The sequence below is a fragment of the Rissa tridactyla genome, chromosome 10 (assembly GCF_028500815.1).
Source record: "Rissa tridactyla isolate bRisTri1 chromosome 10, bRisTri1.patW.cur.20221130, whole genome shotgun sequence".
Classification (NCBI taxonomy): domain Eukaryota; kingdom Metazoa; phylum Chordata; class Aves; order Charadriiformes; family Laridae; genus Rissa; species Rissa tridactyla.
In genome coordinates this window covers 5555940-6097857 of record NC_071475.1, presented here as the reverse complement: position 1 = coordinate 6097857, position 541918 = coordinate 5555940, and the positions used below count along the sequence as shown (strand labels likewise).

The following is a 541918-nucleotide window of genomic DNA, read 5'->3' as shown; positions in this document are numbered from 1 at the left end:
CAGATCAGCTGTCATGCCAGGTATTAACCCTACTGTTGCAGTGACAGCAATTAAAGTACAATGAAGTTGCCAGCTCTTGTAGTGACTAATTCATCACAGAAGAGTCAGCTCCATGGTGTTATGCTCAATAAGACTTTTGTGAAGTTTTCTTTCTCTTTGTGCAACTGATTACTGTCATGCAGACTTGTAATAAAGAGAGGTTCCCTCTCTGCCTTGGCAGTGAGCTTCGGTCCCAGTGTGGGTCAAAGGAAAGCAGTTTCCCAAGCTCTAGGACTTGACACTGGGTTGAAATTACCAACGCATCTACTTTGTAACAGGTCTCCTAGAGCTTGTTCTCTGAAACAAACCCCAAAAGCAGGAGGGGTAACCACAGTATATAAAAAACCCATGTTGGATAGATTTTGATTCCTTTACATTTGGTCTGATTCAAAGCTAATTTAAAAAAAAGGAGATCTCTTGATGCTAATTTGCACGTTGGAGTGTCCTACAGAAATAGTGTAACCATAAAGCCTATAAACAATAGGCTCTGAAGCGCACCCATACCTTTTGCTGCATCTCTAGCTAGTTTTGCCATCTCTTGTCCTTGTTCCCAGCATTCACCACCTCAGAAAATGAAGTTTTACTCTTTCTTGACTGTCAAACTCATGTCTGTGATTTCTTCGATCAGTTCTGAATGCTTGCTGTTCCCTACGGAAGGGTGGGGGGGTGGGGAGAGAAAAGAACAAACGAGAATAGTTGGTCAGCCCTTTTGATCCAGCAGTCAGTTGCTCTTGGTTCTTAGCGATTAAGTAAAGATTTAGAATGGCTTTTCTGCTCCTTGCTGTTTGCCTTCAAATGGAGCACACTTCAAAAAGATGACCCCTGCCATATTGTTCCCTTGAATTAAATTAACAAAAGCAATACTTTATTTAGTCTTTAAAGGCTTCCAAAGTTAAAATAAGTTTTCCAAGAATTCTGAAGGTCTCATTGGGCAAATATTGTAGTTGACCAGATAATAACAACCTGCTAGCTCGAATCTGGCCCCAAATATGACCCCAAGAGAGACCATTTTAGATTCCTTTTATATCAAGAGTATGCCTGTGTATTTGCTTAAAAAAGAAGTGCTACACATTTTGGGTTGTGCATGAGAAGATGATAATAAATCTGGGTAGAAACCTGAAATACTGCAATCTTGTAAGCCACACACTCTAAGCCTTTAGCTCTTGAAGTGCCACATGAACTCTCTGTTCGCTACAAATGGTGGTGCAAGAATTGCACTTTTCTTGGAAATCTGTTGTGTATCTGCAGCATGTGCTCTTTGTTTCCTGGCATCCTTTCGCATAATACTTCAGCAACCCTGTTTCTTCCTTCCCCTCTCTTCCCCCAAGGAAACTTGTCATTTTGCTAGTTTTCTGAGACAAACTGAAGTGGAAAGAATTTGCGTTGCATTAGCAAGCATGGAGAAGAAGGAAATTGAATAGAACATGTTGAACTATTTGTTATCCTTATTTTCCATTGACTAAATGGATATGAATAAACAGGGACGCGCGGACTTTTGCAAGAACTGTGTTAACTTCTTTCCTCTAATTTGGTTGAGCTCTAAAACCTTTTTCTTTTTTTCTTTTGAAGACTAACTTTCATAATGTCTTGGGTGTTTTGGATAGTGGTGATTGTTCTTTTGGAGCATGCTAGTTCATTTTGTTGATTTCAGCTTCTTTCCCTTGTGATAGCTAGTGGTTATGTAGCGCTTTTCAGCATTAGCTCCTATTTAAGGCGGAGTGGTTGTCCCTGACAGGGCAAGAAGGTGGTAAATTAAAGACTGCCTTTAGGAGATTCGATTTTGAAGGCAATGCGTGACATGGTATCTGAGCAATTTGCTATCACACAAAATGAATAGACTAATACAATTCCCTAAAGCAAAGAAAAAAATGAATGCAATAAATGGGCTCAAAGCCCTGTTTGAATGTTCTGCCACTGTGTATTGTCATTAGGTGATTCACTTTCTGAAGGTTAAATTGGGAGGGGTGTGTGTTCAGCGTGGTTTTTCTCAGTGACATGTTGTCAACAAACTTTTAAGACCAGAGACAAGTATTCAGGTTGATCTTCCTTGGAAACCCTCTTGGGTACCTTTTTTCATTCCTCGTTAGATACAGCTGACCACCTTCTTGCTTCTGCTGAAGCTGAACAGATAACTGAACAAACCTTGCATTGGCTGGCTAATGTCAGGTCAAGTGCAAGCACCCTGCGTATGTTTAAAAGTTTGAAGGCAACATCAGAAGAGAAGACGGCCTCTTCAACAAAATGCTTGGTTTGGTTTTAAAATGGGTTAAAATCTTAAGTCTGATGAAAGCATGAAACCTGGCGTGCAGCTAGATGTATGCCCTTGTGTCTCTTACTGTCATAGGAAACTGTACCTTGAATTCTTCTGACTTGCTTTTTATCGAGTTGGTAATTCTGAATAGAAAAATTAGTACAAACGAGGTTGTAGTAGATACAACCAGCTGTGCTGTGTGCTGGGCCTGCAGCTACAGTAGGGGTTGTCCCAGAACCATACTGGAGCTAGAGGGACTGTGTAAGTGGTACTTTGAAAGTTTCTTCTCACTTTGGTTTTAATAAGGACTGTGTGTGGATCCTTGCTTTCCAGGAAAAAGAAGAGGAAATGTTTGCTCCTTGGTTAGTGCTGTTAATCTGGAGGTCTGTTTGTGGAGGGTTCCGTTAACGCTCTGACTAAAACTAGGACTGGCTATCTGTGTTGAAACGTGCCAGAAGAAAATCTGGCACTGGTATTATCCAAAACTGTGATTCTCTGACCAAAAGGCCTGTGAGTTGAAGCAGATCACTTTTAATTCCCCAAAAGGTCCCTTGACCAACACGCAACGCTTGTTAAGGGCAACACTCTTCAAAGCAGAATAGCGTCTGTTCCCTGCAGACCAGCTGAGGAATTTACAACAGTTCTTTTTAAAAAGTAGATGTAATTATAAAATCCAGTATCTTTCAAAAATAATGAATTAAAATTGTACAGTAGTAAGTTTGTTTTCAAGGTAACTCTGTCAAGTCGCCATTGAGTGACTGCGGGTCCTGGAGTGGCAGTATCAGTCCATGCACGCAAACAGTACCATGCTCAACAGTTGTACAAACAAAGTTGACCCTGTCACTGGCGAGCAATTAAGTGTGTGATGATGTCATATTGTTTTTGTTTGTGAATGACACTTCCTGGCTCTGCTGAGGGTCCCCGTACGAGTCTGGAATATCTGTGGTGTTCCAAATAACTGGCAGTAGTTTCTCTGTTTCAGACATGAGATGGATCTTTCTAGTTTTTACCAAATTTTTTAGACTGGTGGTATAAGCCACCAGATAAAACAATTGCAATTACAATTTATGAAAAAATGGTACCTTGACTTTAAGTCTTTTTAGAAGCTGATTGTCAGTCACGAGGAAGCTGAGGTATTTCTGCATATATGAGGTAGCAAGGAAAGATGGTCATGTTGTTTCACAGGTTTTATCCTGTTTACACGGGATAATGATGTAGTCTTTCCACTAAAACCAAAGGAGTTGTAAAACTGAAGAACTTAAAGTCTTCAGTTTGTTAATGTGTGAGTAGTCTGCTAGTATTTACCAGACAGCAAAAATCTTACTTCCCTTCCTCCTTGCATTAACAGCTTGTGATGTGGGGTTTTTTGTTTCTTTGGTTTTTAGCCCTGAACTGTGAAGAATAAAACTTCATAGATGCAAAAGTATTTGATGTCATGACATAGTACTAAACCTATTAATCCATGTTATCACTACGGATCTTTCAGAGATAAACCATTATTTTTTTTTTATATTCTTGCCTCACCTGACTGATGTCCCATCTTTTAATGCGACTGAATTAATATTCGCTCATAAAAACACAGCATTCGCTCATAAAAACACAGCCCTTTGAAACTGTTCCCCAACACTCAAATTGCGCTGACACAGACCAGTTCGTTTGTAGAGCTGCTTGGTGACCGCTGGCAGCGGTCCTTCACAAATACCGTCTTTAGCAGACCCGGAGTCATGTGCGTGGAGACTGGCAGCCCATGCCAGCAGCTCTGCCCGCGGGAGATGAGTCGGTGCTCGCAGAACGCCTGCTCCGTGCCATCGCAGAAGGTCCGTAAAGAGCCCCATGTCAAGACAGTGGCGCGTGTGGCTCCCCGTATCGCTGTGCAAACCGCAGGCAAACATGCGGTGTGAGGCGCTTGTCTGAACAAACCTGCGCAGTCATCCTTTTTGATGCCATAGTGACTTCATGAAACTTATATGCGATGTAAAATGGCAGTTGTAAGAGACTAGCTGTACCTAAGTACCTCAGGTACAGGAGGAGTATGAAAGCCCCTTGAAATATTAAAATGCATGTACGTAAGAACACGGTTTGAAAAATTCATGTGCAAAGTTAATGTCCGTAAGAACCAACATTGGTAAATTTTAGTATATATCAGCGAACAGTTAGTAAATATTTAAATATCACTTATTATAAATGGTGGACCCTGATAGGCAAATTTGACTTCTCCGCAGAACCCCCACGTGCTGTTCGGCGATGATAACGCACTGTTTCGAAGTACCTGTAACCCTAGATTAGTCAGGACGTGCAGGTTTGTATCTGTACCGTGTTCTGCGTTTTAATATCAAGCCAACATTATGTGGGGCATCCAGTCTGAAGTTGTAACCCTTAGGAGCACACACTTTTGAGACGTACCTGTGTCCTTTACCCACTTTTTATTCCCAAACAGAAAGATCCTGGAAATTCTGCTATACAGAAGCTGTGCTGTTCCCTGCCAGATTCACAGTGCCTGTACTTCAGTATGTTAAACATCAATAGGACAGGAATATGTCCGTAACTGTCTTCAGTGCGTGTTTTATTTTGGCTCCTAAAGATCTTTTTTTTTTTTTTTTTTTAAAGTGTATTAAGTTTTTGTAGACTCCTGGTCAGCAAGATAAGAGAGCTGGCTGGGGAGCCCAGAGCTCACAACCTTGTGACAACTTCATCAAGTCCTTTGAGAAGAGAAAACAGTTTTGTTCTTTATTGCCCAGGACTGGTGAAATTCTCAACTTGATTGGAAAAATGAGGCACAAATGTGGAGGGTGATTATAGCCCACACATTTCTGTGTGATTCACGCCTTAAGTGTATCTTACAGCCAGTATGACTCTGCAGGGAGCCAAAAAAAAAAAAAAAAAAGAAATCTGTTCACAGCTGTTGATGAGTATGATCTTGGTGGGAGGTAGAGGCAAGGCACAAGTCATTAAAAATGCCAAGGCAATCTTTCAGTAAGTGTTCCATGTTGCAAGCTTACAGCTGGACAACACGATCACGGGAGCGGCATGAAGCAGCTGAAGCGCATTGCCAAATTTCTGTGCTGTGCCTATGGCGGGTGGCGCAGCAGAGGCGAGCTTCGTTGTGTGCTATGAAACACTGTTTTGCAAAGCAGGTGTTCCTCCTCTTCATCTTATAACAAAAGAGAAATGCCTGTAGAAGCTGGGATTGCCAAGTAAAGGACTATGTTGTTTGGGACTGAACAGGGATTGCTCATGTCTAGGTTACCGGAGCCCCGCGCGTGTGTGGGATGTACCTGTGTGCACACACCAGTGCTTCCCAGTTCCAGTTGGCTGCCCTGTGTCCTGAGCCACCGGTCACGGTTGTGTGGATTCAGATTATTCTGTGTCCTTTGCTTTGCCCCTGCACATCCTCCACATCCTCCTTCCTGCCAGCCAGAAGGAATTGTCCGCTTCTCCTCTCATTTGCTGGGAAAGCACCTGGGCAGGGGCTGAGCTGAGTGAAGCTGGGGGGGTGCTGCCAGGGGTTTTGGCAGCATGTGGGGGATGCCGTGCAGTGTGCGCTGGGTGTTGATGCTCCCAGACACTGCATTACATTGGAAAGAATAACTCCAGTGAGTGCAGCTGGGGAGTTTTATGTCAGTCTTCTATCCGTGTGCCGTCTTACGGCTTTCTTGCTGCGTTTCTTTCACTCTGAATCTTTCAAAGAAGGAATCTCATAGCTATTTTGTAATAATGCCTTCTGGCATACCGTCTTGCTTAAGTCTTTTTTTTTTTTTATTTTTTAATTTATTTCTGAATCTCCTCAGGAAGCATAGCCTAACAGCTTGAGAAATACGTATGTTGAGATTTCCTAGCTGAGTCCTACTGATCCTGTTTGTTGGCAGCTGCAGCTGAAATTGTTGCTGTCCTGTGGATGGATTAAAGCGATATGTAAGTGTGGAAAAGGAGTTAGAATTTGACCCAAGATCCCCTTTCTTCAGTGTGTGGCCAACTAGGTTGTGCACTGACAGCTTCACAAACCATTTGTATAACACCGGCAGTATTTGTCATTCCCAATTCCCCATTCTGCCTACTAAATATGCTTTTAATCTTGCGGACTGACACCAGGTCTCTGCGTGCCGGAGGGTGAGTGACGGGGTGCAGATTAAAACCCCGTGATGAAGCAGAGCTCACATAGGGCTCTTTGTCAAGACCTTTCCGTGGTATCGAGACTGTCGCTACAGACTATAAATTGCATTTCTTTCCCCGGTGCAGCCGACGCTCTGTAATCAGGAGAGGGGCTGAAATGTCAGGCAAATTGTAAGCAAGACTGTGAGTGAAACCTAAACATTGAGGGCTTTTTCTCACATTTTTTTAAGCTTGACTGAACCCAAGAAAAAAAGCAGGGTATCTGATTTTGTTGTAACTTTGTCTATTTTTTTTTTTTTCCGATGAGTGAAATTAATTTAAGTTCCCTTTTGAAAACAGCCTCCTAACGCTCAGAAACCCGTAACAGATAGGGAGGACTTTGCCACAAGACTTTGAACGCTCGGGGTGTTTATGGCAGGCGATGTTAATCACAGCTCAAGCTCCTGCAACCTCCTGAGTTTGCATATTGGAAGTCTGCTTAAAAGAGGAGTAGATCAAAGCAAAGAAGAAAACACGGTCCAAAAAAAGCTTTTTGGTTGCCCTTTTATTTCTTCTTAATTCTTAATATTTCTGCAGTTTTCTGAGAAATCCTCCAGTAAAAACAGGGCAGTGGTATAGTTTTTCCAGTGGGGCGTAGGGGGAGTCAGATCTACTTTCCACAAGAGAAATGAGTGTAAAATAGTGGGTTTTTCCATTTGTGGGTCACTTTCTTCACCTCAGTACCCTTAAGTAAAGCCTGTCTGAAGGGTTTTTTTCTCTTCGGCAAAATCATTGGATACGAAGTATGGTTTCTTTCTAAGGTGTTATTATTCTCTACTGAGAACTATTTTGCCCATCGTTGCTCACCAACAGCAATAATTTCAGAGGCTCTTGCTCTGTCTGTTTTTACTGTTGTAAAGAATTCAAGAGTGTGTTTTCGGAAGTTTTGCTGCAGCACAAACTAATGTCTTCCCAAGTTCATCCTTTCCTTGTAGAACTAAGAAAAACTGTTTGTGGATTAAAAGAAATAATGCTTCTTAAGATTAATCCTATTTGCTTAAATCTATTTGTATAAAAGCCTTTGATTAAGGGAAACACAAGAAATGGAAGCTGCATTTCTTTATGCCAGGTTTGCGTTCGTCTCAGCCAGACGTTTCAGTGCAACCCTGATCTAACGTGAATTGTCAGCTTGGTGCAAAGCCACGGGATGTCAGCTCCAGCCAGATCATCATATCTCAAACTCACTCTGACTTGAATCTCTTTGAGAATCATGTGATGATTCTTGTTTTAAATTCCTGATGCCATATCTCTGCAAAAGGGAGGATTGAAACGCACCTCCAAAAAAATAGGCCATCCCTTGGAGAAAAGTGAAATGAACTCATGAGATATGCATGCAACATAAATATGCATGAGCAATTTCTGTAGAATACAAGCTCTACAAAAGACGGTGGTTTTTTAGCTTTTAGGAAACATTTCTCTCTGAATTAGCAACTGTCAAAGTGGCGCGGTTGAAAAGGTTTTCTGCTGTAGAGAGATGAAACTTCAGCCCTTCAAACAATATAGCTTATCTAGGGAAGCTTGTTGAGCCATAGTTGTGTTAGAGCTCTCCGAACCCAGCAAGGTACCTGCAGAGCTTCTTTGCAAATTCTTTTGATACTGTCTTGTCCTAGAGAGTGCCAGACTCTCTCTCGCACTTCAGAAGTGTGAGAATTTTGCTTATCTTGGAGAGTAAAGAACCCAGAAGATAAATGGAGATAGAAATAGTAAGAAAATAAACACTGTGCTCTTTTTCCAGAAGATGAATAGGTGTGTGTTTAACGCGATGGCATTACTTCTTTGTTCTACTTTCAGAATCGAATTTTGTCCAGCGCTATGTAAATTTTTCAGACTTTTTTCACAAGTCCCGTAGAGTCTTTCCCTTATGGAGAGCAGCTTCCTCTTGGCACCCTTCCTGCGTGCATCGACACGGCGCCCCTTTTCCAGTGCAGTGATAAACGTTGGCGCTTGTTGCCCATTTCTGGCAGTCAGCAGCCTTCTGTCCCTGGTAAGTCAGAGTTAAGCTGGTGGAGGCTTGGAAGAGGTTTCTGAGGAGACCAAATTCCTGGTTTAAGGTGAAGCTGGAAATTGTAGATTGGATGAGATCCTCTCTATTCAGCTTTGCCGCTCCATCATGAAGAAAGAAACGTGGTCTTCTGTCTGAAATTTTCCAGGTTTGGATTTGGACTGAGCGGATCTTTGATCTTAAAGTTTTAAGCTGATGGTGAGAAAAGGGGGAAACGACAATGGGGGAAAGACAGACATTTTTTTTTAGCATGACTACTGCTTTCAGCTTTCTTCTTCTAAACTTTAATAAATTTAATCACAGCTAGAGGACTTGTGGAGAAGTCGAGTTATGCAGAAGAACTGTCACAATTTATCAGTTGCAGACAAAAACTAGAATAACAGCATCTAGAATATGCATTCCCTTTTGCACTCTGGTCTGTAGAAGTATTTTACTGAAATGACCTCCTGCCAGCAAGACACTGAGTGTGCTATCTCACTGTCTTTTTTGGGTCTTGTTGTTCTGAAACGAGAGTGGGAAAGCGTAAACAAAGCTGGCATTTTATCAAAGGCATCTTTTTATTAATTTGTTTTATGTTTGAGATAAAGCATTGCTGTTCTTGGATAACCTGAGATTCTTGTGGCACCCAGTGACCGATAGGGGATGGAATCATAGCTCTTTCTGAAATGCTTTATAAGTTTGAGATCTTTCATTGTGTGAACCTTCTGGCTGTCCGGGAAACGCTGAATCGCACTGTTCAGTGTGCCTGAACAGCCACTGAGGCTTATTTCCTAAGCTGCGAGGCTGCAGCGGGTGCATACGGAGCGGGCATCGATGTCTTCTAACTGAGCAGTTCAGCCAGCAGCTTCTGTACGTTGCTTCTCCAGTACTGTAAGGTAATGAATTATGTACATATGGACCAAACTTCTGATTGCAGTGGTATTTTTCTGTACTCAGCATGTTTTGGCTCCTGCTTACAAAGAAATACTTCAATTATTCTGGGGTGTTGTTGTGGAAGGACTGGCTGACTTGGTACAATCATTCACTCAGTGTGAATGTACAATCATGGAAGAGGCTGGGGAGCACTGCTAATCAATAGAAGCAAGCTTTTGTTACGCACTTGTTTTTCTTCTCGTGCTTGTTTTCTTGAATCTCTCCAGTAGTGTTGGCCCCTGGTCAACTTTTGCCTTCTGAATTACCAGCCTTGCTGATGGTGAGCAGGACGTAGATTGTCATGCAGTGAGACTCCGCTCAAGAGGCACGACTTCAGCCTCAGCAGTTATCTGCTCCCTTCCCATCCCTCTTTCTTACAGTTTGAATGTTATCTATCTTTAACGTGTAAGATCCAGTACTTCCATGCCAAACGGACAGTGGGTACGTTGCTGCAACTGGCTGACTCTGAGACTTCTTGTTTGCAAGATTGCATGCACTCCAGTCAGCTCATATCAAAAACTTTTCTGCTTCAGGGCTTTTATGGATGTGGACTCATGTCATGAACCTGGCTTTATCAATTGGAAATGTTTTATTCTTGGGTGCTTTTATGATGAAAGTAGTAAAATTAGCACTACAGCTGATCCAATCAATGCTTGCAGTTGGAGCAAAATAGGAATGGTCACAGAAGCTTTATTATTCTTCTAGATCTGTCAATTTGGCATCTTTCTGGAGCATTAATTCCAGATTTTGCCTGACAAATAACTTGACTCAAAAGCATTTGATTCTGTTAGGGTAGTTTGTTAGATTTCAGAAATGTGCATGCTAGTATTTGTATTTCTCTTTTCTGTACATCTTCATTCTTGAATGTACTTGGCTCTTCTTCTGGGATCAAGTAACTTCATGGAGTTCACGTAGTCAGGATGCCGCAATGGATGCTACACCTCAGGCTGTGAAAATCCAACCGAAAAATACTCATTTTCATATGTTACAGATAAACTTCCTATTTAAGTCTGGTAGTTTGGTTGTTTTTGTTGGGTTTTTTTGTCAGGACGGTAGTTCTTCCTCACTGCTACTGAGAAATAATTTCATTGCTGTTAGAGAATGATTCATTAGCATGTGGTTTGCATTTGCAGGAAGCCAGTCTCGTAGAGACCACATTCCTGATGCTTGTTTGCTTTACGAACGTGAAATGCAGATGTCTTCCTTGTACAAGCAATTCAAAGGTGTCCCATTGGGTCTGCCAGGTTGGGGGCTTAAGACAACAACCCATGCGAGGCTGGCAGTGACACTTCATCCCTACAAGCTGGAGCAGAGTGTACGTGGTGTCCACAGCAGCCCTGCGTGCCACACTCCATCTAATCACAGGCTGCTGGGCTGGCAGGGAGCGGGGGCAGCGCCGCCCGGGCAGCCTTTGTTCTCGCAGGGTCACATCCCTGGTAAAGTCGAGGAAGTTGACGTACCAGATCTTACACAGCATGAGCTAAGGCTTCATTTCTCCTAGAAAAAAAGGATTGTTTGAACGTTGAAAATTACTCTTTTATGACTGGGATTTCTTAGTGGCCAGCAAAGGGGGCAAATCAGAAAGCAGATGTGGGTAAGAGACATTTAAACACCCGCAGCTGCATCATGCGTTGGTGCTACGCTGGTTTAGCTCAGCGAACCAACCGTCCAGCACTGACAAATGCCCGTGCAGGACCAGGGCAGTATCGTGTGGCAGGAATAGGTCAGTTGTGCAGTGAAACTGCACCTCTTCAGTGGGGCAGATTTAGAAGAGTAATGAATGTGCTGCCCCTCGGTGTGCAGAGCGTGTCTGTTTTGTAGGAGCAACCATGGCTTGTTTTTCCTTCCAGGGTTGTGTTGGGGTTGCTGTGTATCTGTATTGCCAGTACGTCAGATCTTGTGATTCACCTGTAGCAGGATTCAAGAAGGCGTATGGCTTTCCAGCTGATGATTGGGACTGACAGCTTCTCTAGAGGAAAAAAAATGGAGCTCTTCCTGCAGCTAGGGTGGAAGGAGCTGTGTTTTCTATATGTATGGTAGAGAGGCAGGCGCTATGGTGGTAGCTTGTCTCGGAGTGTGGGAGGTACAGGCCTTTAGCGTCAGCGTATTTGAATGCAGAACGTGTAGACCATTGGGCTTGCCTGGGTGCTTCCTAGCACAGAGAGGAGTGAGGAGGCAGGGGTCGTGAGCCTTCGGAATCCCCCTGGAAGAGGTGTCTTGTTTGCAGGAGACCTGCTTTGTTTGAACTCCATGAGCCTGATAAAGGTGTGAGGGGGTCGAGAGGCAGGGTGAAGGTCTGGCAGCTCAGCAGATGGCTGTGGTCTTGGCGGGTATGAGCCTTTTTGTGCTAGCAGACCAGTCTGTTTTCTTCAGAAATTAAATAATACATATAAGCAAAGGAGAACTTGTTTGCTTGTACCCTTGCAACATGACTTTAAATGTCGTGTTGCAGTATTCTAGAGGGTGCTCGGGCTAGTGCTTGCCAGGAGTTCACGTAATGCAAGCAACCCTGCACGGAAATAGTCTCTGTCACGGTAGCTTTCCGTCTTCCTATTCCACTCCAGCGTATAACTTTCTTCTCTGCAATGAAGGCTGGGGAAAATGTTTTGTTTTTTCCCCCTACCCTTTGCGATCACAGCATGCCTATGTTTGCAGCTTTTTACTGCTTCTCCGGCTCACTGAGCGGTATCCGTCTGCCCCGTGGTGCCTACTTTGCACACTTAGCAAGGACCCCGATCCCAGTCTGGGCTGGGCCTCTCAAGTGGCAACCGCTTGAGGACTGGATGTGGGGCTTCCGTGAGCAGTTCAGCTAATCCAGTGAAATCTTGATTCCTTCTTCTCTGTGCTGTTGTGACTAAGTACGTGAGTTAGTTTGGGTACATCCGTGCTTCATTCCAACCTGTGTATTGCAGGTGCACTGGCTGTGAACATTGTCTCTAATAGTTTAATGGGAATTGAGTATCACTGGAATATCATACTGAGTTTGCACAATTTATTAGTCTTACGAGAAGATTGTAGTCCTAAGCAGAGGTGTGGCCTCAAAATACGCCTAACTTGACTTTTTTTTTTTTCTTTTATTTTCCACCTAGGTATCACATGCTGTTGCAAAGCTAGTATTAGTTAGTTTCCACTGGCAAATCTCAGAGATTTTGGAAAGGTAAGTGTAAATAGTCTTATCTGTTCTGTGCTCAGTGCTTTTCCCCCTTGCTTTGCAAGAATGCGCAGGGTGGTCCATAGGTGTCTTTTTGACAAGCATCTTTGAACCTGAAAGCAGGCCATACAGTCCATGCCAGGGAGCAGAGGAAAAACACTGTTTTGTTGAGGCTGCATTGCCTGTAAGAAATTTGTAAACAGGGAGAGAGTAGTGGTGGCAAATGTCTTTCAGTCTGAGGAATTATATTCCTGCTGGGAACCCTGTAGATGCATTTAGCTTGAACTTTGAGGTAACAGACTGAGAGTGCTGCATCTATATTTATTTATTTTAACAAATGTAAAGATAACATATGTTCTGTTTTGAACATATGAGCCATAAATCATGAAGGAGCACTGGACCTGTGATGATGTATTCTTTAGTAGTACATTCACATTGAAGTTTTTGCTCCTTCTGAACATAAGTGGTGTTTTTTTTCCAAGCTGACTAGCATTTGGAGAGCAGAAGATGGTGTAAGAGAACTGAGAAGTGCAGCCCCTTTGTGGCTTGGTCAGTGTAACGGAGTCCTCCAACTGATTTCAAAAGGAGGGTTCGGACTCTGCCCAGACGTATACTGGAAGTGTGTCAGGAGGCACTGCTGTCTGGCAGCCCCTCCAGAAAATACTGGCTCAGAACTGAACATTGTCTGAAAATAGAGACCATATCAGTCTGACTCATTCTGCCATGCCATTTTTGGCCCTGTAGCCAGCAACTTCATCCAGAGGACATATGGGAAATGCATCTCCTGTATGGATATTGTCGCAACATCTTTGGTAACTGGCTCGTTGGTTATCATGCATCCTCTGAAAGCTTTCCTCTGGGGAATGCGGAGGGTGAGGTTCTGCACAACAGCTCAGGAGGAGTTTGCAGGTCAACTGACGAGATTTAAACAAGAGGAAGTTTGGGGAAGGGTTTACTTGAAATCTGTGACTTTGCAAGTTGCCCTCCGGCTGATCCGATCCTCAAACTTCTGTCTTCGTACAAAGTGACATTATCAAATGGAAGATCTCTAATACGACTTAAAAGTGCTACTGGGGAGGGAGGATTTACAGCGTGGTCACAACAGTGATGCTGCTATTTCTGAATTCACTGGTGATTTTTTAACTGGAGATACAAACATTCCTCTGCAATGGAAATCACAAACAGCAAAACGTTTAATTCTAAGGCTACTGATAGGCAGCTTCATATGCCTAAGAGGTGATAATCTGTCACAGAGTAAATGCTTAACTAGATACTAGGCTGGAGTCAAAGTGAGACCTAACCAGGATAGCTTGATTTTACAAAGGAATAGGAGACAGACAGGAGCTTCACTGAGTGTGTTGTTATGGGCAGTGGCTTAGGACTGCTCTAGAAGCGTGGCTAGAAAGCCCTAGCTTCAAAAATAATTTTCGGGCGGGGGGGAAGGGAGAGAGTTGTAGAAAGATATTCATCAAGGAGCATGAGGGAGATGTTAATCCATTAGTATGAGAACTGTTGTTCCTGTTTCTGATTTTGAAGAAACTCATAAAGTTTCGTTGATGAGAGTTCAACTCACGATGTGAAGGAGCCTCACGCAGGACACGTTTCCACTTTCCTTGTTGAAACCTACCCTGCCATTTGCACAGAACCTGTTATTTATTCAGGCGAGAAGGATCAATTTAAGAAGGCAAAATGTATTCAGAAATTGATTTGATCATTCTTCAATTGCCTTTTCAGGCACAAGTCTAATGCTGCCCAGTTGCTAGTAGAAGCACGAGTTCAGCCCACCTCATCCAAACACGTAAGTATGCTAACTATGTTGGTCTGTTCCCTTGGCAGACACCTCTGACCCACCTCATCGGAGGATTGCATTACTAATGGCATAGTCTGTCCCATATTAACCCTTAGCAAACTCAGGTCCTACACCCTAACTCGGTGCTGGGCTTACTTTTTGAATGAGAAAGCATTCAAGAGGTGTCTAACATTTAAATAGCAGCTTTGCTATTGTCTTGCAGGTAGCGTTCAGGAGTTGCTTGCCTCGAGAAAATTGAGGTCATTTTTTTGTCATGAGTGGTGGTACACAATGGAAGGAGCAGAGTGCATGGGCTTGGCTGCCTCTTCCAGTTCTGCGCTCTGCAAGACACTCAAGGGACGCTCTGGCTGTGCAGAGTGAACAGAGCTTGTCTGCGACAGGAACAGAGATTTTTTTAATTATTTTTTTTTCCCCCCTAGGGTGACTGTTTGCTGCGCTGCTCTGCTCAGGGATGCTTAAGCCAGATCTCCCAGTGGTGCTGCTGAGCCAGTCAGTAGTGATACTTGAACCAACAGCTTGTGTTTTGCAGCCAGAGCTGCACAGATCCTTAGATACTTTTCTTCCCCCCCCCCCCCTTTAAATAGAAACTTCCTGTTGCATGTTTACAGGTTTCATTCACAGTGGGTGTCTTGGTACAATCCACAGTTACCCAGGAACACATTGCCATGTGTCAGATTTTGAGTGATAAAGTATTACATCTGAGAAACAGCCTTTGGGTTGAGGGGGGGAGGGGAGATTTTAAAAGCCTGATTTGGCATCTGAGCTGACTTGTAACTAGCAGAGAGTGAAAATGCTAAAACAGCTGACGGGAGTAAGCTTCATGGACTCAAAATAAATTATCTGCCTAGAGTCCAGAAAAAAAATCTTTGTTATTTAACATACCTGCAAATTAGTCCACGTATTTTGAGATTTGTCTGAATCTTGTATCAGCCGCCACTTAAATTCTCTCCCCTGCAATGGTGATTTCATTTTGGGAAGGCAGATATTACAGTTAAAAGGTTAGTTTAAGTCGTGACAAACTCGGTTTGGTAGGCAGTTCATTACAGCTTTTTTGTGTGTGCTAGGGCAAGTTGCTGTGTGCTTCAACTCCTACTGCAGAATGATGGTATGGGGGGCAGATGCTCCTCCTGCATGTCTGTAGAGCAGCTGACCCTACAGAGAGAAGCTCCGGTGGTGAGCTCAGGGGGGCAGCTCGCGAAGGTTTGGGGCAATGCGCGTGCTGTTCAAGTTGAGCAGTGGCTGTAGGCAGTCAACGCAGCGTCAGACTCGGTGAATCTTGTTCTGGTCCGTAAGTGAGGCCGCTTAGAACAAAGTCGCATTATTTCCTTTTTCGTGTGGTCGTGCCATAAAGCAAGCTCTGTTGGTCATGTGGCTGCGTATCACGCTGCTGCTGCTCTGTGTCTCTGGTGTGCGGAGCTGGGCATGGGAGCTGACTGCTGTCTCGCACAAGCTTCCCAAAGAGTAGCAAAGGCTTAAGTAGATGAAAAGGGATGATATGACTTCTCTGTGAAAGGAGAAATAGGAACATAAACTCCTGCTAACAGCTTTGTAGGGCCTTGCTTTTGATGATGCTGTGCTAGACCTAGTTCTTCAGGTCCCAAGGGTGAGCCGAGATGTGTTGGAGGCTAGATCTGTTGTCTAGGGATTAGTTCTGCGCTACCCAAGGGGAGATCCAGAGTGCTTCCCAGTGGCTTGGCGAAGCAATAGCAGAATTATGTCTGACTTGAAACAAATGCTCTAATCCTTTTCAGCTGAAGGGATGATGCCTGTTTTGCCAAATGTAGCATAGGCAGAAGATAGATGTGAGATGATGGTCTGTGAACTCTCTTTCCTCTCTCTATAAACACGCTGAACGCTGCACCTTCAGTTCCCTCTCCTCTTACTCAAAATCATCCAGTAAAAGGGCACTGCTAAACCTGCTTCCAGTTATAGCTGCTCTTCAGGGCCTGTGGAACAGTGATAGACTCTGACCCTGCTAACAAAGAGTATCGGTAAATTCAGGGAAGGACTAACACAATGATGTATTTCCTCCTTTTTCAAACCAGGTGAGAGTAAGAACCAGAAGAGTAAACGTTCTGGTTAGCACTAGATTAGAGTCAGGAGCTGTTCAGTGACTGTCGGTCTGTTGTGCTCCATGAGGTTAAAGAGGTTCTTGTGACGGACTGACTGTCGGGGCAGTGCAGCACCCCAGCACGCCAGCCAGAACCTCTTCTGGCCTGGAGCTCACCCGAGACCACTGTCACAATGAAGGTGATGCGGGTGCCTGTGGATGAGGTGAGAATACTCTGGGAGAGCTGGGATGCTTTCACAGTAATGCTGATTTCTCTCTCTCCCAGGCAATGGTACATTCCTCCCATCACTGCGCAGTGTGCATGCAGTTTGTCCGGAAGGAGAACTTGCTCTCTCTGCCTTGTCAGCACCAGTTCTGTCGCAGCTGTTGGGAGCAGCATTGTACAGTGCTCGTCAAGGATGGTGTCGGAGTCGGTGAGTTCAAGGCGGGTACAGTACTGGGTCTGTATTTGCCATGTTGGCCGTTCTGATGATGACTGGCTGATTTGGCCTAAAACATCTCAGTAATGAGAAAATAGAGCATGGAATGAGTATTTGTGACAAACTTAACTTGAACTAGTGGTCTTATCTGAATCCCTGGTTAGTGTTTATACCACCAGGAGAGCGCTGCTCCTGCCTAACAAAACGTGCAGGTCCGTAGATCCATTTGCTGCTTTTTTCCCCTTGTGATCTCAAGAGTGTGACTGTAACAAGTTACAAGCTGCAAATCTGCTGCATTTTGAGTTTGCGTCTCTTATGGTGTATGGTTGCACTGCCCCTGGAGCGCGTGTGGATACAAACACCTGGTCCCTTTGTGTTGGGTAGAAGCCAGCGGTTGCCAGAGTTGCTCTGGGCTTTTCCTAGCCTGTCCTTTACGCTGGCATGGCAGTAGCATGCAGTTTTCTACTTTTAAGTATCTGACCTTGTGAATACTGGTTGAAGCGCCTACTGGTCCGGGATGCACATGTGCCCTGTCGTCTTTCGGTGAAGACAGTTGGGCTCCAGCTTTTCGGCAGCCCTGATAGATTCGTTTCACAGTTGTGTCCCTCTTGCCACAACAACAGATGGCACCTAGGAAACTGTGTTGAATGCTCTCTGGGCATTCCCTCTGTAGTGTAAGTTGCACTGTGCTAAAATGTTGCTTTTTCTCCTCAGGGGTTTCCTGCATGGCTCAGGACTGCCTGCTTCGGACGCCAGAAGACTTTGTGTTTCCATTGCTGCCTAGTGAAGAGCTGAAAGACAAATACAGGCGCTACCTCTTCAGGGACTATGTGGAGGTATTGGGTTTTTTTTCAGATTTAAAATACCCTGGGTCAATTCACCAATGACTGGCAGAAATTTTGTTTGAAGCATCTTGCATCTTTGATTACAAATGCAGTAACTGCGGCAAAATTGTCCCTGATGAACACAGTGAGGCCATAGGACAGGCTCACTGACAAACGCTCTAGCAGGTTGCCAAAGTGAATTCTGTTGTAAGGTCAACCAGTAACTCCTTGGCTGGTGCTTGGCTCTTTTCCTGAAGCAGAATTCTCGGTGCGTTGCAGCTGAGAACTTCAATCTGAGTTTTAAAGTCCTTTTTGCTCTTGCATGGATATTTTAAGTTCTGAAAAATTAGTCACTCATCTTAGCGCAGCCCAGCTGAATTGGCTTGCTTAATAATATTTTATGTGAGGTGTTTGGAAATTAACGCAGAAATTATAAGGGTTGAATATTCAGGAAGTATTCTGGTAACTGCAAACAGACTGTGAATACTCAAGAAGCAGCAAAGCAGTGCAAAAGAGTGGTGTCACCTCTCTTCAGTAAGACACCCTTTGGGAAGGAACAACTGCCAGAGGAGAGCAGCTGAGTATGTTCTGGGACATAAGGAAAGTACAGGGAAAGAGCTCAAATGGAGAAAAATGTGTCGTGGTGGGGTCTTACGGTTGTGTTGCTAGGCTTGCTTGGTCTGTAACCCTCCATTTGAATTCCATGTTCTAGAGAAGCTGTAAGTAACACTCCCTTTCCTAATGTGGAAGAGGTTTGTCTGCCCTGTTGGCTAAGATCTGGTGGCAATTTTTACTGTCTTTTTCAAAAAGGAATACTGACCTGTGTATTTTTGAGGCTAGGAGCGGTTAAACCTGAACAGATAAAGATAATGCTCTTCTGCGCCCACTGCTGATCTTACCACCTTGGTATGTTCACAGAGCCATTATCAGCTGCAGCTGTGTCCTGGTGCAGATTGCCCTATGGTCATACAGGTACAGGAGCCAAAAGCCCGGCGAGTGCAGTGCAATCGTTGCAATGAGGTCTTCTGGTAAGAAACAGAGAAGGTTAAAGATCATGGTTAAAGTGTGTGCTGTCCTCAGAGCTACTCCATTTGCTTGCCAACGGGTTCAGTGTGTAGAAGCATCTCAAATGCTTTGCTAGAGTCGTTTGTAACTTGAGTTAGCTTTGAGTAATTGGACACTTGGGGTCTGACTTCTACAGGTGGTCAGCCCTCCCCTTGCTCTCTACGCTCCTTGGGTGTTGGGTGTTCTGACAACCAGGGAATGCAGAGCTTAGGTAACAAAGGGGTTACAAATCTTCCGTTCTCATATTTTGGCTAGGTTACAAATTTTAATTTTGGTAGACATGTAGTGACTGGTAGAGAGTCTGGTAATGGATGTGGGGGCCTCGCCACTATCTGCTGATACTGAGTTTTCAAGTTTGTAACAAGTATTTGACTCCCCGAGCGTCTGGTGTGTTTTGAGGCTCATGTGAGTATAACTTTCTGCTGAATAGGAAAGCTAGTGCTCCTTGTCTGACTTCAAGTGTGTGTGGGACCAGAGAAAAAAAAGATAGCTTGCAGGGCTGCTGAAATGTCTTCTGCTCCTGGGTTTCCAGAATCACTGCTGTTGAGAATGTCTGTGGAGCACCATACAACTGGTTTAGAGACCCACCTTACTGGTATCTCCATGCAAACGGCCCCTCCTCACCTGCGGCTGCTAAAGTCATGCTGATGCAGGTGCCTGATACCTACCACTGGAGTCAGGCTACTTGTAAAGCCACTGGTATGCCCCGGGCCTCTGCAGTCATGTTAGGCAGATGTGGGTAGACTCTAGGGAGGGATGTGTCAGCCCTCAGACACATGATTTGTTGGGGAAGGCCTCAGTTCACTCTCATCCCGACACCGGTTTCTGCACAAGAGGGTGGGGGTTTACTGAAGTTCAGCCTTTGTCGTTGCACTCTGGTAATACACAAATGCATTTGCGTCCCTTACCCTCGCTTGGTCTCCCAGATTTTGGTCATCAGGAAAGCCTCAATTCTTGAGTCACTTCCTTGGAAATCAATATGTCTCTTTTTTGTTGTTTTTTTTTTTTTTTTTCTCCCTATTAAGCTTTAAGTGTCGGCAGATGTACCACGCACCCACAGACTGTGCTACCATTCGGAAATGGCTCACCAAGTGCGCAGATGACTCTGAAACAGCCAACTACATCAGTGCTCACACTAAAGATGTAAGGACAAACATTTGTGTGTTTTTTCTTGTCCTTTAGACCTGTCTGGGAAGCAAGATACAATTCTATGCATACGTGGCGTTGTGTGCTGCATTTTCACAGGCTGCAGATCCTCGCAGATCCTCACAGCTCCCTAGGGACCATGATATAACACAACTGAATGCCCTGGGAACGCTTTGTGTGGGCAGTCCAGCTGCCCTCCTGCGGCAAGGACCTGGTGGTCCTTATTCCAGACCTGGTGTGAATGGTTTTGGCAGCCAGGTGTGCTGCCCTCACTGTGGGCAAAAGAATTGTGGCTACTTCGAAATGATCAGTGAAGATGTATTTAAAAAGGAAGGAGAGAGTGTAGTAAGTGCGGAGTCAGTACCAAATAAGGCACCAGTGGTGTTTAAACCTGAACAGCCATGTGGAGTACTGTGAACTGGAAGGTGTGGGAGATAAAGTCTTAATTTGGCAGGGACAGCAAAATGGGGTAGAAGTCTGTAAACGAGACATTGAAATACTTCTAGTAGATTTAGACCCAAGAAAAAGAAATAGTATTACATGTTGTGCACCCTAGTCTACCTGTAGGATTATCTTGAGAAGTTATAGTTATGCTGCCTTTGTCCTCTAGATTAGCTGTCTGCTGATTGGAACTTTTGATGTCTTTTGGGGATTTTGTAGCCTGACTTCAAAACAGTTCTTAGCTGGCATTTGTTCTGCCATAGCTGATGACAATTGTGACAGTGCTAATTAGCCCAAACTTCAGCTGTGTTAGGAAAGTGGGTAGGTAGTCAGACTAGAGATCTTAAATTCCCTTCTTTCTCTGGAAAAGGTGTCAACATGTCATGGCATTGTTTCTGCGGTGCTCTTCTGCAGAAGTAAGGCTCTTCTATATTGAGCATTGTGCTGGCATATGTTTCGCCTGCCATTAAAATGTACAAAAAGCAGCAAAACTCAGTTCCTTCTTTGTACCTGTGCAACCCAAAAAATATAACTGAACTTGAGACTCCAGAGCATCAGTAGACTGCTGATGGAGCGAAGACGTGTGCAGCTCTCACTTGGGGTCAGCCAGATTCTCTACAGCTAGCTAAGTTGTCATCTGTTAGCGGCTGCTGAAAGCAGGGTATAACACTGATTATCTTGTAGTCTTAAGTAGCTGTGGAAGCTACTGTCATATGTGAACTAATTACATCCTTCTGCCTGAGCAACTGCTGAATGGTAGCTTCAGTTTTACAAGGAGTAACAACAGCAAACTTGTTTTCTTGAGGAAACAGTCCAGTGCTGCAGTGTAACTTCCCTGGCTTTGCCTTTCTGCCTCCTTTTTAAATGGAGCTGTCAGGAATTGGTGGGAGGCAGGGTGTATATATATATATATATATATATATATAGTACTATTTTTTTTTTTTATGTTCTCATATAAGCGTATGCATATTTTTAAAAAGGTAGGAGGGGAATAATCATGCAAACGTTGTCATTCTCGACAAGGCTGCTAGAGACAGAGTTAGATCTAACAAATGCTTCTGTTTCCGCAGTGTCCCAAGTGCAATATCTGTATTGAAAAGAATGGAGGCTGCAATCACATGGTGAGCAATTCCCTGAACACGTCAGACCTTCCTTGTTATAAGCAGAAATTTTTTTTCCTCACTTTCCACTAACCAGTGCCTCCTGTCTCTTCTTTTTCAGCAATGCTCCAAATGCAAGCATGGTAAGTAGGATTTGGAAGCAGTTTTCTCTGTTGTGTTTGTTAGTGATGATGTTCTTTTCTCTTTTTTTGTGATATGAAGACAAGTTGTGAGTATTGACTGAAATATTTTTCCCCTCTAGTAAAAGGTGAACAGGATATTAATTACAGACTTGTGTGTGATAGCTTTATTTTTATTTTTTTTTTCAGTGTCTATGACCTCAGCTGGGTTCTGATTTAGTGCTGGTTTGGCTCCCTCTCCCTGACATGTCCGTTGTATAGAGACTTCTCCATCTCTGCCATAGTATTAACACTGACATCCGTCTCAGAGGAGACGTAGTAAATGCTTTCCATGTAATTGTATTTGTCATCAGCTGAAAATACTGGCAGAACTGAGCCATTTCCTCAGATCAGCTTAAGTCCTTCTGCTTAGTGATGGAAATAATGAGCTTCGACCCAGATGAAACTGCAGGAGCTGTGAATTGTTCTGCGTAACATTATCTGTTGGACTTCGCAGTCCACCCCTGTGCAATTAGCAGCCTGAGTGTCTTTGGCCCATTGTGCAGTCCTACAAAATGACAGCCTGTTCTTGCACTTGTCTTTTCATGGCAGAATTAATTTCTGTTGCCTTGGAGTGAGATAGTTTGTATTCAGCCTTCTAAGTTAAGTGTGCCACCAGGAAATATTATAGCGTCAGAACCTAATTTGGAAGATGATTAAAGATTACTGTCCTCTCTCATTTCCTTTGCTTTGGGGTCCTCAGCGGCACTGGACGTGATTTGATGGAGCTCTGTGACAAGGGTGAGCAAGCAAGTGCCACGGTACCGTGGTGACTAGCACTCAAGAAGGCTGGTGAACTCTGGAAACACAAATTTCAGTCTCTTCTTATGAGTCGCACGGAAGTGATTCCTATTGGAGCAACTTAATCTCCATCTTTTTCCTTCCCAGCAGGACACTCACAGCCTTGCTCTGAAATCAGGAAACTGTCACGCGGGTTTTGCTATTGCTCTCTTTCCTCCACTTTATTCCCAATTCGGTGGCCCCTAACTTGAAGTGTCATAAACCACTGATACCTGAGGTTACCTGGGCCGTTCCCTCCTCAATAGAACTGAGGGCAGACTTTCTTTTGCATGAGTTAGTTCACTTTTGGATTTGATTGTTCATATTTTATTCAGCTGGAGGTCCGCATGGGGCGGTGTGCCAGTGGTGGGGAGGTTACAACTCACAAATAAGACTGCAGCCTTCCTCTTCTTTAATCTAGAGCGGCAGCCTGTGCAGAGCACACGTACAGTTCTGCCCATTGGTCTTGGTGTACGCGATGCAGCACATCGGGATTTACTTTCCGTAGTTGCACGGGAGGCGGTACAATTAAAATCTTCAAGATATTTTTGTCTCACTATTGTGTTCCATTATGCAAGATGATACAAAATGTATGTGTTTCTTGGCTTAGCAGAAATATCTGAAAACAGATGGGCTGTGTCTCCTGTGCATCACAGTGGGTTTTTCACTGTTTTCTGCAGATTTCTGCTGGATGTGTCTGGGAGACTGGAAGACTCACGGCAGCGAGTACTACGAATGCAGTCGGTACAAAGAGAATCCTGATATTGTAAACCAGAGTCAGCAAGCACAGGCCAGGGAGGCCCTTAAGAAGTACTTGTTCTATTTTGAGAGGGTAGGAGACATCTCCTTGGCCAGAGCTGCTGTAGCCTTTTAATGCTCCCTGCCTGGTGCAAAGGTCATTGCCAGCAATCTCCATGCAAGAAACTGCCCAAAGAGAATCTGTGCAGGATTTTCAGTCCCTGTTGTTTTTTACTCAAAATCCTGCCCTGAGAGTCGCATCCAAACCAGTAATGTCCTACCCAAAGCAAAACATACTCGCTCCTGTATTTCCTTGTGCTAGAGATGATCAGAATTACTTGTGTGCCACCCTGCTGTTTCCCTGTAGGCTGGGTGCTGCTGCGCTACATAGATACTGCTCCAATCACTTCCTTCCAGGATCGGGGAACTTCAGTTCCTTGCAGTATGTCTTTATAGAGACAAAGAGTAAATAAATTCTGCCGTGTTCAATACTCCATTGACTGTGCCAAAGTTTTCCTAAATTTTCATGTAATCGCGTTTTTAAAAGTTGCAGTCAGAGCACCTCTGTCCATACAGCAGGCTCGATGCACCTGGCCACACAGTGCAATCCTAGACCAGCGTCTCTAGAAGAGAACATGGTAGAGGTTCAATGCTGCTGCATTTCACTTGTTTCCCCTTTAAAATGAGTTTATTCTTCACATCGTGAGCCAGGTCCCGTGGTAAAAGAAATGTGTTCGTTCCTGGCTCTCCAGACCAATAGGCTTTGGGAAATGGCCACGTTTACAATGTGCACATGGATGTTGGAGTTCACTGAGCCCATGTTAAATGTTAATTTAAACTCTTCACCTTTCTATAGAAACCCTTTAAGTAGGGGAATCACCGTTACTTTCCATCTTATTAGACACAAGGTCATTGTGCAACCAGAGGGCGTTCCCACTCCGAAGAGCTGGGTTTGTTCCCTGCTCGTTGCTGCTGTCAGTCTCTTGTATACGGCCTCCGCCACTTGCTACTGGAGGTGCTGCCCTGCTGTTCTTTCCCACAGCATGTCTTGCCTTGCTGGACTCCTGCCCCACTTCAATTTCTGCTTGCTAGAGCTTGTGCTTTTACAGCAGCCATATTCTGCTCTCATGCCGTTTTTTCTTTCCCCGTTTCCCCACCCCCACCCCTTGCAGTGGGAGAATCACAATAAAAGCTTGCAGCTGGAGGCACAGACGTACCAACGAATCCAGGAGAAAATCCAAGAAAGAGTTATGAACAACTTGGGAACATGGATAGACTGGCAATACCTACAAAATGCTGCAAAATTACTTGCAAAGGTGAGTCATTGTGGCTTGTTTGGCACAGAGAAGAGAACACACACCAGAATACTAAATTCACAACACCGAGTGAGGAAGGGAATTTAGGGGTTGTGAGTATGTGGGACAGTACCTCTGGTCTAGGACACGAACTAGCCAAAAATCACATGGAAGTGACCTCTGTTACACTTTAGCTGCACAAGTACTTCCAAGGAAGGTGTAGGAAATTCCACCATGAAGCGTCCCGTCATCCTTTTCAGAAGGTAGCTTCTTAGCCCAGGGTGGTCACACAAATGTGACTGTGCTGACTTCCAAGTCTGAGACTCTTACCCTTCTTTTCTTTCTCTTCCTCCCACTCCCCAACAGTGTCGTTACACCCTGCAGTACACATATCCATATGCCTACTACATGGAGTCTGGTCCCAGAAAGAAACTGGTAAGATGCTTTTGCTCTTTTTTGGCTGATAGTTTTTTGGGGAGTAGCTGGCAACATGCTGGGCTGAATTCCAGAGCTTGGCAGTGTCTGAAATATTAGTCCTGAGCGTGAGGTAAGGATAGGTCAAATAATAGGTGGTTTTGCACCTTTCCTCTTCACTTCGAGTTCACCAGCAGCTCAGTCCTCTGATACATTACATTATTTTCCTAGGGCAGCACTGCCTGGGAAGTGTGCATTTGTTCCTTGGTAAGACTTATCACAGCGCTGTGGGCCATATTTTGTGTGAAGAGCTGCTGGAGGAGAGCTTTTTCAGCCCTGAATCAGGGTGTAGCTTTGCTTTTTATTCCAGCTGTAAGTTTCTTGCTGGCTTGGAGCATCCCATGAGCTGGACGTGTCCAAAAATAGCCCTGGATTCACTGAAGATGTTGTTTGTTTGACTCAGTTGTCCAGTAAAACCTGTTATCCAATCTCTCCCCATAGCATCATATGTGGTCTCTGAGGCTGTGGACAGATGTTCTCTTCTGGGTCCAACTGTGCCAGTGGAACAAGTTACTGCTCCCAGCAGTGGTTAACAATCCCTCTGCTCTGCCTGCAGATCTGCTCACGAGAGCATTTCTTGACATGTTTATGGCAAAATGAGCTGAGTTAGGAGATATCTGTCACTTGCAGTGTTTTTAGGCTGACCAGGTTATTTTTGAGTGATGTGGGCTGGGGAGCGCTTACACAAGAAACCTCTGGAAGAGGTGATGCTGTGTAGCTGAAGGAGGAGGCACAAACCTGCTCTGCCAGCACAGCTGTCAGCAGAACACACTTGTCTGCTCCTCAAGTGTAATGGGTGGTAAGAAACTGCTCCACTAAACTAGTTTCTTGTTGCTGTCTTTAATTTCGCTCTTTGCAGTTTGAGTACCAGCAGGCCCAGCTGGAAGCTGAAATTGAAAATCTCTCATGGAAGGTGGAGCGAGCAGACAGCTACGACAGAGGGGTGAGTGTTCTGCTTGCTTAGTCCAGCTGGACAGATTTTGTTTGTTGGGCTTAACACTTCTGCAGGAGCGCTAGGCAGTCGAGTGAGGGTGCTGAGAAGCTAGATCCAGAATCTCCCCTTTAGCCAGTGGGTGTTGGAGAGCTCGATGCCATATGGGAGAGGAGGGAGGGCTGCAGTGAGTCCTGCAAACTGAATTGGGACCAACAAAGCTCTGGAGGAAGCTGCATGTAGCCCTCTGGTGAAGAGCAGATTCCTTAAGTGCGTAGCTTTTTAGACAGAGCGGGAGCCCACGTCAAAAGGAAAAGGATCTGCGATCTTGTGATTCAGAGCGCGTGTGAAGTGGGAAGGTTGGTGCTTCTCAGGCTGGAGCGTAGTCTCTCCCTGAAGAAAATGAGCTCTTCTCTAGGGAGTTCTTGCTAACAGTTTCTACCTTCTGTTTTACCAGGACTTAGAGAATCAGATGCACATAGCAGAGCAGAGACGGAGGACCCTGCTGAAAGACTTCCATGACACATAAGACAGGAGGAAGTGACGAAGTGCAGGGGTGAGAGCAGCGAGTGAAGTGATGGCAGCTTCACCGGGATAAGCAGGCACTGCCTCTGGGAGAACACGGCCAAGGACAAAGCCACCCCTCCCCTTGCAAGTCAGACACATGCAAACACCACATCTTAGTCCAGTTTGTTCTCTTATCTTTCTGTTTCTGTTTCTGCCAGGCTAGAGGCCAGAATTCAGATTGGCATATTTCCTGGGACATTTCCCTCCTGCCCTTGATGGTTTCAGAAGGGGAGGGAGTTTTTCTCTGAATGGCTGTTAATAGTATTAGATCATTACAATTTATGTAATTTTCAACGGTTGTACAATTATACAGACAAACCTTAGAATAACACACAACCCTTTTTAAAAATAAATTGGCAGTGGAGTGTTTTTCCTTAATCTGCTTGTAAATTTAATGGGCATTTCTCCTTCTCCCTCTCCCTTCCTCTGACCCAAAAATCCTCCTCGGCGCTGAAGGAGGTTACAAAATATCTCAGCTAAATTTCCCGATGCTCCTTTAACCAGGGCATTGTAGCATTGGCATTGCACGAGGAGAGCGGCTGGTGTTAAGAGTGGCTGCTGCTGTGTCTGACCCGACAGTACCAGCAGTGGCCGTGATTTAGGATGATTACATGTGACATCTCTTTTCTTGTAAATCAGCTGTGCAAAATCCCGCTACACAAACAAAAGCAAACAGAGGAATTGTGGGGAGAGACCAGGTTAACGCTGGGGGATATGCCTTGAGTCAGGCCAGGTTCTGCATTTGATGAATTTTAGGTCTTCCATGTAGATTTTTGCTTTACTTGTTTTTGTGGGGAGGGTGTTGTATTGCCAAAGTGAGTGATGAGGGAATAGTAGCATACAGTTGTTAATCAAGGCTTGGGGCTTTTGCAGAGTGAAACAATCCATGTTTTAACAGTGCCATGCAGCCTGGTAAAGATTATTTGTGCCTGCTGGGTAACATGGCTGAGAAAATTTGATCCCATTCGTCAAGGTGAGACTAAACACCGCTACATTATGAGGAGGAAAGATTATGTACGACACACTCCCTGGCACACGTCGGCGATGTGGACGGGCACTTGAATACAGGTGCACTGCTTGTGCAGAGCCTGCACCGAGCCAGGCTGAAAATTAACTAGCAAAATTAATTTATTTGTATATTAGTATTGATACTGGTGGGGACTTATCAGAAAATTGGTTGTTAGGAGCATGTGGAGCTTTTTTATTAACATTCTTTTTTCTAATGTAAAATATACACTAAAATAAAAATATGAAAACCTAGTTCATCTTAGTAGGGGTTAACATGAAAAAGGTTACGTAAATGCTGATGCTTGCCTGTTCGCTACAGGAAGCAGGCCACATGTTGAGATTTCACAGGCACGTATGCCACCTGCACCAGGAACACGCTGTTTGCAGCCAGTAAGGTGGAGCCGGAGTCTCCGATTTGAGGAAATCTTCACCTCAGCAGGGAACTCATGGGATTCTCTTCCATGCCATATGTGGAAGTGTTGCCTTTGACGCATCCCTGTCTACTCTGTTGCTCTACATAATGCCACTTGGCAAAGATTAAACTGGGGGCGGGGGGGGAGGGCAGTGCTAAATTCCTGCATGTCAGAATAAGTGAACTCTGCTGTTGGAGCCTTTTTCATGTACCTGAGACGCGTGAGCCAAGTATTAACAGCACGTATAATTGGGCAGATGCATTTAACAAGAGAGATGAATCAGTTTAGAAGAGGAGTAGGTGTCACAGGAGCTAATCCCGTGGCTGTGCTTGTTGTACGCAGAGGAAACATTCAAACTGAGAGGCCTTTTCCTTCCTCTCTCCCTCCCTTCCCTGCTGTGGGAGGTATCCTCAGGGAACGGGGAACGTACCGGCGAAGAGCTGCTGGTGGCAGAGTGGGGGTTACAACAGAGCGGCTGAGGGCAGAGCAGGGTTGCGGAGAGGTGGCTGGAGCCAGGGAACGTGGGAGAGGGAGGGAGGGAGTCCCTGTTTTCTGGGAGCGGTGCTGCTTCCTGCTCCGTAACTGGGGCTCCTCGTGTCCCTGCTCTCTCCTCTTCTGGCTCCCCTCTAGGCTGGAGCCGTCGGGGTAGGCACATCCTTGCTCCAGCCGCTGTCTCCTGAGTTCACTCCCTCCTCTGCCCCCAGCAGCAGCCTCTTTGTGCCCTCCTCCTGATATATTCTGGAGGTCGGTCTCCTCCTTCCTCTCCCCTTCCTTCCCCAGCCATTGCCGGAGTCTGGGCATGCTGGGCCCAGGGGAAGGGGTAGCGCGGGGGAAGGCTGCTGAGACCCAGCAGTGTGCAGGGCGTAGAACCAATGTTTAAACTGTTCTTTAAAAACGTAACATGCAAAGTACTAATTAGGATAAAAGCTGGTGTTCTTCTTGTCTAAATGTAACTAGCGTAACACCGAATCTGTTTGCAGAACAGGTGCGTGGATTTTCCTAGTCCCAGAGAGCTCTCACTTCTGTCACATCATTGTCCAGCTTCGAGCTAGATGAGAATGGGGTTTTGTCTCGCTGCCCTTCCCTCCCTCCCTCTCCCGTGCCCCCACAACGTGCTTTGCTGTGAACCCTTGTTTGTAGGCGGGCCAGAGCGTGCAGCTGCGGCCAAACCTCCCGAGCAGACTCTGAGCCGCGTGGCAAAGGAACAGTAATGCCTGTTGCACAGTGCACCCCCTAATTCTTTCACGTTTTCTGAAGCTAGAGCTTCGTCGGCAGTTCCTTTTAATTTAAAAGAAAACAAAACACCCTTTCTGCCGGTGGTGAAGGTCCTGGTTTGCGCGCGCAGATCCCGTTTCTGTGCTCTGGGAAAACAGCAGAACCGACTTCCCTGCGCAGCCCAGGCAGGTGACGCCGGTGTCGGTGTCATACGGAAAGGCGTAGGCTCCGAGGAGAAACGTGCGAAGCACAGGGGATCGTTGGCTCTTTGTGTGAAGTGACCGACGACACTGCTCGAGAGGCAGGTGACGGGACGGAAAGAGGAGCTCTCGACACTGAGACAAGGACAGTTTTTTCCCCTCTAATAGGTACGCGGCCCTGTTCGAGTCACCAAGGGTACATGAATGTAGGTGGATAGAAAATGGCTCAGGAGCCGTTAACGCTGAGGTACAAGATTCCCTTTGGTGCGTTACTGCTACAGATGTGGAATGTTTGCTCTCTTTTTTTTTTTTCCTTTTTGCACTTGTTTCCAGCTCCTGCGCCCGCCTGACACCTCTCCATCCTTGCATCCGATTACTCTTTTGATTTCAGCTTCGCTTGTGTTTAGTGCGTTGGCTGCCTCATCTCTAACAGTCCTCAGGCTTCCCGGACTTTTACCAACAACATTATTTTTTTTTTTTTCTACTGACGTCGTAAACTGCATGACTGCTGCTCCGCGCCCCCGGCAAAGACCCTGCGGACAGGGGCAGCAGGAGGTTTCTGTACTATAGTCTCGCACTCTCGATTTTAGACTTTTTAAGCGGGTGGGGTTAAAAAAAAAAAAAAAAAAAAAAAAAAAAAAATTAAAAAATAATAGAACTTTATTTTTAAACGAGGCACTTGTTCTGCGAATTCCTTTCCTCGCCCTCCCAAGCACCGGAGAGGGGCGGTGGGAACACACACCCCTACCCCCACCCCCCCACCCCCCCCGGGAGAGGGTTTTGCCGGAGGTGTGGCCTTGGTTTATTTGAAATAAATTGTGACTTTCTAACTTTTTGAGGTTTCCCGGCTCTTTTTGCGCGGGAGGGGGCGGGGGGCGCCGCGGGGGCGGGGCCAGCGCGCAACGGGGGGGCGGAGTCAGGGAACCTGACTCCGCCCCCCCGTTGCGCGCTGGCCCCGCCCCCGCGGCGCGATGACGCAGCACGCCGTGCGGTTGCCGTGGTGACGGGCGAGGCCTGGCGGGCCGGGGGGCGCCATGGCGGCGGCGGCGGAGCGGGCGGACGGTCCCCCGCTGCCCGGCCCGCCGGGTGGCCGCCCGCGTCCCGTCTGTTCGCGGCCCTACTTCCTCGTCCTCATGGTCTTCGCCCACCTCTACGTCCTCAACGTTTTGGGGCTGCTGCTCTTCGTTCACCTCAGCGCCGGAGAGACCGGAGGGCCGCCCGCCGCTCCCCCGCCGCCGCCGCCGCCGCTGCCGCCGGCTTCTCCCGCCCGCGCCCTGCCGCGCTTGGAGGGCATCAAGGCAAGGCCGCGACAGGGGTGGTGTGGACGGGGGACCGGGGCTGCGCCACCGCCGCTGAACCGCTGCTCTCCCCGCAGGTGGGCCACACGCAGCGGGTGGAGCTGGTGCCAGGCAGGGCCCACGCCGTGCGGACCCTCAGCCTCAAGCCGCTCCTTTTCGGTGAGTACCGGCACCGCCGACACGCTCCCCGCCCCCCCCCCGGCCTCCTGTCGGGGCCTCCCCCACGGCTGGCCCGTGGGTGCCCGGAGGTTTCCGCCGCTCGCGCTGCCCTAACGGCGGGGGGGCACCGTCTGACAGCGGGTATCGGGGTGTCTGTCTCACACCCGCCGCTCTCGCGCCCCATCGGGGGAGAATGACTTTTCTCGTGCTGCCTTTTCCTCCCTGTGCCGCTTTACCTTGAGCCTCCCTTGAAAAAGCGGGTGATTTTGTTTAACATGTTTCGATACAGTATCCACAGAGGTTACATGTTCTGGGTGGCCTGTTTAGAAGGATTTGGAAGATTAACCTTTCCAGGTTTTTCAGATTCTCTTTAAAATACCATGAATAGACAGAAGATCACTGAAGAGGACCTCGGAGAAGCTGCTCAGTATTAGGAAGGGACAAGAGATGCCCAAACTTTTGGTAATAAATGATGATAAAGCAATTTAGTGTCGATGTTTCAGTGCTGAGGAAATAAGTAACAGAACTGATAGACTTAGTGTCTTCCACCATTCTGCGTCCTGTTCTAGATTTATCTTTATTTCTGGCTGCTCTGCTACACAACCCCATGACATCCGTCTTTCAGATATTTTAAAACCTTCTTTACCGTTCTGTGGTTTTTGCTCAGGCTGGTAAAGTCTCATTAATTGAACTCTGTGTTATGGAAATCCACTGAGAATACAAAAATTAATTTTTTGGAACAGATAATTACAAAATTCCTACTACTGCAAGGTCAGAAGACCTGTTGTCTCTGAAAAGCTAGCATTGAGAGCCTTCCTTAGATGCTTTCTCAATAATATAAGAGGGGTTTTTTTCTGATTCCAAGTAGACTATACGTACTGAAAGTCTGCCCATAAATCAGATAGGTTTCTTATTAAACTCCTTTAATGCAAAAAAGTATCTGGAAGAAATATACAAAGTTCTTCTTTCATTTCTACATAGGTGGTACTCATAGTTTGCAAATTTCTAAGTGGATTTCTGTTTGACATTCAGTAAACAGACACACTAACCTGGAACTGATATCCCACAGCATTCGCAAAGCTGGCATCATTACCAGAACCACGGTCTGGGGCAATTGCTCTGCTTTTCACTTGGGAAAAACTCCTGTTTCCACTTTCTCTGCCCTGCTGGTGCTGCTTAAGTGACAGGCCTGCAAGGAGGGTGCTGAAGTTGAGAAAAGGCAGGTTTGTCCCGGCAGCACTAATCCCACAACTTTCAGCTTATCACTCTGGTACCTCCATGGTTTCTGAGGGAAGCTTTGCTCCCTGAGGACGGTATCATGGGCAGTGCCGGACATTCATCATTTGAGATGCCACCCGAGTCTCTTCTCCTTTGTCCTCTGATAGGGAGTCCCTTAATTTAGAAACTGCCAGTTGCAAGACAGCTCTTATCTCCCGGATGAACCTGCCAGGAGCCCGCTCTGACTTTAAAAGACTTCCAGAGACTTCTCTATCTGTGCAAACAGTAACAATCTAAACTGGTTTTAAAAACCTGATTTATTGCATCTCTGGTGTTTAAATTAGTGGAAGTGTGTATTGAACTGGGTTGTGTTACAAACCCAGAAGTTGCTAGCAAAGAAGGACTCTTGAATTTCTGGGGATTTTACTGAAGACAAAGTGTTGCGGTATGTGAGAGCCAATTTAAGGAAATAAGTGGTTGGTCTCTGATCTTTGCTTTCAGCAGAACAGGCTGTAGTGGGACTACAGCAGCAGACGGCTCGTTAATGATTTAATGTGAGCTCTGTGCTTTGGAGCATGGCACTGGGCACCATAGGGGAACTTGCGGTTTGTTTTTTAAATGTGGGTAAGTCATCTGCATTGGACCCAAGTGTATTCCGTGGAGCTCTGAAAAAGTCCCTGCCCTATTTTTTTCCCCCCTCTGGCTACGAGACATCATTTCTAAAGCTTGTAAGTCAGACCATCTGTGCACTTTTTAGTTAGGAAACACTAGTAATCAAATAATCCTATTAATGGAAAACAAGTATCAGACAAAGCCTTTTCAACCTTCAGAGCTTTTATGTGTTCTGTTGTGTTTTCCAAACGCAGTCTGTTCAGAAGATACTGCCATTGCAGGGACCACCTGGCAGCGGATTCTGTGGATTGGGCGGCAGTTTGCAAGACAAGGCGGCGGGGAGGAATAAAAATAGGAAATCTCACTGTGTTTTTCTTCTGAGCCTCAGGGAATAGAAGTAATCACTGCACAAATGTCAGGGCGCAGCTGAATTTCAGTGTAAGCGTCTGAGTGGTTGTCTGAGCCCACGCTGAATCTGAAGAGATCTCATCATGGGTTGTTGGTGTGCTTTACGAGCACAGGGAGGCAATGTGTCTCCATCAAACCGGGTGGCTGTCTCCACAACCAAGACTGCAGGCGTCATGAACAAGGCTGAGTGCGTTTCATCCAAAAGCTGTTTTCTCCCTTATTTGAATCCCAAGTTGAATCCACCATAGAAAACTATCCACTGACAGTGCTTTGTTAGGTAGTATAAATCAGACTTGTTTTCTCATTTGGGGATTTGCTGGTTTCTGCTCTGTGGTCTGGAGGGTAGAACTATAGCTGTGTTTACCCCAGAGGGAATTACAGTCCCTGCTTCCTTGGGTGAGAGAGTGAGCTGCAGAGAATTTGGTCAGACTGAGTTTTGCCACCTTTTCTCTCTTCCTTGCGTGCAGGGGGAAGGCCAGACAGATGCATCGTGTTTCTTCCTCCCCCCGTATCAGAATGGCAAGTATCTCCTGCTCTGCTGTGGTCGGGACTCACCTCTGAGTCCCAAGCAAAGCTGCTGTTGCACACCAAAGCAGAGGTTTAACCGGCTGACGTCCCACTCCTGCTCTGCTCTTTCTCAAGGCTTTTGTGCTGTCTTCGGTAGTTCCCCAGTTATCAGAATCTTCTGATCCAAATTGAATTTCTGATGTTAAAAAATGGTTTTCCCTGTTATGCAGAAGCCCTCAGCTGTCTTTGTGCCTTTCCTGCTGCAGAACGGCCGTTTCCTTTTGTGTGTGAGGATGCTCATCAAGTCTTAGCGCAGCAAGCTGAAGGGACAGCCTGAGTGACTGCTCAAGAGCAGAGTTTAGCACTCGTTTTTTTTAAGGGGCCGGGCATTGCTTGCGTGGGTTCCTCTCCCCCTTAATTTACCTCGGACTGTTTAAAAGTAAAGTATTTGCTCCATTACATAAAAAAGCATCAGTTAGCAGTCAGGGAGGCTTTCATGTAATCTCTCTGGACAGAAAGCAAGCAGGCACTTGGGCAGCATCAATGTCTCAGGGACAAATAATGAAGCTGAAATGGCTATCAGCTGTGATGAAGAGAACTAGAAGGAACTGTTATGACAGGTCTCTTCCAGATTGTGCTCACCTGCGGACGCCTGCGGAATTCAGTTCAGTTTTGTTGTGACGTTGGATGTGACACGAAGCTGTCCATTGCAAGTCCTGGATCTGCAGAGCCTTGCAAGAGGAATATGTTAAATCTGCATCCTTAAGCTCTGTCTCAGTAGAACAGGGGTCTGTAATGAGGTCCTATCTGTGGACTATGACTGCTTTGAATCACCTAAAAATATTGTTTGTACATCTCCAAAACACCGACTGCCAGGGAAAGGAGTTTTCTAGCCATAGGGAAGGGAGCAGTTTCTTATTGTTGGAATTGAGATTTTTTCAGACCTTCCGGCCAGCCTGTTCAGGGCAGCGGTGATGTTTCCACCTCCGCACCGCCTGGTGCAGGTTCCTGTTCTTCTTCTGCCAGGCATAGGCCTTGTTCACCACCACTTTGTCACTCTGTACTTCACCGCTTACAACAAAGACCCCTGCGTGAGTGCCTCTCATGATGTTGTGGACACACGTAGCATCTATGTCCAGCCACTGCTGGAGCCTGGCAGGGATTTCGGTTCTGAGGAGCGGGCCGTGCTTCAGGACCTCCACCCTGGAGGGGTCCAGGTCGAAGTCCGAGATGGTGGTGGTCGTGTTCTTCCTCAGGATTCGGATTTTCACTGCTGCAGGGGTTGGAAAAAGCTGTTAGTTCTGTTTACTTTTCATTGCTCTTACCTGCCTAAAGACACAGCCAACGCTTTCTTGCTGTTTCTGTAACGTGGTGACGCATCCATCCAAGCTCTTGTAATTGCCATGAATTTGTAAAAGTTCTCATTTGAAGTTAGTTTCCGGTGTTGAACACCGTTATTCTCACTATGCTTTTCTCGTGAGAGTGGCAAAGGCGTATCAGTGCTGCTGAATGGGCGGAAACCCTCTAGCAAGCAGGGGTGAGAGCAAGTCTGGTCTCATGCAAAATACTTGATTTTTCTCTGAGCTGGGATTTCAGGAAGTGACATGACTGCCAGCAGCCCTGAATTTTTAACTTTTTTTTTTTTTTTCATGAAGGTTGTGTGCCTGAATTCAGGACAGTATCTTGAAAACTTCCTGCCGGCTGGTTGACCAGAGCCAGTTCTGCCACCTGCTTGGGGTAGGGGAGGGAGAGTCGCATTATTAGAACAACGGTCCTGAAGTTTGAAACAGCTAATGTGGAGTTTGCTGAGGGTTTTTTATACGGGCATTGATTGAAATGTTGCTCTCCAAAGGAAAACCAGAGTAGTGCTTACATTTATCAGCCACGGACCAAAATCAAATCAGAGACCACAGAAATAAATCAATTCTTCACCTTCGGTGCTGCCTGGAGCTGCGCCCTCCTGCTACCTAACAGGTGAGTAGGGACCTGAAAATCTCTGTGATCTGCTGTAAAAGCTGCAGTTCCTCCAAGTCAGTTTGTTATGGCAAAGCCATTTTCTATCTGTGCTGCTGCTTGGCTGCTGGAGGGAACAGCAGCAACTGAAAGGAGGAGGAGGAGGGTTACTCACCAAAATCATTGGCGCAGAGGTTTTCAAGGATCTCCCTGGCAGTGCTGGCCTCCTCAAGCTCGCAATCCTTGCAGCTGGCTCGGGGCACTGCTGCAACAGAAATTTGGTTATAATACCCTTGTCAAGCGTCACTGGAAAAGACGTAATGCAATTTTGAGATCTGCGAGTGGTGGCTTGCTGTTTCGACGTGGTGCTTCCTCCTGAGCTGCCCAGTCCCTGGAGAGACAGCTTAGCCTGCCAGGGTGGGAACTGTTAAGCTCTCCTTTCTGTGGCTGGGGCAGACCTGCTTGTCGTGCTTTGTTTAGGCTTGGGTGTGTTGCTGCATGTTAAAGCAGCAGTGGAAATGCTTACTGAAGATCTCCTAGTTTGGATGAAACAGTAATGCCATTGGTATGGCCAGGCTCCATCAATGATGCTGAAATGAGGCGTCTGTTCTCCCCTTAACTGCTCTCAAATCTCCCCCAGTGTTCATCACTATCTGGGTGTTTAATTTAGTCTTAAAGATTTTTTTCTTGTGTAACTCATGTCTGCAAGAGGCTTATGCCCCTTTGTTGTGTTTCCTAATGTTTAAAGAGAAGGCTTGCAAAACATTTCTCTTTGCGTGTTTTTAAACCCTGGACACAGCTGAAAGATGAGGGCTGCAGCTCCTCAGCTCTGCTGGAAGCACATCTCATCGCCTGGAGCCTGCACACCAGGAGCTCTCACGCTGTGACTGAGCATTAGGCTTTTACAGCAATTCCTTCCCCCTGCCCCAAACCCTGCCTGCTCTGATGGCACCCAGGGAGCTCATGAATACAGTAGAGAGGGGAACAAGCTGCAGTCAATGTTACACTAATTTTCTAGACGTGGTGGAGTTCCCAGAGAGAACAAAATTAAGATTTCTACATAATTTTTGTAAATTATGGCTTAAAACCAGAAGCATTAGGAACACGAAGAAGAAACAGGCTTTCAGGGTTACATACGGGAAAACATATGAGTTAAAAAAAACCCTTACTTCTCCTGCTCGATGAATTTTCATCCATGGAGACTGCTGCGATGCACAGTTCATGATCCGCAGGAAACTTGTTGCAGTTGAGGATTTCGGGCCAGGGGTAGCCGTAACAAGCCATGACGGGTGCGCAGCTTCTCTTGACGGCTTCGCAGAGGCTGCGGCAGGGGTAGATGAGCCTGGGGAGGGGACAGGGGTTGCAGTACCTCTGGACTCATGGCAGCAGGCTGAGGGTTAAGCCCTGGCACCGCATGTTGCCCACTGTAGTGCTAGCAAGGGCTTTTTTGGGGGCTTTGATGTCTTTTGAATATTCATGCCCAGGAGGCAAATAAGGACTTTCTGAGGATGGGAGGGATGAGACCATTCGGTACAGGTTGCTGCCAGAAGCCCTGCCTCTGTCCAGGGATCTTCTCTATTTGTGCAAAGCCTCCTTGCCTTTACAGGTGCCTAATGAAATACCTGATTTCCTTAGAAGCTCTGTCCTTTGGCGGCTGCACCTCAGAACTGAGGATTCCTCCCTGGTGCTGGCACTGTCGGGCTGAGGAAGCCCTTGTGTGGTCAGGGCAGGAGCCGGGAAAGGGGGCTGCAGGGGAGGTGGGAGGTGAAGCCTGTGGGTGCCAGCAGCTGCTGCGGCGTGCGAGGGGCGCAGCCGGGGAGACAGCAGCAGTGCCTGGGGTGGGAGAGCAGGGAAATCCAGAGGAGGGAACATAATGCTTCTGTTCCTGCAAGATTAAATGCTCCTGTTTCACTGTCAGAGGGAAGGTCCCTGCTGGGTAATCCAATTGCCCCTTGCTGAGGGGGGCAGCATGGCTTCTTGGGGACTGTGCTGAGATTTCGCGCGTTTTCTCTCGGGAAGCAAATGCAGTTGTGCTGTTGGAGAGTGTTACTTGCTACAGCTGAAATAATTTGTAAAAGCATCTTACCTGTCCAAGCAGATTGGTGCAAAGAGGGAGCAGAGGAAAATCCTTGCGTCTGGGTGGCACTCCCTGGCCAGCAAGGGCAGCCAGCTGGAAGACTGCTGGATCACTTCTGGCATGGTCTCGTGCTCCAGCAGGTTAGGAATCCTCATCTCGGAGTAGCCGATGTCATAGCACAAGGCCATGCGGAGTGGAATGGGCGTGCAGCTGGAGGATCTCCTCAGGTAGCTTGCCCAGGCTCCTGGAGAGCCCCAGAGCAGCAGACGTGCCAGGAGACCCAGTAGCCATGGGCCACCCGATCTCGAGGCTTGCCTGCGGTGGGCTGTGACCATGCTCGGAGCAAGCTGGGAGTGGACGAATGGGCAGCACACCCTGGACTGAGCTGCTCCCGACTGCAGGATGCCTTTTATAGCCTAAGAGCCACCTCTCTGTCAATCCATCCTCATTAAGCGCGGCCCTTTCAGAGCCCTCATGGGGAAGACAATGCTCCAATTTTCGTTTGCCAGCGGCCCTGATTGTTTGGATTTTAGCAGGGGTTTGGCTTAGATCAGCAGGTGTGGAAATGAGGGCAGTTGGGGAGGGATGAATGACTTGGCCCATGTGTCTTGGGGCCCTTTCAGCCGAGATTGAATCTCTGTTTGACACCAGTGCTCCAACCCATCCCCTTTCTCTTGCTCCAGGATTAGTCATTATTTCATAAACCCCAATGTTTTCCTCTCTTTTGTTTTTTGTAAAAGCAATCAAGTGTTGCTCAAAGTCAATTAGGAGGCATTTGTTTAGCTGGATCTATTGTTGAGCGGGCAGAGAGATAGGATGGTCTCACAGCCAGAAGTTAACCGTTTCAGAGAGCTGAGGGTAGAGAGGAACTAATTTGCAGCTGTGGAGCCAGGCTGTTTGCAGATGGGATTGGCAGCGCTTAGCTGGAAACCCCCTCACCTTGCAACCTGCGTGACAGAGCGTGCTTTCCGGTTAACAGAATTTTTACTTCATTACGAAATCCCGTTACTACCGCTGAAGAGTGGGATTGTCCTTCCTCCAGCGTGTAATTAAGATTCCAGAAGCCATCATTATTGTAGCCCAGTTTGGGGAACTGGAAATACTGGGGGCGTTGCTTGCCAGAGCGTACGGTTCATTCGGACCTGGTGCTGTGCCATGAGGTTCAAACCAGCCAGCGGAAGCTCCGGCTCTGCAGCGTCCTCTGGCACAAGGACCCTGCGCTGCCTGTGGCGGAAATTGTTTCCTTGGAGGGTGTTACGGATACAGCCGGCTGCATTGTGTGTCTGGGGCTTCCCAGGAACATCTCATTCTCTCCAGTGCTAGTTGTGGTCTGTACTTAGCAAGAAGCCAACTGCTTATTGACAGTTTGAGCTGATGGGGTTGATTTAAGGTCACGGAAGTAATTAACCATTTTTTTTCCCCCCGCTGGCTTTGAGGATTGCTGCTGTAGTGGAGATGTAATGTGTCCTTGGCACATACCTGCAGGAGCTCTAGGGGGCTGCGATTTGGAGAGCAGGACCTTTGGCCCAAGAGCACTTAAACCTGTCCTGCTTTGGTGGTTTTTAGTTTCCCTCTTCAAAAAGTCTCAGCAGCTGGTAACAAGGTCACCATAGCAGTGACAGACGTCTACCAGAAGAATCTTCTCAACCTGCTGGGCCACAGTGTAACTGTGCTGTGGAGCAGGACCTCACCAGCACTTTGCAAGTGTGTGCCCAGTGCACCAAGCAGTTAGAAATCTCATCGCCTCATAGGATTTCTCTGCATTTAAATTTGCTTGCGATCCTGGTGTTTCCTGATTGCTGCAAAGGAAAGCGGATGATACCGGGATGCTACCTGGGTGTGGAGCGTGGCATCCACCATGTGCAGTGTCTTCCCCTTTAATATTGCATTTGAAGACGATTTTAGTGGGGGATAAAGGGAATGAGTGGGAATAAGCTTGGAAGTTGCCTCCTCACTGTTTGAGTTTCACAGGAGAGCACTGTGCCACGTTCTCCTGAAAGGCGTTGCTTTTGTTCAAAGTGCTGTCCTCTCCACGTGACAGCAAGGAAGCCTGAAACCCTGGCCGTCACTGCTGCCCACCGTAAAGGTTTTGGCCTCCCTTCCTGTAAAGCAGCAGTTCCCAGACTGTGATCCACATGTCACCTTTGAAGTGATAATATATGGTGATATGCATGTGTTTGTTCACTCCTTTGTCCATTGTGGTATCTGCGAGAGAGTTTAAAGGCTTGACCCCTGGATCCAAACATTTAGGAACTGCTGCTGTAAAAATACCCGCTTCCAGCAGCTCAGGTGTGTGGTGTGTGCTCTTTGAGAGCTCTTCTTTTAGAAAGGTGGATGTGTTTGAATGTACCAAACTTAGGTAGAGTCTAAATTTCCCCCCCACCTCTTTTTTTTTTTTTTTTTTTTTTTTTTTCTTTCTTTCTTCCGAGTGGCCTGCCATCAGTATGGGGTCCCGCTGTAACAGTTCCTCAGTCTCTGTTGCTGCTCACACTTTTGCTGCAGAAATTCCCAACTTCCTGACGGAGGAAGAGTGCAAGCTCATCGTCCATCTGGCACAGCTGAAGGGGCTGCAGAAGAGCCAGATCCTACCAACAGATGACTACGAGGAAGCCATGGAAATGATAGAAATCAGCCAGATGGACATTTTCAATCTGCTGGACCACAATCAGGACGGGCAGCTGCAGCTCAAAGAGGTAGAGTGTGGGACAGACCCGGAGAGGTTTGCTGGGGGACCCTCTGGCAGGTCCCCTCCTCAGATGGTCTCTTGATTACTGTTGTGCTTGGGTAGGGACAGACCCCAGTATACACCAATCAGTTTTTGTTTAATTTTATGTCTCAAGACTTAAGCTGACCTTCAGCATGGAAGTTTCTGGGGAAATGTGCAGCAGTTGTCATGCTATTGGGAGGCAGAAACAGTCCTTGGCAGGAGATGTGTGTTTTGAACATGCTGGGTGAAAAGTCCCTTTTGCTGTGGGTTTCCTCTTGCTGGGTGTCCTGGGGAAGTGAGTTTGTAGCGTAGGCGCTGCTTTGTGCAGCCTGTGGGGACTGACTGTGTTCAGTTGGCCAGACATCAGCAAAGCCACCCCTATAATGACCCTGGAGAGGGATAATGAGCACCGTGTCCACAGCTCTTCAGCACCCTTGCCTTGTATGGCAGGGTGCATCGGGGCAGGCGCTGGCAGTTCAAGGATGTCCCTCCCCAGGCTCCCTTTTCAGGTGGGACTGGGGGTGTGTAATGTCCTGTGGGCAGCAAGTGTTGTGGAGTATGGGGAACTGTGCCAGGGACAACTGTGCAAGGATCCTTTCTCTGGAGGTCAGAGCCTGCTGAGAGCTCTCCAGGATACTGCATCTCTCTGTCCACATGGAAAGGAAGCGTTTAGTTCCAAGCTCTTATCTTGGGCAAGTAAAAGCATTCACTTTTATCATTAATAGCTTTACTTTCCCTTCAAGAGAAAGAGCTGTGGCCCCTCCACTTCAGAACTGGTTAACCGAGTCCCAGCAGTCGTTTGCCATGACCTAAACTGGAAATAACAGCGTGCATCAGCCACACACTGTGTGTGGCTGCCAGATGATTCCCCCTCCAATCTTCTTTCTGCAGAGACGTGCTGATGCCTGGCTGGCCGATGCTCTGCAGAGGAGAGCCCGCCCGGCCTCAAGCAGGGGATCTGCAGGGTTTCCTTAGTATGAGAAACCAGTGCCTGGTGTTGATCCATTTCTGAATTTCAGGTGTTGACCCACACACGGCTTGGGAACGGCAGGTGGATGACCCCTGAAAACATCCGGGAGATGTACACTGCAGTCAAGGCTGATCCTGATGGGAACGGTAAGAGCAGCTCCATGGCAATCCCTTTGCCCTCAGCAGGCTGGACTCCTCGCCCAGCCATGCGGGGCAGAGCAAGAGCCAGGTCCCTGCCTAGGCCTCTTTCTCTGGCTGTGTTCTTCAAAGGAAAATAATGCTGCTTCAGAGACCTTCACAGAAAAGTAAAATCAGTGTGAACCTCTCATCGGAGCACTCCTGCCCCTTCATCACCAGTCTAGCAGCAGACTAGTTCCACCGCCTGGGCTTGGATATTGCAGAAGCAGGACCAGAACAAGACTCTGCACTCCCTCTCCCCTGTCAGACCTGCCTTAGTTTGTGCCACAATGTCACAGGGTGCACTTCTGCTCCTGTGGTCTGAGAGATGGCTCTGACTATGTAGCTCTTGTTATCTGGGCTGCAGGTTTTAAGGTGCACCCCTCCTGCTTTCAGGGAGACTTGTGCAGCAGGCTGGGAGCGCCGCAGCACTGTCGGGGGAGGGCAGTGTAAGCAGAGGTGAGGGTGGTCTTGTTGGTCAGCCTTTGTTGCTGACCCCCCATCTCTGCCGCTGCAAACTCACTGTATTCCATGAGGCCACTTCTGCGCTTCCTGCCCCTGGTCTTCCAAGGGCTCCTGCTGGTCCGGACACGCACTCTAACCTCTGCTGCTCTAATTAGAGTGCCCTCAATTAAGCAACTTTCCATTTCCTAATCAAATTAAGTGAACGCACAGGCTCTGCGTGCTCTTTTCCAGTGACCTGGCGTTGAGAGCTGCCCAGGAGGAGCTGGTTTGGGGTTGAAGCTCTATCCATGTGAATGCCTACATATCCGGAGGGCACCCCGTGCCCCGCTCCTCCAGGCTGGTGGCATTCTTGGCAGGGTTAGGAGCGTATGACCGAGTCCTCAGTGGCTTTTCCACTGTTCTGGACATTAACAAATGAAAGGTCCTGTTAAAGTGCTCTTGGCAGGACCATGGTTCCAGAGAGCTGCTTCCCCCCGTTGTTAGATTGGTACGTGACACTGAGAGACCAGGTCGCAACCTGGATGTGGCACTGCATCATCGAAGACTGTGTGGAGTAAGGGGAAGTGGGGACAGAAAGACACTAGAAATAATAATGGTCTGGATAATTTGGTCACAACCACAGGCACCTGAGGAACTGTCCCTGGCTGACCCTGGTGGCTGTCCCTTCCTCCTGCCCCGGAGGGTGCTGTGTGCTCGGGGAGCAGACCTGGCACCACAGCAGCACTGGGTTTGCTGCCTGAGCGAGCTCCGCTCGCAGCCCACAGTGGCTGCTGGCTGCCGGGCAGCACGCTGCAGCGCTCCTCATGCTCCGGTCCCGGGGACCTGATCCTCAGTGCGGGGATTCCTTCTCCAGAAAGGGGCAACAACAAATGTGAGGATTTTTCTGAAGCCGACAAAGGCAAAAGTCCATCCCTTGCCGAGTCCAGTTGAGTGCAAACAAGAAATACCTGTTTTAGTAGAAACCACTTGTTACCTATCACTTTTCTGTTATTTCTACTTACGCAAGATCATACTCTGTTGTATTTCTCACTCACGTTTTACAATTACACAAATGCGGAGGAATGCACCACTTGTTTTGGGTTTGGCTTTTTTAACTTACCATGCAAGGTCTTGTAGAAAATGCAGTCTGAGGTGTCCCACTGTGCTCTTAAACATGTCTATTTAAATACGTAAGTAACAAGCCCCAAGGCATCAGGTGGCACAGGCTTTTTTCGCTGCGGCATTGCCTGTGTTAGAACCGCAGTGGCTATTTTTCTCTTTTGATGGATTGGTTTGTGTATTTGAGGAGCTTTTCAAAGTTCAGAATGGTATTTTGCCTGTCCCAGTGCTGACCTTGCACAGCAGCTAATGGTTCACTTTTGCAGGTTGCTGTCTGCTCTCTACTCCACTAAAGGTGAGAGCATTGCTGGGGCCCGTAACCCTGCGCTCGTGGGGTGCAGCCCGTGGTGGGCACAGTGGGGGACCCTGAATGGAGTTTGTTTGAGGAACGCAGTTTCTGCAGTGCCCTCAGCCGGTGGTTTCTCCGACTGCAGGACGCTAAAAACTATTACCTGCACCAGAGTCAGCCGGATTTTCCTCTCTTCCTGTAGGTGTGCTGAGTTTGGAGGAGTTCAAACAACTAAATATCCGTGATTTCCACAAGTACATGGGAAGCCAGAAAGTGAAGATGAGTGACTTGGTGCGCAACAGCCAGCACACCTGGCTGTACCAGGGCGAGGGGGCACACCAGGTGATGAGAGCCATACGCCAAAGGTAAGGGCCAGGCAGCCGGGCGGTTGGGTTTGTGTAGGCACGAGGACCACCTGTGCTGGGAGAGGCAGTGGCAGACGTGCTGATATTCACACTTCCTAATTGCGTGAAAGTCTTTGGAGTATAAAGAGCAATGAACACAGACACGGAATGGGGAGAGGAGGTTTTCATTAGAACAAGAATTTGTATTGTCCCATGGAAAAGGAAAAAGAAAAATCAAACCTTTCAGCGTCTCCATTCACTTTTGGGAACAGCCCTATAAAACCAAGAAGACTTGGCATTATATGAAATAATTCATTCTAATTAGTAAATGAGCTTACTGGGAGAAACTGCCCGTTTCCAATGCTGTCTGGGTGCCAGTAGTTACTGTCATTTTCTTTAGTTACTCATGCATTTCACTGAAATCTGTCTTAGCTGTTCAGAGCTGACTTTTTAACAAGCACAACTTCATCTCAAGTAAGATGAGTTAGTTTAATGCTCCAAGCACACGTATTGCGGGGCAGCTCACGGCAGACAGGAGAACCTCTTACCTTTCCTTTCATGTCAGATTTGGTACTGGGAAGCGTCAAACCCATCACACTGGCCAAATCGTTTATCTGTGGTGAGTTTCGGATAATTGGCTGGAGACTCTTGTTCTTGTGGTGCTGGTCCTCGCCCAGGATATGGGTGGGTGAAATCTGTCCCGAGGCTTGAAAATGGCTGTTGGCCACTCCTTTTCTTCAGCACATTCCAGAGGGAGAATGGGGTTGCATATTGCCTTGATTAGAGCAGACTGTGGCTGCCACCTTCTCCGTGCCAGCTAGCCAGCACACACAGGCATCGGCATACTACTTTTACAGTCTTCAGCTGGACAGTGTTACAAGGACATGAAGACATAGCACTGAAGGAGGCTGTTACCATCGTCCCTGGGACCATGCGGTGCCTGGGAGGAGCTTTGACATCCTGCCTGGGTGCCACGTTCCCCTTGCGCTTGCCCGGAGGGCATCATCAGTCTGAATTCTCAGAGCTCTGAGTGTTCTTTGGCAGGTCTCAAGAGGTACCTGCTTGCCTTGGGGATGATCTCAGATGTAGCAGCGGAAAAATCCCAGAGCAGGAGGGTTCCGGTCTCCTTGATCACTTCCCGTGCCCCTCTGCCCTGGGGGGAGCCTGCTGAAAAGGCAACAGGGAAAGGTGAGTTAGGTGACAAGAATATTCCTAGAGCTAGTCTCTCGTTCACTCTCAGCAGGGGCCCTGTGCTTTGCTGACTGTCCCCGAGGTCCGTAGGTGGTGTGCAGGAGTCCAGAGAAGCGATGAGATGGCACATGAAGGCTCCAGGGACACACACAGAAGGGATCTTGCTGAGCAATCAAAGTCTTCCTGAGCGCAGTCCTGATGGAGATGCACCCTTCGGTTTTGTTTTGGTTTTTTTATTAACCTTGACGAGGACTTTCTGAGCTGATGCTGATGGTCCAACAGATCTGTAAGGACCTAGTTATCTCTTGATATGCTTGCTGCAGCCCATCCGTCTCTCCGGTCTGTTGGGGAAGGGGGTTATCTTTCTCTGGATTTATCCGGTGCTTGGGAGTAGTGGCTGACCAGGGTGATGGTGCTTTCCCCTCACCTGCTCTGCACTCCTCTTCCCCAGGGTAATGCGCCTGACTCGCTTGCCCCCTGAGATTGTGGAGCACAGCGAGCCCCTCCAGGTTGTGCGGTACGACCAAGGAGGGCACTACCATGCCCACATGGACAGTGGCCCCGTCTTCCCTGAGACTGCCTGCAGCCACACCAAGCTGGTCGCCAATGAAAGCGCTGCCTTTGAGACCTCCTGCCGGTAAGGTCTGCTTTGGCACAACCTGGAACGTGTTAGAGAAGAGGTGTGGAGAGCTGTTTGCCTCACCTCGTGTGGGGCTTGGCGCTCAGGTTGTGGGCTCGCAAACTAGCTCTGGAGATCGCTGGCATGAAGGGGTTTGAAGGGGGAGATGGGTGATTCCTTTGGGTACGCATGAAGAGGGCAGAGTCGTTCTGCAGAACTGCTGGACCATCCCCACCAGAGGCTAGAAACACACTCTCAAGGTTGCGGGAGGGGGTTTTCTTTGTTGTCCTGGTCTTGTCCTTGGAGAAAATGTGATGATGTAAATCACTTGTCTTGTGATGTCTTGGAGGAACCGCTGTGTGTATGGTGGAGGGGCAGGGTATGGACAGCCCCGCTGCATCCCCTCCTGATCCAGTTGTGTCCCCTGACAGCCACTCTGTCTTGCAGGTATGTGACAGTGCTGTTCTACCTGAACAACGTGACTGGGGGAGGCGAAACAGTCTTTCCTATAGCTGATAACAGGACATACGAAGAGATGGTAAATGAATTTTGCTTATATGTTACTCTGGGGGATTTTGAGTCCCTCTTTGAACGTCTTTATTCGCTGTGGCTGCAGAAGGGGTCTGGTGTGTGAGGTTGGTGGACGTTAACCTTTGTAGCTAGAACATGGGGAACCTGTGTCCCTCTGAGGCCAAGGGAAGAGGCGCAGGGCTTTGACACCTGCACCTCTCCCCGCTCAGAGGCGTGAGGAGCGGTCTGTTGGCCTTGCTGCCGTAACACGGGTCCTGCTCGCTTCTCTCTGGGCAGGTTTCCTCAGACTAAATCTTGGCAGGAGGTATGTTGTGCTCCTGTCATGTGACATGTTAAAGGAATGGGTGGCTGCTCAGAACCAGGTCACGGACCTCCAGGGGAGCTGAAACTGGCTGCTCCGGGTGGGTTGTGAAAGCCTGGCCCTGCCCAGCGTCAGCCTTGAGCTGTTCCTGTGGAGCGTTCAGGCAAAGGGCAGGATGACGGCTGGCAGCGGAGGCAGCCCAGTGCGTGCACTTCATTCCAGCCCCATTTGCGACACCTTCTCTGTGGTTTCTTGCCAGTCTTTGATCCAGAACGACGTTGACCTGCGAGATACTCGGAAAAACTGCGACAAGGGCAATTTGCGAGTGAAACCTCAGCAAGGCACTGCTGTCTTCTGGTACAACTACCTGTCAGATGGAGAAGGTGTGGTCCTGTTTCAAGACTCGGGTCTTGGGAGGGGTAGGACTGCAGGAGGTGACAGCCGTGGTCTTCTTGTGGCGGCTGGGAGCTCAGAAGAGAGTCAAAGGGTGGTAGCTGCCTGCTAGTGGGAACTGTAGAGCCTACTTGTCACCAGCTGGGTAGGAGCTTCCTGACTCTGAAAGGCCTTTGTTTACAGGCAGTAGGTCAGTGGCTCCTGATGCCTTTGGGGGACGGGAGTAGCTAGCAAACAAAGACCTTGGCTGCACTAGCCATCGCCAGCTGCCTCCCATCCCGCTGTGCGAGCTGAAACTCCTGCTGGAACTTGGTCTGCAATTGAAAATGTTTCACTGATGTGGTGTTGCCCAAAGGGGTGGGGAGGGGAGGTAGACAAAGGCACGGCCATCAGCTCTGCAGCACAGGGAGGCATGGCCCGCCCCGCGCGAGGCTCTGCCGTGCTTGGGGCCGACTCCTGCTTTATGGCTCAGCCGCAGCGTGATGAGATGTGTCCTTGGGGCTGTTTTTCTCACAAAGTGCAGCGCGGTTTTCTCTGACAGCCAGGCTGGGGGATTGACATGAATCTTCCAGGCTGCTGGTGAGTATGACTCCAGAGTGCTTCGACAGCAGATTTTGAGCAGTGGTGGGAGGAAGAAGTATGGCATCCCAGCTCCCCTGGGAGCAGCCCATGTTTCCATCTCCAGAAAATCCACAGAGGAGGTCAGAAGACCAGCATTTGGGCTGTTGGATGATAATATCAAGACCATCAGTCTCCTGTAAGAAGAGCCCTGTTGTGTTTTTATGAGCAAATTGTTCCTAAATGGAAGGCGGCTGCCGATGCAAGTCTGACACAGAAAAAACGTAGTACCTCTGTAAAGAGAGGGTCATTTAGAACTGCTGAAATCCAACCTCTAATATGGCCGAGAGCCTCTGACTTCCATGGGCCTTCTAGCAGCAGCACCTGTCTCTTCCATGCCAGCCTCCGCTTTTGGGAATCAGAGAATGGTTTAGGCTGGAAGGGACCTTAAAGATCTTCTAGTTCCAGCCCCAGGGCAGGGACACCTCCCACCAGAGCAGGCTGCTCCAAGCCTCTTCCAGCCTAGCCTCGAACACCTCTAGGGATGGGGCATCCACAGCTTTTCTGGGCAACCTTGTGCCAGTGTCTCACCACCCTCATAGTGAAATATTTCTTTCTGATATCTAATCTAAATCTCCCCTCTTCCAGTTTGAAGCCATTAACCCTCATCCTTGTAAAAAGTCCCTCTCCAGCTTTCTTGTAAGCGCTCTTCAGATACTGGAAGTCTGCTATAGGGTCTCCCTGGAGCCTTCTTTTCTCCGGGCTGAACAACCCCAACTCTCTCAGCTTGTCTTCGTAGGAGAGGTGCTCCAGCCCTCTGATCATCTCCGTGGCCTCCTCTGGACCTGCTCCAGAGAAGGAGCTGAGAAACAGCAGCTGTGGTGCAGAATGTGAGAGCCCCTTGTGCTGGGTGGAGATGAGCATTTTGTATTTGGGAACCTCATAGGTGCTAGGGTGGGATGGCACCAAGATGGAGAGGCGCCGGGAGCGGCCAAGTCCTGCAAGCTGTCACTGAGCTACAACCCAAGCGGGCGCTGCGGGCGGGGGAGCGGGTGCCTTTCCTTGGGGTGCCGCAGCACTCCTCCCTGCTTCTTAATGGTTTGTCTGGTTTTTTTGTTCGGCAGGCTGGGTGGGGGAGCTGGATGACTTTGCCCTGCACGGGGGCTGCCTGGTCACCCAAGGCACCAAGTGGATTGCCAACAACTGGATCAACGTGGACCCCAACCGCCGCCGGCAGCAGCAGTTCCAGCAGGAGATGGAGCGCTACGCGGGGGCCGGGCCGGGCGAGTGGACAGTGGATAAAGCCTACAGCGGGGTGCACCTGGAGCTGTAGGGAAGGGGACGGAGGAGGGGGGGACAGGGGGGGCGACAGGAGTGGCGGCGGGCCCGACCGCGCGCACGTGGCCTTTTCCCGCGCTGGGCGGGGGGGGCGGGGCCGCGTCGCGCGCCAATAAAGGGTGGAGCGAGAGGGGCGGTGCCTCCGCGTGCTCTCGGGGCGGGGGGGTGGGACGCACCAAGATGGAGTCGGCGGCGCTGGTGGCGCCGGTAACGGCGCTGGAGTTCGCGGGGGACGTGCTGCTGGCGGGTGAGCCTGGGGCCGGGGCCGGGGCGGGCGGCGGGGCCGGTGGCGGCGGCGGCTGACGCGATGTCCCGCAGGCACGGGCCCGGAGGTGGCGGCGTTCCGGCTGAGCGGCGGCGGGCCGGCGGCGGCGGCGGGCCGGCGGATCGTGCTGCGTGAGGCCAGCGTGCAGGGGCTGCGGGCCGAGCCCGGCCCCGGCCCGGTGGTGCGAGTGGCGGCCTTCGGCGGGCGCTGGCTGGCGGTGCTGGCGGTGCGGGGCGGCGGGGGGCGGCTGGCGGCCTGCGGCGGCGGCGGGGCGCGGGACGTAGGGGCGCGGGTGTGGGAGGCGCGGTGGGCGGCGGGCGGGCGGCTGGCGCTGGCGCTGGGCGGCGGGAGCGTGGGGCTGTACGAGTGGCGGGGCGGCGGGCGCTGGCTGCGGCGGGCCAGGTGCGGCGGGGCCGGGGCGCTGCGCTGCGCCGCGCTGGCAGGCACGGGCTGGGGGCGGCTGGCGCTGGCGGCCGGGACGGCGGCGGGGGCCGTGGTGGTGTGGCGGGCGGCGGCCGCGGCGGCCCCGCGGCGGCGGCTGCTCGGGCACCGGGGAGCGGTGCTGGCGCTCTGCTACTCGGCGCCGCGGGGGCTGCTGGCCTCCGCCTCCGAGGACCGTAGCGTGCGGCTGTGGGCGGTGGGCGAGCTGGGCGACGGGGACGGGGACGACTCCTGCCTGCTGGTGTGCTACGGGCACGGGGCGCGGGTGGCCGCCGTGGGGCTGCGGGGACCGTGCCCGGTCAGCGCCGGGGAGGACGGCGCCTGCCTGGAGTGGGACGGCGGCGGCGGGGTGCGGTGGGCGCGGCGGGGACACCGCGGGGCCCTGCGCGCCCTGGCCCTGAAAGCCGCCGGCGGCCGCCTCGCCACCGGTGGCGACGACGGTGGTGTCCGGCTCTGGCAGCCCCGGCGGGCGGCCCCGGCGGTGGCGGCGGCGCTGGGGGCCCCGGACCGGCCGCGGGCCGTGCTGCTGGGGGGGCCGCGGCGGGTGCTGGCCCTGGGCGAGGCGGGAGGGCTGGCGGCGTACGAGGCGGCGGCGGGGCGGTGGGTGCCGGTGCTGCCCGCCCCCGCCGCCGGCGGGTCCCGCGGGGTGCTGGCGGCCGCCCCCCTGCCCGGCGGGGACGAGGCGCTCTGCGCCCTGGGTGGCGGCGACGGGCGCCTCCTCCTCTTCGCCCTGGGTCACCCCGGGGCCGTTGCCGAGCTGAGGCCGTTCGAGGGGGCCGTGCGCGGGCTGGGCTGGGCTCCCCGCCCCGGGCAGCCCCCCAACACCGTCGCCCTCCTGGCCTCTGGGCCCGACGGGGAGATGCTCTGGCTGGACGTCACCCACTGCCCCAGGCAGGCACCCCGGGTGCAGCTGAGGGGACGGTACCTGCTGCCGCCCTGCAAGCAGCGCTGGCACACCTGCGCGGCCTTCCTGCCCCAGGGGGGGCTCCTGGTCTGCGGGGATCGCCGGGGCTCCCTCCTCCTCTTCCCTTGCAGCAGCTCCCCAGGGCAAGCTGTGGAAAGCACCAGCATCACCAATGGTGGCACCGACTTAGTTGACAAAGACTCCGGCAGCGAGTTGGAGCCCTCTTGCTTGTTGCACAAAGAGGCTCTTCCCCTTGAGGCCCCGGTGTCCATGCTTTTTGGGCTCCATGGGAAGACGGGGGTGACCTCAGTGGCCTGCCATAAGGGCTACATCTACAGCACTGGCCGGGACGGTGTCTATCGCCAGCTCTGCCTGCAGGGACAGCAGCTGGAGGTCCTGCGGAAGCACAGGCCCTGCAAAGGGCTGCAGTGGATCGAGGAGCTGCGCTTCACCCCAGACGGGGACCTGCTCGTACTGGGCTTTCATGCTGACAACTTTGTGGTGTGGAGCAGCAGGACTGGTGAGAACCTCCACTGCGTCCCCTGCGGCGGAGGGCACCGCTCCTGGAGCTACTGGAGCAGCCCCTCGGCCGAGGCCTTCGCTTTCATCAAGTGTGGGGACGTGATGCTGTACAACCGTGAGGCTGAGCCCTGCGAGCAGCAGGTGCTCCTGGCGTCCCTGCATGGGCGGGAGATCGCCTGCGTGCGGCGCCTGGGGGCGGTGGAGGTGCTTGGCCATGCCACCCTTAACGTCTTTGTCACTGGCAGCGAGGACACCACGGCCTGTGTCCTGGCGCTCAGCGAGCATTCTCGGGCAGCCGTACCCCTCGCCCGGCTCAGCGACCACATTTCAAGCGTGAGGGCACTGGCGCTGGCCGGCCCCACTGGACCTGGTGACAAGGGCTTCGGTGACAAGGGTTTGTCTGCCTTGCTCTTCTCTGCGGGTGGCCGGGCGCAGATTGAGTGCTACCGGCTACTGTGTACTGGGGACCCAGCCTCCGAGAGTGCTGTGGCCTGCCAAGTCATCCATGTGGCCTCTCACCGGCTGGATGAGCACTGGGAGCGGAAGAAGAACAGGCACAAGCTCGTCAAGATGGACCCGGAGACGAGGTGATGCTCAGGAACTGCCTGAGGCAGGGTTAGCAGTGACCGCGATCCGGGAGGGTGCTGGGAAAGGCGCTGGGGTATCCGCTCTGTGCAGCTGTGGGCTCAGCTGAGGCAGAAGGAGCTGGTGTGGCTTCGTGTGCTCATCCGTGGTGTCGTGTGCCCAGCGGCTGGGCCTCAAGGGCTCTTCAGAGTTAGGGAAAGGCTCAATCTTTCCTCATGCCTCTTCCAAGTGCTTGTAGCCGTGTCGTGTGTGGGGCTCGGGCTGCTCTGCTGGGCCACCTGCCTCCCTGGGGCCACAGGTGTCACCGAGGTGTTAGTAAGCATCATGTGTTTGCTGCAGGTACATGTCCCTCTCGGTCGTGCCTGGGACCAGCACTGAGCAGCTGCCAACACCCTGGAAGTTCCTGGCTGCTGCCTGCAGCGATGCATCGGTCCGGTGAGGAGCCATCGTGGGGCCTGGCAGGGAGAGCGGAGCTGGGGCTGGCGATGGGAGCAGAGCAGGCTCGCAGGGGAAGCTGCGGCCATGGATGTGGCCGGCTCTGAGCCGGGAGCAGGATGGCGTGTGGTGGAAAGTGGGGGCAGAGGCACCAGGAGCCCCCTTCTCCCATGGCCGACTGCCCTCTGCTCCATCACAGGGTCTTTGGGCTGCTGGAGGCCGCCCGGAAGCTGGTGCTGGTGGCGGAGTCGTTTCACCACCAGCGCTGCGTGCTGAAGGTGGAGGCGTTCCTGCACGTGCGGGCAGGAGGGGAGAGGTGAGCACCGAATGCTGTGCTGCAGCCGCTGGGGCCCTGGGGAGGGGTGTTCATCCTTGCAGGGACGGCAGCTGGCAGCTCAGCAGGTGGAGGGAAGGGAGATCTCGGTCTGCGGGGGTGGTTCTGCCGCTTCCCCAGATCTCAGTGGGGGCGCTTGGGGCTGCCCACCACAGGGCTGTGGCCGGAGGCTCCCCCAACACCTCCCTTCTAGGAGGCACCTCCTGTGCAGTGCGGCCACCGACGGCAGCGTCGCCTTCTGGGACATCACCAGCCCCATTGCGGACGCGGCAGATGCCCTGCACCGAGCGGAGGGAGAGATGCAGCCCCTGGGTGGGTGCAGCTGATGGTGGTTCCTCTTTTTCCTGAGAGAGGCCACGCTGGTGTCTACTCTCTTCCCTTCAACCAAGGTGAGAATCACTCTCCTGACTGAGCCTGTTTTCCCAGCCCTGGGCGCCCCGCTGCTCACTATCATGGCCCACAGCTGCGGTGTGAACAGCCTCCACGTCCATGAGACACCAGAGGGACGGTACCTGGTGGCCAGTGGCAGTGACGACGGCTCCATCCACGTCTGCCTGCTGGAGGTGGCGCTGGGCAGGGGCGAGGGCTCAGCAGGGACCTGCCTGCGTGTCCTGGAGCGGGTGGCCAGGCCCTGCGCCCACGCCGCCCACGTCACAGGGATCCGAGTGCTGCGGCCGGACCTGCTGCTCTCCGCCTCGGTGGACCAGCGCCTGACGCTGTGGCACCGGGGCCCGGGTGGGCTGGACGCTCTCAGCACCACCTTCTTCCACGTGCCCGACCTGGCCGAGGTGGACTGCTGGGAGGTGGGGGAGGCCGGGGGGGAGCTCCACTACTACTGCGTGCTCTGCGGGCAGGGGCTGGAGATGCTGCGCGGCACAGCCCCCCTGGAGATCCCTCCACAGGAGGCTCCACACTAATGGGGCAGGCGTGTGCAGCACACCCGGCTCCCTGCCTGCCTGGGGAGGGTACCCTGCCCCTCTGCTCTGCCCCTCACCGCAGCCCCTGTCCCAGCCTGCCTGATGATGGGTCCCCTTTTGAAGGGACGGGCGTGTTTGGCTCTTTTGGGGACAGCACAGCCACATCTGCAGTGCCCAAGGCTGGTGAACTTGGGGGCAAAGGCAGATGTACCCCATTCCTGGACCAGCCTGTGGTTCCCCAAGCAATAAAGGAGTGGGGACATCAGCCCACCCTGCCCAGGAGAAGTTCCTTCTCCCCAAGGTGTGAGGGACCCGTGTACAGGCTTTCTAGCCCTGGTCCCTGAAAGGAACCTGCTTGGGAGGGCGCTGAGCACTGTGCCCAGCCCTGGGGGCTCAAGGGCCGCAGGAGGCCAAGACCAGCGGGGCACTGGTGTGGCATGTGGCCGGCTGCAGCCTTGTGCTGCTGCCCTGTGTGACAGCCCTGTCCCTGTGGTGCTGGGGACTCTGCTGAGTGGGGACATTGACCCTCTGCAGCAGCACCCTGCAGGGCGAGGGGCAGCAGCCCAAAGTGTGTCACGCGTCTGCGCCAGCCCCCCAACTTCATCAGAGCAGCCCTTCAGTGCTGCCTCGAGGCTGTCCTGCGCAGCCGCAGCCCCCAGCACAACAAGCTGCAGGCGGCCTCAGCCCCGCGTGGGGCAAGGTGCTCTCTGGGGGTCAGACACACAGCATTTGTCCAGCAACAAATGTATTGGACCCCGGTATTAGGGCCTGGCCCAGGGCCCGACAGGAGCCTTGAGCCTCAGGAGCTCCCTGCCAGCACGGAGCGACCTTCAATAAACGGCTTTAAGGGATGTGAGGTTGGTGCCTGGCTTTGTGGTGACTGGTCCCCAGTGCTGCCTCCCCCAGTACCCCCCAGCCCCACTTGCGGGGTGCTGCTGGTGCGGACGTGGCAGAGGCACCCATCTCCCACACTGGCCGCAGCTGCGGGGTGCAGGTAGCCAAACCCTCAGAACTCAGGGGCAGGGGGAGGGAAAGCGTCTATGTGGGGCTGAGGTGTCCCCTGGCTCCCTGGGGCAGCCCCTCGCCCTGACAGGGAGGACGTGCCCTGTCCTTCCCCTTGTGGCACGTTGTCCTGGTGCTTGTCACACCGTGGCGCAGCTCTTCAGTGGTGGCTCAGATCTGGCTGAGAGGAGGGAGGTGCAGTGTTGCCAGGGCACTGTGGAACACGTCCCTCACTGCTCCCAGCAGCTGGAGGCGGGCAAACATCTGGTCGAAGAGGTGAGGGAATGGCTCCTGCAGGGAGAAAGGCAGCGACCTGGGGCTGGTGGCCATATTTCCCCTTGACGTGCTGGCCCTAGAGGCATTGCTGCCTCTGCACCCTGCGTGTGCATCCTTGAGGGGATGGCGCGGGGCTGCATCACGCCATTGGCACCACAAAGCCCCACAACTGCAGTCCAGCCCCGGGGAGGACTGCAGTGCCAGCCGACAGCCCAGGACGTCCTACTCACCCCCAGGACGTGGACCCGGTTGTAGTAGGAGCTGAAATCCATGCTGAGCTGGATCAAGAACTTGCACACCTGCAAGACAGAAACCTTCTGGCGTGGCAGGGTCTGGCTGGCCCCAGGCCCTTCCCCACCCCAAGCACAGCAGGAGCAGCCCCGGGGGTGTTGCGTTCTCTTCCTCTTCCCTCGGCACTGCGCCTGTGTCGCTCACCAGTGGGCAGCACTCTGACAGTATGGAGCCTTGCCCTGGGCTGGGACTGTTGGAGCAGCACCCATGGGTGCTCTAGCACGTGGCACTTACCATCTCTGTGTTGGCTGTGATCCGGATCCCTTTGCTGGGTGGGGCCAGCTGCGCTGCCTGCTGCAGGACTTCAGGGAAGGGCAGGAGATAGTTGAAGAGCAGGAGCCACTCACCCTGCGAAAAGATTACGTGTGTCGGAGAGGGGCGGATCCTCCTGGGCCAGCAGCATCCATCACCGGAGCTGAGGGCACACAGGTCCCCGCATTCCCCTTCTTGGCGCACACCTCTTCCCGGAGGCAGGAAAAATTCAGTTCTGATGCTGGTGGCCGAGGTGGGTACGTGCCTGGAAAGGAGGTGGGAGACTGTTGTGCCCAGAGAAGCCCCTGTGGCTCCAGGTGTGAAGAACAGCCCAGGAGCAGCTGTTAGAGGAGGGTCGTGGGGCTGGCGCTCACCCCGCTCCACAGCCCGCTGGTAGGTGTCGAAGAGCGTGGCCAGCCGGGCACAGTTGTACATCACAAAGGCACCGCTCTTGGTTCCCTTTGTGGAGATGCTGCTGTCTTCCAGGTCCAGGGTGATCTGAGGGCAGGGAGAAGTCGCAGTCCAGGCTGCTGCTCTGGTATTCCCACGGCTCGTCTGCCTCACGCTGCACAAACCGCTGTCCTACCTGACTCCGATGGGCAGTGCTCAGCATCTCAAACCTGATGGCAGCCACTGTGAGGGTATCGATCACCTCAGTCCAGGCCTCATCTGTGGAGAACATAGGTGGCATCACGCGCAGCTTGCTCCATTCCCATGTAGTGTCACCCCCAGCGCCCAGGCAGGAACCCCCACTGGGGCCAGGGGGCTCCGGTGGAAGCTGGGGACCACCAGGCTCCCCTGGCCCCGGCCCCCATCTGCGGGTGCTGCTCTGTGCTGGTGTCCCAGTTTAGACGCCTTCCCCCCAGCAAGGTCAGCACCCGGCTCCATCGTGGAGGGGGGAGGGACCACTGTGTAGGGGAGAGCCCCACTGGCTGCAAACACACAGGTGAGGTGGGGAGACCCATGGGAGCAGCGGAGACAGGGACGGAGCAGCATCCGTGTAGAGCCACAGAGCAAACCCTCACCTTCTGCAAGCTCCCCATACTTCATCACGGAGGCTTCGTACATCTGGTGCTTTCGGAGCCTGGGAGGAACAGGGACACTCACAGCCACCACCCCTGGGCTGAGCTGGCTCCAGAGAGCATCCCAGGGCTCCCCCAGCCTTCAGGTTGCTCAGGGCACCCCAACTGCAGCAGCGACCCAGCCAAGCAAAAGCTGTACAAAACCTCCAGGAGCGGGGCAGGGACAGCCACACCGTGGGCAGCCCCTTGTGCCACTGCCTGGAGAGAGCCACAAGGAAGCCGCTGTGCTGGGTGCAGGCTCTGCCTTTTGGCTGAGAAAGGGCCGTCCCCACACCAGGGCCATCCAGTAACGTGTGAAGGCAGGGAGATACCATCCTGCACCACCACGGTGCTCAGCTCCTGCTGCTGCCGCCTTTCCTCCCGGCATCACAGAGGGCCACAAGCAGCACTGCTGGAAGAGGCCACTAGGACTGGGGAGGACCCTGTGGCTCCATTCTGCACCTCCAGTCCTCTCAACACAGCCCTGAGGCCACGGAAAAACAGAATGGAGGGACTGCACAGAAGTCTCCATGTGCCACCGGCTCGCTCAGCGCTGCAGCGTGGCTGCCTGGGTGCCCACGAGGCCGGGCAGAGCACAGGCAGGCCTTGGCAGGGGAGCAGCACAGCAGGCGCCTCGCTACACACCGACTTACTGGAAGTACTGGTCTGCCCCGATGGGCGATGAGGGGTTTGTCACCTTCACTGGCCCACAGACAAGGTGTTTCTGAAAGACAGAGGCGAGGCCGGGGCTGGGGTCAAAGACTCAGAAGTTCCACCAAAACACAGTGCAGGAGAAGTGGGCTAAAACCAGCCCCGTTCCAGCCCTGTCCCCACAGTCTTCTCCTGCCCCTCCTTCAGCGCTGAAATCCCAAGGGCAGAGAGGCTGCTCCACCACCTTGGCAAGAGCGTGGAGGGGCCGCCAAGGGACAGGGAAGCCTCACAAGGGGGCAAGGCTGGGCCTCCGCATTCGCTGCGGGGATTGAAGGAGGCTGGCTGAGCGCAAGGATGCTGGGGGCCACAGTGAGGAGGGCGAAAGGTTCCTCACCTGCAAAGCCGTGTGGGCTCCTGGATCCAAAATCCTCCAGAGCAGATCCAGCTGCTGCTGCTGGAATTCCTCCTCGCAGCTCACCACGTGCACAATGCTGCTGCAGCAGCTCCCCTGGCCTTCAGCCTGCAGCAGAGCACAGCAGGGAGGTCACACACCGTTGCGTGACAGAAGGAAATGAGGTCTCGAAAGCGAAAGGCAGGCAGCGCCACAGGATTACTCACCGTGCACTGCAGAACAGCTTGCTGCAGCTCAGCCAGGGACCGCAGCTTCTCCTCCGTCACTGAAAGGAGGAAGGACACTCAGAGCGGGACACGAGGGCTTGCCACCCCCCGCCATCCTGCCCCATCAGGTCTGCCCCAAGCTGTCTGCGTTTCTGGCTCAAACCAGACTGAAGGGGAGTAAGAGGAGAATGCAGTTTGGATCTAAATGCCCCTTATGGTCTCTAAAAACAATTGGAAAAAAGGGAACAGGACTGTTTGCAGCCGATCGCCCTCCGCTGTCACAGCGCTGTGCACGTGAGGCTCACCGAGAAGGACGTCTAGGTTGGGGTCGTAGCCCACCAAGCCCTGCTCCTCCACAAAGCTCTTCAAGTGCACTTTACAGATGACATCCTCGGGCAGCGCAGCTGCGCCCGGTGCCTGCTCACAGGCTGCGGCACAGGGGGACCGGCCCAGTGCTTGCTTCAAGGCCGAGATGGCGTCAAGGAGGGCCAAGCCGCTGGAGCTGGAGGGCCAGTCGATGCGGAGCTGCCGCAGGACCTCTCGGCTCCCCTCCTCGGGGAGGGCAGGGACCAGGCGGACGCCGACCCTGGGGGAGAGGGAGAGGCGGGTGGTGGCCGCTCGGGGCCGGGCGGCGGGGCGGGGGCGAGGCACTCACCCCTGGGCGCGCAGCAGCTGGGCCAGGTGGTCGGCCAGCAAGAGCGGGCGGAGGTGGCGGGGCCGCAGGGCGGCGGGGCGGCGCAGGGCCGGGCAGTGCAGCACCACCCGCGGCCCCGACGGGGGCGGCGACGGGGACGGGACGGATGGGGACCCCAGCAGGCGACGGAAGGCCTCGGGGCGCCGCAGCTGCACCGCCAGCCCCGCCGGCGTCTCCTGGCAGCCCCGCACCTCCAGCACCCCCGGGCCTCCTAATGACGTCACGCCCGACATGATGTCAGCGGGCACCTGCCGGGCGAGAAGGAGTCAGTGCCCTGCCCGCACATGGCCCGCCGCGGGACACGCCCCTTCCGCGCAGACCCCGCCCCCTCGGCTCAAGCTCCGCCCCTTCACCTTAGACCCCGCCCACCACCAGAGTCACCCTCCCCCGCGGCCTACCCGCGCCGCCGCGGCCTACCTGCCCCCCGGGGAAGGCGGCGTTCAGCGCGGCCCGCGGCGCCAGGAAGTCCCGGTGCCGCAGGTTGCGGGCGCCGCTCTCCTTCACGCAGAGCCCCTCGGGCCGCCCCAGCGCTCCGTTCAGCGCCCGCAGCGTGGCTGCCAAGCCCGGCCGACCCTCGCCCGCCTCCATGGGAGCCTGGCTACCGGCTCTGCCGGCACTGGCCGGAAGTGACATCAGTGGGCAGCCATCTTGGGGGCGGGTTGGGCGGTGCAGGGCGGCCATCTTGGGGGTAACAGGCGCGGCGCCGCCGCCATGATGTGCGTGGCGAGCAGCGCGGCGCCGCCATAATGGGAGTGGCGAGCCGGGAAGGGGCAGCCGAGGACCGGAGGGCGTAAGGCGGACCCTGGCTGCGAGCACAGAGCGACCCCGGGCTGGGCGGCCCGGCCTCAGGGCCCCCCGGGCTCGGAACAGGCCGACTGAGGAGAACCAGCGGCACTGGCAAGGTGCGGTGTGCGGCGGTGGCTGGGTTCGGCATGGTGGACGTAAGGGCATCGGGTTGTCACCACCGTGCTCTTCTCCCAGCCCCTGCCCCAGACACCCCCTGTGAGAGGGGTGGCCAGAGGGAGCTGCCCTCCCGCCCAGCGCCTTCCTGCTCATCAGCCCCGGGAGGAAGGAGATGGGAACTGTTTCATGGTGCCATCGTGGTCTTGATTGCGGTCTTGATTGCGGTCTTGATTGCGTCTGCAGAGCTGAGCTCCTCTGCAGCAGCCGTGTCTCAAGCACAAGTTTGCGGGGGGGGGGGGCACGGTGCTGCCTGGGCCCTGAACAGAGCAGGCGTAGAATCACTGAATAGTTTGAGTTGGAAGGGACCTTTAAAGGCCATCTTGTCCAACTCCCTGCAATGAGCAGGGACATCTTCAACCAGACCAGGTTGCTCAGGGCCCCGTCCAATCTGACCTTGAGTGTTTCCAGGCATACACCACCTCTCTGGGCAACCTGGGCCAGTGTTTCACCACTCCCATTGTAAAAAAACGTCTTCCTTGTATCTAGTATAAATCTGCCCTCTTTTAGTTTTAAACCATTGCCCCTTGTCCTATCGCAACAGGCCCTGCTAAAAAGTTTGTCCCCACCTTTCCTGTAGGCCCCCTTTGAGTACTGAAAGGCCACAATAAGGTCTCCCTGGAGCATTCTCTTTTCCAAACCCCAGCTCTCTCAGCCTGTCTCATCGTCAGGGAGGCGGCGGGGGCTGCTGCTCCCTCCAGGGCTGCAGGCAAAGCCGGCTACAACCTGTGGATGGTGGCAATGGCCTGGCACGCACCTAGCCCCGTGCCAGCTTGGTGGGGAGCGGTATCCGGGAAGCGCCAACCCCCCCGCAGTGGTGGGGAGCACGTGTCCCCGGGGAGTGGGGGACCTCCCTCCCTGCCCTTCCCTTCCTGCCCTCCCCACAGGGCCGGGGGGGCCGCTCTGCCCGCAGGGACCAAACCGGTTCCTCCGGGGCTTGTATGCCCGGGGGGGCCGGGACAAGGGCAGATCCTGGCAGCATGGCCCATTGCGTGGTCTCTGCCGGGAACGCAGGAATCCATTCAGGGCTCCCTGAGCAGCTCTGCAGCCAGTGCGAACCCACAGCCCTGGGGCAAGAGTGGGGACATGTTCCTCAGCTGGGGGAGGTGGGTGCTGCGTGTCCCCCACCCCGCCGGCAGTGCGGGTATGTGCCCCGGCAGGGTGCTCCCTGCACCACCCACAGCCAAGAGGTGATCTGAGAATCGCTGCTCACACCAGACCAACTGCTGACTGTCCGCAGGGCAGGAGCCACCCGGGACCCCTGCCTGGCCGGGGGGATGGACACACACCAGCGTGGGCTGGGAGCGTGCTTGGACGTTGTGCCACTGCTTGGTGGGCTCCAGGATCAATCCGTCCCCATCCCCACAGCACCGGGGATCCCTGCAGGCAGTGTGGTGGCCAGAGGTGGGGGCTCTCAGCGGTGCCGAAAGAGCTTTGGACAGACACGACATCCCCGATGGCTCTCTGGCTGCCTGCTCAGCGGGAGTGATCGTGTCATTCCAAAGCTGTCTCTCTCTGTCTCTCTCTCTCTCTCTCTGGGGGACAGATCCTGCCCGGGCACCGCTCGCCGCTGCTGGCTCACCACGGCTGGGGGGGCTGTGGGGAGCCCGGCGCAGGCCAGTGGTGGCAGGAAGCTCGTGCAGCATCTCATGACCCATGCTGCCCCGGCGCAGGTGGCCACATCCACCCTGCGGCCGGCAGCCGCTCAGCACGCTCACCCCGGCGGTTAGTCCCCAGGAAGCCAGCTGCTATTTTTAGCCATTGGTGGCACGAGATGGCGGAGAGCCCCCAGCCCTGGGACGGGGGGGCTGAGCTGCGATGCTGGGCGCCATCGATCCCCCATCCCCACACCCCCTTTCTCCCAGCATGGCCCCCACGCACTGCCCCAGCCCCACGGAGGGGCTGGAGGGGGGCGAGCGGCTCTCGCCCCGTGCCTGGCCTGGCATGGGGCGGCGGCGGGCAGCGGGGTGGGGGGCGAGGCAGGGGCGGGAGCGCGGGTAACGAAACCCCAGGGCAGCTGGGCACAGTGGGGACAGCTGCTTTTGGGATTCCGTTGCCCGCGCTGGCGCCATGAAATGACGGGGGCCACCGCCACCATGCCACCCCGACCCCAGGGCAGCCGGTGGGCCAAGGAGGGGAGAGGATGACTTACCGGCAGAGACTGGGGCGGAGGAGCTGCGCGGGGGCCACAGCCAGGCCAGTTGTGGCCGGGGGTGCCGGGAGAGGCTGGGGTTGTGCTGCGGGCTGGGTGCCAAGGGGAGGGTGGCGCGGCCGAGCCAAAAGGAAACGGCTCCGAACAAAGCCCCGGTGGGGCTGGAGCATCTGGTGCCAGCCCGGCAGCCCCCGGAAACCTGAGCCGTCCCCAAGGGAGGGCACCCGCCCCGGCACCTGCGCCCCGGCGGCAGCACGGCATGGCCCCCGCTGCCGCCGGCGCCTCCAGCCCTCTGCTGCCGGGCGCCCGCCATGGGGGGAAGTGAAACTGTGCGGGGAACCCCACTGGCCCCACGCAGTGCTCACACGGTGCTCGCCAAGGGGGACTCGGCGCCCCGCCGTCGAGCAAGGGTGCCCGTCCGTGGTGTGCTGGTGATGGCTGACACCTGCCCACCGTGGCATGGCACGACATGGCATGGCAGAGGGAAAAGCCCCACTGCCGACGCCGGGGCACTTCCTGGTAACCCCCGTGGTGTTGGGGCTCTGGCCGACCCCGGGTGGGTGTCACGGGGTGGGGGACGCATGTCCTGAGCCCCATGGCAGCCCTCTGAGCCCCCAGTCCTCTGCCACCCGCCCCACCGGCTGTGGCACGGGGCAGAGGGGGAACCCGGCAGCCCGCGGGTTCGGTGCGGGGAAGTCACGGCGGCGGCTCGGGGGGGGCTCAGCCCGACCGGCAGCAGCCGCCCCACGCCGCGCCGGAGACGCAGGACCAGGGCAGAGCCGGCACGGGGAGGCCGGGGAGCCGCGCCGAGCCCCGGGGCACCGGCGGGGCCAGGCGGGCGGCGGGGACCCCCGGGCTCCCCCTGCACCCCGGGGCCGGGCGCGGGGACCGGCGGGCGCCCCGCGCCTGCGGGACGGGAGCGCAGCCGAGCCCCGGTCCCGCTCCCTCCCGCCGCCCGGCCCGGCCGCCCGCGGGGTGGCGGGGACCCGGGGCCGGGAGCCGCCCGCTCCCCTCTCACCTCCGGCCCCGCAGCCTCCGGCGCAGCAGCCCGGGCCGGTCGGCGGCCCTCCCGGCGGCGGGGATCGGGGCTCCCCGGGCGGGACCCCCCGCGCCGCCGGGGCAGCGCAGCCCCGCACCCGCCGTGCCGCTCCCCGCCCCGTCGCCACCGCCGCTTTCGGTTTCGCTCCGGCGCCGGCCGCAGCCCGCCCCGGGCGCACCAGGTCGGGGCGTGCCGGGGTCCGGGTGCGGGTGAGGTGGGGAGGGGGGGTGTGTGTGTGTCCCTCCCGCCGCCCCCCGGCAGGAGGGGGAGCCCCGGGCCGGCCCCGCGCCCGCCCCCGGTGCCGCTGTCCCAGCCCGGTGGCGCCGGGGCTGCCCGCGGCGCCGGCGGTGGCCGCCAGGGGGCGCGGCGGGGCGCGCGCCGGGGGCGGGGCCGCTCTGCGCTTCCGGCGGCGGTGGCGGCCATGGCGGTGGCGGCACTGCGGCTGCTGGGCCCGGCGGCACGGCGGGCGGCGGGAGGGTACGGGCACCAGCACCGGCACCGGGGCTGTCACCTTGGGGGTGGGCGGGGGAGAGCCCTGTGGGGTGGTGGCCGTGGGGCGGACGGGGGATCGCTGTGGGGTGGCCTTGGGGCGGCAGTGGGGATCGCTGTGGGGTGCCCATAGGTATCTCTGCGGGCATCTCCGTGGGGATCTCTGTGGGGTGGCCGTGGGGCTCACTGTGGAGCTGCCGTGGGATGGCCGTGGGGCTCGCTGTGGGTCCGCTGTAGGGCAGCTGTGGGGCTGGTCGTGGGCCCCACGTGTGTGAGCCGCTCCCCGTCCCCGCAGGGTGCCATGCCGGGCTCACCGCCTCACCCCGGCGGACGACGAGCTCTACCAGCGGACGCGGGTGACAGTGCTGGAGCCCGAGTCCCCCAACACCATGTTCATCGAGGGCTACACCAGCCGCGGCTTCACCATCAGCGGGGACCTGGTGGTGGGGCCCTGCGCCGTCCTGCCCCGCGCCATCCTCCAGTGGAACGTGAGTGCCTGGTGATGGGGCAGGGGCTGCTCGGCCCCCCACCCCGGGGGAGTCTGCCCCGCTCAGTGCCTTTGGTGTCCCCACAGGTTGGCTCCTACAGGGACATCTCACGTGAGAGTCTGTCGCTATTCCGGCTGCTGGAGCCCCAAATAGGTACGTGGGGCAGCTGAGGCCCTGGGCTGTGCCAGGCTGCAGGGGTTTGGCTGCCCGTTGGGGCCAGCGTAGCTCTGCCCCAGCCCACCCCACAGCACCCTGCCAGCGTTTTGGGGGAAGGAGCTGCTTTTGGCATCCTTCTGCTCTGCAGCTGCAGCTGGAGGGGCACAGTGGGGCAGGAGGGGCACAGCAGGGCAGGCTTCCCCCTTGTTTGGGCTGCTGTGGGGGAGCTGCTGCTCCCTGCAGGGAGAGCAGGTCTGGGCCGAGGCAGGCCGAGCTGCTCACCCTTGCCTGTGGTCGTGTCCCGGTTGCAGAGATCCTGGTGCTGGGCACAGGAGACAGGGTGGAGCGGCTCCACCCCGCCGTGCTGAAGCAGATGCGGGAGTGCGGGATCGCTGTGGAGGTGCAGGACACGGTGAGCAAGAGGAGTGTGCGCAGGCAGCGCCCCAGTGAAGGGGGAGTGGTGACACTGGGAGCACCCCCCGTGCGCCCTAAGACTCTGGCTGTCTGGGGATGGGCCAGGGGGAGGGGGGTCTTGTGCCCCATGGGAAGGGTTGTGTCTCCTGCCAGAGGACTGGGGCTTCACTCCCTCCCTCTTCTATTTCACAGCCAAACGCATGTGCAACTTTCAACTTCCTAACAAGTGAAAAGCGCGTGGCAGCTGCTGGGCTCATCCCTCCACGGGGCACCTACATGGGGATGTAGGTGCTGCCCACCGCGGCTGTGGGCTGAGCGGCTCTTCCCTGGCCCGCCTAAAGCCCCCGAGTGTCACCGTTCCTGGTGGATAAACGCTTTGGACTCAATGGAGACCAGCTGTGGCTGGGTGGTGGTTCTGCGCACAGGAGGGTGCTGTGAAATGCCTGGGCTTGGCTCTGCCCCAAAATCCCTGGTTTCTCAGCCTCCTTGCCCGGTCTGGCTGGTGGCTGCAGGGCATGGCGCGAGGCATGAGCGTTGCTGGCAGCATGGCAGCCGCAGCCCTGCCGAGGTGCAGAGGTGGTGCCTTGGCAGCAGGAAGACGTCGCCCCGAGGCAGGGCAGAGGCGATGAGGTGAGCCGCACACCGCCAGGCACGTCTGGGGCTCCACAAGGAAAATACATGTAAATTGGAAGTACAAAGCAATTGCGTGGCGGTTAATGCGCAGCAGAGCCAGGCTGTAATGCAGCCGTGGGGTGTGTGCTCGCCCCCCCGGCGGAGCTGGCCAGGCAGGGGGGCTGTGGGTCGGCCACCACATCTCCCTGGGCAGTGTGTGTGGTGCCAGGGGTGCCACCTGCCAGCAGCTCCCTGGGCACAGCCAGCACCCGCAGCCGGTGTGTCCCAGCTGGGGCTGGTGGGCCTCAGGATCTCTTGCAGGGTTTTGTGCCCCCCCCCCAGCAGTGTCCCTTGTGAAGCCTCGAGCTGTGGTGAGTCCCAGGGTGCTGCACCCCATCTCCCTGCAGGCTCAGAGCTCAAGCAGAGGGCACGGAGAAGGTCACTGTCCTGCGTCCCCCCCAACCTTGCACTGGCGGATGGTCGTGGGGGCCACCCCTGGGGCTGGGGGCACATGTACTTAATCGCCGCCTCGTGCCCCAAACCCTGCCACCTCCGTGGGCCCAAGGAGGGGGTACATGGCTGCAGTCAGGCCGTGGGCTAGCTTTGCTTAGTGAGCCAGCTGTGTCAGTGAATGTTTGACACTGATACAATTATGTTGTAATTCAAGGCTCTGGCTTTAGCATGCGTAAATCTAATTTGCCATTGCCATGCTATGGAGTGATTGATTGATTTATTTATTTATTTCCAGTCAACAACATCAGCGACACAGAACGCTGATGGTAAACATGAGCTCTTCAGCAGGAGTGACATTTGCATGTGTTGGGGCGGGGTGTTGATAGATATGTAAAATACCTTTGGCAGCTGGTGTAGCAGGCACAGGTAATCTGGCCGTGCTGGGGGGGGGGGGGGTTGCGCTGGTCAGGCAGGCAGAAATGCAACCCCTGGTGCCTTTAGAAGCCTGTGAGCTCTTAGTTGTGCCCTTCCAACTTCACTGTCCACACACCTTCTGGCAAACAAATGGTACTTGAGCCACCCAAGCGATCCATGCCACCCCCCACCCACGACAGCACAAGGGGGTGCAGCTGCTGCGGCAATGTGGGGACTCGCACCTGGGGGATGTGGGGGGATGTTTAGGGGAAGAAAGGAAGGGAAGGAGAAAGGCAGATTGGTGAGGGAAGATACAGGCCCACGGGGGTGGTGCATGGAAGCAGCTGTAGTGCAGAGCACTTGGGGGGCGCAGGGGTGGGTGTGCATGTACGTACATAAGCACCTCCATGATTATTGCCCCAGCTCGACCAGGCACAGCCTGGCGGTGGCTGCGGGGTTGGCAGCTCCCAGCAGCACCTAACGGCTCTGTAAAATCCATTCGCTTTCTTGCCTGGCAGCCGCTTGGTTTTTTCTGCCCTCAGGAAGGCTTTTTTTGAACACCCCACATTGCGTTATCCACTCAGCCCTGCCAAGGAGCTGTCTCTTCCCCCTTCCCCCTCACACACAGTGTCCCTTCTGGAGCCCAGAAGCAAAGGAAGAGCCAGGGAAGGAGAACGAGGGCAGTACAGAAGGAAGAGGGGCTCCGGGCTGACACCAATTGCACATCTTTTCCTCTTTTATTGTAAAACACGGCCAACGCGTGCAAGGCTCCAGGCACCAGCCCAGGATGTCTTCTCCTGGGTGGTGGGTGGGCCCTCTCGGGTGGTGATGAAGCAGCCAAGGGACACAGGGAGCTCCAGGCAGCCCACAGATAATGGCACTTCTGCAGCAAGAGCAGCTCCCGCACAGGGTGGCGCAGGGCTGAGTGGCACGATGACAAGACACAGACGGACCTCCTTCAGAAGAGGCGCTTCTCATACCTGTGAGGGGAGCAGCAAAGCCGAGAGCCCTTTTACTGACCCGCCTCACCCGGGGCAAGGAGCAAAGGCACAGTCAGGAACGGCTCCTGGCCTGGCAGCCCACGGCGGGGAAAAGCCCCGTCACGCTGGCCAGGCCAGACGACAGGCTGCGGCTCAGCCCCGCTGCGCAGAGGCAGGTGAAGGCAGCAGTGTGCCAAGCCCGCGGCACGGCAGCACTGAACTCAACACCCACCCCAGGGAGACAGGGGTCCTGCCTGCAGCACTTACGAGTGGAGGCCATGCACTCCTCCTTCCACCTGGGCAGACATCGTCCTCTTCTCAAACTTCAGCTCTCCTGAATACATCATGGCTCTGAGGGGGAAGGACACATGTCACAAGCCAGCCAAGAGTCCAGGGAAGACAGTGCTCCAGCACCTGTTCAGCTGGAGCAGCTGGGATGAGGAACACTGGTTCCAGAATGGTCTTTGCTGTGCTCCTCAGAGCCAGGCAGAGTAAGGTAACCCCCACATTGCAAGCCCAGCCAGCTGAATATGCCACGGGACACCACGCTCCTGCACCCCTGGGGCTGGCAAATCTATGAGGCAGTGCCCGCTGGAGATGAGGGAAGAGGGTTACAGCGAGGTCAGACCACGCAGAACGTACCACAGCGTGGGGACAGCTTGCCCAGAGAGGCCAAATGGCAGCACTGTGAGGGGAAGCACTCACCGGACTTGGGTCAGGCTCTTGGCACCAATATCCTGGCAGGAATGCTGGATCCCAGCAATCAGGTACGGAATGAACTTGTGGATAGAGCCCTTGTCCTGCACTGCGCCAGACACCCCCTGGGCCACTTTGATTTTGTCTGTCTCACTGCAAGGGAGCACAAATCAAGGAAGTTTGTGAAGCAGAGAAGCCCCAAAAGCTTGGTCTGCTGCCCCAAAACACCATCTCTCACCTGAAATACCGGTTCTGGCTGCCTAAGTTCTTGTCCATGGCATCTAGTGAGCCCATGCCACGGTATTTCTTCAGCCTAATTCCATCCGAGAAGAAGTATTCACCTGGGGCCTCCGTGGTGGCAGCCAGGAGAGAGCCCATCATCACTGGTACAAGAGATCACCAAGAGATGCACGTCAGCAGCAGGAAGGCTGTGGCCACAAAACCCCTCGGGGTCCCTGGGCACAGCACTGTGCTGGACCCTCACGCCCCCAGCCACCTGCAGGTATATGCCCTTGTGCCGAGAATCAAACGCCGTACAGAAACCCTTCCTAGCAGACTCCCTACAACGTGCACACCATGGCAGCCCGAAGTGTCGCTCACCTGTGGAGGCCCCAAGCGCGAGGGCCTTTGCGATGTGCCCGACCGTCTGGATCCCTCCATCTGCAATCACGGGGACGCCGAATCTCCTGGCGTATTCGGACACCTTGTACACCGCTGTGGCCTGGGGGCGGCCGCACGCCAGCACTGCAGGCAGGGAGAGAGCAGAGAAAGGGTCAGCTCCCACGCGGCAGCGTGTTCCCTCCCCACCAGGCCCTGTAGGCTTCCAGCACACACATGCTCTGGCACTCGGGAACGCACAAATCCCTGGATGCTCCTTCCCTAGGCCGAGTTGCAAGAGAAGTGGATGCCCAGGAGATGCCTGCTGGGACATCCTCCCGGCCCTCAACTCCAAAAAGCTGTGGGTGACCTCGGGACTGGAGTTTTTGACTGAATGCCTGGGATCAGCCGAGACTCGCAGCTCGTCCTGGTACACAGGAGACCTGTGGGGAGCTTGGGAAGGAAGCGGAGCAGACTCCAAAAGCCCCTCTCCAGAGCATCCCTGGCCCATAGCCACGTCCCACCGCTTGCGCCCTTGTAGCGGTGCCAGACCCCTTCTCCGTATACCCAGCAGCTGTTATGATGTGCTTCTTGCATGGAAAGGCAGCTGGCTGGGAGAGAGCTGGTATGTATATATATGTTTAGATATATATATACATCTGCACACACACACACGCACACATGCAGCAGTGGAAAAGGAAACGGGCAGGGTAATTTGATGGCTTATGGGAATTAATTTAGGTTCCTGCCCTGCAACACAGCAAGGATTCGGTCAAGTTTAGCTGCCCCATGGGAAGGGAGTTATTAGCTTTAGATTTACCTGCTCCTCCCAGTCGCGAGCAGTTAAGAGGCTTCCCATTGAGCGAGGGGGAAACCAGCACAGGACACATCTTGTTAACACATTTGTCAGCCACAGGCATGCAAGTACGTCGAGATAAGCTTCTCTCGGGGGGACTTCCCTTCCCCGCAATTAACTGGAAGCCTTTTCTCCAATCACGGTTAGTCTGATACACCGGGTTAAGATGATGGCCATGCAGGGTTAGTACTTCAGAGCGCGAACTCCAGGTGTGGTTTAGTCTGCCTGGCAGCAGCACTGGCAGCGCACATCCCTGGCAGAGGTTTGCCGAGGCCGTGAGTCTGCAGTTGCTCCGCTCCCAGTGCGCAGCGGCAGCTGCTCAGAGAGAGAAGCAAGACTCCAGGCTGAAATCATGAAAGATCTGATTTTAACTGAACAAAACTCCGCATTAAGCTAGGGCTCAGCCAGCCAGGGAGAGTCTGACAGCTAGAACACAAATGCTGTTAAGTCTTAAAGAGATGGTCTCGCTCGGTACTGCACTGCTAAAGCCCACATTGCGGCAGCAAAATGCTGCAAGAAGAGCTCTGTGGAGAGAAGCACCTGATTTTGAAGGGTCTAGAGCCCAGTGCCTGCGGGAATGTGCTGTAGACAGTGCAGGGCCTGCAGAAACCTCACAACAGTGGCCACGGAGACCAGCCCTTTAAAGAACAGCTTGGCTCAGGGCCCCTGGGAGCATCGCACCGTTCCGACTGTCCCAGTGCCCAGCGCCACAGCTTCAGAGCGCAGGCTTCCAAAGCAGGGTTCAGAGCGCACACGCACCGAGTGGTCGGGGTGAGGGTTTGTCTTTTTTAGTGTATCTGCAAAGGGTGGCCCTACAGGATCAGCTGTTAGAGAAAACCTTCCGGGAGCTTCAACAGAAACCTCTTTTCCCTTTGAGGTGTGCCAAAACTAGGAGAAAGGGTAAAACCCAAGGCTCGCCTCGGGTGGCTGCTTGATCTGGCAGTGACAGAGAAGTACAGAGCAGACAAAGCTGCGCCCTGTGCTGGGCAGGGGAAGAGCCCTTTCTCCCCACAGGAGGATCAGGCGTCAGCAGGGAAAGATGTGGTTCTGGTACGTAGTTGCCAAGGTGGCCGTACACAGTAAAGTCCCTCTGTAACCCCAGGGGAGCTAGCTCCAAGTGAAGCTTAGCCAGTGCACAACTTCCCCACAACTGGGGCCAGATTGAGAGCGGGATCGAGGACTGTCCAGGGATCACCTCCCAGCACGGGATCAGCGGGGGCAGGCCCAGCTAGAGACCCAGAAGATGCAGCCAGAAAGCTCAAGTCAGGCTCCTGAACTGTATTTTGGAGTGGAGGGTGGACGAGCCTGAGTGCCCTCAGCTTTGACAATTCAGACCCTGCTTTAGGAATTCAGAAAGGCTTCTCAGCTTCCATTTCAGATTAAAAACCAGTATCCAAAGCCACAAAACCCCAAGTGCATCTACAGCTAAATTATTCTCAAACAAGCAGTAGGGCCATGTGCAGCCAAATCAGGGTCCTGCTTCAAGACACATAATTAGGGTTGGGAACAGGGCAAGTGACTTACTATAGGTGCCCGTGACAGTAGAAGGGCATTTGGGGCTGTGGGACTTTAGGTCTGGAGGGATCTTTGGAGCAGCTAAACAAAAACAAACACACACATTTTAGAGACAGAAGAACAGCAGCAGAACAAAGGACCCCAGCAGTGACCTGCTACTAGGCAGAGCATACGGTGTGGGACAGAACTGACCTTGCAAATCCTTCCTAGCCCGAGCCATGCCAGAGGCCAGATCCAAGCCAGCCAGGCCCGGCTGTGCACAGCGCATGCTCGCCCTACCCCAGCAGCCATCCAGAGAAGTGACCCCTCTAACCCCAAAAGCCAGAGTTCTTGCCCTAAGAGGGTCAAAAACCTGGGGAGTTGCGGTTAAGAGTTTTGCAACCATGTCTCCTGTGAAGCGCCACATTCTATCTCTGCTCTGTTCCTTCCCCAAAAGCAGCACCCAACCCCACCTTGTGCAGCAGCTGGGAGAGGCACCCTCTGGAGACGTTCACCAGGCTGCAGAACAGAGCGTGCCTCAGCAGGTCCTCTGCCTCGGAGCCAGAGTAGGACACGTGCGTCCTGGTTCTGCTCTGGCTATGGAAGCGTCAGCCCAAGGACATCGCTACCTCCCTAGAAAGGTCACCCGAGACAGACTGCCCTGATTGGGAAACTCCCCGCAGCCTGTGCTCCCATGGCAGGCAAAGCAGGAACACAGCCTAGGTCCAGGGCCACTCGAAGGCTCCACGCTGGAATCAGCAGAGCTAATACAGCACCTTCAGCCATCAGCTACCCTCTTGCTGCCTCCCGTGGCAAAGACCACAGAGCAAAGCAGAGACGGGCTGTGTTTGTGGGCTGCAGCCCCTTGCACCACTGCTCTGTGCCTCACCGGCCAGGTTCAGAACACGAGGACTGAGCCTGTCCCCAAGGCAGCCTTTCTCCAGGCCCTGGGGACACCCCTCTCCACCTTTTAGGTAAGGGCAACAAGGCCGCTGCCCCGCACAAGCTTCGGCTAACCGCAGAGAGAACAGCCAGAAATCCCATTTCGGCCTGGAAATTGCAGAAAGGCATCAAACGCAGCAGACCAATTCTCAAGCATCACGCACACTGCTGCCAGGGGGAAGGGGAGCGCAGGCAGCCCGGTACACTTCACCCGTCAGCACTGGGGATCCAGTAAGCCCCTCTCCCTGCAGAGCTGCCCGCCAGCCCCATCCCACGCCGAGCCAACAGCTCCTCTCTGGCAAAGCCACGCGTGCCACACCTGCTCTACTCAGTCTCGGTCAGTACTGGGGAATGCCTTTGCTGCTGCTGCCACCCCAAAGGTTTGACCCAGGTAATGGGAATGTCCTGGATGAAGGGGGTGAAAGACGTCTTGCTGTTAGAAACGGCCCTTGTAACAGGAGAAATCCATCCCGGCTATGCTGCTTTTCAACAGGGGATCTCTACTGAACGGATGTCTTCAGCCTATTTAGGAGACGGCTCATCTCTCTCACCTTCCTGTGTGATGCAGATGGAGCCACTGCCCATCCCGACTCTCAGGGCATCGACCCCTGCGTCAATGAGGTTCTTGGCCTGAGCAGCGGTCACAACTGTGGGGAGCAGAAACTGGTTTGAAGAGAGACAAGCAGATTTGCATGCGACACTGCTCTGCCCCAGTGCTTCCCCCGTGGCTGCAAACATCCCCTACCCCAGGCACCAGCCATACACCAGTGTCCGAGCCAGGCTTGGCTGTCCACCGCTGCCAGGCAGCTAGTTCCTGTCCCCAGTGCATGAGATGACACTTGTCCTTTAGGCTACTCTGCAACACGCTTACACCCAAAGGCTGAGGTAGCAGAGGTCACCGCGTGGTGCCAAGCACTCGTTGGGCCACACCAGGTAGCGAGGGCAGAGCACAGGCTAACAGCAGCACCAGTAACGCACCAGCTGGGTAAAACCAAAGACTGCTGAACTCTGCTGCCAAGAGGCAGGGAAAATTTCCATTAGATTTCCACATTAAGCAATATCCATTATTATTATCCAAAATTTTAAACTGGCGTGTAAAAGAGGCTAATGTGTAATGGGCTACAGAGGACTGTAGCGCACTGTGCTGCGGAATAAAGGTTTCAAAATATCTGCAGCTGCGGCAGCAGCAGGGTACTACCCTGCGTTTGCAGAGTGGTCTTGCTCTGTTCCACAAGCCAGAGGAAACTATTTCAAGTTCACAGACATCTATCGAAGAGGATCATTTCATCCGCGTCCCTGCAGCTCCCTCTTTGCCTAAGCAGCAAACATAAAGACAAGAACAGTCTTCAAGACATGCCTACCGTTTCCTCCAATAACTTGTAGGTTGGGATATTTCTCCTTAATATATTTTATCATATTGATCTGGAAGATGGAGTTCCCCTGAGAGGAATCCTGCAACAGAAAGAAAACAAATTTCAATCAGAATTTCTGCAAAAGATTATGAATACAGCCCCCGAAGAGCCTCAGATCTTCACTCTGCTTACTGGGGTCTCTGCTAAGCTTGTTAAGTGGGCGAAACGGCACCCAAAACTGAGCATAGAACCAGAGGAGAAGCTGCTGCCAAGACAGTAATGTACCTTCCCTGTGCAAGGCAGTTTACTGTAGACTTCAGTAATATCCTTCACACTTAAATCCTGCAGCTTCAACAGTAGGCAACAAGCAGCACATCTGGCTGTGGGTAAGAACCATCCGGCTCTACCAGGACACCGTCAGCCCTGTCTCAAACTACAGGCGAAACAGTGAATGTTCCTGTGACACCCAGAAGGGCTGGCAGGGGGTGCATCTCTCCCTGCCGCGCAACAGAGCAGCTGAAATACCAGATGTCGGCCACTGTGCACTCAGGCCCTGCCAGCCTCCGTGACCCAGCCAACTTGCAGTGTCTGTTAAACATTTCCAGCTGCTCAGTCATGCCCTCAGAGTACGGTGGACTCGCAAGTTAATAATTGATAAGAAATCAATGCACAAGCACAGGCAGTGACTGCTGTGCCCGAAAGCTTACGGGCCAGAAGGGGAGATGAGCAGAGCAGCTCCAAGCTGACCACTCCTGAACATCAGGCAGTTAAGAGAATAACAACACTAACAAACACAACTGAAGGGAAACTGTAAGAAGCCAAATATTCAAAACTAGTTAGGAACATCAGAGAGGATGGCAGCAGACTGCAAGAAGCATCTGTGTTAACTGACAGTGTTTCTCTTCTCAGCCTTCAGGGCTTTGATGCTACGTACTTGCTCAAGGTTGGGTAAGTTCCCAGGCAAGAGGAATCCCTCTTATTTGAGGACTCCAACCTGAATGAAACTGAGAGGTCAACAGATTGTCATATTCTAACACAAAAGGGCCTGTGACGAAGACAGTAAGCGCCATGCTGCTGCGCCACTGCCAGAGGGATTCATTCAAACCAGATCCTCAGTCCACCCAACCTCCCCCCCAGGCCAATGTGATGCCTGTGGGTGGCTCACCAGCACTACCGCATCCACGCCAGCCTGCACCAGGAGGTCCAGCCGGTACTTGTCATCTTCGTGGGTCCCGATAGCAGCACCGCAGAGCAGCTGCTTCTTAGAATCCTTAGAAGCCAGAGGGTAGTCCCTGTTCTTCTTGAGATCGGTGCGGGCAATTATAGCCACCAGCTCGTCATCTGCATTAACAATTGGCAGCTTGCCTTGAAACAAACAAGAAAGAACATCACTGCGGATTTCTGCAGTTAGGCCGGAGCAGGAGGATCAGGCAGGCAGCAACTGGTACAAGGTGGAGACACAGAGACACAAAATTGTGTTACCAAATGCTGCTTGTCCACAGATGCCAGCAGCCCTGGCTCAAGAAACAGAGCAAGGAGTTTGCAGGGCTCGAAGAGGACTCAGTATCCTCACACTGACGACAGAAAAAGTGCATCTTTTTTAACACTTAGACCCATGACACCATGTTAAAAAGTCAAACTACCAAACCCTGACAAGAGCTGAACTGAGTGCTAAAACGTGAAGGCCAGAATAGAAAATTGAAGACGTGTGGCTGGAAAACCAGGCAGCTCTTCAGCTCCTGGGCTGCCAAGAATCCCTCAGCTTCAAACAGATTTGAGATGAACGCATGTGAACTCTGTACCCTGGCAGAGGGCTGCGGGCACTCTCTCCTCACTGTCCTCTCCTCGTCCTGGAACGCCGCCCTTCCATGCTCCACCCACGCACGGATGCGTGCCCACATTCACCCGCTGCTGCTCCCAGCCCACCGCTTCCACAGCTCTCCCTCGCATCACAGACGATCACAAGTACCTTTTTTACTCCTTTGCAGAATTTCATTCGCTTCTTTCAACATTACGCCAGCCAGGGCCACAACAAGATCCTCCCGCTTTGTCATAATCTGGTGGGAGGGAGAAGGTAAAAAGTCACAAGAACTCCTTCGCGCTGATCTGAAAATACCGAACCCCTCTGCCCACGTGAAACGCTCCGCAGCAGCCGTGTGGGAGTGCTCTACAGCCAAAGGAACCCACAGCACAGCAACACGCCTCCAGAAACAAACAGGAACAGCCTCCAATGTGCTGTCCCTATGCAAGCAGCGGCCATCGGCCCCCAAGCCCATTGGTGCAGTGAAAACAAGAGATGACAGAGGGCCTCAGCAAGCCGAGGGAGAGCACCTAGAAGCAGGGGATGACTCTCAGATGACCCTTGTTTGGGATGTCACCCAAACAGCTCTCCCTTTTAATAGAGCGCAGGCAAATAAGGGCTGGAGACACCTCCAGAGTCCCATGCTTTTCTGGCAGAAACGCTACCCCCAAGCTCTTTTTCAGGCAGCGATCCCCAGCACACAGGCTCTGGAAGGGCTCTGCCCAGAATAACCCACCGCTGCTGCTGGCAAGGTCAACGGGGCAAAGGATTCACTTCAATCCAAACAAACAGGCTCACCCATGCTCACTCTGACAAACAAGCGCAAGAACGCTGTGGCAAGGCAAGGGGCAATGGACACAAGCTGGAACACGGGGACGTCTGACGTGGTATACAGAAGAAAGCTTTCACCACGACAGCGGTCAAACACTGGAAGAGCAGCCCAGAGAGGCGGTGAAACCTCCATCCTCGGAGTCGCAGACACAGCCCCACGCAAGCTGCTCCAGCTGAACGCGCCTCAAGCAGAAGGCTTGACAAGGGGCCTCGAGGTCCCTCCCCAGCCACAGCGTTCTGCGATTACAAACTTCACGTGGGATGTTTTCATAAAAGGTTACCCAAGGCCGGAAAAAGCTAAAAGGGAACACTCTAACCCTCAAGGAAGGTAGATTAGTTGCACACAACAAAGAAAAGAGGGAATGTTTTAGTTATTTATACCCTGAGAACAGACATTTTGCATCAGGAAAGAGGTTCACCCCACCTGTATCCACCCAAAATTCTGTCTGTGACAGAACCCACTTCTCAGGAAAAGCTTGAGGAATCTCAGACATATCCCAACACACTCCCTAAGCCTGTGGGATCCACGAGCTTCCCGAGCTACAGCAGACCTGTGTGTTTAACTGGACGGCTACAAACAGCTCAGCAAGATGACTGCTGGATGGCGAGTGGGGAGAGATCGAGGAGACCATTCATGTCCTTAGCCTTGCCTGGTGACAGAAGCAAGCACCAAAGGCTAACGCAGCAAGCTTCCAGCTTTGCAGCACTGAATGATCCACATAAAGGGTGAGAGGAGATTCTTATCTGGCTCCTCTGAATGGGCCAGCATTGCTTCAAAGGGCCATGTGCACTTTTATAACCTACTGCTGGTTTAAGATTCTTGTTAGAGGTATTTATAGGCGATTTCAAACCAAACAGGGATAAGCATGTGATACCAGGTTTGGTCAGCAAGAGCTAAAAATAGGCGTGAGTCAAGAGCAGAGCCTGGCCGAGAGGCACCGGTGGTGTAACCTGACAGTGCCGCAGATCTACGGTTACACAGCTCGTGTAACAGGAATGCCAGAACTAACAGGAATCAGCATCGGCATCGCAGGGAACGTTCTCCTGGACGAAGGGAGTTTGACAGTGCAGCATTATAAAGGCGAAACTGCTAGTCTCCGAGTTCAGGGGGTTATTTTAAAGAGCAAGTAGCCTAGATGAGGCACACAGGGAAAGGCAGCCCAGAAAAGGAAGACTGGCATTTGGAGGGCCTGCTGGGCACAGCGCAGCTGCTACAGCCCTGGCCAGCGCCAGCACGCTGCGTGGCACCAGAGCAGCAGCCAGGAACACCAGGAATTAGTGACTGAACCGGGGAGAGCACGAGCTGTAGAGAGGATGGCTTCCACAACACTGAAAGATAACCCCGCAGCGGGAGTCATGCGAACGCTAACTGCAGGGCCCCTCTCCTGTATCTGCACTGCAGGAGTCGCAGAGAGAGCGTAAATGAATGAGACGCTCTCTCCTGGAAATACAATTAAAGATGGACCCACTGAGCTAACGTGGAGCTGCTCCCTCCTGCTGGCACCGCATCCTCACAGCCACGCACTCACCCTTCTCCTTATCACAAGCCACTCTGCTTCCTAACACAACGCTCGCCTCCATCCGCTGCTCACAAGCCCTTCTCACCTCGCCAAGCGGCAAGTCATGCTCCGACTCTTTCAGGAAATCAATATCTCGAGATGAAATGATCCCAACCAGCTTGCCCCCCATCTTCCCGTTGTCCGTGATGGGAATCCCACAGAATCCGTGACGAGCTTTTGCTTCAAACACATCTCGCACTCGGTCGTTGGGGCTCAGCACCACGGGGTCTGTGATGAATCCTTGCTCATATTTCTGAAAAGAAGCAGATTCAGCAGCCAGGCCAAGCGGCACCACCAGACCGAGCGGAAGCCAGACATGTGCCTCGTGGCTACTGAGGCCGCTCACAAAGGTCTGCAACTGCCCAACCTGGCCGTGTGCTCACTGACAGGGTGACTCACAAACCAGCACCACAGCTCACCTAAGTAGTGTTATATCCCAAGAATTCCCAGGCTAACCTCCTTCCTGAAATTGTGGGGAATACTCCCACTCCGGGAGGCCTGGCAGTTCTCAAACCCCAGGCTGCGAGTGGGACAGCACCTAACACGCAACCAGAGGTTTGCGCAGGCGACCATGGCGGCACTACTCTTCTGAAACACCACGATCTGATGGTCTCCTCTCACAACGGGCCAAACCCCGCCGGCCGCCTCCACGAAGCACCCTGCGAGCTCGGTTCCAGGCTGCCATTCCGGCCACTCACCTTCACCTTCCGCACTTCGTTGGCCTGGAACTCCGGGGTGCAGTTGTGGTGGATGAACCCAATTCCCCCCGTCAGCTGGTAACACAAAGGCGGCTGTAAGTCACTGCAACTCCCCCCGCTCCTCCCCGGCCCTTCACCGGGCGGATCCCGCCGCCGGGCACGGAGAGCAGGGCCACCACGGCCGCCCCCGGGAGGCACGGGGTCCCTGCCCGCAGGCTCGGCTCTGCCGCCGCCGCCGCCTGAGGGGGTGCCGGGGAGAAGCATCCCGGATTCCCCACCCGGGGACTGCGGGGGGGGGCGGTCTCCGGAGCGCTGCGGTGACGCCTGAGCAGACGGGCCCGCTCCTCGCACGGCATCTCCACCGCCGCCATCCCGGTAGGGGCGGCAGAGGGGACCCGCCCGGTGGCCGTGCCCGCCCCGCGGCGCCGCACTCACCGCCATGGCGATGGCCATGCCGGCCTCGGTGACCGTGTCCATCGGGGAGGAGACCAGCGGCGTTTTCAGGGTGATCCTCTTGGTCAGCGCCGAGGTCAGGTCCTGGCGGGGAGGCAGGCGGCGGGCGGGGGGTCAACGGCGGCACCGACACCGGCCCCCGCCCCGCGCCCCCGCCCCGGCCACTCACCACCTGGTCCGCCGTGAAGTCGATGTACCCCGGGAGTATGAGAAAGTCGCTGGGGGGAGCGGGGGGGAGTAATGAGGGGAGAAGCGTCAGACACCGCACCGGCACCGGCCCGGCCCCGCGCGCCGATCCCGGCCCCGGTCACGGTCTCGGTCTCGGTCTCGGTCCCGGCCCCGGCCCCACTCACTTGTAGGTGAGCCCATCGCCGCAGCTGAAGAGCTGCTGCGCCGTCAGCCCGTCGTCGGGCACGTAGCCGGTGCCGCCGCTGATGAGGTAGTCCGCCATGGCGCCGGCCCGCCGCCGCCGCCGCCGCCGCGTGCCCGCCGCTCCGCGCGCCCCCGAGCGCACGTGCCCTCCGACGGCGGCCGCCAGGGCTCAGGCCGCCCCCAGCGAGAGCGCGGCCCAGAGCGGCCGGCGGAAGTGGGAGGGGGGTGCGGGCGCCGGCAGCGCCCCCTGCCAGACGTGAGAGTCTCTGCGCCCCGGCCCGCCCAGAAAGAAAATCCCTAAAAAAGAGCGGCCGTGGGGCCGGCTGGGTGCTGGGTTCAGCGCGGAATGTTCCAGCAGCTCCGGGACAACGTGCTCTGTCGGGCCTGTGGTGGATGCAGAGCTGGAGCAGCGGCGGAAGCCACGGGCAGGCCGTGAGTCAGGAGCGGCCTGCAGGGAGCATGACGGCCCAGAGCCCGGCACCAGGGGAGGGAGGGAGGGAGGGAGGCACGGAGGGGAGAGGGAATCCCCCCGGGGCAGGCGGGGATCCGAGGTGATGCCTCACACAGGCCCCAGGTCCTGCCGGCGCCAGGCCAGGCCCTGCACACCGAGGAGATGTCTACAGCTGCCTGAATGGAGGCTGTGGCGAGGGGGGAGTCACTCCCTTCTCCCAAGTAACAGGCGACAGGACAAGAGGAATTGGCCTCAAGTTGCCCCAGGAGAGGTTTAGATTGGATATTGTGGAAAATTTCCTCACTGAAAGGGCTGTCAGGCATTGGAAGGGGCTGCCCAGGGAAGTGGTTGAGTCGCCATCCCTGGAGGTGTTTAAAACACATGTGCATGTGGTGCCGAGGGACGTGGTTTGGTGGTAACTTGGCAGTGCTGGGTTAACGGCTGGACTCCATGATCTTAAGGGGCTCTTCCAACCCAGACGACTCTATGATTCTGTGGCCTACGCCCTCCTGCCCTCCGCAGCGGGCGGCTGGAGGGAGGGTTCAAAGCAGCAGGAGCAGGGAAGACCGAGGACTGTGCCGGCTGGGGAGGAGCAGGCACACACAGGTCTGGCTCACAGGAGAGGGACAGGAACCAGCCATCGGCCATTTCCAGGATGAGATCTTTCTCCCCCCACAGATCCATTTGGGCGTCACGCGCAGTGCAGTCATTCCTGTACTATGGGCTACAGAACGACCTCCTCCTCTGGTGGGTGGTTTGCATGTTGTGATATACCAGAGCTGGCCTCAGAGCAGCAGGGAACCGAGGCGACCAGACCAGACCCCCTCTCTCCCTGCTCTTGTATGACACTCTCTTCAAGACAACCCCGTATCTAACACTAACAAGTTCAGGCAACTAAAGAATGATGCTCCTATACCTACTGTCTCACTGCAGTAGATTAAATCCTTGTCCAAAGATCAGCAAATAGCTTTAAGAAAACATTAAGGGTTACTTGTTTTACCCAGCCACAGGACACGGGAAATGTGAACAGGGACATCTGTTCAGGTCTCCCGAAATACTCGGAAGCAAATGGCCCTTGTATGCTGCGAGGTTTGTCAGTCCTGTAGTTTGGATGAACGTGTTTTGGTCTGAGTAAGTTTCTCTGAAAGGCAACATGGGGTTTAGAGAGACCAGTTAAGCCAGGCTTTGATAGATGCTAATGTTGACTTTTACACAGGGGAAGGAAAAACCCAAACGAGTGAACCATGCTATGGACAGACGCAGGACTCAGGTGGCTTGTTTGGACTCAGGTCTCAACAACAGTAATCTGCACAGAATAGAGGCTGCAGCTTCTAAAAGTTATAGTTGTTTCCCACCGTGTTGTGGTTTTGTTTCTAGCAGGAAGGGAAGGCACACGCCTCAGCGCAGAGATGCTCACTTTGCTGTGAGGAAGGGGATGTGCAGCTTCCAGGCGCCCCCAGGTAACTAAGAAAAGGCAGCCCTTGCACAGTTAAGAGCCAGTGACAAGGAACTGCAGTGCACTCAAAACTTCAAGCCAAGAGATTGCTGGCGATCCTGTTACTGCTACTGTGAATGGCAACATCAATGCCATCTTCCTACAGCCACATGTTAACAGCACTTGGCGTTACACTACGCTCTGAACTTCACAGGGTTTCAGTTCTCGTTGCCTGACAGTCTGCTATAAAAGATTGCAGTTCATCCTGGTTTTACTTCTTTGCATAATTCTCGGGTTCATTCTCAGCTAAGTTGATCTCACCTGTCCAGACACTGCTTTCCCATTGTTTGCAGTTTGCTTGGGCTAGGCAGCTGTAAGAAAAGCACTGTCCTTTGCAGTAAATAATGTGTCTAGGCTCACACCACCGAAAGCAGTCACCAGTAAAGACACCGAGATACCCATCACAGAGGCGGGGTCCAGAAACGCAGCCTTCCACAGGAAAACGCCGCCTGCCAAGGACACGCACTCTCGAGTCAGCGTTACCTGTCACAGGATCAGCAGAACAGGAGGCATCGTGCCAGACCAAGATCAGTTTAACAGGTCTCTCTACCCTTTATTTTAAATAAGGACAGCGCTAACAAAGGTTTGCTAAGCCTATCTGGGAGGAACACACCGATCTCAGCCGTTACGCTAGAGCACGGGCACAGCAGTAAACAGGCAAGTTGGCTTCTGTTCCGATAGAAACACCAGACAAAGTTTAATGGTTCTCAAACAGACTACAACAAAGGCTGCAGGGAAAAACATTTTATTTCCAAGCAGATTACAAAGAGCAGAGAATATAAGAGTAAAATTAAATTAAAAAAATAGTTGAGTGCATCTCTTTAAAATGATTTGTAGTGTGAGTTACTCACGGGGCAAAGCTACTGGAGAGTTCTGAAGGTCACTTTGCAGGATGCCAATCACATGTGCTGTTTAGACCAGGGTCAACACGGGAGGGACAGACAAGACGTATTTTGCATATAGGCTGCACACTCATTATCAAGCGAGGCTCTGGGCTGCAATGGGACCCTGCCTTTCTGAGACATCCCCTCCACCTCGTTCTCTCCTGCAGTTCCCTCTCGAGTTCTAGACACGGTTTATTGCTGCTGTAAGTGGGTTCAGTCTGCCTCCCCATTCTGATGAGCTCAAACAAGAACCGAGAAGCAGGCAAACGTGGCTGCCATGCACAAGGTTATACAGGGAAAGTGACTGCAGTGCTGAGAGCCGAGCTTCAGCCACGCAACAAAGGGGACCAAAAAAGTAGGGGACACAGCAATCACTTCAGAGGTTTCGGGGCAGCATGTCAGCGAGACTTCTGGAAGATGATTTGAGATGCTCCTTAAGGTAAGAAGATGCTCGAGCTGAGAAGGGCTCTTTCCTATGCATTGGCACCAGTGAAACAGAACAGGCTGAAACATCAGGAGAAGGTACGTTCCCTGTAGTATTCCGACAGGAGCAGCTCCAGCAAGACCATGGGGAGAAAAGCCCCATAGAGGGTGGAAGACTCTTTATATCCCACTTTAACAGTGATTTAAAAGTCCAAACACTAATTGCAAGTAAGTCACTATTAAACTTGGATGAGAATGCAGTTTGACGGGACTGCGTGGTGTCAATCGGTGTCTAGCAGCACTCAGACCAGCAAGACGATGAGCAACTACAGTATCAGTGAGTCCTCCACCCTCCATATGCTCAGAGGGCTCTTTTCTACTTTTGGATCTGTCTTATCACAGCATAGGAGGCTGAAGATGGCCTATCCTATGGACGCCAAGGCAGACTGTAGCCCTGATGCAGTTAAGAAAAGACTCTTAATTTCTGCCCTAGGAGCAACAGTGCAGAAGAGGGTTTGTTCTCAGGGATCAAATTAAGTCTTTTTAAGTTGGTGCAAGGCAGGTCAGGAACTACTTCAGACCTTGTCTCTCATCTAAAATCCAGATCTCTAGGGGTGAAGGAACCAACAGACGAGAGCCCTGCTAAGTTCCTTAGACTCTTCCCTTCACTCACCACTCTAGACAAAAGCAAAGAACCACTCTCTAGTCTGCTCTCCGCTGCTTCAGCCATTACCACTTAGAGGAAATGCTTGAACTCTTGAAAGTAAATGAAAATCTAATGGTGCCGTAGACAAGTGCATAAGAGGCTACAAGTTTCCTTAGGAAAGTAATGCTATTAGTGTCAAGAGATAGGACAATACAGGAGTCTCACGTCAGAACGTGAGGTGCTTTACAGTAGTCAGTCATGCTCTGCTTTCTATGGTTCCTTTCATACCACAGAGACAAGATGGGCATAGTTTGAAACCAACAACGGAGGGTCTCCAGCTTGATTTCTCGGCTTTATTTATTTAGAGATCGATGCATTTTCAGCCTGTGTCATACAAGGCATAGGGCATGGAGAGTTCTCGTTTAATATATACACGCATACAAGAGCTAGCAGTTTGGCACTCTCGGAGCCAAGGGGGAATGCCCTTTAAGCAGCAGTCAAGCTGGTTATAGGAAAGTGTTAAAAAGCTATTTTACATGTTTGACTGGGAACATTTCCCAGAACTTGGATAGCAACCCTAAGCCACAGCACTCTTCTGTGCATGTCTCCCTGTGAGCCCCTAAAAGGGAGCAGATCATGTTCTTCACTATCAAAGAACGTAGTATTTATATTCTAGAAATACTGTACCTTTTAAACTAGCTCCAGAGAGCCAGACTAGAAGCCACGTCCAGGAAAATAATCCTTAAGTCACAGTATATCGATTGTCTCTAAAAATAGGGAATGAAGTTAACACAGTGGACATTCTGATGAGACAGTACAGAACAGTACGGCAGTCCACTTCTGCGTCAGCAAATCCCTCTCCTATGTACGTCCGAACAATGAGAAAATAATGGAAACACTTTGTTCTGTCAGGACAAAACCAATCATCAGGTCATCTCCACAGCTCACCATGCGCCAAGTTCCCCCGCTCTTAAGATCAAGAACGCTTTCCCTACAAAGATTTTAGATCATCCTGCAGTTAAGGGTAGGAAGGAAAGTGCACAATCTAGAGTTTTAAGGTAACACGGAATTCCGTTTCCCCAGAAAGCTCAGCTGAAGTATCTGCTCACCCCTAACCTGGAACTGCCCTAATGTTCTGTCAAGTTACACTAAAAATTCCCAGAAGCTGGAATAAGAGGTGACTCGCAAGGCCACCTAATGAAGCGTCTTGTACACCGGGTATCTGGCAGGTGACTTCAACACCTAGTGCATTTCTGATGGAGATGGACAAAGCAGCAGGCTGACGCTGAGGTGCAGGCGTGCTGGAGCAAGCTTCCCATGCACTGCTGCAGAGCACGTGCTGCGACTCGAGCACAGGTGTCTGCAGTTTCTCTCACGTCTTCGCAACACTGTTCAGAAAACAAGACAAACTGCCCAAAAGAATGGGAAATCCACCCTGTGCAGGCCTCTTGGGTGTCCTGAGCAACAAGCACACCCGGCTGCTTGAAACAGCCAGAGCTTGCCCTTAACCATGTCCTTAAATACTTAAATTAGGGCCAGAGATGGACATTCCAGTCACTAAGATATGGCGAAGGGATTACAGGCTTCTGGCAGCTGAAGCAGTGTTAGCGATCCTGACAGCCACCCTACCAGGGGGCGACTGCTGGCCCCCAACGGCTGAACGGAGCTGAGGGTATGTGTTGCCAGCACTACGCACCACCCGGGCACCATCTTCCCATCCTACCCACTGGGATCTGGCACCAACCCCAGGCTGTTTTCCCCTGGCATAACTCCGAGGGGAGACACTGAGCTAAGAGTCTACTTTAGAGTACAGGTATTGGTAAACAACAGCGCGTTGCAACTTCACCTCTCTGCACTTATTTGAGCATGGAGTCCTATACAGGGAACAAACTGCTCATGCTGACAACCAACTCCAACATCTCTGCTTTCTCATCAACACCAATGTCAATACAAAGCATCAGAGGCTTGAAGTCTCTCTAAGCCCACACACCCCAACACTGATTAAGAGCGCAAAGGCAGGGAACATTACGGCTACTCTCATCCTCTGTGCAGATTTACACTGTGCACAACTGACAGAGAGGGCAGACCTTCCTTCTCAATACAGACAGGTGCTGGTCAACAGAAGCTTCAGAAAAATTGCTTGCCTGTACACAAGTTTAAGGGTTTTTTTACTGTAATATATATTTAAATATATATCTACATGTTTTGGAACAGGGAAGGGACATGAGATGGAGAAGCAGGGAAGACAGGTTCAAGAAGCAGAGTCATCTCTCCGCATCCAAGAAGCTGGTGGCACAAATAACAAGCCTGGCTAGAGCGATCTCCCATTTCAAGCACGGTTGGCTACCTGCTGGCTTCAGAAGAGCTGACTTGTTAGTGATATAAAATACAGCAACCATTTAAGATGCAGCAAGGCAAGGCTACAGGGCTGGGGTTTATGATCATGAACGATGCCAGAAGCTACACAGCTGTGTTAAAAACTGTGAAAAGGCTGTTAAATGGCAGGAGTAAGCCATGTGCTGCTCCTGCAAGGCCTTTTCCCTCCAACACCCCTCCATCATGCCGTTGGTGTGATGCATTTGTAAAGGTAGGGAGAGGGGGGGATTTGCCTAGGGGTGAAGCCTCGCAGGCTGGTCACAGAACATTAGGACAGACTGACAGGCCGACCTGGTCTCACAGATCCCATGTTCCTAGCCTGACACTGAGCTTCCATCAGCAAGCAGACATTCAGGTCCTTTGACAGAAGTTAATCCCCTTCTACCTTTCTAATCTGTAGGGGTGAAAGAAGCCCAGCGGAATGGAGCTGGAAAGCACAAACAGGGATGGAAACAACCAGTTTGCATACTGATCTTTGTATAATGACCCCCCCCACCCTCACAGCTCACTCTTCCCCAAATAAAGACACATTGTTCAATGGCATGTTGAAAAGACGTGCTCGTCATTCTTAATAAACAACTAGAGTAAGAATACATAAGAGAAACAGGGTGGTATCTTTATATGATACACAAGTGTATGTTACAAGAATTCCATCAGGCACAGGAGCCTCAAGGTTTAAGGCCTCAATGTTAGGCCAAAAAAAGAAGAGTGTGGTAAAGTTTGTACTTTTAACATCTAAAAATGTCACTTAAAGGTCTGAATAGAAATCGTTGTTTGTTTTTGTTTTGTTTTTTTGTTTTTTTTTTGTATAAATCACAATTGCAGTTCACTCTCTCCTCTTCCTTCCAAGATAACAGCAAATTAACGTCCAAGCACAAGAAAAGAAGATGCCTGCCTCTCCTCCAGTGGCCGAGCAGGTCCATCCATCATTCTGTGCCCTCTAGGCTGCACGTGCTCCAAGGAGACAGAGGCCCCAGCCATCCAGGCCAATCCTGTAGTTCATGTTTTCTACATCATAAAAAAAACCAGAGTCAACCAGCAGCTTTCCACAGCTCCCAGCTCGCAGGGGATATGCAGCCTCCAATGGGTCCAACAGTTTGGTGTGTTGGGTAGGATACACAATGGGTAGGTTTTCCTTTAGATTCTTTTAAAGAGAAGAAGCCTAAAAGGGCTTCATAACTACACCAATAAAAAACCAAAAACTTAGGCATCTCCTTTAGTGTAAAAGTCTGTACAATTTATCTTTGCTTGTCCCTCCCCCGTCACCCCACCCCACCCCTTCTGAGCCAAGAAGGATGCCTTAGTGCATGGTGCTGGCATCAGCCACGGCAAGAGCTTCCTGAATCTCTCGTATCACCAGGATCCGGGTGAGCATCTGCTCCATCTGCTCTCTGCTGATCGGCTGGATGGAATACCAGATAGGGCTGTTGGGGGCCACCACTGGCTCCGGTGTCAAGTAAAACGTGTCATTCCGGCCTTTCACACTCTGGGGGCTGCGTGAGGAAGATCAGAAATAACCAGACTAACAGAATATCCTGGAAGGGAGAGACCGCCACTGTCCTTACCCCAGACTTCACAAATCCTGACAGTGAACATCTGGCTGATGAGACATGAAGGTACGGTGTTACATCTTGGGGCAACAGCGGTCCCAAAGTTTTTAGGCCATGCCAAGGTTAAAAAGCCATGGTAATGACTACAAGAAAAAAGTTTGTATTTCACACCAGTACGTATAACACACGCCTGGCTTTAGGGGTCTTTTGGAATGAAGGAAGGATGGGGTATTTTCACATCCAGGCTAACTGCAGACCCATCTATGCAGAGGAATGTTTACATGAGTTATCAGAACCATCATGATTTAGAGGCGAGTCCTTTGAGGTTCCCTCCGATCTCCATACCAAGTCCTCATTTTTGTTCAGAAGCTGATTTGAATAGGACCCTAATTTCACCTCAAGTAGTGGATGCTTCCAGATGCTCACAAAGTCACAGGCAGAACTGCGAGTTCATGCCAACACAGCAAACCTCCAGAGCAAGTATGAGATTAAGAGCAGCCAGTTCACAAATCAGGATTTGTGTCTCTTAAACACCACGGAAGTTCAACTTCTGTGCCATCAGAGTAAACCGCACCCTCTCACATCAACACCCCTCCCCATTAAGTAGAAACTGTGCCAGCAATAAAACACAGCCCTGAAAACTAGGCCAGCCACAAGATGCAGCTTAACAGTCGCAGAAGACAAGCAACTACACAGACGAACAAAAGCTCTCACCATTTGAAGAGGTAGAAGTCATACAGCTTTATCGGACACCTCAGGGGGTTCTCTGGATTCTCAGTCTGCTCTGCATACATGTCATCTGTAACTACAAACCAGCCCCCCCCCCCAAGTCTGTCAGACACTCTGTATAAGTACAGCAAACCAAGCAGTGCCATACAGCCCCGGAGCTCTGAAGCACCTTGTCACCATGCAAAAGCTGGCAAGAGACATATGGCTGTTCCAGGGCAGAGGCACCTGGTTATAAAGGCCCAAAGCATTATATAGAGAGCCTGCTTTCTCCCAAGGCTACTGAAGATCACAACCCATCTATGTCCTTCATTCCATTTCTCCTCTACCTGTGCCCAAAATGAGAAAAATCTCACTACTAAGACTGTAATGCCTCAGCTAAATCCGCAGTCTGTGCTTTTAAGAGGACAGATTGTACTTACATATGGATTCTATATGGGTTCACATGAGTCACGATAAGAGAAGCCCTCCCAAAGAAGTTTCTCCCTTTGCTCATAAGCACTCACACCCAAAAGCCCCTTTGCCCATAAAAAACCAAGAGTAACGATAAAATGATCATTAGCTCTTGATGAGTCCTATACGCCTCAGGTATGTCTCCAGGATTATTATTAGAAGGTGCTATGCTCTCTCACACAGAACACACAGAAAACCCATGCTGCTAGGCTGAAGGTAATTAATTGTCAGAGCCTTGGGTTCTTGTGGCCCTACCTGCAGACATCTCCAGGTTCATCCACTTCCTTCAAGCCCAGTAAGTAAGTATTCCCCAAAGAAAACTTCCAGACACTACCTTTCTGTCCTGTCTGGTGTATGCCAAGAGGCTTCAGATAGCGGATACTCGTGCTTTTATCCTTGGGATTAGAAGGGTTCTTCTTGGTCTGCCTCAACACCTTGGAGAAGGCCAGCTTCATGTGCTGGTCTACGGTTTTCAACAGGAAGTATCTGAGCAGCGAGAAGAGAACACAGGACATTGAGGCAAGTAAAGGATACAGTCACAACAGCGAGGTAGTTATCTTTACTCATCATGAGCCAGCTGACACTCAAACCAAGTTAAAGGCTGTTCCAGCAGCAAAGCATGCAACAGCCGCAAGTTCAGTTTCCCCTCTGCTAGCTCATTTCCTTGTTGTACTGCATCTTCTTTGCCTGACGGGGCTGCAACAGGGCTCTGCGTGCAACCATTTGAATTCACGACTTCACGCTAATCCAGTGCGGCAGTTTCCTACCAACCCCGTCAAGGCATTTGAAGTTCTTTTATTTCCCAAGATTCGCAAAGACCTAAGTACTTACTTTGTATTAAAAAACATCAGTGTAGTGAGCAAGGTGGAAGGGGAGTGAGCTCCTAGCTGCTTACACTCCCACAGCATCTCTTCTGTTACATGACTGGAGAGGACATAACCTGCAATAATCAGAAGTCAGCATCATGCCAGGAGACAGTCACAGCAGGAGCACAGGCAGCACTTTATACTCTGTAAGTATTGGAGAACATATAAATCTTAAGGGAAGGAGGAGGAGGAGATCCTCACTGATGTCAGGGTTCACTACTGTGCAGGAAGCTTTGTAAATAGCAGGTACAGTTAGGAAACACTCAAATACATACGTCAACAACCTCTAGTTGCGGAAAGTATGCTTCTGCAATACGCCTATACATCCCAGCCCAGAGAGAAATAAATATGCACTTAAACAGCTTTTAATTAATGGCTCGACTCCAATGCAGATGCTCCTAATCCAATAATATGTGAGAGCAGGCAGGCCAGTGTAACAAATCAGCTCTTGGCCCTGTGCGCAGCTTTAGTCAGCACACAGTGCCAAGTGATGTATTTGGACACATGAGTAATCCTTTGATTCTCAGATTTTTTTCCTTTGTGTAGAAGAGAAATACTATACTCCAAATCCACAGATAAACAGAAAAACAGACAGCAGTATGAACTCCGGGGCTTGTGGAATGACAAAGCACAGATCAAACAGCCAGAGTGAAAACAAAAGGATTCCAAAACTCAGGGTGCTACTTAGCCATCTAGCCTGTAACATCAGCTACTTTTCTGAACACAAGGAATAGCTTCTTTACTGACGTCTAACCAGATCAAAGGTAATGAAGTAATGAGGAACCAGGTTTCCGCGCTCTGAAAATGCAATTCTTAATCTACTTCTCATACACAACTCTGTCAAAATCTGTCTCTTCTGGAAGTGCTTCCCCGACTCCTGTTCCCATCATCTTCTAAACACAGGGCTGAGAAGAGCTGCATTTGATTGCAGCATTTGAGGCTCTAATCACGCATTGTTTCTTTCTTTTGCACCTAGTTGGTCCTGCAGACCATATCCATCTGGCTATATGGCAACATGACAGTGTCATATTATCTCCCAAAGTAACAATACCTATTAAAGGCAAGGTGTATTGGTACTTCAGATGAGGAAGCTTGATTCACATCAAGGATCAGCTGGCTTCCAAGTAAGCCAATCTTGTGACACTAGAAAGTCCCAACAACCTGCCTTCTGATGGGTGATAGACTAATAAACCTCAACGACAGTCAGGGCTACAGCCTGACACGTGCAGTAGCCCCAGCATTCCCTGCAGACGCAACATTTCTCTCCCTGACCAGAATGAGCTCTCCTAATGACATTAAGTACTTTGAAAGGGTTTCTACTCAGACTACACTTATGTTGTTGTTCAAACATTCCAAACTATGGGAAGTTTTAGAGTTCTTAAATAGAAGTTCTTACCAAGAGGGGAAACACGGGGCTGTACGTCCTTGAGAACTTCATGCAGCCATTCGGTGAACCGAATATAATAGAGATCTGAGAAGATGTCATCTACTCGGCCATTTTCAAAGAGATACTGTAAGAGAGTCACAACACAGTCCAGTACAGCGGTAACAAGTATATTCCTCAGACCAGACCTTATCCTAAGAGACTACGTACCTGGTTAGTCAAGCATTTTACAGCATAGCACTGAGGACTAATACATTCTAGCAAGAAGAGTGAGGACCCTTGCACCAAGGCCAGTACAGAGTATGTAATCTCAGTTACTATCATGGGAACGCTTAAGACCATCTTAGAAAGGAAAGCTGGTTGGATTTCACCTTTTATTTCAGGTGCGTTCACTGTAAGTTATTTCACATGACCATCCTTTGGACGCTATTTCACGTTAAGGAGAGAGATGCTCAATTCTCCTATCAGAGTTTAGCTCTGTTCCTCAGCTCTTCCAGAAAGCATACTAATATTACCAGCTCAGACTTCCCACACGACACAAAGCTAAGTTCTTGCCTGTTAAAGCTTCAACTAGATCAAGTTTTGACACTGACAACTTTCTCAAACATCATTCAATCCTCCTCCCCCCACCAAAAAAACTAAAAGGATTTATTATGATACTGAACTCACTTATTAACAGTTCTTCACAAACTTAACTCAGTAGGTGAAAGCATTGCTGTGCACTAATGACATTTCGTCCGGTTTATTATTTTTTTAAAGCAAAGAGACTTTTTTCTTATGAAATTGTTGGGCAGCTTCATAAAAGAAGCCACAGTCTGCACTTTTGTAACAGAGAATCCTCCCTACACATGCTGTCAACATGCACAGCTCTGCTGCACATATCGCTGTCCTCCCCCTACCTTCTGAATACACAGGAAGATATAGTAGAGCACATCTGGATCATAGGGTTCCCCATCACCATTTCGAGCTTCTCGTGTCATTAAGCATAGACCATAATTCAGCTCAGCCACAGCTGAAGAGATGAGATCTTCCTGGAACCTCAGCAGCTGACGCCCTGGAAAAACAAAACAGAGCCATATTATTTAAGCCATAAAGCCATACTATATCCTAATCTTTCAGGAACGATTTCCCACATCTCCAGCTTTGCCTTTCTATCTAGCAGGCCTAGTACTACCTCATTCTCCCAGTACAATAAATAAAGCTGAAATAAATCAAGATCTTAGGCTGTCAGATCTACTAAAAGATAAACCGGCAAGAATCCGACAGGAAGACTCTCTGCCCTGCCAACTGCATGACTATTGCCTTCTTTTACCATGTCCACAATGAAAAGCTGGCCTGCAGCAAAAGACAACATCAACTCTGTGACTGCTCTACCAGCTTGGCTGGCATCCACAGCCATTTTGTTTGTCCATGCACCACAGCCATATAGTGCCCTTTCCTACTGCCACCAGCCTTGGTGGCTCAAGTTGGCTCAGCACAGAGCTAATACCTCCCTTGGAACATGTCCTGTGTCAGTGGGAATATGCAACAATTAGTACTGCAGAGTAAATCAAAGTTTAAATTTAAAAACAATCTCTCATTAAAGAAAGGTGTTTTCCAGAGCGGTAAACAGCTAACACTTTAGTCACTTCTAATCCTACTTGAAAGGAAAGAAAGGCCACGTTGTCATGACACATACTTCCAATAGGTGCTAGCCTATTTTGGGCTTCTTTTTCCAGCTCAGCATTCTTGGTCTGTGCCCAGCTTTTCCACACTTCAAGTCCTTCTTCTGGCTTCAGAGAGTTTGGAAGTAGAAGTTCAGGTGAAGTCTGTGGTTGTGGCTGTGGTTCAACTTCAGCAACCTGAACAGTTTGAGCCTATGAAAGAAAACATTTCATTTTATATATACACTTCGATGTGCAACAGTCCGACAGAAAACAAGTAATGCCGCAACACCTCTAGCCCCAGGATATCAGTCTTTTCCAACACTCCTCTCTAACAAGATATTAACCCAAGGAACGCAACTTTTGCTGTCTAACCTGAATTGCTGCTCACAAAAGAGTATGTCTCTCCAAGAACACTTTTAGTTTGAACAGGTATATCAATAACACCTTTAGTAAATCCACATGACTTGCCGTATGATGCATTTAGAAGTCCTACAGACCATCACAGGAGACCTAACAGCCACAAGCCATTCTTGCTGCAATACCGTTAAGATGCTAGCCAGCACATTCAAAGGCAAGGATCTTCATAGGGCTAAACTCCTCTCAACAACAGACTTCTGGTCTCCCCATGAACACTGAAATAGATCGCTATTGATCCTGAAGCCCTCTTTGCTCCAATGCATTTTTCTTGGCTTCAGCTAACTTGTCACTCTGAAACACCGCCAGGGTCCATCATCTCACAAGAAGAGGAAGGGGCCCAAGGCCCCCTGCAGACACAGCCTTGACACACAGCAGCTAGAGACACCACCAGCCCCTAGCAGGGAAGAACGGCAAGGTGCCATCAGCTTTACTAACTGCTGCTGCTCCAAACATCGACTGTCCTGAGCAAGGTTCTGGGCACGATCACGTATTGTACGCTAGCAGCATCCCTCCCCACCCTTGCCCATCGAGGGCAGGCTCTCTTCGTTATTCAGTACGCCCTAGGCAGACAGAATGCTCTGTTCTTATCGTCAACAACTGGTAAGATTAATTCATTTGCAAGAGTATTAACAGACTAGAACACAAGCATCAAAACATTAATTCAGCTGCAATACAATGCTCTCAAACTACCAAATACTGCTAACGAAGACTAGCTACTATTCTGTGAAGAGCTACTGTATGACCTACTATAGACCTAAAGGGCCTCCAGACCCTTTGGAAATTTACTTCGCAGCAGGACGTTAAGTCACCAAGAATTAATACCTCAAACTGAAACTTATTTTACCAGCAACTGATGGCACCTATACAGAAAGAGCAGTGAGCCCTCCAGCTGCACTCACTCTGCATTCTTCACTACAGCTTCTCAATCCCATGCCACATAAAGTCTCATGGCTACCTCAATTAAGGAGATTAACTTGAAGCTTTACAGCCCTTAATCAAATTCTCACTGGCACCCTGAATGTTACAGAAGATAGCAACTGTTACATCCAAACAGTTTTGCTTCCTCCTTCTCAAGAGTCAGCCCAAAAAGCAAGGCTTTGTTATAATGAAGGAACTTTTCCTTTGATACTGCCAAGTGCCAACCATCAGTGGAAGTTGCTCCGACAGTGCTAGAGACCGTAATAAAAATGGCATAGAGACTTTAGTAATACCCGTACCTTACTTAGTATAACAAAAAATACAGCTGAAGAGGCAAAGCCTGCACGAGCCTCAGACTGGATCTTTCTGACTGCCTCTGGTTGGTTTTGGTTTTTATTTTTTTTTCTTTTTTTTTTTTTTGCATCATCTCTTAATAACTCTTTGCTTATCAGCCCCTGCATTTTCCACAGCTACAGAGGGAGACCATAACTGAAAGGGGCCAGTTTTTATCAAGTCAGATGGCGACAAAGTTTAAGTTGTCAAGCAAGCCTCTGCCTCGAAGAGGACAGGAGTCCAAGGGTGAGCTGACACCTTGTCTCTGTAGGAGCTGGGATTGAGCCTCTGCTCTCCTCCGGAGCACTGCCCTGTTACTCTCCAGAAAGCAGAGAGCTTTCCAGAGCCAGACACCTCCATCAGCCCAACCTAAGGTGCAATCTTCCGCCCTGACCTCGCAGACACCTTGTCCGGTGTGAAGGCAGGCACACAGGCTGGAGTTAAATTCACTGAACTGGCAGTTGCTTCTTAACTGACTTACATTTTTCACAAACAGAGCAAAATAGCTGCAACTTGTCCGGGTCCCACAGCAGCACGATGCCAGAGGACAAGCAGGCAAAATCCTTCTCAGTCTCACAGTTGTGAGAGGGACAACCCCCAAGAGTTTGATGTTCACCTACAGTAGCTTTATTGCCCTCTTAAAGAAAGAATGCAACCTGTCCTTGAGGTAAAACAGCCCTCCTGGACCGGCCTCTGTATTTAGGGGCTTATGCAATACCCAGTACTCCAGAGAATTTGCATCAGAAAACTCTCTGATACCCAAGAATTGCAGACCACTGTGCTGTTAGTAGAAGATTTACAATTAACCATTAAAGAAATTATGAGGCTAATACCTTGGAAAGTATCCCAAGAATGTGGCTCATGCTCTTAAAAGACCCTTGAATAAATCTAAAAATCCTGTTTAGCAGAAAGGCAAAAAGTTTTATCAACTTAGTTTGTTCAAGCAGCTGAAAGCGATGATGTGATCTCTTAAGTACCATTACAGGGAGAATATGAGCTACAGAATGCTCTTTGAACATGAAGAAACAAAAAAACCAAAACACAACCAAACAAAACCTCATGCATTACAAAGACCCATAAGCTGTAGCTTAAAGCACAGCTTTATAAGAGAGGGCATCCATCACCTGCAAGTTATTTAGAGATGCAGGGAACCCTTTTCAGTGAAGACCTCGGTGGGCTATAGCCCACACTCAAACTCAGAAACAATCAGACATGACTACATGAAAGTAATCCTCCTTGTCTCAGTGCTTACTGATGAAGTAGAGGGCACATATGCCTTTATAAAGCCAACAGTGTTATTTATAAACTGGAAAGAATTTATAACAACATTTATGCTAGCAGACTTGGATATTTTTGCCCTCATTCCATTGAGCAAAAACAGGCTCTGACAGATCAATCACTTTTCATTTTCTGGTAATAAAAAATAAGTTACAACCATTTGCACATATAAGATAGGCCGTTAGTAGCCCTAGTTACTTAAGTTTTAAAACCCAATTCAAAATAATCTATGGCTTAAAGTTAGCAAAAGCCTTTAAAAAAAAAAAAACCAAAACCACAGCAACAAATTTGGCTGCCACATTTGCCAAGCACTATGAAGAGGTGCTTACTTGCCACTGCTCATTACTGTGCGCTTGCACCAGGCATTTACCTGAAGCAGGACCTGGTGTTAGAGAGGTAACCTGATCCATGAAGTTTGCTCACAGCTAGACAGATTTCGACACTTTCCCTGGGCTCTCGATCTGCTGCATAACACAAAGTAACCGATGACCAGGTTACTACTATATTTGTGCACCTTACTTTGCTGCAATCATCCCTGCCTGTCCACTGCAAGCCCTGGAACAGCTCAGGAGAAGACTGCAGACCTTGGAATACCTGCCGTGAAGAAGCTAGCAATGAGCACGTATCTATTAATTTATATTACGAAGATGAAGACGGCACCTATTAATTTATATTACGAAGATGAAGACTGCACTTTCTTTTGGGAAGTTTTGAATCTTTTAATTACGTACCAACATCAACACATTGCAGCGCTACACCTATCAGGAGTCAAATGCCCTACCTCACACCCAGGCTACTGGGACAGACACATCTCTGCTTCCTAGATAACAGCTGTCTGCTGAAATCCTCCTCCTCCTCAACATTTGCAAGTTGTTAATCACAGACTGAGAAGCAGTTTTAACTTACTGAGCAAGTGACTTGTAGCTGCTGCTGCTGCTGCCCCTGCTCCTGGGGTGTGGGCTGCTGCTGTTGCTGCTGCGGGTCCCATATGTGCACCGTCTGTGCTGTATTCTGGTACGTCCCTGCCACAGCCTGCACTGCCACTGGAATGTGGATGTTGCCATTCATAAACTGCGCCGGAAAGAGCGAATTAGCAAGAGTCTGCACCACTTCCTCGTGAGAGTTCTTCACTACCGAAGTACTTCCCACCATCTTATCCTTGTCATCTTCCAGCTTCACGGTAGCCAGTGTCGTTGGCGAGCCACTGACATGGACGGCATTGTAGGCCTCCTGAGGGATGGCGATGTGGGTTATGTTCTGCTGCTGAAGGTCACCACGTGGCTGAGCAGAGTAAACGGGGATGGTCCAAGTCTCTCCAGTGGGGCTAGTAATGGTCCCAGTGGCACTGTACAGGTGGGCACTGTCCACTGTTAACAAGTCTGGCCTTAAAGAGACATAACTTTGCTGCTGGCCCTGAGGAATGGCCAGCACTGTGGCAACTGGCTGCCCTGAAATAGCATACGATACAGTAATAGGCATATCCACTTTACGTTTCTTCACCGGCTGAAGGACACTAGCAGTGCTGATCCGCCGCTCTCCCTCTCGTGGAGAGCCTTGTTGAGAAGGTGGAGGTGACAGTGCCCCAACTGTTTGGATCTGTATCTGCTGACCACCAGTAATGGCCTGTCCTGCCACAAGCTGGGCCTGGATCTGCTGGTGTTGTATGTGTTCCTCCTGTATCTCCGCAGCTTGGATCTGCTGGGCAGTCTGCACATGCTGCACTTGGATCTGAGCTGCCTGCAGCTGAGACGGGCTGGGGCTCTGAAGAGATTGACTCTGTATTGTCTGGGATGCCTGCTGCTGCGCCTGGCCTTGGATCTGCACTTGGACCTGTATTGGTTGCTCCAAAGCCTGATGAACAGTGAGCTGCGGAGAGAGCTGTTGGGCAGAGACCTGCTGCGGTGACTGCTGGACCTGGACCTGCAACGACACCAATTCAGCAGTTAATGATCAGCAAGTGTCAGCGATTCAACAGGGGGACCACCAACAGAGATGATCCATCACTGGAGGTGTACGCTCCAGGTCTTTTTGCTCAGTTTTATGATTCCATATACTAATCCATTAGTAAAGACCTCAGGAAAATGAAACCAAGTTACCCTAGAAGTGCCTGGTTGACAAGACCAATACCGTAGATGATGTATTTGCTTAGCATTGCACATGACTACACTTCTCAGCACAGACAGAACATCACGTGAGCTGCATCTCCATCCTCAAAGCTCTGTGGGCTCAAGCCAACAGACTGCATCCTTGGAAGCCAAAAGAGTCTTCAGAGCTATCTGCATAGGCCTTGCAATAGCAAGACTTTAAGGTCACACACAGTACAATTCTGATAACATCTTGCTACAAAATGCAGGAGCTTTCCTCATTCTTACTGTGCTCTAAAGATCATTTTACTGCTTTCAACCCCAGTTCCCCAAATGGCTGCAGGATCACCTGCCAGTGACAGGCAGTAAGAAATATGGGTAAGTTGAAACCAGCACTTGGCTCTTTCCACATAAAGAACAGAAATATTATTTTGAAACCAACCGCTAACAGTAACACTACACAAGCAGGTGTCAACACAGAAAGTTGCCAGTTCAACCTGAATCTTTGTCATGTGCTGAGAGGCAACACTGCAGCATTTGTTTTTTAAACTTCAGAAGTATTTCTTTGGCAGTGATAACTAAAACCTTTTAATTCTTTTTTCTTTATTTACTTATTCCATTTATTGTCCAAATTTTTCAGTTGTATTTTCTAGCTCATGCACTTACACAATACTGAATAACACGGACAAAATATGTTAAGACTTGGATTCAAACACAGTTCCTTTTATTTTAAGGAAAAAAATAAGAAATAAATCACACCCTCTCACATCAACGCCCGTTTGACCAAGGCCTGTCACACTATCTAGCAGCAGTCCAGGAGCAGACTTAAAGCTAGGAATCAGAGGTAGCCCCCAACACAAAGTTCAGGTCTCAGCAACTTCATGTTCCGGACCTCGAACCCAACCCAGCTGGCATCTTCGCTCCCAGGGCACCAAGTGAGGTCTGCACTCCTCATCCAGACACTTCACCACTTTGTCCCGCACATTTACGCAGCCACTTTGTTGCATTTGCCTTGTCCTAGAAGTGGTATCCCAGGTTCCCATGATCATCTGCTCCTCCAGGCGTCCTTAACACTATATCTTAAGGGAGGGAATTAATTCCTCAACCTTTCCTTTCAAATCCAATGGAGAGATATAGAGCTTTGTTAGTGGCACCTACGAGGTCCATATGAAGTTTGGAGCCAACGCAGATTTATTCAGCTGCAAAACTACGATTTCCTACTCATTATGTTCTCTCACCCTTTTCTACCGCACTTTCTTGAGTCAGTCAAGCTAATGTAGCATTTGCACAGAGATGCCACGCTCGACAGACAGACAATACCAAAAAGAACTACCAGGTAGGTCTGCATTGCGCAGATGCACGAAATCTCACTTCCCAACATCACCTTTAAGAAGTCTTTAAAAACGTTAAGGATTCATTTGCAGTCAGTTAAGAGTTGCTAAGGAAAAAAGCGGGGTAGCAAAATGCACCGCTTGCAGACCAGTTTTATAAACCACCTCCTGTTAAGAACTAATTCTATTTCCAGGAAGAATAGGGAATTTTACAGATTCCTGCTAGGAGCTATATGCAGTGTACTGTAATCCAGATGACGTGGACCTTCTATAATAATTTCCTGCACGGTAACAAGAAACATATGACCTTGTGTCACCATGACAGTTTAAAAAGCTGCATCAATGAGTGATTTGATCAGGCAGTTAATTGAAAAAAAATTAAGTCACCTATTGGACACTTCTTTAGTTCTGTTTGATACTCTTATCATACTGTTCTACAGCATGAGTATGGCCTTGGCCCAAGCACAGATCCCAGTTAAGAATTCAGTTTAAGAAAGCCAGTTTCAATTACACCTCTAATGCAAATATTCTCCCAAATACCCAACTTTAAAAACCACTAATTTAGCCCTTTGTATTGATTTAAGTCCTTGTTCAAAAGACTATTTGTAAGGCAAAGGTCCAAGACTGGGCAAACTAAAATACATTATTGCACTATTATATTTTCAGTTTCACACAAGAAACATTTGCTTTACCTGCTGGGACTCAAAATCATGTCACAGAAAGAAGTAAACGTGTCATTTATCGTGTACTTCTGCACTGTCTTTTCAGAATCTGCACATGTTGACCAAGAACACCCTAAAAGTACCCCCACCTTCTATCCATACAAAATTTTACATTACAGTTTGTGTTACTGCTGTAACATACACAAGACTATATTTTTTCTTTTTTTTTCTAGCAGGTAATGGAATAGGTTTAAGCAAGAGGTATTGTCAGCAAAAAAGGCATGGTCTAAGAACAGACCTGACAAGACAGCATTTTCTTCCTCCCGCTTTTATAGACTATTTCAGTTGGAAGGGACCTACAATGATCATCTAGTTCAACAGTCTGACCACTTCAGGGCTGACCATAAGCTAAAGCGTATTATTAAGCGCATTCTCCAAATGCCTCTTAAACACTGACCGGCTTGGGGCATCAACCACCTCTCTAGGAAGCTTGGGTATTTGTTGTTAAATAAATGCTTCCTAATGTCCAGTCTAAACCTCCCCGCACAGCTTTGAACCATTAACCATTTTAGAGTCTACTGTGTCTCAAAGTCACGGGCAACTTCCATCACTTTCAGCAGATGAACAATCATGACCTGAGGCCCTACAATACTCCCCCCGGACTAAATCCTACCCCCTATACAACTAGCATGTCTTGCTACTGCTTTAGAGTTCACACAGTGTTGTTGTTAACACCCCAAAAAAAAAAAGAGTCCAGACCCGAACAAGATGAAGTAGTCAGACTGCAGAACCACCAGAAGTTCTCCATGCTGCAAACTGCAGACATCACGCTTCTGACTGGAGACTGCTCCTATTTAAAAGAATACTGGAGCTCTAGCTACCACACATTATGCATCCCTCGTGAATTACACATCCATTTTTAACAACCATATTTTGCAGTAGATCCCTCCCTATTTTCAAGTAGGTTGTACCCAGGAGTGCTACAAGCATTCATTCCAGATTTACCGACTCCAACCCAGTCTGAGACCAGAGCTTCCTACATTGACCTCATTGTCTAACTTGCTATCTGAGAAAAAAAAAAAAAAGACAAAGAATTACACTAAACATCATCAGAGGCTGTCTTTTTAAAGGACTCTGCACAAAGAGGAATGCTTTAAATTCACAGGCCAAGACCAACAGGGAAGACTTAAAGTCTTCACCTTATGCTGAAGATTAAAGCGAGAACATGTTATGCTGGGAATTCCTGGGTTATACTGGTGCAAGAGAGGAACATGCCAACTTAACCAGTACTGAAAAACCGTTTATTGCCAGAAGTTTGGATCTAACAGCATGAAAAGAATCACTTCCCAGCAGGCTACCATCACACAAAGAAATGCCTTTTTACCATAAAATAGCGAGAAGTTGGACCAAGTACTAGCTGACTGGAGAATCAAAAGCATTGCAAGTCAGCCCTGTATCATAACAGGAGGGCAGAATTCAATTTTTAAGATTCCCCTAAAAGAAATCTTCTGTCACAATAAGCTCAAAAATATATTCTGAGCACACAAAAAGAGAAAATAAGTAACTCCACAAGCATGAGAACAGCTGAAGCCTCGTTTCCAGAAGTTTTTTTTCCTCATGGCTGACAAACTCCAACAAACTTTCATGTAGCACTCATAACGCGGCTGCCCTGTGTAGATTCTCTGTCCAATGAGAAATCAGACTGTAGAACTGCAGTTCTGAAACAATTAAGTGGAAAGAATTCCCAAGCAAATAAAATCTCATCTGTCGACTGACTGGATTTTCTACTATTTCCTAAAACATAACTCCAAATGTGCACACATACCAACTCTTGCCTGCATGGATTTTCTGATACCTAGCTTGCCCTAGAGCACCTGACAGGCTCTCAAATGCCTCTTTTCACAAACACATCTTGGTTTCAGACACTGTGTTTACACTAGCAAGTAGTAGGATACACCAAGAGCAGACCTTCAAAGCAGGACTGAAGACCTACTAACACATCCACGCCAAAAGTTTCAGAAGACCATTTCAAACTTAGGCCTAGTCTTGCCCACTAGCCAAGCTAGACAAACACCTAAAACCAACAAGATTGCATCTTACAGCTTAGTTTCATCTGAAGGGAATCTCAAATGACAAAATGACAGTGGCAAACCTGCTGTGGAAAGTATGCTCCAAATCCCCCCTAGAAGTAATGTACGTGCACCTCAAACTTCCACACCTGAGCAAGCCAAAAGAAGTCAAGCACTTGGTCAAAAAGTTAGTGAGCACAGGAGAAGAGCAATCTCCTAATTATTTTTTACCCCAATTTAAGGGAAGAAGGCTTAAAATACACTCCTCGCAATAATCATCCTAAGCTAAAGCTACTCCAGCATTAAAAACTAACACTGTAATAAAGAGTTCCTTCTAATGTTACGCCAGAAAGCATACACACAAGTACAAAACAGACCTGAAGTATACAGAGCAGGTGAAAAGACTGATCGCTGAAGTAGCAGGAAATGTTGGAACTTGTTATTCAACTACTTTACAGGAAGTCCTTTGCTATCTATCTAAGTAAACAAGGTCTACGGGGAGTGTACAAGTCAGCTTTTCAGAACAACTGCCAGACAGATTCTCACTGCAGGTTTTTCCTCTGCTCATTCATCAACATCAGAGACAGAATTCCATGGGCCAAATTAGGCCTTGTGTGTGTTTGAACAGTTACAGTACCAAGATTACATTGTCAAGCTGTACTCTGGGGCAGGATTTAGGCCTAAGACGGTTAAAACATGTGGACCAGGGAAAACAAAACAGCTTACGTCTCAAAGAGGAACTTCCATACACAAGAAGCTGCTACCTTGAAAACACCACTCTTGACTATAGCCATTCTTTGAAGTGGTGCACTCAGCCCTAGCAAATCACAATTAATACTAGCTGCTATGCTAAGATCTTATTTGGATGCTTCTTAAAGGTAAATGAATAGGAGCCCTACCTTCAGGCTAAACTTCAGAACCAAGACTGAGGCAGGGGGAAGCTGCATCCATCAGAAGTGAAGGAAAGATGCATTTTATGCAGAGCCAGAGATAAGATTTTCTTCTGAGCTACTTAAAGGCATCTTTCCCCACCTTGTGTCATTAATAATGCCCAGCTTCCTATAACAGTCTGAAGTCACAGAATAGACTGGAAGAAGACTGAAAATGCTGAACAGTAAACATACACAGAACTGAGCAATTAGAAAGGCACAAGCCTTAACTGAAAGGCATTTACACAGGCATTTAACCATTCCCTATATAGCTCTGGGATATTGCTCACCTGTAGCACCCTCCCCTCAAGCCCTGTCCAAAAAGCTCTTGCCACCTAGCCATCAGACTCTGTCTTAATAAAAAGTTGAAACTGAGGATCTTCCCCACATGCACTTTATGTATCCTAAGCAAAGATACTTTCTGTCCTCTGATATTATTTCAGTTAAATCATCTTGCGGAAGAGGAAAAGGCTCAAGAGGTGCGCTGACCTCTGCAGAAATAGCATATTCAGTAAGCAAGCCAGCGCTAACACCTCTTCTCGCTGGCATTATCAATTCAATGGCCTTAATGCACCAGACCAGCTAGCAACAGTTTCACCAAACACAAGGCCAATAAAACTTGACTGGAGAAAACACAGCCCCTTCCAGATGCTCCCTGATGCAGCACAGGGTACAACTGGATATACTAAACTCCTCCTTAAGATCGTTCATGCCATCGCTGTGATACTGAGCATGGAAGGAGCTCCAAGACACTTGTACTGTAGCACTGACTAGTACATAACTCAACAGTTGCATCCACTTAGCCTTTAAAATAAACATTTGGCAATAGGTTGTTAAATCTTTTAGGCAAGAAACCCCTAAGGTGGCAACTTCTTCAAACAGGAAATTTATTTTGCTAGGATAAATAAAAGCAACAAGCAGTCACGCGCTGTCTTTGGTTGTTCACAGCAAGTAAAAACCTAGGATGAAACCTGAGCACCGTCTGTCTATCTTTGTGATCATAAGGTTGTCATCAGCACTTGCAACCATGAGGTCATCTGACTGGTCATATTATTAGTCACCTTCAGCACCATTGTCACACTGCCAGACATAAGTGTAGCCATTCAAAGGGTCTTCCACTGATTTGCAATTGGATTAGCAAGAACTAAATAGATTATCAAGTCAAGTACTGGGATGACATAAGTTTGATCAAAAGCTAAGAGGCTTCAGTGGATGACCAAAATTCCTCATAATAGAACACAAGCAGTATTTTAGCAAAGCAAGCCAGCTGGATCGGGTGCACTGCTCTAGCAGAACACTGTCAACCCCAGAGTCACAACAAAATCCAGCTTTGTTCAGGCATCATGCTCTGCTATGGCTGCCACAGTGAAAGTCTTGAGACAGGTGAACGCTAAATCATGGGTTTAACATAAATCGTGCGTTGATAAGAAATCTTGAAAGGCAGAAAAACTCTTGCAAAGGGATAAAGACATTCCTCTCCACCCTATTCCTTGCAAAAAAACCTTCGAGATAATTCAAATACACATGAATCCAGTTGCACTGCTAATGCACAAGAGCTGCAGCTGTATCTACTACCACATGTGACACCTAGGTGTTCCAGGGGTTTGTAACATCCTAAAGTGAGCAGCAGGGTAGGCAGCACAAACAGTAATTATGATCTGTACTGAAAGATGTGAAACCAGATATTTCAAAGTAGAGTCACATCAAAAACAAGGGGGAAGAGAGCAGACAACATTCTTTAGGAAAGCTGCTGAAATCTTGACTTTCATCAGATATTTTTCACATTCAGGGTGCAGACCATTCAGTTTAAAAACAGGAACAGGTCTCTGGCAGCAACTCTACAGTTATTTTCAAGAAGGTCAGGAGATTATTTTTCTCTGGAGCATATGATATATGACCTCCCTCTCTATCTCTGTTACTAGAAGACTTGCAAGGGTCAAGCCTGGACTTTGACTAGTCCTGAAAGGAGGCAGCAGCAGGAAAAAATAGGAAGGGGAGTGGGGGGGAAGAAGAGATTCCTTCTGACTTCTAGAATTGGTTTGTGGGGCCTTCCATATCTCCAAGGCTGAGGCACCCAAAAAAGCTGACCCCCCTAGTTCTTCTACTGAAAAATCAAGCATCTCCCAAAAAAATGAATTAGCTGGCAGAACCAAAAGCACCCTTAATCAGTTTTAATAGACTCACGCGGAGATCCAAGTCATGTCTCTGAGACTAGAGGCTTTTATTCTTCCAAAGCCTTTCTGACACAAGTTACTGTAGGGCAACAGGTTACAGAAGTACCAGTTAAGCATTCATTTACTCAATAGAGAGAGTAACTGGAGACGCGTTTCCCAGTGAAAGAGGCAAGTTTGTCTTTGCTGTAGGATAAAAGCGTGCAAGTGAGCTGTTAGCACAAGTCTACTGCACTGCAGCAAGTTCATGCTACCTTATCTCCAGTCACTTGTGTCTCCATACCCTCATTTGTTGCAAAATAAAGGAGCTCACAACTTTACATTCATGCTACAGAAGGCAGAAAGATTCATATCCGAAGTGTATCAGAATTACAGCTATAGACAGAGTTCAGCTGTTTGGAGACATATCATAAGAAAAACTTAGCAAATGCCCTCCATCTATAAACTCTTCAAATTACAAAATGTGTTTGAGGACCAAAGCAGTTATCCTAAGTTATATGTTTGGGGGTTTTTCCCCCTCTGGTGCTGGATTTGCTCATTTAATACTTAATAAAAATTACTGTAATACCTATTAAAAAAAAAAAAAAGACGACTCCTTCCACTGTGCAAAGGGATAATGTACCTTGACATAAATGTATCTTTTAGAGTTCCTTTCCTGAAAGGTACCTTCCCCTGGTTTATATCATAAATTGACTCCCGTGCATTTCCCCTGACTTCAAAGCCAGTTCAAGAACTACAACTTTTGGAATGCTCAAGCAAAATCATTTGAAGAGTATTGATTTCATTAAAAAAAAAAAAACCAACCCTGAAGGCTACCCTGAACAAACAGATAAAGCAAGACCAGCAGAGGAGGGTGGTATTTATAGCAGCTTCACACAAGAGTGCAAGGCGTCGGGGAGCTGTGCACATGCCAGAACTGTCAACCATTTCTCCAATAGGTTACAGCACTACATTGCTATGTATGCTACTCCTCCTACAGCAGGGCTCAATGAAGGCACAGTCAAGAGAGAAATTTACTACCAAATTCCTTAAATGAAAGGGAAATAGTGCTGTTCTATATAAAGTTAATTGGCCCTGCTTCTTAAGTGCTTGCCTGTGGTTTCAGGTTAGACAGTAGCTGGCTCTGAACACCACTCCGTGGGTTAGCAATTCATATATACATTTAGAGATGATTTAAGACGCTTACCTGGACTTGCTGGGGTTGCTGAACCTGTATCTGCTGCTCTGGCTGAGTTTGCTGCTGGACACTGGTTGTCACAGGACAAGCAAGTTCAAGCAAAGACCCAGCCACCTCTGTGCTGTCTGTGTAAATGCAGTTGCCACCCTGCTGATACACCATGGTGGTGGTGGCTGTCTGCTGAAACTCCTGCAGAGCTTCCGGCCCCTTGGAAGCAAGGGAGTCCAGAAACTCCTTCATCCTGTGCTGGGGGATCGATCGTGCCTTCACACGGATGTATTCTTCAAAGGAAATGGTGTTCTCCAGAGAATTATTCATATTGCAAGGTCCTTAGGGTTCCTTAAGGAAAGAGAAAGTTAAAGTCTTAACTACAGCTCTCCTTTGGTGCCAGGATATTCCCAATTCCAGTAACTAATTTCTCAGATCGAGTACCATATGAAAACTAGCAAACATGCACAGCCAGATGCCCGAGACAGATGCTTTGGTTTTACGAGGCATCTTGTGCTACTACACATTTCTGAGATTAACCCTTAGCAGCTCAGGGAAGTCTGAACAATAACCAGGTGTAACTGTGGTACTATTCAAAGAGCTCACTGCCATGTAAAGTCTTGTAGTCTTGTAGCATTGTACTTCACCCAGACCAGGCGAGTCCCGTAACAGATGAAATCAAGCCACACATTTCATTTGTTTGCAGCATGCAGTATTAGTGAGAGAAGCTTAGAAATCAATATCTGTGGCCCTGCTTTGCAGCCACAGAGGTGGGAGAACCGAGCAATATGTTTTATCAGGCCATGCAGTTCTATTCTAGGCAGCTAATGGGAAGCACAACGGAAGAGGATCAGATGCAGCATTCAGCCCACCGCTATTAGGACTAGGACAGCCTTATTGATTTGAGCATAGCAAGCAAAAGGAGAGTGCTGGAATCAAGAGATTCCCCAAACAGGGCACTATACACATGGAGAAGCAGAGCTCTGGAAATTACAAAGGCAACAGCAGCATCAGTTACTGATATCCTTTTAATATAGGAAGAGGTTAACATGAAACATTCCATGTATGAAGATGAGAGAAAAAGAAATCAGATGATCAGGGAGGAAGTGAGAGCAAGGAAAAAAAAAAAAACAACAAAAAAGATTACTCCACCTGAGAACATTAGACAGCTCTAGGGTATACTCTGACAGCATTCTTCTCTTATTGACTTATCTTGTTTAAACCCACAAATTGTTCTGCAGCGAGTATACTGGTTGTTTCTAAGGCACTAATTAGTCTTCATAAAGTATAAATAGATTTGAGCTACAACGCTACTAGATACTGAGATGGTCGTGAAAAAGATGTGAAACAGCACAAGATTAGGACTAGAAGTGACAATTCAGTACCACTACATCAAGCTGCAGAAAGGCAGAATAAGGGACCAACATCAGTATATGTACATTATGACTGCAGTTCTGAAGAGAGCAGGTACAAAAAGTAGAACCACGTTTATCATTTTACTGTGATTTAATGAAGTGGAACCAAGACAAAAGTAAGTGGTTGAACATAAGACTGCAACAGCCTGTGCAAAAACAGGAGCTAGTTCTAGTCCCCCAGCAGCACCCAAGCATATTCCACAAGTCCAACTCCAATTCCCACCAAAATCAGTGGGAGCTAGAGCAAATTCTAACAACTCTTTACTGTTACATGACAGCAGTCTAAACACACAGAAGTTTTTGTTTACACGGAGGAGGTTCATGGCTAGGGCATTGGACCAGGCTCACAAGAGAATGAATATCAAAGGTAAGGGGAATACACATGAGGCAACCTGTGCTGTATCTACAGTTTCTGGAGTTATTGAGCAACATTTGCTGCTGTATGACATTACTATAGAAAATATTCCTAAACCACGCATCAATGCTTAGTGAAAAGCAGCAGCTAATGGTGTTCACTTAGTAAACACAACTACTCTGTAAAAATCAGCATACAGAAGGTCCCATAGAACTCAGAGCTGGAGAGAAACATAATTCTCCTGCCTTTCAGAGATTCTGATCTGACACATTTTAAAGCCAGCTTTGCATGATAGAACCGTAAGACTATTCACTTAGCTGCTGAGTGAGGTTTCCTGTAGAAGCCACACAAGCACAAACTAAGTACCCCTGCAAGCTCAACCCTCGCCTTTCCCCACCGAAGGGGTGGCAGTACTGATACTCTACACCTCCACAGGATGCATTGTCAACCCTTTCCCAGGTGACCGTACATCCAAGCTGGAACCAATGGAGGACAACCTTGTTAGCGCATCCTCATTGACCCAGGAGCTACACCAGGCACACTCAAATGCATCTTCCATCTAATCATAAGATGCTCCATTACATACCTGGAAGCTGGAAAACAGATTCTGAGCCATTAACTTGTCCTGATTTTCTACTTGGATCTCGCAAATATTTGACTTCAGTACTACAGCGAGGCTTTCAGAAGAGCACAGTCATTTTGCATGTCCGCTTTGAGGTGTGCTAGTGGACACAGCTTTGAGAGGGAAGACTCTTCTGAGGAATAAGCCTCAAGGATGCTATGCTTGACATCATGCCAGACATGAACACAACGCGTGCTCTTTGAGATTATTTGCTCTTTGACAGCTAGCTGCTGCTGAATAGGACGGACTCACCTCTCAGCAAAGGTTCTGCCTTCTTCCTTGCTCCTGCATTGGTTCTTATTACGTTGGAACAGCTCAGGGAATAGTTATTCACCTTCTGTTAATCTTGTTAAGTGAGACAGTGGGGAGGTCAGCAGGGGCACTGTTTTCAACAGCAGCTATCCATTAGCCCTCGCTTTTACTTTTGGAACATCAACTGTTCTGTCAACAGCTGCTCACAGGTACATCGTGCTCCTGTGCAGCAGAGACCAGAAGCCACCAGAAACCCAGATGCATAAGCAGTAGGCACAAAGATCAAAAAGAGGTCCACCACCAAATCATCACCTACCTCTTCCAACCACCAGCAAACGGAATAAACACGACATTAATTTCTTAGATACAAGTCCTTGGCCCTACTAGGCTGCTTCATCTTAATTGGTTCTTTTTAGCATCAAAATCAAGAGCCTACTACGCCAGCCTTCCCCTGCTAGCAAATATTCCTCTGTCACAAGCTGTCTGAAGGAATCTTTTTCTCTCTCTTCTAGCATGCAAAAGTCTTCCTTTACATTTGCTTGAAGTTACTACACTGAGAGCCACTGACTTCTAAACCAGTGAAATCCTCATCTGAGCCACTGCAGCACTTGATGGCCCAACCATAGACCAGAACCTCTGCAACATGTGGTATTTGTTCCTGCTCCGGAACAGCAGCAGGGTCTTCCTTTGGCTTTCCCTACAGCTCTGCAACTCTGACAATCAGAAAGGAGCTAAAGACACCTCAGGTGACAGTGCGGCCTGAACCAAGTTTCTCCCAGAGTTGAACCTGTCAGTTTGAAGGCTGCTTTAGGGTAATTTAACAAAAGCATTGAACTCATAAAAAACGCACTTTAAAAAACCCTCTACAGCAGTAGAGGTACCAGGTCTAGATGAAGAGTCAAGAAAGTAATGCTGTACTCCCAGAAATGTTATTTATTAAAACTAAACCCACCTGCATTTGTGACAGAAAACCTCTTTAAGGCTCAAGTGTATGTTCAACGGGCTTTTGTAGGGCAACATACACAGTTTGCCGCTGCAGTTGCCACTGCTACCGTTAGTTATTAAGACATACTAATTTACACATTCCATTTATCCCATAGACACTCATTAGAAACAGCAAACACCCATCCTCACTAGATCTCGGCAGCATGTTTTTAATACTGTGTTTTAAAATAAAAAAGAGCATCCGGGCAATAAGCTTTTTGCAATAAAGGGAGGTAATTCCTCCCTGTTCATCAAGACTGCATTTTTTCCCAGAAAATAGGTTGAAGAAACTCTTTGAAGATCATGAGCACATACGGTTAGTTCATAAAACTTAGACTGAGGTTACTGAAAACACACACACAACTTGCAGCATGTGGACAATCTGGACTCACCAGTCACCATGTTGCATGTATTTCTGCTGCTCTTGTCCTGAGCTCTTAGACTTGTAACGTTCTGGAGAAGACAGAACAAAGAAGCCCTTTCCATCCCCAGTTCCTCTTTCTATATTAAAGCCATTTTATTTTTAAAATGTATTCCATTAAGAAAAAAAAAACAACACAAAAACAAAAGCAAAATCGGGAAAGAAAGATGCGATCATCCACGCAGCTTAGCGGTTCTTACTGAAGGATTGTGAGATGCCCAATTCCTAACCATTGTATCCCTGCGTTACTGGGAAGGAGTGTGCGAGCACATCTGTCACAGGGTGCAGAGCACCGTGCGGTGACAGGCGCAGCCGGTGACACCGGAGTTACTGGAAGACAGAACTTAGAACAAGGCAGCAGCAGTGACCGTATCCAGAGGTCCCCCCCCCCGCTCCCTCCCCTCCCGCAGGTGCTCCCGACAGAGCCGCCGCTGCCCGGAGGCCCGGGAACGGCTCAGACTGCCCCACCACCCCACCGGGACGAAGCGAAGCTCCATATTTAGCCCCTGAGATCATCGCCCGCCCGCTCCGGCGGTGAACGCGGGGCTTCCTCCCGCCGGCCGCTGCCCGGGCCGCTCCCCGCCGCCTTTGTTCCCCGGCAGGGCGCCCGGGCCGGCGGGAGGCGCTGACGCCCCCCCGCCGCGGCAGGAGCCATGTTGGGGGCTCCGCCGGGGACGGCGGCCGCCGAGGGCCGCGACCAGGCCGCGCCTTCCGGCGCGCGCTGCCGCCACCCGTGGCGGGGGGGGGGGGGGGGCGGGGACGCGCCCGGTGCGGGGAAGCGGGGATATGGGGGGGGTGGGGGGCGCGCACCGGCAGGCCTCGCGCGCCCCCGCGGGCGGGGCCGCCCCCTCCCCCTCCCCCGCCGCCGGGCCCGCGCCGCCCCCGGAACCACCGCCGCCGCCGCCTCCCCCCTGCGCCCGACGGCAGGCCCCGCCCGGCCCCGCCGCCGCCTCCCGCGCACACCCCGTCCCTCCTCCCCGGCCCGGCGGCCCCGCGGCGCGCCCCGGCCCCCGCCTCACCCCGGTCCTGCTGCCGCCGTCGCCTCGCGCCGCCGCCGCCGCCTCGGCCCCCGAGTCTTTTCCCCTCACAGCTCCCTGGGCGCCATCTTACATTCAACCCCCCGCAGCCAATCAGCGCGCGGGCCCGGCCTCGCGAGAGCTCAGCCCCCAAGTCCCGCGAGAGCTCGGCGCCCGGCCCCGCCCCGCGCCTTAAAGGGGCCGCGCCCCGGCGGGGAGGGGGCGGGCGCGGCCGCCGGGGGGCGCCTTCTGCAGGGGGGGCGACACACACGACATACGCGTGGGCCTGTGGTTTCGCGGGGCCCAGACACGCGTGGGGCGAGGTCACCCACGGGAGCGGGGACAGCCCCCGGCGGCGGCCGTGGGGCTCGGGAGCCAGCAGCACGCGTGGCCGTGGGGCGCCGCCCGCTAAGGGGGTCCCACGCAGCCGCCCCGCGTCAGGCGGGGGCGGCCCGGCCGCCACCCCCACGCAGCAGCCCGGGCCGAGGCCCCGAGCCGCCCCACGGGTGGGCGAGATCCTCGCGCAGGGGGTTCCACGGTGAGGGCGCCGTGGCCTCCGCTGCCGGTACCGGCGTGGGCCGCACCCTGCCCCCGCCCCCGGGCGGGACCGCGGGGCGAAGGGTCCCCCGCAGCGTGGGGCCGAGCCGGGGCTGCTTTAACGTGCCCATGTGCTCGGCGCGGCCTCCCCGTCCCCCGCTGCCGCTTAAGGTGGCCCATGGGGCCGGGCACAGCCTCCTCCAAGCCGCGGCAGGATCGGGACCGTGGTCCCACGGCTCAGAGACGGAGGGACCGCACCGGTCCCGCGGGGGCACCCCCCTGACCCCCGGCCCGGGGCCGGGCAGGGGCCACCCCACTCGAGTCCACCTTAACGGGGGACGGCGCTGGGGTGGTGTTTGTACACAGTGCGCACACCCTCCGCTGCCTGCACCCTGCCTGCACCCTGCCTGCAGCCTGGGGACCCTCCTCCACCCCCTTCCCCCCGCCCCGGCACCCTCAACCCCAGCCCAGCCTGGCGGTCCGGGGTGGGGGGAGCTGCATCTCCCGTGAGGGCAGCACTGGCCCTTCACAGGGAAGGGGGCAGGAACAGACCCCAAGCTCTCCGGGGGCTGGGGGGACACCCCCTCATCCCGGCACCCTGTGGGGCACAGTGACAGGAGGCAGTGACAGCACAAGGGACAGGGCTGGGATGCTCTGTTTATTGAGGTGATGCTGTGGGGCGCCCCAGGGGGGGCTGCGCCAAGGCACGGCGGCACTGGGGGTGCACAGGGAACCCCCCGCGGAAGCAGCATCACGGCGAGGTGGCAGCGGCAGGTCCCTCAGGCCTTGCCGGGGTCCTCCTTCAGCGTCACCGTCCGGTTGAACACCATCTAGGGAGAGGCAGAGGGTCGGCGCTGAGCCCCACGCCCCCATAGCGGGCAGGGGGGAGCCCCACACTTCCCTCACCCCCCTCCCCAGGGCTCACCTTCCCCTCCTCACTGTCGGGGTCCACGGAGAAGTAGCCCAGCCGCTCAAACTGGAACTTGTCGAAAGGCCGGGCAGAGAGGACGGAGCTGTCGACCATGGCGTTGCAAACCACACGCAGGGAGTCCTGGAAGGGAAAGGCAGCTCAGATGGACCCCGCAACCCCCTCCACAGCCCCACTCCCCCCAGCCCCTCTCCCCGCAGGGCCCTGCCCAGGGTGGGGTAGGGGTCTCATGGAAGTAGGTGCCTCCAGCTTGGGTACGGGAGGTCCCCAGCTCCCCCCCAGGCCCATAATCCCAGCTACTCACAGGATTGAGGTCACTCAGAAAGCCGCCGGGCACCTCCGAGGGGTCCTCGGGATTTTTGTGCAAAAACCTGCCATGAGAGAGAGTCTTGTTCCAAAGCCGCCAGGCGAGGGGACGTGGTGCCCCATGGCAGCTGTGGGGCAGCAGCTCACAGGACCCCCCAGCAGCATCTTCCCCACCAAGGAGCTGGGCAGACCCCCGCAGAGCCTGCTGGTGCACAGCCACGCTGCTGCTCCAGCATCGCTGAGCTTGTGCCTTCGCCTCTGGGGGTAGCCGGGTACTCACAGCCGCTCGTAGAGCCGCACTTCACATGCCAGCGGCTCCGACACCCAGTGAATGAAGGCTTTGGGCTTCTCCGCCACGTCTGACTTGGTACAGGTCACCTCCAGCTCAATCACGCGCCCGCTGGCGTCCTGGCCAAGAGGAGAGGAGACGAGCCGTCAGGCAGCAGGCGGGCAGCAGCCCCATCCCGCAGGGCAGCCCTGGGATCAAACCACCAGCCCCCCATCTCAGGGCAACCCTGCTCCCCACCATGCGAGGCACAGCACTGTCGGGGAGCTGCCTCACAGGCAGCCTGCACCCACCCTGTGCAGACAGCACCCAGCCTGAGATGACCATTGCTGCCCGTCCCTGGTGGGGCACAGCCATGTCCTGACATTCCACAGCCCAACCTTGTGTCACTGGTGCCCAGAGCCACCCACCTTGATGACATTCTGGACGGCGATGACGTAGCCAGCGTGGCGCAGCCCCACGGGCTGCCCAGGGGCCAGGCGCTTGTAGCCCTTGTCCACCTCCTGCGAGAGAGTTCACGGCTGCACAAGGGGTCCCAGCACAAGCAGCAGGTCCCCAAAACTGCGTCCCCCAACCCACTCCTGCCGTCCCAGGGATTGGCGCACCCAGGGCTGTTTGAACGCCCACGTTGCTGGAGGATGTTCCTCAGCGCACAGACCAGGTGTGGACACCATCAGCATGGACACGCCAGGCTGAGGACAGCGGGCATTTTGCCAGCATCCGTCAGAGCTGCTCGCACGTTCGAGAGTCGCAGTTAGGTGCCTGACACCCGCCTGTGCCCCGTGCAGCACCAGCGCCGTTCCCAAGTGCTCCCAGGCTCCTGCTGCCCGAGCTCCAGCTCCCGGGAGCAAGGGCAGCATGGCTCGGTGGGCCCGGCTCACCTCCCTGAAGTCCGTCTCCTCAATGTAGACGGTGGGCTTGAAGGGCACTTTGTGAAAACCCCGGCTCTCATCAGCTGGAAAGTTGGGCACAAGGACCTCGAGTGCCTGGGGAGGAGGAGGGGGTGAATGCTGACCTTGGGGAACCCCACTCCCACCCCAGCCCGCAGCAGTCTCACCTTTGGAGCAGGGAAGTTGATGATGGTGACCTTGAGGGGCTCCAGGACAGCCATGGCGCGGGGGGCCTGCTCGTTCAGCACCTCCCGCGCACATGCCTCCAGCAGATGCGGCTCCATTGTCGCCTGGGCCACCGTCACACCAACCTGCAGGACAGCCTGCCGTCACCAGGCTGGCCAGGGGATGCATCCACCTGGCCCATCCCATCCTGTCCCCGGCACCTACCCGAGCACAGAAGTTGTTGATGGCCTCGGGGGGGAAGCCTCGCCGGCGCAGGGCTGTGAGCGTGAAGAGCCGCGGGTCATCCCAGTCCCTGAGAAAACACCGGTGTGACAGCCAGACATGCCCTGGTCAGGACCCACCCTGGCTGCTGGCCCCGCTCCCACCTCACGGCACCCGTCTCCACCAGCCGGATGATCTTCCTCTTGGAGACGACGGTGTAGAGCAGGTTCAGGCGCCCGTACTCCCACTGCACGGGGCAGTAGACATCCAGCGCATTGCACAGCCAGAAGTAGGAGGAGCGTCTGCAAGGGAGGCACAGGCACAGCCCAGCTCAGTCTCATGCCCAGCCACAGCCCCACGGACACCGTCCCATGGACACACTGTCCCCCAGCACTTTGGCAGCCACTGGGATGCGGCCAGCTGATCCCCCTGGGATCCCCCCCTGCCCCAGCACTCACCTGGCCTGGAACTCCTTGGTGCAGAGGGAGTGTGTGATGTGCTCGATGGAGTCGCAGAGGCAGTGTGTGTAGTCATACGTGGGGTAGATGCACCTGCGAGGCAAACGCAGTCAGCCCTGGGGCAGAGCCTGGTGCTGCTCCCCTCCCGAGACCCCCCTGCTCCCAGGAGACGCAGGCCCACCCCTGCCACGCATGCCAGGACACCGCAGACCCATACCACTTGTCCCCAGTGCGGTGGTGCGGAGTGAACTTGACACGGTAGGCAACGGGGTCCATCTTCCCATCCTCCATCACCAGCTTCATCCGCAGCGTGGCCTCCCCCTCCCCAAACTTGCCCTTTCGCATGTCCTGTGGAGAGAGAGGAAGCTGTCGGCTGAGCCACAGACCCAGACCCCAGACCCAGACGCAGCGCCTGCCCCCAGCCAGGAGTACCTCGAAGAGCAGGAGTGATTCCTCCACGGGCCGGTCCCGCCATGGTGAGGGTGGTGGGTTGTGGCCCTTGATCTCCTCGACCTTCTGATGGCAGACGTACGCCTGGCCCCTACAGAGGGGAAACCCCGTCACCAGACGTGAGCAGCCCATCCCTTGGGCAACAAGGACCCCCAGACGTGACACAGGACATCCGCACTGCCCCGGTGCATCCATACAACGCTGGCACGCTCACCGGCGGATGAGCTCCAGGGCCCAGGTGTAGAGCTGGTCAAAGTAATCTGAGGCGTGGGTCACTGCATAGGGCTGGTAGCCTGCGGGGACAGGGGAAACAGAGCGGGTTGGAGGCACCCCCACGGCCCGGCAGCAGGACGTGCATGCAGGGCTGTCCCCAGCAGCACCTGGCCTGATCCTGCCCTCCCCAGCCCGAGCCGTACCCAGCCACTCCACCATCTCCCGGATGGCCGTGAAGTACTTCTCCTCCTCCTTCTCGGGGTTGGTGTCATCGTAGCGCAGGAAGCACACGCCACCGTTGGCCTGGGGATGGGGGGACAGTGAGCAGCCGCTCCCTGAGGGACCACAGGGCCAGCGGTCAAACAGTGGGGGGAGGCAGGGACCAGGGGGAGCTGCCAGCAGGGCTTGGTGCTTCTCACCTTGGCATAGCCAAAGTTGAAGTTGATGGCCTTGGCATGGCCGATGTGCAGGATCCCATTGGGCTCAGGAGGGAACCGTGTCCGCACCTGTAGGGGGGAAAAGGGGACACCTCTGTCCTTCGGCAGGAGAATCTCCTCACTCCCCGAAAGTGGGGGCACTGACATGAGCCCCCGACAATCCCATGGGGCTCCCTGTGCCAGGAGGGTGCCACCTCTTGCCGTGTCCCCAGTGACCTGCGTGTGTCCCCAGCCACCCCACCCACTTGGCTGGAGCCTGGCAGAGCAGTGCCACCCTCGCAGGGAACCGCTGGGCTGGGGGACGCCGCCTCACCTGCCCACCCGTGATTGCCAGGTGCTGCTTCAACAGGGCCATGGTGTTGGGTGTCACCACGTAGCCCTCCGTCTTGTAGTTCTCTCCTGTGGGCAGAGGATGCTCAGGGCTGCAGCACCGACCAGACCGAGCCAAGCCCAGCAGCCGGCAGGGAAGGACATGGGTAATCATAGAATCATAGAATTGCTGAGGTTGGAAGGGACCTTTAAGATCATCAAGTCCAACCACTAACCTACCCTGACAAAAACCACTTCTAAACCATGTCTCTAAGTACCACATCTACCCTTTTTTTAAACACCTCCAGGGATGGCGAATCCACCACCTCCCTGGGCAGCCTATTCCAATGTTTAATAACCCTTTCAGTGAAAAAATGCTTCCTAATATCCAATCTAAACCTCCCCTGACATAACTTGAAGCCGTTTCCTCTCGTCCTATCACTTGTCACCAGGGAGAAGAGGTCAGCCCCCATCTCTCTACAACCTCCTTTCAGGTAGTTGTAGAGGGTGATGAGGTCTCCCCTCAGCCTCCTCTTCTCCAGGCTAAACAACCCCAGCTCCCTCAGTCGTTCTTCATAAGGTTTGTCCTCCAGACCCCTCACCAGCTTTGTAGCCCTTCTCTGGACACGCTCCAACACCTCAATGTCCTTCTTGTAGCGAGGGGCCCAAAACTGAACACAGTACTCGAGGTGGGGCCTCACCAGTGCCGAGTACAGGGGGATGATCACTTCCCTAGTCCGGCTCACCACACGATTCCCGATACAGGCTAGGATGCTGTTGGCCTTCTTGGCCACCTGGGCACACTGCTGGCTCATGTTCAGCCGGCTGTCCACCAACACCCCCAGGTCCTTTTCTGCCGGGCAGCTTTCGAGCCACTCCGCCCCAATCCTGTAGCGCTGTTTGGGGTTGCTGTGACCCAAGTGCAGGACCCGGCACTTGGCCTTGTTGAACCTCATACCATTGGTCTCAGCTCATCGGTCCAGCCTGTCCAGATCCCTCTGCAGAGCCAACCTACCCTCAAGCAGATCAACACGCCCGCCCAGCTTAGTGTCATCTGCGAACTTACTGAGGGTACATTCGATCCCTTCATCCAGATCATTGATAAAGATATTAAAGAGAACCGGCCCCAGCACCGAGCCCTGGGGGACACCACTTGTGACCGGACACCAACTGGATTTAACTCCATTTACCACCACTCTCTGGGCACGGCCGTCCAGCCAGTTTTTTACCCAGCGAAGAGAGAGCTGGGGCCAGGCCCCGCAGACGGCAGCTGCTCCTCGCACTCACCCGGCTTGTGGAACTTGAGGGCTTCTCCCCGCAGCTGCTCCAGCAGCGACCGCGTCTCCGTGCCCACCTCGCCTGCAGGGAGAGACGGGGCTGAGATGGGGCCTGATGGCAGATCCCAGGACCCAGCTCGGAGGCAGGTCTTGGCCAGGAACCGCAGGGCTGGGGAAGCTGCCCGCAGGAGGATGGTCTCTTACCGTTCTCCACCACAGCCGCCTTCTGCTTCTCCGCTGGGGCCGGCCGAGCCTTCGCAGCCTGCAGGGACCAGCACAGCATCCTGAGTGCCCAGCCCTGGCCCAAACCTTCCCCCCCATGGCCCAGCCTGCTGCCCCCAGTGCTCCCGCAGACCGGCGCCCATGATGGTGGCTGGGCCCAGAGCAGCTACTGGGGATCCTGCCCAGACACTCGGCAGGGAAATGCCACCCCAGTTCCCAGCCTCCCTCTCCGCATCACCTTTGGTTTCTTTTCCAGGTCAGCTTCTGTCTTTGGCCCCAGCAAATGCAGCACCTGAGAAAGAGAGACACAGAGAGGAGAAGAAAAGGCTCCCAGTGCCCCAAGGCCTGGAGGTGGCCTTGTCCAGCTGTCATCCCCCTCACCCTGCCTGCACCTACCCAGGGCAGCCTGTCCCCAGCACCGGCTCCTCCCAGGGGACAGGCCAGCAGGTCTCACACCGGGGACGGCACCGACAGGGGACACCACCCCGCACAGCGCCTGACCCGCTGCCCTCGCACCCACCTGCAGGTCCACCTCGTTCTTGATGGTCTTCCCGTCCGCCCACCGCAGCCGGCTCCGCGCCTCCCCTGCAGACAGGGCACCCCATGGGCGAGGAGCACGGCCCAGCCCAGGGGATTCAGCCGGGGCGGCTGATGCGGGACATCACAGCCAACGGCTAGAGGCAGCCCTTGCCCCAGTGCTGTCCCCGGCACAGGGCACCACAGGCGGCTGCCACACACAGCCCTGCCTGCGTGGGGGACATGGCAGGATGAATCCCCTGCATCGGGTGGGCTGTGGCACAGCGACGCAGACAGTGGGGCCAGGGCAGCCCAGGGCAAAGGGCTGGCTCTCAGGATGCAGGGGAGCAGGAGCGCCAGGCGGGGGCTGCCCCGCTGCCCCACACTCACCCATCAGCAGCCCCATGTTGAAGTGGTAGCGCTCCGCCAGCAGCTCTGCTCGGTGCTGGCCGATCACAGCCTCCACCTGGGGAGCGGGACAGGGACACGGGGGTGAGCGAGGCAGGCGGGGAGCGTGGCGCCAGGGGCTGCCAGCCTGTCCAGTGTCCCCTGTCACCCATGCCGTGTCCCCCCTGCCCCACTCACCGCCTCCTCGATCTGCTCGGGGGTGACGCACACTCCCACGCCGCAGGCCTGCTCAAAGTCCGCCGTGTCCAGGGGCTCCAGGGGATGGCTCCTCAGGTACTCCAGGGCGGCTGGGGACAGAGCGGGGGTGAGGAGCGGGGCCCTCCCCTCCCCGCCGGGGCCGGGGGGGCGTGTCCCGGTGCCGCACGGTACCGCTGAGCTGCAGGTCGGTGAGGATCTGCCTGCGGGCGATGTAGCCGACAAGGAAGCCGAGGTGCTTCGGGTCCCGGAGGCGGGCGGCCGCATTGTAGAGCAGCGTCCCGGTGGCTTTGTCCAGGGCCGGACCCAGCACGTTCCGAGCCTGCCGCCGCCCCGGGGAAGCGTCAGGGCCGGCCGGGGGCTGAGCCCCGGCGAACCGGCGGCCCCGGGGCCGGGCAGAACCAAGGGCCGAGACGGGGCCGGGGCGAGGTGGGGTGCCCAGGGAGGAGGCGGGGCCCCGGGAGCGACTCTGCCGCACCGGGGACCGGGGCTGTAACCGGGGGACCGGGGGTGGGGTCCCGCGGTGGGCGCACCTGCAGCACGGCCTGGCGGAGCAGCGCGCTGAGCGCCCCGTTGCGCAGCGTCTCCCGCGCTTTGGCCTCGCTGAGGCCGATGCCGGTGAAGAGCCCCAACGCTTCTTCCACGTCCTCCGCCGCTGCCGCCGCCATGGGCACCGCCGCCGCCGCCGCCGCCATGCTGCCGCCACTGCCAGCCGGAGGGGCGGGGCCGCGCCCAGCCAATCGCAGCGGGGAGGGCGTGTGGCCGAAGCGAGAGAACCCAATCGGCGGCGAGGAAGGCCCGCCTCGACCAATGGGATGGAGGAGCTGGGCGCCGGCTCGGCGAATAGGCGCGGGGCGGGTGGGGCCAAGCCCGCGGTCGGTTGCATCATTTAAAGAGACCGGCGACGGCGGCGGCCACGTGGGGGGGCGGGTCCGGGGAGGAGCGCGTCCGCCGCACGTGCCGGGCCCCGCCCCGCCGGTAGCCCCCCGCCGCCACCGCCCTTTGTCCTGGCCCCCCCCCGCCGCCGCCCGCTCCCGCCGGCCGCCGTGTCCCGCCGTCAGCCCGGCGCTCCCGCAGCCCCGGCGGCCGTCCCGCCCCGTCCCCGCCTGCCCCGGGCGGTCCCTGCGGCGGGCCCGTTGGGTGGGTCGCGCTGCCCAAGGGGCCTGGGCGGAGGGAGTAGCGGTGGCCGCACCAGCACGGTGCGTGCGAGGCCAGGACGGCCCGCCGGCCCCCCCCCCCGAGGCTGCACCAACCCAGTGGCCCCGGCTACCCCAGCCCGGTGTCCCCCCAGCAGCCCAGTGTCCCGCCCCAGCCCGGTGTCCTCCCCTCTTTCCCCAGCCTGGTGCGTGCAGGACCAGACCAGCCCGGTGTCACTTGCCCCCGCTTCCTGCCTCCCCCCAGACTAGTGTCCCCTGTTCCCCTACTCCTGTCGTCCCCCCCGCCCCCGGCCCCAGCTCCCCCAGTCCAGTGTCCCCCTGGCTCCCCCAGCATGGTGTTGTCCCAGCAGCCCAGTGTACCCCCCCCGCTTCCCCCGGGCTGCATCAGCCCATTGTCCCCCAAAGCCCAGCGTCCCCTGGCTTCCCCCAGCCCGGCGTGTGTCCCCCCCAGCCTGGTGTCCCTTCTCCAGCCTGTTGTGTCCCCCCTAGTACAGTGTCCCCCTGGCTCCTCCAGCCTGCTGTCCCCTGGCTTCCCCAGCCCAGTGCTCCCCCAGCAGCCCAGTGTCCTCCTGGCTCCTCCACCGTGGTGTCTTCCCCCAACCTGGTGTCCCCTGGCTGCCCAAGCCCGGTGTCCCCCCATGGCTGCATCAGCCTGTTGTCCCCCCAAGCCCAGTGTCCCCTCACTCCCCCAGCCTGGTGTCTCCCTGGCTCCTCCAGCCTAGTGTCCCTTCTCCAGCATGGTGTGTCCCCCTGCCCCAGCCCCATGTCCTCACGGCTCCTCCAGCCAGGTGTCCCCCCAAGCCCAAGGTACCCAGGCTGCCCCAGCCCAGTGTTCCCTCAGCAGCCCAATGTCCTCCCCGGCTGCACCAGCCCATTGTCCCCCCCAAACCCAATGTCTCCTGGCTCCCCCAGCCCAGTGACACCCCCCCCCAGCCTGATGTCCCTGCTCTAGCCTGTTGTGTCCCCCCCAGCTCCTCCAGCCTGATGTCTCCCTCCCAGCCTGGTGTCCCCCCAAGCTCAACGTACTCTGGTTCTCCCAGCCTGGTGTCCCCCGAGCAGCCCAGCGTCCCCTGCAGCTGTACCAGCCCATTGTCCCCCCCAGCCCAGTGTCCCCCCAAGTCCTTTTACCACCCCCCCCAGCCCCCTCCCACCCTGGCCCCAGCATCAGCAGACCTGAGCAGTTGGAGAAGGGGATTTATTGCCAACAGCCAGCGGGAGGAGGCACCATCAGGTCATACCAGCCCGAGCTGCCCGATGCTGGCTCCTCCATGGGTGTCCCTGGGGTCACACACCCTCAAGGGGACAGAGACGACGCCCGGCACCAGGACGGAGCTATTGCTCCGTCCTGGTGCCGGGCGTCGTCTCTGTCCCTTTAGTGGCTGCCTGCTCCCTGCCTGCAGCCGGCAGTGGCTTCAAGCTATAGCGGGCACTGATGTTGGTACCCGAGACGCTGCGGTACTCGCCCATCTCTGTACGAACAGCTTCGTTCTGGGTGATGGTGAGCAGGACCGGGACGGAGAGCGTCACCTCCTTCCGCAAGACCTGGATGCTGAGCGCCGTGCGCGGGGGGATCTTAGCCGGCAGCTGCACCTCCACGCGTTCCCGGCGGGTGCTGGATTCGCTGCGCCCTTTCTGCACCGTGAAGATGTTGGAGGCTTCCACGGTCAGCGTGAAGGAGAGCCCGGCTTTGAGGCTGGTGGCGTTGCTGAAGTGGAAGCTCTGCCAGAGCGTGGTGCCGTACTCCCGGCTGCTGCTGGCTGCCAGCGTCTGCTCCGACTCCGTCTCGTTCACCCCCTCGATCTCATCCACCAGCACCTCCCGCTCTTCCTCCACCCGCTTCTGCTCCCAGAGGAGACGCGCCGAGACGTGGGGCCGCCCGGGCCGCAGCGGGCGCAGGTGGGACAGCCGAGCCTGGAAGTTCAGCTCGGGTTTGTAGTCAGCGAGACGCTCGCCGGGCCATGCCAGGCAGTGCCAACCGCCCCGGCCGGGGTGCTGGTAGAGCAGCCATACTCCCCGCTGCACCACGTGGGAGGCCACCCGGTCGTTGAAGTACCCGTACGCCAAGTTGGTCTCCTCTGTCACCACTTTGCAGGCGCCTTGGAAGTTGGGGCGCTCGTAGAGGGTGATCTGGGGGTCCCCCAGATCATGGTGCACCAGGCGCAGCGCCGAGAAGCTGTTGGGCCGCCCCACGGAGGGGTACTCGCCCTCCTCGAAGGCGTGCGGCTCCCCCTCGTACTTGGGGTCAGTGTAGGCGATCCACGGCTGCCCCACCACCTTCAGGGAGGCAATGCAGTTCCCAAAATCCAGCTCGTGCAGGTCGGGCACGTCGCAAGTGAACTCCCGGCTCAGCCCCTCGAAGTTGGCACGCTCGTACACCGTGATCCGGTTCATGGTGCCGCAGGGGTGGGCACGGCACGCTTCAAGTCCCCTCGAGTGGGGTCGCGTGGGCACTACAGGAAATCTGTGGGGCAAGCCTGGGCAGCAAAGGGGCCCCCTGGCACCCCCTTATCCCCGCTGTCGTCTACCTCTCCTTTGCCCACTGCTGCCCAGTCCCTGAGCTCTCACGGTCGGTGCCGGCAGCGCCCCAACGCCAGCCGGCAGCCGTGACTCTTACGAAGGGGTGGTGGGGCCGGGGCGTGCTGCGGCATGAAGCGAGGGTGATGACGATGCTCGCCCCCGCGCCCAGCCCCGGCCCCGCGCCGGTGACGGGGAGACAGCCAGGTCCCGCACGGTTGCGTGGTAGCCGGCGCACCGGGATGCCAGCCGGTCCCGCAGACCAGCCCTGCCGGAAAGTCCTGCCGCACCCCGGGTACGCGGCACTCCAGCGCTAAGAGTCACCAGCAATTATCAGTGATGCTTCTGCCCTACCCGTGCTAATTACGGTGTGTGTTGCCGGTGGGGCAGGAACTGCCGGCTCGCCCCAGCGGGGTGAGAGGGTATCGCGGTGGGACGAGCCAGCGCCCCGAGACAAACCCCTCCGGCACCCAGGACATAGCATCGCTGCCCCAGCCCCCTGCCCAGGGATGGCTGGGGCAGGTGGTGGCACTTCTCCCGCCTTGTCCCTCCACGGGCAGGATGGCCACAGACCACCCGCGGCGGCCCCGGCGCTGCTGGAGGATGACGGGTGCCAGCGCTGGGCATGGTGGGACGCTCATGGCTGGGCAGGGCACAGGGATGGCGGGTAGCCACCCTAAGCACAGTGTGCTGGGGGCTTCCTAGGGGCACGGTGTGCATCCCCATGGCATGGACTGGAGCTGGCCTCCCCGCGAGCTGCCAGTGTGGGGCACAGGGGACGTGCACCCCCTGGCTGGCACCCTCCTGGGGCCAGGGTCAGGCAGCTTGAGGGGTCTGGGGCAGGTCGAGCCTCTGGCTTCTCCCAGCTGCGTGCCTGGGTGCAAGGGCTGCCTCATCCCCTCGTCCCTGCAGCCCTCCCCAGTCCGGGGCTGTACCTCCGGCACAGCACAGGGTCTGGAGAGCCCCAGAGTTGGCATGAGCAGCTCCTGGTGGGATACGGCTAGATCCTAACGCACCCCTGCAGCCCCTGCTGTGGGCTGGGGACAGCCAGGACCCCAAATCTGCCCCCTGGGGTCAGCGTGGGGCCAGGAAGCAGGGCCAGCCCCGGCTGTGTGGGGTGCCCCAGTCCCGCAGGAGAACCTGGGTTTGGTACAGCCTGAGAGCACCCACGTCCTGCGGTGGAGGAGGATGGAGACCCTGCTGCTCCATCAGCTCGTGCCCCCTGAGCCACCCCAAGAGAGGAACCCAGGCGTCCTGGCATCCCTGAGCCCTGTCCCCCCCCAAACCCCTGTCCCTCCCAGGTAGGTGCCAGCCCACATCTCGCCCCCCCAGCTGCCCGCCGCTGGTGCCCCCCTTCCCCTGCCCGCGGTGCCGGGGCTGCCAGGGTCTCCCAGTTTATTGCCAGATGTTGGGGCGGTCGGGGTTACACCAGACAAACGCTACAGGAAGCAGTTAGTGAGTGGGGAGCCGCGGGGGCGGCGGGCGGGGGGCTGGGGAAGGGCTGTCCCGCTTGCTCCCCCGGCCCACAGCCTCCCCGCCGGCCCCCCCGGGCTGCCACGCTCCCCCGCACCGGGGACCCCTCCCGCTCCCTGCGGCCGCCCCGGCCCCGTGGCCCCCAACGGCCCCCGCCTTGCAGTCATGCACCCCCCTGTGTGGCGAGGCCGGGGTGGCGTGGGGGGCGCGGGGCAGCATGGGTGGGAGGCGGTGCTGGCATTATTGCTATGGCGGGCGGGAGCAGCGCGACCCTCCCCACGCTCAGATCACAGTCTCGAAGAGCGTCGCCTTCTCCTTGGGGGGCTCTGGGGCCAGCAGCTTGGCTTCTGCCTCGGGCGTCAGGTACTCCAGGTGGTGGTGGCCCCAGATCGGAGTGGTCAGGAGCTGCCAGCGCTGAGGGGACGCCGTGTCAGCACCCAGGGACGGCAGCACCAGGGACTGCCTGGATCCGGCGCAGTGCATTGCCCCGGTGCATGGGGATGGGACCAAGGTGGGGACAGGGGTGGAATTTGGATGGGGATGGAGGTGAGACTGGGATGGGAAAGGGACTGAAATGGGATTGAGAGAGGGAGAAGGATAGCATGGGGACAGGGATGAGATGGGGACAGGGATAGGACCAAGGCAGTGATGGGATTAAGACAGCGACGTCAGCAAGGATGGGATTCGGGTGAGGTTGGGAGTGAGACAGTGATGGGGACAGGGATGGGATTCAGATGGGAGAGCAATGGGGACAGAAACGGGACGTGGATGGGGACAGGGATGGGATTCGGATGGAATTCAGATGGGAGAGCAATGGGGACAGGAATGGGATGTGGATGGGGACAGGGATGGGATTCAGATGGAATTCAGATGGGAGAGCAATGGGGACAGGAATGGGACGTGGATGGGGACGGGCGTGAGACTAGGATGGAGATGGGATTGAAATGGGATTGAGGCAGGGACAGGGATCGCATGGGGACCGGGATGAGATGGGGATGGGATTGAGACAGTCGTGGGGACAGGGACAGGATTTGGCTGGGAATGAGAGGGAGAGGTATGGGGACGGGGATGGGATTCGGATGGCGATGAGCGTGAGACAGCGATGTGAGCAAGGACGGGATTCAGGCGAGGTTGGGAGCGAGACAGGGGTGGCGGCAGGGACAGGCTTTGGCTGGGGACGGGACTGAGACGGCAATGTGCACAGCGCTGGGATTGGGATAGGGATGGGATGGGGACAGGACCGAGAGGGCGACAGGGACAATGACGGCCGAGATGCGCTGGGGACGGAGGCAGGAGGTCTGCCGCCGCGCTGCCCTCACCTCGCGCAGGGAGCCTTTGCAGCGCAGGAGCTTGTAGATGACGGTGCAGGGGATGCAGAGCATGGAGGAGAGGGCCAGGACCCAGCCGATGGCGTCCCCCCACCACGGGTACACGTACGTCTTGTTGTAGGTCAGCGGCTTGTAGTTCACCACGTGGAACACGAAGATGCCCTGGGCGGAGAGAGCGGGGCGGGGGTGAGGTCCCGCGGGGGCAGGGGGCTGCCAGCCCCTGACCCTCCCAACCTGTGTCACCCCACGGGCCGCGACGTGCGTGTCACCCCGTGGCTGCCGTGCCCGAAGCAGCCACCTGGGGGAGCCCGGTGCCCGTGGCACTGGGCCGGGGCAGCGGGCACAGCCACGCACACGCGTGTCCCCGCTCACCACGCAGACCAGCGGCGTCACCACGGCCCAGCACCACTTCATGAAGGGCAGGGGCCGGTAGCCGATCATGCGGGCCACGTCGTCCATGAAGCGGTCAGCACCTGCGGGGAGAGGGGGTGTCAGCCGGGGTCCACGGGGCACCCGCGTCCCCTTGTGTCGTCCCCCTCCCCGTGGTCCCCCTGGCCTCACCGTAGACCCAGGCAATGACCACGCACTCCCAGAAAGCTTGCCACAGCAGCGTGATCCCGCTGGCCGAGTAGTTGTCAAAGAGCTGGAACACGTACATGCCGCCCTGCCGGGACGGCACCACGCGTCACCGGGGCTGTGCCAGCTGCCGCTGGCGCAGGCACAGCCTTGCCAGCACCAGTGCCCCACCTGGCACGGACACCCTGCGTGCCACGGGCACCCTGTGCTCCCACAGCACCCCCAGGATGACAGGCATCCCCCACGGCCACAGGCACTCCCATGGCATGGGGACCTCCACAGCGACGGGCACCCCCCGCTGCCGTGGGTGCAGCAGCCCCGGGGAGCTCCCACCCCACGCTGGGACCCTGTGGGAGGTGATGTCCCAGTGGCCCGGCGTGGAGCCGGCTGGCCGGTGTCCCTGCTGCATCCCCCACCTGCGTGACCATGGAGAGGTCGATGAGGCAGCAGACGACGCAGCAGATCGCGGCGGTGAGCTCGCGGCGCAGCGAGCCGGCCCCCGGCTGAGGGAACAGGTCCAGGATGCCCGTGATGAAACCCTCCACGCCGACAAACTGCAGCAGAGAGCGGGGCTCAGTGGCGACGTGCCACCCCGACCTGTCCCCTCCCCGTCCCCTCCCCGTCCCCCTGCCCGCCGCTGCACCTGGCTGTCCAGCCCCAGCACGAGGAGCATGAAGAAGAAGAGCGTGGCCCAGAGCGGGGACAAGGGCATCAGCGTCACGGCTTTGGGGTAGGCGATGAAAGCCAGCCCAGGGCCTGTGGGAGAGCGAGTTCAGCGGTGCCACCCCAAGCAGGGACACGGGGGACACAGTGCCAGCGGGCACCCGCTGCCCAGCGCTCACCGGACTCGGCCACCTTGGAGATGTCCACGCCTTGCTCAGAGGCCATGAAGCCCAGCACGGAGAAGACGACGAAGCCGGCAAAGAAGCTGGTGGAGCTGTTGATCACGGCCAGGATGTAGGCATCCCTGCGGGCAGAGCGGGTCAGGGGCTGCCAGGGGGCACCGAGGGGGACACGTTGGGGGGACACCCCACAGACGGCACAGCCCTACCTGTAGCAGTTGTTGTGGAAGCGGTTGTAGCTGCCCAGTGCGGTCAGGGCGCCCAGCCCGATGGCGTAGGAGAAGAAGATCTGGGTGCCGGCGTCAATCCAGACCTGGGGCATGAGGGAGGGTGTCGGGGAGGGTGCCGGGGGGGTGCCCAGCACTCAACCCCCTCCTGCCCTCCCCACTGCCCTCACCTGCGCCTCGGCCAGCTTGGACCAGTCGGGTTTCAGGTAGTAGACGATGCCGCCCAGTGCCCCGGGCAGCGTCACCCCATGGACCAGCAGCAGGATGAGGACCACGTAGGGAAAAAGTGCCGTGAAGTAGACAATCTGCAGAGGAGTGGGTGCCGGTGAGACCCCCCCCGGGCCGGGACTCTCCGTCATGTGCCACAGGTGTCCCAGCAGGACCAGGGCTCAGGGACGTCCCCATCAACTGGTGGCACGTCCCAGACAGATGTGGGACAGAGGGCCTTACACCCCCGTGGGCTGCAGCACAGGAGGGCAGGAGTCGGGAGTGTCGTGAGCCACAGTGCTATCCCCACATGCCGGTGGCCCTGACGCGTCCCCCCCCTCCCACCAGCGTCACCTTCCCAGTTGACTTGACGCCCTTCCAGATGCAGAAGTAGACGACGACCCATGTGGTGACCAAGCAGAGGATCATCTGCCAGTTCATCTCCCCCGGCTCGCTGAGGTCCCCCGAGAGCCGCAGCACCTTGTTCCTGAAGAGCGGGGCCGTGCTGAGCGCCGGCACGACCCCCCCAGCCCCGGGCGAGACCCCACCACCCTGGTGCCCACACTCACTCCCAAAACTCGATGACAGGCGAGCGCTTGTTGGCCAGGTCGGCACAGCTGAGGTTGAAGGACCCGGTGCCGGCGCTGGTGTTGGCGGTGCCATTGAGGCAGAGCTCGAGGTGGAAGAGCTCGGTGCACTGCTCAGTGTTCCAGGGGTGGCCGCAGGTGGCCCAGGGCAGGGTGTCTGTCAGTGAGTGCACCAGGTAGAAGAGCCCCCACACCAGGATCATGATGTAGTAGGAGTTGCAGAAGAAGACGATCACCATGGAGGCCAGGCCCAGACCTGCGGCACAGGGAGATCAGAGCCCGCGGGCACCCACCGGCACCCAGGTGGGAGAGGCAGTGGGATGGGGGGGGTGCTGGCAGGGATGGGGCAGGACATGGGGTGCTGGTGGGGATGCAGGGAGCCAGCACCCCAGGGCAGGAGCGGGGAGAGCTGATGGGGATGCAGGGATCTGTCTGCCCTGGGCAGGACAGGGGGGAACGGGTGGGGACGGGAAAGGGGGAGCTGGCAGCCCAAGGGGACATGGGGAGCTGGCGGGGACAAGACAGGGGGAGCTGGCAGCAGGACCGGGTGGGGACAGCCGGCAGCATGGCACAGGACCGGGGGGACCTGTCAGCTCCCGGGGAAGCCGGCAGCAGGCAGAGAGGCTGGCAGCACGTAGGCAGGTGGGGCTGGGCAGGGCAGCGCAGGGTGCCACGGGGCACGGGCGCAGGCAGCTGCCACCCTTGGCCGGGGTGCAGGGTAGGAGCGGGAGGCGGGCAAGGTGCACGGGAGCAGACAGGGCAAGGGCAGGGTGCTGCCAGCCCCGGCTTGCAGCCGGTGCCCCACGCAGGGTGCTGCCAGCCCGGCACAGGGTGCCAGGGGCCACGGGCAGGGTGCAGGGTGCCAAGGGCCACGGTCAGGGTACAAGGGGCCACGGGCAGGGCGCGGGCAGGGCGCGGCGTTACCCTTGAAGAGGGGGGCGATGTTCCAGGCGGCGATGCCCCCCTGCTTCATGAACTGCCCCAGGGCCACCTCCAGGAAGAAGACGGGGATGCCGCCCACGAAGACGATGAGCAGGTAGGGGATGAGGAAGACGCCTGGAGCCGGAGGGGGACACGACACGGGGCTGGCTCAGCCGCCGCCGCCGCCCCCCCCGCGCCCCCCCGGGCCCCCCCTTCCCTTCCCGTGCCGCTCACCCAGGCGCAGCGAATGGCGAAGGCGCCTCCGCGCCCTCCCCTCGCCGTGCTGCCGATGTAGGTCAGGGCGGGCAGGTGGCGGGGGGCTCCCCACGGACCCCCAGCCCGGTGTGTGACACCAGACACGCGTGGGGTGGCCCACGAGCCACAAAGGCAGCCCCTTGCCCCGGGGAGATGCGGGGTGGGCTGGCCCACCGGGGGGTGATCCCACGCACACGCTGTGGGGTGGAAAGTGAGATGCTCCCACGCACCGTGTAGCGTCCCCCCCCTTGCGCTGTGGGATGCCCCGCCCCACATCGCGCCGTGGGGCACTCCGTGGGGCGGGCGCGGGTCTCACCTCCGCCGTTCTTGTAGCACAGGTAGGGGAAGCGCCAGACGTTGCCCAGCCCCACGGCGAAACCCACGCAGGACATGATGAAATCCATCTGCCGGGTCCATGTCTCCCGCTCGGGGGCGGCCGCTTTCGGGGGGCCGGGGGGTCCCACCAGCGGTGCCGTCACTGCCCGCTCCTCGCCCGCCGCGGGGGGCTCCGCGCCCTCCGCCTCCCCGCGACCCTCTGCCGAAACGGGGGGGGAGGCCCACGCTGCCGTCACGCGTGTCCGTGGGGGCGCGGAGTCGGGGTGGGGGGGAGGCGCGGGGGGGGTCCCCCCACGCCTCCCCCCCCCCTCGACTCCGCGCGTGGAAGCGTGACGTCAGATGTCAGGCCGGCGCGTGACGTCACAATGCAGAGTAGTGACTCACCCCGCGGCGGCGGGAGGGGGCGCGCCGCGGTCGCGCGTGGCCGTGGCCCCCCCCCGCTTTACCCCCTTCCCCATCCCCATCCCTCCCCCAGCGCTCCCCGCTTACCGGAGCCCGCGGGGGCAGAGGCGGCGGCGGCGGCGTCGCGTCGCGGGGCGGCGGGCGGCTGCGGGGCGGCCGTGTCGGCGGGGACGGGGGGCATGTCGCGGGGGTCCGGGGAGCGGGGGCGGGTCGGGGGCGGCTCCGTGGCCGTGGGGAGGGAGGGGGGCTCAGAAGCAATCCACGAAGCACTTGAAGGTGAGTCGGAAGAACCTCATTGAGGGCGGCGGGGCGCGGCGGGGGGGGCCGGGCCGGGCGGGCGGCTCAGAGCCGGGCTGCGGGGCCGGCGCCGCGCGGCCGCTCCGGGGCTCTCTGCGCCGCGGCACCGGGCGGCGGCGGAGGCAGCGACCGGCCGCACCGCCCCCCGAGCCCCATTGGACGCGCCGCCCGCCCGCGGCTTGACGGGACTTGCAGTCCCGCCGCACCGGCACCGGCACCGGGGCCAGGCGGGGGCAGAGGGACAGAGGGCGCGTCGCGGAGCACCAGGGGATACCGGCGAACGGGGCGTCACCGGGGGATACCGGGCGCCGGGGACACTAGACGATAGGGCACACAGCGGGGACGGGGCGCACCGGGGGACGGGCGTCCTACTGGCATTAGGGACACCGGGCATTAGAGCACCGGGACTTGCCGTCCTGCCACACCAGCCCGCACCGGGGGACACCGGGCGACGTGGTGTCGGGACTTGCAGTCCTGGCACACTGGCGCGAGGGGATACCGGACAGCAGGGTGTACCGGGCACAACAGGCACTTGCAGTCCCGCTGTATCGGTACCGGGACACACTGGGAGACACCGGGTGCTGGGACTTGCAGTCCCGCTGCACTAGCACCAGGGCACACCAGGGGACACCAGGCACTATGGCGGTGGGACTGCACCGGGGAACACCGGGCGACAGGGCGCAGCCAGCCGCAGAGCACACTGAGAAGCAGCGGGCACCGGGGGACTCCAGGCACCGAGGCACATCAGGGGTCACTGGGCGTCCCCCCGCTGCTGTAGGGTGCACCCGGCAGCAGGGTGTACCAAGAAACACCCGGCACTGAGGGACACCAGGGGACAGCAAGCACCAGGGGACACCAGGGGCACGCTGGGGGCAGCAGAGCCCAGCAGGGACATCAAGCTGCAGCGTGCACTAAGCGCCAGGGGACCTGGAGGGGGGGGACTGGGCTGCAAGGAGCACTGGGGGACACCAGGGGACACAGAGCTGTGGGGCGCACCCTGTATCCCAGCACAGCAGGGGACATGAGGGCACCCGGGGACGCAGGGTGCTAGGGGCCCCAACAGCACGCTGGGGGACACGGGGTCCTGGGGGGGCTCACCAGGGGACAGCAGGAAGCAGAGGCGAGTGGAGTTCAGCAAGTTTAATGAGCGCAGGACAAACCCCAACCACCCCCCATCCCCCCCTCCCTCCCCAGTGCCCGGCCTGGCCCGCACCCCCCGGGGCAGGCACCCCCCAACGCCCTAGTCGACTTCTTCCATGCTGCTGTAGGAGGGGGCCGGGCGCTCGGCGGGGCTGGCGAAGCGCTCGGGGAGGCCTTCTGCAGCCAGCGCCGGGGCTCCTTCGGGGGCCAGGCCGGATCCGAACGGCACCGGGGGCAGTCCCTGCAAGCAGAAGGCGGGCATGAGAGGGAGACCGCGGGCAGGATAGGGACACCAGGGGCATGAGGGGGACACCAGTGCCCAGCCCACCCCTCTCCCTCCCTGCTCCCAGGGGGGCTGTGGGGGATGCAACCCCTCAGGTGGGGGATCCCACACAGTGTGGAGCAGACACAGCAGCCGGTGCCAGCCCTGGCAGGGGTAAGGCAGCATGCCCAGGGCCCCCGGCGGCAGCCCCCGCCTGCCTGCCTAAGGAGAGCCAGGCTGCAGCACGCTCAGCCCGGCCCCGGTGCTGCTGCCTCTCCCCAGCCCGGCACTCGTGGCCCCGGGGCTGCCGCGGCCAGGGCCGGTCTGAGCAGAGCCCCGCGCCCCAGCACGGGCACCCTGCCAGCCCGGGCGGCAGCAGCGAGCCACGGGGCAGGCTGCCAGCGCCTGCCGGGGTCTAAGGAACGGCACAGGACCAGAGGGGATTTCCAGAGCCCAGAGGGTGTAGCCTGGGCCTCGCTGCCGGCCACCCACCTCCGGGGAGGGCAGGCAGGTGCAGGCAGTGGCTTGTAGGCCCCAAGCCTGGGGCGCCAGCCGGAGCAGAGGTCACCCCACCGGCGCCGGGCACTGACTCAGCCCCACGAGGCCAGCGCCGTGGGCGAGCGGGGGAAGCCGCCGAGCCCCGGGGCTGCAGACAATGAGGCGACTGTTCCAGGACCGGCACCTCATGACCGCGGCACGGCCCCACCAGCCTCCCCGGCTGGGACCCACTCGGCAGGGGGGGGACAGTGTGGCGCACGTGCAAGAGGGGTGCGGGACCGAGGCGGAGGAGCCCTGGGCTCCCCGCTGTCCGGCTCAAACCCCAGCCAGACACCCGGGCGACCCCCTTCCCTGCCAAGCATCCTTCCCACGCCAGCCAAGGACACAGCCGGCGGGACAGCAGCGGAGACGGAAAAGGAAGTCACAGGGCTCTGAAGTCACCTCTCGCACCCAAACACGCCAGAGCAGGCTGAGCCACGCTCAGCCAAGGGCGACACGTCTCAATGTCAGACACCGCTGGAGCCGCAGCCTGCGCCCCGGCCCCATGGGACCGTGCGCTGCCGGCCACACCGGGCTCCCCCTGCCCCATACGTGTCCCACCGGGGCTGCCACCCCATGGCTGGGGAGCCAGAGCCCAGCCTGTGCCCCACAGCACCAGCAGGCAAGAGCTGTCCCCAGAGCCTGCTGCCGCACAGGGTGTACCAGGCACCCTGCAAAGCCCAGGGCAGGGTCACTGTGCCGGCTGGGCCAGAGAGACTCTGCAAGCAGCTGCATCAGGTACAGGAAGGTCACTGGCACCTGCCCTGTGCTGGAGCAGGCTCTGGGGCAGAGTCCCTGCCCCTCTGCGGGGGTCCCATCACACAGGACAGGGATACTGCTTCTCTTTGGAAAACCCGGCTTTATTAACACACCGAGGTCCTGCCTGCGCTCCCCGACCCCATGCCTCTCCCACAGCATGGGCAGCCCGTCCCTTCGCAAATGAGGCACCGCACCACACTCCCCCAGCACAGACCCAGCCCCCCAGACACAGCCAGCTAGGGCTGAGTGGGGACAGCCCCCATGGCGATGGTGGGAGCCAGCAGCCCACAGAGGGGGGTGCTCACCGTGGGCATCCCATCCCAGTTTGCCAGGCTCCGCAGCAGCTGCCTGGGGAAGAGGAGCTGCAGCAGGGCTGAACGGAGAAGCACGCAAGCCCTTGGTGACAAGCCCATTCGGTCCCAGCATGAGAGTGTGACATGCACAGCTCCAGGTGCATAGGCAGCTGGCACCAGGAGGGACGGGGCTGGCCCAGGAGCCATAGGTCACACCAGCCCTGGGGAGCACAAGGTTCTCGCAGCAGCACAGCTGGGAGAGGTGGCCGGACCAGGACCCGTGTCAGGGCATCCTGCCCTTGCTGCAGCCTTCCAGTAGGTCTCTGCTTCTTTCCTGGGAGCCAAACAGAGGTGGTTGATATTCCCAGAGGGCTCCCAGCCCCCGGCCCTGCTGCAGCAGCAACATCCCTCCCTGAGCAGCAGGTAGCCACGAGGTCTGCCCTGCTCCCAGCAGGCAGAACGGGTGAAGGAGGGCTGAGGGACTCCTGGTTCTGGGCTGCACCTTGGCAAGGCAGCGAGCTGCCCACGCAGCCCTGCCAGCTGGCACGGGAGATGCCAGAGCAGACAGGCAGGAGCCGACATCCCCACGCTTCCCTTGGCGAGTCCTTCCTGGCAGTTTCTGTCCTGCCACCTGACATCTTCGTCGCGTAGCATCCTAGGACAGTGCATGCCCCGGCAGCTCTGCTCCTGCAGCTGGCTGCGTGCCTGTGCCTATCTCCAGCGGGTCTGGTAAATGAGCGGGTAGAAGACATTCAGGAAGAGCGCGACAATTGCGGCCGTGGTGGCCAGGACGAAGTATCTGACGCAGCCTTCATCTGGGTGCTGGGGGGTGCCCGGACTCCACTTCTGGCCACGGGGCCTCCAGGAGTTTCTTGCAGGCCTTTGGGGCGCCTCGAGCTGCAACTCTTGTTCTTCAGCCTCCAGTTCCTGCCAGATCAGAGAAGCCTGCGATGTGGAAACCTGCGTCAGCACTTGGAGAACACAATGGGCAACACCCCTCGCCATCCCCCGGGGCAGGCGGCTGCCTGCGAGCCCAGCCCCGTGCCCAGCCAGCCCGCCTCCCCATGCAGCACCGTCGCGGTCGCACCCGCCCCCGCGGCTCTTCGGGGTCTCCGGCACACGGGGCGCAGCCGGGCTCCGGCAGGGCAGGGTCTTCGTAGGGCCGCGGAGCGGGCAACCAGATCCCGATGGAGCCGATGCTCTGGCATTGGTGGGTCCAGGTGTCGAGGGGGCAGGCAGCAGCCAATCACAGCCCAGCTTTTGTGATCCCAACCGGATCCTTCAGATGACAGCAAATCCAGAGCCGGGGGGGGCGGCAGGAGCAGGAGGCACGGTTGCAGCACAGCCAGTCACGGGTCTGCTTCAGCGGGTGGGGATGCTCCGACAGCCAATCGTAGTCCAACTTCCAGGAGGATTATCCGCAGGCAGGCAATCACAGCCCAGCCATTCGGTGATCATGCGGGCCAGCCAATCAGGGCGCAGGTCTCCAGAGGGCACCCAGTACTCGGGAGGGTGGGGGTGGTCCGAGGGGCTCGGGGACTCGCTCAGCCCTGGTGGGATCCAGTGATCCCCCAGCGCTGCGGGGGATCCGGTGCTGCCGAGGGCATGATGAGGCCCGGCGCCATGGGGACACCCGATGAGCCCCGGCGCTGGGGGGGGGTTACAGTGAGCGTCGGTGCTGCCCGGGGCCCCTGAAGGCTCCCAACACCAGTGTGGGATGAGCAGCGCAGCCTTCCTGTTGCCCAGGCCACCAACAGCAAGTGGGGCTGCTCCGGGACACGCAAAGCCCCCCCTCCAGGACAGGAACAGCTCAGGCAGGCAGACACTAACGTGCCAGACAGCCCCTGGCCCCAGAGAGTGGCAGCTCCCGTCCCCCGATGAGAAGGAAGAGCTGGGATGCCTAACCAGTGCTGGACCAAGGGCTGCACGAGCCAGACAGGCCGGGGACCCAGGCCAGAAGGGCCCCACAGGGCACACGTGTGCCACCGTGCCAGACATGAACTGAGCATCATCCTGAATCCCCACGGGGCCACGGGGGTGCTGAGCGCAGAGGGAAGGGCTGCAGGACAGCGATGCCGGGGGGGGGGGGGGGAGGGGCTCGCCAGGTGGGTGCTGCGCTGTGCCCCAACCTGGGCCTTCACGTCTTGACGTTCACGCAAAGATCAGCCCAACCGTTCCCCACCAGTGCATGCCAAAAGCACCCTGCCACCGGCTGGCCCACCCCTCCCTCCCGGGCGGCCCAGCAGCAGAGCTCACTCTGGCAGGTTTCTCGTCAGCACCCTGCGGAGGCTGCCAGGCCTCTGGCTCAGCGCTGGCATTTGCCTTTTTTGCACCTAGCTTGGCCCCAAGCTGGGCCCCAGCAGAAAGTGTCCCCCACCCTGCCTCGAGAGCGGCTGCGGAGGGCAGGATCTCAACGCTTCCCGGCACAGCCAGCTCCTGCTGTACCGCTCACAGCCTTCCTTCGGTGCAGGCCCCGGCGAGGCTGAGCCCCCTTCCTGCCTCCTCTGGTGCCCTCCCACCAACACTCCCACCCTAAAGACGGAAACCAGCTCTCCTGTGGTCCCTCAGGGCAGGGACTATCCCAAGCTCACAGTGAGAACAGGGCAAGACAGGTCCCAACGCCCAGCCAGTGCAAGCTCTTCGGTGTCGAAGAGAGGCAGACATCACACCACAGCTGTGCCAGGCTCTGTGGGTGCTAGCAGAGACAGGCTGGACCCTGCGTGTGGGCATCTGGGCACGTTTCACGGCTCTGTGGCTCCAACAGTGCCAAAAGGGACATGAGCTCTCACCTGGCTAGCAGCAGCTTCGGCAGAGGGTGTGCGCTCAGCTCGGTGGTCTGCGGGGTGCCCTGGCAGGGGTCTCTCCACAGGAGAGTTCCTCCGGCGGTAGAAGAGGACATACGCGTATCTGGTTACCACCTGGCTCTCATCCACGGTGGTGACTGTGCTGTCGTCAAAGAGCCGCCAGCCTGAGAGGAGAGAAGGGTTAAGCAAGCAGAAGGGCCACAGCTGCAGGAGAGGCGGGGCGGCGAGGTCGGCAGATCCTCACCCACGTCACTGCGCTGGCTGTTCTTGTCGTTGGGCAGGCGGGCGTACGCCGTGTAGTGCCCCCCAATCATGCCTCCGTAGTGGTTGATCACAGCGTATAAGTCGTACATGGGCAGCTGCTGCTCGCCCTTCCGGCCGATGCAGAACTTGCTCAGGTCCAGGCTCCTGGGGAGAGACAGGGGGTCAGTCGGGGCAGTCAGCATTAGGCAGCAAGAGGCCAGACTGCAGGGCAGCACAGGCATTTCATCCCCCGGGGTCTCACCGGACGGGGAAGTCCACCATGTCATTGATCTTGTCCCTCCAAATAAAGCTGCGGAAGGAGAAGCGCTTGAGCTGGATAATGAGGACGTTGGGCAGGCGCCATAGCATCAGCTGCTTGGAGGCCTCGCGGTGCTGCTTGCACTTGGGGCAGTACCTAGGGGAAGAGGTATTATTATATCATTACCAGCGCGGGGAGAGCCCCGGGTCTCACAGCCCAGCCCAGCCCAGACTCAAGGTCCCTCACAGGTGGGGCTGACAGAGGGGATGTGGGGGGTCTCAGCCTCCCCTGCCAAGGGAGGCCAGCACAGCCCTGTGGAGTGCTGGCATTGCTCCCTGCTGTCTATTAGCCTCCCTCTCCAGAGCACAGGGAAGGCCAGAGCAACGCTCCAGGCTGCCAGAAGAAGCGTGCAGGCCCAGACAGCTCCTGGGAAACCCCCGCTGCTGTCTGAGCCCACAGGCTGGAACCCACCCCATCACCTTCCTCACCACGCTTCCTCTGGGGCCAGGACTTCAGGCTTGGTGAAGAGATTGAGGCACTGCTCCAGGGTGAAGTGGCCAGCCCGGGCTGCTTCGCTAGCCGAGCCTGGGTCCTCCACGCACTCCAGCTCCTTGGATTCCACCAACACAAACTCCTTGAGGCGCTCATTATTCTTCCACACCAGGGCAAGGGAGCAGTCATCTGTCAGCTCCAGGGGGTTGTCACCTGAGAAGGAGCACACACCTCACACACCTGCCCTGACAGGCTACACCAGGCCACCTTGCTGGGGCTAGAAGTAGTCTTGCCCGTCCCAATACAGCAATCACGCAGCGCTGCCAGGACGGGACAAGTACCCCTCTGGGGCACCTGCAGTGCCCAGTTCACCACCCCAGGGTGGCAGAGGCCCACAGCCAGTGGGGCAAGGTGGGCACAGTCCCTCTCGGTAGCACCTCCATAACCAGCACTGGCTGCGGGTGTCCCATTCAGACATGACGTGACCCACAGATCACAGACTCTCTGTGGATGCAGGAGTTTGAAGGGAATTGGTCTATTTGCTGAGGAGAGCAGGAATGTCATGCCTGAGAAGAATTTCTAGGCAGCGGCTCTATGCAGCAGAGCCCTGCCCTCCTCTGTGCCAGATGCAGCTTCCACCGTCCAGTCCTGACAGTGACACCTGGGTTCACCTTGTGCCATGCAGCCTCTGGCACCCTGGCCAGGCAGATCCACCACCCTACCAGCAACTGCAAGGGATGAAGGTGGCACCTTCTAGGGCTCTGGGCTCACCTTTATCTTCCAGCTTGTGCTCTCGGTTGGCAGCATCGATCTTGTTGATGTAGAACTGCGTGGCGCGGGCACTCAGCGAGTCTGGAGTGTGTTGGTACCCAGGGATGGCAGCTGTGGACAGGCAGGGACAGATCTGCGGTGGCACTGCCTGTCTGCCCTGCGTAGGGGGCCAAGAATTTGCAGTGCCCCCACCCCCATCTCACATGCTACGGCCTTGCAGGCACACAACCACGTGCCCCGTGTCCTTGACTATTTTTAGCAGGCGCCTGCCCCTGGCAAGCTGTGCTCCTCTGCCTGCCTTGCCCCTTCACTGCACATTGCTGCCATCCTGAGACGAGTGTCTGGAAACGTGACAGTCAGGCAGCCGAGCGCAAGAGGCTGCTCCCGTGCAGCTGAGTCAGAGCGAGGGAAACGCTACGCTCACAGCCCCGAGGGGCTCAGCCTGCGCCAGGCTCTGCCCTCCCACGGGACTTGGAGGCTTCTGCCAGCCCTTGCCTTCCCACCACTCCCACAAAAACACAACACTCCAGCCTCTTCCTAGTCAGGTCTCTGGCTCTGCCCCGAGGGCCCTGTCAAGGCAAGACAGAGGATGGGCAGACAGGCATTTCAGGTGAGGCAGTGCTGCCAAAACACAGCTCCCAGGGCCTCACATATGTTCCCAAGGGTTTCCGGACAAAGCTCACAACAGGAGAGGAGATGCTGTGGTGGGAGATCACCCCAAGGAGGGAGAATTGCTCTTGTTTTGTCTTGGGGCTGCCAGCACAGACACGGTTATCACCGCAACATCTCTTACCTTCTGGCTTGAGGGCTCTCTCATAGGACGGCTCCTTCTCGCAACAGCTGTCGCCCTGCGACTCCATGTGCTCGGAGAAGCCCGAATCCAAGCTCAGCAGAGAACTCCTGGCTGCCAGGACCTTGCTCCGGACAGTGCCAGTGTCCCCCAGCTCCGGGTGCAGCTCTGGCAGAGCTGGCGAGAGCGGGGGCTCCTGCAGGAGGCTGGAAGCCCTGTCCCCGTCCCCCAGCTCAGGGGCAGAGGTGGCTGCTGCACAGCTGCTCTTTGCCAGGGGCTCCAGCTTGTCCGGGAGCAGAGGCTGCAGCCCCTGCTCTGGTGACATCCGTCCCAGCTGGAATGGAGGCTGGAACACGCTGACCGAGTACCTGGGCAAGGAGGTGACAGTCAGAGACAGACAGGCACAGGGCCAAGCTCAGCTCCGGGGCAGAAACACCCTCCTTCCCTGGACCCTCACCTTGCATAGCCCTCCAGCAGCTGGGCCAGGCGGGCATAGGTCAGGCGGGACTCCGGCACACTGATGAGGAAGGGGAAACCGATGTTCTCTGGGCGGCACAAAGCCTTGTGGTCTGGCCAGTGTGTTTTCTGACATGCCCTGTAACACAGAGTCCCAGGTGAACCCAGCATCCGCGTCCACCCCGGGCAGGAGCTTGGCAGGGCCAGAGGGATGTGCTGGGGACAAGGGGAACACCACCAGCCAGACTGGCTCCCTCCCAAAGACCAGACCCATCCCACCTCCTCCCAGTGGACTGAGCTCTCCCATCTAACCCTTCAAGGCAGGAGATCATCCCTCCCTGCCATGCGCCAAGTCAACTCACACGTTGCAGTAACCGACTCGATAGCACCTCGTGCAGCGCCTGAGCTTCTCATCCTCAGGCAGTTGCTTCTTCTGGCAGGCAGCACACTTGGCGATGGGGCCGCTGGGCACCTGCGGACGCTGTAGGAGAAAGGACCCATTGGTCAGGGAAGGGCACCCAGGCAGGACAAGGTAGCTCCAGTGGGCATCCATGCTCAACGCAGCTAGTCACTCTTGTGTGCAACTCTCCCCCTCCTGCTCAGCCCCACTCGCAGGCTCAGCCTCTCTGCATGCCTCCAGGCAGTCCCAATATCCCTTCTTACCTGCTGGACCTGCAGCTCCACCACCCGCTCCTTGGCCAGCTCTGGGGACAGCACCTCGAAGCAGAGCAGCAGGTCTGTGGGGGAGACTGTGTCCAACGAGTTGGATGGCAGGAACATGCGGTGGAAGCGATTCTTGATCACCTGGCAGGAAAGCAGTGGAGCAAGACCATGTGAGGGCTGCCCCATACTTCATCTCCTGAGAAAGCCACAGATCTCAGCCCCACAGTGAGCTGCGGGGACAGCAGCACCACAGGGATGCTGTGCTCGGCTCACCAACCCACCAGGGGAGGATGGACACCCCTTGCTCTCCTGCAGTGGCCCAGCCCTCCTAGCAGGGCTCCGCTTGGCAGCACCCTGTGCAGGACACTGCCACCCATGACAAAATCTGTCCCATGGATATGCGGCATATGGCAAGCGACTGTCAGTGGCCATATTCCCTGCAGAGCTGTGGGAACCAGGGTGCCCACAAGAGCAGCCCACGGCTTGCTCCCCAGCTGGAGCACTCTTACCTCTGCCAGGCGCAGGTTCTCTGGTTTCACATGCACACTGTGGGCCACCGAGTCGAGTACCTCCATGGCACTGGAGTTCTCCTTGCTGATACTCACAAGGAACTGCCAGCAAGAAAGTGCCCCATCAGTCACACCACACCAAGGCATGCGGGCCCTTAACACAAGGCTCAGCCTGCTGGCACACAACCAGCTGCCTGGGGCATCTCCAGGAGCCCTCTCAGGCTCCTACCCCAGAGCAGACTGTGTCCTTTACCTTGATCGGTTTCTTGTGCGGCTCCTTTGCAAAGTAGTAGACAGTCAGCACCTTCTGCTTTTGTGGGAGAGGCACAGGGAGGTACAGGAAGGGGTCGAAGGTGATAGACACCTGCAGATGCGAGAGCACATTCAGTTGTGGGAAGTGCTTGTGGCTGAGATCAGTGGGGCAGCAGCCCCAGAAGACCTGAGATCGAGCCTTGCCCTGTGACCTGTGCTCTCTGAGGGTCAGAAGCCTGCTGCTGCACAGCCAGGACAGGAACAGACCCTCCAAGGGCTGCCCTACCTTGGAACACACTGGGCACACCAGCTTGGATTTGTACTGGCCCTGGAAAAGGTCCACAATGAAAGAGTCGTTCCTCATCTTGTGTCGTTGCCAGGCCTCCTCAGCTACCACCTATGGGGAAAGAGGGGTCAGCACTATGCTAAACCACCCAGGCTAGGGCTGCTCTCCCAGTGGCTTTGGGGAAGGACATCCTCACCTCGTCGGGCCTCCCATCTGAGTCAACAGTTTCTGTATAGGGCTTGTTCTGGATGCGGTTGAGGTCCTCGTGCAGGCCATCAAGTAGGAAGGCCATGAACTCCTGAGCATCATGCTGGGCATAGCCAGTGAACTGACTGGCCTTGCTGGCCACGATTGCCTGGGGAGAGCACAGTAGTCAGAGCTGGTCAGCAGCCCCCTGGCAGCACTGCCAGTCCGACACACAAAGCCTGGCTGCACCCACCCACACCCACCTAGCTCTCAGTGGCACCAGCAGGGCATCCAGGTGCCCACAGAAGAGTGGTGGGGACTCACGGCAGTGCTGGTGACTGCGGCCCTACCTTTAGTTTAGAGGGCTGGAAGGCATGGTGTGTGCCCTTCCACAGCGCTCGCAGCAGCATGGCAAAGCCAATGGCCAGGCGTCCCCCAGTCCCCAGGGGGTTGTTATAGTTGATTTCCGACTCAAAGGACCGATCTGTAAGAGACACAGGAGAGCGAGGGTGCCACCGGCTGCACCATCCGAGTGACAGGGCTCTGCTGGACTCTCAGTGTGGGCTCACCATGGAAGTAGTCGCGCAGCTCCCGGGTGTTGGACAGGGACTGGATGACGCTATTCATGAAGCAGGTGTTGCCAAGGTTCACCAGCCCTGTGAAGCCGGGCAGGCACACCTTCTTCTTCTCGTCCTCATCCTCATCATCCTCCACACTCTCAGTGCTCACAGGGCTGTGTGTCATTGGTGGCACCATGCACGTCGGTTTGGGCTGCCAAAGAAGAGGAGGGTGTGAGAGTGCTGCGCTCGGGGGGTCTCTCTGGGAACACCGGAGGAAACCAAAAGCCAAGGCATCCCTCAGACATGGCTGGGCTGGAGCCATCATGCCATCTCCCACCAGGACTGGGACAGACAGGCCAATTGCTGCCCCCAGTCCTGCCAGCTATGACTGAGGAGTGCTGCCTTCTCTTCCAGAAACAGTCTGCCAGTCCCCAAAGCAACACCAGGGAGGTGGAGTCCCACAAGATGGACAAGTGGGCCCCCCTTTCCCCCTGCCCAGGTCAAACCCCATGCAGACCTACTCACCGAGGGGATGTGGGGCTCTTGCTTCACTGCCACATGCTCTGGGGCTGTACGAGCTGCCACACCATCCAGACTCCCATCTTCCACACGCGGTTTCTCTTTGTCGCTGGCTCGGGCCTCCTCCTTGCTGGACAGGGGATGCTGGTTACTGCCAGGGGGGTTCTTGTCCAGAGGGGTAGGGCCTGTAGGCATGGCAACCTTTGCACCACCCACTGCACCTTAAAAAGGGGGAAGGGTGGGCCTGTGGTTAGCAGCACCATGCGCTGCCCACGGCGGGGCTGAGCCACTTGGTCCATGCTCGCACACAGGCTCTCTCCTATGCCTCTTCCCCATGAACAAGGGGAACAGCAATGCCCTTCCCCTAGAGCTTGGCTTGGCTTGCCTTGCCCTAAACCTCTCCTGCCTACACCCACTAAGCCCCCCTCCTTCCCCACAACCCTGCACCGGACAATCTGGCACGATCTGGCTGCTGCCAGGAGTGAGGAGGGCCCATGCCCTGCTAGGGTGCAGCAGGCAGGCAAGACAAAAAGGCAGGGTGCAGACCTCGTGTGGCTGGAGCCTCCAGCCCCCCCCAGCGCTGGCTCTGGCGTTTCTTCAGGCAGACGTCGATGCGAGACACCATGAAGTTGTATGTGCACTGGTCCGGATCAATAAGGTTCCTGCAAGACACCCAGCAAGTCAGGGGTGCCCCAGACCCCCCAGCAGCCTCAGACATGCCAAAGCCTCTGCAAGGTAGTGCCATGGACGCCAGGCATTAGGGACCCAGTTAGCACCAACCCTGAGGTGGGCCTGGCAAACAAGGGCAGAAACCCTTGAGCCTGGATAACATTGAGCACACAGAGGGCCCCCTTCCTGGCAGATTCATTCTGCTTGGCTCCACATGCCCCTCCCACTGGACAGCCCACCCCAAATGCACATAGGCTGGTCTGGCTCCATCCCCAAGAGCTCCGGAACGGGCTGGGGGGAACTGCAGGCAAGGAGGCACTGGGATTTCCTCCCCTGCAAGCCACCACACAGAGCCAAGGCAGCCTGGGCTTGGGGCATTAGTGCAGCATGGCGTAAGGGAGACCCCCAGGTGCAGAAATGAGCGTTCCTTGCACAGACGTGCCAGCCAGGACTGGCTCCTGCTCCAGCTCTGCACTCTCAGCACCCTTGCCCTGGTGTGGGCTAGAAGGATAGAAGCCATACCTGAGTTTCACCTGCCACCGGAACACTGTGTGAGGCCCACAGCCAGGATGGAGGCGAAGGAAGTTTGTGTCGCTGCAAAGAAATTGGGAGCGAGTGAGAAGAAGTGAACGAACAAGTAACCCGGCCATAGTCCGGAGCTCCGCAGCAGCTTGGCACTGTCCCGAGGCATGTCGGTACCTCGTCTGGAACAGCAGCGTGAAGTCTTGCTCCCGGAACAACACCTTGGATGTCTCCTTGTGGATCTCCTTCACGTAGACGTGCACCACCACCAGGTCATTTCCCTTCTCGTATGAGTCATTCTTGACAAAGGTCAGGCTCACAACAGGCTCTGGCTCTGAGCAAGGAAAGCCATGGAGAGAGATATTACCTTCTTTGCGCGCCGAGGCAGCACTGCAGGCTGACCCAGGAGAGGTCCTGAGCAGATGAACTTTCCCAACCAGGCTGACCGCTGGGCTCCAGCCACTCACCATCAGCTGCTGCTTCCAGAGCCACGTCATCCTTGGACCAGTCCCTCTTCTCACTGTCTCTGCCCAGGGGAGGGGTGGCCACTGGGACAGCCTTAGAGCTCTCTCCCAGGACAGCTGTACAGTCCCGGCCCCGCAAGGCCTCGGCAGGGCTGCCTGGCTGCAGGACCCTCTTCTCCACACAGGTGGCAACACGGTGGGGGAACACCTCTGTGGTAGCCGTGAGAGGTGGCATCTCCACAGGAACGGTCTCCTTGGCCAAAACCACGGCCTTTCAAAACAGAGGGACATGGTAAAAAACAGACACCATCACCCCCAAGCTGCCCTGGCTCATCCGCTGTGACTCCTGCCAGACAGGCAGGCACAGCCCCATGCCACCCATTTCCCCCACACATCCCATGCTCGGCTCAGCCTCCTTAGCACCAGAGCACACGCTCAGCCCAGCAACTGCAGGGTCCCCATGTCACCCTCTTCTCCACCACAGCCAGGCCCATGCCAACCCCCACAGAACACCGGAGCCCATCTCGTCGGCATTGATGGGTCCCTGTGCAAGCAGCATCCTCTGCACGGGGGCTGAGAAGCAGGGGTGCCCCGTTTGGCTGGGTGCTAAGTACCTTCTCCAGTGGCGGTGCGAGGTCTGTGAGGGCTGTAGGCCCATCGACCTGGCTGGCTCTGCCATTGCGGCGGCTGCCTGCCCTCCCGCTGTGCCCTTTGCTGGGCTCCATGCTCCCAGTGACTCTGGCATTTGGCCCCTCTTCAGTGGGAGCCACTTTGAGGTATACTGCCCGCTTGGCGCTGGGGCCGCTCTGTGTCCCTGGGCTGGCTGGGCTTTTCCCTCCCAGGGCCTCGCTTCTTCCCGGAGCGCGCTTGGGGTTGGAAGGCTCCCGCCGGGACCTCGGTGTCTCTGTGCCTTCAGCCCTCAGCTCTTCAGGGGCCAGCTCTGCAGAAGCAGCCTTCTCCTTCCCGTTCTCCCAGCATGCAGCCCCTTTGGTCAGCTCTTTGGATCCATCTTTCCTTCTCTTCTGTGAAAAGCAGTGCAGCACAGTGGGAAGGTATCCAGGCAGCAGCACCTCTCATGCTCTTTGTCAGCCCCTCACCCTCACTCGCCCTTCCCCAAATGCGCTAGGGCTCTGCTCCAAAACCTGGAGAGTGTGGGGCAGGCAGGAACAGGGGTACGATGACATTGCCCTCCCTGGGACAGAGGCAAGGCACAGAGGCAGTGGCCTCTGGAAGCACGTGGATGCAGGATGTGCCCCACATTGCTCCCTCAGCAGCTCAAGAGCAGGGAGTGAAACCCTCACCCCAGCTCCCCCGGGCTCCGTAAGCTCCTCAAAAGGTAAATCCTCCCCTTCTCACCAGAAGCGAAGACCAGGTATGCAGCGGGATCTTCTTCTGAAGCACAAGCTGTAGAAAGTCGCCCTTCTTGCACTGGACCTTGCTGCAGGAGCTCTCAATCTCCTCATAGAACTGACAGCTCCACTGGCGCCCGTCTGCAAGCAGAGGGGGACAGGCACCTCAGGCAGCGCTCCAGAGAGCTGTCACCTAACCCACAGCCCCCTTTCACCTGCCTCAGGGATCAAGGGAACGCTCATCCAGAGCCAAGGATGCTGCAGGCAGGCTGCCACCATACCCCAGGAGCCTTCAGGGTAATGCCAGCTTTCCTGGATTTGCTTTGTACATCTGGCTGGCCTCCTTCCCAGAGGGAAGGCCCTGGGCCTCTCTGCCCTCAGGGGCATGGTCGCTTTTCCAAGGGATACCCATGACTGACTCAGTCACCCTAGCAAGCAGGGGACAGAGATGCACCAGCGCAGCAGTGGGCACTTGCTCGCTTGGCGCAGAGGCCAGCTCCTGCCCTCCTCAGCTCTACACTCTTCTTCTTTTACACTGCTCTTGTATCAGCCCTGCCTGCTGGCTGAAGCTGTGCCAGCTGACAGCGGGGCACTGCCTCTGAAGGAAAAGTTTTATGCCTGCCTGGATCAGCCCCACTTCTAGCTGCGCCGAGCCCAGCTGACGAAACATCTGCAGCAGTCCCTCCACTCCCCATACCTGGTAGTTTGACCACACAGTCCGTGTCAGTGAAAGCAGCATCCACATCCTCCACCTTCAGAGCTCCGCTGCCCAAGTTCAGCTTGACGATGATCTCATCAGCGTTCTGCTTCCAGTCCAGCAGCAGCTCTAGGAAGAGGGAGGGAAGTGTCACACACTTGCTGGGGCACGAGCCTGCAGTGCCCACGCCTTGGCTGGGGAACGAGAGCCTGAATGCACGCTCAGTTCAAGGAGGTCGACGCAGGGAACACAGGTCATGCCAATCAAACAGGAAGCTTGCAACCTGCTCTCATCAGACAGGCCACAAACAAGAGCACAAGTTGTGGCAGGGCAGGTGAATGCTGGTGGGAACTAGAGAGATCAGAAAGGCAGCGCTGCTCTCAGCCCCATCACGTGCAGCAGCAGTGGCTGGGAAGAAGGGGTGGCTCCTGCCAACTACAAAGCAATTGCTGCTTTCCCCAGGGAACGAGGAAGCCACAGAATTACTCTGGGGATTCAAGTGGACTCTGCCCACAACCAGAAATTGCCACTTCCTCTTTGCATATGCAAACTGAGCAGCCCAGCTGCTACCACGAAAGCACTGTACTCCTGCCAGGTGAGCACTGTTACCACGACTGAAACACGGGTGGTTGCCTGGCCAGCCGGGCAAGAAGGCCACATCCAGGAAGAAAATGGTGTGGCAGTGTCACTCCACTGCAGGTAGAACGCCCACCAGGTGCCTGCCAGGCTCCAGGTCTGGCCCTGCGGTGTTCTGAAGTCTTCAAGGCAAAAAGGTGATTTATATCACCTTAATTTCAGTCAGGTTAATTCTGCCCTCTGTGGCATAAGGGTATCCTACTCCATCTGCCCTCAAAGCAGACCTGGATCAAGGCAGAAACAGTCATCAGCACTCACTGGGTGACATGGATTGGGATTTTCCCAGCCCAGCCCAGCTCCCTGCTCAGAAACAAGCAGGACAGATGTGCTCAGCAGCACCATGACACCTGCGTCAGAAGCAGCCTGCCATGTGCTGAGGGCCTCTTCCTTGCAGACAAGCCCTTCCCAGCCATGTGCATCCTTCCAGGCCCCTGGGAAGACTGCATCCTGTTAAAACAAACGCTGTGGCAAGGAGCACTCAGGTTAGTTCTGCTCAACACTTGAGCATGGGACAACGACAATGTGAGAGTTTCAGATCCCTCGGCAAGGGCACTCCATGGCCATGCACTGACAGCTGACGCACACCTTGACTTACCCTCCTCTGAGTCCTTCTCCTGGGCAGTCTCAGCCTGCTCGAGCTCAGGGTGAGACACTGGTGGGCAGAGAAGCAAAGTGCAGGCAGGTCTGTCATTCCGTTATCTCAGAGCATGGGCCAGCACGCTGATGCCCAAAATCTCAAACGCCACCTCTTTATCCCCTGAACCTCTGTCTAGGCATCCTGCATGTGCTGTTCATTTTCCTCCTCTGCTTCCTCACACCTCTCCCTTCCCTGGAACGCTGCCTGGGGCACCACAGCAAGTCAGCTCCCAGCACCACTGCTCTGGGCCACACCACCATATCTCAGTCTAACCAGCACCCCAGTAGAAGCAACACAACATCGCTGCACTGCACAGACAGCGCTGCTTTGAGGCATGTCTCAGTGTCGAGCTTGTGGTAACCGGGCTGTGTGCCCCTGCTCAGCGCACCGGGCCCTCAGCCTCCAGGCATGCAGAAGAGTCCTGCCTTGATCAGACAGGGAGAACCTGATGTTTGGTCATGCTCAAACCATTCAAACAAATTCTGCTGTAACAAGAGAACCACACAGCCCAGCTGCACTTTAGCATTCCCATTCCAGCACAAGCTACCAGTGTCCGCAGCCAAAACCTCCTTCCAGATCAGGCTGGGGAACCAAACTGACCTGACACCTAATCCCTGCTCCCCACAGGATTACCTCCAACAGCCAGAAGTGTCTCATGGCCTGCTCCACCCCCACAGGGCAGTGAGCTCTGCCAGGCAAGGGGCTCAAAGCAACAGCACGCTGTCCTGGAGCAGAGAAACAGCAGCAACGGGAACTGTGGTCTCCACCCTGGAGTGCTCAGAGGGCTGTCACTGCCTCCCTTGATGGGCTACAAACCAGTAGGAAACCTCTGCTGACCACCACAGTCACTGGTGCAAAGGTGTCAGTGGGGCTGGCAGCATGGTAAGCACTGCAGCGGTACTGTCTGAAGGATCTACAGCTCGTTCCATCCCTCACCACCCCTGCACAGAGGGGACAGAGGCAGCGTGGCTGCACTGCAGCCCCTGGGAAGGCAGAAGCCCCCTGCATCAGAAGGTGCGGAGGGTCAGGCCTTACCAGAGATACAGCACACCTCCCATGTGAGACGAGGTGCAACGCTGCACTCTCTGCACTCTGGGGTTTTGCATCGGGGACTGCAGCTGGCTGCTCCAGCAGAGACCTCAGCAAGCGCTCATTTACCTTGGCCTATAAAACACCCTGTGATTTTGAGGTTACAACAGTCATAATGGAGCAGGCAGAAAAATCGAGCAATTTCCCAGGGCTGCAGGAACTCTTGCCTGCATCCTGCCCGCAGGCATTACCTGCCCCACACCAGAGCCTGCACCTGAAGCATAGTTTTCATCATCAGATACACACAGCTACAGAGGGAATTATTCCACAGCAACTATTCCACTTGAGCCACACCTTGCCCTGACACAGAAGCTAAAGCACCAGCCCCACCCACAGGCCCCGCACTTGGCGGGCGCTGTCAACACTGTGTCGCTGCTTTGCAGCATCTGGCCTCGGCAAACGGATGGGGAAGCAGCACTGCCTCCAGCTGCAAAAGCACCCACCGGCTTCAGTCCCACTGCCTCTGGATCAGGGCAGCTCTGCCTCAGCCAAAAGCAGAGTCTAGAAACAACCACTGAGGCCAACTCCAGGCTCAAGGTAACAAAGCCACAGGTTCGACCTTCCTCACATAGCTGGGGCTAAGTAGCGCGCGAAGGAAGGAGGTTACAGGTCCAGGGAGGACACTCTGTCGAAGAGGATCCCACATCATACGGTTTACCATCAGCTGCAGGAAGCGATTAGTTAAATCTGCTTATCCTGCAGCAGATGGCTGCAAGGCTCCCACCCTGCAGGGCCGAGAAACCACAGGCCTGCTCGCCACAGCGCTGCCGAGGGGCTCTCACCTTCCTTGCTCTCCTGGTTGGCTCGATCCTTCTGCTTCTTCTTGTTGGCGGCATCATCCAAGCCCCGAGACACTCTCCTCTGGCCAGGGGCATTGGTGCTGCTGGACATTTTCTGCCGTTTGGAGGACACAAACGGCCCACCGGGGTCGGTAATGGAGTCTGGGTCAGGGGTGCGACGTTTTCTTCCTGGCCCAGCTATCTTGGCGACTCTCTGTGGTCAAACTCTCTGGCAAGGAACTAGTGGCCTAAAGAGAGGAGAGAGCAAACGTGGCAGGAGGAGCAGGTGGAGAAGGCCGAACAACATCAGGATCTGCTCTCTGCCCCAGCGCCAGACCCTCCCAGGGCTGGTGCCCTGACACGACCTCCACTGCAGCTTTTATGGGAAGCCCCATGCAGAGCTCAGTGAGGAAACCTACCTCATCACAGCTGTTACAACGCTTACTGCCAAAAGCATGGGCTTGTCAGAGCTCCCAAGATACAACCAGGGGTCTTCCGTATGTGGCACTCATTAAAAACCTGGAAAGCAATTGTCATGCTCATGGCTCCCACTACAGCAACACTGGCCCAGAGGAGCCGCCGGCGCTAAGAACACCCAGAGGCAGAGCCGAGGGCGAGGACATGGGGAGGCCCCAGTCTGCAAAATCGAGCCTCCAGGGTCAACTGGGGCAGCCCGCCCCACAGCTTGGGGCGGCAGCTATTTCAGTCAAACAGTGTCCCATGTAAGAGGGCGGGAACGGGAGCGAGTAACGCCCTAAGAAGGAAGAAAGGGGAGAAGCAGGAGCAGGCCTGGGACAGTCTCCCGTGACAGATGAGAGCAGAGCTCCCTGGCAAGAAGAGAGTTCCTCCCCCTCCCGCCCACCAGCTGGGAGCTTAACCAGCATGACTGCACCTTGCATATTCATCTCTCCACCGGTTTACAGACAGTGCCAGCGGGGCCTGGCCTGGAAACAGGACACCTCTACTCTGCCTGCCCCGGGGAGAGGGCAGGGCGGGCAGGGTGCTCCCCCCTACCGCCTTAGACTTGCCCTCCCAGGAAGAGCCAGCTCCCTGACAGGGTCTGGGAGCTCCTGGCCCAAGGGCTGGTCTCAGTTTCACCCTCCGGTGTTACGGCTTCCATAGAGGAGCTCGAACAACCTGCTGAAGACAGTCCTGCTCGAGGTGCCTCCGTGAAGGTGGCAAAAGCAGGGAGCTGGGAAGCTTTTTCCCTTGCCCTCACCCCAGTAGCGTTCACCGGTCTGCTGGGGTTTGCTGCAGGAGAGTACATCCAGCTGCATGGATCCCACCCATCCCCAGGTGCCAGTAGCAGGTCCTGGTGCACCGATTCACACCCCATCCCACAGCCCTGCTCCCATCTGAGGACACAGGGCATCTTGGTCTAGCCCAGCTCCGCTGAGTCTACCTCTCCCTCTGGAGTTCCCCATGCCCTCAGGAATAGCCTGTCCTGCCCTCACCCTTGTACAAAGTGCAGACCCCACAGCTCTGCTCGTGTATGGCCGGGAACAGGAGGCACCTCCAAGGGAAGCTCTCGGTTGGAGGGAGGATGCTGGCAGCTCTGCAGGGCGTTTGTGTTCTAGAAACACTCAGGGCAACAAGTAGCCACAAACATGGAGTCGTAGCCACAAACTGCAAGGAAGCCCAGAGAGCAAAGCAGTCCTGCCCTGCCCTCAGCTCTAGCAAAGCCAGCCCCATGACAGGCGCTGAGCTCAAACCCTTTATCTTCAGGCCAACCCACCCTTTTAACCAAGAGCCACCAAAGGCAAGCAAAAAGGCCGAGCTCTGAGTCCAGCCTGGCTGCCTGGCACAGGCAACTCCCACCACCCGCAGCAGAGGGGCCCAAAACAACCTGGAGACCAAGACGCTGAGCAGGGCTCAGCATCAGCCCCAGAGAGCTTGAAAGAGTGTGGGAGGACAGCAGTGCCACCCGCAAGCTGCTACACACACTGGGTCTCCCGGGGACGCCGCAGCACCTCTGGCTGCAGAGGGGATGGGAAGAGCCCCTCGCAGTGGCAAACGTGGCTGTGGTTCACAAGGCTGGGCTTCTGACGCCAGCAGGCTGCTGCTGCCAGCGGCATGCTGTTGCTCAGCTCCCGACACCACCAACACTAAAACGCGCCGGCTACAGATGCTTCCCAGTGGTGAGAAAGCTAACCTGGCTTGGCAAACATAGGAAAGCATTTTTTGCTGAATTTCTTTTGCCTCTAGGGTGAGAACTCCAAGAGGAGCGGGAGACAAGAAGCAGCAACTGCTTCATGCAGAACCAGGCAGAACTCCATCACCTCCTTCCTGTGCCTCCAAAGGGGTGGTATAGGATAACTGCTGGGCAGGGTGACATCAGGCTCTGAGAAGGGTCCTGGAGGGCTGAGAAAGGATCATCCTCTGCCCAAGAAAGGGTGAGGAGGAGTGCCAGGGTCACGTGTCTGCTGTCACTCCTCTGGGAGAAGCTTGCTGCTCTCACGCCTTACTAAGGGCCTGGCTCCCTCGGGTGCTTTACCGACAGTTATTCTTAACAGCAGGCAGGAACCAAGCGGGGCTGGAGCTCTGCCTGATTCCAGCTGCCAGACTGATGGCAGCTTGAGGCCGCTGTGGGCACTATGGGGTTTTGGATGAGTAGAGGCAAACCACAGGTTATTCCCATTCACCTATTCTAACCCCTGAAACTTTCTGCCTCTCTGCCATCAGGAAACATGCAGCCAGGCAGGACATTCAGCCCCCAGGTGTGCAGGGGCACAGAGCTTTTGGCATTACTAATGTCGGCACTATAGGAGCTGCTGCAGGGGAGAGATGGTGAAAGGCCGCCCTGGCTGGATGCCAGGTGTACCTCCGAGAAGCACCTGATGGGCTGGGCGCTTGTACGAAACCTTGCTCCATTATTCTCTGAGCCGCGAAAGCCTGGCCATGCTACCGAGAGAGGAGGTGCCTCCTTGCCCTCTGTTCTCCCAGCCTTTGTGCCGGTGCGAGCACCCACGTGGTTGCAGCGCGTACTGGACCAAGACAACAGCCAGAGCGAAACTATTTCCTGACATGTTTGTCTTAGCCTAGAGCAGTTCCTCAGCCCAGTTCATGCTGGGGCTGCACAAACATTTTCACTGGCCAAAGGAAAGGGAGAACTCAAGAATGGGACCAAAGGGCCACAGAGAAGGGCCGCCTCTTCCCATGGCAGTGCCAGACTGAGCTAGTGTAAGTGCTCAGTGAACAACAGCAGAAGATGCCCAACAAAATGCACTTTACCCCCCACGTTTGGGGCACATGTAGCACTTGGCAGGAGGAGGTGCCCTGGTTTGTGCCTGCAGCACCTCCCCCTCAGCAGCCAAAGGCCTTTATTGGGGTAGTTGTGGGCTGTGGCTATCCGCCAGCATCATCCTTCCACAGACTTTTGGCTCCTCCATATCCCAAATAGAGCCAACAGAAACACTTCCTTCATGCACACAAGTACTTTTGTCACCTGCTCCATATTCCCCCGAGAGATCAGAAGTCTCAAGGCTGAAGCTCATCTCTTACTACAGTTCCTCAGCGTGCCTGACACACAGGCTGAGCCAGGACAAGCACAGAGCTGCTTGGGGCGGGCACCCAACCCAGCACTGCCACACAGAATGTTTCCAACCCGCGTGGAAATCCCCGTGCCAGCAGCTAGCCCTTACAGCCACGCTGCCTAGGGAGCCCGGCAGGCCCAGCCCCCCGCCAGGCCCTGACAAGTCTCTGGGGAAGACGAGTCTGACCAGACAGCAGCCGGCGGCGGGCCCCTGGCCTGCCCTGCGCTGCTGCCGGGCCTCAGGAGAGGGGAAAGGGACAGGGAACGGTACTTCTGCCCAAGGGCCCGCAGCCCGCAGGCCCCAGCAGTGCCCCCGCGCAGGCAGAGCATCAGGCCACGGCAGCGGCCCAGCCCCGCGGCTGCCGCGCCCCCCGCCGCCCGCCAAGCCCTCTCGCCTCGGGCCCCTCTCACGCCGCCATCCACCGCCGCCTCCTCCCACACCGCCTCGCTCCCCGCCGCCCCGGCCCTGCCTCCCGCCGCCGCGGCTGCGGCTCCGGCCCTCGCCCCAGCCGCCGCTCGCCGCCCCGCACGGCCCCGCCGCCGCCGTCCCGCCCCGCACTCACGGCCCCGCCCGCCGCTCCGGTCTGTTTTGTTTCGGGACGAAGTTCCGTAGCGGGCCGACTCAGGAGACAGGCCCGAGCCCGTGACGCACTTCCGGAAGCCGGCGGACGAACCCACGTGACGCGGAAGCGCGATGACTGGGGGGGAGGCGGTCACGTGACGCGGGGCGGGGCCGGCCGCCGGCCCGTTTCCTCCCCTCTCCCGGCAGCGCCATGGCAACGAGGCCCGCCATGACGTAATCGCGGCGCCTGAGGGAAGACCCGCCCCCAAGGGCGCGACCCACACCGGGCCGTTTCCATGGCAACGGGCCGGGCGGCGCCGCCGGGCCCCAGCCTGCAGCGGGTGTCCCGGGCCCGCCGCTGGCCCCACGGCCAACCCTGCGCAACTCCCCCGGCCCCACGGCCAGCCCTGGGCACCACCCACAGCCCCACAGCGTCCCACACCCAGGGGCTGGCAGCGAGCGGCTCCCACCCCGCGGGCTCGGGAGGCCACTGCGGGGACACCCGGGCGGAAACGGGGCCCCACGGCACGGGTCAGAGGCGGGGCAGGCTTGCTCTGTGATTTTATTCACGCAGGGTTTGCCCACCACAGAGGCGGAGGCTGGGCAGCGGCAGGGTGGGCAGCGGGGGGGGGGGGGGGGGCGGGGGGGCGCGTCCGGGCCCCTCCAGGGGATCACTGGCAGGTGTTGTAGATCTGGACCTGCTGGTTGATGGTGGCCAGCACCTCCCTCATCCTGGCCTCCAGCCCACCCAGCTGCGCCGCTTTGGCGTCCAGCACCCGCTCGTTCCGCTCATACGCCTCCTCCAAGGCTGTGGGGACAGGGGGGACATGGGTCAGCGGGGACAGGGGGGAGGCAGGTCAGCACGGCCCCCTGCCACCGTCACCCCCCGACCCACCGCCCTAGCCTCACCTCGCAGCCGCTGCAGCTTGCCCTGGGCATCCTGCAGCAGACCAGCGGCCTCATCCCGCAGCTGCTGTGCCCGACTGCCCGCCTGCCGTGCGCCCTGCGCCCGGTGCTGCACCAGCTCCTGCGCCGTTCGGTAACGGTCCCGCAGCGGCCCCTCCAGCACCTGCCAGGCAGTGGGGCCGGTCAGTGGGACCCCCGCAGGACCCCCACCGGCCCCCCACAGCCCCTGCTCACTCACCTGCTTGGCCTCGCCAGCTCGGTCCCGTGCAACACTGGCTGCCTCCTGGGCACGTGTGGCCGCCAGGCTGTTGTTGGCACGTTTCACCTTCAGGGCGTCCATCTGTCCGTCTAGGAGCCCAATCCGCCCCATGGCGCCCGCCAGCTGCTGCTCTGCGCTCGCCGTCTGGTCCTGTATCTGGGGACCGGTGGCACGGGGGACAGGCACGGTCAGGGTGCCTGCATGGTAGAGACGGGACCCTGCCTGTCCCCATGGGGCTGAGGTCATGGGGACTGGGCCCTTACCGTGCCGAGGGCTCTCTCGGTATGCTGGATGTCACTGGTGGCATGGTGCAGCGCCTGCTCGGCCATGCCCTGGGCTCTCTGCGCCTCATCCAGCGCCTGCCGCACCGCCTCGGCTGTGCCCCGTACACCCTCTGCCCGCGACCTGCAGCCAGGGCAGCACGGCCTCAGCGCCAGCCCGGGCTGAGGTGCCCTGGGGGAGTGATGTCCCTACAGCCCCAGGCTCACCTGGCCCGCTGGGCGTCCTGCAGCAGCTGTCCTGCCTGGCGCACGTCGCCGGCCGTCTGCTCCAGGATGGCATCCACGGTGGCCAGGCTGCGCACCCGGGCCTTGATCTCCTCGGCCAGGTGGTGGATCTGTGCCGGCGCGGCGGGGAGCGACAGCTCCAGCACCCGGCTGGCTACCACCTCGATGCTCTCGGGGTCAGCCCCCTCCTCTGTGGGCAGGAGCAGTCAGTGTGTCCCCTGCACCACCCCGGGGAGGAGGGGACAGGCAGACCGAGGAGCAGTGGAGGGCAGGTGGAGCCATGGGGAGGGAGCATAGGGCAGGGTAGGGGATGGCTGGGGAGGCCTGGGATGGTCGGGGCAGGGCAGGGCAGGGCAGGGCCCGTGCAACGCAGTGTGGGGCAGGGGCTGTGTGGTGCAGTGTGGTGCCAGGGCGGTGCAGTGCTGGGGACAGCCCACATGCAGTGCGGGGACCATGCAGTGCGGTGTGGGGTCGGTGCAGCGTGGTGCAGGTGGGGTGCAGGTGCAGAGCCACGCAGCGCCAGGCAGGGGCAGCCAGCCCCCCCAGCACGCTGGCACTCACGGCTCAGGAAGGCCTTGACGTGGCTGATGAGCTCCCGCAGCTCCTTGTTGGAGCTCTCCACGCGGGCCCTGGTCTGGTTTGCCTTGTCCAGAGCCGCCTGTGCCTGCAGACGGGCCTCATCCGCCTTCCCCTTGGCCTCTGCCACCTGAGCAGGGGCAGAGACACTCAGTGCCAGCCCCAAGGGCTTGGAGCACAGGTGTGCCACCCGCTCCCACCAGCACCCATGTACCACGCACCTTGTGGGAGAGCTGGGCCACATCGCCAGCAGCCCGACGCAGCTCCTCCTGGGCATGGCGTGCCCGGTCCAGCGCGCTGTCAGCCGTGGACACAGCCCCACTGCAGCTCAGACCCCCGCAGCGCCGTCCCCCGTCCTCATCCCGGCACCCGGCTCCCCCGCAGGGGCTCTCGGCACAGGGCACGTCACCCGCTGCACCGCAGACCTGCAACGCAGCATGGGCTCGAGGCGGCTCCAGGATCCATCCCCCTGCTCCCCTCCCCACGTCCCACCTTCTCATTGAGCGGGTGCAGGCTCAGTGCCTGCGCCCTCGTTGCCAGGTCCATCAGCGCCCGCCGGCTGGCCGCGTTTTGGCGGTTGAAGTCGTCCCGACGGCTGGCCAGGAGCTGCTCAGTGCGGCGCCGGGTGGCTGCTGAGGTGCTGACGGGGCTGGGCATGGTGCGGGTGGAGGCGTCCGCCCGGCGCTCAGCCTCCTGCGACTCCCCGTGGGACTGGCGGATGCTGTCGTAGGCGCCTGGGGATGGCAGGGGAACCATCAGACCTCCACGCCATGGCCCTGCCACTCTGGCCTGGCTCAGCGGTGTGGCTCACCGAGGAAATTGGAGGTCTTGAGGGCATGCAGCCGCTGCTCCAGGTCCTGCAGGCTGTGGTTGAGGGCACGGGCACCCCGGTCCACCGCGCTCAGCACGTGGCTGGCATTGAAGTTGGCATCCTGGGTGGCTGTCAGCTCCCCCTCCAGCCGCGTCAGCCTCTCTGTTGCCTCCCCGATCTGCTGCCTGCAAGGCAAGGGGGGTGACAACCCGCTCCTAGGGCCACCCCGGGAGCCGTGCCCCGTGCTGGGTGCTCACCGCAGCCCCTCCGTGGCATGCGTCAGGTGGGCAGCAGTGGCGGCGGTGGCATTGTGGGTAGCCACCACGTTACGCACGGTGGCCAGGCTCTCCTCCAGCTGCCGGAAGGTGCCCTCGAAGGCGCCGGCGGCCCCAGTGTGCTGCAGGAGGCTGGCCCGCTGCGCCAGTGCCCGGGTACGGGCGGCCAGGTCCTGCACCACCCGGTCCCAGTCGCCGAAGCAGGGGTGGCAGGGCTGGCAGGCAGGGAAAGCGCCGGCAAAGCCCCGGGCACACTGGTCACAGCGGACTCCGGAGATGCCGGGACGGCAGTCACAGTGGCCGCTGCTGCGGTGGCACTGGGTGCTGGCGACGCCACGGGGGTCGCAGTCACAGGCTGTGGGGAGAGTGGGGTCAGGGTGTCGTGGGGCTCACCACGGACCCCCACCGGCACCGGCTCTCACCTCGACATTGCTGCCGCGGATCGCCCCAATGGTGCTCCTGGCAGTCAGCACAGGTCCGGCCCCCGAAGCCTGGCCGGCACGAGCACTGCCCTGTGAACTGAAAGACATGGCGCGGCCAAGGCTGGCACTGCTGCAGCCCACCCCCATCCCCATCCCCCGCCCTGCGCCCCGTCCCTGTCTCACCTGGTTGCAGGCGGGTGTCAGGGCGTGCTGGGGGTGGCAGGCACAGGGCTGGCAGCCCTGCCCGCTGCCCAGGTTCCAGAAGTTGGGGCTGCAGCGGTCGCAGCTCTGGCCCTCCACGTGGGGCAGGCAGTGGCACTGCCCGCTGCGCCCATCACACTGGCACTGCTGGGGCCCGCAGGTGCTGGGGTCGGTGCCCAGCGTGTTGCAGGAGCAACCTGGAACCAGACAGGTGCTGAGCGGGGATGGGGATGGGGACAGGGACGGTATGGGGATTACACTGGGATAGAGATGGGATTGGGGGGTGCAGATGGTATGGGGACGGTGATGGGCGAGCGTGGAGGCAGGATGGAGACAGGGATTGGGCAGGGATGAGGTGGGGACTGAACAGAGATGGGATGGGAACAGCATGTGGACCACTGATAGAGATGGGATGGAGATGGGACTGGGAGAGGGCCATGATTAGGATAGAGATGGGATGGCGACAGAGTTTGCAGGAGGGTGGGATTGCAATGGGGACAGGAATGGGCATGAGATGAAGATATAGACGCGCTAAGTTGGGTGCAGGGACAAGGATGGGCCACAGTGCCAGGGCTGGGCTTCAGGGACCCTGCAGCGCTGTGCAGGAGCAAGGGCAACCATGGGTGTGCATGGTCCCCAGAAACTTGCAGAGTCCTGGAGGCAAGTCTCTCTCAGCGTGGCCGTGAGTACTCACGCCTACAGCTGTGCCGCGTGGCATCCCCATAGTAGCCGGGCTGGCACTCGGCACAGTGGGGCCCTGCCGTGTTGTAGAGGCAGCGCAGGCAGTGTCCCGTGCGCCGGTCGCATGCCTCCGGGTCCGTCATGTCAATGTTATCATGGCACTGGCAGGGCAGGCAGCGTCCGCCGGGCTGCAGCGGGTCTCCGTAGTACCCGGGGGCACACTCATCACAGCGGGGACCTGCCGGCACAGAATGCTGGGCAGTGCCCGGGGATGGGGGACCCCCGAGGGCACCGAGTGTGCTGCGGCGGGCACCCACCTGTGTACCCAGGGCTGCAGTGGCAGACGACCTGCCGGGAGTGGCTGTCCTGGTAGCAGGAGGCGGCGAAATGGCGGAGGCTGCTGGGCCCCTCGGGACAGGGGCACGGCCGGCAGTGCTGCCCGGAGCCCAGCGCCGGGTTCCCAAAATGCCCAGCCACACACCTGCGGGCAGGCGGTCAGTGGGGGACAGGGTGGCCGGCAGCACCCTGCCCTGGTCCAGGTGTGCACCCCACTTACCTCTGGCACCTCTCGCCGTCCGTGTGGTCGCGGCAGCGCAGGCAGCTGCCCGTCTGGGGGTCACACTCCTCAGCATGCCCGTTGCACTGGCAGGGCCGGCAGGCAGGGAAGCCCCAGTGGCCGGGCTGGCAGCGGTCGCAGCGTGGCCCGTGGGCACCCTCGCGGCAGGAGCACTGTCCTGTGGTGCTGTCGCAGACAGTGCTCACCGAGCCCTCCCTGCTGCACTGGCACGCTGAAAGGCACAGCACCCATGGCATCTGCCCCTGGCATGTGGGGAGCATTCCTCCCCGGCCCCCCCAGCCGTGGAGTGCCCAGGCTCCTCTCCGGGCCAGGGTGGCACAGCCCCATGGCACTCACCTCGGCACCCACCAGGCCCAAAGCCAAAGGTTCCCGGGGAGCAGCGGTGGCAGCGCCGCCCCATGACGTTGGGTTTGCACCGGCACTGCCCACCCTGGGGCTGGCACTCGGCGCTGAGCGAGCCCTGGGGGTCGCAGAGGCAGGCTGCGGGCAGAGAGAGAGCGGGGTGAGCAGCGGTGGCCGCCGCAGGACACGGGACGGGGCACAGGGCTGTACTCACGCAGCGCCCCGTCGTGCAGGATGGCCGAGAGGCTGTGCAGGAGGCTGGAGCAGGGCTCAGCCACGGGCGAGGGCCCCGCGGCGTGGAAGGGCTGGGCGCAGCGGTACCGCTCAAAGGTCTGCCGGCGCTCCATGGAGCTGGGGTCACCCGCGATGAACATCTCCAGCGAGGAGTAACGGGGCATGAGCACCAGCTGGTGGGGGTGCAGGTCGGTGGGATGTCAGTCTCTACCTACGTCCCCTACAGCCGCACCCTGCCCCTGTGAAGGGTTGGTGTCCCCTGTCCCGCTGCCCGGCCGCCCCTCACCGAATCGATGAGCACGCTGGCGGTGGGATCCTGCCGAGCAGTGGCACAGCCCAGCTCCAGGCGGAGGGTGTAGGAGACGCCTCGCTCCAGGCAGATGGGCTGGGGCAGCACCACGTACCTGGGCGGGGGTAAAGCAGAGCATAGGCAGCCGGGTTTCTCCTGCGAGCCCCGGCGCAGCCCAGTCCCAGCAAGGCGCTCACCTGGCACCAGAGGGGAGGCTGGTGGAGAGCTGGTCATCAGCTGGGATGGTGTTTCCGCAAGGGCTGCTGGCGGAGACGGGGCTGGGGCGCAGCACCCTCACCCTCACCTCCTGCCAGGGCTCTGGGTGCTGCCGGTGGAGAAGGAGCTGTGCCAAAAAGCCTCACCGGCTGGCGCTCCCCACCACCACCCGCCAGTTTAGCGATACACCCCGCTCACCTGGGGCTCATAGCGGATGATCACATCATACTCGGTGGAGAAGGGCACGTTGTTGACATGAAACTCCACCCAGCCGCCCTCCAGCATGCGGGCAAAGCCTGTTCCCGTCCATGAAGCTGGGTGGTCCGTGGGGGGCTCACGCTCCACCACCGAGCCCTGGTGCGAGGAGAGGTTGAGATGGGACCCTAAAAAATGCTTTGGCCGGCAGGCACCACTCTGCCAACTTGGGGACCTTCCAAAGAGCCACCCACTGCACTGCTCTCCCTGATGTGCCCCCCAGGGACACTTTTGTCCCTTACCTGATGCAGTTGAGCATCCTCAGCCTCGTAGGTGTAATGGTCCAGGTTGATGCGGTAGAAACCAGGCTCCACCTGGCTGCACTGCCGTCCCACCACGTGGCTGCGGCACTGGCACTGCCCCGTCTCCACGGTGCACCTGGTACCCCAGTGGCACTGTGAGCCCCGATGCCAGCAGTGATTGCCCCTCACCCCCTGCGTCCCTGCAAAGACTCACAGGTTGTTGCGGGCACCTCCCACATCGCAGTCGCAGGGCCGGCAACCCTGGAGGTCGTGGCTCAGTCCCCAGTGCTCAGGCTGTAGAAGGCAAGGGTGTCAGGGAGCCCCACGGTCCCCAGGCACCGTGCATGGTTCCCGGCACAGCCCCACTCACCAGGCACTGGTCGCAGTTGCGCCCGGTCACCAGCCTCTTGCAGAAGCACTCGCCACTGACAGGGTCACACCGGCTGCCCTCAGTCACCGTGCCGCGGGGGTCACACTGGCACCCTGCACGGAAAGTGGTGTCTGGAGGGGCCGAGCCACGTGCCCAACCCCAGTGGGTGCTGCCCCGGTACCTACGTTGGCAGCCCTGCGGGTTGGCAGCGCTGAGGCCAAAGAAGCCCGGTTTGCAGCGGTCGCAGCGGGGACCAGCCACGTGCTCCTTGCAGCGGCACTGCCCCGCAATCAGCCCCCGTGCTGGGTCATCGGCGCTGTCACACAGCCCTCCATCCAGAGAGCCCTCGGGGTCACAGTCGCAGGCTGGGGACACAGGCAGGGTCATCACTCTGATTCCGCCCCCTGCTATCCCAGCCCCATGCCGCGCACCCTCCGGCACCGACCTTGGCACACTGCGGGGTCCCGCAGGTCCTTGCTGGGGTCCTTGTAGTAGAAGGGCTTGCAGAGGTGGCAGCGGCGACCCATGGTGTTGTGCTGGCAGCCATCGCACACAGCCCCGCTGGTGTTCCCCGTGGCCAGGTAGACGGCCATGTCGAAGTGGCATCGCCGCGAGTGCTCATTGCAGTCGCAGCCTGCAGGGATGGCACCATGGCACGGCATGTGGCACCCCAACTCCCCGGCTGGCAGCACCCCCACTGCCAAACCTCCCCAGCCCTCACCCCCCCCTCACTCCGGTATGCAGCACCCCAACCCCAAACCCCCCCAAACCACAGCCGGCAACACACAAGACCCCCCAAAGCCACTCTGCAGGAGGCCACTCCCACCCAACCACATCCCAGCAGGCAGCACCCCAAAACCCCAGGCACAACACAGCCCGCCAGCCCCGGCACCGGGATCTCCATGCCAGGAGACGGAGCTGGTGCCGGCGCGGGGCACTCACGGCGGCAGGCGTTGGTGCTGGAGCCCTCGGCCGGGCGCCAGGGCAGGTCGTGGTAGAAGTCCTCGCAGCGCTCGCAGTTCAGCCCCTGCGTGTGGTGCTTGCAGACGCAGCGCCCGTGCACCTGCCGGGATGCCATGGTGAGGGGCTGCCGGACTGGGTAGTGAAGCCACCCGGCTCCAGCAGGGCATGCGGGGCCAGCTTGCCTTACCATGCCATCGGTGGTGGCCGGGGCCCCGGTGAGCGGGGCGCACTCGGAGGCGTGCCCGTAGCAGAAGCAGTTCCCGCGCATCACCAGCTCGTAGAGCGCGTAGTAGTACTTCTCCCGGATCTCCCGCCGCGAGTCCAGCAGGTTGTCCCCCAGCGTGTGCAGCTTGGTGAGGTTCACGCGCAGGTTGGTGACGCGCAGCAGGTCTGGGACAGGGCAGAGACATGCGTTGGCACAGGGTGGCCAGGCTTGTCCACGCGTGGCTCGGCTCTGCCGTGCATGGCTGGGCCAGGCTGCGCATGGCGTGGAGTGTCCGCGCAGGGCTGCACACCATTGGGCTGGGCTGCGCGTGGCTTTCCATGGCCTGGTTTATTGGCACCGGGCTGCACGTGGTTTGGCTCACACGCAGGTGGCTGCACGTGGCCAGGCCGGGCTGCGCGTAGCCGCGGCGGTTCAGCTCCCGTGCACCTGGTTGCACACAGTCAGGCTGTGCGGGGACCAGGACCCTGCAGGATCCCCCAGCAGACGCGGGCTGGGACCCCACCAGTGCAGCACAAGCGCCCTGGGAGAGGGCACCTTTCTGGGCAGTGGGGCACCCACTGCCACGGCTGTTCCCAGAGGATGGCTGTGCATGGTGGACGCAGCCTGGGGCCACCGGCAGAACGGGACTGCTCCCCTGAGGACTGCAGCTTCCCAGCAGCCCTGCCCTGCAGATTCCTCCACTCCTGCTCCCAGCCTAAATTTAGCCCTGGGTGATTTAACCCACTGCGTCCTGCGCCCGGCCTGACTCCTCTGCCCGCCACCGACCCCATCCCGCACAACCACCACCGCTCGGCACTGGGCTTGACTCTGGCAGGGCTCAGGCACAGCTGCCCCCTCCGCTCCCCCCGACGCAGCCCGACCTTTAGCTGCTTCCACAGGGGGAGCGCAGGAGGGACTCGAGCCCCCGCAGGCTGGATCCTGCCCTGACCCCGCTGTGGGGCTCAGAGCAGGGAGAGAGTGGCCAAAATAGCTGTGCCCAAAATAGAGCAGCCAGGCGGGAGCCCGGGGCGGGCAACTCACTCTGGATGGCGGGGCTGTAGGGGTCCCGGATGGGGATGGCGGGGTCCAGCACCCGGTAGATCACCTGCGGGTGGAAGGCAGGGTGGTGAGGGGAGAGCGGTGGGTCCCCCGACCCTCCTGGGGCACCGCTGGGGCCTCACCTCCCCCTCGGTGGAGGGCTCGATGTCAGAGTAGCGGGACTCGCAGACAACGTCATCAATGCGGCGTGGGGGCCCACGGGGGACATGGGGGAAGGCGGTGGCACAGTCGTAGGCGAAGTAGCGGTAGACCTTCCAGCTGCGCCCGAAGTCGGCTGAGCGCTCCACCAGCATGGCCGCGGGGCGGAAGGTCTGCAGGACACCCAGATGGGACAGGGGCCGGCCATGCAGACTCCGCAGGCCCCATCCCAACCCGTCCCACCCCATCCCATCCTACCCCAGGAACCCACGTGCCAGGACCCACCTTGAAGGTCATGATGAGGTGGGTGAAGTGGAACTCGGCCTCCAGGTCCAGCTGGATGCTGACATGCTCCACGCCTGGGGATGGCACGTGTGACGGTGGGGAGCACCCACCCGCGGGTCCCCAGTGCTTGTCCCAGCCGCGGTCCAGGGGTGCGGCTGCAGCCGCTGGCTGAGTCACGCTTCCTCGGCGTGGGAGGAAGGGAAGGAGAGCCCCCCGGGACACCCTGCCGCCCCCACCCGCCGCTCACCATTCTCCGACTGCCACCAGGCTTTCTTGGGGCGTGGGGCGAAGGTGGTCACCACATTCTCGATGCGGTGGCTGTTGGCGTTGGCGCGGGCATCGTAGGGCTGCCGCGAGTCGCAGACGAAGCACTTCTTCTCCTCCTGCAAGCGGGGGGCTCAGCGGTGTGTGTCCCCATCCCCATCCCCATCCCGTCCCCCCGGGTCCCCATCCGGCTCACCTGGAGGTGGCTGACGATGCAGTAGGGCTGGGGCCGGCGCAGCCCGCAGGTGGAGGTGGCACTCAAGCGGGGGGCTCGTCCCACCAGCAGGTCCCCGGTGGCCGGGTAGCAGCTGCCGCGGGCGCAGCCCTGGGGGGGGTCGGGGGCCTGGGCCCCCCCCAGCCCTGCGGGGCAGCGGGCGGCTGAGGGCGCTGGGGCCGGGGCCGGGGTGGGGGGGGAGGGTGACGGACCGGGGCTCCCCCCGCCGCCGCCCGAGGCCCCTTCCGCGGTCGCCCGGAAACAGGGCGCCGGGACCGGGCCGGACCCCGGCCCCCACCGCGCGGGGGGAGCGGACTCACCGGCCAGCAGCGGCAGCAGCAGGAGGGCGCCGGGGCTCCGCATCGCGGGGCGCAACCGGGGCGCGCAAAGAGGGCGCAAAGAAGGCGCAAAGGGGGGCGCTCGGCAGGTGCCCGACGGTCCCGTCCCCGCTCCCGCTCCGTTCCCGTCCCGTCCCGCCCCGCCGGTTCCCGTTCCCGTCCCCGTTCCCGTTCCCGTCCCTCCCTCTCCACACCCGCCCCCCCCCCCCGCGCTCCGAGCTGGGCGGCGGGAGCTGCGCTCGGGGCTGCGCGGAAAGCGCGGGGCGGATCCCGGCCGGAGCCGGGGCGCGGCCGGACGGCAGCGGGCAGGAGGCAAGAGGGAGGCACCGGACACAGGCAGCCGCTGTTCAGGGTTTTATTTGCAAGCGCGGCCACGCTACAGCCGTCCGCCGAGGGGACGGGACCCCCGGGCTGCAATGCCGGGGGGGCTGCGGAGCAGGACCGTGTCCCACCCTCCAGCCCCCGGCCCCTTGGCCGGTCACTAGCAGGTGGCGTAAGCGTTGGCCCTCTCCCGGATCTCTTCCAGCAGCCCCCAGACACGCTGCTCCAACGCCTGCAGTCGCGTTGCCTTCGCCGCCATCACCCGCTCGTTGGCCCCGAAGTGCTGCTCCAGCTCTGCAGGATGGGGGAACGGTCAGGGTGCAGCCCCCGTCCATGTCCTCAGCCTGTGTCACCCGTGGGGCACCAGGTGGGACATGCCCAGGGGGACAAGGGGAGACATGTGTGGAGAAATGGGCACCGGGCGGCGTCAGGATGGCAGGGAATGTCCCCCACCACATGCTCCCCCCTCACCTTCCAGCTTCCTCTTGCTGCTGTTGGCCTTGTCCAGCAGGTCCCGGGCCTCTGCCGTCAGCCGTGTCACACGCTGCAGGGCCCCGCCGGACACCCCGGCCAGCCCGCTCACCCGGCCCTTCAGCACCACGTAGCGCTGCGTCACCTGCGCCAGGTCCTGGTGGCACAAGGGCATGGCGAGGCTGAGCCCCCTCTGGCACCCTGTACCCCCTTGGTGCCACGCCACTTCCAGGCAGGGCCAGAAGTCACCTGGCTGAGCGTCCCTGAGGCGGCAGTGGCACGCTGCGCCCCCTCCTTGGCTTGCTGGGCCAAACGGCGGACATCCTGGCCCCGCTCCTGCAGGGTGGTGACGTGCCGTGCCAGCTCCCGCAGCCGCCGCTGTGCCCGAGACTCCTTCCCTTCCAGCGCCTGCAGCCTGCGCTCCGCCTGGACAGGCACGGGCACCGGTTGCTGGCAGGCACAGCGACCGCCGCCCCCACGGTGCCAGCCCCACCGCATTGGCCAACCCACAACACTGCCCCACACCATCCACGTCCCCCTGGCACAGCCCCACTACCCTTGGTGTCCCCATGGCATCAGCCTCGCTCTCCATGGCACCAACCCAGTTATTCCCAGTGCTCCCATGGCACTGACCCTGTTACTCCCAGTGTCCCCATGGCACCAACCCTGTTATTCCCAGTACCCCCATGGCACTGATCCCGTTACTCCCAGTGCCCCCATGGGACTGACCCCATTGCTCCAAGTGCCCCACGACACCTACTCCATTCCTCCCAGTGCACCCATAGCACCAACGCCATTATTCCCAGTGCTCCCACAGCACTGACCCTGTTGCCCCCAGCATGGCCCAAGCATCACCCCACTCCCTGGCCATGCCGGCGGCATTGTCCCTGCTCCCGCAGCCCCCGTGCCCCTCACCTCCTTGGCTCTGCTCTCAGCTGCCCGGATGGCATCCTTGGCACTCCGCAGGGCGCTCCCTGCTGCCGTCGCCTGCACCCGCGCTGCATCCAGTGCCCGCTGCGTCCCCACCAGCTCGTCCCTCACGCCCTCCGCTCGCTCCCTGCGGTGGCACGAGCAGCTCCAGCCCCTGACAGCACTGCGGGATGGACCCCCACCCCCTGCCCACCACCACAACTCACCTGGCATCTTGTCCCTGTGCCAGCAGCCCCCGTGCTGCGGCCAGCCCCTGCGCCGTGCTGTTCAGCACAGCATCCACTCCCTCCAGCTGGACAATGCTCTCCCGCATCTCCCGCAGCAGCTCCTGGATGCGGCCGGGGCTGCTGGGCAGGGAGATGTTCAGGACCTGCCGGGCCACCAGCTCGATGCTGCCCGGGTCGGCTCCCTCCTCTGTGGGGACACGGGAGCGGGGTGGGCTCTGGGTGGGCGTGCTGACCCACGCCATGCCCGTGCCCACCCCGTGCCGGCCCTACCTGCCAGGAAGGCCTTGATGCGTCGGATGAAGTCCCGCAGCTGGGACGTCGCCTTCTCCGCGCGGCTGCGGGCGGCCTGCGAGCGCCCCAGCGCCTCCTCCGCCCGGCTGCGCGCCCCCCGCGCCAGCTCCTGCACCTCCTGCGTCTGGGGGGGCACGGGGCTGAGCGGGGGGCATGGGGCGGCCCCAGGGAGGGTGCACGGGGGAACATGCATGGGGACAAGATGGGGACATGCAAGGGGGTGAAATGGGGTGTGCAAAGGGACACGAGGGGGGTTATGCAAGGGGGCATGAAGGGGTGTGCAACAGGGTAGAAGGGGGCACGGAAGAGGTATGTAAGGGGACATAAAGGGGGTCTGCAAGGGGGTGCAACAGCGGCCCAAGGGGACACACAAGTGGCACAAGGGGCATCTGTGAAGGGGCTTAAGAGGGACATACAGGGGGGACATGCTTGGAGGCATGGAAAGGTCACAAGAGGGACATACAAGGGGACATCAAAGTGGCATGAAAAGGGCACAAGTGGGACATACAAGGGGACATGCAAGGGGGCATGGAAAAGGCATAAGTGGGACATGGAAAGGGACACCAAAGTAGCATGGAAAGGGCACAAGCAGGACACAGAAGGGGACACAAGGGGACCCCAAAAAGTGTCAACGGAGCCACCACCCCTACCTTCTGTGCCACAACACCCAGCTGACCCAATGCCTCCTCCAGTTGCTGTGAGGTGTTACGGGCGCTGCTCAGGGCTCGAGCCGAGACGGGCAGTGCCCCCGCACACCCCGTGCCACCGCAATGTCGTGTCCCTGTGCCGTCCTGGCACAAGGCTCCTCCACAAGGCGCTTCCTCGCAGCTCCGGTCCCCAGGAGCCCCACAAATCTGCAGCGATGCCAGTGGTGGGGATGTCAGCTCAACACTGCGTGGGGGGGAGATCCCCATGTGCCTATTTGCCCCTCACTGGTCCCACTCTCACCTTCTCATTGATCCTGGTGATGCTGAGTCCCATCACCCGTTTCTGCGCCTCCCGCAAGGATTTCCGCGCTGCGGCAGTGCCACGGTGGAAAGCGTCGCCCCGCTGCCGCAGCACCCGCTCGGCCGCCCGCCTCGTCACCCGTGCCTCGCTCAGCTCACCGGCCGTGCCATTGGCCACCGCCTCCGCCTGCCGCGAGTCCTCCGCGGATCCCAGGATGCTGCGGTAAGACTCTGCGGGTGCCCGTGTCAGGGTGCAGCCAAGATGGTTGCCACTGAAGCCCCCAGTCCTTGCCGGACGCTCTTACCGCTGAATCCGGCCGCTGCCACGGTGCCGAGGAGGATTTGGAGGTGGGAGGCGGTTCGGTTGAGACCCCCCAGCTCGTGGCTCAGCCCAGCCAGCCGGTCGCAGTGCCGCACATCTGCCTGTGCCAGCTGATCCAGATGTTGCTCCAGCTCTTGGACCTGCTTCCAGAAGTCATCCAGCTCCGTCCTTTGGTGTGGAGAAAAGGGGTCTCAAGCCTTTTTGGGTGACAAAAGGGGGTTCCCCCCCCCACCCCAGCCCACGATGAGCACTTGCCTGGTGCCATCCAGCCGCCCAGGCAGCCCATTGAGGAGGGGGACACTGGGGCTGCCCCCCTCGCCCAGAAGCTGCTCCACGCGCCCCAGGGCCTCCTCCAGTGCCCGCAGGCGGCGGGGGCTGAGTGTGGGCATGGACCCCCCTTCCCGCAGCGCCCGCGCCTGCTCCCCCAGGCGCCGCAGCCCGTCCTGCAGGCTGCCCAGGGCCGGGTCCCAGCGCCCGAAGCAGGGGTGGCAGGGCGAGCAGCGGGGGAAAGCCTCCTGGTAGCCCCGCTGGCAGCGGTCACAGCGCAGCCCCCCGAAGCCCGGCCGGCACCGGCACTGCCCGCTGGCCTGCTCGCACTGCGGGCTCTCAGCGCCCAGCGGCTCGCACTCGCAGGCTGCAGAGACAGGCGGTGGTGTGTCCCAGCCTCCCCAGGGACTCCCGTGTCCCCAAAGTGCCACCATGTCCCCAGCGTCCCACTGTGTCCCCCTGCATCTCCAGGGTTCCACCATGTAGCCAGGGTCGCCTATGTCCCCACAATCCCACCATGTACCCAGGGTCCCGTGAGTCTCCCCTGTCCCCAGAGACCCATCACATCCCCAAGGTCTTCATGTCTCCAGCATCCCCCACATCCTTCCATGCCCCACAGCATCCCACTGTGTCTCCAGGGTCCCTCCATGTCCCCAGGGTCCCATGCTGTCCCCAGCATCCTGCTATGGGTCCACGATCCCCCATGCCCAAAAGGTCTCGCCACGTCCCCATGATCTCACCATGTCCCCAGGATGTCCTGGGTCCTCAGAGTCCCCTGTGTCCCCAGTGTCTCCCCAGGGCTCCCATGTTGAGAGTCCCACTGTGTCCCCAGGGTCCCACCATGTCCCCAGGCCCCCCCATGTCTCTAGGGTCCCACTATGCACCCAGGGTCCCTCAATGAGCCCCTCTTTCCCCAAGACCTCCCATTCCCTGGGGTTCCCATGTTCCCAGACACCCCACGTCCCCAGAGCCTCTGCACCCCGCCTTGTCCCTGTGCCGCGTCCCCACCTCGGCACTCCCGCTCGGGGTCTCCCCAGTGATGCTCCTGGCACTGGGAGCAGATGCGGCCCCCGAAGCCGGGACGACACTGGCACTGCCCCGTCACCTGCAACGAGAGTGGCATGCTCAGCTGGGCGGCTCACCGGGCATCGGGAGGGCAGTGGAGCCATGCCAGTGTGCCGGGGGGGCTCACCGCATCGCAGGCGGGGTGCAGGGCACGCGTGGGGTGGCAGCCACAGGGCTCGCAGCCCCCCAGCTCCCCCAGGCTCCAGAAGTGGGGTGCGCAGCGGTCGCAGCTCTTGCCCACCACGTTGGGCCGGCAGGCACAGGCGCCCGTGCCACGGTCGCAGGCGCAGGCGCCGGCGGTGCAGTGGGAGACCAGGGTCCCCCGTGGGTCGCAGCTGCAGCCTGCGGGAGGGTGGGTAAACACATGGGGCTCAGCCCGTACCCCCCTCACCCAGGTGATGCCCTCCTGGCAGCTGGCCCCAGCTCCCCAAATCCCCTGCCTGGCCCCGAACCCATGCACAGTCCAAAAACCCAGATCCCAACATCCCTGTCCCCTGCCCAGCCTTGACCCCGGGAACAGCCCCAAACCCCCCCGACAGCCCCAAACCCCACTTGTTCCTGACCCCACCCAGCCCCAAACCCCCCGACACCCCAAACCCTGCCCAACCCAACGCCCCCCCCCAACCCCCAACCCCAAGGCAGCCCCGAGCCTCACCCCCACCCTGAGCCCTTGCATTGCCCCAAACCCCCTGCACATGCCCGAACCCTCGCACAGCCCCAGCACCGGCACGGCCCCCCCTGCCCCGCTCACGCCGGCAGCTGCGCTGCAGGGCATTGCCGTAGTAGCCAGGCTGGCAGTGGGCGCAGTGGGGCCCGGCGGTGTGGTACAGGCAGCGCAGGCATTGCCCCGTGCGGGGGTCGCAGGCCCCCGGGTCGCTGGCGTCGATGTTGTTGTTGCACTGGCAGGGCCGGCACGCGCCCCCCTCCATCTCTGGCATCCCGAAATAGCCGGGGGAGCAGCGGTCGCAGCGGGGCCCTGCAGGGAGGATGAGGGGGGCATGGGTGCCGGGGGTACCGCAGCCCCGGTGCTGGGGGTCCCCACTGCACAGCGCCTGCTCTGCCCCTCACCGGCGTATCCGGGCGCACAGAGGCAGACGATGTGGTGGGTCTCCTCGTCGGCGTGGCAGGCGCTCCCGTGGTAGTGCCGTGTGCCAGGGTAGCCGGGGCAGGGGCAGGGCCGGCACTGCTGCCCCGAGCCCAGCACTGGGTCCCCATAGTAACCGTCCTGGCACCTGCGGGGATAAGGGGTGAGTGCCCTGGGGGTCCGTCCCATCCTATCCATCATATCCCATCCCACCATTCCATCTCGTCCATGTCATGTCATGCCATGCCATGTCATGCTATGCTATCTCATCTCGTCTTGTCTCATCTCATCCATCCCATCATACCCTATCCCACTATTCCATCCAATCTCACCCCATCTTATCCCATCCCACCATCCCATCTCATCCCATCCTATCATATTCCATCCCATCACCTCATCTCATCCATCCCATTCCATCATATCCCATCCCACCATCCCATCTCATCCACCCCATCCCATCCTATTCCATCTCATTGTATCTATCCCATCCCACCCCATCCCATCCATGCCACGCCATGCTGTCCCATCTCCTCCCCTCCCACCAGGCTCACCGCTCGCAGTGCCGGCCGGCGGTGTGGTCGCGGCAGTGCAGGCAGCTGCCCGTCCGGGGGTCGCACTCCTCGGCGTGCCCGTTGCACTGGCAGGGCCGGCAGGCGGGGAAGCCCCAGTGGCCAGGCTGGCACTGGTCACACTGCCGGCCCACAGCGCCGTGCTGGCACCGGCACTGCCCACTCACCGCATCGCACAGCTGTGACACTGAGCCCTCCGGGGAGCAGGCGCAGGCTGTGGAACGGCACGGTTTGGGTCAGGAACGAGTGCAGGGATACAGGGACGGACGGACAGACAGATGGGGGACCGGCACCCAGGGCATGCCCAACCCACGGGCTACGGCATAGTGGACACACAGGTAGGCAGATGGACGGGCAGATGGACAGATGAGTGAGTGCAAGGTAGGGAAGTGCCCACCCCAGGCTGGAGCACAGGACTCGGGTGGATGGGTGGATGGATGGATGGATGGATGGATGGATGGATGGATGGATGGATGGATGGAAAGACAGATGGACAGAAGAGGAACTAGGACCCAACCTACAGGCTGTAGGACAGCAGGGCTGAGATGGACAACACGCATGGACAGAGATGGACAACGCGCATGGACAGATGGACAGACAGACAAGTGAACAAGCAGAGCGGGAGCAAATGGGGCTCTGACAGCTGGATGGACAGACAGACGGGAGGGACAGGGATGCCTGGCAGGCGCAGATCCCGCTACTCACGGCTGCAGCCCAGGGGCCCGAAGCCATAGCTGCCTGGAGCGCAGTGGTCACAGCGCCGGCCGAGGACGTGGGGCTTGCACTCGCACTGCCCTCCCTGCACCTGGCACTCGCTGCTGCGGGAGCCCTGCGGGTCGCACTGGCAGGCTGTGGGCAGCAGGACCAGTGTGGCGCTGGGACTGCTCTGCCCGCCCCCTGCCCGACCCCACCGTGGGCACGGCCCCATCCCGACCCACTGCACCGAGTACGTCTCCCACCCTGCCATGGGCACAGCCCCATCCTGACCCACTGCAATGAGCGTGGGCTCATCCCGACCCACTGCACCGGGTACCCCTGCCCAACCCTCCAATGGGCATGGTCTCATCCCAACCCACTGCCCCAGGTACCCCGACCCCCGCCCTGCCACGGGCATGTCCCCATCCTGACCCACCAGCCACACCTGACCACCTGCCGTGGTCACGGTCCCATCCCAACCCACGGCTCCACCCTCGCCCACCGCCCCAGGCATGTCCCCCAACCCCAGCAGGGTGCTCCCCACTCACGCAGCGCCCCGCCATGCAGCAGGGCTGAGACGCTGCAGACCAGGCGGGCACAAGCCTGGGCCAGGGGGGACGGGGGGGCCATGCGAAATGCCTCCAGGCACCGGTACCGCTCCAGCTCCTCCTGGCGCGCTGCCGCCGCCGCCTCAGCCCCATGGAAGCCAGGCAGCTCCGACACCCGTGGCAGGAGCACCAGCTGCAACAGGCAACGGGAGGGGGAGAGGTGGGACCTGGTCCCCACTCCCAGGCTGGATGCATCTGCCCCAACCCTGCCGGAGGTTCAACTGCCCTGGTCCCAGCAACAGCCTCAGATCCATAGACATCCCCAACCCCATCAGCATGCCCAGCCCCACAGATATGCCCGTCCAAATTGCCATCCCCACAGGCATGCTTATCCCTACCCGCTTTGACATCCCCAAGACCAGCCTCAACTCCATAACCATCACCAGCCCCACTCATATCTCCAACCTCATCCATGTCCCCATCCCCATTCCTATCCCCACACCATCAATGTCTCCATCCCCCTTCCCTTTCCCATCCCCATCCACCTTCCCATCCCCATCCCTATCTGCTTTCCCATCCCCATTCCTCTCCCCATCAACATCCCCATCTCCATTCCCTTTCCCAATCCACTTTCCCATCCCCATCCCCTTCCTCATTCCCATTCCCACCACACAAGAAGCCCCAGCGAGGGGCTGCTGCCCACCCCAGCCCATAGTCCCCCGTCCCTGCCCATCACCCCACCCCTGCTGAGCCCCAGATGTGGGGTGCAGCGGGATGCCCCTCACCGAGTCAATGAGGATGAAGGCACCAGGGTGGCGCTGGGTGACGCCGGCCCGTTGAAGCCGCATGGTCACCTCGTAGGGGGTGCTGGGCTCGAAGCAGAAGGGCCGGGACAGCAGCACGTACCTGTGCAGAGGCAGGCGTCAGGACACAGGCACAACAGAGCCATAGGGACAGCCAGGGGACAGCAGTAGCAGCCAGCCACCTTCCTTGTCCCTGTCCCCATCCCCATCCCCGTCCCTTGCCTGTGTGGCAGGACTGTCCCTGTTTCCATCCCATCCCCATCCCTGGGTTTTGGGAGCGTGGCAGGGCTGTCCTTGTCCCTGTCCTGTCCTGATCCCTGTCCCCATCTGCACCCCATCCCCATCCCATCATCATTCCATCCCATTCCCATCCTCATTCCATCCCCATCCCACCAAACCCCCATCCCATCCCATCCCATCCCCACCCTGTCCCACCTCTGGCTGTGGGGCAGGCTCTCACGGTACATCTGCTCGGAGGGCAGCAGGTTCCCGCAGCGAGGGCTGGTGGGGAGCACCCGGGAGCCGACGCTGACCACAGCCTCCCAATCCTCGGTCGACTGCGGTGACAGGCGAGACGGTGTCAGGGCTGTGCCATGCCGTGACGTACATGCCAGGGCCATGTCCATGGCTGTGCTCACCTCGGGCTCGTAGCGTAGCAGCAGCTCGTAGTCCATGGGGTAGGGCACGTTGTCCACGCGGAAGGTCAGGCCAGCCCCGTCCCGCACCCGGGCGAACCCCGAGCCCGTCCATGTCACCATGCGCCCAACGCCGTCCCGCACCACCTCCTCCACATCCGGCTGGGCAGGGCACCGGCACGGCTTGGCCCCGGCTCCACCGGTCCTGCCTCCCCGCTGCCTCTGCCCCACAGCGCCCGTCGTGCCCTGCCCCGTGCCCCATCCCACCCCCCGGAGCTCACCTTCGGGGGCTGCTGGCGGTTACGGCGCGAGGGGGCACGGGGCTGGGGGGGACGTGGGGGGCTGCGCTGGTGCCGTGGGCGCCCCTTCCGCCCCCCTGGCTCCCCTGTGTCGTACTCCAGGCAGTCCTGGGGCACCTCTGCCCGGATGGCGCCCTGCGGGGATGGGTGGCCATGCACAGGGACAGCCACATGCAGGACAGGGTGACAGCCGTGCACGGAGCACGGTCCATGGTGACAGCCATGCACAAGCCTGGGCTGGGGGCGCAGGGACCCCCCCAGGAGACTCACCGGGAGCTGGGGGTGGTCATGGCCGTGGCCAGTGGCCTGCTCGGCCTCGTAGGTGTAGTAATCGAGGGGGGCGCAGAAGAAGCCGGGCTGCACCTGGTCGCACTGCCGCCCCATGAGGTGGGGACGGCAGGGACAAGCCCCGTCCTCCATGGAGCACCTGGGGGTGACCGGCTTGTTCCTCTGTCCATGCATCTGCCTGGCTCTGTCCTCACCCATCCATCCTTCCCTCCCCCTCCACATCCCTCCCTCCCTCCATGTCCCCATCCTTCAATCTCCACAGAGATCCCTCCCTCATCTCACCCTCCCTCTCTTCATCCGAGCCCCCTCTCTCCCCAGCCATGTCCCCATCCCTCCACCGATGTCCCTATCCCTCCCTCCCACCATGCTTGACCCCCAGCCTTGCCCCCACTCCCGCCCCCCAGACCCCATGCCCCGCCGGGTGCTGTGCTTGACCCCACCGGTTGTTGTAGGCTCCCCCAAAGTCACAGGCACAGGGCCGGCAGCCCCCCACGTCGTAGCTCAGGCCCCAGAACTCAGGCTGCAGTGAGAACAGGGGGGGAACGTGGGGCAGGTGTGGATCCAGCCCGGCCTTGGGGCTTGCCGTGGGGCTGGGGCCACAGAGCATGGTGTGGGGCAGGCTGTGGCACTCACCACGCACTCGCTGCAGGAGCGCCCGGCCACGAAGCGTTTGCAGTAGCAGTCCCCGCTGATAGGGTCGCAGGGGGAGCTGCCCGCCACCGTGCCCCGTGGGTCACACCTGCATGCTGCCCCCCCCATGCACCCCAGAATGTGAGGGGCTGCCTTGTGGCACTGCAGCCCATGGACTTCATGGCCCTCCCTCCCCATCCCGTGTCCCTCCATCCCTCAACCCCTTCATCCCTGTCTCTCTCTCCCCATTCCTCCTTCTGCATCCCTCCATCCCGCATCCCTCCATCCCATCTCCCTCCATCCTCATCCCTCCATCCCACATCTCTGTATCCTCATCCATCAGCATCCCTCCATTCCACGTCTGTGCATCCCATATACCTCTATCTCCATATCCCTCCATCCCACCTCCCTCCATCACCATCCCTCCATCACCATCCCTCTCTCTCATATCCCTCTATCCCCATCCCTCCATCCCACATCCTTCCATCGTCATCCCACCATTACCATCCCTCCATCCCATACCCCTCTGTCTCCATCCCTCTATCCCCATCCCTCCACCCCACATCCTCCCGTGCCCATCCCTGTGTCCCAGCTCACGCTGGCAGCCCTGCGGGTCGCCATGGCTGAGGCCGTAGGCGCCGTGCCGGCAGCGGTCACAGCGAGGACCGGCCACGTTCTCTTTGCAGCGGCACTGCCCCGCAATCATGCCCAGCGCCACGTCTGTGTGCCCATCGCAGGCGCCTCCATCCAGCGAGCCCGCCGGGTCACAGTCACACACTGCGGGGAGAGAGAGAGAGACCGCGGGGACCTGGGGCTGCTGGCCACCAGGAGCCATGAGGCTGGGGTGGTGGCACCGGGAGCCATGGGGCCAGGACAAGCCATAGGGATGGGGTCCTGTGGCACTCACGGGCGCAGGCGGTGGGGGAGCGGATGTCGGAGCGGGGGTGCCGGTAGTAGAAGGGCTTGCAGAGGTGGCAGCGGCGACCCATGGTGTTGTGCTGGCAGCCGTCGCACACAGCCCCGCTGGTGTTCCCCGTGGCCAGGTAGACGGCCATGTCGAAGTGGCACCGCTGCGAGTGCTCGTTGCAGTCGCAGCCTGCAGGGATGGCACCATGGCACGGCATGTGGCACCCCAACTCCCCACCTGGCAGCACCCCCACCCCAAACCTGGGGATGCAGCTCCTTGATCCCAACCCCTCAAGCCCCAGCCTGCAGAACCCCCTTCCCACACCCCAGCAGGATGCACCCTAAACACTGCCCCACCCCCCCCAAAGTGCAGCCTGCAGCACCCTGACCCCCCCCAAACCCCAGCCCCACCTGCAGCACCCCCAATCCCAAAGCATGGCATGCAGGATGCTCAACCCCCCAGCCCCAAGCCCCCAGGATGCTGAACCCTCCACACACAACATGCAGGACCCCAAAATCCTCAAGCACAACATGCAGGACCCCCATTCCCCCAACCCAGCATGCGGGACGCCAGGCCCTCAGGCACAGCGTGGTGCTGGTGGCACGGCATGTGGCACCCCAACTCCCCGGCTGGCAGCACCCCCACTGCCAAACCCCCCCAAACCACAGCCGGCAACACACAAGACCCCCCAAAGCCACTCTGCAGGAGGCCACTCCCACCCAACCACATCCCAGCAGGCAGCACCCCAAAACCCCAGGCACAACGCAGCCCGCCAGCCCCGGCACCGGGATCTCCATGCCAGGAGACGGAGCTGGTGCCGGCGCGGGGCACTCACGGCGGCAGGCGTTGGTGCTGGAGCCCTCGGCCGGGCGCCAGGGCAGGTCGTGGTAGAAGTCCTCGCAGCGCTCGCAGTTCAGCCCCTGCGTGTGGTGCTCGCAGACGCAGCGCCCATGGATCTGGAGGGGGAGAGCACCTGGCTCAGCACGGCCGGTAGGTGCCACCGTGCCATGCCGGCAGTTGCGTGCGCCTCACCATGCCGGGGATGGAGGATGTCGGGACACCGGGTGCCGGGGCGCAGTGGGCGGCGTGGCCGTGGCAGAAGCAGCTCCCGCGCAGCACCAGCTCATCCACAGCGTAGTAGTACTTGTGCAGCACCTCCCGCCGCGTGTCCAGCAGGTTGTCGCCCAGCGTGTGCAGCTTGGTGAGGTTCACCCGCAGGTTGGTGACGCGCAGCAGGTCTGGGGGAGGGCGAGGTGGCACCATCAGCACCCATCCCACGGCACCACCGCCCCAGCACCCCCGGCCACGCACCCTGGATGGATGGGCTGTAGGGATCCGCCACAGGGATGGAGGGGTCCAGCACCTTGAAGATGACCTGGGGGGAAGAAGAGGTGGGTGAGCCCAGACCCCCTGGATCCCTGAGCCCCAGTCTGCGCTGCCCTGGCCCCACGCACCTCCCCGTGGCTGGAGGGCTCGATCTCGGAGTAGCGCTGGTCACACAGCACCTCATCCACCAGCCCCGAGGGCTGGACGGGGACACCGGGGAAGAGCTTGGAGCAGTTGTAGGCGAAGTAGCGGTAGACCTTCCAGCTGCGCCCGAAGTCGGCTGAGCGCTCCACCAGCATGGCCGCGGGGCGGAAGGTCTGCAGGACACCCAGATGGGATGGGGGGCCGGCCCCACAGCCCCCACAGGTCTGTCCCATCTCATCCCACACCATCCCAGGCACCCATGTGCTGGGACCAACCTTAAACTTCATGATGAGGTGGGTGAAGTGGAACTCTCCCTCCAGGTCCAGGCGGATGCTGACACGCTCCACGCCTAGGGGATACAGAGGGGTGATGTGTGAGGCCGGGCAAGACCCCTCCGGGCCCCATGGCCACGCAGCCCCAAGGCACACACAGCCTGGGGCAACCCCGCTGCCGCCCCGGCCTCACCATTCTCCGACTGCCACCACGTCCGCTGGCCATGGGGGCCGCTCAGGTAGATGACGTTCTCGATGCGGTGGCTCTCGAGCAGGGATGGGTCCCGCGAGTCGCAGGTGAAGCATTTCTCTGAGTCCTGTGTCAGGCAGCGGCACTGTCAGGGACGGGCAGCTGGAGGCTGCACCGGTGCCCGGTGCCAGGGCCGTGCCGGGGACGGGTGGGCTCACCTGGAGGTGGCTGACGATGCAGTACTCCTGGGGCCCGTCCAGCCCGCAGGTGGAGGTGGCACTCAGGCTGGGGGCTCGCCCCACCAGCAGGTTCCCGGTGGCCGGGTAGCAGCTGCCGCGGGCGCAGCCGTGGCTCAGGTCAGGCTCCTGCCAGCCCCCTGCTGCTGGCACCCCCACTGCAGAGAGCACGAGGGCAGGGGCTGGAGCTGTGCCAGGGTCCCCGGGCACCCCCTGCCCCCCCATGCCCCCCAGATGCCTGCCCAGCACCCACCCCACCCCCAGCCATCCCAGCGCATCCCGTCACATCCCTGCATCCCGACCCACTGATGCAGCATGAAGCTCCGTGACCCGGAAAGGTGCTGGCAGCGGCGCCGGGGCCTCGTGACCAGGGGGCAGGGAGAGGGGCGGGGTGGGCAACGGGGGCAAGCGGGGGGCTGGCATCCACAGGGCCGGAGGGGCCAGGCAGGGGGGTGGCTGCCTGTGCTCCTGAGGGGGCGGGCAGGTCCCGGGGTGCCGAGTGGTGCCGGGGGGAACCAGGAGCCAGGTCAGGCGCTCGCTAATCCCACCGGGGATCAGCACAGCCCGGATTCCCCCCTGGGATTTGTGGCGGTCAGGCCCTGGCTGCTGCCAGCCGGGGAGCATCGCCTTCGCCACCACGCTCCACCCGGGCTGGGGTCCCAGGGCCACTGCGGCCCCCAGCACTGCAGGTACACAGCGTGCCCCACTGAGGCCAGCGCTTACCCAGGAGGAGAGCAAGTGCCAGGAGGTCCATGGACAGCCACCGGCTCTGCCTGGGGGGACACGAAGATGACGCTGCGGCAGGGTGCGGGGTACGGCACAGGGCGGCCAGAGACTGGCCTCTCCCGGCTCCAGCACGGCCATGAACCCCGGCGCACACCCAGCCAGCTCCGGCATAGTGGTGCACCCCGGGGACAGCAGTGGGAAGCAGGGTTGGGTGGGGAAGTCGTGTCCAAAAGTCCCCTGGGGTGTCACCCAGTGCCCACCCCCATGGCTGTGCCCTCCACCGCGGCAGGGGGCTGCGGCACACAGACCCCGGCGCACGGCCATGCCCCAGACCTGGTACAAGCTGTGCTGTGCCCCCTCCTGCCCCACTCAGGTCGGATCCATCCCTTCGAGTGTCACCGGTGTCCCTGGGGGGCCCCAGCACCGGGCCAGGGCCAGGCAGGGAGGGGAGCCAGGAGCACCGGAGCCGGCTGGGCGAGGGCGTCCCTGCGGCTGGCCGGGGTCCCGCTGTTAAATTTAGGCTGCAACAGCCTTTTGTGCTTCCTTTTCTCCTGGTACCGCCCGCTCCCAGCCTCGCAAGCGCTGGATCAAAGCCTGGCCCCGGCGCTGCCCAAACACATCTTTCCTGTCCCCGCGCAGGAGCCAGCCGGGGGCAGGGGGGCTCGGGGCAGCGGGGGGAGACGCCACCCTGCCCGGCCACCAGCCCCGCTCGAAGCCAGGCCAAGGCGGCGAATGAGGCGGTGCGGGACCGCGTGTTGGCGTCAGGGGTCCCCGAGCCCCGCAAGCCCCCGGTACCTGGCGTCCTGCGGCGTCCGGCGGGGCCGAGGCCGGGGGCGATGGCGGGACCCGCTGCCCCCCGGGCTGGGCGTGCAGAAATGAGCCGGGGCGAGGGCGGCGATGGGATGGCGGCGGCCCCCCTTCCTCGCGCACACACACACACACGATTCTTATTCAAATGGGCTGCCCGCTGAAAGGGACGGCGGTCTCCAGGCTACGGGAATGTCACTGCCGATTCCTTCTGCCTGGAGGCCCCCGCTGCCCGCCCGCCCGCGGGGGCCAGGCTGGCCAGGCGTCGGCAGCCCGGGCACGCCCCGGCCCCCGGGCGGCACGGCGGGCCCCGCTGGCGAACAAAAGGGCGGCATGGCAGGACAGGCACCCGAGGCCAGCACGGCTGCGCGGGGGGCTGCGGCACCGCTTCGTGCCCCACGGTGGAGGTACTGGTACGGCTTGGCCACAGGGAGCCCGTCCGGTCACAGCCACAGTGCCGCCGGCTGGGCACGTTCCTCCCGAGGGACGCAGCCCTCCCCACCACCACGGCTCCCGGGGCAAAGTCCAGCAGGCGCCGGCCCTGGGAAGCGCACCGCGGGCACGGGGGGACCCAGCCTGTCCCTGTCGAGGGATCCCACCGCCCCTTCCTTGTGTGCCGCCTTGTGCCGGCTGCCGGCACCTGGCCTGTGCCAAGGGCTGTGCCCTGTGCCAAGGGCTGTGCCGTGGCTGGGGCTGTGCCATGCTCGGGGCTGTGCGTGCTCGGGGGTCCCTGCCGGCATGCCAGCTCCTACCTGTGCCTGTGGGGCCCAGCGCGCCGGGCAGGTGGTGGTGGCCCAGGTGGGCTGCGAAGTCGGCCAGTCAGCCCCGCTTGGCTCGGGCTTGACTCGGCTGCTGTTCCTGGAGGAGGGCGGCCGGCGCCTGTCTCCTCCTCCCGCAGCCGTGCCAGGCGAGGGGAGGGACCTGCCCGCACCGAGCTTTAGCCAAGGTGAGGCAGAGGCCAGGTACAAGCCGGCGGTGGCCCGCGCGTGACATGGTGGTGTCCCATGCCCGGGCTGGGTGGGAGCTGGCACACGGCATCCCCTCAGGGCTGCCGTGCCCAGCCGTGCGGCACGTGGGGCCGCCGAGGCAGGCAGCCCGGCCGGGACTCGCCCTGCGCCGCGTGGGCTCGTCTGCCTATTCAGGGCACGTCTCCAGCAGTAGTGCCGGGAGCCCCGGAGCAGCACGGCTGCCAGCCACACTCCCTCGGCACCCGTGCCGGATGGATCCTGCTCCCCTCCCATGCTAGCACCATGGGCACCACCATGCCCCAAGCCAGGGCCCCACTCACCCCATGCCGGTCGGTGCTGTCTGGGATCCTTTAGACCGGCTGTGCCGGGCACTGAGCCGGCAGCCCCGGAGCCCTGCGGGGAGCACCGTCGTGAGCCAGGGCCGGGCTTGACAGAGACCTCATGGTCACACAGGGATGATGCCTTTTATTAGCCGAGGCCGAAGGAAGGAAGAGGAACTGCGTGCTCTCTACACCAAGGTTGTGCTCTGGCCGCCCGCCGGCAAGCAAGGTCACAGGCAAAGCAGCAGCTCCCCAGGTCACGGGGGTGCCAAAGCCCGTGCCCACAGGGACACCCCGACACAGTGCAGGCTGGTCCCACGCGTCTCGATGGGGCGAGGGATGCTGTGGGCAGAGCCCTGCCCGCTCCCCATGGCCATGCTCTCAGCAGGTGCTGGGAAACCCAGAGGAAGAGCAGGGCTCTGCCTGGCGAGGCTCTGGCAGCACAGGGTGGTGGCTGGGCACCACCACCGCCTTGGCTAGGAGAGCTGGCAGGAGATGAGCTGATAAAGAGCCATTAGCACTGGCCAGCGTGTCTGTATCGCAGGGAACTTGCCAAGCAAACCTTATCTGCCCTGAGGAGATCCAAAGTGGCCTGATAACGGTGACTGTAACAGGATCTCAGACCTTGAAAAGCAGGGTAAAAGCAGGAGGGAGGGATGCTCAGCAGGATCTGAGGGACAAAAGAGGTGTCCCAGCCCAAGTCCAGGCACCTCCCGGCTGCCCTGAAGGCTGCTCTGACTTCCCTCCCCCACTGCAATCCCCTCAGCTGCCCCACAGCAGAACGCGTGGGGGTGGATCGTGTCTGCCCGGGGAGGTGACATGGCTGGGGGCAGCTCCGCTGGCCAGAGACCTGCCAGCAGCTCTGCCACAGCCCTCTGTCACCAGCCGAGCATCCCCGGCTCCCTCGGGCACCCATCGCCTGGGCTCCACCAGCACCTTTCAGCAGTGATTTCACCGACATCAGCAAACCAAACAGCTCGGGGGGGCAACAGTGGGAACCAGCAGCGCTCGCCGCTTCAGGGCACACAGAGGAGGGGCCCCCCCAAGCCTTGTCAGACCCCCGAGCTCCTGGGGCAGGCTCTCACGCCTGGCCAGCCCCGCTTGGCCCGACTTCAGTGCACTCAGCAGGCGGCCAACGCTTCCCTGAACATCCTCAGCGAGCGGGAGAACTGCTTAACCCTTCCTGAGGAATGAGCTCCGGCACCGAAGCTGCTGTCTGCCCAGGGCCACGGTCCCACCACAGTTAGTGCCGGGTCAGCGCACCAACGGCCCCGCGGCACAAACCGGATCCGGATTGCACGCGGGCGAACAATGGCATTTCTGTTGAATTAGCCGGCCGCAGGGTCCCTGCTACAGACGGGATAGATCCAGTGGGAAGTCGGAGGGTGGGCAGGCAGGAGCTGGCAGAGTGCCTGCCAGCGCCGCGCCGGCCCGGCGCGTCTCTAGGAACTAACCTGGAATGCGAATTTGTGCCATTTAACACCAGTTCAGCACCAACGGCACTTATCTGGAGCATTTCCCATCCCGAGGCAGGCATTCCTTAATGGGACTCGAGCAACCCCAAAACCTCACTGAGGGGAACTAGGGAGAAGAGGCGGTGGTGGGCTCCAGCTGAGTGTGCCCCAAGGCAGCGGCCAGGCACACGGGAGACACCATTCCATGGAGCGGGAGACACCATTCCATGGAGCTCCCACGGGGCTGGGAGCAGGAGCCCAGGGAGGAGCAGTCTGGCGGGGCCCAAAGAAAAGCTGGACACGCTGGGTGGTTCTGAGCACCATTTTACTGAAGGGCTGGACACCTGCTAGGACTTTATAACAAAAAGTTCACTTCATTTAAGAAAAAAGACAGTCTGGTTTTTGTCCCATTCCCTCCGAAGAGCGGAATAATAATAACGCTGTCTTTTCACTAAACAATGCCATTCCAAAAGATACAACACTGAGTGTGGAGCAGCCCGGCCTCATATTAAACATTAAATATTAATATAGCTTCAGAAACATTCTACACAAACAAATGAAACAGTAAAAAGTTCACTCAAGAACAAGATGGTCAGTTGTTGTAAATTCACCATACAAAAGTTTGTTACTTGCCCTCCCGTGGGCTGCAGCTGCCGCTCCCTGGCTGTTGCTCGGGATCCCCTTAACACCGGGATGCCCGCGGCTGAGCCGGCGGCACCGGTCCCAGCCGGAGCAGGTCGGTCGCGCTGTGGCATGGAGATGGCTCTGTTAGAGACGAGGGTTGGCAGAGACTGAGCGCGAGGGGCCGGGCAGTGCCCGCCCGGAGCCCCCGCGTCCCCCAGAGCAGCTGCTGCGCCTCTGCTTGGGTAATGCTGCTCCTCTGGAGCGCTGCACTGGGAACTGGGAGGAAGGAACGGCATCACACACCGTGCCTTCCCCACCAACACTTGTTTCGTCCCCTCCCGGGCCTGGGCAGCATGGCAGAGCAGGGGCAGGAGGAGGGGGGAGTTCTGGGGGTAGCTTTGCAGCACCTTCTCTTTTACAACAGCACCGCGGGCCTGACTGCGTCCGTGGGAATCACCAGACTCTCACAGGGGCTGCCTGTAGCAACAGGAACGGAAAGGGCTAATTAAGACAACAAGGAGAGTCCCAGACGATAATAAGGCCTTTAAGGGGCTCCCCGGGAAAAGGCCTAATCGTCCCCGCAGGGGAAGGTATTTCGGATGCTCACCAGAGGAATTGCTACCCCTCCTGCGAGGGCGTCCAGGGGGCACGAGTCAGCACTCACGGGGTGGGGAGGGCTCTGCAAACCGTGGGGGCAGCTCACCTTCCCCACGGCCACCCGAGCAGGGCCAGTTTGTGTGACTGATGACGGATGGAAACCAAGGGTTAGGAGGGGCGCCTGCTCCAAAAGGGCACCCACGGCCCGTGCCCCAGGGCCTGCAGCACCAATGCCTGCATAGTGCTGCCAGACAGGGCAGGGCAGGCTCCGTCGGCCGGGCAGGGACAGTGGAGGCAGTGCCACGGTACGCCACAGACCTGGCTCCTCTGTTTGCAGGTCTCAGAAGCAGAAGCTGGCTGGCCAGGTGCTGCCAGCGTCTTTGGCTTCCCCTAATCCCAGCTTCAAGCTTTTTCACCAGACCTCCTCAGTCTTCCTAAGCAAACTGAGGGGTCTGGCCTCAGCACCACGGCTTTGGAGGTGGCAGCCGGACATGCTGCGAGTGCTAGCGCAGTCACACCTACAAACAGGGTTCACTCAACACTCCGGGCCGATCCAGTGACAAGGGCTGGCTCTCCTGCCTTCCGAGACAAGGTCTCTGCTCCACCAGCCAGCGAGGCACCTGGCACCTTCCTAACAGCACCCAGCTCCAGGCAGGAGCAGGCTGCGAGGAGAAGGACACTCAAGCATGGTGCTCTCTAGCACAGAGCCCCAAGCATGAGGGCCTGGGAGCAACCTGCCCTGCTGCCCTCTCCGTGGATGGTGCCAGCCCACCCAGCTCGCAAAGCCAAGGGCTACAGCACCGTTGAGAAGGTGCGAGGTGCCCCAGAACAGCCGACCTCTCCTCAGGCCACCGCAGCTCCCAGAAAGCCATCCTCATCTGACCACAGCAGCAAATAGGCCAGTGCCACTCTGAAGACTGAAACAGAAACCATCACTTCCACACAAACCAACCAACCTGCTTGAGCGGCAGGTGCTCCCCACAACTCAGCACCGACCCTACCAACCACAGCCGAAACAAGGATCCTCTCACCAAACCTGCGCTCCTGCCTGGGAAACTGCCCAGCTCGCGTCACACTGTCCAGCTGCAGCTGAGAGACAAACCTCCTCTCTGTCCCCATGCGCCCCTTGTGCCGTGGCCAAAGGCCCAGCTCCCAGACAGGGCAGGGAACTTGGACCCAAGGAGAGCAGTTGGAGTGGCTGCACCCCGCCGCATGCTGGCAAGGTCTGGCCATGAACACAGCACAAGTCACAACTAAAAGGGCCCAAATTCTGCGCTCAAGCCCAAAAGCCAAAGCCCCCCAACTTCTCCTGGCACAGCTGGAGCCAAGGGACTTCTTCCACCAGCTCCACCGGTGGAGAAATGCTGCTGGTGTGTGAGGGGGGGCCGGAGGACACGCAGCAGAACAGGGGCAGCTGGGGAGCAGGGCCACGGAGCTGGGTGAGCAGCATCACCCACCCGTGCTGTTCTGCTCCCGACTTCCCTGTGACGCTCTTCACTGGTGACTGGCTGAACTCCGTGCAAGGAAACACGAGGCAGCGAGGGGTCTCAGCCCACTCCCTCCCGGTCCCTGTCAGCGTGAGCACTGCGGGCTGGGCAGGTGATGCCCTGGTGTGAGAAGTATCCAGCTACGTGAGTGCTCACAACGCTTCACAGAGCACACCTCTTCCCCACGCTGAAATACCACTAGTGAGATACAAAACAGGAGTAACAAAATAATCCCTTTTTATTTTGCAGAAAAGTGGTTAAGAAATTCTGTACGTGGATCACTGGGGCAGCTGGCTCTGCGGGGGACAGGCAAACGGTTTGGAAGCAGGGGTACCACACTACACGGCTTGCAGGGAAAAGGCCAAGCAGAAGCTTCTCCAACTGAAAGTAATGGCAGAAGGTGAAATCTGATCACAGTGGACATGAGCTTCAAAACATTTCTACCAATTAACAATGTGATTTCAACTGGTATCTGATGTCAGCTTCCCCTCCAGCTGCCTGCCGGACAAGCTGCTCTCCCTATGGACCTCGCCGACGGACATCTGAAGCATGCAGGAAGCTCAAGGACCTTGTCTGGTGGAGGCGAAGCATAAACTCTCGCTTCTTGGCAACTGAATAAAAGGAGAAATGATTTCCACAAACTCAGTTGGAAGAACAGCCCTTTGACCGCTGGCTGAATCATTTCTCGAAGTGACAGTGGCACAAATCCGTGCAATAAAAGCATTCCTAAGAGAGCCTCCAAAGCTCCCAGCTGTCACAGTGCCTAGAACAGCATAGGCCAGGTTAGGCACTTGGATGAATTCAAAGTGACTAATACAGAAACAGCTCTGAACAACCTGCACACAGCACGCTCAGCAGAGACCACAGCACTCCAGGCAAGGCATTTCTGCGTGCCCTGCCTGTTACTGCTGCCCAGGTCCCTGAAAGGCAAGTGTTACTCTGCTGTCACAGATTAATATGGGGTGGAAGGGACCTCTGGAGGGAGATCTCTGGTTAGATCAGGTCTTAGGTAGGCCTGATTTGATCAAACCCTTTATCTTCCCTAACACCAGAAAGCAGCATTCACAGCACAACCCCTTCTGCAGCCTCCTGCACGTCAGTGTTGAAGGCCCAGGACACCAGGAGCACCGGCACCCAGCCATGAGATGAAGGACGGCAGAGCCAACCACCCACAGGCTGCAGGCACCCAGTCTGCCAGCACTGGATGACAGGCAGCAGTTGCTGACATTGGCACCAGGGGCTGTAAAGTGAATAACAAGCTGCAATCCTTCCAGCCAAGTTCCCAAATCACTTGCGAGGGGGAAGAGGAGACATCAGGAGGGCAGAGAATCAAGCTCCAGTGCTGCCCAGTAGCTCAGGAGCCCTGTGGTCTGTTAAGAGATGTGCAGAAGAGACGACAGAGACTGGACCGATGATAAGCACGTCCCCAGGCACATAGCTGTGGAGTGCTCGCTTCCCTGGCGGAAGCCTCGGTGACACAGAGGCATTTCTAAGGCTCGTCCCTCTCTGCAGAGCAGAAGACCTCTTGCTGGCGGCCTGGGAAGGACACTGGGTGAGCTGTTGCCACCAAGCATTCAGAGAACTCAGCTCAGAGCCGGGAAAGGCATGGCAGCGCTAAAGCAGTATGTTCTGCTGGATGTGTTAAGCAACAGTACAAGCCAAGTCCTTGACTGGCAAAGACCCAAGCTGTGAAAGACAAGAGGTGACAGAGAAGACTGGGGAGGCAGGCAGCAGTGCAGCTGGGGGAAGAAATACAGCAAAGAGGAGGGATGGGGCGCGGTAAGCTGGCCTCAGGTGCTCAGCTTCCTGCTCAGGCTGGAAAAAAGCAACCTCAGCCCGAATTCAGCCTTGTTGATGCACGGTTGTTTTTCCCACCAGAGGCCAGGCACTCAGCTGGGATGCCTGCACTGCACGAAGAGGCTCCAGAGACAGCTCTCGGTGCCCTTATAAGGGGCTGGGAACAGGGGAAGCTGCCGAGCAGCCTGTCAGACAGCGATACCACAGACAGGAGTTCAGAGCCCTCCTCAGGAAACAGCCAAAAAGAGAAACGCCAGTGCAAGACTTCAAGACCTGGCATTTGAGAGCCTGGGAATGAGAAAGGTCTGAAGGAGTGGGAACAAAAGGGACAAAGTAATTTTTGGCAGGTTAACAGTGATGGAGGGTCCCTGTTCATCCAGCATCATGTCAGGACAGAGAACACTCTGCCAAAGCATTTTAAAACAGAATCAGAAGAAAATATTTTCTCTTCCTCTGCAGCCAACCAACGGCATTCACAGGTCAGTCTCAAACACTGCAAGCTATGATCTCTGACAGCAACTCAGATATGCACAGTAAAACCACACAGTGTCACACACCGAGTGCGTGATTCAGAGCCTGCAATCACCCCCCGAGGGAGAACCTCCACCTGGGTGAGGACAGAGAACCCTGGCTGTGCCTCGGGACGCCCAGCTTCCCTGCCCTCACTCCGTCATGAACCTCCTCTCTCCCCTCCGTGCCACGGTTTTCCTCTCTGAGCTGGGGATCAGACACTGACCCCTTTTACAAAGCGCTGAAATCCAGCCAGGTGCTAGGGAGGGGCTGAAACGTAAGGAGCTGGGGCTTCCCAGGGGAGCTCATCCCTGCAGCCAATGTCCACAGAGATTACTAGGTCAGACAACTGGTATTTTGAGCTGGTGAGAAAATGAGTGGATTACTGGCCCACTGCTACACAGATCTGAACGTACGGCAGTGTACGGAGCCGAGCCCGTGCCTGGCCCCACCCTGCTCCCTCTCCCTGAGCAGCCAGGTTCTGCTTTTGCAGTATCCCAATGCACATCGTCTCATCGGAGACCATCACTCCTAGGTGACAGCGGTAGCACCTACTGCTCCAACGCGGTGTTTCTCCTGGAGCTTGCGGATCCTTCCCTGCAGAGAGCAGACCCACGCATGCAGTCTCTGTTCACATCTGACAGCGTGCCCCTGGCGCAGGAAGGCTGACACAGCCGCCTGCAGCGGTTGCACAGTGCCTCCTGGGGAGGGCAGAGCCTGCGCTCCAGGAGCTTTCACACCTGCCACACACCTTCTTCCAACATCCCAGACGGCATAGCAAAGCTGTCACCCTTTGCAACACGGTGCCAATCTCCCCTCCTACTGTCTCACCTCCACAAACCGACAGAAAGAAACTCTCCATGTTTAAGTGCTGGCATATATCCTCTCAACTCTTTTGCTCTTCTGCTTTAATTCAGACTCAAATATCCCACTGAGCTCTGGGATGCTATGTATCTAATACATTCAAACACAACCTGTGTCTTCTCTACCGGCACCTAGAACCTGCTCCTGAAACATCCAGCAACAGCAAAGTAGTTATGTGGTGGGCAGGACACTTTATGCAATTCCTCTTAACAACTCCAGCCCTTCAGATCTAACAGTCACAGTTCATGTTCTACATCTGCACCTGGGGTATGGGAGAGCAGCGCAACCCTGGGTGCTGAGGAGGAATGGCTCTTTGGAGGCAAACCCTACCATGAGTTCAGAGCTTCTGCTACCAACAAACAGAGGAGGCACCTAGAGACGTCAGGCAGACTTGCAGGCAAGAGCCCCGTAACACTCCCCCACTCTTACGCAGAGGTAATACCAAAAGTATGATTAAAACTGTAGTCAACTATCAGCTGGTAATTCTCCAAATTGCTTGACATTTCTGGAGACAAACAAGTGGCTATAACTGTGCCTGCCTCTGAGCTGCTCAAGCGAGCCCAGAACAGACTGTCACAACACTGAATCACAAAGAAATCCTGGCACCTCTCAACAAAGGACTGGCTGAATGGGAGGGGGAACAAAAGCTATCAAACCCAATCCCAGAGGGATGGAGGAAGTGCATCTTCCCACAGTTCCTGGGCCATATGCACATATATGGATATATATATATAGATAATAAAGTTATAAAATTTGATCAAAATAAAACCAGTAAATGTACAGCTTGAAAAAGAGCAATATCACAGTGCATCAATGTCATGAGAAAGTCCCATGTTCTCCCCCTGCACGAGAGTGCAGCCTGCCATGTTCAGAAGAGCGTCCATGGGAAGGAAGCCCTCCGGCCTGCTCGGCTCCCCACAGGCAAGTCACCATCCCGCATTCCCAAACAGGGCTTTTGATTTTCTGCAGTCAGTTCTGCCTAGCAGTGGTAGACAGGCAGAAACAGGAGAAAGCAGGCTGCTCCGTCTGCAGGTTAGTTGACATATCGTCACCAGGTACCAGAGATCCAGTTACTCAATCTTCTCCACGCTCTGGTGCCAGACTCATATTTACTTACTTACAAAAAAAAGCGACAAAGTGAAGAAACTCAGGGGACACTGTGAGAATGGGACAAAGGCTGAATTCGGATGACAGGGGACAAGTTGACCCTAAGAATCTTCTGTGCTCTCCTCCTCACTTCATCATCAGAGGAAGAGTTGCCCACCTTGATGGTCCGGAATTTCAGCAGGTTCAAAGTGCTCTGAAGCCGTCGAGATTTATTTTGGACAGGAATGGTATTTGCTTTCTTCCTTTGTGGTGCTTCTCTTGCCTCCGTCGCTCTTCTCTTCTTCTGCCCAACACTCTCCCGGTAAGCGCTGCTGCCCTTCCACTCTGTTTTCCCCTCCAGAGCTTCCTTACCTTTGATTTTCAAGGTCTTGGACTGCGGTGCTGTGGTGCAGCCTTGGGACGAGCTGCCTGCGACTCTCCCGTTGAGAACCCCCGAGGCTTTGCAAGCATTGCTCTCCTGCAGCACTCCACCCTTTGGTCCCTTCAAAAGATTTAAAGCAAGGGTGGCAGAATCCGGTGCTTTCTTTATCAAACGCTTGTACCCCTTACCTTCTGTTACTTTAGTGGTCTTGCCTGAAGAAAACTGCCTTGGTGGATTTGAAGCCTTGAGGAGTTTAAGGTCTGAGTGCGAGATCCCTAGATGTCCTTGTGTGTACTTGGACTCCAAACAGGATGCAGTAGTTTTCAGCGGCACCAGGGCTTCCAGAACCACCGACAGTCTCATGGCTGGATACACGTCAGGGTACATGCTTGTAGGGAAGCCCACTGCTGCGGCCTTGGACGTGCCGGATCTTGTCTGCTTCAAGGAGCTCAAGAGGAGATTTGTGGAATCCCCTTTGGAGATGGGCTGAGTGGAGACTTTTGAAGAGTTCACCGAAACGCTGGTGGGCGAAGCAGACACCTTTGCCACGGCTGCCGTATTTCTAGTCGGACTCTTAGCGGACTCGGCGGCGTTGGTGCAGTTGTGTGGGGTGCTCTCTTCTGTTTGACTAGGTATGTCTGCCGTGCACGAGCTGTACCCATACACATCCTTACTCCTCAGAATTGTGGGCTGGTAGCCCTCCTCCTTCAGGCCCTGAATGAAGGCCACCAGCTGGGTCTCTGTGTCTGAAAGGTCCTTGGACATCGGGTTGAAGACTCGGAGGGCTTCCTCCAGCACTTTCTGTCCTGCTGAGGAAATTCTCGACCAGGAATGGACAGCTTTTTCTTCCACATTGTTCGCTGCAATATTCATGGCATTAGGAAAGCGGGCACTTCAAAAAGGTCCAAATTACTGGAAAAAAAACCCTTGACACCTTGAAAGATAGAGAAGATAGTCAGCTTACAGCAACTGAAATCATCTTGCATTTTTAAGTGGGGACCTGAAAACATTAAGCCCAAACATTGGGTCAGGTTCTGGGCATAACCCAAGTTAAAGCATCATCGAGAATATCCTGTCATTGATTTATCCCTTAGGTAAAACTACAACATCTCTTGCAGAAACATCCCCAAAACTAAACAAAGACTTCAGGCAACCCCAACCAACCCATCCCAAGACGAAGGGTTCCAATTTCTTAGTGAAATCTGCAGCTCGTTTCCAGTTTGAGTTTGAGCCCTTCGTTGAATCCTCTCCCTGCGCATGATCGAGACATCTCAACATGAAGCAGCCTGAGCACCTCAAATCTATCCCAGCATCACGTTCAATTTTTCCAGCTTTCTAATTGATTCTGCTCAAAAATTGATTCTGAGTCCCTGCCAAAGCTGTAGCACCCTCCCGACGATCTGACAGCAAAGCTGGAAGATATTTCAGTTGTGCTTCACTGATGCCGGACGCTGTGGCAAGGCAACACCACTCCTTGCTGTTCCCTTGTTTGAACAACGGTCTGCAACTTGCTGTCACAGCAAACTGGTGTTGATCCAAGGGCACTCGCTGCCAAGTGAGGAGGAAGCAGGAAATTCAAGCAGGGCAGCATGAAGGAAACACACATCACTAGGGCCAAGTGTACAATGCCCTGAGGGACAACACTCTGATCATGCTCAAGGCACTACACAGCTGTCTCCCAGGGACAAAAGCACTATTTATTGCTTTAAATAAAAAAAAATAGGCATTGAAGAGCAGTCCAGACAGGACTTTGTGATGCATCTGGGAGAAGTCTAAGCCTCTCACACGAGTTATAAAATCTTTACCTTCATTGGTACCTCTCAAAATAATGAGGAGGATTCAGTCCAAAACCCTTTTCAGGGAAATGAAGAAGTTGTTGGAGACACTATCGGAGAGGGTAGTGCACAGGCAAGAAAGCTGCGATGGAAAAGTTAGTGCCTGAGCAGACACAGCAAGGAACTACTCATGTCCGAAGTTCCTCACAGAACTCCGGTTTCATTGCAACCCTGGATCCCCGGAGTGCCAGCCCCGGACTGGCGCCCCGTGCCGCCGCCGGCTGCACAAGCAGGACACAAGCCAAAAGCTGCCGCAGAAGGGGAAGCACAGGTCAGCGGTCGGGGTAAGAGTCTCCACATGACAGACTAATCTCAGTCAAGTGTTCTGCAGACGTCATGGCAGAAGAGGGATTTGGAGGAGGATAATGCAGTTGCTCTGCAACAGGCGGGGGATCTCCCATGGAGGAGGGGAGGCAGGCAAGGGAGTGCTCCAAGAGCTGTGACTGGCGTCATTGGCCAGCTGTGAGATTTGCCACCTCCAAAGTGAACGAGTAGTAGCAGGCACAGTGAAGCCAGCGAGGATGTAAAGCTTAATCGTAAAATAGTAGAGAGCAAGAAACACAACTAACAACATGCACTCAACAGGCTGCTAAATGGACCATCTTCTGTTGAGAACTTCAGGCTGTAGCAAGCCCGGGAACAGCTGGGACACCTTAAGGGACATTCTGATGTTGAACAGAGAGGCTGTGACATCTCAGCGGGGACAGGACATCTCAACATCCATCCGCTCGGTCCAGTTTTGTGCAGTGCAAGTTGTAGCCAGCCATAAGAAGGCACACCCAGATGGTCTGTCCACCCAAGAGCAAGTTTGTTCACATAAGACCGGGGGTGAGGGGAAGTGCCCTGGCTAAAGTGCCAGGGGGCCACAGGCCCACAGCGCTCCTAGCAGGGATGCAAAGCGCCGGCAGGACCCTCACGTAATGCTCAAGCAATGCCAGGCCCGGCTGTCCGGGCACGGTGGTCGAGGGAAGGGCTCTGCCGTGCTTCTCCGGGCACACCAGAGGGACAAGCCGGCTGCTGGCAGGACCCAGAGGCGGGTCTGGGGTAGTCCGGGGAGCCGGAGGCCGGCGTGGAGACCCAAGGAGGGCTCGGCGGGGGCTGCCCGCCCCGGCGCAGCCTCTGAGGAGATGGAGCCTCTGGCCCACCCCTCGGTGGAGGAGATGCCCCTTCCCGAGCGCCCGTCCCCCGCACACCCCTTCCCAGGCCCGGCCCAGTAAGGAGGGGCCGGCGGGAGCCCTGGCCGGGCGCCTTCGTCCCGCCGACCGGAGGGCCCCCATGGCGGGGAGAGCCGCCCGGGTGCCGGTGCCGTCCCTACGGGGCTGCAGGGCGGTGATTGATGCAGACAGCGGGTGCGACCCCCCCGCTCGGTCCCGCGACGGTTCTCGGGTCCGGGGGGAGAAGGGGGGGGGGGAGGGCGGGGTCCGCAGCGCCGCGGCTCCGCCTCCAGCGCCCGGAGGCCGCCCTGCCGGGCGGCTCGGCAGCGCCCTCGCCCGGGAGCACGGGGCCCAGGCACCGCCGGCCCCAACCTACCGGCCGCCGCCAGACCCGCAGTCGCCGTTGCGCTGCGACCGCCGCTCCAACATGGCCGCCCGCGGAGCGCCGGAAGCACCTCCCGCTTCCGCTTCCGGCCCCCTTCCGCGCACCGGGGCCACGCCCCCCCTCACGGAGCGGGCTCGGCCACGCCCCCTCCCCGGCCTCCGCCCCCACCGCCTTCCCGGTCTCCATGGCGACGGCGGGCGGGGCGCCGGTGTCGGGCGGCGCCGCCCCGGGCCGGCAGGGGGCGCCGTCCGGCGGAAGCGGCGCGGGCGGAAGCGGCGCCGTTTCCAGGTAACGGCGGCGCGGTCGGGGTCGGTTCCCGTGTTAGGGGCCAGTTCCGGGGCCATGAGCGGCGGCGGGTCCGGGCGGCGGCGACGGCTGGTGCTGCACGTGGACCTGAACAACACGGTGGTGGCGGCGGACGCGGTGTCGGGGCAGGGCCCGCGTGCGGCCCTCAACACTTTCCTCAGCACCGTCACCTGGGGCCGCGACGGCGCCGCCGGTGAGCGCCGGGGCGGCGGGGGCCGGGAGGGCGGCGGCGGCGGCGACCGGCGGCTGAGCGCCCTCCTTTCTTGCAGGCGAGTGGCAGTGGGCGAGCGACAGCCCCTCCCTGCGGCCACCCTGCCCCGGTGCCCTCAGCTACTACAGCCGCCACGGCCGGGACCCCGCCTTCACCGAGGCGGGCCCGGGCCGGTGTTTCGGTAGCCTCCACGCTCGCCACCTGCAGCTGCTGGAGTGGCCGGGCCGGCCACACGACGTCTTCTCGGTCCAAGGGGAGCCCAGCAAGAGCTACCACCTGATCCTGCCCTCCTTCTTCCGCCTCCTGGACACCCTGCACCGGGAGGGGAGAGACTTCGCCATCGTCTTCAGGACGTTCGGCACCGACCTGCCCCGCGCCCTGCGGGCCATGGGCTGCGCCCTGGCCGGGCAGCACCCCCAGTTCCCCGCCCTGAGGGAGGTGGCGGTGAGTGGCACCCTGAGGAGGGCAGGCGGCCTGTAGGGAGCTCCCCCACGTCAGGCTGCTCTCGAGCCACTCGGCCATCCCGCTTCTAAAAGGTTGCGTGGAGGGGAGACGCAGCCAGCTTCTCGGGATGAAGCTGTTAGCCAAGGGCGAGCACATGTGTGGAGACCCTGGGTGGGAAAGGTCTCCTCTGGGGGTATCTATTCCGGCTCGGACAGAGCATCCCTTCTCCTGGAGAGGGGCTGCTGCAGCAGAGTGGGGCTCCCTGGCTCAGTGCCGATGGCAGCCGTGCTCTGCCCCTGGCAGCACACTGGGCAGGAACGCTGGGAACGACCTTCAGAAGCTGCTTTGGATGTTCCGCGGAGCATTGACAGAGATCAGGGACTGAAACAGGCGCAGCGTGCAGCTAGGAGACCATTCCTTCCCATCTCAAGGGAGGATTTTTGGTTGGGGGGGGATTCCACACCTCGTCTTCTTCCCAGTGCTGTTCTCCCACGCTGCGGTGGTGGGGAGTCTCCACCCTGCTGCTTGTTGTCTCTGCCAATGCATGAAACAACCTGCCTGCTTTGGAAACCTTTCCTCTCCTGCTTTCTGTGGTCCCGCAGCTCCCTGTGGACCTCACCCCTGGCCAGATACGCTGCGGCAAGCGAGAGGTGGTGCTGACAAGGGGAGCAGAGCGGCTGGCCACCCGGGAAGATGGAAGAAAGCTTTATGACTACTTCAGCTCCTTGGAGGGAATTGGGGGCTTCCAAGACCACTTTGACTGGTGAGAAACGGGGCACTGAGGAAGTGGATTGGGCATTTTTTTCTCTCCTGTGATTTTCTGAGCTTCTCCCAGCCTGGGATAGCTCCTAATTTTAGGATCTTTACATTGTTGGGGCCCCTATCACTTACGTGCTCCCCAGTGGAGAGCTTTTGCCAGTGGGCAGCTTGATGGGGCTCTTGCATCTTTCCTCAGGTCCCCATTCCCCAATGTACCTCCTGTTTTTCTCCAGACACCCCCTGATTTGTCACCTCACTGCAAAATGCCTGTCTCCCAGGAGGCAGCAGTGGGCAGAGGAACAGGATGGTCTCCATCCCACTCCCCTGGCTCACTGGGTTGCCCTGAGCCCGCAGCACCGCCCTGCCTGCCTTTACCCGAGAGTTGTCGCCCTCTCCCTCCCCTGACTGCTCCGTGTCCCGCTTGCTGTTTCAGGTGGGCCAGAAATCAGTTCTCTTCCCGGGGTGGGAAGCCCCTGTGGATTGACCCCCATGATCCTGATGTTCACCACATCTTCATTGACGACAACATCCGGCTGGACGACGCGGACACCATTGTTCATCCCCTGGTAGGTGGCTGAAGGCCCTCCGGTGCCAGCTGCCTGCACTGGAGGGGGTCCCTGGTAAGGTCAGGCACATTTTGTCCCCTTTGCATGAGCATGAGCCTGCAAAGGGGGATCAAGGCATAGCCCCGGTGTCACTGCACCCCATGTCGCCAGCGTCGGTGGCAGCGATGCACGGGGCTGCCCGTGGGGAGGTTGAGATCGGCCGTCAGCAGAGAACAGCAGGTGCTGGCTGCCTGCGCTCGCTGCCGAGCGCCTCTGCTTTGCCAGGGTGAATCATCCCCGCTCCTGGCGGCAACAGGCCAGCCAGCCTCGGCAAGTGGCCACGGCTCATCTGTGGCACTGAATTGAAGGAGCAGTGTTTGTGGTGGAGCATGCTTGGAAAAGGGAATGTTTATGCAGACAGAAATGCGCCTGGAAGTTGGACAACTGTTGATGCTCGAATGAGAGCTGCAGCTCCATGGGCGAGCCTGAACCCCTGCCCGTTTCCATCCAGGAGGAGACAGTGCCGGGATGGGAAACCTGCGGCAGAGAGTGAATGGTCGGCAGCGTTTGCCAGGCAGCTGGGGAGTGGCGAGGGACGGGATGCTTGTCGGATATTCCTTCCATACAAACTCTCTCAGCTCGTGGATTTGTAGGTGGTGGCAGGAGTTGTTGCTGCCCGGGGCAGACCTGTCAGGAATAGGCTTCTGTCTGTGCCGTGCCTGATTCAGGGGAATTAATGCAGATGGCTCTGCTGAGAGCCTGAGGCTCCTCTGCGCAGCAGCTGTTGCCTGCGTGTCTGCAGCAGCCAGAGCGTGGCTCACGCAGCTCCACTCGCTGCATTTCAGCCTCAGGTTGTTTCTCTGATGAAGGAGTTCCTCCTTTGCCGTGCCCAAACCACGACACATCTGTAGCCAGCACGGCTGGTTGGTCAGCCTGCTTGGTTTGCCTTGGGGCGGCCGTGCAGCCAGCCCCAGGGCTCCTGACACCACATCAGTCAGGTAGGATCAGGTGGCAGCAGACCTTGCTGGGGTCTGGGTGGCAGCCGAGCATCTCGCCAGCAGGGCTCATCCCCCCTGCTAGGACTTTGCTGTCCTGCAGCCAGGATCAGTAGGTTGGACGCCAGCTTCCCCTCCTCTTGCGTCACCAGCTCTGCGGGGCTGTCCCTGTGTCAGTGAGGGTGACAGAGCAGCACTGGGAGGGAAACAGATTGCCAGGTGGGCTTAGGCAGAGCTGTAGTTAAGATCAGAAGGTGAAGTCCTTGTTCCCTCCTGTGCAACAGGCTGTGGCAGCCAAAGAAAGAGCTGTTGGCAAAGGTTTTCCTGGGCCATAGAGCCGTTTTCTTCTGGCTGTGTGATGTGGTCCATTCCTTAGGGAAGGCCCAGCCACGTGTGTGGCAAACTGGTGTGGGAGGGAGGGGAAATTGGAGAAACTTCATCTTCTACCACTGGAGTGGAGATGGGAGCCCCTGCCCCCTCCCCCTGACCCACAGATAGCGTGGAGGCTCCTGGCCGAGGAGGAGGGCAGGGTGCACTGCCGGATGCGTGCACTGCCACCAGGCTCCACGCTCGTGCCGGGTACGGCCCTGGCACTGCTGCCCATGGAGGGTGTGAGTGCTTCTGTGCGCTGCTCTCTCCCCACAGGTGTTTTCGGAGCGGGGCAGCAGCAGCCCCAGGCGCGCTCCCACCTCGGAGCTGTATGACGTTTGCCTGGTGCAGACCGACCTGCTGGAGGCCATTGCCGATGAGGACTATTTCCTGCGCTGCGTGAGGAGGTGCGAGGAGAACTATAACCGCTACCTGGCCAGCACGGAGAAGGACAGCCCGAGCCAGCAGCAGTATGGACAGTGATGCTACCTCCTGGGGCCGAGGGGCTCTGGACTGGGACAGCCCCCTCCCTGCTTCCTGCTGCGTGCAGGCAAAGTCCCAGGCTGGGCTTCTGCTTTGAGTTGTCCCTTCTCTCTCCGATGTGTGACGTGCCCCCTCGGTCCTACCAGGAGCCCCCATGCCCGAGCACAAGCATCCTGGGAGCTTGTGTGACAGGATCCCTGGAGGAAACGGCTTTCCTTTCCTTGGCAGCGCTGCAGGAGCTGCCTGCCTTGCTGGCGGGGCAGGGGCAATGCAGGCAGCTGCGCAGTGTTCACTCCTCTCTTCCCGTTCCTGTACCAGTGGCTGGTGTGGAGCGGGTGCCAGGGTGAGGGCAGTGTTACTGGCGGCACACCCGAGTGCCGTTTGCACGATGGTGTTCTCCCCGGCAGAGCTAGCGATGCCATGTCACTTCTGCCTGTTTTTAAAGCAAACCTTTCTAGCTTGTTTCTGCTGTGAGTTTCCTGCCTGCCCTTGGTTCTGCCTGCGCTGGCGGGTGGAAAGCGCCTTTCCCGGTGTGTTCATTTTCCATGCTCAGTCGAGTAGGGACAAAGGTGACGGTGGAGGGTTTAGGACCTGAGTGCACCTTCCTGTTGGTGCTGAGGGACCCCGGCGTGCTTGTGCTCAGAGTGGGGCCGAGCTGACGCTCTGTCCCCGGCAACCCTGCAGTGGTGATGGGCAGGGGGTCGTCTTCTTCAGGGCAGGACGGTGGCTTCTCAGGTCCGGAAGCCCGGTGCTGGGGTGGCACTGGTTGGGGAGCGCAGAGCTGGGGGGCTCTCTCTGGCCCCTCTTCCCGACGGGTAGGGGTCCCCGGGAGGGCCGGGCGGAGGGGAGCGGGGCCCGGCGGGGGGGCCGGGGCGGGCGCGGCGCCGCCCCCAGCAGCAGCGGGCGGGCCCGGCGCGGAGCGGAGCGGAGCGGCGGCGCGGAGCGGCGGGGAGAGCAGCGGAGCGGGCGGAGAGGTGAGCGCGGCCGCGGTCCCTGCCCCGCTACCGGCGGCGGGGCGGCGCGGGGAGCCCGGGACCGGCGGTCCGGGGGGTGCGGGCTGCGGGAGGGAGCCCCGGGGGGTGCGGGCTGTGCAGCGGGAGCCGCCGAGAGCAGCGGTCCGGTGGTTACGGGATGCACGCCGAGAGCAGAAGCCACGGGGGTCCGGACCGTGCACCAGGAGCTCCGGGGAGCGGGAGCTTCGCTGTGGGTATGGGCCGTGCACCGGCAGCCCCGGTGAGTGCGGGTTGTGAGCCAGGAGCCCCAGAGAGCAGAATCCCGGGTGGGTGCAGGCAGAGACCCCTGGGGAGTGGGAGTGCGGGTGGGTGCGGGCTGTGCACCGGGAGCCCGGAGTACGGGAACCTCGGGGAGTGGGAGCCCCGGTGGGTGCGGGCACAGAGCCCTGGCGAGTGGGAGCCCTGGTGGGTGTGGGCTACGCACCAGGAGCCTCAGGGAGCAGGAGCTCAGGGTATGGGAATCTCGGGGAGTGGGAGCCCCGGTGGGTGCGGGCACGGAGCCCGGGGAGTGGGAGTCCCAGTTGGTGTGGGCTGTGCACTGGGAGCCCCAGGGAGCAGGAGCCCGGGGTACAGGAGCACCGGTGGGTGTAGGTGGGGAGCCCTGGGGAGCGGGGGGCTGTCGCACTGCTGAGGGGACCCGACTTGCTGGGGCCAGGGCGGCCCAGGTGCTAACTGGGGTGCTCTCCCTGCAGGACGCGGTGGGTAGAGCCGGGCCAGCGACGAGCCGGGCCGGATGGGTGGCACGGCAGGGCCGGGGCCTGGGGACCCCCGGGGTGGCTGAGCCGGCCCATGGCGGCGGGCGCGGGCGCCTTCGCGTGGGCCGCCTTCCCTGCCATGCCCACGCAGCGCGTGTACTGCAGTGGCGTGCACCGTGACGGGCAGCTCTTCGTGCTGGGTGGCTGCGGGAGTGGTGGGCGAGCCTTGGGTGCTGCCGAGGTGCTCGACCTCCCAGCCCAGCGCTGGACCACACTCCCGCCGTTGCCCACGCCGCGGGCCGGTGCCGCTGCCCTCGCCGTGGGCAAGCAGATCCTGGTGGTGGGTGGCGTGGACGCAGCACAGAGCCCCCTCGCTTCCGTTGAGGTCTACCACGTGGATGAGGGCAAGTGGGAGAAGAAGGCAGCGCTGGCTCAGCCCTCCATGGGCATCTCAGCTGTGCAGAGAGGTGAGGGCTGGGGATGGGACTCGGCTGTGAGTAGCTGTACCATCCAGGGAAGCGGGGATGCAGTGGTTGGGCATGCTCGGGTGGGATTTGAATCCCGCTGCTGCTTGGGATGCAACATGAAGCTTTCATTCAGAACTTGCCACTTAATGGCAGGGTCATGCTCCTGCCCTAGCAGCGCTGTCGCAGCCCGGGACTGGGCGATGCAGAGCCCTGCTGTGCACGGGATCCTTCCCCAGCTGGGAGCCATACTGGGGTGGCCAAGCACCCTGCTGCAGCCTGGCTCGGTGTGCTCTGCATCGAACGCATTGTGATTTCTGCCCAAACTTTGCTGAGCAGCCTCTGAGCCTTGGCACAGCCCGGTAGCCCACGGGCTGAGGGTCAGGGTTAGTGCCATATGTGGTGTCCACGTCTGCTCCCTGTCTGGGGACATCGTGGTCTGGCCCCGGGCTGCAGCAGGGTGGGCAGGGCAGAGGGGTCGGCAGGGCACTGGTGGGAGCGGGCAGGGGTGCCGGCCGCGTCGGGAGTGGGAGCAGGATTTGGCAGTATGGCTGTGTTGCCATGGTGTCTCCAGGGAGATGGTACTGCTGAGAATAATTAGAGTCGATGGCCTTGTGCTCCGCTGTGCGCCTGATGGATGGGGCAGAGATGGGGGCGAGGGGGTCCCAGCAGGGTCGGGGCACTGCCAGGCTCAGGCCTGGCTGCACTCACTGTCCCCTGGCCACCCTGGAGCAGCGGCTGGCCGTGGGGCTCAGCAGCACCCGTGCTGCCTGCCCTGGAGGGCACGGGGGGACTCCCAGTCCCCCGGCACTGCTCACAGGCCCCCCAACCCTACCACTGTCTCTTTTGCAGACGGGGCCATCTATGCGCTGGGGGGAATGGGTGCAGACACCTCTCCCCAGGCACTGGTTCGTGTCTACGAGCCGGCAAAGGACCACTGGCAGCCCCTGCCCTCCATGCCCACCCCCTGCTACGGGGCCTCCGCCTTCCTGCAGGGCAACAAGATCTTCGTCCTGGGTAGGTGCTGCTGGGGCGAGCCGAGCATCCCCTCGCGCCCCTGCCCTCTCCCTCCATGGCCTCCCTGGACCGGGGAGTGACCTGGTGCATTTCAAAGTGCCCACCGATGGTGCCAGCTCAGGGCACTGGCAGCCACAGCATCTGGTCTGTGTGCAGGGGGCCGTCAGGGCAAGCTGCCCGTCACTGCCTTTGAGGCCTTCGACCTGGAGACCAGGAGCTGGACGCGCTACCCCAGCGTGCCCAGCCGCCGCGCCTTTGCTGCCTGCGCCATGGCTGATGGTGTCGTCTTCAGCCTGGGGGGGCTGCAGCAGCCGGGACCCCACAACTTCTACTCCCGTCCCCACTTCGTCAACACCGTGGAGATGTTTGACCCTGTGCAGGGTAAGCTCCGTGTCCCTGGGTGCGGTGGGAGCATTCTTTGCAGGTCCGGGATGCCTCCTTGGGTGCTTGGTGAGGGATGTCCATGCCAGAGGGATGCAGTTCATCCAGGCTCTGAGCATCAGCCCCTTGCACCCATGGCGAGTCCTTCCCTGCGCTCCCTGGCCCTGGGGAGCTGTTAGCCTGGGGGTGTCCTGGTCTTGATGTGCACAGAGGAGCCCTGGTGGGCGATGCTCACACCTTCTTGCTCCCAGGTGCATGGAGCAAGCCAAGCCGCGCCATCCGCATGAGGGAGAAGAGAGCTGACTTCGTGGCCGGCTGCCTGGGAGGAACAGTGGTGGTCGTGGGCGGCCTCGGTAATGCCAGGGGTAGGCGTGTGGCCGTGTTCTCATCCCTGTCCTTTGTGGCACATCAGTGACCTGTGTGGCAGCAAGGAGGTCGGCTGTGCAAAACTGTGGTGGTACCACAACACCTTCCACAGCAAAGTGGCCTTAACTCTGCCCGCCGTGTCACTTCTGTGCCCCCCAGGTGCTGGGGGAACCCTACTGCCCTGCCCCACAGGCTGCCCCCACTGAGCTGCTTGCCCCTTTCGCCCCCCAGCCAGGCTTTCCCCAGCTCTTGTGCAGTGTGCTGGGCTCACACAGCCCATGCCAGCTCAGCCCCGCCGCACAGGGCTGCAGCGCCGCATCCCTTTCCCAAGAGAGCTCGGGAAAGGTTAGTGCTGTCACTCAGCAGTGGGGTTGCAGCGGGGAGGGCTGCTGGGGAGCCTGGCGTGGCTGCAGCACCCCCAGCCCTGCAGCGAGGGCTGCCAGACCCTGCTCAGCTCACCCGCGGTGATCTGGACCTCCTGCCACAGGGCAGGAGGAGGTGATGGGGATGGTGAGCAGTGCTGGCTGGATCCCTGCCTGTGGTGCGGCATTGCTTCTGAGCCCTGCTGGGGTTGGAGCTGCCCTCCCTTACTCCCCAGTGACGGCTGTGGGCTGCCGGTGCGAGGGCAGAGCCCGCAGTGCACCACTGGTGCCAGCAGCCCTCCCTGTGGGGACACTGCTAATCCTCTTGTGCTGCTGCTAATTGCCTCTGGGATTGCAGAGCCCCCGCAGCCCAGGGCTTGGGGACCCGCTGCCACTGGGGGCTCCAGCTGGGGCATCAAAGGCATGTGAAGGTGAAAAGGCAGAGCCTGGGGTGCGTGAAGGGATGCGGGGGGGCTGATGCCATCCCGTTTCCCACAGGGAACCAGTCCTGCCCGCTGGACTCGGTGGAAGGGTTCAGCCTCTCACGGAAGAAGTGGGAGCCGCTGCCCCCCATGCCCACCGGCCGCTGCTCCTGCTCCAGCTGCCCGGCACCCAGCCTGCTCTTCGTCATCGGTGGGGTGGCCCAGGGCCCCAGCGGCGCCGTTGAGGCTCTGTGCCTGCGCGAGGTGCCCTGAGCGGAGCCCCGGGGACCAGCCCCGGCCGAGCACCAAGTGCCTGAAGACGGGGACAGGGTGTGCACGTGCCCATGCGTGCGGGTGACCCAGCTCCGGGGAGCCGCCGTCCCATGATGCCGGACACCAAGAGCAGCTGCGGTTTCTCGCCATGCTTCGGAAACCCCTCTCGGCTCCTACACAGCTATGGCAATGGAGCCCAGGGCAAAATCCTGCCTGTCGGGAGGGCCGCGGCCAGCGGCACGGAGGGAGCGGTGGCGGCAGGACTGTTGCTGGCCGAACTGCCCTGTCCGGCCCCATCCGTGCCGCGGCGTGTCCGTGCCATGTGTGTAGCAGTGAGTGCTGTGTCGTCGTAGACCCAGTCGATGTCTCATGTAGCACAGAGGTGCCCTGTAGCTCAGTGCCTAGGAGGTGACGTAGCACCTCGAATAAATGAAAGACATGGAATTTTACCCCACTGGAGTCGTGTCGTCCCTGGTTGCACTGCTCCAGGCAGGGATTTGCCGCAGCCTGTCAGGGAAAACCCCTCGCAAGGCAGAGCTTGGCCAGCCCTTTCCCAGGGGTGGCCTGTTCCGTGGGGCAGGGATGGCTCTTGTTCCTTTCCCCACTGCCAGGGCGAGCAGAACAATGTGATGTAGGGACCCAGCTCTTCTTTTGGAGAGGGAGAGCTGAGCGGCGGTGGTTCTGCCTTGGCGCAGCCTTGCTCCTGCTCAGCATCTCCTGTGGACAAATGGGCTGTGGGGGGTGAAGGCAGCAGCAGCAGAGGGGCTTTGTCGGAGAGAGACAGGGTGCGAGAGCAGGCAGGGAATGGCAAGGGCTGCCAGGATGCTGAGAAATAAGATGAGATGCCTAATGATGCTGGGGTTCCTGGGCCCCATCCAGCACCACAGCCCTGTCTCAAAGGATGGAGGACATCTGGTGCATGGGAGAGCCAGACCCAGCTGTGTCCAGCTCTCCTGGGCAGGAACACCGCATCTCCTGCTTACCAGCGCTGGGAAGGGAAGGTAAGCTCTGTACTGGTGGTATCTGTGGGTGATATTTAGGGGTGCACAGTGAGGCCAGTGGAGGGGGTGACCTCCCAATTGCCCAGTGCTGTGGGCTTACCTGAGCCTCATTGGTCTTGGCTTCACGTAGAGTCACACGCCCCAAAGCACAGAGCGGCGGCTGCAGGCGCAGGCGAGGGATTCAATCTTCCACTGATGTGACACTGGAAAGATCTCATAGGTCTGGGTAAATATCAAGCACAGATACCTGACCTTTCAGAGAAGGCATTCAGCGTGAACTTTGGATGGCTAGCAGGGCTGGAGAGATGGGAGGGCAAATCCTGTCAGAGCACGGCAGCCTCCGGCACACTGTTGGGGCAGGCTGTGCTGTCTGCCGGGGGTGTCATGGCATGGGGAAAGTTGGAAACGATTTAGAGAAGAGCATTCACGAGATGTTTTCAGTGTTGTTGCCCCATCGCCTCTGCAGCCTGCCTGGCATGGTGACCACGGGGTCTGTCCTGACATGCTGTGTGGCTGTTTGCCTGCGTTTTGAGAGGAACATCCTGGGATACCTGGGCTTGGAGGTACTTTGGCTGAAGCTATCCTTGCATCCGCCTCTGGAGTTGCCATAGAAACCACCGCTGTGCCAGAGCCAGCATCAACAGGGAGCCCCGAAACAGTGATTGAGCCGTATCTTGGCGGCTGGGGGGATGCGCTGGCAGCCGGAGGAGAGCAGCTCATGCTGTGCCATGGGGCCTGGACAGAGGGACCTCCTCCTCTGAGCACGACGTGGCTCCAGCCTTCCCCTCTGGATACTGTGGCAGCACCCCATTTTCCCAGCACTCCCCGACCTGCACTCTGCCCTGGTGGGCTTTTTCTTTCCGAGGTCCTGTGAAGTGACAGACTCCTCGGTGCCACCGCAGGCACCCTCAGCCTACCAGCCCTTTCCAGAAGCCACCGAGGTATGTATAACGTCACTCTCACCAAAACTTTAGTCACAGGAGACCCTAAATCACAGAGCTGCTTTGGAAATGCAGCCCTGATTAATAACCTTTTCCCACAGGAGCATCGCACGGACGGGATAAATCAGATGCTGAGTCATCGGCAAATTGACTTCCCTGCGTGCCAACTTCACAGCTTTCCCTGCAGCTGATGGGACACCCGTCGCTGCTTTTACCAAATTCAAGGCAAGAACTAGGAGATGCCAGAAGGTGAAGCCACAGCTCGGGAGCCTCTCGCTGTTGCGTGTCCCTGCTGCAGCGGTCTTTGTGGCAGCGCCGGTGCCCAGCCCGATGTGGCCGGTGGTCCCTGTGCCACAAGAGGTTTGCCCCTTTCTCGGCAGCACCTTGCCTCAGGCATGCAATTGCCTGGCACATCAACACAACACCGCACCCTTTGGTTTGGCTGTTCCACCCAAGGAGAACAGAAACGTGTGACCTCTCCTAAAAGTGTGGATTTCTCATCCTTTTCTATCTATGCTTTTGGGCACAGGATCCCATCCAAATGAGGGGAGGAGAGCAGCCAGGACAATGGCCAAGGACATCTTGGGGTGGATGGATAGATCTTCAGGCAAAGGCATGAAGGCTCTGACCAGCCTTGAAGACTGACAAGTTATTAACTGAAGAGCTCCTGTGAGTTTATAATGAAATGTGCTACAAAGGAAAAAAAACAAAAGTTGAGTGATGTACCAAGTATATTGCTGTCCATCTCCTGGCAGCTTCTGCTAATTTTTACTAAATGGAAGGCTTCAAGTATCTGGCCACACTCATAATGCTAGAAGAACAGTCTGTTACTTCAGATATAAGGAGAGCTACGAGCCAGTGCCTGGCAACGTGGCTAATCTCCCCGGAGTGTGTTATGGATGGGGGAGACTGGAACTAGAGGTAGCTGTCAGACCTATAATTAAAAAAATGTGTTTCTTTACAGAAATTTATTTCCGTTGTAAGGAGAGATGAAAATATAAAAATCTCATTTATCATATTCCACAAACTCGGTAGACGCTTAAACCAGAAAGCTCCATCCACACCAGAAATAGGAATAGCTCTATTTAATAACCTAAAATAACGTGCCGAGCCTTATCGCTGGTGCACAAAGCACCGGCAAATCCTTTCCTAAGGGCAGTGGAAGTGCTGTAAAGGGGTACAGGGCTCTGCAGTCTCTTCTGAAGGGAGTTCTGGGCCAACTTTCCAATTACGAGCAATAAAATGATGGAAAAATCACCATTTATGATGCAGCGCATTATCGGAACCTGGATGCTCAGCAAGGCTCTTGGCAGCAGCGCCGTGTACCGGGCTGTACAACGGAGCTGTAGGCAGTTCAGGAGCAGAACAAGGCTTTTGTTTACTCAACAAGCGCAATAGACATTAATGTTCCCATCAGCACCTGGAGGAAGCTTTGCCTTCCAGCCTACGGCTGCCTTGGACAGCCCGGCCATTATCCCATCCATGAAGCAGGAACACGATCTAGGCTGCGATTCCCCGCTCTGGTGCTAGAAAATCAGCCCGTTAGAGGCTCAGTCATGCAGCTGAGAGTTAACAAGCCGCCGTAGCAAATCCGGGCTATTTATACCAGCCCTAGCACTGTAGTGACAAGCAAAAACAACACAGCAAAGTCACTTCAATAAGTTTTTTATGGGTAAAAGTCCAGAATATTATTTTTTTTTAAGTGAAAGCTTTATTTCTGTGGGATTTGATTAAGAAACCAGATATATACATCAAGAAAGACATTATTTTGACAGCTCTGAGCTCCAGGCTGCCTTTAATACTAGAGCCAAAAGACCATAAAGGGGAATGTGAGTAACTCCCCTAATCTATCTGTGAATTTATATCAACCTTATTTCTACAGTGGTTTGGTGCTTATGGAGTATCTTCAGAACCAGAAACCAAACATTTTAACCAGTATTGAAATTGCTTTGAATTAAAGGAGAGAAAAATAGGCAAGTTAAGCGCGCCCATTTTCCATTCCCGAAGACGGAGGCTACAGAAATACAAGGAAAAAAAAATTCCAGTAAAACCATGTTTGAGAATATTTCTCTGGGGAGTGTTTAGATGAGGGGTTATTTTTGTCACGCTTCTAATGGGCGAAATTAAATCGTGCTGCGTTTCTGCGAGAGGTATTTACATGAGAGACCACACAGCCTCTGGACGTGAGGTACGTGGGCGCCGTGGCCGCCCTGTTCCCATGGGGGCTCGGGCCTCCTCCTCCTCCCCTGCCCCATGATGGCACCCTGTGACCCGGGGCTCTGGCTGGGCACCTGCTGTGGGCCTCATGGGGAGCACCTGGAGCTGTGGCTGATCCTGGGATCCATGTCCCTGGGGTGAGATCCAGGGACCCCCAGCCCCAGGGGTGGAATCCATGGAGAGACACTAGGCCCAGCCCTGGGGTGGCCATGTTGGCCAGGCCTGCACTTGGCCTGCAGGGCCGTGCCTCCCCCTGAGGCTCTCCCCACAGCGAGGGGGTACAGGGGGATGGTTCCCCCACCCCGACTGGGGCTTATCCTTCTCTCTTCATATTCCCCTTCCCTGCAGAGGAGTGTGGCAGCATGGCCACCGTGGGGTAGGAGATGCCATGCACGCCGGGGACATGGTGAGGGCCAGGAGCTCCCAGCGAGGGTGTCAGCTGTGAAAAAAACATGAATCTTAACGTCTGGAATATCAAGGAGATGTTGAGCACGCCGACAGCCACCGGGTGAGCTTGCGCCATGAGGTGGGGAGGAAAGATTGTGAGGAAATCGTCTATAAAATTAGACATTTAGGGTGTTCGATAGTGATGAGGTGAAACACAGCTCTGTGGTTAATTACAGTCTGGTTAATGATGGTTAATTAGCCTACTCCATGATCCTGTTTGTGTCTGCGTTACTCCCAGCCTGCCAGGCACCGTGATAGATCCACCATTGCCGGGAATTTAAAAACCAGCATCGTCTGAAAGCTGTGCTCTGGTTTATTCGGGGGAGTCCTGTGGCCTATCTACGTCTAATTAGATAAGTTAACTGTTCCCTCTCGCCTTGTGCAGAGGGTAGATGAAATGAATTGTGATTTGCAATATTGTTACACGTTATGTAACTCTAAAATTATTCCATATCCTGCATTTATACACATGGCTTAATTTTTCTTCCCAGCAGAAGTCAAAGACTAGCTGGAACTCCCCACATCTACAATATATAGTAATACAGCAAATATTGTTTGGATCTAAGCATCTGGAGAGCAAATACATAACACTGGCTGCATTTTTTATAGCCGAGCATCGCCTTTTGCCTCACATGGCTAAAAACCAGAGCAAGGTTTATCCCTTGTTTGACTCTGGAGAAGCTAATTGATGAATTTGGTCCTCTGAGGCTCTGTTAGTTAAATAACTCACTTACATAACTAACTGTTGTTAAAATTCACAGTTTTAGTCATAGTGTCTCTTTGGCCTGATGTTATCACAATGATGGATGATAATGAAAACATAATAGTAATTTCCTTGCCCATTATAAAAATACTTGTCGTATATATGAGAATTAATTGAATTTTGCACAGATGTGGGGGTCAAAGGGGAGCCAATTCAGAGAAAAACATATTTATATCTGTGATGGTTTTGTCTTTATAAATATGTATTGCATAATTCTATTGTCTTCTTGGTACCTGCAGATTTCTTTTTTTGTTTGTTTTAATTTTTTTTTCCCAATAAGTTGCTTCTAAGTAGTTTGAAAACCCGTGACTTACTTTCTGGTCAGAGACCAAGCCGGGGAAATTTAGAGAATAGATTGAAAAATACATAACATTATATATAATAATATATAATTATATTTTTAATTATGTATAAAATATGTAATATAGATTTTTTAAAAAATACATAAATCGTTCTGTGGAGTCATGCAATAGGAAAGCAAAAGAGTGGAATAAGTACAGGTGCTTATTTGGAAAGGGATCACTTGAATTCCATCCTCCTCCCAAGTATTCTGTCAGCTACAAAGTCTTCCCTTTTAACTCATTTATTAATGCAGAAAGAAAATACAGACAAGATTTTAACACCCACTCCTCAACATTCCACATTTTTTGCAAGTGAGTTCAAAAGGGTCAAACAGGGCATAAAACGTTATGAATATGCAGCTGCATTTTTGGAGGAGTTGAGAAGGGGGAGAAGGTTCTCAGGAGCAGAACTAACTTTTTCTGAAGGAAAAAAAAAGTTACTCGTAGGACCATGTGTGTGTTTTGAAATGGGGGGAAAAGGTGTTGATTACTTTTTTGCCAGCTCACTTCTGTTACTAGAATCCTTTCTCACCTCAGCAGGGTATGCCACATAATTCCCAGAATACTGTCTTTCAGGGAGCTTTAAAAATTAAACATAAAATCAGCATACAATCTAGGCAGGGTATGAATCATGCTGTGAGTTCTTTGCAAGTTTGAGTCAGGCTGTTACTTCTGAGAGCAGCTGCCACCAGGTCCCTAAGAGATGCAGAGCTCCAGTGACACAATACCCTTATGGCAGCGGTTCTGCAGAAGCCCAAGATTGCTCTGAGTTTTATTCATTATCTATCTGTCATACACGCATGTGTTTCTTCATAACCGCTAGCAGCCTGAGAAATAGGGTGGGGGAACCAAAGTCCCTGCTCTTCCTGGTTTTATGTGTGAATATTGACATAATAGAGATCCTAGAAATGCGGGAGAAGGCAGATTATCTAGTTGGACACCGTAATATCAGGGTCCCAATTATTTAAGAAGGTGGGAGGGGGTCACGTGGATAGAATGACAGCTATACGGTGGAGAAAATTTAGGATCAATCTAAGTGTATTGACAAACAACACAATTTTTGTGGATTGAAATGCCAGACTTCATTAGGGAAAGTGCTGCATTAGAGCGGTGCTGCTGCCTGCCCAGCCAGAAGGGCAGGTGAAGAAAGATCACAGAGGATGTGAGAACAGCAGCCGCAAAAGCAATGATGCTTCAATCAGCCTTTTATCGACCGGATAAGCGTCACCGGGACGTGATGCTGAAAGTACATTTTCAGACACCATAAATACTTGCCTCAGACAGGGAACTCCCCAGGGAAGAGACGCATCTGCCTTGGTCCTGAGCATTCAGGGTATTACTCTTGTAGTGCTACCGTGAGAGTGACAGTGGTGAACCGGCATCAGCATCTCCGCAGGATCCGCAGGAGGAACAGAAGCCAAAAAATCACCAACTGTTTAATTTCAAAAAAGACACTGATATAGTAGTAAGGAAGCTCTTTAATATGAAATTAAACTGGACAGCCAAAAGGGTTAAATGCTTGCCTGAGGCATAGAGATTATTTAGACCTCGTGTTGAAACTCAGAACAAATGCATACCAGCTCTCAGATCGGATGCCAGAAGGATCAGTACTGGACTGGCATGGTAAAGACGACTACTGAAAACAAGAAGGCATCCTTCAAGAAATGAAAGACAATCACAAATAGAAAAATAGAAACCAATATGTTATGATTCTAAATTGGAGTTATGAGAATTTTCTTGTCCCATAAGAAAAGCAGTAACTTGCTAAAGGCATAAAAGCTACTAATATACCTAATTCCAAAGACATCAGAAGCAGAAAGCCTGCCAGAGAGTACCTAAGGCTAATATATGATGAAAATATTAAAGACACATTCAAAAAGGATGCTGTAAGTTAAGGTGTACTTGGGCCATTACCCTCTATGGCTTATTTCTGCTATTGAGAAAAAACTTCCAAATTTAACAGCCTCACTCAATCCATTATCCCATGAAATTCCATCCCACATAGCAGGGTCACATATTTTGAAGTCTCCTTAAGGTCCCAGAATAAGCAGAAAATGAAGGAGACCGCCAGGACAAAGACTGAGAGAGCAGCCATAAAAATCCCAAGCCTTGGGGGAATGAGAAACTGGGGCTGTAAGTGCAGGCTGGAAGATGGCTTCAGACTGTGGGGGGCAAAAAAAACCCTGTCTCCAGATGTCTGATTCTTAACGTGGTCAGGGATACATTTTGTTTAAGTAAACAGGGCTGCTCCGTGGAAATCCCAATCTCCTCCTAAGAAAAAGGCCCTGCGACCCGCGACTGGCTCAGGACAAAGGGCTAACACGGTTTCCAAGGTGAGGAATGTCTGGGTAGTATTGAATCACAGCCAAATGAATAATGGAGTGGCTCATAGAAAGTAAAAATGACCTTGAGGAATTAAATCAAGACCAGAAGGACTTTGAGCCTGAAATCTGGAAACTGGAGGCAGTGTTTGAGCTGAATAACCAAGCGGGATTTCGTTGTGGTTAATGCATTAGGGTCATTGCCAAAATATGTTTGTAGAAGTTCCTTTTAGGATATGGTGGAAGTGATGTGCAGCAAGCAGATCATGCTATTCCAGAGGACAGAAAGCAAGAAAAGTAATTTTATGCTGTGGCCATTTCCAGTGGAGCAAATGGCTGTAAGCTGCAATAGCAGCCAGAACTCCTTGATTTAAACTCCTCCAGGCCCCTGGATGCTGAAGTTCCTCTGCACCCAAAGCCAACACAGATCCTTGCTCATTTGCCAAACGTATTGGCAGGCAGCAAATGGTGACGATGAGAACAGCATAGCAGAGCTAGAGACAGTTCCTATAGATACAGACTAAAGCCAGGAGGAAGAGCAGGTGAACAGCAGCTCCCAGAATTTCAATTGGATTTGCAGTGATGCAGCCCTGGTCACTAAATGAGGAGAAGCAGAAAGGGCTGGGAGATTTTTTGGAGGGGAAGCAGGAGAAGAGGAACTTTGTGGCACTGATCTTACTTAAGATTACTACTAGGAGAGAAAGATCTCTTCTTCGGGAAAGAGGCTTTACTGCACTTTGAAGAGATGTCAGGAAGGCGTGAGCTTCACCCACAGTGCTTGGGAAGAAGAGGGCTGTTGGCACCGTTTCAGTGGGGATGACAGAACCACATAAAATCACTTACACCAGCACTGCGGATAAATGTTATTTTGCAAATTGTAGAAGATTGAGTGTGCTTTTCCAACTGACTCTTAAACCTCAGTGTTGGCGCCTAAGGATGGATCCAAACAACAGAGAAAATTACCAATTTTAAGAAAGACCAATGAGGCCTATGACAATTTAGAGTTATGAATTTTTAGCTTGTCAAAGCCCCTAGGAACATCTCTGGAACACAAGAAGAGGGTATTTATCGCATGCTGTGTTTCTCTCAGTGTGTTGTCTCTGACAGCTATTTGGGGGCAAGGCAGAACCTTTGAATGAAAGGTGAACATTTGCATATGGTTGGGCTAAAATATTTGGAAGTGGAAATTGGAACTTAGAAAAATGAAAGAGGCTCCCAAAAGATCTAACTTCTCCTGCGGAGGGGGAATTCCCACTGACGACTGCGAAGAACTAGCTGACTCCCCAGATATGCAGGGGGCTGGAGATTTTTTAGATCACACTCATATTACAGAAAGGGTTGGAGTTGCCAATATTGCAATACCCTGCATAAAGTTAGGTGGAAAACATAAACTGTTTGTTGATCAGCATTTTTTGGACCTGACAAGGACTTACAGTGGCATTTGTCTTACATATCTAAACCTGGTTTTGCTTTGGATCCACCTGATAGTGTAAATACCATAGGATCACTATGGACACAAATTCATGAATGATTTGGGGAATGGCCCATGTTAGCAGAAAGCTAAAAGTTCTCCTGAGATAAACTATTGCATCACCTAGGAGGGACTACTAGCCAGGATTAAATATCTAGGATGTCTTCTCGCTGTATATAAGGAAGGGTTTATATTTAGGACGGAGCATGCGTCCCTGCAGCTCAGGCATCCTGAAGGGAATGGTCAGGTGGTTAGAAGAAGAGCTGTGGTTGCCTGATCGTGGATCTGATCACAGATCTGATCATGGTTGTCTGATCTCACTGTCACAGATTGGCCTGGGCCAAGGGTGGCCAGGATGATGTCTTGCCCAGATGGTCTTGTTAGTAAATTAATTGCCGTCAGTGTTAAGCAAGGGAGAAAGAAATGTGTTGCTCAGGGGAATGAGTGTATTCAAGAGAGACATCTCCTTTGTGTACCACCCCCCCCACCTCCCCGGCTAATTTGCAGAAGTACCATCATTCCAAAAACAACCACTGAGACAGTGGACTTAACACAGAAGAATTCAGCTCCAAAGCAGCCAACAGCTGCCTTTGGTCGTAGTGTCAGTGCAGAGTGAGCCTGGGAAGTCACTTGGCTCATAAGTCCTCTCAGCTCAATAGTCCTCAAAATACCAGTCATAAAACTCTTTTACAGGAATCTTGTATTTCAGGCATTAAGTAATGTGAAGGGACTGAGAAAATGCGCAGGTTATGGGATGTGATATTCGCTAGTTGTACCAGACGCTGTTAAAGGGGGGTTGGCAGGACAGTAAAACATTTAGGGATTATAAAAACGCTTCTTTAAACTAAGAGGGAGCTTTTTTGGCTAGAAGACAGGAGGATTTAGAAAACTGGTACAGGAGATGTGATACTCACATTGCAAGCAGGAGTCCTGCCCATGTGGGGTCATGGCAGCCCATGCACTCACATCTCTCCCTGACATGCTGGCTGTAGATTAAGAAATTTGTTATTTTTTTAAAGCTTAGCTGAGATGGAAGGAAGAAGTTGTTCTAGTAAAAGTTGTATTCAGATTTCTTTCTCAGTAGATTTGGGGTCCAGAGACAGATCAAGGGAGAATTTTTGAATTCGGACAGATTTATCAGGCTTTTTGAGAATCCAGAAACCCAAACCTCATCTATTTTTGCCTGCAGCTCAGTGTACGCCGTGAGCTCAATGCCAAAAGTATTAATACGATATTGTCACTGACACCACTATATAATGAAGAGGGAGACTGAGCAGTTCAAGTACTGCTACTAAATCCCTTCCCTGTTGTGCGTATGATGTTTGGGCTCTTTCCAAAACTGGGGATTAACCGAACACATCACTGCTAATAAATGTTGGGGTGATCATCTTTTTTTATACGCATAAATTAGTCTCCTGTTCCTTCTTCTTTACTTGTATGATTTGATATGGAAGGAAAACCTTGTGCAAAAGTGTCTTTCGTTAATTTCAGTCTGTAATTCCCAGTTCCAAAGGCAGCAGCACATCTCTCCATTTCGGTAGCTTAAAAGCCAGCAAGAACTGGGAGTATAAACCAGACTCCATCAGACCTTGTAGACATGGAGCAATGGAATAGCGATCATGTGAAAAACGAAAAAAATCTGTGTCTTTGCTAGCAAAAAATTGAAGCCAGTCTCTGACAGATTGAGAAGCGGTGCAGCTGTGCAGGGAAACCCTTGGCTGAGGGAAGCTGGTACCATGCCATGATCCTAGTCCATAAAGCGTTAGAAACCCTGTCTCCGAAGACAAGTAGAATCAGAGCAACATAGCACAAAATCAAGGCTAGTTGGAAAAGTTTATTTGGGTGGTGCTCAGGGGAAAGAAGGGAACTTGAAGAAGCATGTTATTATGTTTGAAATATTTTTAACAATTCAGATCTATTTGTCCAGCCATATGCTACCTATTTATTTGTTGTTCCAGTGTGTCAGACTGAAGGCATCTGGAGAATACATACTCAAGAAGTGTCAACTATCAGTCCAAAAGGTTTACTTTTTTGGAACTGCCTTCCAAATAAGCCCAGCAGCATCTGAGTTATAACAGAAACTATTATCCAGAGTAGTGAAAAGGGAGAGACCTGGCACTTGCTAGGAGCAAACCCCAAGGTGTCCCTTAAACTAAGACTGACTGACTAGGCAGGTAGGATGAACTGAGTTAGCTGGCCAGTCCTGGTTTTGGTCTGTCTGCAGGACGTGCTGGAGAAACACCTTCCCCCCTGCAAGGGGAATGCAGAGCTAGGCACTGCATTCGTATGGATGTGGCAGTTTAAGATAAGCTTGTTGGCTTTGCGTGGCAAAACCATACACTGTTAAACATTATGCAGTTATAGGAAAGGTACCGTCGGAGTGGAGAGTGAAAATGAACATGTTGGGGTGGGCCATGCTTGAACGGTTCCAGCAGGTCGTGTAGGGTGTTTTGTTTGGCTTTTTAATTGCTTGAGACTCATTCACAACCCTCTCTGCCTCATTTCAGGCCTAATAAGTTTTCTTCAATCCGGAGCAGCGCTCCTAGCGACTACTCGAGTTTGAGCGATTCTCAGTTGCTCTTCGGCTCCCAGTTCTGCCCGGAGAACTTGCAGTCGGCAGCGGCGCCGCTGGAGCTGGGCACGCAGCTGGGACAGCACAACTCCCAGGACGTGAGTCTCGCTCCCGTTCAGCCCTGTGCAGGCACACAGCCACCATTCAAAGTTAATGGAAAATGATGAAATCAGGTGGTAACATTTGCAAATGTTAGTAACTGCTGAAATCAAGTTATCTTCTTGATCCACGTACATATTTACTGTGACTAGACAAAATATCAGCCTGGTTGGCTGAAAACCTAGTATTTATAAGAGATTACTAACAATTATTGTTGAGGTAGGTATTATTTTCTTTAATTATATTTTTAAATTACTGAAATAATATGAAATTATCCTCAAGCTAATGTCTTTAGACCACCTAAGGTAAAATATTCCATCTATTCCTTCTGTGAAAAATACTGTGCTTCTCTTCATTAGCTTTCTGTGAGAATGACAGAGGTATTCAGTGTTTACTTCCACCAACTGAAAATTACCTTGCTGTATTGTTGTTATGGCAGATGCTTGAATGATTTTGGATGAAGAGCTTCTACGCTCAGAATCGTTCTCCTACAGCACATGGTTTCTGATGTTACCAGCCTCACTAAAATAGTTCCTGCACCGCTAACAGACCTGAACAAAAGACACCTGAGAGCAAAGATTAGGACAGAGCAGTGGTGCCAGCTGCTAGGCCTAGGCTGTCCTTCAGTTCCAGATCCTATCTGCTGTCCTCTGCATTTTGCTGGTGACCTTGTCCATTAACTGCAGCAGCTTTTCATCAGACACAAAAAAGGAAATTCACTCTTCACAATGAAAGAAGATAATTTAACGGAGTTTGCATTTTCTTATGTTCTAAGGAAAACGAATTTCCATTTTGGTCACACCATGTCTGGAAAGTCTGTAGAATGAAGAAGGTCTTTACAGCTTTCATATTAATATTAAATTTCTTGTTCTGATATGTATATTGAGGCATGTGAGAAACTGATCAACAGTCTGGAGATGTTGCTAGTTGGCAGCAAAATGATGTCATCCCCCAGGGACTTCAATAGGATTTTCTTTAAATTGGTGTACAGGGAGCTCCCACTGACATCTTTAACTTTTCCACAATTCCAGGAATGCTGGAATTAATTTTTAGTCTCTGTGATGAGCATACAGGAAAAAAATCTGCATACCTGATGATTGCAACCAACTGAAAATCCTCAAGATGAGAGAAAAGCCTGAATCTGGAGGAATTTGGGTTGGGTCTTAGTTCCACAGGGAGTCGATCTAACTAGGCACACTAAGTGAGCCATAATCTCATGAAAATTCTTAATCTCCTTGTCCAATCTGATCTGTCACGTCCAATCACTGTGATCTGTGTCTGCAAAACACTTGGTACACAAATGTTTTTTGCTAATTAATGTTCTGATTATTTTTATACTTCAACATTTCTCTTTCTTTTGTGCAACAGAGCGAGCCCAGTATTTTTACCAAATACCAGACAAAACCACAGTTATTTGATGAAGAAACAAAAGAAAAAGGTTCGCTTAATTTTGGTGCTGGAAGAGTGAAAAGTGTCTTTGAAAATTTTGAAGTAAATAAGAACAAAATAAAGGACAAATATGACCGGTATGTAGAAATCCATTGGAAATTTTTTCTGTGCTAGTGGTTATCACTCCCTGCAGCTCCTTCTTCTCCTCTTAAAAATCATACATGACACATTTCTCCAAGAAAAGTATATTTTCAGGTTTTTAGATTATCTCTGATTGGAAAAAGTCACAGGATAAGAGAATAGGGTTTATTTGCAATGTGATTTATGTAACACACTCAGCCATAAGCCACAAGGAACAACAAAACCCTAACCTGAATTTACCTTTGTCCTTCTTTGTCTGATCAGCAGGGTTTTTTCTGTATTGATTCTCTGCAAAAGCCCACATTTCTCAAAATATTACAGGCTGTGTTGGGATTGATCGAAGGGGCTCTGAGGACAGCCTTTACATTTAGAACAGATGAGGAGATTGCCAAGCATACATGTGTGCAGTGGAAGATGGAATGATTAGACCTTTATAAATCTGCACATATCTCTAGAATTTTACTTGAATATAAAATTGTTATATATTATGGTTTTGGTAACAGACAAGTGTAATTTGCCAATGTAATTTGCATCTGATCTTTGTCAGATGTCAAGAATTAAATGTACATGTAGGTCCTAAAGGACTTTAGGGAATAAACTAACAGTTTTAAGCTCAAAAAAGAAAAATGGCAAACTCCTCAGTGCACCTATAAATAATTCTTAGCTCTGTACATTTTGTAATGTAACATCCAAAGTGAAACACATTGTTATTAAAAGCCTTTGATCAAATCAGGCTGTGTGTCTCCTCCTCTTCTGCAATGGGTACTATGCTTCTGATAATGCAGAATTTGATTCTCTAGTGCCTATTAGAGAAGAGGAGCATTTTTGTAAGTGAATTATGAGAAATTAACAAATAGTTTTAAATGTTTAGGCAGAACTCCTAATTATCCTTTATTGCTTCTTTAAATGAATTATGCTCCTTCCTACACTCTAGACTTACTCCCAGATTCGAAGCCTGTTTATAGAAATAGCTTTAATATCCTTACCAAGATAAACGTATAATTTATCAATTGTATCCCCCACAAGTTTGACTAATAAAATGAGTATCTTCCTTTCCATAAGGCTAGAAAAAGTTCAGAAGCCCTGCCTAATTCTCATAACTAGACTCTACCTGGCCTCCACCTTTTTGATTGTTGCAATTTGGATCACTAAATGATTGATTTAAAATTACCCGAATCTTCAGAGGGGAAACAGGTTATCACTTTGCTTAGCAACCGTCCTTGCGTTTTGGTTTGATAGGTTAATCATGAATATAGCCTGGTTCCTGATAGGCTCGTTCAACTTAAAAGGACGGATAACAGAAACCACAGGCATAATCTCGGGAGAAAAGGATTTGCAGCATTTGTTCTTCCTGGCTTGGGCTTTGTTGATGCTGAAGCTTTTCCCATCTTTTTCCCACAGTTATTTTAAGTCCAAATACAATACCCATGTATCCCAGCAACAGGCACGTCACCTCTGCCAAGGCTGGGTCCTTCCGGAACAGATAGCGCGCATATAACAGATAGTGGTAACACCCCAGCAGCTAATGGACAGTTGTGTAAATGCCAACTAAAACTTCTGAGAGAGGCACGAATGCTCAGCCAAAACCGAAAGAGTTAAAAAAAAAGATAATGTATACTATATATGTGTATGTGTATATTTTTTTTTCTTACCCTACGTAGCAGAATCCATGCTTTCCTTAAACAAGTAATGTGACTTCAAAGGGTTATGCCCCCTAAGTAAGCATTTCTGTGCTTACATTACACACTATGCTATGTCTTGCAGTGTTTCTTGTCTCATGTTTGCTGTGATATTTTAAATTTCTTTCTATTTCAGTAACTTACATATCTGTTTTATACTTGGATGTTTTTTCATTTCAGTGAGGTTTTAAGCACCTTTATTTCCAGTATCAAAGACAGGCTTCAAGGGGTAAGTTAAATAAAATTCAGACTGCAAAATAATGAACAGTTAGAAATGCTAGAGAACATTCATCTTCTCTCATTTACTCTGCTGATATTAAAATTATTATGCTGTTTGTATTGAGCACTCAAATACTTTAAACCAACAATTGCCATTTTTTTTGCGTATAGCATTGTCTTTGTGGCCTGTCCTTGGGGTCAAGGTCTTTAGGACCTTGCCTCAGTGACAGCAGTGGAATTTCTCTGGGGCTCGGGAGCAGGAACAGGCTGTTAATGGCTGTCTGCAAATATCAATTCTCTTTTTCTTTTGCCTGAAGAAAGTAGTCTTCTCTCAGGATGAAGTAAATACAACGTGATCGTACTCTCTGAAGGCAAAGGACTCTCCCCCCACCCCACCCTTTTCATAATTACTTTGATTGTTATTATTGATGCTATTTTACAGATGAGTATCTCTATTTTGAAATCTGTTAACATTTCATGAGCTCTTTGAGCCATTCCAGATCTCTGTTGGGGTTGCAACCAACAGCTGGATAAATTGTTTCATGCGACAGATAAATAACCATTTTCATGCTGTTTCATTCCATGAGTTGCAGTCGTTGTTCTGTGGCATTTGGGGCTGTGTTTTTCCAAAGAAAGGGCCGTGTATTAATTTTCTCATTTACCTTTGTTTTTGCAGCTGCATGCATGCTTGGACAAGTTTGGAGAAATGTTTGATTCAAGAAACAAATCCATTTTGGTTCACCTGGAAACCATTTCCAAGACACGTAAGTCCTTTCTGTATTTCTGTTAACAGCAGAGGGCACAGTCAAACTGCTGAATGTCAGCATGTTGTCTCCAAGCTGGGGTGAACTAGGCAAGTCATGCCACTCACAGCTGCTCTTTGTAAGGGAGAAGAGCAAATAAGACTTATCCATGGTATGAACCTGTCTATTTTTCCATTCTTACTCTGTTATAGTCTCCTTTTCTCTGTTCTCTTGTGCTGAGTCAAAGAACTGGGGTGTTGTGTGCTTAGACACCATGCACGTATAGATAAATGCACCTCTATGCTTTTGTGTTCTGCCTAGAGTATGATCATTTTTAGACTATCTGGAGCACTAATGGAAAACACAGTAAAAATAACTTAGATATTTATATCCTGAGTATCCTGTTTCAGTTTTTAGGGCTTTCTCAGATTTTTCATGTGTTAGTTTGAAGTCTTCCATCATTCCTCTGTGCTTGAAGTGGTTATATTTTCGATATGAGAAAAACTAATACCGCTCATTTCTTAAGTAAGAAGCACATAGTGAAGCACGCTATTGCCATGATTAAAAGGTGGACTCCCAAAAAAGCCAATAATGTAAAATACTTTTGAACAGCTCTGTCTCTGAAGTTGCTAGTCACAGCAGTCTTTACTGAGGGAAAGTGCTTCAGAGAAATTGTTTCTAATTTGGCTTAGATCTGAGCCTTTGAGAGTGTGTTAATTTTTAATGCTGGCATGATTTTTTATCAACACCCTGTCAGGACTCTGCTCAGTGCTTGCCCTGCCCTCTGGAAGAACGAGAGGCCAGCTCCAATACATGCAAGAAATGGGAAGTGAGTTACACCTTGTGACTTCAAGGTAGCAGACCCTCACAAAAGCACTATAATATCCACTGTGCGGTAAAACGTGGCTTCCACGATGCACAGCTTTGACAGATACCCTTTAAGCCCTCTCAGGCAAAAAGAGTGGAGTCTGGTGCATTCTGCTTGAGGTGGTGGTAGCCTGTACGTTTGAAATACCAATCTGTTTACACTAAGAACACTCCCTTGCTGTGCTTGGAAAGTGCTCGTGGTAGGACCTTAATGTAAGCAAGAATCTGTCTGCTTTGGCCAGCACAACAAGCTCCCTATTACGCATTTGCCCATGTCCTAATTACTTCAGTGCCTCAACTTGTCCACTCTGCAGCAGGACTTTGCCTAATTTCATATATCTCGTGCACAAAAAATGTTGTCACGGCACTGAAAATCAAATCTATTGTTCACGATTCCTCCTCTTCATTCCATACCATTTGCTCAGCTGTCCTGTTTATTCTCCGTACCCATTTTAAATAAATGTGCCTTGAATGAAATGAGAAACCTCCCAGAGGTGCCTGCTGCTAGATTTTCAAAGCAATTGAAAAGAAAAATTGGCACTTTCTGTAATGTATCATGCTGCAGAATGTTGAATATATAATGAAAATCATCACACGCTCCACAATGTTGTTCTTTTTATATTTCTGGGAAGGTTCATCTGTCACTGGTTAATTGCTGATAAACACTGCCATTTGACTGGTATCACAGTGATGGATAATTAAGTTCCCACTAAATAAATACCTACACTAGTGCCTTGAAAAGATCCCAACTGAGGCAATTTCTTTGAAAAATTGGTATGCAATTCCTAAACTCAGGTGATAAAGAGCTAAATTCAGAGCTGATAAAGCACTGAATGCCAATGGCTGATGACACAGTACCTTGGGATGTGGGTGACACAGTAGAGACCCGGTACGTCATTGGCAATGCAGGATTTCACACGTAGGAGAGGAATGCAGAAGATGAAGAGGCTTTCTTCAAGGAGAGAAGTAGAACACCAGGACATTCAAACAGCTCTGAAAAACAAAGAAAGGTGTAACTTGAAATCAAGTCTGTCTTCATAAAAAGCTTATAAGGAGTATCACAGGCTTCATTTATAGCAGTGGGTAGCAAGCACATTTGGCACAGACTATATAGCCACTGGGCGAGAACAAAACAGAAAATATTTTTCAAAATATATTTCCAAAGCATTTCCAAATGCTGTTGGGCTGGCATGCTCTATGCAGTAAGATTTAAAAAAAAAAAATAAAATGTTCTCTTTTGAGTGTTTGTCCATATGTGCTTGCACACAGTGGCTAGAGCTGTGTCTGGCACTGGAGATGAGACAACGTTTGCCTCAGCAGCTTCTACAGAGGCACAGCCACTCTGTTCCTTGCCCACATCTCGGTGTGCCGAGCACAGGGATGTAAAGCGGCAAACAGACCCTATGTTCTGCCACCTTATATAAGGTTTCTCTGGTTGACTTGCTTGCTCATCGTTTGCTCTTTCCTTCTGGTTTCAGCTCCTGTAACTCATTTCTTTTTATATTTTTCCCATTTTCATTTATATACCACACTTCTATCAAAACTTTCTGGGTTTTTTTATACAAATCCCGATTTTCACGGCTCAGCCCTCTCTGAACTGCTTTGCTTTTCTGGTATCTGGTAATTCCAGCTGTGACAGCTCATAACAGCCATATCCTCCGCACCACCTTGACTTCATTGCAAATGAGAAGCATAGTCCCAGCCAGCAAACCACAGGCAAGCCTCTGATGTTCCTGCCAGCAAGGGTGACAAAATAACGTGAAATATGTCCCTTACAGAGGTACGAGCTGATGCAATTCTCTGACAAAATCCAGTGCCTAGTGGGCAGTTTTCAAACGTGACTTGCTTTGAGGCTCCTGAGGCCCAGTAGTTGCTGGCAAGGTTTCCAGGGGAATTTGCTGTGTTTACAACAGCGGGATTTGAGTTGTTAGCAGTGTGGTCCAGACTGGGACGCTCAGTCCAGACTCCCTTATGTTCTGTATGGGTTGAAAAGTCAAAAGGTTTAAAACCGATAAAGGAAATGCCTTTCCCATGCAGCTGCTCACTAGCTGTGCAGTGACTGTCAATGAAAATTATTGAGATGAGGGACTTAACCAGACTCCAAAACACCTCGGCACGGATGGCGAGAGGATATGTGGTTGTCTTGGTGAATACTGAAACCCCTCAACACCACACTTCAGGGCTTGGGGCATTCTTTGCCACAGAGCAGGCTGAGATCGGGGGCAACTCATCCCACAGTCCCCCAATGCAGGTGTCTTCTGCCATGCTGTGGAAGGGGACCCAGGCGAAGCAGTCACAAACCTGCCAGCTGACTGCTCAGGCTATGTCCGAGCAGGATGCAGCCGTGCCAGCCCGAATGTTCACCCGCTGGCGCAGCACTGTTACTGCCCAGGGAGAAAACACAGCACTCTGCTGAGCTCCATAGCTGCCTTCCCTGCTTGTGTCTCACCAGGTTTATACCACCTCCTATTTCCCCTACTGAACCTGGGCACGGGGGAACCATCCTCCCTCCAAAGTGTTATTTAAAGCCTCTGCGCTGTCAGTGCCTATCTCAGGAGGAGTTCCATGGAGAATGATAGATAGGCATCAGAAGCAGTTGCTGTTTAATATTCCTAGGCTAGGAGGCTAATGCTTCCTCCCTTGGCTGCTCAGACGGTAGTTTTCAGCTGTTGGGAGTGCAGCTGCACCTGAGAGCAGGCTGATTTGCGGGGAACCCTCTGAAGCACAGGGAGGCAGACCTACCCCGAGGCCCTACAGCCTTTTATTTCATGCCAGATTTCACATTCCATACATTATTAATGTAAACCAGTAGCATCTGAAGACAATGGTACAGCAAATCAAAACACAGCGATGTTCCAGGCTGTAAAAAATTGCTTCGTTTAGAGTAAAATACCTTAAGAGAGGCACAAGTCTGTGCACAAGCCACCCATTAACTGGGTAAAGATTTTCCCTCTATGATCAAGTTATTCAATAACTATCTGCTGCGGGGTTTATTTGAAGTAAACTTTCTCTGAAGCAGCCGTTCTTGATAATTTTCAAAGACAAGAGACTTGACTAACAGGGTCCTTGATCTGATCTAGTTTGGCCATCTCAATGCCTGGTTTTTGAAGTCTAGATTAACGCTCATTTTTATTTTGTTTAATAGTGTTTGACAAGTCTGAACACTCCTCTGGTATGGAAGCCAGAGAAGGAAGAAGAGTGCCCCTCCCCTGTACCGAGGGGATTTTTTCTGCAGAGTACTCCTACACGTACAAATGAAGCGCATTCAAAAGCCTGGCTGTTGGTTGCTTGCCTGCAGCATGCTGTGCTGAGTCAAACGTATGTGCAGATCACAAGCCCCGTGGACGCAGTGCTATTTTTAGACTGAGGATACCATGTTGCAGAAGAACAGACAGACTAGGGAAATCAAAAGTTTTAAAAATAATTCTGAACTAAAATTAAGCGTACGGGGAAGAGCAGCAAGCCGAGGTAAGCTTGTTGGTGCTGGCCTTCCTATATCCTCACTGTGTGGAGCTGAAAGGTGATGAAGTGACGTGAAAGGAGTTTCCTCCTTCAGTCACTTCTCCTTTCTTCCTCTTTATAGGCTTGCAAGCCAGGAGGGGGCTGGCAGACTCCCAAAAACCTGCTCTCGGACTGCAGGTAGCCCTTAGGTTTAGCCAGGGAGATGCGAAGTCGAAAAGGCCCACTCAAACATTCACTCCACCGTCACAAACCCATTCTGCAAGCCACAGCTTTCCACCCGTGATTTGTTAAAAAGTCTAAACCTCTCAGAGCAAAAGACTAAAAGCTTAAAAACAGCAGTGAGAGATCAGGGACAACTAAATTGCCTGCAACAGCAGAGAGCTTATTAGTTGAAATATGTGGAGATAACCCTCAGAAATCAGCCACGCTCCTGCAGAGAACGAGGCAAAGCTGTGTGGTGACGGGCAGCCTGAAAAAATGAAGAAATTCCCCCCAAGCCTAGGTCCGGGAGGTGGTTTAACTCGATGCGTGTGAGGAAGACACATGAACAAGGCCACTATAGGGTGTCTTCTCCCAAATGACAGCAGTGTGCAGTCTGCCCAAGCATCGCTCCTTCGGAGGAAGGCGAATAAAGTTAAACGTACAGCCTGGCACAGGGGTTCCCTGCTGCCGGGAGGTAGCTCTCGGCAAGCACCCCATCCCTCAAGCGGCAGCCCTGCCACGCTGCCGGAGCACCTCCAGCCCTCTGCCATCAAACACCTCTGGTCTGCGTGGCTGAATAAGCCCAACACTTTCAATCTCCTTTCGTAAGAGGAGATTATCATCTAAGCACTTAATTATCTGGTAGCTTTTCTCTGCACGTGTCCCAGTTCAGTCTCTTTTTTTTTTTTCTCCTCGCACATAGTTAGCCAGGACTGCGCATAGGCTTCCAGCCACCCCGGGGTGCACAGCCGTTCCCATCACCCAGAGCCTGTGCGCCACTGCACGCCACACTGCCCCATGGCACCTGTAGCCCCTGGTGCTGGCATTTGCGTCTTTGTGTCACCTGCTAATTACCTAAATGCCGGCTGGCTTTTGCACCCAGGTGACTACAGCAGATTTTAAGCAGATTTGGCTCATGAGCAGGCCTTGAGGAGCACCTTCCAGAGCCGCCTTGTCCCCTCATGCCAACCCTCTCAAGACCTGATGTTTTCCCTTTAATCGAGGCTTATCCCACTTACTATTTCTCAACTTTTTTCATATTACTTACACTGAAATGCTTTGTTTGAATCTACAGAAAGTCCACTGCATTGCCTTCGTCTAAGAAGTCACCTATCTTATCCTAGTGTATTACACTAGTCTGGCACAATCTGCCTTTTATAAAATCTTGTTCCATTTTATTCCATTTCCCTCCATGTCTTTGAGTACCCTTTCCCTTAAGGTCTATTCTAAAACCTTGCACAATATGAGAACAAACTAGAAAGCCCATAATTGCTCAGATCTCATTCCTTTCTTCCTTCCCAAATGTACCTTTTTTAAATGTCCCTGGTTTTTTACAGAAACAAAGCCTGTACAGTCACTTTCTGCCTGCCTCTCCCTAATAGTTTTTAACTCTTTGACCAATTTCATCTAGAGTTTGACAGAAGGGCACAGCTCACTGAGACAATTAAGTCCCTGTAAGCTAAATGAAAATGGCCGGGCAGGAGGAGGAGAGCTCCTGAGTGCTCTGCGGCTCTGCAGCCTGGGAGCACACATCTCTGGGGCAAGAGGTGCTGCGCTGAAGAGCTGAGATAAGTACTCTGCGTGCAGGAATAGCTTCAGCCGGGCTCTCAGCTCCACTGACACCAAAGTCGATTAAACACGTTGGATCTGTAGCAAAAGAAGATTAATTAATTGCAGAGCTCTTGTAGCCACTTGTTGAAATGTAGGCTTGATTCTGATTTCCTCAGGTGTGCAGCACTAGTCCAGGACTCCAGAGTTTCAGTGATCCCGGCCCGTTGGCTTGGCAATGCTTTGTTTTAGCAGCAGGGGCTTTGCATCCTGTTTTGTTCCAACCAGCCAATGTTCCACCCCAGCCACACCATCTGTACACACCTTCCTGCGCTGTTCACAGGAGAGACCAGACATGTTTAGCGAGCAGCTCTTTCACTGCGTCCTAATTTATGATTTTAAAGGAAGACTTCCACAAGATTGCTAAAGATTTTTCACGTCCACATACGCTGCAAACTGTGTTCCCATGCTGTAGTGTATTAGGCACAGCAGTGATTCCTGTAAGAACAATTGCAGCTGCATGGGAGGAGTTATATTTTGTGCAATCGTATAACACAAATCCCTATTTTTGTATCAGTTTCTCAACAACCGAAGCCAAGAGCATCTTGCTTCAATTTAAAACCCTCCCAGGGGGTCCGTGCCCCCACAGGACACTGCCGGGGCCCCCGCTACCTTCCACCATTCCAGCTGCAGCTGCCCAAGCGCTGGGCGCAGCTCCCTGGTTCAGACGGTTTCTGACCCCATCTCTTCCTGTGCCCAGCAATTGGAAATCCCAATTCTTTGCACACTCCTTCCTAATTTCCCACTGTCCCTTCAGGCAGCTTTCCTTCAGTTACCAGCGTCCTGCCCATTTCTGTCATGTAGTCTCTGGTTGCACTTTTTCGCCGTGAACCTCTTGCATCTCTTTGCTGTTATCAGCAATACTATCCTTCCCGTCACACGTTCAAGCTCCCATTTACCATCCTCTGGTTATGGAAATGGGTTGGTTATACTGGGGTGGGACAGCTATTTTGGGGTCCCCCTCCCCTGGCCATGCCTGTTGTGCAGTTGGCAGACAACTAAGTCTCGGCCTTCCTTGCATTGAGCCAAACAAGTTTTGTAGATTCACGTAGCCTTTTGTCTCCAGCTGCCATATTAATAGAGCACAGTAAATGAGGTTTGGCCTATACACAGCATCTTATAAATTTCAAGTGCTTTGCATTAAACATCTACCCTATTGTTCATCGCTTGGGGCACGGGGAGATCTCAGCGGGTGAATCACTATGGTTGCACAGCACAGTGAAATATTTCATGCCAAGCCGTGGAGGAGGTAGCAATAGTATTGATAGTACTTTATTCACATTTACAAATGAAAGACCAAATGTGTTTTTTATTGATTTCCCTGTTTAGTGCAAGATGCTCTTCAAAGTCACTGTGGCTCGGTGCTGAAAGCTCTGACAGATAAAAGCCAAATGGAGCAGGCGCTGCTGGAGATGGAGAGGAAACTTGCAGTCGTAAGTGCAGAAATTAATCTTTTATTCTGAATCCTCGTTCTGAATTTCTCCCGCTTCTTCAAAATATTAACTGAATATTAAATTGCCTTCGAATGGTGGATTATAAAGTAGACTGCTCCCATTATAATGAAGGGGGAAAGACATATTAAAATGCTAATTCTAGGCTAGATACTGACTGATACTTACCCAAGTGCTGGCTAACAGTGCTGTAAGCTCTGATGAAAAACTGGTCAATAAGAGGGGAGCCCAACAGCCCCCTGTCATGGCAGGACACGACGGAGCCATTCCTCACGCTGCCACATGCCTTCGCTGGAGGAGGTGGTGCAGTGTGTGCCCGCGAGGGGAAAGCATCTCACAGAAGTGCAGTGCCTTGTCCCTTCAGCTGGATGATTTCCCAGGGAGAGGAAAAAAAGACATGAAAAAAGAACAAGTGGATGTCAAGAGAGACAAAAGAATGAACTGCCAGAGACCTCCTGAACAGGTTTAGTTTCTCCAAAGGCTCTGTTGCAGGAATTGGTTTTGGCAATGATGTGTCATGCCAGCGTGTGAGAAGGCAGTGCCCCTGGGAGAGGGGACACCCAGTGGGTTAGGGGTACCCCCCAATCCCAAACCTCTCACTTGTGTGGGACGGTTTGAGAACATGTATTACACAGGGAGACACAAATTGCTGATCTTTGGGTTGACACCCAACTTCAGGGGTCTAGCTGACACATAGTACCTGAAGTTTCTTGTTTGAATGCTGTTATTGCACCTTTTAATGTGTTGCTTACTGCTTCTGCTCTGCTTGTTGCTTCCCCAGAAAGATGTGGAGATTTTGGATGTGAAATCCAGTGTCCAGTCGCTGAAGGAGGGTCTGGAGTCACTGCCAGCTCAGCTGAAGGATCAGCACCTGAAGCTGTGTGAAGAACTAGGCTTCCTGAAGCTTCCTAACACCTTAGCAGAGCTGCACACATTCATTTCTAGTGCCAGACTCCCCCCTCACATGGCAGATAACTCTTCCCAGACCTCCCCTGGCCCATGCCAGGACCGTGCTCCGGGCAAGGAGAAGGCATGCTGGCCATGCTGCCAGGGCAGGGGGGTTTGCGGCTCCTCGGGTCAGTCTCAGCCCCCCTGCATGGCAGGGGGGGAGCAGCAGGTAGACTGCCCCATGAGGAACCAGGTCACTGGGGGTGGTGCACCTCAGGGTGACCCAAACACAGCTTTGGGAGGGAACGTCAGCCCCATTGCTACAGCAGGGTGTAGCAGAGAAAACACCTCTTTGCAGGAGGTGAAAGATGGTTTGGAAACGCAGAGCTGTTTCAACCATCCTTGCGTGTGCTGCGCTAACAGTCACTTTTTGGGGGATAGTCAGAAGAAACACAGCCCTGTACCACAGGAGGTGCCTCTACCAACTCCACTGAGGAAGGCGGTCAGGAGAGGCACCAGAGGATTTGAAGCCGTGACAAGGTCACAACTGAGGCAGCCTCAAGTTTGTCACCTTTCTGTAAGAAAAGATATGCCTGGGCGAAGAGACAGTAGCTGGGCTGCAGACCGTGAGGTGGAGAATGCAGCTGTAGGGAACAAAGCAAAGCAGAGGCCGGGAAGGATCCCCTGGAATAAAGCAATGGGGAGGAAGAAACCGTGCCCCGCTGTGAGAAAAGGCGAGCTCTCTCGTTGTGCTGATGGTGGGCTGAAGCAAAGGAAGGCAAATGGGATGATTGAGTTGGAAAGCTCCAGAAAAAATTGCTTTCCCAAACACACGGTTGCTCTCAATTTAGGAAGCTGTAACCCAGTTTCTGCAGCTCCCCAGCAGCAGGTCCTCAGCAGCGCTCAGCCGAGGCTTACAAAGAGTTTCCCACCAGCGCTGTGCTCCAATAAAAGCCTGCAACAGCTTGCAGACAAAAGAAAGAGAAGTTTAGAAATTAAAAAAAGAGTGAATTTTTCCAGCATAAAAAGGAATCTCTGGGATTCCTCTCCCCAGGACAATATATTTTCCCTCTGTAGCACAACAGGTGAAAACCAGATGAGCTGCTTCAGTCTCCGAAGCCCTGCAGGCTCCAAGAAGCCACGTCCTGTCAATACACTGGCTCAGCAGAATACGGCCTGTTGCTCTTTAGTTTTTGATAGCGATTATTCCGATTAAGGGGTTTTGTTCCGTGGTTGGAGTCCTCAGCGCAGGCTTGGCCCTCTCAGTCACGGTTTATTCCTCTAGGTGTGTTACCGACCTAGTCAGAGACGAGGCTCGTGCCCGGACGCTTGAAAGTGTTATTGCCCGCTTTGATATGTTGTACGGGACTGCGTGGGACCTGAGGGGAAGCCCTACCGTAGCGTGGAAAGCCGATGGGATCTCTATTACTTTACCACCCTGCTCCCAGCAGAGACGCCATGGGCTCCAATTACCGTCGTATTTACGCAGCGTAGAAGTACCTGCAGAGCCCGCCGAGACGTTCACCGGGGAGGAGAGGGCTGGCAGAGCACAGAGGCGCAGCTCAATCAGATTTAGCACCGAGATCTACTTGACTTTTCAATGAGACAGATGTAATAATATCTCTGTGGCCAGAGGCTTTACTCTGTCTCTCGCTCGTAGTCTCTGTGTTGGTTTTGTACGTCTAAAAGTTCTGGTTTTTAGCTCCCGGGGCAGTAGTAGTGTTGTTCGGTTTGATTTTGGTAAGGTTCAGGTTTGTCCCAGGAGCTGTTTGTGAGCTTTGGACAAGGGACAAGTTTAGCTGAGGAAAGCAGAGTCCCAACATCTCAGGTTTATGGACTGTTGCGTTTCTTCTCCTTTTAGGCTGAAATTTCTTGGTTTCAGAAAATTCAGGAAATTTAGTTTCTACTTTATTTGTCTCTCGTATCTCTTGGCTAATCAAGCAATTCTCCAACACGCTTTTCAAGGGCAGCGGTTCTCAAAGAGAAGCTGAAAGATGTGACGTTCAAATTCAGCCAATGAAATCACCGATGGATATTTCTCATCCTTTAGAAGCCTGCGCCTCTCTAGTGAGGAGGCGCTCCAAAATTTTCAATTCAGAAAGGACCAGCCCGCTCACCTAAATCTGGTGTTATACAGCAGCTCCAATTCCCACAGAGCAACTCTTTCCAGGGTACCCAGCTCTGACTGTCAGCAGCTTCCGCTGCTTCAGGTGTTTGTATCACATTGGATTTTTGATCTGAGATGTTACTGGCAAAAGAAACATTTTGGTGTTGACGAAACACGTCTGTTGCCACGAATCCAACTGGTCTGGCTTTGTCATCCCGAGGGGGAAGACTGGGATCCTTTTTTCCTGGCTTTAATAAACTCATTGTGTCTTCACAAAACTCTGGTGTCTTTGTATTGGTTTTTTGGGAGAGGCAAGATCCTGTTTCAGTGGGTGAGCAAGCAGCTGCTCTTTAGATGTTTAACTCCCCTGGAACTGGGAGGATTAGTTTTTTCAGCTCCTCTCTGATGTTTAAAGACGGAAACCTCCGCCCTTCCAGTTTAACATTGGTTCGGTGGCATTAATTAGCAAGGAGAAGGTGGCGGGGGCAGGCACAGGGAGCTCCCAGAGCCTTGGGACCCCCCAGGTCAGCAGAGGGGCCGGGTGACGGCCGCTGGTGGCAGCAGCCGTTCATTTCTCCTGCCCGGTATCCCCAGCATGCCCAGTACAGCCTTTGCTGGGCAAACCCTGCTCCATGGGACTCGCCACCCCCTGTGTTTGGGGGTCAGCGGGGCCGGGCGCAGGCCGCTGCACAGCCCCCGGCTCGACGCTCGCCCCAGCTGCGTCGCCGCCAGCTCGGCAGCTCATGGCTGAGCTTGGAGGGACCTCTGGAGGTGTCTGCCGCAAGCCCCTGTGCCGAGCCGGAGCAGGCCCCGGCACCCCAAGGATAGTGTGCCCGTGCCGTGGAGTGCAATGCAGGGCCGCCATGGGGACCCTCGCAGCCCCCCCACCCCACGCACGCGATGGCATACAGCAGTGTCACGAATAAAATCGCTGGAGAAAGGAGGTGTAATGGCAACGGCAGAGAGCAGTGTGTCCCCTCGCACCGGCCACCTCCCTGGGGGAGCGGGGGGAAGCCCCAGGTGCCACCCTGGCCCCCATGGAGCAGCCCCACGACTGCTCCCACTCAGGGGCTCCTGCGAGGTTTCTGCTGCCAGCGAGAACATTTGTCCCAATATGGCTGTGACAATGGTGACTCCTCTCCCAGCCTCGCCGGACAAAAATGGAAGTGTGCGCGCTGGCGGCTGTGTCCCCAGGGCTGGCATCCTCAGCCTGGAGCCACCACACTCCCGCGGGACTCAGCAGCCTTTCCATGGGCACTGCATCCTGGCAGAGCGGGTTCTGTCTCCCAGCCCGTGCTTCCAGCACACGCAGACATGGAGCTCACATCTCTGGTCAGCAGCACAACCGAGGGGGACCATGGAGGGGACAGGACAGCACCGTAAAACACGCACAGTGGGCGTGAAAACACGAAGCTGGGCTCCAGGCTGTTTGTGGGTGCTTAATTGGGCCTGTTTTCTTCTAAACTGGGGTTTCACCCTGCTTCCTTGGAGGAGAGCCTGGGATAAGAGTGAGGACAGTGGCCAAAAGCTGGAGAAACCCCGGTCGCCGTGGGCACAGGGGTGCGAGAGCGCGGGTCACATCCCCTGCCCGGCGTTCCCGGCTGCGCAGGCAGGCAGCCGCTGCGGTGGCAGGAGCGGGGCTCTCATCCTCTCATCTTCTCATCTGCCGGTGAGTCACTTGGCAGAGGAGGAAACCGCTGACGGCACCGGGGACACGGAGGTGGCTGCGGCACCCGCACCTCGTGCTCGAGGCACCCGACGACTGCGGTGTGTGGGGCACAGCCGGGCCCTTCCCCACAGCCCCGCCGCACGCTCAGCACCGCGGCCGCCCTGTCTGCAGGGTGACACCAGCCGGCTGTGGTGCTGGCAGTGCCCCTCGGTGCCTGGTGCTTGCCGGCCACCCCTCCTGGCTCTGCTGCTGCCCGGCTCTCCCCCCACCATGCGACCTGCCCTGCGCTAATCCCCAGATTAGCCGCCTGCCCTGCCTGCTTCGTGGGGGCTGGCGCATCGGCATTGCCCAAATTCCCCAGCCCCTGTGCTCAGCTGGTTGCCGCAGCCCCCTGGCCCCGCTGCCCACGGCCAGCCCAGCAGCACGGAGGGGTGGACTGGGGCCCCGAAATGCCCCATGCCCCCGCGGTGAGTCCAGCCCAGGCACAATGCCCCGGGGACGGAGAGGTTGCAGGGAGTGGGAAGGGGATACTGTGTGCTGCTGCCAGCCTGGCGCTGCCATGGGGACCTGAGGTGCCACATGTCCCCGCTGGCCTGGGCAAGAGGCGGGCAACGGTGACAGGGGTTTGCCAAGGCCGTGGTGGCTCAGGTACAGCCTTGAGGGAGCCAGGGTGCAGGCATGGAGCTGGGCTACACCACCGTCTGGGGCAGAGCCCGAAGCCGGTGTGACTTTGTGGCGCCGTGGCAGTGCCAATGCCAGCTCAAGCCCTGGCGGGGCTGGCAGCTCTCCAGCAGGACAATTAGCTGATTAATTACCTGCACCTTGGCAGGGCCCCATAGCCCAGTGGCTGCCAGGGTGCTGCCTACCCCGTGCAGGGTGGGCAGGAGGGGTTGGGGCAGGTGTGGGGCAGGTGTGGGGCAGGAGGGTGCCAGGGCCACCCACGGACCTTCGCGGGGACTCTGCCCGGGGGTGTCCGCAGCCCACCCCGCTGGCCCCATGGCCGCGGTGGGACCGGCCTCGGCAACAGCCCCGCAGTGGGGGCTGCCCGTTCCCCTCGGGGTCCTGCCCCAGCGGAGCCCCCCCCAGCGGAGCCCCCAGGGGTCCCGTCCCCGCACGGCGGCCGCAGCCGTGCCCGGGCGCCCCGCGCCCCCCCCTCCCGGTGCCGGGCGGGCTCCCGCGCGGGTGCCCGCGGCTCGGGGCGGCGCGTGACCGGCTGCCGCCGCCGCCGCCGCCGCCGCCGCCGCCCGCTCCGCCGCAGAGCCCGGCCCGCCCACACCGGCACCGGCACCGGCACCGGCACCGGCACCGGCAGGTCAGCGGGGGGGCTGCGGCCGGCTCCGGCACCGGGGCCTCCCGGGCTGCGGCGGGCGGCGGGAGGGGGTCTGGCCGCACGGCGGCCCGGGCACACGGCACCGAGCACCGAGGAGCAGGGCCGGCCCGGCGGGCTCCAGGCGGGGTCCGCGGGATGCGGCGGCCGCACCGGCCCCGCTCTCATCCCGCGCCGGCCGCGGGCCCGGCCCCGAAGCGCATCCCCGCCGGCTCCCGCACACGCACCGCAGGGCCCGCCGCCGCCACCGGGAGGTCCCGGCCCCGTTCCCGGCCCCGGCCCGGCGGCGCTGAGCCGCGTGTGCGGCGGCGGCGGGGCGCGCCGGGCCGGGCATCCCCGCCGGGATGCCGCCGGGGACGAGCCAAGGTGAACGGTGTGCGGCGGACCGGGGCCGCCGGCAGCAGGGACACCGGGGACGGGCATCGGTGATGGAGCACCGGGGAGGGGACACTGGGGAGGGGCAACGGGGATGGAGGACCAGGGAGGGGACACCAGGGAGGGGACACCGAGGAGGGGGACACCGGTGACACAGAGGCCGGGAAGGAGACACCGGGGATACTAGGGGCGGGGACCACTAAGCATCAAGGAGCACCAGCACTGGGGACACGGGCATGGGGAAGACCGGGAATGGGGCCACTGGCAGCAGGGACACTGGGGACGGGGACAGCTGGGAACAGGGCCCAGGGCCAGCCCGAGCAGGGACAGCCTAGCCGCTGGCTCTCACCCTGGGCAGTGGGTTGCTGTGGGCACAGCAGCCCCACGGCCAGTGGCATGATCCCCCCCCGGGGTAGCCACTGTGGATCCTGGCTCACTGAGTCCCTGTCCCCGCAGGGCCAGCTGGGTGCTCACCATGGCTGCAGCACGGTTCGTCACCTGGGGGCTGCTCCTGTCTGCTGGCGTCCCCACCAGGGCCCAGGGGACGCTGCTGGCGGGGCTGTCCCCAGGTGGGACCCTGCAGCGGGACAGGGATCCCCTGCATAGCCCTCTCTGGGGACAGCAGTGGCCAGACCCGTCCCCTGCCTGGGAGGCGTCGGGGGAGCCAAGCGGTGCCGGGGCACCCAGGAGCGAGCGCTGGAGGGGTGGCAGCCCCATGCGCTGGGCCCCACTGCTGCAGGCGGCAGATGCCACCGGGGCACTCCTGGAGACAGAAACCACCATGGCAGGCGCTGGCACCAGGGCCCAGCAGGACAGCGGCGCAGCCCCGGCCGTGGTGGAGGAGCCACTCATCACCGATGCCGAAGGCCAGGACAGTCCCCGGGGGAAGACCTGGTTTCCTCACGGCTCTGCACTGGGGACACTGACCTCTAAGGTGCCCATGGACACAGAGCCGGGCTCCACAGGGCTGCCCTGGGCAGGGCAGGGACCATCTCCAGCTGGGCAGAATGCCACCGGGCCAGCCAGCACCCCCAGCCCTCAGCCAACCATGTCCACCATCGCTCTGACCCCCATGCCGTCAGCGGGGACAGGGATGGGGACAGCAGACACGCACGCAGGGGGACAGACAGTGGCGGAGGAACCCATGGCAGCCCCAGGCCTCCCTCAGGGCACACAGCTCACTCCAGCCACCAGCCAGCCGGTCCCACTGGGCACTGTCCCCGTCCCCCACCCTACGGGCACGGGGCCAGCCCGAGGTCCCCATGCCAGCCCTGGCTCCACGCAGCCGGTGGGCAGACGGGAGGACCTGGGAGGGGCCCCCAGCCCCTCCCCAGCTCTGCCCAGCTCTGCCCCATGGCTGCACCCCACAGCCCCATCCTGGGGGCTGGCCGAGCCCCGGACCTGGGTGCTGCCAGTCCACCAGCGCAGCACCCGGAGGGCCCCGCTCAGCCGTGCCACCACCAGCCCCGGGGATGTGGCCCCTCCTCGCACGGACCCCAGGCTGACAGGGCAGCGTGGACCCCAGCCCACCAAGGGGGCTGCCATCAGCACCAGCCCTGCACCACCGCCTACCTCCAGCACGGGTGTCCCCGGCACCCCCAGCACAGGTAGGAGCCAGCGTGGCATGGGGGGGCTCCTCAGCAGGGACCAAGCCCCCGCAGGTGCCAGCGCCTGGCTCTGCCCTCTCTCGCAGGGCTGCTGCCTGAGGAGGACGTCGGCTCCCCACAGCGGGTCCGGGGCGCCGTGGGCCCCATGAGCATCCCAAACGCCACTGAGGCCACCCCACTGCCAACAGCACATCCCACCACAGGGACAGCCGGGACCAGACACTCAGGTGATGGGGGGGGACTGCAGCCGAGCCCATCCAGTCGGTCCCCAATAGGGATGCCATGGGAGCCCATCCCTGGGGCGTCGGGGCTGGCGGGGGGGATAGCAGCTATCTTGAGCTGCCCAGCTGGGACACGGTGACACCTTCAATCAGGATTGTGCCCGGCGACGGACCTAATCTACTCCTAAGATTAGTGCTAAGTGCCCGGTGGGTGGGATCTTCCCCGAGGGGGGCATCAGGGAGGTGCCCATGTCTGTGACACCACCTGCACTGAGGGTCCTGCCGGAGTCCCCCGGGAGGGGGTCTGGCTGACACAGGGCATCCCTCCCCGCCACGGTGTCGGGGTGCTGTGGCTGATGCATCCCAGCCACGGGGTGCAGATGGGGGCCGGGTGTCACTGATCCACCTGCATGCGGTCCCCCCCTCACTCCCCACTGACCGTCCCCCTCCTTCCTGCCCACAGAAACCCTGGGGACGCAGCCCCCCACCCACGGCACCGCAGCCCCTTCGGCCACGTGGCGACAGGCAGGGGTGACGCCGCAGCCAGCCCCCCGGCATCCATCCATGCTGCAGCCACAGCCCGGTCATCCCTCCCCGGCGCCGGGGGCCAACGGGACTGGGCTGCGCTGGTCCGAGCTGCGGCGCCGGCTGGGCTTCGCCTGGGAGGGCCACGTCTATGGGGTGGCCGCCGTCTTCCTGCTGCTGGCACTGGGCTGCCTGGCCGGGCTGGCGGGAGCAGCCGCCCTGCGTCCCCCGCACCTTTCCCATGTTTTAGGGGCCCATGGGCTACTGCTGGCCGCCTGCCTGCTGCGAGCCACCTTCCTGCTGCTGGACCCCTACGGGGCGCGGGGCCGCCTGCCCCCCCGGGCGCTGCTGCTGCTCAGCACTGTCCCCTTCCCCTTGCTGCTCGCCGCCTTCGCCCTCCTGCTCCAGCGGCTCCAGCGCCTGGCACAGCTCCGGCTGCTGCCGGCCTGGCTGCGGGGGTTGCCGGCCCTGGTGGCCACCGTTGCCCTGCAGAGCGGCGTGCTGGGGGCCGCCGACCTGCTCCCGCCCCGGCTGGGCCCCTGGGCCGGGCTGGGGCTGCAGGCGCTGGGCTGCAGTGCGGGGGCCCTGCTGCTGCTGGGGGGACTCTGGGGGTGCTGGCGGGTGCTGCGGGCGCCGCGGGAAGGGCCAGGGGGTGGCGGGGGTCCAGGGCTGCGGCGGGGGGCCTGGGCGCTGGCGGCAGCGGCAGCAGCGGGGTTGCCGGTGTGTGGGCTGCAGGTCTACAGCGCCCTGTGGCTGCGGGGGGTGCTGGGCGTCCCCGGGCGCTTCTCCCGGCCAGGCTGGGCGGCACAGCTCTGGCTGCGGGTCGGCGAGCTGGGCACGGTGCTGGCACTGCTGGCGGCCGCCGCCGAGCCGCTGTGCCAACTCTGTCGCCGGCGCAGCGCCGCCAGCCATTCCTGCTGGGTCAAGGCGCTGGGGTACTTCTGCGCCAGCCGCAAAGCCGAGGCGCCTGAGTATCCCAACAACTGCTACGACTGGGCCGGCGGCAACACCAGCGGCACCGGCCCGGAGCGGGCACCCACCGGCGACATTTCCAAGAGCCTCATCCGCAACCCGGCGGAGCAGCTGCCCCTGCGGGCGCTCAAGGACAGCAACGAGGCCTGGGCGGCCGCCGCCGGCGTGCCGGGGCTCAGCCCCAAGTGCCCCAACGTGTTGGCCGCCCGCTCCTGCGCCGCCTTCGAGCAGGGCTCGTCCCCCTCGCTGGGGGAGCTGGCCTTCCGCCCCCCGTCCCCCATCGACCTGCGCCGCAGCATCGACCAGGCGCTCTGCCGCCGGCACCTCCTGCACGACGGCCTCTTCGGCCGGCCCCGACGCGGCTCCGGCACCTCACTGCACGGCTCCTCCGCCCCCGACGAGACCCCCGGCCTGGGGCGCATGGTGCGGTGCAGCTCGCTGACGGAGCTGCCCGGCCCCCGGCAGCCCCCCGGTACCGTCACCGTCACCGTCACCGCCTCGGCCAGCTCGCTGGAGAGCAGCTCGCTGAAGATCAGCTGGAACCCCTGGCGCCATGGGCTCTCCTCGCCCGACAGCCTGCCCCTGGACGAGGCGCCCAGCCGGGCCCCCCTCCTGGTGCCCGCCGTGCCCCCCGGCTGGGAACGGGAGGGCCCCCGCAGCTTCCCAGCCCTTGGCAAGGCGGCGGACACCCGCAGCCTCTCCAGTGACACCATCGAGCTCTGAGCCGGGGAGAGGCGGTGAGGACGGGCAGAGACTGGGGGATGCAGGGGGACCAGCCAGGCGTGGGGGTCTGGGGGCCCGATCCCGCGCCCCTGCAGGGCTGGGAAGGAGCAGGGAGCTGGGCTGGGCCAGCTCCGTTTGTGCCAAACCAGAGAAATAAAAGTTTATGTTGGGAGGAGGCGGCCCCGGTGGCGTGCGGAGGGCGGCAGTGGGCAACAGCACCCCCAGGCCCCCCTGGACCCCCCCCACCCCGAGCAGCCGGGCTGGGTGTGCAGAGCTTTATTTCCTGAGATATGGACACACGGACAGATGGGCACACCCCGACGGACAAACCACGGACAAATGCAACGGCCACGCTCATGCATCCAGCAGGACCCCCCACCCCCCCGGCTAGCACGGCACCCCGGGAGCCACCCCTGCCCCCCCGGAGCCCCTGGCCCCCCCGGCCTGGGGGGAGGGATGGGCTCTGCCCAGGGATGCGGGGAGGAGGGATTGGGGCGGGGGGCAGCTCTCCCAGCCCCACAGTTCAGGACAGAGGTGGGACCCAGCCCCTCACTGCCCCACGGGGAATGGTCTCACAAAGGGGGGGACACAAAGTCCCACGGTGCCAGCAGCCCCCAGCCCAGGGGACGCTGGCTGGGCAGGCAGCAGGGCCGAGCTCTGCCAGCATCTCTGCCCCGGCACCCGGCAGTGCCAGAGCACCCCACGGTGCCGGGCCTCTCCTCCAGAGCACGAGGGGCTGAGGGCAGCATGCTGTGCCCCCCCCCTGCAGTGCCATACTGCTCAGCATCACCATACATGTCCAGAGGGGGCTACGAGAGAGCTCCCCTGGGACCAGGCACCCCCAGCTCATTCTGCAGTGGGGAGGCGAGACCCTACGCTAACGGGGGGCTGGGGGACGCATGCAGGGCACAGCACCGCGCGCAGGATCCGGCCTCAGCAGCCAGCCCCTGCTGGGGGGGTACCCTGCACCCCAGGCTGAGCCTGCCCCCCGGCCCGTGCCTGGCAGCCCCAGAGCTATCTGCCCTTCATGAAGCCGTCGAGGACACGGTCGCTGCGGTCGGAGAGCCAGTAGCCAGCCATGGCAGCTACGGCACCGATGAAGATGGCGGTGAAAACCATGTCGCCCTTGGCGGCCAGTGTGGCGAGGGCGCAGATCATCACACCGAAAAACATCTGCTGCAGCACCACCACCTCGTCATCCGTCACGTCGTCAAAGAAACCCTTCTCCGGGGCATCTGCAAGGACAGTGCTCATGGGGGGCAATGGTGGAGCTGGCAGAGCCCCCTGCCACCCCTTCCCACCCCCTGCCTGCACTCTGTGCCCCTCCCCACCGCGTCAGGCCGTACCAGGGGGCTTGTCCTCTACGCACTGTCCATCCCGTCGGACGTGGCCACGGGCGCAGACGCAGCGGTAGCTGCCCTCCGTGTTCTCACACACCTCCTGCACCCCCGTGCACACCGGCTCCTCGGCGCTGGTACACTCATCCACGTCTGCGGGGGGAGGCAGGGCTCAGGCAGGGCTCGGGCAGCGGGGAGGGGGCAGAGCCACCCCCCCTCAGGCCCCAGGAGCCACTCACCCAGGCACTTGGCTCCATCCCGCCAGTAGCCCTTGTTGCATTTCTTGCAGCGAGCCGGCCCGGCGCCCATGCAGCCTATGCAGGCTGTGGAACAGTCTGCCACGGGGAGAGGAGCTGGGGTCACCGCCGGAGCCCCCTCCCAGCCCAGCCAGTGGCAGCTTGGGCAGGAGGGGGACAGCCCTGAGCAGGGGGGAGCCACCTGCACAGAAACCCCCCCCACCTCCGCCTGACCTCGGCACTCATAGGAGCCCTCCGTGTTGACGCAGAACTGGTTGGCTCGGCAGTGCGCCATCTCCGTGCCGCACTCGTCGATGTCTGGGGGAGAGGAGGGGAGACAGCCCCGTTGAGCCCCAGCTCCTGGGACACAGACCTCTCCCCCCCCGGTTCCTCCCCACGGCCCTCACCGATGCAGCGGTGCTCGTGCAGCACCCAGCCCCTCTTGCAGCGAAGGCAGCTGGAGTCCTCCGGCCCCGTGCAGCGCCCGCACGCCCGGTAGCACTCTGTGGGCAGGGGGGAGTGGGCATGGGCACAGGCAGGGGGGCAGCTGCCTGCACCCGGTGCCAGGGCAGTGCCAGGGCAGACCCCCCAGCCACACAGGCCCCCTCCCCACCGGGCTGGACCCCTACCTACCGGCACATACCAGGTGGCTCTTGTTCCGCGAGGCTTCGTAGTACCCGTCACCGCATTCGGCGCAGAAGGGGCCGCCGTAGCCGGGGCTGCAGACGCAGAGGCCGGTGCCGCGGCGCGTGCCGTCGCCGTCGCATCGCCCGTTGCCACTGCAGGGCTGCCGCGGCCCGCCGGCGCAGGCTGTGTGGGGGGAGACCAGCCGGCTGGCAGCCCGGGCCGGGGGCAGCATGGTGGGGGGCCCTCCAGCCCCGGCAACACTGCTGGCACCCCACCAGCACCCCGCTCGTGCCACAGCTACTCACGCCGGCAGTCAGGGCCGTAGGTGCCGGGCGGGCAGCAGAGCGCCAGCCTGTCCATGCACAGCCATTGGAAGAAGTCGGGGTGCTGCTGCCGCCTGGGGATGGGGGGGGGGACATGGTGCTCAGCCCCCTGCCACCACCTGTCCCCCCTGCGTCCCCGTCCCCACACTCACTCGTGGAACCACCACTGCTCCACGTGCTCCTCGCTCCGCTCCAGCAGCTGGTGGCAGGTGAAGTCTGAGGGGGCACAGACGCCCTCCAGCACCTCCAGCAAACGGGTCTCACTGTGGAAACAGAGGGGGGTCAGTGTGGGGAGCAGCTAGGCCCCCCCCCCCAGACTCCCCCCCCAGCTATGGGGCACCCACCTGTGCTGGTACTTGGACAGCTTCTCCTCCTCCCAGGCCGTGTTGCCCCCACCAAATCCCTCGTGCTCCGTCCGCTCCAGGCCCTGGGCACGCAGGGGGGCAGTGCAGGCATGGGACCCCCCCAATGACCCCCCCCCCCTCCTTGGATCACCCCTGGGTCGTGCCACCCTCCTCCCCCCAAGGGACCCATCACCCTCTCCCCTCCACAAAGCCCAGCTGCTGTGCCCCTCTGGGACCCCCTCCGCTCCCGAGGGATACTGTGGGAGTGCCCCCCAACTCATCGATGTCCCCCCAGGCCACCCCACACTCCGCAGCCCTGTCACCTCCTTCCCCCCCCCCCAGCCTGTGCTCCCCATGGCCACATCACCCCACACAGGACCCCCTTTGTCCCTCTTTGCCTGTCACCCCCAGACTACGTCACCCTGCGCCAGGCCACCCTCCACACCGCAGGCCGTGTCCCCCACCACCTGTCACCTGTGCCCCCCCACCACCACGCCACTGACACCCGCACCCCCGGCTCCCCCTGCAACAGGGGCTGTGTCACCCCCATAACCCCCCAGGCCCCACCACCCCCAATGCCCCCTTCCCAGGCCCCATGTCCGTCCCCCCGCCCCGCCACGGCCCCCATTCCCCCCCGCACCCTGCTGAAGCTGTCAGCCAGGCCGCGGCAGGCTCGGCAAGGCTCTGCCCCGTCCCCGTCCCGCTCCGGATCCGGGTGGGCTTGGGCGGCCGCCAGCAGGACCCCCCCGAGGATGGCAGCCCCCAGCAGGGTCCCCCCCAGCCGGGCCCCCCCCCGCCGGGCTGGCGGCAGCAGCGCGGCCCGCGGCCCCATCCTCCGCCCCGCCCCGCCCCGCCGCGCCCCGCGCGCACCACGTGGGCCGCGCACGCTGACTCAGCGCCCGTCGCCCCCGCCAATGGCCGCCCGCCCGCCGCCGCCCGCCCCCCCGCTCCCAGCCAATCCGCACCGTCCGCCGGGACACGCCTCCCCGCGCCTTAAAGGGGCCGCGGACAAGGGCACCCGGAGAGGTGGCCGGGAGAGCGGAGGGGTCGGGACGGTGACGGGATGCCCGGGGCGCACCGGCCCCTCTCCTGCCTGGCCTGGACGAGCCCCTCACCCCGCGACTCGACTAGGCCGCTCCCCATCACCTCCCCCCCTCCAGCCAAACCAGTCCAGGTCACCTTCCCCCTCCAGCCAAACTGGTCTAGCTCCCCCTTATCCCCCCAAACTGGCCCAGTTCCCCTCGTCCCACCCCCGAACTGTTTCAGTTCCCCCTCCAGCCAAACTAGTCCAGTTCCCCCTCCAGCCAAATTGGCCCAGTTCCCCCTCATCCCCCCCCGAACTGGTCCACTTCCCCCTCCAGCCAAACTGGTCCAGTTCCTACCCATCCCCCCAAATTGGCCCAGTTCCCCCTCACCACTCGAAATTGGTCCTGTTCCCCCCCATCCCTCCTGAACTGGTCCAGTTCCCCATCCGCCCTCCAACCCAACCAGGCCAGACCCCTCCTCCTGCCCCCAGCACCCCCCCCTTACCTCCCCGTCACCCCTCACCGATCCATCCCACTCCTCATTCCCCCCTGCCAGGGCTGGACTCACGCTCAGCAAAGGCACTGTCACCGCTTTATTGCCCCAGCGCCCGCCGCAGCCCCTCGGCCACCGCCGCCACGTACGGCTCCGGCCACCGGCCCCGCCGACGGCCCGCTCCTGCCAGTGCCCGCAGGAAGCCCCCCATTTCGCTGGGCAGGGCAAAGGCAGGGGCTGCCCGCAGCGCCGGCGGCACTGCTGGCACCAAGGCTTCAAGCCGGGCCACCACATAGCGCCCGCTGCCCGCCGCCAGCGCTGGCACAGTGCAGGACAGAGCCGCTGCGAAGGCTTCGCAGGGTGCTACAGCTGAGACATCATCATCGGGGCCCGGGACGTGCCGGGGGCCAGGGATGCTGAAAGCTTCCCCAGCCCCCGGCACGTCCCCGGCCCCAGCGTCCCATCGCCGTGCGGCGGCCACAGCCGCCGGGGAGAGGAGGAGGATGATGGTGCCACCGTCACGCAGCACCCGCCGGTGCTGGGCATGCAGCCATGGCAGTGGCCCCCACGCCGCGACCCCGCTGCCGCCTCCCGGTGCTGCCGACACCGCCAGCCCCAGCGGGCGCAGGGCCGCCGTCAAGGCGCACGCCGCTCGCTCCGCCGCTGGCTCTGCCGCGTGCACCAGCAGCGCCCGCCGGCCTCGCAGCGGGCCTGGGGGGGTACCGTCAGTGCCTGAACCCCCTCTCCCAGGCACCCCACGCCCGCCCTGTGGGGTGGCCACGGTGGGAGGCATACTGGGACACTTCTTGATAGGGGACTTATCCCTGGCCCCCCTACCCATCCTACGGGACAGCCACAGTGGAAAACAGGCTGGGACCCCCCAGTAGGGGACTTATCCCCTGCTCTGTCCCCTGACCCCCCCCGCTCATCCTAAGGGAGAGCCATGGTGGGAAAACAGGCTGGTACCACCCCATATGGGGGACCCAACCTCTGATCTGTCCCCCGACCCCTGCAGCACCCCTGTACCCACCCTAAGGGACAGACATGGTGGGAAGCAGGCAGGGACCCCCACCTCCCAGAGGGAAACCCATCCCCTGCGGGAAGGGGATGGACATCCCTGCCTCGCCCCACCAGCAAACCCCAGGCTCGCCCCACACTCACCCTCGGAGCGGTAGTCAGCCCTCAGGGACTTCAGCCAGCCTGCAGGGAGGGGAGATGGTGAGGGAGGGTCCTAGCGGGGGTCCCAGGCACAGCCCCCAGGTGGGCACCACTCACCTTTCACATCCTCCTTCATCAGCAGGAGCAGGAGCAGGAGGCAAGAGGCCCCCAGCAGCACCCCCATCCACGCCAGCGCCCAGCGGGCACGAAGGTCTGTGGGACAGGGTCAGCACCTGCTGAGGGTCCCCAGCACCCACCGAGGGCCCCCGGCGCCAGCCCAGTGGCTCCACAGGGTGGGTGCCCTCCCTCAGCCCTGCACCAGCCCCCCTCTCCCCCAGCACGGCTGGGGACACTCACACTTGTGCAGGGGACAGGCCCAGAGCGTGACTCCAGTGCCGTTCTCAGGGTGCCGGATCTGTGGGGATGGGGACATGTCGCACGGTGCCTGACCTGTGCCCGCTGCCCACAGGCCACCCGCACTGACCTGCCTGCAGTGCCCTGCCACCACGTCCCGCCGCAGCTCCCGCTCCAGCAGCCCCGGGCGCCCGACTCCCTGCAACAACGGCAGGGGGTGACCTGGCTGTGCCACCGCTACCACCGTCACCGGGACACGGGTGTCCCTGCCCCTTACCGTGCGGGTGAAGCTGGCAAGGGGTGTGCAGGTGCCTCGCTCCAGGGCACACAGTGAGGCATTCCCCCTATGCTGCAGCAGCAGAAGGTCATCGGCACGGCCAGGCAGTGCTCCTGGGGATGTGACAGTGGATGGGGGGGCAGCAAGGGGAGACCAGATGGGGGCAACCCCCAGCCTGATCCCCAGCTTGTCTCTGCCCTCCCCTCCGGCAATACTCACTGTCCCGCAGGCACTGGGTCAGCCGGACCTGTCTGCCGCTCCACACCTGCCCCAGAGATTGAGTTAGCAGTGCCATGGGGTGGCCGCGGGGCGGCCGTGGGGAGCAGGGGAATGTCCTACCTGCACGCAGAGGTTGGGATGGAATCGCAGCCCCCCAAACTCCTGGGGTCCCTGTTGGCAGGAGGGATGCTCCGTCAGTGTCACCCATGGCCCCCCTGTCCCCCCAACACCCCATGAAGCCCCACTCACCTGCCCCACGGCGGGCTGCTGCAGGCCGGGCAGGGCTTGGCAGGGTCCGTCAGGCTCTGGCTGCCAGCAGGGCACCAGCTCAGCCGGGAGGTCGCAGGGGGCCGAGAGGGAAGAGGTCAGCGCCTGTCCCTCGTTGTGCAGGACCAGCTGGCTGCGGGCCCACAGCCGCTCCCAAGCCTCCACGTCTGCAGTGGCATCGGGAGAGGGGTGTCACCCCCATGTGGTGTCCCCTCGGGTCCCCCTGTATCCCGGCCCTCCCTGCGTCCCAGCCCCGCAGCACAGGTACCATGGGAGAAGGGGCACAGGGTGGCCCGCGGTGGGTCCTGGGTCTCTGGCCAGACCTAGAGGGGAAAGAGAGGAACAAAAGGATTTGGGGTGCCTAGGTTGTGACTGTGACCCGGCTGGCCCCCTTGGGATGCTGGAGGGGGCCATGCAGTGCCCAGAGCCCCTCTGCCAGCCCCGCAGTGCCCAGCTGGGTGCCCACCTGCAGGCAGAGGCAGGGCAGCACCTCGTCGGCCGGCAGGCTGTAGTTCATGGAGCCACTCTGCCGCCGGCAACCAGACGTGGGTCACCCCGCGGCAAATGGCTCCCCAGCAGCGTCACCCACCCCTGGGGGACCCTCTCCCAGCACCCTGCCTGTAACACAGACACGACTTCCCGGGGGGCGAGGGGGGCCAGTGGCCGGAGCCTGGCCAGGGTGGGGAGTGGCGAAGGGGTTCGTACTCACCGCGGTCACCGTGCGCCCTGACCCGCTGGCGCCGTGGCTCTGGTTGTGGTAGAGCCGCAGGGTGTAACTGTGCCCCGCCGTAGCCCCCTGCACCTGCACGACCACCTCCTTCGGCCCCGGGAGGACCTCCAGCCTGGGCACTGCACCGGAGGCGGCTCAGGGCTCATGGCACCCCGACACAGGGCACAGCACCCCGGCACAGGGCATGGCACCCTGGGGGTCACTCTCTCCCCCAGCACCCACCACCCCCGGCTCCTCAGGGGATGTGCGCCAAAGCAGGGGGGGTCCCAGCGCTGCCACAGCCGGGGGATGCCAGCACCTACCTTGGCACTGTGGGACAGCCGCCTGTGCCGCGGGCCACGAGCAGTCTGCGGGGACAGGGTGTCAGTAGGCGGGGGGGACAGGGGCCACCGCGGCAGGGCATGCTGGGGGCTCACCTGGCACCCACTGCCACTGACTCAGCCTCCGGCGGCCGCGGGAGTTGGTGTACGCCGTGACGCGGAGCTCGGAGCCCAGCGGCGCCTCGAAGCACCGGAAGGTCACCCAGCCCTGGGCAGGAAAACCACCACCACCGCGTTGCGGCAAGACACCGGCACCGCCCAGCACCCCCTTCCCCGGGGCACGGGGAAAAGGATCACTGTGCCATGGAGACGCCCTCGTGCCAGCACCCACATCCCCTTGCAACACAGTGCTAGGGGACTGCCGGTGGCAGGGAGACTCACCCCTGCCACCCTGTACTTACGTACCAGGGGCCGGCCAGGCAGCGCAGGGGCTGGGGATGCCTGGACCTCCACGGCCACGCAGCGGGAGGAGGCGTAGGCGTGCCCGGAGAGCAGCAGCAGCCCGGTGATGTTGGGCTGGGACGAGGCAGCCTCATCCACCGGTGACCACCGTCCCCCCTCATAGCTGTCCTCGGCTGCAGGGATGCCCGAGGGCGCGGGGCGGCGGGGCTGGCCGGTGCCGGTGCCAGTGGCGGGTGGCAGGGCGAGGCGCAGGCGCACCTCCAGGCAGGGCGAGCAGGCCGCGGGCCCGCTGCAGCGCAGCACCGGCACCAGCCGCAGCCGAGCCAGGGCCAGCCCGTGGCCGAGCCCCGGCAGCTCCGTCCCGCACAGCACGTCGGTGTCTGGGGAGGGAGACGGAGGGCAGCCGTGGGCGTCAGGGTCCCGCACCCCGGCTGGGCTGGGGCCTACGGCAGTGGCGGTGGCACTTACCCAGGAGGCGGCAGGCGAGGCCCTGGGGGGGAGACAGGGGTGAGTCCGGTGGCCGTGCCGGTTGCCCGCTGGCCCGTGTGCCAGCGACGTCGACCCACCTGGGAGCAAGCCAGGGTATCGCGGGGGACCCCGTGCCCATCCGCCGTCCCCACGGCCAGCAGCAGCAGCAGCAGCAGCAGTAGCCGCCGCCGTCCCAACCCGCACATGGCGGGGCCGGGGCCGTGGGGTGCCCCGGCCCCACGCCGTCCGCTCCCGACGGCCCCGCTCCCGGCTCCACGGGCCCCGCCGCCGCCGCCGCCGCCGCCGCCTCCGGCTCCCGCTTCCTGCTCCGATCCCGGACACCCGGGTCCTTGCGCGGCGCCGGCGACCGCCCCGGGGTGGGGCCTCCCCGCTCCCGCACCGACCCACGGACGGGCTCGGCGCCTCGCGGGGACCGGGGCGGCCCCACGGGACCTGCCTCCCTCCCCACCGCCACCCTGGGGCGACCGGCCGAGCCCCGGCACACCAGACGGACGGCGGGACAGGGTGAAACGGTGCTTTTATTGCTCCCGCCGCTGACACGGTCCCGCTGCCGGGGCGGGAGCGAGGAGCGGGGCCGCGCTGTGCCCAGCACCGGGCCCCGACGGCCCCGGGCACGGCAGGGAACACCCCCCCATCCCCGGCTTCTTCCAGCGCCGACCCGGACCCTCACCGCAGCACGGCATCCCGAGGGACCTCCCGGGGTCCCGGGCTCTCCTCCGGAGCAGATCCCTGTGTGGAAATAAGGCTGCCCCTGTCCGGGACAGCCCCTCCGCTCCCGGCCCCGGGGAACAGGCTGGACTCTGGCCCCTGCGGCACGTCCCGTGGCCGGGGCCAGCCCAGCTCAGGCCCCCCGCAGCACCCACGGCCCCTGCCTGGGGCACCCCACGGGCAACCCACGGCACCCCTCCTGCTGCCACAGCCAGCACGTTCAGCCGACCTCCATGACGGGGCCCCCTGCCCTCACCGGGGGGCTGCCCCCAGCAACACCCATCTCAGCCCCGGCGTGGGTGCTCAGGTGCCAGCAGCCGCTCCGGGGTCCCGGGGTGGGGGGCTGCCCTCCCCGGCCCCCGCCTCCAGCAGCTGGTGCAGGAGCCCTTCTGCTCTGCCCCGGCGGCAGCGGCGGCGGGCCGGGGGGCTGCCCCGCAGGGCACCCAGCAGCCCGGGCAGCTGCTGGGGCAGGCGGTAGGTGGGCAGGGGACGGAGGGGCCGGGGAACGTCGCGGGGGCTGCAGAGCCGGCTGAAGTAGGCCAGCACCCAGCCACCGCCACGGCCCCCGGCCCCCAGCTCCCCATGCAGGCAGGCCATGGCTGCCCCAAAGACATCATGGGCATCCCCGGGGACGCCACCGGCCGCCCCAACCCGCCACCGGCGGAAAAGCTGAGTGCTGCCCCGGCTCCAGAGGAGGAGGACGGTGCCGCGCTGGCGGCCCACGCGGCCCCGCTGGGCGTAGAGCCAGGGCAGGGCACCTGTGCGCCCCACGCACCCCGCTTCCCACAGGTCCAGGCGCACGTCACAGCCCAGCCCCCTGCGCAGCCGCTCAGCCAGGGCACACACCAGCCCCAGGTGCTCCTCCGAGTCCGGCGAGTACAGCAGCAGCACCGGGCGCCCGCCTGGGGCACCTGTGGGACAGAGGGAACAGCAGTGACAGCCCTGCCCTGAGCCCCCCTGGCATCCCCCAGGGACATCCTGGCATTCCCCAAGGGCATCCCAGCATCTGAGCACCCACCGCCCTGCACCATCGCCCTCGGACCCTCTGCAGCCCAGGGAGCTGTCACCCCCCAGCACCCCAGCCCCATGGCCACTGCCCCTCCGTCCCGCAGCCCCCTGGGGTGCCCCTCACCATCAACCGGCCTCCAGGTGCCGCGGCAGTTGAGGAGCAGCACGGTCACCACCAGTCCTAGCACCAGTGCCAGCCCTAGCAGCCCAAAGTGCCTGCGGGAGACTGGGAGAGGGATGGTGCCATGAGGGGTGTCTGCCCATGCCCACCACCTGCCTTGGTCCCCCGGGACCCCCACTCACTGTCAGGACAGAGCAGCTGCTTCCGAGCAAAGCGCACGTCCGAGCGCCACACCTGGTAAAGGGGATGGGTGAGGGGGGACCAGATTGTGGCCTCCCCCCGTGGTGCAGATGCCGGCGTGGGGGTCACCTTACCAGCACGCAGCTGCCCAGGACCTGCACCGGCAGCAGCAGCGCCAGCTCCCCTGGGGCAGAGCCCTCCAGCTGCAAAGCACAAGGGCAGGGTCAGTGTGGCTCGGTCCCCCCACCCCATGTCCCCCCACCCCATGTCCCCCCCCAGCCCTGCGCCACTCACCTGTGTGACGGTGTAGAGGGGGGCCTCGGGCTCACACTGCCCGCCCCGGCGCTGGCAGAGAGTTGCGCTGAAGGCCGCGGGGATGCTGGAGGTGAGGCGCAGGCGCAGCTGCAGCCCCCAGGTGCTCATCGAGACATTCCAGGCGGTCTCTGTGACCACCAGAGAGAGAGGGGTGGCTCGTGGGGTGCTTGAGGGGATGAGGGGTGCAAGGGGCCCCAGGGCAGGGCTGTCCTCAGCCTCAGCTCACCTTGATGGTGGGGACACTCCACATGGCTGCTGTTCCCGTAGGAGAACTGGAGGGAGCAGGGGACAATGGAGGGGCCAAATGAGCCACTATCGCCCACCGCTGCCTCCAGCCCCTTCCCAGGTGGTCCCCATCCGCCCATGGGGGCTTACCCGAAAGCAGAGCTGGGGGTGCACGTCCACCTTGTCCAGTGTGTATGCCTGGTGCGGGCAGAGAGCATGTCACTGTCCCAACTCGCACAGCCCATGGGCACCCCAGCACCCGCCCACCACCCTTGGGGAACCCTGGGGTCTGGTGGGTGCCCCAGGAAGGGACACAGCCCTGCACCCACCTGTGCTGGTGCCCCACCGCGCCCCAAAGCCAGGACCCCTCACCTGCTCCTCCTCGCTGGCCGTGGAGTTGGGGATGTCGTGGCAGGGCGCAGTCTCGTCTGCTGCCTCCCTCCAGCACAGGGTGGCCCGGGGGTGCAGGGGGCAGCTGGCACTCAGCACCATCGCCATCTGGTCCTTGCTGCTGGCGCTGTAGTCGTGGAAGCGCACCGAGGACCACAGCTCAGGGCCATCTGCAGGGCAGCACATCAGCGGGGTGTGGGGACAGCCGGGGGGACCCCCGGGACCCAGCTCCCCTCCCCATGGGCACTCACAGGTGGCCGGCTGGTCACGGAAGGGGCAGTGCTTGCTGCGTGGGCTGTCGTGGTGGGGGTAGGAGGCCTGAGGGAGCAGAGCGGGGTGGTGAGGGCAGGATGTGCCCCCACCCCCCTGCCTGCCCTTGCTGCACAGGCAGATACAGCCAGGGAGAGGGGCCTGGTGGCTGTAGGGGACGGTGACACACCTCGACGCACAGGCAAGGCACCAGGAACTCGTATGGCAGTGAGACACGGTGGCCCCCCGGCACCAGCACCTGTGGGCACAGAGGCAGCATCAGCTGGCAGGGAGTGTGGCCCCCAGCCCGGAATGGGGGTGGCCGGGGGGGGCTGGAGTTGTTACCTGCCGGTGGAAGGGCCGGGGCAGCTCCTCACACTCCAGGGCCAGCTGGTGGCACAGCCGCACCATCAGGGCAGGGCCCTCGGGCACCCACACCTCGATGGCCCGCTCCTCAGGGACCCAGGTATGGGTGAAGACAGGACCTACGGTGCAGGCGGGGAGTCAGACAGCGCCAGGGTCCCCGCTGGGACACCCCCCGGTGTCCCCCCCAGCCTCACCGGGCAGCTCGGCGGCAAGCAGGTGGCTGCGGCTGATGGCCAGACCTTGGTCAGGGATGGTGCGGAGGGAGACGACGACCTGCTGCCCGCTCTCCGCCGGGAAGCAGTCGAACTGCACCTGCCACTGCGGGGAGCAGGGGGATGAATGGGATGTGTCACCCCGGTGTGCGGCCCCACGGTACCGCCCCAGACTCACCGGCGAGCTGCCCGGCGTCTGCTGCTGCCGCCACACCTGCAGCCAGCCGGCGCGGTTGGAGCCCAGCTCCAGGAAGTTGAGCTGCAGCCCACGGACGCCACCGAGCCCTGAGAGAAACCAGCGTGGGGCAATGTCGCGGGTGGGACGATGAGCCCCCCCGTCTTCCCCCCCTTTCCCCAAGGAGGGGACACGGCCCCGTACCTGCGGCGGGGAGGGCCAGGCGCACCCGCAGGCAGGGCTGGCAGGGCTGCGAGGGCAGGCACAGGCGGGCCCGGCTCAGCGCCAGGGCGGGCGGCTTCAGCGGGGGCGGCCCGGTCCGGGCTAGGCGGCGGCAGCGGGGACGGCTCAGTGTGCTGTCGGCTGGCGGAGGGCAGGGGGGAGAGCAGAGAGAGAGGGGCGGCCGTGCGCCGGGGGTCCCGCCGGTACCGAGAGCCCCGGAGTACCTCGGAAGGGGGGAAGCCCCGGGGAGGGGGAGACCCAGGGACTGGAAGTACCAGGCGGGGGGAGCTCTACACACCGGGAGCCCCGTGCTCCGGGGAGGGGAAGAGCTCGGCATACCGGGAGCCCTTGGAAGGGGGGAGCCCCGGGAAGGGGGAGTCTCGGACAGGGCGGGGAGCTCGGCACACCGGGAGGACCACGCACCGGGAGCCTTTGGAAGGGGGGAGCCCCAGGAAGGGGGAGTCTCGGACAGGGCGGGGAGCTCTGCACCCCGGGAGGCCCGTGCACCGGGAGCCCTGGGGAGCGGGAGTCCTCGGAACTGGGAAACCCCGCGCCCCGGAGACCGGGAACCCCCCTCGCCCTGCAGGGTCCGGTAGCCCCGGCCAGGGGGAACCCCGGGCTCGCAGCCCTGCCCCGATTCCGGCCCCGCCGCTACTCACCGGTGGCCCGGCACTCCTGCAAGCAAAGAGACGCGGTGAGCGCGGCGCCGACCAAGCCCCCCCGCTCCGCCCGCTCCCCTCCCGGTGCTCACGAAGTTGGCGGAGACCCGCAGGCGGGTGACGGCGGCCCCGGTGCCGGTCCCCAGCAGGAGAAGCGCGGCGGCAGCGGCGAGCAGCACCGGGCGCCCCATGGCGGAGCCGCCGCCGCTCCCCGCCCCGCCCCGGGCCGGCCCCACCGCATTCCTCCGCCGGCACGTGTGGCCCCGCCACCCCCCCACCGCGGCCGGGCGGCGCTTCCTGCGGCGCAGACACGCGTGGAACCGTGGAGAGTGGTTTATTTCCATAGGGCGACACGCAAAGGAAAGCGCGGGGTGGAGGGGGGGCAGCGGGGAACCTCCACGGCCCAAGAGCTGCCCCAGCCCCGGGGACTGTCAGACATCCCCCCCCCCACCGCGTGTGAGCCATGGCGTGGCTCAGTCACCCACGTTGGTCCCCGTGGACCCCCACCCACCGGAGCTGCGCCAGCGCCACCCCACTGGGGCCCTGCTGCCGAGCTCCAGCCCTGACGGAGCCCGCTCATTTCTTCTTCTTCTCCTGCGTGCTGGTGAACCAGGAGTCCAGCAGCTTCTTGCTGTAGTAGAGCTGCCAGCCGTGCACCTGGGCAGCCACCACCACCACCAGGTACATGACGGAGACGGCCGAGAAGCCGAAGATGAAGCGGTAAGCTTTACCATGCCGGTAGAGCTGCTGCGCCATGGGGAACATCTCCATGGCCCCGTAGATGAGAGGAGCCACCGAGAAGAGGCCGGTGCTGATCATGGAGAGGACCAGGTAGCTGATGTTGTTGCGGGGGAAGGAGAGGAGGCCCAGGAGGGAGGGCAGGATGCTGAGCAGGTAGGGGTACTCCCACTGGTAGGGCATGGCCACCTGGTCGTGGGGCAGCAGCTTGAGGTGCCCCACGCACATCTGGGCCAGCAGCAGCAGCCAGATACCCACATGCGTGTAGATCAGCTTCTTGATCTCCGACTTGAGGGACACGCTGGGGAGAGAGCGCGGGGTCGTCAGGGCCTGCCGGGGGGGGCTGCCCCCCCCAGACCCCCAAGGTGGTCGCCGGTCCCCTGCAGCGGCGGGACACCCACCTCATCTGGTAGTGCGAGGCCACCCGCTCCCGGTGCTGGAAGTCGCTGCCGTCGGTGCCGGCGGCGCGGGGACCCCCGCGGGAGGCCATGGCGCTAACCTGGGGAGGCGCGGCGTCAGGCGGGAGCGGCCCCCCCACAGCCCCGAGCACCCCCGGCCCCCGCCCGCAGCCGCGGGCTCCAGCCCCCCACTGACACAGCCCCGGAGATCCCCTTTCCCCCGACTGCCCTGCCCCCGGCCCGACCCCCCGGGGCCGCCCCCCGGGCACCCCCTCAGCTGACACCCCCGGGGACCCCTCCCCGCCGGACCGGCCGCCGCACCCCACCTGCCAGAGGGACGCTCTGCCCGCACTTCCGCTTATCTATGGCCGCGGCCGCCGGCGCTGAACGCCTGGGCGGCCGCTCTGTGCCCTCCGGAGGCCCGCTTATCTATGCCCGCGGCGGGGCGCTCTCCCCCCCCTCCCCTCGGCCCCGCCTCCGCGCATGCGCGGTGCCGCCATGGCGGGCGGGGGCACGGCCGCGCGCGTCCTGGGGCGCGCGGGACAGGGGGCGCGCGCAGTGGGGTCAGCGGAGGCGCGCGTCGGGGGCGGGGGGGCTGCGTGGGGGGGGGGGGACGACTCGGGGGGGGGCACACGCGTGGGGGGGTGCAGAGGGGCTGTGGGTGGGCGTGGGAGCGGGGACACGCGTGGGGTCACGCGTGGGGACAGAGGGCCGCGGGATGCGCGTGGGGGTGCGGGGACACGCGTGGGGAGGGCAGGGCGGTAGGCGGGGGGTCAGATTGGGGGACGCGCGTGGGGCTGCGGGGACACGCAAGGTGGGGTGCAAGGGGGGGGGGGTGTGTCTCGCCGGGGGTGTACGTCCGGGGAAGGGAATCCACCCGTGCCCCCCGCCCACTCCACTCCCCGCAGGTGGGGGCGGCCGCTGGGCCCCGAGGAGACGCTGGGGCTGCTGGAGGCCTCCGTGGTGCACCGGGAAGGTACCTGGGGGGGACGGGACAATGGGGGTGCTGGGGAGGGGGGGACAATGGGGTGGCCACATCCTGACCGGCCGTCCCCTCCCAGGAGCCCTGCTGGCGCTGAGCAAGCCCCCCGGCCTGCCCGTCCTGGGTGAGTGTGGGACTGGATGGGGGGGGGGGTGTCCGGCTGGGGGGGGGGTCCCAGCGGATGCTGACCGCCCCCCCCTCTCCCCAGGACGCCCCGGGGAGCTGAGCCTGACGTTGCTGCTGCCAGCTCTGCGCCGGCGCTTGGGGCTCCCCGCCGAGCTCCACGTGGTGAAGGCTCCCACCAGGTAGGGTTGGGGGGTCCCGGGGGAGGAGGGGGGGTCAGGGGGGTGCCAGCCCACCCCCCACGGGGCCTCAGCGCTGCCATGTCCCACAGGGAGTGTTCTGGCGTCGTCCTCCTGTCCAGCTGCCACCGCGCCACCGAGCAGATCCAGCAGTTCTTCACCGATGCCCGCCGGAGGGGCCGGTACCCCGCCACGTACTGGTGAGTCCCTGGCCCCTGCCATGCTGACGCTGAGGGGGGGGTGTCCCGTCCCCTCCTGACCCCCTCTCCCTGCAGCGCCGTCACCGTGGGGGTCCCGGCGGAGGCAGAGGGCGAGATCCGTGCCGGGCTGTGCTGGCAGCAGCAGGGTGACACCACCGTGGTAAGGGGGTGCCAGGGGGGGCTGGGGGCGCGGGGAGTGCCCCGGGGGGGTGCTGAAGGCTGTACAACAGGTGGTGCCGCTGCCGGCCCCGGGGCGCCGCAGCCTGGCCAGGAAGGAGGTGAAGAGCACCCTGACGCGCTACCGGGTGCTGGGTGCCGCGGGGGGTTGCGCCCTCCTCCAGCTCCAGCCCAGGACAGGTGAGTGGCCCCCCCAACTCCCCCCCACCCTGTACCCCTCCATCCTGCCGGCGTGGTCCCACTGCCCCCTCCCTGGTTCCTCCCCAGCCTTCCCGGAGCAGCTCCCGGTGCACCTGACGCTGCTGCTGTGCCCGGCCCTGGGCGATCACCAGCACTCGTCCCGCGTGGGGAGGGTGCTGGGGGTGCCCTTCCTCCTGCCCCCCGAGGCCGCCCCCACCCGCACACAGGTACGTGGCCGGGGTGGGTGCTGGGGGGGGGGCTCAGCACAGCCCCCAGGGACCCCGCTGAGCTCCCCCCCACCGTTGCAGGTGCTGGACGATGAGCTGCTGTCCCGGCTGGGGCTCTCCCCGCAGCAGCTCCGACGCCTCCCGCTCCATATCCACCTCCAGCAGTTGGTGCTGCCCCAGGGCCCACTCTGCGCCCCCCCGCCGCCCCCCTTCCTGCGCACCCTGCGCCGCCTGGGGCTGCCCCAGCACCAGGAGCCCTGATGCCCCCCCACCCCAACCCTCTCCCCCTTTGCCACCCCATTAAATCCCCACCGGGGTGGCTCAGCACCCATGTCTATTGTCACGCACAGAACATGTCCCCCCCCCCTGCCCAGCGCCCATGGCATTGCTGGGGGCACCAGCCCCCTCCATCCTGAGTAGAGCTGGTGACAGCTGGTGTCACCACTGCCATGGCCCACTCTCTGCCCCCCGGCCAAGGAGCTGTCATGGTGGCCCCGGTTCCTGCCGATGGCCCCTGTCCCCGGTGCAGCCCTGGCTGTGCCCACACACTCCCCCCTTGCACACAGAGGGACAGAGCCAGGGTCCCTGTCACAGACGTGTTTTGCGGCCCCTGCAGGGTGTGGGATGGGTGCCCCCACCTGGCAATGGGCTCCAACTGGGGCAGGGGGGAGCTGAGGACCACCCTGTCACCCCAGCTGGGACGGGCAGCGTGCTGTTCCCTCCTGGGTGTCCTTCAGTGTCACAGCTCTTCTGCCTCCCCTTGGGACCTGCCGCGTGCCTTCTCCTTGCAGCGGGGCCCGGCTGCCCCGGGCAGGGGCACAGGGGCCAGACATTGGGTGCCAGCCCAGGGGGGTGCAGCACCCTGGCAGGAGGGGTGGGAGGGGGCCAGCCAACAGGACCCCAGGGGCTGCCGGGGACTCCCCGGGGCGGTGGGATGGGCACCGTGGGCAGGGAACGGACATCCAGCGGGGGCAGAGCTGCTGGGGGATGCTGGAGGGAGCGTCTGATGGATGGCAGCCCCCGGCTCCTGGCACAGCAGCGTGGGGGCTGTGATGGTGCTGGGGGGGCTGAGGCGGGGGGGAAACGGTGGCTCCATCGCCCCAAAGGAGCTGCCTCCCCAGGCGCTGCTCCCCGATGGGGGACCTTGGTGGTTTTGCCTGAGGGGCTGGGGGGCACGAGGGGCTGGGGGGCACAGGGCACAGTGGTGGGGGGCTTGCCCTGCGATCGGTGCCGTGCCAGCTTGGGCTTCTTCAGGGAGTGGCCTTGCACCATCAGCTTCAGCCCCACGTATGGGGGCACGGGCACGGCCGCCTGCAGGGGGACATGGTGGGGAGTGGGGGCTCGGGGTGCCGAGGGGGTTGTGCCTGCCCCGCAGCCCCCCCAGCCCACCTCCTTGTAGATGAGCTCAAAGGCACCGGTGGGGCAGGCGGGGTTGTCCCTGCAGTCGATCACCACGCGCAGCGTGTCCCGCTGGACGCTGGCACACAGCCGGCGGGTCACCGCCGAGGAGGGGGCCATGGTGGGGCTGGCGTTGATCTCCAGCAGCCAGGGCTGGCAGTCTTCCCCGAAGACAAAGTCGGCCCCGTAGAGCTCGAAGCTGCCCTTGCGGTGCTCCACCAGGTCCTGGGCGCTGCGCAGGGCACCCACCACCGCCGCCTTCATGCCGGGCACCATCACCTGGTGCCAGGCCCCCCCCAGCCCCACCTGTGCCAGGTACGCCTGGAGCTGCCGGCAGGACCAGGTCTGGTCGGGGGGCAGTTGGGGGTGCCGACCCCGCGCCAGCCTGTACCGCTTCTGGATGGAGACGTTGCAGAGGTGGCGGGCGCTGGGGTGGGGAGAGCGGGGCTGGGTCAGGGGGGTGCCAGGGTGCTGGGGTGGGGGGTGCTGGGGTCGGGGGGGCACTCACGGGTCCAGGTGGTGCAGGGAGAAGGGCTGGGAGCAGAAGCGCAGGTAGCTCTCGCGGTAGAACCAGACGGTCAGCGGGTTCCAGTCTGTCACCAGGAACCATTGCCGGATGTCAAATTTGGTGCCGAAGATGAGCAGCGGCCGCTCCACGTACTTCTGCACCACCCACTCGCCCACCCGCGCCGAGGGTGCCACGCAGACCCCCGCCAGCCGCAGCACCTCCTCCAGCCGCGCCGCGCAGACGATGCCTGGGCAGGGGACACGGGGTGACGGTGGGACCCCTCCATGGCAAGGAACGTGTTCTCCCTCCTGGCTTCCCCCAGCCTTACCTCTGCCACGGGACTTGGCACCGGGTTTGAGGATCCAGACGTTGCGGTCGCCCTCCATGCCGAGCTGGGGCAGCTGCCCAGCCAGGCGCTGCAGCAGGGCCCGGCACTGCTCCCGCTGCGCCCCGCTCAGCGCTAGGCCAGCCCCCTCGCTGTGGGATGGGGCGGGGGGGGTGACACAGGGGGCTCAGCACCGGCCCCGCCGCGGTGTCCCCCCCCCATCCCACTCGGCACTCACTGCACCACGCGGTAGTAGTCCTGCAGGAAGCGGTTCCAGTCGGTGCCCACCGCGGGGGGGGATGGGGGGTCCCCATCGATGTCCTGGTGCCCCAGGGCGCTCAGGTGCTGCCCACACACCTGCAGGGCTTCCTCCACCAGGTGGGGGGGCAAAGGGGGCCCCGGCCCTGCTGGGGATGACATGGGGTGAGGGACGTGGTTCCTGGGGACCTGCTGTGCCACCCTTGGGACCATGGCACAAAGCCTCCCCACGGGACAGGTGGCTTTGGGTGCACAGGGATGGGGTGGGGTGGCGGGGGGGACAAAGCACAGGGTGGGCTGGCAGGAGGGAGTGGGGGGTCCCAAGCCACAGCCCTGAGCAGAGGCTCAGCCCCCAGATGTGTCCCTGACCCCACACTCCCTGTCCCCCTTTTCCCAGGCCAAGCTCCACGCGCTCACCTGGCTCCTCGCTGCATTTCGGGGGCTGCTCCATCCCCGCCAGCACGTCCATAGCCCCCTCCGCAGCCACTTTGAGCAGGCTGCGAGCTGCCGTCAGGTGGAAATCTTCTGCAAGGAGGGGGGGGGGGGGGGGGGCCAGCATCATCCCTGCCCAGTCCCAAGCAGGACACAGTGGGTACTGGGAGCACTGGCGGGGACAACATCCCCGGGGGTCACGCCGACCCGAGCTCACCGATGAAGGCTTGCCGCTCGTCCGCAGCCCTCAGCCGGTAGCACCGGGGGAAGAAGGTGTCGGGGTCGACTTGGTCGAACCAGGGCAGGTTTCGCAGGTTTTGGCACAGCCCCTCCTGTTTAGAGTAGGGTGGCAGCCCCTGCTGGATGCCCCCCCCCCCCCTACTCCTGTTGTGTGTCCCCCACCCCGGGGGCTCCAGGCACCCACCTTGGTGGTGAAGGCGCCCACCCGTGCGTAGTGGTTCACCACCTGGTCCTGCTGCAGCAGCCGGCAGTCAACGGCACTGCAGCGGTTGGTCCAGATGAAATATGGCACCTGGTCCCGCACCAGGCGGGACTGCGGGAGGGAGGGGGCCGGGATGAGGCACGGACCCCCACAGTCCCACCCTCTCCCTCTGCCCCAGGCTGTGCCCTGTGCCTGGGGGTCCCTGGGGAAGGGTGCTGGGGGCTGTGGCAGAGCTCAGCCCTAACCCCCCCCACCTAACCATGAGGTTGTGGATGGCTTCGGGGTCCTCATCCCATCGCTCTTCCTCCTCCTCGGGTGGTGATGGGGAGTGCAGGGGCTCTGATGTCCCCTGGGAAGGCTGTGCCCCACAGCATGCTGACCCCAGCCGCGGGTCCAGCGCTGCCTCCCCCTGCTCAGCATCATCTCCATCGCCTGCCTTCTCCTGAAGCTGTGTCTCCTGGCTGCCATGATGCCACTCCGGCCGGCTGCCTGCCTTGCCTGCGCCCCCAAACTTCTTCTCCACCCAGCCCCGGGCCCGCAGCAGGCTGCGGATGATGGGGTAGGGGCCCTGCACCGTGAAAATCTTCTTCTCCTGGGGAGGGACCCGAGAGCTCAGCCTGGCCCCATTCCAGTCCCTCTGGCTCAGCTCTCCCACCTGAGCCATAAATGCAATAAAAGCAGGTACGTGCCGCAGGGGGGTTCAGGCCCCTCACCTTGATGGCCCTTTCCACTTGCAGCCTGGCCCTCTGGAGCTGCTCAGGGTCTAGTGAGGGGTGGTGGCGGCCACGGTGTCCAGTGGTGGCCGGTGCTGCCTGCCCTGCAAGGCCAGCCCCAGCTGAGCCCGCTGTCCCCATGTCCCCAGCCCTGTGGGGTGGGCAGGGAGGGGAAGAAGGCTCCTACCTGCCTGCCTCCACCCGACCGAGCCGAGGGTCCCTGTCGCAGCATCTGCCGGCCCACCCAGCCTCATACCGGAGTCCTGGCTGCACTGTGCACCCCCCAGGACATCCTGCTGCACACTTGTCCCCAGCCTGGCAGGCCCGGGGACAGACAGGACATCTGCTCCAGCAGCGGCCTCCCCAGCCAAGCACTGTCCCTGGCCACGGGGCTGTGTCCCCATGGTGCTGCCCTTGCTGGGGCACCGTCCCACGGTGGCCTGAGGGTGAGCGGAGCTGCAGGTGGCTCTGCCTCCTCCAGGAGCCAAGTGTCCCCTTGCCCACCGGGGGCTGAGGTGGGGGCACAGCGCAGGATGCAGACCCCAGCCCTGGCACTGCTGGGACAGCAGAGCCCCGGGCCCGGCCACCGCACTGGTTCCACTGCCTCAAAGGGGCACAAACACCAGACCCCCAGTGCCACGCGTGCAGCCCCCGTGCCCACATCCCCTGCCTACGCCCCCACCCAGCTCCCCACTCAAACCTCACAGACCCCCCCTCCACCCCCCTCCAAACCCTTTTGTGCCCCACACCCGGAGAACCCCTCCCTCAAACCCCCTTGGTGCCCCCCAGCCCCTCTTCAAACCCTTCCATACGCCCCCCCCCCCAACACTCCCCATACCCCTCCCCTTCTACCCCCGGCCCTGCCCGCACCGTTGGGGCCACCCCCGTTGTTTGCCGTTGCCATGGCGACCCGCCCCGCCCCGCCCCCTGGTGCCACCAGGCCCCGCCTCCCCCCCGTCCCCGTCGCCACAGGTCCCCCCCGCCCCGGGGTTCGGCGGGAGGGAGGGAGGAGGCGGAGGCGGCGGTTACAGCAAACGAGACCGTTTTAAAAAACGAGACGAGACAGTGGCAGCGACCGGGGGCCGCTCTGCCGCAAGCGGGGACTGCTCCCAGCACGGCCGCCCGCCCCGGCGAGGGTCCGCGGGGGGAGCGGGAGCAGACGCAGGCACGGTGCCCGGCGGGCACAAGCACTGGGGAGCCACGGGGTCCTGCACCACGGCCTAAAACTGGAAGGTGAGAGGAGAAGACACACGTCCATCAGTGCCTGCCCGCTGCCTCCCTGTCACCAGGGAGGGAGGCCGAGGGCAGCCGCCGCTCATGGAGATCCAGCCTCAGCTTCTCCAGGGGACTGAGCATCCCATCGCGGCAGCCACCAAAAGGGCCACGTCCCCCGTGGCTGCTGCCCACCCCCGAGCGCGCTCTGGGGGGTCTCAGTGCTGGCACTTCAACAGCAAAGGGGGTGCAAGCACCCCGGGCACCCTCCCTGCCATTCCCAAGAGGTTACTTGGGCAGAATGTCACCACCGTCCCCATAGATAGGACGGAAGGGCTCTGGGCACAAGGGCCACGCTGGCTTTAAGCCCCACACCCCACTCCCGAAAAGGGGACCCATCTCCTCCCGGTTCAGAGCCTCACATTCTTGAGGAACTCCTCTGCCACGATGCGGGCCCTGGCGTTGACAGAGAGCTTCATCTCGCTGATCTCTTTGTCAATCTCCTCCATGAAGTGGATGACAAAGTCCACCAGTTTGTGCTTGTACATCTGCTCCGTGTGGAAGTTTGTGATCAAGAAGCTGATGTCATAGCCCTAGGGAAGAGAAAAGCAAGCGCCCTGGGGATGAGCACCCAGAACACCCACCATGCGACCTCGCATCCCAGTTCCACACCGGAGTCCCCTCCAGTGCCAGGAACGGAGCCGGGAGTTGCTCTGCCCCCTCCCTGTCACCTCACCTCCACGGGCTTCCTGCGCAGGATGAAGAAGTTCTCAGCCCTCATCATCATGAACCGCATGAATTTGTGGCACAAGATCTTCTCGATCTCGTCAGCCTGGGGAGAAGAAAGGGAAGTGAGGCTTCCCCCATGCCAGGCATGAGCTGACAGCCCACTGCCCATGGCCACCACCTCACCTGCTTCACCGCGATGCTGACACGCACGGAGTTAATGGAGCCCTCGATGAGGACCTTCTCCTTCTCATTCCTGCTGATGATCACCGGCTGCAACAGCAGCTCTTTGCTGCTCCTGCGAGCAGAGGAAGGGCAGGACTGACTCAGAAAGAAGCACTTACTGGTCAAAATCGGGGATGGGGAGCGCACAAGCAGGGAGCCACAGGGATCGCAGAGATGTGGAGGTTTTGCTTCATACTGTGACATGATACTTTCTGCCTCCCGCAGCTGTGCGCCCCCAAGGTGGATCCCAAGCTAGATCCCCCTCTTCCCTGCAGCTCCTCGGCTCCCTGCCGGCACCAGCCCTGTGACAAGGGGCAGCAGCTGGCGGGTGCGGAGGCCCGCCGGGCTGTACCGGCAGCACGGCGGCAGGGAGCCGTCCTCCTCACGGTGGCCCCCCCTCCTTCCCCCTCCCGCCCCCGTACCTGACTTCCACCTCGGGCTTGTTGTGCCGCTCCACCACCTGCGAGGAGAAGTTCTCCAGGCACAGCGCGGCCTGCAGCGTGGCGCGCACCGCGTTCAGGTACGGGCGCAGCGTAGCGGTCTGCGGGGACACGACGGTGTCAGCGGCACGGGACCGGGCCTGGGACCGGGTCCGGGACCGGGTCCCGCCGCCGGCCCCCCACAGCCCCCCCCCGATCTTTCTCACCCCGCCGACGCCGACCCCGACCCCTTCACCCCTCCCCGCCGCCGCCCCGGCCCCCACATCCCCGGCCCGGCGCCCCCCGCCCTACCATGGTGGCGGCTGCGGTCCGGTCCCGGCAGGCGGAAGTGGCCGGTCCCCTCTTCCGGGATGCACGGGACCTCCCACTGCGGCGGGAGGGGGACGACGGCAGACTCCCGCCCGGTGCCCAAGGCCCGGGTGGCAGCGGAGTGGCGTCCCTGCGGCACAGAGTGGAGATACGACAGTGCTGGAGAGCGGCGGCGGCGGCGGCCCGTGGCGGCGGAGGGATCCCGCACGGCTTCCCCCGCGCCCCGCCACGCTTGGTACGCCCCTGTCATCGCTTCCATATTAGGAAACGGAGATGGAGGGCGGGCCGGGCCAATGAGCGGCGGGCGCTGGGCGCGGCTGGGCCAATGGGAAAGCGCGGGGCGGGGCGCCCGCCGCCGCCGCCGGGGGCCGGAAGGGGTGCTCGGCCTAGGCCCGGCCCGGCCCCGCGGCGCCGCCCGCCCGCGGCACCCGCTGCCCCCTCGGCCTCCCTCCGGCCTCTCGCCGCCTCCTCAGCGCCCCGGTGCCGCCCCCTGCCTTGTTCCCGTGATCCCGCCCGCTTCATCTCAGCGCCCCGGTGATCCCACCCCCCGGTTTCCCCTCAGCGCCCCGGTGATCCCCCTCACGGTTCCCCTCAGCGCCCCGCTGACCCCCCCCGGTTCATCTCAGCGCCCCGCTGATCCCCCCCGGTTCCCCGTAGTCCCCTGGTCCTCTCCCTTTCCTCTCATCTTCCCCTGTCCCCGGTCCCACCATAGCCTCCCGGTTCCTCCAAATTGCCCCGTGCCCCCCTCTGTTCCCCCGTAGGCCCCCGTGTCCCCCCTCGGCTCCCCCGGTGCTCCCCCGGTGCCCGATCCCCACCACCATGAGTGAACTGAAGGACTGCCCGCTTCAGTTCCACGACTTCAAGTCGGTGGACCACGTGAAGGTGTGCCCCCGGTACACGGCCGTGCTGGCCCGCTCGGAGGATGACGGCATCGGCATTGAGGAGCTGGACACGCTGCAGCTGGAGCTGGAGACGCTGCTCTCCTCCGCCAGCCGCCGTCTCCGCGTCCTGGAGGCCGAGACACAGGTGTCAGGACCGCAGCCGTAGGGTGGCTCCCTGTCCCGCTCCTTCCCGCCAAGGGGCTGCCACGGGTTTGTCCCTGCCCAGTGCCGGCTGCAGGATACAATGAGGCATCGCTCTCTTCCAGATCCTGACGGACTGGCAGGACAAGAAGGGTGACCGGCGGTTCCTGAAGCTGAGCAAGGACCACGATGTGGGCACCTCTGTCAAACATGGGAAGCCCAAGAAGCAGAAGCTGGAGGGCAAAGGGAGCCACGGGACTGGGCCTGGCCCTGGCCGGCCCAAGTCCAAGAACCTGCAGCCCAAGATACAAGAATACGAGTTCCAGGATGATCCCATTGATGTGCCTCGCATTCCCAAAAACGATGCTCCAAACAGGTGCGTGGGTGTTGGGGGAGCGTTTGGACCGTCAGTCTCTTTCCTTGGAGCACCCAGTGTCAGGGCTGCCCCTATCCCAAGGGAAGAGGTGCTCCAGGGGGATGGGGGGAGCATGTCGGGTCCCGCAGGCTCCCCTGCAGCTCTCCCTCACAGTTCATCCATCCTCACAGGTTCTGGGCATCGGTGGAGCCGTACTGTGCCGATCTCACCAACGAGGAGGTCAGAGTCCTGGAGGAGCTACTTAAGCCACCAGAGGATGAGGCTGAGCATTACAAGGTGAAAAACTCCAGAGCCCACCCAGAGCCCCCCTTGCTCCATCCCCTACTCTCTCCCCGATTCCTCCCAGCCTTCAGCTGCTCCACCCCTCCCGTGCCTCACAGCGAGCATTTCCTCCCCGGGGATGATGCCGGGTGGGAGACGGGAGGCGAGGCAGGGGGTTCCAGGAGCTGTGCCAAGCCCTGCTCCCGCAGATCCCGCCGCTGGGGAAACATTACTCCCAGCGCTGGGCTCAGGAGGACCTGCTGGAGGAGCAGAAGGACGGAGCCCGGGCGGCAGCTGCTGCTGACAAGAAGAAAGGCGTCCTGGGGCCGCTGACCGAGTTAGACACCAAAGGTGCCTCCATCCCCACCCGTCCCTGCCCGGTGTGAAGCGGCTGCGAGCACCCACACCCTGTGGAGCCGGGCCCGGCCCCGCACCCCTGGGGCAGAGGCTGCCCTGCCCCGCTGCTCACCTCTGCATGTTTGCGGTTGTTTTTTCCCCCTTCCCACTTCCCCTCAGACGTTGATGCCCTGCTGAAGAAATCGGAGGCCCAGCACGAGCAGCCGGAGGATGGCTGTCCCTTCGGGCCCCTGACGCAGCGTCTCCTGCAGGCTCTCGTGGAGGTGAGTGGGCTCCGTGGGGCTGTGCTGTGGCCTGGCCCCGTGGGGCAGCACCGCCACGGCCTGGCGCAGTGACCCTTCCCTCATCGCTAGGAGAATATCATCTCCCCCGTTGAGGACTCCCCTATCCCTGAGATCGCCGGCAAGGACTCGGGAGCTGATGGTGCTGGCACATCTCCCCGCAGCCAGAACAAGCCCTTCAGGTGAGCGGATGAGGTGGCCCCGGAGCTTGGTGCTGCCTGTGGGGACACTGAACACGTTGGTGGCTTCCTTGCCCCAGCGAGTCGGGGGCAGCAAAGGTTGCGTGGTGGGCAGCAGCTGCTCTCTGCGCCGGCAGCGTCCCCCACACCAAGTCACTGGAGGGGCGGATCAAGGAGGAGCTGGTGGCCCAGGGCCTGCTGGAGTCGGAGGACCGGCCAGCTGAGGACTCGGAGGACGAGGTGCTGGCCGAGCTGCGCAAGAGGCAGGCGGAGCTGAAGGCCCTCAGCGCGCATAACCGCGCCAAGAAGCACGAGCTGCTGCGGTGAGCACAGGCAGGGACGGGCATGGGTAGGGAGCTGTCTGGCAGGGACTGACATCCCCGTCTCTGTGTGTCCCCCCCAGGCTGGCCAAGGAGGAGCTGCACCGGCAGGAGCTGCGGCAGCGTGTCCGCATGGCCGACAACGAGGTGATGGACGCCTTCCGCAAGATCATGGCCGCCCGGCAGAAGAAGCGGACGCCCACCAAGAAGGAGAAGGACCAGGCCTGGAAGACCCTGAAGGAGCGGGAGAGCATCCTCAAGCTGCTGGATGGGTAGCGGGGGCTGAGGACTCCCCCCCTCTGCCACAGATCTCAGCAGCCAGGGGTGGTGGCTGTGGCCCTGTCACCCGCAGGGTGGTGGCATGCCCGTGCCCTGCCTGCGTGGGACAGAGGGGGCGCAGCCCCCTGCATGCCCAGGGCCTGCTCAGCCTCCCCACCCGGGTGACAGTCCCAGCTGCTGTCCCCTCCACGGGCGCAGCTGTCACCGACCCAAGCTGGGGACCGCATGGAGGTGCCGGGGTCCTTCCTGGGAACATCCCCCCACCCCCGTGGTCAGTGGCTTCCGCTCCCATTTCGTCGTTGTCCCCCCGCCGTGCTCCCCCTGTTATTTTGGGAGGGTGACATCAGCCGGGCCACTGCGGGGGGGGGGCGGATGTGGTGGCTGCTGCGGTGCGGCTCCCACGGTCCTCTGTCCCCTCCCCACGGCCCCGGAGGGGGGGAATCCTGGCTCGCACGGGGCTGGGTGGGGGTGGGCAGAGCCGGGGGGGCGCGGCTGGGCTTTCCATGTACCGGTGTTTTCTGCTGCCGTGCGTGGGCAATAAAGACAGCCCGGTACAGGCGGTGGTGTGGTGGCCTCGGGGACACCATGGGGGCTGGCAGGGGGGCTGGCAGCCGTGGGGCAGGGTGTGCGGTGGGTCCTGGGGTGGGGGGAGCTGGGAGGGGGGGAATCCCTGGGCTAGGGGAGGAGTGGAAGCTGCCAGGGCTGGGGCTGCCCTGCAGGGGTGCCCCACTTGTGTCTGCCCAAGGGACCTGATTGTGTCTACCCAAGGGACCCGCTGGTGTCCCCCCAAGGGGCCTGCTGGTGTCTACCCAAGGGACCCACTCACGTCCCCAAGGGACCCACTGGTGTCTGCCCAAGGGACCCACTTGTGTCTGCCCAAGCCACCCACTCATGTCGTCAAGGGATGCGGTTGTGTCTACCCAAGGATTCCATTCATGTCCCCAGGCAACCCACTGGTGTTTGCTCAAGGGACCCATTCATATCCCCAAGGGACCCACTCGTGTTCCCAAGGGACCTACTTGCGTCCACTCAAGGAATCCACTCGTATTCACCCGACGGACCCACTCGTGTCTGCCCAAGGGACGCACTCATGTCCCCAGGGAACCCACTGTTGTCCCCCCAAGGGACCCACTCATGTCCCCAATGGACGCACTTGTGTCTACCCAAGGAATCCACTGGTATCCCCAGGGAACCCACTGGTGTCTGCCTAAGGGACCCACTTGTGTCTGCCCAAGGGATCCACTCGTGTCCCCAAGGAACCCACTGGTGTCTGTCCAATGCACCCACTCATATCCCCAAGAGACACACTGGTGTCTGCCCAAGGGATCCATGCGTGTCCCCAAGGAATGCACTTGTGTCTACCCAAGGAATCCCCTTGTGTCCCCAGGGAACCCACTTGCGTCTATTCAAGGAACCCACTCGTGTCCACCCAAGGGACCCACGCGTGTCCCCAAGGGATGCACTTGTGTCCACCCAAGGAATCCACGCGTGTCCCCAGGGAACCCACTGGTGTCCGCCCAAGGGACCCACTCGCATCCCCCCCCGCCGCCCCACGCGCGTCCCCCTCGCTCACGCGTGTCGCGCGTCCCGTCCCCCCCCCCCTCCCTCCCATCGGCGGCGGCGGGCGCGCGCGGCCCTGCCCCTCCCCGTGACGTCAGGGCCGTCCGGCGGCGCCGCCGCCGCCGCGCCGGGAGGAGTCGCCGCCGCTCCGCGCGCGGGGCCCCGGGGCCGCCGCCGCGTTCTCGGTAAGGGCGGGGACAGGGGCGGGATGCCCACGCGCGGAGACGGGTGAACACCCCCCCCCCCCCCCCAAAAAAAAAACCACCCCCCGCCGCCACACACTGGGGCTCGGTCCAGGCTTGCACCCACTCGGGGTGCCCAGCCCCGCTCCCCACGCGTGTCCCGCCCGGTGTGGCGGTGGCAGCTGGGACCGCGGGTGGGGACGGCCACGTACCCACGCGTGGCTTCTGCCCCTCCCGTTGCCAGCCCGCCCCGCGCCCGCCCTGGGCGGGCGCGGGGCGGGCTGGCAACGGGAGGGGCCCACTGTGTGTGTCGTCCCCCCCCCCCCCCCGCCGTGGGACACCCCACGCCGAGATTCCTGCGTGGGAGGGGTCCGTAGCAAAGCCACAGAGCTTGTCCCCATCACCCCATGATGACAACCATCGACCCTCGGGCACCCCGTGTCCCGGTGTCCCCTCGCCCCACGGCATTCTGTGTCGTCGTGTCCCCCCCGCCCCGCCTTTCAGAGCACGCTGACCGCCCTTGTCCCCACTCGTGTCACAGGTGGGAGTGGGTGGCCCCACGGGGCACCATGCCGCTGGGGCGGGATGGACCCAGCTGGAAGAAGAGGACAGAGGACATTCGGCGCATCTACGACTTCCGAGAGGTCCTGGGCACGTGAGTGGCAGGCAGGACGGGGTCGGTGGAGGTGGCAGGGCGGGGGGGAGTGTGTGTGTCACACCGGTGACAATCCACCGGTGGTGCCGGATCTGGTGTCCCCTGCGGCTTTGCCAAGCCCGCCGCGTGGAACCGCACCAGCTCAAATATTGGCACAAGGCAGGGGCCGCCGCTCACGTGGCATACAATGGCCCGTTATCGGGTGCCTGCCACCTGCCTCCGGTGCTGGCCGCTCCCCCGTGCCACTGTGCCGGACGCCGTATGGAGGGTGCCCGTCAGTGGTCCCCCGGCCGGCAGAGGGGTGCCCGGCGGTGCCTGAAGCTCCGTAAGGCTCTTAGGCTGGATTAGCGGGTTAATTACGGCAAGGCTTAGGGCCTGGTGGGGCGCAAGCACGCTGCTCGCCACCTGCCCCACCTGGGTGACACCACAGGGGCTGCCGAAACCCACCCGGGGTCTCATCCCTGGCACGGCTCGTCCTGGGCTGCTGGCAGCACCACGGTGTTATCCCACCTGATAAGGGGACGGTGCAGCCGTGCCGGGAGATGCCTGGCACCCCATCCCCAGCAGGGCCCGTGTCCGGCTCCCGCTTGCTTTTCTCCTATAAATAGCTGGGATTTCTGCCCGTCGCCATGGCAATCATGGCGCAGCATCGGCGGCTCCAGCCGGCAGCACCCCCTGCCCATCTCACCCCTTGCCCCCTCACCCCCCCCCCAACCCAGGGGGGCCTTCTCCGAGGTGGTCCTGGCGGAGGAGAAGGCGACGCAGAAGCTGGTGGCCATCAAGTGCATCGCCAAGAAGGCGCTGGAGGGGAAGGAGACCGGCATCGAGAACGAGATCGCCGTCCTCCATAAGTAGGGGCTCTCCCTGTGTGAGGGTGGGGGTCCCGCTCTGCGCCACCCCCCCCGCCCCCCCCCCGCTGACACCCGGCACAGCTTCCCGCTGCCCAGCACCCATCACCGGGTGTTATCGGCAGCGCCCGAAATAGCCGGCAGCGCGTGACGCCCCACAGGGCTGAGCCTGGCTGCTCCCTGTCCGGTGGAAGCTGGGGTGGGGGGGCCAACCAGGAGCCCCCCTCACCTTCCCCCCGACGCTTCCCAACGCCCCCAGGATCAAGCACCCCAACATCGTGGCCTTGGATGACATCTACGAGAGCAGCACCCACCTCTACCTCATCATGCAGCTGTGAGTGACGTCAGGGGGCCCGGGGGGGTCCAGGGGGGCCGTGCTGACCAGCGCTGCCCGACCCCGCAGGGTCTCAGGGGGGGAGCTCTTCGACCGCATCGTGGAGAAGGGTTTCTACACCGAGCGAGACGCCAGCGCCCTGATCCGGCAGATCCTCGACGCCGTCAAGTACCTGCATGACATGGGCATCGTCCACCGTGACCTCAAGGTGAGCGGGGAGGGGATGGGGACACAAAGCCCCCCATCATGGTGGTGGGGACGGACGACACCCTGGCGACACCCCTCCTTGACACCCCCCTCCCTCCCCGCAGCCCGAGAACCTGCTCTATTACAGCCTGGACGAGGACTCCAAGATCATGATCAGCGACTTCGGGCTGTCGAAGATCGAGGGCTGCGGCAGCGTCATGTCCACAGCCTGCGGCACCCCTGGCTACGTGGGTGAGCGCCTGCCAGGGACTGCCACCACCCCGGCTGCAGGGTCGGGGTTCTCCCCCGGGGTTGGGGTCTCCCCTCACCCCTGCCATCCCCCCCAGCTCCCGAGGTGCTGGCGCAGAAGCCCTACAGCAAGGCAGTGGATTGCTGGTCCATCGGGGTCATCGCCTACATCCTGTACGTACCCCCCCCTCCCACCCTCCTCCCTTCCGCGGGGACTCATCCCCCAGGGACCACCCGGGGCCAGCATCCCCCTCCCCGCCACCCCCCCAGGCTCTGCGGTTACCCCCCTTTCTATGACGAGAACGACGCCAAGCTCTTCGAGCAGATCCTGCGGGCCGAGTACGAGTTCGACTCGCCCTACTGGGACGACATCTCGGACTCGGGTGAGCCGGGACCACTGGGGTGGTGGGGGCTGGGATGCCAGTGCAGCATTGCGGTGGCCAGGGCGGGGGACAGTGGGTGCAGGCGCTCACAGCTGCTCCATACCCCATCCCAGCCAAGGACTTCATCCAGCACCTGATGGAGAAGGACCCCAGCAAGCGCTTCACCTGCGAGCAAGCCCTGCAGCATCCCTGGTAAGGGGGGGCCTGCCAACATCTCCCTCCACCGGCTCACCCCACAGCAGCTGTGGGGCAGGGGGACCCCTACTGACCCTCCTCCCATTCCAGGATCGCTGGGGACACAGCCCTGGACAAGAACATCCACCAGTCAGTGAGCGAGCAGATCAAGAAGAACTTTGCCAAGAGCAAGTGGAAGGTGAGTGCGGGGTGCTGGGGGTATGTGGGGAGTGTTGGGGGGGTGCAGGGGGTCCCCCCAGGCACCCTGTGCCGGGTGACGGATGCTGTGGGGTCAGCAGCAAGCCTTCAACGCCACGGCGGTGGTGAGACACATGCGAAAGCTGCAGCTGGGAACCAGCCAGGAGGGCCCTGGGCAGACGACTCCCACCAGCCCTGGCGAGCGGCTGCGGGGGGGCAGCAGCAATGGTGAGCCCCCACTCAGCCCCCATCCTGCACCCCCCGGGGCTGCCACCAGGCTCTCACCCCGCTCCTCCTCGCAGGGTCAGACTGTGGGCGCCTGCCTGCCAGCAGAGCTCAGCGCCTCCCGCCAGACTGAGCACGGCCCCCACGGCTGCATCACGGGGGGGGGGGCTGGGAAGGAGGGTCCAGCCCTCCTGTGGGCACAGCATGGGGTGGGGGGGGGGGCTGCAGTACTGGAGCAGGGGGCACCCTGCCCTGCTCGCCCTGTCTCCCAGCCCCCGGTGTGTGGGGCTGCCCCCCGCCACAGGCTCGCAGCAGAGCTCTGCATCGGGGCAAGGGCAGCCCCCAAAAGCGCCTCCCTCCCTCTCCCCCCTCCCCCCGGCTCGGGGCTGCGTCCCGGGCCTCCTCCGTCCCTCCCTTCCCCCCACGCCTGCCTCGGCACTGCCCCACACCCCCCAGCATGTTCAAGGAGAATTTTCCAAATGGATGTTTCTATTTTATTGCTTGTAATAAAGGCAAGAGGCCAACACCGCTTGGCTTGGCTCTGCCCTGGGAGGGGCCAGACACAGCCCTTAACCCCCCCCAGCCTCACCGCCCTGGGCAGCAGCTCGCCCCAAGAACACAGTGGGCAGGGAACAGGCAGCTGCCCGCACCCCTGCACATTCCAGGCTGGGAGCAGGTGGAGTGATCCCCACCTCAGCTGCTGACCCGGGGGGCTCTGCCCCTTCTGGGGTGTCCTTAGGGGGGACAGCGCCCGCGATCGTCCCGTCCTCGGTTCCTCCTGGCCTGGTCTCGGCTGCCAGCCAGCTCCTGGCCCTTGCGGAGGTCGGCGCAGAAGAGGACCTGGCGTGGGGAGAGGTGATGGGGTGGGCGCAGCCGGGATGGAGGGCAAGGGCTGAGCCCTGGGGTGCCTGGTAGGGGGATGCTCACCGCCTGCGCCCATCCAGCGCGGGGGCCCCACAGCCCACGGAAGAAGTCACCTGTGGAGAGAGGGTGAGCGCCAGCGCTGAGGGGACCATCCCCATCCCCATCTGTCCCACATCAGGGCCCAGCCCTGCCCTCACCGATCTCCTGGTGGGCCCGGGGGGTCAGGCTCCTGCCACCCAGCACCGCACCGTACCGCTGCTGCGCGATGCGCCAGACGTGGGTGTCCACTGGCACTGCCTCCGCCTTGTCCAGGGCCATCAGGCAGACGCAGTCAGCGACCTGCCACCGGGCAGCACCGTCAGCCCCCGCTGCCGGCGCTACTCCCCATCCCCCCTGGTCCCATGACCCACCTTGGTGCCCACGCCGGGCAGGGCACACAGCTCCCTCCTGGCCTCAGCGTATGGCACAGTGCGCAGCCGGCGCAGCCCCTCAGCGCCGAGCCCCTCGACAATGGCCCGTGCAGTCCCGCTGACAAACTTGGCCCGGTACCCGAAGCCCAGTGCCCGCAGCCGGGCCTCGGTGTCAGCGCCTGTCAGGGGACAGCGGGGGGACGTGGGTGGTCACAGGCGAGGCCACAGCAGGGTGGAAACAGTAGCATCAGGGCAATGGTGGACCTGCGAGTGCTGAAAGGGAGGGGAAGGCATGGATGGGCCGGGCGTCAAGGCAGCAGAGGTGGCGGCCGAAGGCTTGGCAGAGGCGCTCGATCATGGCAGTGATGCGGGAGATGTGGTTGTTGGAGGTGCAGATGAAGGAGAGGAGGCACTCAACGGGGTCCTGCCGCAGCACCCGCACGCCTGCCGGCAGGATGCAGTGAGGGGACGCCAGGCGGGTGCTGTGGCCGTCCCCCGTGGCCCCAGAGGGCCACCTCACCTGGGAAGTCGTTGGCCACCTTGCGGAAGAGGGGGTCGGCCGCCCCCCAGGCACGGTACAGGGCCGGCAGCCCCACATCCAGCTGGAAGTAGTCGCGCAGGATCTGGTCCGTCTCGGCCCCGTCCGGACGCCCGTCCTGCTCCTCGCCGTACACCGTGTACCACAGCCGGTCCTGCTCCTGCCTCAGCGTCCAGACGCGCTCCCCCAGCACACCCGTCCAGGCCCCGGGGCTGCTCTCCCACCACCTGCCGCACACCGAGAGGTCGGGGCCGGCCCTGACCCCGGCCGGGCCGGGCCATGGAGGGGACCGGGACACACACACACACCCACACACGCCCCCGGGGCGGGCTCACCGGAACGTCTGCCCCGACGACAGCACCAGGTCCAGGCGCAGCTCGGCCGGCGGGCAGGGCAGGGAGCGCCAGAGGGACGGGCAGGCGGAGGGACCGTCCCGCAGCTTCATGGAGACCGCAGCCCCGCGGCGGGGTCGGGCACGGCCGCCCCCTCAGCCCCCCTCCGCCATGACACCCGGCTCCCGCACCATAGAGCTCCGCGCCGCGCAGGGCAGAGCGCCCGCCCCCTCCCCGCCGCGCGACGGCGACGCTCTGCCCCAACTTCCGCCCGCCGCCCGGAAGCGCGGCCCGGCGCCGCCCGCACGTGTCCGCAGCGGAGGGAGTTTTTTATTTTCTAAGAATCAATAGATTTTTGGTTTTGTTTGTTTGTTGTTTTTTTTTTTTTCTCCTTCCTTCAAAATAAATACAAACAACGTCCGAGCGCGGGGGCCGGCCGGCCGGGGGCTGGGCGGGCAGCGCGGGGGGTGGGGGGGGGTTACCCCGGGGAGCGGGCACCGGGAGGGTGAGACCGCCGACCCCCGCCCCCCCGGCCTCCCGGTGCCCCCCATGCCCCGGTGGGTGCAGACCAGCTGCACAGGGATGGGGGGGGGCGGTTCCCCGAGCCCCGTTTGCCCTGAGATTCGGCGAGGGAGCGGCCGGCGGCGGGGTGGGGGGCGCGGGGCCGGGGGGGCCGTCTCAGTCGCTCTCGCTGGAGTCGCTGCTCTGCTCGCCCTGCACCTTGTTGCGGTGCTGCATGGCGCGGTGGTAGGCGATCTGCACCGACTTGCGGATGTTGGACTTGCGGCCCTCCAGCATCTTCTCTTTGTCCAGGTCTTGGTTCACCCCCAGAGGCACCAGCTTCGTCCGGGGTAACCACTGCCTGCGGGGAGAGGGGGGCCACCTCGTTTGAGGGTTACAATCGTCTCCGGACAACCCCCCCTCCCCTTCCCCGCCGCGAAGCCCCCAGCGCCCCGACCTTACCAAGTGCGCTTGTTGTCAAAGAAAAGGACAAGGTAGAGGTGCTCGCGTGCTTCCTGAGTCATCTGCTCCCCCAGCTTCAGCACCTCCAAGGGGGGCACTGGGATGGGGACGCCGTGGTGGAACATGCCTTCTCGTGGCATCTTGGGGTCGATGATCTGCCGGAGGAGCAGGAGAGGGAGCTGAGAGGGGAAGGGGGACCCCGAGTGCCACTCTGCGGGAGGGGGATGTGGGTTTCGGAAGTCCTGTCAGAGCACGTGGCCAGTGGTACTCACCAGCGCCGGGTAGGAGGGGTACCCCCGGCACTTGGCCCACACCAGGTCCAAGGCATCCAGGGAGGAATCCTCATCCTCGGAGAGCCACCCTGTGCCGCGCCCCATGCCTTTGCGCACCACTGTGCCGGAGGAGAGGGGAGAGGGGAGTCAGCTGTGGCCCCCCCAGGTGACAGTGCCAGCCAGGCTCACGGCTGCACAGCCCTGGTACTTACTGCCATGCCCCACGCTGCGCCCTGTGCCCACGGAGTAGGACTCGTTCTCCGTCCCCGACGTGTCCTCACTGCTGTCCTCCGGGAAGTTCACTCGGGAGAAGGAGGGCTTCCCTCTGCCCTGCTTGGAAGGCGTTGTGCTGCGGAGAGAGAAAGCAGAGCTGTCAGTAGGAACCACGTTAAGCTTCCTGAAACCATTTTCAAGAAGACCAGCCTGGCGGGACACCAGGGCTCGTGGGCTCCAACTGGCCTTGGCACTGGGAAGCGCTCAGCAGAGGTACCAGGAAGAAAGGTGGGACGGTGCTTCTGCTGGGGCACCGGCTGGACCCTCACCCAGTTTCAGCTGGGAGGACACAGAAGAAGTCGTGCACTGCTCCAAATCAGAGCTGCAGGGAGGAACCTGCTGGAGCTGGCTGCTGGAAAAGACCACAGCAGCCGCTGTGCCAGAAGGCAATTCCCCAGTTGATGCTTCCTACTATCCCTTCCCTGCACGCTCACACCTTTAGGTTTTACATTAAGCGAAGGCACAAACCCCACAGCTTTCTAGGGTTTAGCTAACAGTAGCCAGGCTGCAGGAGGGTGAATGAGATGGGTACTGTCAAACATGCTCCTTGCCCAGAAGAGAGCTACCCACTGCCACCCCGGGCAGCACCAGTGCCATCAGAGCTGGGCCAGGTACAGTACCTGGTACGGTCCGAGGCGGCGCTGCTGCTGCTGCTGCTGCTGGACTCCGAGTCGGAGCTGCTCCGGGGAAGATTGCAGTCGTTGCGGTACACCAGGAAGCTCTTCTTCACTGGCTGGTTCCCGCTGCTGAATCCGTTGGCTGGCAGGTCTGCAAAACACCCCACCAGAAGAGCGTTACAACCACAGGGGACCCCACCACGTGCTCCTGGCAGGGCCGTGGCTGCCCGGCTGCGCAGGGGGAGCTGCCGCACTCACCCATGGGAGCGTCTTCGGTGGACTTATCGCTGTCACTGTCCGAGCTGGAGCTGGGGCGCGGGCTTCGCCCTCGCTTCCTCTGCCGCTGGGAGGACCCCATTATCGGGAGCTGGGGGGGACCGATGGGGCTGTTCCCGTGCCCAGGAGTGATCTGGCTGTCTCGATTCTTTGGGGGGCGTCCTGGACGTTTTGGAGGGCCTGCAGTTTTAGGGTTCTTCTTGGAGAAGAGCACTGAGGTCCTCCTGCCAACTTCATGTGCTGGGGTGGAAGAAGAATTGGGACCCAGACCTGGAAGAGAGAGGATGCATCAGCTGCAGCCCATGGGACCTGGGAGCAGTGGCAGCAAGGATTCATTTCTTGGAAACGTTATCTCGGAAGATCCTCCATCCTGAGCTTTGCCATGCCTGCGCCCTCAGGGTCAAACTATCCAGTCTGCTCACAGTAACAGCTAGACGGGGACATCAAAGAACACTCCACCACCCAGGGATGCCCTCCTTTCCCCCAGGCAGCAACTCCACAGAAGCAGAAGTCAAAAACAGGAAGCAAGCAGGAATAAACCTTTCCCATGACACGCAGCAGCTGAGAAGCTCCACTGCACCCTTGAAAGACAAAGGCCCTGAAATGCTCCCTGCTTACAGAAGAGCCTGCTTTTCCCAGTGCTTAGTGGGGCAGGACTGGGATGCAGAGGTGGCAAACCCCCAGTGACACCTGTCAGATCTGCCTGGAGCTTTGGCTGTGCTCCCCACGGAGCCCAGCGCAGCATCCCTGTCCAGGAGAGCAGGGAGCTGGCAGCTGGCCCACGTTCAGCTCCCAGCCCCAGGAGGGCGTCTGGAGCTCGGCAGTCAGTACCGCTGCAACTGCCTCCTGTGCTCCCACACAGGAAGGGACGCTGAAGGCAGCCTGCTCCGTAATGCCCCTAGAGCAACTGAGCAGCGTGGCAGAGCTGGCAGGACACAATCCATCTCACGCCCCACATCACACAGCTGGGACTCTCAGTCTCAGTCTCTGGAGTGACAGCCAGTTCCTCGGCCGCGTGGGAGGTGAGCTCACCGGGTGAGCGCTGGCCACACCTGCGAACACCAGCAACCTGCTGACCCTCCCCCGAGGCAAATGCACACCAGGTTGTGGCTGTTCCTGATGCAGGAGGTGGCCTCCTTTGGCTGCCAAACCCCCCTGCTTGGCAAGCACAGCTCACTACAAACTACCCAGCAGAGTACTGTCCTCAGGCGGGCACGCCAGGAGGGAGCCTGGGGAGGCACAGACAGTGTACTCCACACCCACCCCTACAGGAAGCACTACGGGAAATGAGGTGTCCCTGCAGGAGAATAGGAGATAGGGGACTGTACCCCGAGAGGCCACCTGCCCCGCTCCTAAGGAGGAGTGAAGAGCGAGGCTGTGTGGGGAGCTGCCCACGCGGCCCTCCTGCCTCAGCAGGCAGCTGGCAGGGCGGCCTCTCCCCCAGCCAAGCCTATCCAGAGGCAGTTCTCCACCGCTCCCCAAAACTGGAAGTATTGTGAAGGGACCAGTACCTTTGCCAGTTTCCTGGCTGCTGCTCTCTTCTGCAGCGCTGTCTGTCTGCAGGTCCTTCTCGCAGGGGTTGTGCGACTGCAGGACTCCCCTGGCAGAGGAGCTGTGCCGCTCCAGCCCATCTCGGCCCAGGTCCCGTGGGTGAGCGAGTTTCCGCCGTAGGACTGTGATCTCCTTCTTGATCATCTTGGCCCGGCGGGACCGTCCTATGCTCTGTTTGCCAGCATTGACCTCATCCAGCCGCTCTAGCAGGATCTTCAGCTGCTCCTCCAAGGGCAGGTGCTTCTGATTCTCCGAGAGCAGGAGCCGCACATCTTCTGGGGGAGCAAGGAGGAACAGATGGATGAAAGAAATCAGGAACTTTTTGAAGCTCCTCAATGTGAAAGGGCATGGGGCAATCCAGGGTCCCCGCAGGAGGGAAGTAGCTGAAATGGTACCAAACACCTGTGAATATGGCAAGTTACCCTAAAAGACCTGGAGAAGGAGCCCTGTGGGAAGCAAGCCAGTTGGGTGTGCTGGGGAAGGCAGGCTGATCAGCAGCTTGGAGAATACCAGGGGTTCCCATCAGCTGGGGCAAGAAGACAGCGGGAAAAAGAAAGGGGGTTGTAACAGGAAAAACCCTTGACACTGGCCAGGGAGGCCACGTCCCAGGCAGCCCCCTGCTCTGACCAAGAGGATGAGGGACTGGCAGGACATGCAGACAAGCCACTGCCTATAACCAACCTAATGGGGCTGATGGGTACCTGGCAAGCAAAGCTCCCACCTCTCCAGGGAATGGCCAGACACAGATCGGGTGTCCGACTGAATCTCCTGTGGGAGGCAGCTCCAACAGACCCCCAGGTGTCCCGACTCTGCCCAGGTTTTACCTCCGAGTAGCCCTTGTACCCCGGGACAGGGGATGAGTACCCACCGTCCTCGATGTCTTGGACCTGAGCTTCTTCCACCGTTACGCAATGGGGGAAGTGCATGCCTGTCTCAAAGTCAATGCCCATCTTCTCCGCCTGCCGGCGAGCCTGCCGGAGGACAGCGCCTCCCTGCTCCCGCAGACGGATGGCTGCCCGGTAGAAGATTGTGTCTTTGGCATTGTATTTCAAACAGTTGTTGATAATAAGGTTGAAATCCTCCTCAAAGTCGTCGAAATTCAGATAGCGATAGGCTTCCAGGTTTTGCTTCATTGTCTGAAAATCCATCGGCTTCTTGATGTGATCCAGGTAGTCTGGGACCTGAATGAGGAAAAAGACAGAGCTAAGAGCCCGGGAGCCATCAGTTAGCATTACCTGCTCCAAGAAAACAGTCGTTAAGAGGAATCAGGTATCACTCCCTGTGTTCTGCCCAAATGCACATCGGGGAATGCCGTCTGCTTTTGCAGCTTGAGGAACAGTAACGCCTCCGGACTAGGGAGCCCATGTGCTGTACTCAACATGTTAGAGCAGATACGCACTCTGAAGCGTTTTTAAGACTCCAGCGCACATGTCAGCATCCTGTCCTCTCCTCCTGTCTGCAGGCAGCTGGGATCCAGAACACTATATGGCATTCCCCGGGGGAGGAAGCTGCAAACGCAGACCCTGGGGGTGAGGGTAAGTGCGGACAGGTAAAACAGAACCGTCCAGGTGGCAGCAATGGCTGCAGGAGGGACTGCGCAGTCTTCCTCTCCAAACTGCTGAAACACTTCTGTGCTGACCTGCTGCCAGAGCCGTGCAGAGTCAGCACAGCCTTTTCCCACCTCCCCAGGTGGGGACTCATAATGGTCTCAGGAATCATTTCCCTTGCCCCCAGCAGTGACAGTCTCGGATCAAACCCACTTCCGTGCTGCGCTCAGTCTGTCACCTAGCAGAGGCTTTCATGAGAGGACAGGTAAGAGGGTGCCGCCTGCCAAGGGCTGGCATTCTGCCTTTCCCAGCAGGAATCCCCAACCGCTCACAGACACTGGGGAGTCACCAGCAACATGCGCAGAGGAAGGGCTGAGTGCTGTGCTCCCGGCTGGCACCAGCTCAGCTGTTCTGTATTCAGCTCACCCAGGAGGGGCATCACTGCACACCCACCTTGGGTGAGTGGTGCTGGGATGCGCGAGCCAGCACCAGGCTGCCCAGGGGAGCTTCTGGACCAGGGAGCGCCCTGGGCAGCCCTTGGCATGAGCAAGGGACAAGTTTGAGTCAAGTAGAAATCTGGGGGAGGGGGTTCTTACTTCGTAGATTTCTGTTACCTCAGACAGAGGGACCGGCTCGCTGAAGATGTTGCCCGTGTCTTTCTCCTGCAGCTGCTCGAGCGTCTTGCGGAGGAGGATGAGGAAGGGGGTCAGCTGCATTTCCAGTGCCACCTGCTGCACTTTGATCTGAAACAGAGGAACAGAGCAGGGCTGAGCCCCCTGTCCAGCAGCCAGGCAGCGGGGACAGACCCCATGGAGCAGCAGTGCAGTCCTGCGGGACAGTGACACCTCTCTTTGCGCGAGGGGCAGGGACTGCACCTCACCCCCATCTCTGGGGAGCGGAGGTGTCGCATCAGCTCCAGCACCTGCGCGTCCCACCTCAGCCTTGCAGAGCAGCCACCTTTGCTCAGAGCCGCTGGGGCAGGGCGCAGCACGGCCGAGGGGACCCCGGCACATGCCCTACAGCACTCTAGAGAGCCCATGCTCATGCCCACCCCAGCAGCTCCCCACGGAGGGGCAAACGATCGTTACCGTCTCTCTCTTGAGCTTCTCCCGCTTGCGTATCAGCTCCACCAGCAAGCGTGCACGCTCTAGGTCATGGCGGAGGCGCTGCCATGACTTCAGCTGCTCCTTCAGGGCCCAGTTCTTATCCTCAGTGTCTCTCTGCAGGAACATCAGAGACCATGAGCTGACAGGAGATGTGTTCCCATCTACACCTTCCTGACCGTGTGCTGGGGCTCTTCCCCAGTGCAAAGGTCCCAGTTCCCTTGTTATAACCTAGGCGGGTGACTCAGAAACAGTCCCACCTCTGGCCAGAGCTGAATACCTGCTTCTTAGTGACCAGGAGGTGGACGTCCTAAGCCTCTGGAAATACTCTTTCTAATATGACCACCTGCCTGCAGTTGCCCAAGCGCACAGATCAACAACACCAGGGTCTGTGCTACTGCTCAGAGCTCTGGCAAAGGGCAACAGGGCAAAAAGGGAACACGGCTCTGGTTGCTTTCACTTTTGGAGCACCAAAAGAAGCTGACTTTTATTCTGCCGTAGCCAAAGATGAGCAGAAGCAGTCTCAACTCTTCTCCAGCAAATTAAAATGAGAGGGGGAAAAGGCAAGAGAAACCTCTGACTGGTCACAGTCTTTAAAGGGCTCAGAAAGAAAGATTTAGAGATCAGACAGGGAGCCAAAAGAAAAATCTTCCTCTCTGGCACCAGAGACTTCACATCTGTGAAGTACTGACTAAGGGCTGAGGCAGACAGTGGGCTGGAAGCATCACCCACAGGGAGCGCTCCTGGAGCGGTTTCAGAAACTGGAAGCAAAGTCTTGGTTCCTTCCAGACTGTTTCTGGAGATCTCTGTCCACCTCTCTCTGCACTTGCTGACACAGCAGCCTCAGACTAGAGACATTTCTGACAAGTCTGCCATTGCCACCGGCTAAACGCAGGCATGAGGAAGAAGCTAACTTCTGCGTGGCAGTGTGAGACGGCAGGATTCCCTTCCTGTGGCAGGCTGCCAAGAGCGTCGCCACCTGGTAAATCTCTGAACACCAAGAGCGGCGGAGAAGGTGAAGCAGCAAAAGCAGCTGGGGCTGCCCTTTCCTCACCCAGGAGCTTGTACCCCTGGCCCCCCTTCTGTGCCTGCAGGCACCGCATGCAGCAAAGGCTTTGAGCCCACAGCTCCGAAGGCGCAGGAAGCACACACGTGCACACCCGGGATGCCCTGCAGCACCCCAACAAGCAGCCCTTACCTGGTCGCAGTTTCTTTGTGACTGCAAGTGTGTCTGAAGGCGGCGGAGCAGAGGGACACCATTGCGGGACTGTCTCTTCAGAGTCCAGTAGCTGTGCAGCCTCTGCATGAACTGGCTCTTCCTCTGGATGGTTAAACGGTTTGTGATCTTACTGAGCCTGAAGAAGGGAGACAAACCACAGACCCCATCAATAATGTGAGCCTCGCTGCTGCAGGGGAAGCCCTGGCTGGGGGGACGTAGCAGCAAGGCCACCTGAGAGCAGCTGAGCAGCTCCTCGGGTGGAGAACACCCTTCCCCGTGACAAGAATTTCTGTAAGACCAAGTCACACAGGGCAGCAGCACCCCTGAGACAGCTGCAACAGAGGACGCCTGGAACCATCCAGCCTGGCCTCTCCAAAACAGACTTTTCCCTTCTACCTTCTGCCAAATTTCAGGCAAAATCCTGGGGGAGGCTGTGCCAGGATAGGGTACAACACAGCTGCATCAGGGGCTAGACCTTTAACAGCTCCCACAGTCCCCAAGACTGCGAGCACTTGGCACTGCTATCCTAAACCCATTATTTACCCGTCTGAGGGCCACCCATGGTGACAAAGGCCCTGGCCAAACACTACCAGACAAACCTCGAGCCCCAAGGAGCCCCTAACTCAACCAAACCTGTCAAAGCTTGATGAGAGAACGGGAGGCATGAGCACAACAGAGCTCCTACATGAGCTAATGAAGGACTACCCGAAACAGCCCAAAACACCACAGAAGGCATTCTCCTACTCTCTACAACATCAGGAAGCCTGGAGGGGCCGGGACAGGCTCATTCAGCAAGGCCAGAAAGAGATGTCCTGCTAGCAGTGAGCCAAAGGGACAAACCCCCAGCATTTCCAGGTTTCACAGGGACAGCTCTTCGCAGGGGATGACCCGACCTGCATCAGCCTCAGCTGAAGAGGCTGGAGAGAGCAGCCTCGTGTGCCATCAGCAGCCAAGCAGAGCTCCCACAGGAAGACATTTGGCATTCTGGCAACAGCCCTTGAAGAATAATTAATCCCAACAGGAAGGCCTGGGGAGAGGTTAACAGCTTCTAGCTCAGTGTGGGTTTCACTGCAAGCACAACGATAGCAGCAAGAGCCTACAAACTGCCTGCCAACACGTCTGCACATGAGAAAAGAGGCTCCAGCTACAGAGCAAGCCCCGAGTGAGCAATAACATAAGGTTGGGACACAAACAGACTGTGGCAAAAAGCCAGTAACCGTGTAGCAGAGACCTGCCTCCACAAGTCACCATAATGCTGCCCAGAGAGCAAAACCCACGGCTTCTGCGTGGTCCCCTCCGACCGCACAGGAGCCTCGATGGTCTCAAGGGTCTGCAGGGAAGTAGCAGTCCCACGTCCCTGCACCGTCACAGCCATGTTTGACAGCAGGGACAGTGCTGGGGCCTCACAGGGTTACACTCCCGGCACAGCTCCTGCTGCGGGTAGGAGGAGAGCTCAGCAGCTCAGGCGTGGTGGCTGACAACCACAAAGGCAAAACGCAGGTTGGGCACGAAAGCATTTGACCATGCAATGCCTACTGCGGGGCGACGGCAAGATCCAAAACCATCCTAAGGTGCTTCTATGTGCTTTTACATGCTGCCGAGGGCACCCAGAGTTATAAACCACACTGACAAATTTTGGCAAGGCTGTTAAATGCTCTTGTTTTGGGACTTGCACACCAGCCCAATGATCAGACCAAAGAAAGACACATAGCGATTAGACCTGTAACCAACAAGTGTTTGCACCTTCCCGTAAGCCCTCAGAATTGGGACAACCCCTGGTGAGGCCTCGAGTATCTTCCTGACAGCCTCTACGCTACCCTCGTGCTGTGAAGCCAACCTCATGACAGTCATGTCCCTTGGCAGGCAGAAGTCCTGGTCCTCTCCAGCCATCCTTTTCAGGCAGCTGTGCAGAGGCTTCCTGTGCATCGCTGCTGCCTGGCCCGGCTCCGACAGGCAGCACCGAGGCAGAGCTGCTGCCTGCGACCAGCACAAAACACTAGGGAAGCCCAGCAAGGGGTAAGCGGTTGCTGGGATGGATGATCTGTGCTCAGCAGGGCACAGGGATCCCGATACGAGACCTCTCTGCTCCAGAGTCAAAACAACCCCCGGGGTTAGCCCATTTCCCAGGCTTGAATCGCTCCCCACACCTCCCTATTTTTCCCAGCACAGCCCCAGGAGAAAAAAAACCTCAGCAGAAAGGAGAGCAGCCCTCCTCCCCCCTCCCCAGTTTACTCTGGCGCCTGAGGTCAGCACAACAGGAAAGGAGCACTGGGAACCCCCAGCTGCTTCCTGACGCGTCCAGCCAAGTTCGTTCTCTGCCGTTAAACTAACAGCAGCTATTTCCTGCCCCGCTGAGAGCCCAGACACCTTTGCGGGGCAGTGCATCGCCCTGCCTCTCTGCAGGACTCCCAGAGGAAACCACCAACAGCCCTCTGCGAGAACAAAGCGAGAAGTACCTGTGCGAAAAGCTAAGGAGAGGAACAAGATAACACCTGCATGGAAAGCGGGACACAAGGCATAGAGAAAGGGAGAAGTTTCTCCACAGCCGAGTGAGGGTGGCAGGCCTTACCTGTGCGGGGGGATGCAGGGCACGGAAACCACGGGTGCCGCGGCTCGTTTCTCCGCTAGGATCTTCCGTGCCTTCTTCATCTTGATCCTAGACTTGGCCTTTGCTTTTTTCACTTTCTCGGAGCTCCAGCCCTTCCCTTCCTCCTCCTCCTCCTCATCCTCCTCTTCCCCCTCACTGTGGGAAAGAGCGGGAAGCCTGCGCACGGAGCCCGGCGGCGTGTGGATGTCACAGTAGGCAGTTTTGCGCACGCTAAAGGAGGTACCGTTGGCCCCCGTCTCCCGGACGGGCTCCATCTTCATGTATAGCCCTGCCTGCTGGGCGCAGGTGACGTGGAAGGCAGTGTAGCAGTTGGCTTTGTGACACTGGATGCAAGCCCCAGAGCCGCGCTGCTTGCAAATGTAACAGGTCAGCTTCCAGCGGGCGGGCGGGATGTGCTCGATGCTGTCGATGGGCTCCAGGAAGACGGTGTTGGCAAAGCACACCTCCGGGATCCAGAGGGCACAGACCACGTGTGCCCAGCGCCCATCGTCCGTCTGCTTGAAGGCCCCCCCCTTGTTCGGGCAGAGGGCACAGTCCACGGCTCGCGAAGGTGACTGCAGGCACCGTCTGCAGAGCCACTGTCCCTCCGGGATGTAGGGCACCCCGTAGCACTCCTGATGCACAGCCAGGTTGCACATGTCGCAGAAGAGGATGACGTTGCTGTTCTGGCACTCCCCATCGTTGCAGATGCAACAGACAGCATCCTCGTCCACCAAGGCATTTGGATCCCCCTTGTTGTGGCTCTCGAAGTAGGACTCCTTCTCCAGCCGGTCCATCAGGTACTCAAAGATCTCCTGGGGGATGGGGCTCACACCTTCGGTCTTCCGCCGCTCATTCATGATGTCCAGCCAGATGTAATCTTCCTCGTCCATGTCGTACTCCACCTCCTCATCCAGCTCCTCTGCTGACTTCTCGATGTACCTGGAAGGACAGCGCAGGAGGGTGAGGGCACAGCCAGCGGGGGCTTGGAGCTCCTGAACTCTAACTCCCGCAGGCCAAGGCTGAGGGAACATTTAAATGCTGCACCCAAGCTCTAAGTCAAATTAAAAAAAAAAACAGGTACAAGGCAGGAACATGCAGGAGCGGGAGGTGCTGCTACACCCTGAGCAGCGCAGTGGTGCAACAGCGCATCGGGCACAACACAGACAAAATAACACTCATCTAACAGGCAAGACCTTGGAGACTCATCAGCGCAAGATGGGAGCATGCGTGAGCCACCAAGCAGGTGCCAGATGCTCTGGAGACAGCGGCCTCATGCCCAAGACTCAACAGTAACTGGCCATGGAGGCACCAAGTTTCGTTAATGATGGCGAGTGCGGCTGCGCCCTCTTCTCTTTCACTCCCAGTTGTGGGCGAGGGGATGTTATTTAGAGAGGAAAGACCTGGAACCCCGAGGCTACTGCTCCAGCGACTGACAACAACCACCCCCCACCATCGCAGCAAGCGACATCGCAGACACCTCAGGGGGACACTTCTTTTGCAACACACCCCAACACAAAATAACATCATTATCCCATCCCTGGAATGCGGTGCCAGTTTCCCAGGGCATGTGGCAACTAGGACAGCAGGAGTGGCCACACAAGCCTTACTCTGGTTCAGTATTAACTGCCTGCTTGAGGTATTACTTTGGGCCACTGCACTTGCCAAATCACACATGGGAAAACCGTAGGACAACCAAGACACATTAAGCCCGCAAATAGTTACATCTTTATGGGTATACCTTGGTGCTGGGGGGCTCTAGAGCTATCCCAGCACACCTCTGAAGAGCGATGGGGAAGGCAGGACACATTCGTTTTTTGTTATAACTGTACCTGCCGTCCCAGCAAGGAAAGAGTGAGGCAATCTAACTGCCAGCAATGACCTAAGCAGTGACAAGCGCTCTGAAAGTGCAAGGACCCCTCAAAACTGGGGCCCAACGCCAGACAGAGCTCCGAGAGCCTGAAGCCACGGGATGGCCAGATCCGCAGGACCCAGGAGAGGCAGTCGGAGGCCATTTCCAGGAGCCACGGACAAGCCGCCTGCACAGAGCAGGGCCAATTCCGCCTCCAGACCCAGGGCATGAGCTAGAGCCGCCTGGGAGCTTCCTCGCGCCGCGGCCACGGACAATACCTGTAATACGAGGTGGGGCGAGGTGGGGCATCGGGGGTGTCCTGCTCCAGCTCCCGGTACACCACCTCGGGCAGCTTGGGAGTGGTGCCGGCTGAGGCGTTGTGGTGATGGTGGTTGGAGTCCTTGCGCTTCTCCTTGTTCTTGTGCTTGCCAGATTTAGGCGGGACGCTCTGGGTCTCCGTGTTCTCCTTATTGCTGCCGTTCTCGGGCACCTCCTCGGGCACCTCCTCGTCCTCGGACACCACGTCGAGGTTATCGAAGATGCTGATGCGATGGACGCGGCCGTGCAGGTCGACCTCCACCATCCGCTGGGCCTGGGCATAGGTCATCACCTCTCGGCCCGGCGACTGGGAGGTCTCGGAGGGGCTGGGCGACTGCTTGTTGGCGGCGCGGGCCTGCCGCCCCTTCTTCTTGTGCTTGCGCAGGGGGGTGTGCTGGGGCGGGGGGGGGTTGTCGTGGTCATAGTGGTAGAGGTGGTACTCGATCCCACTGTAGCTCTTGTAGATCTTGCGGCAGGTGCCCACCGGGCACTCGTAGGGGGGTTTGGTGGCCCGCAGGTTGTGGCAGAAGGTCTTCACGTCGAAGTCTACGCCCATGGCGGGGCTGAGGGGGTGGCCGAGGTTGGGGGGGGGTAAGGCCAGGCCAGGCCGGACCCCCCGCCCCGCCGCCCCCTCCCCAGGCCCCGGCGGCGGCCTCCCGCCCTCCCTTCCCTCCCTCCTTCCCTCCCTCCGGCCGCGCTCACCGGCCCCGGGGCTGCGCTCAACGGGCGGGCGCGGGAGGCGGCTCCATGGGCGGCGGCGGCGGCGGGCCCGGGCCGGGCCGCAACAATGGAGGCTGCGGCGGCGCCTGGCGCGGGGCGGCCGCTGGGTAAAAGCGCCGCGCCGCCCTTAGCAACCGCACTTTCGGCACGGCCGGGGCGGGCGGGGAGGGGGAGCGGGGCGAGGGGGGGAAACGATGGCGGGGGGGGACGGCGGAGGGCGGCGGAAGAAGCGGGGAGGCCCCGGGAAGGGCCGGCGGGGGCCGGGCCGCGCCGCTCCGGTTGAGGCGAATCTGCCGCCGCGAATCACAGTCCCCGCCCGGCAGCCCCGCCCCGCTGCGCCCCCCCCCACCGGAGGTGTCCCCGTGTCCCCCCCGGCCCCATCACGGCAGCAGACCCGGTCGGAGCAGTTTATTTACAGTCGGTAACGCGGTACAGAGCCCGCCTGCCCTCCCTCCCCGGCACCCCCCGGCTGCGTGGGGCAGGCTGTGGGGCAGCAGAGCGGGGCACAGGGAGGAGCGGGGGTGAAGGCCCCTGCCCCAAGGCGATGGCGGGGCTGGGACCCCCGGCATGCACCCAGCCCCGGGGGGCAGCCCCCTCCAGGCTGGCGGGGGTGGGGGGACGCACCATGTCCGCCCCACAGCCCGTGCGCCGGCACCGTCTCTGCCCGTGCTGCCGCAGGATGGTACAGTCCGAGCCAGCCCCGCTGTGCCACGCAGGAGGACATGGCAGCTGGGGACGTCCAGCCCCAAGGTCTCGCTGCCAGGAGGGTCCCAGCCACAGCCACCGGCTGTGGCAGGCGATGCCCACCCTTGGTGGGGCCACATCTCCACAGCCCAGCCCCGCTGACAGAGAGTGACGTGTGTCCTCGCCCCACTGGCCATCCCCAGGACCCCTGGAGGAGCTACTGGGGGTCTGCTTGGCGAGGCTTGATGTCACGGGTCTTCATGTAGGAGAGCAGCTGCTCGGGGATCTCGGCCAGCACGTCCTTGGCCAGGCGGGCCATGCTCAGCACCTGGTTTCCCGAGTCATCCACGTAATCCCGAAACGGCACAAACTTCCCAAGGGAAAGAAATTTGCAGCCCGGTTGGAAACAACCCTGCGGCTGCCGGCGCGGGGGTGGTCAGTGAAGGGCTGAGCATCGCTTGCCCATGGTAGGACCAGGCTCAATGCCGGCGTTACCTGCACGATGTCCCTCTCGGCGTAGCGTCCCCGGGAGGACAACCGCACCTCATCACCATCCAGCTCCTCCATGGCTGTGGGGTGACAGCTGGTGTCACCAAGCCTCAGTGGGGTGGCCACCGGGGATGGAAACACCGTCCCTTCCTCCGGGACACCATGTCCCAGAGGAAGGGAGGGTGTTTCTGTCCCCCTTCCCTGGTGTCCCCAAGCCCCAACTCACCCTCAAACTCAGCTGGACCCACTCCCACGATGATGATGGACATGGGCAAGGCGGAAGCCTGTGGAGCAGAGGGAGGGTGGCAGCCGGGACAGCACCCAGTGTGGGGTGAACTCACGGCAACGAGGGTGCACTCACGGTGACGATGGCCTCCTTGGTCTGCAGCATGTCGGAGATGACGCCGTCGGTGATGATGAGGAGGACGTGGTACTGTGAGCCGTCGGTCACCTGTGCGGCCGTCCTATGGGGACAAGGGCCGGGGTCCCTCCAGCAGCCCGACTGGTGTGGGGCAGCCGGCTTCACTGTGGGACTGGTGGCATTTGGGGATGGCAAAGGGGACAGAGTCCTCTGGTGCTCACCCGGCCACCTGGTTGATGACGGGGGCGAAGTTGGTGGGACCGTAGAGCTGGACGGTGCGCAGGCTCTGGAGGTAGGACTCCAGCACACCCTCAATGCCGGCACAGCTGGGGTTGTCCACGTTGTTGTTCTGGGGGACAGGGACGGGTATTTGAATGGGGACCACAGCTCCCAGTGTCCCCCCCCTCAGCTGTGGGATGCCGAGGCAGGATGCGGCCAGGGTCCTTCCCCGCCCCGCTGAGCCGCTGTGGGCACCCCACGGCCAGCCCTGCCCCACAGCCGGGAGATTTGGGTCTGGCCTCAGCCCTGCCCCCCGGGGCGCACCAGGGGGAACTGGTGGGAGATCTTGCCGTCGGGCGGGAGTTTGGCGCCGAAGCCATAGGCAGGGAAGAGCTTGTCGCTGTCGTAGTCCTGGATGATCTCCCCCACCGCCTTCAGCGCCAGGGCGTAGGCGCTCAGCTGGTAGGGGCTCGCGTAGTGCAGCGAGGTGGGCTGCGACGGCATCCCTGCGGCACAGCGCCCGTCGGCACCTGCCCCACGGCTGGGCCGATGCAGCCCCCCCCGCCCCGGCACCGTCTGCACTCACCGTTGGAGGCCGTGAAGTCGATGGCCACGGTGAAATTCAGCTGCGTCCTTGGGGGGAGAGCGAGGGAGGCTGCCGGCCCCATGGCGCGGGGATGCCGTCTTCCAGCCCCACGGCATGGTATGTCCCCTCCCCATTGCCTGGACCCCCGCTTCCCCAGCAACCACCCCACAGCCCGGGGCCACCGTCCTGCCCCCCTTCCCCAGCCCCACCGCCCCCTCGTCACCCCCAGGCTGCACCTGCACCGTCACCGCCGTCCTCGCCCCAAGACCCTCGTCTGTGGGGGGGTCTTGGGGAGCCGGGGGCACCCAGCCCCCTACTCACCCGCCCCGAATGTAGTCAACGAAAGTGAACTCAGACTCGACGGAGAAGGAGAGCAGTGTCACCTGCGGGCACAGGGGGGTCAGACCCAGGCCCCCCCCCTCCTTGGTGGGAACCGCGAGGGGGTCAGACCCAGCCCCCCGCAAGCAGGAGCTCCAGGAGCCCCCCAGCCCCACTCACGGTGCCGGAGTTCACATATTTCTTCTTCTTGCATTTCTTCCTGGGGTTCAGCACCTGCGGGCGCAGGGGTGGGTTGGCCCCGGTGTGGGGTGTCCCCTGGCCACCCGCTCCGGCCCCCCGCCCTACCTCGTACACTGTGAACTGGCTCTGTGCTCGGGAGAGCTCCCGGTAGCTGGTGGCAAACTCCCCGATGAAGTCATGGCTGCGGGATGAGCGTGGGGTTGGCGCGGCCAGGCACCACGATGAGGGACACCCTGGGAAGTGGTGGTGGCACCCCCATGTCCCCCGCCACCCCATGGGCATGGCCTCACCTCCCGTCCCGGTCCCAGTCGTACACGTCTATCTTCACTGTCCTGAAAGCGAAGGCGGGCAGAGGGTGAGCCGCCAGCCTGGCTGGCACAGGCCCCCCCCCAGCCCCTCTAGTTTGGGGACACCCAGTCCCGCAGCGCCCCGGCAGCAAGCACCCTGCCTGCCAGCCGCCAGCATCTCTGCTGGGAGGGAAGTGGGAAATTTGGGTCACGGCGGGGGCCCTGGAAAGGAGGGGGATGTCTTTATGTAATTTGGGTTGCAAAAGAGAAAAAAAAAAAAAAACAATAAGGACTCAATTCTGAGCTGTCTGCCGCTGCGGGGCCAAACCTGTGAAGGAGGCGCTCTGGCCCCATGGCCACCCGTGTCGCCATCCCCACTGCGCTACCCTGGTCCCTGTCCGCATACCGGTCATAGTCGCCGTTGCAGAGGGCGCGCACGGGGATGGTGAAGGGCTGCCACACCGGGTTGAGCGTGTTCTTCACCACCTCCGTCTTATGGCAGATGGTGAAGCTGCGGGGACAGGGCAGGGTCGGGGCGCGCCGTACGGTGACACCGGCACCCTGCCCACCCCACCGGGTCCCCACGCTCACGTGCCGTCCTCGTTGCTGCGGTAGAAGACAAGGAAGGGGTCGGATTTTCCAAAGAAGTCCTTCTTGTCCAGCTTGTTGGCACACAGCTGCATGGTGACGATGTCCTGCGGATGGGGACTGTCACTGCCAGCCACCTCCTTGCCCCGGGCCCCAGCAGCCGTCCTTGCCAGGGGGGACATGCAACCCCCGCTGAGCTGCCACCAGGGCACAGGCACTCACCCGGCAGTTGCTGAGCTCCTCGGCCAGCAGCAGGATGGTCCCGCACCGCTTCCCTGGAACCCCCCTGGGGGCAGAGGTGCCAGGTCAGCTTGGGGACACGGAAGATGGGACAGGGGCAGGAGATGGGGTCGGGGTTGGGGCTTGCGCCCCACGGTTGGTGCTTGTCCCCATCAGGGGACATGCAGGGACAGAGTCCCGTGGGGTGGGTGACTGGGGACGCGATGCAGGACCCCCCCCTTGCCCTGCCACGGGGCATGACTCACGTGAGGGGTCTCTCCAGGCGTCCCCGCTGGGACCCGATCACCTCCCCCAGCGCCACGAACGCCTGCCCCAGGAAGTCCTGCGCCCCGAGCACAGCGCCATGAGACCCCAGGGGCTCCTGCCACAGCCCCCCCCCCCCCATACCCACCCCTCGCCCTCCCAATGCATGGGACCCGCCGCTGCCCTGCCCTGGGGCCACAACAAGTACCCTGGAGACAACCTGTGCCCCAAGAGCCCCCCACCCAGGACCCATCCTGCACCCCCAGGACCACCCCATGTGCCCACTCTATATGCTCTGGACACACCCTTTGCCACCTGGGACATCCCACAGCCCTGGACCCTCCTTGTGCCCCCCCCTTGTGCACCCCATGTGCCCTGAACCCATCCTGCACCCCTCCGGCCACCCCACACCCATCCTGCACCCCAAAAGCCACCCCCGTGGTGTATCCTGGCCCCACAGGGTTGGTGCATGGTGGGCACCTACCTTCTGCCAGTCCCCATGGGGCACAGAGAGATGGAGAGCAGGTTAGAGCCCCCTGACGCCGGTGGCACCTGTCCCCCCTGACAGCACCCACACAGAGCACAGCCTCGGGGTGCCCCACTACGGTGTCACACCGGGGTGTCACCGCGCATCCCCCCCAGCACAGGCTGCGCTCACCTGCTTTAAAATGGAGCAGCTCTTGGAGTCCACGTTGTAGCTGGTGGTGGGAGAGCAGAGACCTGAGCCGGTGCCCACGGGGGTGCCCTGGCATGCAGCCCCACTTTCCCCACCCATCTGTGCTTTTTGCCTCTGTATCCTTATTTATTATCACTATTTATTATCCTTATTTATTATTGTTATTTATTATTGACTCGGTGCTTAGTTCCACCCCGAGCCGGGGCTGAGCCCTTCCCCGGCCACCCCACTCACACGTCGAAGCGGAGGTTTTGCTTCTCTTCAAAGTAGTAGTCGAGGACGAACTTGCGGACGAAGTCAGGGTTCAGGGTGTTGTCGATCACCTCCGTGCGCCCAAACTGCAGAGAGAGGGGTGAGGGCAGCCCCCTCCCCGGGACCCCTCCCCATCGCAGCTGCCCCGGCGCTAATCCCGGCAGGGGGATTAGCGGTGCTGGCGGGGCCAGATCATTAGCGTGGACGCGGAGGGATCATTAGCGTGGATGTGGGTGGCCATATGGGCCTGTTTAACTCAGCCAGGGATTAGCCAGGAGCGGGGGCAACTGTGGGTGGCAGCACCCCCGGCACAGGGCTGGGAATGTCCCCAGGGACCCAGCAAGAGGAGCCGTGCTCACCTCCTTCCACTCGCTGCTCCCTGAGCCCTGCACAAAGAGGACCACCACTGCGGAGAGAGGAGCAGAGCTGGGCTGTCGTGCCATGCCGTGCCATGTCGTGCCGTGCCATGCCCCCTGCCTGGTCCCGCCACCCACCTGGGTCAGACTTGGAGAAGGTGTCCATGTCCAGCAGGTTCCTGGGGGGATAGATCCAGGCATCAGCCACCCTGTGTGCCACCCATCCGGCCCTGTGGTGGGTCCCTGGGCTCTCCCCCCTGACCGTGGGACAGCACCATGCCAGAAAGCCACTCCGGCACCCTGGGCCGATGTGCTGGCTCCCACCGCGGGGTTCAGTGGGACAGCGGGGCGAGCGAGGAGCAGCGTCTCCAGCGCTGACGATGATTGAACATGACAGGGAACCCATTTAGAGGATGAAACCTTCCCCCGTGCTGCCGGCGCCGGCTGAGTGCCCGCCGCACCCCGGCAGCGGGAGCGCGGCTAATGGCGGGGCGCAGAAGTGAGAATAAAGGAGACCAGCTCTGCGCCCCCGATGCAGCTGCCGGCAGAGCGATTGATCGTCGTCCTCTGCACGGTGTGACACTGGAAAGTGCCGGGGGCTGCGACCGGCTCTGCTGGGATCCTTCCTGCACCCCTGGGGGTGGCTGCACAGGGTGGGCTGGGGTATGGCCAGGGGCTGCAGGGCTCAGCCAGCTCCCCTGGTCCCAGCACACAGGGGAGAGACCCCAGCACTCCCCCAGCACCCCTGGATGGGGCTGAGCTCTAGGGGAGCTGCGAAGACGAAGACTGCCCCTGCCCTGGGCCATCTCCAGGACCAAACCCTGGCCCCCGCCCGCAGTTGCAAGGCCCCATGGCCCTGCTGCCCGCTGCCCAGAGGGGCTGGCAGGGAGGGCAGGGGCTCAGCTTCAGGGAGGGGGCACGGCAGCCCCTGGCCCAGACTGGAGTTTGCAGGGCTTGGGGACACGCCAGAGCTGCCCAGCCAGGCAGGGGTCTTCGAGGGGGCTGACCATAGGCATTCCCTGACACCCCCCCAGCATGGGGGATGCTGCTGCCCAGGAGGCCGCTGCTGCTGGTCCCTGCGGGCAGGACCCCCGGGCTGTGGGCAGCGAGGGCAGCGGTGCCTCTGCTGGGCTATATTTAGTCACCGACAGGCTGGCTTGGCAGCCACCGCTCGCCCCTCGGACCCCGCCGGGAGCCAGGGGCACCGAGCAGCGCCTCTCCTGCAGCCCCTGTCCCGCGAGGGGCCACAAGGCTGACCCACTCCCGGTCCTGCTGCCTCCCTACGGGGCTCACGGAGCCGGGCAGAGCCGGGCAGCCCGCCCGCAGCCCACAGCGGCACCCCGCGCCCCGCCAGCATCACCCCGAGCGGGGCCGTCCTGCGCCCCAGCCCCGGGTGAGGGCAGCGGGTCCCTCCGAGCAGCCGCGCCCGGTGCCAGCGTCCCCCGGGACCCCGCGGAGGGGACGGGACCTCTCCCCGCGGGAGGCAGCCGGGCAGTGGGGCGTTGGGAACACGCCGCGGCACCGAGCGGTGCCCCAGGAGCGAGGAGGACCCGCAGCCCACCCTCCTCACCGGGACCGGGGACTGACCGGCGGGGCAGCAGCTGCTGCGGGACACCTGCACCCCGCGGCGCACCCCCGCGCGTTCCGCACCCGCCCGTGTCCGGGCGCCGGTCCCCGCCCGCTCCCCCGCCCCTCTCCCGGCTCACCGGCAGGACACGGTGAGCTCCACCTTGGTTCCCGGCACGCTGCCGGCCGCCGGCTCCAGCGCTCCCGGAGACGCCATCCCCGCCCGGGCGCCGCCGCTGCTCCGCGCCGCCTCCTCCCGCGCCGCCGAGGCGGGCGCGCCCGGGGGCGGGCACGGCACGGGCACGGGCACGGCGGCCCCGGCCCCGCCGGCAGCGCCGCTCCGGGCACCGCGGGGCTCGGCACCGGGGACCGGCACGTGCTCAGTCCCGGCTCGGCTCACCCCCACCGGGACCTCCCGCCCGGGGGTGCGGGCTCAGCTCCGCTCCCCAGCCCAGCCCGCTGCGGCGGATGCTTAGCCCCGACTCCCGCCCCGCCGGGGGCTCCCTCCCGGCTCCCGGTCCCGGCTCGATGCTATTTCGGTGCCGCCGCTCCCGGAGCGTGGGCCGGGCTATTTATAGCGAGCGTCGCCCCCGGCGGAGCGGCTCCCGCCACCCAGCTCCTCCGCGCCGCCGCCCCCCCGGCCCCACTGGCCGCCTCCCCCCGCCGCAGCCCAGACAGGAGGCAGGAGAGGGCACAGCTCGGGTTGTCTTTACTGCAGAGACTCGTCGGAGCCCCCCCACGCTCCCCCAGGCCCAGGCAGGGGTGGGCGGCAGTGGACACTAGGTGCCGCAGGTGCCCGCACCGGGAAGGGGGGGGTCCCAGCTCGGCCAGGGGGACCCACAAGGTCCCGGGTTCTCCAGCTAGTGGTCCAGGAACACCGTGCTCAGAGCGTGCTGCTGCCTCTCAGTCCCACGCCTCGCACGAACTGCTCAAGGAGACCGCCGATGGCCCCCGAGGGGCTGGGGGGCACAGCCTTCAGGCCGATGGTCCGGCTGTAGCTGGCCAGGAAGGCAGAACGCACTTCTTCCAGCCGGGACTCGCGGTCGCTCGCCGACACCAGCCTAGGAGAGAGCAGGGGGAGGTCAGCAACTACAGCCACCCCTCTCCCCAGCCCAGCTCTCACTCCTGACGTGGGGCAGGAGGCTGGGGCTCTGCTCACAGCACCAGCAGGGCCACGGTGCACAGCTGGCTCCAGTGGCCAAGGCAGTGCCCGCCCCAAAAGGCTCCAGCTACGGCAACTGGTGCCACAGCCTCCTTGCCCAACCCAACCCAACCTTCTCCCATTGAGCCTCTCGCAGCCCCAGCCTCCTGCTCTCCCCCGGGTCTCTTCCTTCACCAAACCCCCCCACTTTCTCCCATCACCACGCTGCTTACGAGGCCACGGTTCCTACAGAAAGTGCTGCTTTCGCCAAGCGGGCGCTGGCTGACGTCAGCTCCTGCGCCAGCTCCCTCCCCTCCTCACTCAGCGTTCCCAGATGGAGCCTGTCCACATGTGCTGTGCCTGGACAGTCGCTTCCAACCTATTTGCGAGCATCCCTCACTTCCCCTAGCCCCAGCCTCTCACGCTTGTGCCAGCACAGACAGCTTTGGGGAAGAGGAGACGAGAAGGGGCAGACAAGTTGACAAAAGCCCCAAGGAGCGCTCCAGGCGTGGAAGGAGGAGAGGCGAGCGGCGTTTTACTTCTGCTCCCCAGCACGGCTGCTCTCTGCAAGCAGGAGGGCTGCCGGCAGAGTAGGGCACGGCGTCCCCAGGGTCCTGCTCTCCTCTCCAGCTGATCCACGCACCTGGTTAGGGGCGGGGGGAAGAAAGCAGAGGGAAGGCAATATTTCCGCTGAGGGAGCAGGGGAAAGCAAGACTAGGGTCCAGAGGCAGCTGTTCTAAGCGCTCCGGCCTGAATCGGTCCTTGCTGCGGTGCTTCTGCGACGTGCCGGTGGTTCCCAGCGAGAATAAGACATTCCTCAAAGGTCACTCCAAGGGCACAGCGCGAACCTTCCCCATAAAAAATTCTCTTTAATCTCTCCAGCGCCCGGGCTGGCTATAAATTGGCACAGCTCATTTGAATGGAAGTGTTAACCACCCACAGCCAACAGCTTTGGTCCGGAAACAGCAGCAAGAGGATATGGTGGGAGGCCTATAAACAGCAAGCGATGCCGAGGCAGCCAACCAGGCCGCTGTTTACAGCGCCTGATAATAAAGAGAAGCCAGAGGGCGAAGGAAAAAAGGCAACATATCTAAACACATTAAAAAGATGCTTTTTTGGCAACCTAATTAGGACGCGGAACTCGCAAACCTGCTAGCATTAAAAATAAGCGACATGAAAGCGGGACTTACTTGCACCCGAGTACAGTGATCTTAGATGTCACACGCAGAGGTAAGCGAGGGCGTGCAGCAGTTACGTCCCGCATCTTCTGCCTCGCGCGCCTCTTTCCAGGGCAGATTTTGTATTTAACTGTTTAGGTTTCTTTCATGGAGTGAGACACTCCAAGGCGCTGGGTGAAGCAGTTAACCACTGCCCAACACCGAGCCCCGCAGACCGTCTGTGCCATTTCACTCTCAGCAGTTCAACCAGGGAGGCAGGTCGCGCTTCCTTGCCAAATCCATGGCGCTCTGCCCCGCTACACTTCCCACAGCCTGCCCGCTCGCCTGCAGCTCGGGGTGCAGGATGAGAGGAGGCTGTCAAAGCCCCAGCTCAAAGTAAGCCCTGACAAGCCCCACACAAGCACAAGAAGTAGGCTGTGAAAAGCGTACCTTCATCGAGCTGCTGCCAGCTGAGATGTAAAGTGGGAACTTAAATGGAATTTAATTTTCCAAAAACTCATCTTGTGCTGGGCTGCAAAAAGACTGGGATGAAACCACAATGGGCTCCTGACCAAACAAGAGCTGATGCAGAGCAGAGAGAGTGGAGGCCCTGGGTCAAGCTCAACACAACATCCTTGGGAACTCTTCACCCCTTCCAAACAGCTTCTGGTCCCAGCACCCGCAGTCGAGCGGTCCCCAGCCCCCGAGCACCCCACAGCTCCAGTGGAGAGCTCAACAGGGCAAAGCACTCACAGCATCTGCTGCACACCCAAGGGAGAAGCACCACTGCTGTTCCCCTGCCTTTGAACGCGGCTGTCCCAAGCAGCCAGACTCTAAACAGCATGAGTCTACAGCCTCAGCACAGGCCGATGCAGAGCTCAACTTCAAATCACATTTCTCTACCGAATTCCCTATTCTGACATTAGATCCAAGGGCAGCGACAACTTGCTGGTGATGAGCAGCCACCAAGCACAGCCAAGTTCAGGCCGTTAATTCAGATGCCCATCCTTCAGTCCCCTCTGCTCCCTCACCCATCTCCAAACAACGTCAGGAGCAGCTCGGCACGTCCTCATGAAAGGAGGAGAGCGAATCCCAGCCAGGCCATGTCCGACATCTCTCGTGAATGTTTGATTTGCCAGTTCATGGGTCTTGTAGCTTCACCATAACAACGTGGGGGCAGCTGCTCTGCTCGGCAGAACAGCGCACAGCCCACGAGAAGGTGAGCCAGGGCAGCCAGCTCACAGGACATGTTGGTTTTCACATCGCTCGCCCTCTGCCTCCAAAGCACATACTCGGATCCCGGTAAGGGACCGCAAGCGTGTGGCAGCACAAATCTAGCACAGCTAGCTGGCGGCAGCCCCTCGTCTGCCATTTCAGTTTCTTGATAGAGAGTTTGCAGCCTGAAGGCACAAGCCAAGGTTCTCCTCTTACAGCAATTAAAGCGCATCTCCTGTCTTTCAAGCTTCCACCGAGGTGGCTTTCTATATGGGGAGGAACATTTGCCTCCCAGCCATTTCACGCGGCAGGATGCAGGGCGTCTGCTGCTCTGCACTGGCCAGACGCAGCACTTGCAAAGGATGCTGCATGCAATCAGAAAAAAATCAGGGTGACAGAAGGAAAGTCCCTCTCTTACTGCAGCAAGGATCTGACCCCAGCAGGGAGATGGAGACGAACAAGATTCAAAAGCAAAAAAATCTGGGTTACCAGTCCTGTCCTGACAAGCACGCATCCTCAAATGCACTCAATTATGCCCAAATTCAGTGTTTTCAGGGAAGAGAGAAAAGCCTCTTCTTCTTACAGAAAGCAAAGTGCCCCCCCGTCATTAGCCAGAGAAGATGCTGGTTTCTTTCCGAGTTCAGCATAAGCACAGAGCACTCAGCAACTGAATTTGTGGATGGAAAGCACCAAAGAAGAGAAGACAGGACAGCTTGTTATGGGCTCCCAGGCTTCTTCAGAAGTGCCAGGGTGATAAAGTTCCAGCGCTCGCCGCCAGCCGAGAGACCCGAGGAGAGATCCTGCGTTTGAGACACTTACAGGCAAGTGCTAGAGAACTCATCCGGGAAGCTGCAAGGGAGAGAGGCGTCCGCGCTCAGGATTGCCTGCTCCCGAATACTGCCACACCCTGTCACCATCTGCCAGCTGCCAAAGTCTGTGGAAACGGAAGATCCGGGCAGAGAATGGTCCGCCGATCTGGGGCAGAGAGAGAGGGAGACGGCGCGATCAGTCAGGTCATTCAGCCACAAGCCTTTTGCTCACGCTGGTGCCAGGGACCTGCCGGGCTGACAGCCAGCAGCGCCTACGCCAGCAGCTTTGACACTTGGGGACCAGGGTGCAACATGCAGCTCTGGCTGGGCCCCAGGCCAAGCCTTTCCTTTGAAAGCAAGGGGACAGACAAGCTGGCCGGGGCTGACAAAGCAGCAGGAGTGCACCGGGAGCTGGACAGGACAGAGCCAGCAAGAAGCAGATGGCCATGCAGAACCGTGAAGCCCATTAGCGAGACGCAATGGCACGTCCTAGCCCTAAATCCCTCGCAGATGTGGATGTCGTGCTGCACAAGCGGCATCCCCCTGTTCCTTATTGTAGTGGTTAGCACATCCCAGGGCAGCAGCAAGGCCTGACGGAGAATCAAGCTTGTGACTTGGTTAGTGCCGAGGAAGACTTAGAGATCCTTGGTCCGGGAGCCGTTAGAAAGCAGATCACTCCAGATCTGAACAGAGCCAGTCACTGCTCAAGACGTCCCCAGGGCCTTCCCCCAGCATCTGAAGACCTTTTCATTCCTGTGTTAGAAAAATGGACTGTGCCAGAAACCAGGTGGGAAAACATCTTTAGGATAGGAAAAACAGCCGAGGGAGTTTAATTGTTTGATGTATGCAACCTCCCACCAGGAAAGGAGGAAGCATGAAATCTGGTAAGTGAATCTGAGGAGTCCCTCCAAAATCTCAGAGAAGAGGGCGCAATCACTTGAGATGAATCCAGAGCTCTTGGTTTCTGGGGAGCAAGCAATTACCGTGTCCTGCTGCACAGCAGAGTGTACGTAGCTGGAAGCACAGCCTGTGGCCGAGCTACTCAATTACACACTCCCAAGATCTTCTGGATAATTTATCTGAGATCTGCTGGGCAGATAGCAGTGCACCAGCTCCAGCTCTGCTGGGCCAGGTACTTGCACGCTGTCTTCACAGCTAAGAATAGCAGTGGCGCACTGCAGCTGCTCCCCAAGAGACCAGGAGAACAGCCAGAAAGACAGGATCTCCCACAGCAAGAAGGACCTCAGTGAGACTGGAAGGCAAGGGTGGGGGGAGATGCACAGCAGGAAACCTATTTGCAATGTCGATCTAATTCCAAGCCTGCCATTTAACTAGTTTGATCAATACGGCCAGGTTTGAGAAGTCTGAAACGTGGTCCTGAGCTGGCTGCACAAGCAGAGAAGGGGAAGTTACACAGCTCCTTGCACGTCAGCTTCCCAGCACAGTGATGATGTTCCTGCAGCTGCAGTTTGGGGCTAATGCCGCTGTCTGGAAGTTCAGGGTCTGAAAAGGTATCACAGCAGAAAACGGGAAGAGCAGAGCTTCACCTGTCATGTATAGCTCTTGTGCTCTGGCTGCCTGATGAACTGAGGAGTGGGGTTCAGAGAGGTGCTGCAAGAGTTAAGCATTGGGAGAGACCCCGCTCGCAAAAAGCTGTTTTTCCTAGAGCACATAACACCGCAATCAGAATGAGGGCATTTCACTGAAAGTGGAACTGCAGCATATACTCTTAGAAAGGCCTTTTGGAGATCAGACAGGGATAACCTTCCCTGGGATGCAAAGAATTCGTAAGGAAAAGGGAGCAGCTGTTCAGTGACATCTACCGCTCTCCCTGCCTTTGGAAGACAAAGCTGAGGAAGACAGCATGATGGAGGAGAACCGGCAGAGTATTTGGGCCCAGAGTATGGTGTCATCCTGGAAGCACAGTGCAAACAGTGCAGGAAGCCAGGGAGAAGCATAGAGGAACACTGCTTCAGCGCAGAGGGAAGAGGAGGATGTCTCCCTGAGAGTACAGCACAGCCAGAGACAGGAAAAAGAGGAGAGTCACACATGGCGACAAGAATTTGAGCTAAAGCAGTGAAGAGGTCTATAGGCAATGGGCTTGGTCTGAAAGTAGACAGGGACACGTTTCTGTCAGAAAAGTAATGAGTTGCTGATCAGAAGACAGGTTTGGGGCCAGGCAGAAACAAAGGTTTTGAAGAGGGCAAGTCTGGAAGGCAGAGGAGGGCTTGGCCTACGGCAGGATCTCCAGATGAAGGTGGAGGACTCAGCAGAGCTCAGCAGTTCTCACAAAGGGAGACTAGTATCAGGAGCCTCCCAGGAGACTGCGCCCACATGGCAAGTGAAGGAGTAAGACACAATCCAGGGCCCCAGGGACAGTAAAAATGTCCCTTTGCCCAGTAACAGCCACACTGGTCAGATAAATATGTGCTAATGAAGGTGACCAGAAAATCGTTTCCTGCTTTGGGTGTGTGGCCTCAGCTTCCAGCTGCTGGTCACCTTCCATGGTTGTCAGCTAAGATTAGACTGCTCTTACACCACTTCTTGGAGGTGGATCAAGTCCCCTCTTGAATCCTTTCTTGGACAGGCTGGTGAGAGCATCGTGTACCTCCTGCAAGACTGACTCAGTGTCTCTCTAGCCCTCTAACTCTTCCTGGAGTCCCTGACCCTGTCAAGCAGCTGTGCAAACTTAGTCAAGTCACATCTAACCTAATAGCACAGGAGTCTAGGAGTTCAAGGCAGCCAATTCTGTGTCTCGCCTCCAGGCAGCCGAATAAACACTTGTTGATTAATTGAATAAACTGATTGACTCTGCAGTGAGTCCAGCTCATTTCTCTCCTGGCTTAGATCTCTGAGCCTAGCCAGCAGAGCTAAGATATCGTGGCAGACTTTCTCCTCTATACCCAACACCTTCTCGAGGGAGGCTCCCAAGGAAGTGTCACAACCAGCAAGCATCTTGAACAACCTCGAGAGACAGTGGGGCCAAGGCTGGGTGAGACGGGCAGGGCAGGCATGGCAGGGGAAATCTTGTGTTTGCACTGCAAGGGCAGCAGAGCTTCTTAGAAGCTGAGCTTGGCTTGAGACCAAGCCCAGATCTCTGGGGTGACTGTATCCCCGTGCAATCCAGTCAATGCTAGAGGTGAAAGTCTTGTTATTTCTACCCCTGAAGGCTCCTTGTAAAGTCTTGCTGCAGAGGCTCAGAAAGGGCTTCAGTGAGGCCCACAGAGCAAGTTGGGGCTGCTGGGACACCAGAACCAGTCCAGAAGCCTTTAAGAACAGCTTGTTTGCAATACATTACAGCCATGCCAGAGGCTGGCTAGCTGCGAGGGCAGTGCGGAGGCTCTTGGGAAGCAGCTGGACAACTTCAGCAAAGCTGACACGGTTACAGAAGATGAGATGCAGCAAGTCTCCAAGTCACTGTCTCTGCCACAGACATCTAATGGCAGACAGAAAGAGAACGAAAGTGAGCTTCACACACCCACCTCTTCACGTCCACGAGTGGGAAGAAACTCCCTCAAAAGTGCAAGATTAACAAAATTAGATTAGCAAAACAGAGATGAGCTGCAAGCTGTTCCTTCACACAAGGAAGGACCTCTAGCAGGCCATAAACTGGCAGCTCCTAGCCTGGAACAGCTCCTTTTAATTAGGTCAGTGCTTCCCATGCAACATGCTGCACAAGACAGGGTATTTCAGAGCACACGGACACTCGCCTACCAGAGGAGAGCCAATACCGGAGGCAGAGCAACAGTCAGGGATCCTTCCCTTTCTTAATACGTAACTGAGACGAGCGCCAAGCGCCAACAGCGAGGCTCTCATCCTGCCCTGCGCTGCCCCCGCTTACCTGCCATATTTCTACACACCTAGGACTATTTGGGAAGCAGCTCGTTTGCCAGCATATGCTCTGTGCCTCAAATCGAAGCGTTAAGTAGGTACCGTACGCACAGGCAGACTGCGGCAACCTGGAGCAAAGGGCAGCCCTTCCCACCTTTGCGTGGGAAATGTTGGCAAGGAGTAACTTGGCAGAGAGCTGTGCTGAGAGCCCTGGCTGAATCCCAGGCAGCTATCTACAGGCTGTGTTAGTGCCGTAACAGCCCAAGCAGCCAGTCCTCTGCAAGCACAACCGTTTCTGATTGCAGCACAGCCACGTGTCAGCCGGCAAGCCCGTTTTGTGGCATAGTCGTGCAATAATTCCAGAAAACATTCCTCTAAACAATTTCTGTCCTGCTGTGGTCACCATCCCGAGTTGTCACATCGCAGATACAGCTTCCAAGACAGGTGGCTGTAAGAAGCAAGATGCATAGCACGCATGCAGTCTTATCACTGTCAAAAAACACACCCAAAGCCAAGGGACGGCAGCTCCTCTGTCCCTCTCTGCGCTCACAGCTCTCCCTCCAGACCCACAGCTGACCCGTCTGCAGCCCTTTCACCAAGGGAGTTCTCTGTGGCTGTTGACCAAAGCAGATCCTCCAGGATTTAACTCCTACAGATCTCGACTCCTCAGATCTCAGTACTTTGGGCTTTGTTTAATTGACTTAGCAAAAGCACATTCAACCAAAGATTATCCAGCTGCTAATCCACATTAGTGCAATGTGCACACACGCTAAATCCCTGACACAGATACGGGGCTTTTCTGCAGTGTCATGGGACACTTAGACTATTAGTGTCAAATGCAAACACAGAACATAGTCTGCAAGCTGCTACCCACTCGCGCACAGGGATTTCCAGTCAATGCCTGCTATCTGCCACGCTCAGAGTTCTCAGTTTGTAGAACAAGAAGCACCTTGTTCTACTGTACAGATAATCTATGCAGTATCTTCATGCACGTTTGCCCTCAGCAGATGTGATCTTACCATCACGTTGGGATAAGCTAGAAAGACCGCTAGGAATTTGCCTTTGTATTGCTTTGGCTAACAACAACCATCCCGGGATTTATGGGTACCTTTGGATCAGAGCAGGACTCAGAAGATGGGCTGGTGAGATGATGGAAGCAGCAGATTGCCATGGCCCGGCTTGGCGCCCACCGGCTGAGTTAGTATTTGTGACTCTTTCCTTTAGGACACCCCAGTTCCCTTCCCAGGCCCTGCTCATCTCTCTCTGCTGGTTTGCCTTCCCTTTCCCTCGGAAGCTCCCCTGCCTGCCAGCACACGGACCGGGCTGTTTACGTGAACTACCTGAAGGGTGCCTGCTGGCATTTTACAAGCAACCATTCTTCCTCAACTGCTGCTGCAGTGGGTAAGTGTTTTGTTGCTATGGCCACACAACCAGAGGATTAGGAAGTCAAGTATAGTAGTTTCTTCATCTTAAGAGCCTTGGGTGTTAACCTGCCAGCAGCACCGTAGAGATAAAGGTATTTTTGGCATCATGATCAGTCTCTGTGCTTCAGCCCTTCCGTTCTAGTCCCACCTTTTTTCAGGGGTTAGAGAATTTACCCCTTCCTTCCATCACAGATACACTCCTTCTCTACCCAAAATGGGACTCCTCCTTTCCTTCAGGATGGAAAATGGTGGCTGAAGGTACTGTGATATCCATTGCCTGCATGGAGCTCACCAGATAAACTCAGACTAACATAGACTGAGCAGGGAGAGCAAAGCCAAGTGGAACGCTATAAAGCCTTTCTCTGGAGACAAAATGTACTGTGGTCAGGCCCCAGAAATGCAAGCCATGTCAGCATCTGACAAGGCAACGTGTTGCTTAAGTTCTTCGCTAGCAGAGCTGTTCGCAGTGTTACCCCAGGGAAGGCAGGCAGGTCACAGACCACAGTCTGGCTGATCTGGCAACGGACTAGGAGGCAAAGGAGCACAAATGTGCCAGAAGACTTGGTTTGAAAGAGAAACTCAATTCGACCATCGCTTTGACAATTCCACCCACTCCCTGCAGGGTCTCTGGGCTCATTTCCTCCAGCCTGTACACTGACAGGAGCCGAGGAAACCCAGGTGACAGCAGAGACGGAGAGCATACAGGTGTACAGTCTCCATCCAGCATGAGTGTAGCAGCCTAACCATCTTTGCATGCAGCTGACTTCACTGCTTTGGTCTCACAACTGATTCCCTTCTCCTGTCCTCTTGTTTCATACTGTGCAAGGGGTTTGCTCTCCTTCTATCCCCTATTCCCCCCTCCCTGTGAACTTTTTTCCACGGCCACGCTGCCTTTTTCACAAAAGTTAACAGGGATTAGGGGTGGACTGGTGCAACTTCGCTGCGTTGAAGAGTTATAAAGCTCTGTGCCATGGCAGAAGCTATCATAGAGGTCAGAAAGAAATGTTCATAGTGGAATTCACAGAACATTTACCTCTTACAGTGACAGAATACTGCAACTCCTTCTCAAGCTACATATTGGGCATAAGGAAAAGCCATCCCCAGGGACTCTGGCCTGGCAGTAACAAACTTCATCACCACACCTGCCTGCTGCCTCAAGCCCTCGGGGTGCCAGTTCTGAACACCTGCCACCACCGGGCACTCATAATCCACACGCTTATAGACAACTCATCCAGACACTGCCAGAGGAAAGATAATTGCTGGCTTTACCAACTCTGAGCCCCTGGAATGCAAGGTGTTCAGCCCCTTCCTGCCGTGCCATTCTGCCTACTCTGTCTCTCCCCTTCGCTCTCGCAGAGCAGAGTCCAGCTGAAGCGTTTATAGACAGCTTCTTTGCCAGCATTGCTGAATTCTTGCTGCCAGCCCAGGGCGGAACAGCCTGTCAGGTCTTGGGAATGGCAGGAGACTATACATAGGAACTGTGGCATTACCGTCGTGAACAAAAGCAGCCCCCCAGACAAGCTGCTTTTTCTCCCGTATTTTTTTCCTCTTCTTGGGAGAATTGTTTCATCTTACAGAGAATGTAGAGGTGGGCCCCAACAACAACTCAAAAAAGATCCTATTGATCTCTTTCCCTGGCGAAAACAGTTCACATCATTCATGAAAACTGTCAGACAGCAATTCTTTGAAATCAAGAGACTCGGTAAAAAAGTCTTATAAATTTTCAATGCTTTACTTGTTTGTCATTTTATTTTCCATGTGACGAGAGAGTACTAAAATTTGGCTGGTGGCTGTTTCTGAAGGGAATCAAGAGAAAAAGCCTCGTTGGAAAACCTGTGGAGACTACACAAGCGTTTGATGCTCTTAACAGCAACCTCTTATCTAAGAGCCTCTTTATCCCTGTCGGCCTAAACACATGGTGTTTGCTCCACAGGCTCTGTTCTTTCTTCCCTAGCCTAGCTCACCGCTCTGCTTTGCCCTACCACAGCATCAGACTCCAGAAGGGTGCCAGAATATCCTTTGTTATGGCATGAGATTAAGCTCAGGTCCAGGGTCCCCATTCCCTGGTTGCACAGCGGGAACACACAGCCTTCTGGGTGAAATCCTTCACCCCAGCACAGTGCTCGCAGCTTGCTCGCAGCGGATTCTACCTCCGCTTGCCACCAGCACCCAAGAGTTTTTGCACCCTTCAGCATCAGGAAGGTCAGCAGGTGGAAATGGGGACAGGACAGATGCGAAGTGAGGTCTGCTTGGCTTGAAAGGCTCCCTCCCCCACACAACGCAGCCATTTCAAACCCCTGTGGATGCATTTGACAGAGAAAGCGCTGTGAGCTCCAAGCATGCAGGGTGCAGAGATGTCAGGGCTGGTGGAGTTGAGGCATGCACTGAAGACAGGCAGAACAGACACCTAGCAGTTATCGGCACAGTTCCTCACTCCTCCAAACAGGCCGAGGCAGGAGTTTCTGTGTTTAATGGCCAGCATTTCACAAAAGGTCAGGCTAGAGAGGAACAGGCCCCCTGAGGTCTATTTGTAGATCAAACCCATGTGCTCCAGGGTTCTCAGAGGCACACAAGTGCAGCTCCGCACTCCCTTTACCAGACACGTGCTTTGCTGAGAAATGCTCTGCTCTGTCCCATCTCACCTGGATCTGGGCACTTCTAGGGGGCTGCTTCCAATCCTCAGGAAGTTATCAGAATGGGTTGATGAGGAGGAGCTGGAGGACTTGACTTCGACCATCCCTGTGGAAGGCAGCCTGTCTTCAGACTGTTGTGCCCTGCTCCAGAGCACGGCTTGTGGTGACGATGCACAACTCTTCCTCCTGTGGGATGGAGGACTTGGGTGAGAAAGCTGGCTTTCCCCTTGTACTGCAACTAGGAAGCCTTTCCACAACAGGCTGGATTTTACGCCAGCAGCCACAAGCTCTTGTTCCCACCGAGCCTGCCCTCCTCCCTTCCAAGGAACCATGAGTCACGGGTGGTACACTGAGCTCAACCCATCTTAGCCCATTCTTTTATAGATCACCATCCACGTGACCTGGAAATCAGAGACAGGAGAATGCATCAGCCCACACACATACAGCGATTGCTTTGTTTAGTCTAGCTGTAAAAATGCCTCAAGCAAGGGGCCTCCCAGCAGGGAAAGACCATTTCAATCTGCTCTAAACTCTACGGAGTATATCAGCCGAGAAGCTCAGCCCCGGTGGGCGTTTGCGCACACTGACGAGGTTGACAGGGACACAACACCAGTGTTATTTTCCCTTTTAGTGATTCCCTTCAGGCACCACTGACCACACTTCTGACCATGTCCTCAGAGCCAACAATCACTCCAGATGCAGGTGTGTTTCAGTCCTCTCCCTGTCTGTGCTGACAGCCCAGAACTGCTCTGGCTTCTTTTCTAGCCAGCACGTTCAGACTCGGGTGTGATTCACTGTCCATTGCTGCATCGGGCCTAAGCTCACAATACCATCCAGCTACATGCCAAACCGGCACACGTATTTGGCATTAATTCACATCACTGCTGCTCCATGTTCAGAAGATATTTTTTTTTCTTACATTTTTTTTTTTTTTCCTGGAAGAGACTCAAGAATTTCTCCCCTTCCAAAACCACAGTGAATTGGACAAAGACCTCCCTATGTACACAAGTGAAAAGGAAAAGTCTAAAGCAAACTCAAGGAGAAAAGACACTGCTCTTCCTGGAATCTGGAAGGGCACCTCGGCTTTGACTGAGATCTCGAGCACTGTCAGCAAGTGCAGCTAAAGACAGGCTCATTGTACAGTGGGAAGCACAATATCCTCTCTTCACTTTTTGAAGGGTGTCCACCCTCAAACATCACACCACAGCCTCTCTCAAGCGTTATTCATCTCATGTTATCATAGCTGCCAACATCTCCAAGCACAGCCTGCAGAAACGGGCTTGTACAGCTAAAAAACAAATCCCTCTCCCTGCAAGGAGACCTCGGGGCCACCTGTTTTCAGGACAAGACAATGAAGCACATCACCTCCTTTCCTCCCTCACACTACGGACAGCCCAGCTCACCCAGCTTGTAGCAAGCCCTACCTGTTCTCCAGACTACGCAGCTACGCAGCAAGACATCCACACCCAATCCCCTCTCTAAGCACTTGTGGCAAGGATCACAACCTTCCCTTCCCGAAGCTCATGCCCATGGCATGGACCCAGAACCATCCCTGTGGTAGCAGCAGCTAACCCCAACACAACCTGATGTCTCCAACAGGAATGAAAGCAAACCAGAGTTAGAAAACATGTCACAAAATCAAGCGCTGATACACATCAGTGCAGCAGATCCCTTCCAACATGCTCTGGGCACTTCACATCCTATACAGATCACGCGTAGGTTTCATGCTGCAGGATCTAGCCTGTATGTCCTGAGCACTCAGAGCAATGTAAATGCTTCCAGTTTACTACCCTGCAGCCAGGCAAGTGAAAAGTTGTTCTCTACTTGCTGCAGTCACTTTGCTGTGGATAGGCAAGAGCTGCGTTTTAAAGAGGACTCTCTGCTGCTCACTTGGCAAACGCAGTTTGGGGCTCCCCATCTCCGTTTTGTGATTCTGCAGGAAGATTTTCTCTCCCCCTTCTTCAGCATTTTATAAATTGAATCACAATGTGCTTTAGAAAGGCTGCTGCCACTAGCATGGCTGCAGGCTCAGTCCCAGAGGACTTCAACTGCCTCCAGCACAACCCAGATTTAATTTAAAATAATTGCAATATAAAATAGCATCTTCACATGTGCTGAGGGAGAGGAGAGAAAAATTAAACTGACAGGGGCAACCCTACAGAAAGGTTCTGAAATCCCTAAACAGCACCAGAAACTCCACAAGCAAGCACAACACCCGTCCCAGTGCAGCAGAGTCACCAGACACCTTCCCCGGTCCCCGCTTCCAGACAGCCACCTGCATCCCCAGGCAAGTCCTGTGTGACCCTCCATCAATAGGGAGCACCAAGAATTTCATATTTGCCCCCAAGAAGTATCTGTAAGTAGTGCTGCAGGCAGAAACCTGCTTTCAGCTCCCACACCTTGCGCTGTTAGAGGGGCTAAAGTTTAGAGGGGATTCTTGGCCACCCATCCCACCTTCCACTATCTGCAGACACTCCCCTGTACAATCTCTTCCACAAACTGATTAAGCTTCATTTCGGGGCAGCTAAACTTTGTCTCCATTTTCCCTGGGGCGGCTGATGCCAAATGTCATTTTTCTGGTAGTTTGGAACCATCTTTTAAAAGTAATGAAATCCTTTCTGGATGAAGTTTAACAGTGAAGCTGGTGAAAATGAAACACAGCTGCTTTACTCTCATGAGGGGACAGACTTGGGAGCATCCCCACAGAAGCCTGACACAGTCATTAACAGGGGGAAGTCTCCAATTTTTGGTGCAGAAGTTCTGCAGCCCGAGTTGCAGCAAAACCTCTGACAGCCAGATTCCTCCCTCCACTGTAAGGAACCCATGCCACAGAGAGGCGACCTGGAGGGCGAGGGACTTCAGAAATATCTGTTTTCCTGTGCCCAGAGCCTGTCCCTTTCAGTCTGCAGCCCACTGAGTGGTTATGTCCTCACCATGCTGCTTGAGCCTGTGCTCCTGCTGGCATCAGCTCCACTGCTTCATAAGTGAAGCTCCCAGCTGCTCCAGGAGAACTTTCCATCCCCAGGGAGAAGTCACTGCTCAGACTTGTGGTGCTGCCTCGGTCTCTTTGCTCTAGAGAAAAGAAAACAGAACTACCTGAAGGCCAGCTTCGTCTCGCTCACTTTCTCTCCCTTTAAGAAATACATTTCCCACGTGCCCTGGGGCCGCGTTCTTGCGAGGCCCCAAGGGAAGCATACCCATTTGTAGTCACCTTGATGCTGGGAACCCAAGCCCCCAAGCGATCAACCGTTACCAGCACCCAGGGGTGCTGATGCTCGGCAGCAGCACTCACTGAGCATGCAGATCTCTTCCAGGGTGAAGCCAGGTGGCAAGCTCTTCCTTCTGGGGAAAGAAAAGACAAAGTTACCTCAGCCACCCCTCAGGGCTGCGTGGAGGCTGGCCACAGCCAGATCTCTGTAGCACACAGCAGATCAGAGCAGCGGGGAATTCGCTGTGCCCCAGGGGCAGAGGGGAGGAGATGGGGCCGGTGTGTGGTACCCAGCTCTCCTAACAGTCCTAGCCCACACCCCCTGTGCTTTGAGAGGGTGGCAACAGGCTGCGGGCACACATGTGCTTATTCAGAACCTGCAGGGTGGGTTTTGCTTCTTTCTGCCCCTCCTGAAATAGGAAGGGGTTAATGCTCAGCGGTCTGTCAAAAACTAGCCACCCCGCTCCCCCCAGCAGCGCCTGATGGAGCCTGCTGCGCAGCCTGCTTGAGCCAGAGCACACACCTCCGGGTTCACCCGTGCTAAAGCAGCCACGGACAGTCATTAAGCGGAGAGCACATTTCAGCATGGACAGTTTTTCAGAGCACAACGTAGCACCTCACAAGCCTCGGCCCCATTTTGCAGCCTTCAGAGTGCAGAATAAATTAAAGAAAACTGGGCCAGGACACCAGGGCTTCCATCTCCCCAAAGGAACAGCACTAACAAGCTCCCTGGCTCTGCAGCCCATGCAGCAGCAGGCACAGGCTTCTTACCTCTGCGACTTCACAGCAGAGAACTCCTCAGAGGTGATGTGCTTCAGAAAATTGAAGCAGAAAAAGAAAATCTGAGCAAAGGGAGAGAGAAGAGCGGTTCAGGAATGAACCCGAGGCTCCATGCAGCCTCTTGTCTTGGTGGGGAGGCGCTGGCAGGAAGGCGACAGCAAGAAATCTGCAGATACCAGCCTCTGATATGCCATGGGCTGCCACCATCCCATCCTGGGCCTTCTCTTACACATTAAACTGACCCTCTGTTCCCTGCCACAGGGAGGCCCAGAAAGGAAGGTGTACGACAAATCTCCTCATCAATGCCTTGCACACATGCCGCAAGCACACGGCAGGTACTTCTGCCATCTGTGCAGAATGGAAAAGGGATGGTCCCCAGCAGCTCCTTATACACCCAGGCAAGCAGCAAACCCAGCAGGGTTAGAGCCGCATGCTCCACCTCGGCAGCACAGCTGTATCACAGCTGTAAGCACGCAGTACCTGTAGCAACCGCAGTCCCAAGCTCATGCCCTGTGGCATTCACCTCGCTGTGCCACTGCCACCCCATCCGCCTGCACAGAGCTGAGCCCTTCTCCTGCAGCGGCGAGCAGGGAGGGCCAGAGGCAGCCATGGGCCCCCCCTCCTGTTCCAGCTACCGACTCCACCCTTGGCCAGGCAGGCACCAGAGCAGAACTGCCAGGATTGGACCAATGGAGCTCTGGGGAAGGAATGAACGGGAGGAGCGACACTAATACAGTGGTCCTAGACCCCCGAGAGATGGAAAACAGGCCAGGGTCCTGGCTCTGCATTCTGCAGGGGGGGATGCTGTTCAGAGGCAGGTGATTCTCTAGAGGTGAGAGTTTGAGGAGCAGGGGATTAGCAACAGGGTTACACGTACTCCCCACCTCTTGATCTCTATCCAAAAATGATATTGCAGTGAACTGCAACTGTAGTCAGAGCAATCATTTTTTGCTGTTAAATAGTGAAAGGTTTGAACAGAATTAGTTCCACTAATCTCAACTGCCTCCCAGACCCATCTGTGCACCCACAGATACACCCTGCCAAAATACACACATTGGAACCAGCACCAGCTGCTCCCTGAGCCCGCAATGACATGCAAGCCACATGCAGCTGCAGCACCCAGGCAGGAGGGCCGGCAGTCAGGACAAGCGCATAAGACTATACAGCTTTATTTTCAAGCTCCCAAGAGTCACATGCCTTAAGCATCCCTTCTCGTTGCTGAGTGGAGTAGCAAGTCTTAGCATCCTTTCACCAGGGGCCTGAAGACTAATGGCACAGCAGGGGAATTGGCAGGACTGACGACCACCAACCAAACTGCAGCCTGAGAGAAACGCATTCCCACAACTTATGCATTAGGAAGTGACGGAGCAAGGCTCCTACCTCATATTTCCAGCACCTGAACAAATCTTTTTAGAACTCAGCCAGACCACTACTACCAGAAGCAGACAGCAAATGCTGCTACTGTAAACAAGTACCCTGAGAACAAAAAGCAGTGCTCGGCCACTGCCCCAGACCAGACACTCACCTCTTCTCCTTTACTGAGTCGATCAGCTAACATGTGCCTGGAAAGAGAGCAAGGGAAGCCCAGTCAAATGCTGGAAGCCAGAATCAGCAGAGGAGCACAAGCTGTCAAGAACAGCAACATGCTTGAGGCTCCAGGTAAAAAAAAGGCGTCATCCTTTCTTGTCACAGCTCACTGGGAGCTGCCCCAACATCCACCTTTGGTTGTGAGCAAATAGCAAAGATGACCCCCTGAAGGCTTCTCACCTGCTGCACAGGGAAGCATATGCAAGTAAAACTTAATGTGCCTACCCAAAGAGAAACCAGTCATAGGCCACTGTCAGATAGAGTATCTCAGACGGCTCCAGGGACGCGTGAATCAGCCCATCCTGCAAAGGAAATGAGAACACCCTTCAGGCAGCAGCCCTGGGGATCGGGACTTGAGAATTCATGATCTACTGAAAACCATCATGGTGATCTAAGATGCCCACCTGCCTGTGATACCGTGCCTGATGGCAGGACAGCATGTCGGACTCCACATTCAAGCCAATCCACACCCTCTCTGAAGCCATGATAGTCAAAAGGAGTATTAACTGCTCCACCACCACTTCCTGGTGACACAGTCACTCACCCTCCCAGCAGTTTCCCCCAGAAGCAGAGCAGGTCAGTCAGGTACTCACAGCCCATAAGGAGAGGCGCAATAAGGAGATGAAGAGAGGAGTACGATCCCAGCCGGATATACAGTGCACCAGGAGCCCGCTGTCATCTGTTCCAGGCAGGGGTAGGAAGGAGAAGGGAAAAAAAAGGATGTTACAACAAGAGCAATGACTTCTCTTTATGGCAAATATGTAGAGACAAGCTACCCTCCGTCCCCACAGCCCAGGCTCAAGAGCAGAGCTCAGCCACCGAGCCAGAACATTTTGTCTTGAATACTACGGCCAACAAATTGCTCAGAGTGTCCTGGGTTGTCAGCAGCCCTGGCGGATGTGCTGTCCTGGTCCTGACAGCTGCTCAGGACACAAAGTCACTAGCCATGAACATCACTTTGCTACCCAGAACATACACTTACTCAGTTGCAACCCACTCTCTCAGGTAGGAGAAAAACCTACTTCAACGGAACACTTTTTCAGTCTCACCAACATTCCTACTGATACATGCCGAGCAGAGGCACACACAGGGCACAACTCCTATGCTCTCCAGAAAATTCGCAGTGTGTCCCAACACAACTGCTGCAGGAGAGCCTGTAGTTGGCCACGCAGTTGCCATGGCTCCATCTATCCAACAGCGGTAGGTACAAAGTCACAGTGCTTAGAGGGAACAGGATGCCAACGTAAAGCAATACACCCCCTTCAAGGAGTTGAGGTGTTTGTGATGACAGAGCGTGAAAGGGGCTCTTAAACAGGCACCTAATGACACCTTAAGATTGGGGGCATAAACCACAGATGTCCAATAAATTAAGAGCAAGAGTCAACAAGCAGAGGAACAAATGTTTCTTCCCTTCAGTTTTAAAGCACTAAAACTTTAGGTAAAGTTGTTCAAATATCCCTTCACTCTTGGGAAGAGAGGGTCTGCAAGGGATCAGCAAGTCCCTCTCTAAGAGGGGAGCTGGAGCCCTGAGATGCTAGGACCATCACCCTGTTCTGAAGGGAGGGAAATGAAGCTCTCCATAAAGAGCGGTACTAATACCATCAGCTGTTCTTCTGGAGACAGCAACTGCTCCAGTTAGACCACTGGGAGCAAGGAGTTTGCCTTACCGTCACTATTGATGATGGAGATCAGCAGCTTCAGGTAGTTCTGTGTCTGTTGCACAAGGTCCCAGCTCTGCAGAAGGAGAAATGTTGATGGTAAGGGTCTGCCCACAGCAAAAGGCTGCTCTGCAGTTCAGAGCCCACCATGCTCTTGGCTTCTCTATCCAGAAGAAGAGCAACACAGAAATAGCCTCATGGCCGTTCCTCAGAGTGACAGAGTCCCTTGGTGTTCTAATCAATCCCCCCCATCATCTACAAAAGGCACTCTGGGACAAAAGACCAGGCAGGGAAAAAAAAAAAAATAAAAAAAAAAATAAAAGGGTATCTCTCTTGTCTGCCTGGCTGGCACAGAACCTGCTTGCCTGCAGCCCCAAAGCTCCAAGCAGACCATGCTCAGAGAGACTAACGTGAGCCAGCAAACACCTGCTGAGCGCTGACCCAGTTCCACAGCCCCCCCGCACGCGTGCACTTCACCAAACGGCCCAGCAGCCACGTTACAGCTGTGTATGTGATGCAAGTGGCATGATGGGGTGAGCAGGCCAAGGTCAGCAGCCCGTTCCCACAACCCAGGCACTCTGCTCAAAACACTCTGGCCCTCGTAAACGGCCCCAGCAGGCTGCCTGCAGAGGCGTGACCCACTCCCGGCTGCTCCAGACAGGCACTGCACTTCTGCAGTAACGCCCAAGTAGCAGCAGCGACACAGAAGGGCTCCAGCACCACAAGAGATGCAGGTGAAAAACATCAGAAGCTCAAGCATGCCACTCTCGACCGCCGCATCGTGAGAAGATGCAGGGAACTTCAGCAGTCTGAGCAGAGTCAGAACCTGCTCAAGGAAGTAGGATAGCACTGGCAAGGAAAAGGCAAGGAGAGGGACACACGTTTCATCGTGAGATAAGTGACATCTGACCGCCAGGAACAGAACACTTGCTGTGCGCCTGCATGCGTGCACGTGTGCGTGTAACCACACTTAAGGCTACTCTCAGACAAAGAACATATTGCTCTGCCGTGAAGCCTGCACAGCAACAAAAGAGTAGGGAAATGGGGAATACACACAGCCTGGGGCAGAAAAACACATACTTCCAAAGTCCCTTATCTGCCCGATTCAACTCAATCTTGTGCTTATGCCAGAAGGAATCATCTGGTCATCCAGTCTGCTCTCTCTACATCACAAACCAGAAAGTTTTGTTCAGTTGCCCCAAATACAGCCTGAAGCTTGCATTTGGCAACAGTCCTGTCCAGAAAAGCACCTCAGCTAGGGGTGACAGTTCATCGCTCCTTTAGTGGCAGGTTCCAACAGATCATCCTCAAAAACAACACGCAAGACCGCTTTTCCTCGTTTGAAGGTCTGATTTCAGACTGCAGACATTGCTTCCTGTGCAGCTTTTTCCCCCCAGATTGAAGAGTGCTTTAGAATTAGTATTTTCTCCCTGCAAATGTACTCGCACATTAATCAAGACCACCCTCCATCACCTTTGTGATTAGCTAAACAGACTGAGAACTTCAGCTTTAAGTGAAGCACCATCTCCAGTCGTCAGATCATTTCTACATCTATTTATTACACCCTCTTCAATTTTTAATATCCTTTTTAAAATACTGGCTGCTCAGTATTCTAGTGAACAAGTTTCTAGCCATAAACAAGCTGTGGTCCCATTAGTTCTGCTTCAGCACTGCAAGCTACTTTTCCGTGATTCTGCTTATGCTGGCACTTAAACATTATTTACATCACTGACTAACAAACACTGGCCCAGCACAGGGAGCTCTGCTACTTGTGCAGTGCTTCCAGACACAGAGCATAGGAGCGTGACATGCTCCAGCACAGTCAATCATCACAAAACCTGGGTCCACTGATGTGTGAAATGGAGCACACTAATCAGCAGTATAAGGCAACGCTCCCTGGTATGAACAAAGGTAAGCCTTGAAGCTTGGGCAAACAGAAGAGTTCAATTATCATTTGCGACGCTGTCAGAGTACGGTCGATCATGATTTTCTGCTCTCCTCTCACAGGACAGGTACCTTGTACACTCATGAAGAAGGTGCCTAGTCACTTGTCTACTGCTCACATAAGGGAAGGTTCTCTCTCAAGACTCTCCGCAGCCAAGGAAGAATGCCCACTGCAGGCACGTGCCTCGCTAAGACTGTGAACAAGTAATACTGCTTTCTGTTTGCTGGCACGCTCCTTCCCCTCGTTACTGACATTATCTCCCTAATGGATTGAAAGCTTTACGCAAGCTACAGAAAAAGACTTGACGTTACAGTCAGCTGCCTCAGGACACGCCAAGCCAGGAAGTTCTTGGGTAGAGGATTTCCACCGCTATTATGAACAATCAAGTCTGCAGCCTCGCTCCCACTGGGATGCTATGAAGTGAGCCAGATTACGGCAACAGGAGCAAGTCAGACTTCAAATCTTTACTGACTACTCCCGACTGAATCTCTGACCTCCCACAGACACGCCTGCTTTGCTCACCTGGTACTCGCTCCAATCGATATTCAGAGATTGGGTCAGAGAGACTGGGATACTTAATGGAGCATCTACATAATCCTGAAAAAAAACCCAACAAACAGAATTGGTCAGAGAAAAGCCGTGACTTGAAGGCAGTGAGCTCCAGAAAAAACAAATACCAAACAGTGCATATCTAGAAGAAAGCACCTCAAAGCATCTTTGAATGCAAAAGCCTGCAGTGGCCAGGATTAACTCATAGCCTCTTAGAAGGACTAGCGGACAAGAGGCGCTTTTCTGTGCTCCCAACAGTGAAAGTCATGTTACTTTCTGAATTACTGTAGGGCTACTCCATTCAACCATCTCCCTCAGCAGGAGACAGAATACAAAGACAGAACCAAGAACAGAGGCTATCAATAAGGTATCAGATTCAAAAGCACGAGCAACCCATACCTCCCGTGAGAGGTCAAGCATCCTGGACTTCAGGATGATGACTCATTTATTTTACATACAAATTTTACAATGAAGGAGTAATCTAGTACATTCGCTATCTTTTGTTTGCCCTGTTGGTTTCCTCCTTGTGCTCAGAAATAAGCACGTGACACATACACCATTGCTCAGGAACTCTGAGGCAAGACTTAAGCCCAGTAAAGCCCACGGCTCTCCATTTTGTAATATCCATGTACCTGTTTCCAGTTAAATATGAGACCTTCAGCTGTATAATCCCGGTCTTTGTACTCCTTAAAAAATTCACAGCCTGCAAGAAAAAGAAATAATGAACAACCGTTCAGCTAACTGATATCTAACAACTGAAGTGCCCGTGGGACTGGAAGTGCTGGCAGCCCCAGGCTCCAGAGCACCAAATCAATCAAAACTGCTGCCTGCGGGAAGAGAAAAGCAGTAATCATGAGTACAGTGTGCAGCACGGCCTCCCAGCAGCAACAACCCAGAGCACTCAGCAGGGAACACACTCACAGAGCAAAGGGCAAACTCCAAACGCAGAGCAAATGGGGAGCTTGAGGGGCTGATTTCATTCTTCCCCAAACAAGAGCTATCCTTTCCAGGGCCACTGGCTTTTGCACAGATCTAAGGCATCAGCCTGGCACGCTGAGTGAGAGGGAACCAGCAAAAGGAGGTGCTGGCAGAGCCCTGGGGAAAGCCAGCTTTCACAGGGCATCTGCTGCAGGTAACAAGAAAGGGCTCTGTCAGAGCCGGCTGTGATTTCTCTCACATTTCAGTCTCCTCTTTCAAACACGCGAATTGCTCTATCTGAAGGAAGCAGGTACATAACCACTGCCAAGGTTTCCCCCAAGCCCTCCCCTCCCGAAGTTTGTCCTTCGACGCCATTCTTCTCAAACAACTATTTGAAGTCTCTGCTGCAAACTGCAGTCACTTAGTCACGGCCGAGCAGCACCATTAGTACTGCAGCTGCCTGCAAGCTACAAGAAACACCTCCCGATGCAGCGTGTAAGGCCCACGAGTGCCAAAGTGCCCACATTACCAAGACACCCCTGTGCCAGGCACTGAACACAGGCAGCAATTCCTACCCTGCAAGTCACAAAAAACTCCAATGTCAAAAAAAATAATCTTTGTGCAAGGACAGGACTAGCCCTCAAAACTACAGTGTCAGGAAGCAATCTGTCAGTTGAGATTTAACTCCAATTAAACAATGGCTTAAAGCAAAGAATTGGGGATTATGGCAATAAGTATTGGCATCAACAAATGCCAACTACCAGTCAAATGGAGAAGAGGGTTTCTGCACTGGAGAGCACAAAAGCTTCTACAGATAAACCATTTTAACACAAGGCTTTCACCTGAGACAATCACATCCGGATACTGCTTTGCTCACCTAAGACAACAGGATCTCAGAATAACTTTAGAGACAAATTACAAAATAGAAATTCTCTTCAGTGCCAACCTGGGAACATCAATAAGAATGTATGATGGCATTTGGCCAGTCACTAGAGGGATTGCTGATCCTTAGATGTGTATGCCTTAGATCTAACAGAATAACAACATTCCCCTCTGGACCAGCACTGCTGAAATCAGGCAACATCTGCAGGGAGAATTTCCAGTTTTTTAAGGTTTACCTCTAGCGTGGCAGTGAAAAGCTGCTAAAAGACAGCAGCTGTCCCAGATGGCAGAAGAGGAAGGGCCATCACCGCACACTGCATACAATATGCAGATCCCCATAAAGTAACAACTCCACAGCTCAACTCTGCAGAATCACTTCTTTCTCACTCTTTACAAACTCCACAGAAGACCCGTGTACGCTGCCTCTCCCATGCTCTAAGTTCGACGAGGCACACGGCTGCAACGTATACCTGTGGCACAGAAACCAGTAATACTCTTATTTCTGTACGCCTCGGTAATCTGCATGGCAAAGCAGATAAAATATCGATGCAGATTCTCTGAATTGTCGCTAATTTGTGTATGAAAGGAAAACCACTTCTTTTAAAAAAGAAAATATGTCTAAGGGCAACAACAACTAGTAATCATGGAAAAGGTTGCGTTTGGAACACCCGTAACAGTTGTATTGTTTGTTTGGTTTGTTGTTTTTTTTTTTTTTTATTCCCCTCGCTTTCTTTGTGCGCAAGGGAGAAAGAAGAGCCCTTTCTTGCAGACACATCTCAAGCACAGCAGCCTCACATCCAATCCCATCACCAAGCCTGACATCAGCAGGCAGCAATGTTCAGCTCATCTTTGAGAGTGCAGCAAGTGACCCAGCAGCGGTTGCTAGGCACAGGGACTAATATAGCCAGGGAGACGGGCTGGAGTGGTCTGCATCTCAGCCGCACGTTGCAGGCTTAGGTTAACAATTCTGTCTAGCACGGAGAATACCTTACAGCGGCGCTCTGGAACACGAGGACTGGAAAACACTCTTTTAAGGACTGGGGTTTTATATAACAGAGAGCAAGATATATATTTGCATCAAGCAGTAGTATGGAGTTGCAGGGGCGTCAAAGGCCATCGTTAAGATGGGTTAACCCAGCTCTACCTCTGGGACTTTTTCTCCACGCTTGATTTCATTAGAACTGCTGAGAAATTATTTTGCCACCTCAAAGAGTGCCTAATGCTGACTCACAGCACCAGAGCATCCAGATTCGTCGCACTGTTCTTAGTTTAAAAGATCTTCTCTCCAGAGGGAGCACAGGAAACATTCAGCAAGCCACAGCGATTTCACCACACACACACAGGTAGTTCCCAGTCCCCAGAAACGGATTGTCACCTGTCCCTTGGGGGTCCCTCTGGACATCAGTCCTGTACCTGGGTATGGGATGGAGAGAAGCGTGAAATCAGCATAACGTTGAGCTTTGTCCACCTTCTCAGAAGACGTCACACTGCACAGGACAAGAAGAAAACAGCAGATATTTATAGAGTATTTTTCATGGAGACCCTAGCACACAAAAAGCTACCTGTCGCATCTCCCTGCACAATCCCTTCACTCAGGAGTGAGCAGGGGCAGAACTTACTCAACACATCCAAATAAACAAGTACAGCCCCAAAATACTATGGCTCTATTTGTAGCTCTATTTGTATTCTAATAAATACCTCTATTTGTTCCTATACACATGCAGAGGGTTCCTTTACTCTCCCCTTTCTGAAAGGGTGACAGTCACATCACCGCAAGCTCTACAGAGGAAACCTACTCAGACTGCAGAAGACAGATGAAAGCAGCTGTCTTGCCCATTGATACAGCTTTCTCCGGCCTAAAACCTTGGGGTTCTCTTTACAGCACTGACTAACTGATCCTGCTGTAGGAATCTTCCAGGGACTGCTCCCAGGCTGCTGAGTGCACGCCCAATAAGGGCTACTAGCTGCCATCCAAAGCCTGCAGAAAAAACAAATGAAACCAGACTCACTTCAAGCCAAACTTCACCTTCTTGTTTTCCACCATCAGGTCACAGATATATCGGATAGACAGGTATCGAAGCAGCTTGATGTCATGTCCTCTGACCTTGTCAAACAGCTGGGAGTCTGCATTCCTGCAACACAGAACAAGGCAAAGCAAGATGAGCACGGAAGACTGACCGAGTTGAGTTTGACTTTTTGCACAACACTGGCACAGTTCTTTCCTGAACCACTTTTAGGCATAAGCCGCATAGCACGAGCCTTGTCTCCACAGGTCAGACTCTGCGATGAACTGATACTGCAAACTTCATGCTTAGGGTCCTTCCCCACATCTCACTCCATTCTGCGGCAAACACATAGGACACAGAACAATTTCACCAGCCTGGAGATCTACTTTTTGATGAAGTAAACACGTCTGTGTAATTCAAACACCTTTTTAAATGGCCTTATATATTCCTGTCTCCAGACCTTCCCTCTGGCAATAGATTAGCAGGCTTCAGTTACACTGGGTTCAGCCAGCCATTAGCATTCAAGAGTCTTTTCAAAAGCAAGGGAAATAAGACTTGGTGATGGTCTCAAGTCTATACCCAAAGCCCAGCCTAAGAAAGAGCAGAACTGAGTGGCTGAGCCAGTCAGCTTTGGTTCGAACTCCCTTTTCCCTATCCCAGTGGTTCATACAAACCTAAGTGCAGAATCTTCCTCTGAAATGTCTTCTGCATCTGCCCAAGCATCGTCAGAACCCCCTGCAAGGAAGGCATTAAGAACTGAAACTTGTATAAACCAACACAGTCCCCAATCTGCCAAGACATGCACATGCCTGAAAAGGTCATGGTTTGGTGCCCTCTCTCTACACACAGGTGCTCTCAATACTTCCCTGGATTTCCTCTTCCTGAAGAGCCCGTTTTCTAACGTAGACCACTTTTCCTTTGTCATTGCAAAGGACCTAGGTAGATCAAACCCATGACTGCCAGCCAAAACGACGCCCCAATAGTGCTACACAGTGCTTTGTTAAGCCAAGCTTCAGGTTCCACACTACAGACACCCAATACTCCCCCAAAGAGCTTTCCCTAGCATCCGCTATATCGTACCAGTAGCAGGATTTGATTCCCAATGATTAGCCAAGCAATAGTAAGTTCTTATCTTTTTTCCATTATTCCCATCCCCAATGTTTGGGGATCAGTAGCGCAACTCCTTTAGGCTGCCTTACTTGCTTACACGCTTCCCATAGCTCATTCTTCAGCCTCAAGTTCTTTTGCTGCTGCTTCTTATGAGGTATGGCTCTCTGTCCAGTAGTATGGTGCTTGGAAACGGACAGATTTCAGGCTTTGCCCTATTATGCAGGGCCTGATACAAATGGGTCCACGCCAGAGCTCCGCACCTGCTCTCAGGAAGAGCTTGGTCTTGAGTCTAGGACACTGTCCCAGCCTAACCAGGCAGCCAGCCACACACGGCCCCCCACTCACCTGAGAAGATATAGTTGTAGCCAGTGCGCCCATAGAGCTCTCCCCAGCCGGCCAGTGTTGCTGATCTGCAAATATGCTGGAGGAAGATTTTGTTATTAACCACCAGGAGTCTTTCCCTTAACAGGTCTCTGAACTATTTGCTGTCACATTACATAGAAATGGTTGGTACCTACAGCTACCACCTCTCAGCAGTCTCCCCGCCAACCCTGGTCCAGATTGAGTTCTCCAAACACATGGAACTCCCAAGTGCCTTTATCTGTAGCTAGTTTTTAAATCACACTTTCATCTCCAGCTCTCCAAGTCACTAATACAGTCAATTCCTGCCAAGTTGGCAATGTCCATGCTCTGTTAATACCCTGCTTGAGCCTTATTTCCACATTACTGTGGATAAGATTATGGATGGTCCCAGTACGACTCCAGGCAGTTCACTCCCGCAGGAAAAGGTCAGCAGGTTCAGCCCATGATGGCTTCAGTCAAGCTAGATTAAAATTGTCACAGGTATGAATTTGCTATTCATATGGTGCTTCTAAATTGAACTAAGAAAACTGAATTAAGCTACTTAAATTCTAAATTAGACTACTCCTACAGGGCTCCAATACAGTTTAAGTAATCCACATCAAAATGAATCTAATTTCACTTTCTTATAGATCCCCTTGTAGACAAGCCCACACATTCACAAGACCATTTATGCAATCTTGCCTCCCCAGGGAACAGACAAGGGAAACTTCTCTTCAGAGAGACAAGTTATTCAAAGGGAGCTCACTGCTGGGAAGAAGAAGGGGCAGAAAGCGACAATAGTTGTCCTTCCCCTCTCAAAGACCAAATATCTTTGTCCTTCAGAAGGAAGAAACATAAATATGGGGAAAATGTTAGCTCTTTGGTGCAATGCTCATGACGTGGAGGGGTAAAATAGCCTGAAGCCCCCACAGATGACTTATGCAGCCTAGATAGCAAATGCTAGCTCCTATTACAGGCTGCCTGCTTGTACCCAAGAACAGATTTTTATAGCATTCAGCAAGGTGACAACCAACTGAAGACATGGCTGCACAGTTCAAACAGCAGGGAGAAAGGTCATTCTCTAAGTTGAGATAGGTAACCCATGAAGCTTTACCTTTCCCTTGTACAGAATAACCGGGCAAACAAATCGTCCTCTACACCTCGCCATCTTACTTCGGTTGATAAGGTCCTGCAGTTTGCCAACCTGCACAGTGCTCTCGAACCTAGTGGAGAGAGGTTCAGTTCAGTACACAGAGCATCTTCTCAGGCGCCTTTCAGCGAAGCTGCTACAGACACCCTGGGCTGTAATCCCCATCCCTTTTGCCTAGAAGCCAGCATCTGAAGTTAGCAAGCAAGAGGAAACTTCTTTAAGAGTTACTTCTGCAGCTATACAACATGTCTGGATGCTTTCTGTCACCTTTTCTTTATTTTGAAAGACCAGCTGCACAGCAGGGGTCAGCAAGCATCTTCAGGAGCTGGCAATATGAGAAGCATCAGAATGGTCTGCTACAAACTAACATGTGGATTACTAACAAAGGACTACCAGGGCAAGCCAGTGTCTACAAAAACATATGGTCTGCTTTCCTCCCTACCACTTTTCTATCAAAAAGCTCAGTACTACCATCAGGGTGAATTAACTATTACAGTGATATTTTTGCAAGGAGAATGAAATAAAATAGAGAATCAAAGCTTGAACACTCAATGAACCTTAGTTCCAGTCACTTAAGCACGCGTGTTGCCAGGTAATTAGATAATTGTCTGTAAATCAGCTAGTGGGTTGAACAAGGCTGTTAGATTGATGTCAACTGCATCTGCATAACTAAATTTTGTTAATCTGGTTAAAGTTAAAACAGAAATGCGTTCCAAGTTGGAGACATTTTGGAAAGAAGTTAAAATTGCTGCAATTTGTCCAAGTACTGGTCTACGTTCGTTAGGAATCCAAATTGACTTCTGAACTACACAGACCTTCAGGAGGTACAGTCAACGCAGGGAGAAGTAGAGTTTCCACATGGAATTGGAGAAGCATCCAGACTGACATAATAGAAACCAGATGAAGTGTGGAAATACAAAGCTGCATGGTCACACGCTTAGAGATGATTAACGAGAACTTCCAGTTAGCCCTTTCCAGCAGCGGAGCTCAGTACAAGAGCCCAGACAAATTGGTTGATCTCTAGATGCGTGTACGTTATCAATATGGTAAGTCTGAAAACAGGGACAAATAAGATCACGGAAAACTCTCTGGTGGGATGCAGAAGTACCAACATTACTGGGCAGAGCACAAGACCTCAGCTGAGATAAGTGATTCTAGTGAGTGTGAAAAGGCACAGCAAGATGATTAGGATGGCCAGGGGACAGTCTACGCTGCAAGAGAAACAACCTCAGACTGGTTGACAGAGCAGACGAAGATGAAGTGAGGACACAACAATACATGCATTAAGGTGAAGGGGACAACTAGCGATGAAGGGGGAGAACTCCTCCAAGGCAAAGGACAATGCTGGCCTAAGAACAAATTAATACCTTTATGCTGGAAATTAAAAGAAAGTTGCTAAGCTTCAGAATCAGTCAGGAGCAACCTACCTGCAGCTGCCATTCTGTGAAGGATAAAAAAAATAATCTATTATTAACATGGAAATTGATCTGTTTATGGAAAAGATTATACAAGGTGGTGTCAGTGGAAACAGGGAGACAGTAACCAAGACCTTCTAATCCTACTTTTTTTTTTTTTTAATAAAAAAAGGACTCAATTCACAGAATTCATAGTCAAGGTTTAGTATTTTTCCTTAAGTTTCATAACACATTCATAACTATTTCGGCTGTCCAGTTCCAAAGAGCTTTGGCATGTACCAGAATTTAAGGAACAAGAACCCAAGCTAATCCGATCTAAATGTTGAGGACGCGAGGGTGCTAAGTGCAAAGACAGGAAAATGCTAAGAGAGTACGAGAGATTGTGTGCAGGCACCCGATGAACGCAACTCGAACTCCGCTCATCGCTGTCACTGCAACAGCCAAGAGCTCCGCTCCGCAGTCTGCTTCCCTCCTCAGAGAGCACGTGAGTAACAGATGCCGCAGGAATGGCCTGCGAGCAGTGAGAAGAGAGGCCCTCATGTATAATTCCCAGTACCAAACTATTTTGAAACTTTGAGAGATTCTGACGTACAGATTCGGTTGTGGGGTCATTTTTAAATGAATGCATGCAATTAAGAGACACATCCATGCACTATGCTCCAGCTGTCTTTGTGTTTCCTTTGCAAATACAAAGAGAAACAAGAATAGCTCCACTGCACTGCTTCCAAGTCCAGAAGATGGGATTCAGCAAAAAAATAAAATGCCGGGAAGATCAGAAATTACAGAAGTGCCTCCCCAGGAGCTGAGACAAGCCAAGAAGTTTCACCTCTCAGCACACCAACTGCACTTCCCTGGAGAGACATCACAGCACTGGGGAATGAGTCCGAGCAGCTTGGCAGGAACCTGGGACACAGAGCAAGCGGGAAGCCCAGCACCCCATTGGGGACACAAAGAATGAGCCCCTCTCCCAGGCGTCTGTCCCCGTTCCCTGGGAAGCCTGCACAGGCACCAGAGAGATCCGCCCCGCTATCTACACGGCTCTCGGACCTTCTCATCTCAAGAATCATCATCAGTAAAGCTAGAATAAACACTGAAATGAAGATAAACACGGTAAGTAAACATAGTTGTTCTGAGATGATTGTAGTGAGGGGAAAGGCTGCTCTGAGGAACGGGTGCAACACTCTTACAGGGACAAGTAATTAAACGTAGCATAGACAGGAGTAAAATCCACTGAAAAGGGTTTGGAACACGGAGCACTCTTCAACAGTAGTGTGAAAGAACATCATTAAGGCTGCTTGGGACAAGGTAGAGAATGAGGTGGAAGGAATGATGTGTATCTTAACTCTTTTCTAGACTTTTGGGTGTGTCTTGTGTTTTCAGAAGTTTGTCTTCCAGAAGATACTACTGGGCAACCTTACCTCTGTGTTAATCCCCTCGGCCCTCTCCATTAAATCAGCCCCTAAACCTGAATTCAGATGTTTAAATACAAGGGAAACACTTCCTAGAAGAGCAAGCAACTGTTTTGTCAACTGTATATTTTATACAGGCCTGAAGCAGAGATGCTTCCCTTTGGGTAGCCATAACAGCGCTGGAACCAAAGCGTTCCTCTTGCATTGTTAGATTGCGTGCAACTGTGATCATATTTGTCTGGAGTGCAGACAGGATCATCAGGTAAAACCAAAGACACGGCCGGTGCCTGAGATGTAGGCATTTTTCATTAAGCGCAGTCACAGTAACTCTAAGACAGCGAGTAAAGAACTGAGCGCACCCCTCTGTTTCCATTCCCTGCAGCATCTGCTTGCTCCTTCTGGGAGGACGTCAGAGTTCTCCAAGCACAGGGAAGGTGCTCCCGGCTGTCAGACGCGTCCTGATACCTTCTGTGGCTCCTCGCAAGCAGCGCCTTGGTTGACAGCCAAAAATACACATAAAATTCCTCCCACTACCTCCTGCACCTGCCTGGATTTCAGAGTACTGTTGTCAAAGTGTGATGAAGCAACATCCTTTCTTCCCCAGATGCCCAGCCACAGAACGAACAGGATCAGGAAACCGATCTGGGTTAAAAATATCCACTTTTTGCAGTTTCTCTGCATGGCTTCAGAAGCAGCTGTAACAGCAGAACCGATGGAGCAGCACAGAGTTCAAGCAAGCAAGAACTGCTTCCAAAAAACCTGGGTATTCTCAGAAGTGTGAAGTGCCCTGCACACTTCAAAGAGATCTTACCAGCTGATTAAGAACATTAGAAAGATGAAAGGCAGCCAAAGACACTCCGTCCTAGAGGGAGCGTCCCGTTCACTGGGAGAGGTTCTTGTGTTCTGTAACACAAGAAGTGCAACAGTCTCTATTTCATAATTATTCCACAGAGTACAATGATGCAACTAAAAACCGGATTTGTCTAAAATTATTTTGCGACTTTTGCAGAGATTATCACTTAGAAATCAGGAGGACAGGGATGATGAAGGGTAGTCTGTTTCCGTGACTCCCTGGGAGAGTAAATCAAGACTTGGAACGAATTGGTATTTAAAATGTCAATTGCCACTGCTGTCTTGCAAAAGTCTCGGAAGAAAACAGGGCCCTGAGTGTAAGTACACTTGTTTTGAATACTCATCAGAAAAATTAGGCATTCTTTGCTCTCACAAGAACAGGAAAAGCAGAAGCATTTGGTTTCTCTTCCCTAAAGACACTCCTAGTTACATTTACAGCTTCAGACTTCAGCTTCCCCTTTTTTGCAGCAAGGGGTTTAATATTTTCTAATCTGATCTAACCATTAAGCAGAAGTTCTCCCACCTGACAATGAGTTGTGGCTGACCCCCTCCTACAGCACCTGGTCCACATGCCAGCTGACGGTTTGCCTTCCTCAGGCAAAGCAGCTGGAAAGGAACCGGTGACAACCGTCCTTTTGAACGTGGTACTTCTGCCACAAACCCAGTTAAGACTGCAAAATTGCATTATGTTTTGTTGGAAAAGAAAATCATAAATGAAAGGCCGTTGTTAGAGCCGCACAGAGCAGCTAATGCGCAGTCAGAAGCAAGACTGACACGATTCTGAGCTTGTGGGTCAAAGTCCAGAAACATGTTGGCTTAGATTTGCACTAAACCACAACTAAAATGCAAGCAAGCACTTCCTGTTCACTCACTAAACCTCAGCGCCCACTGACACACGTACCACGGTGCAGGCAGATTATTTCTGTCGAGGCTACCTCATCTGTCCGGCCCCATTACCCCCCTTGAGATGCTTTCCAGACTAAAATTTCCCTGATCAGAGGCCTTCCAGCACGACCACAGGCACTTCATGAAGACAGGGAGAGCATCACGCAGTCCTGCTCCCAACCATGAGCTCTCTGGGCGAGCCGCAGCACAGCAGTTGTCAGGATCTACTGGAGGGCAGCGGAGCTGGCGCTGCCCGGGAGCACCCCCTTTGCTTTACGCCCCCCAGGCTACAGACTTCGCTCAGCAGCTTGGGAGCCCCAGAGGCCGGGGGAGCCCGGAGGCGCCCCGCGGGAACTCGGCAGCGAAGCGCAGCCCTGGCAGGCGGCGAGGGCTGTCCCGGGAGCGGCGCACCCCCCGGCTGACACCGCCGGCTATAATTAGCCGCAGCGCAGCCCGGCAGGGCTTCCCCCGGCCGGCGGGAGCCCCGGAGCGGCAGCCAGCAGGTGCGGAAGCTCCCCGGGGCAAAAGGCGAAGCCGCCGCCCCGGCTGTCAGCCCTGCGGGGTGGGAACCGGGAGGGGACCGAGGCCTTACGGGTCGCGGCCGGCGCAGGCGTCGCGCTCCAGGAGGACGATGTGCCGCGGGTAGTGGGCGCAGATCTCGCCGTGCGCATTGGGGATCACGCTGTACCGGTAGTCGCGGCCAAAGAGCTCCAGGCACCGCCGCTCGATCCGTTCCACCTGAGGACAGTCACCGGTCAGCGCCCGCCGCACGGCCACCGGGCCCCAACCCCCCCGGTCCCGGCCACCGGGCCCCTCACCTTCGCGGCGGCGCCGCCGCCGCCGTCCTTGGCGCGGTACTGTGCTCGGGAGAACTCCAAAAGCAACTCGGCCAAGGCGCGGTCCCCGGAGCCCGCCGGGGGGCAGCCGCGGGCCGCCGCCATGCCCGCGCCGCTCACCGCCGCCAGCCCATGGCCCCGCCCCGCCCGCCACTTCCGCCCGCCGCCGCCGCTTCCGCCCGTCCGGCCAATCACCGCCGCGCAGGCGGCGCGCCCCTTCCGCCGCGCCCGCTGGCGTCATCGGGGTGCGACGCGCTCCCGCCTCTCGCTGCGCCCCGTTCAGCTCCGGGGCAACCGAACGCACCCCCCAGCTCCGTCCTCCCGCACCCGGCACCGGTGCAAGAGCTGGGCACGGCCCAGGCTCGGCAGGCGTGGGGCGGCCTCTGGGGGCGGGCCGTGCTCGCCAGCACCGGAGCTGGGGGGAGGCCGAGGCTTTGCATAAGCCACGTTTAGGCCCGCAGGGAGACGGGGCAAAGGCTGTCGGGCCCCGCTGAGCGGCTCTGACGGCTGCTCTTCATAAAGAATCCCGGGAGGGGTGTTAATTAAAGAAGCCTCTGTCGGGGTGTGGCCGCACGCACGATGCCAGTCACCGTGGTGGCAGCAGCTCGTGTGCCCGGGGTGGGAGCAGGACGGGGCCATGGTGCAGGGACAGGGACAGCTCGTAGTGTTTGTACCGGGGTGAACGGACACCCCTGTTCCAGAGCAGCCAGTTCCTCCGCTCGTGCAGGGGAATACAGAGTTTGGGTGTATCTGCACATGTCTGATTCGCAAATCAGCCGCGAACCTTAACAAGATGTGGAAGCGGGTGAGGCCTCTGGAGCATTTCAAGAGGGCCAAGTTCAGCGATGGCTGCCATTAACCTTAGCGGCCTTGAGAAGAAAGCTGGCCCGAGATGGTCTGGTCCCCGCTGTGGTTTTGGGTCCAGCGTGAGGCTGCTGGGACAGGAGGAAGGAGGATTTTGCGTGACACCTGCCCGCATACACACACCTCAGGCTGACAGCCTGCGATACCTCACCTGGCACACGTGTGTGCGTGCCGTCGGGGCACACGGGAGGCGCGGGATCGAGCCCTGCTGCTCCCAGTGCCTGCACACCCCGCGCTGGCGGCAACCGACATGCTCCGGCCCCACCGAGTGGGCCGGGAAGGCCCGCTGCCCGCCGCGGGGGGGCCAACTCGCAGGTCTCCCCAGCGTCGCGGAGGGGCCGGGGGGGGATAAACGCCCTCCCTGTCCCTGCGGGCCCGCTTGGGGCAAACGTGCCCACGCGTGTCCCTGCTGCCATCAACGGGGGCCGTGCCCACGCCCTGCCGGGGTACCGGGGCGGGCCCGCCACCGCCTCATCGCCACCTCCACCATCCGCTCCGAACCGGGCCGGGGCTGCCCGAACCGGGCCGGGGAGGCCCGAACCGAGGCGAGGATGCCCGAACCTAGCCGGGGCGGCCCGAACCGGTCCGAACGCTGCCGAGCCCGTCTCCGAGCCCCGTTCGGGGCGGAGCCAAAGGCGGCCGGTCTGGGCTGTGCTCCGCAGTGGCGGAGGGGACAGGGGAGGGGACACGGGAAGTGTCGGGGCTGGGGCCGGGGGGGGGGGGAGTGCGCGCGGCCGCGCTCGCGCGCGGCGGGGGCGCGCGCGGGGCGCAGAGGCGGCAGCCAAGATGGCGGCGCGGGTGGCGCAGGGGCCGGCAGCCCGCGGGCGCGCCTAGGCCGCGGTGTGTCCCGTCCCCGTCCCCCCTCCCCCACCCCGCCCCCAAAACCCGGGCGGGGTCCCCGCCGTCCCGGTCCCCCCTCCCCAACCCCCCTACCCCGCCCCGCCCGCCCCCTCCGGCAGGATGCTGCCCTCGCAGGAAGCCTCCAAGCTCTACCATGACAACTACGTGCGGAACTCGCGGGCCATCGGCGTGCTCTGGGCCATCTTCACCATCTGCTTCGCCATCATCAACGTGGTGGTCTTCATCCAGCCCTACTGGGTGGGCGACAGCGTCAACACCCCCAAGCCCGGTTACTTCGGGCTGTTCCACTACTGCGTGGGCAGCGGGCTGGCGGGCCGGGAGCTGTCGTGCCGCGGCTCCTTCACCGACTTCAGCACCATCCCCTCGGGCGCCTTCCAGGCGGCGGCCTTCTTCGTGCTGCTCTCCATGGTGCTGACGCTGGGCTGCATCACCTGCTTCGCCCTCTTCTTCTTCTGCAACACCGCCACCGTCTACAAGATCTGCGCCTGGATGCAGCTGCTGGCAGGTACACACCGGCACACACCCCCACACACACCCCACCCCTCCCCACCACCCCACCCACCCCCGGCAGGCATCGCCCCCCCACCCCCACCCCCACTCCCGACCGGCCTTCTCTGGGTTCTGGGGCGGGGGACGGGTGTGGGGGACCGTGGGGTTGGCTGGGATGGCAGTGTCAAACGTGGGGCGGTGGGTGTGGGAGCCCCGGGCGCTGGTGGCAGGACCCCCGGCCACACGGAACACCAGGATTGCTCAAGGAAGCTGGGCTGGGTGCAAGCGGTGCGGGGACATGGTTCCAGGAACCAGCCACAAGGCTTCCTGGGACACCCAGGCCAGGCACTAGCACTGACAGAGGACCAGAAGTGGGCACCAGCTGAGGGCATTTGCCCCTGAGGCTCCCCAGGCATTGCTATCAGGGCCCGTGGCTACAGGGAACACCAGGGTTGCTCAAGGAAGCTGGGCTGGGTACAAGCAGTGTGGGGCCATGGTTCCAGGAACCAGCCCCAGGGCTTCTTGGGACACCCAGGCCAGGCACTAGCGCTGACAGAGCACCAGAAACAGGCACCTATTCTGGCTACTGGCTCCCGGGGCTCCCTAGGCACTGGTATCGGGGTCCATGGCCACAGGCAACACTAGGGTTGCTCAAGGAAGCTGGGCTGGGTGCAAGTGGTGCAGAGCCATGGTTCCAGGAACCAGCCCCAAAGCCTCCCGGGACACCCATGCCAGGCACTAGCGCTGACAGAGCACCAGGAATGGGCACCAGCTCAGGGCACTGGCCCCCAAGGCTCCCCAGGCACCCGTATCAGGGCCCTGGCCACAGGGGACACCAGGGTTGCTCAAGGAAGCTATGCTAGGCACAAGTACTGTGGATCCATTGGACATCCCAGCCAGGAACCAGCCTCAGGATGGACCAGGGCTTCCTGGGACACCCAGGCCAGGCACTAGAGCTGACAGAGCACCAGAAACAGGCACCAGCTCTGGACACTGGCATGTGGGGCTCCCTAGGGAAGACCTGACCCCAGGGAACCACAGGGCTCCCTGGATCACAGTGGGAAAGCTGGATCAGGGACTCTCCTCAGGAGACCCCAGAACAGCCCTGGGGTACCTGGACAGCCTGGAGCACCCTGGGCCAGGGACCAGCCTCGGGGCACCCCAGTACACTCCAGTCAGGGGCCAACTTTGGGACACCCTACAACAAGAGCTGTCCCACAGAGGCAGGGACCAGCCCCAAGGATGCCCTAGGACACCTGGGACCAACCCCCTAGGGACCCAGACCCCCTGGGACACCCCACATCAGGGAGTAGTCCCCTTCAAGCCAGTGGGAGCTGAGGAGCACAGTCTCTCTGTCTACCCAGCCCCAAGGGCATCCCTGAGCAAGCCCAGCCCGCAGGGGATGCCCACTTTAGGGGAACCCCTAGCCCCTGAAGGGACCCCATCATTGGCAGGAGCCCATGCATGGAACTTCCCAGCCCTGTAAACGGACCTGTGCACAGACGGACCCTCCAGTTCCCCCTTGAAGAGATGTTGTGCCCAGCCTTCCTCCCTCCCTCCAGCATCATCAAGGGGCTCTGAGGACAGACCTTCCCTAGCTCTCTGCATAAAAACATCCCAAGTACAGCGCTTCCCAGTGGGACACCATATATTTACCTTCTGAGGATGTCTCCTCAGAAGTGACTCCAGGCTCAGTCATTTCCCCCAGAAGTGGCCCTTTTTATAGATCCTCCTTTACTCCCTCCACAAAAGAAACCCCACTGTAGGTGTACCCCAACACTCTCATAGACTCACGCCTCAAAGGGACACCATGGAATAACCCAGGCTTTTCCCAAGAAGGGGACATGGTGCTTTTCTTGATAAGGATCCCAAATATCCCCTTGTATGCAGACCTCCAAGCTGTCCTCACAGAGGGTCTGTCCTTCTGGTAGAAAGACCCCGAGAAGAGACCCTGAGCTTCCCCCGGTAGTGAGACCCTTCACTTCATTCTCTCTCCAGTTTTACCACATGTGGAAAGACATTGCGTTACTCCCCACTTCATAGAAGGTGTGAATAGGCCCAGAGCTTCCACCAGAAAGACCCAGAGCCCCCCATATTCCTAATAAAAGCGTCCCACTCTGCCCTCCTGGGAAGAAGGCTTCCTCCCCCACCATGCTAGGGGCTTGCAGCTGGCCCAGCTCTCTTCTTTGCAGCTGGCTTGGGCTGGAAAGCCTGACCTCTCCTCACCCAGATCAGGACCACAGCCAGACCTGGTGTTGCCTTGGCTTATCGGGAAATTCCTTCATCTTTAATTTTCCCTCTCCCGAAGATTTACCGGTTTAAGGCAAGCTCAGAGCCTAAATCCTACCGATTGTCAGCAGCTTAATCAAGTGGCTTGGAGCGCCCGGCCGGTGCTGCTGCTGCACAGGAAGCTGTGGTGGAGGATGCTGCACCAAAACGCAGCCCCGGTGCCTCCTGTCCTGCCCCCAGCTCAGGGCTGGGGCAGTCAGGGCAGCACCCTGCGTCTGTCACCTCTGGGTACCCCTCCCCCTGCCCTGGGACTTGTCCCTGCTCACACTTTGCACCTTGTGGCTACATTTGTGTTGCTCACAACTGTGGTTGTGAGAACCCCGAGTGCGTGGCTTGCTGGGGCCGTGGGTTGTCTCTTCTGGACCCAGCTGGCCCAGGCTTGGCTTGGAGCTCTCCCATAGCAGTGGGGCTATGCGGCCTTTCTGTGTCGGGGAAAGTCTGAGGCGGCATTCACAGAGACTGGCCATCCACCCTGTGCTGAGGTGGGGCAGCACAAGGCAGCTTCTGTCCTGCAGGAGAGGCTGGTGTTGCCATCAGGGAGGGCCAGGACATGGCAAGAGGGAACCTCATCTGGGAGGATGAAGCAGGGCTGAACTTCCCTGGGCATGTCAGAGGCAGCCGCAGGTGGATGTGTTACCTTGCACGTGGAGAAGGAGCTGCCGTGTCCCATGAAGAGGAAACCATGGGCCAAATCCCATGGGTAGGGCAGGGCGGGGGCCCGATGCAGGCTCCAGCACGGTGTGATGGCAAGGTTCAGAGAGTCACCCACCTGGGACGTCAGAGGGTTGTGCCATAGCAGAGGGCTTGGAGGAGCAGAGAAGAGAAAGGCGTTCCTCCTGCCTGGGGGAGGTTTTAGCTGAAGCACCGCTGGCAGAAGCAACAGCAAGGCCCAAAATTTCATGGTCTCACTGGTGAAAACCACAGTGACGAAAGGCAGTGATGAAAACAAGATGAAAGGCAGAGAGATGGGCCAGAGGTGGGTCCACCCAGTCTCTGTGGGATGGCCGGTGCAGAATACAGGGCTGCTGAGCGAGGGCATGAACAGGCTCTTCAAAGAGGAGAAAAGTCAAGAGCAGGAAAGTCGGGGAGGAGGATGATCAGGAATTCAGTATCTCTTTCTGAAAAAAAAAGACGTTTAAATCGTCAATGTCTAATTAGTGGACGACAATCAAGGAAGGGTTTAATTAGAGCTTCACAGAAAGCCCCAGCTCAAAAGCCACTGCCCCCCTAGGAGGAAACTGGATCTAATTAAGAGGAGAGACTGCTTTATCGCAAATAGAAACGTAGCCATCTGCCCTGTTCAAAATCCCAATAACGCAAAACTGGAGATTTTGCTAAATCCTTCTGTTATAAAACCAGAAACAGTCCTTTAACATGAGCACGTCAACAACTGTATAACTCACAGCACCCTGATGCCTCCCCAGTCCTCAAAATTAGCGGAGAAGCTCCTTCAGAAAGTCCCACGGGATGATGCTTACTTGAAGAGAAATGGGCTGCGTGGGTGATCCCTCTCATCCACCCTCCATGGAGGGCTGGTACGGGAGCGAGAAGGCAGCTGGGCTGGGATGCCTCTGTTCCACGTAGCAGTCATCTGCTGGAGACCAGAGCCCAGGAATACACCACCACCACCACACACTGAGGTGGCTGCCCAGGAGCTTGAGCATTTCCTCCGATTCCCTTATTCTGTGCTGTAACGCAAGACGTGGTCAACCTGTGAGTTGAGTCCAAGCTTTGAACAAACTTGTCCTGGTGTCCGGCACTAACGCTGGAGCGAGAGACCCCAGCTGCCTCTGCGTGGCACCGCACCACGTGCCGTCTGTGAGGACAGTCACTCTGAGTGGGTCCAGGGCTCTGTTTTTAGGGGGCCTTCAGGCAGACCTTCAGTCTACTGAGGGTCAAAAGAGGCAGCCAGCTGAGCGTGCAGTCCCTCTTGCAGGGAGAAAGTGACTGGCCGCGTTTGAAGTTGTTTCCCCACTAGACCCACTTCTTTCAAGTTCAAGTCCAGCAGGTGGTGTGGTGGCACCTTCCAGCTCCCCTAGGCCAGATCTGGGCACACAACGTGCGGTGCCTTTCCACCTGAGGCCATGTCATTGGCCACGGGGCTGGGGTTTGTCTTTATCAGTGTCAAGTTGGAGTTAATTATGCTGTGTCCAGGCACCTTCCCCGACGGAGAATGTGATAATGCGTATCCATCTCAGCCCTTTCTCCTTTGGGAGACCCCCTTCGGAGCTACACTCATCTTTCCAATGGGCTCTTCCCACCCACCAGCGTGTGAACTGGGAGCAGAGGCAGAGCCTCAGTGCCTTCATCTTCTGTACTTGAGCTGCGTTTGTCACCATCTGAGCGGAGACCCCTCACGTGGTGCAGCTGCACGGCATCGTTTCAGCATGTCCGAGGAGAGCAGCGGTTAGGAAGGCCGTTGCCAACTGCTGATCCGATCAGGGCTGAGCCGCGCGGTGTGACGGTGTGGCTGCAGCCTTGTGGAAGAGCAGGGTCTGGCCCGAACAAACACCGCAGCCCCGAAACGCTCCCTGGTGCCGGTGGTCATGCGGTGACTCCGCTGAGCCACGTCAGGATGGGCTCGTCTTCCCAACTGGGGCTCGGCTGGAGAGCCAGCTCCTCTCGGAGAGAGTTTGAGGTTTCGAAAAAAAATTGTTCTCGTGGACATAAAAGTCATTCACTGAAATTCTTGATGAAAAAATAAGAGACAGGCAGCACTGCTCCAAACTAGCTAGGCAGTGTAACTGGGCCAGCTGCTTTCTCTGCTCAAGGGAGAAATAGTGCCAATATATGATCTTCCAGGTGATATGAACTTCCACCCACCGACCTCACAGCAAAAAGACGACATCTCTCTAAAAAAATTTGCATTTGCTGAATTGCCGGCTTCTGGCCCCAGAAAAGCTTTCCTGAAGATTTTCCCCTCTCCTTCCCCTGCCCCTCCTGTTGTACACTGGGGACAGGAGCAGCGACACGGCACAGACCTCGTGTCTGTCCAACACCTTGTGCCCCGCAGCACCCAGCCCTGAGCTTTGGGAAAGCAGCGTAACCCTCCGGCCGCGGTGGCTGCCGTCCCCGCCGTCCCGCGGTGAGGGACCGAGCCGGGCACTGCGGAGCCGCTCGTGTCCCGCGGCTTACGTCCCTTAACTCTTGTTCCAGATAAAGTAACTGTCAGTTCTGATTCATACACACTCGTAACTCCATTCTGAATCCTGATGACTTTTTTGGCTCGTAAACAGCCTGTGGAACAAAATGCCGTAAGGGAGCTCGTGTCTGTGTAAATGGCCGATGCTAGCCCTCCCGAGCACGCTGCCTTTAATTTTCCTTTATTTTTGAGGGATTTCTATTTTTAGGAAGGGGGGGGGGGAAATTTTTTTGTTCCCTTTCCTTTTGGTGCTCGGCTCTCAGGAGGTTTCCTAGTGAGCAGCAGCCACCCCAGACTCCAAAGTCAGGGCACTGTCCCTCTTCTCCTGGAGGTTGGGGGGCTGGTGTGCAGTGTCCAGGGGCACCGTGGTGGGGATCTCCAGCGGGCACCCCACCATGTGCTGATGGCACAGCATTGTGGTGAGCGGCCGCGGGTACCTAGAGCTTCCTCCCCTTTGGCACAAGGTAGATATGAGGGCAGGGGGGGGTCACCAAAATACCTCTGGCAGAGGTGGGAGTGATGTGCACAAGGGAAGGGGACGGGCAGCTCGCTGAACCCAAGGGAGGGGGCGCTGCTGCCCACAGGGCCAAATGCCTCGCTGTCCCCAAGCCCCTTTGGGACCCAGCAGTTGCTGGTTTTCCCCCACTTACCCCCACGTTTTCCAGTTTTCACTCCCCCGTGTGTCCTGTGGCAGCGCGATGCTCTGCGCGTCCCTGGTTGGGGGGAGGCCATGTCTTTCACGTGTCCTTAGCGCCTTCCACCCATGGCAGGCGAGAGCAGTAAAAACCAGCCTTCACCCAAACCTGCAGGCTAAACTAGACAGCAAAAGAAGTGATTAAAAAAAAATCAGATTTGAATCCTTCAGGCACAACTGCACAGGACTGGGGCGGCGCTGGGATAACCGTGGTACTCGGCAAACACGGAGGTTACTCAGACGGTCCAGATCAGCTAAATGCACCTGCTGCCGGGGGACGTTGTCCTGCCAGGAGGAGCCTCCTCTTCTCTCTCTGCTAAAATCTCATTCCAGTGTTGCGGCCCGAGCCGTAACACTGAATTCCCTTCAATTAATTTCTTCTGCCAGGATATCAAAAGCCCTTGAGATGCCCATTACATTTCTAGGGGGCTCTGACGAGGGAGCACCACGGAGTGGGAAGCCGTGAACCAGCTGCAAAGCCAAGTGGAGAAATGCTGGTTCCCCTGGGGCCAGAGGCCCAGCAGCATCCCGCGGGCAGCCCTGCAAACCTCAGCTGGGTCACCCTCCCTCCGTGTACACCCTGCCCCGGGGATCACCAAAATGCCCCGTCTCAAATCCGCCTGGCCAACTGGGAAAACTCTGGAAGAGGGAGTTGGAGCCCAGGGCCTGGGGGAGGGATGACAGCTGTGGGGTGTGACGAAGCAGCTGGTTGTCCTCGGGGACTGGCACCACACCCTCAGAAGAACAGGAATTAAAACCAAAATGGATGGGAGTTGGGTTTTTCTTTTTTTTTTTTTTTTTCCTTTTTAATAGCATCTCTTGTAGGAGTCATCACTTGGTGTGCTTTTCATGCAGTTGCAAGGCGTGGAAATAGGCTGTTTTAAACAAAAAACGACACTTTCCTGCAGGGTTGCAAGGGACCTCGGGGCGTTGGGAGGCAGGTGGTGGCAGATCGGTGCTGGGGGCAGAGGGACGGGCAGGTGGAGCTCCGTCTGCGCGCCCCTCGGACCTGCTGCGAGGGGCTTGTTGAAAAGGGCAGCGCTGGGGTCTGTTGGCCGTGCGGGGATCCCCCTCCTCGTTCTCCCTCTGCACGTCAGCGTCGCTCCTTGCTGCAGGCACGGGAGGGTGTTCCCAGGACACTGGGTGGCCCGGGGATACGCGGGAAAGGGAATTGCTTGTGACAGAGCAGAGGACTCGGCTTGCTGCTGGGAACGCGTAGGACAGATGGGAAGAGGAGAGCTCCGCGCCGCCCTTCGCTGGGAGAGGAGCCGCCTTTGGTGGCCAGGCCCCACCATGGCCACTGCCCGGGGAGCTGCATGGCAGAGAGGGGCTCCTGGGAAGAGGCCGGTCGCCCTCGGGCACATGCGGTGGCTCGGGAGTGCTCCTTTGCCCTGGTAGTGAATTTGTACTTTAATTCTCTCTGGCAAACGGGGGCTGTGAGATCTGGGGCCGAGCTCCTTGAGCTGCTCCACGGGCCAGGGCACAGGCTGCCCTCGCCCCGGTGCCAGCGCAGAATGGGCACAGGGGGACAGGAGGGACCAGGGCAGGCAGACGCAGGGTAGAGCCAGCCCCAGTGGTCCTGGCAGTGGCCACCGCTGCCTGTCCCCCGTGGCTGTGTTGTGACAACCTGCTGCACCTGTGGCTCACGTGCTGTGTGTTTTTCCCATACCTTTTTGAGCCGCTCTCTGCTTTCGCCTTAAATGCCATCTCTTGTGTCCTCCACGAGTGCCGTAGCCCTCCAGCACGTTAATCCACTGCCTCCTGTGTCACTGCCCTGTCCTGCCATGTTTGGGACCTGCTGATGTCCTGGGGGACCCTCACCCCTGCAGCTGAGGTGTTTGCAGAGCAGCGAGCTCTCGGCGACCTCCTGCTTTACCCAGGCAGCCGCATCCACCCAGATCCCAAATAAACTCTTGAAACGCAGAGGAAATACTGATGCTTGCGGAGCCCAGGAAAAGACCCAGGGGCTGCTCTTCTGCTCCTCCAAAGGGCTGCCCCAGGGCCATGCGCAAAAGCCAGGAGCCCGGCCGAGCCCCTGCTGGTGGAGATAAAATTGGCAGCTGATTATTTTTTTGTTTATTTAAATTTGCCTTCTCCTGCAGCCCTGGGCCAAGAGGGGCTGTTGCTGGGAGGGCTGCTGCCCACCCGGGCAGTGGGGGTGCTCGCCTTGCCGCTGGCCGTGCTTTCCTCCGGCCTCACTGCGCTCTTTTCTCCTCCTCATCCATTTCGGCAGAGCCGTTCCAGCCCTGCCTGTTTCCAGCCTGGGTCGTGTCAGCCTGACCAAGTGCTGCGGGGCCAAAACCACCCCCTCGCCGGGGATGGCCACGGAGCACTGTAGCTTTTTTCCACGGCTGCACTGCACCAGTGGGGTCCTAAAATCCTCTCGGCACCTCCGCTTTCCCAGGGAGAGTCCCTGCCGTAGGTCTGCTGCTCTCCCCCTCGCCTTTAATTCAGGCACTCGTCTGAATTCAATGGCATCTAGCTCGGAGGTGCCCAAGGTTGCTGCTCACCATCTACTGTGCAACGCATGGCGTCAGTGCTGATTGTATGTTTCTTTCCAGAAGGGATGGTTTGGGGTTGGTCTGGTCCCAGCGGACAGGGAGTTCCCGCAGACCCGGCCGTGCTCGGCTGGGTGTACCTGGTGACGACGTGCCGGAGATGCCGGCACCTCACGCGTGCACCGCGCTCCACAGCCACGCGGTGCCGGGCTGCGTATGGTCATAAATCAGGTCGCAGAGCTCCCCTCTGTCCGTAAAGATGCTTTTTCCAATCAAATGGGCAGTGTGGGGGGAGGAGGCAGAGGCCAGGCAGCAGCTGGCAGGTGGTATACGTGCTGGTGTGCGGCTGCCGAGGGCGTCCCTGCCCTTTCCCAGGGAGAGCTCATCAGGATGCAGGGGCCGTGCCGAGCCCCCGTGTGATGCCCTGTGCCAGCCCTGCGCTCCCTTTCCCCCCCTCCTAGGACTTCTCTCCCTACCGAGAGCCGTTAAAAGCTCACCTCAGCCCCCCCCCGAGACCACCGCGGCAGCACTGGCGCCTGGCCGGGTGTTTGCTGTCCCTCCAGCAATGAGGGACGGGGAGGCACTTTGTCACTCATGTGGGCACAAGCCTCTCTCGGTTCTTTCCTAACCCAGGACAAAAATACTCACAGCGCATCCCAGCTGCTCTACAAAGGCATTAATATTTTTAGCCTTCCCAGCTGATGCGGGACGAGGAGCTGTTGTACTGGCTGTAGTCAGAAAAAGCGTCGCCTCCTTACCTTGGCAGTCACAGGCTTTGTCTCGGCATTTCCCTTCCCGTTCACCCTGGTGCTCCCGGATGTCTCCCTGCGTGCGGGAGCGTGCGGGATGGAGGCAGGCTGAGCAGGCGAGCCCGCTGGGCGTGACGCGAGGTGGTGGGATGTGGGTGCTCCCCGGGACGACGACAACCCTCTTGGCAGGCAGCACCCCTGCCTGCAGCCCACCGGCAGCTCCTGCCCACGCGCAGGGAGCCTGTGGTGATGAGGAAAGCCCGTGGGAAACCGCTGATCCCGTGGTTGCCGCTCGAAGAAACCGAGCCCCTGATATCCACGTTTGTGCCTGGGGCAGGTTTGGGGCAGCCACGTGCAAATGTAGCCCCCTGGGGACTCCCGCCGTCACCCGTTGCGCTGCCTGGCTGTCATGGGGTCAAGGCAGACGCTTGTGCACTGACAGGGGGGTCTCAGCACCCGGCACTGGCACCCCGGAGTGTCCCCCTGATGCTTCTCCCTCCTCTCGCCCCTGCAGCGCTCTGCCTGGTGCTGGGCTGCATGATCTTTCCCGACGGCTGGGATGCAGAGACCATACGGGATATGTGCGGGGAGAAGACAGGGAAGTACTCCCTGGGCGACTGCTCCGTGCGCTGGGCTTACATCCTGGCCATCATCGGCATCCTCAACGCCCTCATCCTTTCCTTCCTGGCCTTCGTCCTCGGCAACCGGCAAAACGACCTGCTGCACGAGGAGCTCAAGACAGAGAGCAAAGGTGAGCGCTGCGCTGCCAGGGGTCCCGGGGCCCCACGCCGTGGCCCTGGGGGGGGTCCCGGGTGGGAAAAGCCCAGGGATCTCAGCCCCTCCGGCAGCCTGCAGCCGGGCGAGGGTCCCACGGGCTTAACCACCACCTGCAAAGTGAGGCAGGTCGGGCAGGGTGGGAGTGGGCTGCCGGGCGCCCGCCCTGCCTGACGCACTCTCTTCTGTTTTCACAGATTTTGTCGGCACCGCGGTAAGTCCTGAGTGTCACCATCCCGTCCCCCGGCCCTGACTGTGTGGCGTGTCGGGGTGTGACTGTGCTGGGTGGCCCCTCATGGGGTGGGCTGGGGGGACCCTGGCTGTGCGGGAAGGGAGGCAGCAGGGACAGGGAGGCAGCAGGGATGGGGACAGGCACGTGCATGGCACATGCTGGTGGCACGATGGCGCAGTGAGTCCTGCCCAACACTGTCCCCGACCTGCTGTGCTCTCCCCGCAGAGGATATAAGGCCAAGCGCCCGCAACAGGATCCTCTTCCCGCGGCCGGCAGCCTGGGCGCTCCCTCCCCGTCCTGCCCTTCGTCTGCTGCCAGCGGCCACGCAGTGTCCCGTGCCGCCCCCTGGGCCCCACCGCCCACGCTGGGGACGTGCCAGCCGCCCGCCGCATCCACCGTCACCTCCATGTCCACGCCGGCACCGCCATCCCACGCACCCCACCAGCTCCGCACCCCCCACTGCCCGCGGGCCGCCACCGCCGGGGGAGGATGCCCCAAACCCGCTTCGTTTGAGAACAGCGTCCAACTGCGGTTTTGCTTCGAGGAAAAAACAGTCTCAGAGTTTTTAACAGATTTCTACATCCCCAGGACTCCTGACCCGCAGAATCCCACCTGAACGCGCGCCCAGCGACGCCCCGCGCCGGCTGCTCCGGGCCCCGGCCCCCTCCCCGCTCCCATTTTGTACAGCTCCGTGATCCTGTCTCCACAGCTGGGGGACCCGGTGGCCAGGACGGGGCCCAACCCCTACTTTTACGTGTAAATTCATATTCTCTAAACAGGGTAAAGTGACTCGAGCCCCCTGGCCCCCACCCCGGGAGCCTGGCCCCAGGATGTGGTGTTTTCCGGCGCATGGCTGGGGACCACAGGGGCCTCGCTGCCACCGGCTGCTGGGACACCCGACTCGCGCTGCCGCTGAATGTAAGCCCTGGTAAGTGGGAGCAGCTGAACATGCAAAACCCCCCCGAGGCGGGCGCAGGAGGACCCCCCCCGCCAGCCCCCTCCCCGAGCCAGCCGCGGGCTGTTGCCAAACGCCTTCCCTCCCCATCCCCATACGGTGCTTTATCTCCACTGGTGACGGCAAGGCTCTCCCCGCCACACGGCATGGCCGGGGCAGGGGGGGACACCCAGGCTCTCCCGTGCCGACCCTGGCATCCTGTCCCTGTCCCCTGCCTGCGCCTCGCTGGCACATGGCGATGGCCCGGGGTGGTGCTGAGCCCAGCAGCCTCCGAGCACGACCCAGCTTCAATCACACACACACAGCACCCAACAGCCAGCACCGACAACCCCGGCACCCTCCCCGGCACGGGCGGCTGCAGCCCGGCTGTGGCTCTGCTGGCCACACCGGCGTGTGTGGGCTTCCCCGGGTGCCGGCTCGCGGGGGGGCTCCGGTCACCACAGCCCTTGCAATGCAATAAAGTCCTCAGCACTGGCCCGGTCTCAGTGCAAGTAGCCGGGGGCTGTTTGCAGGGGGTCCCGGCAGGGCTGGGAGCGGGGCCGAGCTGGGCGCAGGGAGCGGAGCGGGACCGTGGCCCCAGGACGGGCAGCCCTGGGCAGAGGAGCCGCTGCCCATCCGCAGGCACCCAGGCAGGGCCACAGCGCAGGGAGGCTGCTGGGGGACGGCAATGAAGGGCTCCGCAGGAACCACCACCCAGCCCGGGGAGCCGGGGCTGGCGGGAGCCGGTAAGTGGTGCCCTGAGGCCCCGCGGGGCGGCGGTGAGGGACAGGACCCAGCCCAAACACCTGCCGGGAGCCAAAGTCACTTGGGACGGCACCGGCGCTCCTTCTGCCAACGGCCGCTGCCAGCCACAAGCCCGGCGGTGCCAGCGTTCCTCCGGCAGCGCCCGTGTCCTCCCCGGAGCGGGGCTGGTGGGAGCCCCCCGCATCCCCCGGGTCTTGCCAGCTTGTGAGCGCTGCTGCCGGCTGAATTGGAAAAACAAACGAAGAAAATCAGTGGAGAAAGGAATACAGTAGCTGTAATATATCTGTATTTTAGTACAAAGTTTGATACAGTGTTTCACAAAACCTTATTGAAAAATATAATTCAAACCAGACGAGCTCGGAGCCCTGTGGTGTGGGGGGGAACTGGGACGGGCTCCTCCGGACACGGTGGATGAGGACAAGATGGTTTGCAAGGGGGATGTCGGAGGACCTGGCGTGGGCACCGGCCATGGCACGGCTACGTGGGGTGGGGAGGGAGGGGAGCCCACCCTGCGCCCCCCCGTGGGGCTGAGCCTCCATCCACCCACAAGCAGGGGGACACTGGCAGCGCGAGTCCCCAGGGAATGGGTCTGTCCCACCCCGTGGCAAGGCGGGAGGTGGGGTGGGGGGGGGTTTTCTATCACTAGGAGCGTTTTGACCGTCCCCTTTTGCCCCTCCATGGGTCCCCCCGCCCTGGGTTGCAGAGCCACAGTGCACCACGGGCGGTCTGTCGCCTCATGGGGTGACACCCCAGTAGGAGCCTCCTGAAAATCAGCAAATTCCTGTGTCTTGATGGAAAAAACAACTCACATGGCTCGTCGGTCCAACGGCACGCTCTGGTAGAGGCGCGGGGACAGCTTTGCAGGCTGTGTGAGCGCCAGGGCAGCCTGGGGACCTCTTGGCCATCTGGAGAGCTTCGGCCAGCTCTGGCCTCCCCAAACGGGACACGCTCACGGCCCGGGGCAGCGCTGGGCAGGCAACACAGCAGGGAGGGGCGGCTGAGGGATGGGGAGAACGTGTTGGCGCCCACAGCTGCTTTGGGGGAAGGCACAGAGGGGACGGAGCCAGACTCTTCTGGGGAACGCACAGGGACAGGACGAGCCACCCCACAGAGTCCCACGAGGCGTCAGGGGAGCGCTTTCGCGTGGAGGGTGGTGGAGCACTGGAGGGGCTGGGCACCTCGGACCAACGTTGAGGATCAGCACTTGGAGGCAGGCCCGGCGTGTGCCACTGCAGGCTCAGCCCGTCTCAGGCTGCCTAAGGAAAAGGCAAGCGGGATGAAAACTAAAAGCCCTGGGCATCAGCGCACCAGAAACCAGGTTCTGAAGCAGGACACCTGCCACCTTATCTCCTCCCCAGATGAGCTTGAGCGAGAAGAGCAGCGGCGCAGCCACAACCTCACAACCCCAGCCAGGAAGCTCAGGGAATTTCCCTTTCCTGCTCCTGGAGCAGCCCCCGGCTTCACCCGAAATTCTGGCAAAAGGGAGGTCTGCAGGGCTGCTCCCGCAAGGTTCCATTTACCCTGCAGGGACAGGGAAGAGAGACCAACAGAAACACCCCCCCTGCCTCCCCCCACGACCTGGGCACCAGCGCTGAAGGTGGTAAGGAAACAGAAAGGGACTTTCGAAAATACTGGTTTTCAAGTTAAGTATTTTTATTATCAAAATTATTACATCTCTTGTGAAAGTTCAAATGTTACAGCATGGTGTAAAAACTCCACTAGAGTAAGAAGCTAAAGCCCCCCACCTTTCCAAGAGCTTTCCAGGGTCCCTCCCTCCTGCCCCCCTGCTGCGCCCAAAGGTGCCGGAGCCTCTGGGCAGGGCCCCCCCGGCCTCCTCCTGCCACCCGGCAGGGCAGAGCCCGCCTGCCCCGTGCTGTTCAGAGCACGAAAGGGGAGGCTGCACCCCCAGGGCTAAGCCGAGTGAAGTTTACACCTATTTTATACAGTATACAGACACCCAACTGCGGGGTGACAAGTTCCATCCCAACACGCTCACAGCCAGACAGTGTGAGAAAAGTTACTCTTTGTTTCAATATTTTTAAAAGTCTCCCCTAGGTTGAACAAACACCTGATTTCAATTGTGAATTAGAGAAACCTGTAACAGTCCTAAAAAAAGGAAGAAGACTGTGCATCTGAAAAGACAGGGGAGACAGACTCACAGCATTATGTTATCCAAGAGAAAGGAGAAGTTCCACTGCAGCACCAGGGATGACAACTGTCGTATATTAGCTAACCTACTATGGTTATAACTGAATATAAAATTAGATAAATAAAAACACGCCCGATATTACAGTAAACAAGTGAGAAAGAAGCTGGCAATCGTATGGAATTGAACAGACAGCGCACCGTGTCTGGGCTGGCTCCGCTGCCACGCTCGGCGGGGACAGACATTCCCGCACAGGCCGGGGTCCCCACCGAGCACCCGACCACCACCTCCCTGCAGCCCCCCCCGCTCCTCAGCCAGGCAGCCCCCCCCACACGCCGCAGCATCACGTTACTTTAATCAGGCCCCCGGTCACCCCCCAGCGTGTCTGCTCACCGGCAGCCAGAGATTCCCCCCCGCTGGCACGGTGGCACGTGGCAGCACCGCCCCAGCAATTCTCCCGTTCACAGACCTGCGACGGAGGCGGCCATCGCGCCCCGTCGGAGCAGCACGCGACAGTGCATCCCAGATCCTCTGCAGCAACAGGCACACACACTCCAACCGACCCCCCCACCCCCTGCTAGTTCACATTTGCGGAGACTCTTGTTGTCCTGGAAAAAGCTCCGACCGCGGCAGTCGTGACCCAGGCCCAAAGGCAGCCGTGTGCGCTCGTCTGCTTGTGACTGGAATGATCGTAACGGATTAAAGCCCTCCCCAGAACGCACTGAGAACCTGACCTTTAAAGAGAGCTTTGGGATTGGAGTTCAACTTCCCCCAATGTTTCTTTTAACTGCTTTCGTATTCAAAAAGATGTCCGTACTGCATGAGTGACTGTGGCCATGGGCACGGACAAGAGACAGAGGCTGCACCACAGTCATTGCACTTGAACCATTTGCTTTTTTTTTTTTCTTAATTTTTTTTTTCTTTTTCTTTTTTTTTTTTTTTCTTTTTTTTTTTGCAATGTACCCATGCATCAGGGAACAGCTTTGCTACAGTCTCTGCCTCAGAGAAATCTGCGTTCTCCTGCAAGGCCAGAGGCCAATACTGCTCACAAATCTCACCCGTGCATTTCAGACCTCAGCCTCTGACCCCTGGCACCCCAGCATCAGGTGCAAGCTCCCAACACTGGCCCAGGAGCCGCTTCCAGAGGTGACTGGAAGGAGCTATGGGCAGTTTTGTCCTCCTGGAGTCCAGACAGCCCTAGGAAAGTCCCGTTTGAGTCTTTACTCCAGAACCTTGAAGCTGCTGAAGTCTGTACTGATGGACACTGCTTCCCCCGCGGTGCGGATAGTGTTGTGCATTGGAAATCACTGCCCCCCGGGAGCCCTGGTAGAGAACAGACTGCCCAGAATTCGGTAGGCTGATAGTCCGCAAGTCTGACTGTAGTGACCTAGCACTTTGGGGAGCAGAGGTGGAGCCCGACGCGCCTGTGCAGGGCTGGGAGCCCGACTCGGAGGAAAGAGAGTCCACAGCCGTCTGCTGTGCTGGGCTGGCAGCAGCAGGGCAGCTCTTCTTCAGGAGGCTGCCGCTGACGCCGCCAGAGTGCTGCTGGCTGCTGTAATACCCCGAATTCCCTGCAAACAGGGCAGAGGAGTCTGTGGAGACCGTGTGGGCAGGGCTGGAGTAAGAGGTGGAGGAGAGGGATGTTTCCGAGGAACCGTGAGAGAGGCTGTGTGCTGTCCTCTGTGCTGCTGCTCGATAGCTGTATCCGGGAGACGGGGTAAGGTGTCCTCTGTAGGGGGAGGAACTCTGCTGGAGAAGGGTCTGCGATTCTGCCTGGGGACTGTCAGACTGCAGGAGCTGAATGAAGCGGTGGGGAAAAAAAAAAAAGAAGATATGTCAGACCGACTTCCCCGTTTCCCACCTTCTTCTCATGCCAAAGGTGCTTAGTGTGGCGGGACTGGGAATAACTGGCAGCCAAACCCAGTTTCTCCCCTAATCCCGTTAAAAGCTTTATTTCAGAATGGGCAGATAATATATGAAATGATTTACCTGGTAGCTGTATCGAGAAGGACTGTAAACTGCTGGTCCTTTGTGGGCATCTGGAGTGTCTCCTTCTGCTGTGTCTGCAATGTACAGGTAAGACGTTAACCCCCACGCTCCGGACTAAGGGCACAGCGCTTCCCTCTCCAATGACACACCTGCACAAAACCCAGCTGCCTTGTTCTCCATCCAGCTACAGCCGAGGCAAGAGCAGCTTCTCCAGCCACCAGCGTTTCAGAAGCTGAAGAATCCTAGCTCGAGGCAACTGAAAAACCTTACCATGTGTAAATCAGCCATACACGTTAGGAACGGCTGCTTCCCTTACCCCAGCGCGCTCTGGTTTAGCACAAAGCTCATCTGCTTGGACCAGCCTATCTGAGCGGCTGCACCACACGGCCTGGGCTCCCTCGGCTCTGCAGAAGGATCCGAGAGGCTGAAGACAGTTTCTAAGGACGCAGTGATCGTCCACTCAGCCTCGGTCATAGGAATCCACCTGGCTACAGTTACAGCAGGGGAGATAAAAGTGCCCCTTCTTAGATAGTTGTCAGCAGGATCCTGCTGCAGGTTTTCCTCAAAGGCAGATCCAGACGCTGCCAAAGACTGAGGTCCCGCACTGCCAAGGCTGACAGCACCCCTGCTGCTGCTCTGGGGATTATGCTTTACAAGTCAACCGAGCTGCTCCGAACGGAGTTACTCTTAGACTTCAGGAATACCTATTTTTGAAACAGGCCAAGCTGACAGAAATGCTTTGAAGTTTGAAGGGCACCAGCAGCACAGCACACGCTGATCCACCTTATTTATGTGAGAGATCAAGAGGAATAAGCTTCTTATTGACAGAGCAAGCCTTTCTAGCACCTGTATCTTAGAGAGTGGGTGAGCTGCTTCTCCTACCAAATAACTGAACCTGAACTGGGGTAGACAAGAAGTACTTACTGCAAGCGACCCAGTCACTTTACCACATGTATATTTTTCAGTTGCTACTACTGTAAGCGTGGGGTTCAGCTGGCGATCATGCTCTCTTTAGGAAGGAGTGAAACCAGTGGGACTAGAAGATTTCACATCAGAGTTATGTAGCAGTCTAATGAGACAGAGCTGTTTATCTGCAGCATCTCAGGGATTCTCAGCGGCCGCGTTTGAAATGCCTTGGTGAAACAGCGTTGGTATTAGTATCAAATTTATATGACAGATGTGTCTCAGTCATGAAACAGGACACACTGTCTCAGCCTGCTCTGTACTTCTGCCAGACAGGTCTGGCTTTGCATCAGCTGCACTGGCACGAGCACCAGTGTCAGCAGTGCCCATGGCTCTGCTGCGGTTGTCCTCTCTCTGTGCTACATCACAGTTGTTGGCTGAGCTCAACAGGAGTCTGGATGGAGTTGTCTTGTCTGCCGTTGAGGCTCAGAAGCCTCCTTCCTCAGGGCACAGGACCTGTGCAGAGACTGGAGCACGAAGCTCCCAGCTGTGTCCTGTGCTACCTTCCATTTTCTGAAATGACACACGATGCACCAAGTAGCTATTTGCTGTAGGTGACGTCCCGAGTCCTGCACTGCAGAACGGCAAACCTTGGAAATTCGAGGCATGTTTTGTTAAGCAGTCACACACAGGACAGACTAACTGCTCAATCCAGGAGACTGTCATGGTTAACAGAAGTAGAGCACAAGAATCAGAAGAAATCTAAAGAGTTTTGGAAGAAATGGTGTCTTAAAAGACCAGGCACACAAGCAAGGGCTGCACAATTTACTGGCAGTGCCGGTTCACAGAAAAAAACCTGACAAGTTAAAGACTATCAAAAGATTCTAAACGGCAAAGGGTAAATAAACTATAACCTTCCTGAATTTATGTAAACTTAAAAAGATAAAGCCAACATTTCAACACTCATTTCTTAATACCTGCACAAGGAAGACCTGAAAGAACCGCGGTACTGGCCTGTGTCAACCTAAAGCATATACGAAGTGCCAGCTTTAACTGAGAGCAGCTGCAATTCTCACAAGTGTGGCATGCACACAAATCCTATTTCATTCCTACATGACCCATCAACAAACCCCCCATGTCTGGGGTTTTTAGTTCCCCTCATGTTATTACTCATTACAGCATCAAGTAAACGTGTATCTTCACAACTCCTACAGGTGATACCAGGAACGGCAGGGACTCAGCCACTCACTTGTTTCACTAAGAAGCGGATCAGCAACTGGGGGAGGGAAGGTGGCTTGCAGAATCTAAACAAACTACTGAAGAAATTGCCAGAATTTGCAAAATAAGAAAAAAATACTTTGCTGTGCTAGGATGAAGGAGACAAAAAGACTTTAAACCATGAGTCTCTAACAACAGTTCTCGGCTATGAGGAAGCAGGGACTGACAGCAACACACAGACTAAGTTATTTATTTAAATATGATGATCCATTGCTATAAGTCCTGAGTGTGATCAGGGTTCTGAGGGCACTATCTGTTAGGGGAAAATAACCAGGTTCAACACAGACTGCAAAATAAATAAAAGGAAAATAACTCCATTTCACAGCTGAGAAATTAGGCAATGATGAAGCGATCTGTCCATCTCACAGAAAGCCACATCTCACCTTCAGACCACAGATAGATAAGAGGGTTGCAATTTCAGCTCAGGTTACAAATACTCACTGACTCTGCATCCTACTTGGCGAGGACAATGCTTTATTCAGAGAAGAAAGGAACATCAACACAGAACCGAATTCCTCTCAGCACGGAGGTACATTCCACAAAACTGACAAATATCATAACTCAAGGAATCAAGGAACTTCAAAAAGAGCTGAAGTAAGGCTTGGAAGCTAAATTAGTTCTTAGCACTGCCTAAAGCCTGCATTTCAGTGCGATAACACATTCATCTGGATGTTCAGCCAACTAGAATTATCGAATGATAGCACTTTCATCCCCAGTACATAGGGGCAATTGAGGCAATGCTGCTTAACCCGTCTGTCCAAGGACAAAGAAGCTGTCCCTGACAGAGCCAAGACGCAGGTGGTCTTGAATCCAAATCCGGGAGAATCATGGAAGTCTTCCAGGCAGTACATAAATAATAAGAAAGTATGGTTTGCAGAAGGCTCTTATAAGGCATTGATAATGTTAAAGAAGGTAAAACTAACTTCATAGGCAAGTTTGCAAAGTCATCTGAGCCCATCATTTCCCACCAACCAAGCCTTCCAAAGTTCCATCTTCCTACCTGCATCTCTCTCAACAGCGCTGTCACAGGTAGGTGAGGATTCGTTTCTCTGGGATACCTTTGCACCACTTCGCAGCACCTTCTCAAGCATGCCTCGGCCCTCTCGAAGCCTCTCCACTGACGTCGGGACCATCCTGCAACAAAAACCCGGTAACAGCTGAGCATCACTATCACGCAGCCGAGAGCAACGTGACCAACGCACAAGGGGGCTGTGGGGTCCTCAGTATAATCACAGGACAGGTTTAGTTTCTGCTTAAATTCACTGGTATGATGTTAGCGCAAACGCAAACCTCTACACCACAGAAGGGAGGGTTCAGAGACCACCAGCTCTCTAGACAGATGAGGAATAAACTTCTGAACTGCTTTTGCAATTTAAATAGCCTCCTGTGGGATTTTAGGTTGCCAGTCACCAGCTACCATGATAGCACTGCCCTCAGAAATAAAATTTACTCATCAAAAACACGGTGTAAACATCCAGTTCAGTAGATTACAGGACACCTTCTTCCAGAAAAATCGTTTCGAGATTCAACAGCATTTTGAAAATCCTGGTATTGTTTTAAAATTAGATGCAGTTATTTTGCATAGATTACATTTATGCAAACTAAAAAGAAGCAAACCCAATACCTTCAAGATAGTACAGTCAGATAATGCAACGTTCCTGGAGCAGAGCTAGCTTGGGCCATTTTACCCATTAATGCTACTTTGTCCCGTTTATTTTGTAATGTGAAAACTCTCCACTCAAGATTGGTGCTAGATCTCGTTCCATTATATGTTACCAGTGTCTAGTCTGAGGGTGAAAAACAGAGGTGAAGTGGCTTTCCTAAAGCCAACGTGTAGAAGAAAAACAGAGCCACCGACAACCCCCAGGCCCCCGGGTGAATATTCAAATCTACCATGCACACACAGGACCATCCAAATCTCTTTAGAAATATGAGTTTCAACCTATAAGACAGTAGCACCTTCATCAGGGATTCCCAATACCTTTACCCTAGACACTGAAGTAAACGCGCCTTAAAAATGCCCGAATTTAAATATTTAGTATAATATTAAACGTACTGCATATCATAGAAGTATGCAGCTTAACACCGTATTAACAGATTTGGTTTTTTTTTTTTTTAAGATATATTAAAAACTGTGCTTTACATTAGCTTGTCTTTTTCTTTTTTTTTTAAATAAATAGCCCAGACATTGAAGTTCACCCCTCAATGAAGCAGAAGGGAGAAGGGGCCAGAGTTCACACCTCATGGAGGTGAATGGGGTGAGGGGGTGAATTCACACCTTCGTTGCTGCTATTGTTTTGCTGGAGACAGTTTTCTGCAAGGCTGGGTTTACTGGGCAGCAGCACATCTGTTTACATTGTGATGGCTGTATCTTGGCAACTGAAAGAGACAGAAACTTAATTTTTTTTAAATGAAAGCTATTGGCAAATATTGTAGAATTCAGCAAAAATCTGGACAACTCTAAAAATTAAGGCACGTAATTTTAGTTCCCACCATTTTCTTCTGTCCCTAATATTAAATTACTGTGAATGTCTGGAAATGTATCTGAAATGTAAGCACTCAGAGTTAAAGATGAAATTAGGTCACAACTTTAACTCAGTAACATGCAGTTTCTAATATATTTTTTAAAAGTAGGTGACTGTACATTTGTTAGCCTTGCCCATTACACCACAGAACAACAAGAATTTAAAAGGCAGGAAATACTGCTTAAACCCATTTCAAAACGTTATCAGCATGGTTTCAACTTTATATCCAGTGTCCCATAACAATACGATCTTTATTCCCACACCATACTTACTCATGAAACCACGTGAGATAGTGAAGGCAGAGCACCTGCTGAGGAGCAGCAGATGAAGCTCACAGAATATAAAACGCGGTACTCGAGCGAGGTTGCCATGCTGACACCTCACCCCGAACTAGGTTTTTTTCATTCATTTTTTTCCTCTCACTCTATTGCAGGCAGAAGGAAGTGGCACGGGATATCGACGCTTGCACAGAATAATATTTGTTTATAAAATAATGACTGTAAACTAATCATCAGCTGACTGTCTCAGCTGTGGCCAGTCCCAACATCTGGCAGAAGCTCATCTGGTAGACAGAGTACTGTCAGAAAGGTACAAGACAACTTATGTCTATTAAGCTCCGCTGGAAAAGTGATGGAAAAGGGAAGGAAACAGATCTTATTACTCCTGCAAATTCACCCAGACCAGTATTTCTCAAGCACTTTCAACACAGACTTCATACTTCTCACTGCCTTCAGCATTGCTTAGCATCTCTTCCCTTGCCATCCGCCTGCCATTACATGAGCAGTGACACAGCTGCGTACGTGGAGAATCAGCATTAAGAAAGGTATGCCTTTTTGCCTGCGGTGTGCACGAACAGCACTTGAATACAAAGCAGCAGAGCCAGTGTATCACATAGCTCCCATCGGCAGAACACCCTAACCATCGCTTCATTGACGCTATAATACAACTCTCCACATTTCAGTGCTGCATTACTTCATTTTTTGGACCAGACATTACTATCAGGTTGAAGTTTTTGAAGACCAGCCTTTCCCTTTATCAAACCTTCTCATGGTAACAGGATAAAGGTGGTTTTTCCACGCCTTTGGCAAGCCACTGACTGCAGTCTGGTAACTGCTCTTCAAGCTATATATGCAAAGCCTTAGGAAAGTTGGAGTTGTTTCACTGTCCCTGCTTCTCAGATGCAAAGGTGCAGAGGCCTCTGTTAGCTTTCCTTCTGAATAGGAGTTGACTTTGTATCACACGTGTCCAAACAAAGTTGGAGGTTCAGCAAGAAAAGACCTGGATTAAATTCTCATCGCAAGAGTAAGACCTTCAAACCCGAGACCTTAAAAAGAAACTGGTGGAAGAGACAGACAAGTGTTTAACTTTGTATCTTTCACGACAGATTTTTGATATCTAAACCAAGAACTAAAGGGCAGGCTGAGAAGGCTGCTGGTATCCTTCACGGTTGTTCAGCACTTACGAAAGAGAACAATGCCAAGAGACCCGACAAAATCCATCCAACTGCACTTATTGTTATGGAAATGCCCCCTAGAGAGTTTGGTCCTTCTCTGTGGAGCAATCTCAGGCTTGCTTGGAAGGATAACACTCACCACCTACTGCTGATGTTCTCCTGGGATTTGCTGAGTGATGTTGAGGAACAAGCCCCCCTCGAGTCTGGCGGGCTGATGTCCTCTACATGAGGCAGGGAGGGATGAGAAGGGGAGAAGCCACTCTGTGGGGAGGACGGGGTTCGTACTACGGAGCCCGGCAGGCTGTTGCCATCTGTGTCAGTCACAGAACTGCTGCTGCCCTGTCGGGTAGGAGTCCCTGTACATCGCACTGAGTCGCCTCCCTCCTTGGCTTCTTGTTTCCGCTTGCGATATTCTAGTAGAGATACCTGGGAGAGAAAAATAGAGCCATGAGTCAGGGAACGCAAGGGACTAGGACGGGGGAGGAACATGCCCACACGCCATTTTAAGAATCTATTTCTCTGGGTTTGCAGATAAAACTTTAAAAGCTATACTGGGATTATAAAATCTTCCTGAACCTGCAGTCACTCTAGAGAAAGAGCTAAGTGGTACAAATTTAGATCACTCACCGACTGCCATGCTCACCCACATTTTACTCTTTATGACCGATACTTCAGTGGAAATATCCAGCTCATTTTTGCTTCTCTAACAACCTGGAATTTCACATTACTTCAGTATATGCTTGCGTATTCAAGCATCAAGCCTCTATATCCTCCTCTCAACACCCTTCACTCCCTCTCTCTCGTTTGTGACCTTATATAAAATGTGTACCACTATTTGTGCATCTCAAAACCAGAAAGTAAGAGCCTCCTTCACAGAACTGGTATCTTCAGAGAGTCCTGTTCACCCATACTAGTTCAGCCACATTAACGCTAAAAACTTGATAGTCTCACACAGAATTTTTACCTGCTTAGAGCAGGTTCCTGCTGTGGTGGTTCAGCAGCCAGTATTGCAACCTTCCAGCACTATCACCTGAACAAATTACTTTTAGCAAAGGTTTAATGTATTTTGTGCAAAGCAGTCTCAGATTTGTCAAAGGCACAGGCCAAAAGGTCCCAGATAATGCACTCTCATAACACAGGGACAGCAGAACAAGTATTTCCAGCTGAGCACTTACCTTTCACTGTACCTTCCCTTAAAGAGTTATTATGAGGCACAGACCCTATAAAGTACTTGCAGAAGTACTCGCAGAAGTTCTTCAGGTCTGCTGAAGAACTCATCAACTATGATTCAATGCCTGTATAGAAAGCTTTAAACAGGCTATTTCCAAAAGTCACTCAACATATGAAGGTTTTAAGGCAAGTGTAACTTTAAAAGGAAAAAAATCAAAACCCTCCAGAAATGGAATGAAAATCAGATACTCCATCCAGCCGGACACTTATACAAGTGATCTGAGTTACCACACTTGTGGTAAAAAAAATATCCAAGTACAGGAAAAGGCACCGATACACATCTACACAAGCATATGTTTATTTGTCCTATGAGTACCCAGTTTTATCATAGCAACCTCTGATTTATCATTTTCACTCAGTTTTAGTCCCATGACGGCCACTGGCCTGCTATTAGAAACCAATACACGTTTGTTTTCTTTAAACAATATTCCTGTGGTTTGAGTTTCAAAGAGCTAAAATTTAAGTAACAACCTTCATTTACTTTTCTTGCAATGTTACTATGTTTCCATATTAATGGAAATGTTCTAATACCTTCTAATAAACAGCCTGTGTTTTCTTTCGAAACATTAGACCTTCTTTCCTAGTAAGAACCCTTTTCATCCTGATAAATAACACCTCTACCAACCAGTGGAGTTGCACAGTGTTATTGCTGTGGGTCTTGTCTCAGTTTAACAACTCTTTATGAAAGCTGCAAGCATCATGCTCTCCACTCTGTGCTCCCAGAAGAGGTATGTTCATTGTGGTATTTTGCATCCACCTCTCACATCAAAATCTTGCCTAAAGGGCAGCTCTCTCTTTTAGACTGTTTTCATCCATGGATGAATTACTTGCCCAGCATACATTTTAGTTGTATTCTGCCCTCTTCGTTCTCCCTCTAAGTCCTTCCCGTGGTGTCGGCTGCTCCTGCTCAGGTTCCTGCAATCTTAACGAGTTTCTTTTACAAGAATACTTGCCTTCTTCCTTTGTGGCGGATTCTGGGGCGCAGATCTGACACCTTCACAAGCCCTCTCGCCGCTGGGAGACATGGATCCATGCACTGTCTCTTTAAGCAGCCCTGACTCGTGTCTGCTGAAATATCCTTCGGCAGGAGAACTGCAGCATCCTGCTTCCGAATTCATTGGCTTCCTCTCTCCCAAAGGAGCAGATCCCCGCAACAACCCATCTACACGTGGCATAGCGTTCAATGGGGAGAAGGCATACATTAAATTAAACTCTGTCCGAAAAGCCTGATCAGAGCTTCGTAGCAGCATCTGTGCTTCCCCACTTTTCCCTGGGAAGTTCATCTCTGAAGTAGAGTTTACAGAGGGTTGTGGAGTCAAATCAGAGGATCCAAAGCTGAGCAGCGATGGTCGTTCTGGGCAGGTGTTTGCACCAGAATCCAGGTACCCACCCTTCAAATCCAGGTCGGATCGGAGGCAGAGCTGGAAAATCCAAGATGGATATAGGAAGGGGGTGGGAAGTCAGGAAAAAGGGTCAGGCAAGGGTGGGGAGAGAAACATAGTCAGAAAGTATTCTGTACAATGCTAGCTTATGGCTTTCCAGTTGCTTTCTGATCACCCCTCTGGTCCCTTTCCTGCACTGTTCTGCTCATTCTACAGGGGAAGGACTGAGGCTAATTGATAATCAGTTTAGCTGCCCAGTATGAGGTGCCCTTTCCCCTTTATCAGTCTCATTGCAGCAAGAGGATAAGGCTCAGCAATATCCCCGGGCAGTCAATGAAGAAAACCCAGCATTTTCAATTGCCTCTTATGTCCCAAAGTTGATGTTAACACATAGTACTAGCTAGGTTCATCATGGGTAGAGAACAGAAAAGATCTGCTGTCCATTTGCTGTTTTATTAGCCAAGTTCTTGACTGTCCCAAGTCAGCCACTACTAACTTCCTAACAATGAAACGCCCAGGACCTCTAAGCCATTTGTTTTCACTTATTGTGAGCTTTGGAAATCTCTAACAATAGTACATTCATTTAATTTATACTGCATTTCTACATTTTACATTCTCTAACAAAACCATAATGGCATCATCTTTGCGCTGTCACAGTTTCTGGAGCACTAGGCACTGACACAATGGTATAACCATTTATCTACTTTAAGTGCCAAAAAACCTCCAGGGCAACGGCATAATCGTCTCCTTCACCATGTTAATATGTCAGGATCTCAGACAATGAGCATAACTGACACGATTTCATCCTCTTTGCAGGACTATAGTTCTTGGGAAAAACACAGCAGCACCAGGCATCAGCTCTGCCACGCTGCAGCTGCTGAGAATGTTTCCTCTGCTGTATTACAGATCCAAATAATCTGCCACGTTGGAGAGGAGTGTGTATTTTCTACTCCGAAACAGCCTCCGAGCAAGATACTTCCACTCACATTTTACAACAGGCCAGTAGGCAAACAAAGTACTGCTTTCTGGCGTCTCCTTTCAACATTTTAAGTCTGCGAGTGAACAGGTGATAAATCAAGGCTGAAGAGCAGGTCAGGTGCCCCACTGTGTCCTCAGAAGTCAAAACTCTAGTGAATGCTTTCCCTTTTCTTCCACCATAGTCATTTTGCTGCTACTGAATAAATATCACACACCACTCATCTGCTGGGCCAGGGCTGAAGTTGATTACGGCATTTCCAGGGTCCCCAGACCTCTTGCCTTCACCTCAGCAGCTGAGACACCAGGTCTTCACACTGCCTGTTTCCCACCAGTGTCAACAAGGGAATAATAAATTCCAGTCTTCAATTTGTTTGCTCTCTTGTGATAACCCTGAAAACTCTCCTCAGCCTTGTTGTGACTGATCCTCCACCCTTATTCCCACCCGCCTCTGCTCTTCCCATCCCTCCCCTCCCACCACAGCCTCAGATACACACACACACACACACACAAAGCACACACGCTCCCGGCCTCAAGTGCAATTGAGACGGTGTGACAATTACCTCGGGTGACATGGACTCAGGCCTATGCGCAGGGGAACTCTCAGGGGAGGATACGTTCTAGAGGAGGGAAAAGCATCTTGTTATTCATCTACTTAGAAAGTCAAGAATCAAAATAAAAATCAATTAAAAAACAAGCACAGAGGTTAGCAATGGCTGTTCTAAACAAAGACCATCCCAGGAACTCCCTCCACCCTGGACGGCAACTCTGGCAGTTAAGTGGTTTCTGAAGTTCCTGGAAGCACAGAGACAGGACTGGGTTACCATGCTTCATGCTATAACTTAGTACCCAAAACAGAGCACATAAGTGCTAAGAAACATCTTGTTCTTCATATTTCTGATGCTGTCAGATACAGACTTTGCATCATGAAATACACAGAGAGCCATTTATGGCATTTAGTTTGATGACATGGGAGAAACGGAAAGCCTGATTTTGCCCAGACAAAAGAAACTAAGATCCCTCAAACACTGTAGTGAACTTTCATAGACTTTAAACTAGAAAACAAAAAATCTTTCTGTTCTCTTTCTACAGTGCCACAGGACTGAGGTATAACGCTTTACACAGTGAGATGTATTTGCTCAAGTTAGAATTGACGATAACTAAATCAAAGGGACATGACAATAAAATAGAGATAGGAATAAGCTGCGCTGAAAGAAACACAAGAGTTTGAACAAAGAAGCCTATGGTCTACCAAGCTGTTAAGACTCTTCTACTAGAGGAAAAAATATGCTTAAAAAGTGGCAAGTAAGGTATAGATTCTCAGTGAAATCCAGGCTCCCCACGTCTTACGCATGGCAACAGAAATAACTAACACTAAGGTGGGACTGGAAATCAGTGAGTAGACTGTGGAGGCCCATGGCAACACTGCCCTGATCTGCCATCTCAACCACAGCAAAGGTAAGGATCATTTCCAATCAAGCTCTGTGCCTGAAACAGTCTTTCATCTCTCTCTTCAATGCTCCACAATCTTCCCTGCTAACCTCTATAGATCTGCCTCTCAGACAGCTTACAAGAAAGGGCTCTCAAAGAAAATAATCAGAGCACGCTAAGCTAAAAATACCACAAAGGACTGTCTGCCCTGTTGCAAAACAGATGAGGGATTCCTGCAAAACAGTCCCTAGTACGGAGCAGTCTGTCACGGCACAATATATTTTTTTAATGGTTTTAACTGGCAGAGCGTGAGCAGCCAGCCTGAAGGGTTCCGTTTTTTAAATGAAAATATGCAATACTAGAAAATAAAAACAGAACTGCAAAACCAGCATGATCTCTATTCACAGGCACAGAGCAGCAACACAAAGTGGAAGGTCCTGGCTGGCTGGGTGCTAATAACTCTTCCACAGAGGTTAGAGCAAGGGAAACCACCTAACAGCCTGCTCAGTACCTCTGCAAATTTCTGCAAAAGGAAACTATCAAGGAATCAAAGGTATAAGGTATTTTCCTTCTACCCAATCAAGGGAAAGGAAAACCAAAGAATATAGTGGAAGCTAATGTAAAGTATTTCTACCATACTTGGGGTTTGTGAAAGCTGTTTAGGGAAACAGGAGCTGAGGATGTCAGACAGCGTTTGAAAAGTGGAGCACTGTTGCAATCTTTGGAAGAGGCAGGGATTGGAAGCCACATTGGCACAGAGATCTGAAATGGGGAAGTTGACTTAAGAACACCAAAAAGCCTGCAAAATTTGGGAGCTACTGTGGAGAAATGGAGAAAAGAATTAGACTAATGTTACTGATAGCTATGAAGTGAGGGGCAGCCGGGCTGCAGCAAGGTTTGCCATTTAACAGAGCAGGGGATTTGGCCAGAAGTGGAGCAGAGAAGAAAGGCGGCAGGGTTTTTCAGTCTGACACTATGATGCTGCTCAGGAATATACTCAAAAAGGAAGGCATCCCTAGTGCTACCTCTGCTGCAAATATTCCAGTTCCTCCTTTTCTTGCGTTCCCAGTCTCCGGTTGGATTTACCTCAAACTGTAGCGGAGTATTGCAGCGACTAGCAGCCAGAGAAGGAATTGGTGAGAACATCATGCCATAACCATTGCGACTCTCCTCCTCTCCTGGCAGCGATGAGCAGGGTGTAGCCAGCTGTGGGCTCACTGAACCAGGAACTGAAGGGATAGGAGGTGGAGGGGTGACAGGAGACAGCGGCCTCAGCAACTTCTTAACATTCTGCTCCATCAAGTAGCGAGACTTCCATTTCTTCAGGGGACTCAGCAAGTCTGAAAAAACAAACTGAGCTGACGACAGGGCTGCACCATTAACCATGTACAAACCACATGCTGTCTCCCTTCCCCCTACTCCCAGCCCAAATGGAGCCCATGAGTCTCCCATGTGACTATGAAAGATTCCTAAAAATGAAGTACCTCTGAAATACTTCAATACCAGTCTTGAGACACGCCTAGATACTGATAACAGGACAATACATAATTAGGAACATACAGTGACCAAGGAAAGGAAATATTTCAACTAGAAGAAAGCAAGCACAAGAGGGAGCTAGGGGAAAGGGAGCCAGGAAGGGATAAAAACAGTAGAGGAGAGTGGAGAAGAGTGGCCAGAGGACATGTCACTGACACCGCTCTGAACAAACCACAGACAGCTCAGTTTTCATTACCTGAACCTAATAGTTTCCTATAGGCTACATCAACACAGTCCAAACACATTTCACTCCCACAAAGGATTAACGTCTTTCCCTCAGGTCTACCGCTATCCAAAATAATATCTTTTTTTTTTGATGCTCAGTTAAAAACAAACAAACAAAAAGTATTCAGTAAATTCTGCAGTCCAGTTGTTTGCTTCTTCAGGTCTTGCTCGGGGACGTGCATTTATTGGTTCTGGCACTCTGTTCATTTCTTATTCATCTAACTTTTCAATAATCAATTCTGTATTATCTCTGTGTTGTCTAGCTTCCTGTCTGTCGTCTTGGAAAACTGGTCCCTGACTGGGCAGATCTTCACCCTCTTTCTCTGTAGAAAGATTCAGACACAATATTTAACCATTCTGCTGCTTTACTCACAGATTTTAGCTTCTCCATCTTTAAGACTTAATCATTCGCTTATTACATACGTGCCTGTGAGACTTTGCTATATCTTCCTATAGTCAGCAGATATTTAGTTGTCCATCTAACAGCATCCTGCTGAAAAGAGATGATATTGTACTCTCTTTTTTTTCCCCTCTATTGGACAAATGATCACACTGCACCAAGGCTGATGATGCAAGATAAAGTGATTATCTTTTCACAGGAAAATACTGAAACTTTACACATGCTCAAACTAGAATGGGTCTGCAGAAATTTGAATGAATGGCAAAGTAACGTTCTCACCTGCCAAAAAGCTGTGCCATCAAGCAGCAGTACACATTAAGATGTCATCCTGTACAGCTGCCTTTGTTATTCAGCAGCTTCCCCAGTTTCACTCAAGCGCCCACGCTGCCCTGATGGTGCTGAGCACTTACCTGTGTCATCTTTGCAGATGCTGGAAGAACTGCTGTTCTCGTTACTTTGGTATAGACATTGGGTTCTGTTCTCTTGCGGAGCTGGTGAGGTCTGAGTCATCCCCTCTTCTAGGGCTTGTTTGATCCAGCGCTGAAACAGAAAGAGACTACATAAACGTGCAACCCCTCCGATACTTTCTCTGTAATCTTGCAGGCTGCACTCAACACAAACTCCTACACTCCTGTGCAGCAGGGCAGACTGCTCCGAACACTGATATTACCTCCTTCGCGTGTGCTCAGACAGGAACCCGTTAGAACACAGCTGTTAGCGCTGAGTCTAACACCTACTGTGATGGGGCTGACTACGTGCTCTTGATAAGATGTGTTCTGGGCATCAGCAGTCTTCAGCAATAACACAAAGATAAGTAAAAAGCAAATAACAAATTAATAAAATCCCAAACTCTGGCAGCTAAAAATTATTAAAGGCAATCTTAATTAAAAGAAAAAGGAGGTAAGATGATGAACTATCTTAAAACCCTGAAAAGCTGTTTCCTGCACAGGAGCACAAACACATTGTCCCCCTGCTCCACTAAGGCATACTAGAGCTTAACATAGATTCTGCTCTAACAATTCTAGCAGAGAAATGGCTGAGTTTAATCACATAACAATTCTTCCAGGACCATGGTTGCTGCCAGAGACAAAGAGCAAAAAAAAAAAAAAAATCTGATAAAATGCAAGCAGCAGTTTTCAAGGGAACTAAAACAAGAAGAGGATAATAAAAGCAAATCTTTTCTTCAGCTACTTAATAAAAGAGATAAAAGTCACAGTGGTCTCTGAACATGGACAGTAAAGAGTATTTCACATCGCATGCAAGTAAACATGAATTGAAGTCTCAGGAAATCAGCTCCTGCAGTGAGTGTGCCAGCCCTCTATCTTGATACAAACTGACTCCTGATGGCAGGCAGGAAACCTTTGCTTACTTTACTATAAAAAAACCCTGCCATAATATAACAGAAAACGTCCAGGCAATTCAGCAAAATGAAAAAATTAATACAGTGATTTGCATTTGTGTAGTTTACCCAAAGGACTGACTTTACCAGCCTTCTAGTCTGCCAGAGAGGTTTCAAACCAGAACTTTACCTTTCAGTAATCCACAGTTCATCTGCAGGCCAGCAATATGTATTACATGTATGTGACTTATGATTCCTCAAAGCTATCATGAAAGTGCATCAGAAACTCAGTGGCCAAAGTCCTCAAAGTGGAAAAAAACTTCAATGGGAGGATGAAGAGCAGGTGACAGGATCTATTTTGATGGCCTTCACTACTGTACAGCAGAGACTCCTTCTCTGTTCAAATATATCTCAATGGATCCCACTGTGGCCACCAGGAAAAGTGAGAAGTGCCAGCTACTCTGGAGCAATGCTACCTCAAATGTGGCACCTGATCTGACAGCCAAGTCACCGCACAATGTGTGATTAACGTGAGCAGGTTATACAGTTCAGTTTCCTTGCGAGGTTCAGATATTGGCATGCTTTGGATGCAAACTGAGATCATCAGCTGAGGTTTTCTGGCACGGTCCTCAGTAGTTTAAGGGAAAGGCCTGCTGACAATCCAAGAAAATATGTGATCTATTTCAACAGCCTTTATAAATCAGCCTTCCTAAGTAGTCAGAAGCAGACAAGACAGAAAGATCAGGTCTTGAGAGAGCAATGTCATCAAGTTCTGGACCACTTGTAGACCTCAGCTGGCTGAAAAGGAGGTCTCCCCTGGGAGAGTTTTCTAAACACTCCTGAACATGAGAAGCAGCCTTTTTCTACCTCTCCAGACTGTTAGTGATAAAACCACTAAATGCTAGAAAGCATTTTCCACAAAAAAATGGGTAACTCCTACAAAGTGGATGAAAACCCTTCCTAGAACTAGAACAGTTATGGATTATTTACTTTCAAAAAGTAGAAATTTATCAAATTACTTTCTGCAACATCTGTTCTGGACACAGAAGCTTTCAGTATTTTATTAATTATTTAAATAATGGAACAGGCAGTGTACTTAAGTTTTCAGATGATGCCAACCTGGGAGAAACGAGAACATGCTAGAAGACAGTACTCAAGATTTTCCTACTAAATTGGGAAATGGATGGGCAAAAAAAAGGACTCAGCTCAGCACAGGCTAGAACAAAGTACCACATAAAGCCAGAAACAATCACTTCTAAAATTATAGGCTAGACAACTAATGGGTTGTTCTAACAAACACAGTAAATCATGAACTGAACACGAGTCGAAATCGACCTGTCAAAGAAAACCTGGTCACCATACTGGGATGAACAAAATGGGAATAGGCTGCAAGACACAGACCGCTGCCCCAGCTGTAACACAACATCCAGTTTTGGACACTTGGCTTAAGGGAAGACGTGGATTAAATGGAAGTTGTCCACAGTGAAACTAGTTCATTCCCTCTCCAGCAGTGAGAATTATCATATGACTAGAAAAGAGCCAAAGGTAGTAAGAGATTGGAAGACTTGTTCCATGATAACAGTTTTCACTGAAATGTGAGCTTGCTGGCCAGTTGCACAGCAAACGCACCAAGCAGAGAATTCGGAATAACGCTGCCAGTTCTGCTCTGGATGCTTCTCTCTTCCCTGAGGCTCGAAGACACTGTTAAGGGTTCAAAAAAGCAGCTTGAACCTTGCAGTTCTCAGCTTAAAAACGCACAGAGAGATTGCCCAGGCACATGGAAACAAACATGGTTTTGTTCATACAAGTATATACGAACAGCCAAGAGCTTTACCTATTAAGGGAACACCCAAGAAAGACCTCAGCTTCTTTTTGTAGGTGCTTGTTAGTGCACAACACAAACTGGCTGAAGGTGGAAACAGCAAAGTCCAAGCTTCTCTCTGGAAAAAGTCCCTCAAAGGAAGGCAAAGAAACTAGGATATGGCCCCTGACTTTGAAAGCTACTAAGACTGGAAGATCAGAAAGGATTTCCATAAAATTGTTCTCAGGCAATTGTACAGGAACTGGAACAGCCTCTGAGCAAAGCTGACAGGCGACAGGCAAGAAGGATTCTGATAGAAATCTGACTGAGCAAACTAATCTGAACTACTGTTTCCCTGCGGATGGGTAAATGCTAGTATTTACTGGCCACATACCATCTCTGGAGGAATGAAGTCCTCAGCTGGGCTCAGTTCAGGCTTCCTGCACAGCCACAAGTATCTGCTGTAGATAGACAGTCTACGATCCCAAACAAAGAGCTGTGGGCTTGCTCTTGGGAACAGTCAAACTCAAAGCTTTGCTAAACAACAAAGGCTCTGCAAAGACAATGGATCTTGACTGAGGCACCGTATTCTTGAGGTCTTTTGCAACACTGTCCTATCCCCACAACGCTAACCATCCTCTGACTGTGAAGTGGTAACATAAAACATTCTAAGGGCAATGATTAAAACTCCTTGAATTGCATATGCTGGATAAAAAACGGCCGCTGCAGATTTAAAAGTACGTATTTCTAAGAGCGTCACAGAACAGTGACTTTTACCATGGTAAAAGGCAAGGATGAGGGCTGAACCCCGGCTAGGAGAGGGTCAGCAGACATGGCCTGGAGACTGCATCGATGCACCAGGCCAGGCCAGCTCAGCAGGAATACATGGAAAGAGGCTCCAAGAGGACACAACAACTTTACAAGGGTGCCGGTAAGAGTTTGATGAGTATATAGCCCCCGAAGGTAAGACATGAGCAAACATACCTTTTTACAGGAGCTGTATATTCCATCCAACAGAAAGGGCCTTCGACGCCTCTCAGGGTTGAAAGGTGAACCAAAACGAATGTAGTGTTTAGGTGTGGTACAAATTAGCGGGGAGTGGATGAGACCGGGCAACATATTTAGGGTAGTTGCCAAAACTGTTGGGTCTGTAGTAATGCGGAGAGGGCATTCAATAGGGCACTCCTGCTTTTCTGCCTTGTCATTCAGCCACTCGGTAACAAGATACTGAAGGAGAAAACACACATGTCAATACAACTAGCAGAGGTGACGAGGAAAGGCAATATAGCACAGAGGCATAGGGGGGAAGCGACGCTCAGGTCAGCCCACATGCTAAAACCTCCCTCCTCCTCAAGAGGAAGGAACAGAGCCAGGACTTCCTGCATCAAACCCAATTCTCATCTGTTGCAGGTACGATAACAGGTAATCCAGTTTTACAGAAGCAGCTCAATTTTACGTTGATTTTAGGCTCCATTAATCTTATTAGAAGGTCTCCCCAAACTTGATCACTTTGTTCAAAACTAGTTTCTAGCTACAAACCGAAATGTATTAATGGCTAATTTATGCCCAGTATGAGGCAGCTGCCTGATAGATTCTGCAATTTTCCCTCCTTTCCCTTAAAAGTTTCTCCCAGCTCGTACACTATAGTCTGCACTCACGTTCCCTCTTGGTTTTTAACTCTAAATTGAAAGCTAATATCTTCTGCTTTGTCCTAAACAAATACCCTCCAGCCTGCCATCACACCCTGGCCCAAAAAGATACTGTCACCGATTCCCACAGCAAACACATTTTTATTCCATTCTACATTAATTTTTAAATTCTAAGTAATCTTTACTACATAATGACTCCACTTTTCTCTCTTCATTCTCTTGCTGGTATGCACGAGAGAGCCTTTGTTTTACTACCCTTCACAAGATGCAACACCCTGGTTATTTCAAGATGGTTTTGTTGGTTGTTTTTTTTAAGCAGGTCTCACTACACCTCTATGCTGCTTGATTTAAGGTAACTTTCTTGCTTGACAGTCTTTTTCTCCTTGCTCCTAAAACACTGGGAATACGCAGAAAACTTAATGAGATCATATGCATCCAAACTTTTCTAATAAAAATCCTTTCTTTTGGGCTCAAAATCTAGTGCTCTTTCCCAAACTATCAGCACCTAGTTTTTAAATGCCAGCTAGCCTATCAGAGTTGTAACGACCACTTTTGCATGGTGCCGCCAAAAGCTTTTGCTAGCTTACTGTGCACACGCCAGCTCTCCCCCCATCTTTCTATTAGTACCTTGTTTCCCTGCAGGAACAATACAAACAGCTTGTTTTCCTTATGGCCTTTGCCAGCCGTCTCCCATGCCTCTCATTGCCTTCCACACCAGTACTGAAACATCTGCTTTTTGCTTCCCTCACTCAGGCTCCATCACCCAATTCTTTATGTTGCCAAGCTGCTTCAATCCTTCTCTCCCAGGGCTGCTCAAACTGGAAGCAGTTTCTTCCTGCCCCTGCCCCCCACCTCCCCACAAGCTGCATAATTTGCCTCTTTCTAGACTCCTTTCTGCACCCAAAAGCGAGACCCTTCCTGTTGCACTTGTACCACCCTGTTGGTACTTTAGGTCAATGTAGACTTTCTGTAAGGATCAGCTAATTTCTTTTTCTGATCTTTGTGCGTACAGGGCTGCACAGCCAGATTCTGAACTACGATGAGGGCTCTTAGCCACTACAGAACAAATACTATAGTAAATACAAAGTCACATAATTCCAACTATTTTGAAGAACTGTTTCCCTGAGCCAACTTTACCCCAAAGGCCACACAAAACCTCTTTTTCCCCCTCTCCAGCTTAAGCACCTGATCATATTTACCTTTTTAGTTTTGGGGTACTTTACTGCAGCTCGATTAGACTGAGATCCTGCAGCCAGGATAGCAGTTGGGTCAGATCCCGTCAACTGTCTGCCTTCCCCTGGACCTTCTACATTGCTGACATCTGTTGCGGTTACCAAGCTGGCAGCGCTTCCTTCCTCTGGGACAGCCTGTGCGAGTTCAGCTTGTTGGGAACTGGCTTGTTTCTGCCTCCTCAGTCTTTGCGCCGAACTGGTCCGGTATCGAGAGAAGCGACTTTTTGGTCGAGGCCTGGAGGGTTTTGCTGGAGCCGGCTTAGTAACTGTTTTTTCAGGAACAGCGTCCTACAATATAAACTGTCATTAGTCCGAGCACCTCTAAGAGTATTCCTTTTCTCTGCACACAGGATCAAGGACTGAGATTTATTAATTGACACTACCTGACTCATAAAATCTGGATGGACCCTGTTTGTATTGGCTCATAAGATGGTTTTGGGGATCCTTCTAAAAGACTGGCATGTTATCATTTTGTCTGCTGTGTTCTTAAAGGGGTCAACCAGAACATTGGTCTTAAGGAAGAAAGCAGAAGTATGAAACTTGCCACTCGTCTCAAGGTAACCGCTCTTACTCCTGATCTGAGCTGACACGTATGATTCCAGGCAAGTATCTAGGCCCTGCCATATAATGGGAACACAGGCATCCAAAGTAGACCAGGCCATAAAAACAAAGAAAAAGCAAAAGAATTCCTCAATCACTCCAGTTACACATTCAACTTAAGCTCACATCAGTACAGAAGGGGTCCACTCGGTGAGGGAGCTGGGCTTGTTCAGCCCAGAGAAGACAAGACTTAGGGAGACCTAATAGCAGTCTTCCTACATCCAGACAAAAGCCACCAAGAAGATGCAGTGGTGCATCAATGTACATACACTGAAATGAGAGGTTCAGACCGGATACAAGGCAAAATTTTTTTACCATTGAGTACAGTCATGAATTGGAAGAGGTTTCCCGGGGGGCTGTGCAATCTCCATCCTTGGAGGCATTCAAGACAAGACTGGGTAAAACCCTGGCCAACCTGGTCTGACCTCAGAGCTGTCCCCGCCCGACACAGAACGGATTAGAGACCCCAGGAAGTTCCTCCCAACCTGAACGATCTTATGATCAGATATGTTGCACCTAAGCTTGGTACAAGCTATTAAACAGGCCTATCTTTGTCTTACCACTACTTGTGAAGACCGTCGTGTGTTCACCCCAGTATTGCTGTTACTGTTAGAAACGTTTGGAGCAGCAGCACTTAGTGCTGAACTTGCATCTTCAGTTTCAGGGGTCTCTGTTTTTACATCCTCCAGCTCAGGAGCTTCAGAATTGATGTTGATTTCAGCATCAGTGCTGTTACGGTCTGACGGTTGCTCTCGTCTCCTCTTTCTCTTTTCCAAGTTTTCAAACATGTGCATGATGGCTTCTACCTTCCTGTCTTCCCGGGACTAGAACAGAAGAGTAAATTTATGTCAGCACTGCAAATTATGCATGTAAAGAGGAGGAGGCAAGAACAGATATGGGATGCAGCACAGGAAGGGAAACAACTGCCAAATAGCAATGACAAGAGCCAGAAAGGGGACAGAGAGAAGCAGTTCTTTTCAGTTATTTGCATTTTTCAACATGGCAAATTTCCCAGAATAACAACAACATAATCATGTGTTCATAGAGTAACTAGAAGAACTAGACTTTGTTCTTAAATAGGACCACTTAGATACTACTGAGTTATATTTATAAAATAGCCACAAGGAAATGCATAATTATGAAGAACTAAAAACCGTAAGAAAGAATAAATAGAGTGAAGAGAAGACTTGGAAACAAATAGAGCTACTCACTAATGACCAAACACTAGAAGCAAACAGAAGCCAGAGGCTACAGAAGTAAGTGAATTGGTAATTTGCAGCAAGTATAACACGCCACACAAACTGACTAAAATCATCCAGATTCATTCCTTCCCTGATGTCAGGAGATGACCCAGCTCAAAAATAAGAGCTTTTGTTCGAGCAGCTTACATAGTGGATAAGAAAAACAGAACATGAGAGAATAGAGAGGCAAAACAAAGGCATTTATTAGGTAGACAGAAAGGACAGGAAATCTTATCACCTAGCTGTGTCAGAAATAATTGGTAATTATGCATGTAAAAAGGTCCAGTACAATAATGCTGCAGTGACTGGCAAAAAGCAGGCTGAATCAAGTGAATTTTAAGAAGTGGGGTCAAGTGCCTTCTGAGACTTGTCATGGAGGAGAAAATATCTTGAAGCACACAGCAGTACTCAATCACAGCAGCCTGGCCTTTACAGTTTTCCGTTCAAAAATATTCAATAGACACACACAAAAAAATAGAGACGGAGAAAACTATAGATAAAGGTATTTATCTGGTGCCAAGTATAGAAAACTGAATCTCATTAAAGGAGATTAACTGGTGTAATGCACAGGAATAGGGTTTACAGGCCAATGGGAAACACTTCACTTTGTCTTCTTGAACTATACTGTCCCAGGAAAAGATCAGCTTCCCTGAATTAAAATGAAATCTTCCCTCCAATCTTAAGGCCAGTCTGATGGGTGACTGCTCTTATTCAAATTTCAATAGAAACTGACTGCTTTATCTTGCCTGTTCTAAAAAATCCATAAAATAATCCAAGGATCTCTCTGCTGGATGGCCCTCAGCTCTGCAATCTGCTGCACCATCTCCACATTTAAAGCATTCTCAGGAAATTTACACACGGAAGATCCCTATCTCCGATTAGAGAAAGAAGGGTGATTAGGGTATTTGGTGAACAAAGGAAAAACAGGGAACTCCAAGCTCCAATAAATTTGTTGCCTAGCAGGAAGGATGAAGCACTTTTTCTTCCTTGGGTTTCTGGTTGGTTGGTTGTTTTTTGGTTTTGGTTTTTTTTGTTTGGTTTTTTTTTTTTTTTTGGGTGGGGGGGAACTGACAAATTGACAAAACAAAACAAAGCAATTAATGACTTAACTAGAGACAAAACACCTCCACTGACATGCATAAAACATTCCAATCCAGGAAGCAATCCCAGGTGCCATAAGAAGCACAATAAAAAAAACCCAAACAACCCAACTGCTCTACTCAGCACAGAAGAGGGCCAAGAAGGGACTGTGTTAACAAAGATCCACGAGCACTAAGAAATATTTTGATCAAGAAGACTAAAACAACAATTTGGGAGCACAAAGGGATTTCCTAATAAAGAACATAACAAATTTTGTTGATTTGTGCTGATAGTGCTGTTGGTGGTCTACCCCTCAATCAACTTTGGCCACTCGATCCTCCCCTTTTCCCACACGGCAACATGTTTATGAACACACAGAGGGAACGGATATACATTAACAATCTTAACCCAGCAAAATGGGTCAAGTTTTAACAAGAATCAGGTTCTGGTTCATCGTATGGGTCCATAAATTCTTGTACTGGCAATAAGGAAGGGCAGCAGGAATATAAAAAGGGTACAATTACCTTTTTTTGAATCTGGTGCCAAGTGTCTTGTTAATGGTATGTTATGTACTACAGAACAGCCCTGAAAGTACCAGTTGAACCTTGCAACCAGGAAACAAACCTGTTGTGTACCTTCTGCAGTACATCAACATAAATCCTGCGATGTGGAGTCAGCCTGGTTGTTACTGTTTTGTTTTTAACGTATTCATCAACGACCTGGACGAGGGGACAGAGTGTATGCTCAGCAAGTTCGCTGATGATACCAAACTGGATGGGGTGGCTGACACCCCAGAGGGCCATGCTGCCATCCAGCGTGACCTAGACAGGCTGGAGAGCTGGGCAGAGAAGAACCTAATGAGGTTCAACAAGGACAAGGGTAGCGTCCTGCACCTGGGGAGGAAGAACATCAGGCACCAGTATAAGTTAGGGGTGGACCTGCTGGAAAGCAGCTCTGAAGAAAAGGATCTGGGGGTCTTGGTAGACAGTAAATTATCCATGAGCCAGCAGTGTGCCCTTGTTGCCAAGAAAGCCAACGGAATTCTGGGCTGCATAGGGAACAGTGTGGCCAGCAGGTCAAGGGAGGTCATTCTCCCCCTCTGCTCTGCACTGGTGAGGCCACAACTGGAATATTGTGTCCAGCTCTGGGCTCCCCAGTTCAAGAGGGACAGGGAACTACTGGAGAGAGTCCAGCGTAGGGCAACTAAGATGATGGAAGGGTTGGAGCACCTCCCTTATGAGGAAAGGCTGAGAGAGCTGGGACTCTTTAGCCTGGAGAAGAGAAGGCTGAGGGGAGACCTTATTAATGTTTACAAGTATCTAAAGGGTGGGCTGAAGGAGGATGGAGCCAGACTCTTTTCAATGGTTCCCAGTGACAGGACGAGGGGTAACAGGCACAAGCTGGAACATAGGAAGTTACGATCAAATATGAGAAAAAACTTCTTTATGGTGAGGGTGACAGAGCGCTGGAACAGGCTGCCCAGGGAGGTCATGGAGTCCCCTTCTCTGGAGACTTTCAAGACCCGCCTGGATGCAGTCCTGAGTAATGTGCTCTAGGCAATCCTGCTTTAGCAGGGGAGTTGGAGTAAATGATCTCTAGAGGTCCCTTCCAACTCTGAAAAATCCCATGATTCTGTGAAGGAAATCCTAAGGGGGATGACACGTGGACTGAGAAAGGTACTTGCCCGTCGGTTGTGCACCAAGGCTCCCTGCTCATCTACAGGCTCCTCTTTCTCCCCTTCTTGTTTCTCCTCCTTCTCTGCCACCTGAGAGAGAAGCCCAGACTTAGTTTGTCAAACAAAATCCGGTGCTGTTTTAAAGTTACCAAGATTCCCATGGTAATCTAAGGTGCAAAAGGTTTAAAAAAGGCCTCCTGCACTTTCTGTTCTGAAGATTCCAGTACTGTATTAGACCAGATTCCACACCACAGAATGACAAAAATATATTTAAAAAAGTGTCAAGGGTTTTACCTCATTGTCACTGACTGCTGCAGGTCCCTCGGGAACTTCCTCCGTTTGTTGACTGCTGTTCTCATCCGATGCAATGCCCTGCTGTTCCATTTCTAGTTCCTTTCGACGGGCTTTTCGCCGGCGTGTTTCTGCCCCAATCAGTGTGCCTAAAACAGGTGGAGGTAGGTGTTCTGCAGCATTTGGGCTACGTTTCTGCACAGGGCAATTCCGGTTCCCCTTGTGACACGCACAGTCCACTTTATAGTTGCTGCTCCAAAACACAAACATAATTCGTGTCACTCTTCATTTCTCAACCCTTGTACAGAGACATTCAATGCATCTCCTACTAAACATCTCACCACGTGCCAAAGCAAGGACAGCAGGCTACCTTATGGCCTCTATTGGAGAATATGCCAGCAGAACTGGACAGAATAGCCGGAAAATGCAATTCAGTAGAAAACGGAGCAAAATGTAGAATGCGAGGAAAGGGCTGGAGGAAGATGTCCAGTCCAGGAGGGCAGTGGAGAGCTCCTGGGCGAGGTGAAGGACTCACCAGATGTTGTACTCATAGTCAAAGGCGATGGTAACCTCTGTGTCCTTGGCAATGGTGGCAACAGCATAGATACACAGGTGGATCATCCCATCAGCAATCACATGACGAACCTTGTTAAACAAAGCAGAGAGAAACTAACATCTCCACAAGTTGCACTTCTTAATTCCAAGAGGGAAGCCTCCTTCTGCAAAGTAGCTCTTATCTATCCCATGAATAATTAGCCTAAATTCTCCATAGGGAAAAGCCTGCTTCACTGCTCTTGTCTCATCCCGTGCTTTTCCACTTACACTTACTACCACCTGCTTACCCTAACTATCATTCTGCAGCCAAAAGCAAGCCATAAAAGAAACCTTTTCTTCCCAAAGAATACCCTCATGTTCCCAAACTTTCTCATCTTCCAAGTATATACCATCAAACAAGCAAGAGATGCAGACAATTTACCCCATTTACTGCACTTTAAGTCTGAATAGCCCTAAGAAGGGAATGCACTAGGCCTAAGTAAAACATATTGCAGTGATGGTGAAGAGAGAATTTACCTCTGCATTTGGAGTGCAGGAACGCCTGATGAACCTGGCATCATTACCAAAGGTGCGGGCATCAACACACATTTCAACGCCATTGAACTTGGAGTAGAACAGCACAAAGGGATATGGCCTGGAGAAGTAACAGAATGTCTCAATCCCAAAATACCCAATTCCCATGGCTCTTATAACAGGTGTCCCTCACGTCACTGGAAGCAGTGCTTCCATCAGCGCTATTGCTCTGGACACTTAAGCACTTCCATCATCACAGTGAAACAGATCTACTTCAGAGGGTTTTGGTCCATAAGCGGAGCATCAAGCTGAGGCTGTATATTTAATTTCACGTTTCTATGGATGGCACAGCTGACAAGGGCCCTGTAGAGGCCCCCACAGAGACACTAGTCTCTCCGTGCCATGATGCTCTCATATTAATCACTTCATAGTACTCTTACTTTTTGAAGAAATGCCCATTGACCTCGAATTGCTGTCGTAACATAACCTTTCCTCGATACTCAATTATGAGGGTATCTAGGGCCAAGTCTCTTGCTGCCCTCAGGATCTTCCGGTGCTTCTGAACCCGAGTCACCCTTCCCAGCTGCAGCTGTAACAAAAACCAGAGCAAAACACGAGAATTTAAAGCAAAGGCCTCTAACTCATGAAGAATATTTTATCTATATGAAAAGAAAAATTACTCTAGTAGCAACACACAGAAACTCTGCCAGGTGAATACATTGTTTATTCTGTAACAGTTTAGTAACGACTAATGACCTTGATAATATTTATCAAAAGCAAAGAGTATTTATTCCTTTCTTTCAACAGCAAGTCTCACAAATATATCAGACCAAGTATTTCAGTCTTGCAGCTAGGAGGCATAACCAGACCTGTCAGTTGCTGCTAACAGGGAACTGCTCTGCAATTACGGCCACTGTCACAGCCTGAATAACTCAAATCTTCCCTAAATTGTGGGTTGTCACATATTCAGAGGAAAAAACCACAAGCTTTTCCTTCTGCAGAGGATGGGAAATTCTAGCTAACAGGCCAAAGACTTAAGCTGGCAATTTCTATACCCACCCAGAAACTCCTCTTCCATCTGCCTGCTCAACTAGTGCTATAGATGTTGGTTTGGTTTGTGGGGTTTTTTTTAACACGAAGAAACACATTTTTCACTAAGCAGTGACAGGTTGCTGAATCTTCTTTATATGTTAAAGTCTACAGTTCTATTACAATGGATTTTCACAACAATGTGTCTTGACAGTATGAAACCACAACATTCTTTAAGCACAGACATCCAAATAAAACACATTTTATGGAATAACGGAAGGGATATTATAAGTACTAGTGCACAGGAAAGACTTCTTCCATAAAAACAAAGTACTTCTCTTGCTTAACAGATTGAACTTCTCTGCAAGTAAAAATTGTGTGAAGACGGCTGGCTGCCTCACCACAAGAGCTGTGCCTGCTCTTTCCTAAGCATGCTATTCACCACTCATAAGGACCCAGTTTTAATACTTTTCCGGAGTGAACTGAGGCATAAGTGTTCTTACTTCAGTAGTAATGACAGTCATCTATCTAAATCAGAAGTAAATCACAAGATTTTATTAAAAGCAAGCTCCCAACTTCTACTGATAAAACTCTCTTGTTAGAAACAGCTACTGAGCAGTCTGCTCAAATGGATAAAAATCACATTAGCTTAAGAAGGGGGTCAGTCTGGACAATGACAGAAGGTATGATGTTCTAACCTTGTGGAAATAAAGTTAATGCCTTAAGGCAGCACTGGGAACCAAGTGAAACCCTCCGTACTGACCATATGAAAGTACTGAACGACAGACATATTCATTTTTTTTGGTAGCAATCTTGTATGCGCTCCGAATTAAACCTCTTTGGGAAGAAGATGACTTCCGTTGTTTTAATATGACATTATACTGCAGATCTTGGATCACCCAGTAAAGAAAGATCTATTTATTGACTTCTCTTACTCAGGTCCAGGATAAAGACAGCTTTATAAAAATATTCATTTGAAACCTATGCAGATGGGAGTGATGGTCTTGCTATTCCAGACCTCCCCTTAGAGATATAACTTGCCTATGTTGTATATCTCTTTTTCATACCACTGTATCTGCCAGCAATTGGAAAAACCTGCATGCATGTATTGAAGACAGAAAAGCCTTGCAGGGTGTCGTTCATCTCTTCTTATCTCAGGTCCTGACAGAAGCTCACAGAGGATTCCCCAAGTCTACTGAACTGGCATAAAAGAAACATGTTATTTCCAGATTAAGAAGCCACACTGATGCCCACAATTTCTGATCAACAAACCCACGACACAAGTGAACTGTAGGATAAGACTGTTTACATTGCTGAGAATAGTGACTGAATTATTTTAAAAACATTGGATACACTTTGTACTATCCAACTGTGGTAACAGAGAATAAATAAATGGGACTAGATTTGTCAGTGCATGACAAAAGGAGATAAGGAGAAAGTGTCTGAAGTTAGTAGGTAAATTAGGTCTGAGACACAAGCGTGTCTCCAGTTGAATAATTTTGTTTCTATACTACCACTTGTTTGTGGTTATAATCGGTTTCTCATCTAAGCTGGCCCTACGCAGGAGGGTTGGACCAGACCACCTTCAGTGGTTCCTCCCAACCTAAGTTATTCTATTACTCTATCAAATTATCTTAGTATCTTTCAGAGATGGGAGTTCATGTCTGGTAGCCTTCACTCTCACCTTTGGCCCATGACTGAGTTGTATTACTGTTCACCTCATGCTGGAAAACAGCTTGGGGTACACAGGTGGGATAAGGTGGGGTGGGGGGAGAAGAGAGCCCATGAAAGGAAAGAGAAGCTCTGCATCTGTAAAACTTAACAATTATTGGAGTTTGGTTAAACAGGAATGATCTCATAGCTTTTCTGATAAGACCCCAGCTCAGCTTGTTTTCATTCTCTGAATTTAGAAATATGAAGAGGATTAGCTGCCATGCTTTCATGTGTGAAAAGAACAAATGATTTTATTCATGTCATAGGCTAGGGATTGCTGACTGCTCATCAGACAAAACTGTTCCGGTATGTTTGCAGAGCAACATCTGCATAATACTCAGCGGCTTTATTTTATAAAGGCCCTTTTGCTCTTCACTTCAGAATGTGAAATCAATCAGGGGTTTGAGCTCAAGTCAGCAATTATCAGAGGCAACAAAGGGCAAATACTGACCCTGGGTTTGGTTTGGCAACCAGCAGGCAGAAAAGTGATTCACAGCTTTCAGTCCATCAAGCATCTGGCAGCAGCCAGCACTAAGATGATTTTATTCACGACGCTGAACAGCTTCATATTTTCACGAGTTTCCCTTTGCATCATTAGGGCAGTTGAGAATTGTTTTATCCAAAACATTCCAATGAGCAAAATCCCGTATCCTGCATGTATAACTCCAAACCCATTCTTCCCTACTCCTCCTGGCTTGGGGAAGCTGTTAGGTCATGCTTTCTTTGTCTTTCTCTCTTCTTTTTTATTTTTTTTTAAAGTATACACTTGCATCATTGTTTACCCAAGTCAAACAATTCTCTCAACTGTGAGAGTATGCAGGGCACGTAAAACATGTTATTTTTATTCCTTTCTCCTCTATCCAGATTCTTCATGGCCAAATAGAGCAGTTACGATACCCGTCTTCTACACACAGCTGCTATCTGCATATTGACACGACCTCCCTAATTTTTTTTTCTAGCTCAAAGTACCTATTTCCTTATCTGCCAGAAAAGCTATTTTTACATCCAGTGATGATATCTAGTTAAAAGAGAACTGATGCAAACCAAGAAGCCTTCTCAGTTTGCCTAACCAAGACGAGACAAATGAGTGGAACAAAAATAGAAAGTTCAGGACGAGAGATCACGCACTCCACACCTGTGCAGGCTATTCCTCCTCACAACACTCCGCCGCCATCTGCTACGCAGAGAAAACAAGGATGACGTAAGGGTTGACAAGCAGCAGCCTGGGACAGCCCACCTGGTCTTTCCTCAGTATCCAAGAGGAACTACAAAGTCACTAAAGTCCCTTTATACTTTCCCAACATGCACAACGATAGGTACCTACCTACAGCTTGTTTAGAGTAACTGCAGCTCCCTATGAAGTTTTGCAACTTTCTATCTTTTTGTTTCTTTGGGATATATCACATTTGCAGTCTTCTGATTTGGAATGCTGGCCACTTTTCCCTGTGGGAAAACCTATGTCTGTACAGGAAGGGAGAGGGCAAGAGAGCATGACAAGAACAAGCACATACATGTATATCTTTCATAACCATGTACTCCTGCTGTACTCTATGAAGGTGAGAAAGAAAAAGAAACAGCATATGTTTTATTACTTAGTTCAGGACTTTTCCTCAAACTTATATGAAGGAGACAGAAGAGTTTACATTTAGACTTGGAAAATATTAAGATTTCTAGAGAAGCAGAACTTTTTCTTTCCTGTATTTCCTCAGTTGCTCTCTTTAGGAAGGCTACTCACATAGCCAAGTAGAAGTGTTTCTCCCCAACCCCCACAGAAGTCTTATTATTGCAGGACTAGAGGCAAGAGTGGAAGGAAGTTGGGTCCAAAGTCCTCTTTCTGCACTCTCCCTTACTGGCAATATCTGTGCTCTGCCTGATGTGCTTCACCTACATGAAAGCAGAGGGAAAGGTGAGAGGGAGCACGTGAACTTCACAGAGTGGTGAGTCAGCTGATATAAACAAGAATGATTCAAGCACAAACATATACCTGATATTCAGGTTTCTGACTCTGCTCCCCTTCTACAGAAGAGGTGCCCCACATCTGTTTTGGAGCCCATCCTTTTCAGTTGCACCTATCTCCATTCTCCTGGACAAGGAAGCCCCACAAAGCCTGAAATGAGTGGGAATGCTGCTCTCTGTTCAATGAAACACGGACCAGACGAAACATCAGCTGAGAAGAGTAGTAGGGAGGACACACACCACACAAACACATCCTTTTCCTGTTTCTCCTTGTCTGCATGCACTCCATAAAGCTGGCAAGACACCAATCATCGCACATCTCAAAAGAGAAAAGTTACTGGGAGACAGCTCCCTAAAATCAATTACAGTTGTGCAGTATTTGAAAGTTACCAGAGTCCAAAGAGTCATCCAGAACACTGAAATAATGTTGAAAAATTCTTTAAAATAGTTTTCCACACAGCATGAGCCAGAAAAAAAAAAAAAGAAAAAAAAAGGACTGGAAAACCCAGCTGGAAAGCAGGAAATTTCTATCTCCAGCAAGTGGTAGATCTGGTTCTGCCTCAAGCCATTCAGCGACCAAAAGTATTTATGGTAAAATACCTGTGAACCATATCACAGAACTGTACAAAATATTCCCAACTTAGCAACACTGGTTTGGTTGAATGCGAGTGTTTCCGAATCTGTCTTGGTACTGGCATCTCTTCTGTTCCCTTTTACATCACATCTATGCCCATCGGTCTGAAATGACATGACCAGCTACGGTATTTTTCACCCATGCCCACACCTTATGCCTAAAAACCAGCGGACCTGACCTACCCCACACTTCTGTCACAATGGTTCTTACCTGCATCTGGGATCCGATAACAGTATTATTGCAGGCCAACTCTGTTTTGTTGATTGTGTCTAGCATAGCAGTTTTGCCCACATATTCTTTATTAGAGTTCAGATGACGCTCCAACAAGTTCTGTACATCAGCGCTGTATTGGTTAGTAAAAGCTTCTTCGTACTGATCTGTCCAGAGCCGTATTCGATTCTCCCACCCTTCAGCTGTGTTTTCATCCAAGGCATGCGCTTCAGAAGGGGAATTCTGCACCAAACAGCAAAGGGTGAATGGCTGCCGCACAACAGGAAAAACCTACCCACAGTGCTCTGAGCGTATGAATATGCTACAAAAAAGACAAATCTATTCCAATCTAAGAAAGCGTCGGTTATGAGAACACTTTTTTCAGACCCTACATGCTCCAAAACATCGTACAACAGTGCCACTTAGGAATCTACGGACAACTCTGTGCAGGACTAAGACCTCTTGAGAGCTGGTACTCGGCACTGTTACATACAAGAAAATTAAGCCAGTACATGGCCAGAAAAAGTTCTTTTTAAGTCACTTTGGAAAAATAATTAAGTAGATTAAAAAAAGCAAAGGAACAGAACACACAAAGGCAAATAAATCTCACATAGGCTTGTCTTACAGTCAACCCACTCATGTCCAACATAACGCTAGATGATGCTGATTGTATCTCAATCTTTGCACTGACTGATCCCAAAATACTTCTGAACCCTCTAGCTAAATGGTCACAAAGGTTTGAAGAAACTGAAAGTAAAGCATAAGCTAACACCCAGAGGGTTAAAACTGCAAGTCCTAAGCAGTGTAAAGAGGAGAGGGCAAAATCGGGTAATTCATTTATACCATCTTGGAGGGAAAAAAAGAAGCTGGTAGAAAAAAAATATAATTAAGCTTCATTCATTACTCGACAACAGTTGAAGTAATTCAACAAATGATATTCCAGAGGTCAGTAACTTAACTGGCTTCATAAGGGACTGACACGCATGTGACACTGAGGTATTAGTGACAAGGACCGCTGAAGAACAATCGTTTTTTTCATTATATATATTAAAAGCATTAAGAGTTTTAATGCATTTTTACCCTCTCAAGGCACTTGCATACTATGGAGATAGGTGCATACAGAGAGACACACCACAGGATTGTCTTGTTTCCTCTGAGCCACCTGCTAGGAGCCAGTCAGCTACAGCACTGGGGTCAGGTGGAACTGAGTGAGCTTCAAGGCAACTCTTGTGTTTCTAGGATCATGTTTAGCCCTAAGCGCAAGCCTATTTTTTTTGTCAAATAAGCTTTGTATCAGACAGCCACACCTACCAGTATTTCATGAAGTCAGAGATAACTATATTGTCCCATCCATCCCTAGTTAAGAGGGTGCTGAGAGAAACAAGGCAACACTGCTAGGGACACCCAACATTAAACTTGTGTGCTACTTTGATGCCCAAGCTTAAAATACCTTTGATGTAATCAAATGATAACTGACCTCACAGAAGTGGCCACAACCAGTTCTACATTCCTTACATCAAACACCCCACTCCCAGGTGTCATGAATCAGTCATATCTCTTGGAACTGGATGACATTAGCTCACAGAAAGCGATGAGCTATCTAAAGCAAAAGCAAGGCTCAAGGTGCAATTCCTGTATTACCCTTTCGAACAGGCCTACTTGCAGTGCGTGGTAAAGCTTGCGATTATTCTGAGGCTGGTCCCACAATCAGAAATTCCCCAGGCAAACCAAGAGAGGCACAAAGCTACAGGGGGGAAAAAAAACCCACCACCATCACAGAAGCTTCTCAATTCCACTCACCTTCATCCTCAGAGACTTCCGTGATCCCTCTCGAAATGCCTGTTCCCCGAACAAGGAGAGAAAGAGAGAGAGAAAAACCAAAAAGTATTATATAACCTTTCCTCAGAATTAGCATCCCAGAGCCACACTAGATCTTACTCCAACAGACCAACCCTTAACAAAAGACAGCAAGAATTACAGGAAGACCTACGCAAGAAGCAATGGACTTGAACAAGAAGACTCCACAATGCAAATCCAGTGGAAACTGCTGAAAAGCTTGATGGTCAGGATTTCTGAACTAAAAAGGCCCACATCATATTTAGTAAAAATCTCAAGATCAAAACCAAAACTGTCCTGACTAACCCCACTTGCTCTGACAGAAGAAAGGGCCAGCAACAGAATCAAGCTGGTTCACAACAAAAACCCTCACACAGCTCCTGCTCTCAGCCTTGTTTTTAATCAGTGCCTACCAGAAGAACTTCAAGGGAAACCTAACCTCAGGAAAACCATAGTAAAGCTGGCAGATGATGGGAAAGAACCAGCTGCTCACACGCTTGCATTCCAATATAAGCAACCCAAAATTATTTCAGCCCCCAAACCCTTGCAAACAAGACAGTAAAGTCATCCCTTAACAAATGCTCATCATTACCTACATATTTTTCCAAACAGGCACTACCTCTGTCCCTGAAGAACAGCACCAAGAAGCTCTGCAGCCCAGATTCCTTAACATAGCCCGCTAAGAAATGCCATGCTCCCTTCATTTCTCATTCCACTCACAGACTGCCCCTTTGTCACAAACAAACAGACTCCAAAAGCTATTTCCCCAAATCCTAATGGAGCAGAAGGAAAAATATGTGAGTCCAAGCTCTGAGCATGAATGGACAGCATTGGGAAATAAGGGTGGAGTTTCAGTAAGGTAATTTTTAAACAAACAGCCACGTACTCTAGCAGGTCACAAATACAAGGCGTCACATTATTACATGAGAAAGAGCAATTCCTTACAGGACAAAAGTTTCTTGCCTCATCTCATTCCACATACCTTGATCTTTTTGGCCTTTGGAGCAGTGCGAGCTTTTTCTGTACTCCTCTTCCTCTTCTTAGGTTTGCTTCTACGGACGCGGTTGACAGTCAGCGTGATGCTTGTGGGGGTGTGCTGGGTAGCTGTGTACAGCACTGTAGAGGGAGATAGTTCTTCATCCCAGCTCTCAGTTGCACTGCTGTCCCCACCTATAGGGAGGAGTGCTTCATTAGCAACATTTTAAGAAAGAACCCTTATGTCCGTTTTCATCAAGATAACTTGATGACCCTGCATAGCTTCTTCCCTGAGAAAACCATACCACCTCAGTTTTCCCACCCAAACTGGGAACAGTTCTCCCAGACTTCTCACAGAATGGCACTGATGAACATTTTCCTTTTCCATTCACAAGATAATCTCATTTTCCCAAGAGCTAACTGAGGTGAGGCAGAAGGAGAGGAGAAAATCCCAGTGGTTGGGAGGCAAAGAACATTAGCTGGCACTGATCACAGTTAGATGACTACAGCAGCCAAGAGACAAAGGTCTTGTAGAAGAAAAGCAAAAGTCACCATTATCAGAATTACAGCCTCAAGCTCACCTGACACGTTGTCCTGCTTCCGGCGGCGGAGTCTGATCACCTTCCCCCTGCTCATTCCTCTGCCAAAGGAGAATGCACAATTGAAGCTGGTTTGTAGGAGTAAAGTCACTTGAAATTCAACAGGATGTCACAAGATGCGTGCCCTCAGTGGGGCCCAGGATGATAAGAACATCGATTTAACATCCTCATCTCCACTCCTGGTGCCACCAACACTTGTCAGGCTGACAACGCAAAGGAGGAGGGTCAATACTAGGGTAAAGCACTGGAAAGAACGCTCCAGTTAGCAAAAGGAAGTCTGTCCCACAGCCCGAACGTGACATGGTTTGGTATGAGAAGTCAACATGAGGAGCAGTCCAGATCTGCACTGCACCAAAGCTTACCTGCACTTTTCACACTTGAGGAGGAAACCATCTTGGGAGACACTGCAGTGGCACCAAGTGGGAATTGATTCTCCTTCTGAGGAGCTCTCACTGTCCCCGGAGTTCTCCTCATCAGGCGAGTGCAGGCCGTTCAGTTCTGCACGAGGTATAATGGTCTGAACAGGAGGAGAGGCTGGCGGCGTTGGAGGAGGAGGGGCTCCATAATTATGATCCTGAAAACGAGTATTTGCAGTACTACTTTTAACATGAAGATATGATGCCTAGAAACTGAAGTCCCAAATCCACAGTTCCCAGGTTATTATTTAACAACTGGTGTAAAACAGTAGTCTGAATTCCTCAATCTACCAAGAAGGTAAAGCAATAGCTCTGAAAGCTGTAAATTATTTTCTTCTGCACCGATGAATTATAATTTAAAACCTATGAGAACAACTAGGCTATTTCAACATTAGCTGTTGTGCTGCTAATAACCTGAGATGACATCAGTGGTCAAACACTGGAACTGGTTGCCCAGAGACGTTGTGGAGTTTCCGTCTGTTGAGATATTCAAAACCCAACTAGACACAGTTCTGAGCTACCTGCTCAAGCAGAGTCAGCTTGAGCAGGGGGGCTGGAGTACACAATCTCAAGAGGTCCCCTTCCAACCTCAATGATTCTATGACATCCTGTTCATCCCATAGTTTCAAGCCACGCTCCCACTCTTCCTGACTGTTCTTTGTTTCTCATAGTCATAAGTTACCAATATGAAAACCTGCGCAGTTGAAACAAGTACAAATAGTGCACAATAAACCAAATGGGGCATAAAATTACCACCAGAAAAATATTATATATTCATACTTCATTCATATACTTCATTCAGTTAAAAATCTATCACCTAGAACACTAATAAAACTTGCTATAGAGTATGCAAGACTTCACAAACAATAAACACACAAATGCAAAATGTATGGCAGAACTCAGCTGTAACTCAGTGTTCCCTAATAAATAAGCCAAAACTCCTAAGGCTTACCAGGCAAAGAACTATGGAACAAGGAGAAAAGAGTAAAGTAGACAGTAAAGAGCTGATTCACTGCAGAGAGAGTACTCACTGCGTAAGGCAGCCCGCGATAGCTGTGTTTCTGGGTGGCCCCATAGCCGTGGCTGGAGTACACATTCTTCTCACTGACAGCTGGACTAGCTTCCACAGACTCTGGGCTGCAGAAAGGGCCAGAAGTAAAACCCATCAATATAACATCATTTTTTTTTTTAGTGCCAGTATTTCACTGCTCTTTTCTATTCAACACATGAGCTCAAAATGAAGAAACTTCATGAAATTGAGGTCTTAATATGCGCTTCACTGGGCATCATGTGTGCAGAAGTTGTACAGGATGAACCTGCTTTCAACACAGGGAGGCAACTGAGTAAGGGCCACCCTGGATAAATCATTAAACTGTGTCTCAATCTGGGAAGTTAAAAAGATAATTAGCATGTAAGAAGCTCAGTTTCCTTACAGTTGAGGAACTTGGGTCTAGTTCAGCATTCACATCTGAACTCAGCCAGCCTAATCTCAAAGCCACTGAACAGTATTGCCATGTTATCTCTGCAACAGCTTATTTCAAATAGCAGCTAAGCAGCTTTCCTGCATCTGTGCTTGCTTCTCTCCCCCTCAGACACTAACTGTTAGCCAAGTCCAACATCCTGCGACAAAGTCTGCGTGAAACCTGCAGCTATCCTGATAGCAATGACCAGGAGTCGGAGATTCCTGCTACAAAGAGGCAAGAAAATTCATGACCTGGACAGCCAGCAGCCACAAATCAGATTCACCCTGTGCTGTCAATGCAGCAACATGGTGTGCGGTGTGCTGAACAGGAAATTTGCTGCTGAGGTACAATGCACTCTTCCACCACACGGTGGTGAAAAAAAGCAGCTAAAAATGAAAGGTATATCCCCTTAGCAAAAAGCTGCAGAAACCCTGCTCAGGGAAGGGACAGCTGCAATTCAATGCAGGGAGCATTAGATAATGAGACTACAGACAGAACACCAGCAAGGAATCACACTGGCTGATACAAGCAGGAGATACAAGTCAGCTAACCTCTGTACAGATTAGAAGTAGGGTCCATATCAGAATACAGCAGAATATTACTCAATCATGTCTGCAGCTGAAATCTTCTTCAGAATTTTAGCAGGGAGCTGAGCAAGCAGGAGCGAAAAATACAGGAAAGGAAAACTTTACCTTGGACCGCTGCCGCTCTGGTGAGATCTTGCAGGATTCTCAGCCCTACACTGTCAGCGTGAACCAGGCAGTACTCAAACACCAACGGCCAGTGGTCACGCGTGGGGCAGTGTTTAGGCACCACCCAAGAACACTAACCCCTGCGCCCTTTGGACTTCCTATTAGCTCTTCAAACCTCTGCTGCACTGAAGTTTGCCCCACCCTGGCACTAAACCTGATATACTCTCCAATGCACTAACCTTCTGAGCTTCTGGCTTACCCTGGAGTAAGGTGGATCTGTCTTTGCAACATAAAGGAGCAATAATTTATTGTACCAAGAACTGCAGAAAGTAGGAGACCTTAAACTATGCAAACCCCACTTCCATAGCTCAGGGTTTAGGCGCATGACGTGATAAATTCAGTTCTTTTTCAATATAACTACAGCCAGCTAAATTGTCAAAAGCAGGAGATACGGGCAGAGATACCTCTCGGAGGATATACTTCTTAATAAAAGACACTGTGTAGAGCTTGCCACATAATCCAACCTTGCTGGATCTTTGCAAGAGTCCTTTAGGATTTCCAGATTGGTACAGAGTTAAATCCATGCAGGTTTAATTGTATTTTCAGAAACAACATTAGAAGAAAAAGAGCCTAAACAGCCTAAGCACCAGGTCCGTCCTCTGTCCAAGTCACCCACATTCCTAACTACAGTCAGCCTGGAATACCAGCAATGCTGCCGCAAGCATTAGCAATAAAACTTCAAGATTGTTGGTGCAACGGTGTCCAGGGGCAACAGTGCTGGGGCCCATGCTTCCTCAGCAGCAGCCCGCCAAGGAGCTCCAACAACTTCCAATATGCAGTCAGACTAACACAGCAAAACTACTCTGCAGCCTCCACGGCACCCTCAGATGAACACAAACACCCTTCAGCTTTTTTGCCTCCCCTCAGATATCAGAGGCCGGGGGAAGATGCAAAAGCTCAGCCTGAAAAGAGGGCCAGCTAGTTTTCCTTTTACCTTTTTTATCTTCCCCTCTGCCTTCCTGATGCACATCTTTGAAATCAATCCCTTATAAGAGACAAGAAGCTCAGGTACCCCAGACTTCATGCATCAAATTAGCTGAGTTTCAAAGGAGAAGTGGTGGATGGCCTTAACTTTGAACAGACTCATGAAGGACACTTCAGCAGTAACTAACAGTGCATCATGCAAAGTCTGCAGAATAAAGTCCTGGCATTCACAATTTTTAGAAAACATTCAGAGAAACCAATTCAGAAATCTTCAAAAGCCTTTTTTCAAAGCACTCCAGCCTAGCCTCAAGTTGGACCTACAAATTTCTTCGAACCAGGGAAAAAGAAAATGCTTTGCAGAAGGTTTACAGACAGTCTTTTTGATATTTAAATGTTACAAGGGACATGCATAGATATATCTGGCTCTCCTCTCTACCATGCTTAGCTCTGAAAGCAAAGTGCCTAGTACATGAGTAAACTATTTAGCACTCTTTCTCCTGTCATAAACAGTTTAAAATTCCTGCATGCTGAGTCTTTAAAGTGCTGGTGTGGGAGAAGCATGGTGACAAGCAATCCTGCATGTTAAACCTTAGAAAGTGAAGGATCATATACTCACTGCAGATGAGTGACTTACTAGATTCTGACTCCCTGTTTAAAAACAACATGTAAAAATATGGGCTTTAGGATGGAACGAAGCATCACGACAAAGAATGCCTAGAATGGGGCCAGTGCCAAGACAGACAAAAAAGAGCATTAGCAGTCTTGCGGGGAGTGCGACTGTGCAGTCAAACCCAGCGCGTAGTCAAATCAGGGCAAGATGGAAGGGAAAAAACAGTGATTCATACCCTAACTCGCTGCTCTTACAGCTCAAAATTAATAGAGTCTGGAGCAATATCTGTTCTACACTGATTAATCTGACATGCAGGTATTTGCACAGTCAGTACCTTTAAATAATACATGGGGGAAATCTATCTCCAAAATGCCCTTTGTAAATTTGTTGTAAAGGGATGCTACAGTCCGTATTTCAAAGAAGGATGCAGGAAAGCAGGAGGTAGAAGCACACAGAAATAACTCGAGCCCTCCCTCTCACCCCCAACAAAAACACAGTACTCATCTGAGCTGACATCATTCTAACAAGGGTTTTAAGAAAAGATCACAATGCACTATTTTCTGGATTGGAAATGTTTCCAACTCCTGCAGAAGCATACTCTTTTAAAAGAAATGGTAAGTCTCCTCCAACAGGCCTCAGAGATAGGACTACGGTGAGAGCCCTGCACAGGGTCTTGTGGCAGGAACCCTGAAGGTGTGCTTCTTGGAACGTGCTCAGGGGCAGAAACAAAATAAAGGTGTCTACAGAGGCTGATGCTGTCTCACTTCTCTGGCCAAGCTCCAAAGGGGTCCAGAAATCAGTCATGTAAGATTGGTACTGAGACTGAGCTAGTAGGCTCAGCATGCTGACCCCTCATACAACACAGCTTTTGGAAAACGGGCTGGTTTGTACCTTGCCAATGTCAAATGTGAGTACAGCAAACGCACAACTACCTGCACTTGAGTACAGACTTAGTAGCTAAGCTGATATAAACCCCATAGTTGAGTGCCTCATACTGTTAAGAGTTCTCATATTGCCCGTCTCCTGTGTCAAACTTACCAATTGCCATAACACTGCATTTGTTAAACACTTGTCTCTGCATTCATCTCTCACACAGCCAGCGGAGCAGCACCCCCTTTCTCCCGAGTGGAGAAAGCACCGGCACCGATCCTGCAGCCCCACTCCAGGGCAGGCCTCTCACACCCTCCCCTCCTCCTTCTCCTCCTCCGTGGGGTAACACTCACTCCGATCCTGCAGCCATGTCGGAGTAGGACGTATCTGGTGTGGTGACTCCCAGAGGGATTGCAATGCTCATGACGCCCGTCGGGGATCACGGAGTCCAGAGGGCAGCGACTGGCCGCTCCGAGGGCGGAGAGGAGCCGCAGAGCCTCGGCCAACACGTCACGGACATGGGGAAACCTACCGGGGTAGAAACAAAGCATTGCATCTCTGTTACAGGATGAGGTCTCCCTGTATACCCCTAGAGAGGGCTTTCACAGCAGAAGAAAAGCAGAAATAGATTTCCATCAGTGACATGCCACATCATTTTTACTTCATTTTCATATGTGGGGCCAGGGAACAGGTAGATGGTAGTAGTTTGGTGGGGGGGTTGTTTGGTTGGTTTTTTTACAGTCTTGGATTGACATGCAATGAGCTGCTCTGCCATAAAGCCGATAATGACAGTTCCCCCCTCCCCCAACTAAACTTACAACTAATTATCAGATAAGCAATCTATTAGCTCCTTCTGCATATAAGCAGCAGCTGTCACCTATCAGCCACAGCCCTCCATCAGCATTTCCTAACTGCTTCCCCAAACGAGGTGCAGGCAAAGCCCCAGCTGGGAGGACAATGAGACAGAGCCAAGGTGGACTGAGCTGAGACCTCTCGCTCAAGACCAGCTTGTATTTGCATTCACTGGGCCCACAGCACGGGCAAGGGTGACCAGCAGAGTGGCCATCCCCGCACCACTGACGGCCTCCCCTCGGCAAGCGAGGCCCATCCTGGATTCTGCACCGATTACTCAGTCCGACGAGCCCTGACGCAGCGGGCCCCGACTTTTCTGAAAATCCCAGCTGACACCTCCCCGTGACAGAGCCACGTCAGACGTCTGGGCGCTCGCGCATAGGCCGCTGCGAGGAGAAAGACGGCAGGGCCATTGGCTCGGCACGGGGAGCCGGGGTGAGTCACGGCGGCATGGCGGGGAGCAGCCGCAGGGACGGCAGGGAAGCCTGTGCCCAGGCTCCACCTTCCCTGCTGACCGCAGCGTTTCGCTAAGGCAGCCAGAGAAATCGCCGATAAACTCAAACTTCCGAGGGTCGGATGGCAGACAGAGGTAAAACAGGATCAGCTCCTCATTATGTAAATAACCTCAATAACCCAGACGTTCATAAAGGAGCCATTATTCCACGCAGCTCTAAAGGAACCCCGCCACGGTACAGAGCAAGCATTTCAGCACACAGCAAAAGTAGCTCCAAAACCAAAGGAAAAAGGGCGACAATTTAGCCACCCTCTCTGCACGTTAAACTTTAAGGGCAGCCCTGAATAACTTTCGGCAGCCGTGCCCCGGATCCGGCAGCGCGGATGAGCCAGGCTGCGCTCCCAGCCGGCCGTCACATGCTCCCCGGCATCTCGGGGCTCTGCCAGCAAAACCCTCCCGGGCTACAGAGGGGCAGCCAGCCAAGTCCTCCCGCGGGGAGTGAATTTCTCACAGGGAACTGCCTTTGGACACCACAGTCCAGCCATTGTTTAACAGATTAAAAAAAAAAAAAACGCCCCAGAAACACAAAAACGCACACTCACTACGAGGGCAAATGAAGGAAGAGTGAGAGAGTCAAAAAGTTTAAATGCCACACACTATATTGCCTTTTTCTGTCTTAAAAGGCAAGCCGCTTCTCTTAGCACAAGGGAATACTTTCCTTCTTCAGTATACATCCCTAAGAGAAATCTTTCTGATATTATGACAGGCATACAGTGAATTGCAGAAGTAGCACATAAAGATTTCTACGTGGTCTGTGGCAATTCCCTGTTATGCCCCAAAGCAACAGTCTCGCGGGGAGGTGGGAGATGGAAAAGAAAACAGGCAGGACTCAGCTCACAAGCACCTCACACCCAAGACACCCCAGGTGTCCCTGAGTGTGTTTTTTTGAAATATAAAAATAAAAGGACCTTTAGGAAGTGTCTCATTTATCCTTTCTCATGCTTGTGACATTGACACCAGATGAGACAAACCGCTGCTAAAATACAGCTAAAAGCTACAGACATCAATCCCTGCTTCAACCCAGAGTCGCATAAAGCTCTGGGAAAAGGTTAAAAGAAACAGGACAGGTTTCTCAGTTTCTGAAGCACCTTTCCCGTTCCTAAGGGACACAGAACCCTTCCCTCCCTGCTCCCCGATATTTTTAAATACTTACTTAGATTATTTTTTTTTCATGGCCTATTGATCTCTTGCCTTTGCCATGACCATACCCAGCTGGCAGCAGCCTGAGATTTCATCAGGACTAATTCCAGACTCCTGCCTGCTTGTGACTCAGCAGAACTGGAGGATTTCAAGTGCAGCTTCTGGACTCGAGCGTCACAGGGTATCTGGTCAGTCCCGGGGCAACTGGGACAAGTTTTCAGCCACTTCTCATAGGAAACCCTCTTTCCACCAAGGCTGTTCAAACAGCAGACTGTTTCAGTGCAACAGAAACTCCCACTTTTGGGAAAGTGATTACTGGAGAATCATGAAATACCAAACAGAAAGGTTAGACAAGGCAAATTCCAGTTCAGTCGCTTTTGTGTTGACCCAGCAGTACTTGCCCAACCATCGCCCATGCTCAGATTTTGCTGTTTGTTGCTGCTGTTTTATGTGTACTTTCAACTCTGACAATGTAACATTCAAAATGAATTGCTGAGATGAATCTCAAGTGCTGTCCAAGACCACATCACCTTCAGGCTAGATTACAGTCTGGTCTTCATGAAACTTGGCCCGGTAACACCCAAAACATCAGCCTGCACAGAAAATACTGGGGTTGAGATCAAAAAGTTTACCCATCAAACTGGCTAATTTCCTGCATATACAATCCCCAAGCTCCTTCCTACCTCTCCCCCCTAAAAATATACAGCTGTATCAGAGAAAAAAGTTGCACCAAGCTCTCTCCAGTGCCACTGGGAGAAAGTTTTCCTAAAATTCAAAGTCTTAATGAAAATTTGATGAGCTTCAAACCACAGCACAAACCTATCTCCCTTGTGATACAATTCTTCATGAAATCAAATAGAAACAGAAATTCTGATGGCCTAACAGATAAATCACACTTAACTGCTTTTGAAAACGCAGGATTTAAAGCTATATCTTTTTTCCCACGTTTGGCATCTACACGCCTGCCTCCTTAACCAGTCATACCAGTATAAAGACACCTGGTCTTCCCCAACATCATCAGAACAGCCCAGATGAGCATCCACCCGCACAGCCACCCCAGCGCTGGGATCCCCAGTTCTCACTCAGCACACCAAGGGACTCACCCACTTTCCGACCAAAAACCATAAGTGGTTGCCTCAGCTAAAATGTAAATAGATGCTATTCAATTATTTCAGGTAACATCCTGTATCGACGGAAAGGACTGTAATAAATCTAAGCTGGCCAAGCGAAGGTTAGGCAACACCTGCTTTAACACTGAATTTAATTTTCAAAACCCTATTTAGGATGCAACAGCCACAGCGCTGCATTGGCTCACTTCCACAACCACTGCCACTCACGTTACAAATAAAGCAGATGCAGAAAATTTACTGCTGGAAACTCTTTTCAGTACTTGTGGTGTTAAAAGTAGTAGCAGGGGCGATCAAGCACGGTCAGTCAAACAGTTCGTTAGAGCTTCCACCTTCAAGATGTGGTTCTTCCCGTTTTCACTAGTGGTCTGGTCTCACAGACACCTCCGGGCACCCGTGTGTGCAACACTTGGTGACAGACTCTACAGAAATATTTGTGAGAGCCATGAAAAATTCACCCGCAGACAAAAGCCCTGGGCACAGCCTCACAAAGCGCACTTGTTAGCTAAATTCAGATGCCCTGGCTCCACCAACACTCAGTGCTGCTCGGGGGGTGTTAGACAATCTCAGGTCGGGGAGAGCCCTGCCCTTGCACCCTCCCATGGTCACAGGCTGAAGGCGAAAGCAGTTACCAAGCCAGACAGAGAGATTCAGCCTGTTTCTCCGCAGCATCAGTGCCAGTCTGTGAGTCTGTGTCTACAGAGGACTTAAAATATTTTAACGCTGTGCATCCAGCGTCTCATGCATTGCTGGGAATGATAAGAAGGTAACGCTGGTACAAAACATATGGTGGACAAACTAAGAAAAACCTCTTCCGATTATATACAACTTCAACACACGTGCCAGGGGAGGGAGGATGGGGAAATCCCCACTGCCTGCACTGACAGTGGCCACTTCTCACGTATCTCTTGTTCACAGACAGCAAAGCACAAACAAGCGCTTCCTTTATCACTCCCTACCTCCAGTTATTGAATTCCCCAAACTGGATGCAGACCCGAGACTTCTGACAACCCAGGATCGCTAGCATCCAAATGATACCCGCCATCCTCCTCTTGGCAACAGGCCCGCAGGTCACCTATACAGGACGAGCTCCGTATATAACGAGCTGTGCACCTTTATGCTCCCAAGCTAGAACCAGTCATAAAATTCAAAGCACATTTTTCTCCTGCATCTCACGCTGCCATAGGCCAGAGCCGGTGACAAACTGGAAAGAGCAGCTCTGCCACGCTGCCTTCCTTGGCATCCTCTCCATCAGCCTCATCTGGGACAGAGCCAGCGAATTCTGACCAGTTCATACTTATGTTGCCATGTGCATCAGTAGCAAACTTCTCTGCAAATGGAGCAGTATAAAAAGCGTCAGCAGGCTTATGGATCTTATTCATTCACCTTTTCCCCTGTAAATTTCAGAATAGCCAAAAATCTACAGGACATCTAAGGTAAGCATGAAGTGCTTCAATTACCGTACTTAAAACGTCCCGTCTCACGAGCTGGTGCCACCCAAAATACACATGTGGTCCCCCGAGTTTGAGCAAGCACTGCCCGTTCTTTCCAGCACGCTCATAAACCTCATGTCAAGGGCAGATCCTCACAGAAGGGCAAGCACCTTTAGTGCAAACAGAATCAGATCAAGGGGTTTTGCATTTAAAAAGGCTAGCTCAGAAATGCATGAAATTCCCAGAATTTCAGACACACCATTCCATAAGGACACTTACACAGAGGCAGGGGCAGAGCAGACAAATCCTTAAGTCATTTAGTTGCAACCTACTCTGAAACATACAAACTTCTAGAAGTACTGAAACTGTGCCTCAATCTACCAATATAAACGCTTAGGTCTTCTCTGACAACAAGCTGGTTTCACTAAGCAGCAAGGAAACAACTGTGCCAGTTTTGAAAAATGAAATATTGACACGAGTATTTACTGTTATCATTAGTACCATATATCATCTGCTAGCTGCCTGACAAAGCACCACGGCAATCCATCCATCCCACGGGGTCTGGGAGAACTCAGTCCTGGTCTACACCAGAAAGGATCAAAGTAACGGGCAACACAAGTATTCATTACTAACTACATATGCATACCGTGATAACCAAATTATTGACAAATATAGTGCAATGGTTAGAGATTTATCTCTAACCTTTCTTAAGATTCTCTCCTGTTTTGTGCATAAGTAGCTACAGGCAAAAAGAAACACTTGTACATTTGGGTCAGAGTTCTTGCTCTCTGGGATCTGGAGAACCATGATAAAGCACCGACAAGCTCTTAGAACAAGAATAACAACATTTAAAAATTGTTAAATGTGTCAAAAAGCAGGAGCCCAGCGAGACCCGACCCTGCTCACTGTGCTGCACAAGACCTGGAGTCAAGGATCTGGGAAAGGTGAGAATGCTGCTTTTCGGGACACGGGCGATTTCAAACAGCTTTTGGTATCCACGGGCCTATGCATCAAGTTAAGTTGTTCCATACAAGATATGAAATCATATTAACGATTCCCATTATTCTTAAAGTACTTTATGGAAGCACTAGAAACTACCTCGCCATGTGTCTATGGACACACCTACACAGCTAAAGTCAGTGTGACAAAGCAGGTCAGTGAAGGCTATTGCGAACCACCTTTAAAACTGAGGTTCAAGCAAGTTTAATTGATTTTGATAAAATTTGGTAAACAGCTGGAAACTAAAAAGCTTTTGATTAAATTTACTTAAACTGGGTTTAAGATATTTTAAGGCAATTCTGTCATGTCCATCCATGGGACTGAATCGTTTTATCTGATGAAGAAAACATCAGTTTTAGTTAAATTCCTCCGCAAACTACAACTACTCCCTAAAGGACTACAAACGATGACAGTGAGCAACTGAAATAAATTAAACCATCAAGCAGAGAAATTACGAAACGCATAGTCAAGTAGTCTCAGCAACTGACCCAAGACTGCAGAGATTACTCAGGAAAGCAGAAAGAATAACCTCAAAACTTTGCTGCCACTTCAGCAGTCAAGAAGTTATGCAAAACCTCTTTGTTCTGCAGACAAAAAAAAAAAAAAAAAACAAAAAAAAAACCCAACAAAAACCTCCTATGTTTTTCCTTTTGAATCACTAAGGATTTCAGGTATTATGATAAGAAATACAAGAAAAATGTAATAAGAGATAAAGGAAGGGGAGATAAGACTTTGCTTCCAGAAATACCTTCTACTTGACAATTCAACCACATTCTTTACAGTCCAGTACACTCTGGAGGTGGAGACGTCAGACAAGGGTTTGTTTGGACTTTCTTAAAAGATCTAATTTGCATCACGAAACATTACTGGAAAGTTTAATTTATATTGATTTGAAATTGGATGAAGAGTCATACATGAGGATAATTCCATAAACAAACCCATGCCAAATTAGAAAGGGGAAGCAAATTACAGAGTAGGAGTGATGTGTGGTAGACCAAATTATTCTGAGGAACATCTATGGAGAGGTGGCAGGCAGACACCAGGAAACTTTGCCTGCACCCTACACTGATGAGAAGGGACCTAACTGTATTTGCGTGGTCTGCACACAGGGTCTGCTGAGCAGGACGGCAACAGAAACGATGTTTAAAGGAATAACAACCTCAACATAAAGGGAAAAGGACTATCCCAACCAAGAACTTCATATCAAAGTCTTCATAACCTTAAGGGCCATAAACAGAGGAAATCTTCCAGAAAACTTCACAAGACGATACTTTGAAAATCTAGCAACCGATATGAAATGCTAATACCTTAAAAATGTTAATCATCAAAATAAAACTTAAAGAACAATGGTAATAGTGGAGAAATTCAGGAAAATCCCATAGACTCAGGAAGAATTGCTGGCCCGTTCCTATGCTGAAAACATTGTTTTACATTGCCTTTCGCTCACAACAGAACAAGTTGTTGTTGAAGATGACAAATTCTTCATACACTGAAGCACTTAAAATATTTTCAAAAGTGAGAAGCAGGTGACCCACTAAAGACTTTTATTTTTGCAAATACCGTTTTCCATTCTTTCCTGAAAGATATACAGCAATACAAGAGAAAAAAGAATTATATATGAGACCACACAGAAATGATGATACAAAAATTACTAAAGTAAATGAAACAGGAAAAGAGGAAAAACATCCCTTTTCTTTCAGTTCTACGAACTTTTGATTTGGGACAGTCATGGGGGAAAACTATTCTGCAGCGAGGGGAACACATCCTAATTGCTGTGCCGGTTCTATACTCTGACATAGTCACTCTTTTCCCATGGGGTGAAGGAGAACAGTTAAATGTCTGTATGTCACAAAAATAAGAAATTGCAAACAAAAAGGTTCAGAACCAGTATTCTGAGATTAAGGGCTTGACAACTAACGTCCAGTGAATCCAGCTGTGGCAGCTGATGTTACTGCGCGACTGAACCCTCTAAGCCTTTGCCAAAACAGCTGGCAGGACAGAAACGTTGCCATGTCTCATCAAGGGCAGCTGATGCCAAGAAAATTGGACCGAAAGCAGATGCAGGTAAAATACATATTCCCTTTTAGATACTGCTATGGGGCAATAGATTTCTGCTACAGGGCAGAGCAGACAACTAGGAACAGCAATACTGGAAAGCACCGCTGCTTAGTCTGCCACACCTCGTGCATACAAATCCTGTGCTTCCAGATTCAATTTAAGAGGCCTCCCTACACCAGAAAATGGCTACGGTTAAAACAATACTCAAGATTAATTTAAATAATGTAAATGACACTGGTTTAATCCTAGCAGACCAGAGTGTTTCTTTGTTCTGTATTTTGTTACTTGTGAATGTAATAGTATTCACATGAATGGTTCTACCTGTGTAACTATTAAATTTTCTTAAGTAGACAAACCCTGAATTAAAAAGGTTGTCAGACATCACCCCCCTCAAAATAAAAACCAAACCAACAACCACTACCCTTCAGACCTTGAAATTGTGTTTTGAAGGGATTTCAGAGAAAAGCCTATACCACATGCAAGGTCAGACGGAAACAATAAAGGGCAATAACTAGGATCAAATCCAAACCCAGAGAATTACAGTTCCCATGAGAATCCGGACAGTCCAGAGTCACGGGAAGTCGCTGAATATAGAAGGGGAATCAGCAGAATTTACTGGCACAGAGCAGCGTCCCGAACTTGCAACCAGTGGAAGGCTAACCACAAACAAGCTGCCAGGAGTAGGATTGCAACCTCCAGTCCCAGAATTGGAAAAAAGATTTCTCCGTAATCCCACTAAATACTCTCTGCCTCACAGGTCTGGCTGTACGTCCTTTATACATCTATTTAAGGGTCCCACGTGATGAAGGCTGCCTGCCTGGCCACTCCCAGCCAGGGCAAACAAGCCAGCTCCAGAGGAGACTCCGGCAGCGGCTTCCAAGGCAGACGTTGCATCAGCCAGGTGTGCAGGAAGTGGCGGAGATAAAGCAGCTGTTGACGAAGGGGCTCTCGGATGGAGGCCGCTTCAGGAATCCCATGGAAAGGACGACAGGAAGGAGAGAGATGCTCCGCACACAGAACAAGCTTCATCGGCTTCAGAAAGCCTTTGTGCTGGGGCTCCGGACCTGGCCTTTCTCCCAGAGATGATGCAACACTGAGGAACAAGGTCTGTGCCAGAGAAAACTATTCACAGGCTATGCAGATGGCAACGCAGCCAAAGGATCTCGGATCAAAACATGCCGGAGCCCATCCAGGCCCAGTAAGCCCCCCCCTCAGCCTCCTTCTGTGCCCCTCGGGACCCACCATTTCACATTGCCCCCTCACTCCTAGTGTGACCACGGCTTCAGGTGGAATGAAGGACCTTATGATAGCAAGAAAGAAGTAAAAGGGGGTTTTAAAGTCCTGCAAAAATCACAGCTCGCCCTCTGATCTGTTGGAGGGGAGAGACGGGGGAGACACTGAGTCCAAAGCCTCAAATCTCCCAGGCAGGGATCCTCCCGTCGCCGTGGCTTGCCAGCGCACGCCTGAGCTCCCCAAACACGTAGGGCAGCTCTCCGCTCGCCGGCAGCCTCGGCCCCACTCTCACACACCAGGAAACCATGCAGGGACAGCCCGGGCAGCCATGGCAACATCACACAGCGTGACAATTATGGAGCCGCGGCTCCCAAGTGAGGGTTCAGCCTCACTTCCCATTATAGGGCTCGTTTTGACCCTTCTTCCCCCCAGCTCGACCCATCACCGAGTGCCCTCCCAGCTCCAGCCTGGCCTCTGCAGTTTGCGAGGAGCGAGTTTCGCAGCACCTGGGCTGGAGTTCATGCAAATACATTGTTTCTCCACATTGTAAGGAAGTTACTCTAGGCTTGTGTAATCCTCATGAGCCGCGTCCCAACAAACACCGGTTTGTCCGACGTGCCTCAAGTAGGAAACCCAGCTACAAAAACACCTGCAACCTGGACACAGTCGGATACATTTACTCATTGAGCTATGTAATAAGGGAGAAGCATTAAAATCCAGTGAATTTTACACAGTAAATAAGGATTTCAGCAATGTTCCAGCATAGTGGCAAGTTTCAAAGCCCAGCCTGCTGCTCAGTCTCACCACATCCCCTTCTCAGGGACGTCTCTGCAGGAGACACCACCAACTGTGGCACTTGCCCAGGCACCAGTGCCCAGCGGCACTCTGGTCATTTAAGATGGTTCTGGGACCCTTAGAAAACTCACACATTTCCTGCAGATCTAGTTTCCCCAGCACAAAACCTGTTAGAGTGTATACAGAGTCAGTAGGACAGTGGTGCAGAGCAATCACGAAGGCCCAAAGGCAGCGTATCAGCCAAAAAGCCTTATTTCCCCTTTTGGGGCTTCTACCCGCTTGCTGCTGCTGAATTATGTTCAAGAGATGTTCTTTACTGCAGTTCATTTTTCTGGCTTACTTGTATCTCATGTTATATTGTATTTTGGCACTAGCAAGGTACATGCTGATCCCAAAACACAGGTACTACCAACACGGCAGCACGGCGTGACCCGGCTCTGCATGTCAGATCCTCTGTGCACAGTGGATATTCACCCAATTGCAACGTTAGAGTAGTCAGATTTACAGAATAAGCCATCAGCCAACAATATAATGGACCATCAAGCTTTGACGAATATAAGTTTTAGTACGTTATTGGTACAACAAGGTAATCAAAGACTTGCTCTCACACCAGAGGTGTGACACTTAGTCGGGAAGCTCCTACCTGCTCCATAATTGCTGGCAAGAAATGCAAAGCTCAGTGGTACAGACAGCGCCGAGAGCCACGGTCACTTTTCGACTAGCCCATTTTTTGTTAACAAGATGAAAAGCAGATAATCCAGCTGAATGCATTTTCAAAGTAAATGCGGATGACCAGAAATCAGCAATCGCAAATCTGCAACTGGTGACTGAATAAAGACAAAAGTCACTTAAACCAGATTTATTTCTGGTGACTTGCAGATAAATTAGGAACCTCTTCCTTTGCGAAGAGCTTCTCTATGAGCGCACAACACTGTAACCAACCACCTTAACTGCATGTGGGTGGTAGCATGGGAGTACTGACATCAAACAGTTGGCCAAGAGTGCTCGTTGTACGAAAGCGATGCTGAGCAAGTGGTTCTGTAACACATCAATAATGAAATGCTATCTGCTACCACAGCCACTGGGTTTTTTGAATGTTGAATTATGAGCAGAGTAATATATTGAGGACGTTTTCATGACTATTGCAAACGCAACTAAGCACAGGTATGTACAACCACACGATGGAACGAAGGTTGAAACACAAGAGTTGCTCATGCTGAAGAGGCCGACAACCCTCCTCCAGCAGGTCACCTCCATCAGCCCCTGGATGCTGGGGAGAGGGGGGTGATGACACAGCGAAGAGGGAAGGCAAGGAAGGGGGGAGATTTCTTTCCTGCTAAGTCCTCACAACCTCTTTCATGTGCAGCACTTCCTGCGAGTTGCTTCTGCAGGTTAAGACAGATAGGGCTGTCTGGACAAGGGATTGCCGCACTACATCTTGAAGCTGGAGGCCTTTGCTTTACACTGTGTAGTGCCCCAACACGTTTCTGCAGTTTGCTATCCCTTAGCCCTAAGCAAGGAAACTTGCAGTTGCTAGACAACCTCCTTCTCACCTCAGAAACAGCTCCATTTATGTGACAAATCGATAGGCTCAATGTTCAAAAAGCTACAGAGTTTTGAGCTGCCTCTTCTTCCTTAGGCCACAGAAGTGTTTCCTCACTCCACAGCTGTGGAGATGAGAGCCATGGGGCTCCTCCCTGGCCCGACCTGGAGGAGGAGGAGAGGAGAGGTAGGAATGCAGCCGCGCAGGAGGAGGCGAGAGCAGCCCAGGTAGCTCCAGGTCCTCCTCTGCGCAGGCGAGGATGAGCATGCGGGCAGGCAGGGCTCTACCTGCACCCAGCAGCAGATTTTCAGAGCTACCAGAAGAGAATCTGAGAGCTCTGCAAGTCTGCAAAGACATCTGGAACAAGGTAATCTATGGAAATAATAGAAACTCGTCAGCCATCAAGGGAGTGGTGGAATGGACAAATAAAAAGTAGAAGCACAATCTGGAGCCATTACCAAACTGAGTCACTCAGTTCCCCAGGTGAATTTACAAAGCAAGGGAGGAGCGGAATCACTGAAGTACTTTCATTTGGATGGCACAAAAACCAGCAAACAAGTGCCATTAGAATGCTGCTTCTGACAATTATTTAATATTGTTTCAAACACGAATAAACTTTCCGACTAAGTCCAGTTAACTTGAGAGACAGAGAATATCCTACATTAATTTACGAATGAAACCTACCAGGAGAGCTTGTGCTTCCTTTGCCTCTCAGAGGAATTGTAATCATATTGCCATTGTGCAATTTTTTTAATCCTGTTTCTAAAAAAGGCTGAAAAAGATTTACAGACTTCTGCTGCGGTCAACTGGAATTCAGAAATGCTCATCTGAATACAGTGAGTGTACACAGTTACATCAGGGCTTCTCTGTAGAGGCTTTCAGAAAGCCTCAACCATATCTTAAACATCTGAAGCAACGCAGTATGGGAAAGAACCGAGTTCCAACGATGCAAGCCACAAAGCATTAAATTTCAGAGTTCCCTTCACATCTTATGTGTCTTATGCAAGGCAGTATTCTAGCACCAGGTTAACTATTTCTCCGCTAAATTCATCTCTTAATTTCATGATCTTGGCTTTGACTGCAAGTGCACGTATCTGAACTTGTGCCAACTGATCATGGTACAAACCTTTGAAGATTCTTAAACTCCAAAGTCAGGAAAGGAGTATTATTGTAATTAAAAAAAAAATAATCACAATATATTTTCTCCAGAATGAAATGAGTTGGGCCTCTTTTAAAAGACTAAGATGAACATTTGCTCCTTTCCCCTTCCCTGTAAATGATTCCAATGTTTAATTACTATCATTGCTAAGAAACTGTACTTCAAGACTGAATTTGTCTACCCTCAGTTGATATTGCTATGCCTTTGTCAGCAAATCTCACAAGTCCTTTTAGAGAAAGCTCAAGTCCTCCCTCAATTGTCTTTTCAATAAGCTGAGTAAGTTGAGCTCCTTTAAGCCTCACATCATGAGGCTTATTTTCCAGTCCCTGGATCATTTCTGCAGCTGTCCTTTGAATTGTCTCCAAATACACTGGCATTCTTCTTGAAGCATGGAAACCAAAATTCAATTCCAGTATCAGTCTCAACATTGCTGTGTTAAGATTACTTATTTTTGCTTGACATTCCTTTCCCCCACTTTTTTTTTCCCCTCAATATACTCAAGAATCACATTAATCCTTCTAAATAAAATACTGTCCCAAGTACCATGTAGAGGCAACTAGCTGTAAAGACCTTAAAGCCCTTTGAACTACCGGCTTTCCAAAATGCTGTTTCACAATCTATAGGTGGGTTTGCAGTTTTGCTAACAAATGCGTCATCTGCAACTGTATGGATTCATATCTTTTGATGAAATGTGGCAAAACAACCCAGAGCTCCCTAAACATACTTTATCACCCCACTAGTGTCTCTCTGACAGAAGCTTTATCAAACATTTTATGCTAGCCAGATAAAAATTTTCTAAAGAGCAGTAAATTAAAAGCTGATTTCATCTCACAACCTTCTATAAAGCTAGGTGTGTCCTTTTTAAGTTACAATCCCAGATATTTTACATCTCCACTGCTAATGCAATTTCTCCAGCACAGCCATTCCTACTGTCAGAGTACCTCGCCTTCTTCCTCTTAACTCTTGCCCTCTCCACCCAAAACAGAGATGTCCCCCACGCCTCCTCCACCCAGTCCAACTCCCACAGAACCACAGAACAATCCAGGCAGGAAAGGACCACCAAAGGTTAACTGACCGAAATCCCCTCCTCTTCCCAAAGCAGGGCCAACCGGGATCAGGTTGCTTCAGGGCTTTGCTCGTTTCTTCTCCAGGGCCACAGTTTGCGTAACTATGCATTTTAAGGCCAAAAATAACCTTCTGATGATCTGACTTTCCACCTAACAAAGACTGGAAAAATCTCACCTAGTCTTTTCTGCACTTGGCATCGCAGCTTACAGACGAGCTAGACCATGTTTGTCAAGCACAGTCTAAAAACCAGCATATGGATTTCCACAATTCTCTGGGGGGAATTTAAAATCATGCAACAGACTGCAGTCTAGAGGTCCCCAGGCACCATCAACCCAAGCCATTAAGTCTTCACAGTGAGCACAGCACATTTGTACTTTTTATGAAAAAAGTGTAACTTTTTTTTTTTTTTAAACTAAAACTACACCAAACACTTTCTTGGAAGCCTTTGAAGAATGTTTCCAACTACCCAAGTGAAGCTCCAGCTCTAACTACACCTCCGAAGAGGACTGTTCTTCCACTGCGTACACAGATGACTTAAGACATTAGCTTCCCCACAGTTTCATGAAACATGTATTAGTGGCAAACATATTGATATAATTTTAAATGTTATCTTCCATATTCACAGTGCTAAGATTTATCAGCACCTATCTTTATCAATACATTTATTTAACAATGCACTCCCAGGACCCGTTTCCTTGACTACCTAAGTAAGGATGTCCAACATCCCTTAACTAGCACAGAATATTTTTCAGCTCACACAGACCAGTTCCTACAAAGCTTACCAGTTCTTACTTCAGTCACTAACAAGAATCTCCCCCATCCCTCCAAAACCCCCATAATTATAGAAACAAAGGATTAATGTGGACATATATTTATCTAGACAAAAGCATGTCATAATAGTCAGTTATCTCCCTTTCCATAAAGAATAGCTACGTGAAATCAAAGCGACTGAGAGCAGGGCTGGATTTAATGTAACAGCATGAACTACTACACTGAAATTAGAGATGTTAGCCAAGATCCTGTGATCCTCTCATCTTGCGTTCTTCCCTAAGCATCAATTTTTGGCCCAGTCAGAGATGAACAAACCCTTCAGTCTGACTTGGGAGAGTCACTCTGTTCTCACGTTACGTTCCCTGCTCTCCTGTCTGGGATTATCAGTGCTGTATTCCCTGCCAACAGCACAGAACCTCTTTAAACCTGGAAAAATTGTAGAACAGAATAAAAAAAAAAAAAAAAAACCACCACAAAACCATCACATGATCACATGAGTAAATGAGGCTTGACAGCATGATGGATGCTGCAGGTTCACAAGTATGAAGGCACTCCTAAGAAGATGGCTTGCGCCTGTTACAGCTTCACATAAGCATAAAAGACGCTGGTTTGCCGCATTCAGGAGGGAGATGCTCAACTATTTAGATTGGACGCATTTTATATAAGACCGAAGATGACTAAGTCACAGCTGGACAGATTATGTTCTAGAAGCAAGCTATGCACTCCTCCCTGTACCTTACACACCAGCGTTTCCTAATCTGCATCTTTTCTCCTTTCCCTTTCAAACCCAAGACGCTGAATTCTCCCAAGAAAAAAATAGCCAGAAAATATTCAGGGCAACATCCTTTAACCGAAAGGAATTTCACATACACCAGTCATCATAGGGCTAATTTGATTTTGTCATTATGGAAAAACTGAGAACTATCAAGGCCTCAGCAGGGTAACAGTTGGATAGGAGAATGATCTCAACACAGGAGAAAAACAGCACAGACAGGAATTATCTTCCTGAATAATGCAGATAGATTTTGTGTGCACTAAGCATCCAAACACAGTTTGCCAAGATACTCTGAAGGCCCCTTCACATAGTTTATCAGTCCTGATGGCTACATATCAGTAGCAACATTGTTCTTAACCCAAACTATCTTGTAGCATCACAATGCTAGTGAAAACAAGCAGGAAAAACACCCTGGCTCATACTACCAGGCTTCCCCATCAACAAATACAGGACATTTTTTCACCCATATTCACTACACAACGTACTCCCCACCACACCTATTAACATCGGTATTAAAACCGCTGATTGCTTTACTGAAAGAAACCAAAGGTATATACAGAAACAACACAGCACTACAGAACATGGACACGTGGGCAGAGACAAGGACTGGCATGGGTGAGACAGCTACCTAAAAAAGTCCAAGAGAAGCAGTTTGCACCACTAGACCAGGAGTCCAAAAAAAATAAACAATAAATCCATGTTTTACCCTCACAGTGCCTATAAGATGTCCTATGCAAGCTAATTGCTTTTCTGTGCCTTAATCTTCCCATTGGTAAAATCAGAATACTACTTCTGAGATGCCACACACCATGTTTTGAGCCGTGCACATGAAAGCTAGAGCTAACCAGATTTAACCAGAACAGGACTGGGGACAAACCACCCTGGCAGAATTGCATCTCGAACTTCTGGGTGGAAAAATCACCTGAAAAAAAAAGTGTAAACCACTGTGGCCATTTCACTCATTTCATTCATGGTTGGTACAGGCTAAGGACCCACGCACGCATCCGGAGTGAGAAGCAGCAGCCCCACAAAAAGCAGGGATGATATGTTTAACTGGAGAGATTTTCACCTAAGCTAAACTGCACCTTCTCAATACTAACAGAACTCCATAGCAAGTCCCATTGTTCGAGATGAATTTGTACATTTTAAACCCACATACCATTTCAGTAACAACCATCTTCCTTAACAACTTAGGTAATTTTGTTTTACAAAATGCTGAAAAGTTTCCATCATTTTTCAAATATGTGTCAAGGCCATTTATTTCCTCCCTCACAACCTTCTCTTCACGTAAAACTGAAAATATCAGAACTCCTTGCAAACGTTACCCCAACACAGCGACTCTCATGGGAACAGCCTACTTCACTATCGCTCAGAAAAAGGAGTGACACCTTAAACTCTGACACTGGAAGAGCAACAGAAAGCTACAAACTTTGCTCACAAGAACAGCCTGCTCCTAAACCACCCCCATCCATCTCTGCTGTGTGACATGGCTTGAAAAAAAGAAGGAATTTTCAGTCAAAGGATTTCACTGAAAGGATCCTGGTTACATTTTCATACAGTTCCGCAAAAAACAGAGAAGTTACATCAACATTTGGACACGCCATTTCATTCAATGCTCCTCCAAGGTCCTCTTCTCCACGTGCAATTCAAGAAATTTCTGCTGACCAGTTTCAAGCTGACAGTTCCAAGCAATGCCTGAAAAAAGCCTAACTAATGACTGCAGGTTTCAATGTATAGTCTCACTTTTAGAATACGCTAGCGCTGTATTCTTTATTAATTTATTACTTCTATCTGCATACGTAAGGCTTAGAAATACAGGAGCAGGAAATACAAACTGTGACACATTTCAAGCTTACGTTCTCTGGCAGCCTGTGAGGAAAGCCTTTTCCCAGTTTGTGAATTTTTCATCTTCTTACAAATCCTATACGTGAACCTTTCCTAAAGGATACTCTGAACCCACAGTGGCTGAAGAGAATCCATCAAACAGCAGACTTGTGACACCAGATGCAAGCACTTCTATGCTCGGCTTCTTGAACTTCTCTGACTGACCCACGTGTTTCCAGGAGCTCCAAGTGTGTTCAGGAGTTAAGCTGGAAAGGTAACAAGCACTGCTCTTCTAGCAGAACTAACGGCGATTTCCACAGGTGTGTAAAGGATGTCATCAGCTTGTGATTTCAGCATCCAAGTGTCTCCCACCTCAGGCAGAGCACCCAAGAACAGCCTCTCCAAACAGGACCGCCGCAGGGCAGCATTAATATATTTCCTTTACACATCTCACAAGTCGTAGTTTTAACCTCAGCAGAGATCTTCATACTGACAAGGCAGTTATCTAAAGACACAGGTTTGGGATGGCATAACCCAAAATACAATGCCTATTACTTAGTAAAACTTCCCACGTTCTGCCCAGCCACTGTCAGATAAAGGACGTGTCCCAACCCTGGGTACTTACCTGGGGGCACGGGCAGGGAGTGGATACCACCACTCAGATGAAGAACACAGGAATTCTACCTACGTATGTCACCCTTCTGCTCGCCCAGGTATTCAGCTACCACACTTGCAAAGTCAGAACAACTGCTATCAGCCATGAAGCATAACACAGCAGATACAATCTGCTTAGTTCCTTTATTGCAATGTGACTGATTTGGACCTATTTGTGAAGATTTTTGTTAAATAAAAGATTACCCTCACAAGAGATGAGATTTCTTGCTTATGAGACAGATTGCTCACACGCAACCTAAATTTTTTGCACAGCAATATGCATTTGGAGATGTCACGACATGCTAACATTTAAATAACTTTATTCAAACTCAAGTAGACAAAATGCTGCCTCAAGTTCTACTAGACCAAATAGTCTCACCAGGTAGGAAACTAAAAGCCTCGATTCACAGTGAGTAGACGGAGCAGCACACGCTGGGATTTGCAGTACACAGACAACTGCTCTATTTCAAATACATGCTGCTATAACCAAGTTTTCCATATTAGAGAAACAGGATTCAAGTTTCTGCTGCAACCGGCCTCGGCTGAATTAAATTTTTGCATTGTTCCAGTCACACTTTTGTCTCTATACATTTTCAGCAAAGCTAGGTGTAATTCATGTTATGGGGGTTTTTTACTACTATTTTTTTTATAATTTGATTGATAACATATGCTCAGTAATTCAGAATTTTCTGCATGCTTGGATATCTCACAAGTCATAATGACTGGCAAGCAAATGCAAAATAAAGACTTTCTAATTACCAGGTTAAAAAAAAAAAAAAGGATAAGGAACATTGTGTGGTGCATTTATTTATACAGATTTGAATACTTGTATGCTAATTAACATTTTGCCGCCTTCCAAAATGAGACATCACTTCAGTTCTCTGCTGTATTTACTTTCTGCAAAAGTATACCTACAAGAATTTGCTATTTTCAAAGTTAAGCACCATGTGTAAGTTATAACACCCTTCCTCCATCACAGATCAAGCCTACGTTAAAACTCCTATCTGACCAGCTTCCTAAGCAAACGAGAGCAGATGAAGGAAAGACTACACTGCCAATTTTCAAGCAAGGAACTAAAGGTTTATCTAAAGAAAGCACTCAATGCACACAGACCAAGGGCAAAAATCCACAGTATTTCCCAGACTGCTCACCACGCAGTGGATGGTAGCTCGCTCCCCTCCAAAAGGAGTGTGAAGTTCCAGGGGACAGCCTGAGCTGGCCACACTCTGTGCTGCCACTGAAAGGCGGAGACCCTGCTCCCCTCCTCCGGTCCCCACCACATCCTCTGCGCTTCCACCCATACGCTCTCCCCTATTTATTCTGTGAGGGCTCTGGATGCTTGTCAAATCTCTTGGTGAGCCAATTCAGTTCACTATCTTGGCAAAAAAAAAATAATCCAGCAAAACCCAAAACATAAAATAACCCCAACACAGCTTTCTGCTGGGTTAGCAACCGGAGGAGTTCAGAAAAGGGATCCAGCAAGAACCAGAGCTGGCAAACGGAAAAGGCAGAACTCCCCATTGGGTGGGAGAGGAAGGGGGGAGCAAAACTTCCCCCATTCAGCAGCAGAGCTGTTGGATGTACTCAGCTGTCTCGTGTAACTTCACCCGGAGTAACCTCTCTCGCAGGGTGCAGTTCTGCAATAGTTTCAAGCTGACTTCAGCTGGCACAGCCTCGGTGCAGCCTCCCCATCCCTTTCTGCACTGGTGCTAACCTGACCCCACAGCTGAGCAGTTCAGGCAGAAGCCAGCAGAAAACTCTTACTCCCATAAATGAAATGCATTTCTTTTCCTCATGGTAGCCTTCCTGAATAGTTCACTACTGGGGCAGGCATATGCCAGAACAGAGGCAAAATCGATGGTGGGAAGGAGAGCAGGACTGTGGCAGCAGCACATCAGGTCAGCTTGAACTGCCACAGAACCATACCGCTACTGCGCACCAAAAACCTGTGCAAAGTTGTGCAAACAATATAGAGTGCATCACAAACACCCATCCCAGTTTAATACACAAATTTCCATATATGAGCAAACCCTGAGGTGGATATTAGAAGAACTGCACAACAAAGTGAGTTTGTGGCTAGCTCAGAACCTGACTTTCACCCTACAAGTATCTTTGTTCCCTATTAACCTTCAGGCCATCTCAAACTCTAACGTCCTTGAAATTCATGAAACTACAAGAGAACTTTCAATTAGAAAGCCAGGCTCCTCTACAGTCAAGCACAGCCTACTTAACTTGATCAAGCAGTCATCTTTTCTTCTAAAGGTTCACTTTAGCTGCATTTATACAGGAAGCTTCCAGATCTTTGCTGTGGCAAAAGTTAATCTACAGCCACATTACTGAAAGCATTCTTGCAGCGTGATTATAAGTTATTCCAACCTAATGCCACCAAAACACAGGAAATCATTTGTTTTAGTGTCTTTAGTTAAAGGCCACATGAATGCAAAAGGCTCATATATTCTTCCAAGTATCTATAAATTGATACTGCAACTCAGGTTGAGACATGCTAACTATTTTAAGGGCTCCATGCTGAACCCCCAGGGCACTTCAGTTTCCTAAATCACTGGTTCTCAAACTTTTCCCAGTGTGTTCCTTCCTGCCTACAAGCAAGGATACATTCTCACCTCTTCACTCTCCAAGAAAAACATTTGAGAATTGCTCCTTGGGAGCAGCTTCCACACAGACATCCTGAAGTGGTACCAGCCCTAGAGAGCAACCGATAAAATGGCCAGAAAGATGTCATTTGGGCAGAGGCATACCTAGGAAACAAGGCCACACTGAAAAATACTCCTCGCTCTCATTCTCTGCACTACCTGGACCTGTGACGAGACGTCTCAGTTCTCCTGGTCCCATCTTCCTTCCAGCTATCACCTCTGCAGCTCCCATGTTCTGCTCCCAGAAGCAGGCTGCGTCTTTCTCTCCTCCAGTCTGAGCAACGCTGTCTTACATGGGCTTCCTTATCCAAATATTTCCATGCAACTCAATCCTCAAAAATCCTCCAGCCAGTTATTTTCATGACTCAAAGTCTATGCAAAACCAAGAGACTGCATTATCTGACACCGACAAACTAAAACTCCAAGCTGCATCCTGACTTTTTTTTTTTTTCTTTTACTGAATCACCCTCAGCAGGCACATTCTGTTAAAAAGTCTGACGACGGGGTCTCACACTCCTTCCCTATCAACAACTTGCATTTCAAACTGCTCACTTCAAAGTCAAGAGGATTCTTTGCAGTATCAGTCAGAACTTCGAACCGTTTTCTGGGCTGCTGGCGTGGTCACTGAAAAAGTTTTGTCCCATAAATCAGCACGGCTGCAAAAGAAAACCCTGGTATGAGATCCATAAGGACAACAGGAATAAGTCTGAGTCACTAAATGAGCAGCTACCAAATCCAGACAATATCTTCGTGTCAATGCGTATGATTGTAATTGTAATCATGCTCTAAATATGAACACATCAAAAGCACCGTGACCTTTCTACTCTGAAATTACTTTGCAATATTTTAGGGCTTAAGCATTTTGGTTTTAAAACTAACTCACATTCTGTCTCAAAAGGCTGCTTGTAAGTGAAAAAAATAACTAAGCTCACTTAGAACAGCATGAATAAGCAAAAAAGTTTGCTGCCTTGAAAACTGCATAGATCTGACTGCTTGGGATACCTCCCCTTTGCTAAACTTAGCCCTTCCATGACCCTCAGGGAGGAATGCAAGACCTGTCTACGTTATCAAGTTTATAAGGATTAAACTTTAGCATAAACAACAGATCACTTCTAAACTTCACTCTAAAAGCCAAATTCCTGACTATTTCTCAACGCCACTCTTCTATGTTCCTCCCTCTTCCTTCTCCCCTTTTTCTTCATGTTTGGTGAATGTGGGACTATTGGATTCCTGACCACAAAAGAAATTACTTCTCCTGCTCACTAAAAAACTTGCCACTCAAACTGCTGACAAGTCCTCCCACATTTTTCCACCTTGAAGTCTGAGCACATCAGTACACTTTTCTGAGTATTTCCCATATTGCTCATTAAAATAATTGGGGTTTGTGTGTGTTTGGTAGGAAGAAAATGAAACTCACCAAGAAAGTTTTTCTTTCTCAAATTTATTATTTAAAAATAAAATTTGTTTGTTCTACTGTTTAAGCATTTAAATTAGATTTAAGCATCAGAAAGTTGCAGATTTACAATTTAAACAACAACATTGACGTTCCTATAGGGCTTGTGGCAACAAAAACTAGCATCAGGGCTAGTTTTCTTCTTTTGGGCTACAGCTTTTCAAGTTCAGACTCATCAGTTGAAGTGAGGGAAAAATCCCTTTAGCTATTTTTGTTACAGGAAAATAATACTTCACCACTCAGCTAGGGGGGAACGGGGACGATGAACAAGAATCTCCTGATTTGTCGCGTAGATCATCCTCCGAGACAAAGAGCATCTTTACTAATTATAGAAGAAAAAAAAAATTTTTAAACTAGGAGCAGTTGAAAAAACTGTTTCTCAGCATGCTCAGTGGGCATTAGCTGCGATTTCAGCAGCTTAGCAAGTCCCACCCCTGCGTGAGCTCAGCAGGGAGGCCAGGAGCACTGCACATTCTCCCTGCTCAGCAGGGACGGGGGCCGCCGCTCGGCTGATTTGCTACAGGAATACTGGAAAATTGCCACCAAAATAGCAAATCCTGTGAAAAAAAACACAAAAACAAAACCCAACCACAAACCAAACACCCAAACCCAAGAAACTCCCAGCAACTTCAGTAAGAAATTAAGAAAAGAGAAAAAGTGGAAAGAAATCTCTGGTCCCACAGTTTCAAGATGTTGAACTCTTGCTGCATTATGGTCTGGGGCTTTTTCCATGATCAAAATAAGCAAAAGGTTTAGGCTAAGCCAGATTTATGCAAAACTGCCTCTAACAATGTAAGTACAAACTTACTGTGCACTAACTCTTGCCACAAGTTGGTCATGGAAGCCAAAGACTGGCTGTAGAATGCGTAACAGCTTTAACATCCATAGCTTTTTTTTTTTTAATTTGGAAGAGAAAAAAACTAAAGAGACAAGTAAAATGCAACAAAGTCTTTATTTTAAAATCAAATAGTAGCTTTAGTTTTGTAGGGGCAACTGAGACTTAGTATCTCACATGCTATCCATTTAAACATACATTTAATGCTTTCAACTCAAGTACCGCTACTACATCTTGTGTATATATATATATAAAACTTTGCCTATTGCAACCTTTCTAATATACGGCACGTAACATCAGATTTCACTGGCAAGATTTCAGAGTTACACATCCAAGCAGCACCAGAGTAAGAACACAAATGTGCATCTGTAACACAGTAATAATTGCCATGAGAACAATGATTTTTGAAGTTTCAAACCTCTGAACACTCATTATGTTTGTTTTACTATTGCCAGAATAGATAGAAACATTTTTATCTCATCACATCATTCAAAACAAGTTCGTAAAAGTCTGATCACTCAAAATGGGAGAAAGAATAGACCGGTCAGACTCATAAATAACACGGCTGGGACATCACACATTTAGTTCTCCCTTGCATGCTTTGCACCTGGAAGTCTGAATTAAATTTTTTTTTTTTTTTTACTTCAGAGAACATCTGGAAAATTTAAATCAGCATTTGTTGTTGGATTCCCCACCCCCACCCAAAAAAAAGAGCATAAACTTCTGCACATTCTGAGATGCCAGTTTGATACCATCTCTTTCCTATGGGTTTTTTCCAACTTTGACCTATTACTTTTCAAAATAAGATCTGGTTGTAACTGAGTCCTCTTTCTAAAAAAGAATTTAAGCATACGTGGGATTTCACTACCTCACCTTGGGGTGGTGAAATCATAGACAACATTAGCTAAGGAATATTACTTTCAGGTCACTTGGGTTATGACAGTAAAATGAAAAGCCAGGGCCTTGTCAAAGCGGTGCCAGTTATTCAACAGAATGAGAGGCAGCAGACTAATTCCCCATCATAACATACAGAGAGACTGTAAACAACGTACAGAGAGACTGTGAACAAAGACTAAGGGGCCATGAAGATCACTTTGTTATATTTTAGTAAACTGAGGAGCTAGTTTTCATACCCACAAAATCCTAAATCCATTACTATTGTCATGTCAGTCCGTGCTAGGCAGCAGATACCACATTCAGCCCCAGTGATGGATGCATTTTAGATGGGTTAAAAGCTGCTCACCCCACTTGGTGAAATAATTTGGGTGCTACAGATCCTCAAATATAAGAGCTCGTTTGGCATCTACCACAGGACTGCTGCCAGTCAAGCGGATTCAAGGGCATGTTTTAATCTCTCTCACATTATTCTGGTCCTGGAATTTTTGCTTCAAGCTCACAGTAATTCTCAGTTTGGTAACTCAGGCCAGGGCAAGGGGCTCCTCATTACAGGTGTTAGTTTACAAAGATGGCAGTTATTTTCTAATGCTAACGTATTCCCATTTCCCATACTGCATACCTCCACCAACAGTTTCATCTTTAACAAATGCACTGGAATACACCGATAGCTCCAAGACAACAACATAATATCATACAGACAGCAGCCAGTGCCAAATGGTTAGTTAAGCAAATAAGAAAAGCACTCATTCTTCCTTTTAAAAAAAAAAAAAAAAAAAGGAAACTATTGCAGTCAAGTAGACAGAGTGTGGGGATAGGAGCTGGCAGATTCCACAATACATAGTCACGTCAAAAATGGCCTCCTGCAAACTGTTCCTTCATCAAGCATTTGAGTCAACCGAAAGAGAACAACCTTCCCCATTATTCACAGGAGGTTTCACCCCACTGTTCCACAGCAGAGCAGCGTTTTCTAAACGTTTTGACGTACAACTGCCCAAGCAGCACAGAGGATAAATTTTACCCTGCAGTAGAGGGGAAACTCCTCTCCCCGCTCCCTGTTTGCAGTCCCAAAGTTGAGCCGGGCCTTTATTTTGACTGTTCCCTGGTCTGTGAATGGAAAATCCCTTCTCAGCACTAGCAGGCTGGTGTCTGCTGCACACACCCACTGCACACAGCAGAAATTCCAGTCAATAAGGCAAGTGGGGCCCAGGCGATGGAAGGGGAGGAAGGAGACATACAAACAATAAGAAAAGCATCTGGCTCTGTTACTGGCTGGAAAGGAGACTGGAGTTCAAAAGAGACACGACTGCAGCCTTCAGTTAACAGAAAGATCATATCAATTCTTGCTGTCCTACTTTTCACACAGACCAAAATATCTGGAAAGGGTAACTCGGGGTTTCCAACCAACACTTTAAAGCAATTCCATTAACTCGAGAAAAGTGATGAAACCCACCTTGTAGGTTTTTGTCCCACCGGACCAAAACATACCCCCGCTTCTGCTTTGGACCTGTGGAAACAGCCCAAAAAGTAAAGCCCTTTGCTGAATGTGAGCCAGCCATCTCTCCACCACCACATTAATGGAGGCTGCTCTGCTGTCCTTCCCTGGAGATAGCAGCCAAGTCTACTGAAGCTTCTCTCTCATAGCAACCAGAGCTCCAGAGCCAACAGCAGCTGCTGTCACTGTCTTCAACGCTTACCCACAGGATCCAGAGCAAAGCAACACCCTCCTCCCTGCACCTCTAGAGCAAAAACAAAAAAAACCCAAAACCCAGAAGGGCTAACGACATGACGACTTCCTGGGTCAACCACAAGAGAAAAAAAAAATCCTAGTATTTCCTATGCAAGTGAAATGGGGAATCTCCTATTTCTACTGAAGAAATAGGAAAGTCCTATTCTGGGTTTAGGTTCTGGCAGTAACGCCCCGACAGGGCGAAGGGGAACCGCCTGAAATCCACGGTGTACCACCACACCATCGGACACCCAACATCAAGTTCTTTGAGACCCAGCTGCATCCTTCACACCAGGAGAGACACTTGCTCCCTCGCCCCGGCCCGGCCGTACCCTCAGCGCTCCCATGACATCATGGCCAGAGCCCGCAACAGCCACCGCAGCCCTGCAGCACCCCGTGCCCTCCACACACCTGCACAACACCCCCCTCCAAAAAATAAAGCCCACCCGGGGGATCCTAATTCCGGGCAGAGGAGCGTGGGGACAAGGCCGAGAAAGGGCTGTGAACCCGCCCCACGCCGCTACACCCATTTCCCCGCTTCCACGGGGCCCCACGCGGCCTCGCACCTCCCCTCTTTCCCTCCCCGCCCGACCCGGCGGTGAACTCCGGTCACCAGCACCCAAGGACGAGCCGCCGGGCGACAGTGACCTTGCCGGTGCCGCCGGAGACGAGGCGGCGGAGGGTCGGAGCGGGGCCGGGGGGGGGAGACCGGGCAGGGCGGCCGGGAACCCACCCCGCGGCGGCCACGCGTGACGGGCGGGGAAATGCAGGAGGATCCGCGCTGCAGCCCCCGGCGGCGGGAGCGGGGGGTTACGGGGGAAGACGCCGCACGGGCACCATGAGAAAGCAGAAAATGCAGGTCAAACACTGCCTCCCCCGAGGCCCGGAGGGGCCAGCGGCTCGGGGCGGGCAGCGGCGGCAGGGGCAGGCGGCGGCGGCCCGGAGGAGGCTGCCCCGAGACGGACAACGACCCCCAAGGCCCCTCCCGGACAATAAGAGGGGGAAAAAGGGGAGCGGAGCAGACCAGCCTACAGCGGGGCTTCCCCGGCCATCGCCTCCACCGACAAAGCCCCGCGGCCGAGCCCGGCCCCAACCCCGGCCCCGCACCGACCTGCCACCACCAGCCCCAGCCCAGCCGCCGCGGGCGGGAGCACACCACCGGGAGCGCCATGATGGCCCGCACCGCCGGGCCGGGCCGGGCCGGGCCTCTCCCACCGGGTCGGGTCGAGCGGGGCCTCCCGGGCCACTGCCCCACCGCCGCGGCAGGGCCCTGACGCCCAGGCCCCCGAGGCAGGGCAGGGCGGAGGGCCGGGCCACGGCCCGCGCCGGGAGCCCCCCGCGGCCGCCTCAGCGTTCCCCTCCCGCCAGCCCCACCACCAGCTACGGCCGGTCCCCGCCAGCCTGCCCGCGCCTACCTGGCCGGCCCGTTCCCCGGGCCCCCGCGCGGCACTAGGCCCGGCTCAGCGCCACGGCGTCTCCTGGGCAGCCGGCGGGAGCAAGCCCTCGGCGGCAGCGGCAGCGCCAGCCCCTCCCCCTGGCAGCAGTAGCGGCGGCTTCTCCTCAGGCCGGGCGGAAACGGCACTGGGAGCACGGGGATCCCCGGCGCCGGCGCCAGGGGCGCCCCGGGCACGCCCACCCCCGCTCCCCGTTGGCTGCCACGCCGTAACGCCCCGCCCCTCCGGGACGCCCGCCGCCGCCAACGCCCCGCCCACCCGCGCTTACCATTGGTAGCCTCGCCGCCCGGCCCCGCCCCCTCTCCCGCCTCATTGGGAGCCGCGCCCCCGCCCCGCCGCTCTCCTCACGGTGGTGGCGCCCCATTGGCGCGCGGGGCTGTCAGTCAGGCGGCCGCTAGCGCCGAGGAGGTGCGGGCGGGCTGCGGCAGCGCCGGCCGGCCGAGCCGCGCTACGTGCCGAGGGGCGGGGCCGGCGGTCGCCCCCGCCGAGGCGCCCGCTCTCCGCGGGGTAACTCCCGCGTCGGGACACGTGGCAGAAAGAAGGGGCGGCGCGGGCGGCCGGGATTCCTGGGCGGCAGCCGCCGCTGCGCCGCGCATGCGCGGCCCGGGGAGGAAGGGGGGTGGTGTCGGGAATGAAGGTGTCCGCAGGGCGCATGCGCGGCGGCACAGGCGCGGGGCCTGCCGCTCGGCACGTCCGCGCCGCGGGGGGAGGGGGGCGACCGCGGGGCCGGGGTCCCCTCAGGGAGGGCCGGGAGGGCAGCCCGGCACCTCCCGCCTTTCCCTCAGGGATGGCGGAGCGTGGGTGCCGCGCCTCGGGGCTGCTGTGCTCCGGTGGGCCCTCCTAGGGTGTGGGGGGCGCGCCGGGGCTGCCGCCTTCCGCGCTCTGTTAGGGGCCGGGGCCGGGGCCGGTGGGGAGAGGGGCCAGCGCAGCGCGGGAGCCCAGAGCTGATGCTCCGTCCCCAAACAAAGAGCGTCGGGCGCTGACAGCGGGGGAGGCGGAGGGTGGGGGAGGCCGGGCCCCGCTAAACTGGGCAGGGAAGGAACGGCCCTCCCTGCCTTCGTCCCCCGCTTAAAACAGGCGTCGAGACCGTAGGACGTTAATTACTGCTTCCAATTAACGCCGCGTGCGGACTAGACAAACTAGAAGGGACGTTTTTAAGGAAGGCCAACGGAGCCCGAGTGCGGGAGGAGCCGCGGAACCCAGCTGGAGGCGGCTCTCGGGGTCGCTCGGAGCCGCCGACGCCTGAGGGGCGGCCCGCCCCAGCCGCCATCTTGTGCGCAGCGCCCGCCGCCGACCCCCTTCCCCGGCCCCGCCGCCACGGCAGCCGCCCCGGGGCCGCCGCCGCCACCCGACAGGGCGGTCCCGGCCGCTGCGGCGGAGCCCGGGGAGCTCCGGGTCGTCGGTGTTTCGCCCCCCAACCCCAGCGGCGGGGCCGGTCACGGGGCGCCGAGCCAGGCGTGCTGCAGGCACTGGGCGGCGGTGGCGCGGCGGTGGGGCGCGTACTGCAGCGCGGGCAGGAGGAAGGCGGTGAAGGGAGTCACCTCGTCTTTTGTCCACTGGTGCCTGTCCGCCAGGACGCTGTGGAGGCTGCGGGGGGAAAGCCTGGAGATCCGCAGGAGAGCGCCTAGCAAAGACAGCGTAAGCGCAGTACCTTAATTACACCTGCAAGGCTGAGGGGCTGCCGCCCCTCACCTTGCACAATTCATCCAGAGCATCCCTGAAAGATCTCTTCCTGCTCCTTTGAAAGCTTCCTCTGTGTCAGCTTCACCTGCAGTGCCCCTTGCAGGTTTGGCTCTCGGGTGTTCCTCAGAAGTCATCATTTGGAGTCTCCCCGTTGCTGAGTACCTCTTCATGAGAACATGCTAAGAGCGAATTAAGTGTTCCCAAAACAGCTAGCCTAAAGCCATTGCTGCTTGTTCCCTGTGCCTGTCCGCATTCAACCCAGAACGTATCAGGCCATTGGAGTGCCAGAGCTCACAAGACAGTAATGTTTCATTTGTTTCGTATCTTTTAGCTCCGTGGGACGCAGAAGAGTGCTGCTACTGACCGAGAAGCTATCCTTGTCCCCAGGAGTACATGGTGTAAACGTAGTGATTCAGGTTAGGCAGCTGTGGTCAGGCCAGTTTGGTTCACACGGAGAACGAGTATAGAACAATAATTTGTTTTGACTCATTTCTTTTGAGCAAGGAACAGGTGTGAGCACCATAGAAGGATCAAGCGTGAGCAAAGGATGTGAATGTGCAGGGAGGTGCTTGTTTAACTGCAGCATGGTGCCAGCACTCAACGTTGAGTGGGTTGTGGATAGGCTGAGGCTGAGCGGCTGGTGAGCGTGAAAGTGGAGAAAAGAGGACGATAGACTAAATTGCATAAGGATGGAGTCATGTGATGCCTTGAAGTCAAAGACAAGGATTTCAGGCCTAATGAGCCAAAGGGAAAGGAATCGGGGAGAATAAAACAGAAGAGACGTTACGGTTGGGTCAGAACACTAAATATAGCAGCCGCAGTGGAAGGATGGAAGGATATGAGTGTCCCATTCCTGATGGTCATTGTTCTCTGCCAGTGAACGGGTGAAATCCAGCCAGTTACACGCTCTTTTCAGCCTTCCTGCCATGTAGCTACTTCCTATCTGTACTTCCATTCTCTCCAAATGCAAAGGAGAAAGAATGGAAATGTTTTCCCTGTCGGGTGTTTGCTGTGACCGTTTTTCAGGATTTTGCATTCGTCCCTGGAATTCTTCTGGATTGCAGAGGTAGGCAGGGCAAGCGGTGTTACTGCTTTTTCTGAAACCTGCGCTTGTGTTCTGTCCCTGCTTGTAGCCTGCGTTGTGTAACATAACTTTTGGGGGGGGGGGTTCAGTGTGAGCTGCGTAGAAGTATGTCAGAGATCCGCAGCGATTTTTAGAGTAAAATTCCTTCCTCCCAATTCTTACCTGGCCTGCTGAAAAATTTTGTTGACTTTTTCCAGGATAAAGCAATTTGAGGAGGAATTCTTCCCAGGAGTTCAATAATACGAGCGACATGATCTAGACAGAGCGGGGGGAAAACACATCTAGACACAAAGATTGTGACACTTCCATCTGTGAAATGAATAAAACTGATGGGGTCTTACCATCATCTCTGGAGAAATATTTCCCAGGTTGAGGATCAAATAGACGCTCCCCAGTTGCCATTTCAAATGCCTGGAAATGGAGGAGCATTGCTAAGTCGATAACTGACCTGGAGGATTTTTTCCCCCCCGTTAACTCTGATAGTACCAATTTCCTTTCCTATCACACAGAACTGATCCTAAAATACGGAAATATTCACACCGCGTTGATCCGTACTGTGGTGAAACAGCACCTTGGAAAAGCAGTATGTGCCTGATTCAGTTCAAGCCCGTGGGTTAACACGTGGCGTGTGAATTGCCTTGTAGCTTAAACTAATTAAGAGTGAATTTTATCAGCAGCGTACTTTCAGTGCAAAGTGAGCGCAGACAGCCCCTTTCTCGGGAAGGAAGCCTTGCTCCCCATGCAGTGGGTATAGGTGGGTGGCGAGGGGATGCTGCCCTGGCCTGTTAGTGTCAGTCACCTCCCGCGCAGACACAGTGTTGTCCCCTGTCCTACCAGGCAGCCTGTGCTCCAGATATCTGCAGGAGTGCCATAGTCTAATCCAAGCAGCACTTCCACGGCACGGTATGGCTGGGTCTGTATCTCCTTGGAAAAAGGCTTGTACTGAAACATAAACGCCCTTTGGTTAGCGCCCATGAACGAGTATCAGCAACACTCGTGGTCACACAAGTCCTTCTGCGCAATGAGGAGGACACGGTGGGGGCAGGACGGAAGATGGCTACTAAACTCTGCGCAGAGCACGGCAGGAACATTCTTAGCCCGGCTGACACCAGGGTGAATTTAGCTCCCCAACATCTCGCGCCAAACACGGTTTTGAATTTCTAATTGTAGGGACTAACTGCAAGCTGAAGAAACATTCAAAGTTGACGGTGTCTCCAGGAGCGCAGGGCCCAGCTCTGAGCCGGGAGTCCTCAATATAGCCCCCCAAAATCAGGGTCTCTTCAGCACACTGAAATAGCTGGTCTGCTGTAAAAAGACAGACACCCAGGGGGGGATGGAAATAAGCACGCAGCATCCCTCATCGTCACGGGACTGAGACTCGGGGCAGACTCACTGTCCAGCACGCGCTGCCCAGATCTGCAATTTTCACTTCTATGCTCATTAAATCAGATTCTTCCAATCGATTGCCAAGCTCGCCACCTAGGTGGAAAGGACAGAGAGAAATCAGGTCTTTCCAAACCAACCGGTATCCCTCACGTACCACAGGAGAGGGAGGGATGCCTGCCCTTAAAGTTTTTCAACCTAAAAGGTCCTAAAGCACTTTCTAACACCACCTCTTTTTTGAGGAAACAGCAGTAGTCAGACACAAACTGTCTACAATGCCTCTTTAGCCTTCAGCAGTGCTGGCTGTCGCAGACCTTGGACACAGCCTGCCTGGCAAGCACCGTAAAGGTTACGTTTCCATATGACCTCGGAAAAGGGTAATTTGTGGTGTACTGCTTTACAGCGAGCTGTCGGGCTATGCCTAGTACTGTGCCTTTCTGCTCTAAGCAAGTCTCGGTCGCTAATTTAGCACTCCCTGACTGCCCCAGAGTTTGAGAGACAAAACAGCACCGTCACGGGAGAAATGATCGTGGGAGGACATTGCGTGAGGAAAATATAAAGGGTCTCATTGCTGGGAGAGGAGCTGATCTGTAAAGAAACTCTCCAGCCCTACATCTTGTCCAATATTCATAGAATCATAGAATAGTTCGGGTTGGAAGGGACTGTAAAGATCATCCGGTTCCACCCCCCTGCCCTGGGACACCTCCCACTAGACCAGGTTGCTCCAAGCCCCGTCCAGCCTGGCCTTGAACACCTCCAGGGATGGGGCAACCACAGCTTCTCTGGGCACACCATTCTCTGCAGGTAAATTATGTCTCAGAAGGTCTTCAAGATCAGCAGTACATAGAAGTCTCCCACGAACCTCAGAAATACAGGAAATAAAGAGCAGAAGCGTCGTACGGCTTTCTGATCAAACCATTTTGTACGTACACCTTTCAGTGGCTGAAAACACCAGACGCAAGGGGACTATCCTGTACCTACAGCCATGAGAATGAACTCCGAGGCTGTGGTGGGGCTTTAACAGATGCCCGTTATTTGTAATTGTCCTCCACACAAACCTACCTGCAAACCACACGTCAGCAGGTGCCTGGAGTAACTGGCGGCCACCCAGCACGGTGTTTATATTAAGCAGAGATAGGAGCGACCTCTCGGCAGCACAAGCTGGCTGTACTTTTTTGCAGCAGCCGTCGCAGGAGACGGGACCTTTTCCCAAGATATCCTTACCTGCCGCCTCTCTGTTTCCCTCCTGGCAATAAACACCCAAGTCCCTTTTCTTGTTAAAAGAACCCCGGAGCGCTCACCTGGTCCCTTTAGCCTCAGATCTGTTCTCTGCCCGCAGTCGAAGGCATCGGGCAGAAGCCTTTGGAGGCTTTTCTCACGTCCGTACAGCAAGACGTTCTCCGGTTTGATGTCGGCGTGGATGATGCGGCAGCGCTTGTGGAGGAAGTGCAGCCCCGCCAGCACCTGGGCGAGCAGGCAGCAGGTCACCTCAGCGACGCGAGGGTCCCCACCGTCCCCCCCCAGCCCCAGCGGAGCACTCGGGCCCAGCGGGAATGCAAGCTGTGGACATTCTGGTGTTGAAGAAAGGGGGCACTGACGATCACTATCTGCGATAAATGGTTTCTGTGCAGTGTGTGCCCTGTACTAAGCTGGAGGTGCAGCCAGCGGAGCAGTGACATTGGCTGGGATGGCCCTGTGGGAGCGAGCACAAGGGGCTTCATCACCCAACGGGGCAGGAGGAAGTGGGTGCTGGAGCCCCGCATGCCTGGCACGCTGAGTGAGAGCGGTCTGGGGAGCCCAGCAGGGAAGGGGGCTTTGGGAGAGGTGGCGGTGACACGCAGCAGCGTGAAAATACACAAACCCATGGATGGACAAAAGCCCAGGGAGATGGAAAGAGGACAGGACTACGAGGAGGCATTACGGTCACAGAGCTGAACTTTCTCCTGAAAAAACACTCCTGATTGTGTGGCTGTTACGTCCTCTGACCACCATGCCTTCCTGCTGATTATCATTCGAAGGGATAATTGGGCGCCAGTTATAGAGTGACATGGCACGGGAGGGTGTGCCATCGTACCAGGAAAGAAAAGGAGGTGCAGCAGAACCCAGACAGGAGGAGGGAGAGACGATGAGCGAGCGCGTGTAGAGAGGACTTAAGAGCAGTGCAGGAGACCCACGTAGGGAAAGAAGGCTTACGATGGAGCAGGGAGAGACTGGCCTGTCGCAGGGGAGAGATAAACAACGCCTACCAGACAGAAACAGTCGCTATCAGAAATCAATAACAGCGAAAACGCTGCTGGGAGGTTTATATATATATATTTTTTTTAAACACTCTGGTCAGTCATAAAGGGCTGGCAAATATTCTCTGTATTATCAAATTCTATTCTGGGATGAACACCAGTCCCAGGGAAATACCAACCTTAAATGGTAACTGTGAAACACGGGGAAAGATTTAAATAGCTAAACAGAAATGAATCAGAAGTAAATACAGCCCCAGTGCTGATCTGAAAGGGAAAAAAGATTCTGAGATTTTACAATTAAAGCGGATGCAGGAATGGGTCAGGCGGAAGGCTTGGGTGTGAAATGGGACACAGAGATTACATTTTTGTGTGAACTTATTCAGGTGTTAGTGGAACTTCTTTAGAGGAAGAAGAGGCTATTCCAGAAAAAGGATGAAGGAGGATGTGATTTTCTTTCTTAGTGTCCCTAAAAGGGCACAGGAATCAGGGTAGCAAATCTTCATCTTGGCAAGCATACAGACTGCTGATAAATCTCAGCATGAGAGGCAAAATATAATTTTAACTATTCTGAGGCCTCGCTCAGGTTTCCCGTTCCTCAGCTGTTCCCAGCCGATGCATAAGAAACTCAGTTTTCAGGGTCTGTTTGATCGGCGCACCACATCCTTAGAGGGGATGAAGGACGAGTTGGCTCTGAGCAGGAAAACCTCAACATGGGTGGAGGACCAGTCAACCAAACCAGCAATTTAGAAAGCCCTGGAAAGACATCAGCGCTGAGGGAGACCTCGAGCAGCCTTTGGTGGCACCGTGCAGAAAGCTGCCATCCCTGCCAGCGCTACCCGTGGCTGGATGCCGAGGCAAACGCCAGAGAGGACTTCTCAGGGCAGCGGGAGGGCAGAGAGAGATGTTGTTTGCCCACAAGAAGCGTAACTATGGCAAGCTGTTTGTCCCCCTGCTGCTCCTGCCAGCAGCAGAACTGCTGGAGAATTCAACGATCACTGAGATGATGGGAACGCAAGTGCCACCCCTGAATCCCTGGTACAGGTCTGCAGGCTGCTGACTCTTCGTGGTGGCGGCCCTGACTCCTTCCCAAACCCCATGAGACTGCAGGCTTGGGCAGTAACACACAGTATTAATGGGAATGTGATGACTTCCCACTCTGCATTTTAATTAACATTTTCTCTCCTTACGCCCAAAGTAGTAGTTATTGTTTTCCTTAAAACAAAAAAAAAAGCATGCCTTGGGCACTCACTCTGTATTGTCCCTTTCTTTGCAGATGCGTTCATGGCCGATAACCCCAGGAGGAAGACTATGGCATGTCCCCCAGCCAACAGTCCCTTGGTGCCCTCTCCGCGTTCCAGCTAAGCTCTCACCTGCTGTAAAGACTTCTTCACAAAAGGCAGAGGCAGTCCCCGGGCTGCGTAGTTACCCATCAGACATCGCAGGGAAGGACCCAGCGCCTCAAATACCAAGCACGCATGTGGGAAAGAGTCAGGGATTCACTAACAGAGAGAAGCTGCTACCACCAGCCTTTTGCCCTTCACCAGAGCAGCCAAATTATCTCCTTGTCCACCTTCTCCCCTCCAGCCACCTCCATGTGTCCCGGTCCAGTTACCGCCCTCCTCATCCTCCTTGTGGGAGCGCAGCGCTCAGTTTTATACCATCCTGCGACTCTCCAAGGCAAGCCCAGGCTTTGCTGACCCAAAGCTGCAGCACTCTCAGCAGAAGGATATGGAAGCCGTTCTCTCTGATCATTCTGAAGTCGTCTAACAAACAGACAATATTTTCTCCTGCCCGGTCCTTCTTCTTCATACTGCTCACCTGAGGGGGAAGATTCCAAGAAAGCTGCAATTAAAGACACATATATGCAGAAGGACATCTTGCACCCATTTTATCCCATTCTACAGACTTTCTCTTCCAGCAGTTGGCCCTTCATGAAAAATCCCAGGAAAACAGCATCAGAAAAATAAGGCTTCAAACACACGAGCAGAGTCTGTTACCAAGGAATGAGTTTCTGTGTGTTGTTTAGCTCTTGACCAGGTGGGACCATCACCCGCACAGTACCCGAATAACTCAAAACAATCCTGCTAATAGTGTCTAACACAATTCCTGCTGCTTATTTTACGCCATGCAGGCCCAGAAGGTGCTCTTGCTTGTGCTGGAATGGGATTCCCCCAAGACCATGGCTCCCTGCTTCCAGAAGCAATGAATGTCCATTTCCTTTGCCCTTCTGCAGCCTTTGCTCCTTGTCCTCAGAGCCGGGATGGCCCTGTCCCCAGAGTAGCGGGCAGGGACATCACCCTTTAAAACCCGCACCTTCCCTTCAGCAATTTCTTGCAAGGGGTTGCAGAGAGGCAGGGCCATTGTGGTTGTCTTCAGCCACTCAAAGGCTACGACCTGTCCTACTGGGGTAGAGAGCAGCTTCCATGTCTGCAGGAACGCAGCGAAGTAGGTCTCTTTGGGCAGAAAAAGGGTCGGCTGTGGGCAGGTACTGCAGAGATCTCTAAGGTACAGAGCGGTGTCAGAGGGCATGAACACAGATCTTTCATACGAGAACGAGGGGGCATCAAACCTAGCACTTGGGGGTTTCAAAAACAAAGCAGAAGAGATGGTTCTTCATGCGGTACGTGGGTAATTGGTGGCAGTTCTTGTCACAGGGGGCTGCAGGCGCTGAAGCCCACATAGGCTCACAGGAAAGCAGGGCAGGGGTCTTGAAGGCAAATCTACAGTGATTTACTGCCCACACAGACATCACCCTTGGCCTAAGAGATCTCCATCTGGAAACTGCTGTAGGTCAGGGGAGCATTCAGTGGGAGCCGCCCACTGCGCTTCGCTTGTCCGTACACCCGTCTGGATACCTGCTGCTGGCCCGGGGTGCTGGGCTGGGTGAACCCCCGGTCTGCCCAAGCACGGGTGCTGCGGTACCCCGGCTCTCGCACCAGCGCTGTACGCCCGCTACTGGGAGTTTGCTCTCACAGAGCACTCACCCTGCTACAGCAACTCATACTTTTTTTTTTTTTTTCTTTTTTTTTTCTTTTTTTTCTTTTCACAGCCCTAACTGTCAGGATTTTGGTTTGGAATGTTGTGCAGCTGCCAGATCCACCTGTACCAGCGCCAGGAGGTTTGTGCTGGCACGACAGAGGTGAGCAGCCCTGGAAGCCGAGGAGACCAGATGGCCTCTCCTGGCGGCTCTGCCGGCACCGACCACCCCGTGCTGGTGGGAACAGCCCTGGGAACCAGCCGTACTGTGCTGAATGGGAAGGCGTGTCTTTCAGGGAGAATTAGCAATAAATCAAGGGTAAGGCTCAGCCCGTACGCAGGATTATGCTGATGTGTAGAAAAGCAGCCCTCTGATTACATTAAATTAGCACCACTCGGTACTTCCTCTTGCATCACTGAGTCTGGCTCACGTCCCTTTGGATAGGGCCTACGGATTTACAGATGCGAACAAAACGTTTCTCAGACCCGTCGGAGAAAGGCCTCAGAGCAATTTGAAATGCAAAATTTAATGGCTTTTACTCATCTAAAGCTGATGTAACTTTGTATTTAGGCAAACTCAAAGAATTGTAACTACGAGCTTTCTAGAACTAGCAGGTCAAGCCATCTTCAAAGTCAACTAGCTGAGACCCAGATACAGGCACCTAATTACCACATCCATTAGCAAAGGCAGGAGGAAGCTTTCTGACTTCAGACGTTTATTATATTTTGCTACATCCTGCATTATTATTTTTTTTTGCCCATATTTCCTTTTATTTCAGTATCAGTGCTGTGATAGAGCAATACCCTCTGAGCCGGCCATGACACAAACGCAGCAGACACACTCCCATCTCCTGCCTAAGAACGTTACCACCTTTTTCTGCCGTATCTTTCTGCAGATTCCTCCTATTTACTGGATTTTGGTCTCAGCTGAAAGAAACGGGCTGACGCAACAAGTGGGATACAGCCAACATGTCCCAGGATGACAGGAGGAAGAAGAAAGTGCCTGTTTCAGAGGTCAGTGCTGAGCCAGGGTGATTTCTATGAATTCACTAACTTCTGAGTTTTTTTCCTGTTCCCCGTCTGCGTCCTCAGACTGAGAGCTGGAGGGAGAAGGGACGATGAGGCTGATGCTCGGACCTGAACTCAGCGGCCGTCCCCGTGGAGCAAAGCACGGAGCCTCAGAACATACTTACGCAGCGCAGGAGAGCGACCTCATCCTGGGCAGCCTCAGCAAAGCTCTCCCTGCTTTTCAGGACCTTCACAGCTACGTGTTTCTTCCTCCTGGGAAACAAATCACAGCTGCCAGCCAACGTGTGTCAGAGCGGCCCTAACCAGCAGCACCTCCCCTTCTACCAGTCACCCAGCCCTGGGCCTCGATGGTGGGTGCTGCCCCGGGTCTGCAGCATGCCAGGCCCACGGACATCCCTCCTGGTGATGCTGCCGGCATCTAGCTGCGCAGCTGCCCCAGGGACCAGCAAGGGACTGGAGAGAAAAAGGAAGAGCATGGACACTTCAGGGTCTAAATGAGAAGAGCAAATGCAGAGCGAGGGCTGATTCCACCTCGTTTACGTTCTTTGGTTTCCAGGTACCAGCTCTGCTCGTTGCACCCCACCAGTCTTCGCTGCCGGTTTACCCTGTGTTCGGGGGATGCTGACGTGCTCTGGGGCAAGCAGCTGTGCTCTGCTGCGTCTGCAGGAGGGGCAGGTCCTGCCCAGGAGATCAGCCACCCCTCCCCACCTCCCCGAAAGCTGGTCAGCCCCTCACCTCATGTCCTGGCACAGCCAGACAGTGGCAAAGGTCCCGCAGCCCAGCTTGCGCAGAGCCTGGTATCGCGTGTTGAACACCTCTCCTTCCCGTGCCGGGTGGTGGCCTCCTGTGGGGACCATCGCCAAAAGACATTACTGACATCTCTAAATGCTTTTAGACTGAAAGAGCAGCTGAGGACAGCCATCCTCCCAGAGGAATGGCCGGACAGGTCCCGGCGGCCTCTTCTGGCCTGGGAAGAGCCTGGCACAATCTCGGCTTTGGAGCCGCACGCCTGAGGACTGACCTGTGTGCTGGGCTGCCGGCATCTCCTCCTGCGCCCGCTCCTCCATGGCCCGGCGGCGCAGCAGATCCTGGCACGAGGGGATGCAGACGGCGGGGAAGCGGATCGTGGGGAACGGGTAGTGTGATCTTCAGCCTATTACTCCTTTAAAGAGAGTTGGGGAGCTGAAGGGCAGCCGTACCTCTGCTGCACGCTGCGCACATCGATCTGCAAAGCTCCCATTCCCTCTTCTGCCCCCGCTCTCCCCTCGCCCCCTTCCGTCCCATCTGCTTCATCAGCCCCTGGAGCCGGGCTGTTACAAACGCTTTTGGCACTTCACGGAGGCAGGGATTATTTTAAGAGTTCAGAAGAGGAAAGCTGGCAGGCTGGGGCTGGGCAGGGATCCTGGCGGTGTGTGGCCGGGCCAGGGCCAGGTGGGAGTCTCAGGTTTCCCTGTGCCTCGTGTGGCTTTGCAGGGGCTTAGCGGGGACTGCGGGATCCCCTCCCATGGCCACAGCCGGGGAAAGCACTCACTCCCCATCCCTGTCCCGGCTGAGGAGGGGACAAGTCCTGGCTTTTGCTGGCAGGAGGAGCTTCACGCTCCAGCTGGGCACAAAGCAGAACCTGCATTTTGGGAAGTGCAGCGCTGCACATCTGTCCCCAGCCCCAGGCTGGAACATGGGTTTATCACTGACCTTCCCGTGACGCCCTGGCAAGAGGCTGTGATGGAGGGGGAGGCTGTTCCCGGGGTTTGTTACTATGACAGCCCACGGTACAAACACCGAGACACTGCAGACAGACTGATGCAACTGGTGTCCCCCTGCCCCGCAGCACCGGTGTAGAATTGGCTTCAGCGCTGGTCACCTGAAATAGCAGCCCGGAGCCCGTGTTGCTAGTGGAAATATAGACGTAAGCTGCCATAGCTGGGATACTCCCAGCCCAGCCTTTCATAATTTGGAAATGTCACTTGCTGTACGGCCGAAGCTTCAGGTTAACGTACATTGCCAGAGCTCGATACAGGTGATGATAATCCCAGTAGACCATGAGCACAGGTAAAAATACTGGCCTTTGAATCAGGTCGTTAAACTGAAGAGCTTGTCTGCACTGGAGGATTTTCAGAAATAGTTATAGTGGGCTGGTGGTGGTGGTGGTGGCAGCGGGAGCTACGTGACAGGGAGTTGTTCGGGGACAATAACATCTTCCAGGTGCCGAGACGGAGGCGTGACTTCCTCAGAAGAGTAAAGTTTCTTTCCACATGCCGCTGCTCCTCTCCCAGCACAGCAGGCAGAGACGCAGCCTGCCTTGGGCACCCAGCAAACTCTCGTTAAGGGTCAGACTGGGCTCAAAGACTCCAATCCTGTCAGGGACGACCCAAATTGCCAGAGCTGTCCTTGCTCTGTTCACCCAGAGCAGTCTGAAAGGAGCTCAAAATCCCTCCCCCTCCTTCTATGTTGACACTTCCAACCATGACGTTTACACTGTTCAGAATCAGTCTCTTTTAGGACAAACCTCCAGGATGCTGCGTGTCTCTACGGCCACTTTTTTTTCAGCAAATACTTACTAACGTCTTAGCTATGAAACAGAGGTGAAATCAATGTTTTCCTTATTTGTGCACAGACTGAGCCTATCAGTAACCTCACAAGCTCCTGCACCACCAGAATCTACCCAAGCCCTTGTCACTCCCATCTTTAGGACAGCAGGAGCTGATCTGAGCGCCAGGCAACGGCCTTAAATGATGATGTTGCTCATCATTCACCTGCCAAAGGAAAACCCAAGAGCGAGGGGAGATGGGAGTTCAACCGCATCTTCCCTAGGTAGATTGTTATGGTAACAGGAGACTGCGGTAGGAAAGCAGGACCCAAAGACAGACTCAAGAGCGTAAAACGCCTCCTAGCCCTTGCGCTGATGGAGCTTTTGGGCAGCTCAGCGGGCCCTGGTGTCTTTTTTGCTGCGGAGATGAGGCAGGTCCATCCTTAGGCGTGCGGGACTTTACCTCCATCCAGCGTAGATGGATGCACTGGCAAAGGACGAGGAGCGTTGCTATGCAACTTGGTATAGGAGAGAGAAACGTACTTTTCTAAGCTTTGTGATAAAGGACGATCGATGCTTTAAAGTCCTTCATCGCTTGACATCTTTACGTTATGTTAGTCGAAGCTGTGTTGTGCAGAACCTACTGGCTTGCTGCAGGCCTGGAGCAGGTCAGAGAATTTCAGCCCAAAACCACACTGGTCCTGCCTGGTCTGATGGAGCCACGGGAGGGAGCGGTGCTTCGCCTCTGGCCTGGACAACTCCGCCTGACCGGCACGGAATGGCGAATGGAGCTGCCACCACTTACAGCGCCCGGACCTCTGGAGTCACAGAGCTCACCAGAGCAACACACACCTTCATCTTCTGCACAAACACAGACCTGGCAAGCCCTTGCTGAGCGCAGCATCCCTGCAAGTCGCAACACGCAGCGGAAGGGCGGCCCTGTCGGCGCTCGGGGCTCGGAGCCCCAGGGGCCCTGCGCAGACTTACCGTGCAGCAGCTCGCAGGCCCGGCACGCCACTCCGTTTGTCATCCAGCTCGTTCGGGAGCTCCCCAGAGTGAGATACCAGCTGGTCCTTCTCTCCTTTTAGTCTGCGCTGCCCGGGAGGGGTGTCCTTGAGCAGACCAAACTCTTCTGCATCGCTGGATGGACGTGGTGAGGAGTGGGGCAGGGTATCGGATCACAGCACTGCTTCTGGGAACAACCTTGGCTTTGGGCTAGCAGGAGACCTAGGACAGCTGCGGTGGATTCACTTTACGGCTGGCCTCTCCCTGCCTCCCCCCGGCTTCCCTGCCAGCAGGTCTGTCAGCCTGCTGCGGCTCCATAGTCTCCACAGCAACTATTTATAGAGGGAAATTCACAGCTCTACTGAGATGGAAACAGAGAAATCCTTCCCTTTTGCTCCACTGTCCCCAGACCCAGAAACTGTGGGGCTGCCCGGCACTTCCCGCTGCTCCCAGCAGCGTGTCGGTGGGACTTTTGGCCCAGCCTTGCTGCTCTGGCACCATCCCCTGTGCCTGGCGGAGGGGACAGGCTCCCCAAGCCCACCCGTGTGCCACACTGCCCGACCTGAGGCACCTCGGCCTCCCCCAGCAGCGCCCACACGCAGCCGAACACAAACGTGGTGCTGGCAACCACAGAGCCCACAATTCCCCGCTCCCTTTTCGTGGAGACCAACCACGACAGCAGCATCCTTTGGGCATCCCTGCCCCACCGAGGTCTCCTTCGGGTGGGACCTGAACATCCCAGCACCCACACGGCACCAAGAAGCAAACGGCCACACACAATAAAAATAACTTTTTTTTTTTTTTTTCCCCTTTCATGCTGCAGCCTTGCACCAGAGCCGGGGAAGCAAGCCCTGGCCTCCCCCTCGCTGGGGCCCTGGTGTTGTACAGCTCAGGTTTCCTCGCTGAGACTGCAGAGACCAAGCCCCAGCCCCAAAGCAAAGGGTTAAACGCTGCCTAGCAGTAGCTCTGCTGCAGATCCAGGCTGCCAAACCCAGGTCGGGGCCTCCCGGAGCGCTTCTCCCCTTGCCTGTGCCCCTCTCCTCTCACCTGCCTTCCCCGCACTAAAAATAACAAGGGAGGGGGCAGAGGCTGCAACAGGCTGGGTGCTGAGCGAGCGCAGGGGCAGCACCCAGGGGACGAGCCATTTGTAACCCCTAAAAGGCCACCAAGAACACACAGACGTACGGAAAAAGGAGGGACTAAAGCGGTGACATTACATAGATAAGAGGGGGGAGAAGCAGACCGTAGCCAAAACTCTGCTAGCAAAGGAAGGGAACGGTAGATGGGCCAGGAGCCAGCTTTATGTCTAGGAAGAGCTGTGCAATTACTTTAAGAATCAAGTTGTTTTGCTAATTTAGGAACACTGGTGGACAACAGCCATCAATATAAACCGTATCTCAAGCAACCCCCTCCCCACTTCCCCCACCACGGAAAAACACAACTGGAGCCGTAACGTGCCACAGAAGAGATTTGCCCCCAGCCCAGCTCCTGCTGCGGGAGACGCGAAACTCCTCTGCGAAGGGCGGTTCCCCGCTCCTGTGGCAGGGATGGCGTTTGAGCTCTGGAAACCGCACAAGAGCGGCGGCGATGCGGGAGCCACCAGTAGAAGGTGGCACAAGGTCATCTTGAAGAAACGCAGCCGGTATCTCGCAGACGATGGAGGGGGCGGAAGGGAAAAGCCCCACACTCCCGGCACGGCTCCCAGGTCCTGGTGCTCAGGGGTACGCAGTTTCCACTTATGGGGGGGGGGGCGGAAAAAAAAAAGAAAAAAAAAAGAGGCAAACATTCTGGGGAATTGCATCATTGTGCAACACAAGCACAACACACAGGTTGTATATTAAAATTTATTGAATTATTGTGTAAGAATTCTCTTTATTAAAATCATTTGGACTCTAAACTGATTATTTACAGACAAAACCTCTTATATCACCAATAGATTCCTACATCTCAAAACAGTATCTACAAACAGTTATTACACTATGTAACAAAATTCAGATACTCTTTTTTTTTTTTTTTTTTTCAAGCTTTTTATATTAATTATTAATTCAAATTTGCAAAAGATGGTACCTCGGGTGCTCTGAGCAGAACTCAAGGTGTGGCAGGGCGTAAATGCAGGTCAGGCCATAGCGTAACAGAGAGACACCAAGTCACAAGGCTGGGAGAGGGCAGAGGCACCGGGACAGAGGACCGGGAGAAAGACTGTCAGAGCAAACGCACTGGGTGTTCTGGAAACCGAAAGAATCATCCCGACAAGAAAGGCACCAAAAAAGCAGCATCTCCCTGCAACCAGGACACATCCTGAAAAAGAAATGGCGTTCTACCGAGGCAGCAGCATCCGAGAACCCTCTATTTTCATTTCAAAAAATTAGCCATCGTTTCTACAAAAAGACAGACAAAAAAAAAGGTTCCAGGTACACCTAAATTTGCCACCAGACAGACGAAAGCAAGCACTCTCACATCTACATGGCGTGGGTGCCAGCTACTCTTATTCATGCCAACAGGAGAGACATTCAAATACACCAACGGATATTTATCTTAATACTGATCAGTTCTCGGCGTTTCATCCAGACCGGGGTGGAAGCAAGTTTCTTTCTCCTGACCGCAGCACTAAATAAATCTTAATGCCTGCCATTCAATAACACCCCCTTTCTGAGAATACGATTAAAGCAGCAACGTCCCCTTGCTGCCCTTGTGTTTCGCAGAAGGGGAACGGTGGCCGTGGCAGGGCACTCTCAGCTGGTGCCCGCAGAACTTGCTACCCGTGGGAAAACAGGAGCGGCCAGAGAGGATTCTCCTTCCTTGAGAAGGAACGTCCGTCTCCAGAGCGTCTGACAAGCTGGTCGTGGAATCAGGTAGAAACTGGAAGAAACTTGGAAGGATCACGAGAAATAAATAAATACGTCATCCCCGCAATAGGGAATTTCATAACAAAACCTGTTTTGTGCAAATTTAAATGCAACTGAACCCTGTCGTAGTAACGGATTTTGCCACAGGAGAGGGGCATGGACGGAGAGAAGAGGGGCCACGCCTAAACACCCAAGTTGATCCCAGCGAGGGACCCTCAGTGCGTGTCCGCAGGGGAGGAGGATGCCGGTACCTGGAACACCAAGGGCAGATGGATGGGAAGAGACGGGCACTACCAGCTTTCCACCCACACCGCACCCGCTGGGCAGTGCCTCCTGGCCGGCTACGCAAGGACAAGCTCAAGATGTAAAAATAAGTCAATCACCTATGTTTAGCTCTATTTTTAAGTCTTGATTATTGCTCTAATAAAAGCAGACTTTCACAGCTACACTCGGACAAAGTGGATCATTTCCAAGACCCAGGAGCGCCACTGAGAAGCCCAGAGGACGTGGAGCCCATTTACCCACGGCCTAAGCCAGCCACGTGGGCAGAGGCTGCGTCCCCAGCAGAGACACCTGGACTCCTGTCACTACGATTCCAGGAGAGCCACCAAGTCCTCCTCTCCCTTTGCCAATGTGAGGTGGATTCAGAATTAATCCCCAAGCCACCCTCTTCTGGGAAAGTGCAGAGATAATTCTGCAAAAATAAGGGCAGACGTTAACAGTCTGCAGAGCCATAAATCCAGCAGAGCCTCTGGCTCCCGGCTGGAGCCACTCGGCGAGTTGGAGAGACCACAAACTACATCTTGCTGCCTGGGGCAGAACGTCCGTCTGTCAACACACAAGGGGACAACGCTACTCTGCCACTCTACCTGCACCTGCCTCAAACCAAGGAATCGCCTCTTTGCAGTTCCTAAGGGAATGGGCTTTACTAGCGTGCATTGTATCTGCTGTTTCCCATCTGCCAGTCCTTTCCGCCACCCGGCTTTTTTTTGGGGCTGATTTAATCAGATTTGGTCGAGACAGAGGTTTCAGAGATGCTAAGTTCCTGTAAGTTTCGTGGAAATGGGTGGTCAGGCAGGAGCGAGACCCAACCGGGTGCCCACCCTGGGGAAGAGAGGCGAACTCTGCCCCCCGCTTTCCGCCTGGCAGCCGCCAGCCCGCGCACCTGCTGCTCTGTACAGCGGGACAGGGGCAGGAGGTGGCACGGGGGTGTTGGCCGTCCCCTGGGCACACAGAGTACCTGGGAATACTGCTGAGAGGGTCACGGGAGAGAGCTGGCTTTGTGGGAAGCGAAGCCAGCATTAGCTTGTTGTTACGTTGCTCAGAGAACAGTTTTGCAGCTGCGCAGCGCTCCGACAAAGCCACAGGGCTGATGTGCTGGGCCTGGAATTACTGCTGTATGCCATGTAAAGAGAGGTAGGGACACGATCCTGCCCTGGTTTAGCTCTGGTCCCTCCTGGCCCGCACAGTCACCACTTCAGGGAAGGGGCAGAGGAGTCAGACCTGTCTACCTGCCCCAGGCACGCAGGACATCAGCGTGGAATTAGCAGCAGGGGGGCGAAAATGAGCAGGGCGCCCTTATACACAGGAACTTGCTCTCAGAAGGGCAGAGTACCGTGTTCAGGAGGCGCAGGAGCTGAGGAGGGAGCAGCGAGGAGCTGCCCAGTGACAGCTGGCATCTAACTGTGCTTGTGCCTGCTCCGGCCTCTCCTTCCTTGCACGAATCATTCCCGTTTGCAGGACACCTGACGCTCCTTGGGAACAATGCAGTTGTGCTTCATGGCTTCCTCGAGTTCACAGCTCACCAATAACCCTTCTATGTGCCACAACAGGAGAGTCTGGGAAGCGAAACAGAGTAAGGTGTAAGGCAAGCCTAACAGAAGAGCCCACGGCTAAGCCTTGAACTGAGCTGCGGGGAAAAGCAAGCTGCTGTTACGACAACAGAGACATCTACGGGTTATCCCTGCAGACAAAGCAGTGGAGAAAACTTTGCTCCAGTGCTGACAGACGTTTGTCAGTAGAAGTGCACAGAGATACTTCTCCAAGAAAAGCTTTGTCTCAAAGCCACAAAATCAAACATTCTCCTTCAGCATTTAAATACATTAACTTTCTGAGGGTATTTACAAGTCCAGTTCAGAGCAGCAGAACAGCTGGACACCGGAGGAAGGGGAAGTGGCACAAGGCGTTTGTTGTGCTTTTCCAAAGAGCAGGGCAGCCTCTGACCACAAGGAACCAGGAAGACGGATCCCGAGCTGGGTCGGTGGAGACTGAGGCGAGCCAGGCAGCGACTCTCACATGCTGCATTTGTCCTGAGGGAAAGGGTGAAGGGGTGCTGCCCATTTACAGTAGGCCCCTGGGCAAGCGCGCATGCTGGTGAGCACGTTGCATCCAAGCAGGTGTCGCGCACGAGCTGTCAGAGACCAGAACACTGGGGAGCGAGAGACCTTCGCCATCGGATGCTCTCCTTTCTACATCCAGCGTCCGGAACCAGTGGGGACATGGCTGCAAGGCAGTTTCTCAGATGGGATACCTCAGATGGGATACCGCAGGAGCGCTCGCTAGCTGGGGACAGAGGTTAGTACAGCTGTCAGCCTGGGGAAAGCCTCCTGCGTCCCCGCTGAAGTGAGCGGCTGCAGCAGGGGAGTCTCCCAGCACTGGCAAGGGCAACCATGCAAGGCCAAGGACTCCACAGACACGGTGCTCGGCATCGTCACCTGGCTCTTCAACAACGTCGTTTGGAAACTTGGCACATTCACGTAACATCTGTAGGAAGGAGCTGTGTGGTCCCCCTGACAGTCTGCCAGAGGAAAACCAAAGTTTGGGGTTTTTTTTTGTTTTGCTTTTCAAAAGAAAAAACTGTAAAAAAATATTCTCTGAGATGCAAGGACGCTTGTACTTTGTACTGCCTTGGCCATCCCCGTTCATGTCACCCGCCGGTTCCTTGGAGAGTCTGGTTCCAATGGCAGCAGGACACCCTGTGTATAGGTAGGACGAGCACTGTCCCCGTTCAGCCAGGGGAGAGCAGTCTGTCTGCGCCTGTCACAAATCTGTGACTTTATTCTCCACAGCTGCTGCGATCTGTTGTAGTCTATATCCGAGCTGCATCTTCTGTGCCGTTGGGTCTTCTTCCAAGGCAGTAATGATCTGCAACGAGACAGAGCTCACTGGCAGCCTTCCTGCAGCACACAACACCGCCAACCAGCCCAGCTCCACGCACGGCGGAGAGCCCCACGCTGGAATCCAGCGTGCTCAAGACTAGAGCAGGTATGCAGTAATTCGTCTCAAATTAACCACAAACTAAGTATTCTAGATTCGTCCTAATAACTTACAAACTTCACAGTGCAGAAAGAACGCTAAACTTCTCACCTGAAAATGATGTCTTTAGTAAATGGATCTGAACTAATTGCATTTCATTTTTAAGTGGAGTATTTAGTTACAGAGTCAAAAAGAGAAGCGTACACAAAATCCCAACAGCCTCCAAGTTAGATGTAAGCCCTTTTTTTGGTTTCCTCCCTCCCTCCCTCTTTGATAAGAATAAAGCAAACTTATGACGTGGAAGTTACGAAACAATACACAGCGTTGTAATAGCCTGGCTGCTCTTAATTATTAAGTTTTTGGAGGTTTTCTGGTTGGATGGTAAAAGGAGAAGGGCATGTTCATACCTGCTGGAAACAGGCACTCACCTGGTCATAGTACTTATTGATGTATTTGTACAATTCATGTAGAGCCACCAGGGAATTGAGGTCACCTGAGTAATTCTGAATAAGAGAGGAAGTTAGACAAAACCATGAGACACGTAACAATTGTTCTTCTAGATTCTGCATCCTCACAGCTCATTAGGAAATGTGCTTGTTGCACAAAGCAACCGGAAAGGGAATTCACCAGAAGTTCCTAGCGAAGGAAAAAACCCACACATATTCCTTGTCCTGAATCCTTGACTACTCTTTTCTCTTCAGTGCTGGCTGGGCAGACCCTCGCCCTCCTTGTGGTGGGCAAAGGCAGAGCAGCCTGGGAAGGGTCAGCGTGTCTAAGCAGAACCGCACACTCAGCTGGAATATCTCCTCTTTGCATTACTAACTTTCTCTTAGACGCACAAGTCAGGGGCCAGGGTGACTTCTGAAATTATTTTATTTACCCGTGATAGCTCAGCCAGGGCAGAGTTCATCTCCTGGTCACTGGCAGAGATGGTCTGACGAATGTCCGCATAGTACCTACACAGTGGTACACAGGCAATTAGCGTATTGTTCCCCCTCACCTCCTTCTTACTGCTTAAACTGACTCCTCACATTCATTTCTTACCTTTCCACCATCTGCTTGTAGCGAGGAATGTCCCGGGCATAGAGCAGCTTATTGATCGGAGAGTCCTTGAACATCCAAAACCAGAATTGATTACAAAAAGCTCGTTCATTATGCTGCGGACTAAACTTAGCAGGTAACACCATCACTGCAATTTTCTGTCATTCATTCAGGATTGGGAATTTTTGTTCTCTGTATGGAAAGGCACTTCAAATACTAGGCTCTCTTCTAGTAATGCAGTCTGAGGAACTATGAGATATGTTGGTGAAGGGACCTCTGGGATCCAGCCTTCCACTTGGAGCCAGGTGACCACCAGAATGAGATCACATTGGCTATAGCTTTGCATAGCTGACTCCTGAAATCCTCCAGAAATCCACCCATCCCATCTCTGGTGACCTGTGCAGGACTGTTCCACTCTGGGCACAGGGTGAGCAGTGGTGGTAAAAAGTTTTTCTAGTGGCCAACTTGAATCTCTCAAGATGCATCCTGTGATTTACACTGTCTGCCACAGCCAACTAGAGTTTAGCTCTGCCCCCCCAGTAGCTGTAAGCTGTAAATAAAGAGCACCCCTCAATAACAACCTCTGTATGCCAAACAAAATCAGCTCCTCCCTCCTCTCTTCCCAGGAGTCCCCATCACTCTCCAGTGGCACATGGGAGTAAGGACGGGCCTGGTCTGCTGTTCCAGTGGTGCTACATAAACATTACTGCCTTCCTGGGGCAGCACTGCTCAGCTATCCGTGCCAACCGTGCTCCCTTCTCCCTCTGTACTTACCCGCCCTAACTTATGGTCAGCTATTGTACAGGAGTCCATGAAGGTCTGCGCAATGACCAGGAGCACAGCATCTACGTTATCTGACGTCTGCACATCAAAAACAAACTGAGGATTCTTGATAATGTTGATCCAGAACCGTAGGGGCAGGCTGCAGAGAAGACAGAAGCCCAACAGGGGATCAGCAGAGGTAGCAGCTACAGTGCTGAAAGATACCCTGCACATTACTGCATCTCCCAGCTTTGCCCTCCCAGCAAAACCAGCTTTTCACACCACGTTCTGCTGTCTTGCGCTCACACTTTGCTCCTCCTCAGTAGGCAAAGGTGGCTGTTGGCTCTAGACAGCTTAGCAGTGCCTCCTCTGGGGCCCACAAGGAACACCGTACCTGTTTGTCTTCCAGATATGGATGGTCTCAGGGTCTGCGATCCCATAGTGTAACGCCTGCTCATCCAACAGGTCAAAGAAGTATTTGACTGCCAGAGGGACAGGGCGGTTGGTACTGAGGATCACCTGGAACAAGTCATCCACAAACTTCTGCAGAGTGCCCTGTGGAGAACCGAGCAGGACGGAGTCAGCACAGGCAGAGGAGGGTGGAGAACCCAGGCCTTGAGCAGATGAGCGGTTACCCTCTTCTGCTCAGCAACCTCCCCACAGCCATCCAAAGCACTGCAGGGAGCAGCAGCAAAGGGGAAAGGAGGCCCCAGCAGTTTCTGGAGCCGAGGCCAGGGAGAAGCTCATGAAAAAAAATCAAAACACGGAGGGGAGTCAGATGTACTCAGAGGGTCTGCAAGTAAGGGGGATTGCTACAGGGGAGAGAGCTTGCAACACGACGGAATGGCACAGAACCGTAGAGACTGCCTAGTGGAGGGGGACTGCTGGTTGCCACCAGCTGTATCCAGCCAGACAGGAACAAGGAGAAGGGGTTTGCTCAGCAGCAAGAGGAAGTTCAGTAAATGTGGGAAGAACACAGGCACTGCCTGGCTAAGTGCCTGGGCTGTCTTTTGGGGAACAGTACTACTGCAAGCAGGGCACTGGCTGGGGAACCTGGATGCCAAAAGTAGATCCTTTGTTGAGAAGAGAGCAGAAGGACAAGTTCCTGGGTCAATTTTTTAACAAGGAGACTGGAATAAAGCAAAAAAGAGAACACAAGCAGGCACTATGCCTGATTTATGACTGCAGCTGAATCTGTACATGGCTGGTGTGTATTTGTGGCATCATCTTGCTGCAGCAGGTAACAGGTCAGTCCTATATTCTTGGCCCTGGGTGGGGTGGAAGGTGAGCAGACATGGCAGCCCAGTGGACGCGGCTGCCACAGAAACTCTGCTGCAAAGCACAGGGTACCTGCCTTTTTCCGAGACACACACACACAGACAAACCTGGGGTGGACACAGGGATAAAACCGTTTCTCACTCTCCTAGAGGCTCTGCAAAACTTAACCCATTAGTAGGAGTAGAAGTTTGTCTCTACAGCGTCAAGCAAAACACAATCTGTGCTTCTTCTCACCTTCATTGAGAGCAGACGTGTCAGATAGATCTCTGGGATTGCCTTGGCTCGCTCCCGATCTCTTAAGCTCCCACGCCGATGCTTGGGAAGCTCTGGCTCTTCTGTTGGTTTTACCAGGTGCCAAAGTTTGATCCCACCTTCATCCGCATCCTCCAGCATTGGCGTTTCTAAAACAAGCAATTGTTTACCAATGAGCATCAGTTCTCTCACAGTACAGCTTGGCTAGGTGAGGCTCAAGGAAGCAAAATTTCACAGTATGATAGAAGTACAAAAGGGGAAGGAACCTCTGGAGGTTCCGTCCAGCCGAGTGCACAGAGCACAACTGTTGCTAGCACTACAGTAGGTTGCCTTTGTCCACCCAAAACCTTCAAGGTCTTGGAAACTTCCCCAGACAGACAGAGATCCCCCACCCTCCCAGTTGTCTGTTCCAGGGCTGTACCATACCACCCTTTTGCTGAAGAAGTTTTTTTTTCCATCTCAAATCTGAACCTGTTAAGAAGCAGCCTGTGGCTATTGTCCCTTGCGCCACAGGAGTGTCCATAGAGCTGTTTGCTCTGCCAGGCAGTAAAGTAACCGCCTGGCGTCCCATCACCGCCCTTGGGCCACGCTCAGCACCTGAGGGTATTAAGATTCATACAAGTTGCAGACTGTGCTCAGCCCTAGAGAGTCAGAACTAGAGAATTCTGCTTATCCTGCATTTTTATTCCCAGCCTGACTTTCGTCTACTCTTACGACCTTTTGCTTTTCTCTTATCTCACCTGCCCAAGCTTTCAATTTCCTGACAATCCTATAAGGGTCCAAATCACGTATCAGCCTTCTACAGCAGCATAAAGCTGGGGCTATGGCAAGAGACCCCTCCCACTAACTGGCAAGTGCTTTAAAATCGTTTTATGAGAACAGGACATCAAACTCACTCTCTCCTGGGATGTAATCCTGATTCTCCCTGTGGATGTGCTTGGTTAGGCGTGGGACCAGTGCTACTGTTGCTCCATCAGGCACCTGCGCACAAGCAGAAATCAGCATTCAAAACAAACAGCATGTTTCTCATCAGCACAACAGGCAAGTGCTTGTAGACCAAACCAGACTACATCATAAACGGAATTAGGGACAGAAACAGGGATTTGGGGACACAATCACTGTCTTTCCTGATTGTGGGAGAATCTTGTTTGTACCAATTAAAAAAAATTATGTGCAAAGTACGATGAAGATGATAATACTCAGGGAGTGAGGTCATTCATGTCTAGAACACGTTGCAGCAAGATATGACACATTGGTGCAAGGTAGTTTAAAAAAAAAAAAACAAAAGAAAACAAACCCTGCTTTCCATTCCTAGAAGCTACTTCGCAGATCAGCGTGCCATCACCTACTGACTGATTTGGACTGGAACATTAACCGATCCAGCAGCATCCCCTTCGTTGCAACAGCCACCAGGCATGAACTTGTGTGTCTTTTTTCCAAGCTCTACACCTGCCCATGTCTCAGGTGCAGGTTAAGGAGGGGGCTATGCTTCTTAAAGTCAGAGTGCAGGGCACAGCACTGACTTAATTTGAATATGCTGCTGCGAGAAAGCTCCAGCCTTTTGACAGTGATCCACCAGGAGCCAGAGCCACAAATAGAGCATAACAGTGTGTAGAAGATGAGAGGAGTGCCAAGGCAATGTCAGGCTGAGTTCTGACCTTGTAATGCTGAAGAGTGTTCAGGCGTTTCCAAGTTCCTTGAACAACAGATGTCACATCCTCATCAGACAGTATCAGATGACCTGCCAGCCCTGATCTCCACTCTACAGCCATCAAAACACAGAAAATGAAAGGATAAACTGTAAGTTTGAGGCATCTCTGAAGTCTGCTGTTCTTCAGCCTGGTTGGCCTTGTTGCAAACCCACTGAGCCTTGTCAACCTTTACCCAGGTTATTTCACAGACAGCATAACCTGAGCGAGCGCCTGTAACAATGCTGAGTCCTGCAGTCACAGGACAGTCTCTAAGCACAGGGACAGGCGGCCCCTATGGCCTCATAGGTTCCCCTCACCAAGTTCCTACAAATTCTGTAGGAATTTGAAGATTGTGACTCTTCAAGCAGGTGACTCAAACGACAAATATGCACTCACCGTCCTTATTAGCTACTATTCCCCCAGCACCTGCTCATCTGTAAATGTCACTGCTATTCAGCAACAGCCAAAGAAGGAAGAAGATGGAAAAACTGACTGGTTTCCCTCACAATATAAGTCCTACATTTCATTAACCAGTGTGGGCAAAGTCCTCCCCGACATACATTACTGAGATGCTGCCACTGACTTCACTGGCAGGAAGAGCCAGTCTATGACGATAGCATCTCTGTGCCGCTCTCAAATTGTCCTTCCCTCCTATACTTTCTCCATGCATTTCTTTCCTGCGTCCCCTTGCCCAAGCCATTGCCATGGTCCAAGTCTGGCAAAGAACACCGTGAAATGGGAAGGGCTGGACCCAACTGCTTCTTTCCTATCTCTGCCTCTTGCTGTTAAGCATTTTTCCTCCATCATGCCCTGTTGGGTCCAGCCAGAGTGCAAGATCCTTGGTCAGTGACTGTGCGCACTCAGTAGAGGACGACAAACCTCATGCCTGCCAGGGTGGTGCGCACAGATAGCAAACGACCACTCTTCCACTTCCTTACTGAGTTTTGGCACCAAGGAGTTCTGCTCACCGAGGTCCAGGGTGTCTGGGTCTGGTCGGTGACAGTATGGCGTCCCTTTGTAGATCTGATCTAGGATTTTCTCCTTCACCTGTGTTATGGTGTCACAGTCTAACACTTTCGCAGAAATCCCTTGGGAGTCCTCTGCGCCTCCTGCAGCAACTCCTGCTTGCGTCAAAGCATTTAATGTCTGGGGAAGAAAAGGTCACAGCTACTCGGCTGATAAGATTACATCTGACACATTTACACCTTTGATGGCTGGCATTAAGGTAAGATAACAGCTAGTCCTTTCACTGGAAGAGTTTCAGAAAAGAAAACCTCACAGATGTTAAACATCGTGTTCTCGTTCTTGTGTCAAGAGCTGGAAGCCAGTTCAACAGCGCTGGGGAGGGGCTTCGATGTGCCATCAGCAATTTCATCCCCTTATTTCTAGACACAGCGCAGCACATACACCGGATTACTGTGGTGATGGCTTCTATCAGCCTAGGGCAGAAGTGCCTGATTTAGCAGAGCTCTTGCTCATCTATGAAGTTACGCTGCTGGGATAAACCTGGCTCCCAGGAGACAGTGGCAGGATGCTGCACTTCTGCCTCAATAATGGGAGCAGAGACATTAAGCTCTGTTGCATTGGAAAGCGCAGAGGGAACAAATGATTCGGTGCTCACCAGAGTCCGGTACTCCAGGTCCTCTCTCAAAAGGCGGTTGTCGTTCAGGGTATATTTGGCTTTCCCTGTCACCCAGTCGACTGGCCCTTTGTCCACCTGGTGTTTGATTCCTCGAAACAGCATGTAAAGGGGCTCCCCAACAGAATCCTGGCACAGAGAGGAAGGAGTTTCATCTGAGAGAAATTCAACTTGCTCCTCCCAGCAGAGCCCAATGGCTTGGAAACATGGACACCCAGGCAGAGGAGAAGCAGGACTGAGGATACATCAGCTGAGCTGCAGCAGGCAAAGACAGAGCCTCTGCTGACAGCTCCTGCTCCGTGCACAGGCCAACTACCAGGTGGATGTGCAAGACCAAGGCATTGCTCTGCCTCTGCGGCACTAATCTCAGAGACTCTCCTTGCCACCCCCTCTCCAGGAAAGGAATTAGGTCAGAATCAGTCCTCCCAATGGACAGACCAGCCTATGGCCAGAGTGTCTCAAGATAAAGGAGCTACACTGAGCCCTCCATGATCTGGTGAGACATCCTGGAAACAAGGAGTGGTATTAATGCTGATTTAAGTATCACCGTCCCCAGTGAACAGCCCAGCTCTCTCATTCCCCACCCTGAAATATGGGATGACTCTGACACTATTGCAGCTACGAGCGAGGCACAAAGCAAGGCTGTGGCTGTCCTCCCTCTTTTGGCCCCTCTACACCACAAATGGACAAAGAGCTCACCCTCACAAACGCGTACAGGCAGATGGACATCCAGTTGGTCAACAGCTTCTCTACCACTGTTTCTGTCCTGGAAGAGAGCATGAGGTTGGTCACAGGAATACGGTGCAGAGTAGGTAGGGATTTGGAGATAAAGGTCACTCCCCTTGAGAAAAGGGCACACTGAATGACGATACAGGATCAAGGGAGAGGAATTAAAAAAAAATAGGACTTTAGAGACCAGTTAAGGTTAATGCTTTTGCTACCACTTATTTGAGGCACTTTTCAGCCTGAAGGAGGCACCAAACTCCAGTGGAGAGACAAGCAAACAGGGCAGAGGAAAGCCTTTGGCAGGTCTCAAACAGGGGAAATTTGTTCAGACCAGAAGGAGACCAGACAGGAGGCTAATGGGGATCCAAACGCAGGAGATGTTTCAGTTTAGCTTCCAAACAGCACGACTGCGAGCCCAGGGACCTCTAAACAGCAAAGCGAGATTAGCAGACTTAGCAGAGCCCTAGTACCTGAACACAAGCAGAGAGTTAATGTACAGCAGCTTCAAAAGAGGAGGAATTTGGGGTGGGCAACTCCAGCTTCCTACTCTTTTCACACCTTTCCTGCTATATTCCCTACTAATTGCTGACCAGGGAGAGGGGTATCATTGTTACTGCTTCCTCCAGTTTGATGCCTGTTGTCTGGACACACAATGGTCTTACAGCCGTAGCCCACACCAGGATGTTGTCCTCCTCGCAGGAGGTTCAGAGCTTGCCAGCTGGGCAGAAAGGCTCTGTCCCCTCAGGTAGCTCGCAGTGGGACCATGGCTGGCTCACTTACCTCCGCAGCATCAGCTTGGGGTTCTTGGCCACATACTGCTCCACAAGGTCATTCAGGAGTGTTTTGAGGATGTCAGTGAAGTACTCCAGCTTCCCATGCAGCGACACAGTGAGCAATGATGCTACATAAGCCCGGTCTCTTGGAGAGAAAGTGCGCTGGATTTCCAGAGTGTGGATGAACTGGTGGGGAGAGAGAACCCAGTGTGTAAATCTGCTGAAAACAAGGCAGTCACAGCTACTGGCCCTTGGAAGAAGCGGTGCTGCAGGGAGCTATTCAGGAATGAACTTTAACATACCTGCCTGCTTCCTACCACCAGCTGTCAGTGGCATGGCCCTGACCCCGACCCCAAAGCAGGTTGCAAGCAGAGAGAGGGACATTACCTTGGTGAGGAAGAGCTTGCTGTTGAGCAGGTTGGAGAGCTGGACCAAGCCCTGCTCCACAGTTTGCCGCCGGCATTCAGGGATGTCCAGGTCCCTTTGCAGTGGTGACTCACGGTGGCCCGGGAAGAAAATGCGCTCTGCATAGGACTTGTAGTCCAAGAAGGGGATTCCTGTGCCCACAAGGTCACTTGTAAGGTCCATCATCTCAGTCATCAGGTCTGAGGGAAAGGAAAAGCCCATGAGGTTGACCACATGAACACGCAACTGATGGTGCAGAGCATGAGATGAGTGCAAGAAGTAGGGCTAGCAGGATGGGACTGAGGAAGAATGTTTCCTGAAAGGAAGAGGCACATTGGGGTCCCATTGCTAGAACAGTTAAAACTAGACTAGGCACTGGGAGAAACCGCATGAGGAAAATTCCAGCTTGGGGTGGAACCAGAAGGTGAATTTGGCGATTATTCTCATTTACGGTCAGGAGGTGGCTTCCAGTTTTATAAAGAGGAAGCCACTGTTCAGTACAGATCTGTGATTACAGGCATTACCTACATTAGAGACAGAGCATTAGAGATCTCCTGCTCCTCACTGCTTCCCACATTAGTTGGAGATTACAGCCTGAGTCACCTGCAGAGTTTCAGCGCCCCACATCTCCCATGCAAGGGCTCACTGCTGTAAGCAGCTGAAGAACAAGGTTTGCGAGCCCAGAACAGGGGATGTAATTCTTCTTGCCCTACACAAAGTCTGGGCTAGCTGTCCTTAAGATCTCTCCAACTGTGCTGTCTTGACCTTTAGCTCTCCGACTGAGTCCGGAGGATGAACTGGAGAATCAGAGGGGTCTGTACAGATCACTGTGCTCTGAATTAAAGAGAAGAATTAAAAATGGAATAATTTGGCTGTAAGTTTCAGTGCACCAGCACAGGATAAAGTCATTGCCTGCTCTGAGCTACCCAAACAAGTAGGAATGGAAGAGAAGTAGGACTGACAGTGGTTCTTCAAGCTTCCCTAAAGCTGCAAGAACCTAGGAGCTCACTGACTGACCTGTGAATTCCTTTTTGCATCTGTCCCGAACACTTGTTTCCAGGTTTTCCAGCTGGATTTGAACTTTCTTGTAGTCCCTCAGAGCCTGCTTGCTCTTCCTCCTGCAATAAGAAGCAGAATTGTTCTCAGTGGCCCTAGCCCAGAGATTATCCTTGCCAACTGTTGTGTTGCTACCAAATACCCCGGGGCCATTGGTGCTGAGGTGATTTCTACTTAACATCTTCTTGCAGGATACCAAACAGAGTTCTGTGAAGTGGATGTGTCTCTTGGAGCACCCATTAGGTGTGGGCTCTGAATGAACCACGGTGCAGGCTGTGACCAGCAGCCGCAACACGCCTCACACATCCAACAGCACCAGAGGCTCAGAATTTGGCACAAAATAAAGAAAACTGTGACCTTGTCTATGCCCAAGAGGTACACGCTTGGCCACATCCACTGAATAATGTTGTAGAGGAACTTAAAGACCTCGTACAATGCCAGAGTTTCTTACCTGTATATGAAGACGATGACCAGAACGATCAGCGCCACAAAGGATGCGCCAACACCCAAACCAATCTGTGCCTCCAGCGGGAAGGTGAGCTGGCTTTCTGTGTCGTACTGCACTCGGCCCAGGAGGAAGTTCAGGTTCCCCATCTGTACCTGTAGGAAAGCACGTGCCACAACATAAGCTCAGTGCAGCAATGAAATACAAAGCCACAGGGCTTCTGCGGAACGGGGCCAGGTGGCATACAGCTCTCTAGCAAAGCAGACCCACAGCACAACCCCTGAACCCAGCTATACCATTTGCTTTCAGGCAATGTTTGGCACGTAAGAGCACAGCTGAGAACAAGAGCAGCTCCTTGCCGCCCCTGGTACCTCCCCTGTCCCCTCGCAGGGCTTCTGCCTTTCCTCCGCTTCCCATCCCACTCCCTGCCTCCACCACTACCTTCTTGCTTGTGCTTCAAACAAACGACAGGATTTCTTGCGGTACTGCTGATTTCCTACCGTGAACTCCGGGAGCAAGTCTGTGCCCTCCCGCTTCGTGCGGTGCCGCGGAGCCGGCTGCTCAGAGGGAGGCTCACAGTAGAGATGATTCCTGGTTAGTGTCTTCACCACACAGATTCCTTCCCCAATCATAGCCATAACTTCATCCTTGGAGATAGCCAGATCTAGATTTTCCCCCTGGAACAGTTATGGAACAGCACATCAAATTGGGGAAAAAAAACAACTCTGCATTTCCATGGCTCCAGAGAAGATAGAGGAGACCCACACCATAGGATGAAAGCAGCCTTTTTTCTCCTCTAAGCTCACATCTGAATTGGCCACAGAACTTCATTTTGTAAGCTAAAAAATTCACTTGCGTACGATTTAGATTGTAGCTTTAGGACCTGTACGATGCTGCCTAAGTACAGTTGTAAATAGCCTGTCTTCTTAAGGCTCTTCAGGCCCAGCACAACTAAGCTCAACTCTTCACCCTGTGTGTATACGCACATACATACACACAACGTGGATATATTTAAAAAGGTAATCTCATGTCAGTTAACATAAGCCCTCAGGTGAGTCAATCAATGCCTTTCAAAGGTGTAACATATTTATGCTATTGTTTTTGTCTGCTACACAAATATGCTTTAAATTTTGGGGTAGTAAGGCTTTTTTTTTTTTTTTTTTTTAAAATAAAGCCATGCTGATGTTAATTACATTTTTATGTTTTAATGCTTTTTAAGCTGGATCCTGCAGCAGCACTTTCATGTTTTTGCCCAGAGGTCTGTCAGGGCATCCTGACAGATTGGTAGATCAACCTCCTTGCTCTTTGAAAGCTTGCATCTTGTTACTTCTCTTTCACTCTTCTCAAATTCCTCAAGATGCATTTCATACCAGTGGCAGCAGTCGAGACATTTCTAGACTAGTACAGCCTCACAGTTTTTACTCATATGCGAAAAAAAAAGCAAGTGGAGCATCTCCAGCTGCAGCCATTAACATTATTAACGAGTACTGCACTCGAAAGTACCTTTCCATACAAAAGAAATACCTCAGAGTGATTCTCCCACCTCCACCTAGTAACAGATCTTCCCTACCGCCAGGATTCTTTTATTCCTAAGTTACTTCTAGAGGAATCTCAAGAAATTATGAAAAAGGCAGCAGCTGAGGGTAAGATGCGGGTTTCATTTAGTACTAACAACTCATATACAAATAGTTTATTAGAATTAAAAATAAAAAAGCACAGAAGTTTCCACAAGCCCTATGAAGCTTAACAATGGTTTATGGGCTCAAGAGGCTTTTTTGATGCACTCTTTTCCTCTTCTTAGGTACCATTTCTCATAGGCCAAAGTAGATGTGCTGTGACAGCTTGTAAGCCTGTCAAACGCTTTAAAAACTTGGCTGCTGCACGACACCAATTTAAAACACTCAGGTTAGAAACAACTTTGTATGAGGAATATTATTTCTAGCTAGCTTTTGTGTTACCTCTACAGAGATGACGCTTCCTGGCTTGTGACGATATGGTTTGGCAGGGTCTTCGGCATTTAATGGTTTTAGGATGGGGTTGACTTCATAAGAGAAAGGCATGGGATGCAGTGAGTTGAAATCAAAGCTCAGATTATCCAGAATAAATTCCAGTTTGATATGGACACTCCGCAACAGCAGGTTAATGGCTGGAGTTTTGCACAGGATCAGGTAGGAGGAGTTAACAAGACAAGGTTCTTCAAACTAAACGCGAAAGGTAAAAAAAAAAAGTCAGTAGTGAAATACTAATGCTTCTCCTGCAGCTTCGCGATACTTCCCAGCCCTGACCAATCTGGGGCCCATCTGCATTCCTCTCATCTGGAGCAATGCCAGAGGAACTCTGCTTAATGGTAGAGGGAAAAAAAATCCAAGATCTGAGGAATTCCCCGTGTTCCTTTTCACAGCACTAGTTTTGTTGTAAGTACCTAGGTCTCCGCAGTGGGAATCAGCTCTGACATTCCCCTGGCAGCAAATTCTGGGGGGGCATTGGCTTTAGATGTCCCTGCTCTGACAGAACAGGACCGAAGACCTTCAATGCGAGGCTGATTTCACCGCCTGAATGCCTCTCTGAAGTGCTCCTTCCTCTGGTTGAATATGTTTTATACGTTTGGTGAAAGTATTAAGAGTCTCTTTTTTTCTCCTCTACAGCCACAAATGCCTTCCTAAGAACATGGGTAAAACCAGCTGTTACTGATGCGTGTGCATCAGGAGCAAATTCTCCCAGTTTCTGTACAGGAAGCCCTCCATCATTTGCACTAATAATGCAAATCCTTCTTGTACTTTGGCTGCCAAACATCCTCTACCTCTGCAAATTCTGCTGCATGCTCTGTGACCTCGATGATCACATCAATACCTCTGGATGCAGGCAGATAACAGCAAGTGAGGGGAAAAGCCCTAGGGACTGAAAGCCCACCCCTCCAGAGCAACACATCAACCCTTATGTACCCTCAGCTCCACTGAGCACTTTGCCATGCTACCTGCTGGACGCTGCACAGAGCATCCTCAGGGCACTCGGTGTCTGGGATGATTCTGCGCCATCGTCCCAGTCCACGGCGTCGGCGTTCAGATGGAGAAACTGTAACTCGGATCTTCGGTTTCTGCACAACATCCAAGTTGTATCCATGAACTCTGAGCACTCTCCCTCCACTGAAAGAGAAAAGCAGCTGAACTCACCCACCTGTTATCCATTAGCTCTGTCTCGCCCATGCTCCCACCGTTCTGCTTATGCTCATTCCTACTAGCCTGACTTTACTCCAAAGCGCAACTCAAGCAGATGCCATTGGTGCTGCGGTACCTGCCCCTGCACACAGCCCTGGGGAAGGTGCACTCAGTCTTTCTACCTGAGGAAGCTTTTAGGTGGCTCTGCAAAAGTGATGTTGGGATCCAGAGTATATCTGAAGAGGGATCCTTCCAGTCTCCGCTCTTGGTCCCCATATTTGACAGTGACTGGGAGCTCGGTGGACACATTGCTGGGACTCGTCTGGCACGCCAGCTGATCCTCCGTCATCTCAGAGAGGCTTGGAGAGACAGAAGAGAGAACAAAGGATTAACACAGCCACTGTAGAGACAGATTTTATAGTACTATGCCTTGCTCTTTGCAGACAGACTGCAAACCTCTTCTGGTATTTCCCTAAATTTAATGCTGAAACGTCTTGCGCCTTATCTAAGCAAGCAATAATCGCTGGGGAGTTCTCAGTGAGCAGCACGTTAAAAAACAGGTGCAGCCACTGTCCAGACTGAAAAGACTGGAAGCGTGCTACCAAGGCACGTGCACCTTCCCACCAGCAGTGCTGCCAAGTGTGCGTGTCCCAGGATGCAAGAGAACAAGCAGCTCTCAGTGTCAGTCTGCGGGAGCCAACCGCAGTTCCCCATCAGCAGAAGCAGAGCTGTCAGGATGGGGCACATTCCGTGCAAGGGACATGCAGAACAGAGGCCATGTAGCCCTGCTCATGTTCAAGGGAATGTGGGCAGGAATGTAAGATGGTCGAGGTTGCTGCCATGACCCTCAAGGTGAGGATCTCCCGGCACACAGAGGAGAGCAGAGCTCCAACAGCCTGCGCTAAGGGCTGAGCCAGGCAGCATCACGCCCTGCACGGCGCTGGGAAGGACGTGGGGCAGTGCACAGCCAGCACATCGGCAGGCTCTGATCTTACATGTGGCAAGGGAGGTCTCCAAGCAGGACACTGATCTCGCTAGGATGCCCAGTCAGCAGCTTTGAGCCCAGAAGGGTAAGGCAGGTTCCTCCCGCTTTGGGGCCCTGAGTTGGAACAATGGATTTCAGCTCTGGGTTCTAGAAGAAGGGGGAAAATATTGGAAAAAAAACAAACAAACAAACAGGAAAAAAAAACAGGTGAATGACAAGGACCTTAAAAGATAAGGCAAAGAAAGAAAACAGAACATGTTCAGTGACCTCCAGTGCTCTGAAAATAGAAGCTATAGATCCCAATCACAGGCAGACCTCAGCTATGCTCCAGCAGTTACCTTACGGAGCAGAGGCAACAGAGGAGGGATCAATCAATCAATCACGTCGGCAAGAACCACGAATCGGGGACCAGTCTGTCCACAGACTGCAAAAGGCAGATGGATGCTGTGAACAGCAGAGCCGTGAGCCTCACACACAAACCCTGGGATTAGCAGTTCAAAGGGATTGTTCAGATCAGTAACTGGATTAATAACTCAGGTTAGGAAAAACAAGGTAGCAAATAAATAGTCTGTTTATCTAATAGATGAGGAGATTACCAGCAGGGAGCCCTAAGAATTTGTGTTGAGACCTGTGCTGTTAAACATACTTGTAAGTGACCTGGAAAGGGGAAATGAAATTTGCTAAATTATTCAGAGTAACAAAAGCTTAGTACCACTGAGGAGCTGCAGCAAAATTTAGAGGAAGAGGCAGAGTGGCACAAGTAAGTTACCGCTGATAAATGAAAAGCAAGATACACCAAGTGAGGAGGAGCAAGGAAACTACAGCAAAAAACCAACCCAACCATATGTACATAGTTGTGAGTTTCGAAATAGCTCCTGCCCATTCAAATTGCTTTGGTACCTTTAACAACTCTACCAGGTGTAAGCACAGATCTCAACAAAAACACACCAGGTGGTAGGAATTACTGGGAAGGGAATTAAGAAAAAAGATTTTTACGCCACAGTAAAACTTCCTTTTGCACTTGCGTCTTGGACGTAGCATGCCGTCCTCATCACCCTGCCTCAAAACGGTGATAACAGAACCAAAACCACGAGAAGGGCAACAAGCGTAATCCAGTATGTAAAATGGTTCTATACAGACAAAACCGGAATAGCCTAAGACTTTTCAGGCATCTCTTTCCCCTTCCCATGGGAGAGGGAGACATGCAACTACGTATGTAACTTGTAAGTTGCAGAGCAAGGATGAAAAGCGAGTAATTGTATCTAAAAATCACTTAAATATTACTTCATAATTGCGGGCTTTAAAATATCAAGAAGTTACCAGAAATGTGTTTAAAAATAATAGGAAACATTTCTCCATGCAATGCACAGTAACTTCAGACGTACTGCCACCAACTGCCGAAGGTCAAAAGCTGAAAGTGTGTTCAAGCAGCAATTTCCAAATTAATAAAAGAAAAGTCAGAAGTCTTAGTAAGATGTTAAATCATGAATAAAAGAAAAAACAAACCAAAAAAACCCCCAAAAAACCAACCTCCAAATCAGAAAGGTACCCTGTATTTTTCCTCTTTCTTTAAGCATTTAATAGTTAGTATTGTAAAAACAAACAAACAAACCAACCACTAGACTACAGAATCTTTGGTATTACTCAGTACAGCTGTTCTTATAACAGGGGGAGAAAAAGGCGGGGTAGGGTGGGGAGAAAAAAACCCCACCAAAACCCAAAAGAAACCCCAAAAAACACCACACAACACAAACACCAGAAAAAATTGGATAAAAATACCACCAGCAGGTGCCTGGTAGTGTCCCATAAGTTCATGCAACAGATAGTCATTCAGCAGAAATACTGGAAGAACAGGGAGAGGTATTAAAGAAGCAATAATTACGTTACCTGATAGGTGAAAATATGCCCAGAAACTCCACGTCCTCCTCCAGGCACCTCCACCACGATGTGCCCGGATCTCTCTGTCCAGCTCCCGCCAGTGACGCATACGATACTGCAGGGCAATCCAAGAACAGTGTCACACCGTGGAAGAGCAGATGAGCTGTATCCATTGCATCATGTCCTAAAACCATCTAGCAACCACAGCTCCCTTCTTTCAGCCTTATCATATGCTTGGAATATACAACTGAACATTGAGAAACACCTTTAAGAGCTGGAGTAGCTGCAGCAGGAAAAAGCAAGGGGTGGTTCCGAACAGGCCCATCCCATCCAAGATTATTCTTTCTGGGATAGATAGGATGAAGCTCACTGCATCACAGAAACACGAAGAGTCCAAGAACTCTGCTATTGTCCAGACCTGATTAAATCAGTCACATCTGGAGCGACCCCAGGCTAACAGTGGTCAATCCACACATTAGCGCTGTGTCTGATGCCGAAGAAAACTGAAGATGGTAGGTTTAGCTGGCACTGGTCTTCAGCCAGTGGCCTCTGGGACCAGCCAGTTCCCCTGCTCTGCACCACCCAATTCTTCCCAGCCCTTTTCCCAGACATAATTTGGTATGGGAGATGCTGACAAGGTGAAAAGTCAGGTTGTACTTAAAACAGGGCAGCAAGGAATCCCATGTTACAGCACTGATTTGCTATCAGAAAAACTGCTCTGCAGGAGACTTCCCAGACTTCCCACACAGTATGAGATTAATTTTGTCTGGGCCTTGCTCAGGAGTGGGTTCCAGGTTCACAGCTATATCCCCTCAACTGAAAAGGCTCAGGAATTTGAACTCAGGCAGTGCAGTCCCAAGCCAGGACCCTGTGATGCCAGGTGATTTACAGATACAGAACAAAGACGGTGCTAACCCCAGAAAGATTATGCTCTAGTTCTAGGATCAAAACAGAAAGCAGATGGATCCAGACACACAAGGCGCACAGACAGGACAACACTGCTCAACACAGCAGGCCATTTCCCAGCAGGATCTTACCTGGCTCCCAGAAGGAAGGGTGCTACAACTACTGCTACCGTGGAATGGAAAAACGGGTTTGTGATAGCTCTGATGAGAGGTTACTCACAATTGCTCTCCTCTTCTCCTGATGGTTGCTTGGCTCCTCTCCCTCCCTTGTCCAGGGCTCCCACCTACCTGCCCTGCCACAGGCCAACTACACAAATATTCCTTTCTCCTTGCTTTTTAGCTGGGTCACACCTCTCAACACTCAACTACACTGCCTTGTAATATGGTCCTGCCCTGGCCAGACACACCAGCTATCCAGCTCTCTATCACTTAGATTAGCTGGATTCAGCAGGACAGGTCTTTCTGCTTCTCATCCTCCTCCTAGATGCTACTTTTACAAGAATTGTGTGACCTGCCAGGCACTCCTAGCCACCAGAAAGGTGGCATAGGGCCCACCAGGCCTCCCTGGTCTGTCCCTGGTTGAGAGGGTCCTTTCATTGGGCTTGTTCTAGAAGGTGGAAGTCTGGTTAGCAGTGAAAAATGACAGTCTGGGAGTGTCCCCACTCAAGCAGAGGCAAGAATCTGTGCTGTACCTCCAACCACACATTCCCATCCTCACCCTGTGTTAACACGGTCAGGATATTTCCCTAGTTTTGATATCACCCTGTGGCTTGGAGAGACAGCCATGAAACCGCATGGTTCCGAGCCTGCGATTCCCTGATCTAGCTGGCCTGCGGGCTCTGTACTGGCAGCGTGTTCAGTGTATGGCAGCACTGTTTGGCCATCGCCTTGTGCACAACCTTATCTCTCTAAGGTCACCGCCTGAGTAACTAATCAGACAGTGACCTTACTCAGGGGCACTCCCTGGGGAATGGGCAAGGCTCAATACCTGCTACAGCAAAGGCAATGACATCTCAGGCTGGTGTCAGCAGCCGGGGGAAAAGCCAGCGCCTGCCTCTGGGAGGAGGTTTCACGGATACTCTACCTGCTAGAGATCTCATACTCTTGAGCATCTACGGCACAGGGAATTCCTGCAACAGTGACAGTTTCTGCAATGTCTTGATGTTTCTGCCCGAGGTTTGAGCCAGTGATGGTGATTCTAGTGCCACCTTCCACTGGTCCAGACAGGGGGTACACCTGCAAAGACATCCGCGCATGTGTAAATGTCACAGTATCTCAGACCTTTGCAGTCTGGCAACTGATCTACAGCACAGGGCCCTTCAACTGCCCCATTACAAACCTCCTGGTCGGGTCACTGCTATGGATTCCTTTTACTGGCTTGGACTAGTACCAGGTTGCACCCTCATCAGAAGAAAGGCCATAAAGAACACACCAGTTGGAGCCTTCTTTCCCATACCTCACTGTTGCCAGCAGTTCCCCCCCAGAGGTGATAATCCACTATAGACTTCTAAGGCAAGGACTGGCCTGCTTAGCCTTCTCATCAACATGCTGACCACTCCAGAGGGCATTTCTGCTGAAGAGTGGGAATGCACAAGCCAATACATGTTACTAGTATTGAAGCAGCAAGCAACATTCCCCCCTCAGCATCAGTACGACAATGAATCGCATGCTGCACAAACGTCAAAGCTCTGTCCCTGAGCAGCATCCAAGATAAACTGAGACAAGATGCAGCACATGGATGTTGTGTGCCACCGGAGGGAGGACAAGCTGACAGCAAAAGGGACACATGGCTACAGACACTTGTCATGTGGCAGTTAGCAAGAAACATTTAAAATAAACAGACAAAAATAATTAATTCCAGCAGCCTGTCATGCCTTTCCCATCCTTGCTGTGCCGTTATAATTAGGGTTTTGCCCTCCTTTGCCCCAGGCTCAGTTGGGCCAACCTACTTCAGGGTCTGGCTCGGGACAGTTGGAGGATCCAACCTGTGGACCATTTCCCAGCTCCTGAATGATTCTGCTCCTTCTGGTGTGCCAGTTTCAGCTCACATGAGACACAAATGCACCTTTCCCCACTGTTCTCCATCAGCAAACTGAAAGCCCAGCACAAAAGTCTAGCATCCTCACAACACTGAGGGATCACGGTAGAAAAGGACTAACTTGCTCTTCAGATGGCCAATGTATTATTGAGCTGCACTGTTTGCACTCCGAGTTCCCAGCCCTTCGATTTCAACTGGAGAATGGAGCCCTCCTTGCCCCAGGTGCAGTACACTAGCGAGCAAGTTACTCACAGAGTGAATGAGAGGTGCTGGACACAGGTCTTCTATCTCTTCCTTGCAGGAGCCCCTGAAGATACAGCTGGGGTTGTCACCTCCACACCACACACAGTTGTACTTTGAGTCAGCTGTTTGGCAACGGCTACAATCGGTGTGTCCCACAGAGCAGTTGTAAAAAGTCACTGCAAAGGAGAAAAATTCAGAGGCAGCTGCAAACATCCCCTAGAGCACAGAATAATCCAGCAACTCGGCATCTTGCACAGAACCCTCTTCCTCCTCCCTCCCCTGTGACAAGCAACACAAACGAGGCTGTATGTTTTCCTTAGTTTCCCTGTGCTAGGATTACTACACATGCAAAAAGCCTCATTCGAGGATTTCTCAATTCCCTTCCACCTCGTCTGCTGTATTTTTCCTGGGAGGTGTTGCACTCCTACCGTGAAGATCCGCAGCACTGTCCACTCGAAGGTGTCGTTGCCTCTGCACAAACACCACAGCGTTGAATTCGAGTTGAGGCGCCGTGTAACTGTACTGCAAAGACAAAGACCATCAAGACAAAGGACTTAATAGAGGCACAAACAAGGCAGCTGAATAGGCAAAAAGCATCAGCATCCATCCTGCATAGCGCACCGGCACATACAGCCTACACGGAGCTTCTTGAGAATGCAGACAAGGCTGTGTTAGCTGGGGCAGTGGCAGCACAGGCCTGTCCTCACCGGTTCACGCAGCCATAATTCTGCTCTAGAAAGAGCAGCAGGCATTGCTTCAACTAGGACGAACATTGAGAACAAATATGTGCTCACAATAATACTTGTCTAACTTCCCAACGGCATTCCTAAGCGGCTAATTCCTGTCTACAAGCCACCTGCTCAGAAAACTGCTCAAGCTGGCATTTCTGCAATTTCAGTAGAGCTGAAGATGCAGGATTACAATCGGTTTGCAGGACTTGTGTGCACAAGAGCCTATGTTCTTCCTCTCCTCTAACTATATGAGTTTGTGAACTAAAAATATCACCTCTGCTTGCAAATTTTGCCAAGTGAAATGCACACATCATCCAGAAACGTACACGGCTGTTTTAATTTTGCCTGTTAATCTTACAATTCACAGACCAGCTTCCACCACTAAGAAAAAAATTGGTATTAATAGTGTTTTTCTTTTCACAAGAGAACCACCGTCACGGAAGTGACGATGCAGAGAACCATGAATAAGACTGCCGCAAGCTCAAGCAAAAGTGGCACCGTCCTGGCAGCATCCCGTACAATGGCAAATGCAGCGAGAGGTAGCGTGGCTCAGACTGAACAACCTTCCTGCAAGTTGAAGATACCAGTACCGCCAGGCAGCAGCATCACAGGTGAGAGCCCCATAGCGCCAAATATTCTACAAATATTTTTGAAAAACGTGCTCTTTCCCCCAGACAGCTTGCCTTCCATCCTGCTGTTTTGCTGAGCAAAACAGCACCAGTGTGAGCTCTGAAATGGCATCGCATTCCAAGCACTCACCTGATTCATCTGGCAGGTGATATAACAGAGGGACTGGTTTGTTTCTTCTCCTTCCACGTAGGCATCCATCACCACTGTCCTCCCCTCCAAATTCAGGACACACTCATAGTCCCACTGCTGGTCCTGCAGAGAAGATACACGTGGCACCATTTCTCGACCACACGGAGCTTCCTGCTACACGACAGCGCGCTCCTGCCTCTCTGATGCAGTGCCTTTTACCAAGCCACTTACTGGGCAAGCAGCGTGCTCCTCTCATTCCCTTCGTTGCGCCAACTCTATGCTATATATTCAAGGGCTCTCTACGCTGTCACTGCCTCCACGTATGAAAGGTAAACCAACAAAACCCAAAACACCTAGAAGGGAGCACGTGTGTGTCAGGGCGGAGAGAGCTCAGCACAGGAGGAGGAATTAAAGAGAAACCAGCGGGACTGTGAAGTTATGCCTGTACGTGTCTGTGAAATGCTAGCTTGGAAACGAAGAGTGGAGCGCGCGGATTAGGGCAGTGCACCTCAAAAAACACTAAGTGCATTTTTCTTCTCTCTCCCCTGTAAATCTTCCATGGAATTGCTTAGACACTTCATGTAAAAAAGGATGGATATGCATCTGTAACCAGCTCTGCTCCTCTGAGCAGCACTGTTTATCAGGTTTAACATATAAAGTAACCATTAGTCTGTGGGCTGCATGTTCTGAGGTGGCTGTTTGTAAAAGGTTACTAAATCAGTCTTCTGTCTTGAGAAGCAAAGCGAATTTTTACCAGAGGCACACCCAAGAAACATAGCTTTCAAGGGTGGTTTTCCCCATTGAGGAAGTTTCAGGTATGACAGGAATAGCCACATTAACACGAGCATGCCAGAAAGGAAAGGGAACAGATGCCTTATCTTTAGCTCACGGAGACACAAACAATCAGCAGAGATTCATCAGGAAGTTATTCCAAGAACTACCGTCTGCAGTGCAGCACAGGTGCAACCTAATCCGAACGCATGCGGATCTTCTCCAGCTGGCTGGTGCACACCTGTGCTCCCCCTTTCCCTGAGCAACCTTCTACCCACCAATACATCCAGCTATGCAATTCTTTATTCACAGAAGTAGGTCATTCCTCTAGGTCTTTCTGCAAACAGGAGAAACCTAGGCAGAGCCACAATTCTCTTACACGTACTTTTAGCAGTCCAGTGGACAAGTTGCCCAAACAGCGCTCTGCATTGATGCAGTTTCTCAATGCTGAAGACGCTGGCTGACTACCTGATAGAGGTGGAAGTTTTTCCCCAGCAGCGTTATCTTCCTCGCCACGTTGACTGGAAACAGCGAAGATCCCTGGATTCCCTGCACACAGGGACACGCATCTGGACCCCAGATAAGTTCTTCATTCTGAAAACAAATGCAGGTGTTTAGAGAAAAGGAACTCCATGGCTCTGATACAGCGAATCAAAGCCTAACACACCAACAGAGAAACAAGCCCTGCCTGAACGAAGACATGGCTGTGCTTCTTTACCACAAAGTTACAAAACAGCAATGCAAGAGCCCAAAGAGGTGAAGTGCAGAAAGCTGTGAATATGCTGGACATCACAGCAGATGCCACCTTCAGGCCAGCGGCATTTATACAAGACCCGAGAACCTCGCAAACATTTTTCTTCCTCAGGCTGTCACTTCTCACTCTGCACATTACAGCGGGCAGCTTCTACGCTGTCAGAGGGCACAGCCTCTCCCGTGTGCTGAAATACTAGAGCAGCAATCTGTATGAAAACTTCAAAGTGTTACAGCCTTAGACTGTGAATTTCAAAGCCCTGCAACTTACCTCCTCCCAAAACTCAGGGGCATCATACTGATAGTCGAGGTCAGGGTGGAGGATCCTGGGAAAGTCAGGGACATCCCTCTCTGAGGAATCGCCATCACCCGACAGAAGAGTAGAAGCAGAGAAAGGAGACGTGTCGTTCTCAGCCTGCAGCAAATCCATCCAGTCCTCTGTGTCCTGGAGCTCCGTGCCTTCCTCCAGCAGCCAGTCTGGGGGAGTTGACGGTGGGGGCTCTGAAGCAAGTAGTTCAGTTCCCAGCAATCTGGGAGAGCCATCAGAGGCAGCAGGACCCCCTGGCACCTGGCTGGGGGTTTGGGGAGATGGGCTGGCAGACGTCAGCGCCTCTGTGGTAGGAAAAGAACTCGGAGGCCACTTGAAACTGGTGACGTGAGGGGAAGGTGTTACTGCTGCTGCAGATGTGTGCAGAGGGCTACCCGCTATGGTGGTGGGTGGGTTGGTGTGCCGTGGCTCCTGGACAGTGGCTGGCCCTTCAGTGGGCAAGGCTGCGTGATTCACGTTTTTGGATGGGCTGGTGAGGACGGATGCAGCAGGAGAAGTTGTCCCTAGCACAGTGACAGCAGGTTTGTCTGCTGGTGGTGGTAAAGGGAATTCTGTGACAGCCTGGAGAGAGGCCGCTTCGGTTGAGAGCGTCAAGTAGGTATAACTGAGGACTTCTGTAGGCTCAGTCGTCACATCTGAGGCTGCGGAGAGTGTGATGTGGTTGGGCTCTGTGGGGGGCACAGTGCTCGGTACCACACGCATGGGGGGAGTGATGGGTTTTGTGGTCGCGGTCGGGGCTGTGGTAGAGGACTTGGTCAGGGGAGCTGCTGAAGAAGGAAACACACTTGAGGTTGGGATCTGGGCCTAGAGAAAAACAACATGATGGTGTGAGAAGAGTGAAAGAAACAACACAGAATATAACCCAAGCAGAAAAACGCTCCATATTACTTCCCGAAGCAGTGTTCACAAGAGGCTGCTTCACCCTCTGGATTTCAATGAGAGATACATCTCATGCCACCTTCTCTTGGGATAAGGCTGGGGAATGCTCACAGTGCAGATGATCAGCAACATTCCCTCTTCCCACAGACGCCTGCACTCGCCTCCACGTAGAGGGAGGTCTGCCTGCCTTCAACCCCCACAAAACTGCAAGGTCACCTGTGGCAGCCACAAACTGGGCATCTCTTCCACCTTCCGACCCACAGCCTCCCTGCCAGCTTGCTCTTGTCCCTCGCTTTGAAAACACAGGCTGGATAACCCCAGGAGAAGGGTGACCTCCTTCATCTGATGGCACTTCCCCAAGAACCTAGCAAGGCCTCGTAACATCAGGGACACAGAACCTTGTGTCGCTCCAAGGGGAGGCTTTGCTCCAGCAGCTCACCTCCTGGCTTGACGCGACCGGCAGCTGCTATTTTATGTGAGAAGAGATCTGACCCACTGCAACTCGCTGAGGCTGTTAGAGCACATAGGACTAGGAACGAGTAGGAGACGCACCCTTTCATTGTAGATAATGGTTCCTTCCTCACAGGCTGCTTTGTGGGTGCAGAGGTGCTGCTGGATGCACCAGTTACATCCCCAGAGGCTGCTCACACACTTCTGACACCTGGAACAATGATAGAAAAGCAGCTGCTAAGACAACTCAGGAAGGGACAGCCACCCTCCCTATAACTACAGACAAGAAAAGGCAGGTGCTCACGGTGCCGATTTCCACAGCAGGGCCACTGCAGCACAGTCATAGAAAGAGAAGTCCACAGAAGCAATGAAGATGTCATGGAAACGCACTACGAGCTTTATGGTGACATGATCTGAAAATGAAAATAAAAACTTCTTAGCAATGGAGCCACGACAAGTCTGCCATATTGTTAAGAGACACAGCATGCTTTAGGAAAGACACTGTCAAACCTGGAGACAGTTTCCCTTCCATGCTTCCAGCATCTCAATCACTGGATTATCCTACGGACACTAAAAACAGGTTGGACAAGTTTGTCAGGAGTAGTTTATGATAGCTCTTGCCAACCCATGGGAAGGAAGACTAGTCTGAAGATCCCTCCATCTTTATCTGCTATAATTTCACTGCCATCTCTGTATTAGAGGAAGACGTAACATTCCAGGCTCAAAGCTGATTGTCTTCCTTTGTCATCCAAAGGAAAACCAAACCCTTAGAACTGACTTGCCCTTCACATACTGCCTTCACCTTGAGAGCTTTGTTCTATGTCCAGACTAAGAAGTGAGTCAGTGAAGAGGTTTACAAGACTTGTAATCTGACTTGCAATGACTAAAGGTTTATCTGCTTTAAATCCAGGTCTCATGTTAACTACAAGCCTCGGGATAGCCCAGTTCTCTTTGGGAAGAGACTATCACTGTTTTCTGATAGACCAAATAGCTGCAGAGATGGTCAAAACTTACTGCAGCTGATAGCACAAGCCTGAAGGAGATAGTTTGCATATGACAGTACTAAAACAGCTAATTAATCTTGTTCCAGACAAATGCCCCCAATCCTAGAGTTGGGTATTAATTCTCCAAATAATAGGAACGTATTCCATGCTCTGATCAACTCCAGGAGCTGCCGTTTGTCCAAGACAGCTTGCTATAAAAGTAAGTAACAAGAAGCTTGTCCATCGTTCCTCTCACAGAATTCGGACCTCCGCTTGCAAGCAAGCTCTGTTCACAACCCAAGAATTAACATGTCTGGTGAAGGACCGGTCAGGCCTAAGCTTGGTTCCTGCTCGGATGACGAGTGAAGCAGTATGCTAGTAAAATAGCTGAAGATGAGGTGTGTACAAAAACCCACGATTAGGAGAAAATAAGGGTATCGTATGCAGCTGGAGGCAGGAGTCACTGCAGTACTGTCAACTCCCATCGCTGTCATAGAGGTGATTGCATTTGGCAGTGGTAGAACGGCTAACACCTCCCAGGATTTCAGGGTTATGACACCATATTTATAAATATTCCTTCCTCCAAAAGGGCCATTATTTCCTATGCCAATAATGCAGTTCGACAGTACAGAAGATGAGGTCGAGCACTTGCAAATTGAGAGCAGGAGTTTCTGCTATCAACTTGGAGCTCAACAGCTTAGAGTGACAGATGAGCTGGTATGCAACCTTTAAAACAAATCTGAAAAAAAAAAAAAGGCAAATATTTTAGTGAGTTGGGAAAAGTATTATAAGTAGGACTAGGCAAGTGCTGGTATCCAAGGCCCTGATGAGACCTCATTTATAAAACAGTTTATGATTCCGATTACCAGCTTCAAATACATCTTAGCAGAGCACAGAAGCCAGAAACACACAGAAAAAGTTGCCACAGTTAACACGGCAAAACTGTGCTAAGGACGCCTGGCCATAGTTCACTGAGTGGGAGAAGAGCTGTGGAAGTAAAAGGACAACATAAATAGATCAAACGGACACAAACCATCTACGAGCAAGTTTAGGCTAGAGAACAGAAGCAACTTGTTAAGCCCCAGAGATGCAATATGAAAATAGCATCAGTAAAGCACCTATGGAGTCTTGAAATAAAAGCAAGACTGACTTACAAAGGAGTCAAGAATATCTGAAGCCTGGAATAATGAGAAGTAGACTGTTGCTTTATCTAGACTGATTTTTCACAACTGTTCTTGAATTCAGGCCCACGATTGCAGAACTAAACAGGGAAGCCAATCCCGCCCACTCTGCCTGTCGTGGCAGTGCATGAAGCCACTTCCCTCGGTGCCTGACCGCCCTGAATGGAGACCTGGTTGGTTTGTTACAGACTAAAGCAGCGTGAAAGCCAACAGATATAATAATACTGTAAATAATGCTGAAAATGAAGGCGGTTGAGATTGAGCGAGTGTGTTAGCTGGGTTCCGCTGTCACGTTATGTCCATGGAGATTGCTTCAGACCAGCTGTATACTTGCACGGAAAACCTGTTCAGCCATTTAGGTGAATCGCGTGGAATGCTTCCCAGCCGGCACCTGCCTTTTACTTCAGATGGACAAGCTCTTTGAAGAGATCAGCTCATCAGAGCTCACTCTGACAGGCTGGGTAAAATCCAATGCAACAACTATAAACTGAGAAATTTCCAGGTTCTTTAGAGCGGCCAATTAGCAATACTCAGCCAGTCGTTATTCACAGTAATAGAAAGCTGACTATGTATTTTCTGAGGTTATGCTGCACTGCAGATTCATTTCTAACTTTAAGGACTGTGGGTGTCTTCCTGCCTTTCCTCACACGTACTTCCTTCTCCCGCTACTACGCGGATTTTGAGAAGGTTTGCATTTTGTTTGATTTAAATAATAAAGCAGTATTTAAGTTCTCTCTCCAGATTTACGACAGAGCTGCCAAACCAGCCACCGCTCCTGACTGCATTTCAGATCATATTCAGATTTGCACACAACCCTTCAAGCAGGATCTCCTTTCCAAATACCAGAATTTGGCATCGGAATTTGGCAACATCCCAAAATAGCACAGGATGTGTGTGACACACGAGTAGAAAGCAAACAGATATTATGACAGAATGAAGTGAACACCTGCTGACACCACATACATTCATGGCTGTTAATCCTGGCAATCTGATGGACCTACAATGTACTTTCTCCCAACAATGTTATCAGAGCTATCGTGCTCCATTTAAAGCGTTTCACTGACCTGTTCCTGTTGGCAAAGCTGGTGCTTGGCTGGGATCTGGAGAAGGACACATGATGCCTGACTCTGTCAGAACTGCTGGGCTTTCATAATCTTCAAAGTAACATGAGTAATACTCTTCTTCACGCAGAGAAGGTAAGTCCGGGATAGCCAGGAATATCTACCAATTCAATGATATACAGTAAATAGTTTGCCCTCTAACACATTCTTCTTTATTTCATTGAATTTTCTGGTTCTATTTTTTCAAAATAAGAGACCCATAAAGTAGTTGTCTGTGTTTACACCCATTTTCCTATAATGCCTCCTGGGACTGACTGTTCCACTCATCACCTCTTGCCATTCCCAAACTGAACTTGGCATCCACCAAGCAATTGGCAACTTCCACCTTTGCCCAACTCTCTAGCAAAAGACATGTTCTTGCCACCTCCTGACAGGACGACAGACTTCAAAACACTGCAGCACCTTCTTAGCTTTTCAGAGCTTAGCTTAGCTCTCAGATGCCAGATGGAAGCCGTAATTTTGGGTAGCTTTGTCAGATCTTCCTGACAGCAAATGTCAGAAACACCGTGAAACCGCAAACATGGGCACCTTATAGATAGAAAGCTAAGGAGGAAACCCACCCAAGCAGTCATCAACTAGTCTAGAACACTCAGTAACTCTTAGCAGGCAAGGACATTTAGCTTTATGGGAAAAAACAATGACATTAACAGCTTGGCTGTACCAGGAGATAAGTCCCTTATGTGAGGCAGACAACATGTGCTTGAAGGCTCAGTGATTCAGTACCCCACTGAAAGCAACAGGAAGACTTGTGACTCCTCAGAGTTTGCAGGAGACTTTCTACATGCTTGATCATCACCACTCACATTTCTCTTTTCTTCTCTGCTGATGTTGGCTGGAGTTAGTGACTGGACAGCCAGACACTGCTGTGTAGAGTTAAAGCTCCAGAGCCACTGCTCACTCAACCTGGACCGCAAGCACTCAGAGCGACGGCTGCACCTGCAGGGAAAGAGCGAGAAGCCCTATGAGAGATCTGTGCAGCTCTTGCAGGACACATTGGGCTTCCAAGCCAACACTGGCTGTCTGAAGGTTGGCCAGAGTCTTGGGGAAGCTGCTACGCGAGCCATGGAAGTCCCAGCCTCCCGCCACCTTCAATAATAGGATGAACTATTGCCAAAATATAGATGGTGAGGCACTTTGCAGGCTTCAAGGGTCATGAACTAGTTTCTATGGCATTCTGTAGGGAGATAGAGCCAGTAAGGAGATGTACATGCTGGAATAAACCATTCCTCATTCATCATCATCAGTAGGGGAGCAAGAAGTGAAAGAGAGTCCTAAATAAGAGAGTGACTCCAGGAGAAGAGATAAGATAGTTTCTCTACATTTGAAATAAGGCCGTTTGAGCTGCAGTCAGACTAAAACAGGCTGAAATCCTCTCGACAGGAGCATGGTGAGTGGTGACCAAAGATCCAAAAAGCAATGGGAAGACACCCTTGTGTGCAACTGTGACTGCTGGCGGTGTTTTAGGAAGGCAGACAGAGGAGTGGTAAGTTAGAGAGAATATCCCATAAAGGAACTAAACCCAAACTAAATCCAGACACACAGGCACAAGGAAGAGACTAAGTGGAGACAATCCCTAAGCACCATCCCTCCAAAATCCTTGCAGGTGACTAGGGATCTATCTTACCGTCCTTGAAGGACACACCAGCCACAGTAGGGATCTTTCAGCGCCAGACAGGATTCACAGTCTGAGTACAGGGAACATTCCAGTATGGGAACCTTTACCACCTGTCAGAGAAAGAAATCGGAGAAAATAGAGCACACACAGCACAGGCCCCAGGTCTATGGCTTCTTCTGCCCAGCTAGCAAGTCCCATCATCTCCATACTCACTGAAACTTCTTAATCCCCAATGTTGCATAAAACTAAAGAAAAAAGGAACAAGCTTCCAGAGCCCATCTGAATGGCCACGGGTTATCTGTGACACATTTTGCAATAAGGAGACTTTATTTAGTGATAAAACTATATTTTAACAAAATGGATCACGGAATAGCAGACTGAATACCATTCACTTTTGCTTGTCTGGACTCAGTCATGGGAGATCATCTCTCTTGACACGTAGGTGACTGAAGCCGGAGACAGCAGCTCCAGCTGAGGCCTCTGAATGCCCTATTGCCCAACTCTACGGGGCAGAACTACCATTTTCACTGAAAGTAGACCAAGAAGCTTTGATCAATGTGGAACAAAACCCTTCTGCCATCTGGGGTTAAGTTTTACTTGCAAAATACTTCTGCTTTAACTTACTACCCTTGCTGATTTCAGCCTCTTGCCCTCTCTAATCCGCTGCTACACTTCAACTACTACACTGTCAGTTACTTTAAAATACCAACTTCTAATCCCCAACCTATTACTTTTGCTAAGTACATGATGTAATTTGCATTTTTTTATTGACAGAACAATTACTGTTAAGGATATATTTCAGATTTCCCTAATCTTCTTCCACTCAAAGATTTCAACTCCTCCTTTGAAGTGTCACAAAATTTCTGAGTATCTCAAAGTGCACTGGGAGGGGGATGACGGGAAGCAGTGGTTTCCCAGCACGTTCTCATTTCTGTTTGTTCTTTCCTTCAGAGCAACTCAAGGGCTGCTTTTCCTTTGCTAGGAGGATCCTTTTCTTTCCAGCTCAAGGAGCTGATATGAATGGTGTTGTACAAATCGTCCCAAAGTATCCGCAGCTGGATTTCCTACACAGCAGACACCAATATCGCAGGAGCCTGAGGCATCACAATGACTCTCCTCCTCCAGCTGCCATTGGGCACAAACAGAATTACAGAAAGCAGCAGAAGACGAGGGAAAAGTGCCTCGCACAGTTCCTCATACAGCTTGATTGCATCTGCAAGACTGTTACTATATCCCCAGTCAGAGCGCACCTCTGCTATCTGAAGACATTTCCCACACGTTTCTGCTTTCTGTAGGTTACATACCTTCAGAAGAACAGCTTAATTTTTTAACCGATTAAAAACAGGAGAAGTACCACAGTTTTAATGACACAAAATCTCCCTTTTCTCTTTTTAATCTTTTGCAAAACCAAGACAGGCCATATTACTTGTGAACCCAGAAGGCTCACACTCTTCTGCTCAGATGGAGATGCTCAATACAGAGGAACCCAGGAATCTGCGGCCCCTTGTCTTCATGCCAATAGAGCAGCCTTTTATAGCATGCAGTTCACATTCCTCCATCGCTGCTGATACAGCCTGACTTATGGAAATGCACATGCAAACAGGCCATGGTTTGGGATAACAAGACTTCCTCCACACTTCCTCCAGCTTTTGCAAAAGGCCCGTCCCCGTCCCTGTAAGCCGGAGCAGCAGGCAGGTGCTGCCCAGCACAGGCTTGGCTATACACACCGTTTCTCTCTCTCTGCCTCCCCCACTCCCGTCAGTAGTTTGTCTGGACCTCAAATGCTTTCAGCTCTTGTGTGGAAGGGATTTTATTGCTCTTACCGTTGACTGGGTCATGACGAAGAGGTGCTCCTGCGACTGGTCAAAGAGCAGGTCTCCACTCACCATGCTGTTTAACTGGATAGCTAAAGAAGCGTATATATGCGCAGCTCCCATCGCTCCTAAGTACACCTGCAAGACAGTCACAGTTGTACGCAGGCAAAGTATCACAGCAGGAGTTGGAGGCACCTGTCCTACATGAGGAACAAGTTGGAACCACTGCTGCGTGTGAGGATTTCAACCTCCCACCAAAATCTCAACGCAGTGACTTCAGGCGCATGACGCATGTGCCCAGCAATACCTGCACAAACCACATAGGACGCACCAGCCCTGATGCTGGCTCAGTGCAGATGTAACCAAAGGCATCATGACCAACGTTTGGGGCATTCACATTCTCAACGGTCAGCAAAGCGTGAGAAGAGACCGTCTGATGGTACTGATCTTTAGTAGGAACCTGACTTCCCAAGGGACAAGAGAAATTGCTTTTTTTCCCCTTCCACCTGAGCATCCCTGATTAGCTTTATCTTCTTTGCTTCCTGCCACATCCAGATCATACCTTGTGCAGTCTCCCTCTGCTGTCTCCCAGGAAAGCAATGGTGTGGCCATCTTCCACATTCACTGCCACAGCTGTCAGACGGGCCTCTGTTTTCTCCAGGAGGGGGGCTGCTTCCAAGGGCACCCGGCTGGCCATAGGGCTGGGAGTGTGGTCAGAGCCACAGGGGTACGCATACAGGGTGTCCTTTTTTCAGGGAGTGGAAAGAAAGTGGAAATCAGTACAAAAATACGGACACAAGGAACATTAGCACCTTTAATACTTCTCACCATCCCCTTACACCCAAATTTCTTAAACGGGTGCCCCAGCAGTGAATTCGACTTAAACCCCTCTAAGGTTTTTGACTGAGAATAAAAAAACCCAATTTTAATAATTAGTTTAGGTGTGTCAGCTGTTTGAACCCTCACAGAATCCTGCAGAATTCAGTCAAGTCCATTCAGCACCAGTAATGAAATGCACTGAAACCCTTCTAAATTCTAAAGTTCTCCAAAAACCATTACTGGCTATACACTGCCATGATACAGCTTTGGGAAGGACTCATTGTATTTTTCAGAACAAAACAGGAAGATGTGAATTTCTGCTTTCAGTGCAAAACCAACTGGTCACAAGCATCGCCTCCATGGTTTTGTTGCATGACCTACAAATTGTAAGCCTGAAGTAGAACCCCAAAGCATCAGACATACATAAACACAGGGTGGAACACAGCCTGCTCCAAAGAGCTTACTAACTACACACAGAAAGCGCAGAGCACATAAAGCCAGAGACCCACAAAAAGTCAAAACAAGAGTCATCTCTGCACACTGCTTCAATTCTTCTGAGCCTTGTGAGATTTCTGAAAATTAACTCCACAGCACTGTGCAAAAACAGTCATCCTTCTGTTCCAGTTAGATCCCTCCCAGTCCCACCAAACCTTTGCTTACCGAATTCAAAAGGAAAGAGAATAAAAGCTGCCAATTTACTATTTGTATATAGAGAGAGGCAATATTCCATTATGATTCATTTTTTTCCTAAGTAACAAACTCAGTCTTGTCTAGGACAGTTCCTCCATTGCTTTATGTCTTTCTTAACACCTCGTTCTGCGTCTACTTTAATTTTACAGTATCCTTTTGGAGACTGAATGCAGGATTGCTCACCCAACAATTATTATTAAACCCACCATTTTTTAATCAATTAGTGGCTTGTCTTTAAACAATGTAGTTTGTGTAAACTGATGATTTTCATCATGGAATCCCTTACGGGTAACATTTTCACCCTCCTCCTCTCCAGCCCCTTACTAATTACTCTTAGGAAGCTGCGTGTGGAGCAGAGGCATTAACTGTGCAGTCCATGCCGACTCCAGCTCCCTCTCTTGCCTCGGGCAACGTGCTTGAATTTAGACTCCTTGTGAGCAGGGTTGTGTATTGCTTCTGTCTGATGTCCGTGGCTTTGCATTTGGCAGCGCTGAGCTGTACGGTACCATCCGGCACCAGGCAATGGAGCCGCCCCCGCCGGAGATCGGCGATAACGACACAACGTGACATTCTTGAGGCATCTGCTCATCTTCCCTCACCAACCCCAGGAAAAACCTGACCCTTTTTCCCACCCCCCTCCCTCCCATTTCTCTGGGTTTTATTGTTGTTTGGAGGGGGTTTTTTGGTTGGTTGGTTGGTTTGGTTGGGTTTGTTTTTTTTTTTATACTTGGCTGCTTCCTGAAGGAACTAAAAATGATCAGGAGTTTTGACAGAGTCTATGGAATTCCCACGGTAAAATATATTTAACCTGCTGACTTCCATTCACTTCTCAAACGTATTACTATTATAGCAGGCAAGCAAGGCTCGACACAGAGGTTCCACAAAAGAAACCATGCCAGTTAGACAAGCACTACTTTCTCTATGATGCTTTATTGTTTTCTTTTCAAATACTAATCCAACTGATTTTCATCACGCTAGGCGTAAGGCTCTGACTGAAAGCCTCAAAGGAGGTTACAACTTTTAATGATTGTTAGTTCATAGAGTCATAGAATGTGTTGGGTTGGAAGGCACCTTTAGAGGTCACCTAGTCCAACCCCCCTGCAGTAAGTTTTTACTGTCCTCTAAGCTATCATTCATTTTTAGTGACAGAAATGTTTTTCTTGGCATCTCTGCTGCTTGATTCTTAAGCTGCTTCATAGAATCATAGAACTGCCTAGGTTGGAAGGGACCTTTCAGGTCATCTACGTCCAACCATCAACCTGACTCTGACAAGAACCGTCACCAAACTACATCTCTAAGCACTATGTCTACCCGCCTTTTAAATACCTCCAGGGATGGTGCCTCAACCACTTCCCTGGGCAGCCTGTTCCAATGCTTAATAACCCTTTCAGTGCAAAAATTTTTCCTAATACCCAGTCTGAAGCTCCCCTGGCGCAACTTGAGGCCATTTCCTCTCGTTCTATCGCCTGTTACTTCGGAGAAGAGACCGACCCCCCCCTCTCTACAACGTCCTTTCAGGGAGTTCCAACCACCTTCTTGTAACTTAAAGATTTCTATTTCTCCAGTTGTCCGTTTCCTGTAAGATCTATTAGGAAGCGAGTCACAGCCAAATTTCCATACTCAAAAGCATCAAGTGTTTAGTTTCAATGGGATTCTAGCTATCTTTTGCAACTTTTGTATCGATTCAGACAAATGCTGGAGCCTAATGACGTCACTACTGAGGCCGGTTTTTGAAAGTTTGCTTAAAAAAACCACACAGAAGTCAGAAATAGTTGTACCCAAGTCGTGCTCAGCACTACCGTTACCTATATGTGATGCCAGCGGCAAGTGACTTCACACACACAACATTTATCCACCATAAACCAACGTGACCTGTGCACTGGCACAGCCGGCCCCCAGCCTCGCAGGGACTGTCTGCGGCGCAGTTAATCGCAGTCAAGAGCTGAAACTTGTTCCGTTCTACAGGATTAAGACCATGACAATTGTATAAAGGGCTTATATAAATTTACATGGAAGCTGTTTGAATTGTTTTCAGTGAATAACATCTTGGCAACGTCGCAGAAAACACACTTCAGGGATCACGCAGTGTGATGCGGCGAGTTCAGATGAAGCTGCTGCCATGAATTCTGGTGTGCGCTTCCTGCATTACACAGGTGAGAAGCAACAATAGGACAAATAATCTGTATCTACGCACGAAGAGGACAAAGCTCGGTGCAAAAGGACAACTCGCATACCTTGAAAACTACACCCACAGAAGATATGCAGCCTTCCCAAGCCTTGCAGAAACACATTTCACGCTTCCAATTATCAAGTCACTAACAGCACGTACAGAGTCTCCTGCTTCTCAAGACTAATGGATCTCCATCAAACTTAGAACAAATTAACTGGTTCTGAAATTCTTAGAAAAACAAGCATTTTTTTTTCCAGTAGAAGAGATTGTATTGGACTGTAACCCCCAATCTTAGTCTGTCCCGATGGACTAAAAATAGGAGGCAGTGCTAACTAGGGAAAAGGGCACACTTTGTGCGCAGGCTGCTTTGGAGGCAGAAAAATGTGAAATTAATTAGCATTATCCTTACATACAGCACAAGCTGCCACCGTTGAAACCGAGTTAAAACTGTTTCTGCATAAAATGTTCACTGACAGCCGCTTCCACTCAGCACTGAATGGAGCGGGCTGGAGCTGGCACAGACCCTTACGCGTTGTTAGACACAATCTTAACGACAACCGCTACCATGCACTGAATGGTGAAGGATAAAGTTTGTTAGGACATTTACGTATCACTGGACACACTTGTTAATAAGACGCTGTACTTTAGTCGGCCCACTAGCGGTAACCCATGCAGCTGGGACCCTGGGATCACGCGCCAGGAATCACATAGCCACGACTGGCCTTTTCCTCCCACCCTGCGCACCCCACTGGATCAAATGCTACAGGGGGACTCTACATCATTTTGAAGGAAGGATTTTTCTAAAGTGCTTACATCAATTTGACATTTAACTCCCCCAAAGGACACATGGGGCACCACTAAGAAATACAGTGAAAGCAGGACATCAGGCTGGGCAGTCTCTTGCTTCCCAACTCTTACGTACTCCTCCCGACCTTACATTCGTCCTGCTCCAAGTCTGCTCTTCACCCTTTCCCTGTCCCACAAGCATTCTACAGTCAGCTTTAGCTACTGAAAGGAAAACTGTAATTTTAAAACTGGTTTTGGATCACACATCCAAACTCGGCGACTTCCAAAGCTCTGTGGTACCACTTTGCTCTTTGTAGCACAAGGCTGGGAAGAGGCAATTATCTGGACAGCCTGTTCTGTAGAAGGAAGACACAAGATAACATGCTGTTCTGCTAAGGACTAGGAACGCCCTCGGTGAAAACAGGCTACTCGCAACCACAGAGCCTCACGCCAGGACACTGCATCCAGCACCGCCCCAGGAGAACGCTGCTGCCCTATGTTCGTGTCACTGTCCCCGATACCATGGCACCAGCCAGCGTGGCTGACAGACTGCAAGGATTCAGGGTCACAGCCACTTCAGTTCGCATTTTTATCCTGCAACATCCCGTCATGCCTTTGCCACAGAATTTAAAGGATTATCACCTTTTACAGCTCTGGAGACAAAGAATCGCCAGGTCAGGAGGTGGTCTTCCCTGGGCACAAAATACTGCAAGACTAATAGAAAATCAGGATTTTGTTGACACTTGTTTTTTGTTATATTCTTTTTTGCTCCTGAGTGCCCTTGCAGGCAGTTGTTGTGAGATGCACCTCACCATAAGTAACAGGGACCCAGCACACCCCTTAAATTCCCTTCTCAACACATAGGTGCACATGAACATACCCCTCTCCTTCCCTGCAGTGCAGACCAGGAGATGAAAACACTGATAAAGAACAACCTGAACCGTAGCTTTAGTGCTCTTGCCCCGGTATTGCCATGAGACAGTCTCAGGGCCAGGCCACCCCATTGCCACACACGGCCCATCTCCCTCTGCAAGGAAACCTGTCCCCGTGGGGCAGAGAGCTGCAGCAGCAATGAGACAGACCGTACTTAAACAGGACGTAACGGCTCTTGCATCGCGTTGCTGCAGTAGCGGAGACAGCCTGAGCCCAGAGGCTTTTAACCCAAGCAGATTTCAACACCCATCTGCGCAAAACGGGGTGACCTGAGGAACACAAAGCAACACAAGAACACGTTGCAAGCTATTCTTTAGCCTGGCAAAGGTGCACAGCCACTTACCGCTGGCAGCTGGACACAGTTGGAACTGACATCATATTCAATATATGCCACTTCTGTCCCTTCTTCTGACTTCCCATCTCTCATGTAACAAACATCCCTAGTCCAGTTGGTCAGGCGATCCACCTCCTCCATCGCATAGACACAGAGCGCAGACTCCTCGCTCAGTTTGCCAGAAGAAGCCTGCCAGGCAGAGAAGGCTGCAAACAGCACTTCCCCCTCGGTGTCCAGCTGCCCCTGGGCCAGGCCTTTTCCTGGCTGGGTGACATAGGCTGCCTGCAGGAGGCTGTAGGTATTGGTTTTGCTCTGGCAGAGGAGAGGTAACTCCACGTAGGAGTAATAATGAGAGTCATCCAGGCAGATTCGTGAGATGTAAGTCTTGTACTCACGCGATTGAGACTTGAGGTCCCGACGGTAGAATAGGAAATAGACGCTCGAGCGATAAGTGAAGGATTTAATGAAATGGTGGTTGTACTCGGAGAGCCGGCCCACAGCCAGTTTTGCTGTTTCTTCATAGGAGAAAATAGAATGAGAGTCTGTTGCTTGAACATCCCCTCCATGGGCCCTAAGATTCCGGGTGGTGATGGGAGGAATCCCTCCTCCAACTCCTCGGCTAGTGTACCCTCGTCCCACAAACAGCAAGGGGACCTCATCCTTGGAGTAGGCTATAAGTCCCACAGTGGTGATATTGGGATCATTGGCAGCAACGTACTGAGTGTCACCAGGGCTCTCTGGTCGGAAGAGGACGTGGTCGATGGACGTGAGGCTCCTCTTCTCACAGATTCCCTGGTGCACGCTGCCACACACAATGAGCTCCTTCTGCACGGCGTTCACCAGCAGCAGCTTGTTGTGATTGTCGGTGTGGTGTGCCTGAGGGCACTCCAGCTTTGAGACCGGGGGGAGGCAGTCTTTACTGTCCAGAACTGGTCCAGTCTGAACCACGTTCTTCAGCAGCAGGTCAGATGTCAGCTGAAAGAGAAAGTTGGTGGCCCCCAAGTATATGGTCCCGGATTCCAAGTCCATAGACAGGTGGAGGAATTTCGTAGCGTTGCGTGAGAATGTGACATACTGCAGTCCCCGTGGAATTGCTGCTCCCAAGAAACAGAGAACAGGAAGGAGTAACGTTCCCAGAGGCATGGTAAACACTCTGCAAGAGAGGAAAAGCTGTTATAACTCCTCATAAACCGGGAGTGAAGATTAACACTCATCAAAATCCTTCAATAGCACTCTTATTATAAGAGGTAGGCAAAGAGAACACGGATAATCACAGAAAGCAGAGAGCTAGACACCAAGAGCCAACACAGGACATTTGCAGAAACACCAACAGAAAGAGACCTGCAGGAGTATCGGAGACTTTACTCAATCATCTCCACATCAAGATGACAGGCCCAGCATCTTCAGGAGAAGCTGGACTGCTGTAAGTAATGGTCTCGGGTGCTTTCCCAAAGACTGCTGGGTGGTATTGGAGAAAGGTTCCCTTCACATGCCCGGGACTTGTATCAAACTTGCTGAATAAAAAGTCCAAAGCACAGATTCATCAATCCAGAGACATAAACTAAGGAGGAAGGTCCTCTCTATATTGTGACAGAAGGTGCTTTAAACATTGAAGCTGATCACTAACTCTTGTAACATCCAAAAGAGCCATGTTTAACCACACTCCCGCAAAATTCTCTCTTATGATGCTATATTGGAAGTTCCCCAGGAAAGGACCACACTCCTACAGCAGCCAGCACATCGCATAGATTGTTAATGAGCAACACCACAGTAAAACAAACCACCAAGACAAACACAACCTGCAGGACCATTGCTTAAATAAACTGTATCTGGGATCCAATTCAGAGCAAACTAATAACACATTTGCTCTGTATTTGATCTAGATATCATAATTAATACTTCTCTTTCTTATCACTTATGGCTAGCAACAGCCTCTTTTGGGTCTAAGGCTCTTCCACTAGTGCTCCTGAAGGAAACTTCTCGTGCCATTTCTGCCACTGAGCATGGCCCACAAAAACATCTGCCCTGATGTCAGGATGAGGCCTCCAGAGAGTCAGTCACAGCAGCTCCTAATCACCCCCCCTGGAGCCACCAGTCTGTTCCTGGCCCTGCCAAGCCAGCCCCTGTGTGTCCCCATCTCCTTGGGCAGTTATGCAGCATGTCCAGGTGAGGGGGAGACCACCTTATCCTGCTTACTTGTTACCGCAGCCTTCTGGGGAAGGAGGAGGAGCTGGCACTCTTCTCTCCACAGCAACTCTACCAGTACAGTAAAAGGTGATTTAAACATGTCTCCTGCTCTGTGGACAATGCTCCATTCCTGCCCTGTTCCATGCCTCAAAGTGCAGGCAAGGCCAGATGGGGTGGGTGTTAGATAGGCCCAGGGTACCACCAGACCTGTTCTGCTCCTCTCCAGACGATCTTTAGATTAACCCCTCTTGAAATCCACTGTGACTCACCCAAGCCATGCCACAGATGGGAGCAACTGTCCTGAACAGCATAGGTAAATCCCGCAGCACGGTGGAAATGTGGTAATAAGTACCTGCAACACTTAGATTAATGCTTTCCCCACAGAGGAAGGGCAGCAGCTGCAAGTACTCATAATTCACTACGAGTACCACGTTATCTGAATGGAGAAGTAGGTGGTGATGCAGCTGTGAATCTACCCCCTTCCCTCCCTCCCTCTTGCAGACAAGGTATCCAAGCTGCATACAACTACACAGATGCCAAGCTGAGCCAGGGGCTCCACAGAGCTGAGGGGTACAGTATCTCCTCCAGAACGGATCTATAACCTGCCGTGCTCGTTTTGGCAACTCAGCTCCTTGGGGATGACGTTAATTTTCTAGTTAAAGCTAAGAAAACGATCATCACTTCCCTCCTACATCATCATCCCTCCTGGATCTTCTTGGTAAGCTGTTAGTCCAGGAGTGCTTAGAGCACAGAGGTGGAAAAAGATCTGCAGCATTTCAAGAGAAGACTACCCCAGCATTTACCGCAGAGCTTACCCACTTTAGGTCACAAACTTCTCACCACAGAAACTGTGTCTTCCACTCGTTCTATACAGCACCCAGCGTGCAGAAAACACAGTAGCAATGGTGAGAGCAATAACTGTAAGGCTCTAGATCCATCCTTTATTCCACTGCTATTGCAAAAAAACAACCCACAAAAACCTGCTTTCCAGCTCCTTTGTCAGTAAAACAGGCATCTTTGCTCTACCAAAAGACCAGTTGAGAGGATTAGTCTACTTGTGAAATCCAGCGGATGGAAAGTATTATAAATACACCACATTATTAAATATAGGCTTTGTGAAGCTCTGGAAAAGCTCCGCTTCACATGGTTATTGTAGGTAAGCGGGCAGTACTGTCAGGATATACCCACACGCAGGAATGCCGGCTCTAGGCTGGCAGCTTTCCCCCCCGGCCCCCGACCACACAGCCGCCGATTCACACCGTACCAGCACTGTGTTTAGGTTGTGCGCACACTAGGGCTTTTGTTTGCCCTGATAATGGGACACTTAGCGTTTTCTGCTCTCAGCGCTACGAACGCACTCTGCTTCACCCAGATTCGCAAACAGCGCTGAACTCGCCTTGCGAGTCTCTTTCCAGAGTGGCGAGAGAGCGCGTTGTAGCACTTGACAGAGGTCCTCATCGCGCGGGAGATGTCATCTGTGAAGTGCGATGAGGGGTATTTATAAAGCCAGCAAGTGGATACACGTAGACTGAAGGATGGAGCTCTAACTTAACTACACCACCTCGGGTTTATATCAGTAGAGGATATCTTGCCCCAACTCCAACAAGCGAGTTATTTTTTTTATGCGTTCTCACCATTTTTATTGGAGAAAACTTTATTCAAGGAACTCCTTAATCACACAACTGCCTTGGTACCTCTGCACAGCCATCAAGCAGAGGTCACGATGGCTTGTTGTGCAACTCTCTCTGGAGTCTCCTCAGTTTTTGAGCTTAAAATGCCTGCAAACAAACAATAGTCTGATGACCATCCAACAGCAGGAGCTCAACTACGTTGTGACAGAGCCACACTGACATGGAGGAGAGTCTTTGATCTGGAAGCAGCTGAGGATCACAAGACATCATTACACTACACCACTTACAGGAATCTCTAATCTTCTTTCTAGCTAATGCAACCTTCCTATGCCAGTACTTACACAGTAAAATCGGCATGTGTCTTTGGAATTTCTGAGTTCTGAAATACTGGCTGTCTGGCTGGAGGTCATGCCTGTAAGCTGCAAGACTCTGCTCTGTCCAAGATGTACCATCACCGACAAATGCAGCGGCAGAACTAACGCTCATTCGTACCACCAGTGGTTGAACTCAAAATCCGGTGCATGACACCACTCCAGCAACACAGATCTTTCTGCAAGCTCTCTGATCCGCAGTTGAACCTATCCCTAGCGTTTCACTGAAAGCATTTTACCAATTGGAGCGCCTGTACTGGAAAAAGAGATGGAAAAGTAACTAGCCCTTCATTCCAGCAGACCACAATCAAAAGCAGACCCTGCTGCGGTCAAATCTCTGACCTGTTCTTCCTTCACTCACCAATATCCCCCTAGAAGTCACTCTGTCAAGAGCTAGTCCTCAAATGCATTCCAGGTGAGAAGCTACTATCTAGTCCTCATGACTCTGGGAAAACAGAGGGCAGCTGAGAAGACAAAAGGGGAAAAAAAAAAAAAAAAAAAAAAAGGAGGTAGTACAGCATGTTCTGCAAGCTGGTTCTAATCGCTCTGAGCAATGGGTAAACACTGAATATAGTGCTCTTTGTTGCTTTTTGCTGAAGAGCCATTAGCAAATGAACTTGCATTTATTGCTAGGTGAGCAAACATATAGTAGAAATGAGCACAAGCCTGCGTGGCTATCAGTAGTGAGCAGCATTCCCATTCTACGTGAAAACTGAGATAAAATGCCAGCAGCGTCTTTTGCTTCCGTTTTCCAAATTGTTTCTCAAATATGGGCATCACTGCCTTCTTTTATTTCTTGCTCTTCAGTTAAACCCATCACAACCTCTCTGGGAGGACAGGAAGGAGGAGGATAACCTACATTTAAATCTGATGGTTTCATGACAGGCTACACTTCTGAGCTCTTTATGGATTTACTGAACCGTTCTGCTTCCTGTGCTCACTGCTGGTGTACAACACAGCTGTTACAGACAGATTGCACTAAAAGTGTGTAGCCTTTAATTAATTCTGAAGGCAATTGCCAAGGCTTAAAGATTCTTTTTAAATATTCTATTTTTTTGATGATTTCCCGTTAAATCAGAAAATGCTCCAGACAATACTCGGAACTTTGCCTCTAACACGCTGTAAAATATTAATATCCAAATGATACTTCTGAGTTTCATTTATTTAATCGGGATCACAACAGAAGGGCTAGAGAATTAGTCAGTTCTGCCACAGAATATTTATATCACATCCACAAAACAACAACCAATAACGTGGAAGCAATGGCACTATTTTGCTGCTTGGAATTTGAAATAAGACCGTGTTTTCTGTAGCACTATTTTTACCTCTCTGACCTCACGTATCCCCCTCAGAGACTTTACTCATTTATTAAAGAAACAAACCCAGAACTCATTTGGACACATTTTAACAGCATATCAACACATAAAGATTATTTCAGTCCTCACAGATTATTTCCCTAACGCTACATCCTGTCCCCCAAAAATGCAGAGGTCAGACAACGTTCTACCTTCTAGGCTGGATTTCATACGCAACATCAATGCCAGCAGAACTATCCTTGGGAAAAAACCAGGACCCCAAAATTTGCACCTGAAACTTTCACTGTATCATTTGCAGAGCCATCCCACAGCAAGAACATGAAAAGATTAAAAAATTAAAAGCATAATTCTTCCAGCTGCACGACGACCCTTGTGCTCCAGCGCATTCAAGTCACCCAGCAGTAGGAAGACGAGCACTGCTGTGCTTTCTGCACAAAAGTCCCGAATTTCAGCCCCCCCTTCTAAATTTCATATGCTCAACAGAGACATGCTGTTTTCTGCTGCGAAAGATGACATTCCCACTAAATAAATATATCTTTTTTTTGAGTTTTATTTACTACTACCGGGCCATTTCCCTGCTCTGCTGTTTAAGAACGCTTGCAGCAATCGGCTCTGGCGGAGATGAACACAAACCTCTGTTTTCCAAATAAAATTGACCCCAAGGAGAATCCCAAGTCCAAGCCATCCTGTCGGAGCAGGACTGGCACACACAAGGGAGCTCTGTTATACCAGATCTGACACCAAAGCTGAGGTCAAAATAACTTAAAAAAAACCTGTGTAAAGACAAAATATCAAACCTGGAACAGCAAGGGAAGGTGGCAGAAAACCTGTACTTTCAGGCTGCAGCGTTGTTAGATAAACACCTGGGAAAACTGTTTTCTAAACGCTTGACAGTTAACCGCTGACCATTAGAACATACCTTTCTGGATGGGGGTTGAAAGAGTTCTACTAAAACAACGTTGCACAAAATATTTTGTCAACTTTGTGATACTATTGCCATTTTAACGATGCTTGTGCATTGTTAGGGGTTCTTTGGAAAAACTGCAGAAAGTGCTTCTACCTGAATGTTCGTTTCAGGCAGACTGGAATTAATTGACGGTAGTGGTCAGGTGCTTCCCCTGCAGCTCCAGCACAACCGATCTTTTCTCTTGCACACATGAAAATGTGTTACAAAAACTAGTTTAAGCTTCCAGTACAAATGGTTAACGAAGAGTTAATGATTAATACAGTGTTAAATAGTGAACTTTTTATGAATCAAGACAAACTACACAAACATTTACAAGGAATATAAAGCAAACACCAGCTACTTGCTGTTAAAAGAAGCTTTCTTCATAGATTCTGTCATTGTAAATTGACTTGTCACTTGACCATCCTCCCAAACACTAACAAAATGTGAACTCAAGTACCATGTTGTATATACGTTTTTAAAAGGGGAAATCAAGTCAGCTGTTAGTTTCTCTGTATCTTAACACAACCAAAGGCTAACTTTCTGCCAGCATTATCCGTTTGAAGATGAGAGTCCTTTAGGATCTGCTCCAACGTTCTGCGTAATCAAAACACAGAACACCACTAAGCAATCTCTTCTTCTGGCCCATCAGCTGCTGGCTAAAGTCTACCAGTGAAAGCAGAATTTTTTCTTAGGGCTCCTAAATTACAGAAACTGCCACCTTAGCCCAGCAAGCTGATCCCCGAGGGTTATTTACCCCAAGTAAAATGCCTTGTTATTTTGTCTAACTTTGCTTGTCACAGGATCTCCCAAGTCAAAGAAGCTTCTAGTTGCTTTTTGCATCAACAGTTTGAAAACTAATCCTCCTTCTTAATCCTCCTTGGGCAAGAAGATAACGACAGCTATTCTAACTCAGACAGAGGCCCACCTACACAGAAACCCTGGCTCCAGCAACAGACAATAATAGATGCCTAAGAAGTACTATAAGGGCAGACAAGCATAAGGCAATCCTTTCCCTATACCTCCTGCCAGCTTTGAGCCTTCTGAATCACAGATTGCAGCCACGTGTAATCCTTCGGATGGATACATTAGGTGGCCTGAGCTTCTTCAGTCAGAAATAATTAATTTTTCTTGTAGTTCTCTGAGCCTTTTACAGTTTGCCAGCATCCTTTCTTTAAGGTACCTGACCTGGATGAGCACCTCCTTTCCACAGCACTTGACCCAGGCGGGCTATTCCTTTAGCTTTCTAATGCTGCACAGGATTAGGAAAGAAAAAATGTGCATTTTCCTAATGCACAGCATTAGGAAAAGGTTATTTTCCCCGGTTTGACCCACCAGCCCTCCATTTACCTGCCCAAGAACCTGTTATCCAGTCAAATACCATCAGTGACTCAAATATTCTTCCAGGCAACTAGTTAAAAAAAAATACCCCATTCTCTACCCTTTCACGCGTAGAGTACATCCAGAGAGCCTATAGATAGGTTTAATCCAGCTGTAATAGAACCCTGCTGGGAAAGCAGAGCTCGCTAAAGTTACCCATCCAATTCGCCCTGCTGAGCAAATCCACCATTTCTACACAAATTTAGATAAATCTAAGACCATCACTCCCTGTAGAAATACATTTGCTTGCAGAAATTCAAGAACCCAATTGTTGATCAAAATACAGACTAATATCTGAGCAGAGAGAAGTTCCTGCAGCACCCAGGAAATTCCAAGAGCAGATTTCTCATTTCCAGCTAATTGAGATCCAAGAGCCAGCTTTTAATCTGTTTAATATGAACTAAACTGATTTTAAAAGAACTGTCAACTAAGGCTCTTGGGAAAAAAAAAACCAAGTCAAGCTATTGTGGAATTAAAGTTACAGTCCGTATCATGATTTAATAAGTAGGTAAAAGGCAGGAAGCCAAAAGAGTTTCCCCATCAGAAGAAGGTTATCGGTGAGATCTGCCAATGATTTGTTCTGCAACCTGCGTTGTTCAATACGTTCACATAAGATCTATGAAGAGCAATACGTCCAAAAGTGGCAAATTTTATTATTAAAAAAAAACCAAAACAAACTATTAGTCACAATCAAATTCAAAAAAGCCTGGAAAAAGTAACAGAACTCATGCACTCTTAAGTAACTACACAATACCTTAGATGTCAATAAATACCAAAACTAACACAAAATATTCTAATTACATAAACACAACAGGATCCAAGTTAGCCGTTACCACTCAGGAAAACTTGGGAAACTTGGCAGATTTAGTATCAAGCGAAAAGGCAAATACAACCTTCGGAGTGATTAGGAAAAAAACCACGTGTCACCATTATGTTGTTGAATGCTGCAGGCGGTTCTGATTCCCACATCTGAAAAAGGAGACAGAATGACAAAAAGGACAACAAAGATGATCAAAAGCACAGAGCAGCTTCCATATAAGGAGAGAACGAGCAGAGTAGGACTTGGGATGGACAAAGAAAAAACCAGGGGGAAGATACGGAAAATTTAAGAGATCTGAAACATTACATCGTGTCGAGATGAAAAACATGGAATAATCAACTACTGTGTCTTACAATGCAGAAACAAGAGAGCAGAAATCCATGAAGTTACGGACAACTTCTGTAAGATATTTCAAGGGTATTGTCACTGGATGTAGAATATTTTAAATAACATTTAAAATGCATAATTAAATTGTAGAGCTCACTGCTGTAGGATGTCATGGAGACTAGAAACATAAACAAGTTAGAAGAGGGATTATAGAAATTAATGGAGAATAGATGTACTTGAGATCAGATGATTAGATACAACTCCTGGCCAAGGAGGGTCCTAAACTCATGATGGTCATAAACTGGGAGTCAAATGAGGAGGAGAGAAAGAAAAAAAAAACACCAAAAAAACCCCAAAAAACCACCCACCACCCCCCCCATTATACATGCCCTGTTTCTTACAGTCCTCATTAAGCGTCTGCTTCTGGCTCTTGTCAAAGGCAGGATACCGAGCTACACAGAGCTTTGCAATTTGCCCTAGGATGACAGTTCTATTTAAACTTCTTATTTTACGGTACATTTATAGATTTTATTTATTTTTAAATATTAAGAACTTAACTTTAGCCCTGCCTAATCACATTTTTAGGAAGCCGGAAACCTAACCTCATAGACTGTTTCTAAAGGCATTATCTATCATGTTTTAACATTTAGATAGCATCTAACCGAATCCCGACAGCGCAGCACAAAGCTGATGCACAGCACAGGAGGGAAGCAAGCGAGCATCACCCTCAGCAGGCTGGGAAACCCTGAGGTGCACAGAAGGGGCAGAATTGGGTTTTAACACACCAACAGCGTCTCTTCCAGGAACAGCTCTTCCCTGTCTCCTAAACGTTTGATGGAAACTTCTCAGTCAGATGCCGACTGAACAAAACAGATAACGCGTGTTTGCCGTACGCACAGCTAAGCTTTGGGTAGCATTCAACAGAACTGCTATTGCTAAAAGTAGGTCAGGACCGACCATTCTCACCAGGGAGAAAGGAAAGCTAAAGCGCACCAGACTATTTGGCGAGGTATTACAGAAATCCTTCATCTGGGATTTCATCACTACTTCAAACAGACGTGATTCATATTTTACCGGCCTCCACCTCAAACAAGGCACACCTTCCCAACCGCACTGCCCTCCTACCATCGGGGCACCTCTCCCCAGCCTCAGCCAGGATCCTCCTCTTCTCAGCTCTGGCTCCCCAGGCTGCGAAAGCCGGAGTCCTGCTCTGCAATAGCTGCCTCAGCTGTTCTGTGTTGATTTCTATAAAGCAGAAATGGCAACCGTTTCCTCCAGAAACAGCCAGGACAGCACACGGTCTCACTGTAATCACTTCTGCCTTAAGAGTCTATTTTCCTTGGCAGGGTGCCCTCCAGAAGGGAGGGAGGAGACCTCCGGCAACCAGCACATGCTTCCCAGAGGATGGCACCGTGACCCCTAACCAAGCTCTCACGTCCCAGAAGCAAAGACCACACTCCCAAGGCAAGTCCTTTTGCATCTAAGCCTGGCCTTGGAGCAACCTAGCAAGAGAGGAAAGGAGCTTCAAACATCCTGCGAAAGGAAGCCAGTCCTACACTTGCGCCCCAAGAGGAAACCATGGTCTGTATGCCAGCGTCAGCCCTGCAGGATTGCAGGGTGGAAGGGAGACCAGAGAAACCTACCACAAAAGGAGTTCGTGCAGCGTTATAGACCACAAGCAGACACACAAGGACCGCATCCCGACCTCCACCATCCAGTTGTCAGGATGCAAATCAGAACCATTAAACACTGGAGCCTGCCTTGAGTAAATCCTTTCGCTCTGCAGACACTGAGCAGTGCGGGCTGCTCTGGCCTGTTAAAGAACAGCATTTCCTCAACACCCCAGAAGTCTGCAATTTTAGTACCACAACAGCTCTATAAAGAATTAACATGCCCTGGGTGGACGCGAAGGAATTCTTCGCCTTGGAGTTTTCCTTCATTTCAAATAAAATTCACTTTTCTGCCCTCCACAGTGATCTTCTGGAGAACTGTACAACCTGACAGCAGTTTGACAGTCTTCCCCTATCACTCCAACAGTGTCAGCAGTTCTGGCTACAGTCGTGAATACAGGCAGTAACATGCAAATCAATTTAATGCAATGCAACCACATGAGTAGCATCTATCCCCTCCCACCCAGAAGAGACAGCAAAATCAACAGAATTCCACATCACTACCGCAATCTGCTTGTGGTTTGCCTTCAAACCAAGTTGGGTTATATTCTATCTTGTATTACTCAGCTCATTTTAAAGCATTATCAGAAATGAAGCTTTGATCAATTAATCTTCCATAAATTAGTGCCTAACCCTGGAAGGCTGTTAGTAGTCAGCTACAAACTATTAGGCTCAATATTCTGGTAATTAGGTTACATAGGTCTGCTAGATAATGATCGACGTTGAGGTGGCCAAACACTTTCTTCTACCTCTGCCAGCCAATACCAAGGCTTTCATAAGGCCAAGAACAGATAGCAACACAACATGTTGTTCAAAAAGCCTGGAGACCTTCCTGAGTTGCTCATCACATGTACAGAACACAATAGCTCCCACTGCACTACTGCAGAAGACTAAACAGGCTGGGTGCAGACTTGAGAGTCAGGATCAACTTCGCACCAGTCTCAACAGCCCCAAGCAATGACCCTCCCACGCAGGCTGGGATCTGATATCCAGCGCTTCCAAACGTAGTCCAGCATAGCATGGTGGCACAGGAACCATCCATGAAGGGCTCTCAAGGTGCCTGTGGTTGAGGAGCCACAGCTGGCAGCAGCGATGCAGCATACTCTTCCACTCTACAGTCACAGCCCTCCATCCCAGACACTGTCCACACTTGGCAGTTCTTGTTTCAAGGATAAAACTCAGAGATCCAGACTGCATACAGACACGGGTAGGATGACTACTACAGTGCATGGGCCATCAGGCAATGCTCTTCATTCATACCACTGTGGGTCCACAATCTGGACGAGTGAAAACGAGCAACATGAAAATTAAATGGCAAAGGAAGCAGAAGCTAGGACACTGCAAGATTTCGTACTTGGAGAAATAAACCACCTGGAGCAAGAGTTCTCCAGTCACTTTGTTAACAGGCAGACATCTAGTCACACCTTATCCAGAACAGGGAATTTTATTACAAGAGAAAATTCACCATAAGAAATTTTAACACCCTCAAGTGCTTTGCAACATGAGCTTCTGTTCTTATCTGTACATTCGGATTGAGGAGATCCTAACTTTTTTTCACAAAATATTTGAGCTCCTGGTCCTGTTCAGGGCTGAGAAAGCTTCTTTGGTGCTGTCCTAAAGGCACCAAGGTCCAGCACTGGCTACCTTTTCTTGGCAGCCATGAATTTTAAAGGCTTTTGGTTGAGACTGTTCTCCATCTGGTTTGCTACCCTCCCATCTTCTCAGTCTGACAGCCACTGGCCGGGCAGGACTGACTGGCTCTTCCCTTTGCCTTTCAGGGAAGCCCAGACCTTCACCCTGGGGCCACAGAGATGCACTAACAGGTCTGCTCCACAAGCTGCAGCGCTAGTCTGAAATGCAAACTGCTATGAGCAGAAATGGCAGCCAGTGTAACTGGCTGACTGTCGGCATTTCAAGAGAATGCTACCTTGCCAGGGTCACCCCTGGGCAAAAGTGCCCAGGAGACAGGAAAACCAGATTTACGGTAGCTTTTGGGGAACAGCACTGAGAGTTTTACATCTGAGTAGCTGCTCTTCTGCTGGAAGAAACAGCTAAACAGAGCAGAGAGGCTGGTAAGGGGAACAAGGAAAAAGTATGTGCATCTGTGCTGAAGGGATAAACCATAGCCTGTGGTCAGCACAGTTCTGTTCGCAGGCTGTCACAGCTCCAGGCACCCTTGCTCTGTCATTTTAAGCTATATACTTAAGCTATATAGTATACTTATATACTATAAGCTATATACACAGCAGGGACTGTGCCTTCCTCTGGGAAAGGAAACGGTTCAAATTTGCCACAACATAGGTAACAAACCAAAACCCCACAAAAATGTGACAATCAGCCACCTAATGTCAACCCAGGAGGCCACAGTAGGGCTGACACAAGTTTAGCATCATAAAAATGTTTTACATTAAATCTTCTCAGGACTTAGTGGGAAATATGCTAGCTGAAATCATGGACCAGATAGGAATAGAAAAGATGATACAGGCTAAAGACAGGTTCAAACTAAATCTAAGCTGGACAGACTATCTGGAGAAGGGCAGAGAGGCCCAGCACTCACAGGAACAGGCTGAGAGGGAGTCATTGCTGGAACAAAGCTACTGATGAAAACAATAACTGAGAGTGAAGCAGGAAGGATGCTCTCTAAATGGTGTAACAACTGAGCCCATCATTGCTACTCTGCAACGATGAGACTTCTGGCTTGGGATAGAGACACCTTCCTGCATCAAACAGCTGACTAAATAGTTGCAACACGTCAAGATAATAGGGGGACAATCAACAGGAAGGGAACTTGAGTCCACTCCACCTAGTCCTGGTCTTCCCCAATGTGACCCTTGTCCTAACCCTGTATGTACTCCACCTGGCTTCTTCTCTCAGCCCCAGGCCCATCTGTACCCCTCACGGCTCTAATCTGAGCACACGACTGCTCAGCCAGTCCACGGAGTGACTTTCACTGGAGAACGAGAGATGCGGACAATTCACTTTCTGTATCCTTGCAAAGGGGCTATAGTTTCCCCAAATACATCCGCTCAGTCATAAAAGCCTGTCCCCAAGAATATACGTCACAGTTCTGCTACTGGTCAGCTTTCCATAGCTGTTCGCCAATGACCACAGCAGCAAAGTTAGTCAACAAAAGGTTAAAAAAAAAAAAAAAAAAAGACACTACCTAACAGCAGAGACCATGCCCCTAGGGACAAAAAGACAGATAGCCCGACATTGTTCTCTTCCTCCTGAAAGAGGAAGGAAAAGCTCAAAGGAACAACTACCGCTGTTCTGTACTGTGCCCTCTGCAGATTTGGGTAAGCATCTAAAACCAAGTGCCAGACCGGACTTTCAAGGGTGAAGCATCTAGAAGTGAACCCTATTTTCAAGTTATTTTTAAATGTTTAGACAGGACCTAAAATAAGACTAGTGTTTTGAGTACTTCTGAAGAGTATGAACCTCACGTAGGCCATGACATTTTTAGTTTGAAACCACTTTGGGACAGGGATTGTATTGTTTATACATCTGCTTATCACCCATTTTAGCTCAAATTAAGTTACAGTCCATTACCAGGCAAGAAACACTCTTTTAAATGGGGGAAATTCACACAAATAAGATTTAGGCTATCAGCAGTAAGACAGTCTCTGTAACTCAGTAAAACACCTACCATTTCAGAGCAGCAGGAACAGCATATGCCACAGAGAAAGGGAGAGATTCAGCTTCTCTGCTTAGAATATTTGTCTTCACACCACCTTTCCTAGCTGCGTAGTTTCCAGAAATACACTCTCCACCTCTCTTCAAACTGAAGCCAACAGTCTGCAGACTCCAACAGCCCACAGGCAATGCTTTTAGCAAGTCAGAGGTGCATGCAGTACATCACAAGCAGCACAGAACCAACCTGGACCACAAGCTGTGCCAGTCCCTGTTTTTACAAGTTTTATTTGCATCCCCCCCTCCCGCTCCATGCTGACAAACCAGGTTGCAGTTTTGTGGCTCTGGCGTCGGCCTGAAAGGTGAGTATGAAGTAAGCACAGAGCAGCACTTTACCTCCCGGAATACTCTCCCAACTTCAACAAAGCGCAGCTCAGGGATTTCTTGGGATAGCGGTGGTTTCTATGCATTTAGTAACCTTCAATAGCTCCTTCTTCTATGGAGCTGCCCTGTGTCCTCAAATACACACAGATGTTTGGCTTTCACAACATCCTGTGGCAAGAAGCTTCCCAGGTTAACTGCACACATCAAGGACTAAGTCATTATTTGTTTTTAAGCTTACTACATGCTGGCTCCATTCAATACCTATTCACAGTCGTAATGAAAGAGGCAAAAAAAGGTTGCTCCCCCCCTAACCTTTCCATGCCATTCAGGATTTTAAGATAACTATCGCTTTTCAGGTGGAAGAGTCACAGTTTATTCCGTTGCTCTTTGCGGGGAAGGTAATCCTCACCTCTGGTCACTGTTGCTGCTGTTCCATTTCTAATAACTGAAGATACCTTTCCTAAGATGCAATGGTTTTTTTCCTAAAGCTGCAGAAAACTCAACTTCCATATGAGCTGGAGAAATTAGCGCAATGATTTCAACTACAGCAGGGATTCCCAACTGCTACAGCAAATTGCTAGTCAGGTGGCTCTTTGTTAAAACATGCAGCCTAACTTCTTAAACTGCCTTTGTTCAAAAGCAAGTTTACTTTCAAGCCACAGCATCCAGCTATACCTTCTTCCTCCAGAACACGGTGCATTTTTAAAACAATTTATCTCCCCATTAGCGCTCTGAAAATATAAATAAAGTCCTTATATTTGATTTAGCCTGCTCTGATGAAACACATAACCCTTGTGACAAAGCTTGTGTGCCAGAGCTTTATTCTGTCGTATGTTTGTTATGAACATTTCAATCCATCAATTTTTCTCCTCAAGTATCGGCACAATATTTAGTGGTCTCCTGATGCTACCTAAACCAACAATATCCTTAACAGACTTGCTTCTTCTGCAGAACCATATAAGAATACTTGGGTTTAGACACTGTTTTTATCATGACTCCCTCAAAATCCGGAGTGATTTCTTCCACAAGTGCAGTGATCCTAATTGCTCCCTACATTCTTGATTATCAGATGTAAAACTTTGCTGTTTATACATGCTTAGCTCACTGAGCAACCTGAGCTTCTCTGTCAGGCTGAAATGTCTGGCTTTTCTCTGTCCTTTGCCAGTTTCACTATTGAAAGTGAAACAAGCATTTTAAGACGCAGCAATATAGACATGTAACTGGAATTAAAAAAAAAAATAAAATAGAAGCGAGGCCATTAAAACTCAATAGAATTCAAGAGAGGGCAGATGTATTACCTAGAGTTACAATACTCAGTGCTAAAAGCATTTTTAAAAATATAAACCTACTTCACAATTTAGGGCTTTGAACCATTCTTTAAGGGTTAGAATGAACACCTCACCCCGCAAACAGCCCATAACTGGTTCTGATCAAAGGGGAGAACCCTCCTCTCAAGGTGGTGGATATCAAACAGCACACGGGACTCAAAAGTTCATCTAATCCAGCCTCTAAACTGTGCGCAGGTATTCCCATCTCTTCCACTAGGTCAGATGGGCAAAGCATTTAGCTCTTCCTAGAAGCTGAGCTTCTAGAATGCAGTGCAGGAGAGCTGACCACATCTTTGGTGACATCAAACGATGCCAACCCCGAGAGTTACATGAAACCTGCACCTGGAACATAACACAAGGGCTTATTTTCACCCAAGGCATTCATCTGGCTGCAGGTATTACACCTGTGGTGCTTTTAGAGACAAAACCATAGGAATAGATTTGGAATTTTATTCTTTACCCCACGGTGGATATGTGTAGGTCTGCATTATTTTTTTCACTGAAAGAAGCTCAGATACTACCAAAACAAGAATCCAGTTGTTACAAGGTTAAATACTTAAACAAATGGAGAATACACACCTAGTGAAGAAGAGCTCAGCATGCAGTAGGAGACATCTCCGAAAGAGAATTGCAAGACAACAAGATGCAAGACCAGAGAGCCATTTGGACTAGTCTTTCATTGAAACACCCCATCTGGAACTGGAGCTGGCGTTTGAGGTAGTCATGCAGAGGCTTTACATCACATATGAAGGAAGTATGTGGTCCCAGGTCTAGCAATACCCAACCTCCCCACTATTCTGAGCACTCTGCAGAGAGCACACGGTACTGAACCGCTTACCAGGACTAGGAAGCAATGAGAAAAATGTCTACAACCAAAACACATCAACACAGTTTGGAAAAAAACACGCCCTCCACCTCCCAAAGGTGAAGGTTTCTCCTGAAGAATTCTTGCTTTGCACCTAGCACAGTAGTTGTACGTTTATCATTACTGTAAAAAAGAAAGTGGTGGTCCACAGAAAATAGGGCAGAAAATCAGCCCCTACACCGCTTAAAAAGGAGGGGAGAGATGAGGAGGGAACAAGCACTCTCCTAGGTAACGCCGAATTGCTGCTCTGGCTGCACAAGAATGAAGTACAGCACGACGCGGTTAATAACCATAACTCACATTTCAGAAGTTAGTTTGTTCAGCCATGATCTTTTGCACTTGGAGGTACTGAAAAGCATGTCCTCTAGTGCACTTCTGCTGGAGCACTTTGTCAATAGGATCCGGACAGAATTAGCTTGGTATCACAAAGAATACAACATACAAACCTCCGTCCTCCCTATGGTCTTTTATTTTTTATGTACCCTGAAAGCATGGACCCAGAAGAGACTGGCCTGAATTCAAGTAATCTCAAGTACTTACTTATTCCGTATTTCAAATAGCTTTGATTTAGTGGTTTTACTTGAACCACCCAGAGCAATGCAAAGCTGAGGAAACCAGACTTGCCAAACTTTGTACCTGTGTTCTATGTACTCAGGATTTATTCTTGGAGGCTCCGGATTGAAACAGGTTTTCCGAAAACTTGCTTTTTACCATCCAAGAGTTCAATCCAGTTCTACCACCAAACCGAAACCACACGGGCTGCACACACACAGAAGTCTGGGCTAGGGGTTGCTGTCTGGCTTTGTTCATCGCTTTTATTTCTGCTGAGCCCTCCTGCTGCTATAGCTGCAAGTCCCACAAGTAGCCATCCTTCTGATGAAGGGCTCCTGTACTCCCAGTGCTCTAACGCGATACTCATCTCTCCAGCGCAGGAGTCAGTGACTCACCTAAATTGGCACCTGGTGTCCAGGTGCCAGGGTTTCACTCCCCAACCAGAAGCTCATACAGATCTGCAGATCTCCAGCAGCTTGTTCAGTCTGGGATCTCTGCTGTACCACCCCATATTTGATATTCAAATTCCCATATTCAAATTCCACACATTCACTCACAGAGTGCTTCACCAGGCAAACTGAAACAGGAGTTCCAGCTATCCTGTTTAACAGGAAGCAGCCTGAAAGGAGAACTCAGTTTCACGGAGACATTTCTTCAAGGGTCTATAGCTGTCAACACCACAGAGCTCAGCAGCTCATCACGCTGCATGGTGATTGACAGCCAGATATGAACATAACCCCCGCTCCAGGAAACTGTCTTCAGATTTGGCAACACCGACTGGCCCGTTTCTAGCCATAGAACACCATCAGAAAGTAGCTTTTTCGTTTTGTTTCCGTCTGTAGGTTTAACTCATTCCCTTGTACAGAAAATTCAAAGTTTAAAACTTTTTTACATTGCGACAGAGATGGAAGTGCAGCACCAGAGGTGCTGAGAAGACTCTTGCAAAAGGTGTACGGTGGCCTGACTTAGGCACCACTGACTGCAACCCACAGATCCTGAGCAGACCCTCAAGGAAGCTAGGGAAGAGGACCAAGACAAACACAAAAATGACAAGCAAATGGATAGGAAACCTTTGGAGTAAATATATCTGGTTACAGCAGAACTCTACAGATCAAAGCTGTTGCTGAAGAGATGTCCTCTGTCCTTCATAGGATTTCCCTACACAAAGGGAACGATCCCTTCGCAAAGGGAATATATGCATATTCCCACATACAGCCACTCACTCTTTCCAGTAGACCACGTGCCTGGTGAACCCACTTGTCCAACTTATCACAGGTGGTACAGCTCACCAGGTGGGTTCGTTACGCAGCAGCATCAAGAGGCTGCCCAGCATTACACTGGCCGCACAAACTGAGACGATCAGGAACACGGAGAAGCCCAGAGGGCTGCAGCCGTCCATGGGTGTCCCAGGGCTGACTCCCGGCGCATTTTGCTTACCATCTGGACTCTTGGGAACGTAGAGACACCTTCATTTCTCTTATTGAGGAGTGTGCCTCAAGCTGGAAAAAACAACATAACATGAAATGCAAAGACTATTTTTCCAATAAATTAAACCTCTGTTGCACTTGACTCCCGCTGTTGTTCCCTTCCCCCTGAGAAGGCAAGGTCTGGCCAGCTGCACAAAGTCCAGGCAGCCCTGGGAAAACAATGGGATCTTTTTCTTGCCAGAACGAGCCTTCCCGTTCACCCTTCTAACCATGGCAGGGAGGACACCCCCAGTGTGTCTGCAGGGGAGAGGAGTCTGTTGGCATAGCAACAGTACACCCTAACTCTCTGCTAATGAACAGGGATAAAATGTTTTGTTCTCATTAGGAAAAATACAGACACATTCCTGATTGGTGAGTAATGTCTCTGCCTCTGGGAGATTAGCTCAGAGCTGTGCAGCCTGAAACAGCCTCAATTCAGCCCACTGCAGCGCTTCCCTTGAACAGCCACTCTCCAAGGACCGCACGTCTCTCAAGGGCAAGCCTACAGAGCCTTCTGTAGCACTTTGCCTTCGGGCCTGAGACAGCTCAAGGCAAGAATAATGAGAAGAGGCTTGACAGGAGCAAACCAGCATAGGCACAATAGGAACACACCCCCTGTCCCTGCAGGAGCACGGCAGAAAAGCCAGCTCTCGCTGGTGCATTTGCTGCACCTGGGTCCCAGGCTACAGCCACAGCAGGCGAGAGTTTCTCTTTGTGCATCTACCGCAGGTCTGCCTCGCACAGGGCTCGGATCGCACCAGGGCTCTGGCTCGCAGTCCAGCCACATTTCCCATTGCCGGGCAAGTAAATGGACAGAGCAAAGAGCCGTGGTATACTGGAAAGCAGAGCCCAGCACTAAGTCCCTCGGTGCCAACAGCCAAACAAGGGCTGCTGCCTACTAGTCTTTATTAGGATTTTGGCATCTAACAATCAGCAATCCATCAGGAGGAATCTCTGTATACTTTGGTGTTTGCAGAATATTCGCACAGACACTGTTGTTTCATCACTCGTGTCTGCATCTAGGTGCTGACCCAGGCTACTGCCTTATCTTGCAAGGAACAAAGCCTCTGCCCCACAGGCAGAACTGCTTCCCAGACCCTCTCGCCTCCAGATCCTTCTGCCACAGGGGCCAGCGCAGAAACTGGGAGCATCACAGCCTTTGCAAAGAGGATCTGGGATGGGAGCAACGCCAGATATCCCATGCACAAACAAAAATCCAGTCTCCAATCACGCATCTGCTGTGCTTTTTGGCATAACCTGGTCTGCACAGTGCAAGTGCAGCCCAGCAGAACTAAACCATGGAATTGCTCTCTGAGCCCGTGGTACATCCCTCCTTTATGCTACTACCAGGTCCCACTCCCTCACACCAGTTCACCCTGCCTTGAATTCAGTTGTTGTTGAGAATAGGGACTACACACCCTCGTCCTCAGAGAGAACTTCGGAGAGTATTTCCAAGGGCTGCACAGGTACTCTAACGCCCTCCTGCTCCTGCTGGGAAATTGGTGCTGGCCAGGGCCAGTACCCCATGCAGAGATAAAAAACAAACTGGGATGTGGCAGAGCCCTCTCACTCTCCCAGCCCCCTGGCACTGCTGATGGAGAAACGGTGGATTCAGGCTCTGAGGCAGCCGCAGGCTGTGCTCCAGGTACCCGCTAACTCCCTTCCCGACCCCTCAGACTTCCACCTGCTCTTCCTCCTCTTCTCGCTCCTCAGGGCTTCAAATAGCTCAAGTCAGCATCTCAAAATGTGGCAGGAGGAGAAGGTGGAGTCGGCATCAGTAAAGAAGGGCCCTGCTATCTTACGCCTTTGAGAAACTTGCACGTCCTGTAGGGAACGACACTCCTTCAAACGCTGCTGCTCTCGCTCTGCCACAAAACTCGTATGTTAACCTGTGCTGTGAGCTGCTCATGGAACTGCTGCAACTTGATTTCTACTTTACATCCTTCCAGATGAGAAATAATTTATTTCAGTCCCCTAGGCAGGAACTCGACTGCCTGTAAAGCCATCTCGGTCTGCCTAAAGGGGGGAAATAAACCTGCAGTCTTACCCAGCTGCAGGCCGAGCAGCGACAGACCCCAGCCTTGGCCAGCAGCCCCTGTCCAGTGTGAAGCTCGAATCCCTCCCAGCCCAACACAAGGCCAGAGGGGCCCTGGGTGCTGTTTTCCAGCCTCCGGGCATTTTACTTGTTCCAGGCTGGATCCCTCCCCCAGCCCTGGTCAGAAAGGAAAAGCCGTGGGAATGGAGCTCAACACCCCGAGGTAGGCTCACCCCAGCCGCCGAGGAGCGCTTAACTCCCTGCGTGCCGGCGGGCAGCCCTCCGCAGAGACCGTCACCGCAGGGACGCCTTGTGGCAAGCCCTCCAGCAAAGCGTTACAGCTCCAGGACTGGGCCCATCCTCCTCCCCAGGCCACCAATTCCTTGCATTGAAGGGCACTGCCCAGGGGTCGGCTGGCCAGCACCAGAGCCACAAGCGGGAGGACAGCTGAAGGCAGACCTGCCACTCGCCAGCCACAGTCTCCCACGCTTTCCCAGGACACCCATCGCTCCTGCTGCCCTACCTTTCAGTGTTTCCATCCTCCACCAGCACACAGACAGAGAGCCACGAGCGGATAACACTTTTTCCATGCTCCCAGCAAGTCCCAGAGGCTGCCCACTTAACAGAAAGATATCTTCATCATCGCATCAAAGCACGTTTTCTTCCTTCTGCTCCGCATGCTGCCGTACAAAGCAGCCCCGGCTCCGCGCAGAGCGTGCGGTCAGCAATCAGCCGGCATGTCAGGAGTTAAGTTCACATTTCCATTCTCCTGACCTGCACCAACGCTGGCTGAATATCGAGCTATTCTTTGCAGCTTGATAAAGCATGAGAAAGCTGAAGGCCTCACACACTCCTCTTTTCAGAGCTTGGCCCGCTGCCCACGAGCTGTCACTCCCTGGCACCCAGGGCAAAGAGAGAGAAGGAGGCCAAACTGCAGCCAGCTGCAATGAATCACTCGCTCCCCCCGGTCCCCTCCTCCCCAGGGAGCCTGGATCCCTCCTTCCGGCAGGGGGATAATGTCTGCCTGGCTACGCTGGCTTCTTTCACAGAAAAAGCCATCCTTTTGGGGACAGGGGTGGGAGGGGAGGGGTGGCTCCTATTGCAAAAGCTGCTGCCACAGAAAAGCGCAAAGCAGCTCCCAGCAAGACCGAAGGAGGAGGATTTCTGCTCAGCAGCTGGATGGGAACGCACTCCTGCAAGTGTTCAGCACAAATACCACTTAAAAATCTGATGTTGGCCATTTGTCTAAATTGCAGGAACTTCTGGAGGAAGGCTGAGGCACAGAATCAGATTTGAAGGAGACTGCTTATCCCTTCATGCCCCAGTTGTACAATATTTATTTTGGGGACTGATTCCCATTGCAGTCCCATCCGAACTCTCCCTCTCCCCTTCACTACAACATCCAGCCCCGTTACTGTGTCTCATCCAAGCCCTTCCAACCACCACCACCATCCCCACTTGTTCATTTCCATGTGTTCTATCATACAAACTGCTTCCCCACGTTACAGCTCATTCTTCATTTTTAACACAAAGCAGCAGAGGGAAATGCATCCAAATCTCAGGGTCAATGGTGTCCAAGACAAAAAACGCAGCTGAGAAGGCACAGGGACACCAAGGTCATCGTGTGCCTTCCTTGCACTATAGGCCCAATTTGGAGAGCAAAGCCTTTGCAAGGTAAAGATGCCAGATGTTTGCTTTCTGAGGAAGAGGATATTTGTCAGTAAAACACACACAAACTCAGCCCAAGCATGAACTAACCAGTGGCTCATGTGCCCACGTGGCATATGGGATACTTCCACCCGCTCATCTCCATCTCCAAGTTCAGCATACCTGTCTGCTGGTAGCGTGCTTCACATCCAGGCAGTGCCAGGGCAGGATTATACACATTTCTAATTTTTCCTGCACTTGTGGGGTGACGAAGGCAGAGTTGCGGAGTTCCCACCCTGCAGCCAGCGCGTATTCAAGCAGTGAGAAACTCATCAACTTTGTTTGGATCACCCAAGCAACCTACAGAGGGTTTCTTTTATTATCGTTGTTGTTTGGGTTTTCAGGGGGTTTGTTTTTACAAAATCTGGAACAGCACAAACCAAAATGTAAATCATGAAAAGAAACTGTATATATTTTTTTATTGTTATTATTATTTTTTTAAGCAGAAGTGGGAAGGACTTTCACTATTCCTAAAGCTACTTTCATCACAAACTTAACCAAGTCTTAAAAACGCTTTCAGGGACACAGGCTGAATCACAAGTAACCACACTCAATGCCATTTTATCACATACTCTGTCAAATGACACACTACATATGGATTTATCCTTGGGATACGTTTATAGCACTTTGCAAGGCTTCTCTTGCACTCCTATACATCTACATCAATAAGTGCCTCCTCCACAACACCTGCAGCTACAAAACTAGGATATTGAAAAGATGATTACACTGAGCATCCATAAGTCAGCAAGCTCCAGAACTCAGGTTACCCCTTGTGCAAATCAAATACAAAATACTCCCTAACTGTTCAGACACACGCAGAGAGTTTCGCTGCGGGAACGCTAGCTCATTCAGCATCACCCTCCTCTGCCAGAAGGATCTCTAAATGCAAAGCTTAATAGAAACAGTTAATATCCCAAGTGTGGCTCCGAGCCATCCGAGCTCTATGTGTAACATAATCGGGTTCATAATGCTCAGAATAGCACTCTGGAGTCCTAGTACAGACTAAGACCTCACTGTATTAAGCGTTGTGTAGATAGTTGTAGTGGTGCCGTTTTCTCTTCCATCAAATTACTGAGCACCATATACAGGAACCAACCGTAACCCATATTTTACAGAAGTTAGGACACAGGAGAGCAATGTATACTTTTTAAATGTCTTTTTTTGGCAGCTAAATCAAGTTAGTATTTTCACAGACACACTGGGAGGAGGGAGGGAGGGGAACACTGAGGTTACTCTCTCTGCGGAGCAGACAGGCAAAAGCCCAGTTCAGCCGAAGCGCACTGAGGCTCTTTATGTCCCCGTTCGGTGACAGAGGTCACTTGTGGAAGACTGAACCAGATCTGGTACTGGGCTGCCTGCTAAGCACACTAGCGCGAGGATCTGAGCTATACCCTTCTGTGCCGTTGTTTGCGTTTCGCTGGGAACACCAAAAGCCTGGAGTCCGTCCCAACCCTGCTTGCACTGCCTTTGCTAAAAACATGCCTTTTAGCTCCAAAATAAAATTTGCCTTAAACTCCTCATGCTCTGAAGAAAGGAAGCCTGTACGCAGGATCTATGAAGCAGGTAATTGCTTGTGTTTGCCAAAACACTTCATTTACGCAAATTCTAATTCTTTTGGCGCAGTTTTCAGGATATTTTCCTACCATAAATACAGGTTAGACCCATGCTTGAGCTGATCATCCTGTCATCCTTTTCAGGTTCACATTGCGCGGCGGGTGCTGCAGCCTGCTCGTGTTTCCCAGGCATCCAGAAGTCACAGCTCTTCAAGTCATTGATTTTTAAGAGGCACCAGGTCACACCGTCTGGCCTTCAGTTGATCACAGTTCATGAGCTTTCTGCACATTTCTGGCTTAGGAACTGTATGTGTTTGAAGTGAATAGAGACTAGATGCCTTTTGGCAAGACGCCCGAGGCAAAGGCCTCAGGAGAGAAATCCACCATTTCCCAGGCTGACACAAACGGACAGGCATCCCCTCGCTTCAGCTTCTATTCCCTATTTGTGAAAAGGCCGAGGGAGTTGGCTATTACAAGGGGGAAAGGAAGAGCTGTAGCATCCAACACAGTTGCAAGCAGCGTACTCCAAGAAATATCTTACAAGAGGAAACAGAAGCAGGCAGCTGAGTACTTAAAGAGGGGAGCCCTCTGCAGAGACAAGGCAAACACCACTGCAGAATCATCTCTTAATAAAGGTTGCTCCTTCAGGTCTGCACTAGCCCGAATGCCCTGATGCAGTGAGAGAAAATGCTATACGATGGGGAGCAAGAAGGGGCTATGTATGGGCATGAGCAGGAGAAGGCTACGTATGAAGGACATTCTCCTCCCAGCTAAAAAAAGCCATGGTTTCAGCACTGTTTTGCCTTTCCTCTCCACTTTGTTTCCCAGTGGAGAGGAATCTCATCAGGCCATTGCATGGTGCCTGATCAGAGCCAGTCCTGCCTGCTGCCCCTGGCATGGGGCTCCCCAGGGACTGCTCGAGGGTAAGGGACGGAAGCAGAAGGGGGCACTAAAAACGTGCCTGCCAAGGCTTGGGTGCCAGCATGTTCTCCTGAGCTCAGCAGAACGAGTGGGGAGGCGGGAAGAGAAACTTTCACAAAGCTGTTTCTTAAACCAGATTTACAGGGATAGAGCGAATCCGGGCAGGGTCATGGGTGAGGGAAGATTGAACAAGTTAATAGCTAACCAGCAAGACTGCCGTGAGAGACCACAATCTACGAGAGATTTTCACAGGGAAACACCGAATCCAAAGCTGTCACCTGCAGACCAACTGGGAGCTGCCGCTGTCTCTGCTCTTTCTGTACCATTGCAATGCAATCGCAACTCTAGCGCCATCCTTCCCCTGTTCCTCTAAGAAGAGGTCATACTCAAAACGATCTTTTCTCTATTTTGGGTGTCATGAGTGATGAGGATTTGACTATGGGTTTCAGACACTAAAGTAACTGCTGTGAAAACGTTACTGGAGATTTTTGCAAGACCAAGAGAGAAGACCCTTCCAGCTTCTTGAAAAGGTAGCGTGTACAAAGGCAATGTGGTGCACAGCTGCAGGGACAGCAAAAATGGAAATCCCGCTGCTGTGGTGGACGTTCCCGAAGTTGTCAATGTGGGAAAGAGGATGAAGTGACTGCTGCTTTACCTGTAGTCACTCAGGAGACAAGCCATTGAGACCTACAAAAATTCCAGTGGTCTCATGAAGAGCAGTTTCTAGGAGGAAGATTTTTCATGAGGATATTCTTGTCTATTGGTTGAATAACTGCTTTGTTCCAGACTACAGCTTAAAAAAAAAAAAAGCCTTCCTGCTATTGCTTTGCCATTCAAGACATTGTCATTGTCACCTTTCAGATGTGTAAGCATAAGAGACAGCAGCAGCTGAGCTGTGGTAATTAGGAGGGAGAGATGTGCAGGCCTTGTCTCACATCTTTCTGTTAAGATGCCGTTTACACTTTGGCAGGTTTAACAGTCCCCAGTGAAAATAAGCCATCTGCATCTACTCCAGCAGACCATCCTCGTTTCTGAACCCTTCAAATAGTTCCGGAAAAATCATCATTGCCTCCCTTACCCTGCTTTCTATCAGGCCAAACGCAGTCACAAAACCATCACTTCTCTTATTTACAGTAATACAGGAACACTGGCTCTAGAACTGTTTGCAAGACATCTACTTAAAAAGAAAAAAACATTTCCCATTTTATTCAAGCGTCTACACAGTTCAAACTTACACGGCGCTCTGTACTTGCAGCAGGAACGCTAAGGAGGACGGGACAAAACTCATTCAATTCTATTCACAAGCACCCTTCCTGAGGAAAGCCAATAACTTTCGGAGAGTCTCTGCGGACTTTGCTCCGCTGCTTTGCACGCTGAAGAATGGCTGGTTGGGAATCCTCTTTTCATTCTGTGAGCACAGACCCAAAGGTTTTCATCCCTGTGAGCTCAGAAATTTCCATTTCCATTTGAGAGAGACGTTTTCCTGGCAGTTCTTAAAAGATGCATTTGTAAAATAGGAAACAACCTCAAGGAATGCTAAAGCAAAGGAAGAAAGCCGTACGTGGACAGTCTTTCTCCCTCAGCCAGGAAAGGAAATTCCTTCTCAGCACCGATGCCCCATAAACACAACCTACTCTGCAATACTTGATCAACACAGTGACCGGCTGCCCACCCTACCCTGGACAAACACCCAACATTTTCCATCCTGGTTTCAGATCAGCTGGGGCAACAGCCACCAAAATCTCAGAAGAGAGAAATCAAGTCCAGAAACATGTAGTTGTGTGTGTGCGAGACAACAAAGGAAAATAAGGGGTGCACGTCAGATGGCTAGGACAAATTACGGAGATGTGACGGTATTCTAGTGAACTCACTACAGAGAAGACACACTTGTGTCAGTGATTTTTAAACTTGTAGTCCATAGGCTTTTGTTGTCTGCAAAGGTAATTAAAAAAGCAAATCTATTGCCATATCTCCAAAGGAAAATGTTTATAAGTCTGCAAATCCAAAGAGGTTGAAACTTGCTTCTTTCAAGTGCAAAACATTCAAATGGCCCAAAGCCAAGTCCCAGAAAAAAGCCCTAGTCAGTAGCTCAGGAATGCCAGCTCTTAACACAAACCAAAAGCATACAAACCTTCTGGTCGGGCAATTCACAGTACCATCTCCCACCAAAAACTCACTTAAAATTGCACTCTTAAAATTGCAGCTATCGTCCACCTCCTTGATTCTACGCCAGGGAAACCCAACCCAAGTCTCACTTTGACACTCTCCGAAGTGGTCAGCTGAGTGAGCTATTTTTCTTACCTTGCTTTGGGGAATTCCTGCTTAGCGTCTCTAAAGAGAAACAAGGCGGCTTCACGCCGCATCAGGCAGGATCCCTTCCATCACTCTGGGCTCCTTAGCAAAGGCATTCCTGAGGCGCACTGTGCCCTAATAAATCAACACAACTGCTCCAGGTTTCCCCGGCAGCTGGAAGCTGGAATTCTGCAGCGAAGGCAAACACCTCCCCAGCTAAAGCAAACACAGACAGGGAGCCCCTGCGGAGCGCCCACAGCTACTGTCAAAAGAGGGACAAGAGAGAAGGTGGGGATCCTAAGGCATCTGGCTGACAAAAGGCAATCCAACTTAAAGACAGAAGATGGCCATGAGCCCGGCCCTGACCTAGGCATTCCTCTGTGCAGGCATGTGCTTGCCAAAATGTTTTATCAGAGCAGAACCACAAAACTTCATTTTTAGAGCAATGACATCTTGCCCCCTGGTAGTTTTGCCTTTAAGAGCATTCATTTTAGCATTTAGGAGACTCGTGTAAAAGACCCTGCAAAAGTACAGAACAAAAATAGCCCAGTCTTAAAACAGCTTATAGCTTAACTCTAAAATAAACGAAGACAAAGGAAACAGTACTGATCAGTATGAGCAGCAGTCAGCTCAGCAGAACAAGACGACTGCTGTTTCCTGGGCTAAGGGAGGTGTTTGGTTGGTTGTTTTTTTTTTTCTCCTTCTTTCTAAACGACATAACAGAAAAGACCTGATGAAGGATTTTTGAAAAGAATTATTAGGTGGGCTGGCATACGTTTATGGGCCAACCACCTCTCACACAGAAACCAAACCAGTGTTTTTCAAAAGCAGCACAAGGAAACAACAGAGGCTAATGTTACCAGACAAACAGCAGCAAGAGTCCAACTTCCAGCACTAACATTTGCTAGATTGCACACAAAGAACTAGATGGGCTGCTTCAATACCTCATTTTCAGTTGCACTTGGCGAGTAAAGGCAGGGAGCAGCCAAGGCAGGGCTGAACAGTGACAGTAAAAGAAAAATAAGAGTTGACTGCCTCAAACGCTCTTATAACAGGCACAAACCCATCAATACCTTAAAAATAAATCTCATTTAGTAAAACAAAAAAAATCTTCCTCAGATGCACACTGAGTAAATATCTAGTTTTCAACATCTCCCGTTGCCGATGGTTATGCTCTCCCACAGGGGTTTTCCAGGGAGAGCCTTCAGTGCACGGATGGAAGGTAGCACAGGATAAGCGTGAACAAATCCCACTTACGTCAGACCCAATCTGTACAGCAAACCCAAGTCTTCGGCTTCCACAGCATCCTTTGGAGCCCTCACTTTGAGACCACTTTAAGGCATATTTTCTTCCCTACCGCCTTGAAGACCCACCAAATCCCAGTCTATAAGCAAATACTGCCTTTAAGAGAAATCCCGGTCTACCTACACATAGTTAATTGAGACACACACACCAGGCAGCTAACAGTGCACAGCAATGGTGGGAAACCAGCAGACCCACCAGTAGGTGAGTGCCAGGAGCTCCCCGACCATGGATCACGCCCCCCAGCCCCCAACAAACAAACTTGCATATTGCCGTGTGAGATTCGGCTTGCAGAGCTCTATGCTGTTTGGGAAGACCCTGAGTGGCAGCAGGGCACTTAGAAGCCCTGGATCTCAAGAAAGGAATGAGATGAACGTGTTGGGTGAAGGACTCGTACATATGTATAAGTGGAGAGAGACAGACACAAAGGAGAGTCAGGGGGGGAACAGAGAGACTTGTCTCCAGGCCTTGTGCTTATTTTGACCTTTCAGTTAAAGGTTCTCCGAAAAGGCACTGTTCAGCCCCAAGCCTGATTAGACGTCTTGGGAAAAACAGAACACAAAGCATCACACATGAATGAGCACAGAGCCATAATACGGTCTTGATATTCACACCCATCCATATGGCCAAAAAAAGCGAAGTTCTTCAGTGCAAACATTGGCAACAGCAATATGAAACTAATGTGTTAATTAGCAGACTTCGCAATCCAGCACAGGACAGAGATTGCTGATGTTGGCTATTATATAGTCAATCAGAAGCCAAACCACGTTAGTTAACCCATTCAGAACAAAGTTAATAATTTGCTAATTGCAGGTTTCTGGAGTGAGCAGACCAAGGTCTGTTTTCCAAACCTCTTTTCTCAGGGATATCTTAAAATGTATTTGTTATGGCAAGCTATCCATCACTCACAGCTCTTCTCTTTATTAGCATCCAGTCTCAACTTCGATGTTTAGCTTAAATTCAGGGAGCCCACTGCCTCGCTTTACACAACATCAGACTAAATGAGCTCAATGATTTGTCTGGCCTTATAAAATGGTAAGCTAGTTTTCAGCCTGTAAACAATCACAAGTTATTCTGAAACAATCATAGAGTAAATGACAACATTCATCAGTTTTATTTGTACAGGATTTTCACATTGAATTCAAGAGAAGATTAATGAAAGTAACTAAAATTACTTAAATGCAACTGCGATTTAACACCGTTCTTTGGTGTACGTGGGTTTACACATCAACTGCTTAATAAAACTCTACTTTCCTACAAAGTTTAATCAGTAAAATAAGTACCGCAAGACACGTCAGATAGAAAGATCAGCATAACGGTGAAAGAAATAGTGAGAAATATACAGAAGATTTTATTCTCAGGAGCCACCTGGAGTACAAACCTCAAGTTAACACTCCTGTCATGAACGAGATTCTTCATATCCAGGATGTACCACTCACGTTGTATAAAACATTTAGACACGAACAAAGTTTGTGAGGAAAAACAAAATGGGATGAGGAACACAACTGCATTAGTCTTGGGGTTATTTCTAACGCACAGAAAACCAGAAATCAATTGCAGCAGGACTAGTCAGTCACATAATTTAAGGTAAGACCACTCCGACTTCCTGCCTAACACACAGGCGCTGTTCCATTTTATCCACTCACACCTCCACAAAACCCATTAAGTGGTTCTGTGAAATGTAGTGGTTTATGGCCTCTAGACTAGAGGTCTTTGGAGGTCAAAGCATAAGTTCACTACTCTCCTAGTAGTTTGTTCCAGTGTCTCTATCATTCTTTCTGGCAGCAAGGCCAGTCTAATTTCTTATTTGTTTGCCTTCTGCCTTGAGCCATTAATTCCTTCTCTGCTGGATTAAAGAGTAGCTCCTCAGAGTCAATTATGCACGTGCTTTAACCAAGTCACCTCTCAATAGCTTTTTTGGCAATCAACAGATCGGTCCTGTCAGTCTCTCATTACAAGGCACCTTCTTGAGTGCTTGAACGACTTCGAACGTTTGGGTTTTTTTTTTTTTTTCACATATCAACTTGATTGTCATTCCCACCACCTCCCCCCCCTTCTTCAGGGTCGCTGCTTTGGTGAAGCACACAATCGGTGAACGATCAGCATCTCTGGCACACAGAAGTCTACAGTTGCCTGTATCAAATGGGTGTTATTTCGCTAGACCCGTTTTACAGCATAACGGAGGAGCTACAGAAATCATAGACTGCAGAGATCATATCAGTTAGCTAACAGGCAATTATCTGACTACTGAGTTCAAGGAGCTCATATCTTTCTTAGTCACCATTTAATCATTTCTCTACAAGCACTAAGGAAAACTTCACTACCTGATCGCTATTCTGCCAAAGATTTATGTACTATTCAGAATCTTCAAGCAAGAAAATCCCAACAGACCTGTCATTTCCAGCTATGGTTTTGAATTTGCCCTCAGCACTGCCTGCTTCTCTGCTGAATCAACATTAGCAGTGGCTTTAGATTTACGTCCAGAATACTGATGAACTACTGAACAGCACAGAGTATAGTACCGATACTCAGTGAAGACATCTGCTAGGAATAACACTTTCTGACAGGTCCTCAGTAACCCATGATTTCAGATGCATCAGCCTTTTCTTTTTTTTTTTTTTAATTAAATAATTACGAGGTACACTGTTGATATTGGCACAGATCAATTATTCATACCATTGTACGTCTCCAAGTCAAACAACCTAAGAAACACATTACATGAATATAGTCACCTGCTGCCCGTTACTCACCTGGTTCTTTCCAGCTACTCTTTCTTACTATTAACACAACCAAACCCTTCAGAGGTATATATCCTCTGAAGTATACATCAAAACCAATAACTACCCATCTCAAATCTCCCCAAAGACCCGAGTTATTCAAGATCACTGCACGAAAAGCATTAATGCCTTGTAGATGTTGCCCAGGCACTCCGTATCATGAGGTCTGGTACCTCCTGCTGCTTCTGCTCTAGCAGGAGGCCCCTTGAACTTCCACCTCCAACCAGCTTTTCCATTTAGTGATAGTTCTCATTTTGTGCTGTACGTCAAACGCACGCCTAAGTTTGCAAAGGGCACAAGGCAGAGAGCTTATGCCCTGCGTGCAGGCAGGAGCACAGGCCAGGGTTTGGGTGCAGGTCAGTGTGACAGCAGGAAGGGCTCTGCCCATTATACCACACAGAAGAAAATAATTCCAAGGCAATAGTGTAAAACGAGACATGTGGTTTTATCAATCCTTAACTTGGTATCTTCAAAGCAAGAAACTTACTTGCCATTGTGAATCCCCCAGCACAGCTACCAGGGAACACTAATACCTGTCTCCAGGGACACTGTCCTCTTGAATGAGATCTTCAACATCGCTCCGAGTAGCAGGAACGTGTAGCTTATGGAAAACCGGTGGCAAAGCAGGCTACCCGTCAGTTTTAACAGCAGAAACTCTGCTCATATTTATGCATGACCGCTCAAGTGAACTGCATGACTGCTTTTGTTGATCTGCTCTCAGTGATCTATTCTTTCGGTAGGAACACCAGGAGGAAGCCATGCTGGGACTGGGCAAGGGAAAAAAAAAACACCCTGTGGACATAGTGAATGGGACAGAAAATTCCTCTACAAATTCTGTAAATTTATTTGCAGTGATGCTCTGCATTGACTTTTCTAGCAGTTTTTTGGGACACCTTCACACATCAAAGCCCAAGCCACACCACAAGAGTCATTTTGACTAAATCTACTTTAGAAATTGATTAGACCATTGATTTTTTCATAGTTTAGATAGAGACAAGGTGACCTTTCCATCCCACAAAAAGCAAAGGGAATTACCACGTGTAAACAAAGTCTTCATTTTAAAGGAAGTGTTTTGCTCTCTTAGAATTAAAGTTCTGTAATGCTCCTTTCCCCCCGCCCCCATCTTGCAGCTCCAAGAGATCAATTCTGCTTTCCCCACTTGAACTTTTCACTTTTCTGTCCAAAACAGGCCAAAGGGACAAGGCTTCTCAGAGCACATACAGACGAGCAGCCTGAAGACAAACACAAGACACGGCTCTTCCTGTAAGTCACGAAGTGGTAAAGAAATCAGTACCAATTTGTAGACTAACAGTTCTATTTCAGTCAAGTAAAGCAGCATGACAGAGGACAGTTCCCAGAATAAGTAAAAGTTTCATATGCACAAAAAGTTTAAGGCTTTATCTATACAGAAAAGAGTGTTTTGAGATGTATGCTTCATTACAGAGTGGAATAACAGTGGAAACAACAGTGAAAACAGAGTGCTTATATTGGTTGAAAACATTTCCCTCATGAATCACTGCATGCATTTGATTTCTACCTGCTTAAAATAAACACATTGCATTTTGGGCTAAGTTCCATCATTAGGACCTCGTGCCTCCTGGTACTTCCTACATGGTGCACTTGGGGATGCAGATTACAATCCTAGAGCTGAACAGCCAGGTGTCATTTGTGTTTTGATGATCCGACAGGGTCTGGCAGCCTGCAGAGAACACTGAGCCTGTAATTGTCACTGCGGCACCCGTTAGGATTACACTGTGCTGGCAGCACTGGGAGGAAGGTAAACAGATGCACAGCCTAATGGCTTTCAGACATCCAGGAGGCAAAGGATGAAACCTCAGAACTGCAAGTGCAGGTCATTCTCCTGTAGCAGCTTTGCTCAGCGCAGCAGCAACCTGGGGCTTGCCTGCTGCTGCTAACCGCCCGCCCCAGACACTGACACAAACCCCTGGTCAGCAACAGAACATCAAACTGCGTTACTTAACCAGCAATGTTCGAGTTTCTTGGGGCTGTGCGAGCAGAATGACAGCATACAAGTTCCTCCCAGCAGGACACCCATCACTGTCATCATCTGGAAGGTAAGCACTATTTAGATGTTATTTCTCTGGAGCTAATGAGTTTGGCATTCATAGATGCACTGCAAGAGCTGTTCTTGTAGCAGGTCCCTGATGGTGGGATGTTATAGATGTATTTGAGTGGTTGGCTCCAAAATAACATGAACCTGCAATATGGCCATCAGCTTGCCTACTCTTTCTACTCTTTACAACCTTTCTTCACAGACTTCAACAGAGACAGCTCTCCACAGTGTTGTGAAGCCTTGTTATGCATTATGGAACAGTGGCAAGTATCAATACGGGTCATTAAGGAAAGCTTCATGATGCCACCACCCTGTACGTACAGGCCTCGGTACCACAACGAAACAGAACTATTATTTGCAAGACTTCGGTGTTTTGTGGACAGAAAATGCATTTACAAGGTTCCAGTACCCAGAACACAGTACTGTTACTACAACACACAGGAATAGTTTTAAAATACAGTAGGCAAGAAAGTATGACTGTCAGAAGTACCCCAGAAGCCTTTAGATTTGTGGCACTCTTCTGAGCTCGTTACTGAGGCTACTGACATGGACTTTCACTTCCCCTGCAGATCAGTTCAGTGTTGAGAAGGAAGGGGCCATGGTGACTTAGGCACTATGAGGACAGAGACTTGACTGTCCCAAGCCCAGAAAAAGCAAAACAGCCTAAATGGCTCTTTCATCTGTTCCTGTGCAGCTGCTCATATGGCCACACCACCAGCACACACAGCCCCTACTCCCCAGCTCTGCTGCTGTGGAGAATAACCCTGCAGGTAGCTCCCAACAGCTGTAGCCTCCCAACAGCACAGAGAGCAAACCCAGCATTTGTAGGGCAGCTGCTCTACCTCTCCGCTCCTTTTTCTTTGGCTCTACATCATCTCAGCAGTGCTGGGCACAGAGCACAACCAGACACTCCAGCACAGGGACTCCAACTGCCTGTTACTGTGGCCAAGGAGCTCGGCATCCTGAGTCACTTGGGGGTGGCAGTGCCGCAGGGACTGCTCTGCCTTCTTGCCAATTCAAATTTTGCCTATGCTGCCAAGGGGACAAGCTGGTAGCAAGCACCCAGGGCCATTCTGTAATTGCACGTGCACCTCTGTTGGCTGTTACGCATCTGGAGAACATTTTCTGGTTACAAATCCCAAAGAGACAGGAAAAATCTACATCAAGAAAGCAAATAAACAGTAAGAGCCAATGCTACCCGTTATAGCAATAGCAGCCCCCAGAAGGCACAGTCATCCTCTTCACATCCCAGTTACGCCTCTTGATTGTAGCCATGAGAAAGCTGCGCTGACATGCAGCCCAAGCAGCAAAAAGCCCTGGTGATCTTTGCCTTAAATCTCTCTCAACAGTTGCAGGTTGACATGATATGCAATCCGAAATACGTTTCAGTTAAACTAAGGGTCAGAACATAAATTCACAAATGCCTTAGTCTCCCCAGGTCCTTCAACATTTATGCAGTCTCATTTCAGCAATTTCTCTCAAAATGCTAAACCAGCTAAAAAGAGTTGGCAAATAAACAGAGCTCCAGGTTACTACTTCTCTATTTCCCACAGTGGCACACAGAGCTCCCATGGAATTAATTCAGTTGCACACCCGTTTTACCATTCTCTTGGGCAGAATCACTCAGTAATGGACTGCAATCTGTATGCAAGAAGTCAAGCAGTATGCAAATAGAGATCAAAACATTGATGGCGGTGGGATTCAGAAGTCCAGGAACTGCTTTTGCACTCTAGCACGTACATTTTTTGGCTAAACTAAAGGTAGGAGACAGCACAGGACAGGCGAGAAGAGCTCGTGACTCAAGTGTATGGAAGACAGATGATCCCAGAAGAGTTACTGAAATGCTCTCACATATGATAATTTACTATTAGGTAATCCACTAACAGAATTGCTCTCTCCAGCATTTTAAGAAGGTTAGTCTGATGCAAAAAATCTTGAGATCAAAGGTCGAAGTGCCAAAGAGAGAGTTTCTTCAAGGCCATTAACTCCAAACTGTCCAAAACCCTACACCAACTTCTTCACTGATAACATTTCTGACAAAGGCTGGTCTGGCAGGAGCACCTCTGAAGCCCTGGTTTCTGTGCTTTAAATTTTTGTCATCTGAAGAACTTCCAGCTGGGCACAGAGCACTTGCAGGGCACTGTCAGGAGCATATTGTCAAGCATTTGCTTGGCCAGCTCTTCGCAGAGGCTGGCATTTCTTTATGGAGACTAGAGAGCCCAGAAACTCCTCAGAGCCTCACACAGGAGGATGGAGGCATGGCCACATGTAAGCAACAGAGGGATTTCATGAGCGCACTTTCTCCAGGAGTCAAGACCAGAGGGGGGAAACAGGCTGTGCCCCAGTTCTTAAGGCAACTCCACACAAAGAATAGGGATGCCACCTAACCAAAATGTGAAATGGTGCGGTATAAGAGAGCTAAAGGAACAGAGATTGGAACAAAAAATGATTTTGAAATAGGCATAGATGGGCAGAAACCTTAAGCTGAAAACACTACTTCTATGTAGTAATTTTCAGAATTATTATAATAGGGTAAGATGTCAAATATACCCATTCTATTTATAGAATGACATGCAATTTAGTCAGAAAACTAGCTTCATCAGCATAGACAAATGCTTGAATACAATCAGCTTCCCCCACCTGCACAGTCCCAGGCACAACGACTCCCCTGCCAGGGCAGAGCTGCAGGGAAGGGTAGGACACGAGAAAGACAGCATTCTCCTCGTGATAACTTCAGCAGCAGTTATGAATCCCATCATTGCAACAGGCAATACTACATTATGCTGAGATAAACGGACACGCTTTTTTTTTTTTCACTGAAGCGCAGAAGCTGCAAAGGCAGCACCGCCTTTAGATTCAGAATTAAGGAAAAGTGCAAAAGAGAACAGAGAATGGTGATGCCTTGAAATTCTCTGCACCTGCAGATACAAAGCTTGTTAGCAGCAGCAATGCATTTTGTTAATGCCTTACAGATGTGTATCCCGATGGCTCACCACAGATTCTCAGTGGGCATTTGAAGCACAATTCCAGAACTCCAGCCCCCGACACAGAACCAGCCTGGCTAAAGCACTACCAGGAACAAAGATCAATCCACCCGGGGCCCCTGTGACACAGGGACAAAAGACTTTCCACATAAGATAGAACGGGAGCGGATACAAGTAGCAGGATAAAATTACAACCTCCAGATACTTCAAGAAGGGAAACAAATTATCATATCCTAAAAGGGAGCAGCTATGAAGTTGCAGGAATTTTGAGAGCAGCAGCAGAGGCTGGGGAAACTCAACCCACCAGTTCCACGCCGTTCGCTATTAAACTTCAAAGCCAAAAGCAATGTGAAATCTCACACACTTGCCAGGCACAGAAGTGTTCCTCACAGTACTTGCAGTGTTTATACTGCAAGCAAATAACTAAAGTTCACATGCAATTAAAGTCTGGCATCTGGGAATTTCCTTAGGATCTACATCATTTGAAGATTCTCCTCACGTTTTGATCAACATCTAAAATCTTCCATGCTAAAACAAGGTTCTTTTCTACTTCATTTTCCCCCCTTTTCTTTCTTGGGGGTGGCAGGCAGGATTTGAAAGTGAAATTCTGAGGTTAAGTTCAGGATATTAGAAATCACTTAAAAACTGATTCAATCAAAAAAAAAAAAAATCGAATCCACCTAAACTCACATCATTTCCCCCCCCCCCACCAAGCGTTGGGAGGCTGTACTTACTTCTAGTTAGCGAAAAGGAGACCCAAATCACTTCCTGCAACCTCAAAATAGCTCAGATGTCTTAGTTACTACTTGGCTAAAAAAAAAAATAAAAAAATAAAAAATTGTTAGCAGTGAAAACAAGTCCTCTGCATTTATTACTTAAACAGTGGGGGGGAGAAAGAGCAGAGCCTTAAAGAGATCACACCACAGCACTGTGGTTCTTCCATTAGTCAAGGCTGCATGTCGGTACAGGTCGAAACATCCTGCTTCATGTTTTCGCACCTTTGCGGCTTAGCAAGTCTGAGCTCCAGCGACTACAATCCAGGCCAGTCTATTATTAAGCAGGGGCGCATCTCAGTATCACTATAGCAAACCAGAGCACGGAGGCTGATCCTATATGGTTCTAGAGAGCAAAAATCCCTCCAAGTGGTTTGTTGAGAGTCCCTAGACTCAGCATGCCAAGGGGGAAAATCTTTGGGCTCCCACCACTGTGCTGAGAACTGCGCAACACATGAGATTACTGTTTCCCCATTGAATTAAGCATCTACTCTGCCTCCTGGAACAATGGTATCATGTCACAAGACCATGCACACGCTCCTAATGTCTCAAATGCTTGTCCCTGGAAAACACATGCAAGAATTTTCTAAGAATTGTATTCCAACACCAAAACCAGACCAGACAATGCTCAAAGAACGATCAATATGAATCTTCTCTAAGAGATCATCACAATCATCAAGTCATCAAAGATGCCTCCAATAATAGGACAAGGAAAATGACACCAGCACAATGAAAGACCAGCTGGCACATTCCCATAAAGGCAAAAGCAGCCCTCCTGTGGTTTTGATGAACAGCAGAAGATGAATCCTTTCAGATACAGTAATCCTGCAATCAGATACTCACGAGAACCACAAACAAATGCGAATCAAATCCAGGGCTTTAACAGATTATGGGGAATGCAAAGGAGAGTCAGTAGAATGCACCAGCTTTCCAGAACTCGGAGCACAAAGATATTTCACTGAAGATCCAGGTGAGCGAAAAGGGCACCAGTCCAACCCCTGCTTCCTGAAACTAGCTCGTATCTAGAGGGCTAATTCTTACAAGAAAGCAGGCAGGCTCATGCTCCTCCGACTGCTACCACCCTGCACAGCCTGCAAGTTGGGATGAATCAAAGTCCTATCATCTTCCTCCAGGACGCCCTTATGCAAGATTGGGAGGGTTCAGCTCAGAACTTGGCTACAAGAGCCAATGTGAAAAAACCAAAACCAACAGCTACAAACAAACAAAAAAAGAACAGACAGAGAGGTAGCCAGGGAGGAGGAGAAACTGAAGTCCTTGTGAGTTTGCTTTGACAGGCAGCAGGCAGGACTGAAACAGAGAGGAAGATAACAAAGGAGAAATTATGTGAATCTGACCGATTCAGAGGTAGAGCTTTTAGCACAAAAAGTACCAAGCATTTGTAGGAAGCAGCTACTTCATCTTCTCCCGAACTTCCCCTCATCTGTTGTTCTCCCTCCCCAGGTGACACTAAAGCATAAAAAATTTCTTCTACTGAAAAAGATATCGTGCCTCCCTGTACCCAACACCGCTGGCTAAACGAACCACTCCAGAAAGCAAACAGCAATAGTGGAAGACAGCGAATGCAATTACTTTTGTTTTCCCATTGGACGGTGATGGATAGCACACACCCCACACACAGGCAATCTGGGTGGGTGCTTTTTCCCTTCAGAGCACACCCAATGTACAACTGGCATCATTGCGTATTTGGCAGGCAGTCTCTCTCCAGGCACACAGGGCCACCTTCAGCAGCAACAGATACTTTCCAGACTCGTTCAGTCCTTGCAGTCTCTGCTGACGCTGCCAGGAAAGCCCGAGTGTGCCAGCAGCACTCGCAGAAACAACCCTGCTTTACACAAAGACTGGCACCGAAGGGAAGGGAATGGCCGGGTGCGCTCCTTACAACCCTCCATCAGCTATTCCCTCTGCCCTAATATGGGAACATCCCTTGGCCCCGCCGGGCATATGATGCTCTTGGTGGACATGAAAGGTAAGGCAATACCTGAGCTGTCAGCACATGAGGACACAGTTCTTCTCTGAAAAGCAAGCAGAGCCTAGGAGCCCAAACTCTTTACAGCACTTACGTGGGAGAAAGCAGAGATTACGGTGTCAACTGCTGACAGTCTGCGCCCACCTTTCTCAAGAGAGTTATGCCGGTAATTTTAATCTTATTAAATATTGTTAATCGTATTACTAACCTAACTCTTTTCACATGTTGGAAGAAATTTAAAGAGAAAATTCCATATATGACCACGCTATGTCAAATGCTTTCTAGCCAAATTTCGATTCAGGGCAAGTCCCTGGCTTGCAGATTGCAGTTCTGCTACACACAGGTGTGGGTGAGCATGGACACAGCACCAGATTACCAACGAGTCACCCTCCTTGCCACATTCTTCTCTGTCCACAAATTGCTTGCTTTCTTCTCCTGAGATTCTCCTAGCCATTCCTGGCCTCTCAAAGTGACCCTGTTAAAACTTACGCAACTCTACAACCAGTTTGTAACAAACACCTCAATCAAGGGGAAATACCAATTTTCCCATTAGAATGCAAAACCACGCAGCACAACAGCTCAGTGCATCAGGTTCCTCCCGAATCAGGACAAATGCCTCCATCACTGGCCTCGCTCCCAACGTCACACACACACAGACACATCATCGACGCAACGCTCATCGATTTCTGCATTTCATACGCAAGGAATAACACAGGACTCCCGTGACCTCTGTTCAAAAAGTGAGACGAGAAACGAGCAGACCACGTTCTGCGCTCCACCTTACACAGAATAAGACCCTTGTTTAGTGAAATACTGACCCCGCTGTTTTACAACACTCAGGATTGTAGCCCCTTTTCTTTGTAACTACTGCAGCAGCCCGGATATTCTCTCAGGACCACTCCTGTTCCAGACTGCTGCCCTGAGATAAAGCAGCAGTCACGGAAAGTTTAGATTTGAGGAAAAGATCTCAAATTGCACCAATGTAACAGAAAAAAAAAACCAAAAAACCCCACACCTGCCGAGGGGGGGGGCCCAAACACTTGCTTGCCAACTGTGCAAAAGGAATACGCGTTCAGGGTGGAAAATGAGATCTCCAGAACAACAGGACTTAAACCACTCGGTTTCGGTACAGACAGTAAAAAAGGTGAAGTTAAAGGATACTGACTTGTAACGAACGCCCAGGCGCGGGGCGAGGGCCGGGCAGCCCCTTCCAGCACGGCGGTAGGGCTGCCCGGCCCTCGCCCCGCCACCGACCCGGTGCCACCCCCCCGCCGCCGCCGCCAAGGTCGCCGTGGACCAGCTCGCCACCGGCTCGGGAAGGGGGTGTGGGGGGGTCCCTACCGGAGCTCGCCCCGCCCCACAGGCCCCGCTGGGCCGCGGCCCGGCCCCGCCGCTCCTGAGGGGCCGCGCCCATCCCCCCCCGCCCCAACGCGGAGACAAAGCGCGGCCCCCGGGCGGCACCTGCCACCGACCGCTGACCCCCGGCAACGCGCCGCCAGCGCCCCCCCCCCCGGACCGGCCGCGGCGATAGCCCGTGATCCCCCCCCGTCCCGCACCGCCGGACCACGCCGTCCACCCCCTGTCCCCCTCACCTACCGCGGCGGCCGCCCCGCTCCGCTCCCCGCCGCTGCCCGCACCGAGCCGCGGAGCCACGGCCCCGCCCCCGCCGCGCGCCCGCCGGGGCACGCGCCCCCTCGCCGCCACGCCTCCCTCCCGGCCCGGCTCCTCCAATAGCAGCCCGTCGCCCCTCAGAAGCCCCGCCCCGGACCCGCCGGGGGGGCGTGGCCTGCGGTCCCCTCAGCGGCGCCCCGGTACCGGCCGTCGCCGCCGGGTTCGGTGCCGGGCCCTGCCTGCGCGGAGGGAGCGCCTGATGGACCAGGGGCTTTCATCGCCTCCAGACAACGGGCCTCCGCGTTCAACGAGTCACCCCGCGGCCGCTGCCGAGCGAGGCCTGGCGAAGGACGCGGCCGCGGCAAAGGTTCTGGGACCGGGCCGCAGGGCAAACCTCTCCTCCAGAGGTGTTTGCAGCCCCTGTGTTGAGAGCTGGACTTAAAACTACGTATTCTGGAAGAAATCACAGCATTTCTCTTCTCTGTGTGTTTCGTAGCTACGTAACTTTGGCGTTCGGTTTGACAAGCCTTTGTGCTCAGCTGTCTTCAAGGCAAGCAGTGGGTGAGTGGGAATCTGCAGCGTGCGTGGTGCACGGGGAGCAAAATCTGATAGCAAAACCAGTTTCTACTTATTTAGGAATCCTCCTGTGCAAACGCAGCATCGGGCGGCCAAGATAGAGCAGTTCTCATTCGCAGAGTATGTGGGAACCAGGACATTAGCAAGGTTCAAGAATGTGACAAAAGCATAGTTATCTCTAGTTACAAAACAGTGAAGAACATACCATTCCGGCTGAAAGTCGGTGGAGACAAACGCATTGTAAAGCAGAAGCGCCTGAAGTGATATGCGTAATATAAACTGACTGCTGGTTTTGTGATTTTTATTCCTGTGAAGCTGGAAGCTCCAGTCATGAGAAGAGCAGAGGCTGGTGCTCTGTATAAGAGACAGAGGCACTTCTTGCCCCCAAGAACTGACTGCATAAAATCCTTTCTCTGAATTAGTGGTAAGTTCTATCAGTAACAGCTCTACAGAGGGACAGAATTAATGCTCCCATTTTTCTCGCTCACACTGTAACTTTTGTGTTCCCCAGATGTGCTGGACTCCGTTGTGTCGTTGATCAGCAAATGTACAGTTAGTCTAACAACTGACTTGCTACACATGCAGTGAGCGACTATATGTACTGAATACAATTACACAATTTGCCTGCTGAGCTGACTGCCAGATGTTTGGAAGTCCCAGACAAAAGACGAAGTTATGCTTTTACCACCCAGCCACAAATTCTGTGGGGAAAAAGAGGACATATCTGAGGACATACAGATGTGATGCAGGAGCTGTAGGTTAAAGAAAACTCTGAGGAAGAGGAAACAGGCACTGACCTGTATGCCAGGGGTGCCCATCACTTTTCCTCTTTGGCTAGATGCAGCTACAGATCTCCACTCAAGACACAAAGCTGCTCTGAAAGTCTGAATCAGGCTTCCCTCCCACATGCATTTCTGACATTTCAGAGGAACGTAGTTGGTACAAGTCCCATGTCCCGAAGTGTCATTAAACATCTACTCTCTTTGTTACAAGCCATCAGTCTCTCACATTCCCACCCCCAGCCCAAAAAGCGACTATTTTATAAAGGAAAAAAGTATGTCTGAAAGTTTAGAGATACTGAACAGTCCCCAGGATATGTCAGCATGATCACAGTCCCCCAAAGGAAGGATAATTTCGGAAGCAGATGACAGCTGCCTCTCTGGACCTTTGCTCCTTGGCGCTTCGTTATTCCAGGGAGTCCTTGGGGCCCACAGTAGGCAGAGGCCGTGAGGACTCTCATGAGGAGACGATCCCTTACATGCTCCTCTCCCCACACAGACAAAACCATCCTATTACTACACCCTACCCACTGAATTGCTGTTCAGGTTAGAGCTCACTGAACAGGGTATTATCATCTCCCTAATCAGAGACATTTGAACTGCACTCACTGCTTCCGCCAAAATCCAGCTTTGGTGACTAAGAGCGTTAAAAAAAACCCCAATTTTTCTTTGCTCCAACCCATTCCTGACTCAAAACACTAATCCCCTTTGTGCCTTTCCTCCAGAACCAGTCCCAACCTGCAGCCCCTTCCGTCTGGTAAAAAACATCTGCAAGCTTCACTTAAAAAGCAGCAAAAAGACCCATAAAAGTGCATTGGAAAAGAGCACCTTTTCCTTCTGTCCCACATCAGGGCTCGTGCAGGGCGCTGGCTGCACGGTCTGCCTTAGGAGCAGGGCAGAAAGAGCTTCTGTGCACTTGAAGGATGTTGTAGTGCCCCCCCTCCTACCCCCATTACTGTACTTACAGCCCTCTGGAGTGACAAGGATAAAAAAAAACACCACGGGATTACACATCCCCTCTTCAAGGAGGAGCTGGTCTGCACAAAAATCTTTTGCAGTTCTTAAAAAGAAACTAGAGGAAAAGCTAGTTCTCAAACATTACACAGCAGAAAACAGCGTCATACAAAGAACAAGCATTATTTTGAGGGACACATTTAAACAGGTTTTGTTTTCAATTTGTTCAGAAGCTTTTTTTCATATATTTAAATCCAGAAAGGATCCTCCTCTACAAAAGCCCTTGCTCATGTCTGGTTCTAAGCAGGTTAGCTAAGTTTCTTACGTAACTATTATGATAATCACAAGGCTGGCAGCTGCTTATGCTCCTTTTGATTTTCTTCTAGCTCTTCCTCCCCTCCAAGCAGGGGATGAGACGGGTTAAGAAAGTCATGAGGGATATCTGAATACTGTCTATAGCTTCTGGGAATAAACTGCATTTAGAGCAGTAATTGAGGGACCAACAGAAGGTTGACTACGTCTACCCTACTTTAAATCTGACTCTGTTCCTTACAAGTTTTCGGTTTGTCAGAACATTTAGAAACAGCATTAAGGTCTTCATTACCCTCATTTGGGCACCTACAGTTTTGCTAGCAGCAGTTCTGTTGGGCTTTAAGGAGCTGCTTTAGAACATGCCTCACAGACCGCGTGGCCTGAACAGTGCCCAGCATTCCAGAACCTGCAGGAGCAGGACTCTGGACTCTCTTAGCACGCACCGATCTGCACAGGTTTACTTTTCTTTCTGCAGAACGCAGCAAAACAACCTTGGGATGCTTGGGACAATCCCTTTATCTCAGAGCTCTGTGGCTTAAGCATTTATGCATGGCATGTCCGGTGTCACCACAAACAAGTTTTCCAACATCAGCCATACAGACTGTCACTATCACCTCCATGAAGAGCAAGAATTAGATTATTCGATGGAGTAGATTACATGCAACAACTAATACAGAGGGTTGGGTGATCAGCTCACTGAATCAACACATGATGTGGGGTTGTTTTTTGTTGTTTTGTTTTTTTGTTAAACAAGTCTTGAAGCACAGGGAAGCTCCTGAGAGCATATGATATGCCAGTATTTAAATCGAATAATCTTTAATGGGCCGGCTTGCTTCGGGCAAACTCACTGAAAGGTCAGTGTAGGCTGCAGCCATTTAAAGGCTTACAACAGAAGTGTGCAAAGTTCTATTAAAAACAGCCTTTACAAAAAATCCTTGCATAGTATTTCAAAATTAGTTGAGAAGTCACCTTACAAATTTGATTCTGAAAAATAATTATTAAGATAGTACTTTTAGGGTCATGCTTTACTGCAGCTGTGCATACACTTGCTCTCCCTCTCTGCTGGTGCCTAACACCACATGGCCCATAGTAAACTGAGCCATTTTCTCAGCACAACACTTCCTCATTCTGCTATAACTTGCACTATAGCATAACCTGCACTAGAATGACTACAACGTCAAATTGTCCCTAGAGTCTCCTGCTTTATTTAAATAAATAAATAAATAAATAAAGCGCAAGCAGTTCTTTGAACAGAAAAGTTTGAAAACCCTTTAACTGAATCCATTCTGTCCCAGGGAGGATCTGCCTATATCTGTATCAAACCTAGTGATATTTATCTAAACTGTTCCTAAAAACTTCACACAATGGAAACTCCAAAACTTCGCCACAACCACAATTACCTGAAAGCTTAATTCTCCTTAAAAATAAAAATTGTGGCCCATCTGATTTTTGCTGTATTTAAGCCCACACCTTCTTAGATCATCCACCAATTGCCAAACTCCAGAAATCGCACTTCTCTATAGTTTATGAGGAAGGTCACCTCCTCATAACTTGCGAGCAAAAATCTGGCAATAAAATACTGTTTTAAATATGTTATGGGCAAACCCAGCACTGACTCCCTTTTCCTAGCTCACAAACCTCTCTCCTACTGCAAATCTCAGTCCTGTTTCTGAAGTAAACGGGACATCTCTACCACTCCTAAGCTCCATAAAGAGGGAAATATTTGTTTTTAGAAGGCATTCTGTGAAAGAAACTGTCTTTTCCAAACAAATAGTTACAATGAATTCAACAGGAACACCTGCAACTTCTGACCAGGTTCTTCGAATACCGGAACATTCAAAACCCGAGTGTTAATAAATATATATATCCTGATTGTGACAGTACATGTACTTGCTTTTGTCCTGTATTCGTAAGCAACATTTGCTATTCCTTTCATGAGTGGAAGGAATGGCAAATTTTCTCTTCAGAATGCACCTACTGTTAGAAGTCTGCAGTGACCTCATTAGAAGTTATTTCCATAGCCACTAGGCTGTTTGCTTTTGAGTTACGAGTGGTTTCTTATGGAGCAGTTAGAACTCAAAATAGCTTAGCATGGGCCAAGCTCAGGCCACTGCCACACGTTTTTCTGTAGTTAATGTCTATCAAAGGGCTTCCTGTTGCTCTTACTAGGTTCCCTCTTTATCTTCAGTGTCTTGACTGACAGTGGAATTAGCTTGAATCAGCACTGGCTTTCTCTGACCTATACACAATGCCTAGCTCAGTCCCTGGCCTCACTAGGCCTGTACAAACTATTGCAACCACCACCCCTCCTGGCTAACAAGCATTTGGGACACAGGGCTGGCTGAGCCATCCTGCCCAGAGAGGACTTCGTTCACAGAAAGAGCAAGAATTTAAGTCTCAAAAGGCCTTACTTAGCAAGCAGAATTGATTTGTTGAGGAAAGCGTCAGCTGAGAGACCTCATTCCAAAAGTGAAACTCAACTATCTATTATAAGCTTTGTTAATAATCCATAGGTATGCAACACTTTTTCTTTTTTTCTAAACTAAAATAGCCCAGAAGAGCACAGGCAATGAACTACTCACTTAGCCATGACTGAATCATCAGGAAACATGCACTGAGATGTCACTGTGTGTTGCGTAAATCACTGTTGGAACTGCAAATGTACCTGAACTAATGTGAGCCTGCACATAAACACCTCTGTACAGCTGTGCTGGCTTTGTTCAAACTCGTGGATTTGCTCCCTGTGTTACCATGACAAAGGTTTAGCATAAAGTACTGAACAGATTATGCATATAGTCTATGTTTTAGCATCTTCCTGGATATTGCCTTCAGCTAGCTGAAGGTACAGCTGGTACTGTCGCAGCCACACCTTCTGCCTTTGGGGTACACATACAGGGCAGCACCAAATGACACATTTAGATCATTGCCACAAGCAGCAATGATTAATCCAGGATTGAGGAAATATACAAATCTGCCCTCCTAATTATTATATAGACACAGTTAATTACGACGTTTTTTCCTAATTGAAATTATTCTGCTGTCACTTCACATACGATGAGTTAGCAAGGAAAAGCAGAAATAGGAGAACCACGGTAATCACTTGTAACAATATTCACACAGAGTCTATTCCTGAATATTCAAAACTCCCTGCAAAGGATGAGATCCAGTTATATTCATCTTGACACGTATCACACCATCCAGCTTTTCTCAAGTTTTATGATGTGTATTTCAAACTCTGATTTATCACAAGATTTATTTGCTACTGTTATCATTGACTGACTTTTTCTTCCCGTAACTCTACATAATGTTAAAGCTAGTTAATATTATACCTTCCTTAAAAGCATAAAAAGCAAATCTCTTTAGAACAATAAACAACTCTTGGTTTTGTATTCTCTTATTTATTGTACCCAAGATTAGCCTTGGACCTCTACTCATTTTTGATGCCACCAAGTACAAGTCAGTGAGCGTTGCCTCACTTTCAAATTTAGCTGCCTAACATTCAGCATTTTAATACCATGCTCATATATATAATCCACACTTAGAGATGCTGAGTATCTAAAATTCAGCCGCTTACATAATAAGGGGGCCTAACTTTATGTAGTTAAACTGAAACAAACAAACAAACAAAAAGACCAAAATTCGCAGTGACTTGTGCCAGTAAATTACAAATAGAACCATTCTACTATCCCTTCCACTTTAATTACACACTTGTCTCTGATTTTCATCAAGCTCCTGCAAGAAGTATAACCTGTAAAAATATTTGTGAATTGAGAAAGTGAAATATTATAGATTTGAAAAATTGTATTGATCTGTATATATACTTCTTGATGCAGTCAAGTGTATGGGAATTTTTATCCCAGTTCTCAAGCCATCAGATCAAACAGCTTCCCTGACAAATGTTTGTTATTTACTTTACACTCCAAACAATCAATATATAAATCAGCAGTGGTCCTTCTCAAAACCACTTTTTGCATACCTCATCTCCCTTACAAGCAGTGAATCATCACAGATCTTTCCTAATATTGTTTGTTTATTCAGTCGTGTTATAATAGCACCTAATGATACCAAATTAAGTTGGTGTTTCTCGGAGCAAATGTCCCTGTCCCAAAGATCTTACAGTCTTAGCAGTTTATAATCAAAACCTCAAACTCTTTTAATATGGTTACTGGGCAGAAGAAAGAGCTGACAGAAAAAAAAACAACACATAGCAGACGGTATAGTAAACACAACTTAGTCATTCTGAAAAGCTTACACAAAGGCATTACAGCATGAAGTGAGCTTGTCACTCCTTTGTCTGCAAAGGTTCCACCAAAGTGCTCATAGAGCTGGAGTTCCACATCTGATTTGCTTATCTGCTACCATCACAGGGAGAAAACTATTTATCACAGTGATACCAACAACTTTGTGTGAGGCCACTCACAGATACTGATGTTTAGCTGTTCAGACAAGCGTTTTTCCTCAATCAGCCATTCTTCATCCTTCCAAGAAAAACAGCTGGACCTTTCACTTTTTTCCAAAAATTATTTTGGAGTAGTTTGCATAATGCTATTACCATTAAAGTACCAGCTTAAAAGCACTTGCTGTAGAGTACCATACAGGACAAAATTGACAAAAGAATAAAAAGCTGAGACAGTTCCAATGAGGTACTAGTAGGGATAAGGAATATGGTTGCTCTGTAAATAATTACTAAAACCACAAAATACCCAGGGAATGATGAGTTAAGGAGTCTGTAGAGAAAGGATAATTGACTTCCATTGTCCGAATAAACATCATCGTACTAAATACATCTCTGTATCTACAGCCTTTTTCTCTTTCCCTGCCTGCCAACCTTTGAGGACATGGAGCTACCAGTAATAAATAGCTGGAGCTCCAGAAATGCTTTTGGATACTTCATGATAAACCACCCTAGGAAAGTTACCACCTGTAACTTAAATGTATTTTAAATGCATCATCTGGCTGTACAGCCACATTGTATCACGGTAACTTCAATCCTCCTCATTCACATGGCCCCTGCTGTTTGTCACATTGCAAGTCACTGCATTGTATCCAGAATTAATGAAAAAAAACAACAAGGAAAAAACCAAAAAACTTCATGGCAAATATTTCTACCTGTTTGGTAAAATTACTCCTAATGTTTTGTGTATGGAAAAACTGAAAAACTATGAAGAAATCAGAAGGAAAATTACAAAGTATTACACATGAAACACTTGGATCAATGAGAAACTAAAAGAATCATTTGAACAGAAAATCACAAATACAGCTCCAGAATGAAGTCACCGATCGGCGTGATATACAAGACTAGACAGTAAAAGAGTGAAACAGTGAATGAAATCAACAGATGAAACTGTGGATTGCTTTACTTGCGGAGATAAAAACCACAATGTATGACAAAGACTGTTAACATGGAGCCTGCAGCGATAGATGGACTAAGTCTTTACAAGTTTTCCAAATATACAGGAGAAAGCATAACGAGAAATGCTAACACAACTTTATTTGGACTTGTACTCTAAGTACTTAGAGTGCAAGTTTACTTTTATTAATCTAGTAAATTGTGGCAATTAATTAGAGATCAGTTCCCTTTAAGTATAATATAGAGTACTGGCAGAGTAATAGCAAACATAGCACATGTCAATGCAGTGCTGTAAATAGAATTTCTCTTGATTTGTGCTTCCAGTCTCCGCTCGGTATCACACAATTCTAAAATCACATCTCTCACGGCAGAAGCCTGGCCCTTACCCTCTGCTGAAGACCTCGGCGTCACTCTTTCCATAGGTCTAGAATGGACCGCAAGCTTAACACTCTGCATCTCAGAAATCATTTGCGCTATACTTGCCTGCAGACTGTTCAACTGCTCTTGTAAACTCCCTAGACATGAACTGACTTGTTTAGTGTAGTTTAGCTGTTCGTTTAAAGGAATTAAAAGAGAATCTATTTTTATGGAGTCATTCCTGCCTTCTCTAGTTAACAGGGCACTTTCTTTTATTTCCTGGGATGTCCTTGTTTGCAGCACATTTTTCAGGTCTGCTATGACGTCACTGAGATCCTTCTGCTGTAAGTAATGACTGGAGGCCTGTTCTTTGATGGCTTCTTGCAGATTTATTGGGCCCTTCTGTGCTTCAAGCACCAAGACTTTTAGTTCTTGCAGCCTTACTCGATTAACATAGGTGGAACCAAGAACGCCTATAATGGCTCCCAGAACAGAACCAATAATAGACCAGTTCTTTGTTTTTTCAGCTCTTGTTCGCTCTTTCTCATGGCTTTCCCTTACAGCTGCAGAGAAGAGAGAGAATTTTTCTCTCTCAGATTCTTCTGCATTTAAATACGCAGCTCGGTACCTCTTCTCTTCCTGCAAGAAACACAGTGATTTGGAGGAGAAGGTATAATATGAAGCTAAAAAGTATATACTAAAAAAAAAACCCACCTCACCCCAGAACCCCAGTGAAGATGAAGGAATGGAAATTAAGAACATCCATTAGTTCTGCCTCAGAAATTTTCCTTTTAATGTGGGATTTTCTTTATTAATCCTACTTAAGTCAGTGAGACATCATTTTAAGTCAAAACGGAGAAATGGAAAAGGTCATCAAGAATTACAGCTGAAGATCCCCTGCACAAGAATCTGTCACATGCTGATGACAGAAAAGGTATATAAGTGGGGAAAGTCGTTCTCTTCCCATAATGTTCACTTTTTTGGCCCTGCTTACTTCTCCAAACACTACCTCTACCACATTTCTTCCTTTCAGTTCTAAAGCCCTTAAATGGGAACTGAAAATAGGACTGGAAAGGATATCTTGGATAGGTTCATCTCATGAACGGACACACTTCCAATTCCTCTGCCTTCTCTTTCTTAGCCTGCTCACAGACAAATGTCCTCCCTTTCTCCCTTCTCACTGGCTTCAGCATGGCAGGTCCTTTTGTAAGCCATTTTATCTCAGCCAAAGTGGAAGGTTTTCTGGTTAGTTTCCTGCAGTAAAATTCCATTGTTTTAGCAAAGTAATTGCTGCATTTGCTAGTGGTGAGCCTGTCAGCTAACTGCACCTCCCAGAATTACTCTCATTCTTCTGAGTGTGTGTTTCACTGAATCCCAGCTTTTTGTCAGCTACTCATCTACACATCACCACTCGACCTTCTAGGCTCACCATCTTCAGCTTTTTTCCCAAAACTTACTGCCCTATTTTAGCATTAATATAGACAATTTGCTTAGCAGATCAACTAATCTATAGTAATTAACTAAAACAAGTATCATCAGAAATTGACTTCAGAACTGAACTGCATCTGCAAAATCAGTCACTAGTGATGGAGGCAAAGCACACAAATTTTCATTGTATTTGTCAGTGCTCAAGTACCAACAAATTACCTGCAGCATCCTGTGTTCCAGAGTAGCCAGTTCTAAATATTGGGTGTCATCCCGAGAGACCCTGTCTAAGCGGTCCCGAATTTCCTTCAGTTTAATCTGTTGGGCTTCTACGTTTTCACGAGCCTCTCGTACTATCCCTCGAGCTACCATAAAGACATTTTCAGCCTGAGAAGAAAGAGTATTTATTTTAGAGACTTATTACCAGACAGATCTAAATAACTAAATATATTATTTTGGGGGGGAAAAAACCCAACAAAACAAACCACACTCCGTTTCAATTTAAGGGATAAGCTATATTTACTAACATGCACAGACTAGAACGCTCACAGCATCTACATAAACAGTTAAAGCAGTAAAAAGGCATCATTCTCCTTGGAGGCTCTTTTTTTTTACCTCACAGACAATGTTTATACTTCATATAGCTTAACTCAAGATTTTTAAATTTCCACATTATCTCCGTGTTTACCTCTGTCACTTTTCCCTGAGCCTCCCGAACTTCATTAATTCCAACAAACTCTTCATATCTGTCCCACCAACTCTTGCATGTTGCAGACATTTTTTGAAGAGAGTTTTTTCCCATAACGGTCCCAGCTTCGGTCAGACGATTAAAAAGACCGATGGCCATTTCTATTGCAGACTTGGCTTCAGGCCTCTTAGGTGATGATGAGCAGTAAGTCCGCACTATGTGTAAATTCATTTTTGGACTCCACTTTACCAAAGAATGGTGATATTGCAGACTACATGACACCGAGGACACGCTTGACTTGTACTTCATTGGCCCCATGTCTTGAATTTAATCACTAAATAAAAGTGCTATAAGGATGAAGACAAAAAAGAAAAGTTATTGAAGTACATCTGATTAATACCTCTTAAAACTACGCATGTACCAAAACAATAAAATTCAAGAATGGCTAAACCATCGCTAGTTTTACACCACTACTTACCTAGAGAACTTTCCACAATTTTCAATAAAGTGCAGTTCTGCCACAGATTCCTGCTTTTCTCTTGTTAGTAAGTACTCCCACCATGCTTCTTGATTACTAAGTCACGCACTGCATGAATAGTGATCACATGCAGACCCAGTACCAACAGGAGTAACTTCAAAGTAATTTAATGCTTTAGCACAGAAGTGACTGTCATATGAAATTTTGCCTTCTGTGTTCACACTTGAGTTTGGTGTACCATGTCACAGGTACTAACAATTCTGCAAAAGAACAGAAAAAGAAAAAAGACAGAGGGGGAAAAAAAAATCTTGACAAGAAAAGAAGTGAGGCTTGATCATTGCCTCTATCTTACACTTCACAGATACACAAAGACTAGTAGAAGAATGCAAAGACAAAAATAGAAAAGCCAAAGAGAAAACACAGAAGTGCTGAACATAAGTATTCTCATTAGACTGCCTACAAAAGCAAAACATAAGGAAGAGCCACAAGATTATCAGCTAGTGAATGCCCACTAGCTGCATTTTAAAATGCGCTTAAAATTCTTGCTTACACTGCAAAAACAGATTGGTAGCTATGGTTTATCGTCTACCGAGTTGTAAATAAGACGTCAATTTTCTACTGAGTACATTCCTCTAAAAACTGTAAACAGGAAAACTTTGGAATAAGGTTTTATATGAAGTTTTAGTATGACTATATTAGAGTTTGACTAACATAATATAAGAACATGGGTTATTGAGAAAGCTTGATAGTTGCTGCTTTTTAAAAATGATTTTAAAACAGTCTTCCACATTAATTTTGGGTGGCTAATGACATCACATATGTGGACAGATCCACAAGAGGATTCTTCCTACTGGAAGACATTTTTTATCAGCTTTTAGCTGACTACTGATTCTGAACGCCAGTGGTTCTTGCCTGTTATGCATACTCTAACAAACAGTAATAACACCAAAGAGCACTGCGAAAACCTTACCAGTTGGTTTATATGCGTAATAATACGGTAGATCATGGTAAGAGCATGGAAATGAAGTAAGTTCTCTCTCCTTCCAGCATCACTCATGTGTTTTACCATTACAACGCTTATTCTGTGTTGCAGGCCATGTACTAAAACCTCAGCTCAACTTTGTTCTACACAGCAAGATTTCCCTCTTTTAATTGCACTACATGAAGAGTTTTACCAAATATTCAAGCTATTAAGGAATACAGCAGAAAGAGAAAGTTGAGATTTTTAGAAGAATTTTTATGTGGACAGTTGCAAACAGACTGCAGACAGTCATCTCAGTCTGGGCTAATAGGACCTGAGACAATTATGAAAGCTTCATCTGAGATAACATGCCTCATCCCCCTCTTGCTTCCCTTGTGAGAAAACGAGTGTCCTCTGCCTGCAGTCATTGACAAATATTCTTTCTAAAGGTTGACACCCCAGCTGCTGCACACACCGGGCACTGGTGGCGAATAAGACTAGCTTTTATAGGTCCTGTCATTTTGTAGCGGTCTCTTTTGTCACTGCCAAAACGTAGAAACAGTTTCCGACATGCCGCCACACACTCACAGTTCCACTTCTCACGCCTGAGGGGAGAAAAGTCCGTTTTTTCCACATGACCGATCCCTTCCCGGCCGGAGGGGCTCTTCCACCGCCCCCAGGGCTACCGGCCTGTGCCCCCGACTCCCTACAGACCAGACCGCCACCGCCTCTACTAGCCACGCACAGGCCCGGGCAGCGACACCGGCCTCACCTCAGCCACAAGCGCCGACCGGCGGGAGGGAGCGGCCCGCCACGGGGGGTCCCGGCGCCGGGGGCAGCCCAGAGCTCGGTGCACGGCGGAGGCCGGGCCGGGCAGCTCCTTCCCCACCGGGCAGCCCTCCCCGAGGAGCCCGCCGGCCCCCACCGCAACCCCCGGCCCCGCCAGCACCTCCTACCTGCCCGGGGCCCGGCCCGGCCCGACCCGGCGCCTGAGGCGGAAGCGGCGGCGGAAGCGCTACGGCAGCCGCGCGGGGCCAGGCGGAAGCGCTGCGGAGGCCGCCTGCGCGCGCTGCGGGGCGAGGGGCGGCGCGGCGGAGGCGAGCGGAGTGGGCACCATGTCGGGCCGAGAGGGTAAGGCCGGACCCCGGGGCACCGGCGCCGCCCGCCTTCCCCTCTCTCCCTGGGCCTCACTGTCTCCTCTGTCTTTGCAGGCGGCAAGAAGAAGCCGCTGAAGCAGCCGAAGAAGCAGTCGAAGGACCTGGACGAGGTAGGGTGGCGGCGGGGGGCCTGCTCCACCGGGCCTGCCCCGCCCGGCTCTGGCCTGGGCATCTTTACACCTTCATTCATTTTCCGCCTTCACATTACCCCTCAGCTCAGCTCTCCGTAGCAATACGCGTTTTATGAAGCGTCACGTTTTACAAAGCGTCGTTCTGACGTTAAAACTGGCGTCCCTGAGGGACCAAGAGGCGATGCGCTGCCTCCCGCCGGCCCGGTTTTCCGGTTTTGTTTTTTTTTTTTCTGCTGGCATCCCTCCTGTGTTCATGGTAAACGCAGCAGCGTGGGCTAACGGAGGAGTCCGGTGCCATGGAGAAGGCTGGAGGGCCCCCGGCAGAGCAGCAGGCTGTGAGCTGAAGCCTAACAAATTAACAGGTCACAAAGAACCTAGGACAGGATACAAAACCCCTGGATTATCAAGTCCTTTAAATAAATCAGGTACTGGTGAATCTCATTTTAGAGATACTTAAAAGTAAGGGCTCAGAGTCTGAGCATAAGCTGTTATTCTGAGGATTGTGGATGAGGCACCAGTGGTTGGAAAAAGACAACTATGATATCTCTCTGAAAAGGGAAAAAAAAAATAATCATAGCTTTCTAAGTAAGCTTTATTTTTAGAGAAATGTTAAAACCAATTAAGCGTTTACAAGCATCCAGGTTATAATAATGTAAGAAGTAATAGCCAGTATGGATTTTAGTGAAACTGTGGCCAGCAAAGGAAATTCTGTTCTGTAGCAGGGCAGTGCTCTGTGTCTGAGGAGAAAGCCGGTAGAGATGAGGTCCTTGACGCTGGCTCATGTAACGTTCTCAAATGCGAGGCAGGAACGGGACCTCAAAAAGTGATTCGTGGAAGATGAGCGTGCAGCTTGCTGGAATGCCACACTCTAAAAGCAGTTACTAACAGTGCAGCGTCTGACTGCAAGGAAATACAGAGTGGGGTCTTGCAAGATTTTTCTCTTTGATTGGTGTCTCAGTGATGTTTTGATTAGTGCTTTGGTGGGCTGGTGGACTGACTTACTGACAGCATGGCTTGTTCTCCTTGTAGAAAACAAAATTCGAAGGGGCCACTGATTGTCAGAGAACAAGACCAGTGGTCAAAGTAATCTTAACTAATTGGAGAAAGTTTGAAAAAATGGATTAATTTAAGCATGTATGTTAAGTCCCTTTCTTTGGTAAGAATAATCAACTTATGAAATACAAGGAGAATGACTGGCTAAACTCCACGTCCACCTGAAAGAATTTGAGACTTAGATCATACACTGAACATGAACCTGCAAAATCAGGTGTTGCAAAAGAAGGAAATCACACAAGGTGTATAAATAAAATCTTGTGTGTCAAACATGATGTAATAATACTTCTTTTCCTCTCAGCACTGCAGTACAACAAGCACGATGCAACAAAAAAAACCCCACAAAAGTGGATAATTGGGAGAAATAGGTTTACTAGGAAAGACACATTAATCTCCAGGAGAAAAAAAAACAACTGTGGAGAACTGGAGAGAGAATCAGAATATTCTGTTCTGTGTGGGGTAGGTCGGGGAAGTAATAGGCTTACATTGCAGCAAGGGAAGCTTTAACTTAAAAAAGCGGAAAACTTTCTGTTTATAAATGTAGTTCAGCCATGGATTGGTGAAGAATCTTAGTTGTCAAGGTCCTCAGTTTAGTTACACCAAAATTCTGAGTGCCAGGGAAAAAGACTATGCTCCCTTTCAGCCTTGATGTCTACAGTGAATATCTATCTAAGGGATAGAGTATGTCTGAGCTCTGTTGAATTCTGGAGTGGAAGCTGTTCTAGCAGGGATGCTCAACGGCTGGCTTGCGTGTACAATTTGCCATCAGTCTCATTAGATTTCTTGGAACTAATACAAATGTATTAAACCCAGACAAAACAGTGATATATGTGTGGAAGGATTTTTTTTAAATGAATGCTAGGCTTCCAGCGTCACTGGTGGCATATTAATGAATGGTTTTAGTGCAAACATCTGTCATTCAGAGGGCAGAATGAGATTATGCCATGGGAAACGATACTTGTTTAAATTCAGAAAGATCAAACGTAAAAAGTTAAAGTTTAGTCATTGTGGTCTTGTGCAACAAAAAAACTTTGTCGTAGTTCTGCAAGGTTTTGCATATTTAATAGCATACAGCCATCTTGCATCAGTTCAGTCAGGTTTTTATTGCTGTTAGAACATTACATTTGTTTCTTATTGCTTGTCAGTTGTTTTTTAATTTTTTGGAGGAGGAGACGTTAACAAACACTGTTGTTCTTTTCTTTAGACAGATCTGGCATTTAAACAAAAGCAGAAGGAGGAGCAAAAGAAACTTGAGGAGATGAAAGCAAAGGCTGCTGGAAAAGGGCCCCTCAGTAAGTGAGGTGCCGTCCTGATAGGAAAAATGGAGGGCTCGTTGGCTTCGAAAATTTAATTAATGTTTTTGCTTGACAAACATAAAAAGGCATGTAACTCTAAGTTATTTAACATACACCAGTAAGTCGATGGCAGGTGCAGATAAGTAACAGACAGAGGGTTTTTTTTTTTCTTTTTTCTTTCACAATGTAATTTCACCCCCAAATTACTGATGCAGGTTCTGGTTTAGCAGGTATAATGGTGTGCCTGGTGTACTGACCTGTTCTGGTTGGATGATGCAGAGACATTTCTACTCTTATTTTAGCGTACCATTCTTTTTTTTCCAGATATGTTACATGTAGGCTTTGCCGCAGTCCTGAAAGTTTAACAAATCCAGTACTTGTTCTCTTGGAGGATGAATTTCTTCAAGAGAAGTAAGTTTCTGGCAGAAAAAAAACACCCTGTGACTGGAAATCAGTCTGGCTTCTTTTCCTGAAGTGACTGTAAAAGTGCGTTGTGTCACAGAGGGTTTGCAGGGCGCACTTGGGTGGTGCATCCAGTCTAGTCTTTGTGTGACAGTGGTAGTGGGAGACAGATGTGAGTCTGTGCACTCACCTTGGACTCCTCCAGCATTTGGATTAGGGGTGTTAAAGGGTGCTCCCTGCCTGTTCCCTCTAGGTGTTCTTGACCTGTGGTCCATTAATGTGACTAATCCCATCTCCATTCTTTGAAGACCATTAAATTTTACACATGGTTCTAGTCTTTAGCAAGCTTTAAATCTTGAAAGGTCCTACAAGGACCTTTCCAGCAATCCCATAGAAACTTTGTATTACTAACAACCTTTGCTCTACAGTCTTGTCAAATGCTGTTTGAAAATGTGAATTCCCCTGGATTCACTTTATCCGTAGATTTAATTATAACCTCATAGAGTTCCAGCAGGTCAGTGAGGAAGGATGTACCATTTACAGAAGTCCTGTTAACTTTCACAAGACTGTGTTTATCCATTTGCTTTGTTACAGACTTTGTTATCTTCTCAGAGATGAAGGTCAGATTTGCAGGTCTATAGTTCCCCAGTTCTTTATAGACCTCTTTCTGTATCTGGGTGCTATGCTGGCAGTCTGAGTCCCCTGCCATAGTGGCTGTAATTATAAGTTTCCAATCTTTACCAGCAGTTCTGCATTTTCACATTAGAGCTTGTCAGTGCTCTTGGAGGGAGTGTCATCCAGTCCCACTGACTTGGGATATTTCTTGTTTGTTTTATCTCAAATTGATCTAGCTCCTCTGATTTGTGTGCTGGGTCTGGGACTTAGAATGTTTTTTGTTTTTCAGACCAATGCAAAACAATTTAGTGAGTCTGTCTTCTGTGCCCTTACCATCCTAAACTTGTTTTGCATAGGGCGCTTCAGCGTATGGATTTTTTCATAGTTCTTTCCTGCCACTATTACTCTGCCTTTTTCTAGACTGAATTTCAGTCATCTGGTCCTTGTCCAATGCTTGCCAAAGCAGATAGTGATTATTATGTTATTGTGGGAGGAGCAGACTAATCCCGAGAGTCTCAGCAAGGCAATGCTGTTAGAATCATATTGCAGTGCAAAGTCTGCTGTTGACCATCAGCTCTGGCAGCCTATCTTGCTATAGCCTTCCTATTGTTTTTTCCTTTCCACTGGTCATATATGACACATGCTGTAAAAAAACAAGATATACAAAAAATGCCGCACTTGTTGCAGTGTTAATGTTTTCTTTCTTTCACCCTGCTTTAGTCTCTTCGGTAATAGGGATTGCAGAGAACAGATAATTTCAGAGAACTGGAATTCCCATAACTCCAATACTTTCTTCTGTAGAGCTTTGATCCCAGCTGAGGGCTCTGGTTGCTGTAGGGATACTGATACTTTTATTCCTTTAGCCTTGAATTTGATTTGACCAGACTATACTCCTGCTGTATAAGAAATGAACAATGGAGGGTGTCCATGGAGGAACAAAGGAATTGTTGAAATACTTAGTTCTGTTGTAGATTTTTGGGGCATATTTGGTTCCCAGAGAAACTTTGTTTCTAATGTTAAGTTATTCATTCAAGGTAGAGTATGTGAGATCAGGGACACAGAAGAGTAACACATACAAAAACAATTCACCGGTGGGGGTCTGAGTTGTGCAGGCAGTCTAGTGGGGATTTGACATTATGAGGAACTAAATTTGTAGCTAAGCTTTGAAACAGTTGTCTAACCAGTTGTGTTGTTTGTTTTGGCAGCCAGCGGTGGAATAAAGAAGTCTGGCAAAAAGTAGTTTGATCAAACTGCAGGGTAAGAAGTGATCGAGTTACTCAATGGATCTGCAGACTTCGGAGAGTCATGAAAACTTACTATCATTTGGGAAACATTGTACATTTTGTTTAGTCAGAATAAATCTTTTTTGTTAAGATGTAATATTTTCTCTCTTTACCTGTAGGTTTTGTTTTAAAAATGGCGTTACTGCTTTATACTGGAAATGAAACTTTTATTGAAGACCACTTGTGACTTTATGCAGCCTCAGTGCATCTGCTGGTTTGGTAGTCATTTGTGAGAATAAATGTAAACTTCTGCTCTGTTTTTTTTTTTTTTTTTACAATGAGAGTCAGGGCCTGAGCCTTAAAATCTGCAGAGTTTTAATCTGGAGGTTTAGGTTTAGCTGCAATTATTCAAGATGCGCCAGATCTCGTAAGAGCTGGAAGATTTCTCTAAACAGAAGGTTGAGTTATACTTCCATCACCAGCAAAGTGGTTACCTTAGGGTCAGCCACTACCCAAAACAATACTCCTTTTCGTATTACTGCTTGGGTACACTGCAGTGCTATGCCCTATGGTTCCAGTGGCTGCGGAACATACGTTTGCCGTTGTCCTACAAATAGTCACCTTGTTTTCCTTGAACTTCTGCATACTGACATCATTACAGCTCCTTTACGCTCCCAGCAGTGCCGTGGGGGCGAGAGGAGAGAGGAACAGTGCATATGGGACTATAACTTAATTTTTGAAATGAACAGCAGTGACAGTACACTGTATTAAAACATCAAGGAAGGAGTATGATGTTCCCAAGGTAGGAGTTTGGGGGGAAAGAATTAACATAGGGTGCTTCTTACATGGGTGGGTGGTAATCATAGAATGGGGTTTGGGCTGGAAGGGACCTTAAAGGCCATCTAGTTCCAACCCCTCTACCCTGGGCAGGGACACCTCCCACTAGACGAGGTGTCTCTGGGGTCCATGGTCTCTGGACCATGCTCCAAGCCCCATCCAGCCTGGCCTTGAACACCTCCAGGGATGGGGCAGCCACAGCTTCTCTGGGCAACCAGGTCCAGGGGCTCACCGCCCTCACAGTAAAGAATTTCTTCCTAATATCTAGTCTAAATCTACCCTCTTTTAGTTTAAAACCGTTGCCCCTTGTCCTATCGCAACGCTCCCTGATAAAGAATGCCTCCCTATCCCTCCTGTAGGCCCCCTTTGGGCACTGGAAGGGAGAGGCTGTAAGGTCTCCTCAGAGCCTTTTCTTCTCCAGGCTGAACAACCCCAACTCTCAGTGCGTCCTCAGAGCAGAGGTGCTCCAGCCCTCTGATCATCTTCGTGGCCCTCCTCTTCACCCTCTCCATCGGGTTCATGTCCTGCTCGTGCCGAGGACTCCAGAGCTGGACGCGGTACCCCAGCTGGGGTCTCACCAGAGCGGAGCAGAGGGGCAGAATCCCCCCCTCGCCCTGCCTGCCACGCTTCCGTCGATGCAGCCCAGGACGCCGTTGTCTTTCAGTGCTGTGAGCGCACGTGGCCGGCCCCTGTTGCAGTGGGGGGAACGGACCGGCCCCTCTCCGGCGGCAGCCCTCTGCCGTCCCCCGCTGCCGGGCGCACGCCGAGGGTGCGGGCGGCGGAGGCGTCTGACGCGTGCGCACTGAGGGCGGCCGCAGGGCCGGGCGCATGCGCCCCGTGCGTGAGGCGGCCGCCTCAGGGCGAGGGCGGCCGGTCGTCCCTCAGGACCTGTCAGCCCGGGGCCACCCGCGCCTGGGCGCCCTCTCGCCAACGGTCCGAGCTTCTCTAGCGTGGTAAGAGAGGTGCTTGTCTGTAGGGCCTCAGCTGGTCATCCCGGGCTGGCTGTTCCATAACTTCGAGGAGCCAGGTCTCGCCAACGAGAAAAACTTCCCTCCCGCTGGCCGTGTTGGCTCCGGGCACTGTGTGTGAGGGGAGGCATTCGCCAACAAAAAGGCCTTGGAGATCTGTACTAGAACAGAATTTAGACACATTTCGTCATCGAATTCTATAAGGACCACGGTCCTCAGCATCTCACCGACTTTAATGGTGCAAAGGTTTACATTAATAGTTTCCTGAATGCCCTTTGTGCACACATTAGGTATCCATTTTTGGGGGAGCTGGATCTTCTAGAAGACAGCACAGCATAATGATGCTTTTTTTTTTTTGATTTAAAACCATATATCATCTGTATGCTAACCAGCTCCTGGTACATTTTTACATTTGTCCTTGCCTCTGATTAACCTCTAGTTACTTTAAAGATGCAAAAGCAGTACCTTGGGTCTTATGGGTCAAGGTTGGACATAAATTTTAGATGAAGTTTCAACAGGCCAAAAAAAAGGGATAAGAAAGAAAATCTTGGTCCAAGTCTATTACAAGATGGGTGACATTAGGGTCTAGCAGGACTAGATTTTAACAACTCTAGAGCTACTGATAGAACTGGTACCGGGACCAGGCCTTCTGGACACCCAAGGACTTGGAGAGCCATTTGTATTAAGAACAGTTAATAAGGACAATATAATTGATACAGTATCTGCCTGTAACATTATGGAATTGCAGCCTTAGCTGACATGCCAATAGTTCCCAGTCAGATCCAGATCCCTGCTGCCCTCCAAGGGGGTGAAAATCACCCTTTGGTGACATAGAGAAAATTGTCTTCTCTAAAGGTTCTTCTCTGGAGATCCGATTGAGTCCTACCGGCCAGATGCAGCAGGTTGAAAGGTAAGCGTTGAAATTCAAGCGTGCTTGAATGCTTTTTGCATTTTGGACAAAAATAACTTGTGTATCAGAAAAATATTCACACAGAGATGTTGGACAAAGCTGCCTTAGATATGTTACCCAAGAGCCAGGGACTGCCCCTGGCTCTATGCAGAACACTGTAGGCAACATAAGCCACCACTGGTACCTCTTGGGGCAGAGCTCAGTTCCAACACGTGAAATGCAATCATAGGTACAGTGTGCCCACAATTTCGCATGCTCAGAGAAGAGTGAAAACACAAAGCTGCTTTACTTTCTTTACATCAGTCATACACTGATGGTGGCAGATCCTTACCAACGTAGCCCAAGTGCACGCCCACTTTCCACTGGTGTCAAAGTAGGTAACTTAGGAGGGTGATTTAAAACGAGGAGGAAGAGGGAATGGGAGACAACGTCCTCTAGATCTGGCCAGAATATGAGACAAATATCACCTTGGCAGTGTATCAATAAGAAATTGTTTGCCCCAGGAATTACTAAATGAGGTTGCCAATCACAGCGAAGCTAACTTGAGGTGGTCTGAGTGAAATGAGAATGAAATAGATTGAACAGAAATCTCTCCACAGCATGAGAGAATATGCTTTTCAGCCAAAAATCAAGACAAGAGGGAAAGAGACCAAATGGCAAAGTGACAGATCACTGCTGTGGGAGAGCTGTTCTCAATGGGCTTTAGTTTAATGTAGACATTGAACTCCCTTCCTGGCCAAGAATCCTCCTGTGTTTAGTATTAGGCTATGGAAATGAAGCTGAACAAAGCAACATTTTGATTGTACGTTTTTACATAATGCTATGTAATAAATGGCATTTCATTCCTTAGTGCAGTTCCAGCTTAAACTAATGCAAAGACAATATAGCTTCTAAATCACATATATACATAAGACTACCTGCAGTATGAAGGGCACAGAAAAAACAAAGCCCAGAAGGCAGTAGGAAGTGAATGTCCATGATTAAAATAGTAGCAGAATAGATGCAAATATTGTTTATATGGAAATCCATCGAAGGATACGATTGCCACAATGAATTCAAGTCAAGCTTTAATGTTTTAAATTACTTTGCCCACTCTTTAGAATGATTTCAGCTCCAAGGAAATCATACCCTGCTCTGAATGACTTTCACATACTGATTCGTGTGAGGTCTTAAATATGAAACTTCTCTAGCATAAATCAGCCAGCCTGGAGAACTGGGTTTGAACTCCTGCTCTGCCACAGACTTGCTTTGTGACCTTGCAGAAGTTATTTTGCATTTCGGTTTTCTTCTTTCCACAAAATGGGGATAGTGGTATTCTCTTACTTCAGAATAATATTCTGAGGATTTATTAATAAATAATTGTAATGATGTACTGTGATTCTAGACAGAGAGGAGCTAAGGAAGCATGAAGTACACAACCCCATGCACCCTACAACACTTCACTGCACTGCCCAGTGAGCTTCAAAACACTATGGGGAGTTTCTCATGCTTTTATGTTTCAGTTGATCCTTCCTCCCACAGCTGCATTAAACAAACAAAAAATTAGAAAGAGGGACACAATATAAGACAGAGTTACAACAGCAGTTCGAGCACAGCACTCCTGGATCTAACTTTGCAAGGACTAGCAATTCCTTTGCAGCCTTTAGCAGCTCTGCCAATCTCCATTTCCCTTTTTTCCAAACTGTAATGGTACCATTCGGACCCCCCACCTTGCCAGGGCATTATAGAGGTTTCTAAGTTATGACCTTTTAATGATATAAAAATACATGTCATTTTAAAAAATCTTTTTCAAACAGCAGAATCGTTCATTCAGTCTTATCTTATTTGTAGGAACCAAGAAACTATAGCACTAAATTATTTCTTGCTATGAAACTTAAACATGGATTAGTTAAAGCATCTCTGGTCAGAAGGGATTGTTTTCCCAATACGTTTCATAAAATACTTCTAAAAGAAACACTGCTTTTTTTAAAGCAGGTAATGCAAAGCTGGAAACCAATTCTACCCTGCCTCACACATTGAAATTGCCTGTTGCAAGTGAAGTATTAGATGTTTATTCCAGTGTTTATTCCAACATAAACTGTTTTGAGTCCAAACTTACCATTCACTCCCATACACGGAAGTTACATCATTTGAACAAAGCCTTTCCAGACTGACAGTAGAAACCTGAATGAGGTCCTTTATTTCCTGTGCTAGTGCTGTAACAACCAGGCTGCCCTAATTAGTTTAAACACGGCAATCACTATTAAGTCACTTCTGTCAACATGGTGTCAGACATGTTCCTGTACCAGTTGAGCATGAGGACAAAGGTGGTGATCTCCCTGGCGAGGCACAGCAGTGAAATCTGCTAGTGGGTAACTTAGGAAATTTACTCAAAGTAGCCTGGTACCCTTAAGAATTAGTAGGGTCTTTGCAAATAACCCTAGCTTAGCAATTAGCTTTTGCCTTGCTCACGCTGTGGGCAACCAAACACCTTCTCATGAAACATTACAATGTTTAACATCAGTTTCTCTGTACGAGTTCAACAACTGGGGGCACTGCAAGAAGTCTGTTTTCCTAACTAGTCAAATTTGAAATGTGTATTTTGACCACTTCTTATCTTTGTGGAAGAAAGCTGCTAAAACATAACACAACTGTTTTAAACTCAAAATTAAATATGAGGTGACGCAGCATTTGAAAAAATTCTACTCGGCTCAAGGGTCATCAGAGACTACTTCAATGTTATTATGAAACAAATAGCAGAAAACAGGTATATACTGGCAGAATTTCTTATAGAGAATCAGCAAGACTAGACTGCCATCTCATGGATATGACTAATCTGAGGTTGTACCAAATTTATGAGGGAAAAAAATTGCATTGATGCTGTACCATTTGGTAAAAACAGATGGGTTTGTGACATCTTCCTCTTCCTTTTGGTCATTAGTATACAATCATTATTTATTTTCAGGTTCCCTGTTCATACTGAAGGGATTCAAGGAAAGGAAGAAATATACGCCCTAACACTATGCACAACAGCTGAGCTCAGGTCAGTGTCAGCAGCAGCAAAACCAATGAGCTGCTGCTAAGCTTTCCCTGCAGTTCAGGTGGATGTGGCCATTAATGTGCCACACTATTCTCAAGTTCTAGGTCTGTTCAGAGAAACAGAAACCCAAAGTTATCATAAAGCTCCTGTCTCTTAACTGTTTGGTAAGGATAAAAGACTGGGGTAGTTTGCGGCTTTAAAACGGTACCACTGGTGCTCTTGTGGGGTGTTATTCCTCCTGTAAGGTGTTATTCCTGGCTCTGCAAATTTCTGTGCAAAAGCCAGCGGTATAGGAAAGAGACAGATGTGTGTCTATTAGCTGAGGTTAAAACAGAATTTGGGGACAGCAGATTGCAGAACATATTCACTAAGTTTGCTCAGTCACCTTGAACACATTGCTGTTCACCAGGCTTTGCAAAGCAGCCCGAGATCCGACTGAAGCACACAAGAGCAGCAAATCATCTCTGTCTCTTCGGCTAGTTCACTATTTTGTTCAAACATTCACCATTTTGACATTATTATTGTCATTTAACTTTAGACAATCTATGATATTGCCCATTCTAACCCACTTTTCTAGGTCTTATCCTTGTATGAGCTTTAAAAATACAAATGGGGTTATTTAAATTACCTTCAGAAATAAAAATATTCCACATGGTAAATAAGCGTTATTCTCATTTACTAAGATTATTCTGAAATAAAACCTTGTTTGGTAGAGGTTGGTCTGCTTTTATATACAGTGACTCCAATATCACAGTTTTTGGAAAAAAAAGTATTAGATAAAGTAAAACCATAAATATAACAGATGATGCAAGAAAAATGCACTTGGAGAATTATGAGAGCATTTTCTAAACCAGTAAGACAGTAATTTCAGGTGTCAAGACTTCTCCTTTAGTGAAGTGTTTATTCTTAGCCTAACCATCATTATCTATTGATTTCTGCAATGCCTCTCTCCACTGTAATTTGCTTCACAGTATTATGAGTTATATACAGACCTCAGGAATGCAGAAGCCATTACAACCATGTGAACCACTACTGTTCACTAGATAATATTCTGCACTTCCTAAAGGCAGGTGATTAAGTAGGTAACAGATTTCCTAAAACCCTTCTGTATTTAGCAGCATAGGGCCAGCCATTTCAATATTGTTTCTGCAGATATCACTGATCTTATAGAACCTCCAAACTAGAAGCTAGCTGGGGAGTGAAAGAGTAAAGGAAGAGTTCATCTTTTCAGAGAAAGCCATTAATATACCCCAAAAGTTCAGGTGTAACTGGCAAAGAGTTAAAATGAAATACGTACTAGACTAAATAAGTACCACCATGTCCTGGTTTTAATAAAGAGGAAAAAAAAAACCAAAACAAAAAACTAACAGGGCAAAAGTACAGCTGTGATGTAAAACAGCTTAGGTCTCCAGGACATTTATTTTGATCTGCTTACAGAAACTTTTTTTTCCCAGATGTGCGAAACAATATTCTTGCCGAGATGATAATTCTATTTCAGTTCTTTAAATCACGATTCTGGCTTATCTTTTTGCTCAGTTCAAGTCACTTGTCTGTAATAAGACAGCATATCATCTAAACTTTGGTAAAGCGGTTCCTGATTTTCAGCATCACTGCTGTTGGGCTGTGCTGAAGATGCCACATCTTGGGTGCTGCAGCCACAGGCCTGCACCACTCCCGGTGGCCCATCTTGGGTGCTGCAGCCACAGGCCTGCACCACTCCCGGTGGCCCATCTTGGGTGCTGCAGCCACAGGCCTGCACCACTCCTGGTGGCCCATCTTGGGTGCTGCAGCCACAGGCCTGCACCACTCCTGGTGGCCCATCTTGGGTGCTGCAGCCACAGGCCTGCACCACTCCCGGTGGCCCATCTTGGGCGCTGCAGCCACAGGCGTGCACCTCTCCCGGTGGCCCATCTTGGGAGCCATAGCCGTAAGCCTGCATTGGAAATGACATATCATGAGTGCTGTAGCCATAAGCATGCATTGGTGGCAGCATGCCTTGAGCGCCGTAGCCATAAGCCTGCATGGGAAATGGCATATCATGAGTGTTATAGCCGTAAGGCGGCATTGATGACAGCACATCTTGAGCGCCATAGCCGTAAGCATGCATTGACGGCGGCACAACTTGAGCACCATAGCCATAAGCCTGTGCCGATGGCAGCATATCCTCATCGTCGCTGCTGTCATCCTCTGCTGATGATGGCACATCTTGAGTGTCACTGCCACGGGCTTTTGTTGACACTGACTCATCTTGAACATTGCTGTTGAAAGCCTGCCCTGATGGTGGCACACCTTCACTGCTGCTGCCATTGGCCTGCGCTGATGGCGTCTGTTGCTTTTGTGCTGTCTCTGTTTCCAGTTTTTCAGAGGATGTTTCAGGGCTGTTCAAATTCTGCCTTCTGTAATTATCATCTTTCTTTTGTCCCATAAAGTAATCAGAAGGTGGTGCAAATTCTGGATCTCGCTCATCTCTGAGTTCTTCCTGTTTCTTTGACCATTGCCCAAACATCAATTCTGTTAGAAACAGGAAAAATGGGAGATTGAATATAGATTTCAGGGTCTGAAGATCAGTCAGAAAGGAGGGAAAACAAATTAAACAGGGAAGATGCAATTGTGAAAAGCTATTTGAAGTTACTTTTCCATCTATTACTAGATTGCTGGCTAAGGTCACAGTCCACTTTCTTTACAGAGCAGAAACATTGAGCATTAAAGATAACCACCATCCTCTATGCAGCTCATCCTAGTCACTTCAGGATCCTTTAACAATGTGGTTATTGTTATGCAAAAAGACTAATTGGTTAGACGTGAATCAAAACACAAACCAATCACCGCATTAAGAGCTTAGTTATTAGAAGATGGAGATGATGAGATTATCTCTAGCAAGCACAGGCAAAAACCAGTAACTTCTTTATTTCAACAGAAGTGGTAGATATTCTTGTTACTATGGCAGCTGCTAATTTCCGATTAAAAATAGTTCTGAAGTACTGCAATGGAATGACAGCTCAAGATGACCACACTTGAAAAGCTATCCTCAAAACCTACTCCAAAGATGTCCCCCAAACATACTCTCTAAAACGAGTAAGATTCTTTTCAGTATTCATGTCTACCAAGACTTCTGTAAGAAATTAAGTAGAAAATTTTGATACGTAAGGGCTACACATTTGTCTGAATTAACAAAATAGAGCCCCAGTCACAGCAGGACTTCTTCCTTTGCTTTGGTAAAAAATATAAAAAATACGAAATAGTAAGGAGGAAAGCATCTAAGAGTGAGGAGTTTTGCCTATCCCTTCTTATACTAATTCAGATGCTTGTGTTTCATTTATGTTCGGCAAACCACAGTTATTTCACTTCACATTTTAAAGTAAGCTGTCCTCTACTTTCTGAGTGTAATATTTGTTGTGTAGTACAGAGCTGCTGGAGTGTCAGTCAGATACCAGGTTTCCTCAGAGGTAGGAAAACACAGGTTTCCTCAGTGTCTGGCAGGATAAAGATTTAACAGATGGAAACTGAAAGTTTTGTTTTTTAATAGAAGCACAAAGTGTCCCCTCACAATGATGTTCACTAACAGAACACAAAGAGAGCCTACGAAAAGTAAAAAGCAGCTGGAAATATCAGTATTGCATAGACCAGGAATGCTGCTCTTACAGGAGTACTAAAGGTGTATGTTTATGTGCTTTGCCTATTCCTTGTTTGCTTTTACTTCGAAGTCATCAGATTACAAGAATGTGCATAAGCACAGATAAGTAGTGCAAAATGAGTTAATGGGTTTGGGAAGGATTTGGAAGACAGCCATCACTTGATGTTGTGACAAGGAAGATGGTTCAAGATGGGACATTGGCACTGAAGCAGTCTCTATTCCATCACTTTTTAGTATCATCCTGTACCTGTTTCAGTGTAATACATCCTGCCACACATAGCACAAACTACAGAAATACATCAAGAAAAGATCACATTAAAAGACAGTAAATCTTACGAACTATGAAATTTGTCATTCTGTCAATCTCTCTGGATCATCCAGAAATGGAATAACTCATATAGAAGAAAAAATTATGGGGACATTATAGCAGCTACTGGCACTGAGGGCATGTCTTGTCAATCACTGCACTGGACACTAGATAGCCATCAATACAAAAGGAAGAAAGTATTTAATTGCTTTTCAGTCTTACCATACTTTGTCACAGAACAGAAATGAAATCAGCAGTGTGCACACTGCTTCCAAACAGCGGTTCCGAATCTGCATTTCCTTACCTTTGCCTTTGTCCCACTCTCGGACATAAGGCACACCGGGCTTTGTATCTCTTCTCTCCTGGATGACAACCTCTACCTTTCTACTTGCTGCGGGAACTCTCGGAGCTTCTGGTTCTTCAGTAACACCTTTCAATTCTATGTTACAGAAAGAGATAGTAGTTTGTGTTAGTAATAGGATAAAATCTGTATGAAATTCATAGGAGGAACAGGAAGCAAGAGTTATTTGCACTTATAGAGCTCATACTAACGATCTAATTTCATTCTAATAATGAAATGCATCTGAGTAGAGAGGTAATTTATTTATTTTTTTTTTAATTACTGCATATGAGCTCAGAAAAGATAATGGGTAAGCCAGATAATCAGGAAGCGTATCTACCAAGAAACACTTCATTAGCTTTGTAGTTGTATCAAAAAGACTGCTGAAAATCTATTGCCTAATAATCCAAAAAGAAACGTCCTAGTGTTATACTGAAGCTAGAAAATTGGTTAAAAAAAAAAAAAAAAAAAGAACATTAGCATGTTATCTCCATTTTGTTTACAGGAGAAAACAACTTGCATTCTTATTCTGAACAACAGTAACAGCAGTGGCACATTACCGTTCTTCACTTCTAGAACATGTCACAATTAATCACTTGCATGGAACTCTGACACGGTGGACTATTAGCTACATTTTGCAGTGGGAGACAGTGCAAGTTGACTAGCAGTGTCATAAGGGAGATAGCGCAGAGATGGCATTAGAACTCAAATTCATCATCCTAAATCCCGAAGTCAGTAGTATGTCCCATTTACAGACTGCACTGAAACTGCAGGAGCGTATATTATATGATATCAAAATTAACTTGTTACCAATTTTTATTCTACCTCATCTTCAAAAAGGAAAGCGCCAGTAAAATTTCAGCAGCTCTAACCTCAACCTGCAAAATTAACCTGCGTAATTCCTGCTGTCAGGTGTGAATCAAAAGAAGCCTATAATCTACACATCACATTTCTACCTGCATTATTAAGCTATTTCTGGCATGATTTTATATCTACACACAATTATAGGAACTCTCACTCTCTTAACAGTTATACTGATTGCATATATAGAATACATAATACCAACATATTGAATGTCCAAACCTAAATCAGAGCACGCCTATCCATCAATCAAGTACAAAATGAAATAGCAAGTATTTAACTTAAAAAGGCAGCAGATCATACCTCCATTCTCCAATTTTTCTGCCTCTTCCTCTAATCCAGCTTCCCTTAACTTCTTAATCTTCCGTGCTCGAAGTTTAGACAGTCTTGCATCTAGAGCTGCCTTCCTTTTTTCTTTTAACTGTTCACGTTTAGTTCTCTGATCAAGTGTCTTAATGGCAAAGAAAAACATGAATTAATCTGCCTTTATCATGATAATCAACTACATGTATTCCTTCACTAAACAACTAAAAGCAATCCTCATCAAGTACCATGTTTCAACAGGGAAAAAGAGGCCCGATTTTTTTGGAGTCAGTTGCAGGCATCACCTAGTATAAGACTTATACAACAAATCAAAGACAGTGACCACTGAAACTAGGATGCCCTCATACCCCAATTTGCTCTTCAAACTCATACCTGTTCTCTTAGCATATCCAATGTTGCCCGTTGTTTATTTCTAAGTTCTTGGTCACGAGAAAAGGCAAAGTAACCAACACCAAGCTGCCTGGCCTCTGAAAAGAAGAAAATCAATAAATTTAAGTTACACTCAAGTTTAAAATTGACAGTAAATACAAGCACCATGCACCCTGGTTTCAGGCACTGGATTACTCCCAGTAACATACACCGCATTAGTTTTACACGGCTAAGAAGGGCTTGTTTTAGACAAGATGTGAAGTGAAGCTTCCTGACAGAGAAAACAGGAAGATGTAATGAAATTTGAGAAAAAAAAAAATTGAGGAAAATAACAATTTAAGGAAAAATACATCTAGATTTATGTACTGGTAATTTGAATGGTTATTATACATGTGGCTTAACACCTACCTAGACTTTGCTGTATAGGCACAAGAAGTAACTTTCCCTTGCTTCCTCTAACACTAATCTCTTCAGTGATATAAAGATAAGTGATATAAAGTATGGAAGTATACCATTTTCTCGAATGTCCTCATAATGTATGGGTCCCATGGGTTTTCTGAGGGCTTCTTCTTCTTCTTTTTCCCACTGCTGCCTCTGAAGTTCTTTTCTCATGTCTTCAGATAACAGGGTATTCCCATCAGGGCCTTGTCTAATTAAAAAAAAAAGAAAAAGAAGAAAAAAAAATAGTTAGGTATTACAGAGCAGAATTTACCAGTTTTACGGTAACAAACAGTGACAGTGTGACTGGGTGTGATCCACTGTTGCGGTTTTTACAAAACTTAGATCATTGTAGGCACCATTTAATGATGCAGCAGCACTGATGACTACAATGGTACATGATGAAGACAGAAATACAAAGCTACCTCTGAAACAAGGTACTAGTACAACATGTTATTAAAAAGACTTAAAGAAAATTGTATTATTTCTTACAGGCTCTATGAAGTCATTATCAAATCACAGAAGGGAGATGAAATAATCACTTTTATTGGCATCTGTTGGGGTGCTAGCAACCACATACAGAAACATTTCAAATTTAACATAAGAGAAGAAAGGTATTTGAAATAACAAAAAGCTAGCCACTAACTTACCCTAGAAGTCCATGCCAAATATTAATACCCAATATGGGAAATATTTTTCTTTTCCCAAGAGAAGCAGCAGGATCTTTTTCTTTTATTGTCTAGCTAAAGCTGGTTTACTGACCAACTGTCATCCATATCGATGCAGACACTGCAATTTCAAAGCACTCATACTCTCTATCTTACGTTTAAAATATTGAGAACACACTAATGAGTTGTTAGCGTGAAAGAATTTTCACTTCAGCAATGGCTTAGTTGCAGTGCCTTTAGACTATTTTCTGAAAACAATTCTCAGTGCTGCCATAATAATTTTAATAAAAGAGCTGTTAAACAGCTGTTTAAGAGAAGAGCAAAAACAAACAAATGGAGATCTAACAAATTCACTTTGAATGCCATGATGAATTTGGAATTGCTAAGAGACTATAATCAGCTTCCATGTCAAACAGAACCAGGAATCACTTCTCTGGCAGTTTCTGGAAGGTTTAATAAAACACAATTTCCATACAAGGACCACAGTTTTAAAAGATGCATCAAATATCTGAGAGATTGCTAAGTCAATTTATTAGAACTCTTCTCTGCAAGCTATGCTCCATAAGTGACATTTTAGATTTGGTCAGCATTTACATCAAAGACTGTGCCTCAGTAGTTTACTAAAAATTTAATTTCAGCTTTTATTTCATATCCACGGCCTCCATTCTGTTGCAATTTAAAACCAATACACAAGCCACATATTTCAAATGGTGAACTGCCAGGGTGAAATAAAATAGAAGCCTTGGACTACTATATGAATTTATAATTAAATCAGTCATGTACAATTACTCTGTAGGTACTCTATTATTTAAGGCACAATGTAGTAACCAGCAGATGTTGGTGTAAAAAGAAAGCAGCAGCATCAACAATTCTGGATTGAGAACGGGATAACAAAGAAAAGCTTTTTTTTTTTTTAAATGAGAAGGAAGAGAAAAAAGGTATGTTAAATACTGCAGGGAACATTCACTTCCATTAGAGAAACCACACCTTTTCCCTTGAAGTTCCTGATCCATTTTAAGTAGACTTGGCAAATCCTTCTTCATACAGCGTCTAGATCGGCCCAAGAAATCAACATAATCAACCCTGTAATGACAGCAAAGGAAATTTGATGTAGAATTTCTATTTGCAGCTTTAGAGAACTCTTAACCAGAAGATAGAAGCAGTGATACTTTCCAAAGAGTATTCATCACCTCTCAGTCTCTCTGTGTGTGACAGTTTCTTCTACCTTTCAATTAACAGATTTCCAGGTTAAAAGGATACATTCTGAGCAGGGCGTATGACAGCTTTAGTACAGACATTTACTCAATCTCACTTTGAGACGACTATTTGCCCTGGCAATAAAATGGTGTAAAAAAATGTTCAAAACTTACAAGGTAATGTAGTTTTCACACCAAAATAAAACTGAGCCTAGTACTTGCTTCCCGTAGTGAAAATAATGATGTGGCATTGACTTCTTGCGGATATGAAATCGCTACAATATATTTCAATTATCAGTCTAAAGCTCATTTAGAATAGACTGATAGCGTTCATTCAACTGGCATAACAAAGGCTGACTAAAATGCAAGCAAAATGTTCCTCTGAAGCACATATTGTGCTTCTCATTCAACCCTTTATGGTACTGAACACTAATTTACAGTTGTTGAAAAAGCTGTTAAGAGCTATACTATTGTCCTGTAACGCTAGAAGTTCTTTAGCATCACGCTGCCTCAATTATCCCATTCTAAAGAATTGATATTACATCAGAAAAAGAATGACTGGCAATCTAGCTCCCAAAACCCAAACTTTTAAAGATCTGTGCTTTTAGTAAGTTAAGTCTTTTACATAACTTCTAAGGATATCTAAAGCTTAGTATATACTCAGTGCCCTTTAGCTTTTATAATAATGTAACATCAGTAGGGAAAAAAAAAGATTGCATTCCCTATAGTAAAGATGTAACTAAAGATCACTGCAGAATAATTAGCAGTATTTATGCTAGCATTCAAATATCCGCATTAGGATATGGCCTCACTGATACGGACAATATAATAACAACACATCTCATTGATGCGAGATGTAGGCAATGATAGAAAAGCACCATGTGAAGAGTAAAATCTATCCGTTTAAATTTCTGACACTTTACGGTGATGAGAGCACAAAGCAGTTTGAGCCCATCACTCATTGACAGTTTCAATCTTGAATTTCAGTAAGGTGCTGGTAATGGGTATATCTGCCTTTCCAACCTAGCAGTCTTCTGGTACTCTGCTGGATGCATTCTCCCAATTTATTCTGAAACATTGCATTGCAAATCTTATCTTGGCCTAATAAACTGGAAAACAGGGGTGCTCTGTTTCCTATCAGTTACTGCTGTTTTAAACTGATTACCAGAAGAAAAATTTCTGTTCCATAAGCGTTTTAAACAAATGGGCAAGGAAAATGTTTAGTCAGGCTCGTTTTATAATTATTCATCTAATAATTATTGGATGAAAAACTCACGGTTACTTGGAATATCACAGAAAATTGTCACAGACTACTTGCTGTGCTGTAGTTAAACAGTGGAAGAAATGCTGAAAAATCATGTTCTTTTTCCAATTCAGAAATTTCTCTCCTTTAAGAGATCAGCATACAACAAAAACGACTGCTCATTTTGTGCATCACACACAATTAGAAAAGGGAAGGTGGATACAATAAAAACCCCAAGTTTTGCTAAAGTACATGTCAATTCAAGACATCAAAGCATAAAATTGTATCAATACTGTGGTCAGAACTCCCATAAACTATGCAAGAAAATAAGAAATGATATTACGATGTCTCACTTAATAGTACCTTTCCCTGATTGATATTTCTCATAATCCTGGATGTAGATTCTATTGCAGTGTTACCTACACGGAAAGGAAAGTAACACGAAGGGCTGTCTTTTCATGAGACATGAAATGAAAGAACATACCACCTCTTCTCAATGTGTATTATAAACAAAACAAAAAAAGTGTCACTCTACATACTCTGGAGAATAAAATTATTTTCTCATGCAATTGTCAAGAAACACAGGACAGCTTAGCCCAAACAGTAGTACGAACCATTCTTCATCTGGGTCCTCGGGTGGTGGTATTTCCATTTCAGGTTGAGTTTCCTCATCATCTGTGTCTTTTTCTGAAGTCTTTCTAGCAGCTTCACTCCGACACAGTTCCTGTACTTCGTGCTGTTTGTCTATGATCTTCTGAGTGAAATCCACTAGGTACAAATCCTCAGTTTCTTCATCTAAGGCAGAAAATCAATTCTTAGAGAACAGCCATGAAAAGAACAGGACTGAGCACAAAATCAATACAAAATAGCCACAATCAGCTTTTCAGCTGCCAGCAATGCCCTTGACCACGCTATTGGGGAACACTTAAATCTCATTCAGTGCCAAACAAACTTGGAGCTGTAAATTGGCTCCACAGTGATAACCTCTATTTCTGAATAGAGCTTTTAGAGTATTTTAAAGCAATTAATCGTTGTGTACAATACAGAAAAGGTTGCAGTCTTTGCACTAAAATATTCTCTGCTCATTATTGCAGAAGTATAGGGTTTGTGATTTAACAGTTCAAATACTTTTTTGATGCTTAACATTTGGTGTGTTGGCAGTAGTCAAGCAATCACTAGAGTACTTTTTAGAAAAGTAGAGAAAAGTGGTGGGGTCATGTGGACAAAGATGGACACTAGTAAAGAAAACATTAGAGATTAATTGCAAGGAGATTTGGATTCTATTTTAACAATTACTTCTTGCAAGGGACTGAATGAGCGAGAGAAGAAAGGAACAGATTAGAATTCTCTAACCCTATTAGCTGCTTGACTGGTATTCACATATGAACTAGCCAGACTCCCCTCCTCCTCCTCATCTTCTCTTCATAGAGGTCCAAGAATTGGAATGCAGGACAGAACATCAGCAATGCAATCCAAAGACTGCATAACGGAGAATAAATTAATTTTGTTTTTCGAAGATTCTGTATTGAAAAACCAGAATATATTCCACCCACTTAATGAATGAGTGAAACAAGCCAATAGTGCTTTACTAGGACAGGCTGTCCTTCAAAAAGTAATTTTATTTTCTCTAGTACCTATATTTTTCTCCCTTTCAAAACAGAATAACCCATGTCAATCACTTTGCGCAATAACTCCAGAAAAAAAAAATACCATGTAAGAAGACAAGCACTGAATTCATACCATAGCTGCTGTAAATCACCAGATAGTCAGAAATACCAACTTTTAGGGTGAACTTTACAAACAATTTTATATATGCTCATTTAGACTGGTTTTGTTCACCTGGAAAGTCGCCTTTTGTCATTTTCTCATACAGTTTTGCTTTCTCTTCTAGTTTCTTCCTGAAAAAGAAAAAAAAAAAAAAACCAAAACAAAAACCAAACCATTGCAATTCCACCAATTCCAAACACAGTTCAAATGACCAATTTAATTTTAACTAAATGGAGTAAGAAAGTACCAGAAGTGCTTGAAATGTTTATGCCTGCATTTCGTTTTGAACCTTAACTGACATTTCTGAAGATGCATAGATAGTTCGTTCCAGAGTTTATACTGAAAATAATTTTAGTGAAGTTACAGAATTAATATGAAGTGTAATTTATCAAGTAGGCAGGAAGACAATGTAATGAGTATTCCACCTCTATCTAACTGCTGCAGTCTGTCGGATAAATACTGGAAGAAGCTAGACCATTATCTGCAGGTATGAGATACTGATATACTGTTTTACAGAAGAAAAAAGAAAAAAGAAAGAGATAACAGAGTTACACTTAATCTTAGAAACTGAAGATAAACAGCTAATTTCTGGAATGGTAAAGACAATTTTGAAGAGCAAAGAACTGCTTACAGAAAAACAGCAAATTGCTTACAAATTGCATTTTCAACATTTATCTTATTGTACAACTAACCCATTAAGAAGATGAGGTAAACCCTGCAAAAAAGTGAGTCATTTCCTGTCAAGTCCAAGAAACACTTTTCTATAGAATTCTAATATATTGCTGCCCTGGCTTTTAATTCTAAAGATGACCTTCCAGAATCAGTAACCTGACATCAACAACTACGATAATGTGAGGGCAGATACCCAAAGTGAGGATGCACTTTGTACATTACTGGCGAAGAGCATGGAACTGACGCTGGTCTTACTGGTTGGTCTAATGAGAACTGCTGGACCAAAACGTGCATAACTTGCTTTATGTGCTTTTGTAAGCACTGAAAAACAAATTCTACAAAGCATTCCTTTCTTACAGAGCCTGAGAGTTACCTTGATTTATCTAATATGTGCTCCTCTTCCGCCTTCTGCTCAACATCTTTCTCAGCTCGATTTGCAACTCCTGTGTTTTGTTTGTTCCAGATGCTTGGTTTCTGTGCAGTACAATTTTATAACAACAAATAAATACATAAATAAAAATATTGAAATTATAATGATTAAAATTATTTCAACTCCATAGTGCAAAGTGGGCAAATCAATCATGAAAGACTTTGTAAAGAACATCTTAAATATGTTTGACTTGAGACTACTGTGCTGTAGGATGCAGCAGGTATGTCCTAAAATTACACAGATTGCAGCATGATATAACAGTTAAGGGCAAGCTGAGAAGCACCCCCCCAAAAAAGCACTCAGAAATCAGACAAAATCTATTCTGGTAACGATGTTAAGGTTAAAAAAGTTAATAAAAACAATCTTGCTGATTACTAAAATAATAATAAAGTTATGAATTGTTTCTATTCTCTATTACCTTTATTTTAGATATAAAATACAATCAATTTGCCTGTTTACAGTGTAACACTGTGAATGCTGTATGTTCTTCAAATATGGCAGCAATACTCTATTCTACTCCTAGAAAGCTACAGAATGAGTAGAAAACAATGTGCAGTAAACCGTGAGAGAGAATTGTGCATCCATTATTATACACCGCGATAGAGAGGAACAGATAGCAGAGCATTTATCAAGAAGAGTGTCCCATCCTCCAACCTTCAGAGAAGCACACAAAGTCTTGGAGAAAAAAAGAAACACCTTTTCCTTTCGTTACAAAAGCTGTGGCTCCCTGGGGAACAAAGATTAAGTGGTGATTTAGAGAGGCATAAGCATGTGAAATTTTCTGCTGTGCACAAGAATCTCACCTGGAAATAAAATTTAAAGAACATCCTCATTGCGTAGATTTTACATTTGATTAGAAACATAGCTCTGAGTATTTATTGATTTAGGTTTGAATATGAACTTCCTTACTTTAAGAAGAAGGAATGACAAAAACAACAATGGAAAAATATTTCTACCTTATTAGAAGTTTTGGGCTTTGCAAAGATGCCAGCATCTTTCAATAGCTTTTCTTTCTTGAATTCTTCTTGCTTTCGGAAGAGTTCTGCTTTGAGATCTACCAACTACATCAATAGCAAAATAAACGAATAAACAACCAAGACATATCACATGCATATACATCAGTTACTGTAATAAAATAATAACTGTATTTCTAGTAAAACAATCTAGTAAAACATTTAACGTTACAGTTAAATGTATATTCGATTGCATTTTTCTGCGGAACTTTGAAGCAGTGATCTGATCACTCTTAAGTTTACAGCAAACAATATGCAAAAAACACGGAATGCAAATTATCATTAGGGATTTAAAAGAAGCCCAAAGATATCCTTGATCCTTTGATAGATAATGGGAATAAGCACTAATGAAATATCACTATTGAATTTGAAAACGAAACTTTTGAAACAGGATTTTATTCGTTATTTAATGGTTAGAAAAGAATTTATAGAAGTTTGCTTTCATAAAATATATATACTTTTCCACTATTTTATAAACTGTTCATATAGTTTTAGATTTTTTTTTTTAATAATAAATATATAAGTAGCATTGCCATCTATGACCAGCACCCATCTCATCTTTTATTAAGCAACATCACCGGCAGGGGTATTGTCTTGAAATTACACTAAAAAAAAACCCCCTAGCCTGGAAGAGGATATTGTGCCACTTTCCCTGCAAGTCCTACAGAAGACAAATGTCACACATGGACATTAATCAGGACAGTGGAAGACTTTGGCATTAATATTTGCCCCAAACACTAAAGCATTTGCTTTTTGGGTCCCTGTAACAATGATGCACAGTGTTGCAAATTAACCCTTTTCTTTCACCCCCGAATGCTTAGAAGCAACCATTTAAAAAAATTCAATATTGCTTCATATACAACAACCTCCAATTTACACTAACTGTTTAATTGTAAAAAAGCCGTGTTTGGCAGCAGTCCCTTGTTCGCAGACAACCAGAGAGCAGGGAGAAACAGGCCTCACCATCTGAGGGTCGATGTTAGCTTGCCAAGACATGGACCTCCTGGTGCTTAGAAAAAAATCAGGAAATTAACTCGCATTTCCCTCGCATGCTCTAATTTTATCATTACATGAGGGACAGGGGCAAATTCAGCGCTGGCACGCCCAGCTTCCAAACACAGTGCCAACGCTTGGGTAGGGAGGCAAAAGGGCTAAACCCCCTCCAAGCACCTCACGAAACCAAGACGTGTCACAACACGACCCTTTAAATCAGCATTTGCTTTAACGAGTGCCTATTTCAGTGGGTCAGCGTTAAGGCGAAGGGCAGAAGCCGGTCCCCCGGTGCACTGTCTTCCCTGGAAGCGGCCCCCAGGCCTCAGCCCGCCCGGCCTGCGGGTAACAGGGCCCGCCTAGACGCCCTCACACCCTTATAAGCGGAACGACAGGCTCTCCCATACAGACGGAGGGTTGTGGGGTTTTTTTTGCTTCTTCCCGGCCGCGGCCAGGCTCACTCGCTCACTCACCGAGGAGGCGGCCACGTCCAGCGGCTTCTTCCTCCGGTCCATGGCGGCAACTGCCTCCGCCAGCCGCCTTCTTCCCGCTTTGCGGCCTTACCGTAAAGCGCGGCGGACGTGAGACGCTATTGCGACAACGTCCGTGAGGGCGGGCGGGCCCTTCCCCGCCGCCATGGTGAGGAGGTCAGGAGAGAATGGACGAGTAGGGGCGGAGCACGGTGCAGAAGCTTCCCTGGCTGTGCCCCGGCTGTGTGTGAAAATAAGGGTTCTTGGCAGTTAGAGGGCAAATTCTTTAGGCCTCCTATTGGAAATGGCCGCGTCTGGCCTGGAAGCTGGAGCTGCTGCTGCTAGCGAGAGTGCTGTGGGGTGCTCTGGGGCTGCTGTGCTGGGAGGTGGCCACTGTGTCCAGAAATGAAACAGGGTTTGGCCAGCCCAGAGCTGGGTTTGGAGCTGAATGAAGAAGTATCTGGTTGAAATTTGGTATTAACAGCAAAAAAAAAAAAAAAAAATCTCTGTCCTGGCTTTGTTGATGTGTGTGTGCTAGGGAGGTGAGACCTGGAATGCTGCCTGGAGCAGGAGACAGCTGTGTCCTGCAACAGCAGGCTGGATTTAGCCCTGTGACTGTTGCCCCCCGTGCTGCCTTGAAGCCATGCGCTTGGGATGAAGTGCTGTGGCTGTCCTGCTGTCCTTGGCCCTCTGCCTGCAGGGATCTGTGCTGGGGGAGGTGGGAGTTGATGAGCCACAACTTCGCAGGACTGGCAAGTGTGGTCCTTAGTACCCAAATATAAAACCACCCACATGCACTGGAGC

The 541918-nt window shown here is 53.3% G+C and overlaps 39 protein-coding genes and 1 long non-coding RNA gene across 112 annotated transcripts in view; 14 read left to right on the top strand and 26 right to left on the bottom strand.

The window, feature by feature from the left end:
• ARIH2 (ariadne RBR E3 ubiquitin protein ligase 2) overlaps positions 1-27604 on the top strand; it is a 32504-nt gene extending 4900 nt beyond the window's left edge. For 9 of the 10 annotated variants that reach the window (XM_054216864.1, XM_054216859.1, XM_054216862.1 and 6 more), the window contains 13 exons: positions 12443-12510; positions 14239-14302; positions 16651-16798; positions 17519-17640; positions 18547-18656; positions 19719-19836; positions 21351-21401; positions 21502-21523; positions 23020-23171; positions 24250-24393; positions 24739-24807; positions 25706-25789; positions 26235-27604. In XM_054216864.1, coding sequence (XP_054072839.1) covers positions 16654-16798; positions 17519-17640; positions 18547-18656; positions 19719-19836; positions 21351-21401; positions 21502-21523; positions 23020-23171; positions 24250-24393; positions 24739-24807; positions 25706-25789; positions 26235-26306 — 1089 coding nt within the window. In that variant the 5' untranslated portion in view covers positions 12443-12510; positions 14239-14302; positions 16651-16653 and the 3' untranslated portion in view covers positions 26307-27604. Of the gene's footprint in view, positions 1-12442; positions 12511-13296; positions 13317-14238; positions 14303-16650; positions 16799-17518; positions 17641-18546; positions 18657-19718; positions 19837-21350; positions 21402-21501; positions 21524-23019; positions 23172-24249; positions 24394-24738; positions 24808-25705; positions 25790-26234 lie in introns of those variants that run through there. The other variant, XM_054216863.1, reaches the window with a different exon arrangement.
• Positions 27605-30187: 2583 nt separating this feature from the next.
• Positions 30188-48418, top strand: P4HTM (prolyl 4-hydroxylase, transmembrane). Its single transcript, XM_054216279.1, has 9 exons — positions 30188-30478; positions 30556-30637; positions 39915-40105; positions 41139-41235; positions 43320-43482; positions 45104-45289; positions 45719-45809; positions 46363-46486; positions 48179-48418. Exons 1-9 carry the CDS (start codon positions 30215-30217, stop codon positions 48385-48387), a joined length of 1407 nt encoding a protein of 468 aa, XP_054072254.1. The 5' UTR covers positions 30188-30214; the 3' UTR covers positions 48388-48418.
• LOC128915626 (secreted frizzled-related protein 5-like) lies at positions 34108-37800 on the bottom strand. Its single transcript, XM_054216280.1, has 4 exons — positions 37422-37800; positions 36505-36677; positions 35511-35597; positions 34108-34655 (listed from the first exon to the last, which is right to left on the bottom strand). The coding sequence occupies exons 1-4, from the start codon at positions 37745-37747 to the stop codon at positions 34321-34323; spliced, it is 921 nt and encodes a 306-aa protein (XP_054072255.1). The 5' UTR covers positions 37748-37800; the 3' UTR covers positions 34108-34320.
• A 149-nt stretch (positions 48419-48567) lies between the features above and the next one.
• WDR6 (WD repeat domain 6) lies at positions 48568-52795 on the top strand. The gene is made up of 8 exons (XM_054216438.1): positions 48568-48639; positions 48711-48883; positions 48926-49660; positions 49709-51111; positions 51449-51544; positions 51744-51860; positions 52072-52190; positions 52305-52795. Exons 1-8 carry the CDS (start codon positions 48573-48575, stop codon positions 52793-52795), a joined length of 3201 nt encoding a protein of 1066 aa, XP_054072413.1. The 5' UTR covers positions 48568-48572.
• A 990-nt stretch (positions 52796-53785) lies between these two features.
• DALRD3 (DALR anticodon binding domain containing 3) lies at positions 53786-59374 on the bottom strand. The gene is made up of 13 exons (XM_054216474.1): positions 58058-59374; positions 57602-57888; positions 57252-57532; positions 56947-57005; positions 56723-56848; positions 56331-56401; positions 55642-55700; positions 55203-55285; positions 54991-55114; positions 54823-54881; positions 54599-54712; positions 54304-54372; positions 53786-54088 (listed from the first exon to the last, which is right to left on the bottom strand). The coding sequence occupies exons 1-13, from the start codon at positions 59225-59227 to the stop codon at positions 53969-53971; spliced, it is 2622 nt and encodes an 873-aa protein (XP_054072449.1). The 5' UTR covers positions 59228-59374; the 3' UTR covers positions 53786-53968.
• Positions 59375-62185: 2811 nt separating this feature from the next.
• On the top strand, positions 62186-64036 carry NDUFAF3 (NADH:ubiquinone oxidoreductase complex assembly factor 3). Its single transcript, XM_054216484.1, has 5 exons — positions 62186-62268; positions 62576-62768; positions 62855-62921; positions 63236-63336; positions 63531-64036. The coding sequence occupies exons 1-5, from the start codon at positions 62213-62215 to the stop codon at positions 63624-63626; spliced, it is 513 nt and encodes a 170-aa protein (XP_054072459.1). The 5' UTR covers positions 62186-62212; the 3' UTR covers positions 63627-64036.
• A 1490-nt stretch (positions 64037-65526) lies between these two features.
• On the bottom strand, positions 65527-77616 carry IMPDH2 (inosine monophosphate dehydrogenase 2). Of its 2 annotated transcripts, XM_054216482.1 has the most exons (15): positions 77430-77616; positions 77246-77294; positions 77059-77160; positions 76624-76698; positions 75972-76178; positions 73704-73791; positions 72900-73099; positions 71744-71834; positions 70934-71029; positions 69471-69542; positions 67094-67237; positions 66732-66876; positions 66503-66646; positions 66065-66148; positions 65527-65797 (listed from the first exon to the last, which is right to left on the bottom strand). In XM_054216482.1, exons 1-15 carry the CDS (start codon positions 77525-77527, stop codon positions 65776-65778), a joined length of 1617 nt encoding a protein of 538 aa, XP_054072457.1. In that variant the 5' UTR covers positions 77528-77616; the 3' UTR covers positions 65527-65775. The 2 variants fall into 2 exon arrangements, with proteins under 2 accessions (XP_054072457.1, XP_054072458.1); XM_054216483.1 differs by lacking the exon at positions 69471-69542.
• Positions 77617-84266: 6650 nt separating this feature from the next.
• QRICH1 (glutamine rich 1) lies at positions 84267-108912 on the bottom strand. Of its 4 annotated transcripts, none has more exons than XM_054216476.1 (12): positions 108774-108912; positions 107726-107786; positions 103727-104056; positions 94201-95214; positions 90381-90558; positions 89602-89756; positions 88715-88829; positions 87284-87392; positions 86787-86938; positions 85988-86078; positions 85018-85216; positions 84267-84726 (listed from the first exon to the last, which is right to left on the bottom strand). In XM_054216476.1, the coding sequence occupies exons 3-11, from the start codon at positions 104033-104035 to the stop codon at positions 85024-85026; spliced, it is 2316 nt and encodes a 771-aa protein (XP_054072451.1). In that variant the 5' UTR covers positions 104036-104056; positions 107726-107786; positions 108774-108912; the 3' UTR covers positions 84267-84726; positions 85018-85023. The 4 variants fall into 4 exon arrangements, with proteins under 4 accessions (XP_054072451.1, XP_054072452.1, XP_054072453.1 ...); XM_054216477.1 differs by lacking the exon at positions 108774-108912 and adding an exon at positions 107955-108161; XM_054216478.1 differs by lacking the exon at positions 107726-107786.
• Positions 108913-109943: 1031 nt separating this feature from the next.
• QARS1 (glutaminyl-tRNA synthetase 1) lies at positions 109944-117313 on the bottom strand. Its single transcript, XM_054216475.1, has 24 exons — positions 117123-117313; positions 116764-116911; positions 116572-116681; positions 116377-116452; positions 115991-116055; positions 115709-115762; positions 115453-115510; positions 115259-115330; positions 113976-114061; positions 113645-113731; positions 113429-113528; positions 113227-113305; positions 112995-113103; positions 112780-112910; positions 112563-112655; positions 112269-112406; positions 112108-112195; positions 111885-112028; positions 111709-111813; positions 111238-111330; positions 110822-110949; positions 110540-110606; positions 110233-110358; positions 109944-110137 (listed from the first exon to the last, which is right to left on the bottom strand). Exons 1-24 carry the CDS (start codon positions 117282-117284, stop codon positions 110087-110089), a joined length of 2370 nt encoding a protein of 789 aa, XP_054072450.1. The 5' UTR covers positions 117285-117313; the 3' UTR covers positions 109944-110086.
• A 1765-nt stretch (positions 117314-119078) lies between these two features.
• Positions 119079-121533, bottom strand: LOC128915708 (epidermal differentiation-specific protein-like). The gene has a single exon (XM_054216437.1). The coding sequence runs from the start codon at positions 120135-120137 to the stop codon at positions 119079-119081; it is 1059 nt and encodes a 352-aa protein (XP_054072412.1). The 5' UTR covers positions 120138-121533.
• Positions 121534-121651: 118 nt separating this feature from the next.
• On the bottom strand, positions 121652-127603 carry SLC6A8 (solute carrier family 6 member 8). The gene is made up of 14 exons (XM_054216481.1): positions 127502-127603; positions 126993-127211; positions 126425-126556; positions 125483-125756; positions 125268-125400; positions 124877-125011; positions 124689-124792; positions 124480-124604; positions 124281-124393; positions 124054-124191; positions 123623-123725; positions 123434-123534; positions 123053-123223; positions 121652-122147 (listed from the first exon to the last, which is right to left on the bottom strand). Exons 1-14 carry the CDS (start codon positions 127593-127595, stop codon positions 122016-122018), a joined length of 1974 nt encoding a protein of 657 aa, XP_054072456.1. The 5' UTR covers positions 127596-127603; the 3' UTR covers positions 121652-122015.
• Positions 127604-128905: 1302 nt separating this feature from the next.
• On the bottom strand, positions 128906-150550 carry USP19 (ubiquitin specific peptidase 19). Of its 14 annotated transcripts, none has more exons than XR_008468670.1 (29): positions 150430-150550; positions 146754-146853; positions 146338-146582; positions 144425-144481; positions 143194-143322; positions 142504-142637; positions 141762-142169; positions 141151-141418; positions 140861-141017; positions 140684-140755; positions 140039-140154; positions 139499-139713; positions 138983-139184; positions 138764-138897; positions 138424-138582; positions 138228-138338; positions 137943-138053; positions 137690-137791; positions 137181-137321; positions 136880-136998; positions 136519-136656; positions 136065-136429; positions 135272-135382; positions 134497-134713; positions 134012-134164; positions 133751-133914; positions 133492-133670; positions 130715-131647; positions 128959-129092 (listed from the first exon to the last, which is right to left on the bottom strand). XR_008468670.1 is itself a non-coding variant. In XM_054215971.1 (28 exons), exons 3-28 carry the CDS (start codon positions 146444-146446, stop codon positions 128952-128954), a joined length of 4212 nt encoding a protein of 1403 aa, XP_054071946.1. In that variant the 5' UTR covers positions 146447-146582; positions 146754-146853; positions 150430-150550; the 3' UTR covers positions 128906-128951. The 14 variants fall into 14 exon arrangements, 12 of the variants coding, with proteins under 12 accessions (XP_054071946.1, XP_054071950.1, XP_054071949.1 ...); XR_008468671.1 differs by lacking the exon at positions 128959-129092 and adding an exon at positions 131776-132351 and having other exon boundaries at positions 131524-131647; XM_054215971.1 differs by lacking the exon at positions 130715-131647 and having other exon boundaries at positions 128906-129092.
• A 436-nt stretch (positions 150551-150986) lies between these two features.
• Positions 150987-161221, bottom strand: LOC128915529 (laminin subunit beta-2-like). Its single transcript, XM_054215962.1, has 33 exons — positions 161039-161221; positions 160701-160864; positions 160488-160623; positions 160241-160314; positions 159940-160128; positions 159800-159863; positions 158741-158943; positions 158533-158653; positions 158036-158224; positions 157776-157955; positions 157591-157703; positions 157435-157514; positions 157221-157356; positions 156922-157077; positions 156705-156832; positions 156505-156622; positions 156199-156391; positions 155979-156122; positions 155622-155853; positions 155383-155546; positions 155079-155303; positions 154367-154581; positions 154184-154280; positions 153744-154116; positions 153487-153671; positions 153168-153409; positions 152897-153100; positions 152661-152805; positions 152082-152289; positions 151857-151998; positions 151573-151749; positions 151338-151497; positions 150987-151236 (listed from the first exon to the last, which is right to left on the bottom strand). The coding sequence occupies exons 1-33, from the start codon at positions 161079-161081 to the stop codon at positions 151100-151102; spliced, it is 5337 nt and encodes a 1778-aa protein (XP_054071937.1). The 5' UTR covers positions 161082-161221; the 3' UTR covers positions 150987-151099.
• Positions 161222-161403: 182 nt separating this feature from the next.
• On the bottom strand, positions 161404-189570 carry LOC128915547 (laminin subunit beta-1-like). 6 transcript variants are annotated; one of them, XM_054216049.1, is made up of 36 exons: positions 177346-178739; positions 176810-176915; positions 176046-176598; positions 175248-175297; positions 174507-174682; positions 174292-174415; positions 174102-174175; positions 173811-173999; positions 173668-173731; positions 173389-173594; positions 173192-173312; positions 172357-172545; positions 172047-172226; positions 171453-171565; positions 171260-171339; positions 170514-170958; positions 170236-170394; positions 170033-170154; positions 169580-169700; positions 168795-168987; positions 168256-168399; positions 167533-167764; positions 166966-167129; positions 166649-166873; positions 166025-166239; positions 165841-165937; positions 164821-165199; positions 164549-164733; positions 164245-164474; positions 163947-164150; positions 163276-163420; positions 162985-163192; positions 162764-162905; positions 162098-162274; positions 161849-162005; positions 161404-161671 (listed from the first exon to the last, which is right to left on the bottom strand). In XM_054216049.1, the coding sequence occupies exons 4-36, from the start codon at positions 175276-175278 to the stop codon at positions 161538-161540; spliced, it is 5625 nt and encodes a 1874-aa protein (XP_054072024.1). In that variant the 5' UTR covers positions 175279-175297; positions 176046-176598; positions 176810-176915; positions 177346-178739; the 3' UTR covers positions 161404-161537. The 6 variants fall into 6 exon arrangements, with proteins under 6 accessions (XP_054072024.1, XP_054072026.1, XP_054072023.1 ...); XM_054216051.1 differs by lacking the exons at positions 176046-176598; positions 176810-176915; positions 177346-178739 and adding an exon at positions 189512-189570 and having other exon boundaries at positions 170514-170666; positions 170802-170958; XM_054216048.1 differs by lacking the exon at positions 176046-176598.
• Positions 179108-189378, bottom strand: CCDC71 (coiled-coil domain containing 71). The gene has a single exon (XM_054216053.1). It carries the CDS (start codon positions 187017-187019, stop codon positions 185826-185828), a length of 1194 nt encoding a protein of 397 aa, XP_054072028.1. The 5' UTR covers positions 187020-189378; the 3' UTR covers positions 179108-185825.
• Positions 189571-189772: 202 nt separating the features above from the next.
• On the top strand, positions 189773-194094 carry LOC128915851 (uncharacterized). The gene is made up of 5 exons (XM_054216695.1): positions 189773-190019; positions 190096-190481; positions 191084-191244; positions 191674-191806; positions 193426-194094. Exons 1-5 carry the CDS (start codon positions 189863-189865, stop codon positions 193630-193632), a joined length of 1044 nt encoding a protein of 347 aa, XP_054072670.1. The 5' UTR covers positions 189773-189862; the 3' UTR covers positions 193633-194094.
• Positions 194095-194549: 455 nt separating this feature from the next.
• KLHDC8B (kelch domain containing 8B) lies at positions 194550-199095 on the top strand. 3 transcript variants are annotated; one of them, XM_054216706.1, is made up of 6 exons: positions 194550-194606; positions 195338-195807; positions 196657-196821; positions 196978-197202; positions 197454-197567; positions 198429-199095. In XM_054216706.1, exons 2-6 carry the CDS (start codon positions 195435-195437, stop codon positions 198623-198625), a joined length of 1074 nt encoding a protein of 357 aa, XP_054072681.1. In that variant the 5' UTR covers positions 194550-194606; positions 195338-195434; the 3' UTR covers positions 198626-199095. The 3 variants fall into 3 exon arrangements, with proteins under 3 accessions (XP_054072681.1, XP_054072682.1, XP_054072683.1); XM_054216707.1 differs by lacking the exon at positions 194550-194606 and adding an exon at positions 194710-194865; XM_054216708.1 differs by lacking the exon at positions 194550-194606 and having other exon boundaries at positions 194710-195807; positions 197454-197555.
• A 7616-nt stretch (positions 199096-206711) lies between these two features.
• Positions 206712-224662, top strand: IHO1 (interactor of HORMAD1 1). The gene is made up of 7 exons (XM_054216435.1): positions 206712-206803; positions 210635-210797; positions 212167-212324; positions 214188-214236; positions 214903-214990; positions 222437-222540; positions 223340-224662. Exons 1-7 carry the CDS (start codon positions 206712-206714, stop codon positions 224660-224662), a joined length of 1977 nt encoding a protein of 658 aa, XP_054072410.1.
• Positions 224663-229399: 4737 nt separating this feature from the next.
• Positions 229400-232972, top strand: PRRT3 (proline rich transmembrane protein 3). The gene is made up of 3 exons (XM_054216434.1): positions 229400-230531; positions 230618-230758; positions 231216-232972. Exons 1-3 carry the CDS (start codon positions 229400-229402, stop codon positions 232970-232972), a joined length of 3030 nt encoding a protein of 1009 aa, XP_054072409.1.
• Positions 232973-233383: 411 nt separating this feature from the next.
• CRELD1 (cysteine rich with EGF like domains 1) lies at positions 233384-236671 on the bottom strand. The gene is made up of 10 exons (XM_054216602.1): positions 236480-236671; positions 235840-235922; positions 235648-235758; positions 235478-235569; positions 235179-235355; positions 234953-235048; positions 234780-234863; positions 234549-234644; positions 234319-234462; positions 233384-234207 (listed from the first exon to the last, which is right to left on the bottom strand). Exons 1-10 carry the CDS (start codon positions 236669-236671, stop codon positions 233987-233989), a joined length of 1296 nt encoding a protein of 431 aa, XP_054072577.1. The 3' UTR covers positions 233384-233986.
• A 773-nt stretch (positions 236672-237444) lies between these two features.
• IL17RC (interleukin 17 receptor C) lies at positions 237445-241911 on the bottom strand. Of its 2 annotated transcripts, XM_054216591.1 has the most exons (17): positions 241651-241909; positions 241553-241574; positions 241088-241464; positions 240779-240890; positions 240665-240709; positions 240342-240481; positions 240099-240158; positions 239901-239955; positions 239615-239799; positions 239486-239536; positions 239366-239411; positions 239147-239259; positions 239000-239068; positions 238873-238930; positions 238633-238728; positions 238519-238557; positions 237445-238068 (listed from the first exon to the last, which is right to left on the bottom strand). In XM_054216591.1, exons 1-17 carry the CDS (start codon positions 241756-241758, stop codon positions 237458-237460), a joined length of 2187 nt encoding a protein of 728 aa, XP_054072566.1. In that variant the 5' UTR covers positions 241759-241909; the 3' UTR covers positions 237445-237457. The 2 variants fall into 2 exon arrangements, with proteins under 2 accessions (XP_054072566.1, XP_054072567.1); XM_054216592.1 differs by lacking the exon at positions 240099-240158 and having other exon boundaries at positions 241651-241911.
• Positions 241912-242274: 363 nt separating this feature from the next.
• Positions 242275-246608, bottom strand: IL17RE (interleukin 17 receptor E). 2 transcript variants are annotated; one of them, XM_054216593.1, is made up of 16 exons: positions 246496-246608; positions 246404-246419; positions 245727-245885; positions 245526-245632; positions 245330-245453; positions 245115-245254; positions 244960-245028; positions 244772-244838; positions 244503-244690; positions 244281-244328; positions 244132-244177; positions 243885-244033; positions 243725-243793; positions 243593-243644; positions 243414-243515; positions 242275-243192 (listed from the first exon to the last, which is right to left on the bottom strand). In XM_054216593.1, exons 1-16 carry the CDS (start codon positions 246592-246594, stop codon positions 242585-242587), a joined length of 2043 nt encoding a protein of 680 aa, XP_054072568.1. In that variant the 5' UTR covers positions 246595-246608; the 3' UTR covers positions 242275-242584. The 2 variants fall into 2 exon arrangements, with proteins under 2 accessions (XP_054072568.1, XP_054072569.1); XM_054216594.1 differs by lacking the exon at positions 245330-245453 and having other exon boundaries at positions 246404-246605.
• Positions 246609-246705: 97 nt separating this feature from the next.
• JAGN1 (jagunal homolog 1) lies at positions 246706-247994 on the bottom strand. 2 transcript variants are annotated; one of them, XM_054216608.1, is made up of 3 exons: positions 247866-247994; positions 247543-247640; positions 246707-247442 (listed from the first exon to the last, which is right to left on the bottom strand). In XM_054216608.1, the coding sequence occupies exons 2-3, from the start codon at positions 247629-247631 to the stop codon at positions 246980-246982; spliced, it is 552 nt and encodes a 183-aa protein (XP_054072583.1). In that variant the 5' UTR covers positions 247632-247640; positions 247866-247994; the 3' UTR covers positions 246707-246979. The 2 variants fall into 2 exon arrangements, with proteins under 2 accessions (XP_054072584.1, XP_054072583.1); XM_054216609.1 differs by lacking the exon at positions 247543-247640 and having other exon boundaries at positions 246706-247442; positions 247866-247984.
• A 43-nt stretch (positions 247995-248037) lies between these two features.
• RPUSD3 (RNA pseudouridine synthase D3) lies at positions 248038-249934 on the top strand. Its single transcript, XM_054216607.1, has 9 exons — positions 248038-248102; positions 248448-248515; positions 248601-248645; positions 248730-248826; positions 248916-249023; positions 249099-249183; positions 249254-249380; positions 249468-249607; positions 249689-249934. The coding sequence occupies exons 1-9, from the start codon at positions 248038-248040 to the stop codon at positions 249866-249868; spliced, it is 915 nt and encodes a 304-aa protein (XP_054072582.1). The 3' UTR covers positions 249869-249934.
• A 412-nt stretch (positions 249935-250346) lies between these two features.
• TTLL3 (tubulin tyrosine ligase like 3) lies at positions 250347-254317 on the bottom strand. The gene is made up of 12 exons (XM_054216433.1): positions 253871-254317; positions 253684-253787; positions 253230-253562; positions 252953-253081; positions 252746-252860; positions 252514-252621; positions 252077-252245; positions 251842-251990; positions 251514-251760; positions 250997-251432; positions 250765-250918; positions 250347-250408 (listed from the first exon to the last, which is right to left on the bottom strand). The coding sequence occupies exons 1-12, from the start codon at positions 254085-254087 to the stop codon at positions 250347-250349; spliced, it is 2223 nt and encodes a 740-aa protein (XP_054072408.1). The 5' UTR covers positions 254088-254317.
• A 391-nt stretch (positions 254318-254708) lies between these two features.
• ARPC4 (actin related protein 2/3 complex subunit 4) lies at positions 254709-256835 on the bottom strand. The gene is made up of 6 exons (XM_054216610.1): positions 256578-256835; positions 256269-256387; positions 255808-255919; positions 255632-255727; positions 255318-255488; positions 254709-254909 (listed from the first exon to the last, which is right to left on the bottom strand). Exons 1-6 carry the CDS (start codon positions 256578-256580, stop codon positions 254904-254906), a joined length of 507 nt encoding a protein of 168 aa, XP_054072585.1. The 5' UTR covers positions 256581-256835; the 3' UTR covers positions 254709-254903.
• A 138-nt stretch (positions 256836-256973) lies between these two features.
• On the top strand, positions 256974-260120 carry TADA3 (transcriptional adaptor 3). The gene is made up of 8 exons (XM_054216601.1): positions 256974-257621; positions 257743-257993; positions 258164-258269; positions 258464-258605; positions 258771-258874; positions 258965-259074; positions 259209-259394; positions 259475-260120. The coding sequence occupies exons 1-8, from the start codon at positions 257415-257417 to the stop codon at positions 259665-259667; spliced, it is 1299 nt and encodes a 432-aa protein (XP_054072576.1). The 5' UTR covers positions 256974-257414; the 3' UTR covers positions 259668-260120.
• A 1209-nt stretch (positions 260121-261329) lies between these two features.
• Positions 261330-264853, top strand: CAMK1 (calcium/calmodulin dependent protein kinase I). Of its 2 annotated transcripts, none has more exons than XM_054216604.1 (12): positions 261330-261415; positions 261954-262067; positions 262787-262918; positions 263175-263249; positions 263319-263457; positions 263561-263687; positions 263783-263858; positions 263955-264067; positions 264181-264259; positions 264353-264440; positions 264541-264667; positions 264742-264853. In XM_054216604.1, the coding sequence occupies exons 2-12, from the start codon at positions 261982-261984 to the stop codon at positions 264795-264797; spliced, it is 1098 nt and encodes a 365-aa protein (XP_054072579.1). In that variant the 5' UTR covers positions 261330-261415; positions 261954-261981; the 3' UTR covers positions 264798-264853. The 2 variants fall into 2 exon arrangements, with proteins under 2 accessions (XP_054072579.1, XP_054072578.1); XM_054216603.1 differs by having other exon boundaries at positions 264538-264667.
• Positions 264854-265135: 282 nt separating this feature from the next.
• OGG1 (8-oxoguanine DNA glycosylase) lies at positions 265136-267039 on the bottom strand. Of its 2 annotated transcripts, XM_054216606.1 has the most exons (7): positions 266812-267036; positions 266459-266703; positions 266203-266382; positions 265939-266117; positions 265726-265867; positions 265592-265641; positions 265261-265504 (listed from the first exon to the last, which is right to left on the bottom strand). In XM_054216606.1, the coding sequence occupies exons 1-7, from the start codon at positions 266919-266921 to the stop codon at positions 265400-265402; spliced, it is 1011 nt and encodes a 336-aa protein (XP_054072581.1). In that variant the 5' UTR covers positions 266922-267036; the 3' UTR covers positions 265261-265399. The 2 variants fall into 2 exon arrangements, with proteins under 2 accessions (XP_054072580.1, XP_054072581.1); XM_054216605.1 differs by lacking the exon at positions 265726-265867 and having other exon boundaries at positions 265136-265504; positions 266812-267039.
• A 222-nt stretch (positions 267040-267261) lies between these two features.
• On the bottom strand, positions 267262-280209 carry BRPF1 (bromodomain and PHD finger containing 1). Of its 9 annotated transcripts, XM_054216581.1 has the most exons (14): positions 280089-280209; positions 279347-279949; positions 277199-278158; positions 274609-274765; positions 273396-273527; positions 272904-273050; positions 271629-271941; positions 270721-271035; positions 269192-269479; positions 268937-269084; positions 268256-268392; positions 268044-268162; positions 267772-267926; positions 267263-267691 (listed from the first exon to the last, which is right to left on the bottom strand). In XM_054216581.1, exons 2-14 carry the CDS (start codon positions 279940-279942, stop codon positions 267487-267489), a joined length of 3672 nt encoding a protein of 1223 aa, XP_054072556.1. In that variant the 5' UTR covers positions 279943-279949; positions 280089-280209; the 3' UTR covers positions 267263-267486. The 9 variants fall into 9 exon arrangements, with proteins under 9 accessions (XP_054072557.1, XP_054072565.1, XP_054072556.1 ...); XM_054216582.1 differs by lacking the exon at positions 280089-280209 and having other exon boundaries at positions 267262-267691; positions 270721-271032; positions 279347-280000; XM_054216586.1 differs by lacking the exon at positions 280089-280209 and having other exon boundaries at positions 267263-267670; positions 270721-271032; positions 279347-279999.
• Positions 280210-280528: 319 nt separating this feature from the next.
• Positions 280529-287402, bottom strand: CPNE9 (copine family member 9). Of its 2 annotated transcripts, XM_054216599.1 has the most exons (20): positions 287313-287402; positions 285745-285785; positions 285610-285656; positions 285233-285336; positions 284981-285020; positions 284325-284401; positions 284062-284125; positions 283843-283946; positions 283658-283762; positions 283255-283296; positions 283070-283145; positions 282944-282997; positions 282767-282828; positions 282446-282492; positions 282184-282365; positions 281862-281989; positions 281641-281743; positions 281506-281563; positions 281286-281359; positions 280529-281160 (listed from the first exon to the last, which is right to left on the bottom strand). In XM_054216599.1, exons 1-20 carry the CDS (start codon positions 287387-287389, stop codon positions 281008-281010), a joined length of 1638 nt encoding a protein of 545 aa, XP_054072574.1. In that variant the 5' UTR covers positions 287390-287402; the 3' UTR covers positions 280529-281007. The 2 variants fall into 2 exon arrangements, with proteins under 2 accessions (XP_054072574.1, XP_054072573.1); XM_054216598.1 differs by lacking the exon at positions 287313-287402 and having other exon boundaries at positions 285745-286069.
• A 457-nt stretch (positions 287403-287859) lies between these two features.
• MTMR14 (myotubularin related protein 14) lies at positions 287860-321051 on the bottom strand. 3 transcript variants are annotated; one of them, XM_054216595.1, is made up of 19 exons: positions 320897-321051; positions 320671-320816; positions 315482-315590; positions 314371-314446; positions 313590-313650; positions 312919-313041; positions 312323-312396; positions 309742-309812; positions 309083-309157; positions 306625-306691; positions 305551-305636; positions 305183-305259; positions 304896-304932; positions 303362-303432; positions 302675-302724; positions 302316-302454; positions 299392-299568; positions 291505-291660; positions 287860-288233 (listed from the first exon to the last, which is right to left on the bottom strand). In XM_054216595.1, the coding sequence occupies exons 1-19, from the start codon at positions 321017-321019 to the stop codon at positions 288056-288058; spliced, it is 1896 nt and encodes a 631-aa protein (XP_054072570.1). In that variant the 5' UTR covers positions 321020-321051; the 3' UTR covers positions 287860-288055. The 3 variants fall into 3 exon arrangements, with proteins under 3 accessions (XP_054072570.1, XP_054072571.1, XP_054072572.1); XM_054216596.1 differs by lacking the exon at positions 291505-291660; XM_054216597.1 differs by lacking the exons at positions 312323-312396; positions 312919-313041; positions 313590-313650; ... (2 more) ...; positions 320671-320816; positions 320897-321051 and adding an exon at positions 311146-311379.
• Positions 321052-322718: 1667 nt separating this feature from the next.
• Positions 322719-335550, top strand: LHFPL4 (LHFPL tetraspan subfamily member 4). Of its 5 annotated transcripts, XM_054216570.1 has the most exons (5): positions 322719-323144; positions 333015-333251; positions 333472-333488; positions 334286-334434; positions 334974-335550. In XM_054216570.1, the coding sequence occupies exons 1-5, from the start codon at positions 322739-322741 to the stop codon at positions 335188-335190; spliced, it is 1026 nt and encodes a 341-aa protein (XP_054072545.1). In that variant the 5' UTR covers positions 322719-322738; the 3' UTR covers positions 335191-335550. The 5 variants fall into 5 exon arrangements, with proteins under 5 accessions (XP_054072545.1, XP_054072547.1, XP_054072546.1 ...); XM_054216572.1 differs by lacking the exon at positions 334974-335550 and having other exon boundaries at positions 334095-334413; XM_054216571.1 differs by lacking the exon at positions 334974-335550 and having other exon boundaries at positions 333732-334413.
• Positions 335551-336840: 1290 nt separating this feature from the next.
• SETD5 (SET domain containing 5) lies at positions 336841-405761 on the bottom strand. Of its 4 annotated transcripts, XM_054215834.1 has the most exons (24): positions 405564-405700; positions 378995-379169; positions 375054-375159; positions 373969-374180; positions 373589-373647; positions 373015-373202; positions 371997-372035; positions 370197-370439; positions 365095-365243; positions 364658-364775; positions 364122-364231; positions 363590-363836; positions 363305-363385; positions 359860-360123; positions 358667-358987; positions 356803-357045; positions 353089-353218; positions 351604-351857; positions 349650-349706; positions 347683-348150; positions 345639-345925; positions 342522-342655; positions 339341-339414; positions 336841-339148 (listed from the first exon to the last, which is right to left on the bottom strand). In XM_054215834.1, exons 2-24 carry the CDS (start codon positions 379063-379065, stop codon positions 338549-338551), a joined length of 4455 nt encoding a protein of 1484 aa, XP_054071809.1. In that variant the 5' UTR covers positions 379066-379169; positions 405564-405700; the 3' UTR covers positions 336841-338548. The 4 variants fall into 4 exon arrangements, 3 of the variants coding, with proteins under 3 accessions (XP_054071809.1, XP_054071810.1, XP_054071811.1); XM_054215835.1 differs by lacking the exon at positions 375054-375159 and having other exon boundaries at positions 405564-405761; XM_054215836.1 differs by lacking the exon at positions 378995-379169 and having other exon boundaries at positions 405564-405761.
• Positions 405762-406019: 258 nt separating this feature from the next.
• LOC128915802 (uncharacterized) lies at positions 406020-411221 on the top strand. The gene is made up of 2 exons (XR_008468755.1): positions 406020-408351; positions 408567-411221. It is a non-coding gene; the product is annotated as an uncharacterized LOC128915802 (long non-coding RNA).
• LOC128915801 (SRSF protein kinase 3-like) lies at positions 407039-419936 on the bottom strand. Of its 2 annotated transcripts, none has more exons than XM_054216579.1 (12): positions 419509-419936; positions 417016-417156; positions 416730-416838; positions 416159-416264; positions 413721-413807; positions 413360-413467; positions 411054-411216; positions 409763-409848; positions 409204-409311; positions 408711-408780; positions 408532-408624; positions 407039-407226 (listed from the first exon to the last, which is right to left on the bottom strand). In XM_054216579.1, exons 2-12 carry the CDS (start codon positions 417059-417061, stop codon positions 407039-407041), a joined length of 1164 nt encoding a protein of 387 aa, XP_054072554.1. In that variant the 5' UTR covers positions 417062-417156; positions 419509-419936. The 2 variants fall into 2 exon arrangements, with proteins under 2 accessions (XP_054072554.1, XP_054072555.1); XM_054216580.1 differs by having other exon boundaries at positions 416159-416246; positions 419509-419931.
• Positions 419937-421319: 1383 nt separating this feature from the next.
• Positions 421320-502947, bottom strand: PLXNB1 (plexin B1). Of its 10 annotated transcripts, none has more exons than XM_054216360.1 (39): positions 502888-502947; positions 480858-480919; positions 470678-470813; positions 462023-463166; positions 456844-457026; positions 456291-456419; positions 454477-454577; positions 453656-453788; positions 452796-452952; positions 449872-449980; positions 449670-449778; positions 448182-449042; positions 447629-447754; positions 446390-446512; positions 445328-445421; positions 444909-445075; positions 443703-443854; positions 441723-441828; positions 439846-439982; positions 439033-439209; positions 438670-438838; positions 437654-437896; positions 436196-436372; positions 435702-435850; positions 435212-435312; positions 434177-434394; positions 433797-433975; positions 432990-433056; positions 432273-432419; positions 431620-431797; positions 430619-430722; positions 429857-429941; positions 428943-429109; positions 427825-427985; positions 427443-427590; positions 426672-426736; positions 426508-426583; positions 426056-426130; positions 421320-425516 (listed from the first exon to the last, which is right to left on the bottom strand). In XM_054216360.1, the coding sequence occupies exons 4-39, from the start codon at positions 463154-463156 to the stop codon at positions 425412-425414; spliced, it is 6612 nt and encodes a 2203-aa protein (XP_054072335.1). In that variant the 5' UTR covers positions 463157-463166; positions 470678-470813; positions 480858-480919; positions 502888-502947; the 3' UTR covers positions 421320-425411. The 10 variants fall into 10 exon arrangements, with proteins under 10 accessions (XP_054072335.1, XP_054072331.1, XP_054072336.1 ...); XM_054216356.1 differs by having other exon boundaries at positions 470738-470813; XM_054216361.1 differs by having other exon boundaries at positions 470772-470813; positions 502888-502940.
• A 6588-nt stretch (positions 502948-509535) lies between these two features.
• Positions 509536-515802, bottom strand: CCDC51 (coiled-coil domain containing 51). Of its 7 annotated transcripts, none has more exons than XM_054216274.1 (5): positions 515739-515802; positions 513822-514081; positions 513344-513690; positions 512878-513042; positions 509536-511869 (listed from the first exon to the last, which is right to left on the bottom strand). In XM_054216274.1, the coding sequence occupies exons 3-5, from the start codon at positions 513659-513661 to the stop codon at positions 511093-511095; spliced, it is 1260 nt and encodes a 419-aa protein (XP_054072249.1). In that variant the 5' UTR covers positions 513662-513690; positions 513822-514081; positions 515739-515802; the 3' UTR covers positions 509536-511092. The 7 variants fall into 7 exon arrangements, with proteins under 7 accessions (XP_054072249.1, XP_054072245.1, XP_054072247.1 ...); XM_054216270.1 differs by having other exon boundaries at positions 513822-515387; positions 515739-515787; XM_054216272.1 differs by lacking the exon at positions 515739-515802 and adding an exon at positions 515555-515681.
• LOC128915704 (basic proline-rich protein-like) lies at positions 515417-520815 on the top strand. Its single transcript, XM_054216431.1, has 4 exons — positions 515417-515913; positions 515994-516049; positions 518743-518829; positions 520641-520815. The coding sequence occupies exons 1-3, from the start codon at positions 515417-515419 to the stop codon at positions 518781-518783; spliced, it is 594 nt and encodes a 197-aa protein (XP_054072406.1). The 3' UTR covers positions 518784-518829; positions 520641-520815.
• A 6458-nt stretch (positions 520816-527273) lies between these two features.
• CCDC174 (coiled-coil domain containing 174) lies at positions 527274-541198 on the bottom strand. Its single transcript, XM_054216307.1, has 11 exons — positions 541118-541198; positions 539598-539702; positions 538585-538685; positions 537612-537670; positions 536387-536567; positions 534321-534416; positions 532740-532876; positions 532231-532325; positions 531838-531985; positions 530638-530772; positions 527274-528903 (listed from the first exon to the last, which is right to left on the bottom strand). Exons 1-11 carry the CDS (start codon positions 541157-541159, stop codon positions 527930-527932), a joined length of 2073 nt encoding a protein of 690 aa, XP_054072282.1. The 5' UTR covers positions 541160-541198; the 3' UTR covers positions 527274-527929.
• Between the last annotated feature and the right edge of the window lie 720 nt (positions 541199-541918).

What these genes read in the sequence shown, in the direction of transcription:
- P4HTM (XM_054216279.1), top strand. Translation starts at nt 30,215, where the DNA reads ATGGCGGCGGCGGCGGAGCGGGCGGACGGTCCCCCGCTGCCCGGCCCG. An exon ending in CCTCAAGCCGCTCCTTTTCG is followed by an intron (nt 30,638 to 39,914) that starts GTGAGTACCGGC and finishes CTTTTGCTGCAG; the next exon opens with AAATTCCCAACTTCCTGACG. An exon ending in GGCTGATCCTGATGGGAACG is followed by an intron (nt 41,236 to 43,319) that starts GTAAGAGCAGCT and finishes CTCTTCCTGTAG; the next exon opens with GTGTGCTGAGTTTGGAGGAG.
- LOC128915626 (XM_054216280.1), bottom strand. Translation starts at nt 37,747, where the DNA reads ATGGTCACAGCCCACCGCAGGCAAGCCTCGAGATCGGGTGGCCCATGG. An exon ending in GCACCAATCTGCTTGGACAG is followed by an intron (nt 36,678 to 37,421) that starts GTAAGATGCTTT and finishes TCCCCTCCCCAG; the next exon opens with GCTCATCTACCCCTGCCGCA. An exon ending in AAATTCATCGAGCAGGAGAA is followed by an intron (nt 35,598 to 36,504) that starts GTAAGGGTTTTT and finishes CTGTTGCAGCAG; the next exon opens with TGCCCCGAGCCAGCTGCAAG.
- WDR6 (XM_054216438.1), top strand. Translation starts at nt 48,573, where the DNA reads ATGGAGTCGGCGGCGCTGGTGGCGCCGGTAACGGCGCTGGAGTTCGCG. An exon ending in GGGGGACGTGCTGCTGGCGG is followed by an intron (nt 48,640 to 48,710) that starts GTGAGCCTGGGG and finishes GATGTCCCGCAG; the next exon opens with GCACGGGCCCGGAGGTGGCG. An exon ending in GGGTGCTGGCCCTGGGCGAG is followed by an intron (nt 49,661 to 49,708) that starts GCGGGAGGGCTG and finishes CGGTGGGTGCCG; the next exon opens with GTGCTGCCCGCCCCCGCCGC.
- DALRD3 (XM_054216474.1), bottom strand. Translation starts at nt 59,227, where the DNA reads ATGCTCCAGGGAGACCTTATTGTGGCCTTTCAGTACTCAAAGGGGGCC. An exon ending in CCGCCTTCCCCGGGGGGCAG is followed by an intron (nt 57,889 to 58,057) that starts GTAGGCCGCGGC and finishes CTCGCCCGGCAG; the next exon opens with GTGCCCGCTGACATCATGTC. An exon ending in GCACTGCCCATCGGAGTCAG is followed by an intron (nt 55,115 to 55,202) that starts GTAGGACAGCGG and finishes CCCTGCCCTCAG; the next exon opens with ATCACCCTGGACCTGGAAGA.
- NDUFAF3 (XM_054216484.1), top strand. Translation starts at nt 62,213, where the DNA reads ATGGCGGTGGCGGCACTGCGGCTGCTGGGCCCGGCGGCACGGCGGGCG. An exon ending in GCACGGCGGGCGGCGGGAGG is followed by an intron (nt 62,269 to 62,575) that starts GTACGGGCACCA and finishes CCGTCCCCGCAG; the next exon opens with GGTGCCATGCCGGGCTCACC. An exon ending in GCTGCTGGAGCCCCAAATAG is followed by an intron (nt 62,922 to 63,235) that starts GTACGTGGGGCA and finishes TCCCGGTTGCAG; the next exon opens with AGATCCTGGTGCTGGGCACA.
- IMPDH2 (XM_054216482.1), bottom strand. Translation starts at nt 77,527, where the DNA reads ATGGCGGACTACCTCATCAGCGGCGGCACCGGCTACGTGCCCGACGAC. An exon ending in TCTGCAAAGGAGTAAAAAAG is followed by an intron (nt 73,100 to 73,703) that starts GTACTTGTGATC and finishes GTTTGTTTCAAG; the next exon opens with GCAAGCTGCCAATTGTTAAT. An exon ending in GGAGTGCATGGCCTCCACTC is followed by an intron (nt 65,798 to 66,064) that starts GTAAGTGCTGCA and finishes CTCCCCTCACAG; the next exon opens with GTATGAGAAGCGCCTCTTCT.
- QRICH1 (XM_054216476.1), bottom strand. Translation starts at nt 104,035, where the DNA reads ATGAATAATTCTCTGGAGAACACCATTTCCTTTGAAGAATACATCCGT. An exon ending in GCCCCGTGTTTCCCCTCTTG is followed by an intron (nt 87,393 to 88,714) that starts GTAAGAACTTCT and finishes TGATTATTGCAG; the next exon opens with GTTATGTCCTCTCCAGTCAT. An exon ending in ACACCAGACAGGACAGAAAG is followed by an intron (nt 86,079 to 86,786) that starts GTAGTGTCTGGA and finishes GCTGGTTTGTAG; the next exon opens with TTACAGATGACATGTATGCA.
- QARS1 (XM_054216475.1), bottom strand. Translation starts at nt 117,284, where the DNA reads ATGGCGGCGGCGGCGGCGGCGGTGCCCATGGCGGCGGCAGCGGCGGAG. An exon ending in AATCACTCCTGCTCTTCGAG is followed by an intron (nt 112,911 to 112,994) that starts GTACTCCTGGCT and finishes CTCTCTCCACAG; the next exon opens with GACATGCGAAAGGGCAAGTT. An exon ending in CACCGCACTGGGGACAAGTG is followed by an intron (nt 112,656 to 112,779) that starts GTATGGGTCTGC and finishes TTTGCCTCGCAG; the next exon opens with GTGCATCTACCCCACGTATG.
- LOC128915708 (XM_054216437.1), bottom strand. Translation starts at nt 120,137, where the DNA reads ATGAACCGGATCACGGTGTACGAGCGTGCCAACTTCGAGGGGCTGAGC.
- SLC6A8 (XM_054216481.1), bottom strand. Translation starts at nt 127,595, where the DNA reads ATGCCCCCCGTCCCCGCCGACACGGCCGCCCCGCAGCCGCCCGCCGCC. An exon ending in TTCCACAACAACTGCTACAG is followed by an intron (nt 124,605 to 124,688) that starts GTAGGGCTGTGC and finishes CTCTGCCCGCAG; the next exon opens with GGATGCCTACATCCTGGCCG. An exon ending in ACCTCTCCATGGTCACGCAG is followed by an intron (nt 123,726 to 124,053) that starts GTGGGGGATGCA and finishes CCGTCCCGGCAG; the next exon opens with GGCGGCATGTACGTGTTCCA.
- USP19 (XM_054215963.1), bottom strand. Translation starts at nt 146,446, where the DNA reads ATGTCCAGCAGCACCAATGCCCCTGGCCAGAGGAGAGTGTCTCGGGGC. An exon ending in GAGAGCCCTCAAGCCAGAAG is followed by an intron (nt 135,383 to 136,064) that starts GTAAGAGATGTT and finishes GCCTGTCCACAG; the next exon opens with CTGCCATCCCTGGGTACCAA. An exon ending in GCACAAGCTGGAAGATAAAG is followed by an intron (nt 134,714 to 135,271) that starts GTGAGCCCAGAG and finishes GCTCCTTCTCAG; the next exon opens with GTGACAACCCCCTGGAGCTG.
- LOC128915529 (XM_054215962.1), bottom strand. Translation starts at nt 161,081, where the DNA reads ATGCGGAGCCCCGGCGCCCTCCTGCTGCTGCCGCTGCTGGCCG. An exon ending in TGACACCCGCCTGCAACCAG is followed by an intron (nt 154,281 to 154,366) that starts GTGAGACAGGGA and finishes CATGTCTTTCAG; the next exon opens with TTCACAGGGCAGTGCTCGTG. An exon ending in CGTCAAGGCCTTCCTGAGCC is followed by an intron (nt 152,290 to 152,660) that starts GTGAGTGCCAGC and finishes TCCTGCCCACAG; the next exon opens with AGGAGGGGGCTGACCCCGAG.
- CCDC71 (XM_054216053.1), bottom strand. Translation starts at nt 187,019, where the DNA reads ATGAATATTGCAGCGAACAATGTGGAAGAAAAAGCTGTCCATTCCTGG.
- LOC128915547 (XM_054216046.1), bottom strand. Translation starts at nt 189,564, where the DNA reads ATGTTGGAGCGGCGGTCGCAGCGCAACGGCGACTGCGGGTCTGGCGGC. An exon ending in GCTGCATGGCGGGGCGCTGC is followed by an intron (nt 168,400 to 168,794) that starts GTGAGTGGGGAG and finishes TGCTGCCCACAG; the next exon opens with CCTGCCAGTGCGACCCGCAG. An exon ending in TCACCAGGATCAATGAGAAG is followed by an intron (nt 164,151 to 164,244) that starts GTGAGAGTGGGA and finishes GCATCGCTGCAG; the next exon opens with ATTTGTGGGGCTCCTGGGGA.
- LOC128915851 (XM_054216695.1), top strand. Translation starts at nt 189,863, where the DNA reads ATGAGCGGCGGCGGGTCCGGGCGGCGGCGACGGCTGGTGCTGCACGTG. An exon ending in CCGCCCTGAGGGAGGTGGCG is followed by an intron (nt 190,482 to 191,083) that starts GTGAGTGGCACC and finishes GTGGTCCCGCAG; the next exon opens with CTCCCTGTGGACCTCACCCC. An exon ending in TTCCAAGACCACTTTGACTG is followed by an intron (nt 191,245 to 191,673) that starts GTGAGAAACGGG and finishes TTGCTGTTTCAG; the next exon opens with GTGGGCCAGAAATCAGTTCT.
- KLHDC8B (XM_054216706.1), top strand. Translation starts at nt 195,435, where the DNA reads ATGGCGGCGGGCGCGGGCGCCTTCGCGTGGGCCGCCTTCCCTGCCATG. An exon ending in CAACAAGATCTTCGTCCTGG is followed by an intron (nt 196,822 to 196,977) that starts GTAGGTGCTGCT and finishes GTCTGTGTGCAG; the next exon opens with GGGGCCGTCAGGGCAAGCTG. An exon ending in GATGTTTGACCCTGTGCAGG is followed by an intron (nt 197,203 to 197,453) that starts GTAAGCTCCGTG and finishes TCTTGCTCCCAG; the next exon opens with GTGCATGGAGCAAGCCAAGC.
- IHO1 (XM_054216435.1), top strand. Translation starts at nt 206,712, where the DNA reads ATGGAGTGGCTCATAGAAAGTAAAAATGACCTTGAGGAATTAAATCAA. An exon ending in ATAAAGGACAAATATGACCG is followed by an intron (nt 212,325 to 214,187) that starts GTATGTAGAAAT and finishes TTTTCATTTCAG; the next exon opens with TGAGGTTTTAAGCACCTTTA. An exon ending in TGGAGAGGAAACTTGCAGTC is followed by an intron (nt 222,541 to 223,339) that starts GTAAGTGCAGAA and finishes TTGCTTCCCCAG; the next exon opens with AAAGATGTGGAGATTTTGGA.
- PRRT3 (XM_054216434.1), top strand. Translation starts at nt 229,400, where the DNA reads ATGGCTGCAGCACGGTTCGTCACCTGGGGGCTGCTCCTGTCTGCTGGC. An exon ending in CCCCGGCACCCCCAGCACAG is followed by an intron (nt 230,532 to 230,617) that starts GTAGGAGCCAGC and finishes CCTCTCTCGCAG; the next exon opens with GGCTGCTGCCTGAGGAGGAC. An exon ending in AGCCGGGACCAGACACTCAG is followed by an intron (nt 230,759 to 231,215) that starts GTGATGGGGGGG and finishes TCCTGCCCACAG; the next exon opens with AAACCCTGGGGACGCAGCCC.
- CRELD1 (XM_054216602.1), bottom strand. Translation starts at nt 236,671, where the DNA reads ATGGGGCCGCGGGCCGCGCTGCTGCCGCCAGCCCGGCGGGGGGGGGCC. An exon ending in TGGCTGACAGCTTCAGCAGG is followed by an intron (nt 235,923 to 236,479) that starts GTGCGGGGGGGA and finishes CTGCGTGCCCAG; the next exon opens with GGCCTGGAGCGGACGGAGCA. An exon ending in CTACGGCCCTGACTGCCGGC is followed by an intron (nt 235,356 to 235,477) that starts GTGAGTAGCTGT and finishes CCCCCCACACAG; the next exon opens with CCTGCGCCGGCGGGCCGCGG.
- IL17RC (XM_054216591.1), bottom strand. Translation starts at nt 241,758, where the DNA reads ATGTGCGGGTTGGGACGGCGGCGGCTACTGCTGCTGCTGCTGCTGCTG. An exon ending in TCAGTGGCAGTGGGTGCCAG is followed by an intron (nt 240,710 to 240,778) that starts GTGAGCCCCCAG and finishes CTGTCCCCGCAG; the next exon opens with ACTGCTCGTGGCCCGCGGCA. An exon ending in TGCCCTGCCTCTGCCTGCAG is followed by an intron (nt 239,956 to 240,098) that starts GTGGGCACCCAG and finishes TTTCCCCTCTAG; the next exon opens with GTCTGGCCAGAGACCCAGGA.
- IL17RE (XM_054216593.1), bottom strand. Translation starts at nt 246,594, where the DNA reads ATGGGGCGCCCGGTGCTGCTCGCCGCTGCCGCCGCGCTTCTCCTGCTG. An exon ending in CCCTCTACACCGTCACACAG is followed by an intron (nt 243,794 to 243,884) that starts GTGAGTGGCGCA and finishes TGTGCTTTGCAG; the next exon opens with CTGGAGGGCTCTGCCCCAGG. An exon ending in GCAGCTGCTCTGTCCTGACA is followed by an intron (nt 243,516 to 243,592) that starts GTGAGTGGGGGT and finishes TCCCTCTCCCAG; the next exon opens with TCTCCCGCAGGCACTTTGGG.
- JAGN1 (XM_054216608.1), bottom strand. Translation starts at nt 247,631, where the DNA reads ATGGCCTCCCGCGGGGGTCCCCGCGCCGCCGGCACCGACGGCAGCGAC. An exon ending in GCCTCGCACTACCAGATGAG is followed by an intron (nt 247,443 to 247,542) that starts GTGGGTGTCCCG and finishes CTCTCTCCCCAG; the next exon opens with CGTGTCCCTCAAGTCGGAGA.
- RPUSD3 (XM_054216607.1), top strand. Translation starts at nt 248,038, where the DNA reads ATGGCGGGCGGGGGCACGGCCGCGCGCGTCCTGGGGCGCGCGGGACAG. An exon ending in CTCCGTGGTGCACCGGGAAG is followed by an intron (nt 248,516 to 248,600) that starts GTACCTGGGGGG and finishes GTCCCCTCCCAG; the next exon opens with GAGCCCTGCTGGCGCTGAGC. An exon ending in AGCAGGGTGACACCACCGTG is followed by an intron (nt 249,184 to 249,253) that starts GTAAGGGGGTGC and finishes GCTGTACAACAG; the next exon opens with GTGGTGCCGCTGCCGGCCCC.
- TTLL3 (XM_054216433.1), bottom strand. Translation starts at nt 254,087, where the DNA reads ATGGGGACACAGCCCCGTGGCCAGGGACAGTGCTTGGCTGGGGAGGCC. An exon ending in AAGCCATCCACAACCTCATG is followed by an intron (nt 253,082 to 253,229) that starts GTTAGGTGGGGG and finishes TCCCTCCCGCAG; the next exon opens with TCCCGCCTGGTGCGGGACCA. An exon ending in TGGGCGCCTTCACCACCAAG is followed by an intron (nt 252,861 to 252,952) that starts GTGGGTGCCTGG and finishes TACTCTAAACAG; the next exon opens with GAGGGGCTGTGCCAAAACCT.
- ARPC4 (XM_054216610.1), bottom strand. An exon ending in AAGCCCGAGGTGGAAGTCAG is followed by an intron (nt 255,920 to 256,268) that starts GTACGGGGGCGG and finishes CTCTGCTCGCAG; the next exon opens with GAGCAGCAAAGAGCTGCTGT. An exon ending in TGCGCAGGAAGCCCGTGGAG is followed by an intron (nt 255,489 to 255,631) that starts GTGAGGTGACAG and finishes TCTCTTCCCTAG; the next exon opens with GGCTATGACATCAGCTTCTT.
- TADA3 (XM_054216601.1), top strand. Translation starts at nt 257,415, where the DNA reads ATGAGTGAACTGAAGGACTGCCCGCTTCAGTTCCACGACTTCAAGTCG. An exon ending in GACCGAGTTAGACACCAAAG is followed by an intron (nt 258,606 to 258,770) that starts GTGCCTCCATCC and finishes ACTTCCCCTCAG; the next exon opens with ACGTTGATGCCCTGCTGAAG. An exon ending in AGCCAGAACAAGCCCTTCAG is followed by an intron (nt 259,075 to 259,208) that starts GTGAGCGGATGA and finishes CTGCGCCGGCAG; the next exon opens with CGTCCCCCACACCAAGTCAC.
- CAMK1 (XM_054216603.1), top strand. Translation starts at nt 261,982, where the DNA reads ATGCCGCTGGGGCGGGATGGACCCAGCTGGAAGAAGAGGACAGAGGAC. An exon ending in GAGATCGCCGTCCTCCATAA is followed by an intron (nt 262,919 to 263,174) that starts GTAGGGGCTCTC and finishes CAACGCCCCCAG; the next exon opens with GATCAAGCACCCCAACATCG. An exon ending in GGGGTCATCGCCTACATCCT is followed by an intron (nt 263,859 to 263,954) that starts GTACGTACCCCC and finishes CCACCCCCCCAG; the next exon opens with GCTCTGCGGTTACCCCCCTT.
- OGG1 (XM_054216605.1), bottom strand. Translation starts at nt 266,921, where the DNA reads ATGAAGCTGCGGGACGGTCCCTCCGCCTGCCCGTCCCTCTGGCGCTCC. An exon ending in GGTGGCCAACGACTTCCCAG is followed by an intron (nt 266,383 to 266,458) that starts GTGAGGTGGCCC and finishes TCCTGCCGGCAG; the next exon opens with GCGTGCGGGTGCTGCGGCAG. An exon ending in TGCCCGGCGTGGGCACCAAG is followed by an intron (nt 265,642 to 265,938) that starts GTGGGTCATGGG and finishes CTCTCTCCACAG; the next exon opens with GTGACTTCTTCCGTGGGCTG.
- BRPF1 (XM_054216581.1), bottom strand. Translation starts at nt 279,942, where the DNA reads ATGGGCGTAGACTTCGACGTGAAGACCTTCTGCCACAACCTGCGGGCC. An exon ending in CACAAAGAAACTGCGACCAG is followed by an intron (nt 273,528 to 274,608) that starts GTAAGGGCTGCT and finishes ATGTTCCTGCAG; the next exon opens with AGAGACACTGAGGATAAGAA. An exon ending in CAGCCAGGAAACTGGCAAAG is followed by an intron (nt 269,480 to 270,720) that starts GTACTGGTCCCT and finishes TCTCTCTTCCAG; the next exon opens with GTCTGGGTCCCAATTCTTCT.
- CPNE9 (XM_054216598.1), bottom strand. Translation starts at nt 286,012, where the DNA reads ATGGGTTCCCTGTCATGTTCAATCATCGTCAGCGCTGGAGACGCTGCT. An exon ending in GGAGCAGCGAGTGGAAGGAG is followed by an intron (nt 285,337 to 285,609) that starts GTGAGCACGGCT and finishes CTCTCTCTGCAG; the next exon opens with TTTGGGCGCACGGAGGTGAT. An exon ending in AGGAGCTCAGCAACTGCCGG is followed by an intron (nt 283,947 to 284,061) that starts GTGAGTGCCTGT and finishes CCCCATCCGCAG; the next exon opens with GACATCGTCACCATGCAGCT.
- MTMR14 (XM_054216595.1), bottom strand. Translation starts at nt 321,019, where the DNA reads ATGGCGGCGGCCCGCGGCTGCCCCCCGGCGGGCTCCGGGGACCGCGCC. An exon ending in AAGGTGAAGTTTGGCTTGAA is followed by an intron (nt 312,397 to 312,918) that starts GTGAGTCTGGTT and finishes TGTCCTGTGCAG; the next exon opens with TGTGACGTCTTCTGAGAAGG. An exon ending in TGCGCCTCTCCTTATGGGCT is followed by an intron (nt 305,260 to 305,550) that starts GTGAGTACCTGA and finishes TTTCCTTTGCAG; the next exon opens with GATGGGCTGATTCACGCGTC.
- LHFPL4 (XM_054216570.1), top strand. Translation starts at nt 322,739, where the DNA reads ATGCTGCCCTCGCAGGAAGCCTCCAAGCTCTACCATGACAACTACGTG. An exon ending in CTGGATGCAGCTGCTGGCAG is followed by an intron (nt 323,145 to 333,014) that starts GTACACACCGGC and finishes TCGCCCCTGCAG; the next exon opens with CGCTCTGCCTGGTGCTGGGC. An exon ending in GCCGCTGAATGTAAGCCCTG is followed by an intron (nt 334,435 to 334,973) that starts GTAAGTGGGAGC and finishes GGCTGTTTGCAG; the next exon opens with GGGGTCCCGGCAGGGCTGGG.
- SETD5 (XM_054215834.1), bottom strand. Translation starts at nt 379,065, where the DNA reads ATGAGCATTGCAATCCCTCTGGGAGTCACCACACCAGATACGTCCTAC. An exon ending in ATCGCGGGCTGCCTTACGCA is followed by an intron (nt 374,181 to 375,053) that starts GTGAGTACTCTC and finishes ACTCGTTTTCAG; the next exon opens with GATCATAATTATGGAGCCCC. An exon ending in GACGGTCTTCACAAGTAGTG is followed by an intron (nt 358,988 to 359,859) that starts GTAAGACAAAGA and finishes TTTATATTGTAG; the next exon opens with GACGCTGTTCCTGAAAAAAC.
- LOC128915801 (XM_054216579.1), bottom strand. Translation starts at nt 417,061, where the DNA reads ATGGAGGAGCGGGCGCAGGAGGAGATGCCGGCAGCCCAGCACACAG. An exon ending in GCCGGCAGCCCAGCACACAG is followed by an intron (nt 416,839 to 417,015) that starts GTCAGTCCTCAG and finishes TGGTCCCCACAG; the next exon opens with GAGGCCACCACCCGGCACGG. An exon ending in ATATTTCTCCAGAGATGATG is followed by an intron (nt 408,625 to 408,710) that starts GTAAGACCCCAT and finishes CGCTCTGTCTAG; the next exon opens with ATCATGTCGCTCGTATTATT.
- PLXNB1 (XM_054216360.1), bottom strand. Translation starts at nt 463,156, where the DNA reads ATGCCTCTGGGAACGTTACTCCTTCCTGTTCTCTGTTTCTTGGGAGCA. An exon ending in GCAGAGGGAGACTGCACAAG is followed by an intron (nt 456,420 to 456,843) that starts GTATGATCTGGA and finishes ACTGTCTTGCAG; the next exon opens with GTGTACTTAGGAGCGATGGG. An exon ending in GTCATCGTCTTCATATACAG is followed by an intron (nt 435,313 to 435,701) that starts GTAAGAAACTCT and finishes TTCTTATTGCAG; the next exon opens with GAGGAAGAGCAAGCAGGCTC.
- CCDC51 (XM_054216274.1), bottom strand. Translation starts at nt 513,661, where the DNA reads ATGGGGCCAATGAAGTACAAGTCAAGCGTGTCCTCGGTGTCATGTAGT. An exon ending in CTCAGGGAAAAGTGACAGAG is followed by an intron (nt 513,043 to 513,343) that starts GTAAACACGGAG and finishes CTTTCTTCTCAG; the next exon opens with GCTGAAAATGTCTTTATGGT. An exon ending in TGGAACACAGGATGCTGCAG is followed by an intron (nt 511,870 to 512,877) that starts GTAATTTGTTGG and finishes TGTTTCTTGCAG; the next exon opens with GAAGAGAAGAGGTACCGAGC.
- LOC128915704 (XM_054216431.1), top strand. Translation starts at nt 515,417, where the DNA reads ATGACCGATCCCTTCCCGGCCGGAGGGGCTCTTCCACCGCCCCCAGGG. An exon ending in CACCATGTCGGGCCGAGAGG is followed by an intron (nt 515,914 to 515,993) that starts GTAAGGCCGGAC and finishes CTGTCTTTGCAG; the next exon opens with GCGGCAAGAAGAAGCCGCTG. An exon ending in AGTCGAAGGACCTGGACGAG is followed by an intron (nt 516,050 to 518,742) that starts GTAGGGTGGCGG and finishes TTTTTTTTCCAG; the next exon opens with ATATGTTACATGTAGGCTTT.
- CCDC174 (XM_054216307.1), bottom strand. Translation starts at nt 541,159, where the DNA reads ATGGACCGGAGGAAGAAGCCGCTGGACGTGGCCGCCTCCTCG. An exon ending in TGGATATGCTAAGAGAACAG is followed by an intron (nt 531,986 to 532,230) that starts GTATGAGTTTGA and finishes TTTGCCATTAAG; the next exon opens with ACACTTGATCAGAGAACTAA. An exon ending in AGAGTGGGACAAAGGCAAAG is followed by an intron (nt 528,904 to 530,637) that starts GTAAGGAAATGC and finishes TGTTTCTAACAG; the next exon opens with AATTGATGTTTGGGCAATGG.